At 41.2% G+C, this 576,716-nt stretch overlaps 4 protein-coding genes, 3 long non-coding RNA genes and 1 other non-coding gene across 22 annotated transcripts in view; 5 read left to right on the top strand and 3 right to left on the bottom strand.

The window, feature by feature from the left end:
• Positions 1-55,799: 55,799 nt before the first annotated feature.
• On the bottom strand, positions 55,800-89,090 carry USP46 (ubiquitin specific peptidase 46). 3 transcript variants are annotated; one of them, XM_048848323.2, is made up of 10 exons: positions 88,551-89,090; positions 87,260-87,381; positions 75,053-75,133; positions 73,961-74,174; positions 72,422-72,651; positions 67,577-67,653; positions 62,379-62,462; positions 61,521-61,718; positions 59,934-60,012; positions 55,800-58,553 (listed from the first exon to the last, which is right to left on the bottom strand). In XM_048848323.2, the coding sequence occupies exons 2-10, from the start codon at positions 87,338-87,340 to the stop codon at positions 58,452-58,454; spliced, it is 1,146 nt and encodes a 381-aa protein (XP_048704280.1). In that variant the 5' UTR covers positions 87,341-87,381; positions 88,551-89,090; the 3' UTR covers positions 55,800-58,451. The 3 variants fall into 3 exon arrangements, with proteins under 3 accessions (XP_048704280.1, XP_048704281.1, XP_048704283.1); XM_048848324.2 differs by lacking the exon at positions 87,260-87,381 and having other exon boundaries at positions 88,551-89,089; XM_048848326.2 differs by lacking the exons at positions 75,053-75,133; positions 87,260-87,381 and having other exon boundaries at positions 88,551-89,086.
• A 14,685-nt stretch (positions 89,091-103,775) lies between these two features.
• Positions 103,776-106,920, top strand: LOC125635928 (uncharacterized). The gene is made up of 4 exons (XR_007356417.2): positions 103,776-104,108; positions 105,351-105,422; positions 105,891-106,009; positions 106,576-106,920. It is a non-coding gene; the product is annotated as an uncharacterized LOC125635928 (long non-coding RNA).
• LOC125636316 (small nucleolar RNA SNORA26) lies at positions 105,602-105,719 on the top strand. Its single transcript, XR_007356552.1, has one exon. It is a non-coding gene; the product is annotated as a small nucleolar RNA SNORA26 (small nucleolar RNA).
• An 11,609-nt stretch (positions 106,921-118,529) lies between the features above and the next one.
• Positions 118,530-151,453, bottom strand: LOC142071779 (uncharacterized). The gene is made up of 3 exons (XR_012667973.1): positions 151,382-151,453; positions 120,790-120,885; positions 118,530-118,894 (listed from the first exon to the last, which is right to left on the bottom strand). It is a non-coding gene; the product is annotated as an uncharacterized LOC142071779 (long non-coding RNA).
• Positions 151,454-167,564: 16,111 nt separating this feature from the next.
• On the top strand, positions 167,565-172,216 carry RASL11B (RAS like family 11 member B). The gene is made up of 4 exons (XM_048848331.2): positions 167,565-167,920; positions 168,200-168,256; positions 169,547-169,623; positions 170,556-172,216. Exons 1-4 carry the CDS (start codon positions 167,776-167,778, stop codon positions 171,021-171,023), a joined length of 747 nt encoding a protein of 248 aa, XP_048704288.1. The 5' UTR covers positions 167,565-167,775; the 3' UTR covers positions 171,024-172,216.
• Positions 172,217-174,867: 2,651 nt separating this feature from the next.
• Positions 174,868-492,491, bottom strand: SCFD2 (sec1 family domain containing 2). 3 transcript variants are annotated; one of them, XM_048848286.2, is made up of 9 exons: positions 491,369-492,491; positions 484,798-484,966; positions 440,795-440,922; positions 411,238-411,413; positions 367,133-367,382; positions 208,535-208,680; positions 201,375-201,509; positions 182,694-182,774; positions 174,868-176,678 (listed from the first exon to the last, which is right to left on the bottom strand). In XM_048848286.2, exons 1-9 carry the CDS (start codon positions 492,201-492,203, stop codon positions 176,586-176,588), a joined length of 2,013 nt encoding a protein of 670 aa, XP_048704243.2. In that variant the 5' UTR covers positions 492,204-492,491; the 3' UTR covers positions 174,868-176,585. The 3 variants fall into 3 exon arrangements, with proteins under 3 accessions (XP_048704243.2, XP_048704242.2, XP_048704244.2); XM_048848285.2 differs by having other exon boundaries at positions 182,655-182,774; positions 491,369-492,334; XM_048848287.2 differs by lacking the exon at positions 182,694-182,774.
• LOC125635930 (uncharacterized) lies at positions 356,129-356,697 on the top strand. The gene is made up of 2 exons (XR_007356419.2): positions 356,129-356,304; positions 356,363-356,697. It is a non-coding gene; the product is annotated as an uncharacterized LOC125635930 (long non-coding RNA).
• Positions 492,492-514,338: 21,847 nt separating the features above from the next.
• Positions 514,339-576,716, top strand: part of FIP1L1 (factor interacting with PAPOLA and CPSF1) — a 70,505-nt gene continuing 8,127 nt past the window's right edge. Inside the window, exons 1-17 of one of the 11 annotated variants that reach the window (XM_048848302.2) lie at positions 514,339-514,384; positions 517,120-517,159; positions 523,136-523,193; positions 524,501-524,604; positions 530,630-530,691; positions 532,402-532,509; positions 533,479-533,609; positions 533,917-533,985; positions 537,842-537,951; positions 538,618-538,755; positions 540,555-540,662; positions 550,930-551,023; positions 552,138-552,291; positions 558,394-558,420; positions 558,973-559,027; positions 561,594-561,640; positions 569,494-569,713. In XM_048848302.2, coding sequence (XP_048704259.1) covers positions 514,354-514,384; positions 517,120-517,159; positions 523,136-523,193; positions 524,501-524,604; positions 530,630-530,691; positions 532,402-532,509; positions 533,479-533,609; positions 533,917-533,985; positions 537,842-537,951; positions 538,618-538,755; positions 540,555-540,662; positions 550,930-551,023; positions 552,138-552,291; positions 558,394-558,420; positions 558,973-559,027; positions 561,594-561,640; positions 569,494-569,713 — 1,556 coding nt within the window. In that variant the 5' untranslated portion in view covers positions 514,339-514,353. Of the gene's footprint in view, positions 514,385-515,188; positions 515,400-517,119; positions 517,160-523,135; positions 523,194-524,500; positions 524,605-530,629; positions 530,692-532,401; positions 532,510-533,478; positions 533,610-533,916; positions 533,986-537,841; positions 537,952-538,617; positions 538,756-540,554; positions 540,663-550,929; positions 551,024-552,137; positions 552,292-558,393; positions 558,421-558,972; positions 559,028-561,593; positions 561,641-569,493; positions 569,714-576,716 lie in introns of those variants that run through there. The other 10 variants (XM_048848300.2, XM_048848299.2, XM_048848298.2 and 7 more) reach the window with 10 other exon arrangements.

Genomic DNA, 576,716 nt, shown 5'->3' with positions numbered 1-576,716 from the left:
GTTTCTTCCAATCAGACTTGGTGGAGTAGTGTGGATTTTTGTTAACACTTTGCTGATGGTACCATAATTGTTAAATAGGGCAGTGAATGCAGAATTTTGTACCAAATTCACATTACAAGGGCACTTATTAAACATGTCAGGGGCATCATTTTTCTTAAGAACAGATAATAAACAGAAATCTCTGCTACTAGGATGAGACAGCTTATAACCATATTCCCTGTAAATAAAAATAGCCCCTGACTTATGCAAGCATTGGGATGTGTCAGGTCAGGCATTCATTAATCTTCTGAAAGATCAGGGAGAACCAGAGGAACTTGGAGAAACCACAGGTATAAATGACAGAAGGGAGAACAAAGATCTTACCAATAGTGAGTGTTACTCTACTACACAACTTGACCTTCCCTCCTCCCCAAATGAACATCGGTGATAGCCATTTTGCATCAGTTGCATTTCGCAACTTCAGTGATATTGTCTTGGATTATCTACTGTGGGTCTTTGACCATAAGGCATGTAAAGGGAGCAAAGTAACCATGGTAAATAAGTGTTTAACTGCCCCAGTGTGTTGCCCAGTAGGCACTTCCGATGCATTGTGTAAATTAAAATGCATGTCAATTAGTATAATAGTTGTATATTGGAATTCACCTGTGAGACAGGTATTTGTACATTCAAATTTAAAGCATTAAACAAATCTGAAAATGTATTTGTAACTTTTTAAGATAATTTTGTTTTAAATGGGTATTTTCAACTACTGCTCCTTTCCCTGGGGGTCACTGCTGACATTTTTGGTTTACAGCTGGTTCTTTAGAAATCCTGCTCTCACTTTTGCTGATGTAAATCTAGAGGCATACTACTGAATCATGGGAGTTACATCCATGTAACTAGGAGCAAAATTTGCCCCAGCCCCCACCATCACTATAGGCATTTTAGGATCACAGTGAAGACTACATGGGGGTGAAAAACCCTTTTATTTTCATTTCTATTTAAATATGGATTTGTGCCAGTTTAATGAGTTTCAAATGGGTCTAGGATGTGAGCTGCTTTGAAGTTTGTCCCATAGCTGCACCTATATTTACATACTGGGAACATGCATATTTCAGTGGTCACACCCAGGCAGGAGAACATGATGAACTGGAAGCAGGTATATACATAGTCTTACTCCTGTATATAGCCCAGTAAATTGATATAAGGAACAGTAGGTAGTTTTATAAGATTATTACATTCTTCACAGGAAGATGTAATTGATCTGACTCTCAGAACCAGGCCTGGAGCAGAATATTTTATGTGGATGGAAAGGAGAATTAGCAGCACCAAGGGATTTTCTGAGCAACAGCAAAAAGAATGACATGGAAAAGGTATAGAGTTGAAGAAAATGAGCAAAGGAGGACTTGTGGCAGCTTAGAGACTAACAAATTTATTTGAGCATAAGCTTTCGTGAGCTACAGCTCACTTCCTCAGATGCATGCAGTGGAAAATACAGTGGGGAGATTTATATAAACAGAGAACATGAAACAATGGGTGTTACCATACACACTGTAACCAGAGTGATCGCTTAAGGTGAGCTATTACCAGCGGGGGGAGGGGGGGGAGGAACCTTTTGTAGTGATAATCAAGGTGGGCCATTTCCAGCAGTTGACAAGAACATGTGAGGAACAGTGTGGGGGGAAATAAACATGGGGAAATAGTTTTACTTTGTGTAATGACCCATCCACTCCCAGTCTTTATTCAAGCCTAAGTTAGTTGTATCCAGTTTGCAAATTAATTCCAATTCAGCAGTCTCTCATTGGAGTCTGTTTTTGAAGTTTTTTTTGTTGAAGAATTGCCACTTTTAGGTCTGTAATCGAGTGACCAAAGAGATTGAAGTGTTCTCCGATTGGTTTTTGAATCTTATAATTCTTGATGTCTGATTTGTGTCCATTTATTCTTTTACGTAGAGACTGTCCAGTTTGGCCAATGTACATGGCAGAGGGGCATTGCTGGCACATAATGGCATATATCACATTGGTAGATGTGCAGGTGAACGAGCCTCTGATAGTGTGGCTGATGTGATTAGGCCCTATGATGGTGTCCCCTGAATAGATATATGGACACAGTAGGCAATGGGCTTTTTTGCAAGGATAGGTTCCTGGGTTAGTGGTTTTGTTATGCGGTGTGTGGTTGCTGGTGAGTATTTGCTTCAGGTTGGGGGGCTGTCTGTAAGCAAGGACTGGCCTGTCTCCCAATCACATTCCCACACTGCTCCAAGCAGTCTGACATGCTGTATTAGTGTCTAATTTGTCCTCTTCCTTTGATAACAATGCAACTATTAACAATAAAAACATGAATTTAGCCAAAGCTTTCTCCCCGGGCCTGGTTGTTCTTGTAGGACTCTTCCCTCTGCCTCCAGGGCCATGCCTACCTCCCTTATATCCTATCCAGGGTGGGGTTAACAAGCCACACCTGCCACAGTGAGGAATCAGGAATCAGTTAGCATTTTTCAGCAGGGCACCTGACCCTGCCTTAGAGGTTGGGTCAACAGAGGATCGCTGACATCTGGTACAAGGAAACAAGCCCTAACACGTTTTTTTTTTTTTTTTTAAATGGTAAAAGCCACAGAAAATGACGGAAAGGGGAAGGCTATTGAATTGCTTGTCATAAAGATTATGAAGAGCTTGTACTGTGTGGAAACATTGTAGCAAAAATGACTGTACCTATGGAGCAGATACATGGCTACATCAAATCCGTGTCCTCTATAGGGGCCAGATCTTATTTAAACAGAGCTCCTATTGAAGCAGAATGGTTAGTGAGAGAATTAAGCCTGGAAAAAGAGACGGTGATTGAGTTCAATTTACAAGGGAGGAATTGTTGTTAAAGGTTAATTCTTGAATGTAAGTGTGTATAAATAAGAGTGCTGCTACCTTAAATTTCACAGGCATAATCTTTGCTTACTTGACTTCCTTGTGCATCAGCATTTGTTACAGTATTTAACTCCATAAAATATTTTGGGATTATGTGAAAAACTCTATACCAAGCAAAGTTGTGTAGCTCTACTTACCTGAGTTATCTCAGGGAACTTGGGGGGAAAGGTGTCACCTGTGTTACAGTTTGATCCAACTTATAATGATGGCTATGACCCTTTGGCTCTTATTAGAATATTGAATATTAAATAGGCACAGGGCCTTCAGGAAAACATGCCTCAGCCCAGATGTTAGTGAGCCAAATTCACTCATAGTGTGACTACATTGATTTAATTGGATTCGGCCAAATCTGTATGAAATAATGCACCAGTGTACATACCAAATGTTGTGTTCAAATTTTAAAACTTTACAATGGGTTGAGATATAAATGGTCTCGATCATCAACTTGTGTTTTAAAAGTTATGCCTCCTTTCCGCCTTTCTCAGCAAAGCTAGTATTAATTTGTATCTTAGACACAATAAATATAGCAATTAACTCCATTATGGCATCTTCCAAGGGACTTGCTGTACCATAGTTGACCATAAAAATATTCAAATTAAGTTCACATCCACTTATTATTTAAGCAGTACAAAGCATGTCAGAAAGAATGGTTGTTAAAAGCTAGTGTTACACAGTTTCCATGGGGATTTTTCAAACAGCAATAACAAAAGGCTTAGATTTGCTTTTACTTAGAACGATCTTTAAGTATGCTTATGGATTAGAACATACTGTGTTTGAACTGTAATGTGTCCCAAGTGACCAAATAGCATAAAATAACTACATGTAAAATGTACAGGGCAGTGTTCAAATATTTCAAAAGACCACCAAAATAGTTCTAAACGTGATGCTCAATATTGTTTTTCACAGTTAACGCACACGCTAGAGAGGAAAACTAGTTCTGCTAGTTTAATATCTCTTGTAATCTATAGGTGGTGCCACAATTTTTACATTAGGCTACCTTCTGGAATGCATTTTGGCTGTGCCATTTCATAACAAAATTAAGAAGTTTATCATGAGGCACTTAAAGCTTCCTGACAACGAAGACTATACATTGGCAACCACGCAAGAGTCCCAGGGCAAGTTGGAGCTATAAGCTTACCTACCGTGTTAAAGTGGAAAAAAACAAGGCACGCAATCATACTATTTGCTCATACTTAAGGCTGGCTAAAAAAATAATAAATTGCTTCTAGTTTGAGTTTGCTAGCAACCAGCAACTTCAGGCAATAATGTTTCTGCAATTACAAACAAAGGCCAACTTGTACAGGCCATGTATTATATATGACTTCACAGATTGAATTTTGAGGCCCCCGGACTTAATCCATCCAGGATAGCCATTTGTAGTACATTGCAGGACGAAGACCTTTCCACACACCCTTGTGAGTTATTTGAACAGATTCTCACTATACTTCCTCTGCATGGTCTACAAAGCATTCAAGCATGTGCATAACTTAAAATGTGAGTAAACCCATTTGTGTCAAAGGAACTGTGTAAGAGTTTAAGTTATGCACATGTTTAAATGCTTTCCTGGATGAGGGCCTAAGTATTGATGGGGCTAGCGCACCATTAGTGAAGTTTATCTTTCTTTCCACTTACAACATGTTGTACTGACAGGGCTTGCTATCCCCAGTGAATCAAAAATTTGGGAGTATTTATTGCTGTGTAATCAGATTTTCACAGGTCTGATTTATCATATACTTAGGAGATTTGGGACTTGATCCTTTAAGGGGCTAATTGTCCTTCACCTCTGCCTGAGCATCTTGCAAGATTGGGCCATTGGGCCCACATCCTCAAAAGTATTTAGGCGTCTAACTTCTATTGAAATTAATAGGAGTTAAAAGTGCCTAAATACCTGTTGAGTATCTAGGCCTTAGTTGTCAAGAATTACCTCAGGTTTGTACCCGACGCACCAAAACCCTAGCAAGTTTCTGAAATGGAACAAAAATGTTTAGTGTTCTTTAGTTGTGAATTACAAATGCTGCAGATGGAGTTTTTTCTACAGCTAGACTGCAAGAAAAGCTACAAGCATGTACTGAGATTGACATCTATTTTTGTTTTTGGACTGCTGGTGTTAAAGCCTGCTTCTGTGGTAGGCTCCTGCCTATTCCCACTCCTTTGGAGGCTGCTCCTACACAAATTGCACTCAGAACTGCGAGTTGGCACAGAAGTTTTTCTTTTGTTGTACAGTTACTTGTTTACTTTGGATGGCTGAGGTGAGGCTAGGGAGATTACAATACTTATATTAAAAATTTTTCTGGATGCCTTTCCTTGTTGGGAAAAACATAGTATTACCTTCCAACAGAACTCTGGAGCAAATCTTAATCCATTTGGGATGAGTGCATAAGGACAGCAATTCTGCTGCTGTGGAGAGGATACACAGAAAACTCCACACTGTTGTGTACTGCAGAGCAGTGCTGTGTGATGGTTTGCTCCATGGCTCCACAAAGGAGGGGCTAGAGATAGTAGTATAGCAGGGAGGGATTAATGGGCCGTGACTACAGAGATCCTTAATCAGAAACCTCCATATGGAGGACTGTAGAGGCATCTGTGTAGGGAGGATTCTTTCCCCCTTCTGAGCCTGTAAAGATCTCCTTTTGAAAGCTCATTTACTCAGACTTCACACAGAGGGTCAACATTTGGTCCAGGACATTATGTGGGTGGTATGTAGGCCTTAAATCTGTTCAGAAGTGAAAGCCTGATTCTCTAGTCCATACACCCATTTTATGCAGGTGTGTTTCTGCTGATTGCATTGGACTTGCACTTGCATAAAACAGGTGTAACAGAATGGAGAAATTTTGCCAAATCGAGTGTGCAACTAGCACTTGTGTGGAAATTCCCCATTCCCACCAGGAAAATTTCAAGCAGTAAAATATGAGGATTTCACTAAAACTTTCTTTAATTTAAAAAAAAGGGGGGGGGCACATTCTCACCCAGGGAAAGTGATGAGTGTTTGATGACCATGACTGGCTTCACTTTAGTTATCTGCTCCCTCCCTCTCTTCAGTAACTAGTTGGATATAAAATTTGTGCGAAGCCTGGGACTGAAAAAAAATATAAGGGAATTCATGAGACACTTTACATGTGTGTGTGGAACCGTCTTTTGAATGCTGCATCTTCACTTTGAGCTGGCTTTATTGAAGGGCCACCCAGCATTCTGTAAATATTGACACAATTATTTGTCTATTTAATCTATTCAGCTGCATTTCTAATACTGCCATGTTCATATCAAAGTACCATACACAGAATTAAAAATTGCATCATATGCGTTCCAAAATAGTCTTAAACTCTCCATTTCTCTCTTTGTAGCTGCTCTCCTGAGATCAGCTTTGATTAAGGGAACTGATACGAAACTCTGGACTGTAAATATGTTGGTCTTAGTGGTAACCATCAGTCCATGAACTTAAACTGATAAATAGTATATACAGTATATGTATTTTTAGCATAATAATCTATGGCTCAGAAGAAAGGTATTGCCTAGGATTACCATATTTGAACATTCAAAAAAGAGGACAATCGACGGGGGAGGGGAGAAATTTGCTTGCCCTGGCCCTGCCCCTACACCACCCCTTCTCCGCCCCCATTCCAACCCCTTCCCCAAATCCCCATCCTGGCCCCACCTGCTCCCCTGAGCGCGCCACATTCCCCCTCCTCCCCGCCACACAAAACAGCTGTTTCATGGTGCAAGTGCAGGGAGCTAGGGGGGAAAAAGCGGGCACTCTCTCGAGTGATCAACATTCACTTTCTTTCTCGAATGATCAACATTCACTCTCTTTCTTGAATGATCAACTCTTCTTTGGGGAAAAATAATAATGGCAAAATCCCGGACATTTTTAGATATTTAAAAATTCCTCCTAGACGGTGATTTAAGAACCAAAAAGCCGGGCATGTCCGGGAAAATACAGATGTATAGTAACCCTAGTATTGCCATAAGGAGGTCAACTGTTACTTCTAGGGGAATTCTGTGCCACTGTGCACACACAGAATTCATGTCCCCCACAGATTTCTTTGCATCCCTGCAGAAAAATTACTTTCTGATGGGGAGAGCAAAGGGACCCTGCAAAAGCAGTCACATTCCCCGTCCCAGCAGCGCAGGAGTGCCATTTTGCACAATCGGTGGAGAGGTAAATCATCACAGGGGTTGGGATGGAGCTAGGGACGTCCTGGCTGGTGGTTCCTACCCTGCGCCAGGCTCAGCTGCTAGTCCTGTCTGGGCTCGGGGTGGAGGAGGATGGGACTTCCTCTTCCCCTGCAAGGAGTGTCTGCGTCTGAATCAGACCTGCCTCCAGAAACCTCCCCCGGCTGCAGGAAGCTCCATGCTCCCCCTGTCGCTTCCTGCCCCCACCTCTCCTCAGCCATAGAGGAAGGGGTCCCTGAAAGGGGAGCTGATCCCCTGCCTGCCCAACCCCAACCCCCACCCCCACCCTAACCCCCCCACCAAATGCCCTGCACTGGAATCCCAACCCTACTGAGCCTCACTCCACTGCACCTTCACCACCCTGATTAGTCCCTCACGCCTGGACCCTCACTCTGCTGATCCCCAGCCCCCCACACTCAGACACTTTCTCCTGAGCCCCAACCATCTTCATCTGGACCCCCCTGCAGAGTCCTATTGCCCCTTCACCCAGACCCCCCACACACAACGAGACCCTGTGCATCCAGATCCTCTCCTCTGGCCCCGCACCCAGACCCCCACTGAGCCACCTGCACCCAGATTTCCTCTCGCCCCATACCTGGATCCCCGCACACTGAGCCCCTCCACACTTGGATCCTGCTGGGCTGAGCTTGCCTGCCCACACCTGGTGCACCTGGCGTGGAGTGGCAGGACTCTTGTGCTGTGTCAGGGTCATCACTGCTGAGTTTCTGGCCTGGGGGGGTGGGAAGGGCTGCAGGGTGATTTTCTGCCTCCATGCAGCCAGTGGCCTGTGCTCCCCAATGCCATGCTGGAGCCTCCACATTTATTTATTGATAAATAAAATATGCAAATTTTTTTTTAAGTGCAGAATTTTTAATTGTTTGGCACAGAATTCCCTCTGGAGTAAACCTTAGAAACGCTGACATACAAATCATTGTTGGTTCTTAGAGTACTTAATTTTAAAGTACAGAGGAACTCTCTTCAATTAAACAGAAACAAGAAGCTCTGGATTGTTTATATAATGCAATATGTACAGCCAAATACTGCAGCTAAATTTACCTTGACATTACACCAATGCATAATTGTAAATAGCAGAGGCCAGTTATAATGCCCTGGCCTTGTTCCCTTACTGTCTTCATAATTACATGGCAAAAGAGCCTTCTGGTTTGCTTTGCTGTATGTCTATGACACTTCAAATAAACAATGCAAAAATCTCCAAGATTAATTCTTATCCTTTTTGTTCTTATGAAGGTTTTATTATTGGCAGTCATATAGATATTGTTGATACATGAATGTTAAAAGGCGAACAGCAAAGCAAATACAAATAGCATTTATTTTTGTCTTTTTTTTGCTTCAAAGAATTGGCTCAAATTTATTTTAAAATGTTCTGTTTTGGTTTTTTACATTTGAAAGATCAGCTCTTCACATCTTCAGTTTTGCCTGCGGACCTTTGCAATTTACACAGAGAATTTGACCCACTACTTCTGATTTACTCCATTATTAAACCTGCAGTGTTGCTCTGCTTTTTTCAGTGTAAAGTGTTGTGCTACCACAGTTTGTCCAAACCATGGGCTTGATTCTCACTTACACTAATGCCCCTTTGCATTGCTGGAATTCTGTAAAGGGAATTTTCTCTTCATGAGAATCAGGCCTAGTGCCAGTTTCTGAGACGAGCATGTGGTACACTTAGCAGTTTGGAAGACAGGCCGTAAAACAGAACTCCACAAGTAAATACAGTAAGGTCTTTAAGTAGAGGAGAACAAATGGAAATCATGTAAGTTGTAAGCTACAGTCTTTATGATGATTTATTTTTAAGAAAAAATCTTATTTGAGATCATTGCTACCAGGCAAACAACTTCAGTTACTAATAAGAGAAACAGATGGAAATGAGTTGGCTCATTTAATAAAGCAGCAAAAGGTAGTGATCTCTGAAACAGATGATCGTTTTATTTTACATTAAACTCTCAGCATGATAGAGATCATTGGTTTTCTTCTGAGGACTCAGGTGACATTGAAATGTTAGCAGTTTTTCTGAATGTTTTGTTTTAATAATGCAACACAATAATTACAGTTCCTCTGGTGGTCCCTGGCTCAGTCTAGATTTGCAAAGGAAACAGAGGTAAAATTGGATAGACCTGTCCTTGGCTGGCTTCTGCTGCAGGCAGGAGAGATTATATTCAAACAATTTTCAGATGATATATCCAAGTACTGAACTTGCTGAATGATGATGTTGTGCCTGGAGGGCTATAGAGAACAAAGTTCTTAAACGTTTTCAAACAAAATAAGGAAAATGTTTTTGTTTTTAAGTGACCTTGTCAAGGTTTTACAGTCCCATCACTGAACTACCTGAAAAATGACAAAAATCTGACTGAAAAAGTCTTTGTTTCTATAGTAAATATCTAGGAGCAGATCTTAAGGTAGTGTAAACTGTCATCACTTCTCTGAAGTCAATGGAGCTATGAGAATTCACACCTGCTGAAGATCCATTTCCTAGACACTAAATCTTCCTGCAGCTGGGGGGAGAAATTTCGGGGTGGGTCTGACCTAGCCCTGGATGCCGTGCAGGGGAAGAGGAAGTCCGTCCTCTCCAGCCCAGCTGGGAGTAGTAGCTGAGCCCAGCGCAAGGATAGGAGCCATCAGCCAGGTCTTCCTGAGTCCCACCACCTGTCCCATAGTGATTTACCTCTCTGCCAGCTACCCTGGGCACCCAAAACATACTGCTGGGGAGGGTCACACGACTGCTCTTGTGGCTTCCCTTTGCTTCCCTTTCAGAAAATCATTTTTCTGCGGGGAAATAAAAAAATCTGTGGGGGACATAAATTCTGCACATGTACAGTGGCACAGAATTCCCCCAGGAGCATAGAGTGCATGTGTGTATGAGAAAATCAGAAATGCAAATGATCTTTCACTTAATGTTTCTTCACAACATTCCTGAGCTGCTGTGTCACTTGTTATTCCAGCACAGGGTATCTCTTGAGAGAAATCCTATCAGTTGTGTCATATTGTGCTCTGTTGCTTGTGTACTGTTGTCTGCTGTTAGTGTCAGATCATATTTCAATATTTTTAAAGCTCGGACCTGCATCAGATACACTTGGTAGTGAAATCATATTAAATACTTAAAAATGGAATTGACAATCTTAATCTCCAGTGGACAGACTATTGAAGAAACCTAATTTTTCACTGCCAGTATCAACTACGCTATTGTTTACAAGCCTTATGAATTTTAAAATGACAGATTGTTTTCTCCTTATACGTGGTGTGATTAAAACTTGCACAATATTATCGTCTTTGCTGAATCAACAGCATTTGGTTGGCTACACCGTTGTGATAATCTGAGAAATCCTTAAAGCAGCACTGCGGTTGAAGTTACAATATCCTACATCCATACAGCAGTTACTGCTGACCTAGCAGTGGCATAAAAAGATGTAAAAAAGGGAAAAAGGTATTGTGTATGGGGAAAGGGAGATAGTTACAGAATTTTTAAAGGTTATAAACAAAGATACAACTTTATCCATAAGAAACTATTTGGTGTCATGAAGAAAAATATTTCCAAGCTCGCTTTCAAGCAAGTGAGTGGATGATGGTTCTGTAGAATTTGGACTCCATGCCTCTAAAAACTCTAGAAGGAGAGAGTAATATCACTTAGTAATTTCACTTCTAAGTAGGAGATGAGTAGGGTGACCAGATGTTCTGATTTTATAGGACAGTCCCAATTTTGGGGTCTTCTTCTTATATAGGCTCCTATTAACCCCCACCCACTGTCCTGATTTTTTACATTTGCTGTCTGGTCACCCTAGAGATGAGGAGCAAAAAGAATGACAAGGACTGTATCAAAGTGGTAACAGCAGAAGCAGAGAAGACAATCTATGGCCAGTAAATATAGTCTAGGAGACAGTGCATGTTTCATGCTGTACTAAGGCCTTGTTCCTGATCCTTGTGTGAGCAGGAGTCTGCCAGCATAAATCAGCTTGAAGGACCAGGGCCTAAGTCTATGTGTTATACCTTGAAAACAAAGAGAGATTCAAGTCTTCTCCTTTTGTGGTGCTATTTTTTCCCCCTTAGCTAATATAGGTTTGGGTGATTTTTTTTTCCGCCTCAGAAGGAAATGTTTGGGGCTTGTCACAACCGCAAGGCTGCAGGCACTAACCAGGAGGAAAAAGTAGCACTGACTTGTTTGGAGGTTTTTGGAGAAAAAAACATTAAAATTGCATTGAATTTGCAATTGCAAACAGATGTTAAAAAAAAATGGGTCAAACTTGGGGCATTGTAGGTTTTTACTAAAAGGGCAGCTAACTAGAAAATATTTCCAGACAAGATATAGCACTGGAGAATAATTTGGCCCACTGTTTTTTCTTAGTAGAACATGGTCATTTCCATGAAATAGTTATTGGGGAAATCAGAAAATCCTACATTAAGATTAGTTTTTTTAAAAGCCCAAAGGTTAGAACATTTAAAAATTCAGACTTACAGTACCCAAGCAACCTCAATTCTTGATATCCTCCATTTGAGTTATGCATAGACATCATGCTGATCTCATATACCTTGATATTCAAAAGCTATAGCCTCTGTTATACTGTCCCATACTCTACATACTATGCACCCATTACATATAAGTGTTATGGGTAAATGGCAATACAAAGAATTAAATATAGAATAAAATTGTGTAGACAGTAGAACAGATTCCATTTTCTTGTAGATGAACTCCATGCTTTTTTATTCTTACTGACAGTGGCTTCCTTGTAGTTCATAAAGTGTGTGTAGCTGTTATAACATCAAACACATGTTGCATTCCTATAGCTGAGGTCAGAGAGGAGCCTCCCCACCTTGCTGGAATTTTTTTGCTGCTCAGCTGACCAGATGTATGATTTAGGTTCACTTTCCCTTTAAATGTTAAGTATAGCCACAGCTAGAGGCAGGCCAGACTAGATAAACAGTGTCTTGTCTATTACAACATGACAACCCTCATGTTCCTGTTCAATGCTAAGAATTTTCCACTTTGATTCAAACAAGTATCTGAGTGTGGAAATGAACAATGTTTTAATTTCTTTTGCAGATATCCCAGAGTTATAAACAATAATACATGCTCTAGAAAATCTGCAGTGTACATCACGGACCATAAGGACACTTTCACGCTAAATATTTAAGCTGAGATGAAATTTATTCTCAGCTAAGAGAGAACTTGACAGTAGGATTTGTCCTCATACATGTATTTACCCCTTAATTTGACTCCCTATCTGATTAGTGATGTATTTCTGTTATAGTAGTGCTCAAATACCCCATTATGCTATGCATTGTATAAACACAGACATGATTCTTTCCCAAAGCTCTCACAATCTAGACTTGTGAATTGATTTGCTGTTACTAGCCATAACCTACGAATACTCTCACCACACCAATTCTGGGTTTTAGTGTTTTCTTTTCCACCATCTCCAACTTCATTTCTTTTAGTCTCTCTTTTATACTGATCCCACCACCTTTATCACCTATTCTCTCTCCCCCTCTTTTTCACTCCCCTACTTCCCCACAAATCCACATCCCACCTCCACCCCAGCCCTCCCTTCTCCATCTCTCTCAACCTTCCCCAACATAATCTTTCACCCTCCCTCCAGCCCTTGCCTTTCTTTACCCGCCTTGTCCCTCCTCTTTTCCTGATCCCTCTGAAATGCTTATCCCATTTCTAGCATCCAGGTCCTCCATCTCCTCCGTTCTCCATTGCTAGGGGCTCACTGAAACCTGGTTCCCTTCTCTGGCACTGCCTTTGAGCTGTTCTCTCTCCTGGTGGTCTCTCCTCACAAACTCCTTGCCTTGGCTTCCACTCCTGCCACTTCCAGACAGTTCTTATTTGTTCTTCTCTTTGGAACAACCTTTCATTACATACGGCTCTCCCCTCTCACTCCATGTTGCTAACTACTGACACCTAGCTGACATCTCCCCATTCTCTTTCCTCTCTGACTGTGATACCTGACTCTTTTCTTCTCTTCACCAAGCTCTACCCTTCACATTGCAGTATGTACTGTACGTAACCAAGAACTAGGCAGTAACGAGCTGTAGAGGGGTTTGACTGGAGCTCATCCCTCTCCAGGCAGTGGGGAACCACACCATCTCACTATTTCCTTTCAGTTGTAACAAAGAATTAGCCTGGCCATAGGAGTCTCTCTCCACAACAGCAGTAGAGGCAAAACACAAACAGTTATTCATGCCTGGTCGGCGGGCAGTAGTGAGTCACAGGCTCAGGTCCTCAGACAGGAGCTGGGCAACTGTTATATAATGAGCAGGCCCAGGCCATAGATCTGGACGGGGCCGCAAAGAGTCAATGGCTCAGGCCCTCAGGCAGGGGCTGAGCAAAGGCAGGTAAACAGCAAGTCCAGACTCTTGGCTCCGAAAGTCTGGGAGAGGGGGAGACTGCCACCCACAAGTTGGGTGGCAGGGGGGACGCAGGCCCACCCACTCCACTGTGTCCCAGCCCAGGGCCCTAGCAGCGGCAGAAGGCCTGCTGCTGAGTCAGTGGGGATCCTGGCCGCAACACACTGACATAGGCACTGGCGGTGCTGCAGCCAGGCTAGAGTCGTCTGCCCCCGGGCTACATCCTAACTCCCCCTCTAGAGGTACCTGGGTCCGGACGGTGTCCTCCGGGGGGGGGGGGGGGGCAGGGGGGAGTCAGTGTCAGTTGCCAGCAGGTCAGGTCAGTCTCTGGGTCCACCGCCGATTGCCGGGGTTTCCCAACCAGGAATTAGGATGCAGGCGTCTGGCCTCTCTGGCAGCTGTTCCTTTAGTGAGCTCTGGGGTTGGGCTTTTATACTTCCTCTCCTGTGCCTTGACCTCTGGGGGCGGGCGCAGGATTCACTGGCTCTGCCCACTTTGGTATCCGGAGAGGCTAGTCCCTCTCTGGGGCAGCGGGGAACCACACTGCCTCACTACACAAGCCTAGAAGAGGACTCCCTTGAGTACACTGGTGTATCGTAAATGTCACCAGAATCCCTCAATGGAATTATAGTTTCCTTAGGTACATTTGGCATAGTTCAAAAGTATTAGAAATGAAACAGGCCTGCTCAGGGTATTCAGTCCAACCTTTTCCACTCCAGGATTATATCCTACAATATCTTTTCTATTATGTTAGCTGGCCTGGTCTTAAATGTCTCACACAATCACTCCCTTTGAGTCTTCCACAGACTAAAAGATCTCACTGACAGGAAAGACTTCCCAATATTGAGTTTAGGTTGCACTGTTATGGACTATTCATAATTAAGGTTGGTTTCTATGCTTGTTTTTAGTTGGCCTTACCTAATTACTACTTGATATCAAATTTTGCTTTTATTTTGCTTCTCTTTGTAATTTGACTTCACTCCTCTCGATCTTACAAGCTTCTCAATCAGCACCATTTTCTAGGGTTTGAGCAACAGTGGCCTCTGGAGAACCAGATATGTTTGCTGTCTTGCTTAACAAAGCACTAGTTGAACAGCAGTGGTATGTTTCCATTGCAAATGTCACTGTTTTTCCTCCACCCACATGATGAAAGAAGGGGGTAATTCTTCAAATCCCAACCACCGCCAGTTGCCACTGCATTTCCTTGAGGCACAGATGCATTAGCAATGGGGAAAAAATGCTTCAGTGACCACAATCACTGGGGATCCCATACTAGACATTAAGGGAGACAACCAATGAATACAGTAAAAAATTTCAAATGAAATGAAATTGCAAAATGCACAGAGGGAAATAATTATTTTTATTCATGTTTTTAGGCTGGACTGACATGGCCCCTCTTGCTACAACGTCTGTTGTAGATTAAAGCTGAAATGATGCTCTGCATCTCTGAAATGATGCTCTTACATAGTGGCCACAGCTGCAGAACTAGCCAAGCCTACTAATCTTTGGTCAGTCCAAAGAGGTCTTGACTTAAGATACATATTTTTGAATAAATATTTTAGAAATGGGGTTGAACACCAACGTGCCTTTCTCCTGGTCACACCGGCTGATGATAATATCACTGCTAACAGCAGACTTTACCACTGCAGTGTCAGGAAGGAGGCTGATACGAGTCTGCCTGGCTGCCTGTAAAGTGTCCTCTTACAATAAAACTGCAATGGATTGTACTTTAGCTTTTAAGCCTTTTGTTGCAGATTTTAATTTAACTACTGATGGGTCCCATCAGGGTGGTTTGTGAAAGGGACATTCAGCATGGAAAGTGGGATAAAGCTGTCTCCATGATAGCATATGCACCTTCCCCATCAAGTGCTGGTATCTCAATGAATTACATTCTGGCCCTTTGCATAAGACAGAAGGAAAACTATGGACTGGATCTATGAATGTTATCGTCAAGAAGTTTAACAGTTGTTAAAAGCATATGTACAGGGATACTGTGCACCACTCAGCAGTCACCGTTAAAAACATCTCACAAAAGACAGCACTGTTACCATTTCCTGTTCTATGAGGTCTGAATAGTGGCTCCCTGTTGAAAAACTGAGGTATGTCAGATACCATCATGAGGTAACTGTTAGGAAAAGCGGCCTTTATAATGCCTACTGCTCCATGTCCAGTTCTGCTCCCACTGATTTCAATGACAAAACTGCAGGACTGAATCTCCTATGAGGAAAGGAAGTAGTGATCAAATAGGTGTATTTATTCATATGACTAGGCAACTAGGTGCACTGCCATAGGATTCAGACTGCTGACTCAAGACACTTAAAGCCAAGTCTGAGCCCAGCGGCAGTGCACTTTGTCCATCACTGACCTGAAAAAAAAAATACACCATGATAACAGAGAGCCACTATTCAGACATAATTTACATGGGCCTCATTCTAATATTGGACTGTCTGCAGGCATTTCCCACCTTTGAGCCCTTATGAGTTGGCAGCTTTCCTCAAATCATCCCCAGGTGAGGGGTTTCTGAAAGACCTAATGCTGTGTTGCACCAACAGCAGGATCTTCTACACCAGAGCACTCTAATTTGAAAATCTCTGTCTTGCAGATTTTAATGTAACTACTATAGGTGGTACCTAGTAAATGAATTACCTGCTTGGCCCAGAAGTTTCTAACAAGTCCACTTCTTTGGCTTATGAAGATTCTGCTACCTTTGTATGTAAAGAAAAAATGTTCATTTCCCATATCTTACTTTAGTTAGGCCAGTTTTCTATTGCTTTCACTGGAAGTTTACTTTTGCTATTTGTCTGGAAATCTTTCACTGTACCTTGGTTTATGCTTTGGGTTGGAGCACAGGAAATGTCCGGACTCCAAAAAAAAGAAGACTAAATATTTTACAGTTGTCTAGAAAGCTCCTGGCCAGTGCATTGACTTTATGTCAGTTATAAAACATCCTAATGCATCCATTGTAGTAAGAGAGCATGGTGCAGTTTATCTTTCTTAGACAGATTAAAAGGCCCATTCCTGCAAACACTTAAGCATATGAGTAACTTTATGCATGTGTGTAGTCCCACTGAAATTAACAGAACTGCTTGTGAGCAAAATTAAGCACATGCATAAGTGTTTGCAGGATCTGGGCCAAGGTTTGGAATGCACACGTAACGTGGGGGGGAACAGATAGCTGATTAGTAAGGTAGAGTCAATCGTGTGTCTGTGCTGACCGCCATGAAACCAGCCTGTCCCCATAGGATTTTTGAAAGATCCTTCCATCAGGCTGTGAGTCATGAATGAAAATGAATAACAGAATAAATTTAATGTAGATATATGAATGACTTTTAAAGATTATTTAGATGCTTCAGGCAATATTTTGGATACCACTGAATGTTCATATGTATTTAATATGAAATTACTGTCTTTAAGATAGCATTTTGGCATTAACTAGGTAATTAATTTGGCATGATCCTCTTCCCAGTAAAGACAAAGGGAGTAGAATTGGGCCGTTATAGATAAACATGTTGAAGTTATGCCAACCCACCATCAATATAGCCAATTTTCTGCACATCTGCATTCTCAGCATGTTCCTCCAGTGTGTGTTTCCACATTTCTTTCCTGTTAATTAAGGAGGAAAACAAAATGTATAGGTTAGTGGATTCGCTCAACATGCCAAAGCAAAACACTAATTCTCACCCTGGAAATTCATAGGCATTTCTCATGAATGCCCTGTAATAACCAATTTTTTTTTTTCGTTTTACACTTTCATGTACCTGTGGTGATCTCGAACTTTGATTTGTTGTAGGATAAAATGGGTTTGAACATCATCTTGATTTTTTTCTCTCTGCTTCTTGGCGTTACTTGCTTCCTAAGGAGAAAAATAACACTACTTATTGCCGATTCTTCCACATTTCCAACCATGAAGGTTAGTCATTCTAGTGTTCCGAAATTATTCTCAGATTTATCCCTTACACTTTGGATAGGACTGTATTTATTTCTTATGCATTATCAATCTTTATTATACAAATTCCACTAATTTTCCTTTTGTGTATTTGATTTCTTCCTACTCTTGCTTTTCCATTTAATTTTTAAAAAAATCTAAAATAGTTATTTGAACAGTTCTGTTATGCAGGTGGGATTTTGAATCTCCAAACTATAAAAAAGAAGACATATAAAAATCAGATCTTGCTTTCTGGATAAAGTAACAAGATTTAATTTAAGAACCATTTCAGAAAAATATATAAATTAGAATGAATGAATGATCGATCGATCATAGGGCTCTCCGTGGGGATGCGAGCAATTCTGAGCATCAATAAGGTGATAAAATCAACATATGGGGTGGGAGGGAAGGGGGGGGAAGCAGAATCCAGATTACTCCCCAGGGACCAGTAGCATCAAAGGCAGCATTGGAGGTAGCTAATTTAGTAATGACTGAGAGATGGGGAACAGCTTAACATGGAATTAATTATGAAAGAGAAAACCAGAACATGACACCCATGTTGCAGCATTTAAACAGAGACTCATTCATTCCCAGCACACACCAATATAAGCACAAAAGCAGAGCACCTGGAGCTGGTGTTTACCTTAGTCTACCTACCCCATGGATAAGTATATTTTTGCCTTGCAGACATACAGTTCTCAAAGCGTGGAGAGTTTCGTACATGAAACACTCATTTGTCTATATCTACGGAACACTATTCGCTCAGAGGTGAATAAACAGAGAGAGAGAGAGAGATGATCCTTTTTTGCAATTCTGCTGTGAAGGTCTTTGTCATTGAATGAATCTGGGATGAGTGTTAGCCAATGCTCAAGTTGGCATTAGTTTACTGCATTGCTCAGCAGAGTGGGCCCCATTTTATATTATTCATGAAACATTATGTGTCCAAGAACTTGCTTTTATACAACTGTTTACTACCCTTGTGAGCCACACAGCAGCAGCTTTCTAGAACACATGGACTGACTCTGAAAAGCTGCCAAAGGCGCATTTTTAAATGTCATAGGAAAAACAGAGCATGGTGGTCGCTGAAAGCAGAGTGAAAGAAATGTATGTGGGGGATTAAAGTTCTTCTCTAACAAGTCATCTATCCAGGTCTGCACAAAATCAAGGAGTGAGGTAAAAAATGCAGCTTTGTTTTTGTTTCCAGTGGTTGCTTACCATTATCTGTTAATTATCAAATGAGCATTTCCTACAGCTGGGACATTTCATTCTGTGCTTCATGGCTCAGTACAGGAAAGTACCAAAGGCAAGTGATAGACTTTGGTGAGCAGATGGAGGGCACTTCTGCCATCAGATCACATAGAACATGACAAGGACAAGAGTCTGGCAAAGCTGGTGTCTTATGTCAAAGTCCTACACATGGTGTGAGGGAATGGATATCCAGGCATATGAAGTCACCTGAGAACCAGGGTGTAGTAGAAAGTACAAAAACATACTCACTCATAAGATGGTAAAATTATGGCTATTTTTGGCAGCTATGAGTCGTCAGAATAATAATGTGACTCATAATATTAATTCAAGTCTCCCAGATTACCAGGAAGACAGGCATGTACAACATTAGTGGTTTCTAAAAGCTAATCTTGTGACCTCAGCAATCAGGCCCCATAAAGCTTTGTTGTAGGATGGAGTGAGGGCTGGAATGAAGGATTAAAAGAAAAAAACTGTGACTGAACTGAACACCGTCTAGTGTCTCTAGTCACTGCCTCAAGGATCCAGCGGTCCATTAGGTAATATTAATCGAAAAGACAGTTCACGATAAGACTAAGATGCCTGAGGCCACTTACCACAAAAAGTTTATTCTTCAGAATAAAATAGCTTGATACACTATATCTGACTGTATCCTATTGTCCGTCATATACACCACTGTACAGTTTCAATAAAACATATATCCCATACCCCTCCCCCAACCCAAAAGGTGCTGTTTATGTAAAGCTTCTACAACTCTTTGAAAAAGTAAAGTTATATGAGTGGATTCTAGATATCATCTAGAAATACCTAAGATATGGTACATACATTCGCTAGAAAAAGTGCACGGCGCTAGTATTGTATACATGCCATAACATAAAACACAGGACATATTGTATTCTAGGATGTAAATTAACTTCTGGTCTTTATTGCTTACTTCTGTTGCTCTGAAGATTATGTCAAAACCTAAAGTCCACCTTGTGCTCTTGTCAGTGAATGTCTCCTGCCCCAGCTTCTTTGCCATCTCAAACGTTACCTGGAACACAATACCCTTAATCACTAGTCTCTAAATGACGTGTCTAATGAAAGTCTTGCAGAAGCCACCATTGCTCCTCATCCTCCTCTTAAATTGCTCTGTGCATTCTTTGGATGAAGCTGAGGGTCTGGACTGCTTTCTTTTTTTTTTTCATTTATAACAGATTTATTTGTAAAACAGTTCCTCACACCCACACATACAAAACCCCTCTTTAGAATACAACAAAAGACTCATTTAACTATCATTTTTTAAACTTTCATGAAGAAATCTCTAGCCGAGCTACCTATGAACACAAAATACAATGAAACCTGTTTTAAACAACTACTCAGACTAAAATGTGCTTAAAGGAGATGTCCTTCTATTAGATGTGAAAGAATTGTACGCAGAAAAATCGGGGATACGCTGGTGTTGTCAACTAAAACAGAAGAGTGCCTAATAATCGTGTATAGGTTTCTCTGTCTAAGAAAGAAGGATGAGATTGTGATTATCATGTATATTTCTTTTTTCTTAACCCCAAAACAGCTGGATTTTTATGAAATTTTAAGTTTACAGGCATAGATGTCTAATCTTGAAGTCTATACTCCAGCAAAATTCCTGCTGATCTCAGTGGAACTATTTAGATGCTTAAAGTTAACATGCTCTCAAGTGCTTAGCTGAATTGGGGCCTTAAACGAGCAAATATAATAGCAAAAATTATCTAATTTTTCTCAGTGTACCCTTTAATCTAAAACATATTTTTTTAACAATACCGAGCAATAAAAACTTTAATGAAATTATTTGGAATACACCTTTGTAGATCTTTTTTTTGAGAAGTTTCTTTGTTTATACAGTATGTTACAAAATGCCTTTCAACTCTACAAAATGTTCCTAGAAGTCTTAAAATAAACTATTTGAAAGCTGTTTGACAGAATAGTGCTGAAAGGGGAGCAGAGGTTGAGGTGGAATGTCATTTATTCTAAAAATTTCCAGGCATAAAACAAAACGAAATTGTCAAGTTATATGTGCCGGGTCTAATCCCCAGACAGTATTAATCACCCAGCATGAATTAAACCTGTTACAGAGTGCTACTTGGTATGTGGATTATTTTTCTTCTCATTCTGATCACCCATCCTGCCATTCTAGCTGGACTCTCTGCATGGCACCCACCACTTTAAAGATGGTGGAAAGTATGTGCTTTCCCCTAAAAGGTCTCAATCTGGAACAGTGAAATAGTTTGGACTGTTGGTAGACTTAGGCAAGAGCTGCCTACAAAGCAGACACTTAGAAATAGAAAAATCAAGTAATGGTGTGGCAGGCTTAAACTCTTGGGAGCCTCCTTATGCCAGTCATCTCTCCATATGGAGTGTACCAACGTCCATGTCACCTGAATACAAAAAAATGGAATAGGTGCACACTAGTTATAGCCCATCATCAGTATCATTCTTAGAGCTGCTTGGAAATTTTCTGACATTTTTCCATCAGAAAATGCCATTTTGTCCAAATTGAAATGTTTGTGGAAACACGGCTATTTCACATACATTTCCTAGTGAAAAAAATCAAAGCAAAGTGTTTTTAATCATGCTGAAACATTCTGGTTTGACATTTTCCATATGGAATATTTTGATTTCTCATTTCAAAACAACTTTTTTAAAACATTTTTTTTAATTTAAAAACATTTACAATTTATTTTCAAAAGTCAAAAAAGGAACAAAAAGTTTTGATTATTATCAAAACAAAACATGCCAATTGACCAGAAACTAGCTTTTAACATATTTTCATTTCACAGGAAAAAATTGTTTTTGTTCTCATTTGAAATGAGAACAAAATTTGAAATGTTGGAAATTCTGAGTTCTGACCAGCTCTAACCCTTCTAAAGATCTAGGCTGGTGTCTGATTTGGCATTCTGCAATTTCTGTGGGGATCCACAGTGACGTGAGGACCTAGTATAAGAAGAGAGCAGGTGTTCTTTGGGGGCCTGTGTGAATTCCCACTGCTAGGAGTTGCCTCCTAGCAGTGACTCCTGCAACTGTGAATGCACAGAGGTGATTCTCAAAGAACCAGCAGTGGCTGGTAAGTGGCTTCTTCTGAATAGACAGAACTAAATTAACTCTTAATAACATACTTTTGAGGGCTGAAAATCACCCATTTTAATCTGAAGAATGAAAGAGAGTGATACAGTATATCTACAGGTGAAGGGTTGGGATGGATGGCAGGAAGCAGGCAATCTAAGGACATGAAGTACCAATGGAGAGCACCCCGATGGACGGTTAATCCATTATAGTATGTACAGAAATATGAAAGGTGTTGGGACAGCTGAAGGATCCTTGGCCAGAATTTAGGTTTTTAGGACACAAATCAATAGTTAGAAATAGCCTGATTAGACTATTGGTCTCTTGTTAGCAAGTGCCAGACAGGCTTTTATGAAATTTGATCCTCCGCACAAAGTCCTTCCTTTACAATGACTCCCTCAACTTTGCCATCCACAAAGTAGCATTCACAGCTTTTAGCAATCTCCCTCCTATGATGTGAGTTGGTTAACAGTTTAGTAATTTCTGATCAGATAATGGCTTTGGCAGGAAGTGTAGCTTCTGCATGTGTATGCAGAGGGCAGTCGTTTTTCCCTTCTGACTCACTGTAGCTCTGACCTTGATTGAACCCTGAGCTCAGAGAAATGTTCTGGTTCTGGTTCTGGGGAAGCTTTAATCTTTCTTTCTTTTTTTTTAAAAAAAATAATAACACATAATTGTTCAGTAGTTGTTGCAAGAAAAAAGGCAAACATCAACGAATTTCTAATGCACTTATTTTAGTTTTTAATTGCAATTTCTCCTTACCCTGTCCACTGTTTTAAAAACAAATATAAAATAAGGGTTCAGGCAGAAAATGGGAAAAACAGGTATTATCATTTCCCAGCACACCTAGAGCAAGATTTTGTTTGGCCGTATGTCTGCTCCTGAGATGCTGGACATGGAACTCCAACTGAAGTCACTGGGAGTTTTGCATACCAAAGCAACTTAGGATACTCCTCTTTTTCATTATTTTTGGAGGGCTTTTGGTTTTCGTTCTCTGAGCCAAAATGGGCTAGATCCTCAGCTGCTGTTCATCAGTGCAGCTCTATTAACTTTTCGGGCCTCAGCTCTTCAGCTGATGTAAACTGGCATAGGTCAACTGGCTTCTTCGTCCAGATTCTCTGCAGCTGGTGTAAATTGGCACAGCTCCAGCAGAGCCAAGGATCTCCATTTTAAAATGCCCTCTTCTGTTGACATTTGATTGCACCATCATGCCAATCCAAACATCTCAAACTGGGGGGTATTTGAAATCTGGAATCAGAATTTTGTCCCTTGAGCCCATCTCTAAATTAAACACAGCTCTCTGGAAGTGAATTACTTTCCCCATAGAACCATTCCTTATTTAATTCTGATTCTAACTCTTTGTTATTTATCAAAAAGGTCTGACCTGCAGACTTTCCAATGAAATTTCCATCTGTCTCTAATAAAGCACCAACTCCCTTCTGAGGCAGTATACATTTGGGGGTTTGAAACAGAAACTATTTGTTTTCTAGACAAGTTAAAATAAGGTATCAGAACAACAGTGCTTCCCTGCTGCCAGGTCAACACAGTTAAAACTTCCTTTCTAAACTCCGTGAAAAGGCAAAACTTATTATTCTTCCAAAACCACATTACATTGAAAACAACAACAAAAGTATTGCTGACCTTGTTTAATAAAACCCAACACATTCCAGTGGAAAACATACTGAGAAGGATAGTGTGGATTAGAGGAAAGGAGCAAGGAGGGTAAATTAAAGACCTTTCATTTATACCACCTAGAGAAGGAATGTAAAAGGGTGGATTTGAAGGAGGGTTTAATTGAAGTATATGAAAATGTTAAATGGTTTAAGATAAGATCAGCAAGGATAACTACTTTCAACTTTCAACATTCCCAGAAGTCACCTACTACATTACAGGCCCAACAAAGAAAATAACAGAACGCCACTAGCTGTCACCTTCAGCCCCCAACTAAAACCTCTCCAGCGCATCATCAAAGATCTACAACCCATCCTGAAAAATGATCCCTCACTCTCACAGATCTTGGGAGACAGGCCAGTCCTCGCTTACAGAGCCCCCCAACCTGAAGCAAATACTCTCCAGCAACCACACACCAAAACAAACAAAAACACTAACCCAGGAACCTATCCTTGCAACAAAGCCCGATGCCAACTCTGTCCACATATTTATTCAAGTGACACCATCATAGGACCTAATCACATTAGCCACACCATCAGGGGCTCGTTCACCTGCACATCTACCCATGTGATATATGCCATGTGCCAGCAATGCCCCTCTGCCATGTACATTGGCGAAACCGTACTGTCTCTACACAAAAGAATAAATGGACACAAATCTGACATCAGGAATAATAACATTCAAAAACCAGTAGGAGAACACTTCAACCTCTCTGGCCATTCAGTAAAAGACTTAAGGGTGGCAATTCTGCAACAGAAAAGCTTCAGAAACAGGCTCCAGCAAGAAACTGCTGAGCTTGAATTAATATGCAAACTAGATACCATTAACTTGGGTTTGAATAGAGACTGGGAGTGGCTGGGTCATTACACATATTGAATCTATTTCCACATCTTAAGTATCCTCACACCTTCTTGTCAACTGTCTAAATGGGCCATCTTGATTATCACTACAAAAGTTTTTTTTCTCCTGCTGATAATAGCTCATCTTAATTAATTAGCCTCTTACAGTTTGTATGGCAAATTCCATCTTCTCTGTATGTGATTCACATACACAGAAGATGTGATTCACATACACAGAAGATGGAATTTGCCATACAAACTGTAAGAGGCTAATTAATTAAGATGAGCTATTATCAGCAGGAGAAAAAAAACTTTTGTAGTCATAATCAAGATGGCCCATTTAGACAGTTGACAAGAAGGTGTGAGGATACTTAAGATGTGGAAATAGATTCAATAAGATAAGATAAGATATATATAATAGATTCATATAATATATATATAATAGATTCAATAAGATATATATAATATATATATATAATCTTCTTACTATATGTTCCATTCAGTGCATCCGATGAAGTGGGCTGTAGTGCACGAAAGCTTATGCTCTAATAAATGTGTTAGTCTCTGAGGTGCCACAAGTATTCCTGGGTTTTTTTTGTGGATACAGACTAACATGGCTGCTACTCTGAATACTTTCAACACAGAAAATATAATCAGGGTATACACAGAAGTTCCAGAGAAACAATTCAGAACAGACTTAGATGGGGAAGAATCCCAAGAACAGTGAAACTGTGGAATCCCTGCTGTACCAAGGATTTTAAGAGAAAAATACCAGTTGCTCAAAAAACCAACTGTCTGCTATCACATGGGAAGAAAGTGAATTTAAATGGGAGCAGAGGCAAAAAGAAAAATGGCTCTTTCTTAAAGAAAGAATTTAAAACACTGGGTGAAATTTATGTTATGAAGATACCTTGATTGTTGTTTAAAACCAGCCACATTAATAGTGAAACTTCGCAACAGTAGGAAAGATAAATACACAGCTCTCATAGAATCATATAATCATAGAATATCAGGGTTGGAAGGCACCTCAGGAGGTCATCTAGTCCAACTCCCTGCTCAAAGCAGGACCAATCCCCAACTAAATCATCCCAGCCAGGGCTTTGTCAAGCCTGACCTTAAAGACTTCTAAGGAAGGAGATTCCACCACCTCCCTAGGTAACGCATTCCAGTGTTTCATCACCCTCCTAGTGAAAATTTTTTTGCTAATATCCAACCTAAACCTCCCCCCGCTGCAACTTGAGACTATTACTCCTTGTTCTGTCATCTGCTACCACTGAGAACAGTCTAGAGCCATCCTCTTTGGAACCCCCGTTCAGGTAGTTGAAAGCAGCTATCAAAGCCCCCCTCATTCTTCTCTTCCGCAGACTAAACAATCCCAGTTCCCTCAGCCTCTCCTCATAAGTCATGTGTTCCAGTACCCTAATCATTTTTGTTGCCCTCCGCTGGACTCTTTCCAGTTTTTTCACATCCTTCTTGTAGTGTGGGGCCCAAAACTGGACACAGTACTCCAAATGAGGCCTCACCAAAGTCGAATAGAGGGGAACGATCACGTCCCTCGATCTGCTGGCAATATTCCTACTTATACATCCCAAAATGCCATTGGCCCTCTTGGCAACAACGGCACACTATTTACTCATATCCAGCTTCTCATCCACTGTAACCCCTAGGTCCTTTTCTGCAGAACTGCTACCTAGCCATTCAGTTCCTAGTCTGTAAGGGTGCATGGGATTCTTCCATCTTAAGTGCAGGACTCTGCACTTGTCCTTGTTGAACCTCATCAGATTTCTTTTGGTGCAATCCTCTAATTTGTCTAGGGCCCTCTGTATCCTATCCCTACCCTCCAGCATATCTACCTCTCCTCCCAGTTTAGTGTCATCTGCAAACTTGCTGAGGGTGCAACCCACACCATCCTCCAGATCATTTATGAAGATATTGAACAAAACCGGCCCGAGGACTGACCCTTGGGGCACTCAGTTTCTACAACTTTAAATTACTTAGGCTATACTGGATGTTTCTTTTGAACATGTTACATAAAAGAGCTTTTATTGACTCAAATATGCTTTTAATTAACTTAAATGTGAATGCAACAGGGACGTAAAAGAAAAAACCAGGATGACTAAAATTATTTCATCTTCAAAAGAATGTAGTTTCATTAACAGCAAAAGAAGTCAAAGAGAGAGGGGTTTCTACAAAGAATCTCTCTCTCTCTCTCTCTCACACACACACACACACACACACACACACACATTTTCTCTCAAAAGACTAGTCCAGACAGTTGCGCTGTCCATATACTCATGCTTCTTGTCAGGAGCACTTTAGGGTGACCAGACAGCAAGTATGAAAAATCAGGATGGGGGTAGGGGGTACTAGGAACCTATATAAGAAAAAGACCCAAAAATCAGGACTGTCGCTATAAAATCGGGACATCTGGTCACCCTAGGAGCACTGGCAAATCTTTTTTTCCCTCCCTCTGACACAATGAAATAGCAATACCTATGTCCCCAACCTGCGCTGCTGCGAAACTCTCATCCGGTCCTCAGATGTGTTGGGTAGAGGAATCTATCTGAGCTTCATGCACATGGTTTAATTCAGGGTCTTGCGAAGCCAAGCGCCAGTCCTTTGGCCCCAGATCCTTAAAGGTATTTAGACACTTAAGTCCCATTGATTTCAGTGGGGATTTAGTACCTAAATGCTTCTGAGGGTCTGGGACTTGGTTCCCATTTGAGCTGTTACATAGTATTTAAAAAACAAATGAACTCTACTACAGATGAGTGAGTGGCTGCAGAACTACAACATTTGTCGTGTTGTGTCTGAGACCTTTTGTGTGAGACATAGAATAATTTCCCACAATAAATATTTTCTGATGATTCTGAAAGTGAGCAACAACCTGAACAGTTAAAAGGATTTTACCATTTGACTGACTTATTGGGGTTTTTTTTGTTTACAGATACTGAAATAATTCTGCCCTTACATTTGCCACTTACCTGATTTTGATATATAGCTGATCGATTTTTCTTTTGACACACTTTAGTATCTGAGATCTTTATCAGCTGACTGACTGATCTTGACATCTGATTATTTCTTGCTGTGTAACTGATTCTGCCATATTAACTGATCCCCCTCCATCTGATTGATCTGCCATTTATCTTTTATTGTGTTTAACCACTTTATACATTGATTATTGCCATTTGATCACTTTTGTCAATGAACTGATTTTGCCATCTATTCTTTAACGCTGCCATCTGCTGCTGTGATAGTCAGTGAAACTGTAGCACAAATTAGACAGTCTCTCTCTTCAACTGGTCCTATCATCAATTCCATATTCTAATCTTTCTGTTCTCACTCCAGCATACCAGCCTTAACAGTCATCTTTAACAGCCAACTAGCCTGTCCCTATATTGTGCTCTTGTCTCTATATCCTCTCCTCTATCTTTACTTGCCCTATCCACCGCATACCCCTCCAGTGTATCAAAAACATTGCAGCTAATGTAATAATCTTTTTCATTCACTGCTTGGACCATGGTTGGAATCTAGACATTTCAAAGCTGGTGTGTAGGTTGCAAACAATCCCCCGGGTGATCTTGAATCACACGAGTCCTATCACTGGAAAAGAAGGGTTGTTGCAGGTCACATTTTAGGAGCATTGGTAGAACTATGTAAGGAAGGTTATATGGCGCCTGGCTGGCTCTTTTTAGTGCACCGGGTCCATTTACTTCATTAGCACTTATAACCTCTTTTAAAGTATTTATAAATCTTTATTGGGTGTTTCCAAGAGACACACATTATATAATTGGTCTTAAAAATAAATCTGCTACAATATGTTTATAAATGTTGACTTTAGCTTCTCCGGAAATTTCCTCTTGGATGACAAGAGTTTATATTGAGGTAGAAATACAAAATAAAAGAAGAAGCCAGTTATGCGAGAAGTTCTATTTTGGCTTGAAATAAACTAAACACTGACTGGTTTAATTAGGAAAGGATTGCTAACACAGTGTTTTCCCTTTTGATTCAAACTGTAACTTAGGCAGAAGCTTATTGATAAACATCATGTGCCTGATTGCTCGGTTTCCATTTTTTTTCGTCTAGTTAGGCCAATGCCTCAAGATTCACATCTGGATCCTGAAAGACCTTACCACCCTGACCATAAAGCTTAGGGACTTAAAATCAGGGAGTTAGCATAAGCCTGTCTCTAGTTTTTTGTTCTGCAAGCCTAAAAATACACCCGTTCCTAGAACATTTTAAAACAGACGGTTTTACCCAATTCCTTTTTGCCTCTATACGGATATTTTGAATCTGAAAAGTTCTGAAAAGTTGTTTGGTGCAGTAGTTGACAGATGGTCTCAGTTTAAATTACAATGACAGGGGCTTTCAATTCAGATAGCTAGCACCACCCACCACTTGAGCAGGTGGATTAGGTGGGGTGGGAAATAGGCAAAGTCTATCGCTGCTGGCCAGCACACCTAAGCATGCTGGTATAGATACCATCAGTGAACCCCACTACTGTTTCATCTTGCCTCCCCTGAGAAAGGAGGAACCAGGGGAGATATAGTGATTCAGTTTGTGTCAGAGGCACAATGCCTCCCAGGGCTGCTCCTAAAGTGGTGCAATTTGTGCACCACCCTTGCTCAGGGCTGTGCCTAAAGACAGAGTCTTTCCCAAAAGTAGTTGTAAACTGTTCTTGCATAAAGAAAAGGAGTACTTGTGGCACCTTAGAGACTAACCAATTTATTTGAGCATGAGCTTTTGTGAGCTACAGCTCACTTCATCGGATGCATACTGTGGAAACTGCAGAAGGCATTATATACACAGAGACTTGCATAGCTTTTCCACATATAGGCTTGTCCTGCTATGCCCAACCATGACTGAGAGTTTCCTCATCTTCATTAACTTCTATCCCAACCTTAATGTTCTTTCACTGCCCTTTTTTTATGGTAAATTTGTTCTTTGCCCTTGGTTAAACAGTTTCAGAAATTCAGTTCTGAAATTATGGGAATAATTTTTGTCTTTTTCTCAATCACTTCAAATATTCAAACCCTGCCCTGATCAAGAGGATAATTTATACAGAGCACCAAGGGTGCATTGACTATTACAATCAGATAAAAAGACTACTCTGTGGAGTATGGTATATTCACTGTGAGTAGAGGCATCATGTCCTGGCCCTAAAATGCTGGTAATAGACATTTTATATAGATTAGCGAGATAACATGCCTCTGATCCTGCAAACTCTTATGGGCCAGATTCTGCCATGGTTACAGTGATTCTGCAACTTTAATTTCAATGGGACTAAGTCTTGGTGCAAGGTACTACTCATACTCAACATGAGTAAATGTGGCAGACTTGGCTCTGTGTGGTTAGACCTTACACCAGTAGTTCCATCAGCAATTGGGCTGCAGGAGTTAGATCAAGAGCACAACAACAAAAATTACAAAAGACATTGTTGAGTAGGAATAGGTAACGGGAAAGACATCTGTATACACAGTGAGCAGTGACCTGGTCTTGCAGGAGGTGTAGAGCAGATCACTTGAGGAAATTAGTATCACATTTTTTGTTAGTTACTTGGTATTTTTAAATGTTTTATTTAATATAGGTTAAATAAATTTTAAAATTCAGTATTTGGTGGGACTTGATTGGAAAGGCCTTATGGTGTTTTAAGGGAGAGTAGCCTGAACTTGAGATGGAAAGCAAGCAGGGACCAGTAAAGGAATTTGAACGGGCATGTGGTATGGTCCTAGATTAGGAGAGAGAGAGACTGTTTTGGTAGAAACATTTGGGTAAGCTAGATGGGAACAAGATGAAAGAGATGATAATGACATATACAGGAAGATTATTCCAGAGTGGGGGCAGAATAGTAAAGCCAATAAAATCTGAGGTTTGTGGAACTCAGAGCCTCCCACAGAGATATCCAAAGATTTACTTTTGAAGAATGAGCAGAAATGAAATCCTGGGAAGCACTATAGCAACTGTCACCAGGGATACCATCACAAATCAGAAACATATTTATCCAGAAGAATTACAAGCTGTGGATGGGATGACAAACTCAGAAACAGTATTTTAAAAGCCAAAACATTATTACCTGGTAATACCTATGGTATGTGAATGTGAGGCTTGTGTGCCAGAATGAAACAAAGTTATTTTTAACAAGATACTGCATTAAGCTATTACATGCCATAAAATGTGTCTGACAGAAAAACCAGGATACATATACAGAATTGCCAACGAACAGAGGCCATGTCTGCACTATGGGTGCTACCGCAGCATAGTTGATGGTGCTGTGTATTTTCGTAGGACAGCAAACTTTAGGATTGTATGAAAAAATATAGTAATGATAAAATAAGAGGGTGCATGTACTGATATCATCTCAACTATCACTGTTAATAGCAATCTCCCTAATACAGCATCCAGACTTAAGCAAAACTGAATAATTTTTATAATTATTTTTATTTATTCATTGATTCATTTTGCAGTGTCCTTCCTGAATTATACAAAGACAGGTTTAATCCAAATTCAGCTGCAATTTTTAAAAAAATGAGACATCCCGCTCAACAATATACACATTTATATTAGACTGTTTTCTTTTATGTAAAATATAGTTATGACCTGAAAACCAACTTGGTAAGAAGAATAGTCTCAATCAACATACTGAATGTTGTTCCCTGTGTCTTTGCTGCTTACTTGATGAACAAAAATAAGTTCTTACTACTCCAGAGCCAATATAGGTATTGGAAACAAAGTGAGGTTCTGTTTTGCTAGAGCACCAGTACATTTTGGTGATATAACAATAATACTTGACACTTTACACAGAGCCTTTCATCTGAGGATCTCAAAGCACTTTACAAAGGCATTTAAGCATTTGGTTCTCATTTTACAGATAGAAAATGGAGACACAAAGCACTTAAGTGATCAGCTTTATAGCACACGGTAACTCAGTCGCAGTTCTGGGAATAGAACCAAAGTCTCCTGACTCTTAATTCTTAGAGGTCTACTTAAGTCATGGAGATATCATACATTTTTCATGGATTGGTCATGGCATAAATAGCAAATTTCACAGATATGTTCATACCAAGCCACCCTTACTCCTGCACTGCCTTCAGAACTGGGAGGCCGGTCAGCAGCAGCTGCTAGCCAGGCGCCGAGCTCTGAAGGCAGCCAAGAAGTAAGGGTGACAAGACCGCAACCCCCTTGCAATAGGCTTTCAGCCTCCTTTCGGGTTGTGATCCCCAGTTTGAGAAACGCTGTGTACTTTTGTATACTTTTACAGCTGCACATTTGGTAGGGCTTTACCAATTCCTTACTCTAACCCAGGGATCAGCAATGTTTAGCCCGTGGCCTGCCAGAGTAAGCCTTCTGGTGGGCCAGGCCAGTTTGTTTACCTGTCATGTCTGCAGGTTTGGCCGATCGCAGTCCCACTGGCTGCGGTTTGCCGCTGCAGGCCAATGGGGTCTGTGGGAAGCTGCGGCCAGCACATCCTTTGGCCCACACCACTTCCCGCAGCCCCCATTGGCCTGCAGCGGTGAACCATGGGCAGTGGGAGCTGTGATCAGCCGAACCTGTGGACGTGGCAGGTAAACAAACTGGACCAGCCCGCCAGGGGGCTTACCCTGGTGGGCTGCTTGCCAAATATTGCCAATCCCTGCTCTAACCACTAGATAACATTGCCAATGTTTGTTAAACATTTAATCTTGGTTGAGACCTTCTATAGCAAGTTTCAGCAAAAGAGGTTTAGTTTGTGTTCAGGTTATACGCTTCTGATTTTAGGAGTTTATAATGAAAGTGCTGGCACAAAATATTATATCTTCTTATAGGCTTCCAACATAATTATTTCATTGCAGAGTTTAAAACTTCTCTTACCTATACTATTAAGATAATCTTTTATTTCCCTCACTCAATTTTCCTTGAAAAACTATTTGATTTTGACTGCATGGTCAGCTGAGATACAATGAGAATCTAAAAGGATATCCTTTAGTTTAATAGCTTTCATTTTATTATCAAGTCATCACTAGAATAAACAAGGAATTGTCTGCAGTCAGACAATTATAGAATCAAAAATATTTTCTAAAGAATTGCCTTTCTGACTATAATTGCATGTTAACCTGTGATTCTCTAATATTTTAAACCAAACCATCGTTTTGGTGAAGCCCACATTTTTGTTAGTGTCTTGAACTCAATGCTGCTCCCACTGAAATCAATTGAAAGCTTGTCATTGGCTTCAGTGGAAGCACGATCAGATCCATGGTCTTGGTAATTTAATAAAATTACTAGAAATGATGTGGGCAGTGTAAAGATGCTCACTGTGTAACATGGTAATACTGTTAAATAGGGAGATCCAATTATTTATATTACTGTATAATGTTTCTCTGTGCAAAAGTTCACTCTTGTCTCTGATATTTAGGTGACTAAGATTTCTAAGCTTGTTAAAACTTTGTAAATAAAGAAATAGTTTAAAACTAAACAGTTCTGGAATATAGGAGTTCTGGGTTCTATTGGTGTCTGTCACTAACTCATTATGTGACCCTGGGCAAGTCATTTATTCTGCCTGCTTCAGTTTCACTATCTATCAAATACTTATTTACCTGCCAGGTCTGAGGTGGAATGAATTAATACTGGTAATATTGATGATCTTGTAAGAAGATATGCTGATGCAATGTACCTTTAGAGGTACCGTCCCTGCCCCTCAATGGTCTGTAATCCAAGGATTACATCCAGCCCAACTGCCATGGAACCCTTTTGCCTTAATCCCCTTCACTTGAGTTTAATGTGGGGTTCAGGATTTGAACCTCACTGCTTCTCTTCTAGTTGCAGAACCTGCAACAGCTGCTGCCTTTGTCAAAAAAGATAACTAATGAAAGTGACCTACCTAATGTGCTAGCGTGTAAAAACACAGGTTTATACTGAATATACACAGTCAAAACTACAGGTTTGTATGTTGCTATAGAGATGCATACAAAAGACTTTTGCAGAAGACATTTTTTAGTGGTTAGTTTACAGGCTTGTGATTTACTTGGTAATGTGAAAATAGTTATAAAATAACCAGAGGTTAAAGACTAGACATCAATTTCAGTTTAACTATTTGGCTTTCAGATGCCACAGTAATGAAAACTGGAAATTTAAGCAACAGGAAAGAAAAATACAGGGCAATAAAACAGAAGACTCAGATTAAGAAGGAATTATTTTTGAATGCATTTATGGCAGCGGAAAATAAACATACTGTCTCAGAAAGAGAGCTTTGTATATTTTGTGAAAGTTTAATGCCGATTTCCACTAAACTCTCTTCAGCCCTCCCCATCACCCAGACCAAAGGTGATCCCTTCATTAAGCAGATTCCTGACTAAAAGACAAGCTGCTTTGCTTACATAAGATAGGTGAGAGCCAGGCACAAAATGATCCAAAAATACTGACCTCCAAAACCAACTCCTCCATGATGAGCTGAACTGCTCTTTCAAATGACATTTCCTCAAGTATCTTGACTCGTTTATCCTTTTCACACTCCGGTTGTCTGGAATTTGTCATGGAATACACAGGCAGAAATGATAAAATGTTTATAACCTACCAAAAGCCATGTTCTGCTGAGGTGCCAAAAATTCTGATTGCATTGTGTGTTTCAGTTTACTACCATATACCAGTTATGAGCTCTCATAGCCAGTTCTGGCACCACAATGGGATAAGTTCTGTCCACATTTACACCATTGAAGACAGTGGGGTTGTACTGTGGTTTTGTCCCAATGTCTGTTCACTTGTGTCAAATAAACATTACATGAGTGTAGGGGACTAACTGACTAATATAATTTTGGGGATATTTGGATTTGAGGTTCTGGTTTGGGCCCTTCTTTAATCATCACGTTTTCATCAAAACTGTTAGATATATTTTGTCCCTTGATTTTGTGAAATTCAGATAACAAAGATAGGGCAAGCTGGCTCTTCGATGGGGAAAAGAAACATTGAAAACAACCTCTGAGGTGATGAAAATACATTAACAATGTGAATTAGTTTTTGACATTGGTCTATCTCCCACTAAGGAAATATGTTGCATTGGATAACTAGGACAGCAGTTTTTCCTACAACTATTGTTCTCTTTTGATTGATATTCAGTTGTACAATCCAGAGGAAACCAAAGCAGTGTGGGAAGCCACCATTAAAACACAATTGGACATACAAACAGGCTTTGAAAGTAATCTGTCAAGTATACTCTGATTAGCTCGAAAGAATATTCTACAGTGCAAGGATACATGTCTTGAGGTACATGTATTATGTAGTCATTAATCAGATCTTCCACCATTTCACCAAGTAGTTCTTGAACCTTAGAGACAGGATATTTCTTATTTGTAAAATTGCTAACCACATTGTTAGAAAAAATCTTTTTAATTCAGAGGCTCTTGTGTTATGTGATTTAATTATTCTTCTAAATTTACCTATTATATCACCATTTATCAGATTTAAAAAAGCTGTCTTTTTCTAAGTTTGATCAACATTAGTCCTAAAAGCCATTCAGTTAGATTCCATCTACAGTTTTGGCTTAAAGACACATGCAACAGCCTTACTAATGATTAGCTAAAGGCACAAAATTTGGATCAGGATATGAATTTTTCCAAAGTTCAGGAGTCCTCAGATGAATATTTTGGTTCAGGACCAACTCTAATTCTTAGTTTCTCAAATGGAATCAAATGCTGGGTTTTCTAACAGTACAAAAAAGTCATAAGAAATTCAAAGTACAAACCATTTTCATGTCTCGTAGCTGATAGGGCTCAGCACCAACTGACAAGGACTCTCCAACGTAAGGTCTTAGCTTCTTCTGATCTTCTCTATAACACTCCTCTCTGTACAGTAACATATTATCATTTAAGCTTATTTTGCATAATAAAAAATATTAAAAAAAAAAAAAAAGTTCTTGCTACTCATGTTAAATGCCCCTTTCTGTCTTTTTAAATAAAGAACCAATTGCCCTCTAAAACCAAAAACTTGTTCTGGCTAAAATATCTATTACCAGCTATTGGAAGCCCGTTCCCCTGCCAATGTAGGATGGGTCACCACAGTACATTTTCTAGCATTTTGTCCAGTCCCAAGTAATGGGGCTTCTTTTGGAAGGCTATTCTACAGAGGTGGGTGGGCAATGGTTCTCCTGTCCCATGAAAATTTTCCTGAATTGGAACAAAAATTCTTTCCTGGGTATCTGACTGGTGAATCTTGCCCATATGCTCAGGGTTTAGCTGATCGCCATACTTGGGGTCGAGAAGGAATTTTCGTCCAGGGCAGATTGGAAGAGGCCCTGGAGGTTTTTCGCCTTCCTCTGTAGCAGGGGCACGGGTCACTTGCTGGAGGATTCTCTGCTCCTTGAAGTCTTTAAACCACAATTTGAGGACTTCAATAACTCAGACATAGGTGAGAGGTTTTTCGCAGGAGTGGGTGGGTGAGATTCTGTGGCCTGCGTTGTGCAGGAGGTCGGACTAGATGATCATAATGGTCCCTTCTGACCTTAGTATCTGTGAATCTATAAAAAGTCAAAAATTGGGGGGGCGGTGGGGGGGGGAATTGTGATCCTCCTCCACCCTCCAAAATTGGTCTAGGTCAACTGACGTTTCATTTCAATAACTTCAAAATGTTTCATTTTGATATTGACATTTTTTCTCTATAACTAGCTACAAATTCTATACAAAAAGTCATTTTGAACTGGAAAACCAGCATTTTTAATGTAGAAAATATTGAAACAGGAAGTTTCAACAATTTAGAAACTTTTTTTTTAAATTTCAAGTAGAGATATTTTTCATGGGAAAGGACTGGTTTTGACAAGTTATGATTTTGACAAACCGTTTTGTTTGAATAATTTCTGACCATCTTTAGTATTCTATGGCCTAATTTATATATTTCACTATCCATCTCTCGGAGACTTTAATTCTCTCATTGCCAGGATAACTTCCTAATATTCAGCCTAAATTTTTCTTTGTAAATTTCATGCCATAGTTCCTCATTATACTCCCATATACCACATCTCTCACCCTGATGTTATCATATTTCACATATTTACAGTCTTACACACATTGTGACTTAGTGTATATTTTATGTGTTATAATATAAAGAATACAACTGAGATTTATCATTTTGAGAAATATGTGCATATTCTTAGCTACTAAGTCAATTGTGACGTGACTATGAGGTGAAATGGTAAAATTAAGATATGAAGTGAAATCATAGATCCAGAGAGCCTGAAGGCAGATGCACAATATAGCAAACATCAGTTATTTCTCAAATGAAATGGAGCTAATGCTTACAGCAAATATTTCTTCAAGAGGCAACATATAACAAAGAAATGGCCCCAAGCCAAGATCCTGTAGCCGCTTGACTTTGGGAACTGCTGTTTACTTCAATCCAAGTTCTATGCACAGAGATAGCCATTGTGCAGAGGATTGGGCCATAAATTTGGAACTTGAATTAATAATTAATCAGAAACCTTCATAACAACTTTTAGGGAAGTTCTTAGTAAAGTAACGCTCTCCATGGAGATGTAGTCTTAGAAATACTGCATTTTTGCCCCAATTCTTATTTTACATCAGTAGAGAAAATCAAGTAGAAACCTACCTGAGGTTCTGGACTCTGGCCTCTAGTTCAGGCAAACACTCCATTGTAGAGTAGATTTGATTCTGAAGAGTACCTTTATTTTCCATATCTCGAGGAGACACTTTGAAATCTGAAAGCACAACATAAATTAGTAGAGGGAGCTTCATCTTGTGCAGGATCCTACAAATTAACCACACACATTTTCCAGAAATTTCATAAACATGGACATCACAGACTATAAGATCTCTACAGCATTCTGTGTAACTAATAGTAATAATAATAAAATAAAATCCAGCCATGAGATTTAAAAAAAATAATTTGAAGTCAATGTTTGTGAAAGGTGACAATTTAACAGCCCTTAAGGCTAATGTTCTTTACTCATAGAACAGGTAAAGCACTGTGCAGCTATCCAGATTTCCCTGTTGACAAACTGCTTCAGGCTTGCCTCAAAGGAACCATTTCTGCAATGCAAGAGGATCTCTCTCTAGACTCTTCAGTCTTTGGCCTCTCCACTGAAGCTGCAAACAAGCCTGCCAGTTAGTACCACTTCTGGTAGGATTTCCTGAATGGTTTTAGCTTGTCTACTGGGAAATTGGAGTGTGACCACCAAATTATTTCATCCATGAGATGATAGTAATATGTGGAAACTATTGACAAGCTCTTGATTTCAACTGGCAGTCTAGAGGTGAAAGCTCTCTAACCCATTACAAATCCCTGGAGCCATCCAGTCCCTGCAAACTAACAACTTGATTGCAATAACCTTTGACTAAATGTATAATCAGAGTGGGCTCAGCTGTGAGTCATGCCACATGGCCATGCAGGGGAATAAGGGTGATTACTGCAAATTTTTAGACAGGTTAACAAGTTTGCAGAAGTACTGCCCCTGGTTTTGACTTGGTTCAGAAAGCCCAGCCGATAAAGAACTGAGCATTGTATAAAGTGGACAGACTACTACAGAGGAGTGGTGACCTTCACTGGAATCAAGAACTGATGCAAGACATTAACCAGCATTGGCAAAACCCTGCTGGAAAGGTGTGAAGGACTTTGAAACCTACCAGGTTCTCCACATGGAAGATGGGTGACACCAGGTGGGACAGGCATGCATCCAAACTGTTTATTGTTTTCATGATATGTTTTCTCTGTACTGCTTTTGTCCTAAATAAATGTACTATGTTTTGTGAAAGCTAGCTGGTGACTCATCTCCCTGTCATAGCTCTTAGGAGATAACAGTGCTGAAGTAACATGCTAAAATGATCACTATGAAGAAGAGAAGGAATGGCAATCTAAATCCGCAATCTGCAGGGAGAGGGATGTGAGTTCCCTCCCAGAGAAAGGTGGTGGCCAGAGGCCTAAATAGGGATGCTCTCAATGAGGCCATGAAGAGGTCAGAGGTGTAGTTACTCTGGGACTGTGACAATGTGCATAAATGTTTGTAGGAGCATGACCATAGGGAGCCCATATATTAGCACATCAAAATGCAATCAGAAAAAGTTTTGAATTTAGGCAGAATAAACAACAGAAGAAACCTATTAACTTAGAAATCTAGATCAGGGTAATCATATTTGGTATTCAAGGCTCTATATAAATGTCATGTAAGCAGAGTCTGAATGAGCTGTCCCCTGACACGTAGTGGTGAGCTGTGGAAAAAGACTTCAGAAACTGATCTCATTTGCATGGACACACCCACCCTGCCTAGGTGCTCAGCATGATGGGATTGCTTGCCCAAATTATCACTTGTGGCTGGTGTTGGATCCCCAGTCTTCTTGTTATTGGGGCAGGAGTAATAAAGGGTTGTTATCCTTGTTGTGTGAACCAAGGGCAGCGGAACTGTGCCTGGCATACCGCGATGAAGGGACTCATGCTCAACTGAACAGCACTCGCTAGGCAGGGGACATGGGTTCCAAAGCCCAATGAGCTGAGAGAGGGTGGGTCCTGTTTAAGGGTCTTAGACACAATTTGATCCTTTCCTCTCTCCATGGCATAATAAGAGCTAATTTAGATTCAATTGGGAGTTCTGTTACATGTTGTAGAGCTGAAATCACTGATACCTAAGTCTAAGTATTAGACCTACTTTGGGAGAATGTCTCTATTGCAAGAGACTGCCCAATGTGTACCAGCAGTGAGGCTCCCCCACTAACAGCTGGAATCACTGAGAGCTGTGTTAATTATGGGGGCCCTGAAGACATCTTGGTGAGCAGCCAGCAGGGTGGCTGGTGGAGAGGCGCAGCTAGTAGAGCGCTGGTGGAGAGGTGCGGCAAGCAGCTAGCAGGGCCGCTGGTGGAGAGGTGTGGCAAGCGGCCAGCAGGTAGTCTGGTCGAGAAGGGCTAGAGCAGAGGCCTGCGGAGGCATGGCAATCAGCCATTGGGGCAATGAGCGAGTGCCTGAGCAGTGGAGCATGCAAGATGCCTCTGTACCCCCACCCCGCCTCCACACAAGGTGGGAGGTGAATTCTGCGGATGAACCTCTGAACTCTGGGGCTGCACTGGCCAAGGACAGCAACTGTGAGTGGGGTACAGAGAAGGGATGATCATGTTAAAGGGACTTTTGGGTTGCTGGACTTAAGAATCTGAGGGGGAAAGGACACTGCCCAACTTACTTGGGGGTGGGTCTTTTGCTCATGGTTTGTGTTTATGAACCCTAGTTGCGGTATTTTCCCAAATTAATGCTGAGTTACTTCCCTCCTTTTATTAAAAGGTTTTGCTACACTCAGACTCTGTGCTTGCAAGAGGGGAAGTATTGCCTCTTAGAGGGCGGTGTGTAATTTCCCCAGGTCACTGGGTGGGGGCTCGAGCCAGTTTTGGTTTGTATTCTTGAAAAGGACCCCCTAGATACTGAACCCAGCCCTTATTGCTGCTGGCCCCACCTGGCAGAAGGGTTACAGTCACGTAATTTGAGTGATACCATACCATGCCTAAAGGATTTCTTTTCTAATTGTAACTCCTGGAGCATTTTCTCCAAACACACTTTTTCTTCATTCCACTTTCTGGAAAACCAAAACAGATGATATTTTCTTAAAAGGTTGCATTCTGGTTCTTCCTTAGATTTTGACTGAATACTTCCACTATGTCAAATAGACTCAGTGTTGTTGGGTTGTTTTATTTTTCCCTGTTTCTAGACTGCTGTATAGTTTTACTTTGGTAGGATTTACGACAAGACTAATATTAATCAAAAGCCATTGCTCCTACAATGCAAAAAGAGAAACATTCTCCTGGAAGAGATTAAAATGAAAAGTGCACACAATACACTTACTGTCGGATTCTGCTGTTAGTCTTCTAGCCCCTTCAGAGAATATTTCAAAGGGTAAAAACTAGATTAAGAGCAGCAAATTTTGTCTTAAATTACTTTAGAGCGCCTTAGTCAGGATGCCAGTAACAGACTACACAAGTTTATTATGGGATCAAACTATTTTTTTTCTGATTAGTATGTGACCCATTTCTATACTTACTTGCTATGTGGGGAAAGCTTAAAATTTCTCTTTGGACCTCCAAAAAGGTGCTTTCTTCCAAAATGGAAAACTCAATTTCTTTTCATCCTTTCAAGAAAAGACTAGGCTAAATAGATAAGATCTAGTATATCAAAGTTACATAAGGTATCTGTAGAGATCATAAAGAATTAATCATGGGGGTATCAATAATATAAAGTGTCATAAGTAACTTTACGGAAAGCTTGACCAAAACAGAAATGTTATTACTTGATCATTTTGACCGTTTGTTTTTTCTTTTCAAGCCGTTGAATGCTTCTCCTGGCCAAGATGTAATCAATCATCCTCTGGCTGGGGAGTGAAACTGCTGTATTTGACTGGTTCCCTAAAGGGAAAATATATATTAAGTAACTTTAAGTTAGTAGTGGGCCTAATGCTATTATATTCCTTGTGCGCGCAAAACTCCTGTTGACTTTGCTGAGAATGTTGTATGCACAGACAATGCAGGATCTGGCCCCATTGGTTTGTTTACAGATCTATATGAAAAAGACAAAACAATTGATTCTGATCTTGCATTCTTAGGTGTAAATCAGGACTAACTCTGTAGAGAAGTCAGTGGAGTTACACTGGTGTAAAATCAGCATAGATGAGATCACAATCAGATGCTATAACTCTACAGAGAATAAGTGCAAAACTGAAGAATGGAAAACAGAAGTTAGCACTTCTCATCCTCCAAACCCTTCCTTCCTAAAAATTAACCATTTGTTCCTCAGTACACCCCATAAATTAGCTAATAGCTCTATTTTTACAGCTGTGGAAAGTGAAATAGAAAGATTAAGTGAACTGTACAAAGCCTCAGAGGGAAAAGCTATGCAATATTGTAATGAATTATCTTGTCCTCTTTTGGCTGATTTTGTTATTGTTACAATGATTGCCCTTGAAATCTTGTCTACTGTGTAAGGTAATATTATAAGCAATACTGTAAATAACACGGTAACCTCTCATTATCTAAAGCAAAACCAGAATGCTTTTCAGGGCGACCACTGAAGATTGTTGTTTAAATTAAATTCTACAGACAACTTCTAAAAAGGGCATGAGCTAAGTAGAAAACATAATGGACCAGAAATTACCACAAGAATAGCCCAGTGAGTTTATACCTGTACTTGTGGATACAGCAACGATTAACTGCCTAGGCTTGGGAAGAAATTTTCCTCCATAATGGGGTTTCTTATCCATTCCTCTGAAGCATGTGAGCTGGCCACTGTAGGAAACAGGATGCTGGATTTGATGGACCACTGGTCTGATCTGATAAGACAACCCCTCTGTTGGATTGCCTGTTATTCCTCACTTTGGGCCTGATCCTTTCTCAGTGACTTTGTTTGGAATCAAGATTGTAGACCATGGTGCTTAGAAACAAATTTCAATACCACTAACCTTCTAGCAAATGCTCAGAATATATTTGCCTCAGTGAGTCCACTCCTGACAGTCCATAGTGCTTTTTGATCTCTTTGTAAAGTTCGTTTCCTGTCAAGTAATGGTCAACTATCTTTGCAGGCTGTAAATCCCCATCACTGAAAGCTGTGTTGTATTTCTGAAAAGAAGGCATCTGAAAAGAAAAAAAATAGCAATAATCTGAAAATCCCTATTTACTTTTCCCCTTGTATTACCAGATTTTTAGATTTCTCCTGCCCACAGAAACAAGCTGCAGGTCCCCAAATATTGGCTAACCACTTGGCCTAAAAATGGGTAATACTACCTTAACAATAATATCTTCCACTTATATAGTACTTTCCATCCTGAAGAATCCTTAAGTAATTTATAAACTACCATATATACAACTGTAGATTCAAATACAATGGGTGCATAGAACTTATTCAGTTTAATGACATTTCAGATAAATGAGGAACTTTTCAGTGCAAATGATTCCAGGTTGACGATGCAGCATATTTTGAGATAATAGTGCTTTTTGGATAAGATGTGTTTGGATAAACAAATTTATTACCACATGAGTAATAAATAGTGTACAGTGGAATGCTTGTTCCGTCCTCCCTGTTATTTCAGCGTGAGGGATGGGTGTTAGCTCAGGAGAAGCAGAGCAACTAACCCAGTATAACAGGAAAATGTTTGCTCTCGGTGGATCTCTTCCCAATATAGTCACTACTAAATTAGCACAGTAAGCCAAGCTAGTCTATTTCATTGTTCCACTTGCACATAGACCAGGTTCTCCTGCAGAAGTGAGGGATTGGGGGGAGCTGCCTAATCTTGTGATGATTCAATTGGCCTTCCTCATCCAGGGCCATTTTGTAATTGCATCAGAGGATGCTAATTGAGTGAGAATGCACATTAACTTTTCTAGCTAAATGCATGTATAATATTGCTGTCAAGTAAAACTGTCATCTTTTTTGTTTGCTGTCTTCTCTGGACCATGGTAATAAACACAAGAGTATAGACCTTGGTGGTGCAGTTGACTGTAGTCTGCACCACATAAAATAATCCTCTTAGCAGTCAAGATTCAATGGCAGAGAAAAGGGGGCAGAGGTGACACAATAAAAACCCAAGTGGGTAAGTAGGGAGGGGCAAAAGGGTGAGGGGCTTGGAAGGTGGTGATAAGAAGCTTCAACTTCATGTAATGGAGAAGAAGGAGCTAGTGGAGGCATTCAAAGACTGTGGTGACACAATCAGGACAATGGGCAAGAAAGATCATAGCAGAAGTGTTCTGTTGATGGCAGGACGCCCTGTCGGTGTCAGGGAGGCTGGAGAAGAGGAGGTTACAGACCATAATCAGAAGATGATGCTCCCCACCCATCCAGGTCTGCATAGAGTTTTTCTGCTTTCTCTAACCTTTCAGCGTCTACTCTCCAGGTCCTCCTAAAAATCACCTTTTCCTCAGACACTACATCCCCACTTTTTTTCTCTAGCTGCCTCCAGACCTTTTAAAGATTAACTTCAGTCTAGTTTCCTCTGCACTGTATTCTGGTGTGCGCTTCTCTGTGCGGCTGGCCTCCTCCTATGCTTCAAAGATAGGATCCTGAAATGACCAGGGCAAGGTCTCCTCTGGCTGAATAAGTAAATCTTTCCCCTTAAGAACGGGAAGCAACCTTTTGGACCTCAGGAGGGGAAACTCATGAAAAATGGCCCATGACTCATGGGACATCTGCTACAAAGACTGGTTGGGACTGGGCTGTGGCTTCTGATGATAAAATACTGCAAATGTACAGTGATCTACAGTGGAAAGAACTAAAAACTGTCAGGTTACTCCAGAATAAAATACTGCAGGGCTAGGTGTAATGTGTGTTGTTACAGAGCTCGTTGAAGCCCTAAGCCTAGTGCTGCAATGTGGATATGTGGTTTTGTTCAGAGAGAGCCTCCTTTATGTAACCAAATGAATTGCCAACCAGTGCTTAAACACTTTAAAAAAATCCTTGCTGTAAAGGATAGTTACTTTTAGGTTGTGCTTTGTCAGCAAGGCCAGCTTCTGATAGATGGCTTGGACTCCAGAATGGTCTGGTGGTACTGGTTGGTCTAACTCTCTGCCTGGGTCACTCATCTAGCAGGAACTAGATCAATTGCTATTAAGGTCACTATACAAGACACCAGAGTACTTGTGCAGATCTAAAAATAGAAAAAGAAACATCTAGAACTGAAAAATATAAAGAAACCAAATAAATGAGATGGCCCAGCTCAATCTAAAATGTCCATGTAGGTGCCTGTGATGTGATTGGTTATTTCAGGGGATACAGAATTCTGAACTCAGGCTTCAGAAAGTAAGGGATTGTTAGCGTAAACTGCCCAGCTGACCTCAACTGCCATGGCAGATTCTTGGGTAGAGAGGTGGTTTCTTGGATAGCCAGGGATCAAGTCACATAGTGCTAAATAGAAACACAATCAACACCTTGAACTATATCCAGCAGCGAATAGGACACCAATGAAGCTGTTGAAGAACTGCTGAAATAAGTCCCTCTTGGCTAACTGACAGGCAGCCACATTCTGCACTAGCTGTAGATATATTAAGACATGTTACTTTTAATACAAATGATATGGTTTCTATGGTTTTGATCAGCTTAAATGGTACATTAATTTAATTACTTTGTAGGCTACTTTGAAGGTGGAAAAATGCTGCATAAAAGCCAAGTATAATCATTAACTCAACCAGTGATTTAACTAAGTGTAAGGTTCTGTATAAACTCTGAGTCTTGAGTTGCATTTTCAAACTGCAGGGCTAACTCCTAGTTTCAGTTTGAAATCTATTCCAGTCCTCACAATGTTACACATATTAGTAAAAAGAAAAGGAGGACTTGTGGCACCATAGAGACTAACCAATTTATTTGAGCATAAGCTTTCGTGAGCTACAGCTTCACTGCATCCGATGAACTGAGCTGTAGCTCACGAAAGCTTATGCTCAAATAAATTGGTTAGTCTCTATGGTGCCACAAGTACTCCTTTTCTTTTTGTGGATACAGACTAACACGGCTGCTACTCTGAAACACCTATCAGTGTAACTTATAATTACATACAAATTAGAACTCTCTGTACCTAAAGCTTCGTGTAGGTTTTGTAAGAAACCATGTGCTAATATCTTCTCTCATTTACCCTGGTACAAATGTATAAGCGTGTATGGAGTTAGTCCAGGTTTACAGTGATGTAACTTAGAACAGAATTTGGCCCCTATCTGCAAATACATTCTCTCCTGGTGATTGATCGCTAATGCAAGTGATGTCTAGTTTGTAGAGCTGAGCAGGCACCAGATTTTCTATTTCCCAGAAAGCAACACAATTTCAATGGAATAAATACCAAAACTGTCAAAATGTCCCACAAAATGACAAAGTTCAAAATGACAAAATTTAAAAGTTCAGGTCAGAATGTTTTGGTTTAATAAACATCAAAATATTTTATTCTAATTTCCACATTTTATATTATATTATACAATTTTTTTAAAGGAAAGTAATTTCACAATGGAAAACAAAAATGTTACATTCCGAAAAAGTTCAGAACAGAACATTTTGACCTTATCACAACGCTCCACTCCATAGTTTTCCAAACAAAATTTACTCAAAATTAACAGTGTCACAAAACATTTCACTTTTGATTAACTAGCTTTTTCCAATAAAATATTTTTACATCAGAAAATTTTCAACCAGCTCTACTAGTTTGGTTATTTACTCTTTAATAGTTAGACACTTTGCAATCTTTCCACACAAACGATCTCCTTCAACTGAAAGTAAATAGGCATCAGAAAAGTTCACAGTGGTTTATTATTTCATTAGTTAGCTCAACATCTGATGACTAGGTTTTTCTCTAACAAGTATTTTGCATTACCACATCATAAAATCCCACCCTGTGTTGAAACAAGACCAAAACATATAAAACGGAAGCAGTGATGATATGGTATTGCCATCTGTGCAAACAGAAGTGTGAAATACACATTTTTACCTTATTTTTAAGTTCCAAGCTTGAGAAGTCGGAATAAAACTGGGGTTGTTGTTAAAATAAAGACAACTAACATACACTTTGTCGGGAAGGTAATAAGTATCCTGCCTGACTGGGCAGTGTTTAGTTGTTATGGGTGTGAAATGTAACTTTGTTGAGTTAGTGTCCTTGTGGTTCTATTGCCTGAGAATATTGGTTACGATTTTTTTTTAAAAAATTATTATTATTATTATTAAAGATTACACTTTAATCTGTAGATTTGCATGTAGATTTGCAAGGAAATTAGATGTTGCCATGAGGCTCTTGGCAAGTGTAATCATCATTTCAAATGTTTGGCTGGTCCTGATGTGTGATATTTTAAGTCAGATGTGTACACTTAACTGACAATACTAATACTTTCCCCAGAATTTGTTGCATTTTTTAGCAAAATAACATATTTTTCAGCATTTTGTAAATTTTGCTAATATGCATGAAATAGACACCATAATCTAAAAGATTAATCTAGCTCACATCTGCAGAAAAAAATAAAAAGCCCTCCAAAAACCATTTGGTTAAGCATCACATCATAACCAAGGGGCCAAATTCTCTTCTGTAAGTGACAGCAATTCTATTTATCTCAACAGAATTGTGCCTACATACTACACCAGTGAACTTGGTCCCAAGTCATCTTGTGTGAATTGCTTGGCTAATTTATGTTTTATACTACACATTTGGCTTGTAAAAAGTGTTTCTCTATATTGTTGAGATTGATTCCAGTCCTCGTTCTTCATTAAACTTCAAAATCTCCTTGGCTCACTCAGTTAAAAGTTTTCTTTCTAATAATCTAAAAAAGAAATTTGAGTCTGATTCTAGGTTTTTGTCTGCACAGAATTTCTGTGCCTTAGCTGTGGAGTTTCTCACTCTCCAGTCCTTTGATAATCCATAAATCTTGTTGCATCTTTGCTATAATTTTAACATAGTCTTACAGCAATGTTTGAATTTGGTTCTCCAGAAGAGTAACAAGAATCCATGTAGACAAGGAAATTTGCCTGCCACTATAGAAGGTAAATAGTGTTTGCTAATGAATAGTTTCAAGGATATGAGCCAACCGAGAGAATCTTTCACTTCTCTGACATGATTTCAGAGTTCATTAGCAAGCACTTTCCCACTCTAGCAGTCGCAGGAAAATGAAGGTGTTTGGATCCTAGTTGCTCCCCTGTTGATATGGGTAGCTTCATTCTGCATGGTTTTCATTCTGTTCAGTTTCAGCTGTTCTCAGCAGCAAATGTTCCTGTTGGCAAGGTCAGTCATGTGATTTGAACAGCTACTGCTAGGTGATGGAACTGTGTGTGTCTTCCACCAAAACAACTAAAGGGCTGCATACAAAAATTGTTCACTACAGACACTTTACAAGTTGTTAACCCAAGTGGAGTTATATTCTCTCGCAAGGAGAGACATTTAAAAGTCAACAGTACTGCTGAAGGAAATAACTTTTTTTAAAGTCAGGTGCCTTCATATTCATAACAGTTCATAAACAATCTACATTGAGATTTGAGAAGCATGTTACATCTTGAATAAAGTCCATCTACAGACCCAATTCTACTCCTGTTGAATTCAATGCAAGCTTTGCCACTGTCTTAAATGGAAACAGGATTAGGTCTCTTGTTTAAACATACCTGCAAGAATCCAAGCAAAACTAGCCAAGATAATCAACTTAGGGCGTTGTTTTTATTTACAAATGTGAATACAGTTAGCAAACAGAAAACACCTGTTTTCCTGTGTTACTACCTTGATATCAAACCGACATGTACATCACACCTCTGAGGATATTTGCAGGTTGTGACACACATGAATGACTAGAGCAAACAGACACAAAACATTAATGTTACATCAGAATTATAACTCTAATTGTTACTCCCCCTGTGATGCTTCTCAGGGTTACTCAGAGTTGAGAGAGACCTTGCTGCCACCTGCCCTTAGCATGAGAAAGCCTTGTCTGTGTCTGCCATGCGTCAGCTCCCCAACCCCACCAGCCACTGGCAACACAAGCGCTCCCCTCTAGGCTTTGAAGACCCTGCTGTTACTCTGCAGGTTAGTGATAGGCACCTACTAGCTCTCAAGCTCTCCAAGTGTCCCCCCTGGAGTGTCCACACTCTTGTCCACTGGAAACTCATAGTTCAGAGGAACAGGACAGCCCAGCTTACTGGTTCCACCTCAGACCACCGCTCCATGTAACTCACAGCACTTAGATTTGTTTATAGCGAATCATATATAAGTTTATTTAACAAAGCCCAGAGATTCAAGTGACAACAAGTAGAAATATTGGCAACAAATGGATATAGAAAAAATCATAACACATTCTAGAGTCCGGATTTAATTAACAACATACTCATGTCTAGTAGGATATTGCTCATCCAGAATCCTTGCAGCACTTTACAGCTTCTTCTTTCATGACACATGCATGCTGTTAGCTAGTCGCCTAGGTGAAGGATTCAATGTGTGTCTTTGCATTCCATATACATCGGACCAATGCTTCATCTTTATTCATAAACAGGACACCCTTCCCCCCTTTGCTTTGGCTTGTAGATTTCCTCTCTCTTAGATTTTGCCATCTCTCAATTTGTTCCTGGCCCAGTGTGCAAATAGGCATACAGCATGAGGTGGACAATACACAAATGGCCAGACTGGGAGATTGGTGTCAGTTACCGCCTGCCTGAAAGGAACATCTCTGAGGTATGTCACCTTCTGGTGACCGGCCTAAATTCAAGACTTATGAGCATAATTCGCAGAATAGATACATAACTGTGATATTGCACTCCATATGCTTTATGGAAATATTCTTATGAATATGACATAACTGGAATATGCTTTACGCTGAATACCCCTTGTATGGTTGTCATTAGAAAGCTTGTAATCTACTAAGTGTGTTCATTCTATTTGTTTACATGTATTTCTATATCTGGAGTTAGGAGAATAAGATATAAAATTGTATCACTGATGTAAACATATTAAATGGAGGCCATTAAGGGTGCTCCAGAAACAATCAGTTGTAAATGGCCTTAGATACTTGAAAGCCTTCCTGTGTACAGGTGGGCCACCCCAGGGGGAATGGAGACTAGAGGTCTTACAGTGACATGTGACCATGTCACCTAATAATGAAATCGGTCTTAAATCTGATACTTTTCCATTTTAGAAGGAGGGATGGGGACCAGAGAGACAAAAGATTCCCGCCTTGTGCCAAAGCTATAAAAGGGGGTGGAGCAGAACAAAGGGGGCTGCCAGTCATGAGAAAACCCCTGCTTATCACCTGAGATGGCTGCTGGAACTAACAAGGACTGTACCACGGGAAAGGATTGGGCCCAGATTAGGAAGGAGTCTAGTCTGTGAAACTAGTTTATTGGAACATCTCTGAGGGTGAGAGAGTACCAGTAATCAGTTTCTTAATGTATTAGACTTAGACTTGCATGTTTTTTGCTTTATTTTGCTTGGTGACTTACTTTGTTCTGTCTGTTATTACCTGAAATCACTTAAAACCTACTTTTTATACTTAATAAAATCACTTTTGTTTATTAATAAACTCAGAGTAAGTGATTGATACCTGGGGGAGCAAACAGCTGTGCATAGTTCTCTATCAGTGTTATAGAGGGTGGACAATTTATGAATTTACCCCATATACGCTTTACACAGAGTAAAACGGATTTATTTGGGGTTCAGGCTCACAGAAAGGCTGAACACTGGGTGCTGGAACAGTCCCTGTTAACTGAGAAGCCACTGGGCTGAGTGAATCTCCGTTTCAGTGAACAGCAGAGAGGCATGGCCCAACCTCTTGATCTGTGCTGGAGCTGACTGGAGTGTCTAACTCAGCAAGACAGGAGTGGAGGGGAGCCTGTTCTGGCAGGAGGGCTGCTCTCAGTGGTATCCCAGCTCATCGAGTGACAGTCTCGGGGGCGTCTCTGTGACTGAACCCATCACAATAACTCCTTCAATATTATCCATATATAGGTTTTCGCCATGATTGTGACAATCAGTAGGCTACCTGCCCTCAATAGAGACCTCACATGTCACCCTTCAATGAACCATTATGCAGCTATCCGACCCAGGGATCCCTGTAAAACCCTATATACCCCCTGTACCTTTTGACATCAAGAGGTGCCTGGGTCACATCATCCTCCTAAAAATACCTAGCTCTTATATAGCACTTTTTATCAGTAGATTTCAAAGTGCTTTCTTGAGAAGGCACAGAGAGGTAAAGTGACTTGCCCATGATCACCCAGCAAAGAGCCAGAAATAGAACCTGCGTGACCTGAGTCCCAGTCTAGTGCTCTATCGAGTAGGCCATGTTTGGGTTATGTATGGTCTATAGATGATATACCCACACATGAGGTCTCACCATACTATTTTTAAAGTGGATCATGACTACATGGTAGTACTTTAATACTTCATACTCCATTTATAAATTAGTCAATAAGAAAGCTATAGTACATCAAAAGTATTGTAATAACTTACGGGTACTTTTCTTTTTAAAAGAAAGGAAAACCCCAGAAGTAAATAACACGGTTTCATCCCTGCTACTTTCTTGTCTCTGGCCAGTCTGGATCATTCCCAAATTAATACTTCCCTTTTGTGGAAAATATAATAAAGACAACAATTATGAAACATAAAGAATTGAAGCGAGATCAGTCTTTGAAGCAGCAGTAAATAGTCTCATGAGGGAAATTATCTCTTGATGTGTATCTCCATTAAGGATTCATCTTGATTATAACAACTAAACCTTCCACATCCTTGAAATAGTTAATTCTGAAAAGCATTATTTCTCTTTAAGTTTGAGATGCTGAATTTTATAATTAATCCTAAAATATCACAAGCATGTTCAATGCCCCAGAGTGTACAGTTTTCTACTGTACACTCTAAGTTTGGTATATTTCCATTGTTAACATTTTTTAGTTTGTCTTTATAGTGTAACACATAGTAATGCTCATGTTCACCACTTCAGATTTGACTAGAAGTTTCCAACGTTTTAAACTCATTTTCCTCACGCTCCACGTAAGCGAATGATTTTGGAGTAGGAGCAGCATATACATACCATTCTATAGCCTTCAACAATACCCTTGTCCTACCTCCCTTCTTCCTCTGTATACATACAGTGGCTGAACTCTCAAGGTCAGCTAACAAGGCACGTTGGAGTTATGTAATTTCCATTGGTCAGTATTCTCTAATAAAAGCCACCAGAGCTGAAAGAGTGACTCCATGAGAAAAATCACTTGGGCCTACAATATGCAGACCTCATACTGATGCACTATTGGGGAAGAGAAGCCGTCACCAATTACTAGGCGAATACTAATAAACTATATGGTGTGTGAATACAAACCATATTTAGAGCGAACCGTAACAAAGTTGTAATGTTGACAGGGCACTGCACTCAGGAATTTTGAAAGTACCTCTAAATAAAGTACCTTTATTGTGGCTGACAAGTTGTTCATTGGAGGACTGCAGGTACCTTCCTAAAAAACTTGCTTCTACCTCTTGGGAGTCCTCTAATGGAATACATAGGACGCATTGCCTAGTGGTTAGAGTAAAGGTCTTAGTTGGGGTAGGAGTTTGCCGTGAGAGCCCTGAGTTCCAGGTCCTGCCCCAGACTTGCTAAGTTATCATAGATAAATCACTTACTCTCTCTTTAACATTATTACATGTGCAGGAGCTGCCATCTCCAAGAATCCTTCAGCTGGAAAGAAGTGTTAGGCTATTAAATTGACAGTTGTGATTGGCCCATGGATGTTAATTTATTTTACATTGTGTGATCATCTAAGCCCTGCTAGTCCAATGAAGTGGAATGATTAAAGAATTATAGTAACTAAGACCATTAATAAAGGGAGTCAAGTTTGGTCTCATGTCTAAGCACTCAGGCAAAGCCAGCAAGCAAACCTCCTGGGGGGAAAAGAATCACTAACTTGTAAAAAGACTCAAGATTAGCCCAGATGGCCATACCAGGAGGGTGAACACCTTCTAATAGGTATTACCTGATCTTATATGCAAAAGGAATATGTTTATCTAACTGGTTCCTGTAGCCAAGTTCAAATAATTCCTTTGAAGTACCTCTTGTTAACGGGAAGGATATTAAAAGCCTGTTTTGTCAAAGCTTTCTAAGCATCATTTAGCTATTGACTACTATCTTAAATTGTGAAGAAAAAACATCACATGAAGAATTTACTTAAAGCTTTTACAATTGAGAAATAGCCTGGTCTTTTTACTGACCACAAAGAGGACTGTCTAAAATGGTGACGAGGTTATTCTCAGCACTGGTATATACAATAAGTGCACACCCATACAAGAGGAGCTTTCTTGACAAGCTTGGTAGGGGCATGTTACAATAACCCAGAGATGCCATGGGCACTGACCTAGAAAGAAATGTAAGGTGTTTACAAGACTTACCCTACCCAGTTCTCTCTTTCTTTTATATGGGCACAGCGGGTGGGAAGGAGGGAGCAAAGTGACTTATTCTCCCCCCAACATAAGGGCCAGGGATAATTGCAGCTTGAGTACATTAAAGATTGTGAAGTGCTTGGAAGTTATGGCATGGAGGAAGGGGGGCTTACAGGTATGACTCATTGATAAGGGGAGTACAGGAACCAGTGTAATGGGGGGGTGGTGGCAAAGGGGAGAGGTAATCCTTCATTTGGAGAAAAGAAGGAAACGTTTCTGTAGCAGGTGTATTTTTTATGTGGTGGTCATTTATATTCCCAGATGGACCAGTGGGTGGAAGTAGCTGTCAAATGTGTATGACAAATACAATTTTTCATGTAGATGCTACAACTACATATGTGATTTCTACTGTATGTATTATTCATTTAGATTTTAGACATGAAATCAGTTTTTGATTGGCTAAGCAAACCATGCTAAGCCATATGTCAAAAACTTAAATCTCTTTGTATACAATATGCAGTGTACTTGTAGCTGTGTTCAGCCCAGGCGATTAGAGAGACCAGTTGGGTGAGGAATATCTTTTATTGGACCAATTTCTATTGGTGAGAGAGACAAACTTTTGAGCTACACAGCTGACCCAGGACACACCAACTCAAAGCAGCACCAGATCCTGCCAGAACAACAGATGCAAAAGCTGCAGACGTATCTCCACTGCTACACTGATCACCACTCCCCACAACACACCTTTCAAGATCCATGGGTCCTACATGCCTGTCACATGTGGTGTATTCTGCTGGTGCACTAAATGCCCCAATAACAACTATGTGGGTGAAATTAGACAATCGCTATGCTCTCGAATGAACTCACACTGGTTGTTTTTTTTTATCGTTTTCCTGTCACCTGTGGGTGAACACTTTTCACAAAGCGATCACTCTATATCTGATCTCTCAGTCCTCTTACTCAAAGGAAACTTGCACAACACTTTCTAAAGATGAGCCTCGGACCTAAAATTTGTTACTCTGCTAGTTACTAAGAAATATGAATTGAACCAGACAGTGGATTTTGGTTTATTACAATAATTTGTAACCTACCACTTACCTCTTTTTGTCCTGTGACTGCAGAGAGGTTAGCGGGCCACTCTACCTTGAATGCTCCCTCACAATATGTGCTCACTACTTATCCTAAACAATCTTTTCCACTTTGCATTTTGCTGTGATGCTGAGAGTACCTTTCCCAGACCTGAAGAAGAGATCTGTGTGGCTCAAAAGCTTGTCTTTCTAAAGCTATGTCTACACTTCCGATGAAGTGAGCTGTAGCTCACGAAAGCTTATGCTCAAATAAATTGGTTAGTCTCTAAGGTGCCACAAGTCCTCCTTTTCTTTTTGCAAATACAGACTAACACGGCTGTTACTCTGAAACCTACACTACCGCAGTAAGTCAACCTACACTACACAACTCCAGCTACGTGCCTTAGGTCGAGTTACCGCAGGGGGTCAACAGGAGAAAATCTCCCGTCGACTTACCTTGCTCTTCTCGTCGGGGGTAGAGTACAGGGGTCAACTGGAGAGCAATCTGCAGTCAATTTGGCGGGTATTTATTAGACCTGCTAAATTGACCTTGGGTGGATCAATCTCAGAGAGTCGATCCCTGCCGTAGTGTAGACCTGACCTCCCCAACAGCAGTTGGTCCAATAACAGATATTACCTCACCCACCTTGTCTCTTTGTATACAATATTCCATAGACAATTCTCCCGATAGGTTTTTGTGTGTGTTTGTTCTGAAAACTTTATTTTAGAGGCAAAGTGTTAAACTGATTGAAATTTCACAAGATTAACATTATTGCTTAAAGTGCTTGGATCAATTTAAAAAATCAAAGTACATAATTAAAACATAAGGCTAAGCAATATTAGGTACACAAATAATTATAGAAATACAGTAAATAGTACAGTTACTGAGAAATAGAAGACAAATAAATTAAAACAACACTGATAAAAGGTACTAGAGTAAAATAGGTATAAAGAATCCCCTAAAATTCTAATACACATTAAATTGTAAAAGATAGTGCTCAAACTCGTTGGCCACAAAACAGAAAACAAGAAACAAAACATTAAGGACCTGTTGCCGAGTGGTGCAGAGTCGCTGGAAGTTGCAAGTGATCAGCACCACTCAGGATCAAGGCCCCGGTGCACAATATCATAACACATAGGGGTGCAAATGTATATGAAATGAACAGTTTGAAGATAAAAGCCACGTGTAATAAAACGCTAGAATCCATTGTAACCTTGCATAAATTCCAGTTACATCTTCATTCAAGTCTTATGCTACGGCTACACTGCACCACAGGATGGTCTGTGGGGATATGTATTGTAAAAGCAAAGCATTTTGATGCAATCAACTGATCCTTGTGGACACTGCTGGTGCAAACTAAAAGGTACCGAGTTTGCATAAACGTAGTCGTCTTTCAAACAGGACTACATTAATGCAAACTAGCCTTTTAGTTTGCACCTACAGCATCCACACAGGGCGGTTAGACTGTAACATTTTGGTGCACTCTACAATTAACACCCCTGTCGGCAGCACTGCAGTGCAGCAGCATAGACAAGCCCTTAATGTATTTGTTAAATTCAATGCATAGGAAACATCTGCTGCTTTTTAATTTTAACTGCTAAGGGAGTCAGATGTTAAAATGTTAGTTTATTGAACCACATCTGTACCCTATTGAAATTGGATGAGTATTGGGGTGGTTGTGCACATCTTATTTTCAACTAGATATTCTGCTTTCATTGATCCTTCTTCCTCACCGAGCCCTTCTTTTGTCCCCATCTACTATGTTCCAAAAATAGAAAATGTATAATATGCTGACAGCTTGTTCTGTGATGCATAAAATTTGGGTCTGAGCTTATCCTCCACGATACCTAATTTACACAGTGCCCAGTAACAGTTCCTTGGGTTTAGCGGAATACCAACAGAGAGTAAAAATGTTCTTTTCTATCAGTAAGGACATGTAATAAATTGTGGAGATGAACAAGTAACAATGTTACACAGAAAATACATCTCATGCAATGGCACACAAAACAAGTAATGAACTTAAATTGTTCTTGGGACTAATCCAGTTAGAGCTCAATAAACTAAAGATCACATTATACAGGAGCACAGATGATCTGCTACAATTTTTTTCTAAAATTGCTGGCTAGAAAAGTCTTGATTGTCCCAGATTTTCTCCATTCTTTTCATGATGCACTGGCAGTAAAAAATATAAGTATATAAAATGTCTGAAAAATGTACCAGGCATATATTAAAAATCCAGGTAAAATAAATTTACATCATCCTGCAAGGCGCTGAGCCCCAATCCAGCAAAGCACTTACAAATGTGCTTAACTTTAACCAAGTGTATAGCTTTATGGACTTCAATGGGGCAACTCAGATGTTAAGGTTGAGCACATGGTTAAGAGTTTTGCTGGCTTGGAGACAGGGTGGTGGATGGAGTCTGAACTGACAATTAGGACTGCATCACGATTGCAATTTTTTTGATTGACAGACAAAACAAATACACAGTAATTTAACTGTGCTAAAATATAGTTCATGTTGACATATGTACTTTGTAGTCTTTCCATGATTTTTCCTAAGTTGAAATTCCGCCATTGATTTTCTACTTATGTTACATCATTACTGTAAATCTTTTCTTGAGTTAGCAAAACCCTCTGATTTAACAACCCTGCAGAACTTTCATATAACTCCTCTGGGTCCCCCTAATGTATCACAGAAATGTTGATGGGCATTTTTTTTAACCCATAAAGTATGAAAAAAGCCTGCCATAATAATTGTACTGTCAAGGAATAAATTGTAATTATCTGAATTTATTATCCAACGTAAAGTCTTGTCTTCCAGCCTGGGAAAAACAAAAATGTGCATATGCTGAATCTCAGATGTTAGTGTTTAACTATTGCTGCAATACCCAAACCTTAATAACATAAAAACCATTTCCTAGAATCCGACTCATTTTAAAATAATCTCTTTATGTACAATTGTTCTTTATACAAACATCAGTCCTGAACACTCAAGTTATACATTGCTGTTTTGTTGTAAAGTTTCTCACACATCCTAAAAATGTATGGCAGCAAATTGCAAAGTACAGAATGTTTGTCTGACCTTGGTTAACTTTGATCTAAAAAGTGCATTTATTCACAACCAGAACACCGTCTCACTTGCCAGGGAAAAGATGGCCACATTTATTAAATGGAAAGATGTGAATGTTCAGAAATATTCCAATAAAGAAAACAAGTGATTTTACTGAATTTAGGGCCTGATCCAGGCTCCATTAAAGTCAATGGACTTCAGAGATTGTTGAAACCTCTTATTAAGCCAGTCTAAAATTAAGAAACATCATAGTCCTCAATGGTGAAACTTCCATCCCACTGTGAGTAAAAGAAAAAAGTGCACTTGTTTGGACTCCAATCCTCCAACCTTTACTCATGTGAATGATTCCATTGGAAACACTTGGACTACTCGCATAAGAAGAGTTGTAGGATTAGATCCTGTGTCTGATCTGTTGGATCAATACAATAGCATGATAAATTCACAAATCTTTGAAGATGAAAAATCCGGTTTTGTTTTTCTTCCAAGGTAAAGTGCTATACTCCTTAGGTTTCAAAATGGTCACCGATAATTCCAAATAAATTTCAAACCATGTTATACCAGAGGCTAACATTGCATGCTCACTAAAATGTAACAAAAACAAGTTCACTTTCACAGTAGATTGTAACACAAGTAAGTCGTCCCCCATCCCCCCAGCTCTCCCAGGAGAAACGGAGCTATCAGATTCAACATTGGTTTTAAACAATATTTGTTGAAATAAAAGGCTCAGTGACAAAACTACAGTTGGACTTCTAAAAAAGTACTGAAAGTGACACTTTCTAATAAATATACAAAGTTAAAAACACGTAACAGTAAATATTGTGAGATGATAATGCTTCTTTCTAGAATTCCTCCCCCTCTCTTTCTCTCCTCTCCCCCTAATAGGGCCAAATCCTGATTCTATTGAAGATAACAGTAGTTTTACCAATTGTCTTCAGCGAGATCAAGATTTGATCCTTTAAGTCCATACACTAAATGGTGAAATATTATTGTCAAATCCACCAAGTCAGCTGTCAGACAGAAAATTACTCTCAACACACTATCAATCCCTTCTCATGCCCTATTGATACTTCCTCCTACCCTCCTTCTTTGCCAAGTATTTCCAGTATTCCTTGTATAGCAATTTATTAGACAAAACATGACCAGTTGCCAACCAACTTTGAAAATTAAAACAAGTCACATTTTGCCTTTTGATATCTCTAGAACCATGTACTTTTTAACCTTTCTGATATCACAGTGATTGAGATGTTGACAAACATGACTACTGATGCTGAGCATGGTCAACACATCACTGCAGGTGTAAACTATGGATTATTACATAACAAGTGTTCTACCTTGATAAGCAATGGGCCTTGTCCTAGGTGCCAAGTACCTACAATTGCCACTGATGTCATTTGGAGCTGTGGGTGCTCAGCACATTGTGGGATTGAGCCCAGTGATAGTTGTTGTATCAATAACATTACTTAACTACACTATGTAATGCTCGCCCTGATGAAGGAGATGTTTTGTATGCACAATATTGGAATATCTGCAAACTCAATAAGCATACACACACATTCTGTTCTTTTTGGCAGAAACATACGATCACTCCTTAGAAAAGGACCTCATATGAGGAACCTCTCCCTCCACTTTTCCCCACAAAACCCTCAGTGCCTCTGTAGCTTTTAGAATCAAAATGACCAGCTCAGCTTATCTGTGCTTTCTCATCAGGATAAACGGGAAGACTGGACACATTGTATCATCTTGCTCCAAAGTGATTTAAATCTCCTTATGTGAACTGTAGTCTTGAAGTTACCCATTTAAAGTTTTTAATAACCCAAAGCTCAAAGGATTTGGGAAGAATGGCTTTCTAGTGGTGGAGAGTAACATGTGACAAAATCCCCGATGAAACCACAATTCCAATGGATATAAAATAGATTTTTTTCTACACCTAAAACGGATAACAATACATATTAGTACATATTTAAAGGAATGCTTCATAAAGAGATATCCCAAAGCTATTTAGAAAGTTTAAACAATTTGTCCTAAATGTAATGCACACTTCCATAGAAAATACTATTCTAGCTCAGCTGGATTTCACAGATGACCCCAAATCCTATTATCTGTAAATGTTAGTCCATATAAATTTTACTAAGAGCTGACTGCAATTCATTCTGAGTCATACTAAAAAACCAAAGTGCTGCATGTCAGAAATGAAGGGTTATAGTCAAGAACACAGAAACCATTTAGTAGAAGAGAAGACATATCATTGTTCAACTATTCAGGATGTGCTCTGTGTAAAAGTCAGTTGACAGTGCTGATCAGTTTTCTCCACTTGCAACATTTCACAGTTCTCCAAGTCACTCTCTTGACTGATAGAATAAAATATAACCAGATTCTGAATTTTTTGATATATCAGAGGTCAGACCATAGAATTCTTCAATAGCTTGAGCATCTATTTTCTGCAAAAACAAACAGAGTTGTTTAAAATGTTTGCTAAGAAAAAAAATTAAGCTTGGATTAAATGAATATAAAAATGCGAAAACACATATGTAGTTATTTGCCTCAGGGTAATGATTAGCAACTTTTGTTAGTGATTCAAGAAGTGAATAGGCAGTTTAATAGTTTAGGAGCCAAATCCTGCTTGCTTCACTCATTGAAGTCAATGGGACTACTTCTCTGAGTAATCCAAGCAGGATTTGCCACAGGTAAATGGAGAGAATCTTTTCTCTGTTACATAATAGCAAACACAGGTAAGATGTGATTTAGTTTTCTAGAAATGTAATGGTAGAACGGTGCTAAAATAGCGATACTGCACTTAACTTTTGCCTTCCTCTAGGGGTCCTCTACTCCCCTCCTTTTATTTTCCTCATCACTGTGTCTTTGGGGACAGATTCTGCTACCCTTATATTTAAGAAGTACCATGCTCTCTCCTTCCGAACAACTGGTCTGATTCTGATCTCGCACCAGTTTTATCCTGCTATAACTGCAATGAATTTACTCCTGACTTACACTAGTGTGAGATCAGAATCAGCCCCTAGTCTTGGCAACATACTGCAGCGATTTTTAGTGTCTGCTTGAGACACTACTGCACTATGAGCAGAAGGCATCTGCACCAACTGTAGGCCAGATTCTGCTCTGATTTATAGACAATAGGTTGTGCTGAAAGGTGAACTTTCAGACTGGGGGGAGGTTACTAATGGAGTTGTGAGGCACCATCAACACAAAGGAGTATCTGAACATTGTACAGGAAGATCTGGATGACCTTGAAGATTGGAATAACAAAAGGGATAAAATTCAATAGTACAAAGAGCAAAGTCACACAATTAGGGCCTAATAATAAGAATTTCTGCTACAAGCCAGAGATTCATCAGTTGGAAGTGACAGAGGACGAGAGAGAACTGGGTGTGTAGGTCAATCACTGGATAACTATTAGCCACCAATGTGATGCAGCTGTGAAAAAAGTAAATATGATCCTAGGATGCATCAGGGGAGGCATTTCCAATAGAGATAAAGAAGTATTAATGCCATTGTACAAGGCACTGGTCAGACCTCATTTGGAATACTGTGCACAGGTCTGATAAGCCATGTTCAAGAAAGATTAATTCAAACTGGAACAGGTGCAGAGAAGGGCTATTAGGATGATCAGGGGACTGAAGGGCCTAGCTGATGAGAGGAGACTGAAAGAGCTTGGCTTGTTTATCTTTTCTTAAATTGGGGGAAAAGGGAAGAGGGAAATCAAGTCACTACCAAAAGCTGATGATCTCTGAATGGTAAGCCACACCAAATGGACATGGGAACTTACACACCAATAATCTTCTCATGATCATCAGCATACTGACCTCTACAATGTCATCATCAAACAAAAGCCAAAATCCGTGACTTTTCACAATGGTAATATAATGCCCACGATTAGGTCCACTAGAAAAAAAAGTAATTAAAAAAAATCAGATATAAATGGGCTGGTTTTGATAAGTCATATGTTAAATAGATATTATATTTCCACTGAAGTCCCTTGTAAGCCAGCTTGCAGTGTTAAGTAGACATGTGCATTCTTCTTTCTCTTATACTGGGTTATCTAAAATGGGTGGTCAACTGAAAACTGAATGCCTTCTCATTATTTGCATTATGGTAGTTTATAAATCTAACTTAAAAAGTAACTGACAATTAGTTGGTGACAGACATAAACGATGACATATTTTCAAAATTGCTCAATGGAATTTAAATAGGGAGAAAACAGGCTGATATTAAACATGGAAATGCAATTATATATCTTCTTCCGGATGGGGAGAACAATTGTTCATTCTTTTTGAGCTTTAAAAATTCTTCCAGTTTTTTCTATGCTTGACAATCCCTCATATCCAAGAACTCCTATTATAGCTACGATTCTTCATTCTAACCAATCATTACCAGTCCTTAAAATCAGCCAGCTGAAGCAATCACCAGTTAGTACAGAAAAAAAAAAAATACAACCACTGCCTCCTGCTAGGGGCTGAATACGCTGTCTCCACATACTTCCAGCCCAACGGAAGTAAGACACAGAGGGCCAGATTCTAATCTTCATCACACTGGTATATAAACAGAGTAACTCAGTTTAAATTACTTGGATTTACACCAGCTTACAAAAATCTGAGTGAGATATAGGTATTTCATATGGCAATGCAGAATAGTACTGCTATGAGTCTGGGCTGGCCTATAATTATATATTTTTTTTGTCCTAAGTATTTCATCATAATCCAATTTTAGGTAATCTAAAGTTGGTCTCAACTATGTAAACAACTTGGCACAGGCAGACCCTGGCTTTCATATGCTATCCCATTGACTTCAATGTGACTTTGCACAGTAGTAACGGTCTGTTTGTTCAAATTTGTTGCAAGATCAGGCCCAGAGTCAGCATTCTAGATATACATGTATTGGAAGATAGCTGAATTAGACAGCTTGATTGATCCTTTTCCATGTCTCATTTCTGTAGTCCTATGATACCAGTTTCAAGCAGAGGTGGTCAGGAAACGGAATTTGACATCCATGAAGAATTTGAGGTTTTCGGAAATTGTGTTGTCTTAAATTAGGGCGAAAAGTCAAAATGTTGAAATTTTTTTGCAGAATTGAAATTTTGTTAAATCTTGTTTTGGAAACAATGAAATGTTCCCAGGAACCTTTTTGGTGTTCCCCAAACAAGTTGCCTTCCTGGCTCCCGGGGAGCCCTGCCTCTACAGTAGTTTGTAAACTCCTCCCCAGGTGGGCGGGCTGGCTGAGGAGCCTGGGTAAAAAGCTCCAAAGACAAAAGAACCCAAAATGCATTTTTAAAATCTTACGATTTTTAAACCACTCTCAATAGATTTTGAAGCCTGACAGATGATTTTTGAGTGTTCCGAATTGGCAATACCACTGGTCTAATAACAGGTTAAATACACCTGAATGCACTTTACCTGCCACAGTGAACGACAACAGCCACCAAGTCATACATGCGATCCAAGTTGACAGCATCGCTGGATGTGTTGAAGAGACGCAGCTCCAGAGGAAACACCACACGGTAGGAGAGTTTGGTGTACCTGTGTAACTGCTCCATGTACTTGAATCTCTTGAGGTGCAATGCAAGGATCATTGGCAGCTTTTTTACTCTCATCCTGTGAAATCATTAATAAGGGTGTATATTAGGAAGTGCTGCTCAGGTCAGTGTCATTCTTTTCTTGCAATCCTAGGCCTGCACATTAGAAATGCACTTTGTAAACAGAGGTTTTCTATCAGCAGTAACTGGAGACCTAAGAGATGTATGAAGCAGCTGTCATGCCACCTCTAGGTTTCAAGGTCCATACGGAGGGTACGTGTGTGGGAGAGGGTTGTAGCCACCAGAGGCCAAGAAGCTGCAAACGGGTTCAGAAGGAGGTTCACTGCAGCGACAGGGGTATCACAGGCAGGAGACTGGGAAGGTTGTACAAACACAGAAGTTGGAGGACTGGACTGTAGTTTAATGTATCAGTAACGCACTGAGTGAAGCTACACTTCAGCAGTCATTTAAATTTCTACTAAAAATAGGTCTACGCTATGATTAAAAAAAACAACCCATGCCCCAGAGAGCCTCAGACCCTCCGCCCTTGTGGGAATCTCAGAGCCCAGGCTCCAGACCAAGCCCGAATGGCTACATTGCAATTTTATAGCCCCATGAGCCCAAGTCAGCTGACCCAGGGCAGCTGTGTCCATGCTGCAGGTCTTTTATCGCAGGGTAGATGTATCCTAAGAGCTCAGTTTACCTGAACAGGGATTGAACTGCACTATTCTTTACCCACCTTTTCTGTGCCTCTTGTTTACTGCAGCAAGTTTCACAGTAGTACTTCTGTTCACTACATAATGTTTCTGTGTTGCTGAAGTCTCTGTAAATAAATATAACTATCAGTTCTTAGGTTTCAGAGTAACAGCCGTGTTAGTCTGTATTTGCAAAAAGAAAAGGAGGACTTGTGGCACCTTAGAGACTAACCAATTTATTTGAGCATAAGCTTTCGTGAGCTACAGCTCACTTCATCGGATGCATACTGTGGAAAGTACAGAAGACGTTTTTATACACACAAACCATGAAAAAATGGGTGATTATCACTACAAAAGGTTTTCTCTCCCCCCACCCCACTCTCCTGCTGGTAATAGCTTATGTAAAGTGTGAGCATAAGCTTTCGTGAGCTACAGCTCACTTCATCGGATGCATACTGTGGAAAGTTCTTAACGTTTCTTGAAACTTCCTCCAATATCACACTTGGACTGATGAGCTGAAAAGCCAGTAAGACACAATGGGTGAAACACTGGTCCCACTGAAATCAATAGGAGTTTCATCCAATTTCTAAAACATGCTATTTACATCACAGCTTATACTTAGAAAGGCCCTGACCCAGCAAAGCACTTAAACCGTATTTAAATACCTGAGTAGTCCCATTGACTTCAGTGTGACTGCTGGTGCTTAAACTTGAGCATGTGTTAAAGTGCTTTGCTGGTGGAATGTTAAGAATTACTTTTCTTTGTGAGTACAAAGAGTTTTGTGCTGCTACTTGCTTCCTCTGGCAATTACTTCACCAAACGAGACTTTTCAACATTATTCAATTCAACATGCATGCTTCCATCCCATACATGTAACTCACACTGAAGTTCATGCCAGATGTGTGTGCATAAGGTACTCCTGAGGGAATTCCCTGCCAAAAAACATAAAAATTCTGTGCACAAATTTTATTTGTCAATAAATAAATGTGGAGGCTACAGCATGGCAATGGGGAGCAGAGGCCTCTGACTGTGCAAGGTGGGAGATCAACCTCTGCCTCTCCCCCCAACCCTGGGACATGGACAAGGACCCTGACACAGCACAAGGGCTGGGCCTGACCGAGGTGCACCATGTGTGGGCAGGCAGGATCTAAGTGGGGAGGGGCTTAGTCTGGAGGGGGGGGATCCAAGTGTGGGCTCAAAAAGGTACTGTGTGGGGCAATCTGGGTCTGAGCAGCTCAGTGGGGGGTCCGAGTGCGGGGGCATCTGGCTGCACAGGAGTTTGTTGTGGGGGTTCCAGCTGCAGCAGCAACTCTGCAAGGGGGTCCAGTGAAGGTGTCTCAGCAGGGCGAGGGGATGGGTGTGGGGGGATGGAGTTTGGCGGGGGGTGTCTGGGAGAGTGGGGCTTAGTGTGGTGGGGGTCCAGGTGTGGGGGGCTCATCGGGGTTGGGGGCTCAATGGATGGTGGTCTGGGGGTCCAGATGTAGGGGGGTGGGACTCAGTGGAGAGGTCTGGGTGCAGGAAGGTTCCAATGCAGGTGGTCGGTGCGGGGGTTGGGTGGATGGGGGAGCAACTCCCCATAGAGTGACCCCTCTCCCTGCGGAGGAGGAGAGATGGGGGCAGGAAGGGGGAGCGGAACTTCCTGCAGCCGGGGAGGTTTCTAGGGGTGGGTCTGACCCAGCCAGGCTGCTCCTTGCAGAGGAAGAGAAAGTCCTGTCCTCTGACACCTCCAGCCAATCTGGGACTAGCAGCTGAGCCTGGTGCATGGTAGGAGCCACCAGCCAGGGCATCCCCAGCCTCCGCTTGATTTACCTCTCTGCTGGCTGCTACGGGTGCCCAAAACAATGCACCTGCACTGCTGGGGAGGGATATGTGACCGCTCTTGCGGCTTTCCTTTGCTTCCCCATCAGAAAGTCATTTTTCTGTGGGGAAGCTAAGAAATCTGCAGGGGACATGAATTCTGTATGTGCACAGTGGTGCAGAATTCCCCCAGGATTAAAGAGCTCCAGGACTGGGTAAGGTATTCCCAACAGATGCAGCACTTAAGACACTCCTAATTCTCCCTTATGTGACTGAACCAAAAAAGACTTTGAATTCTCTTTGTGTGGTTTTTCATAGGGAGCAGAGGGGAATTTTTAGATACCTACACATGCACACCCCCCACTCCAAACTATTTCCGGATTAGCCCCATCTGGATAATTAAAAAAAAAAAACCTACAAGTTTCTCTGCAAGATTTATCCAACAGTCAGAGAAGTGCCTTCTAAAACAGAAAGTGTGTTGGTGTTATTTAGTCATGTAACCAATATAAATAAATCTTTTAATGGGATAAAAAAATTATAACAAAGAGATTGGAGTTGAAAGTTGGGATCAAATTGACTGAGTCAACTGGCCTTTATAACTTGGAATGGAAATAAAAATAACTGATTCATAATTCCTTTTGTTGTTAGATGAATTCCTCTCCTGCTCTTTGCCAGGTTATACTCAGGAGAGAGAGACTATGCTGGAGGCATGTATTTTTTTGGAGCACTTAAACACATAAAGACCTTTTCAGCTGACCAAAGACAGAAATAACTAGAAAAGTTTCATCTGCAGTGGTGAAGAAATACGTTTTATTGAAATACTGAATAATTTCTATTTACTTGTTCCTCTTTTCAACATTACAGTATCTACATCATGAAGATGCAGAAAAAGCAGTTATTGTTATAGAAAACAGGCAGTGAAATTTAGTAACATAATTTGAAGTTCCCTGCTGAAAAAGGCTGCCAGAGGCGTTTGTCCATTTTATCATGAGTGACACAGTATAATAAAAGCATCAAAGAGTCCTGTGGCACCTTATAGACTAACAGACGTTTTGGAGCATAAGCTTTCGTGGGTGAATACCCACTTTGTCGGATGCATGTGGGTAAATACCCACTTCGCCGGATGCATGTACATGCATCTGACGAAGTGGGTATTCACCCATGAAAGCTTATGCTCCAATACGTCTGTTAGTCTATAAGGTGCCACAGGACTCTTTGATGCTTTTACAGATCCAGACTAACACGGCTACCTCTCTGATACGTAACAGTATAATAATGCAGCTATGTAAGGCCCGTGTTCTAGCTTTACAAATGTTTAATTAAAATAGGGTTTCTCTTTCTTCCAAGGAGGGAGTTGTGGTCCTTCTAAAAGGCATCACAAAGGATAACAACTGTGGGTTCTCTGCCTTGTGTGTTTTGTAGGTAACTATCTGTAGCCACCTTCTCAAAGATTTGGAGTATTTTCATCCTATTGTATTCCTGCAATGGAGGATGGAAAGGCTACTTAAAAGCATGTGGCTGTTATACATACGCTGCTGGGGTTTTAGTTATGTCAGTACTGTAAACTACTGTATGCGTATGGGAGGTTGTCCAGCAGGGCTACTCAACTTTCTAACTTCTGTTCTAGCTGAAAGACATACGATACTGGCAAAGTGTAGAAGGAAAGGAATGGATTGAACAGATTCAAATCACAGCATTAGGAAGGCTCTCAGTTCCAGACTGTACCCTTTATTGAAGAACTATGTAGCCTGGAAGACGAGGGGTCCTTTTAAACAATATATTTCTTATGAGTTTAACAACCAAGAGGTTAGATAAAATATTAAGCTGTTTAGAATATCTAGTATAACTTATTCGTGCAATTTGTTTTTTACATATGGTTGATTGTGATACAATTTTTTATTTAAATCTCACAGGCAGGCACTCAGAAGTATAGTTTAGGGTACTTTCACATACAGGTGTTAGATAGTTTTCTAGAACAGCAGTTCCTGACAGGTTTTCCAGATTTTGGCTGCAAAAGTCAGTGCCACCTGCCTCCTATTTACAGTCTTTGTATACCCTTCTGTTTGGAGAATCCTAAGTGCTACTGGGAGTTTGAAAGCACACGGCTGAAGGAGAGATGATCAATGGTGGCACATTTGGGCCCCAACCAGTGACGATGGTCAGGAGCCTAAAGTATCGGTGACAAAAGACTGAAGTACCAATACCAATGTGATTACCAGTGGTCAAGAACACTGCTCTAAAAGAATAGAAAAAAAGATATCCTGTTTTCCAAGGCAAAGTCCTTTACGGTCACAAACTAGCTCCACTGGTGCAGACATATTACGTTGATGAGCATCAGGACAAAACCCTAAAATAAACTGGCCGGAAACTGAAAGGGAGAATTCTCCAAATCCCGAGTTTTGAAATGAAATGGTAGTTACTGAGCAAAGCAAAGCATAAGTAACATTCCAAAATGCAATAACAATCCCCCATCTCCAATACTCTGTGGAATGGTTCACTTGCATCTGATTCAGGAATCTGTTTATATCCTAGTTGCTGCTCTTTCGGAGTGTTTTTAGGTGTGGTATACTATGTAAGGAGGTCTCTCCGACACTTAGACTTCATTTGAAATGTATTTTTAAAACTTCTAAGTAACTTTAGACCCTGAAAGACTATTTTGGCCTTCTGATATTATTTAATTAAAATAACATTGTTTTGAACATAGATACCTATCTATCATAGTTGGTGCCAGGACTCATGATATTTTAAATCCATCCAGTGCAGTCAGTCCATGTAAACCTGGAAATGTTATTTTTTTTAAAAATCTTTCAGGAATAATGGTTAAAAAATTGTCGGTTTCTGGTGCACTGCAGCTTCCCTACACAATTGGAACTTGCAATAAAAGTCAAGATTCCTTTCCCTCTATAATTTTAGGATTACAAGCAGAGTAGCAGATTGCAATTTACAAAGCAGAAAATTAGATTTTTAAAACGCCTTGTTTCTAAGGTCTCTGGGACCAATTAAGCAAAGCATATGCTTAACTTTTAGTATGTTTAGGACATAAGTCCTAAAGCACTTGAGCATGGGCTTAAAGTTAAACACATACTTAAATCCCACAGAAGCAAACGGGTATTCAGCAGCAACTCTTCCAAGTGAACCGGATGATCAATTTTTTACCCCAATAGGGAACTGTATTCTCTCCCCCCCCCCCCCACAATGAATTTAAAGTAAATTTCTTATTAAAGGTTCCATTGCAGCATGAACATCCAAATTATTCCCTTTTCCTTTTGCTCAGCAAAAGCTCAGTTAACACTGAACAGTTTGTCTTGCATGTCATCACTCAGGGATATTCCTAGAACTTTTACTTTCAATCTTTACTGGTCTTAGAGAATCAGAAAACATGATTTAGGAGAGTGGTAGAAATGTTTCCCAAACAGATACATTTATGAATCTTCCATTCATTTACCTTAGACAGTGCGTAATAGATGTGTTCTGCTCCACGTCAACAGAGAGGTCAAGAAAATCCTCATCTTTGCTACTAACCTGTAGGAAAAAATACGTATGTAAAAGATAAACACATGTCTAAATGCACCTGCATCCCATACACAAATTTTCCACTTTAATCAATCACTACAAATACAAATTGTACAAAATAACTAATTTTAATATTTTCCAGACAGATTTCTGGCTTTGTATAAATAGATTCCCCATGTCGGTCAGCAAGTTCATTAATCCACCTTTCACACGATTTCAGTTCAGTTTCTGGCACTTATCCCAACTCACTGACCAGGACCAAGTGACCATCTATCTCTAGTCCTTAAAATGTCTTTTGGCATGGCTTTTCACCACCATATATTTGGAGCAGCCAAATTTTAGTTCATTTGTGGTTTTCAGATGCTCATGCAAGGAAAAATAACTGATGTAAATATAAAGAATAAGGGTATGTCTATACGACAAACCTAAGTTGACCTATATTAGTAATTACTGCAGTGGTGCATGTCTACGCTACCCTCCTTGCATAGGCTCCGGGGCTGGAGCACCCACAGGAAAAAAAAATTAGTGGGTGCTCTGCACCTACCGACAGCTAAGCTCCCTGCCCCACCCTGCCTCACCTCTTCCTCCGCCTCCTCCCCTGAGCACCCACTGGCGCCAGTAGAAGTCAGTGCCTATGCCACCTTGGGTCAGTGGTGTGCATGCTCACCAGGAGCGCTTTCACCAACCTAAGAGGCGCAGTGTCGGGGCGGAGAGGCCAGCCCCACAGGCTCCCACTAGGCTCCCCTCCCGCCCCCCCCATTCCCTGCACAGAGCATGGGGGAAGCCGCCTGGGACTTCTGGTGCCCTCCCCGCCCTTCCCCAGAGGGAGCTGAGGGAAGCCACCTGGGGCTTTCCTGCTGTGAAATTGACAAGGCAACCGATGTAAGGGGGGCAGCCGATGTAAGGGCAGACATTGTGTTGATTTCACTACACTGACATAAGCCTTATGCCTCTTGTGGCAGTGGAGTTATGATGTCGGTGTAGTAGGGCACTTACACTGGTGGCAGCAAGGCTGTAGTGTAGACACTGACATAATTAGGTCGAAATAAGCTGCCTTACGTGGACCTAACTGTGTAGTGTAGACCAGCCCTAAGTGTTTCACCTCTTTCCCCTTGAGATGCTCCTATAATTTATACACATTGTTCTGTGATGAATTTTAAAACAATATGAAATGACTTTAGCTGGTTTTAAATTTTTTAAGTGTACATTGTACCAGAGCTTACTTGCATCTTTTACATATAATATACTGCATTATATGCACACAGCTAAAGATCTACATAATTATATTCACCTCCTGTGGACAGGACTGAAATGAAAGTGCAGTGGTTGGTATAAATCAAGAATGGGCATGCATGGAGAAATATTGTGTTCACCAAAATGGATACCATGTAATTTTGTGTTCTTTCATCTTCAGGGACAATCACAGAGGTAAGCATAGCATGTTTGTACCAAATTTCTAGTTGCTATTTTTTTATCTTTAGTCTTGCAGCTAGATCTGGTTGGAAAAAATTCAATAGAATAGTTTTCCCTCAGAAAATGCAGTTCCATAGAAAGTGAAATGCTTTGCAAAATCATGCCTATTTCATCAAAATTTTATTTCAGACAAAAAAAGGGGAAGGGAGGGAGTTCTAATAATATTGAAATGTTCCATTTAATTTCAATATTTTTAATGAAAAATTTCAATTTTTCCTTTAAAACAACTTTGTTTTGAATTTTTTAAATTTTGCATTATACCATACAGTGACATTAAAATTGAAATGAAATGAATCCTGTAATTGCGCTAACATTTTTGATCAAGCTCAAACAATTTTTCCCCTGTCATTTTCTTTCATGCATAATTTTACATGTTCAGGTTTCACTCCAAGCCAAATGAAAACAAAAATTGAAATCTCACAATGCTCTGCAAAATGGAATTTCTGTTCTCTGCCCTGCTCTGCTCAGGTCCTTTATAGGCCACCTTAAAGAATTTCAGTCAATTACAGGATTCAAATTTGGGGCAATTGTTGGAGTGGGAGGTGTTTAGTGCCATGGTTTTAGTTTAGCCTATTTTAGAATTGCCAGCTGAGAAATCTGGATTGGGATCCAGACTTCTCCAAAATTCAGGAATGATCAGGTCTTAGGTTTTAATTGGGACCCATCACCAATCAACACAGAATATGCCTTAGAAGAGTCTTGAGAATGACAGACATGAATAAATCTTCCTAGGATCTAAGTTTATTGCAAATAAGAAAAAGACCCCCTGGCCTTTGATTCATCCCAGATCAGCAACCACAGAGGTTCTTCAGTATATAAATACATATCACATGTTTAAGATTTAAAATATGCTCTTTTCAACTGGTCTCCAATATTCATGTGTTAGCCTCTTATTTCATTATAAGTACAAGAGGTTTAGGCTGGTGGCTGAGGGAAAACGTCAAAATCCAGAAATGCAGCCATGTATTCGGCAGCTCTGAAAAACATTGAGTTTGAAGCAACATTGCCACATGAACTGATTTTGGGCATCTTCATGAAAATCAAATCCTGTTTATTTAAAAAAAAAAAAAAAGTAGTACACACTGATTGAATACTTTAAACTGTTAGTAATACCACGTGTGTCTGCATCTCATTAGAATAACTTGAGATGGGACTGAGAAGCAAAGTTCAAATCTAGATCTGGATCCAAACTTCTCCAAAGGTGGAGAGGGTTGGATCCTGTATTCTGCTGTGGATCCATATCAGAGATTTGGATCTGAGCTTGGATTCAGATCCCCAAAATTCAAGGGGTTCTGGAATTAATGTTCTGGTCTGGGTCCATCTTTAAAGTAACCACCAACCCCTGAACCCATGGGAACATGTTTTGGGATGAATTTTAATATTCTCAAAGATGTGGGTAGCCATAAAATATGTCCAAATAAAACTAACAGCAACTCTTCAAACAAAAATCCCCTCTGTGACCAACTCCATGCAAAATGACAGGAAACAACAGGACTTTAACAATTGTCTCTAGTGTAAACACACAGTTAGAATTAAAAAAAACAGAGGAACAAAACTTTAGAGAACATTTTGTCTCTGCTGCTGAAACTAAGAGCCAACTAAAGTCTGTCTGGCTTATGAAATTTTAAAAATTCAAGTAGATACCCAGTCTTTTGGCTTGATTCTGTTACCACTGAAGTCACTGGGAATTTTGCCATTGGTTTCAATGGGTGCAGTTTCAAACGATTAGAGAGCCTGGGAGGAAAAAGCCTGTTGATCTGGAAGCAGAGTGATATATACTGTACTAAAATTAACTGGAAAAGTGGATTCAATCTGCATTCATAAGTAAGAATAAGACTGCCTGTATCTGAATAACTCTATGTAGATTGTATACTTGTACCACATCTTTTAATCCATTCTATTGCTTTCCAAAAAGTATGAGACAGTAAATAAATAAAAAAAATACATAATCAAACTAGAAAAGTGTATGAATATATTTTTCCTGTAGTCACAAGAAGCTATAGGATCAACCTTCCTATAACAACAATAGGAATCCTCAGAAGTTAATTTTTCCACCAAATCATAGACCAACTGCAGGGCTGACAACAGGAATGAGGGAAAGGGGGAAAATTGTACCAGGATCCCAAGCTCAGGGGGCCCTTCAAAACATCTGTAACGTCTGTGTAAATAAAATGAAATGGGAGTGAGTGGGACCCCAGTGAACATGATGTTCCAGGGCCCCAAATTTCTCTCAGTGGCCTGACCCACTGTAAGATTTTACAAATAGGGTATTTTGTAGTTCTGCTCAGCTAGTTAGGGCAAAATCCTGGCTTAAGTGGGAATTTCCCTGAGTAAACACTGAATATAAATTTAGGATTTCATCTCAAAAGTTTAAAGGGACATTGTCAATTTAAAAACCAGCCTTTGGTATTTTTTTAACCTACTATTGTTACTAGGGTTATTATAACTTAAATACATTAGAGCAAAACACTGTTTTTCAGTTTTTCCCATTGTTTCTTCACTTTGTGCAAGATTCTGATATTGTTACTCTGCAAGTAGTCTTATTTAGTTCAAGGAGACTTTCTGTGGAGTACAATGCTACTCCACATGAACAGGGGCAGCTGAATCTGGTCCTATATGCATTTGACAGCACTTTATATCAATTTCCACTGTTCTCCCAGAATAGCCAGTTTCCCTGTTGTTTGCATGGGTCTTTCACACAGCAACAAGGGAGAGCAAAACATTTTTTAAATAGGAAAGTGTGATTGAAAAACTACAAAAATTGGCAGGGAACTCACTCTTAGGTATATTAGGTGGAACTATTTTACTCATTTTTCAAACTGACTAGTTTTCAAGTTGACATCCTTTTAAAATCCTGAAAAAAAGCCTGATAATGTACAGTGTGTTGTTAGCAAATACTTTGACCATTAAATGACATTCTTAGGGATGCATTAGCACTATTTGATCTTAACTTTGCCACTTGTGAGTTATGCAGTTATCCCTAACTCATGGAATAATGAGGCAAATTCACTGTCCACAGTTGCAGCAGCCTCTATATATACTTAACTGTTTATAAATACGATGGCTTGAATGAAAAGGGTGTAAGATTAGTTAATGAGGTGTCTAACTATATATAATAACTGCAAAGTTTGGGACAGGTTAGTCATGTTTACAAAAATGTATTTTTGGAAAATAATATACTCAGTCCAAGAAGTGAAATTATACAGGAATATCCACATTTCTCAGGTGGCAGAACAGATTCACATATTTATACATATCTATCGATCTATTAGCGTGTAAAAATATCAACCACCCCAATGCTTACGGTTTCACAGTTCAAACATCTAGTTTCGTTAGTCAGTGTTCCCTGAAAAATCTCATGCACCCAGGTGAGTTCTTGTTTATTGTTCTCTTCAGCTTCATTCATGATGCCATTTTTTAGTTTCCCATTTTGCTTTTCCTGCTTCTTCTCCTCCTGCAGGATGTCTGCAATGGTGTTTAGCAAGTAATTTAAAAATTCATGTGCATCTTGCTGCATGTAGTTGTCAAAGAGATCTGCAAAGGAGAGAGGCAGAATTGTCTCTTTCTAAAGTCCCTTTGCTCCGTGCAGGAAAGGATATACTGACATTCAGGTTTTGCTCCCAAATACAATTACAAGCCCCAATTCAGGAACGTACTTACAAACGTGCCTAATTTAAACTTGTGAGTAATCCCACTGAGTTCGTGCTCTATGTTAGGAACGTGCTTAATTGGGGCGATAACAAACATGGGTGAGGATTGAGGGTGGGAGAGTCTGAAAGATGGGGGGGCTTTTTCAAAGAGATATTGTTTTCCCACAGTAATTTGGTGAGTGCATTGCTCCTAAAAACATTTCCTGAATCTTTGTTTCTGTCAATAAAGCTCAATAAATCATGGGCCAGATGGTGCGCTCACATGCCCAGTCACAAACCAGAAGGAAACTCATGGGAGGCATCTCTGTGATGATGTCATATGAGATGTTCCTATTTCAGAATTTCCTTTGAATTTTTCCATCAGCAGCTTGGTTTGCCCCTATCCCGCTCTCTGTTGAAGAAGCAGGAACTTCTGTTCCCCAAATATATGTATTTTTATCTCCTACAACCCCCTCCAGCCAAGATACATGTGAATCCCTTCCCAGGGCGTTCCTTCAGAGGCACAGGGCTATCTGTGTGTAGACCCTTTGCATTGGCTCTTGGGCCACACCCACTGATATGGCGACCGTGCAGAATGAAGCTATGTTACCAGGACTGCCTCCGCCTCTGGTGCCCTTGAACCCACTTAGAAGGGAATCTCCCCAGAAGGAGTGGGCACTGTTTCTCCTGTGAAGTCACTATTTCTGGGAATGGGAGGAGCAGCAGATGCAGCTCACTGCATGCGTGCACATACTGAACCCCAGGATGTTTTGGGCTAGTGGATCTGTACTATCCACAAACCTACTGGTCACAGCACATTCATTCTTCCAGCTGCCCAAAATATCCATCTCCATCGTACTGTATAGAAAGCCACTGCAGAGCACTCCTCTGCAATGTGCAGAGCCCCTCATCCATACCCAACTGTCTGTTGCTGGCTTTCTACAGCCTGCCCCTCCGTGCAGTGGAAATATCAGTAGGGCAGCTGTGCACCCATGGAAGATTTGGCCCTTAATTGCAAATCCTAGTATGGTTATTGCCAACTACAACATTACAGACACACACACACGCACACATATATGTATACACTAAATAATTAATATTTAGGAAACAGAGAATTAAAAGCTTATTACAAATCTAACCTGATTGACTGATTAATTTGACCACACTGCTAGGCATTACATGAGTCTCTGAAAAGAATCAGAGTTTGCACTCACCGTTCTCCTTTCGTAACCTTGAAATGAACTTCTTTGGTGGAATCACTCCAACTTTTTTCTTCTGAGTAGCAATACTGTGGAAAAGGTCTGCCAGGCATGTCAAGAGGTTTTCCTTCTTTTTCTGTTGGGCCTTGTATGCCAACACATTCTCCCGAAATGGCCGGCAAAAATACAATGCCTGCAGCACAGAGTTACAGTAGCAGGTGTTCCCAAACTGCCAATGTAAAAGCAAAAATGCCCTGAATCCCTATGCAAGGTAATATAAACTAATCACTTCATCCAGCCTCCACAATCTGCATCCCCAGTAGAATACCCCACCAATTACCACGCAGCTGTTGCCTGAATATAGGTTCAGTACCATTTACTGGTTGTCATGCAGCAAAAACAAACTATAAATATTAAAAATTCTTAACTTGCTAGGACTGACCATAAAAGCTCCAAATGTAGGGCATCGGTTAGATGGTATTCATTGCAATGAGAGTATCTTTGATAAGTGTTCCTATAAACCAATATGCTCTGGAATGGCCCACTCCTGTTCCTCTGAAATCAATGGCAGAACTCCCAGTGACTGCAGTAGGAGCAGAACTTAGATCAGTTTCATTCGGGACACGAAAAACACCCTTTAGACTGGATGCTTTCATCAGGTGAATAATGCTTTCTGACAGATACACCTAAGCATATGCCAAATTTTAACTCCATTCCCATGGACTTTATGCATCCTGATTTTAAAAAGTAAATATCAAAGTGGGGTTTTATAGCTAGAAAAAGATATTATTTAACTTTACTTGGGGTCAGGGAAAGAAGTGGTTTATAAAATGTTAAAACTACTCGGATTTCACTAAGCTGTTCTCCTCAAAGGGTAGATGTCCTAAAATGTTTGACTTAGCAGCAACCAACTTTCAACATATTAGCTAAAATTTCCCCTGGAACACTAGGAGCACCCTCCCAAATTCTAACCTTAAATCAGTGCTGCACTGGAGAGCATTGAAATTAAAGCAGCATCAAACCATAAAAGAGTCTATATGGTTCTCATCACAATCGCTCAATATAAAACAGGAAGTATATGGTTCACCGCACAGAAATGGTACTTACATTGACCAACCCAAAGTAGTGTTCATTGATTGGAAACTGCTCTGGACCAATGTCTTTTTCCAGAGCAGAGGCATTGGTGCCCTAAAAGGGGGGGAAAAAGCCAATTATCCTCCATTTCAGATTCCAAAATAAAGTTATGAATAATCATCAGATGGAAACCATTTCCCCTTTCCTGGGAAAAGCTAATCAAGCTAAAGCTGGCGTTAGGAATGGACAATCTGGGAGCTGCTCAGGCCAACAAAGATATTTGCATTTCTAGATAATTGCCTGGCTATAATTGGGGGGAGGGATAGCTCAGTGGTTTGAGTATTGGCCTGCTAAAACCCAGGGTGGTGAGTTCAATCCTTGAGGGATCTGGGGCAGAAATTGGGGATTGGTCCTGCTTTGAGCAGGGGGTTGGACTAGAGGACCTCCTGAGGTCCCTTCCAATCCTGATATTCTATGATTCTATGATCCTGTAGTCTCAAGTAATGGTTGATTTCAGGTGAGCAGGACACTGTATTGATAGTCTCCCCACCATAACTTCCCTGCATGAAGGAGTTCATGCGGTTTGAGGAGAGGCAGAGGAAACAATGTTCATTAGTTATATTCCCACTGAGACAAGTAAATGAAAAGCAGAGTGCAGGATCCTTCCTTTCTGAGTTGGAACTGACAACCACATAGTTCCCTCTACCCTTATCTATTGATCATTCTATCATCCAAAAGCCCAGTCTATCTCCCTGCTGTATATAACATGCCAATATTTTAAGGCCAGGAGGAACCACTGTGACTGCCTCATCTACCTGCATAGTACAGGCTATGGAATTTCACCAAGTGAATTCTGCATCAAGCCCATAACTACAGCATATCTTTAAGAAAGACATCCAGTCTTGATTTAAAGACTTCGAGTGATGGAGAATCCACCACATCCCTAGGCAACCTGCTGCAACACATAATAACCCTCACGGTTTAAAAATTGCACCTTATTTCTAGTCTGAATTTGTCTAGTTTCAGCTTCCAGCCATTAGATCTCATTGTGTCTTTTTCTGCTAGATTAAGCAGCCCTTTATTAGATACAGTCCTCTAATATCAGGTACTTAAAGATTGTGATCCGTCACTTTTCAACCTTCTTGTGGTTAAACTAGTCTCATTATAAGGTAGATTTTTGTAATTATTATTGTAGTTCTTTTCTGAATCCTTTCTAATTTGTCAACATCTTTTTTGAAACTGTGGACGCCAGAACTGGACACAGTTATTCCAGCAGTGATCTTATTAATGCCATATGGAGTGATAATGCCATCTCCCTTTTTCTATTCGATATTCCTGGGTTTATAAATCCAAGGATTATGTTAGGTCTCTCAACCACTGCTTGGCACGTGGAGCTCATGTTCAACTAGTTATCCACCATGGTCCCCGAGTTACTTTCAGAGTCACTGCTTTGCAAAGTACAGTCCCTAATTCTGTAAGGTGACCTCCATGGATCTATCTTGCCTGGGATCAGTGTCAGGCTAATCAGCCTATATTTCCCCGGGTCATTCCTTTTACCCTTTTTAAATGTTGGCACAACATTAGCTTTTTTCCAGGCCTCTGGAGCTTCCGGAGGGTTCCAAAATTTGTTCAGTACAAATATTACTGCCTCAGAGAGCTCTTCGGCCAATATCTTTAAATATGCCAATTATAGGTTTCAGTAATTTTTTTAATGTTACTTTTTTTTCTAAAAAGTCTGATCTAAATTTCTGTACTACTCCCATCATCAGCCAATTCCTTGTCATACTGGATTATTATCTCCTGTCACTCACTGCAAGAAGCTGTTTCTTTTCAGATGAATCAGCGGTCTGAAAATTGACACAGATGTTGTTGGTGACCCTGAAACCTTCCAAGTAAAACAACTTGCTTGAAGTTAGTAGCTTCCAATACAGTTTCAAATAACTTGCATGTCATATCCCTTTTTCAGACCCTTCCACCTCCCACACCGTTCATCTTAACTCCTGGGGGGCAAGTACATGTTTGAGTGTGTTAATATTTCCCAAATGTGCCACCTAAAAACAAAATACTTTATTTCATTTCTGTCAAGCCACAATGGGGCTCAGTTCTCCAGTTCGTTCTAGCAGAGCTCAGATGTAGAGGGTGTGCGGGTGGAGGAACAGGGAGCCAATTGTGGTTCCTTGATTGTCAGCCACCTTGCCACAGCAGAAGTTAGAGCAATAGGGGGTGTACTCCAACTTCTGCCACTAGCATGCAGTCACATTACACCAGTAGAGGAACAAGGGAAGTGGCCCCCTTTTGCCCCCCACAATTCCAGACATGCCTTTGTATTCTCCCTGTACTGTGGGGTGTTAAGAGAAGCTGGCACAGGAAATATCAAAATGAATTAAGTAGCTGCAATGCATTCACTGTTGAGACAGACTCCTATCAGAAACTCACATTTAATGACAAAAAAAGAGAAGTGTTCATATGAAATTGTTATTGGCTGCATCTCAAGGCAGAAGAAAATATGACATGCTGCATACATTGCAAACTCCACGTGAGGATAAGTGTACTTGCTGGGAATGACAGCCTCCATTTCTCAGCTACTACTCAACAAAGACACACTGATTTAGCAAAGCACAAAACAGCTGTTGCTGAGAGGGAGGAAAAGGTATTAATCTAAGATATATAAAAGGCTAGTAGGAAAGAAAACTGCCATCATTGTTGGTCGTAAAACTTTGCCTGATTTAAAAAAAGGTTCTCATGAGTAAGTCTGGAAGTATAACGTTTCTTTTGGAACTAAATTGTCTTTGGGTTGATAAGTTACTCAGATCAAAGCACAGGTATAAGGGCTCAGAAAAAACTGGCAGTTTAAGTTCATCTTATTGTCCAATAGACTTTCTTCTGTTAGGTGACTAGCATTCAAATCACCCCTGGACAAAGACAGTTCAGAACATTGTTTTAGCTTTGCAGAAAGTTTCTTGACCTATTAAAAAAAAAAGTCTAAAAGGCCTTAGGAAATAATGACCTGTAACATCCCACTTTTTTTGTAACCCACTGTGTAGAGGGTAGGTGTATCATTAAACCTGTAGAGGGCAAATGCTATGCTTATAAATTACTCCTGTAGGGTCCACTTGTCAATTCTCAAAGACCTGACTCCATGGTTTCTTATTTGAGAGAATGCCCAATGGCTCGGACAGATCTTCCTATTATTTAAAATATCTCCTAAACATTGTGAGAAACTGCAAGAATGAGGATTTAATAGATGAACCACCACTGAAAATCAAGTAGTCCATGATGTGCACTATCCAGCTGTGTATTGTGCAATCTGAGCTACCCCCTTCTGTTTCAAAAGTAGGCCTTGAACATGGCAATTATACACTATACTCTACATCATCTTTGGAGAAAATAAAACAGGGAGAGCCAAATTTAGCCATCGGGTAAGCTAACACAACATCCACTGATTTCATGGGGAGTTGTGCCAGCTTACATCAAGGGTGAATTCAGCTTGGTAACTACTACTTTAAGGTGCCTGAGAAGGTACTGTCAAAATTACATAGAGAGACTGGAGGCTGTAAACTGCTGAAAAGTCTAGAGAATTGATTTTTAACAGCAGATGCATTTCCCATACAGAGGAAGAAAGATCTATACAGCATACATTTAAAAAAAAAAAAACAAAAAACCTCCGACTTTACATTGTAAATGTTTAGGATAGGAAGGCTCCCCAATAAGCAATGGAGCTCAGAGAAGAAGGGAAAAGTTTTGACATATCCCACGTAGGCCATGTCTACACTAGGAACATGTATCATATTACAAGCATTTAACCAATGTTTCAACTAACATGATGTTAAACATGATTTCACCCCAGTGTAGAAATAGACAAGTCATGTTTAAAAAAACATGTTAGTCATTGTGATTAACCTACCCTAGAGTTATCCATGACCAATTAATAATTTTTAAATTATTACTGTCCTGGTTACACAGGGTTGCTAACTTTGGTTGGACAAATTCATGGAGATTTCTTTAATTAAAGAAAAATCTTTAATTCTTGAAGACTCCAGGAAAATCCTGGAGGGTTGGCAACCCTATGGTTATACTCAAAGCAAAATCATATTTATTAATATACTAATTAAACTGTATAATACCTTTTCCCACTGTAAACATGATCCTATTCTGTATCTCCACCAGGAATTTTGGCAAAGTTTTCCTAATATTGCTAATCCAATTCAGTTCCATCAGAAGTAGCAACGGTGGGAGTCCTAATTATAGACAAGGATCCTGCACTGAGGAGGCCCTACAGAGACAGACACAGGACTGGGATTTTAGGGTGTTAATTCCCAGACAGGATTCAGAGGCAACAGATTTGGTGAGCTGAACATATTTAGCTTAAAAGAAGAGTATGTTGCTAAAGGGGGCTGTGGTGACCAGAACTCAGCGCATGGAGCTCTTGGGAAACAGACAAAGTACGCTTATAGTTTGTAGTCTGGATGAAATCCTGGCCCCACTGAAGTCAATGGGAGTTTTGCCATTGACTTCACTAGAGTCAGGAGTTCACCTTTAGCATTTTGAAATTTACTGCTCATAAACCAGCATGGAAGGAACACAACTAGAGACTTTTGTCAAGTTTGTGTCAGTTTGCGTTAAACCAAGACTTCTGCAATAGAACCATAGCCCATGAGTGTACTTTAATCTTTTCTCTTGTTTTGTCCCTGGCCCTATTGCACTTGAGTTTGCTAAATATCATCTCAACTCAAATGGTTGATAATGATTTTTGCACTGGAGGGCCACGTGAAACAAGAAAGAATAGAAGATTTACTAAATTATGATTGTTCATTCTCAAAATTATTGTGGAAATAATGAAGCAAAGACCAATGTTTAGTTTATTGCATACATAAACCAACAGCCCCAAAAAAACCCAAACTGATGAACATGATTAAATCAGATTAGATTGTAAACTCTGCAAGGCAAGGAGAGAATCTTCTCATTTGTTTGCAAATACCTAGCATAGTTTTCAGAACTGTATAGTTAATTAGTTGTAATTACTTTGCCTCCTATTTTGATTATGAGTCTTCACATTCTACCCCTTATTTTATAGACTACCCTGGAACACTATCCAAGTATGGCAAATTTTTGATATGTACTCTTTGGAAGAAGGGCTTATCAGCTACCTCCAAGGTACAAAATACTGCCTTTTGGACAATGTAGTCTAGGTCATTACTGTACATAAGTGCAAGAGGCCAATTAGTTGAGAATCTCAAGAACAAGACTAAAAACTGAATTCTTCTCATGGAAGTATGTGCATAGCTCCCACTGACTTAAATGGCAAAGAACAGCTGTCTACGGAGATACTGCAAGATTTGTGTTATGTCTGGTCTGATTTCTTCATTAATCATTTAGAATAGAGTAATACCAGTCATGATAGAAAAATTATATAAAGAATCTGATATTAAAAATATGGGCAAAAATATAACAATATTTGTTTTTGAAAAATATAAACTAATGTATCTTGGCTAAAATAATTAAAATCCAGATATTTATTGGGAGTTAAAAAATGGAAACCAGTGAATCTGAAAAACTAGGGACAGAGGATGCAAATTAGATATGATTTTGCAGTGTGATAAAGTTAAGCACATGCACATTTGCTCTAAATACATGAATAGTTCTACTAAAGTCAATCCAGAGGGAAAATTAAAAGTTTTTTTAATGTTCACTTCAGGGAGCCCAACGAATAGATATTCTTCTGAGAAAATAATATATTAGAACTGTAAACTCAATATTAATGACCATGGAGAAATAAAAGGGAAGATGAGAAATAGTAATAGGGTTGCTACTGCAAGAGAAATGAAAAGTATAAGAACATAAGAAAATGATCATGAAAGACACAGATAAAAGTAAATTGTGAAAACAAACATTTAACAAATAAATATATAAGGAGCAAGAGATTAATGAAAAGAAACTGCCACTGAGAGGAAGTAAGGGTCAGACATGGCTAGGAACGAAACAACACCTTTTTGCCTTACTGTTCATTAGGGAAAGTGAGCAAAACATGCTAGAAGTCAAGAAGTTTTCTGGGGGGAAGAACATGAAAGCTTAAAACAAATGAAGGGTGACACCAGAACTGGTAAAAGAGAAATTATAATAAAACTAGAAATGGCTGCAGGGCCAGGCAGCCCTCATCTCAGAATTTTGAAAATGGTAGTCTATAAGAGGGGAGGAGAAAGAAAGAAAGAGATGTAGACCTTTCTTTCTGTGTGTAGCAAGCCAGCCTTGTCTGCTAACAGCAGTGCAATGTAATAGGGAGGAGAAAGAGCTATTGTGTGTAAAATCAGAGCTCAGCTCCCAGAGTCAACCTGAGCAGAAAGGGAGTGCAGACAAGAGAGAAAAGGAGTACTTGTGGCACCTTAGAGACTAACCAATTTATTTGAGCATAAGCTAACACGGCTGTTACTCTGAAACCAGACAAGAGAGAGTGCACCCTACATCCCACTCAAGCTATTCCTCCTAACAGACACACAAAGTAGCACTGACAAGAGTTAGGCCTCATCTACACTCAGGAACAACTCATTTTCACCCATCAGTGACCAGCAATCGGTATAGGAGTAGTAGCACCGACAAGGGCAGGCTGGAGTATAGCTGTTTGAAAAACAGAATTCCCATACCACAGGAAATTCCAAGAGTTCCAGATTTTATTTCATCCCAAAATGGAATGGAAAGTTGAAATTCAGAAATTTTCATTGAACAAAATATTTCAAAAAATTTCATTTCAACTTCAGAGCAATGTTCCATTTTGATAAGATCCAAAGGTTTTGTTTTGACTTTCATTTTGACTTTTATTATACGATATTATAAAATATAAGATAAACGTCAAAATTATCAAATTGAAATGAAACATTTTGATAATTTCCCATATAATATTTTGATGAAATCAACACATTCAAACAAAAGTTTTTATTTAATCAAATTGGCATTTTCTGATGGGAAAACACTCCAATGGAAAATTTTCAACCAACTCTACAACTGAGTGATTTGGGGTTTGCCCCTGCTGGGAGAATGAAAAGAGATGAGCCAAACATATTTCAAATGGGTGCAAGGAAGGAAGAAGTGAACTACAGATCTATAAGGTGGGAAAGCTGCAGAAGGAGCTTGATCACAATTGGTCACAGGCAGCTGAACCGTCTCCTGAGCAGCTGTCACTGCCTGGACTCCCCCAGCTCTGGTTCCAACAGGAGGCTGCTTCCCAATGTCTCCTTCCCCATCCTTGATGCCTCTGAGCCCAGTAGAAGCAGGTTCAGCTGCCTCTCCCCTCAATCACTGCTCTCTGATGCTCTGAGATCAGAGGAGAGAGTCTCCTTCTCCACTGCCTACTGCCACTGCTGAGCCTGCAGCACCAACATCCCAGAGGATAGGTAGCAAGCAAGCTCAGAGAGGTAAGGCAACTGCCTAAAACTGGGTGGGGAAAAGGGGTGGAGAAAGAAGAGGAGTGTAAGTGTCCATAAGGAGAAGGCAAGAAATTCACAAGACAGGGCAGGGAGGGAAGATGGTCATAGTGGGAACGCACATGCACAGAAAGGTAAGTTAATGAACAGACTGACTGACAAGGTAGTTCAGCCCTTGTCACCCAATGAGTTTGACACCCCTGTTTTAAACTAACTGATTAGGGACAACATAGAACAATTGCAAAAGTATGGAAAAAGGAAAGAGGAAAAGTATGGATAGTCTTCTTATCATATGCACAACATGCCTCAGGTGGCACATGACCAGGATTCATCACCAAATTTGATCTGCTGGTTGGCTCATTAGCTTCCCCAGCCTGGGCTGGGTACTGACAGGGAATGTGACGTGAACGCTGATCCATGCCCCCCAGTATGGATAGTGAAAATTATTAACATGGAATTATACAAGGTCTCTTATTTTTCCCTCACCAGCATCCTTCAAAAATGTACCAGTTTTTCCTTTCAGTATCTCCAAACTATATCTCTGCCTAAAATGAAGGGGCTGGAGAGGGAAAAGTAAGTTTTTAAAATAAAGTTGTGTCAAAATTGAGGCCAAAGTTTCTAAATGTGGTTGCCTAAAATTAGGGACCTACTACATGTGGTTTGATTTCTCATAGGCGATGAGCATATACGTGTGTGTGTGTGAGTGTGTGTGTGAGAGATACCGACCAGAAACCTGGGCAAGGAAGAAAAGATGCTTAATTATTTGTACTGTACTCTCATTTATAGAGATGGCATTCAGAATAGTGGCAGCAGAAGTATATGAGGAGTTTTTCTATCTCAGAATCAGAATTCATGACAGAGTAAAGTGGACTGTATTATTTACAATCCAGAAAAGAATATAGCAGATAGTGAAAAGAAGTTAATCAACCTTCAAAGTATATCAGCCTGCTTTTTTCTAATGTTATAATAAGTGCATTTTATGGCACTTATTATAATAGCTGCAGCAGCAAAACAACTAACCAAAATACTGTAATTTCTTTTGGCTGAGCAAAGCTCATCAGAAGAAACAAGTCATATGTATAAAAATTATGCACACTGGAGACCGCACTTCTAAAAACTGGAATCTAAATTGTGCCTGCAACTATATTTTCACAACTAAATGTTCACAGTGCTTCATTAATCTACCCATAAATAATTTCAGATAGCTAGTTTATTGCCTAGACAGTGAGAGACTGCCCAAAGTTTTTCTTGTTAGAAGAAATTTCCAAAATTAAAATGGTCACATCATCTGTTCTATAATAATTTTAACCACTATCAAGTATAATGTCAATTTAAAACTCATGGTACTAACCTCTGCACCTCAAGTATACTTGTGTTGCAGAGAGCAGAACCTGGCTCAGAACCTGTGTTTATAGAAATAACTAGAATTTTCATCGTTTCCAGAATCTAACATTTTTCAAACTTGTCCCTGTAGCTAAGATCCTGGTATTGCTAACTCCCATCATTCAAACAATCCTGACACTTTTAAAAATAATAAAATATTGAGTTATTTTTAATCTGACTTCTGGGTTTTGAGCTTTTCATGGTTTCAAGCTTTCCTCCACAACCACAAGGGCTAGAAGCTTAGTTTTTTAATGAAAACTGGGATTCTCATGCATTCACATAACTCCTGGAGCTGGCCTGGGACTTTAAGAAAAGCACCAGTTATTGTGAGACTTGATAAAATCTTGAGTTGGAAAAACTAAAGCCATGCTTATATAGAGTAGAAAACCAAATTAACTTGAAGGGGGTTTTTTGTACTGTAACTTGTTACTGAACTCATATTTATACATATTTATACATTGTATAGGATTACCAAACAAACATGTCAGAGTCTACTGTAACTACAATGTATGTGACATCTGTGATACATTGTATGACAAGAGATCCTCACAAGTTGTGTCATGCTACCAGGATGCATGAAACTGACATATCATCTTTCAGTGGAGATCAGGTGGTTTCAAACACTATTGAAAAATGTTGGGAAGGAGATATAAAACCTGCTTTTAGCAGGACAACACAAAGGTGTATTTCTCTTGTTCAGAGCAGAACAGAGCTTGTCAGGTCTCCCTATACAAAAACAAACAAACAAACATATACATTTAATAAATTATTAGATGTAGTTCTTACACAAGACAGCAACATTCTCTATGCTGCAGCCTGAGCTGAACTCAGAGTCCTAGGCCAAATCAGAAGGCCATCAACAGAGAAACGCACTGCAGAGGATTTCAGTAACAGTCTAAAAATTCCAACATGCTTATTCACCTCTGGACCAAACATTCGATGCTCTAGTCACACTGGTTGTCTTCAAGGGTCTTTACAGAAGAGGATTACAATGCAAGTTTAATATGGGTACAATATGAGTAAATACAGGTACTAAAAATAAAAGTCCCTAATTTCACCTGGACTCCCTTCAGCTGGGGTATCATTAAGGCATGGACATTCCCTAGAACCAAGTTTCTCAAATATATCATACTATTCTTCCCCAAGCAATATTGCTAATAAACACTTTTATATCACCTAACATGATTAGAGCACTGTACACACATTTGACTAACAACTTTTCATAGCATCTGTCAGGCATGTAAGAAGAGAGAGTTGGACTCCCCTACAATACATCTGAGCAGAGCGGGTGGATCCCACCAGTCACACAAGAGTCCCATTCACTTCACTGGAGCACCACGTGAATGCAGGGGTACACCTGTGCAGAACAAGTTGCAAAATCAGGGCTTTAGACCTCACCTACCAGTGATGACAATTTTGTTTCTAATTGTGGGGACAGTACAAAGACAAAGCACGTGGCCTTTATTGGTCTGTTTTGGAAGTTGTGGGTTTATTTGTTTAACACCTGGACAGGGATATCTGCTAAGTTCTTTTACTGGATCACTTCTGCTCAGTTAGTGTTGCCAACTCTTTTGCTTTGGGCTCAATAAATGAGGACTCATCTATTGAATATGCAGTACTAGATTTTTATTTTTTTTTAAACAAGTTAAAATATTCTCCTTCACACACTTGTTTCTCTACACTTGTTTTGGCCTTCCTGGAAGAGGTCAGTGCCTCGCCATAACCAGGAGACCAGACTTACAATTTGACATACTATACCCTCAGGCAGCCAATTAAATCATAACAAGCATTCTTCCTGCGACTCTGACTAACCCAAGTTAGATCCAGCCAATTTCACGCTGTTAATTCTCACTGTATTCATTTAATCTAGAGACCAGCATTTAAAAATTTCCAAACAAAAAATCCTTGATTAATAGAGGGTTAGAATCCAAAACCTATAATCCATCATTACATGACAAATATTTATAGCAGTGTAGGTGAGCAAACACCAAGTAAGCAAGGGTTTTTATTCCGTGCATTCTGTGTACACACCTTCAAATGGAAGGGGAACTAGAAGGATAAAGGGAAAAGAACAGAGTGAATTTTTAAAATTCCTTTCAACTAGGTAATGAACTCCAAATATATTTCTCCTTTAACTGGTTAATTCTTAGGCCAAAGAAGAATTGAGCCATTTGGTATCAAGCACTGAGATATGGTCTGGGATTAAGACCTGGGCATTAATAGTTCTAGCTGGAATTTATAATAACCGATCTCTAGGGTTGACTTAAATCAATCTTCATTCACCCTTCTCCAATCCCACTCTTAGTGCCTTTTTCTCTCCTTTGGATTTTATGCATTTTGTTCTTGTCTTCCCTCCATTTTATTTGTGTCAGTCTCTCTCCTCCCTACTTCTTACTTCTCTTGCCCCTCTGTTTTGGAAGCCTTTTATGATCCACATGCCTCCCCCTGCAACAGGCCACCCACTGCAGCAGTCCTCCCATATGGGGTTGACATAGCTTCCTCTGGAGTCCATTGATAGAGCTCCTTCGTTCAGCTGAAAGTCATTGGTAGAGAAACAAAGCATTGTTGCAACCCCAATACCATGAAGGGAGCAAGAAACCAAACTTGGTCCTGAACATGAGGCTTCACTAGACCATCCCCTTCTTCTGTTCTTGTGTCTCTTTCCTGTTTGAGAGCCTAATTCTCCTCTTTAGTCCTACACTCGAAGGATGCTACTTGTACAGCTGCCTACTGATGGTGGCAAGAGCAAGTAAAACTGATGCAAGCCTAGTTGGTTTTGCTCTGTGGTTCTTCTAGACCTTGGGGAAAGCACAAATGCATCCCTTTAAAATAATGTGGGTAGGTGGGGGTGGAAACATAGGATTCTTAAGACATCATGCCAATGTTAAACTCTTGTAGCCCTCTAACAATCTCCAGCTTTGTTTCATGCGGTGCTGTAGCATGCAGTCTAGGCGTGATCGCACCCACCATTCATCAAACACTGAAAACTGAAGCCTGCCTATAGGGTAAGGTAAGTAACTCCAGGTTTTCTCCCCAAATACTGTATGGTTTCCTATATATTTCTTTGTAGTATACTTGCCTCCTATTCCACAGGGTTAAAAAAACAAGAACAATGAAAACTTTAGGAAACCACATTGGGGAGGGGAGGCAAGAACTCAGATTATTTTACCCTAGGGATTCTCAACCTTTTTCATAATGTGACCCCTAAATTCAATCCTCCAGTAATGCACCTCAGAACAGGTGCTCCAAAGGTGGCAATGAGGACCTTGGAAAAGTGGGGGTGGGGACATTCCTAGCACTGGTTGCAAGTGACTATCAAACCGACTTCAGCATAAGACTGGAGACATTGAATGGGAGCAGACTTACAACCCTCACCCCCTTGGACAACTGCTGGTGACCCCCAAGGGAATCATGAGTCACAGGTTGAGAACCACTGCCTTACCCTATAGGCAGGCTCCATTCTCCAGTGCTGATGAATGGTGGGTGTGACATCACCAGCAAAGGGCATGCTGGGGCACCACATGGAAGGAAGCTGGCAACTGCATGTAACTGTTCTTGCAGAACCTGAAAACAAGGGGGGAAAACATAAACTACAACAACAAAGGGTGTTGAAATGTGTTCTTAGCCTATTTATTTTGGGCATTTATCACCTACCCCATAAATTGCTTTTCGCAGCAAGTCCATTAAAACCTTTGAGCCCTTAAACTATAACCAAACGAATCTTAAAAATCCAAAGACAATGTGGTCTAATAAGCAAACCCCAAAATCTGTAGAGTCAAAATGAAAACCATATTCAAATGTGTAAAGAAATCTTCCTGTCATATCTTATAGGGGCTAAAAGCAGCAAGACCCAACACAAACTGAAATGAAACAATGTTTTAAATGTATTTTTCTTACCTTTTAGACTGGGGGTGGGGGGCCTTAAGCGTTTCAAAAATATAACAGAAACATCTTGGGCCAAAGCCAATTCTCATTTACTGTATATCCCCTGCAATCCCCATTGGTGTATAAAATCAACAGATTCTGATCCTGTGGCCGTTTTCAAAAATGGGTGCCTACGGCTAGGCTCCTAAATCCACAGTCATAAGCCTAAACAAGTGACTTGATTTTCAAAACAGCTGAGCACTACTTGCTCCTGTTGACTTCAGCAGGAGTCTTTGGGTGCTCAGTGGATTTTAAAATCAGGCCACTTTTTTTGGAGCCTCAGTATGGATTTAGGAACCTACTTTTAGGAATCCAGTTTTAGAAATATTGGCTCAAGTGTTTAATTGGGGCCACAAGGTGGGGACACAAGCTGCAAAGTTGTCAGCCTGTGTAAATGTCACAGGACAAAGGATGAGACCCTCCACTGTTCTGAACTCCTTGCCATACCTAGATGCAGTGGGGTGGCTGGACAGCTGAGCTCTGAACTCTCCCATCGTTGGGGTTTGGGGAGACAGGATGAATGTCTCCATTCAATGCAAGGAGTCAGCAGAAGCTCTTCAAGCCATTGACTACCCTGTTTTGAATTAAATCTCATGCTTATCTTTACATGGCCTTCACCCACTCCCAGATCTCACCAGCCTCCAGCGAGGGGATTAGACAGGAATAGCCATTAACTTGACTCCCCGGTGCACCTGGAGAGGAGTCTCCTCCCTGCCCCTTCCCTCCGCCCATTCTGATGTTGCCCCCTGGGGGTTGTCGAGTTGCGACCCCCGCCCCTGAAGCCAGCCTGCAGGTCAGCGAGTACTCACCATATTACAGATGGAGGCGATGTTTCTGACAGTCATTAGTCTAAAGGTTGCAGTGATCCCACACCGCCATCTTTATAAGGTAAAAACAGACATGCTCGTGGTTGGAAGATCGCGGGGAGGGGAGGAGGAGGACCCGAGGTTACGCTGGGGGGGCTGGGAGAAAAGTCGGCGCAGGGGGGTAAACACCCGCTGAACCCCCCTCTGCAGCAGGGGGGCAACTAGCGGAAAGCGCCTCGACTCCTCCCGCTCCTGCCTCAAAGCCCAAGAGCCGGCGGCGGGCGGCGGCGGCTGCTCCTCCGAAGGGCTGGCCGGCAGATTTAACAGCGCTGCCCCAGCAGCCGCAGCAGCATCCCTCCCGCCCCCGCTCCGCTCCGCTCCGCTCGCTCCCCCTTTACTGCATGGGGAGATCAGCCGCGCCGCTGCGCCAGCCAGGGCCGTGTTAATCGCCCCCTTCCTCCGCCTTCCCCGGCGGCCGCCGCTGCCGCTCTTCGCTCCATTGCAGCGCGGCGCCCGGTGATCAACTTTGACAGCGCCGGCGACGGGCAGGTCGGCGCTGGTAATTGGCGTGCCCCGGCACCAACCGGCAGAGCGCGTCCCGCGGAGGCGGCTGGTGCAGCAGCCAATGCGGTGCATGGGCGGAGAAGGCGATCGCTCCCTCCTCGCTCCCCGCGGCTCTGGCGGGGCTTCCGGGCGTTCCGCACTCCGCAGGCTGAAGGGGCCCTGGGCCCAGATCCGTAGGTGCTGGAAGTAGGGGTGGGGTGCGGGAGGTGCTGCAGCACCCCCTGACTTGGAGGGGTGTCCAGTCCATACAGGATTTACAGTTTGGTTCAATGGGGCAGAGCGCTCCAACTATACACATTGTCCCAGCGCCCCGCCCAGATCCTTTAGTTCTGACAAGTGCAAAAGGAAATTCCCGCTGAATTGAAAGGGACGAAAGGATCTGGCTGAGAGCCCCAGGAAGGGGAAGAGCGCCCCGGTCCCCATTTGCGTCTATGATGTAACAACATAAAAGCACAAGGCAGAGCTGCTGAGGGGTGTTAGCTGGGGAAAGGTCGTTTGCTTTTAGATTTATTTGCTGCTTCAGTTGAGTTGTTTGTGATGTGTGCTAAGAGAAATACAAATTTTATTAAAGCTAATGTTAAATATATATATATATATATATATATATATATATATAATACATAGGTTGGGAAAAGTGTCTGTACATCTGGGTATAGTGCTTAGATTATCCACAAATATAAAGTTAGTTTTTAAAAGTCATACAATACATAGAGTACGTAATCAGCAATAACCCAAATTTTAGGTGACTAGATTTAACAATACAGTTTAGATATTATAATCTGAATACTCGGGTACATCACTCATGAGAAGTTGTACAGAGATTTGCTTGTGGAAAGCAAAATATATCAATGAGTGGAGATTGTCCCTCCGTAATTGAGAATTAGGTTAGTTGTCTATTTAGAAAATACAATCCGTGCCTACTTAGCTGACCTATACAGTCCACAGATATTTGTGTGAAATACAGTAATATGTACCAATGTTTTGAAGGCTTAGGGGGCAAATGTATAGATTGCAATATATAGATGTATAATGATAATTATTAGGGCTGTCAATCACAGTTAATTTATGCCATCAATGCAAAAATATTAATTGCAGTTTTAATCACACTGTTAAACAATAGAATACCAGTTGAAATTTATTAAATATTTTTGGATGTTTTCTACATTTTAAAATATATTGATTTCAGTTGCAACACTGAATGCAAAGTGTACAGTGCCCACTTTATATTATTATTTTTATTGCAAATATTTGCACTGTAAAAGTGATAAACAAAAGAAATAGTATTTTTCAGTTCACCTCATACAATACCATAATCCAATCTCTTTATCGTGAAAGTGCAACATACAAATGTAGATTTTTTTATTATGTAACTGCACTCAAAAACAAAACAATGTAAAACTTTAGAGCCTACAAGTCCACTCAGTCCTCCTTCTTGTTCAGCCAATCACTAAGACAAACAAGTTTGTTTACATTTATGGGAGATAATTCTGCCAGCTTCTTCTTTAAAATGTAACCTGAAAGTAAGAACAGGCATTCACATGGCACTTTTGTAGCTGGCATTGCAAGGTATTTACGTGCCAGATATGCTAAACATCTGTATACCCCTTAATGCTTCGGCCACCATTCCAGAGGACATGCTTCCATTCTGATGACGCTCATTAAAAAAATAATGCATTAATTAAATTTGTGACTGAACTCCTTGGGGGAGGATAGTACGTCTCCTGCTCTGTTTTACCCACATTCTGCCATATATTTCATGTTACAGCAGTCTCGGATGATGTCCCAGCACCGGTCGTTCGTTTTAAGAACACTTTCATTGCAGATAGGACAAAATTCAAAGAAGGTACCAATGTGAGATTTCTAAAGATAACTACAGCACTCGACCCAAGGTTTACAAATCTGAAGTGCCTTCCAAAATCTGAGAGGGATGAGGTGTGGAGCATGCTTTCAGAAGTCTTAAAAGAGCAACACTCCAATTCGGAAACTACAGAACCCAAACCACCAAAAAAGAAAATCAACCTTCTGCTGGTGGCATCTGACTCAAATGATGAAAGTGAACATGCATCGGTCTGCACTGCTTTGGATCATTATCGAGCAGAGCCCCTCCTTAGCATGAATGCATGTCCTCTAGAATGGTGGTTGAAGCATGAAGGGACATATAAATCTTTAACCCATCTGGCACATAAATATCTTGCAATGCGGGCTACAACAATGCCATGTGAACACCTGTTCTCAGTTTCAGGTGACATTGTAAACAAGAAGTGGGCAGGATTATCTCCTGCAAATGTAAACAAACTTGTTTGAGTGATTGACTGAACAAGAAGTAGGACTGAGTGGACTTGTAAGCTCTAATGTTTTACATTGTTTTATTTTTGAATGCAGTTATTTTTTCTACATAATTCTATATGTTTTTGTACATAATTATATACACAATGCACAGTCAACCTGTGGAACTCCTTGCCAGAGGATGTTGTGAAGGCCATGACCATAACAGGGTTCAAAAAAAACTATATAAATTCATGGAGGATAGGTCCATCAATGGCTATTAGCCAGAATGGGCAGGAATGGTGTCCCTAGCCTCTGTTTGCCAGAAGCTGGGAATGAGCGACAGGGGATGGATCACTTAATGATTACCTGTTCTGTTCTTTCCCTCTGGGGCACCTGGCACTGGCCATTGTCGGAAGACAGGATACTGGGCTAGATGGACCTTTGGTCTGACCCAGCAGGGCCATTCTTATGTTCTTATATCTGTAAGTTCAACTTTCATAATAAAGAGATTGTATTACAGTACTTGTATGAGGTGAATTGAAAAATACCATTTCTTTTGTTTTTTATAGAACAAATATTTGAAATCAAAAATAAATATAAAGTGAGCACTGTACACTGTGTTCTGTGTTGTAACTGAAATCAATAAATTTGAAAATGTACAAAACATCAAAAAATATTTAAATAAATGGTATTCTATTATTGTTTAACAGTGCAATTAATCATGATTAATTTTTTGAATAATGCGCTTTATCGAGATTAATTTTTAAAATTTCTTGACACCCCTAATAATTATACATTCATTGTACTATAAGTATAACATTTAGCTTTACAAATATTAGCATTTGGTGAACATGTATGTATATACACATTCATATTTATATAGATATAGATAGATAGATATAAATGAAGATTAATATACAGGCTCACATACTTTATAGCACCTTCTATCCAAGGATCTCAGATCACTTTACAAGCATCAATAAATTAAGGCTCACAACACTCTGTGAGGGAGATTAGCACTGGTATAACAACTTTGCAGATGAGATAACAGGTACAGGATGTTAAATTACTTGCCTAAGTCCGCACATTAAGTCTGTAGGAAAAGCAAGAATGGAATTCAGTTATACAGACTCCACATCTTGGCTTTAACTCTCATTGCCTTCCTCTCCATTTTTTTAATTAACACACATTGTATAAATGATCACCAGAAACATTTTGCCATCTTATTGTTCCTCCTCTCTGTCGAGGGAGTGGTTCAAATGAAGAAAGAGAACTTTAAAAAAGAAACCATACACTGCAAACATCACTATGCAGATGTGAGGACATGTTTTCCCTATGCCCTCATTTTCAATGATAAAGAAATAAAAATCAGGAAATTAAGTATGGCAAATTTGCACTAGGGTGCCTTTTTGACCACAGCTTGATACTGGAGTATAGCACCTTCAATCTGTAGAGGTCTGAACCCGGCAGACCTTGCTTAGGCAAAACGTTCTGAAGTCAAAAGGAGTTTTTCCAGAGTAATGTCTTCAAGCATAGCAAGATCAGGCTTTAGATCGTTAATTAAAATCTGACACCAGTCAATAGTGACTGAAAAATTAAATCTTACCATCAAAATGCCATTAGGTGGCCTAAGTAAAATAAGTTGCTGGCCTTAGTCCAGTTTCTAGTGGACAGGTGCCCACGTTACAAACGTCACCATCAAAACTGGCATAAATTGTCAGTCTTAGCCTAGGCCAAGGATTAAGTAATTGTGGAGACAGAACTACCTTTTTATCCATGGTATCTTGAATTAGTCATTCCAAATCATGGTGGATTTACATTTGAAGGGCAGCGTGAGGAAACCTGCACTTCTAATGTCTACTCTGTGGATAAAGAGCCAAGGTTTTCAGGCCACCTTCTTCCACAAGCACTAAATTAACCTCATAAAGAACGTCACATAAAGAAACACTGAAACAAATTCATCTTAAGTGTAATTCCATTGACTTCATGGAGTTACACTACTGATGAATTTGGCCCCATGTCTTGAAGTCCATTAAACTTTGAGGGCTGGATTCTCAGTTGCACCAGGCTCTGCTTGGCACAGCTAAGGGGAAGTGGAGGAGAAGCAGAGGTAGCATTCTACAACCCACACCTCAATCCTAGGGCAGTTGAAGCCTGAGTTAGCCTCCAACTCACATTAGAGCAGCCAGTGAGAAGTTCTAATACATACTAGCTACATAGGGGTCATTTCAGCAGCCCAGGATCATTTGTATGCTCTATGCTTTGGCCATGCCGTCCTTCCCCAACCCTCTTTTCCCCCAAGCTGATTGAGGTAATTAGATAGTCAGGCTTGAAAGCAGGGTGAGACAGAACCAGTTAGCCCATCTGCTCAGAAGGATAAAGAGACACAGGAAGGGAGTGCTGGGTGAGAGGAACAGGGCTAGCTAGTCTCAAAGGCCTCCCGGAAGAGACTTCTGCTTATCTCAGCTCCTGATGTGTGGGCCAAAAGTACATAGGCTATATTAAATAGACTGTTGTGTGGGGACTGTAGTGGTGTTGGTGGAGGGAACTCAAATAAGTGGTACTGTGAATGCACAATCAGTGGAGTCTGTGCAGTTTCTGTGGGGCAAGATGACAGGCGCAAAGGTGCACCCAATTACACACACACACATGCAAATAAAGTGCTGATTGCCACAAACATACAGCCCAGATAGAATGAAATGTCTTTAAAAACAGAAACTACTAGATACCTGTGCAATTACAGTCATATTGAGCTTAGGTTTCAGAGTGGTAGCTGTGTTAGTCTGTATCAGCAAAAAGAACGAGGAGTCCTTGTGGCACCTTAGAGACTAACAAATTTATTTGAGCATAAGCTTTCGTGGGCTAAAACCCACTTCATCAGATGCATGCAGTGGAAAATACACTAGGAAGATATATATAGAGAGAGAGAACATGAAAAAATGGGTGTTGCCATACCAACTCTAACTAGACTAATCAATTAAGGGCTATTATCAGCAGGAGAAAAAAAACTTTTGTAGTGATCATCAGGATGGCCCATTTCAAACAGTTGACAGGAAGGTGTAAGTAACAGTAGGGGAAAAATTAGCTTGGGGAAATAGTTTTTAGTTTGTGTAATGACCAGGGGTGAAAGTAAGTTGAGTGACTTACCAGTACGCTGGGGCCAGCTCTGGCCCCCAGAAGGGGTGGGGCCTAGGGAGGAAGGGGCAGGATTGAGGGGGAGTCAGAGCCAGCCACAGCCCACCCTGTAAGGTAAGTGCCCCCCCTTCTCCTCCTCCTCCTCCTCCTCCCCGACCAGGGTAGCAGCAGCAGCCCCCCGGTGTTCTGGAGGCTATTTAAAGGGCCTGGGGCGCCCCTGCTTCTACTGCCCCGGTCCTTTAATTAGCCGTCGGAGGCCTGGGGAAGCGGCGGGGCACCAGCGGCTATTTAAAGGACTGGAGTGGCAGAGGCAGCTGGAGCCCCAGTCCTTTAAATAGCCCCTGCTACCCCAGGGTTCTGGGGGCTATTTAAAGGGCCTGGGGCTCCCCTGCTTCTACTGCCCTGGTCCTTTAAATAGCCCCCGGAGCCCTGGAGTAGCGGCAGCGGGGCTCCAGCGGCTATTTAAAGGGCCGGGGCGGTAGAAGCAGGGGAGCCCTGGGCCCTTTAAATAGCCGCCGGAGCCCCGCAGCCGCTACCCCAGGGTTCCAGCAGCGGGCTCTGGAGGCAATTTAAAGGGCCTGGGGCTCCAACCACTGGGGCTGCAGCCACAGGCCCTTTAAATTGCCCCCTGGGGAAGCCGGGCTGCCCCAGTACGGTGCACTGGCTCTTGCCGGTACGCCATACCGGGGTGTACCGGCTTACTTTCACCTCTGGTAATGACTCATCCACTCCCAGTCTTTATTCAAGCCTAATTTAATGGTGTACAGTTTGCAAATTAATTCCAGGTCTGCAGTTTCTTATTGGAGTCTGTTTTTGAAGTTTTTTTGTTGAAGAATTGCGACATTTAGGTCTATAATTGAGTGTCCAGGAAGGTTTGTGTTCTCCGACTGGTTTTTGAGTGTTACAATTCTTGACATCTGCTTTTAAAAAACAAAGCAAAACCACAAAGCTGAATAACAGCATTCCACAACTCTTGATTTAGCTTTTAACATTCAAAAGAAAAATCCAAAGCCTGCCTCATGTTTCTCCCAATCAGAATTGTTCAGGTGAGGGGTGCTTTTCAGGAACAGGAATTAAGATGGAAATTAATATGAAACATTTCAAAATAAAAGAGACTATATTGAGATAGGGCCAGTTTTATCTGAAGGTAAAGCAAGAAACATGAAAGAAATCAACCTTTAAAACTTTATATAACAGAAATAATGGGGTGAGGGAGCAGAAGGCTTGAATGAAAGATGAAAAGATCATCTAAAAACCATTTATATGACTGTAGTTGGTACCAGAGAAAAAATCATGGGGTGGCAGGACTGTGAAAGGAAAGAGTGAAATGTTTATCGTTTACTAAGAAGTGATACCACAAAATGGAAGTCCTCGTTATATCTGTAAATTCCTCTCAAACCAAGGCTTCCAATCAAATTCCCCTTTCTAACCTACAAGGCATATTGTTATCTGCAGTGCAGATCTCTATCGGATATTGTATAATCATTCTGTGCACCAAACTTGCAGTGACATCAAAGAGAGTCCCATGGACAGGATATAAGCAGAAAAATAAATAGCAACATTTGGAATATGATTCAGAAAGAATTGTGATTCAGTTGACTATCTCAAAGATTTTAAACAGACATTTCACCCCACGCTCATTTCAGAGTGTAGGGTATTTATTTATTTATTGGTGGATTTAAGAAAATAAGAGAATAGTGCAGATGCTCTTGCTCCACTTTAGTTGCAGGGTATCACTGACTTTACTGCTTTTCAGCTAGAGATAATTTTAAACAAGAAAAAAGCAAGACAATATAGTAGTTAGAATGGTGTTTTTCTGGCAGATTTAGAAAAAATTATTCTTGTGGCTTTTTAATGATAAAAAAATGATGTGAAAAGCAGCCAAAACTAGTTCCTTAACAGTTTCGGAACAGTACAAATAAAGAACAATGAACAATTGTTTCCACTGTATTAAAAATCAAAGTACAAACTGCTCTATCTCTTCATAATGAAAAACTAGCTGTGTTTCTTCTGTAGTAAAACAAAGAACTATTTATAACCCAATAGTGCTTACATAATTTATGAACCTCTGCATTTCCTTTAGATCAATCTTGGTCATTTGGCTACAAAACTACTCACAAAAATGCTACTTGAAGCCTCTTTTCTGTATAAAAATAAATGCCAATAGCAAATATCCCACCGGGCTAACAATGCTTTGGACTTATGTAACACTCTCCAGATGACATTTGAAAGGTGTGTTTTACAAACATTACATTAATCTCACAACACCCATGTGTACCAAGTATTAGTCTATTTTACAACAAGGGAAAGTGTGGAACAGAGAGATTAGTGACTTGCCCAAGATCACACAGGAAAGTCTGTGATGACAGCAGGAAAAGAACCCAGATTTCATCCTGTGCTACAATCACAAGATTATCCTTATCCTCTAGAACAGTGGTTTTCAACCTTTGGAAATCTCACACAGAGTCTGCAGAACCCCAGGGGTCCGCAGACCACAGGTTGAAAACCACTGTTCTATGGTAATGACAACTGTCAAAGTTTGACTCAGACTCACAATTTATCAGACCACTCTGTTTTATTAGCAAAGCTTCTCTGCTAATACATTTAGAAGTGAGCCCCCCGAGTGGGGCTTGTGTCTCTTAATTTATACAGCTTGCTGGAGAACAAGTTACAGAGAAGTTACAGACAAAAGAAGAAAAAGATTTTAGTCACCACCCTTCGAGATCCCTGAGACCAGTCACATATCTTCAATTACCTGCCACCCTTAACAATCTCCTTTAACAGCTTCCAGTTAACTTAACTAATTGCCCTTCACACCTTCCATTCTGAGGGCCTCCAAATTGTCAAAGTTTGACTCAGACTCACAATTTATCAGACCACTCTGTTTTATTAGCAAAGCTGCTCTGCTAATACATTTAGAAGTGAGCCCCCCCCCCGAGTGGGGCTTGTGTCTCTTAATTTATACAGCTTGCTGGAGAACAAGTTACAGAGAAGTTACAGACAAAAGAAGAAAAAGATTTTAGTCACCACCCTTCGAGATCCCTGAGACCAGTCACATATCTTCAATTACCTGCCACCCTTAACAATCTCCTTTAACAGCTTCCAGTTAACTTAACTAATTGCCCTTCACACCTTCCATTCTGATGCCTGCTTCTTAGACGTGCTGGCTCTATCTTAATTGCTTCTCCATTCAAAAGCTAACTGTCCCTACGTGTGCTCCCTCAGATACTTTGTAACATGTTTTGGCATGCCCTCTCATATACAATGTATCCAGCATGTCCCCTTATACAACGTTATACTTATACAATGTTATTCTTCCACACAACCTTTTGTGGACCCCTTGGACATAGTCTGCAGACCCCCAGTGGTCTGTGGACCAAAGGTTGAAAACCACTCCTCTAGAAGTATTAGAATCTTCTACTGAAGGATTTTTTTTTAATTTTTATTACAACAAAACATGGTTCAGAAATGGGTCAGCTGCTAAAAACGTGCTAAACAAGAAGCAAAATTAGCCCCTTTCATACTAAAGGATTTGTTTTCAAGCTGTTAAAAGAGCATTCATTAGGAGTTAGCAGCCAAAATCATGTACAATATTTACAAATTTAAGAGTAAGAGAAAGTGAACATTGACTCGTTACACTAACAATACTGAACGTGTGTTTGGATTTTTTAAAGTTTTCAGGTTTCATATCTTGTATAGAACATCAATGTAATTTCAGTTAAAATAGTCAGGGTTTGTTGGAAGGAGGTGAAATATGCATACTAACTGAAGTACCAGAAGGACTAAGAATACATACATAAGATGAATTCTTTGGAATACAAAGGTTATTTATATTGGAGGCTGACTTTTTTTGCTGGGTGAGATTTTTCCAAAATCCATCTATTACTTTACCACTAATGTTCATAAAATTTGTGTCAGAGGGACCATCAGTGTTAGTGGGGTCTGAGTTGGGTGTGGCTCCTATCACTCAGAGCATCAGTTGAGGGAAGTGGGAGAGGCACACTTCAGCAACACAAGCCATTCACTTATGTCCTCAAATCTAGATTTTTGTCTTGAAATAGAGAAGTATCTAATAGTCTCTTACTAGTCCAAATTAAAACAATCAAAACATAAACCTATATGTTATATAAATATTGGACCAAATCCTTTATTGCCTCTTATTCAGGGCTGTATTATGCCATCAGTTTTTAAGTACATTTCATCATTAATTTCAATGGGAAAGACTACTTAAAAAATATTGGTATGATATAGCTCATACTACTCAGTTTTTAGTCCTCCTAAAGTCAGTGGGAATTTGAGTAAAGGCTAATATAAAAACAGCAGGTGGAAAAATATATGATGTTTTCTTCATGATGTTTCCAACAGATTGTTTTTGGGTATTTAGTCCCACCATGGAGCAGGCCGGGAATCCATTGGAGGATAGGGTCAACTTTATGGCAGTTCCTAATCTCAACTGCCTTTCTTAAAGGGTCTGAGAAGTGAATAGATATTTTCCCAGATGCAAAGGGTGGTTATCTGCTAGTGTTACATTGTCTTTCCAGCTATTGCTACAAAAAAGTAGTAAGTCTTACCACCACCTCTTATAGCTGAATATGATGCACAGAGAATTAAACTCTACTGTTAGAAATATTGGCCCAAATTCATCTCCGAACATGGCCACCTTGGTTAACTGGTGCCATTAAAATTACACTGGGTTGTAGTGAGAAAGTATTGACAGTCTTTTGAAACAAATGTTCTTTTTATTCTTTCCCTTTGAGACTGCTATTTCAGTAAGAAAACAAAACAAAGCCGAAGCACCTTAGTTTTTTGTAGTTAAAATATAACAAGATTTTTTAAAAAATGAAAGATTACAAAATGAAATAGATGCAAATATATTCACGCCAAATATAACCTGGCCTGGCTAAGTCAATAAAGTGGATTTATATTTTTATGGCAGTAGCAGTTATCAGGTTTATTCAATAAACAGTCTGTTTTGAACAGCCTTTACAATCAGTTTGGTGCAATACCCTAGGGTGCGATTATCCAATAATATACCTACTCCTGCTTCTACTTTTCTGCTTAATTACATGTCATAAATCTTTGTTCCTTATGTAAATTAGTAATTTTGTACAAAACATAACAACAAGGCAGCTTTTGCATATGGAACTACGCTTCATCTGTTTACATATTTACTTTAGTGGTGCTCCACTCAATTAAAAATATTCCCTGGCTTCTACCAGGTGGAAGCTTGCATACTGTTGCAAAAACAGTCTCTTCACCAGGTAGTTTATTCAGCAAAAAAAAGCACTGGTGAATTTTACAAGTTTGTTTCTTAGATATGCAAAATGTGCTTTATAAGTGCTAATTATTAGGCATTTTGCACAAAAATCTGAGCCAAACCCTTCAAAGTCATTAAAATATGCAATTTACCAAACAAGAACAAAAATAACATAAAATTCAAGTTTGTAACAAAACTGCAAAATGCTGTTTGTCTCTGGAAAGGCCATCCGATGAAGTGAGCTGTAGCTTACGAAAGCTTATGCTCAAATAAATTGGTTAGTCTCTAAGGTGCCACAAGTACTCCTTTTCTTTTTGCGAATACAGACTAACACGGCTGCTACTCTGAATACTAATGTTGTTTGCCCTCTTCTCCTCCTCCAGATTTTTTTTCTCTCTAATCTATATATGCTAATTGTAGGGAATATAACTTCTGGAAACAAAATTAAGAGGATATATTGACAGTATGTGGGCTGTAAATGGAACCTGATCTATTTTCAGCATGATTTTAAAATAACCCTGTAGTTGCATGCAAATTGTAATATAAATTCATGAAATCATTTTTTATTACAGTAGCATCTAAGGGTTCAAATCAAAATCAGGGTCCCATTGTGCTAGATCAGGGGTGGGCAAACTTTGTGGCCCAAGGGCCACATCTGGGTATGGAAATGGTATGGTGAGCCATGAATGCTCATGAAATTGGGGTTGGGCTGCAGGAGGGGGTGAGGGCTCCGGCTGGGGGTGAGGGCTCTGAGGTGGGGCCAAAAATGAGGTGTTCAGGGTGCAGCAGGGGTCTCTGGGCTGGGGCAGGAGGAGGAGGAGGAGGAGCAGGATGAGGGACATGCCGCTGCTCCTGGGAGTGCGTGTACGCACGGAGCGGTCCCCGACCCTGCTCTCTGGCTGGAGCACGGGAGCAGCTGCAGCTCCACTCCCCAGCGGGAGCTCGAGGGCCGGATTAATTCGGCTGGCAGGCCAGATGTGGCCCACGGGCTGTAGTTTGCCCACCCCTGTGCTAGATACTGTACAAACGTATATGTAATAGACAAGGTTCCTACAATGAATGTCCCAGTCCTACAAATTATTCCATGTGGGTATATCCCTGCATTCATCTATCTGAGCATAAGGTTTGCTCACATGGTGCACCTGCCGAGACTAGGCCTAATTTGAAAAAAGATGTAACAAATGACCATGACAAAGTAAGGAAGTAGGGAGATAATGAATATAATATCAAATAGTGGCATAGTTCTTGCACAACTTGGTGGTTCCAACTCATCTGAAAGACTTTTTTTTAAATACATAAAAGTCTGCAGCACTTTCTAATCATCATTTCATGTCAGCAATTAGGACATATATGGGTAACTTTCTAATCTATCTAACTTTTTATACCGTCACTGTAATATCTGAGTGCCTTCCAGTACTGCATTAAGCTACATGACTGCAAATCTGTCACATTGTTTGTGCTCCCAGTGGAGTAGAGTTTCTTGTTTTGGTAGTGGTTTTTTAAAAATACACCTGTTTCTATGTGTTATATTAGAGAAGGTAAGGTCAAAGAAATGTGCTTTGCACATGAAGCAGAAAGTGATGCAGTTTATGATAGTCCTTAATTCCCAGAAGAAGGTTGTTTCCCACAGATAAGCTTTACTCTTATTACTAAGGTTAGATTTTGTCATAGTTATTTTTAGTAAAAGTCAGGGACAGGTCACAGGCAATAAACAAAAATTCACAGAAGCCCACGACCTGTCCCTGACTTTTACTAAAAATAACAGGGGAGGGACTTCCCTGAGGGGGATGGGACTGAAGCCCAAGCCCTGCAGGGGGGATAGGACTGACAGCCCGAGCCCCACCATCCGCAGGGGACTCCAGCCCCCACTGCAGCCATTGACAGCTCCAGCCCTGCCATTGCAATGGGGGCCGAAGCCAAAGAAGTCATGGAGGTTCGTTATGGAATCCCTGACCTCTGTGCCTAAATCATATCCTTACTTATTACTGTTCCTTTGTGCCAGAGGAACAAAGTTTTCAACTGTCTTCATCACAGAGCTTTAAATATCCTTTTAGGCATCCTGAGCCCAGGCCACAGAGTGCTTTGAAGATAAGGACTGAGACATTAAAGTTGATTCAAAATTCTATGGGAAGCCCATGCAGAGAGTAGAGAACAGGTGTGATGTGCTCATGGTAGCCTGTGTTGCTGAAGAGATGCGCTGCAGCATTTTGTGCTAATCATAGTTGTGCAAATTTGAGTTTTCTAAGTGCTAAAGGTTTCATGCCCGCATCTATTGCATTGTGGTAGTCCAGCTGAGAAGTGACAGCATGAATAACTGAGGCCAGATCCTTGTCCTCCAGGATGAGATGGAGTCTCCTAGCTAACCGGAGATGGTAGAAAGTGTTATTTGTGGCTGTTGTAGGGTGAGAGCTCAGCTTCAGCAAATCCACGAGTACACCTGACCATGGATTGACCTGACCAATTGTGGATGTGAAAACTTCAATCACAAGGGACTGCAGGATGGCTGCAGACTCCTCAAAATGCTTTCCTCTGCTGACCAGCATCACTTCCTTCAGTACTATTCAGCTGGATTCAAATCAGTGACTTAAAGGTGAAAGGTTTCAGAGTAGCAGCCGTGTTACTCTGTATCCATAAAAAGAAAAGGAGGACTTGTGGCACCTTAGCAACTAACGAATTTATTTGAGCATAAGCTTTCGTGAGCTACAGCTCACTTCTTCGGATGCATTCAGCTGTAGATCACGAAAGCTTATGCTCAAATAAATTTGTTAGTCTCTAAGGTGCCACAAGTCTCTCTGCTCCACTAGGAGAGGAAGGCTTGTCCAGTAGTTAGGGCACTAGCCTGGGCCTTAAGTTGGGAGACAGGGTTCAATTTTCTGCTCTCCCACATGCTCCCTGAGTGACTTTGCATGAGTCACTTAAACCCAGATCTTAAATGGTATTTAGGTACCAAAATGCCTCTGTGGATCTGGGCCTCAGTTCCCCATGTGGGGTGAGCGAGAGCGCCTGTCTGGGAGAAGAGGTAATGGTCATTACCCCTTCCTACCCACAAGGGGCCTCTGAGGATAAATACATTGGGAGCCTCCTGCAGCAATGGGGAATCATACAAGTACCTTAGACTGACGAAAAGGAGGACTTGTGGCACCTTAGAGACTAACCAATTTATTTGAGCATAAGCTTTCGAATCCGATGAAGTGAGCTGTAGCTCACGAAAGCTCATGCTCAAATAAATTGGTTAGTCTCCAAGGTGCCACAAGTACTCCTTTTCTTTTTGCGAATACAGACTAACACGGCTGCTACTCTGAAACCTGTCATTAGACTGACAGACACCGATCCCCAGCTCGTTTTCAGAGCTCTTACAGCCTCTGCTCCAGGCTGAGGGGCGAGCCTGGCGGCAGCTGTGACCACACCGAGGTCTCCTCCTCAGCGGCTACCCTCGGGCTCTTTGCTGCCAGCTCCCTCCCGGCGGGGAAGGGGGAAGTCCTGTTTTCCCGCCCCTGGCGATCCCGCAACGCCCGACGTTTGTGTCACGCCATTGGTGACCTGGTACGTCCCAGGCCGAGGCCCGGCCCCTGGCCGCAGCCAGCCCCGAGCAGCATCAGCTAACGGCCTAGCCCAGCCCCCCTCTCGGCGGTTAGTGCCGGGGGGGGGGGCGAGTCTGCGCGCGTGCGCCCTCTGCAGCGGCTGCCGGGCGGGGCGATGAGTCTGGCGCCAACTAACCCCGCCCCGCGGGTCTCGGCCGCTCAGGCTCCGCCAGCCCCGCACTCGCAGCAGCCTGAGACTCGCGTCGGGCGGGGAGCGGGCAGGACCATACTCGCCGGGTTGGCTTAGGTCACGTGCCTCCTCTCCACCAATAGTTGCGCACTAGTGGACGGCATCTCCCCGTGCCACTGACTGTTCCCCAATGGTTGCCCCGCCCCCAACGCGCGGAGCGACCAGAGAGAGGATGAGAGTGCGAGATCTCGCGGTAACTGCCCGCCAGTATTTAAGCTCTGAGGAGGCATGGGCTTGGTCTCTGTCCTCGCTCCCCGTCCTGGTGGGTGAGGTGACTCCTCGGTCCTGCCGCCCCGCTGAGGGCCGCGCCGGCTGGGCAGCAGGGACCGTGCGGCCTGACTCCTCCATGGGGAGCTGGGCCCGGGCCGGCGGCGGAGCGCTCCTCGCCCCAGCCTGGCGGGGCCGTTCCGCCCGGTGGGGGCGGGGGACGCCGCTCCGGGGACTCGCGCGCGCCTCTCCGACTCTGCCCCGCCGCCCCGGGTCGCCGGTGGATGCGGGAGCCGGGTGAGGCTGCCGCTCCGGAAGCGCGTCCGACGCGGTGGCAGAACGGACTGAGCTCTGCGGAGGTAGAGACGGGCCGGCTCGCGTGTGCCGGCGCCTTGCCGCGGGGGGGTGACGGGGCTGGCGGCGAGAGGCCTCCACCCCAGGCCGGCTCGGGCTGACCGATGCGTCCTGTGCCTGCCCGCGCCTCGGGTGCCCCCCTGAAAGCGGGGGGGGGGGGGGGTTGGCTTGTGCGCTGAGCGTTGTTAGCCGGACTGTGCTGCCCAGCAGGGCCGTGGTCTTTCTCCTAGCAAACGCTGGCGATATTACCGTAACAAACTAAAAATCTTCATCCACTGATCTCGCCCTGCGCTTGGCTCCCTGAACAATTCGTTTCACAAACTGCGGAGCTAACTGTTATGGCAAAGTATTTAGCATCTTTTTTTTTAACGGAGTCTAGTCCTGTGTCTCACTTCAGAGAGACACTGGCACATTGAAATTAACATTTTGATAGATAAACTGCTCAATCTGCGTTAAATTACTGTGTTGTAAACACTTGGAAATCACGGGGGGAAGCAACTTGCACAATTAATGTTCGTTTAACAAATTGCATTTGGTCTCCATGTGGACAATTAAAATTGAGTACTGTAACCCGTTTCATTTACTGGTTCTTGTCTATCACACGGTGGATAAATTCTTCAGCAAAGCTTTCCATTGATCTGTTTTTTTTTTTAAAAAAGGATCATTTCTGCTGTGTATTGGGTGGTGTTTTTTTTGGTTTTTTACTCCGTTTAAAAGTGTCCCTGAAACCTTTAACAGTGTTGATTCTTGTGTGTAACTATTGCCATGTGCTTTAATCGTTACACTGCTTGAGTACCTCATGTATGCTGTTACAATATGTATCTGTGATTATAGTGAAAAGTTACTAAGTTTTGAAAGGTGAACTTTCACTTTTTAGATATTTAATAGCCACATTAAGTATGAATTAAATACAAAAATTATCATCTTTCTGCAATAGATTTCTTATTCTAAACATGGATATGATTTTTTTAACTTACTAGGGCTGACCATGGATTAAATGGCTACCAGTTTAGGAAAACAAATATTTTTTTCTAAACTTGAACCATTGACTTTTTGCTTTAGAATCTGAATTGATTATTAATAGTTGGATTGTATACAAGGGATTCTATAGAATAAAACCTAAATTATGGCTGGCTGTTATCACTAATTTTAAAAAGTGAACTTACATTGCTTATCTATTGAAAATGTTGAACTTTACTATGTTATGTTTAAAACCTATTTAACGTGTCCTTTAAAATATTGTGTAGATAAATGGTCACACGTGACTGAAATGCTCATGAAGACACCTCTTAGGAATGAAGAAATTCCTCTGCTGGAAAGTAAGGGATTCTAATTGGATGAAAGTTTGCCTTGATGGTTACTTTGTGGTAGATGGTTGGTTGGTAAATTGTAGGAATTTTTATGAAATACCTACAAATCAACACTAAATTACAGTGAGTTTGTTGAGAATAATATGTTAAAGGAATTTTATGATTAGTAATATTTCCCCTTTTTTGCTTTGCCCTCTTAAGGCAGACTGTGCTTTAGGTGGCCAACACAGAGGGGTATAGTAGTTCTCTCTAAAACCCAGAGGTGAGATTAAAACTCTTCTCTGGATCCTGTCGGGAGGAACAAACTCATGAGAAATCCATTTAATGTGTTTCAATTCCTTTTGAATAAAATTGTATCTGTTTTCTTCAGGTTCATTGACTTGAACCATGGGTGCTAGCATCAGATTACCATGCTTAGCTTTACTTCATGGTGTTAGGGAATTACTTGTGATCACATGAAGCTTTTCCTGGTTTCAGAGTCCTCCAGAATATATTTACAATTATCGGGTGCCTAGATGTACTTCATAGAACTTGCAAGACACTAACATGAATCTCCTTGAATGTGAAACTACCCTTAAAGAGTGACAAATTCCCAGGTATGTAATGTAAATAGGAGCATCACACTGAGGTGGGTGGGGACATTTGTCACCAGTTGAAGTAAATTTGTGTACCTAGCCAACTTTCCAAGGCACTTTCATGGAAACTTCTCTGTGTCTCAAGAGAATAAACATTTCAGTGTAAGATTGTCTGGGAGTCCTCTGCATCATAACTTTCTTTTGCAGTGAATGTTTACTAGTAATAGCTGACAGTGTAATTTACTTTAGAGCTATAATTCTTGTCACATGACTACTCAATTCAATTTATTGGCATAAAGTAAGCTATAAACTTGGTAGCTTGACTTTCATTCTTGGCTCTCTGAATGTTGTCATAGCACTAAAAGGCCTTGTCTACATTACAGCTAGATTTGCTGATATGGCTCAATTTTAACATACCTTATAGTTTAAATCCTAGTGTGAACACTCTAAAATTGAAACCTGGCTTAAATTGATTTAGCTGACCTCCACTTTAATTGGAAATGGCTGAGGAAAGCTGGAGGCATGATGACAAATATATTGCAATTGTGAATTATTTTGCTGGTGATTAAATTTTTTTTCTTCCACAGGGAAAAATGAACAAAATATAAGGGATTCAAACTTGCAGCTCCTGCTTTGGTGAAAGTGTGGTAGTGATTAAAGTACAATTAAATGATTATGGATGAAATCAGTAATGTATAATGTGTAGAAAAACAGTAAGATAAGTAATGGCTAGAAAAGCACAACAGTTGATCACTTCAGTTTGCATGGTTAAATTTTTGACCCAGCTCATGTTTCCATTCTGAAATGGAATAAAACTAGTCATTCATCTTTGAATTTACTTTGAATAAGTTGTCTGGGATTTTGAGACAAAATTAGTGTTTGGGGAATATTTTTTACACTATATTCAACTAATAAAGAATTTTGAAGTACAATGTACCTGGGCATTTTTGCATACAAATGCAGCAGAGCATTTGAAGCATGAAGAGGAGGAAGCAGATGAACCTGAAACATTAGATACAGTTCCTATCCCAGCATCTCATTGCAGATGACTCAGACCTTTTCAGGCATTAGTATTTCTGCTTACACCTTGCATATCTGGGTTACAATCTAGGCAATAGGCCACTTACACACTGAGACAAACAGGTCACTTGTGGTCCACAGACTGAAGCTGGAGTAATTTATCAGTTGGGGCAGATTCCACTAATTAATGACTTGGGGAAACCCTGTGTAGTCAAAATATAAAACAAATTACAAAAAAGCATAATTTACCCTAAGATGCTAAAATTAACCTTTGTTTTAGGGTAGAAAGACACACCAACCTTAGTCACCTTTTGTGAAAAGTCAAGTCTTCATAAAACTTGAAGAGACCTTAATGTTTTCGTGCGAGTGGTTTCCTACAGACATTTACGTAGTAAAATAGAGAAATATTTGCGAAGTGCTGTCCTTACACTTATTCCAGTTGGCAAATGAGGATAACCTGTGCTTCAATCCTGTGTTCTTTGTAGTGGCAGGCCATAGAAGAGTGAGTTACAAGCCTACTCTGTCACCCTATAAAGAAAGGGGTGGAGCATGCTATTGTATTGTCTTCCTTAGTCTCAAAACTCATCTAATGGTCTTGCAATTGTCCACTGAATTAACTAGATAAAGTAGTATAACCAGGCATTTGCCTATGACCAACAGCTTGGGATAAGGGGTTCAGGTTGTGGGAGGGAGCTCTGGGCTAGGGGTGCAGGCTTGAGTGGAGCTGGGAATGAGGGCTTTGGGGTGCAGGAAGGGGCTCAAGGCTGGGGCAGGGGATTGGGGCATGGGCTTACCTTGGGTGGCTTCCAGTAAGCAGCGCAGTGGGGGTGCTAAGGCAGGCTTCCTGTGCCCTGGAAGTGGCCTGCAGCAGGTCCAGCTCCTAGGCACAGGGCCCAGAGGCATAGGAAAAACTATTCTCCCCCTACTGTTACTTGCACCTGCCTGTCAGCAGTTTGAAATGGGCCACCCTGACTACTACTACAGAAGAGATTTTTTTTTTTCCTCCTGTTGATAATAGCCCGCTGTAATTGAATTGTCTCATTAGAACTGATCCCCCCCACTTAATAAGGCAACTCCCATCTTTTCATATATTGTGTGTGTATATATATCTTCCTACTATTTTTTCCACTCCATGCATCTGATGAAGTGGGGTTTTAGCCTACAAAAGCTTATGCCCAAATAAATTTGTTAGTCTCTAAGGTGCCACGCGTACTCCTTGTTTTTGCTGATACAGACTAACACGGCTACCACTCTGAAACTGTATTGGTGACCCCTTTCACACAGCAAGCCTCTCAGTGTGACCTTCCCTACTCCCTCCCCTTATAAATTAAAAACATTTTTTATATTTAACACTATTATAAATGATGGACACAAAGCAGCGTTTGGAAGTGGAGACAGAGCTCATGACCCTTTGAGGGGTCGCCATCCCCAGTTTGAGAACCCATGCTATAGAGCAAACACATCATTTAGATATGCAGTCTCGACTTAAAGGAATGGGGAAGCCACCATATCCCTTAGATAAATTGTTTCAATGACTAATTAAGCCAGTTTATAAAAATTCATTTCAGATTTGTTGTGCACAGTACAGTTTTGGAGGGCTTGGCTGGATTATATATATTTTTTCTTTTGGGCACGTGTTCCACTTTAGCTTCTTATATGGAGTTTCCGAAGAGGCTGTGCACCTGATGAATAAACTGTTAATGAGGGGATAGTGCATTTTCTTTTCATGTCCACATTACATCCTAGGTTATATGCAAAAAGAAAAGACAAATCTTGAATAGTACTTCAAAAAAAATTTTGGGGGGAGGAGAAAGGACCATTAGTAGATGGAGACCATACTAGAAAAAATGTAAATTGTTGAAAGCAGTGTAGGAGAATCACCAAAACGTAACACTTGAGAATTAAGACCTAAATGCTCAAAAATAAGTTTAGTTTTTAAGTTTCAGAGTAGCTGCCGTGTTAGTCTGTATTTGCAAAAAGAAAAGGGGTACTTGTGGCACCTTAGAGACTAACAAATTTATTTGAGCATAAACTTTTGTGAGCTTCATCATCCAACGAAGCGAGCTATAGCTCACAAAAGCTTATGCTCAAATAAATTTGTTAGTCTCTAACATGCCACAAGTACCCCTTTTCTTTTTAATTTTTAAGTTTTTGGGCCCAAAATCCAGACCCCTTCCCTACAGTACTGCTGGGAGCTTTTGGAGCAAGTATTCAGCACATTAGCTAGCGCTGCCATATTGTGCTATAGATTACCTTTGCTGGCTATAATGAGAACTAAAAAGGGAGCTCTAAAATATCTTGTAATATTGGGTTTTACCAGCTTGAATTAATGTCTTCTAGCATAAGATCCAACAATCATGCAAGTAGTTAGAGTTGGACTTTGGAAAAAATACCTTTTAAATGTTAAACTCTAAGATACCAACTCCATAACTGAATGTATATAGACTTAAAATGTGAGTATTTTTAAAACATATTCCTCTCTCTTTATTTATCTACCAAGACCAGAGTCTTCACCTTTTACAAATGTTTATTCTTTTACTGTGGTGAAAGCATTTTCCGCCCCCAGTTATCTGCCTCCTTTGAACCTTTTTTGCTCTCGCTATAGGACTTTATTGCTACTTCACTAATGTACAAATTTCTGCACACTAATGGTATACTTAAAGCAGGTGTTTCTCAGTAAGCTCCACTCTACCACTAGCTAACTCTTAACTTTTCAGTAATTACAAATGTCAAATGCAGATGATGTGGCATGAGAGGGGTGTGCAGAGAAATAGTAATCCAATGAAGTGAGCTGTAGCTCACGAAAGCGTATGCTCAAATAAATTTGTTAATCTCTAAGGTTCCACAAGTCCTCCTTTTATTTTTGCAGATAAAAGGAAAACCTTTGTTTCAGAACATACTCCTTCTAGAAGGGATTGTAAGGATAAGAGTAGACAAATATTCCTTTGTAACCAAGAGAACTATAGTTCAGAGAATGTAGTCACCCACAACTTAGTTTATTGCTCCAAAGTCTTCAGTGCAAATGAGTATTGACTATTCTTGGAACTAATGCACATGTAAGTTAAATGAAACTGGCCAGTTTCTATATACGGAAAATATCTGCCAACACTTGTTTACATGGAAACTAGAGTTTTTTTAATGCACAGCTTTTAGAATGGTTGACAAGGTTTACAGTAAAATTGGTTTTACTACAAAATCAAAATAGTTTTAGATTGTAAACATCAAACAGAAATGTCAATTATACAGTGAGCACTTTTAGTGTTCTGGAAAATTAATACTTTACAATACATTAATATAATTATGAGATAAATCCGTTAGTGGCCTTTCTATGTTACATGCATATGGTTTATATTTTGTAAGAAGTGCTGGCATAGATTGTGGTTTTGAATTGGTGATGTTTAAAAGTATAATACAAATTGATTGAAAAAACAGCTGACTTCAGTGAACATCCAGTGTCTTAGACAATTTACTCATTTAATTTTGGAGTAATTGAGATTCATGGAAAGCTGCAAAAAATATTGTATTAAAAATAATGGAATGAACGGATGTTTAATTTTTAGGTACATTTACACAAACAAAAGGAGTCAATGACTTATTCCTATTCATACAAAATTATAACCCCCACTCTGATTAACTGATTGGGATTAATTATATTTGTATGGCAACTTTAACATGTAGAGCAACAAAGTATGATATTACGTGGATATTGTGACTTGACATCCAGGAATAAGCTGGAGCAAATGCAATCAGTGAGGAAACATAAAAACTGTTGGACTACGTAGGCTGTGGTTCTGCAGGCAGATCCTTCCAGCTGTATAGTGTGCCAGTGACTAACTGGATAGTGTCTTTTTCAACTTTTATATATATATATAGTTATATTTTATATATCTATAAGAACTTTCCCAGGCACTATGGTAATACAAAAAATTTCATTTTTCTCTAAGTTCACTGGAAGAGATATAAAGGAGAGGTGGAAGGCATACATTCTCAGGTGGCACTGGAAAATAGTTACTCTAAATCACAAAGAGCCGAATACTATTATCAGTCACACAGATATAAATTTGAAGTAATTCAGCTGAACTTAGTAAAGTTACGCTGGTGTAACTAATGGCAGATTTGGGCTTGATATGTTTTCTTACATCTTGTAGACTTTGCTAGAATGTATAGCTTGTGCACCTGAGATCACTACTGCTCCTCTCCCTCCCCCCGTTTTCTCTGCGCTCTGAGTGTCTCCTGTTTTGAATCTGGTTGGTGATTGCAAATTTAGGTTAGCCCTGACTGACTGCTCAAGCATCAGCTCCTGCTTTGAGTGGAATTGACTGAACATACAAGATTGCTGTGAAATTTATTTAGCAGATGTTTCTCCAAGTCCAGTTTTAGGAGCTAATGGTCAATCAAATAGACATTGAGAAAATGATAGCTGAACATCCATTCATTTGTTTTTTTGTGCTGGCAGCCCATTAATGAATGAAAGCTACTGTGTCATCTGGCCCACTTTCTTTAAATCAGTGGCTGTTACCACCAGTTTGAGAACCACTGATCAAAAACAAAAAGGGTAGATTAAGAAATTACATTTCTTTAGCCTGATTAACAATGCTCATAATTTCTGCAGCAAACATATGGGGCAATTAAAGAACTTTTTTAAAGGAGGTAACCTAAATGGTAGTTCATCTATGCCAGAGGATTTTGCTTAATCTGGCAGTATACTCGATATTGTCTTTTGATCAACAAAAAAAATACAAAACTTTTGAACAACTTATTTATCAGACTAACCATTCAGGCAACCATTTAATTTGGGGCTCTGACAAATACTGTACTGACAACTCAGTTCCACAACTGGGTTCAACCTGTTTTTATTAGAGATGGCCAGAGCTGAGAAACTCAGATACAAACTTCCTGAAATGGTAGCTGGCTTAGGTATGGTGTCCTGGTTAAAGTCTGTCATTAGTGTTGTTTTTTAATGACTGTATGAAAGTAATAAAATATTTTAAATAATATATTCAGTTTGTTTAGTTTTAAACTTTTATAACATACTGAGAAGGATGTTCCAGTTCCTCCTACAGATGTATAAATGTTGCATGAATGTGAATTGTCTTTTTTAGACCTGTAATATACAAAACTACAGGCATGCTTTCAAAAGGAAAGTATACCCCTACATACTGCATATTATGGTGTTTGTGATTTAGTCCTTACAATAATACTTTAATTAGTCCACCAGTTAGTTTTCTTCACGTTGGATACTTTTTGAATTCTGGATAATGGATGTAATAGGGAACTGGTTTCCCCAAAATGTCAAATCATTCCACACATCTCAGTCCAGACTCTGCTTCTTGGCTTCTTTTTTGCACTAAGGAAAAAGATACAAAGCCATGAGGCTTATGATTGTTGATAACACTATGATCATTTGGGTTTCTCACTGTCCGCATATAAACCCTCTTCAAAGCTAATGTTTTGGGGTGTTGTTGGCATCTTGATGTCAAGTGCCTATATTGACTGACTTTTGCTCCTGACCCTGATGTCAAGTTATTCTAGATGTTTTCAAAATCTGTTGCCTATACACCAGCTGCTTTGGCAATGGGTGTGTCGGCAATGGGTGTGTCAGCCATGAGCTTTTCTGTGTTATTGCCTGGGCATCGGGTATGTGAGCCTCAGGCACTGAGGAGTTGGGTCCAAGTGTTGACAACTACCCATGTCATCTCTACCATTAAGATAAGCACTGGCCATGGATTGAGCCCCATTGGAAGTGGCTCTTTCTGTACCTCTTCTTAGTCCTATTCTTCCTTGGGCCTGAGTAGCGGAACCTCTCATGTTAAAAGTGCCTAACTCCTGTTGACTTTCAGTGAGGCTTAGGCTCCTAAGTCACTTCTGAAAATTTAGCCTATACCTGAGTCCTTCAGTCTTTATTAAAGTAAGATTCCTCAGACTTTAGGTCCTGGGACTGCTTATTAATTACCTAAAGCAGGGAGCCTTGCAGGCAATGCTTGAGGGAGAATGAGTGGTTACTTACCATAGTAACTCTTTATTCTTTGAGATGGTAGGGAGAATCAATGCAACCAACCTGCCATGCTTCCCCACTATTTTCTAATCTTTCAAGAGATGCTTGAGTTTGTAGAAGGAACAGAGTGGTGGTTGGGCTGTGAAGACATAGGCAGTTGTGCAAGAGTTGTACACTTGTCTGGCCTGTACCATGGCAATGCCTGTAGAGCCACTGTTTCTGTGGCTGGAAAATGTTTCTTTTGCACACATATTAGATTTTAAAAAAATGTATAATGCTTTGTTCTACATCCTTTTTACATCTCATTTCAGAAGCAGCTAACAGTTGATGCTTTAGCGAGTCAGTCCTTCACTTTTCTTTGTATAGACAAGCAAAGCCTAGAGGCTGAGTGACATTAACTGAAATGTACTGCTGTGAAGGTTTTTCTGTTTAGAGGTCTTTGAAGTAAAGATCAGAAATGATTCTCTTTCACACATATGCTTCTGATGTTTTCAAATGGTACTGCTCTGATATAACATATGTAAACACTGAACATAAAAAGTACGATTGTTTTCAGCATTATCTAATTAAATGAGATCTCTAGAGAATGAACAGAATGATTTGCTACTTCCAGATTAATTATGCATCTAAATATGTATTTTAAAACTCAGACAAGGTTAATTTAGCTGAAACTCATAGCATTGATCCTAATAAATACCAACTATTTTAACCTGTTTAAAATGTTGCTCATAAAGAACTTGCCCTGCTGTACCTATTGAAAAGCCGGGAGGCGGGCAGGTGCAAGCCCACCTTGCCCTGCTATAGTTGAAGGTAACATAACTATTGAAAATGCAATTTAATGGAAACTGTTAAATTAAGATACGCAAATCCTGAAGTAAGTGAAACTAACTATAGTTATATATTCCATCCAAAAGTCTATGTTAAGAATGAGAGCACATATTAATAATTTGAGTAATTGACATCCTTGGCAATGAAAGTCTGCAGATCTATTACAATGGGTTTTTCACCTGCTTGCAGTTCCTTAGAGGCAGAACCAGACCTGTAAATCAATGCAGACTGGGATTACCCACACCCCTGAAGACTTCATCAGTTCAGTCTGCCTCCAGCAGCTGCAGGCAGGCCTAACTCACCCTCCTGCTCAGAGCATCACCAAAAGGAGATCTTATTCATAAATTTCAGCTCATTGGTTCCAAGTTTGCGACTGTGCAGCAAGCTTATTGGGAACACCTCTTCAGCTACTAAAGTTGCTGGCTGCAGCAGTTTCTAGCCCAGCATGTCTAGGCAAACCTCTCTGATGTCAGCCAGGAAACCAGAGGAATAGAGAGGTAATCAGGAAAGGCCCTAGAAACACCCAGGCTACCTTCACCCTGCCAATTACTTACCAGATTATCTAACATACACAAACCACCATGTCCACCTACTATGCTATCCACCTCAGCTGCTCACCCCACAAGCCACCACATTCCCTTAACTGCCAACTAGACTACCTGGTCTCTGCTCACCCTGTGAGCCACGATGCCCTTCTGACTGAGCTATCCACTGCACAATCCCACCGTGCCCTGCTAATGGAGCCATCCAGCCTCTGCACACTGTGTAAGCCACTACACCCCACCATTGGCCATAGAGGGAGGAGAGTGAGAGTAGCCCAGAGCTGGAGAAACAAGCAGATGGTAAGAGACCTCTTGGTCCACCATTTACTTCCATAATAGGGGTGGGGGAACTGGATAGAGGTCTGGGTTAGCTTTTATGTAATCTGTTTTGCTTTCTGTGGGATTCAGTGAGACAAAATAGCTGCTCAGTGTGAAGGCTTCCGCTGCCCATCACTCTACCAAGGCCTCTGGAAGCATCTTTAAAATTGAAAGAGCCAACTAGGGTTCATCTCAAAGACTGAATGCTCTGAAGTGTTACATTTTACTGGACAAGCAAAGCAAGGGCCTACGCTTAACTTGATTCCATTTGTCTGTAGGTATCCGGATGCCTATCTCCCACCTACCTGCACACAGGTGTAAATCATGCTTATCAATAATTTCTCAATTCAAGGGTAGCTAGCATGTTTCTAGCACAGTTTCTTCTCCAATGAGTGTGTGGGTACATTTTTAACACCTAACTGTGTCTGCAAAAACACTGTTGGAACCTGATTTGTAAGTGTGCTGGGTGGGAACTCAAGCCTTGTTACAGTATGTTTGGCTATAACTGTTTGAAAACTGTTTCAAACAGGATTACAAGCCCCACCATGGATAGATTCTAAAACACTTGGACACCTTCTCTTGCTTGATGATTGATCTGGGTTTGCTCACCTACAACCCTCCGGGATGCTTCCCAACTTGCAGTGGATTCTCACCCAGGCACCAACATCCCCATACTACATTACCATGCCTACTGGTGACCTTGTCGCCCAGTGTTGGTGTATACTCCACCCATCCAGTGGCCTGGGTGACTCTGGGTGCATGCTTCCCAGCACCTGGTAGCCTTGTGGACCCGTGGTTGCAGGCATTTCACCCTCAGATGCTCCCCAAACAGTTATGGTAGGTGCCCCACCTGTACAGCGGCTTCTGCTTCCACAAAAGAAGAATGCTTCACTCCCTCTCATCATCCCATCCTGCATTGGGAGGAATCTCACCTACCTGTTGGCCTCTGTGTCCTAGCTGTTACTCCGCTTAACCCTTTGTAGCCTATGATCCAATGTCTTCATGGATTCTGGGTGGTAGGCAGCTTTTGCTGGCTGTGCTGGGGCTTTGCTAATCATGATGAGTGTACCTCAGTGGTTCAGGGGCTTCTCCCTGTCCAGAGTAATCTTCCATTCCTGTCAGTGCCAGCTACAGGCTCTGTGCTGCCCCTGAAACTGCTAACTGAGGGATGGGGAGAAAAAGAAGGTAGCCAGCCAGCAACTCTCATGCCTCTAAGATTCTCTGGTGCAGGGTGAGCTCCTCTCAGTTCTCTGCAATCCCAAATCTACACCAGGACAGGAAGGTCTGGAACAAAGAGTGTCCTTCTTCCCTCTGGTGACACAAGAGAGGTACAGCTCTTAAAGATCAGAGCCCCTCAATGCCATCAAATCCATCTTCAGCTCTATGTTTGAGAGCTCACTCCAATGAGCACTATGGAATGGGAACTTGCAGAAGTACTAATTTCCTTGTCCTATCTCACAACTCTGACTCAGCATTGAAATGATGGCATAGAGAATTGACACCCTCTGCTGGCCTTTACTTGGCTGCATGACCATGACTTCTGGAACAGGGGCTGAGTGCTTTGTCTTCTCTTGCCATCTCTGTCTCACAGAGTTCTCCTGTCCCCAACCAGACATCTCTGGGATAAGTGGCACTTGTAAGATTCAAATACCACATTGTGGCTCTGAGCCTCATCATGGAAATGGGTTTGGGGAGCTTTCCTCCCTCTCTCTATGTACTGCATGTATACCCCTCCCCCCGTTGGGAAGTGACAGATGAATGCTGTGCATATAATCAGTCAGCACTAAGCAGAGAGATCAGAACATAGGAATTGTCATACTGGATCTCAGTGAGCTGCTTTTTCAAGAACAGAGTTCCCCTTCACTCAGCTGCCAGTCCCCTCGCCCTCTGGAGCAGGGGCCGGGAAGAAGGAGCTTGGTTTGTTTGCTTGTAAGGCTGATGGACCTTTTTTCCTCCTTTCTTCTGTGACCCAGCATGGGCTCCAGGGTCCTTCCCACCTGGGTGTGGAGCCTAGGGCAGCTTGGGATTAGCGTCACTGCCATGATGGAAGTCAAATTCCCTTGGCATGTCACTGATGAAGACCTCCCAGGAACCACTAGCCCCAGGAGGTCATGTGCCACATGTATGTAGAATTCTTGGTGGTTTGCCCCTGCTCCAAGCTCTTCAGCCGGCTACAGGATTGAGGTGGCAATGTGGCAAAGAAATGACTGGTGGACATGATGATAATCATTCACCTCAGCAAATCATAGTGCTTTAGAGAAATGTCTGCTCTAAAGTCACAGGAATCAGTGGACAGGGTGCATGGACCATTGGAAATGGCAGCACCATCATTTCCCTGCTATGTTTTACCAGGAATGCTAGTTAAAGAAATTGCCCCCATAATGAGACATATTGGTAACTTTGTGTAATCATCTTCCCTTCAGTGGGGTTGCCAGAGTGATACACCAGCTTGTTTTCAGACCCAGTACTTCATAGTATGCCAGGTGTACCATGACTCAGGTTAAAGGTACTTCAGCTAGTAGGCCCCAATAAGCACTTGAACTGCCTCCAGAGATCACACTCCTCCCAGGCCCCTCAGAATCCTCATCAGCCATCTGCAGATATTGTAATTATCCCCAAACCAAGCATTATAAAATGAGGACATTTTGAGATAAAGTTAAAAGTGTGAATGTCTTTTAAGAAGGCTTAATTCATGGACTCATTTTTGGGGAGTCATCAGATGATGCTGTTGCAGATGGTCTTGCTGCTACTAGCATTTATCTGAATGTACAGGCATTTGATCTTGGGTAATTGCTTATTGTGACCTGGGGTGCAGTTCTTTTAAGAAGCTGAGTTTATTCCCTGTAAAGCTTGTTTCCTGCTTGGATTTCTCTTTCTAAATAACTTTCTTAGGACTAGAGCTGCTGCCTGCAGGTTATGCCCACACAAACAGGGCAAGCATAACATTTCATGGCCAAGTCGAAAATCAAAGTGATCACTGATGACAACACACTGTACTGAGTATTTAATATTGGTTTTGCACAGTGAATTGTATGGAAGCAAGGTGTATAGCCACTTTCAAGAGACAGTGTGTGTTTAGTGTCATTAGAGGAAAAAATAAAGAATGGTCCTCGAATCAAACCCTTTAATTGTAAGTAAAAAGCAGGCAGACCTTTTTAAAGATAAGAATAATGAAAGAAGCTCAGTTACAAGATGATGTCCTGAAAAAACTCTAAGAAAGTTCTGAGGAAGAGAAGGGGGAAAAAATCTTACCTGATAATGCACAGTCACTGTAGGGGGAGATGCTGCTATTACAGTATTATTTCTGTAGGTCTGCACATTTCTGAAGCTGGAAAACTACAACTTACTTAATTCAAATATTTTTGGCATGAACTGACAAAAGATGTTCATAGGATTGTGTGAATGATGCCAAATAATGAAACCGGAAAGCAACAAAGCAGTGACTTCACATAGTTTACAAGAATCCTGAGCACTAGATTTGGTTTCTCCTGACTTCAAAATAAAGGAATACTTCACTGAATACTGCAAACAGAATGTCTAATTTCCTCCTCCACCCCACCCCCCAGGAAAACTACCTCGAAATGGGATTACACAATCCACAGTAGCTAGTAAATTCCCATGTTTTTGAACTGACTATAGCCCATAATTTATAGGCAGTCAGTTGGAGAGAGGTATTGTTTGTGATAATCCAAATTGCACCTTCTAGTCCACCCACAAGCTAATCATATAATGTGAATTATAACGTCAAATTCATCTTAAGAACTGATGTGGGTAATCAAAATTTATTCAGGACTAATTTAAAGTTATGTTTGCAAATAACAAAACCATGTATTGCATCTTATAATGTGGACTAGACTCTGAATCGTCTTTATTTTTCTTACTACAAGTGTTTCATGTATAAAAAACAAATTAAACATACAAAATCACACATCTTCTTTACACTATTGAGCCCCAGTTTCACCAGTGTGTGTTTACAATAGATGGTAAATTCAGTAACAGCAAGAGATACAGGTGATCATTCCCATCCCCAGTTTCAATGAAGTCACACAAATGTGGGTCATTCTTGTCAGTTGCCAGCTTGTGCAGATCAAGGAGTGACTGGTTCACATTCTTTTCCAGGTGCAAGGCACACTCCATTGCTGTCAACCCAGGAGTGGGTTAAAGTACAGAAATAGAGAATCGTGCTTTGTTCACAGCCACAATCTAACAAAGAAATGTATTAAAATATACAAACTATATTCATCAGTTTGTATGTATATAGTCCTCTTTGAACTTCTCTAGGGCATTACATCTTTTTATTCACATAGTATGTCAAAAGTAACCTCACAGTTACATCAGCTCATAAATGTATTTTTCAGGCTCTCTTGTAATTTGAGGTATGACTAAATGAACATCTCAAGTGTTAGCCCATAAGTCCTTTTCTAGGTTCATTTGGTCTTTTTGATCATGGATTTCCCACCCACTACCCAAAAACGTTTACAGTCAGCTACTCCCAGGAAATAAATTTTGATAATTTAAAGTTATTACTCTCAATTTTCCAGGCAGCAGCCACGATAGCAGAACTGCTGCATCTTACAGAAGCCATTTTCACCTAATTCATTAATTTTTTTATCTGTTCTTGGGAAGGAAGAACAATGCGTTTGAGTTTTCAATAAGATTATTTTTCTGGCTGCCTGTGTTGTGTCCTTATCTCACTACTCAGAAGCAGTTGAGATCACAGGTCCTGATCCCCCACTCCTTACTTAGCTACAACTCCTTTTGAACATGATAGGAATTTTACCACAATTAAAAGAATGCAGGAACAGACTTTTTTCCCCCCCGGCATCAGTTTCCCTGAAGTAACTTGGACTGGATCTGTAATGAGCTCTGTAATGAGCCCTGCTGATTTGTAGGATTGGCTCCTGAGCAGTGTTCCTTCCAATTTTTTATGTCCATATGGGAATGAATTTTGTTATGTGCACCAACATGGAGGTGATGTGTGGCGGGGGTGGGGCCAAGGGGGTTCGGCATGTGGGAGGGGTTTCAGGGCTGGGGCAGAGGGTTGGGGTGCAGGTGGGTGAGGGCTCTGGCTGGGGATGAAGGGGCCAGGGTGGGGCTGGGAATGAGGGGTTTGGGGTGCAGGCTACCCTGGGGAGAGAGGAATTCCCCCAGCCCTCTCTTGCCACAGCAGCTCGGGACCGGAGTAGAGCAGCTCTCTCTGGCTATGGCAGCTCTGGCTGGGCTGAGCCGGGTTGGGGAAAGGGCGCCTCTCCCTGGCCACGACAGCTCCAGCGGGGCCAGGCCGGGGGAGGGGCACCTCTCCTCGCTGCGTGGCCCTTGATAGTCTGCTGCGTGGTCGCACAGCTTAGAGGGCACTTAGGTCCTGAATGAATAATGGATTTACTTTGAGGGATTGATATTGCTCCCACTGGCTTCTGTGGTGCAGGATCAGGGCTGAAGATCCAAAGAAATGAAAGAAACATCCAAAGAATTGAAAGAAATATTTCCATAATCAAAATGGTCTTTAGATTCTCCTTCCATTCCAGGTTTCTCATTAGGCTTTCAAAATATTGGCAAATTGTTGATTCTCAAGCATTTCAATATGCCTTTCCCATGGTAACAGATGTTTAACCATTGTAGTTTGTACACAATCCAGTATGTACAATTTATATATATAATCTCCCTCTCCCCCAACTTTTGCATTTTACTCATCCCCTTATATGATAAGCTTTTAGGGGCAGGGACCAAGTCTTCTCTGTTTGAACAGCACTAGGACTTCTGGTTGAGACCTTTGGGTTCTCGTATAGTAAAAATACTAAATAAATAATTACAAATTTGCCAGTAGTTCCCCATTAATAATCAAACTACCCTTTACTTCGCTCACTTCTGCTGCATTTTCCTCTGCTGTTGTGTCTGGTTGTAATAGTTCCATATTGGGCTGTCAGTTTCCCTTTGAGACACTCTGTGCTCCCAAGGCTCCCTCTGTGCTTTTACTTTTAGAGCTCTGTACGTACCACAGAACATTTTGATTAAAACACTAGACTGATATAAAATGAACGTGGCGCACATTAAATGGATTAAAAACTGGCTAACTGATAAGTCTCAAAATGTAACTATACCTGGAGTATCATCAAGCAGGTCTGTTTCCAGTGCGGTCCTGCAGGGATGGGTTATTGGCCCTATGCTGTTTAACATTTTTAACACTGACCCGGAGGCTGGAAGAAAACATAAAATCTTCACTGATAAAGTTTACAGGTGACACAAAAATTGGCGGAGTGATAAACAATGAAGAGGACAAGTCACTGATTCAGAGCAATGTAGAGCGCTTGGTAAATTGGGTGCAACCAAACGTTATGCATTTTAATATAGTTAAATGTAAATGGACACATCTAGGAAGAAAGAATGTAGGCCACATTTATAGGATGTTGAACTCTGTCCTGGGATGCAGTGAGTCTAAAAAAGAATTGGGGGTCATAGTGGATAATCAGCTGAACATGAGCTCCCAGTGTGATGCTGTGGCCAAAAGACCTAATGCAATCCTGGAGCCATTAACAGGGGAATCTCCAGTGGGAGTAGAGAGGTTATTTTACCTCTGTATTTGGCACTGGTGCAACTGCTGCTGGAATTCTGTGTCCAGTTCAGGTATCCACAATAACATAATCCACATAACAAGCTCAATCTATTTAGCCTAACAAAGAAAACGCTAAGGGTTGCTTGTTTACAGTCTATAAGAATCTACAAGAGGAACAAATATTTAATAATGGTATCTTCAGTCTAACAGAGAAAAGCATAACACCATCCAACGGCTGGAAGTTGAAGCTACACAAATTCAGACTGGAAATAGTGTATATTCTTAACAGTGAGAGTAATTAACCATTGGAATAATTTACCAAGGATCGTGGTAGAATATCAATCACTGACAATTTTTATATTAAGATTGAATGTTTTTCTAAAAGATATGCACTAGGAATTATTTTGGGGAAAGTTCTATGGCCTCTCTTATACAGGAGGTCAGACTAGATGGCCACAATAATGATCTGGCCTTAGAATCTACGAATCCATGAAATCATGGTAAGGTCCTCCTGACCATGAAGCCTGATTTCCATGTGTAACATTCATGAGACTGTATCAGTTTTATTTTTATTTTGGAATTGTGACTAGATTAATTTTAAAAAAAAAAGATGCTAGTATGTGGGAACTGTGGGTCTTTTTTTTTTTTTTAAGTACAACAGCATCCCTTCTGGCCAGACGGAGGGTTGCACCTCAGTTTGGCAGGGCAGTCGACTCGAGGACTCCAGCTGAGTCCTGAGCTCCTTTCTACCGCCCCTAGTTTTTACAGGCTCCTCAGCCTGTCAGGCCGGTTGTCCCATTTTAGGGTACTCTCTCTGAGCAGCTTTTCAGCAGCTTGCTGGCAGAAGTTCCCTCCTCCAGCCTGCTGGCTCCTCTGGCAGCTGCTCTACCCCTCTGCTTCCTAGCTTTTTTATCCTCGGAGCTGCTGTGAGGCTGCCAATCAGCACTGGCGGGCCGTACTTGCATTAATCCCTGGGTTGCTGGTATATACATCCCATGACAGAATGACTAAGCCATATGCCACTTTTAAAAGAGAAAGGTACAAGCCCTTACAAGAGTTCCATGAACTGATGTCACCTGTGGCAATATATCACGAAGGGATTGTCACGAAAGCACGGTCTTACTGTTTCTCAGGAGGTCAACACTCTGCAAATTGATGCTCATTTTCAATTCCTTCTTCTTAGTGACCTGCCTCTGACACTGACGGTGGCTATTTTCTGCAGGACTCCTCAGAGTGGCCACATTGAATCTTAACAAATATTTCTTGAGTGGGTGTTGAAAGTAGAAATGCAACTTGACAATGAAATGGAGATGACCACGATTTCAGAAATAGGCTTGTGACATTAGGCTCCTAAATCTATATTTGTAATAAATGGTCAGATTGTGGCCCATCCTGCACACCTGCCCCAAAAAGTAAGGGACGTAAGGCACCTCTTTATGCTCTTGCATGGGTTATCCATACCATGCATAGCCTTTGTGAGCTGTTACATCCCTACATGAGGAAGGGAGCAGGCAGGAAAGGATGAGAAATGGGTGGAGTCCAGCTGTGCCAGTGCATCGGAGACATATGCTGTGTCACGTAGGGCCGGCGCAGGGTTCATTCTCCCCTCTCATGTCCTGGGCAGTAGGGGGGATTAGGGCTGTATATGTGTTGGGGGAAGATTAGCTTCCTGGGCTGCCATGGCAAAGCTGCAAATGAGCCCTAAGTGACTTGAATTTCAAAAGTGCTGAACACTCAGTAGCCGGAAGATACAACAACTGCGCTGTAGTGGAGACTTCAATCCTAAACATCACCGCAATTATTTTTAGTGGCTAAAGTTGTCTTAATGCAATATGTGCAAATGTCTCTCCTTATCATCCTGCCACTAAGAAGAAGTAGATTTTATCGTGATGAGCAATTCAATTTATTATTGTTGTTACATGAACACCACTGTGCAACTGTCGTGACTACCAAGAGAGGAATATACCTGTTTATTTCTAGATGCACTATGTTCCATTTATATAGGACATCTTAAGTGTTCACTTCCCTGAGTATAATAATAAGCTGCTTCTTACCCAGAGAGTTTTTACAACTGGTTTATTATGATTTGAAGCAACATCAAAGAAGTCTCATCAGGTTCAAGGAATGTAAAATCGTGGATTTCAAGACTTAATGAACTGGAACATAAAAGCTTTTTAGCCTCTGAAAAATATATTTAGTATATCTAATCCACCATATTCATTATACTGCCATTGCCTTGCCTAAATAAACTGTAACACTTAAATCACAGGCTCCAAGATTTTCCTAACATTAATATATTTCTTCTGTTGTGATGACACAACAAAAATAAGAATTAAGTTGTACATCCCTGAAGAACATTCAGCAGTTCACCTGAAAGACATTTGTGCCATAATTTATGGCAGCAAAAGGTGCCAGGTATTTAAAGAACTTTGTGCCAGGGGGTCTTATCGTAGGGTTAAGAGATTGGTTATGAAGCTTATGCCAAGCCATTGGATATGAATTCCAGATGTGCCTCATCTATGACCCTTTTCTTAGAGGATGGCCTAATTTAAAAGACACCATGTAAAACAGCATATTTTGTACTATTACAAGCAAATCTAAAAGTGTTATTCAGTTTACATAAGCTTACACTTGCTGGAACTGAATGTTGCAGTGCTGGAATGTTTGGAAAGGCCTAAGTAGTTGTGTCATGTCCCATTTCTCACCACTGCTGGCTGAAAAGGAGGATGAAAAGTGGTGGGAAGGGAAGAAAAGGGGGAATAAGTGGCAAAAAAAAGCTTATGAAAATCAATGATTTTTGCCCTTAAATAGTGGAATAATAATGAATAAAAAGGGCATAAGAAGGAAGCAAAAATGTTCTACTGATTAGTTTACCAACCAAGCAAAATAAAGAGCATAATATTGATTGCTTTAACTTACTATAACATCAGTTTTAAGAGGGGAATATTTTCTTTGGAAAATTAAACTTTTAGAATAACACTTGAATTTTTAGTATTTAAAATCTTTTGTTGAGAAATACATTAGCCAAAGTACACATAGCAGCGGGGATATTTTGGAATCTACAGAGATCCCTCGGTGGCCATAAAGCTGAAAGTGATCTATAGCATCCAAACCCAACATTAAAAGCAATTTAGGATTAATAGTAGATTAGCTCAGAGTTTGCAGTGTGATATGGCTAGGAAATGAGAACAACAACAAAACCCACAACCCACTCATTTTGCTGTATGCGTGTATATGCAAGAAGCAGAGAGGTGATGGCCCTTCACTCTAGCCCTGGTAAGGCTGCATGTAACTGTGTTAAGGTTTAGGGACCTCAGCACCGAAAGAGACAGATTAATTGGAAGGAATACAGAGAAGAACAATGACAATGATAAAAAGTACTTGAGGGGTTGATTCATGAAGAAAGAGTAAGAGAATTCTATGTCCGCCCCCAAAGTCACCATTTACCCAAGCTATGTAACTAGCTATAAATACTTGAAGGGTATAACCACCATGAAGGGAGAAGAATTGTTTCAATTGGCACAAGGGTAATAAGATGATATAAAGGAAAGGAAAGGAAAATTTAGGCTCCGTAGCACTTCAGAGCCATTGGACTGTGGAATAGCTTTCTAAGGGAAATAGTAGAAGCTTTGTCAAGACTAGACAGAGTACTACAATTATTAGTCTAGACAGAGTACTAGAAAACTCACAAAGGAAAGGACTTAATGGCCCAAATTCAGACCTGATCTAGGCAGATGCAGCTTCAGTGAAGTTAATGGAGTTGCAGCTGCTTCAGTTAGGTTTAAACTTGGCCCAAGTAGTCACGTCCATATCTAATTTCTATGCCTAACGCAGGGTTGTGAACATCAGGGCACCTAAACAGGCTGGATACTGCAACACTCTGCATTGCAGTGCCTGAGTCCCTTTGTGAATCTAGCTCCTAGGACACAAATGGAAGATTGACCTCTGCTCTTTCCTTATGAAATGTGCTTCCTAGAATCTTTTTTTGTATGTTCTATCATCTGGGTTTGGACTCTTCCTCCCTCACACCCTTACCTGTTCTGGCTAGGCCTTCCTGCATGCTGACATCCCCACTTTACTATGGTCTGGTTCCTCTTGGTGAGCATTGCTGCTACTAGAGACTCTTATGGGGAGGACTCCTAATGTCGCCCCCATTTAGGCATCTGATTTTAACTTAAAAACATATCCGGGAGATCTAGTACCATGTCTGATTAAATATACATTTTACTCTTGCATCTGCTGTCACCAGGGCTGAGTTTCACCTCTTTTGCCTTTGTTTATAGCCCATAACTGCAAGAGCTTGGTGACTGAGGTACTTGGTCAGCATGCTAAATAGTCACTAATAATCTTATCAGCCCCATTTTAGAACCAGTAGGGATTTTCCCTAGACCTTTGTGGTTAATTAGACCATCCCTTTTATTATGTGTTGCTGCCCCCTGTGAACAGGCTGTCTGAATACATGGGTGCTGTTTTCCACTCTCTGTGTCCTGCAAACCCAGCTTAAAATAACCCAGGGAAAGAAGTTACATCTTCGTTCACAGAGTCCCATTTAAAAAGAGGACACAAGTCTCTAGGCCTGGCCCTTTCACTGCGTGAATTCAAGGGTCTATCCTGAGCCAACCTGAGAACTATTTTTTCCCATCCATAACACATATCACTAATGGATGGAAAAAACAATTCAGGCTGTTTTCCTTCCTGCTGTGGCATAAGGACAGGGACCTCAGCACCATCACACTGTAACACTTATGATTATTTTTCAGTTGACATGTTGAAGTATTGAACAATGAAAGTAAGAACTGACTGCAGGGTGCCAATAAATCAGATACCCAAGTCAACCTGTTTTCAAAATTTCTGATGACTTTTCACGTATAATTCTTACTGGCTCAGTAAAGTTCAAATTAGGATTCCATTTTAAAATGATGTCTACTTATATTTGTGACTAGAGTGCTTATAGACTCCTCTGTAAGAGAAATCTCATTTGAACATTAAGGTGAAGGATACATCAGAAGTGAACTCCCATTTGTGTTCTTGGGGCTACCTTCACAAAGGGGACTTAGGTCCTGCAATGGGGAGTGTCACAGCACTCAACTTTTTTAGGGGCCCTGATGTTCACAACCCTGAGTTAGGCACCCAGGTTTCCTATACAATTCTTGGAAAGAGTTAGTCACCTAAGAATGGGATTCGCAAAAGCCAGCCTGCTGAGTGAGGAGCCACCTAAACTACCCAGCAGGAAATGCTGAGGAGATGGGTGTGGCCTAAGGCCAGCCCCTCAAAGGTAGTTAGGTGCCTCTTTCTGCCCTGGACTTAGGTGCCTATCTCCACTTGGGATTCACAGCCATGAACCCTCTCCTGGATTTGGGCACCTAAGCTGTTGTTTGCAGTAAACACTGGAAGAGGCGGTGGTGGTGGTGCCCCTCCCACTCTTATATCTTTAGCCCAATGGTTATGGCATTCACCCAGGATGTGGGAGACACATGTTCAGTTTCCCCTTCTCCCTGATGTAGAGACGAGATTTGAGCTTACATATTTTGCCTCTCAAGTGAGTGTCCTGCCCCCTAGGCTATGAGATATTCTAGTGTGGGGCTCTCTCCCTCTCTCCTGCTGAAGCTGTTCCACTTGAAATAAACAAACATGCACAGAGCCAGAGAGAGACTCCAGTGGTTAGGTCACTTCCCTGAAGATCATCAGGGGTGGAAGGCAGCACCACCTCCTTCTCCAGCCATTTTGCTGGATTCACATGTGCTGAATACACCTACTTACCGGGCCCCAAAGGCAAGAAGGGCAGGGGAATGCCTAGTTTGTAAATCCTGCTGGGGCTTGAATGTGAGGTAGACGGTGAGTTGCTGAGTGGCTTCAGGACTTAGGTGACTGCGCATGTTCAGCTACTGAAATTTAGGCACCTCGGGAACTTTAATGGTGGAAATGTAGGTGCCTGAGGTGTTTAAGTGCCTATAGGGTTAGGCAGTAGCTGAGGGGGGAGGGGGGTTGTGAATCCCAGTGGAGCCTAAAATGTTGGACTTCGGCACTTTGTGAATCTAGCTCTTGGTGATCTATTTTTCTGTTTGACAGGTTTCAGAGTAACAGCCGTGTTAGTCTGTATGCGCAAAAAGAAAAGGAGGACTTGTGGCACCTTAGAGACTAACCAATTTCTTTGAAATTGGTTAGTCTCTAAGGTGCCACAAGTCCTCCTTTTCTTTTTTCTGTTTGAGTAACTCTTCTGGTTGTTGGTGTACAAATTAAATGTTCCAAGGGTCCAATTCAACACGCATTCCATTCCAGTGAAGCTTCTTAGACATCTTGTACTTTTTACATTTCTTTTTATTTAAATGTTCAGTTCTTGTGAATGATGTCAGATTGTCAGTGCTGGCATTTGAAGCCTTCTGTTTGTCCATAGAACTAGAACAATGTGAGCCTTCTCCTACTGTTCCACAAGGGTATGTGCCGAAAACCTTGACTGGGATGAAGATAAGGAGCCAGTTTGTCCAAAGTGTGTCTACTCAAACTACTGACCAGTATGTCTACTGTGGTGATTTCTGTTGCTATTATTTAACTGTACTACAGCAGTGCCATAGGGACTGATTCAAGGATTGCACTAGATAATGTACAAATACTTCGTAAAACGATCCCAACCCAGTCCCAAAGAGCTAGGTTATGATAGAACACAACAGGTGCATGAAACAAACAAATAGGATGGTGGCGGGAAACAGATGGAGGAAGAGGAAATGCAAAAATAAACACTTTCCAGCCCAATGAGCATTAGTTCTGATGTGGCCAACTGCTGGAGACTAGACTGACCACCAAATTAATATCAGTTAGGCCATTAGTCATCTGCTGGTAACAACTTTTGGCTTAAGCAACTGGAACTGGAAGACTTTGATTTATACTGTGTTTGTCATGAATAACTCTGATTCAGTCATCAAAATAATTTTCTTGCTGGAGAACTGCTTTAAGGTTCACATGGCTGATATCCTAAGGATTGAACTGCGCCTGTGCCCACAGACTGTCCCTTTACAGAAGAGGGCGCTCGCATGCTGAGCCCTAGTTCCTAGTGCTAATAGTCAGCTGGAGAGGAAAATATATGTTTGCTGTTAATAAAAGACCAAATTATCTTTGGGGGGTTGGGGCAGGAATTAAGTATAAAAATACGATAGCATGACAGGGTAAATCGGATCTAACTTAGTTGTAAAACATACCCGTTTGATGCACAGTGTAATATGCTTAATAATAATAATATTAATTGTAGCAATTACTAATGCGTTGTTATTGGTTCATGGTATATGTTATGACTTTCCAAACATTCAAGAAGGATGAACCCTGCTCTGGGGATCTTATAGTCCAAAGCTGGATGGACAGACAGACAATTAGACAGATGTTAAGGAGAGCGGAACAACAGTCTGCAATTTATGTACAAGTTAATATAATTCACTGAAAACAGTACAAGTGAGTCTTTAAGAGGGACTTAAATGTGGACATGGTATGTACCCCAAATTCAAGTGTCTGTCAGAAGTAGCAACGAGGTATGGTGGGAAAATAAAGTTAATTTTAAAATGATTAAGATTTTGATCTCTGCGTCTGTAAAGTAAGCTTTTTACCTGCTGCTTGTTTTCTCTTTGGCTACAAAGGTTTGTCTGAGAGAAAGCCAGAGGGGGAAAGGCACTACAGAAGTTCCTAGTGTGGAAAAGTATAAGGGTCTGATCCTGCAAGGAGGTATTCATGGGGGTGCAGGTTCTCTCGCACGAGTCTCTTTGGATCTCCATGCAGCTGTCTGCAGGATATGGCAAGGGAAATAGGCTGTGTGCAATTGTGAGCACCAAAGTTTCCCCCTTAGTTTTTGTTTGTAAATGTGGTTGTTTGTATCCACCCGAAGTGCCAGTGAACAGTAGAACACACAAAATCCCTAATTTTAAAATTGCATTAGACGCTTACAAGGATAGCGCCACCTGCCTCCTTAACTACATTTTTCTGAGCACCTAACCTGTCTGCACTCAGAAAATGATTGGTTGGTAACAGTGATTCTTCCCAGACCCCCATCAGATGGTGTCCGGAATAGTTTGACTGCTAAGGCAGATGCTTTCAATGACTTCCCAGAAAGCATGCTGGACACCATGTTCCACCAGGGCTCTTGTATGCTTTTGGTCTCAGTGGGTGAAAATAACTCTAGTCTGGATAATAATATAGGTAGGGCCAAACTCTGTTCAGCACTGGTTTGGGAATGGAGTGTTCCTGAGATCATTTACCTGGTTTAGACAGGCAATTAGAGCACCAGACATGCTTTACTGAGGGAATGGAAAAGAGCACACTCGAATCCAGTCCTATTCATTATCTATCCCTATCAGGGGCCCAGCTTCTTGGGCCTCCTTGCTACCATATGAGACCTTACAGGCACTCTGCTGAGTGCTGGTGCACATGTTCCCTCTGAGCAGACCAATAACCTCTTTCTGTCTCTCCTAAGCTATCAGCATGAGGCGTCTTCTCTGCTCCTGGCCTGACCTTACAATGTGATCTTTCTTCTCCGGCCTTCTTTGTTCCCATCCTGAGCTGCCAGCAGGTGGGGATGCCAGCCACAATAGGCATGCCGTGGAGGAGAGAGGTAGAGGGTTGGATTGGGTTGAATGCTCTCCTTCCAAGAATCCCAACATTGCCCCACCTCCCAAACAGAAATTCTTCCTATCACAACACCCATTACCCACTCCCAGCAACCCAGCTGAAATAATGGGAAACTGGCTAAATCTCCTGGAGTTAAATGTCACCTGGGAAATCGCGACTGTGCTAAGAATTATCAGGTGTTTTTCCAAACCAATCTTTGGCAGGTTTTGTGGGTAAATTTTAAATTTTGTTTTACTCTGTTGCCTTTGCATCTAATTATAAATCCTTTTTGCCATGGATTGTTCAGCAGTGGAATGTTCCTATTCAAGTCTCTTGGCAAGGGCGAAGAGATGCAGTCTGAGTTGAAAATCATTTCTGTTCACCTTAGAAAATGATTTTATTTGTGGACTTTGGATCAGAAAATAGAGTCTGTTGTGTGTGTTTCTCAGCAATTGCTGTGTAAATTGGGCCATGATATGTGAGAAGAATGCTGCCCCGTCATCGCTGTAGGAGCAACATGTTCTTCTGTGCACCTGCACAATTCGTCTTGATAAGCCTGGTCTTAATTCCTTTACCCTATCGCACCTGAAGGAATGTGCATGTCAGCATGAAATCTGCAGTACAATGGTTCCACTGAAGGACTAGAATTAAGCTGTAACCAGTATATAAACAGGAAAAACTGCTTTGCCTTTTCTGTTTGTAACAAGCATGATCAATGCATGTTTAGGGTGAAATAATCCAATTTAGCAATGCACACAGGTTGAAAAGTCTGGATTTAGAGTTTGAAATGTCAGGAATGTTCAGATCCAGGGGTTTGGTTCAGACTTTATAACAATGGGGACCACTGGCAAAGTTTTTATACAGATCTGGATCCAGAATTTGAGAACCCTTGGTTGTTTAGATTTGGGTTATACTGACGGCCCAATTCTAATAATTATTTTAAACGTTTTGTCTCCACAGTCCATAATACACTAATAATTAGAGCTATTAAAGATATAAAGCAAACATTCTTATGTGATTAAGACACAGCAATATTTCCCCTCCTCTATAAAAAGCCGTTTTAATTTTTCAACTCAGAGCCTTATTCTTTAAATTGTTCTGTGCCTCTTCATGCTGAGAAAATACCATATTGAATTTTAATATGACTCAGAGTGACAGGGAGCTTTTCCTGTGTTTCCATTTAGGAACCATTGAAACCAGTATTCTAAAGTCTTATCACCTTTGTTATGCACACTAAAAACAATTATTTATTATTATTTGTAATATACCAGCACCAACTGAGATCAGGGCCCCATGGTGCTAGATTCTGTACGTACTTGCAGTCAGAGACAGTCTCCACCTTGAGAAGTTTACAGCTTTAAATAGAACAGACATATAAAAGGTAGGGGCATTTTAGAGGTGGGGAACCGAGACTCAGAGACCCTGATTCTATAAAGTACTTGAGCACATGGATAACTTAAGCACCAGAGTAGTTCTGTTACATTAATGGGATTACTCTCATGCTTAACTACCTTGTTGAACTGGGGCCAAGGAAATTCAGTGACATGATGAAGATCACATAGGAAGTCCATGACAGAGCTGGATTTGAGCTCAGGTTTCCTGAGTGCCATCTTTTCTCTCTGCAGTCCTGTGAGTGGGCCTGCCCTTGCCCTAATAGAAAGGATGCTAACAAGCTTTTTTGGGCTCAGCCAGCACTAACCGGACACACCTGCAAGGCTTGCTTTGCCTGGAGGAAGGAAGTTAGAAGGGGAAAGCCCCTACAGGAAGTGGAGGGCTGACTGGTTGGGCCTGGGGCAGCTGCTGGCTGTAAGCTGGGGCGTGGAAGTCAGGGGCAGTTTGGGCTGGTGGCTGATTGACTGAACAGAGCTGGAAATACAGGCTGAGAGGGGCAGGCTGGAAGTTATACTGGAAAATGAGGGAGAAGACATAAGGAATGGCTTCAGATTAGGAAGAAGGAAAAAAAGAATAGAAGTATCTGTATCTGAAGAAGAGGGAGCAGGTGGAGATGAAAAAAAGAGTGAGGAAAAGGAATGATGTCTTATAATTATCAAATCACTGGCTGAAGATGTAAAGATAAGCGATGTTAATCCCTCAGAAACAGCAGAATGGATTAGGCGAAGTATCAGAAATATATTAAGAGCTATAAAAATGCAGGGAGGAGATTTATTAGTAGAATACATAAGGAACTGGTTGAGAAACTTCTTAAAACTACAGTACAGGGAAAATAAAAGTAAACTGTCAGCTACCTAAATTTATGAAAGAAGCAAGAAGGGTAATGTATGGGGTTCCACCAGGCTTGACTGAGGGTGAAATTAAAAGGGATATAGGTAAAGGCCTAGTGCTGTTTGTTAAGTGACAAATTAGCAGGAGAAGGGGAGAGTAAAATCATCCAAATAACATTTAAAGATGCAACACTACCCGATACGGTTACTATAGGATATCAACTCTTCTGGATTAAATCATCTAGGCCAACCCTGTTGAGATGCTGTAAATGTCAAAGGTTAGTGCATATGGCAGCTGTCTGTCAGGGGAAAACAAGGTGTGGTAAATGTGGAAGAGAAAACTAGTATGAGAACTATATGGAAGGAATAGAACTAAAACGCAACAATTGTGGGGATAAGCACAGTGCAGCATACAAAGCCTGTGGGGCAGCAGAATGAGCTAGAGAGATACAGAAAATTAAAACTATCCAAAAAATAGCCTATGCAGAAGCTACCAAAAGACATTCACAACAGAAAGTGGAGAAGGAGGAAAATGCCAGTGAGGGCAAAGCACTACTGGTACCACAACACTCAGTTCAGGGCAGGGGATGTACTGTACAGCTGTCATACACAACAGATGAAGACGTACTGCTTGTAGGCAAAGAGACATTTATAGCATGTATGATAGATGTGATTAATTGCAATTTACAGACTAGGACGAAGACTGAAAGAATAAAAATTATAACAAAAGCAGAAGAAAAGTATTTTTCACACAACGCACAGTGAACCTGTGGAACTCTTTGCCAGAGGATGTTGTGAAGGCCAAGACTAAACAGGGTTCAAAAGAGAACTAGATAAGTTCATGGAGGATAGGTCCGTCAATGGCTCTTAGCCAGGATGGGCAGGAATGGTGTCCCTGGCTTCCGTTTGCCAGAAGCTGGGAATGGGCGACAGGGAGTGGATCACTTGATGATTGCCTGTTCTGTTCATTCCCCCACCTGGTACTGAGCTAGATGGACCTTTGGTCTGACCCAGTATGACCATTCTTATGTTCTTAAAAGTATTTGCACATAGGCAATCTTTCAACAGACCACATTCATGCAATTTTAAACGAAAGTAATAATGTAGTTTAAAGGGCATGGTTCTAGCTTGTTTTGCTGGAACACACATAGTTTAACAATACATGATCAGGAATTACAGAAAACCGGTTTTGAAATGGAAAGCAAACCTGTTGCGATATGTGTACAAGAAACATGATTAGTGAGAAAACTGATGTTTAGACTTCCAGGATATGATGTAATCAGACGTGACAGAGAAATAACAAGCAGAGGAGGGGTCTGTATATTTATAAAGGAAGGTCTTAGTTACATTGACATAGATGTACAGAACTTAAGTTTTGAGTATAAAGCTGTTGAGATTCCTCTGCAGAATAATAGCACCTTTATACAAATCTATAATGTTTACAATCCATGTAAATAAAACTAGATCATCTAGAATTGGAAGAGTTAGTTAAGGGTGCCAAAGGCCTGCATATTATTTGTGGAGATCTTAACAGCCATAATGAAATATCGGGAAGCAGAAAAACTGATTATAATGGCAAATGCCTGGAACAGTTCATTGACATGCACAACTTGGTATTGATCTGGCGGATGGAACCTTTTCATGTTTCGATCTGGGAATTGCAACAAGCAATACAGCAAGTAAATGCAGCTGGGAAATCTATAAAGAAGATGGAATGGAAAGTGATCACTTCCCTATGCTAATTATTTATCAAGGCCTAGGTAACATTGGAACCTGGAATCTTAGAAAAGCAAACTGGGAACTCTTTAAGAGTCAGTGTGCTGAGTATCAAAGCACCACTTGTATAAGTGATAATCTAGATGAATTTCATGGTAATTTAATAAAGGGAATTGTATCAGCAGCCATCCTAGCTATATGTACAACATTGAATTTCCACAAACTCAGAAATCCAGTCTTATAGTAAACGATAAAGTTGAAAGTTCTAATTTAGGAAGAGTGAACATTTTATCAAAGGAGTTCCAAAAAGTTAGTAGTGATACAATTAAAAGGAAAGAGTTTTGTGAACAAAAACTAATACTTGTTGAAGAAAATTGTGAGCTCTTACGTGGTTGGGCAGAACATAAAGATGATGTATTGAATGAAAATTTCAGCATACAGGAACTCAAAAAAGCTATAGACAAAAGTAAAAATACATCCCCAGGTAGAAATAGCATATGTAATGCAATGCTTAAGCACCTACTAGAAGGCAGTTTAGCAGTTTACCAGAAGGGAGTTTATTGAAATTATGTAATAATATATGGGGGAAAGGAATACTACTGGCAAAATGGAAGCAAGTGATGGTGATACTGATAGGAAAACCTGGCAAATTACGAACAAGACCTGATGCATATAGACCTATTGCCGTCCACTGTGTGTGGGCAAAATTATGGAAAGAATGATAAATGAGAAATTAGTAGCATGGCTGGAAAAATATTAAATTATAAATGTGTACAAAGTGGCTTCAGGAAAGAAAGATGCACAGTTGATCATATGGTAAGATTAGAAATAGAAATACAAAAAACCATGAGGAACAGAGTTTATGACAGCTGTCTTTTGGGACATTGAAAAAGTGTATGACATGCTATGGAGGGAAGGCTTGCTGTATAAACTGGTCACAATTGGAATAAGAGAAAGAATGTTCTGGTTGATAAAAGGTTTCAGAGTAGCAGCCGTGTTAGTCTGTATCCGCAAAAAGAAAAGGAGGACTTTTGGCACCTTAGAGACTAACAAATTTATTTGAGCATAAGCTTTCGTGAGCTACAGCTCACTTCATCGGATGCATGGTTGATAAAAGACATCTTAAATGATAGAACCATACAAGTCAGAGTGGGGGGCGGCTTTGTCAAATATTTATAAACTTACTAATGGCACACCACAGGGGAATGTTATCAGCCCAACCCTGTTTAACATTACGATTAATGATCTCCCAGAGAGTATAAGAGCAGGAATAGGTATTACTGTATTTGCAGACGACTGTGCTGTTTGGGCCAAACACAGAAGACTTAAGATAGCTGTGGAGAGAACCAATCAGGCACTCAGGGATTTCAGAATGGGAAGATACTTGGGGATTTAAGTTCTCACCTGCTAAAGCAAAGGGAACGATCTTCACAGAAAGGAAGATTGGGAAGAATGGAACTTATATCTCTATACAGAAAAAAATACAGGTAGTTCAAAATTTTACATTCTGAGGAGTTATTTCTGGTAACAAACCAACTTGGAAGGGTCAAAACTAAATGTAAAGATAGGATGAATCTGTTTAAAAGTTTTGCTGGGAACAATTGGGATGCAGATAAGAACAAATTGTTGATGCTGTAGAGGAAATTAATAAAACCAGTTATACATTATGGATGCCACTCCTTTAATTCAGCTTCTTAATTAACACTAAAAAAATTAGAGCTGATCCAGGCCCAAGCTCTGTAAATCACATGTGGTGAGAGTATTTTGACTCCATTGTGTGTGCTGCAGCTAGCAAGTGGAGAAATGTCTGTACATGTAAGGGTGAACTGGTTAGATTTAACCTTTTGGGCTAAGGTTAATGGAAATAGTGAAGATAAGAGTATTAGCCGAATATAGAAGGACTGTTGGGAATTAAGTAGACAAGAAGTAACTGGGAGCCACAAACTCCTCCATGCTCCTAACAGGGTCAAAAGGCGTGTAAAAGACTTAGGTGAAGAGCCAGGTCTGGAAGAAATTAAAATCTGTAGTCATGGGAAATCAAACTACAGCTGGACAGCTGTCTCTCCAGCTGTGGATTTGGAATTATACGATAAGACAAAGAGAAGAGCAGGATTGTCAAATATGACGTCTATGATTTGTGAGTTTATATATGACAAATGGGATCAGCATTGCCAGATGTATACTGACAGCTCTAGAGATGCCAACACAGGCCTTAAAAAATGAGGCGGTTGATATAAAGATCCTGCTGAGTGAAGAGGATTTCAAAGGTTTGGTTAAGAGAGAATTTAAGAAGGAACGGCAAAAAACTATGGACCAAAGAGCAAAAAGGACAAAGGTTCTATGAAAAATGTCCTAAACATGAGGCTAATGGTACACTTAATAGCTATGCTAGAAGAAATGACATAACTGTACTTAAAGTGCTAACAGGTCACTTGTAATCTGAATGGTAATTTACATTTACTAAATAAGCACAAAGATGGGTTTTGCAACACATGCAAAATCCAAGAAACAGTTGAGCATCTGCTGTGACAATACAGGGAGAATTACACAGAAAGAAAGACTCTTTATGAAGAACTGAGACCGCTGCAGTTGAAAGAAAGTAGTCTTAAAGGATTGGTGAGAGCACCGGGACAGGGGAGTAGCATTAAAAAGCATTACTTCCCTTTTTTAAAGACACAGGACTGGCTGACAGGACATGGATATTTACTTATGCAAAAACTGCAGTACGTGGTGGTCATAGCCGCACATGCTGAGACTGCTGTACCATGAAACGTGGAAGGAAGGAAGGAAAAGGCTGTAACTCGGGGGAAGGCTGCTGTGCCTGGGAGCTCAGTGAAGAGGAAGATCGTTGCAGAGCACCCCTTAGACTTCAGGGACCAGATACAGAGCAGGGGTTACCAAAAGGAGGGGGCTTCAAGACAGACCCTAGCCCTGATCAAGGACAATAAAACTTACCGATGAGCTGAGCCCTAACGGGGTGCCTGAAACGCTGCCTGAGACTGAACACCTTTTTTAAATTATTATTTTGATTCTCCCTGGCCCTGGGAGGGACAGAGGAAATCTCTTTTTCTTTGTTTGGAGAACATCTTGTATACCACAAGCAGGGGAAGGACTCTGTGAGTGCCAGAGGAAAGAAGCAACCCCAAATCATGTTCTGGTAGGGACGCAAGGGGGCTTCCCCCACCACAGCCCTGCTTTGGGAATGCAACCCTATTCAGGGCAGCACTTCAGCCCAAGCTTTAAACATCAGCATGTGCTGAAGGGTTGTCTTGACGAGGGATGGACTTAAGCACATGCCTCATTGTTTTCCTGAATCAGGCCTCAGAACTGCTTTTGGGCCTTCGTACATCTTAATAAGGGCAAATAAAAGTACAGTTATTAGCATTTATCGCAAATTCACTAAACCCAGGCCTGACCTTGAGTGCTTTTCTGAATAGAGATGCTTTCCTGAGTCGGGCCCAGAGCTGTGCTGCTGCTGCTTGGTTCTCTGTCCATCTCCTTTCCACCACAGATTCCTCTGTAGCTGAGGATGCTGCTGCTAGCAGAAGAGGGGAATCTATCCCTGCAAGGGTGGAGAGTTTTGTCACAGACAAAGTGAAAAGAGAGTCTGAAAAAGGCTATCTAGTCTCTAATTTATCTAAGGTTCTTATAAGGCCCCCTATTATTATAGTGTCGGAGAACCTCACAATCTTTAATGTATTTATCTTCACAACACCTCTGGTTGGCAGGGAGGTACTATTATTCCCACTGAGGCACAGAGAAACCAAAATGATTTGCCCAAAGTCACGCAGAAAGCCTGTGACAAAGCAGGGAATCGAACTTGCGTGTCTCAGGCTAATGCCCCTAATCATTAGACCGTCTTTCCTTTTAAAAGCAAGCGACAGCTAATACATTTTTAATCTTGTTTATCAGCATTTTCCTAAGGGGCTGTGTGGACTTCTGACATGTTCCAGTTTGACATGTCTTTGGTGTTTAAAATATGTATGTAAAAGGTTCCTCACAGTTAGAATCGAGTCCCTCGAGTCCCATTTTTAGCTTGTGTTGTTGGTAAGTGCTAGAGTACAATTCAAGACTCTTTTATTAATGATTTGTTCTTCTGAATGGCATCTAGAATAACTCATCATTTGGATTGCAGGTATTTGTGTGCTCCCTTTGTGAATGTCTCAGGTGCTCTTTATGGCAGACACTAAAGAAAAGATTTCAATGCTTCTGTTTGGTCTTGTAGGAATCTGTGTACTGCCCAAATATCACTTTATAGTCCTTGAGCCAGGAGTAAGAAGGATACTTAGTACTTACATAATGTTTTATCTTTAAGAAAATCATAATTGATTTTTTTTATTGGTCTTACAGTAGCATCCAAAAGCTCCAAAGAGGATTAAGGCCCCCATTATATTAGGTGCTGCCACAGTCACTGAGCACTATCCAAACTGTGCACTGAATGAGCCAAGAGTCCTGTGGTATATATATAACTAGCAGAGGTGAAAGTAAGCCGGTATGATGTATCGGCAAGAGCCAGTTCGCCGTGCCAGATCGGACCGGCTTCCCCGGTGGTGATTTAAAGGGCCCGGGGCTCCAGCCGCTGTGGGGAGCCCCGGGCCCTTTAAATCACCGCCAGAGCTCCAGCAGTGGGGCTCGGGCAGAGCTTTAAAGGGCCCGGGGCTCCCCACAGCGGCCGGAGCCCCTGGCCCTTTAAATCACTGCCGGAGCCCTGCCGCCACTACCCCGGGGCTCCGGCAGCGGGGCTCGGGCGGTGATTTAAAGGACCCAGGGCTACCCACTGCCAGAGCCTCAGGCCCTTAAATTGCCCCCCAAGCCCAGCTGCCGGAGCCCCGAGGTAGCAGCAGCAAGGTTCCAGCGGTAATTTAAAGGGCCCAGGGCTCCGCTGCAGTAGTGGCGGCCGGAGCCCCGGGCCCTTTAATTGCCCCTGAGCCCCGGGGCTCCCAGCCGCCTTGGCAGCTGGTAGCTCCGGCATGATTTAAAGGCCCCGGGGCTCCCAGCTACAGCTGGAGCCCCGGGGCCTTTAAATCTTTTTAAAGGCCCTGCCTCTTCCGGTCAAAGCCACTCCTCTTCCAGTTGAGGCCACGCCCCCGCTCAGGACACCGGCGGACCGGTAAGTCCTTTAAGTTACTTTCACCCCTGATAACTAGTGACTGTATCATAATGCACAAGGCCAGAGAAATAAAGTTGTAGAAGAACCTTAATTCTGGCATTTCTTAGCTCTACTTTGCAACTTCAACAATGTTCTTTTAACAGATTTTTTTTGGAATGGAATTCTCCAGGTTCAAAAAAATCTGAAGAAAAAAGAAGTTCCAGCATATGGCACTGTAACCTCCCTCCCCTTCCCCTATGGATCATCAGCGAAGTGTTTACTAGACCCTTCAGACCCACAGCACAGACCTCTACCACTTAAGCTAAGGGAGCAACTCTGTTAGCAGGTAGCTGTAATAGGCTGTTATCCTTTGTTTGACCCTCCTGTTAGAGAGGGGCATGACAGACATTTTGCTGTTGGGTTACATAACTATTTGCTAGGAAGCATTAGAAAGATAGGAATCAGAATTCCATGTATGTTCCTGGCTCTGATAGGGGAATGTTGTCTAGTGATTAAAACAGGGGACTGAGTGTGAGGCCTCCTGAGTAACATTTGTTTGTTAGGACTCCTGTGTGCTCTTTGTTTGTTAATGATGCTTTGCAGTTGAAGAGTGCGCATTCATATGTGTGTCTCAAAACAAAATGTCAGTGGATGTGGAGGAGTAGCCCCATATTACAGATGCCATAGACAAGCACACAGATTTGGAGTATTCATTCTGAGAGGCTGGATATGCAGACAAGACTTGAGTCTTTCATCCCATGTGGTTATGTCTGCACTGCAAATAAAAACCCACAGCTGGCCTGTTCCAGCTGACTTGGGCTCTCACGGCTCAGGCTGTAGGGCTGTTTAATTGCAAGGTAGGCTTCCAGGCTTGGGCTGCAGCCTGAGCGCTGGGACTCTCCGCCTCACTTCCCAAGCCCAGAAGTCTACACAGCAATTAAACAGCCCTGCCGCCCAAGCCCCACAAGCCCAAGTCAGCTGGCATGGGCCAGCCGCGGGTGTCTAATTGCAGTGTAGACACAGAAACCTGGGTTCTCTCTTAGCTCTGCCAGAAATAGTCCATTGGCTCTGTGGGGAGGCTTGCACTGCTTTTGCCGATGGTCTATGGATAAAGACAGCTCCTTTAGTTTCCAGAGCTGTCAATTTGTCACCTTTCACAAGCACTAAATTCCCTTAAAAATATTATATAGTCAAATTGGTTTTAATTGACTTTCTTACCACTTGTACTTCTGTCTATATAAAATTGTGTGTATGTGGGAGGGGCGGCGGGTTCCTTGCTTTCCTTTTGGAAACAATATCCTTCTGTGTGTCAAAGCCAAAACACTTTCACAATACAAGTTTATCTTTAAAAAGAACTTTGAAAAAAGTGGAAAAGGATGCCATATCTTTTGGCTTTTTAACAGAGAACAGGGCAGGGTTAGAAGAGTTGTGATTTAATTTGGGTCACGAGGAATTAAAAAACTGTCATTTAATAAGAACAAATGTACAATGTTTATATGTATTGTACTTATTTATAGTGGTATGTTGCAACATGGCAAAGCATGTATTTCCGAGCCCTAATTATTAAAGCTCATAATGGACTGTGTCTCTCTCTCTCTTTTTTCCCCTGAATGAATGCCAGTAATCCAGCAACAAATGAATGCCAGTAATCCAGCAACTAAATGAAATTATTTCGTACACTTACTCAAAACAAAAACAGCAACATTTCCAGTTATTTCTATTCAGGGTTTTGCAAGATATGTTACCACCCCTTTTAAGTAACATGAGGCACAAGAGATGAGAGGTGAAACAAGACAATAGAACACATTGTTTTACAGAATGTTATTCCCCCCATTATGCAACCACAACCAGCTGTCCCAGGCTAGGTTTTTTTAAAGGGGCAGGATGAACTCTTGTTTGAAAGTGACTTTAAAGGAGTCCTGCTGTGAAATGCTCTCTAGGTCACAACCTTTGTGGCCTCAAAATGTGTAACACTGGATTGGATCAATCCAGCCCCCCACAAACTTCTTGTCCAACATACACATCTCTATGGTTATGAGAGTTCAAAGAGATATAAGTGACGGAGGACATGACAGCAAAACTTGTATTCATATGTGACCTATAAGCCCTCCAGAAGATTCCAGCTCAAAATCAGTTTACAAGGGAGATTGGAAGAAATCTTAGGGTCATTTAAAAAAAAACGGGGGAGGGACTTCCTAGAATTACAGGTCCCCTGAAGAGTAGCCTATACCAGACATTTTCTTTTCTTATGATGGGCCTCTGCAATACAAATAATAATTTACATAAATTAGAGTGGCTGCAGGGCTCTGAGACTGCTCTAATTTATGCCAGAGGTTGACCCTGGACTATGAGTAAATGGAAACTCATCTTTGCACACTTCTTTTCCTGCATAAACCTTAGCTTGGTTGGCACAGAGATTTGGGACCCATAAATTGTAAACAAGCACATTCCTTTACCTGGTTATTAATTACATTTGAGTTATTAAACATAAAAATGTACAATTTAAAATTTACTTGTCACCAATCATGCTATTTAGTTGTCACAGTTCTCTCAGTTTGGACAATGAACATTTAAGGGAGTCAGTTTCCATTGTATTTGTAGTCTGTTTCCCTTTCGTGTTCTTAGTGCTGCAATTTTGGGGCTTCAAACACTTCAGGGGAATATTTGTTTTAAAACAAATGCTTTTAAAATGGAATTTAAAACCAACCATGAAACCATTTCTACTGGGTTTAGGTTCTAAAACTTGGGCCAAAGTTAAGTTGATAAATTCCTTTAAAAGATCAAACTACAGCACATATCCCGTACATTACGTACTGTTACCCAGGGACCTGATGATATGACACCCAATATATATCCACTTTCCTGTACCATGAAGTTAAATAAACTTTTAAAAACAAATGCTCCATTAGCTCCTGACTATTAATCTTAGTGTATTAATGGAGGCTGTTTTAAGCCAGATAAACTTTTTTTCCTATTCTATTAAAATATTTACATTGTAATAACTCAGTGAGGTTTTTTTTCTAAATGGAAAGCCCATAAGTGGGTGAAAGTATTTTAGATCAGGGTGAGACTGAAGGGACATGACATGTTATTGAATTGAGGGCCCTAGAAGGTGAGGTCTGTGCAGTCAGAAATTCCAGGAATGCGGATGTGACTCTCTCAGTGTGTATATGAAGTTGACAGCATTTGACAGCTACCATCTGTGAACAATAATGTATAGAAAAGCAAGGCTGCATGATGCAGACTGGAATGTACCTATCAGACTCTGAGGACTATAACAATTTACTATTCATTATCAGTGACCATAGTCATGATTAGCTTCAGGGCTTGGAATGAAACTTGGAAATTATGAGAACAAAGTCCCCCTTGTTAAAACAGAGTAATTAGTTTAATACATATGATGAGAAAATAGGCAGGAGACTTCCTTTCCCCCCCCCCTTTTTTATTAAGTGTTTACTATCCATGCCCTTCACAGGAGCCCTAAAAAGCCTGCAGACTGAAAATGGACAGAATGTTGTTCCATTCTGGATCATAAGAAAATGGCTTTTTTGCATTTTGGGACTTAGGGCTACCGATTCAACCCTTTACTGGCATCATGCATACCTCACAGCAGAAGATTGCAAAGAGGGACCATGATGATAAGTGTATTTGTGTCACATTGGCTGATCAGTGTTATTTTCCTGCTTGTCCATGCTTTCCAATGTTTCCTGTGATCAGAACATTTTGGCAGTAATGCCTGCATTGAGGAGGAAGTTTTTGTAAGGACACTCTCAATCCTATGGGTGATGAAGAGATATTTCATATTTTCTCAGTTCCTTATATTATCAATATTTCTGTGTTCATCTGCCAGATTGCCATTTAAACTGATATTTATGGAGTGCTAGACACCATGGTAGTGAATGCAGCATGAGCCCCACAGAAAATTCAGCTCACTTACAGTCAAGTTTGCGCAAGTGCATTTCCCACCAACACAATCACAAAGGACCAGGTTCTCAGCTGGTATAAATTGGCACAGCTCCATTGAAGTTAATAGAATTTTTACACTAGCTGAGAATTGGGCCCTAAAAATCGAGGAACTCACTAGCTAGGAAACATTCAAGCCAACCACCTGCTCTCTATCTTCACCCCTGAGATAATACGTATGCCCACTCCCACCCTACACAGCATATGCCCTTCCTATACAAATGACCCCAACACACAAATTATACACATCTAATTGTCAATATCAGAATCAAACTCACAATCTTAACTCCAACACAAAGTGCTCACATTTTTAAGAAAGACATTTGATTTTGAAAAGTATCTATTTTGAACTACAAATCAAAAGATTTCCTGCTATTTTTTTAATAGAAAAGTTATAATACATTCTTTTTTAATTAAAAAAAAAGTCAAAATTGGTTTACAGTGAATGTGTGAACAGACAAGAAAAAGTGCAATATGATTCAGCTATTTCAGTGGTGAAGAGATAACATGTCAGACCCTGGCTACATTAGAGAAATCTGTGCTAGCATAACTTTTTCAACTGTGGAACACCAACAGACCCTGGTGGACCTCTGGAGTTAAATGCATGAGCCTCTACTGCATGAGGTAAAAGCCACGTGGCCCTTAGCTAAGCCGGTAGCAGACTCATTAATCTCTAAGTGGTCTTGGAGCTACTAGAAGGGACAGCACACCACACCAGGAGGTGTGTGGGCTACAGTTGTAAAGCCCTTAATGTAGCCCGATGTAAAATGAGGTTTACGCTGATGTGACTTAGGTAAATTACTGGAGTAAGCCACATTACTGTAGGCCTCTTTTTACATTGGTGTAGCACAAACCCCTCTGGGATTTGCACATTGATAGTTACCCAAGTACAAATTCCTTTTATGTAAACAGGGCTCTAGTAGTAGATAGGGCTGGCTGAAAAATTTCCACTGAAACTTGTTTTTGACTAAGGTTATGTCTCTACAGCCTATGTTGGCAAAACTTATGTCGCTCAGGGTGCAAATATTCAACCCCCTGAGGAACATAAATTACACCGACATAAGTGTTTGTGTGCAAAGAACTTCTCCCGCTAACATAGCTTCCACTGCTCGCGGGGGTGTTTGTTTATGCTGACAGGAGAGCTCTCTCCCATCAGCATAGAGCGTCTTCACCAGACGCGTGCAGCTGTGCTCCTACAGCGCTGTAACCTAAATGACGTTTTTGGGGACTGCTTTCCTCAATTTTTCTCACTGGAAAACCAAAACCACAGAAACCAGAAAAAAAGGGGTTTGTTTTTTTCAATGGAAAGTTGAAATTTTTCCATTGGGAACAGAGGGGGACCATTTTCTAACCAGCTCGGCTTAGTATTGTAAAAGACTCTTGGCTCTTAAAGGAAAATTATGTGTCAGAGCTAAGGCTGTCCATTTGAGTTTGATGCTGATATGGCTGGGAATGTGGTGGTGCTGTTTTGTGATGGGGGTACGTGAAGAGCGTTCTAACCTGTGAATTAGCTTTTATATATAAATAGAGTTTTTAGGACAGGCCTGATAGTCCTCTGAACAGGCCCACTTCAAACAGCGAGAAGAGTGTGAGATTTCCCTTCCAGTCCTCTTTATACGCTTCTGCACTGGTCTATGCATGATACGTCTCCATTCACTTGCAAGCCTTGATTTCTTTGCTGAGACTGTCTGTACGGATGCCAATTAGTGCAAACTTGTGGTGGCCATGTTCTCTCTCATCTTACACTTAGGTGTAAGCTCTGTGGGGCAGGGACCATCTTTTTGTTCTGTGTTTGCACAGCATCAAGCACCATTGGGGTTTTGGTCTGTGACTGTGACTCCTAGGCACGATAGTAATGCAAATAATACATAATCAATAGACTACTCAGCAGCCATCAGCTAGTAACAGCTTTTGGTCAGTACTGACTTGGACCAGATTTGAACTTGGTGGCCACAGGTAAAAAGTTCCATTTACCATTACTATTCCTCTCTCCCATCCAGTGTACTCTGCAATGGTTTTGATTTCCTGGTAGATGTCAATCATAAAACCTCAAACTGACACGCATCCTTCAATATGTATTGGTCAGGGATGTAGAAGGGTCTTTGCATCCCTACTTTGAAAATTGTCCTTGACAGGTTCCATCCTTTTGGCAACACTGTTAAGATGCTTTCTGAAGAGGGATGGTTACTATTGAGTGCTTGAAATATTATTAGATCTTGAAAGAAATCAGTTCTGTCTATATCACACCCTGAAATGTCTCTGCTCAGACTTCACTCTCTTAGAGGGAAGCTCAGTTAAGAAGTTAGCAAGTGATTTATTTCTAAACATTGTTTGAGCAATTTCTATATTTAGACATTAAACTTTTTCAGGCATATAGTGTTTTTTAAGAGAGGATCGTTTTCACAGCACTCCACTCTAATTCAGGTAATATAATGCATTCCCTCATAATTGTAAAGAAAATGGTGATGGGAACAAGATTGCCTGTAATTTTCTTCCCTCCATTTGATAGCTAGTTACATGGTTACTTTGTTGTTTTACCTCATTTTTTTAGATGGGAGCAGTTTTTGAGAGTCCAGGGTCACACATCTCTGAAAATTCCTTCCCTCTGTGCCTTAAAATATTGGTATTACACCAAAGTTTTCATTGTTTCTCACACACACTTTCTCATATACATGAAGATGTGGAAAGTTTTAATAACAAGTTCTAAGGCTTCCTATTCTTATCCTGCTTCTTAAAAAATGAATTGCCTTCCCTTTCCTCCCCCCTCAAACCAATCTGGGTGATCTGACCTCATTCTCTAGTTTTGCTTCTTGCATGGTTCAAAATCCATTAACTGTCAGGCAAGAATTCATCTTTTAAGTTCCTTGGCCTTCCAGTTCTTCTGGGCATTGTAGCTGTCTGGGAGTGATTATCCAATGTATAAACACAGTGGAGAGTCTTTATCATACAATAGTGCTGTCGCTTATCACTGATAATGGGCTTGATCTTGAGAAATGGTGAACTCCATGGGAACTGGGGCTGCCCCACACATCTGAGCATCAACAAAATCCATAACTAACCTGCCTATTTCTGTCATGAGTTTTTTGAGATAGTCATTGATTTTTTTCTAATGTGCTTGATTGCTTTGATTAAGTAGAAAGTCCCAATAAAGTGCATGAGATTTTCAGAAACACTCAGTATTGTCCTAACTCTGCTCAGTGGTAAAACTCCTGTTGATCTTCTATCTTCAGTGACTTTGTTTCCCTTATGTCTTCTCACAGTAATAGGCAGTGGCTCTTGTAGTGGTTTTTCCCCCTGCTCTTAAATAGCAGCCACCAACCCATCCCTTGTCCCACAAAACTAAAGGTGACACATTCTCATCTTTTAGATGAACAATAGAGCTTAATGTTCCAAGATAAGTGTCTTGGTTCATATGAGATTAATAAACTCTGGAGACTTCTCTGGGAGCCCAGCATGTACATTCAAGAGTAGAATTTGACTCTTTGCTTTAGCAAGAACACTGACAATGAAAAAATGACCAGCCTTCAAAATAAGGGCTGCAACAGCATTAAAAGTCCAGCTCCTTAGTTTGGCAAGCTGACGCCCACAATGACAAATCCAGGGTCAGGGACACATATTAAGCATGTTGCCCTGTCCCAGTGCTCTCTGTTGGCTCCATTTTCATCACTGAGAAGGGAATTGATCTTGACCTTAATCCTGCTCTGCAAGAATTTCAGAGGTCCGTAACATTGCCACTTTCAATCCCATGCTGGATCTTGAGAATGGAGCCAGTAGGGGAGAGAAAATGAATGGTGCAAAATGCATGTACATGCCCAGAACCTAATAAATTTGGTCCCCTGCTTGGGTTATTGTTGGATGGCTCTAGTTGGAAGAGTGAAAGTATAATATTTTAAAGCACAAAATTGATCTATAAAAGCTCTGTGTTTTTGTGTGTGTGTATATATATTTGACAGTATGCCTCTCCTCCATCCTGTAAGTTCCTAAGGTCAGGGACCATATCTTCTACATGTTTGCATAATAACCAGCACAGTATGGCTCTGGTCCTGATTTGGGTGTCTGGACACCACCACTATACAATTAAATCATAATATTATAACGATAAAACCTGACTCAGCCTTAACTATAGAATCATTGCTATAAAAAGAGATAAGAGGCTGAATTCATCAACAGCATACAAAGCTGATATTTTTCAAGTTATGAATATAAATGCGTCATTGGCTTGTTTCTGTTCAGACTGGTTTTCAGACTAGCAGCATTTACGGAATTGTTATATTTAGAGAAAATCTTGTATTTTTCAGTAAGGCAGGATTCTACTCATGCTATTACCCTCACAGCTGGGATGAGAGGTTACAGTAATCAAACTCCTGTTCTCTCAAAGTTAGGAATTGGCAAGTGCCAATGGTTGTGATCTGGGTTTAGATTTAAAGGGGAAAAAGCAACTTCGTAAAACACTGCATACAGATGGATTTTTCGTTGCTTGATATTTAATATTTCACCTATCTCAAAATGGGAACTGCAACTTCAGTACCAGATTGATAAGGTCTATTCTATATTAGTTCTTATCCTGCCCTCATCACTGCCCTGATCTGAGCACCTTCCAGCAGTGCATTAAGTGGTGTGACTAGCAACCCTCACATGTGGTTTGTTATCTCTCTCCTCCTCACTCCACGATGAGGATGAGGAAAACTGTGCTTGTGAAGTAACGCTTTGTTTTGGTAGGGTTTTGTTTGGGGGATTCTTTTTGTTTATATGGACAAGCTGCTTCGTTTCTATATTAAAGAAGGCAGGCGCCTTGTACCTAGATTGGAATGTGATGAGGTTTGTGACGGTCCTTAGAAAACTCTGTCTCCTGCACAGATGAACTTTACCTTATGGAAGAAAGTTCCTGTAACAGGGCAGGCTGCCCCTTTGAGGGGGAGCAGTCACGACAGGTAGCAATTCTGGACAAGAGCTCAGCAGCCAGGTGCTGGGAATCATCAGATCCAGCTGGACAGTATCAAGTGATTGGATCTGACGATTCCTAGCTAGGGGATTTTTTTTTTTTTTTTTTGGAAGCAGAAAAGAATTTTATTTGTGTAACACTTACAAAGAATCACCAAAGAGAATAAAGCAAAACTATGCAACAAAACAAAGCAAACAGAAGGTATAACACAGCAGCCTTCAGGAGGGAGAAGTGTTCAGGCTAGCCTGGGCCCAGGGGGGGGAGGGGGGCTTCCTCGACACTCATGGTCTTCCACCCTCCTGAGTTACCTGGTGGCCTAGAGCGGGGGGGCTTCCTCGACACTCGTGGTCTTCCACCCTCCTGAGTTACCTGGTGGCCTAGAGCGGGGGGGCTTCCTCGACACTCGTGGTCTTCCACCCCCTCGAGTTACCTAGTGCCGCGCCCAGTGTCACCGATTATAGCTAGGGGATATAAAAGAGAGCCCCAGTGCCATCTGGGAGCCTGGAACCAGGAGAGGGCTGGGAGTAGACTCTCCTGAGGCTGCAGCAGAAGACTGCAAGAGGGCAAGCAGGCCCTGCAGAGTCCCTTAGACTGGTGAAGGTCTGAACCATTAAGCTGCCAGAGGGCCCTACAGCCTCAGCTGACAACAGGACTGTTGCTTTTTGTTATTGTTTCAATGCCCCACCCCGCCTGGTGTGCATGCACAAGTGTAAGTAAAGCCCAGAGGTAAGGTCTACAAACTGAACTGGGGGTGGCTGACTGTTTTCCCAGGCTGGTGGTTAGGTCCACCAGCCTACAGTTCTGTTGTGCCAGAGGAGTGAAGTTGTCAGCTGCTGCCATTATCTCTGAGTTTTAGGTGATCTTGTATATACCCTGAGCCCGGGCCATTGAACACCTCCAAGATAAGGACCAAGACTTTGAACTTTATTAGATATGCTATAGGAAGCCTGTGTCAAGAGTGGAGGTTACTGAGGGGACATGCTACAGCATTCTATACAAGATGGAGTTTCTAGTATAGGGCTGATGGCTTCATGCCCAGGCTGTCATTGTCCACTGTTGATTTGGAGTCTCTTAGCCATGCATGGTAGAAGGCATTAATCATCGATGCTCCTATATAAGAGCTTAGCATCAGTGAGGAATCCAGGGGCACTTTGAAACACAGACTGAACTGACCAACTGTGGGTGGGTGTTTTCAACCAAAGGAGACTGGGCTATGGCTTCAAACTCCTCAAAGTGCTTTCCTCTGCCCACCTGCATTACCTCTCTCTCTTTTTTTGGTCAGGGGAGGGATAGCTTGAATCAGTTGTTCTTTATCCATGAGCTGAGCTCATCCAAGCACTGGGCTGTCTTGATGGTAGTGATATGGATGTATGTGGTGAAGAATAAGTAGAGTTGTGTGTCATCTGTATATTGTGGAGGTGCAATTTCCCATCATTACTCTGTGGGTTTGTCCCTTCAGGAAGGACTTATCACAGTTTAGTGTATTCCCTTGCACCCCTGCCACCTCACTCAGGCAAGACAGCAGTATCTCATAGTAGAGAGTGCTGAAAGCTGAAGAGAGGTCCAGGCGAATGAAAATGGATGTCCGATTGCTAACCATTAACAGCAGATTATCATCCATCAGTGCCACTAAAGTGGTTTCTGTCCCATGTCCTGACCTGAATCCAGATTGTGCCAGGTTTGAGATAGAAGCGTCAAAGAAATGAGCTTGTAGTTGGTCTTTGGGTAGCTTTTCTGTGAGATTGCTCAGGAACAGAAGGTAAGATACTGGGTGATAGTTAAACAGAACCAGTGTATTCAGAGTAGATTTCTTCAGTTTCTGGTCTATTACGTGTTTGAAGGAGGAAGGGAAGATTCCTTCCCTGAATTAGGCATTGGCTATTTCAGTCAGGAGTGGCTCCAGCTGTTCATGACTCTTTCACAAGCCAGGAAGGGCCTGGATTAGATTCACAGGTCTAAGGCGGAGATTTCTTGAGGGTATCCACTACTTCTTGATGAGTGAATGTGAACTGTGGGAATGCAGATGCCTTGGCTGCTTGTTGGTTGTTATAGAGGGAGCAGATTCATGCTGTCTGAGAAGCCTTTCCAGTTGTGCATGATCTTTTCAGCAAGTAGGATGATAGTTGTTCATAGTTCTGGGTTCTGTTATGGGCTGCAGGCACCAAGGATTGATAAAGTGGCTTACTACCCTGGGTAGCTCCTTCAGGTGGGGATTAGACAGACAAGGTGGGTGACATAATAAGGGATTCAATGAAGAGTCAATTGAAGGCTGATGGGAAGGTTCTCTTGGCCTGTAATACAGCCTCAGTATAGGGCTTGGAGATGTTCTTTGTTTCCACCCATTGGCACTCAAGTTTCTGCCCCTGTCGTTTCATTGGACCATCCTCCCTCACGCCATAGAACCTGCAGAGGGATCTCCTTGGAGCCCAAGAACCATCTGGGCAAAGGGGGTGAAGCCAGGAGGCGGGAGGGGGAGTAGGCTGTCAGGGGGATTGCACATCTTCCCCACACACTCTGGCCTAAAAAAATGTGTCCAAAAAGTTACTGCAGCTATAGGATGTATTCACTTTCCTGTGGATCCTCCTATCGTGGGGGGAAATTGCAGCAAGAGAGTGGCTCCACTGGAGGATGGTGCTGTTGGGGACCAGAGCCACTTCATGCTTGGTCCATGAAGATTGCCTTGTCCTCCCATGGATCCCCTGGCCTGGGCTCCAGCAGATGTGGGCTGTGGCTTTTCCACAGGGGGCAAATCCTGCCTCCCCAGTGGGATAAGGCATGAGAATCTCTGTAAGGAAAACATGGAATTTCCTTTGCAAAAAGCTCCCCTGAAACTTTTACCCCTGGACAGACTAATCTGATCCAAAGCATACACTAAAAACCACTTATTAACTTTTAAAAATCCACCATTTTAATCATGACAATACATCACACTTAATAGTGTAGTCTCCCACTTTGCAAAGATGGGTTAGGATTAGTATCCTCAGTTTGCACATGGAGAAACTGAGGGCCAAAGCAGTTAAGCTTGATTATTGGAAATACTACAGGATTATGGAATAAAATATTATGAATGTTTTAATACTTCAGAGCAGCTGAAGTCACAAAAATGTTTTAAAGCTAAATGAACAAAAGATGGAGTGTTTGAAATGCACACTCTGCTATGGTCACAATCCACATGTGCTTTTTAAAATCCAACTGCAAAATTATATGCGGGGGAGGGGGGAAGGAGCCTCTGGAACAGTGAATAATGTGTTTCTGATTTTCCTGAGACAAGGAAATCCCCTGGTTGTTCCAAATGCTTTATTTCTAATGTTATGTTCTTGTTTAGTCAGTTTCCTCTAGATTGAGTATTGGGTATTCAAGCCTCACAAAAAGACTAGCATCTAGCAAAGATACTAGTGGTGTATATAAAGTATATTCCAGGGTACTGAAACTGATCCAAGCATTCATATGGTTCTTGTATCATTGGTCTTGTTTGGAATTCCTTTCATTGTCTCACTTATCCCACTGTGGCTTTCTTGAAAAACAAATATATATCATGAAGAAAAAACCCTTGTACATAGAACTTATGATACAACACATGCTGTTTCTATTTGCCTACATAAAGGATCTTGTATATCTTTACCTGCAATTTGTCTTGTCTTTTTGCATATTCTGAAACACTTCAGAGGTCACGAGCTTGCATTAGTTCTGCCTCCAAAGGATGCCAGTTAAGTCTGCTCTTTCTTCCCAAAGGATTGCAAGGCAGGACAAATCAGCTGAATTGGCAGGCAAACAAAAGCTATTTGGAAACGATAAGGAACACAACTGCTACACAGCTTAAAAGCCCTTTCTAGAATGCGCAGTGTGATTCACTACATGTCCCTTACAATTTCACAACAGCTCTCTTCTTTTGTGAGCAAAGTCTAATGCGGAAGCCAAAAATAAATCTTACAGTGTGGGGATTGTAATATTGTAACAGATTAATTTCCTAAAAATGAAGTATTCAGCCTCAAGTGTTCGGCCTTCAAGACTTGTGAAGAAATTTAATTTGTACTATATTTTATATTAAATCTTGACACCCTCTGATACATAGCAGCATGGTGGCATCTCTATGCAGGAGCCACCAGTCCTGCACCCTGCTATTCCAATTTTCCAGCACAACACCATATCCTGGCAACAGCCACACTTAAATCCAGCCCCAGTATCCACAAACCATTTGCAGTTTCTTGCAGTAATCACAATTCCATAACCCTGTGTGCCAAGAAACCAGGAGTGGCTTTTGTGTCCGGGGGGGGGGGGGGGGGGACACGAGTTGAGACCCATTGGGCTAGTGGACTAAAACATAGTGCTGGGAACTAGGCTTTCTTGGGCTCAGATCCGGAGTCTACCACTGACTTGCTGTGTAACCTTTAGCAGGTCATTTAACCTCCCTGTGAGCCTGATCCAAAGACCACTGAAGTTAGTGGGAAGATTCCTAATCTGAGATTGTTGGGGAATTTTTTGATGAAATAGTTTTTCATTGGAAAATGCCTCTTCATCAAAACAAACTTTTTGCAGGACTATTTCAGTTTTCAACAAATCCTGAGTTGGGAAGGATTTCTCATGTCCGGTACAGAATTTCAGTCAAAAGGCAAGAAAGATCAAGCCCTCCTGGAATAGTCAATAGCCCAGTGGTTAGGCTATTCATCTGGAAGGGCAGAGACCTTGGTTCCAGTCCCAGGTTTGTATCCAGGGACTTAAACCAAGGTCTCCCACCTTACAGATGAGTGTCCAATCGCTGGGCTATTGGCTGTTCTGGGAGGAGGGGTGTTCTCTTTGTTTTTTCATAGAAAAAAGTCAAAAGGTCTTGGTTTCACCCTGATGCAGTTGTGAAAATTTTAGTGGTACAGGAAAACCATATCCTGCCCAGCTTCACTTTTAATGATTTCGGTGGATTTTGGATTAGGTCCTTTGCTGAGATAATATCACTGTATCTTAGAAATAATACAATGTGAACAATATACTTATGTACCTCAGTGATGTCATAACAATTAATTGGTGGTGCTTTGAGGATATAATGCCTGGAGCAAACATTAAGTATTATCTTTCTGGTACAATATTAATTTCTGTAAGAAACCTAGAGATTATAAAATGCAAACAACTATAGATTGGAACTGTCTTTTTCGGGACTCCTTATTTCTATGTATGCTATATAATTTGGACACCTCATTGTGGTCTTTCTTCCCCCGCCCCCAACCCACTCCTGTCAAATTGTTAAAGCAAGTGGATCACTCTTTCATTTGTCAAACATTGGGAAGAGTAGAAAGATACATCTACACACTAAAATACTATTATCCTCTCACTATGACTGTACACTTTGGCAATGTGGTATTTGGTGTGGGTACATCAGAGGAAGCTGAATGCACCAACATAGTTGAAGATGACTCTTGGAAATTCATGGGAGAGACTGTGTAACCAAAGTGGAAGTGGTGCGGCACACAGGTCAGCAGACTCAATAATTAGACAGACAGCTACGGTGGTTTGGCCATGTCATCAGGCTCCCCCCTGGCAGAAGCACAAGGTATGTGTTAGACTGGATTCCATGTGGAGGGAGGAGGTGGTGTGGAGGATAAAGATTGACCTACCATAGAATCGACAAGGATGCCGCCATCATGGAGACAATGTATGATGGATTCAAACACCTTACTTTGGACAGAAAGCAGTAGGGAAAAACTAGTTTCCTCATGTGCTACTAGGTACAGGAGACTCTAAGTCTAAGCCCATGCTGGTCCTGGTTTGTTTTTATTGCAGAACTTTCTTTCCATTCCCCAAATTAGATTTGTTGCCCTCGTCTTCCCCAGTGTTTGAAAAACTTATCCCTGAAAGTATTTTCGAGCACTTTTTCAAATACAGTGGGGCTACAAGCCCCAAAACAAACCAAGGCTTGCATCATCTTGACGTACTTTTTGAGTTTGTATTTGATTTAAAACAATAAAACATGATAAATAAAATATCTTGCTTAATTTTTAAACTTCCTTGCTAACTACAGGACAGTCTGTTCCTGCATAAGGAAAATTCATAATTGAAGACATCATAACTTTGCTGAATATTTGCCAGGTGCTTTTGTTAAAACTCCATGGTTGCTTAATATAACTCACAACAAATCTTTCCATTTGGCCAGTCAGATGATATGCTAACCAAGGAACAAAGGACAATGATTATAAACAATTCAAATGCTAATTTAGAGAATACTACATATGAATTAAAACCAATCATATCATTTTATAATCATGCCCAATACTTTTGTGAGTACTTTCATGCTGGACCCTGATTTTGCAGAAGTTTTTATTTTAGGGCTATAATTTTAACCTTATAATCTGCCACGAATAGGGGGCAGCAGGTAGCTGCAATGCCCCATGAGCAGGCCAGGAAATGAAGTGTAACTTGGACTCTTTTCTGGGTGTATCATGCACCACAAGAGACTGTGTATCTTTTATGTATTTGGTGCCGTTTGGTATTTTGAAAGAGTACATCTTTTGAAACCACTGAGATAGCACTTACTGTTCAAATATATGTTGGAAAAGCATTCTAGCAACTTTTTAATGTTTTATTCATGACTGCATGCAATATTAATGCAAAATATTTAGCAATACATAATGTATTTTACTACATAATACTTTAATATAGTAATGATAGTACTTTGCACTTCTGTTGACCTTTCATCTTGAACTCAAAGTTCTTTATATTTCAAGATTACATTTAATTAAGATCACAACTCTACTGTAAAGTATGCATCCCCATTTTACAGAGGGCTAAAAGGAGACACAGAAGTTAATTTGCCCAAGGACAAATAGTGAATTACTAACAAAGTCATTATTAGAATGTAGGAATTGTGACTCTCACAGCCACCTTACAATCTGCTCTAACCACTTGAACATACACAATCTCGGTGGCAGAGCATACTAAGTAATAACTTGCTTTCATGGATGCTGAAATGAAGCTGTGACATTTGCTAACTTCATCATTCTGCTTGTACTCCAGGGCATTGAATCATAGAATATCAGGGTTGGAAGGGACCTCAGGAGGTCATCTAGTCCAACCCCCTGCTCAAAGCAGGACCGATCCCCAATTAAATCATCCCAGCCAGGGCTTTGTCAAGCCTGACCTTAAAAACTTCTAAGGAAGGAGATTCCACCACCTCCCTAGGTAACACATTCCAGTGTTTCACCACCCTCCTAGTGAAAAAGTTTTTCCTAATATCCAACCTAAATCTCCCCCACTGCAACTTGAGACCATTACTCCTTGTTCTGTCATCTGCTACCACTGAGAACAGTCTAGATCCATCCTCTTTGGAACCCCCTTTCAGGTAGTTGAAAGCAGCTATCAAATCCCCCCTCATTCTTCTCTTCCGTAGACTAAACATCCCCAGTTCCCTCAGCCTCTCCTCATAACTCATGTGTTCCAGTCCCCTAATCATTTTTGTTGCCCTCCGCTGGACTCTTTCCAATTTTTCCACATCTTAATTAAATGCATCCGATGAAGTGAGCTGTAGCTCACGAAAGCTTATGCTCAAATAAATTGGTTAGTCTCTAAGGTGCCACAAGTACTCCTCTTCTTTTTGCGAATACAGACTAACACGGCTGCTACTCTGAAACCAGTACATTAATAGTGTTTATATATTCTGAATATTTTATATCTATAAATCTCTCCAAGATATTAAGTGTAAGCATTTTTTGGTTTTTGTTTTAAATTAAGATTCTAAAGAGCTAATGAAGTCAAAAGGGAAGGAAAAAATCTTTATCTCTGAGCCAGTCAGGAAGCAGAAATGTACATATACACCTTCTTGGCTCAGCAGTGAATAATAGTTTTTACTGAATTTAGTTACAGCCAATGACAGTGAAGTCACTTACATGTGGAATTGGAATGGTAAATGTTGGTCCATTGTTGCTGACCTCTGAAATTTCCTGGCTGGTCACATGACTTTTCAGCCATTCACAAGCCAGGATTTTCTTTCTGTAAACTGGTGGTTCACTACAAAGTTAATTTTTTTCTTTCATGTAACAGCCTTTGTTGCTATGGAGTATATTAAGAAAAAATGGGAATTTTTTTTCAGTTGTAAAGTCAAATTGAGATATTTACTTAAAGAGCAACTGAGGTTACTCCTATGGTTCAGTGAGTAGGGGGCTGCTCTGGTGGTCTATTCCTGCCTCTGCCAATGGTCTGCTTTGAGACCGGTGATAACTCACTTCACGGCTCTGTGCTTCAGTTACCCCCTTGCAAATAGGGGTAACGATACTTACTTTCTTTGGCAAAGTTCATTGACATATATGAATGAAAAGTGTGATATAGAGTTGAGTGCTAACAGACCATGGAGCTGAATAACTAGGGTAAATTTTAGAGTGACAAGGTGAGTGAGGACATATCTGATCAACTTCTCCTGGTGAGAGAGGCAAACTTTCAAGCTTACACAGAGCTCTTCTTCGGGTCTAGGAAACGTAATCAAGCTAACTACAAGGTGTAACAGATTGTTTAGCATAAGTAGTTAACATATTTCATGGGACCATTCAAGGTGAAGTGGCCCATTAACACCCCTCCAACAACAGGGAGAAAAGGAAGGAGGGGGAGGAAGCAACTGCGGGGGGGGGGGGGGGGGCGGGAAAGGAGTTATTCCGTACTGTCCTTTGCTCAGATCCCTCCAGGGGGTGTAACTTACATGAATAATTGTTTGAGAGTAGGTTGAAAAGGGAAGCACTTTTAATGGGAGCTGCCTATGTGGAAAAGAGATAATGTTAATAGACACAGTGGGCCTTACTTGGATTGCTCTCTCACCAATTTTATAGTGGTGTAAATTCAGTGATTTTTTTGGAGAGTCAGTCCTAATTTACATTGGTGTAAGTGAGATCAGAATCAAACACCGTTACTGTACTTGGGGGTTTCCGTGTCATTTGTGACGATACTATTCGGGTTTTTGGACTGTGAATGGCTGGAATTTCTCTTTTGTATAACTCTCAGATTATGTCTACACTACAGACTTTACAGTGGCACAGCTGTACCGCTACAGCTGTGCTGCTCTAAGGTCTCCTGTGTAGCCGCTCTATGCTGGCGGGAGAGAGCTCTCCTGCTGGCATAATTAAACCACCCCCAACAAGTGGCAGTAGCCTTTGCTTTGATCCCTCCAATGAATCCCCTCCTAGGAATATGGGAAAAGGGGAACACCTTGTTTTCAAAGATGCTGAGTATTTGGGGGAGGAGGAAGACAAGAAGAGAACTACATGGAAAACGAATGGTTACGTCTTCTTGTTGTCCTTTTTTCTTTGCTCTATTTACTACTTGCTGGCAATGGAGCAGATGGGAAAATGTCCATGAATTGAGCATCCATCTGATAAGGTTATACCCTGCTTCCTAAAAGAGATAAAGACTATCTTAAAAAAGAAAGAAAAGAAAATGACTAATCTCTTTAAATGTAGTGTTGTAGCTGTGTTGGTCCCAGGATATTAGAAAGACAAGGTGGGTTAGGTAGTATCTTTTATTGGAACAACTTCTGTTGGAGAAAGGAACAAACTTTTGATCTTACAGAGTTCTCACTCACCTTGTCTCTCTCATCTCTTTAAATGTTACTAAGGTGGTTATATTTTATTTGAACTCCTAAATCTTTAAAAGTCTGGAATTTAATATATGGCTGCTATCATGGGGCAAAAAAGTGTGAGTTCTGAACAAGAAAATGAAGATCATAATGTTCATGAAAGTGGTATAACCAGTTAAAACTGGTTCTAGCAAACAAATGAAGTTATACATTGAGACACTTAAATCCCAAGTGGGACTCGATAGCTTTACATTCCAGATGAAATATTAATGGCTTTTATACAATATTCTCAGCAGAGATGCCCTAGCATACCAACCTTTGTTTTTTGGTACTTGGAATTTGTAATTCGTCCAGGAGCTGCATTCTTCTAAGTGTTACTTCTATTTTTGGACTGACTCCATGTTTTATACAGAAAAACAGTGCTCTTGTCAGACCATATGAGATTATTTGAGCCATGTCTCTATTATAGCACTGAATTACCCTTCTCTGTTATGGTACACTTCATCATAATCACAGAAGGATTTATGGAATACCAACACTTTTGACAGTCCAGTCTCAAGCTTCCTGTGTTTAATTCCTGTTCATGTTTAACCGTCTTCACAGTATGTTGTTCAAAAGTGGCTTGTTTTAGTGTGCTGGATGCTGCGATAGCTCCAATTTCTCATTTTTGCCAATAAAACTGAATAGTGAGGTTTTTTGTCAACTTTTGGCTGCATATCTGTAGTCAACTGCCTGAATAATAATTGTATGAATACTAATGACTGTCTTTGATGAATAGAGACTATTTGAGGCTGTTATACAACCTTGTAGGCAGCAGTGCTGGCTCATTTACATACCGTAAACCGCATCCCTCTCAAATTATAACAATGAGGCTCTTGCCTTAGATGAAAGGGGATAAAGAGAGTTACTGAAGGAAAATGGTTCATATTCATATAAAGCACAGCCATGTTTATCCAGCCTCATTTAGCCCTATCTGGAGTGTAGTTATGTCTCCCTAGTGGGAATCACTTACCCAGTTAGTCCCCGGGTTGGCTTAACTCCTGTTTGTTTGGCTGTTTTTGATTATCCTTGAAATGCTTAATGTGATCTGATTTCTGGAGGCAAAATAAGTGGGCATTTTTCCAGCCATTAATTAGAGCCAATTAGTGGTAATTTTACAAATATATATTTTTGATACAGGGTGAGATTTTCAAAGGTTCCTACAGAGGTCAGAGTAGGTATCCAAGTCCCATTGAAACAGAATAGGAATTGGGCACCTAATTCCTGATTCGCTTTCGAAAGTCTCGCTCATAGAGCCATTGATATACCTGGTGCTTTACAACCAAAGGACATGGCCCTGCTCTAAAGAGCTCACAATGCATGAGTTCAACTTTGGAAACACTTCCTCACACGTGTAGTCTTTTCTCACATCAGTGGGCCTTCCATATGTGAGTGGGCAGCAGCTGATTCCTTCTGGAGCACTGCACCCAGGTTTGTGTTTTCCATCAGTGTACCTGATGGGCCTGGAAATATTGGAATTGGTGAAGTTATGGGGTCAAGAGTTTTAAATGTTTTGGTTTGAGCTGTTTTATGCCAGCTTCTTCCCCACTGTTAACAAATCAGCCCCTTCCCACAATACTTACAGGCCTCACAGAAGAGGGTAAAATTGGGATAATAATCCCACCTCACAGGGGTGCTGTGAACGTAAATTGTGAAGAACTAAGATACTTCAGTGAGAACAACATAGAAACCCACCCTCCCCAGAGGAAATTAATAATTCTGTATTCAGTACCAGGTTTGGATGGCGTGTAGTAAATAATGCACAGGGCCACACGTTGTGATGAGGATAAAAATAAACATTGAATAATTAGTTACCCTTTCGTTGAATGAAGTGGGTTCTGTGGGAAAAAATAGCATAAGATCATATAATTATAGAGGTCAGGTCTACACTACAGGCCAAAGTATAACTACATTGCTCAGGGGTGTGGATTTTTCATCCACCCCTCTGAGTGATGCAGTTATATTGACCTAACCCCCCATGTAGACATCGCTATGTTGATGGGAGAGCTTCTTCCGTCAAAATAGCTGTCTCTCAGGGAGGTGGATTTGGGCTCCTAACACCCAGAGGCCAGGCCTATACTTAAAACTTTTGCAGCTATAGTAATGTCAGTTCAGAATGTCATTTAAAAAAACCCATTTCCATGCCAGTAAATGTCCTACTGTAGATACAGAAACACCACCACAGAAGTGTTTGCCCATGTAGCCTTCTTCACTTAGGGAACCAGTATAAGCTATACCGCCAAAACACTCTTACCAATAGAAGCTGCAGCTCCAGCTATACAAGCAGACCTTTTGCAAAGTAGATTCGGCCCTTGGATTTTAAAGGAGCCTAGCCTACTTGACACCAAAAGAGATGAAAACAGGCAAGGGATGGCACTCTAATGCCATAGTAATACCAGCTTATAGAGTTTCATGTAGACCCCAAGGCATTTTTGAAATAAACAACAGAATGGACTTATTGCTAAGAAAAATCCTGCTTACTGCTCACTAGTAAGTTTTGCCTGAAGGTTAGTCTGGGTTTACTTAGAGGCTGTCATCAGCTTCTTCCTCAAACAAGCGTTCCATGCTCTGAGAATTACGTGTACTGTGAAAACACAAACAAATGCAATAAAATGAGAGGCACATGGGCTGTTCTGGATGGGAAAGAATAAAACCTTCTGTTTCATTTCTTGGCCCAGAATTTGCATGTACATAAGGAGGGGAGGGGAAGGGGCAATGGGCAGAGGGATGGGACCCAAAAGCATAAGAGAAGATAAAATCTGATTAAAATGCAGACTAATATAACTGCAGAACATTAGTCAGTCTTCCTTGTGGAAAGAGAAAAATGTCTGCTATTATGCTGCTATAGAAACCAAGTAGGGTATGTGGGTGAGTGAGGGTGTGAGTGTCTGTATCTTTCTCTCCTCCTGCCTCCCTCTTTCTTGGAATGAAGATCTTATCTTACTCAATAAGATTTGTGCTTTGTTGCCCAGATCATTCCCAGTATAAAGAAAAGTTGTTTTCCTATTTCTTGAATTTCTCTTAAAATCTCTGCTCTGTCCCTCTTTTGTTCTGTTATTGACAACGATGTATCTCTGTGCCAGAAGAGCAGTTAAACTAGTCTCCATGGTTTAACTGTCTTCCCCAGTGGTTGGAACATGGGTACTCTCCCATGGAGGTACTCCTGGACCTTTTGACTGTGGTTACTTGTACATAATTGTACACATGGTCAAGGATGCTTTGGAAAGTAAACACTGACCTGGGAAGAACACACATTGTGTTCTGAATACTCTGTTCACACAGCTTTTTTTGCTTTAAAGACATACGTTAGATGTTAAATGCCACACGCATTAGAAAAAAAGACAGAATCTGAGTTATAAAATTAAACTCTGCCTCATTGTCAGCACTGCCAATAAATTATCATCTTTATGAAGCTGCAGAGAATTGCGCATGAACTGTTACTCTGAGTAACAACACAAAATTGTATTTAAAAGACCCTACAATGGGAAGCATTCATAGGAACATAGGACTTGCCACACTGGATTAGACCCATAGTCCATCTAATCCAGTGTCTTGGCTTTGACAGTGGCCAGTACCAGATGCTGCAGAGGAAGGTGAAAGAAACCTGACATTAGACCAGTTAATAGCTGGGATAATCTGCCTCCCTAATACTTAGAGATTGGTTTAAACCTTGAAGCATGAGGTTTCATAGCTCTTCCAAAAATCATATTAGCATTAACTGGTATTCTGGTTATCCATAGCAATGTCTGATCCCTTTCCAGTCTGCCGAAGTATGTGGCCTCAGTGACTGGCTATGGTAACAAGTTCCAGAGTTGAACCATGTTCTGTGAAAAAGTATTTCCTTTCACCAGGTTTGAATTGTCTACCATTCAGTTTCATTGACTGGACCCAGGGAGAACAGCAGCTCCTGAGCTGCCTTCTCTAGACCCATCATTATTGTGACTTTTGTCACACCCAGTGGCGTTGGAACAATTTGTATAATGGGGGAGCTGAGAGCCATTGACTAAAACCATAACCCCCATATAGGATGGAAACCATTTCAAGCCAGTGGGTTCTGCTGCATCCCCAGCACCCCTAGTTCCAGCACCCTCTGGTCACCTCCCATTTTAAGCATCCCCTTCCTAAAGGTAAACAATCCCAATCTCTTGAGGGTGGGGTGGCGGGGGGGGGGTTCTTTCACTTTCACTTCCACTTCTTATGCATTTTCCTAGCTCCCTTCTCAGCCTCTGAATCCTTCTCCAAACCCTCTGAGTCTGCAATATCCTTTTTGAGAAGGGGTCACCAGTACTGCACACCTTATTCTAGCTGAGGTAATGTACTGATTTATATAATGGCATTATAGTCTCTGTATTAGTCTCCATTCCATTTCTGATGCACCCTAACATTCTATTTCCTTTTTTTGATCACCGCTGCATACAGTAGAGGTCTCAAGTTAGCTGGCTACGATGATGTCCAGCTTACGATGATGTCCTTTTCGGAGATGATACAGTACTAGAGAGCCCTTTTCCAAGATGATACAGAATCCTCCTGTAAGATGCATCCGATAGTAGAGGAATGGTAGATTACTTAATCCCCCCCCAATGTTGTACAGCCCCTGAGCCTGCTCTTGCACCAGTTGAAGTCAGTGGGACCAGGATTTTCAAGGTTGGCTAGATGTGTAAATATGGAGGTTTGCACCTGACCACATATGTAAGGGGAACTGATGTAGTCATGGAATTTTCAAAAAGGCAGCAAAGCAAAGTCTGACTTCAGTAAGAGTTAGCTCAGGCCCTAAGGAGGAGAAAGTGTACATTCCTGGGGGGCAGTGGGTGTGGCCATGAGGTTAAGTGCCCTATAGCAGTGGTTCTCAACCAGGGGTATGTGTACCCCTGGGGGTACTCAGAGGTCTTCCAGAGGGTACTCAATGCATCTAGATTAGTGTTTTTCAAGCTGGGGGTTGCAACCTGTCACAGCACAGGTTCAGGAGAGTTGCAAGTGCAGGACTGGCAGTAGGGGGTAGCAAGCAAGGCAGTTGCTCAGCACCCCCACGCCACTGGGGGCTGCGCAAACCTAAGGGACATGCTTCAGGTCTAGGTGGCGGGGCTCAGGCTACAGACAAGGCTCACGAGTGGAAAAACAGGCTCAAATATAGGGTGACCAGATGTCTCAATTTTATAGGGACAGTCCCTTTTTTGGGGTCTTATATAGGCTCCTATTACCCTCCACCCCCGTCCTGATTTTTCACACTTGCTATCTGGTCACCCTACTCAAATATCACACTCAAATGTATATTTATATTTCAATTGATTTATTGTATAATTATATGGTAACAATGAGAAAGTAAGCAATTTTTCAGTAACAGTATGCTGGGACACTTGTATTTTTATGTCTGATTTTGTAAGTTTTTAAGTGAGGTGAAACTTGGGGATACACAAGTCAAATCAGACTCTGGAAAGGGACACAGTACTCTGGAAAGCTTGAGAGTACAATGGCAAGAGTAAGCACCTGCACTAGTAGAGACCTTGGTTCAATTCCTTCTTGGGCCTCCTGAGATGAGATTTGAACCATGACAACACTGATGCTTTCATGTTGAAAATATTCTACTTTAATTATCTGTTAATTGGGCCAAAGCAAAATTCCAGTGTGGAAAGCCCTCTATAGGGTTAGGAGCACTCATCTGGGATGTGAAATACTCTGGTTCAATTCCCCTGTCTGCCAGCTGGGGCAAAAGGATTTGAACAGGGAGTGCTGTCTGCTTGCCTGTTGAAGCTGTTCCACTTTAACTATTTGGCCAAAGCAAAAGTTAAGTACAAGAGGCCTTCTGTAGTAGAGGGGCTAGGGTAAACACTAGTAATGTGGGAGCCCTTGGTTCAATTCTTCTCTGGGCCTAGTATGGGGAGGCATGAGACATCTATGACAGGGTTTCTATATATTCCATTGACACAGAGCTGGCACAGTGCCTGTTGGGACCATGAGCAGTTGAGCAAAAGGATCCCGAACACTACTTTTACACCAGGGATCAGCCTCCTCTCTAGGCAGCCCAACAAGAAGAAGAGATGCATAAAACTGATTTAAAGCCACTGTAACAACCCTGCTGTCTGGAATGGTGCAACGTGCATCTTGGACACAGCCCCTGATGTAAGCCCCCCAGTTCTATAAACCTCAGCTCTCATTTATCCTCCTGCCTCATTTTTTTTCTTTCCTCCTTCTTGTCACTCCATCAAACCCTCTGCACCCCTACCTCCCAACTGGCTCCTGTTCCACAGTTATAGTTATTTTGCGGGAGTTGCCTTTTTATCATGAACCTCCAGCAGAAACATATTGTAAAGAACACAGGAACGACTGGCTGACACTGTGTAACTAGCTCAGTATTTCACACAGCAGCAGCCAATGACATTAACAAACAAAAAATGCCTGAAGGAAATTGTGCACTTTGCTGGCTTTTTCTGCCCTCCCCTATGGGAAATAAGTTGTATAGATTTAGTTCAGTTCCCAGTGGACTGATGGTCTGTATCACACAGCCAGCTATCATTGCCACATGTTGGCAGTCTCCGAAGACAGGCCAAGAATTGAATGGCTATGGGAGAGCACTGCTTTCTCTCCTGTAGAGCTACTTCCTCCCGTTCTGGTGAGGTAGATTGGCTTCATTGTGAGGAAGCTTATTGCTGCTTGTCATACTCTACTCAGAGGTGGATTCAGATTGTCTGGGATCCTGGGCACAAAGAACTTTTGGGCCCCCCACTTTCCTCTCACCGCAGGGCCCTGCCCCCTGTTCCTTCTCTCCCCTCCCAACCCCAAGGCCCTGGCCAGGCCAGGAGCCAGGCCACGGTAAGAACTACCCAGGGCCAGCCTTGGGGAAAATGGTACCTTGGACAAACTTGTATTTTGTCACCCTTGGTCATGTGGACACGGTGTCCTCCCATTGCCCCTGGCCCCCATGGGTGCCTCCCATTGCCTCTGGCCCCTGCAGGCTCCCCTCCCCCCATCACATCAGGCCACCATGGGTTCTCCCCCCCCCCGAGGTCCCCACTGTCTCCCCCCAGTGCTTAATTTGTATTGAAAGAGGTGCCAGGGCTCAGCCCCAGCAAGGCCTGGTACAAATTAAGCAGTGGCTGAGTGGCAGGAGAGTGGCAGCTGCTGGCTGGGGACCTAGCTCTGAAGGCTGTGCCGCTGCCAGTTGCAGGGGAGCCGTAAGAGTGGCATGGTATATGCTGCATTGCCGTTACTTCGTGCTGCACTGTACCCCCTTTGCCCCTAAGCCCTTCAGCCCTAACCCCTGCACACTCCCCTTGGGCCCCAACCCCTGCGCTCCTCTTCTGCACCCATGTAGGGAAACCGACTGGGATGCACTGCTGCTTGCTCCTCCCCCCCAATGCTGCTCCCCTATAGGTGGCTGTGGGGGAAGGGAGGGGCGAGGAGCAATATCTGGGCTTCCTGCCTCCAGGTCACTTTCCCCACCTGGGCTTTGTAAGGGGAGGGCAGGAACTGGAGAGCAGCAGCTCCTGATGCTCGCCTCAGAACACAGCCCAGGTGGGGACAGTGACATGGCTGCAGGGAGCACTTGGTGTTGCTCCTCGCTTCCCCCCATCCCCCTGGGGAGGCGCAGAGGAACGTGGGGCGGGAGGCAGTATCTGCGTCACTGCTCCCACCCCATTTCTCCACCAGGAAGAAGCAGGGAGAAATCTGCCCCCCACCCATGTTGCCTCTACGCATTTACAGCATTCCCCTGCCATCCAGCAGTGTGCACCTCTGTGTCGCTGCATGGAGCCTCACTGACCATGGCACTCTGACAGTCACCCTAGTGGCCCACCCCTGAGGCTGTTCCTGGAGCTGCCCAGGGAGCCCTGGCTGCTGTGGGGAGCCCTAAACCCTCCATCTTCCCTAGCTGGTGCGCCCAGGGAGTGGGGACATGGGTCGGGGGCTGCTCTCAGGTCCTCTGGCCTCCCAGCTAGGGCAGGTGGAGGGTCCAGGGCTCACCACAGCAACCCAGGTTCCCTGGGTGACTCTTACCAGGGCCTGGCTCCGGCTTCTGGCCTGGCCACCAGGAGGCAGGGCTCCAGGGGGAAGGGGAGAAGGGGGGGCTGGGCCACACTTCTTCCTATGTTCCAGTGTTCACGCAGGGGCCCCTGGGCCCATGTGTTAATCCACCACTGACTCTACTTGTTTAGTGGGTGAAGAAATGACATTGGTCTCTAGGGTCGTTTCTGACAAATGACCAGGGAAGAGTATGAAAATATTGCTCGGGCATGCAGGAGTGAAATCAGGAAGGCCAAATCACACCTGGAGTTGCAGGAGACATTAAGAGTAACAAGAAGGGTTTCCTCAGGTATGTTAGCAACAAGAAGAAAGTCAAGGAAAGTGTGGGCTCCTTACTGAACGAGGGAGGCAACCTAGTGACAGAGGATGTGGAAAAAGCTAATGTATTTAATTCCTTTTTTGCCTCTGTCTTCATGAACAAGGTTAGCTCCCAGACAACTGCACTGGGCAACACAGCAAGGGGAGGGAGGAGGTGACCAGCCCTCTGTGGAGAAAGAGGTGGTTAGGGACTATTTAGAAAAGCTGGACATGCACAAGTCCATGGGGCCGGACGAGTTGCATCCGAGAGTGCTAAAGGAGTTGGCGGATGTGATGGCAGAGCCGTTGGCCATTATCTTTGAAAACTCATGGCGACTGGGGGAGGTCCCGGGCAACTGGAAAAAGGCTAAAGTAGTGCCCATCTTTAAAAAAGGGAAGAAGGAGGATCCAGGGAACTACAGGCCAGTCAGCCTCACCCAGGTCCTCAAGGAATCCATTCTGAAGCACTTAGAGGAGAGGAAAGTGATCAGGAATAGTGAGCATGGATTCACCAAGGGCAAGTCATGCCTGACTAATCTAATTGCCTTCTATGATGAGATAACTGGCTCTGTGGATGAGGGGAAAGCAGTGGATGTGTTGTTCCTTGACTTTAGCAAAGCTTTTGATACCGTCTCCCACAGTACTGTTGCCAGCAAGTTAAAGAAGTATGGGCTGGATGAATAGACTATAAGGTGGATAGAAAGCTGGCTAGATTGTTGGGCTCAACGGGTAGTGATCAATGGCTCTGTGTCTAGTTGGCAGTCAGTATCAAGCGGAGTGCCCCAAGGGCTGGTCCTGGGGCCAGTTTTGTTCAATATCTTCATAAATGATCTGGAGGATGGCGTGGATTGCACCCTCAGCAAGTTTGCAGATGACACTAAACTGGGAGGAGAGGTAGATGTGCTGAAGGGTAGGGATAGGATACAGAGGGACATAGACAAGTTAGAGGATTGGGCCAAAAGAAATCTGATGAGGTTCAACAAGGACAAGTACAGAGTCCTGCACTTAGGAAGGAAGAATCCCATGCACCCTACAGACTAGGGACCGAATGGCTCGGCAGCAGTTCTGCAGAAAAGGACCTAGGGGTTACAGTGGACGAGAAGCTGGATATGAGTCAACAGTGTGCCCTTGTTGCCAAGAAGGCCAATGGCATTTTGGGATGTATAAGTAGGGGCATTGCCGGCAGATTGAGGGATGTGATCGTTCCCCGCTATTCAACATTGGTGAGGCCTCATCTGGCATACTGTGTCCAGTTTTGGGCCCCACACTACAAGAAGGATGTGGAAAAATTGGAAAACCTCCAGCGGAGGGCAACAAAAATGATTAGGGGACTGGAACACATGACTTATGAGGAGAGGCTGAGGGAACTGGGATTGTTTAGCCTGCAGAAGAGAAGAATGAGGGGGGATTTGATAGCTGCTTTCAACTACCTGAAAGCGGGTTCCAAAGAGGATGGCTCTAGACTGTTCTCAGTGGTAGCAGATGACAGAACGAGGAGTAATGGTCTCAAGTTGCAGTGGGGGAGGCTTAGGTTGGATATTAGGAAAAACTGTTTCACTAGGCGGGTGGTGAAACACTCGAATGGGTTACCTAGGGAGGTGGTGGAATCTCCTTCTTTTGACATTTTTAAGGCCTGGCTTGACAAAGCCCTGGCTGGGATGATTTAGTTGGGGATTGGTCCTGCTTTGAGCAGGGGGTTGGACTAGATGACCTCCTGAGGTCCCTTCCAACCCTGATATTCTATGATAAGGCGTCATCAGCACTAACTTCAAAAGTAGCCCCCTGCATTCACAGAGCTGGGCGGCTGCAGCGAGCCAGCTAGCGGCGGAGCCGCGGCGCTGCAGGGGCGGGGGCGGGCGGCTCGGGAGCTGTGAGTGGCGGCCGGAGGAGGCGGGGCGGGGTTTGTAGCCGGGGAGAGAAAAGAGCCGGGACAGCGGCGGCAGCTCAGAGAGCGGCCGGACAGAGCGAGCGAGAGAGACGCGCCAGGCCGCTCCAAGCGCGGACACAGCGGGTCCTGCCGCCCCCACGCCCCGCCAGCAGCAGCGAGCCCCCGGCGACCTCCCTCCGTGCCGCTGCAGCGCCCGCTCCCCGCCGCCTGCTGCTCTGCTCCCGGGGCAGCTGCGATGCGCCTTGTCCAGAACATGTGCACCATCGCCGAGTACCCCCAGGCCGGCAGCGCCAGCGGAGACGGCTGCAGCGGGGGCTCCTCCGGCCGCCCCCGCCTCATCAAGATCGCGGTGGTGGGAGCCAGCGGCGTGGGCAAAACCGGTGAGTGCTGCCCGCCCGGCGCGCCTCTTAGCGCTGGCGGGGCGCGATCGCTTCGGGGGGTCAGCGGGGCCAGAGGCCAGGCGCAGCCAGAGGGCCGGGCGATCGGCGAGACCCGTGCCTCGCCTGCCCCACTCCCCTGTGACCTCCCGCAAACTGGGGTGCCGCCGTCACTGACCCTCTCCCAGCCCCCTACGAGCCCCCGGGCTGCGGGAGGGGGCTTTGTGCGCACGCATCCCACGAGGAGAGGTTGTAACCGGCTTTTCCTTGGGTCCATTGCAGCCCTGGTGGTGCGATTCCTCACAAAACGCTTCATCGGAGACTACGAGAGAAACGCAGGTAAGGGGGAAGTGGCTGGGCGCCTTGAGTCTAGGGCACAGCCTCAGGCTGCGCGGTGGTACATTGATACAGGATAAATGCCCCCTTGCAGGCTCCCCCGAGCACGTCAGGAGGTGGATTCCACTTAGAAAATGTAATTTGTGCAGTAAACAGTGACAATCTAATACCCCTGCCCCCAATAACCACCGAATCTGCCTGGCTAACTGTAACGGTCAGGGGCCACGCATCAGTTTATCAGGGAAGCAAACCGTATTCTTGCACTGTAGTATGCTGAATTCTGGCTAAAAGCAGCGAACTAGGAGCATCCATTCCTCCTGGTATTGTGATGGGGATAGAGGCCTTTCACAAAGAGTGTTTGATCTGAAATTTGACTTGTTAAACCCATAAGGCACCTACTTTAGCTTGTTCAATGTTGTCCCAGCTGAGTGATGTTGGGGGAAATCCAGCCTCATTCTTTGCCCCTTTCGGGGTGCTGGAACTGGGGTTGCTGACACCCCCCCTGCTTAAGATGGTTTCCATCCTCTACAGGGTTTACAGTTTTGTTCGATGGCTTTCAGCACCTCCACTATAAAAACGGTTCCAACACCACTGGACCTGTTCTCATTTTTTCTTTTGAATTTAAAAGTAAATGATCCAGGGAAGACAGACAAGCAAACAAACTTAGCCAAACTAGGTAAGAGGTATGAGTGACAGATGGAAACATTAAAAAAAAAAAAGTGTAGATCCAGGTAATACTATAGAAATAAGGGAATATATCCAAGTGTTTCTAATGACATCACAAACCAATCGGACATTGCTGTTGTTGTAGGGATACGTGACTTTAAACATCTCAAGACTATATAGACTCAAAATGCATCCAATCCAAAAACATTTCAAAGAGAAAATATTTGCTCAAGTGCAGAACCCCTAATTGTCAAAGCAACTGATTTCCTATAATAAAAGTTGGTTTGTCTTTGCCGATAATTAAAATTGTCCAGTTCTCTTGAAAGGTGTAATGAGCTCCAAGTCTTTTATAAAATTAAACTGAAAACTTGCAAGCAAGTCAATGCAAAACTAACTCCTGTGGGTTCTGATAACCACAAACCACTACAACCTTCTCTCTGTCATTATGTTAAAGTTGTCAGTCTCTTATTGTAGTTGCTTACAGTTTATAAATTGAGTGGTTAGCGATAAAACGCTTTTACTGTCCTGTGCTCTTAAGTGCTGTCGTTCATACCATCCCTTCAGGCAATTTTTGTGTCTGTTCATATAGCTGTGAGTGTATTTGTAACAAAATGATGTTGTTGTTAGGTAACCTTTATAGCAGGCAGATCCAAATAGATGGAGAGATGCTTGCTATTCAAGTGCAAGATACACCAGGCGTTCAGGTGAGCTACACATCCATATATCTCTTAAAATAGTAAAATAAGCTTCAGTCTTTGTCTTTTGCCAGATGAGCTGTTCTACCACTTATCAATCTTTATAGAAAATGGTTCACTATCCATTTTAGTATCCAGTGTTTTGAATGGCGGAACTGGTAACCTCGTTTATAAACAGTGAAAGCTCTATCTAGTGCAGGTATATAGTGCATTGACAGTAAAAGTAAACAACCCATTATTTCAATTAATCTTTTGTACTCTTGGAGATACAAGCAATCTTGTATGGGAAGGCTGATTTATCCAGAACGGATTTACATGCTAATGTGTTAAGAACACTAGCTATGAAGAAAGAACATTTTATTTTTGTGTCAACAAGAAATGCATTGGAAAAAAACTTGGAAGGAAAAATGTCATTACTACAGCCCTAATAAACTCTAATATTTCACAAACGTACACAATAGAAACTAAAAACCATAGTATTGTGGCTGCATTCATTAAGATTTGTTATGACTTAATCTTGTATTATGGAAAGTTTGAGTGTGTAGACAAGAGTAATGCTGGATTTTGCCTTTCTGCACTGGGCAACTCTCCAGGTTTAAATGCTTCCAGCTCATATCTTTGCTTCCCTAGACTTACTGTCTAGCCAGTTAATTTCCCATTCTGTGGAACTACAAAGCTTTCTCTGCGTGCAGAACTACTCAGGTCAATTTTCCACTGGAGTGTGGCAAACTCTAGTGTTGTTTATTCCAGATTTCTGCAGCTGGATCAACATACTTTATGAAGGTGCAAAAATAAAATAAAATTATAGCTTTATTTACAATACAAAATACAAATCTATCATAATATAAAATGCATTTAGCATTACAGGCTTTAAATGAAAGTCAGATTACTTTAAATTTTATGTCATAACCATCTAATTTAAAACAATTCCTCTTTCTCAGATTCATGAACACAGTCTGGACTGTAATGAACAGTTGAACAGATGCATTCGATGGGCAGATGCTGTTGTGATTGTTTTCTCCATCACAGATTATAAGAGCTATGAATTACTTAGTCACCTTCACCAGCAGGTTCGACAGTTACACCCAGGAAACAGAGTCCCTGTTGTTGTTGTAGCAAACAAAGCTGATCTCCTACATATTAAAGAGGTGGAGCCACAGCATGGACTTCAACTGGCGAACATGCTAGGTTGCACTTTTTATGAAGTTTCTGTCAGTGAGAACTACAATGATGTCTTCAATGCCTTCCATGTCCTGTGTAAAGAAGTTAGTAAACAACAAATAACTAGCACCCCTGAGAAAAGAAGAACCTCTCTTATCCCAAGGCCAAAGTCACCAAACATGCAGGATCTGAAGAGAAGGTTTAAGCAAGCTTTGTCTGCTAAAGTTAGGACTGTCACTTCTGTCTGAAAGTAAAGCTAAGTGGGGATTTTATCTTCTCAACCTGTTGTTGTTGTAAAGTTCCAACTTTGGAATGTTAAACACTGGCACTATGGAGTCTGAGGCAGTGTGAAAGAAGGATGGTTCAGAGGTTCTTTTGAACTGCTGTAGAAATAAACCATTGCTTACAGGAGAAACAAGCATGAGGCTTGAATAAGCTCCTTAAGTGATTCTAGCAAGTGAATGGTAGAACATCTATCTTCATTTTAAAACCAAACTTTTAGTAATTGAAAAGAAAACAACCCACAGAACTTCAGTCTTGCTTTCCTAGAATGGGACACATTGGCTTGATGTACAACCACATCACTTAACTAAGTTTGGTGACCAAAAAAAATACCCTGAACTCCAGCTTACTTACTGGAAATAACCATTTGAGTCTTACAGCTGTATGCTTGTTTTTGGTATTGGATGAAGGACAGCATGTGTATTTTTATTGCTCAGTAGAGCTTGATTTTATCCCTGTATTCTGAAGCACAAATGAGCTTGTTTTGAAAAGTCAGTGTAAAATGAGTGGCTGTGACTGGGTTTCATGACTGTAAAAACAATGCTACACTATTTTTACTTGCTACCTTATTACCGAGGGTTTGACCAGAATTTTAGTACATAGAAATATTGTGCACAGGGTCTAAGTGTATTTTATCATTACAAATAACTTTTTTTTTTTACTGCCTGAAAAATATTGTCTAGATTAATTTTAAAATGTTACACTACTGCTGCTTTTCAGATGCAAGTCCCAAGTTGGAATGATGGTCGTTGGTAACTGCTCAGTGCAAAACCTTTTCCATTTCTCTCTTAGCCCCAGTGTGTGTAGTAAGCATGGAAGGAGCTCACTTTATCAATTCAGTATTGTATGATATACACTGTTGGTTCTAGGCAGTGAAGCTGGTTGGATTTTTCTTAGCTGAGCCCTCTTTCTCTCTCTCTCTCTCCAATTTCAGTGGGATATTCATCTTTAATCACACATAGCAGACTTATGCATTTTTACATTGAGCCAATGGATTTTGAGAATATAGGCTAAAGGCCTTATACAAATGCACTTTAAAAAGCCACCTGTGCTTTTGCTTAAACTGTAACTTATTTATTTTGTGTACAGTAACTCCTTAATTGGAGCAGACTTTTCACACTTGCAGTCTGTTTCAGCATTAAATTTTTTTTGAACTACACATTTTCTCATGTAGTGTTTTTTGTTTTAAACAGAATTGGAAACAACCTGTGAACCTTGGGGACAAAGCATTGCTTTACAAGTATCTGTTTTTCTCACAATTTCCTGTGTGGTATATACTAACCACTCTTTAAAAATCAATAGGCAGAAATATGAATTAAGTCCTCCTCCTTTGCATATTTTATGTATTCAGTTCTTACGGGCACAAGGACCTTAGGTATTGGGGGAAGTACTCAGAACCTTTTATGTACCAGATATTGGCCTTCGATGCAATTATGCAGAAAAAAATCAAGGCCTTTCAAACTAGGGTTCAGGATCCATCCCTCCCTCTTCTGGCATAAAAATCCTAATAATGGGGCCATAGGGGTGAGGCTTGATGTTACTTAGATATGAGCTAAACACCAGCCTCTACCACTTTCAACTCTTCTGTTAGAAACTGGCAGTATTAGCACAATCTGCACTACAGTTTTGCTTAGCGATAAATACGATGCCTTGAAGAATGGAAGTGAACTTGATCAGTGTATTACTGGGTAAAGTAAATCGGCACAAACCTCTGACTTCATTCTATTCACATAGAGAACTAGACTGCTGAGACATACTGATTGGAACGAATGGCACCTAGGCCCCAACTTTATCACACAATAATAATCATGGGGAAACACAGACTAATTCTTGAGAAAAGAGGTAGCTGTGGCTGATCTAACCACAGACTACCCCGCAGACCCAGCCAGCTGGCTTAGACAATAAGCCAGCAACCATTCTGCCTTCTTAAAAAGGGCTACAGTTTTCCTAGGCCAATCGCTAAGAGCTTATAGCACTGGGTTTCATTGTCCTGAAACATCAAAATTCTCTTCTTCTCTATCACCCAAGCAGGAGACAGTAACCATTTACCCCAAATTAATTTCCAATTGCTTACAAAAATGTCACCTGCAAGACTAGCCTGCCCCAAGATGCTACTAGTCATTGCTTGGTGGTCACCTGGACAAACTGTTTGCCTGCAGCCAATCTGCCAACCAGAAGGAAAGTGCTGTAATCAAAAGCCACCCCTGGGAGTCAGGCTCCCAACTTCGCTCCTGACCTAGGGCATCCCCACCTAATGCCAAGCTAAGCTATACTATCTTCCACTTATCACTTACAATAGGGGAGTTGCTTCCCCACCACATCTGCTGCAGTAATGTGCAATTATACAAGCCTGGCCAGAAGGATCACAGACCATAACGTAATCTAGTCTCATTTGAGCTTTAACACAGACGTGTCAACTAACTCATTGTCATCCAAAAGAGTAATGTCCACGTCAGACTGGCCAAAGTGCCATATACAAGCCAAAACCAGGTCAGGTGCTAGAAGGTTGCAAGCATCCCACCTTTTCCCTGATGCTAAATTGGAGCAGGTTCCTGGCATGGTGCTGGTATGGCAAAAGGGGTGGTGGGGGGGCTAATGGAAGAGGATGAGAGATGCTGGTGAACACGATGCATTACCAACCGTCTAACCAGACCGCTGCTTTCTTATTTTCAAAGATCCTCTCCCTTCCACCCACTTCTACAACTGCTAAGATAGGGAAGCCTTCCAAAAGCAACGAGTCTTGTATAATATCCTTTGACCTCCCCATTTCTTTGGCCAGCATCCTACACCTCCACATGCAAAATTCAATCCTCTACTGCAGCAGAAAACGGCCGTGTCTCGTACCATGTAGATGAGGTTTGCCTGATGAAGCAGCAGCATCTGCTGAGCTGTTCCTGTTTGCAGATGACTGGAGGGAACTCTAAAAGGCCCTTGAATCCTGTTGTGTGTGTGTGTGGCTGGAGGAAGACGAGAAAGAATCCACCAAGGGAAAAGCAACAGACACCTGGATATATGCTTGGCCTTTACAGAAAATTTGGGTGCTAGCCATGACCTCACTTTGGGACAGCAAGCATCCTCCTGCAAGTTCACAGCATGCAGTGCCCATACTGACCCCCACATAGGAACTGGTTCTCTGCCTTAGCTCTCTCTATCTCACCCTCCCTCAAAACTTCTGTTGCTAATACAACCAAAAACCACTCACCTTGCCCTCCTCCCCCAAACTAGGGGACATAGTCCCCACCCTCCTTTCCAGAAATCATCCCCAAAGGCCCAAGGTCTGCCTTGTTGCCCTTGAACAGCAGCCAATAATCTTTGTCTCCTTTCAGCCCCTGGCTGCTTGACTGCTCTAGCCTGCTGTTGCATTCCACCATGGCAAACTGGCTATGAAGGTTCCCCCAAGGTGGGTGTAGAAGATTAGGCATCCCCCCTATACAGGGACCCGTGGAACCACAGGAGCTGTGGGAACCTCCAACACCAAAGTCTATTTAAACCCCAACCCTCACTGGTTTGCTCCACCCAATAACTCATGCAGCATGTCCTCAGATTACCAAGTCAGGGGTCTGAGAGTGTTCAGCTAAGGGGGGTGGGGAGAGGAAGAAGACAGAAACTGTCACAGTTGCAACAGCTTCTTAGGACTGGTGACCACTTCCCTGAGGGGTGGAGGGTCCTCTGTGCCAGGTGCTCCTGCCTTTGTTATGCCTGGTTATGTTGGGGGTGGTGTGGGATGGGGTGGTGTGGGGGAAGAGCAACAAAATGTATCTAATAAGATGAGGGGTTGGTGTGTATGAAAAAGCCAGGAAGATGAGCCGATTCTGTAATCTTTGCTTTATTGTTAAGTAATTTCCAAAACATCTACATTCTGATAATGTAAACAGTGCAGAAGAAGAAGAAATGTAACCACAGAGACAGGCTGTTTGCTGTCATTTCTCTAACTTGCTCAGTCAAAAAGACTTCATAAGCTTTTAGCATTACATATGTGTTTTGTTTGATACGTTACTTTCCTATCAAGTACAGTGAAACGTAAAGTTCCATATTCATCATCTAAATCTGTTTTCATAAAGGCAACTTTGTCTATGCTTCAGTCTAACCTTTATAATCAGGCCTTTGTTCCCTTCTGGTCACCAAAGTGCACCATAAAAACAAAATGAAGGGTTTTCAGAAAAAAGGTTACATTTAACAGAACTTAAACTAGCTAGTGAGCAAAAGTTAAAGAACTAGTTTCTATTTAACCTAGCCTCTGGGCATAATAAAGAATGCTAAAATGGGGGAACTTCACTGTATATATAGAAAGAGGGCCTTAAAATGTAACTGTAAATAATCTTCCAGTGTAGAATGTAGTCTTAGCATCCCTGGGATGAACAAACTGAGACAATATGCGGCATCTTTGGGGCACCACTATTTTATGCTGCATTTTTATTAACCTCAATGCTGAACACAGTTGGAATCCTCAAGAACTTATGTTTTTCTCATCCAAAGATTAAAGCAAAATTAAAAAAATAGAAGTTACATAACTCAGACAGCTTGCCTTGTTAAAGGCTGTTGCCTAATCATAAATTAAAATCAAAAGCTCTTCCTACCCTTGTTATTCAGAAATACAACTTTAAACGAGTGTTCTACTTTTGGAACCCTAATGTTTTTGCAAATGGGAATATGTTATTTATTTGATGTGTCTGAGAGAATCATTCCTCTAGGATTTATAAAGTGAAACATCCAATCATCTCAGCCCACATGTTCTCCTGTGCAAAATCATGCAGAGGAGAATGTCATCAAAGAAAGTGACTTTTCTCATGGGACTATGACTGAGGCAAACAAGAGAGGAAACCAGGGACCTGTGAGAAAGCCAGTAAATGGCTCACCATCTTGATTATGGTGGGATTCTCCATCCATGCTTCCCTCCGCCTCTACCCTATCAGCAGTAAAGCCATTGGTGGGCTTGTAGCTATTCTACTACTGACAGATCAGTTCAGTGCTGTGCTTCATGGCCTCTCCCAGGGGTTAGGGTCACAGAGTGCGCAGAAGGAGTTAAACACTAACTAAGGCACATGTGTTTTGCAGGGGGACAAAACAGACCAGGCCTAGGTTCTGCTACCTTTACTCCCACTTTACACTACAAGGATTCCCACTTTGGGAATAGTAGTAAAGTACTACTCCATGAAGGTAAGGTGGCAGAATCTGGCCCTTTGCAGCTGTTCCAGAATTACCCCCTTTCCGGGGAACTACTACAGGCAGCCAACGTTCTCTGGGCAATGCGGTGGGGAGGGCCCATGCTAGCAGAATCGTTCAGCAGGGAGGAGCTGAGTGTCAGCTTGATGTCACTGAACAAATGAACGATTTTTAAGTGTTCCCCCACAATCCATTCAAGTTCCCTTGCAGCCAGCTATCAAATCACTCGACTCAGTTTTCAGTTACAGCCACAATTAGTTTTTAGACAAATTCATTTTTGGAAGAATATCAGAAAGGATGACAGGCAAGAGGGTGGTATTTCCAGTGAAGGCAAATCACTTATCTTCTCTGCAGATCTGCACTCTTCAGAGGCCTATGTCTGGCTGTAGATGGTCTGTTGCAAACAACAACTCAGGAATGTTAAGTGGTGTCAGGAGTGTTGAGGAGAGCACAATTACCTGAAGACAGAAATAAGAGAAATACAATTCAGGAGACTAATCTTGTCTGCAATCAGAACAAGGTCTCTAAACACGTACCGTTCATTTACAGAACGGCAGAGGAATCACTGGCGTCTTACGCTCTCTGTGAGGTGGCCCTACAGCTTGTTCAATGCTACCACCTGCTCAGCTAATAATTATAGTTGAACCCACCAGTGGCAGCACAATGGTGATTACTATCCCACTCCTAATGCATTTGTAGTTTGGCTCATTCATCCCACACACTACTAGGGCAGCACAGTGATTTGTTATGTTTCCCATTGCGTTCACTTGTGTTGATCAACCAGCAGTTTCCCTTGCCACAGCACCGAATTTTGTCAACAAGTGACTCAAAATTGCAGCTGTTTCTTCTTTGTTTACGCTGAGGTGAAAATTACAGAAAGCATTGTCTGCCTGCTGTGGCTAGTCAATGAAATACAGTCAACTGTCAGAAACTTGCCACTTGAGACAAGGAGCATGGTGTTCCAGCCAGCAGGATCGCGGTTCAAGCACAGACACAGTTTGGATTATCGTTGTTACTCTTTTCATAAGGAGAAAATATGATCCTAGTGAAAGGCAGCATCACCCATTACTATAGCTGGTCAAAACAGTTTTAATAAAATCTTTTTTCCATTGAAAAATACTGTTTTGTCAAAACCAAAAGTGTCTTGCAGAAATGTCTTGGTTCTGACACAATATTCATTGGGAAGGTTTCTCAGGTCAAGGAGGGAATTTCTAGTCAGAGACAGAGGTGTGGAAAACCCAGATTGAAGCCTGTTTTCTGCCTGATTCAGAGCAGGGACTTCAACCTGACAAACGCCCGAACCACCAGGCTTTAGAGTCAGCCTCTCTCTCTCTCTGGATCGATGAATATTTAATTCTTTACACATATCAGTGCCAACATCCAGCATTGGAACACTTCAAAAACTAATATTTTTCACAGAGCAGAATTGTTGTTTTCATCCTTTAAGCAGCAGACCATCACAAACGGATTTTTGTACACAACGTATATTTATGTATGTTTTTTCTCCCATAGGTCCCTAACTAGATTTTATTAGCTACTAAATTCTCAATCCTGCAGATCTAATGGAGTGTCGGGCTTTTCTACCATTAGAGCCAATGGGACTACTGAGTATAACAAGCACTACTCTCAGCAGTGTTTGTAAGATCAAGCCCACAGATTAAGAACAGGACAAACTGGAGGGGAGGGTTGTACCAGACTTAAGAATGAACTCGCTTTCTCAATGTAAGGTTAAGGATATCTAATTTAGAAAAATCCAAAATGAGGAGGCATAAATTATGGCAACTGTAATTTAAATGCCAGCAACATGGAGTGTGCATGTACCTATTTTCTTTTAGTAATTGATCAAATTGTGCACACACTTCATCTGAGGTAAAAAGCAACACGCATGAATGTGTCGTTATCTGAATATTCAAACATTGCAGGTGATTTTAGAAAGAAAGATATTAAATACCAAATGCCCCAGATCTCAGCAGTACTACACGTATGCCTGCTTCACATTCTTTCCCTTTCTTTCATCCTCGCTTTAAATAACGAAAAGAATCTGGACTTAAATTACTACACTTTCTTTTGTGCTAACAACCTCCTGTGCTCTCCCACACAAACTGCAGCAAAATGACACTGATTATCTCTTCTATTTCCCATTGCTTAAGGCCGTCTCTATAATTCGCTGGTGCCAAAGGCTGCTACTTTCCTAGTTATGTTGTGGAGGAATCAGAGTACGGTACAGTCTGTGCACTCCTCTTCCTGTGTACTCAGCTTAAATCTAAGAAATATGAGGTGACATATTACTAATGTTTTTTGTCTATGAATATACAGGCCAAACCACCACCATCACGCACAGATAAAAGCAATTTCATCTTCATAATAATATCACTAAACTAGAAGGATAGATGTGCAATTGATAAAATGAGTCCACACAAACAAATGAGAGCGATGATTGTAACTTATTCTGACATTAAGACAGAGTCTTGCTGTCTCCCTCCATGCACATGGATATCAATAGTGGTTTCAGATGTGGATGGAGGACAGCATATGGCCCTCTGTTTCTATGGAAAGCAGATGATCCAGTCTTTTGTACAATTGCCCATAAAATAAATGTCCAAGAAAGTCTCTTTAGGAGGATAAATTTCCTTTGCAGATCCTTACTCATCTTAACATTTGTGTCCTTGTCTGTGGCACTTTAATTGAGGGCTACATTTTGTCATGACAGCCACCATAAAGTGGCCAGAGGGTCACTCCATGATCCACTACAATGTAATGAGTAGCACCACGGTAAACTAAGAGAAGGAGAGGAGAAGGTTTGTGTAAAAAATGAAGAGAATTGTGAAACAGAAACTAATTAATTTGGGAAATTAATCATCCCACAATGCAAACATCCCATGAGATGGTAGCTGGTAATCTTGGACATCACCAGATATCTGGCTTGCAAGGAGGCTGAATGCACATGCTGTGACATTTCAGACTACATTGCTCAGACAATATGATGCAAGCAGCAATACTAATGAAAATGCAGTACAACACTGGGTGAAATCCCCTGCGCAAAACTTCCTTTGAGTTCAGTGGGGCCAGGATTTCACCCAATATTTCAGAGCGGCTAAAGAACACAAACCAGTCACACCCAAATGATAATCATGGTTGCCAGGGGTGATAACTGTACTTCATAAATAACCATGCTGTTTTACAGCATTTCATGTAAGGCATGTGTGAGACCTCACAGAAATAATCTGGGCCAGCAGAAGTAAATCACTGGAACTGAGTTTCTATAAACTGGGCATGTCTTTATATTTCTGTTCTCATCTGTGTCATTGTTTCATTGGCATACAGTAAACAAGGTGCAGGACACAGGGATTGTCATATGTCACCATGTTCTGCTGTAGATCAGATCTCTGGAGTCTGTGTGTATGCGAACATGTACCAGTACTGGTACGTGTTCAAACATTTGTGGGTAGTTAGTGATGTGACACAGGGAAGGGATTAAAACATCCACTTTTTCCTCTTTCCTCCTCTTTAGTTTCTTATTTTTTTTAAAAGTCATTCTCCTCTCGTTAGTTCAGTTGTTCCTGCCTCTTCCCAATTTAGATGCCTCAGAGGTACCAATTCATTACACCTATGGGGTGGTATCTGCAAGGAAGCAGTAGGCAGAGCTATTCAGCTTCATCTGAAAACAAATAATGCCTGAAACACACTGTTCTCTTTTGTGTCTCACAATGAGAAGAGATGAACCAAATGTCCCCATATCTACACTAAAATATATATTTGCGTATGTGGATAAAAACATATGTTTCCAATCTCCAGACTCAATTCTCATTTGCCTAAACTCCAAACAATTGTTGGAGCAATTGGTGGGGAAACCGATCTGCGGACAGGTTGCCTGTTGTTGTTTTATAAAATTCTTTACTTTCACATCCACAGCGCAACTCCGATTTAAAAGAAGTGCCAATAATTAGTGCAAATGTCAGTGTTTTGTTTAAGTGGAATGGAACAGGGAGGCCAATGTTTTCATCTTGCCCTGATGTCTGAAACTGATCGCCTGAACATCACAAAAACAGCTCTGTTAAACACTGGCTTGTGGTAGATGAATGCCTGGCTCTTTGAAAAGAGAATAATCCCAAACAGGTGGTGCATATTCACAGCTGAAATCCAGGTAAATCCAACTAACTCAGACACTTTTATATGTGAGACTCAAACAACCATTTCTTTTCTTCCTTTTACCCCCCTCAGGACTCTCCTCTAAAGCCCATTAGCCCCTAATGTAACAATTTTACACAAAGGCAAGGGGCAGTAAAAGCTGCGTCAACTCTAAATTCTTTGGGAATCTGCCTCAAAGGGTGACCTGCCACCAGGGTCAACAAAAGGAAAGCAGCACCAGATTCCATGTCACCACTGTCAAACCTCAATCCCTTTTAGAAAGTTAGGCAAAAGAATTCTTGCATAGTTTTACACCATCTCCCTCATTAACTCTGTGCTTATCTTTCAAGCTATATTAAAACATTTAGAGTCTGGATTAACTTGTCCATCAGTACGTCACAATTCAGTCCCCGTTCTGGATAGCAAAGAATTTGACTCACTGTGTTAAGGAGACAAGTGAGAAGCTAATTGGAGAGAAACATATTATCAGATGAAAAAGTGCTCTTGGAAAGGGCTTTTAATCTTATAAAAATATTGAGTTCTCAACTCAAAGATGCTGTTAAACTGTGGAAAACATGCTATCAATCAGGCTGCTCTGCCTTGGTTGGCTCCATTTTGCTACAGACTTTTCATTAGTCAGAGCTGTATTCTGCAGGAATTAAAACAAGAGAGTTTACATTTAGCTGTTGGAACAAGACTTGTTTAATGACACAGGCAGCTGGTTATGGAGTGTTTCTTTGCATCTCTTTTGCAGCTATAAGGATCACCCTCTGTGCCTGCTCCACCCAGGAGAAATCCAGCTGCTCCCATACACCTTCCTCCAAATTAACAATTATCTGTATCTTAGACCCTGCCAGAAGTAACCCCTGCCCTCCCCACTCCACTGGAATGACAGTGAATGCAGCCAGGAGCCTGCCAGAGAATGAAAGGGGCAGGGACCAGTCAGATGGACTTTTTATCCCCTCTCCTCGGAAATCCCACCACACAGAGCTACCCCGCCTCTCAGAGGCAGTCAGTGTGTCCAGGAGCAGCAGACCTTCAGATGCTTGCCAACAATCTTCCCTTCCCCTTAACTGACTGAGTCCAAAGTTCTTTTGGAGGCTGGACAGGGTCAATGAATGGCACCTTGGTGCCAGGGGCATGTGGACAAAAGATGGGGGGAAGTTGATTTGGAGAGACAAACCTGGAGGGAACAGAAGTACTATTTGACAGGTTGCCTGTGTGGTTGCTTATAGTCTTTGTCTGTCTTGTTTATTCATCTGTAAACTCTTTGAGACGGGGGTTTTTACTCTGAGGGATAGGATGGCAGCCAGGTTTTTGTCAACTTGAGCACAGCACACTGAACTGCAGGTGGGAGGGGGGACATTTTAACCTAGGAGGTTGGAATAAACTCTTACAGAAAACGTCCTGGGATCTGAGGTCCACACAAAGCAGCTAGGACCTTCCCAGGCTCACTATAAGAGGACTTCCCACAGTGTTCCATTCAGCCATAATCTGCCTGTGAGTCCTGCCCCTGCTCCAGGGATCCACACTCCAGGATCAACACTCCTTTTGGGCTTACTTTCCCCTACCTTCCCTTCTTCCTAGGGGCTTCTGCACAAGCTCTCCTCTAATTCATCAGGGGTTCCCCAGCTTTGGCCAGTCCTCACCAACAACCTTTTGCTCTACCTCATGGCTCTCTGTAACAGCTCGCTGCTGCCAGGAACTCTCCTTTCCTCCTCAGGCAGCTCTGCCTCACTAGGTCTCTCTCCCATGTGGCCCAGGTGCCCTCTTTTAAGCCCAGTTAGGAGGTAGCTGAGCAGTCACAGGTGCACGGGCCTTTTCCCTCTTAAAGGGCCAGCATCACCCTGTGACATTGACATGTAAGTCTCTAACACCATCCCTTTCCACCTCTGAGGCCCCTAATCCGAGCCATTTTCTTTCTGGCTGAGGAGAACTGAACATTTTGGGAAGAGTCATTACTGCTCCGCTTGGTGGAATCGCTGCTTGCAGTTCAATTTGTGTATGCAGATTCCCAAGCAAATGCTCATTCACAGAAAACTGCGTGTGCAAATTCTGAGGTCCTATAGAATGATCTGGGTCTCACTGAATCTACTGCACACAACAAACTTTAAATAACTTGCATCTGAAAGCTGCTTGCCTGCAGATGTTCCACAACAGAGACCTGACACCATTATTAACCTTATTTATTTGTTATGGTACGTGTTCTGTACCTGGGCAGTATTCAGCACTATAAAAAGCATTTTCTTTGTTACTCTTAATTTGTCCTGGCTCAGACAGAAATCACAGTACTTAAGGTTTTGTACCTGAATACCAGGTTTGTGTGCTGATATTAGGTCTCTCACCATTCTGACCTCAGAGACTGTCACTCCACCAACCATATATAAGATCAGGAGAGGATGATCACTGGGGTGAGGACGACTCACCTATAAAACAACAGAAAGCATTATTCACATTGCTTCAATTTATTCTGAAACACAAGTGCTCTTGACTACAAAGCCATGTAGGGCATACGATTAATAACATAATGCAATGACTATTTATGACTGGTGTCATAAATATAAAGGGAAGGGTAAACCCCTTTAAAATTCCTCCTGGCCAGAGGAAAAATCCTCTCACCTGTAAAGTTGAGAGCGGAGACCAGAACGGACAACCCCAGACCACACCCTATTACCGGGGGCCGCCCAAGGCCCCACCTACCTCCCAAAGAACCCTCCAGACACCTTATCGTCCCACCACCCCGTTCTCCAGCAACCTGCCTCGCCCCAGTGACCCATCAGCTGGACGATGTTTTAAATGTAACGAGCTGGGGCATGTAAAGGCCAACTGCCTCAAGAACCCCAACAGATTACAATTCATTGCACTGGAATCACACCAGAGATCCGCAGGCCCAGATACCTCCCAGATACCCTTGGAGCGGAGGGAAACTGTGAGTGTGGGCGGGAAGAAGCGTGGAGGGACACCAGAGCACAAGTGTCAGCTATCCATGCTTCCTTAGTGGACCCCAATTTAATCAACCCAGAGATCCAAGTGATGATTCAACCCTTCAAGTCCAACTCTTTCAATTTGCCTACAGCCAAGTTGCCTGTCCAGTACCAGGGCTGGTCAGGAACGTGGACTTTTGCAGTCTATGATGATTATCCCATCCCCATGCTTTTGGGGGAAGACTTGGTCAATCATGTGAAGCAGGCCAAGAGGGTGGGAATGGTCACCCGCAGCCAGGCTAAACAAGCCGTGACGCCTTGCTCTGTTCCGGAAACTTCTATCAGGACCCGGTCAGAGGAGATGGACCTGGACCCCAGGCCAATGTCTGCAACAGCAGTAGTGGATCCAGTCCCAGAGACCCAGACAGAACCAGTCCCAGAACCAGAACCAGCGGAACAACCAGCACCAGATCCATTGCCAGCACTGAATCCAGTACTTGCAACCTCAACACCAGAGGGCCCCACCGAACCTGAACTGGCAGCAGCCCATAACCCTACACAAGAGGCTCAGCCGGAGCCTGAACCCCAACATAATGTCCCAGCGGAGAGCGGTTCACAGTCAACGGAAACAGCCCCATCCCCTACATCACTTCCAGAGGGACCAAGCATAGGTCCACAAGCCAATGAGGAACTGATGTCTCCAGCATCAAGGGAACAATTCCAGACCAAACAGGAAGCAGATGAAAGCCTCCAGAGAGCTTGGACAGCGGCATGGAGCAACCCACCGCCTCTCAGCTCTTCTAATCGATCCAGGTTTGTTGTAGAAAAAGGACTTTTATACAAGGAAACTCTTTCTGGTGGACACCAGGAAGACTGGCATTCTCAGAGACAGTTGGTAGTTCCCACTAAATACCGGGCCAAGCTCTTGAGCTTAGCCCACGATCATCCTAGTGGCCATGCTGTGGTGAACAGGATCAAAGACCGTTTGGGGGGGTTATTCACTGGGAGGGAATGGGCAAGGATGTTTCTACCTATGTCCGGTCTTGTGAAGTATGCCAAAGAGTGGGAAAACCCCAAGACCAGGTCAAAGCCCCTCTCCAGCCACTCCCCATCATTGAAGTTCCATTTCAGAGAGTACCTGTGGATATTCTGGGTCCTTTTCCGAAAAAGACACCTAGAGGAAAGCAGTACATACTGACTTTCATGGATTTTGCCACCTGATAGCCGGAAGCAGTAGCTCTAAGCAACACCAGGGCTAAAAGTGTGTGCCAGGCACTAGCAGACATTTTTGCCAGGGTAGGTTGGTCCTCCGACATCCTCACAGATGCAGGGACTAATTTCCTGGCAGGAACTATGGAAAACCCTCTGGGAAGCTCATGGGGTAAATCACTTGGTTGCCACTCCTTACCACCATCAAACAAATGGCATGGTGGAGAAGTTTAATGGAATTTTGGGGGCCATGATATGTAAATTCGTAAATGAGCACTCCAGTGATTGGGACCTAGTGTTGCAGCAGTTGCTCTTTGCCTACAGAGCTGTACCACATCCCAGTTTAGGGTTTTCACCATTTGAACTTGTATATGGCCGTGAGGTTAAGGGGCCATTACAGTTGGTGAAGCAGCAATGGGAGGGATTTACACCTTCTCCAGGAACTAACATTCTGGACTTTGTAACCAACCTACAAACACCTTCCGAACCTCTTTAGCCCTTGCTAAAGAAAACTTACAGGATGCTCAAAAAGAGCAAAAAGCCTGGTATGAGAAACATGCCAGAGAGCGTTCCTTCAAAGTAGGGGACCAGGTCATGGTCTTAAAGGTGCTCCAGGCCCATAAAATGGAAGCATCGTGGGAAGGGCCATTCACGGTCCAGGAGCGCCTGGGAGCTGTTAATTATCTCATAGCATTTCCCACCTCCAACCAAAAGCCTAAGGTTTACCATATTAATTCTCTAAAGCCCTTTTATTCCAGAGAATTAAAGGTTTGTCAGTTTACAGCCCAGGGAGGAGACGACGCTGAGTGGCCGGAAGGTGTCTACTACGAAGGGAAATGTGCTGGTGGTGTGGAAGAGGTGAACCTCTCCATGACCCTTGGGCGTATGCAGTGACTGCAGATCAAGGAGCTGTGCACTAACTACGCGCCGACGTTCTCAGCCACCCCAGGACTGACTGAACGGGCATACCACTCCACTGACACAGGTAATGCTCACCCAATTAAAGTCCAACCTTACCGGGTGTCTCCTCAAGCTAAAACTGCTATAGAACGGGAGATCCAGGATATGTTACAGATGGGTGTAATCCATCCCTCTGGAAGTACGTGGGCATCTCCAGTGGTTCTAGTTCCCAAACCAGATGGGAAGATACATTTTTGCGTGGACTACTGTAAGCTAAATGCTGTAACTCACCGAGACAACTATCCAATGCCACGCACAGATGAACTATTAGAGAAACTGGCTTGGGCTCAGTTCATCTCTACCTTGGACTTAACCAAGGGGTACTGGCAGGTACCGCTAGATGAATCCGCCAAGGAAAGGTCAGCCTTCACCACACACGTTGGGCTGTATGAATTTAATGTACTCCCTTTCGGGCTGCGAAATGCATCCGCCACCTTCCAAAGACTTGTAGATGATCTCCTAGCAGGATTAGGAGAATATGCAGTCGCCTACCTTGATGATGTGGCCATATTTTCGGATTCTTGGGGCAGAACACCTGGAACATCTACAAAAAGTCCTTGAGTGCATAAGGGAGGCAGGACTAACTGTTAAAGCTAAGAAATGTCAAATAGGCCTAAACAGAGTGACTTACCTTGGACACCAGGTGGGTCAAGGAACTATCAGCCCCCTACAGGCCAAAGTGGATGCTATCCAAAAGTGGCCTGTCCCAAAGTCAAAGAAACAGGTTCAATCCTTCTTAGGCTTGGCCGGTTATTACAGACCATTTGTACCGCAATACAGCCAAATTGCCGCCCCATTGACAGACCTAACCAAAAAGAAACAGCCAAATGCCGTTCAGTGGACCGAAGAGTGTCAGAAGGCCTTTAACCAGCTTAAAGCGACACTCATGTCTGACCCTGTACTAAGGGCCCCACACTTTGACAAACCGTTCCTAGTAACCACAGATGTGTCCGAGCGTGGTGTGGGAGCAGTTTTAATGCAGGAAGGACCGGATCAAGAATTCCACCCTGTAGTGTTTCTCAGCAAAAAACTGTCTGAGAGGGAAAGCAACTGGTCAGTCAGTGAAAAAGAATGTTACGCCATTGTCTACGCTCTGGAAAAGCTACGCCCATATATTTGGGGACGGCGTTTCCACCTGCAAACCGACCATGCTGCGCTACAGTGGCTTCATACCGCCATGGGAAATAACAAAAAACTTATTCAGTGGAGTTTAGCTCTCCAAGATTTTGATTTCGACATCCAACACATCTCAGGAACTTCTAAAAAAGATGCACTCTCCCATGAAAGTTTCCCAGAATCAACTGGTTAAAATTGTCCTTGAGATGTGGAAAATATTGTTAGTCTTTATGTACTTGGTAGTATATTTAGAGGTGCATGTGTCTTATTAACTCTGTTTTTTCCTAGAACTCCAGGAAGAAATCCCAACCAGCGTTTCACCCTAGCTGAGATTTGGGGGGCGTGTCATAAATATAAAGGGAAGGGTAAACCGCTTTAAAATCCCTCCTGGCCAGAGGAAAAATCCTCTCACCTGTAAAGGGTTAAGATGCTAAAGGTAATCTCGCTGGCACCTGACCAAAATGACCAATGAGGAGACAAGATACTTTCAAAAGCTGGGAGGAGGGAGAAAAACAAAGGGTCTGTGTCTGTCTGTATGATGCTTTTGCCAGGAACAGAACAGGAATGGAGTCTTAGAATTTAGTAAGTAATCTAGCTAAGTATGTGTTAGATTATGATTCCTTTAAATGGCTGAGAAAATAGCTGTGCTGAATAGAATGAATATTCCTGTCTGCATGTCTTTTTTGTAACTTAAGGTTTTGCCTAAAGGGATTCTCTGTTTTGAATCTAATTACCCTGTAAGGTATTTACCATCCTGATTTTACAGAGATGATTCTTTTTTACTTCTATTAAAAGTCTTTGTGTAAGGAAATTGAATGCTTTTTCATTGTTCTAAGATCCAAGAGTTTGGGTCTGTGGTCACCTACGCAAATTGGTGAGGATTTTTACCAAACTTTCCCCAGGAAGTGGGGTGCAAGGGTTGGGAGAATTCTGGGGGGAAAGACGTTTCCAAACTACGTTTTTTCAGGAACCCAGATAAAGTTTGGTGGTGGCAGTGGAAGTCCAAGGGTAAAATAGTTTGTATCTTGGGGAAGTTTTAACCTAAGCTGGTAAAAGTAAGCTTAGGAGGTTTTCATGCAGGTCCCCACATCTGCACCCTAGAGTTCAGAGTGGGGAAGGAACCTTGACAACTGGTCAAGACAGAGTATTGAAGGACTAGGAGGAAACTCAGAAATGATTTTTTAAAATGCTGGTTTCTATGGAAGTTGGATAGAAAATTAAAGAGATGCTGGCAGGTTAAAAATCACTGGAATGATATTCAGGTGTGGCATATTCACATGTCCCACTGAGGTCAAAGGGAGTTGTGTGTGCTCAGCAGACTGAGAATCAGGCCAATGATTTTTTAATGAATCAAATGTGTTTACATATATTACCATATACAGGAAAAACTTTGTTATCCAGCATATTGGGGGAACAGGGGTGCTAGTTAGTCAAAAATTCTGGTTAACTAAAGAGTTATACTTATCAATGGAGGGAGGGAGTTTGGGTGTTGGGTGTTGGCTCAGGGCTAGAGCTTGGGGTGCGGGAGGTGGTGTGGGCGTGGACTGTGGGAGGGGACTCAGGGCAGGGGGTTCTGTTCACAAAGATGAGCAATTGTTCACAAAGATGGTAAACATGAATGTTGGCCAAAGTGCTTGGGCTAGGGTACTCTTATGCAGTATAAGAACTATTAGCTTTAAGATGTCAGTCCAGAGGCTAGCTGTGAACAAACTTTACGTGGCTGCTTCCCACTTCCTAATGTTATTTTAGCTGCCACCCAGAACAAAGGTGGTGATCAAAGAGTTAGATTTGAAGAATTTAAACTTAGATATTCGCCTCAGAATGTCCTCAAGGACTTTACCAAGTGACTAAGAAACTCATCGTAAACATGTACGTATAAATCTGGAAACTTATTATAAGGTTACCTAACGTAACCTTTCATGGGTACAGAAAGGGAGAAAATATTTGACAAATCATTTCCATCAGTCAAAATAAGCCTCTATCCAAACACATGGTTCATATATAAAATGTATTATTTTTCAGAAAACTGAAATTCAAACCACAAATTCCAGAAATGCATATTAAAAAATACCAACCATGCAAGCTCTAAATTAGGCATGCAAGCTCTAAATTAAATTAAAGTTGCCATGAAAAGGGTTTGGAACTTGTAATTTTATTATGCTATGCACAAGTGTTTTGGAGGAGGACAATACTTTGGGTACAAAATATTTGGCTGTGTTAAGAATGTGGGTTTCTGCCAACATATTTCCATTTGATAATACAACCCCCGAAGGCTCTCTCTTTTGAAGAGGCTAGCTCCATGTGGCTAAACACAACTCAACCCTGTGTTACAGAAGAAGAATAAAAGTGAACTGTAACAAAAAGCAACACACATTCTGTCATGCTTCTGCAAACAATGCCTAGTTAAAATTGGAGATTTTTTTCCTTTTCCAAAATAGCACACACTTTTCACCAGTTTGTTTCACAAGGTTTTCAAGTCCTCAAAATCTCATTTTTAATATGAATTGTTAGTGACCCCAAAATGTTTTGTAAATCACCTATCACTTCAAAACATCTTGATTTAGAAATTTTGCCCCAGTCTAAAAATCATTAGAAATTACCATGGCAACCATCTTTGGTAATTTAGGTTGGTGGAGAGAAGACAAGGTCCCGCACAGAAAGTCTCCATTCAGAGGCACATGCCGAGACACATATTTGGTGAGATGGTGACAGACGTGGCCAGGGACACCTTTTCTTTGGCTCCACCTCCAGAAGTAGCGCAGGAACACACATCCAGCCCATGTCTTGCAGACACCATGGACCAGACATATAACTTTACACCACAAGTTTGGGCAGATAAAGTATGAAAAGAGAGATTGACACTGCAAGCATGATGGTTATGGTTGCTGGCATTATTGATATAGCATGGCATCAGAGAAGCCAGCCTATGTGCCACCAGGATTCTATAGTGTACCCAATACTCCTAAGACTAATATACTATAACTACAAGGAGAATAAAATAAACATGAAAATCCCAGCATTAATGTAACCAAACCACAGATAAAGATGCGGAGTGAATCAGCTTCAATATAGCCAGACTTCATATAAAAACACATTGTAAAACTACATCAACATAGCCAAGCTAACAAATAAATCTAGTGAAGGAGGAATCTTGGAGTTTGGATACTTATCTGAACCTAGCTGGTCATGAGGACCTTTGTCCCTACAATCGCCAGTCCTGGTATTTTCTCCTAGGGACTTTAGTGGTTGGAGTGCTTTCCCTTTGGTGTGTTTTGGGGATCATCAGGCAGGGCCAATGCCCCTCGACAACACTGTACGGACCACATGAAATGGGGAGGCAAAGCAGGTTCCCAACTGCAGCAGGAAGTGGCTCAGTTGACAGGTTTGTTTTTACTAATTTAGAGGTCACAAAAATGCAGACATTTCCTCTGAGAAAAATCAGTTAAAATGACTTGTCTAACCCAGAAGGGTCACAGCTCAGGCAACCAGGAAACTAGACCTAATAGATCACTTCTGTGACCATCACAACCAACCAACCCAGATCAAAATGGAAAAAGTAAAATGGAAATGTGTCATAATCACCTGAAAATTTTAAAAAAAGTTTGCATTGAATTTTGTCCGAAAATTTAAGACTAAGTAAAATCACTTATCAGCTTTGCAAAACATCCATCTATCAGGTGATTTTCCATTAAATGAATTTTAATTATAAACATTTTACCCACTTCTCTATATAAGCATTTCTAATAATTTGTTATTTTTTCTTCTTAATTGAGCTATACAGTATTAGTCATCAGATAGTCAACCAGTGTGAATCAGTGCGGCTCCATTGACTCCAATGAACTTCAGCTGAGGATCTGGCCCAATACCTTGGCTTGCACTGATAATTATGCATCAGCTAGCATGGTGGAAGAGTTAATTTGGGATCTGGATATCTGAATAGCTGAGCCTCTGGTCAGGAAAAACAGAAGGCTGACAGTTATCATGCATGCCCATTTTCTGTTGATATAAAACATATGAGGCAGGCCCCCTAAGAGATATTTTGGGATATGTGTAAGCCAAGAGCCATTTTATTGTGTCCAATGACATGGTTCCTCATACAGAATGAGCACAAATGAAGTGCCATTAAGAACTGATTAAACTGAAGTTATTGACCCTGATTACATACCTACCCATAAACAGCAGCTATTATACCAAACAACATACCAAGATAAGAAAATATCATTAATAAATTAAATAGTTTTACACAACACACCATTACTATTCAAATGAGAACAGACCTCATGCTCTGGCAGGATACAAAGTTCTTTGAATCAACTGCTGAAAAAAAAGCAACTCTCAGAGGCAATAATTTAACACCAAGAAATATAAATGCAGAAAAGGTGGCTGTAGTGGTATAGGGCAGGCCTCTGTTGCAAAACAAACCTGTTATTCTGTCTATCTAATAGCCTTGGGATATAAGGCTTTTCTTTCAGTGCAGCACAGAGGTAAAGGGATGGGGATCCCTGTGTGCACCAAAGGGGATCCCTGTGTGCAGCTGTCCACAGAGGGGGCAGGGATGGGCTGGAGGATACATCACAGCACAGATCCCCCAGACATTCCCCATGACCATTCAGACAGGGGGCCTCTAACATCATGGAGGCTACTCCAGCCACTGTCCTTTGGTCTAGGAAAAAGCCTCTCCCTCCTTTTCCCAAAAAGATGCTCAACACCCAGCTGAGTAACTGGGCTGGGCACTAGGGATAGGACCTCCCCTTGAAAGCTGTGACTCATGAGATGGAGGGAGGGAAAACATTTCTGAATATCCCTAATAGGAAAAAAAGATGCAGGAGGAGCTCAATTCTGAAAAGACTATCTGTAAGCCTTCTGGGCAGAACAAGAGCAGAGGCAGACAGTGATGTGGGATTGTCAATGCAATGGAGAGAAAAACCCACCCTGAATGGCTAAAAGGGAAAAGCTCCTCTGTAGGAAGTTGTGGAGTGGTTTGGCAGTTAAGAGAATGTATGGAATTGAGCTTTTTCCACCTACACTCCCTCATACCAGTCTTTAAACACCTCACTGGGGCCACACAGCCCATAGGAGTAACCCACTTGCAAAGTTCTCTGGGAAGATATTCCCAAGTTCCAGGCCTTGGGAGTACAATTAGAATAAAGACAGCATCTATTTATGAGGGGAATCTCTCCTGCCCATGAATGAAGTAGGGAGGTAGCCAAGCACTGTTGTATAAGGCAATTGATATAAATGAAATGGGTCCTCTTTAAATCACCATTTGGTCTGGAGTACCACTAGAAAAGGAGGAATCCTGGACACAAAGGAGCCCTTCCCTGTCTCCTTGGCTGAGCTCCAGAACAGACATGTCAGCCAGAGACACAAGTATTGGGTGAGTGGCATCTTTAATCTTCTCTGGCTGAACAAATATCATTCAGCCAGGCAAGGGGATACACTGAGCGTGGTAATATGTGGTTGGATCCTTCCCTGACTGACTACTGTTGAGTCATCCAGCATGCTTGGCATGTCCCCAGATGTTATGTTCTTAAAAGACGCAATTGAGAAAGCAAGGTCTATGGAAAGTAATTGTCCTAGGAAGACGTGAACTGAATGAAGAACTAGTCCCTTCGAGCGTGGCTGTATAGTCCAGGAGGGTGATGTACTCTACTGGACACGGGCTAGGAGAGGCTGCTTTTGGCTGGACTCTTAACACATAACAACTCAGCCAATTTAAATTTAATGATCAAACTTCACTTGTTTGATTTGTTTGAGTTGTCACACATTTAAGGGACAACAAATTTAAGGCTGCTTGTGAAATCATCACGAAACGTGATAGTCATGCAAAAAGGGGGAAATCTGTGAAACATCTCCTATGTGATGAATACAGATCACTGGCTGGCTCAGAATCTCTCACACTGTAATGCAGCACCCTGCCAACCAGCCAAAGGTCTAAACAACATGCAGAGGAGAAAATGTGAGGGACGTGATGACAGTTTTGTGTCCATGAAATATTCATACCTGCACATCTGTTATACATTTATATTTGCTTTATATTACTAGCAGAGTTAGAGGCATTTAAGGTGGTAAGTGTATGTTGCTGAAAGACCATAAAAAGAAAACTTAAAAGCCTAGAATGACTCCAATATAGCAAGGTAGAAAAAGAAAAGCAGAGGAGACAGAAATCGAAGAAAGGAGATAAAAGTGAGAGAAGACAGAGAAAAGTGGCAAGATCTTCTTTTCACATATCCTTGCCTCTTTCTTCTTTTTCCACACTTTGTGAAAGTGGCGCCCTTCTGTTTGACAGGAGTGCAATCAGGAGACTGGAGGGTTAGCCTGGTAATTATATTGACCAATGATACGCTGATAGGTAATTTAGTTTATTCATCTACGGGAACTTTTTAAGAACCATGACACAGTCAAGTAAATTTTAGAAGACTGGATTTTGTTAAAATTATGTTTTAACTAACATGTATAGAAATAAAAAGAAAAGGTGTACTAGTGGCACCTTAGCCCTGGTCTACACTAGGACTTTAGGTCGAATTTAGCAGCGTTAAATCGATGTAAACCTGCACCTGTCCACACGATGAAGCCCTTTTTTTCGACTTAAAGGGCTCTTAAAATCGATTTCCTTACTCCACCACTGACAAGTGGATTAGCGCTTAAATCGGCCTTGCCAGGTCAAATTTGGGGTACTGTGGACACAATTCGACGGTATTGGCCTCCGGGAGCTATCTCAGAGTACTCCATTGAATCATAGAATCATAGAATATAAGGGTTGGAAGGGACCCCAAAAGGTCATCTAGTCCAACCCCCTGCTCGAAGCAGGACCAATTATTATTGTGACCGCTCTGGACAGCACTCTCAACTCAGATGCACTGGCTAGGTAGACAGGAAAAGAACCGCGAACTTTTGAATCTCATTTCCTGTTTGGCCAGCGTGGCAAGCTGCAGGTGACCATGCAGAGCTTATCAGCAGAGGTGACCCTGATGGAGTCCCAGAATCGCAAAAGAGCTCCAGCATGGACTGAACGGGAGGTATGGGATCTGATCGCTGTATGGGGAGAGGAATCCGTGCTATCAGAACTCCGTTCCAGTTTTTGAAATGCCAAAACCTTTATCAAAATCTCCCAGGGCATGAAGGACAGAGGCCAGAAGAGGGACCCGAAGCAGTGCTCTGTGAAACTTAAGGAGCTGACGCAAGCCTACCAGAAAACCAGAGAGGCGAACGGCCGCTCCGGGGCAGAGCCCCAAACACGCCACTTCTATGATGAGCTGCATGCCATTTTAGGGGGTTCAGCCACCACTACCCCAGCCGTGTTGTTTGACTCCTTCAATGGAGATGGAGACAACACGGAAGCAGGTTTTGGGGACGAAGATGATGATGATGATGATGAGGTTGCAGATAGCTCACAGCAAGCAAGCGGAGAAACCGGTTTTCCTGACAGCCAGGAACTGTTTCTTATCCTGGACCTGGAGCCAGTACCCCCCGAACCCACCCAAGGCTGCCTCCTGGACCCGGCAGGCAGAGAAGGGACCTCTCTGTATTTTAAAATACTATACATGGTTTAAAAGCAAGCATGTGAAAGGATTAATTTGCCCTGGCATTTTCTCCTGGATGTACTCCCAAAGCCTTTGCAAAAGGTTTCTGGGGAAGGCAGCCTTATTACGTCCTCCATGGTAGGACACTTTACCACTCCAGGCCAGTAGCATGTACTCGGGAATCATTGTACAACAAAGCATTGCAGTGTATGTTTGCTGGCGTTCAAACAGCATCCGTTCTTTATCTCTCTGTGTTATCCTCAGGAGAGAGAGATATCATTCATGGTCACCTGGTTGAAATAGGGTGCTTTTCTTCAGGGGACACTCAGAGGTGCCCGTTCCTGCTGGGCTGTTTGCCTGCGGCTGAACAGAAATGTTCTCCGCTGTTAGCCACGGGGAGGGGGGAGGGTTGAGGGGGTAGCCACGCGGTGGGGGGAGGCAAAATGCGACCTTGTAACGAAAGCACATGTGCTATGTATGTAATGTTAACAGCAAGGTTTACCCTGAAAGAGTGTAGCCATTGTTTTATAAAATGTGTCTTTTTAAATACCGCTGTCCCTTTTTTTTTTTCTCCACTAGCTGCATGTGTTTCAATGATCACAGGATCTTCTCCTTCCCAGAGGCTAGTGAAGATTAGAAAGAAAAAAAAACGCACTCATGATGAAATGTTCTCTGAGCTCTTGCTGTCCTCCCACACTGACAGAGCACAGACGAATGCGTGGAGGCAAATAATGTCAGAGTGCAGGAAAGCACAAAATGACCGGGAGGAGAGGTGGTGGGCTGAAAAAAGTAAGTGGCGGGCTGAAGAGAGTAAGTGGTGGGCTGAAGACAGGGCTGAAGCTCAAATGTGGCGGCAGCGTGATGAGAGAATCATAGAATCATAGAATCATAGAATATAAGGGTTGGAAGGGACCCCAGAAGGTCATCTAGTCCAACCCCCTGCTCGAAGCAGGACCAATTCCCAGTTAAATCATCCCAGCCAGGGCTTTGTCAAGCCTGACCTTAAGAACCTCTAAGGAAGGAGATTCTACCATCTCCCTAGGTAACGCATTCCAGTGTTTCACCACCCTCTTAGTGAAAAAGTTTTTCCTAATATCCAATCTAAACCTCCCCCACTGCAGCTTGAGACCATTACTCCTCGTTCTGTCATCTGCTACCATTGAGAACAGTCTAGAGCCATCCTCTTTGGAACCCCCTTTCAGGTAGTTGAAAGCAGCTATCAAATCCCCCCTCATTCTTCTCTTCTGCAGGCTAAACAGTCCCAGCTCCCTCAGCCTCTCCTCATAACTCATGTGTTCCAGACCCCTAATCATTTTTGTTGCCCTTCGCTGGACTCTCTCCAATTTATCCACATCCTTCTTGTAGTGTGGGGCCCAAAACTGGACACAGTACTCCAGATGAGGCCTCACCAATGTCGAATAGAGGGGAACGATCACGTCCCTCGATCTGCTCGCTATGCCCCTACTTATGCATACTTATGAGAGGAGGCAGGATTCAATGCTGAGGCTGCTGGAGGATCAAACCAATATGCTCCAGTGTATGGTTGAGCTGCAGCAAAGGCAGCTGGAGCACAGACTGCCGCTACAGCCCCTGTGTAACCAATCACCCTCCTCCCCAAGTTCCATAGCCTCCTCACCCAGATGCCCAAGAACGCAGTGTGGGGGCCTCCAGCCAACCAGGCACTCTACCAAAGAGGATTGCCCAAAAACCAGAAGGCTGGCATTCAATAAATTTTAAAGTTGTAAACTTTTAAAGTGCTGTGTGGCATTTTCCTTCCCTCCTCCACCACCCCTTCTGGGCTACCTTGGTAGTCATCCCCCTATTTGTGTGATGAATGAATAAAGAATGCATGAATGTGAAGCAACAATGACTTTATTGCCTCCATAAGCAGTGATCAAAGGGAGGAGGGGAGGGTGGTTAGCTTACAGGGAAGTAGAGTGAGCCAAGGGGCGGGGGGTTTCATCAAGGAGAAACAATCAGAACTTTCACACCGTAGCCTGTCGAGTCATGAAACTGGTTTTCAAAGCTTCTCTGATGCGTACCGCGCCCTCCTGTGCTCTTCTAACTGCCCTGGTGTCTGGCTGCGCGTAACCAGCAGCCAGGCGATTTGCCTCAACCTGCCACCCCGCCATAAACATCTCCCCCTTACTCTCACAGATATTGTGGAGCGCACAGCAAGCAGTAATAACAGTGGGAATATTGGTTTCGCTGAGGTCTAAGTGAGTCAGTAAACTGCGCCAGTGCGCCTTTAAAAATCCAAATGCACATTCTACCACCATTCTGCACTTGCTCAGCCTGTAGTTGAACTGCTCCTGACTACTGTCCAGGCTGCCTGTGTATGGCTTCATGAGCCATGGCATTAAGGGGTAACTATAGGCATTTCAACATCCCCTGCTGTAGCTCACGAAAGCTTATGCTCATATAAATTGGTTAGTCTCTAAGGTGCCACTAGTACTCCTTTTCTTTTTCCGAATACAGACTAACACAGCTGCTACTCTGAAACATGTATAGAAATATTTCCTTACTCATCATAGCCGGTCCCCATATCTGGGTGCACATAAAAAGCTCTCTCCTTTATAATTCACTTGCTTCATTCAGTGATGTCTCAGTAAAGTGTTTGTGACATCATAATTTGTTATCATGGGAGAAAGTGTGATACCATAAATGCTGAACTGTAACAGCACTCAGTGAGTCATGCTGGGGACCATATTGATTACACCGTCTTATTTGCCTGTAAAATGCCAGGCATATCTTGGTGTTGTGTAACTAACAACAATATCTTGGAGTCAAAGCAACTGCTTGCCCTACTGACATGGGTGATTCTGGCACCAAGAGAGCTTTGTTGATACAATGCATTTTGAAAGACTAACTGGTGGCTGGGTACTGGTTCTTAAAACATTGAGCAGACAGATGAAAAATGTCCAGAGCAACCGACAGAAGAGACCCTTGGCAGAACAACAGAGAATGATTCATGACAGCTACGGAGAGAGTGAACACATGTATGATTACAAATCTCTTTTAGTGTCTCACATTTTTCAGAAAAAACATATTTCAGGAGATGTCAACTTACAGCTCAGTCACTGGCTGTGCCCATAACTCCCTCCCTTTCCTGCCGTTTCTCAAGGATTTCACTCAGTCCTTTTCCCCACCCCCCACTCTTTTCCCTCCCTAATCCCATTAGTTAGTGCCCCCTCAACAAGTTACATCTTGCCTTAAGCAATCCATGGGAATTCACCATTTATGTCAGCATGGAGCAATGGGGCTCTCTGCTTCAGGGTTTGCCTGCACAGGTCCAGCTGCAGGAGTGTGGTCTGAGATCATCCACTCTCTGGAGAAGAGACCGATTTTGGTATATGACTGTACAGCACCTAGCACCATGGGACCCCGACTTAGATGGCATATAGGTGCTAGTGTAATAACAACAACAATTGGGTAGACCTAACAATTGGTCAATGTTGAAAATGGCTCTATCTGAATGTTATACTTTCTGGAGACCACACGTATGTTTTTAGAAAAACTAATGATTGTTCCTGCTTCAAAAAAAAAAACCAAACAAAACCCAAGCAAATAAAATCAAATAAATGCAGGTGTGAATTACAGGGAAATCTCCAGTAAATAAAACCAGTCATTTCAAACATCATGTGTGCATCAGCTCGTTTATACACTTTGATAGTGGAATGTCTGTTCTCTTTCTTTCTTTCTTGGAATTACAGCACGGATTGTTTTTCAGACATCACACAGGTGTGGAAAGATCTTCCAGAGGCAAAGAACTGTGGGTCAGTTTTTAGGGCTGCCAACCCTGACAGTGTATCTTTATACTAGGGCTCTTGATTAATTAAAGTTAACTCACACGATAAACTCAAAAAAATGAATCGTGATTAAAAAAATTAATCATGATTAATTGCACTGTTAAACAATAGAATACCAATTTAAATTTATTAAATATTTTTGGATGTTTTTCTACATTTTCAAATATATTGATTTCTATTACAACACAAAATACAAAGCGTACAGTGCTCACTTTATATTATTATTTTTATTACAAATATTTGTACTGTAAAAATGATAAATAAAAAATAGTATTTTTCAATTCACCTCATACAAGTACTATAGTGCAATCTCTTTATCGTGAAAGTGTAACTTACAAATGTAGATTCTTTGTTTCATAACTGCACTCAAAAACAAAACAATGTAAAACTTTAGAGCCTATAAGTCCACTCAGTCCTACTTCTTGTTCAGCCAGTCGCCAAGACAAACAAGTTTGTTTACATTTACGGGAGATAATGCTGCCTGCTTCTTATTTACAATGTCACTTGAAAGTGAAAACAGGCATTCGCATGGCACTTTTGTAGCTGGTGTTGCAAGGTATTTACGTGCCAGATATGCTAAACATTCGTATGCCCCTTCATGCTTCAGCCACCATTCCAGAGGACATGCTTCCATGCTGATGATGCTCGTTCAAAAAATAATGCGTTAATTAGATTTGTGACTGAACTCCTTGGGGAGAATTGTATGTCTCCTGTTCTGTTTTACCCACATTCTGCCATATATTTCATGTTATAGGAGTCTCAGATGATGACTCAGAACATGGTCATTTTAAGAACACTTTCACTACAGATTTGACAAAATACAAAGAAGGTACCAATGTGAGATTTCTATCAGGGATCCTAGTACAGTGGAAGCTGCTGGGTGCTAAGCACTTTTGAAAATCTGGCCACTTCATTTAGGCACCTAAATGGGCTGCTGGCTCTTTTGTAAATGTAGATCCAATTGTGGGGCAGAGACATGAAAATAGGGCAAAAAAATAAAGGCATGTTACACTTTGTGGCTGACAATAATTTACTCTAAACTAACACAACAAGAATCCTCTTATAAACTGATAGCAAGTACAAAGCATTTTTGGCAGAGCTTCTGAGGTCTTACACTCAACTCTGACATTTCTATTTGTCTGTATTTAACACAACAACTTTTGAGCATAAGCTTTCGTGAGCTACAGCTCACTTCATCGGATGCATCCGATGTAAGCTGTAGCTCACGAAAGCTTATGCTCAAATAAATTGGTTAGTCTCTAAGGTGCCACAAGTACTCCTTTTCTTTTTGCGATTACAGACTAACACAGCTGTTAATCTGAAACAATAACTTTTGAATGCCACATCTAATCAATTCCAAAATTTCAGAGGATGTTCTAGGCAGGGCCGAATCTTTTGATTTTGGGGAACATTGGAAAACTGAATGAGGGAAAAACGGAAACACACGGAGCTCTGGCATTTGATTAGCAGAGCTACAGATTAAGCACTTCTGCAATTGTGTATCGATCAAACAACTGGTTGATGGAACCCATTAATACCTTCCAGCATAATAATACCCAGGCTCATCCTCCTGTCACAGATCTGGTCGGGCATCCCCTGCCAACCGTCCATCAGATGGCTGAGAGGGGAATCCAAGCCTCTAGATCAGGGATGGGCAAACTACGGCCCAGGGGCCACATCTGGCCCTCCAGCTGGTTTAATCCGGCCCTCGAGCTCCTGCTGGGGAGTGGGTCTGGGGCTTGCCCTGCTCCTGCGCTCCAGACAGGGATTGGGGTTGGAGGCCACTCTGTGTGTGCACGCCGAGGCTCCCGGAAGCAGCAGCATGTCCCCCCTCCAGCTCCTATGTTTAGGAACAGACAGGGGGCTCTGTGCACTGCCCCTGCCCCAAGCGCCACCCCAGCAGCTCCCATTGGCCAGGAACTGCGGCTAATGGGAGCTGCAGGGGCGGTGCCTGCGGACGGGGCAGCGCACAGAGCCACCTGGCCACACTTCCACATAGGAGCTGGAGGGGGGACATGCCGCTGCTTCCAGGAACTATTTGAGGTAAGAGCCTCCTGGAGCCTGCACCTCTGACCCCCTCCCATGCCCCAACGCCCTGACCCAGCCCGGAGCCCCCTCCCACACCCTGAACTCCTCATTTCTGGCCCCACCCCAGAACCCTCACCCCCAGCTGGAGCCCTCACCCCCTCCTGCACCCCAACCCGATTTCATGAGCATTCATGGCCCTCCATACAATTTCCATACCCAGATGTGGCCCTCGGGCCAAAAAGTTTGCCCACCCCTGCTCTAGATCACTGGATGGTTTAAGACTCTTGGAGCCTGAATGGAGTCCAGACACTGCCCCAGTCTCTGCAGTCCCTAGGCACACTATTGGATTGCAGACCCTGTGTCTGGAACTCCCTGTCCAGCTGCCTAGGTCCTGGGCTCAGTGCTGACCCTTCAGCCTCCCCGATTGCTTAAACACACCCTCTTCCAGGACTACCCCCAAGATGTGAGCCTTCTGGTTTACCATATAACTCTCACAGGAAGCACATTGCAGTAGTGAAGCATGTAAAACACACACACACACACACAGAGGCAGATTCTAACACCACCGCTCTCTTGTACTTAATCATAGATGCCTAAGAAAGAGTACAGATCATACAGAACACAACCTCCCTAACCACAATGCCCCTCACTAGCACCCCCTTCCTTTGGGAGTCCTTGGAGACCATCTGCGTTTAGGAAGGTAGGCAGGGTCCCCTGCCTCACCCAGGCTTCTGCAGATTGGGTTAACCCTCCCCCATCTTGAGCTGGAAAAAAGTGGCCCCCAGAAGAGCAGCTCTTGCCCTTTTTATAACTTTTTGCCCTCTTTGTCAGGTGACATCCTCCTCAGCTTCTCCTGGTGATCACAGCCTCCTGCCTGCTGACTTTGTTGCCAAGACGACCTGTCCACGGTTAACCTAGTTCTCTGGGTTGGGAGCCAGCCTATTGTTTAGAGTTATTCCATTTTGATAGGAGAGCACTTAATGTCAATGGCCCTCTCTTGTTATTCTTTTGCCACCAGCCTTTTGAATTTCAGCCCAACATGGAAGTAACAGACAAGGGAGAAGGCAAAAGGCTACATCCTTCAAAACTGAGTTGTTACGGTTTGGTCAAGATACATACACGGAGTTCATAATTCATGAGTTGCTTTTCTAACATAGTTTTTAAAAACTGAAATAAATACATATGTGTAATAATATAGACCCACATTTATATCGTTTCATATAGATATATACACCTATGTACATACATATGTATATGTATTACTGGAATAATTAGGTCTTCATTTAATTGAGCATTAATCTCATCCAGTTATTACAATGCAAAGGCAAATACAGTTGTGTACCACTTCCTGGACAGCTAGTGGAAGTGATACACGACTGTATATAATTACAGTGGCTGAGATGTTAAACTATGGACAGATGCAGATTTTATATATGAACTCGGGATGGTTGCTTTACCTTCATGAACATGCTGAATCCAGTTTTCAGGAGATCAGTGAGACCTGCAGATAGGTGCTCAATATCAACAGGGTCAGGTCGATCAGAATTGAATATCTCCTCTACCACCTGCTTCAGCAATGGCTTGTAAGTGGCCTGCAAAAGTAAAACGTGCTGAAAATAAAATTGCCTGTACTTGTGGCGAGTTGCTTTTCTTAGTGTTTTATTACCATTAAAGGAAACAAAAGCTTTTGTCACAGAATGGAAATTTGACACATTTAGAAGGTTGAAGCAACAACTGTATTTGCAACATTACATAGCAATGATGTGCACAGAATTCTCATCTAATTGAAGAGAGAGATACATGCTATATTTACCCAGGTGCTGTGTGTACTCCATGTGTAAAGGGAGACAAGGAAAAAAGTGTGAAGATTCTTGTGGGAGAAGAGGTCAAGCGGCCAGTCGAGGCTGTTATTATTAGCAGAGTAGAGCGTATGGGCTTAGGTTTCTCTCCAACCCAAAGCTCCTTTAGGGTCATACAGAGAGGGCAGCAAACTGTCACCATACCTGTAGGTTATCTTGAATCCAGGCATAATTTCAAGGAGACATGTGGCTTTGTTGAACACTTAAACAGAAATGAGTACTATGATTTGTTTATTTTTAAGAGAATTTAGTGCACTTGAAACAGGCTGTCCTGGCAGCTAGAGAAGGGCATATCACTTAAAGTGTGAAATAATAATTCAGCTCCTACTCCTAGGCCAGGAAGAGCTCTAGGAGGAATGATCATGTACCTCTAGCTCTCCATCCCTGCACAGCCAGCCACTCCTGCCTCCTAGCTACATAGGAGAACGGGGACAGATTAAGACAATCTGGGGCCCGAGGGCCATAATGACATGCATAATAATGACATGCAGCCTCCTGTGGTTCTGTCCTCCCAGCCCAACCCTCCATTTGGAGTGATGGTGGCAGGGCCAGGGGCCCCTTTCCCCTGCAGCTGTTGCAGTAGGAGCCCCCATCCCTTTGGACGCAGCAGGGATCACTTATCCCACACAGAGTCAGGGGGCAGGGGAGGGAACCCCCATACTTCCCCTGGCAGTCAGTTACTTAGGTGGACATGTTTGCCACACACAAAGGCCTGCACGACACCTAAATCTCAGATCAACCTAGCTATGTCGCTCATGTGAAATTCACACCCATGAGAGACATAGTTAAGTTGACCTAAGCCCCGGTGTGGACACTGCTAGGTTGCGGAAAAATTCTTCCATTGACCTAACTACTGCCTCTCGGAGAGGTAGATTTATTACAGGTTTCAGAGTAGCAGCCGTGTTAGTCTGTATCTGCAAAAAAGAAAAGGAGTACTTGTGGCAGCTTAGAGACTAACAAATTTATTTGAGCATAAACTTTTGTGAGCTACAGCTCACTTCATTGGATGCATGCGGTGGAAAATACAGTGGGGAGATTTATATACACAGAGAACATGAAACAATGGGTGTTACCATACATACTGTAACCAGAGTGATCAGATAAGGTGAACTATTACCAGCAGGAGAGTGGGGGGGCGGGGGGTGGGGAGAGAGAGGGACCTTTTGTAGTGATAATCAAGGTGGGCCATTTCCAGCAGTTGACAAGAACGTGTGAGGAACAGTGTGGGGGGAAATAAACACGGGGAAATAGTTTTACTTTGTGTAATGACCCATCCACTCCCAGTCTTTATTCAAGCCTAAGTTAATTGTATCCAGTTTGCAAATTAATTCCAATTCAGCAGTCTCTCGTTGGAGTCTGTTTTTGAAGTTTTTTTGTTGAAGAATTGCGACTTTTAGGTCTGTAATCGAGTGACCAAAGAGATTGAAGTGTTCTCTTTCTGGTTTTTGAATGTTATAATTCTTGACGTCTGATTTGTGTCCATTTATTCTTTTATGTAGAGACTGTCCAGTTTGGCCAATGTACTCCCCCCCCCCCCCCCATAGCTATTACTCAGACATTCTTGTCAACTGCTGGAAATGGCCCACCTTGATTATCACTACAAAAGGTTTCCGCCCTCCCCCCCACCCCCGCTCTCCTGCTAGTAATAGCTAACCTTACCTGATCACTCTGGTTACAGTATGTATGGTGACACCCATTGTTTCATGTTCTCTGTGTATATAAATCTCCCCACTGTATTTTCCACTGCATGCATCCAATGAAGTGAGCTGTAGCTCACGAAAGCTTATTCTCAAATAAATTTGTTAGTCTCTAAGGTGCCACAAGTACTCCTTTCCCCTGGAGTTAGTGAGTCTTGGAGTGAACACCCTGCTGCGATCCTAAGGCTGTTCACATCCCTTAGAGCTATTATTTCAGGTTGTCTGCAAACTCATAGGTTTTATTCACACACATGATGGCTAAAAACTTAGTTTTGTTTTTCTAAATGAAAGCGGAGATTCTGATGTCGTTTCCCATGTGGGGAAAAGAAGGGAAAGACCCCTTCATCTCTGTTATCTTCAGGGTGTGGACAGCTGGTTCCCTTCCCAGAACTTCAGGGTTAGTTGAGTGACATGTCCTCACTGAAATCTGCTCTGCTCTGCCTTACCTTGCCCCCTGCAGCAACTGCACATGGAAGCACTCCTCTTGCTTCTGCTAAGCTACTCCTTTAACTCATATGGTCTACTAGGACACACAAGGTGACATTGGACCAATGGGAAACCTTGTCTGTTGACTGAGTCTCTAGCACACTCTAGGATGGCCTGAACTTCCAAGTGTTAAGGGGTCAGTACAGGTGGAGTATTTAAAGATGTAAATCACTTCCTGTTCTCCCGAAGATACTTATTTAAATTTAGGGTGCAGTGAGCCTACAGTCATCCCTTGAAAAGGACAGAAAGAGGAAGGGGTCTGCCAGCTGCCTTTGAAGACACAGGAAAAGTCCAGCAAACTATCCCTGATGATCTGAGAGTAGAGGAATCCTCCCCTCAACAGAAGAGAAGAGATCTTCAGCAGAGGTGGTGGGGGAAGTGCTCAGACTCAGCTCTGCTATTTAGAGGTCTGAGCTGGAGAGTATCAGATCCCTCTGAATATGAATATCATCCAAACATGAAAACACCAGACACGAATACCACTCACACTCTGTAAACACGCCCTCAACCATTTTGAGACACTGGGTCTGATTTTCTTTTTATTTGCATCAACATAGATGAGAGGAATGGTATTTTTTGTGACATGGACAGCTGTCAATTAGTGAACGGACTGAGACCACAAATTCTTTTCATGGTACACCAAATAGCTATCAAGTGATAACTTTCAGTATCTATCAACCTGGGCTGAATTTGAACCGGTGATCTAGAGATGAAAGGGTCCATATTCAGTTATCAATGGCTTGAGCCATCCAGTCATCCTAAAGATGATTTCTAAGGGATTGTCCTCATGACCATTTAGTTTGCAGCAAGCAGTAAATCTACCCCACACTAGCCTGCCATGCACTAACTGTCCACGTGGGTCTTGCTGACATGCACTAACTAGTTCTTCTTTTACTGAAAAATCTACCTTACTCAATTTATAGTTGGGGATAGCATTTTTTGTATTCATAGGTTTGCTGAAGATTAAAACATTAAAAAGTAACTGTAATAGTTTCAGGAATGAGTGCAATGATCTTAGAAAATTAGCTGGTTCCAAATCTAGTACACAATATTTTCCTACTGTGCTATTCCAGGAATGTCACATCTCTAGTTTTCTTAGAAGATTCATGTGCAATTTCACTCATGCTTTGCAAAGATGAATGACAGAAGCATCATTTATGACACATACAATAAAAAAAAGTAAAAAATTAGCCATTTACTATGCAACTTGGATCTTTTCAAGTCAATACTATAATTAAAGAGATTTTTTTTGTCCAGCAGTTTACAATGTAAGAAACAAATCTTGCACTTTGGTAAGCAATCACATCAAAGAAGATTTATGTATCTCTTGTAGTTCTTCTACAACAGGTGAGAATTCTTTTAAATTAAACCAAAACCATAACAGACATTAGCTATATTCTTTCCATAGTAGGACATTCCAAGACTTGTGTCAAAGCTAGTTATGCAATGAATAAGTGCCTTAAATACCACTCACAAGCTTGAAGTCCAGTGTAAAACTCTATGTAATATCCACTTAAAGCCACATATAAGCAATAGAAATGCATAAAAAAAGGAAACATTTGGAGTAGAGATCAAAACCAATGTTAATCAGAAACCTATTATATGAAATAGAGGATAGATATCATCTGTATGCCATCAGAGATGAATACTTACCAGCTAAGATTTTCAAAAGTGACTAATGAGTTTGGGTAGAGCTGGTCAAAATATTTTTGAAACTTTTTTCCAAGCAAAAAATGACGTTTTGTGGAAACCAAAATGTTTCATGGAGCATATCAGCTTACAGGAAAATTTCCCTGTGAAGGTTTCTCAGGTCCAGGATGGAACTACTAGAGAGATCCACCCCAGAATTGCCAATGGCCCAGTGGAGAGTGGAGGGCACTTATCCGGAATGTGAGATACACAGGTTCAAGATCCCACTCTGCCTGATTTAGAGCAGGGACTTGAACTTGCGTCTCACACTTCCCAGATGAGTGCCCTAGCTACCAGGACACTGGCTACTCCTGGGACAGGGTTCCTTTCTTTCCCTTATGTTGGTTTGTGAAAAATTTCAAAGGCTCACATTTTTGTTCCACACTGGAACAAAAACAAATGTCAAAACCTCAACTATTTTTTGCAAAACAGAATTCTTGTTTTCAGGCCAGCCCTAATTCTGGGTGCCTGGATACCCAGGCTCTGAAAATCAGGGCCCTTCGATCGTCTCAGGCTGGCCACCCAAAAAATGAGAGCCATGAAATTACTAGTCATTTTTGAAAATCTTGGCCACAATATTTACGATGCTTTTCAAAAAATAATGTAATCTCTTTTAATTTCTACATTAGACTGACAATAACAAAGAACTTATATCCTAATGCCTACACTAAAATCGTGTCTGGAGATTTGACACTGCTAACATTTTTGTATAAAACTGTGTTTAAACACAGTTCTTGCTAGGAAGTAGCTAACAAGTGGACCTGTCCCATATAGACAGACCAGGTTACCAAAAATTGTGTATGTAATCAGGATGAGGAATGACAGGAACAGAGGAGCAGTTACAAGAGCAGGCAGAGCAGAAACATTAGTTGTGGAATCTTGTGACACATGTAACCACGAGGATAACTGATTGGCTAACTTTGCATAAACATTCATTAGCTTATTTAATACAGGACATTCATGGTGATAAGAAAAGTCCTCTTAAAAGTTTCCTAGTAACTCTGTTAGCATCAGTATATTTTGGGATATGAACTCAATCAGAATAACTGCCCCAAAACTTATCAATGCTGACAAAATGTCTATGAAATATCAAGAACCCTGCATAGGTGCTAACACAGTTTCAAATCTCAGTATAGATATGGACCCTGGCAAGATGGGCTGAACACTGGGGACTTTATCTGTACATAATAGAGATTAAACTAGGGGTTTTAAGGCTAGGCTCCTGGCTCAAGAAGCCACAGGCTGGGCTCTGTTTTGTGGCTTAATCAAACCTGAGGTGGTAAACAACAGTCTTACCCAGAGAAGAGCATAATGCTCAAGAAGCCACTCAACTCCTCCCAGTTCATGTTTTTGTCCCACCTGGAAATGCAGTGCCTCCCGATTCCCTGCAGTGGGTTTCTCCTCTCCGACTGACTGACACTGGGAAGAACATATACAGAGCTGTGCACCCCTATTACATCACTCCTTGGTGGTAGCTCTGAAAAATCCCTCTACTCAGAAAATCCGGAGCGCCCCAACTCATAAAATGGCAACTTTTGTTCTTTTCCATTTAAAAGGAGAGGGGCCCTGAGTCCCTGCAGCTCTCTCTCTTTATAACAGCTTTAGCATGGCAGTAAACCAACTAAACACGGGGGGAGAGAACTTGGGATCCATCCACAGAGGGATGCTTGACAGAAAAGGAGAGCTTGTTTGTATGTCGCAGCCACCCCACAGCTCCTGACCACAGTGAATCTGCAGATCTCTTCCTAATCTCCTTCTGCATGATCAGCTAGCCCAGTACAGAGCCAGGTTAGGCAGCTGTAAGGATTCTTTACCTCCACAAAAGGTGTTCCAGGACTTGGCCCTAAATGAGTAGAAGTGGGCTAAAATCAAAGAACATACTGATGCTAACTACATTTCTAGGAAACTTTCAGAAGTACTTTTTTTATTATGCTGAGTATTCTGCACAGAGCTACCTAATGAATATTTTGATGGTATTAGCTATATCAGCCATCATTCTGGTCACAAGTGCCAGAAGATGTCAGCATTAGGTTTTATGTTTTGACAGCCATTGAATTGCAACTTGATCCCTGTCACTCTTTCACCTGCCTCTCCTACAGATTTTCTACTGCAAGGCCCCTTCAGCAATGTTGTGTAATAGCCACAGCTCCATTGCTACACAGCATTGTTTGACTCACCACTGGAGTAATTTTATCCATTTGTTAGTCTGCGGTACACTGAAGTTTCAAAGGAATCTTTCTGGCTAAGGACCAGGGACAAGTTTAATGGTCTTTTAAAATCTTAAATTACTACATGTGCTTTCCATGTGGCAAACGTCCATTTCCAACTGAAGAAGTTATGTAATTGGGGGGGGGGGGGAAGAGAACTAACTTTGGCCAGGATGACCCATGCTAAAAGAAAATCACACTACTTTCAATAAACAGAAGCTGTATTATCAGGCAATTTTTACAGCAAGACACTTGCAATTGTGGAAATCTGAGAAAAAATACTTTGAAACACAGTCCCATGTAGATACCTAGACATCATTTCAATATACAGTAGTGGATTCTGGCCCTGTGTAGTCTTGATCTAGCCCTGCCACTCACACAAAATATATACAATATCACAACATCATTGTTAACCAAATCCTGAAGTCCTTACTCAGGCAAATTCCCACTGAAATCCAATAAAGTCAAGGGGAATTTGCTTGAGTCTGGACTGACTAAGGACTTCAGGAGGCTGCTGCTGATTAGGTCAGTTCTAAAACCTATTTCCAAAAACATTCCGTGGGGTTGCAGAATACGTTTTGTATTCATACAAAAGTAAATTAGTCACAGCTGTGAAACTGTAATTTTGACCGTATGCTAGAACAATATAACACAGATGGAAAAAGGATTATCTACTTACCTGGCAGGTATTACTTCCTGGGACATACACAGAATTAAACTGTTTCATGTGCATTCGAGCTTTTGTAACATCCCTGAGGGACTTAAAGATATTGTCCACTGCAACCGTGGCCTTCTGAAATGTCAGGTGAAGAGACGATTCACAGCCTGAAACAATACAGAAACACATGGCTATGTGAGTAAAGGTCTTTCATTTTTTGATAATGAGCAGTGGGAAAAAGATGATGAGGAAGAAATTTTAAATTAGTTTAATATTTTTAGACTTTAGAAATCAACATGTATATACAACATGCTCCCAGCAATAGAACAGCTTGGTAAAGCAGTCACAAATCCTAGAGAGTAAACAAAGCCAACCATGGATGAGTTACATGTGTATCTTGGATTATGAAACAATTTAACAGCAATACCATAAATTCTGGTTGCTACAGCAGGCAGAAAAGGTAGTTATGTCACTAGATCTTTAAGGGAAAGAACCCTTCATTTTTCAGTCTGCTCACTGTGACACAATCGTGCAAGGAAGTTTACTCACAGCACAGTACCTGAACCTTTGCCTGCAGCCCAGTGACTGAGAAGGCATTTCTTAGCTGTGCAGAACTAACTGGATGACTTAGTGACAAGTATTCTGACTTGCCAAGGAAGATGCATTATCCAAAAGGAAATATGTCCCTCACTAATTCATAATTACTACATTTTTAAAAATTTATTTGCTTAAAGCAGCTCAACCTAAGATGTGAATGTTAATTTTCATAGAGGCCTTACTTTTTAACCCAATTCTCTCCACCAGGTGGAGGCACAAAGGAGTGGATGGTCAAATGATTTCCCCAAGCCATATCCAGTTGTAAGCCCATGACTTAGTAAGGAAAGATTCTAGTCCTTGGCTCTAATCACCATACCATCTGACCTATATTACAAAAAGGAATGGAAACTGCATTTCTAAACTTAAATGGCTCAAGTTAGAGAACTGCTGGATAATTTATATTGAAATGTTTGGTTTCAGAGTAACAGCCGTGTTAGTCTGTATTCGCAAAAAGAAAAGGAGGACTTGTGGCACCTTAGAGACTAACCAATTTATTTGAGCATAAGCTTTCGTGAGCTACAGCTCACTTCATCGGATGCATACTGTGGAAAGTGTAGAAGATCTTTTAATATACACACAAAGCATGAAAAAATACCTCCTCCCACCCTACTCTCCTGCTGGTAACAGCTTATCTAAAGTGATCACTCTCCTTACAATGTCTATGATAATCAAGTTGGGCCATTTCCGTTGGAGGAGGTATTTTTTCATGCTTTGTGTGTATATAAAAAGATCTTCTACACTTTCCACAGTATGCATCCGATGAAGTGAGCTGTAGCTCACGAAAGCTTATGCTCAAATAAATTGGTTAGTCTCTAAGGTGCCACAAGTACTCCTTTTCTTATTGAGATGTTTGTCGTTCCTGCCAAATGTCTGCACAACTCTGTCCCTGCCTTGTTTTCTGCTCTCATTTCTTCATTATTCTCTCCACCGCCCCTAATAGTAAAGGACAAAGAGAGTGTGAGACAAATCCCCACTCGCATCCTCACAAATAATTTGCCACTGGGGACTCAGGGTGCATTCTGTTTTGCTGATTTACATCCAGATTCTGCAATATGATCCACATGGGCAGGCCCTTACATCTGCCTGCAATCCCATTGGCATAAGTGGGGCTCCCTCTAGGCATGAAGGACTGCCTACATGCATCAGTCTGCAGGAATGGGCCATTCTTAGATGAAAACTCCTTGGGATGGTGTCTTGTAACAATACTTAATCAATACCAATGTCAGGAAAGAGTTAAAATTCAGCCAGCAGAAAAGACAAACTGCTGAGAAGCAAGGACATCGTTTCTGTCAATACCTGATAACTTAGCTCAGCTTATATGGTCAATGCCTGCCCAGCAACTCAGCTCTTAGAACAATGCTAACCCTCCCTTCACAACCCACTGGATGTCTATAAGCACTCAGCCCTACCCCCACCCCCACCCCGCCTCCTTCCCCCGTAAGGTAGCCATAGACGTTTGATGCAATTAGGATGACCTCTATATGTACGTACTGTTCTTATTTTTATCTTTGTTCAGGGTTCTCTCTTGACTTGTAACAATGTCTGACTCTGTATGTACAGATAAATGCAAATGAATTGATAAGAGAATGTATATAACTGGCCACTACGACACCATATCTTTGAAGCTGCTTGTCAGTCTTCCTGGTACCATGAATAAACCCCCTTCAACTCTGTGCTTGCCTGATTCTGGGGAAAAGATTCTTTTGCCTAACACTAAAGACTTTCGTTTTCCATGAATGGAATAGTGGCCAAATGTTCCTATACAGAAAATACAGACAACAAGAAAAGCAAAACTGTGTAGATTTAAAGAGATGCCTAACATTAAGGCCTTTGGAATCATTACCTGTCAAACCACCAATGACACAGCAATCTTTGTATTCTGCACAGCAAACATTAAGAACTTTATAGGGCTGAAGATATTCCTACAAGATTATTATTAGATATTGGGACTGAAGGATCGGGTTCTTTATTTGTTCAAATACTAGCTGAAAAAGAATCTGGGTCAGATCCACAGCTGGTATATCAGGGCAACACTCCACTGGATTTTCATTTGTGCTACAGCTGAGGATCTGGCTCTAGCCATTGTGTGGTCTAGTAATGCACTGGGACTGAGAGACAGCAACTCCTGCATTCTAACCCCAACACTGACACTCACTCAGAAGTCCTTGGGCATGTCACTTGAAATCTAGTAAATTTTAAAAAAGTGAGTGAAAAGTTGTTTCAGGTACTGTGTTTGTTCAAGTCCCCCTGCAAACTACTGTGATTTTACAATAATGATTTGCTGTTCTTAAAACATGCTTATCTCTCTCGTGCACAATCTGCACAGACAAGGAAACTAATTTAGGCCCTAATCCTTCAATTGACAAGTGTACCTGCCTCCTACCAATCACAGGCCTGGGGTCCCAGTCCTTCAGACAGTTATATATGTCCACATCTTTACTCACATGAGCTGTCCCATAGACATCAGTCTACTCCTGTGGGTAAAGTTAAGCACGTGTGTGTTTGTAGGAATGGAGCCTAACTGATTCTATAGTGAAACTACCAAATACACAAATTTGTGCTACTGAATGTACAAAGTAAACTGGAAAAAAAATAGTTTTTTTCTCTAATATCTGTTAGCTGTAGTAAGTTTTAATATTATTTCTAACAATAGTAGCTAAAAAAATTCAGAGAGATTTTAAATTGACAATGTCCTTTTAATCTCTGTCTTGTTTTCCCAGTGAGTAAAATGAGGGTCCTAATACTTCAGTGGGGTACTCAAAATGTATCTGCCTTGATGGGGGTTGTGAGGGTGGTCCCCCCTCTCTCCGCTATATTAAATTCCGTAAGAGCCAAGCTTTTTCCTGGTATGTAAATGCTAGAGGTAAGCTTTTTCTGACTAGCACAAGTTATTTTTCCTTTGTATAGAGTGCTTTTTTCAACCCTTTTTGAGAAGAAAGCCATCACTTTTGGCCAAAACACATCTGGAATGTTTTCTTTTGCTAGTGAACCTCAGCACTCTTTGTTAAGCAAGGTCAGGTAAAGCAAAACCACATGAGGCAAAGTTTGTTGCTTTTGCTTTGGACATTTTCCTTTTTTTTTTTTAAAGAGATTTTATCTTTTGTCATTTCAGAGTTCATTGTCTTGTTCTTATACTTATTTTTCTCATTAGCAGAGATTGCTCTGTATACAATTTCTTCCTTCTTCCATTGACAGCTTTTTTACTTCAAAAACGATCTTCAAATAAGAATTTTTAAACTTTCCACCCTCCACTTCTTCTGAAATGTAATGACCAGTCACTGAGGCCCATTGCCTTGCACTCTGTGCAGCCATTTATGCCTGTGCAAAATGGGAGTGAAATGCTACCACAAGTGTCTGTGAGTGCAGAGTTCTTATTTGGCAGCATATTACAGCTCCATTGCATGGGTGCAAATGACTGCACTGGGGGCAAGGCAGTGAGAATCAGGCCCTGGATGTATATGGTGCCACAGGATAGGGACGCCATATAGATACACTAAGACAGTCACAAACACTATCAATTATCATTTTGTGTTCTTTTGCTTTTAATGAATCTTCTATTTTCATATTTTTTAGCCACAGTTCTTTTTGTTTATTTATTTATTTTTATTTGAGCCTGGCAATTGTCTGGTTGTTGTTCTCTGCGTTTGGCATATAATCACAGCACATCCTGTTTTGCTTTCTTTGTTGAGATCAACCTTTTGTTAATGCATTTCTTGATTAACTGCATGCCCTTTAATTACTTGATTAACTACCCATGTTATTTATAGAGAAACATTGATTTTACATGTACCATTACTTTTACAGTTTATGTTAACAGAGTCATAGATTTTAAGGCTATTAGATCACTTAGTTTGATGTCCAGTATAACACAGACCCTATAATTTCATTCATACTTGTATTGAGCCCAATATATATTTTACTAATGCATGCTTTCCAGAAAGGTATCTAGTCTTAATTTAAAGACTTCAAGAGATGGAGAATCCACCACTTCCATTGGTAGTTTGTTCCAATAGTTAATCATCCTCACTGTTAAAAATGAATGCCATATTTCAAATTTTATATTTGTCTAGCTTTAACTTCTACCTATTATAAAGATGGAATTTTAAAGGACCTTATTTTATGAAATATTTTAATTTGTTTAGTATAAATTCCTGTGTACTTTCTAGGATTCACTGGCTTCAAAATGAAAAAGGAAGCATTAATTTTTATACTGCACTTCTGATTCCAGGAAAGGAAATAAGGAATCCTTCTGTTCAGCCTAGAAACAGATTCCAAAAATTCAGCCAAGAATCTTCAAGACAATTTACAGTGACCTAATACGTATGCAATCTGAGACACCAAGAAAACCTTATATTATGAAAATACTTTACATAAGAAAAATTTACATTGTCGAGTTCAAACAGAGAAACTTGCTCATAATAAATATTCTGCTCAGGGTTATGATGAGTCAGGTTGATTACAAGTATTTAGTGAGTACTTCCATTTCAAGCAATCATTTTCTTCCTCTGACCTTTCCCATTTTAGAGCTATATTCTTTCACATTTAGAAATCCATGGCATACTGCACAGCTGGGTATAGATTATAAACCACTGTAACCTCCCCTGGGATGGAATATAGTCAATTCTAACAATTATTCTAATTGGATTAAAATGCATTTAAGGCACACAGTTATGAAAACCATCTTCCTGACATTCTTTAAACTGTTACAATAATTGTTTTTCAGATCCCACCACTTCAACCTTTAGAGTCCTGCAGACTCCATGTTACAGTCCCTAGCGTTCAATGTATCAGCGTCAGAAGCTTCTGCTGTAAACTAGAACCACAGGCATTCAACGCTCTAGGATAATTTTTTCATTAGCATGTTGGATTGTTGAAGTGCACCATACATATTAGAGAGAGATGGAGAACTAATGTGCAAAGTGATTGATATATGACGTGATTAGTGAGGGTGGTAGCTTCATCTCGTAGCCCTGTGAAGTGGGATGAAATGGAAATGGACAGTGGGGCTGAGGTAAAGGCCTGTGGGCCCTGGGAAGAAAAGAGTGATGAAAAGCGTGCCTTGGGAAGGATGGGTACTGGGGGAGTATTTTCTGCTTTCATACACGGAAGTAGAAGCTGGCATTTCCCAGGTTTTGGATCCAGTTTAGAGTCTGAGGGCGCTTGGATCCAGAATTCCAATTCAGGGCCATCTCCAATCTCTTTCCTTCAGCTATCCTCAATGGTATATATTCCTTCTGTGCCACCCGGAAAAACCTCCTTTCACATGGTAGTAAATCAGACAACTCCCGTCAAGTTGGACTTTTTTCAGATCGTTCTCTCTTTGGAATCAGAGTTTGGCTTTGTCCTTGTTAGCGGTTTGGGCACCTTGGCACCAGCAGGCCATAGTCTTCTAGATAAAAATTGTTCACGCCACCATTTTATGGAGTAACAGGAAGTGCTGCAGGGATAAGAGGGGGTGCAGGCCTGTGCTGGACAATGAATATGCATGTACTCTTGATCTACAGTAAGGATTTGGTATTTTGTTCCAGTGTTCTGTGGCAGAGCCTACAGAAAACATTTGTCTGTCATGCCTTTCTCAATTGCCCACACAGTGGGGGAAGGAGAGAGCTCCTTTTAAGCCCCCCATGTCCATCAGAAAAGTGGCTAGTTTGGGACTCTGTTGATCCAGAAAGCTCAAATGCCTGGGGAAATCAAGTCCTTCTTTTCTCTGTTTGGCAGCATAATAGTTACATTCTTCTCCTTTTAAATGTATTTTTAGTTTTTTAATCCCTTATACTAGACATTAATAAAAAATCCCAGGTTCTTTGAAACTTGTTATGTATTTGCTGTACTATAATATGTCTGTAAAATGAGAGCAACTTTGCCCTGATCTGTTGCCAAAATCTGGAAAACAAAGGCAGTTGCGTTGTACAAATGACATGCTCCGATAAATCACGTCCTATTCACACCTTTCATGTCAGCGGGAGCTGCGTGTATGTATGGAGAGAAGAACAGAATATTTATACTCTAGCTTTCCGATGTTATCAAGAAATATGTTCCTTTTTACAATAATGCAGAGGTGGAATATATTAACTGGAGCATAGCTTATGTGTTAATTAAAACAACAAGGAGTCTGGTGGCACCCATGCATCTGAAGAAGTGGTGTTTTACCCACGAAAGCTTATGCCCAAATAAATCTGTTACTCTTTAAGGTGCCACCAGACTCCTCATTGTTTTTGTGGATACCGACTAACACGGCTACCCCCCCCAATACGTGTTAATTAAAATAACCTTAGCTGTTACTGAATTTTCACTATAAAATGAAGGTAATTAACATAGCATATCAAACTTGTTACATGCGGAGGAAGGGGTGTAAAAGAGTATCTACTACGGGAAAGTTTTGGATATTGCCTTATTATTGGCAAATATAAAATAACCCCACTTGTGAAAATGGGAAAATTCCTATTAATGGCTTATGGGATTGGAGATCTTCAAGAAGTAGAATTTGTCTAAAAATTCTGATATTGTACAGGAAAAAGACATTCAGACTTTGTGCTAATCTGAGCCTGCTCAACTTCCACTGACTTCAACAGGAGTTTGAGGGGGTTTAGAACTACACAGTCTGCATTCAGCAACTAACAGGATTCAGTCAGTGGTTGGCCCATGTGTTGTCCTACTTTTGATTTTCCCTATATCTCCTTCTGAGTCATATCATGGCTTTTCTTTCGTGAATAGCAGAACTATGAGAACTAGAACCAGTGGATTGCCACAGAAAGCTTAGAACAGAAGAAAAATGGAGATGTTCTTCTTTTTAACCTACAGTAATTACAGAAACCAATCTGTAATATGTTTGTTATTTGACAGATTTCTAAAACTGAAAAAATCAATAAAAACCTACTTTAAAGGAAGACACAACATAGATCTGTACTGTGAACCTATCAGCTTTGTCGGTGATTCTTTAAGTATGTCACTGTTTTATTTTCCTTTATGGGGATAAACTCCCAACTGAGACTTTAGAGAAGAGCCATTGTGTATCAGAAAATCACCTTCACACATTGTCACTATACTTTGTGTCTGTTAATATATAGTACAGGCATTATAAGTAAGCTTTTGTTTCTTCTAAAATAATACACAATCATTGCCATTTAGCCGATGTTCTTTCTGAGAGATGCCCTTAATAAAGATAATGCTATTTTCAAGGCTGCAAACTCAGGGAAAGATCAAACACTCTTTTAAAGCTCATGAGTTCACTTAGGTTCACAGCGTAGGCCATTGTTCGGAACAACTGAGGCAGAGTGCAGCCATAATCAGAATTGTGACAAGTGAACATATAAAGTACCTGCAAAAAACAACCAACAAAATGCCCTGAAAACCATGCTACGGGGCTGGTGGGAAAGTTAAGCTGTTCTAAGAGCACAAGCAAAATGATGCGTTGAAATAAAAGTCATCACTCAGAACAACAACAAATCCCAGCACCAGGATCTCATTATGAATGTTGCTTTTTTGTACATGTGCAAAGTTGGCTCACTTGGACTGTTATGCATCAGCAAGAGACAAAGAAAGAATAGCAGGTAGAGGGCCTTGGGGGCCAAGACATTGAACACCACACCATTTTTTAAACTAATGAAAATCTCACATTTGTTCTTTTACTCTGTATTAGAGGAATATTATGCCTCTCATTTTCTAGCAGATTAATATAAAAACATACACACACCTCCACTCCCATATGTTTCATGATAGTTATTGTTAGATATTAGAATATGAAAGCTATTAGAACATAATATTAGAACATGAAAGCTATAAAGAAATACGTAGGGAATGTGTATCTAGGTATCCATACTACATGTACGTAGGTCTTTATACCTAACAGCTAGGAGAAAAGAGGCATAATAATCAGAACTAAAGTGGTATTAATGGGATATCACCATCAGCCCTGATGGATCCCAGCATGCTTTACTATCGTAATTATACATAAGAATTAATTCACTCCTTACTGGGGTCAAACCCATAAGCTGTTTAACATTGCACAATGACACTGCAGGACAATTTAGGAGAGGGCAGGGAGTGAAGAATACCACTATATCCCAGCTGAAATTACAGGAGAAATGTAGAGTCAGAATTTAATTACACAAATTAGTACTTAGTGAATTAAGTGCTTGGAAAGGGATCAACTTGACAGCCTGGGAGAATGAAATCATCCATTTTATCTACAGAGCACATATAGACAATGCAAGTGTAAGCTTTTCCACACTGCTCACCCTAGCCCTGCCTCTAGGGATGAATGTTGTGCATTCTCAGAGCTCATTCAGCCCTTGGCTTCTTTGCTAAAACTGTCCACAAAGGTGCCATTTAGTGCCAGCTGTGGAAGTAATTTTTGTGCTCTTGACAGCTTTCCCCTAGGAACTAAACTGAGGCCCACTAACTTATTGCACATAGGCCACCGAACAGCCATAAGATGAAAAAGACTGAGTCACTGCCAAGATGAGGGGGACTCGGACTGGGCTTGCTCTTCTCATCAGCGATCAATGATCGGTTGTGATACGACAGCAACCAAGAGTGGCTAGAAGGAAAAGAAAACCAAAGAAGTGGGGGAAAAGGGGAAGATTTTGCAAAACAGGATTTAGCTTTCAAGTGTGAACTTTAAATTCCCCCTACCCCCACAGCTATTTAGTAAACGAGAATCAGATCTATGAGAACACATAGATCCATGCTGCCTCAATATCCAATAATGAGAACTAGGGGTGAAATCCTGATCCTACTGAAGTCAATGGAGTTTTGCCATTGACTTCAATGGAAGATTTCACTCTAACTCCAAATGAGGGTGCCCTGACAAAACTGATCACTATATCTTGTTGTAATTAGTATTTGAACATCAATAATGAAAAGAAATCTAACGAGTTAAAAATCACTAATAATTTGCTCCTATGTAACATTTTTCATCTTAGAAGCCATTTTAAACATGGTTTAATTGATTGACCCTCACAACACCGCTTTGCAGGAGATAGGTTATCTACCATTTAAAGATGTGACGCAGAAACTACCCGAGGGCTCTGAAGGGCTCAGTATCACAGTCAGAATTATAGCTCAGGAGTGCCTGGCTCTGAATCCTGTTGTCAGGCCGTTCCTTTCTCGAGTATATAGACTACATTTAAATAATAACCAATAACACACTGTGAATGCCAGAAAACAGACAGATACTGTAAACAGAGTGGATAAGGAAAGGAAAGGAAACCAGGGTACAATGGAGAAAAAATGTAAGAAAAGAGAGAGAAATTGAGAATAGTAATAGATTTGATGTAGAAATGAAAGAGGAGAAACAGTACTTTTTTCTGTTCTGGATTACAAATGAACATTTGACATAAATACGTTTAAAAACTGAAGTCTGTATACAGGCTTATTTATAAAACGCCAGTTGAATTACAGCTTTAGAAGAAATCAAATGGGATCACTTGAAAAGCCACAAAATGGAGACAGTCAACTCTACACTTCTATAAATGTCAGTTTCCAGGCTGACCAGCATATAGAGAATGAAAACAAAGTAGTGTGCAGAAACACTTTGGAGCAGTTAACAGTATCAAGGAATTCAAATTAAGGCATGAATGTGGTTTCTGTGACTGGAGGAGGGAGCACGAGGCAGAGTTGAAACCTTGCCAGAACAAACTCTGCAACTTTTTGGACTAGCAGCGTGAGCAGCAAAAATGCAATATGTGGTTTATTTTTATCACAACAAACACCTCCCATTTGAGACATGGGCAAAGATTTTTAAAAAATGGGTAACTAAAGCTTCTAAGTCTGTATTTATGCACCTAAATAAGTAGCCTAATTTTCAGAAGTGCTGGGCACTGAGAGGATCTCTTTGTCACCCACTGAACAACACAACAACATGCATAACTTTAAGATTGTGAGTAGTCCCATTTACTTCAATGGAATTACTTGCATGCTTAAAGGTATGCATGTGCCTAAGCACTTTGCTGATTTGGGATATTTACATTCAGTGGGAACTGCTGGGTGCTCAGCACTTTTGAAAATATGGCCATTTATTTAGGTACTTAAATATGGTTTTAGGAACCTGACTTTCGGGTCTGATTTTTTAAAATCTTGATCTTAGCGTTTATTTCTAACACCGTGTCTTATTACAGCAAAGTTTCATCCCCTTCCTAATTCACTGTATTTTAATCTACCATACCATCTAAAATTAACTTTTATGTAGTACTGACAAATTCCATACTGGAGGCTCTTATGTTACATGAGATTAAACCTATCAATTTAATGAACAAGTACAGAAAAGACTACAGTACTTACTAGAATAAATTACATAAACTGATTGCAGGAGGAATTAAGTTATGCTCAAATGGGGTTTCTAAAGAAAATTATTGCAATAGTTCATTAGGGAACAACTGAGTTGTTTCCTCAAGTAGTCTATATCTTAATTTAAAAAGCACACACTTTTAGAATATTAAAAAAAGCAGCTATGGTAAATGCTTTATGTATCTAAATAAAGTTTCTTAATAAGGTTCTTGAAGGATATCAGTAAAACTCCACATACTACAAAAGGCTATAAACCCCAATGACAATGTCGCATTCCAGTTCCTGGACAATTGGTTGTTCTCAGCCTATTGCAGTATAAAAAAATCCTTATTTTCTTGAAAGCTTTGGCCTTTTTGCAGCCCAGTGCATGTATGATATGGTTAGGCTAATTTTTCTTCATCAAGGACCCTACACAGTGGGTGACCTGCCTGTGACAGTCAGTATTGATGGTATAGTTCTGAGGTTCTCTCTGAGATTTGTTGCCTCTGACCTACATACAATAAGGTGGCTGGACAATATCTAGAATATTATAGGGGCAAAATTATGCCTGGGGAAGGGGAAGAGGTGCACCATCCAATTAGCAACAGTGAAGGCAGTATGCCTTATAAGGCATAAGCCCTCTTGGACACTGGCTGGAATGTACAATACAGGAATACGTGACACACCTGTACAACAAGTGTAATTATTCTCCTTTGGGACAGCTTTACTGGCACAGAGGGGGCACAGCCTTAATTCTGCTTTTGCCCCTCCAACTATATCCTCCCTGGGGGTATTAGCACAAAGTCTTGCACTCCACAGACCATCCAAAGGCCACAAAATCCAGTTCTAGCAATTATTATTATTATTACAGTATAATACACGACATCTGTTGAAGAAAACCTTGTGTTCAGGGAAAGAAGTGTTTCTTAGTAACTATGTTAAAAAAAGATCTTAATAAGGAAGACCTGTCATAGGCCTACCCAATCTTTGTATTGAAAAATCAGTACAGTAGGAAAGAAGCTTGAACAGATTTTTTCATTCTGAAAAACTTATGTATGACAGAGCCCCATCCACTTCACCTCAAAAACAATTAAAGAGACAGGTCAAGATTTTCAGTAAAGAGAGGCTAGTGATTTTAGGTGCTTTACACAGAACCACATAAAGGGTCCTGATTTTCAGAAAGTGCTGAGCAACTACCTCTAAAAATCAGGACCCCTTTGTGTCATCTTAAAATTAATTTATCTTAAACAAACTAACTTCCTTATCTATGTTAACAACAACACCTCAGATCGCTAATACTAACAAAAATTGTTAATCTAATTTATTATTAATGTTTATTTTTTCCATCTTTTTCAGTGTGGGCAATGAAAATTAATGCTGTCAATTACATTTGTGTTCATAGTCCGTTTTGATTTTACATTGTCCATGCTGGCAAGGTTTGGGTTGCAAGCACAACAGGGGTATATTTATTTTTTAAAACAACAATTCCACTTGGATTTTTTAAAAATCTTTTTAAAAACTCTACTGTTGTGATGGTTGCGTAGAAATACCTAAGAGAGGCAAGTCTTCCATACAAATCTAAATTCTGAGCCAGATTTGAACTGACAGCATTCTTTAATTAATAGTAGAGCTATGCTCAATAATATAAATGTATGAAAAAGATGAGATCACATTGCTATTTTCCCCACAATAAAAATAAATAATTGTAATCTATGTATAAAGTAATGAGATAAAACATTCTCAACATGAAGGCAAAAATAATATTTTAATGCAGTGCACAACTACCTATTCAAAAAAGCCTCTATCCAACATGTTATACAATCGTGAAAACCCATTTGCAAACTGACAAGGATAACAGGCACTAGGCTCCATTTAATGGGATTTACTTAATAGTAGATAATAATTGTAATTTTGAACATTTTATTTTCCCTCATTCAGATTAATGGAATTACAACAGGTCCATGAAATGCTTTTTTGTCTCTAGTCCATAGCAATGCTGAGAATGATTTTCTTGTTTTTTTTAAAAGAATAAACGGCATTTTATGTGTATTCTAAAATTAAAATTTTATCTGCATGTAGAAACAGTGTAAAAGAGCTCAACATTCTCCAAACACTAGAAGGCCATCCTACAGGAGAGAGAGAGTACTGAAGAGGCTACAAAACTTCTATGACAGTATTGTATTCTCCTGTGCTGGATGGAAACTAACACTTGGTAACATGTTTACAAACATGATCGCATCAAGAGGTAGGACTGTCAAATAAATAAAAACATCACAAATTACAGTATTAAAATGGTTTGAATTCAGTGCATGAAAAATCTGTTAAGTAACATGTCATCCTTGTTATGTTTTAAGTGCTATTCTTAGTACCATACTTCTAAGCAGGGATAAAATGAAAGAATGAATGCCAAGTTTGCTATGATTAAAACAGAACAAAAAATATGCCTGACATTAATAAACACTAAACCTTTCAAAGTGACGCTAAAATAGTTACTCTAATGACATTAAAATTTTATACTTTAATAATGTTCTCAAAGGAAAAACTACTGTTTGCTCTGCACGTGCTGATTTCTGAGGCCCAACCCAGGAAGGGTGTTTAAGCATGCATTTAAGTCCCACTGAAAGTCAACTATAATAGCCTTAACTTTTTAGTAGCATTCTTAACTATACAAGAAATAAAATCTTTGCTGTTCCAATGTTGTTGCTGTCAAGTGCTGTACAGCAGTATTTTTATGAACAAAAGGAGACCCATACTAGTGATCATGACCAAAAGATACTCCCCTATTTTAAGTAACCAGTTTAGCATAATGTTTCCTACAGACATTGGTTCAAATTTTAGCTGAGGATTCCTCTCCTAGATTGTTTGCTGGTTCCCTTATGACACACGGTGCTGATATCTTTTTATTCACAGTATAGTTAACCTGCGGAACTTGCTGCCACAGGAGGCAGACTATTCATACTCTGTGGCTGAATTTCCCAAAGGCTTAATAACTTTATGACCACTGTGTGGCAGGATAGTCTTGTGGATAAGGCAGTAGCTTGGAACGCAGAAGCCACAGATTCAACTCTCAGCTCTACCACAGATTTCTTGTATGAACTTGAGCAAGTCACGCAGGCCCTCACTGGGCAATGAGATATGTGCAGGCAGATTTCTGAACTTGTGTCCCACTGACTTGCAGTATAGTGTTAAGTCAGCATCATGGGGGTGCAGGAGCCAGCCAGCATGCATCCATCTCATTATAGCATTGGGGACTTAATCTCTCTGTCCCTCAGTTGCCTAATGTGGGGATACTAATGCTTCTGTCTTCCCACCCTTTGCTGTCTTATCAGTTTGGACTGTAAGCACTTGTGGGTAGGAGCTCTCCCTCTTTATGTGTTAGTAACACAGGCTATAGCACAGTGAGGCTCTGATCTCTGACAGCGTCATTAGATGCTCTGTAATCCAAGTAAATAACAACAATGCCACCTTTTGAAAAGGCTAGTGGCTTGTCCGCATGGCCCTGCAGTTCAGACTACGGGGCTGTGAACTGCAACATGCAGTGGCGTGCTGTGCTGTAACTCCCCAGTGTCGACCCTGTGGATACAAACTAAAAGGTACCTAGTTTGTGTTAGCGTAGTCCTGTTTGAAATAAGACTATGTTTACACAAATGAAGTACCTTTTAGTTCGCATCAGCAGCATCCACATAGGGCAGTTACAGCGCACACTAACATGCACTGCAATTCACACCCCTGTATTTCGAGCTGTGGGGCTGTGTGGACAAAGCCCAAGAGAATGACAGAATAAGAGAACGAGAAGGATAATGAAATATCATGCTTTCAGGCATAAACTGATTGCTAGAAGAAGTCAAGTTGGAAATTCCTTCCTCATGACATACTGCACTGTGCAATGCTAAGTGCCGGACAAGAGGAGGAAGAAGGGTATGTTTTTTCCTGAAAGATCAGGTATTTGCCATTGGACTAGATGGGCCAATTTTCTGACACGGCAGATCTTCTTATATTATTTCCTGCTAAGCTTCCATCAGAAGCCTCATCAGAATTTTCAAGTGCTACATTTAATTATATATAAATATAGATATATACACAAACAAAAATGTTGGAAAAATTCCTGAAAGCATTACAGCAGCCAAGTCAAAGAAAAGAGATACATTGCACCTAACTTCCTGCAAATTAAAATCACCCTCAATGAAACAGAGTAACTCTTGGGGGAAAATATTGGAAGCTTTATGGTAGGGGACTGCATTGTGTAAAAAGAAGACTATATCTAAGGCAGCCCACAGTATAGAAATAAATTCAGTAGCCATAATTTTCACACTAAAGACTTTAGCTGTAGCTTAATTGTCATTTACTACAAAATAAGTCAAGTCAATATGACACATGTCAAAGTGTACTGTAGCTATGTTGGATCAAAAACTTGAGTACTATAAATCTTCGAATCTACATCATGACAACTGTCGACCCTCAGTTGAACCCACTAGCTTCAATGATGCTGCATGAGTATAACTGAGGGCAGAATTTGATGTACTGCATCTCCCGAATTCTGAATACAGATCAGGGAAAGTAGCGTACAGCTTTCTTGAGCCTTTGCATTTTATGCTTTTTGCTATTATATTTCATACCGAAGAAGAGTGATTCTTAAATTGTTTTTCATTCAGACTTTAAGAAAAACAAAATTTTCTTCTTTATAACTTGAAGAGTTACAACATTGTCACATAACAGCAGAAAAAGTGCTGGCTAACGCAAACATAGCATACATTTTTAACGTACTAGTGACATCAAGTTTCTATTATTGGACCAAGTGTACTTTATCTTCTGCATACAACACATAGGAGACAAAATTCTGTTTCCAGTGAGGCAACATATCAATCTGACCTGATTAAATGCAATGCCTGTGGTTCGTCATGCTTTTCTATGCACAGTACACAGAGGAAACCAGTCATCGTTTTTACAACTAACTGCCTGCCTAAAAAGCAAAATACTGTACATATGGATTCTGGATGTGTCAGTCACTTTTTAAAGATATGAATCATGAAAATTAGCTTCCAGTGTGGAGGAAAGCTGAACTGTCATTCAAGGAGAGTTTAATATTAAAGAGCTTTCTGAAAAGATAAAATGGTAGATGACACATTTGCCTAGTGCATGGGTGATTATGCGAGTTGGAGTAAACACTGCACCTTGATGAGATTACAAAAACATTTTTTGCAGGGGTGTTTACTCTCGTTTACATACATCATGAATCTCAAGAAAATATCCATTTGAGAAACTTACTACACTTTGACAGAGAATTACAAAAGAAGAGGTCTTGTGAAACTCTCTTGACCTTTTGTCTATACCTTTATACTCTTAGATCACTTTCAGTGCAGATACTTCATTTGAATTTATCACTTTGGAATAACTGGATTTTTCCCTCACATAACATTTAAAGCTTCACATGATAGCCTATTGTTCCTTTTTTTGGGAATTCTTCAGATCAGCAGCCAGAAAAGCATCTCATAAAAATTGCACTGATGGAAAATTTTTGTTATATATAAAATAATTGTCATTATAAAAGACTCGGATAACTCTGAAACAGCTATTGGACACAAATTAATCTTTCTGTATTAATGAACTCTATTAATAATGATAGATTTGCATGTTACTTTACAGAGATTGAAATGATACATGGTTCCAGTCCTCAAAGAGCTAACAATCTACAAACAAATAGGAAATGAAACCATGGAATGGAAGTGAGAGACCGTAGTTAAAACAAATAAATCATGTGTGAATCTAAGTTCTGTGTTAATGAATTTAAATTCTGTGCTAATTCTAAATGGAGACTAAGGCAGAACATAAGAGTGGAGGGCAATGGTAAAAAGCAAGAAGAAAGAAGAAGATTTTGAGGAGAGATCTGGAGGACCGGAAGATGGGTGACATGGTCTTCTTCAGTCTCAAAACATTACTGTGCCATGTTACATGTTAACCTAACAGAGTGTTATAGGCATTTTAGCTGTGTGCTCATCCATTTCTAAAGACTGTACCCTTTGGTTGTCAATCAGTGAACACAACGGCCTGTATAACCATAGCAATTGTTTTTCCACACGCACAAAATTATGATCCTTTGGTCTATATTAAAGAACAAACACAAGCACAGAAGTGTTTTGGAACTTTATCTTTCTCCTGCAAGTTAGTGGAGAAGTCATTTTAGTTCAGATTACACATTTTTTCAAAGCATGCAAACGTCGGGTGATGAAGAAAATGAAACTTCAGTAAGTGCTGTAGACAAGTATGCAGGGGGAGAAAGTGGCCAAAAGTTTTAATGGTCATAAAAGAATTAATGGAATAAGTACAAAAGACATAAAAGGTGTCAATAAAGGCCCCAATTCACCAAGGTACTTCAACACATGTTTAAGTTAAAATACGTGAATAGTCACTGCGAATTAAAGTTAGGCCCATGCTTAAGTATCTTGATGAATCAGAGCCAAAACACAGAGTATAATGTCAGAAGTAATAGTGCTGATTTTATTTCCCTAATGTCTGAGATGGCTGTGAAACCAATTTATAATATTTTATGGTCTCTTGGGGGGTCTTATGAATTAATATTTTCTGGATAAAATAATCAAATATAGCTACAGAAAAATGTACACCCCAGTGGAACTACTCTTTTTCAAATATGCTCAAGTAGAATAAAAAGATGGAAAATGTGCATGATTTCCAGTCAAATAATCATTTACTGTAAATTGTTAATATTTCCAGGAAAAAGTAATAATGAAAACCACTCATAATGTTGTAGTCACATTTTAACACCTGTTTGTTTGTTCTGCCAGAGAGAGTAATGAATAAAAATGATTTACGCGTCAAGTATAGTACAGTAGTACAATTAAAATTTTTTTCATCAAATTGTGCTTGCATAATTCCAAAAGGCTATGTGCAGTTTCAATGTTAAAATGGATTTTCTCTGATTATGTGTGAAAAAGGTAACAACAACAGAGCCTGAAGTGCTGGCTATGGTCTTTTAAGGCCAGATTTTGCCCTGACTTAGACATGTACAACCCTATTGCTCTCAATGGGACAGCAAGAGTGAAACTCAGAGGAAAAATTCGGTCCTAGATTGTAAGGTTTTTGGGGCAGGGACTATTATTTACAATAGATGTTTGTACAGCGCCTAGCATAAAATAAATTAACAATAACGATAATAAATCTTAATGAGCAAATTCCAAAAATTATTGACAGACACAGGGCCGGCCCTAGACCAAATGGTGCCCCAGGTGAGGAGCGTCTTCAGCACTCCTCCCTATTTGTTAAACTGTTGACTACCTTAATTTTTATTGCATTTGTAGCCCATTTCATGACTTTGATGCACTATTTGCATGCATGATTTAGCCCTATTAGACACTAGGATCTGTAAATCTGTATTTATTCATGCCATATATAAGCACATAAAAATTTGTTTCCTCTAAGGTTACAGAAACTTTTTAAATTTTAAGAATAACTGAAATGTACTAACATCAAGAAACTGAACTGTGCACCAACACCAGTATTAAAGTGTGTTACAGTAGGTGAGAGCTTAGAATGTTAACCCTAGTCCTTTAGTTCAGTGGCTCTCAACCTTTCCAGACTACTGTACCCCTTTCAGGAATCTGATTTGTCTTGTGTACCCCCAAATTTCACCTCACTTAAAAGCTATTTGCTTACAAAATCAGAGGTAAAAATACAACAGTGTCATAGCACACTATTACTGAAAAATTGCTTACTGTCTCATTTTTACCATATAATTATAAAATAAATCAATTGGAATATAAATACACCGGAACCTCGCTAGAACATGAGTCTATGTAGCACGAATTCGCATATAACGCAGTCGCAGCCACAGATCCCAAATTTAATTACTTTAATTGCAATTCATTTTAACGCGGTCCCTGCATTAACGCAGTACCGCGCATGGATCCCAAATCCCTCATTCTAGCAAGGGTCCAGTGTATTGTACTTACTTATAGAGCAGTGTAAACAAGTCATTGTCTGTATGAAATTTTAGTTTGTATTGACTTCGCTCATGCTTTTTATATAGCCTATTGTAAAACTAGGCAAATATTTAGATGAGTTGATACACCCCCTGGAAGATCTCTGCTTGTCCCTGGTTGAGAAGCATTGCTTTAGTTCAAAAAGTCACTTTTCTCACCTTTGCCCTCACAAACTGAAGCACAGCGTCAAGAGATCCAAAGACTGGTCAATGGCATTTTCAAGCAATAAACTAGCAAGCAATGTCAGTCTCTCATTGGCCATCATCATTCAAAGATATGTTTTAATGAGCCTGAGCTTCAAAAAGCTGCGCTCACCACTCGCAACTGTGACTGGCAGCATGAGCAGAACCCTCAAAGCTATCCATCCATTAGGAAAAGTGTCCTTCAGCTCAACATCATGAATGAACTGGAGAACCTGGAGTGGAGAGTGCTTCCCGTGTTGCAAAATGTGACAGATGTTGTCCAATTTGACATAGAGATCTTTATCACTGACGTCCAAACATTCCCCATATGTCAGCATCTGGTGAAGGTCTGTACAATTGTTCAAGAGTGTTTTTCTGCCTTCCAGCAGTTTACTACGGTCATACAAAATCCCGCAGCTCTTTTCATGGTGCTAAATTTTCCAAACCGTTCTTCAATGGACACTCGAGCACTGTCAACAAATGAGCAAAAAAACCCTCCCGCTTGAATTTTTCTTCCGAGCTTCCCATCTCTGCTGTTGTAACCCAAGTGTCTCTTCTTCCGATGAATATGAGTTTCCTTGAAGACAGCCTCAACTACTAAGTTTTCTGCCATTTCTTTGGCACCAATGATGGCATCTTCAAATCTGTTGTCCCCAATGAAATCAAGACAGCTTCTCATCAAAGTAGTAGGGGTTGCCATGTCCATCGATTGAGTTTGTAATGCCTTGCTTACAATGTTTACTTGGAACAGGGATATCATGCCAAACCACCACTGAGACCAGAAATGAGAAGTTAGTGATCTGGTTTGACAGGCTTTGCACCTTGTGTCAGATTCTGGCCTCGGCTTTACTTGACTGAGCCAGTTCCATCAGGCTGTCATAAACCTCAGTTACTTGGTACCTCAGTGGCCTTATGCTGTCAATGTGGCTCTCCCAGCAATTATCACTTAGCAGCTTCATGGTCAGATTTGTAATATCGCCCATGAGGATTTTCCACCTGATAGTTGATGCTTGAAAACAGGACATATATCCTTTGAAGTACTCTGAAGAGAGATATTGAATCTAAAGAAGATGACGCTGCATCTGACACAATCAGACTGAGGGAATGGCAGCCACAAGGCACAAAGAAAGCTCTTGAATTTAGCGCAAGGATCCTTGCCTGGACGCCACTGTTTCTTCCCTTCATGTTCATGCCATTGTCATAGCCGCAGCAGTGCTGAAGCTTAATTTCATTCTCATTCAAAACTTTTATAAACAGTTCTGTTTTTTCCAGGCTTTTTCCAGTAGAGTCGTCCACAGACCGGAAACAGATAAAGTGTTCCTTTACTTGGATACAGCCAACCTCATTGTCAATAAATCTTACTGTAAATGATATCTTTTCACTGTGTCTAATGTCAGGAGAGATGTCCATTATTACAGTGCAATCCTTCGCTTTGCCAAGCCACAACAATATGTTATCAAGCACCTTCCTTGCCATAAGGTCAGTCAATTTGTTTTGAATTGTATTGCTGCAGTAATGGTCCATAGCTTCTTTACAAACTACTCAACGTAGGTGCTCAGGCAGGACATTGTTGTATTTCCCAAGGAGCTTTACCAAACTGAGAAAATTACAGTTATGTTCAGTGAACAACTTATCTAACAAGCCCTGGAACAACAAATTATTCTTTGCAAGTGTGACGCTATTGACATAAGCTATGACCGTAGAGATCATTGTTGCAACCACTGTTATATATTTGCAGCAAATATTGTACAAAGGTTGTCATGTAAGGTATCTATGGAAAGGTTATGATTTGCTGGGTATGATTATGCTATCTGTATATGTGTCATTTTCATAGTTAAAGTTATTAATATTGGCCAGGTACTTGTACATCAATGTGTTTTGATTCTGAAGTAGCCTTAGTAAAGCATTTGGTCAGCTTCTTGAGAAAGAAATGTGCAAATTAAGTGCCCAATCAAGAAACACTTAACTGCCTGGCCGCGACTCTGGCCTGCACGTACCACGGGGACAGGGTGGCCACGGTGGGCTCGCAGCCTGACGCCGGCTCCCCGCTCTACCAGGAAAACTATTAACTGACAATGGATCTTGGAAAACTCCAATCCACATAAGAAGTCTTGCTGGGAATGTGCTAGGTAGCATGTGATCAATGATTGCTACCTGTAAAGAATTAAGTCATGCATAGACATGTGACTTGCCCATGTGACTCCAAACTCCATTTTGCTGTAATTTTCCACAGTAAGAACAAAGAGGTGTTCTTACACCTTGAAGAGACTATAAAAGGCAGCTGCCTCATCTCCATCTTGTCTTCAATCCTGCTTCATACCTCTGGAGGGACTTTGCTACAAACTGAAGTTTTGAACAAAGGACTGAATGACCCATCCCAGCTGTGGATGTACTCCAGAGACTTGATTTGAACCTGCAGTTTATTCTATCACTGTTACAAGCCTGAACCAAGAACTTTGCCATTACTGTATGTTATTGATTCCATTTAACCAATTCTAGCTCTCATCTATATCTTTTTTCCTTTTATGAATAAACCTTTAGATTTTAGATTCTAAAGGACTGGCAACAGCGTGATTTGTGGCTAAGATCTAACTTGTATATTGACCTGGGTCTGGGGCTTGGTCCTTTGGGATCGAGAGAACCTTTTTTCTTTTACTGGGGTATTGGTTTTCACAACCATCCATCCCCATAATGGGTGGCACTGGTGGTAATACTGGGAAACTGGAAAGTCTAAGGGAATTGCTTGTGTGACTTGTGGTTAGCCAGTGGGGTAAAACCAAAGTCCTCTCTGTTTGGCTGGTTTGGTTTGCCTTAGAGGTGGAAAAACCCCAGCCTTGGGCTGTAACTGCCCTGCTTCAAGCAATTTGTCCTGAACTAGCACTCACAGTTAGGTCTCACAAGAACCAGCATAGTTACAGCAAGGAAGAAGGTAATTGAGATCAGACGCTCGATCACATTCCTCCAATGCTGGTTTCTACATTAATAATGTGCTGGTTTTCTGCGTCTATGGATTTATTTAACTTGCGCCTGAATTTGACCTCCATCCATTTGGAGTAGGCCATAAAATGGCCAGGTGACTTTTCATATTGCTTCAGAGCATCAGCTAAATTATGCCAGTAATTGTACCCAGAAAGTGCAAGTAACGATTTGGCATTCTTATCAACTATTTTGCAACAAAAACAGAACACTTTGTCAGTTGATTTTGAGTAAACTAGCCAATGCCAATCCAAGTTTCTCACCATTCTTGAGCACTCTTTTGCAGTGTGACTTTGAGAAGTCTCATTTCTGCTCATTTACTGGAAACATTATATACTCGATTTTGCCCGGCTCGTTCAAAATTGTATGATCAATATCGGCAGAGTTTAGGATCGCCGGCCAGAAAGCAGGATCTGATATAATGATTTATGGTGTGCAATTTTTTCCTCACTGTTGTTTCTCTCATCATGCAAGGCTGAGTCTTCTTTATCGTGTCTCTCCTTTTCATGTAAACCAGATTTTTCTTTGTCATTATTCTCCTTTTCATGTGAGCCACATTCTTCTTTATCATCACTCTCCTTTACGCTGTCAGGAAAGCTGGACAATTCTCCATCACTTTCCTTACATTTCCGTTCCTTATCTTCAGGTAAATCTGCTAATTCCTTAGTAATAGGACTGCCAACATTTACGCTTTGCTCCTCAATTTCTTCTGCACTGGGAAGATAGCTACTGCCTAAAGCCTGGTCTATGTAGTTCTGTTTCACATATTTTCCCATCAAATTTGCCCCTTGCCGCAAACTAGATTGCCATTGAGCTTTTTGCTTCCTCTACTGAGCTCCTGAAGGCTTCTTTGGGGGCATCTTTTATTTTCTATGGGGGAAAACAGACAGTATTAGGAAGAACAAAACTCTATATTCTGCAGTCTTTGAAAGTAATCAAACATTATGTGTTATGCATGGCAAAAGAAATAATTATATTTCTTTTATATTGTTGCATAGAAAGGGGTTCAATAGGTATCGCTGGCATCTCATTAAGTATGTCCTTTATTAGTTGCTACTTAAGCTCTTCAAGTCTTAAAACACAAGTACACTTTCACAATTACACAATAAAACAAGATTCACAATATTGCAGCTGGGCTCTCACTTCACTTTGTTCTTATATCTCATTGACTGAGTGGCGATGCCCCACCCGCTACATACCTGCAAACACATGGCTGACAATATTCTAGGAGGTTCAAGGAAAATATAGTTCTCAGAAAGTCTGAAAGGTTCCCTGAGATACTACAAAAATCCAGAACATTCTAGGAGGTTAGTGAAAAATGAATCCACATACAGAATACCTGAAACATTTTACTTCAAACATTCTATTTTCCCTTTTGTTGCTAACAACAAAAACAGCATCCGGAGCCGGGAGCCCCCCCAAGCCTGGCACACCAAGCAGTCACCTGTGTCACCTGCCCCTAAATCCAGCCCTGGACAGACAGCAACTGACATAGGCAGGCCATCTGTCCAGTTTTAAACTGGATAATCTTCTTTTCAGGTGGTCTATCCCCTGTTCGCTACTGACAAAAAACTGGGCATGATTTTGAAGATTTCTCTGCCCTGCCCCTGCTAGTGTGACCTCACACAGTCATGCCAGCGGAGGCGGAGTGTTGTGCTCTTCAAAATGGCATCCTCCTCCTCATGTGTGTGAGGTCACGCTGACGGGGGGGAGGGGGCGGGGAGAGGGGAGGAGGGATGACGCTGATGGGAGCAGGCCCACTCCATTTTGCTGAAGGAATTGGCGGCTGTGATTGCAGAGCCATTGGCCATTATCTTTGAAAACTTGTGGCGAACCGGGGAAGTCCCGGATGACTGGAAAAAGGCTAATGTAGTGCCAATCTTTAAAAAAGGGAAGAAGGAGGATCCTGGGAACTACAGGCCAGTCAGCCTCACTTCAGTCCCTGGAAAAATCATGGAGCAGGTCCTCAAAGAATCAATCCTGAAGCACTTGCATGAGAGGAAAGTGATCAGGAACAGCCAGCATGGATTCACCAAGGGAAGGTCATGCCTGACTAATCTAATCGCCTTTTATGATGAGATTACTGGTTCTGTGGATGAAGGGAAAGCAGTGGATGTATTGTTTCTTGACTTTAGCAAAGCTTTTGACACGGTCTCCCACAGTATTCTTGTCAGCAAGTTAAGGAAGTATGGGCTGGATGAATGCACTACAAGGTGGGTAGAAAGCTGGCTAGATTGTCGGGCTCAATGGGTAGTTATCAATGGCTCCATATCTAGTTGGCAGCCGGTATCAAGTGGAGTACCCCAAGGGTCGGTCCTGGGGCCGGTTTTGTTCAATATCTTCATAAATGATCTGGAGGATGGTGTGGATTGCACTCTCAGCAAATTTGCGGATGATACTAAACTGGGAGGAGTGGTAGATACGCTGGAGGGGAGGGATAGGATACAGAAAGACCTGGACAAATTGGAGGATTGGGCCAAAAGAAATCTGATGAGGTTCAATAAGGATAAGTGCAGGGTCCTGCACTTAGGACGGAAGAACCCAATGCACAGCTACAGACTAGGGACCGAATGGCTAGGCAGCAGTTCTGCGGAAAAGGACCTAGGGGTGACAGTGGACGAGAAGCTGGATATGAGTCAGCAGTGTGCCCTTGTTGCCAAGAAGGCCAATGGCATTTTGGGATGTATAAGTAGGGGCATAGCGAGCAGATCGAGGGACGTGATCGTTCCCCTCTATTCGACATTGGTGAGGCCTCATCTTGAGTACTGTGTCCAGTTTTGGGCCCCACACTTCAAGAAGGATGTGGATAAATTGGAGAGAGTCCAACGAAGGGCAACAAAAATGATTAGGGGACTGGAACACATGAGTTATGAGGAGAGGCTGAGGGAGCTGGGATTGTTTAGCCTGCAGAAGAGAAGAATGAGGGGGGATTTGATAGCTGCTTTCAACTACCTGAAAGGGGGTTCCAAAGAGGATGGCTCTAGACTGTTCTCAATGGTAGCAGATGACAGAACGAGGAGTAATGGTCTCAAGTTGCAGTGGGGGAGGTTTAGATTGGATATTAGGAAAAACTTTTTCACTAAGAGGGTGGTGAAACATTGGAATGCGTTACCTAGGGAGGTGGTAGAATCTCCTTCCTTAGAGGTTTTTAAGGTCAGGCTTGACAAAGCCCTGGCTGGGATGATTTAACTGGGAATTGGTCCTGCTTTGAGCAGGGGGTTGGACTAGATGACCTTCTGGGGTCCCTTCCAACCCTGATATTCTATGATTCTATGATTCTATGATTCCCAAAAGTTCCAGAATGTTTGGTATTTTGGGAATGCCTGAATGGCCACCCTAAACTGACATGGATTAATACAACATTAATTGAAATCATAGTGAGCTTTGGGCATGCTCAAGATGGCAGAATTAGGCTCTTGGATCTGATATACAGATATACGAAGCACCCACACTGAACTTCAGTGGGAGCGGTGTGATGCTCAGCACTTTTGAAAATCAGGCCTTCACAGTCAACTTTTCTTGTAGCAAAGTAAATGTTCATAATAAGTTTCAGAACATTAACCACTTCTTTTATCTTGATTCGATATGTTATCTCACTTTCACCCTGCCTTTTTTTTTTTTTTTAAGGAGGCAGAATAACTCACTGCTTCTGAACCTGTAGTCCTTACACATGCCCAGTCCCACTGATGTCAATGAGAATTTGTCTGAGTAAGCACAGAGTAATAATTGAAGAAACATCTCAGGATTATAGTTAAGGGTTCTGCATACACACATAGTCAAGACTGAATTTAACATAGACAGTCTTCCCCAGAGTTTAAATTCAGCTGCCAAAGTCAGGGCCAATCTTTCAGTTTTTGCAATGGTTTGCTATTACCTAATTATTTAACACTGTATTACTAAAATGCTTAATTAATTTCCCCCTATGGTCCCTTCCCACATAAAAAACACATAGAGGATAACAAATAAATCAGAATTCCATGCAGGTTTTGAAACCAAGCTCTTGGCCTCATTCTTCTCATCTTTGCCCCTGTCTGAGGAACCACTGGAATTGCACAGAGAACAATGGGAAAGGCCAGGATAATAGCAGAGATCAGGTGTCCATGTGCAACCCTGACTACAGCCTATGTGGATGTTCTCCTGTCATGGCTCCTCTGAGGCCACCTCAACCAATGGCAGCACAGCCAGCTCCTGGCCAAGCTGCCATCTGCTGTTGATGGGCTGCTCTCCAGACCCTTCATCAGCTTCCTGAGCATGTTCTTCTGTTCCTGGACTGCTCAGACTTGCTGCAGACTTTGATGGGTTGGATCCCCATCCTCCTCCCCCGTCCGGGATGCCATCTGATGTACTGGGATTTCACTGAGTCTGCCTGCTCCACTAGCTTGGGCTCCCTCTCCCTGTTTTGCTGAATTAGGCTCTCCGGCCTCTGGCAGCGCACACACACAGACTGTACGCACCAACTGTAGAATCACTCAGAATCTGCAAACAGCTCTCTATGAGAAGACTCAGCTAGGAAATGGCCCAGCACACAAGTGCAGCTCCCTTCTGGAAAATACACCCAAAATAATATTGTCTTCCCCCCACCCCAATTTTGTGTTATAAATTGCACAAACTGGGTTTAATAATAAACAAAACAAGTTTATTAACTATAAAAGGCAGATTTTAAGTGATTATTAAGGATAGAAAACAGACCAAAGCAGATTACCAAGCAAATAAAACAAAACATGCATACTAAGCTTAAGATCTTAAAGAGACTGGTTTCAAGAAGTAATTTCTCACCCTAAATATTGTTTTAGGCAAGTTGCAGAGTTTCTGTAGCTTAGGGTTCCAGTTTTTTCTCTTTACAGACTAGACTCCTGTCTTACTGGACTCAGCCCTTGCCTTTTCCACTGCTCAGTTCCTTTGTCTCTTCAGGTACTTTCAGCAGTCTTTTTTCTTGGGCAGGAAGGCAATGGAGAAGAGTCCTGTTTGCCTTACTCCCTAGCCCTAAATAAGATTTACTAAAGGTGGGAATCTTTTGTTTCCTAGTCTTGACCTTCCCCTCCTTTTAGTGGAAAATTACTAGATGGTGTTTAGTACCAGGTGACAGGACCTGACCTAGGAATGTCACAGCTACGTCCCAGGACGCCTCTCAGGAAGGAGAGAGATTAGTATATTCCAAGTCTTATTGTTTCTTCCTAATGTCCCATCAAGGCTGATGGCCTGTTGTCTGGTGGGTGTTTCCCAAATACACACACAGTTGTAATTGTTACATAGTCAATATTCCTAACTTTAGGTACAGAAATGACACATGCATACAAATTGGATAATCATATTCAGTAAATCATAACCCTTCCAATGATATCTCACATGACCTATCTTGCCTAAAACATATCTTAGTTATGCCATATTCATATTATAATCATATTTCTATGAAGAATATGGGGTGTAACGTCACACAGACATCCTGTTTCCTTGCTATCATGCTATACCATGACTTTTTCCTTTAACTTTGTTCCCCTGGCAGCATGCAGCAAATGAGAAGAGGTAACATCTATCCATGTCTGTAGGCGTAGGTTCTCTTACTGTGCTTATCACACAGTTAGGGCCCTACCAAATTCATGGCCATGAAATTTGGTCTCCCTCCATGAAATCTGGTTTTTTGTGTGCTTTTACTCTATACTATACTGATTTCACGAGGGAGACCAGATTTTGTCAAATTGGGGGTCCTGACCCAAAAGGGAGTTGCAGGGAGGTCACAAGGTTATTTTAGGGGTAATCATGGTATTGCTACCCTTACTTCTGCGCTGCCTTCAGAGGTGGGCGGCTGGAGAGTGGCGCTTATTGGCTGGGTACCCGGCTCTGAAGGCAGCGCCCTGCCAGCAGCAGCGCAGAAGTAAGTGGGGCAATGCCATACCATGCCATCCTTATTTCTGCGCTGCTGGTGGTGGTGGTTCTGCCTTCAGAGCTGGGCTCCTGGCCAGCAGCCACCGCTCTCCAGCTGCCCAGCTCTGAAGGCAGCACCACTGCCTGCATCAGCACAGAAGTAAGGGTAGCAGTACTGCAGTCCCTCCACAATAACCTTGCGACCCCTCCACAACACTGTGAATTTTCATATTTAACTAGCTGAAATCATGAAATTTACTATTTAAAAAATCCTATGACTGGGAAATTGACCAAAATGGACTGTGAATTTGGTAGGGCCTTACATACGGTTTTTGAGTACATTTGTTATGCAGGATTTTGGCCATCACTCATTCATATTATATTGCCTACTGCTGAAAAAGTGGATCCTTTATACACCAGGCTTCCATAAGGCAAGTGGAAATGAAACAAAAAGGTGGTGCCAGGATGCTGACATACTGTAGCATCTGTTCAAAATTATGACTATTATTATTTATTATTTGTATTGCAATAGCCACGTCAGAACCCCAGGCATAGACCTTCGCCAAAGAAATATTATTGAGATGTGGCTCTGCTCTTACTCATTCTGAGTCACTGACCTGTGCTTTGTTCCAGAATTTCTGCAGTTCTGATACAAACTGACAATTTTTTTTTAAAAAATCTGTTTTTAGATTTTTTAAGCAAACTTGAAAACATTCTTTGACATTAAAAAATGAGGAAAATGACCTGAAAGATCTTCATTACATTTGACACTTTATATAAAGCACATTATATTTTACAGCATCTTCTGTGAATGGCTACTTGACACACTGTAGTGACTCAGTAGGGAACAGTTCAGCATAGGTCATATGTAAACAATTGCTTGTGTGTTTCTGTTACGTGATCAAACTATTCAGTCACTGTTTGACATTCTGAATAGTAAAAAAAACCTTCCACTTTTACAGCTAGAGGATAAGAGGTTCAAAGAGATACTTTCAAGGCTGAGGGCCCAAAACTTTAATTTCAGATCTTCAGTTAGGTGACTCACCAACAACCCTCACAAGCTGCTGAGTGTATTTGTAAACCTACACAAATATGCAATTCTAGCATACGTCCAAAGCTTCCTCCCTGGGATTTAAAGAAATGGTGGGAGTAGAGGACACGTGGAGTTAGTAGGATTGCATTGAGATGGTTTTGGCTGTTCTCCTCAGACCATTCTGAGAGCGCGGTCATGGGGACCTTCTCCTTCGCCTTGACAGCCTTTATTTGCAGAGTCCTCACAGGGATCCAGATTCTCCCTCAGTAAAGATTAAAGCATAAGCAATGTCCATATAATAACTAGCTCTACATTTCCCTTACCTCAAGTGCAAACAGCACCATTTCTCAGGTCTCCAAGGGCTTGGCTAAGATCTGTAAATAGATGAAGAGCAGCTGGCTGAAGATGAAATTTGAAATAAGAGAGGTGATCCTGATGACAACAGGGAAGCACTTTGAAGAGCTCCATACCTCATTACCAGATTGTTGAATGGCCCCACAGAGTTTCACTTGGACCTCTTACTGATTCTGGATACCCAAATAGCCACAACTATAATAGAAAACTCTATTTTCCACTTATATCTGGAAAGACGACGGCAAAGGGCACAATACCTATATAAAAAGAAAAGGAGTACTTGTGGCACCTTAGAGACTAACCAATTTATTTGAGCATGAGCTTTCGTGAGCTACAGCTCACTTCATCGGATGCATGCCGTGGAAACTGCAGCAGACTTTATTTATACACAGAGAATATGAAAAAATACCTCCTCCCACCCCACTGTCCTGCTGGTAATAGCTTATCTAAAGTGATCATCAGGTGGGCCATTTCCACCTTTAGATAAGCTATTACCAGCAGGACAGTGGGGTGGGAGGAGGTATTTTTTCATATTCTCTGTGTATAAATAAAGTCTGCTGCAGTTTCCACGGCATGCATCCGATGAAGTGAGCTGTAGCTCACGAAAGCTCATGCTCAAATAAATTGGTTAGTCTCTAAGGTGCCACAAGTACTCCTTTTCTTTTTGCGAATACAGACTAACACGGCTGCTACTCTAATACCTACATACTGAACTGAGCACAAAATTCTTAAGTGCCTCATTCTCATAAAAATTTGCCTGGCCTAAGGCTTCCAGAGAGAAGGAACCAGAATAAAAACAAAATGAAATAATGTTCAGCCAAAAGCCTGATGGAACAAAGAAGCCTCACAACGTGATCTGAAGCTCTGATGTACAAGCCAAGAAGGACACAGCTTGACTTTCAGATCCCCAAGGGTTTGGAGGGCTAGCAGCTAGAACAAACATATCTGCTGTTGTAAGATGAGCAAATTTTATATGAATCATAGAGGCAATACACTTGGAACCCCCCAATGTCATCTGCATGTCACTTTTCTGAGCATACCCACCTGAATTCAGTTAAAGATCCTTGAGCTCTTTAAAACAATTTTTATATCTCAGTTACAGAAAAACAAAAAGTTTATTTAAGGACAAATAACTTGAGCTATCTCAATCTATATAAACACTGCCATAAGTCCTAATGAAACATTTTGATTATTAGAAGGAGTAAAAACATTCTGGTAGCATTTGTTGAAGTCCAGTTCAAACTAGCTGTAGGCTGCTTCTGGCAAGTTTTGTCACGTGCATTTTTCTATCTTGACAAATGATTCCATGGACAGCCGTGGGATGGGCAATCTGAAAGTTTTACAATCCGTTAGTGACAAAGCGCTGAATGTTGGAAACTGGTCTCTAATAGAAATGATAATATTTTCCCCATGAAAAGTTATTTCAAGTCTCCTTCCTTCTCTCAGGATATAAAAATAACCCCTCGGGTAACTTGCCTGGCCATTGGAAAAGACTGTGAGTAACAGTAAAGATATCAGAGAGCACAGATATATAGCTGTTTTACTTTTTTAAGATGCTGAACGACTTCAGGGATAAAGAAGCATTAAAAAGGTCACCAATGAAGCAATGTTAGGAAAAAGTCTAGGCTGAAAGGAAAGCATAAGGCTTAAAACCTATCGTATTCCAGTGGTTCCCAAACTTGGGACGCCGCTTGTGTGGGGAAAGCCCCTGGCGGGCCGGGCCGGTTTGTTTACCTGCTGCGTCCGCAGGTTCAGCCGATCGCGGCTCCCACTGGCTGTGGTTTGCCGCTGCAGGCCAATGGGGGCTGCGGGAAGGGGCGCAGGCCTTACGCTTTCTCCTCTGCAGCGGCGAACCAGCCAGTGGGAGCTGCAATCAGCCGAACCTGTGGACGCGGCAGGTAAACAAAGCGGCCCGGCCCGCCAGGGACTTTCCCTGAACAAACGGCGTCCCAAGTTTGGGAAACACTGCTGTATTCTATTTCTAGTAGACAAAGGGAAACAAGAAGTTTCCTTGTCTGAATATGTGGCAAACATGTTATGCTGTTTGATCTGCAATATATTCTCACAGAGAAGGGTTTTCATCAGCTAGTCCCATACAGCATGGAAAAGCAAATGCATCAGTTCAGAACATTCAGAAAAAGTTAGACTGAAGAGAGAAAAATAAATCAAGCTGGTCTGATACATTGGCACTAATACATCCTGACCAAAGGCTAAGAACATGAGGGTCAAGACTTGAATGCCATACTTCACTGCTGACCCAGCTAGCTAGGAATACTGTGGAGCAGAAACTGGGACTGGGTAGGCAAGAAGAATGAGACTGAGGAAAAGACAGGACTGACACAGGAACAAGTTTGAGGGGGACAGGGCAGAAGTGGTTAAGCTTAGGGAGGAATGGACAGAAATGTGTATGACCATTAGATCACACTGACCTCCAGAGCTTGGAATGGAACCCAATGTTCCTGAGTTTCACCATTTCTCTGCTGACAGCAGATATCTGTGAAAACCACCGGGAAAGTGTATGTCTTGTCCCCCCTAGTGCTGGTCCATATAGAGCAGGGGTAGGCAACCGGCGGCACGCAAGCTGATTTTCAGTGGCACTCACACTACCCGGGTTCTGGCCACCGGTCCGGGGGGCTCTGCATTTTAATTTAATTTTAAATGAAGCTTCTTAAACATTTTAAAAACCTATTTACTTTACATACAACAATATTTTAGTTATATATTATAGACTTATAGAAAGAGACCTTCTAAAAACATTAAAATGTATTACTGGAACACGAAACCTTAAATTAGAGTGACTTAATGAAGACTTGGCACACCACTTCTGAAAGGTTGCCAACCCCTGATATAGAGAATGACAACCTACTAGTGCTACCAGTTTCTCTGTCAGCTCAAGAGGCAGAGATGTGTGGATATAAAGATTCCAACCCCGCTGATGAACCATGTGGGTGTCAATATAGTGCCACATGATGGAACTTCTGTTCTTTTGGTTTGTTTTTTTTAAGAATCTCACACTGAATGAGGCAGGGGCACTGTGGAAAAATTGTATGTGACCATGTAATTAAAGACTACATCATAATACAAACACACAAGGATGCCGAATTAATTCTGTGTAATCATGGGATTGACTCTTTTACACACTAATCTCAGTATGCATAGGCTATTAAGAAAACAAGCCGTGTGAACAGATAAAGTCCATATAGAAAATGAGTAGCAGAAAAGTACTACTTTTTTCAATATGTAGGGAGATTTATTAAAATATAGAGGAATTTTAAAAAAATAAACTCATCAACAAGTTTATGCTGGTGTCAATGAACAATCCATGGTTACAACTATACCAGCCTGCTGTCTACCTTATTAAACCTTTTCCTCACTAGGTTAGCATCACAAAATTTAACATCTTGTTTTTATAGAAGACTCAAGCAAACTCTTCATACTTGAAATGTCTAAATGGCTCCAATCAAACTCTTTGCATTTACAAGGAATGCAAACAAAATGACATGACCTTAGCAGAAAATTGGCTTGACTGTTTCACAAACAAAGGACAATAAACATATGGAAAGAATTAACAGGGGGTCAGAGGAGCCGAGAGAATGAATTAGTTCATGAGAGAAATAGATGTGTTTAAAAAATAAAAGACAATTATGGCAGAAAGAGGAAAAAAAGGTAAGAGTAGCAAAATGAGACAAGCATGAAGAATGCACCTTTTCCTGTGGGCACATATTTTTATGCTCTTGCCAGAGTTTTAAGGCAGCCACTGCAAGAATGCATATTATATTATAGAAAGCAATCATTTATATGACACGTGCAAAGGCAGTGATTTTTTCAGGGCTCATTTTTATGAAAAGTCACATTCATAGCAGAGTATAAAGGGCAAAAATCATAGAAACATTCTAAAAATGTTGAAGTCACAGACATACAAAACACACACAATCACTCATTTAGTTGTAAAATACCCCCCATTGGTTTGTAGAAGTCTAAGGGCCTGATTCTGTCAACACTTGCTACCAGGTGTAGCACTAGTACCATGACTAGTCTCATAGAAGTCAGTCCCCAGTGTGAGCTAGAGCAGCCCGTCACTGGTCTAACTTGTATTATCTAAGATGACTCCCTATGGAGCTATCTGGCAGGCCAGAACAGCCAGAGGGCACTGCACTTCAGCCTCCCCCACAATGCCCTTGTGTCAAGTTTCAGGATGGGCCAGGGGCCAACACAGGGCTGGTTTGCCAGCCCTATGTCACTGGGAAATCCCTCTCAGATTGGGGGATATTCCCTGGCAGGCATTCCTGCTTGTTTTGTTGCCCACAGCACTGAGGTGCAGAGACCCTAGGAAGCCCATAATCAGGGGCACTCTTTGAGTTCTAAGCAATCCAAACAGGATGGAGGGCCTGAACCTGCAAGGTATGGTGAGCCATCAATTCCTACTGAACTCAATGCAATATTTTAGCAGATAGTCTTTCGCACCAGTGCAATGGAAATTTACTTACCAAAGGGACAAAACACATTAAATGCTATAAAACAGACTGAGAGGGCCGAGAAGGGAATAGTTATTGGATATTGTGAATTCATTTCCTCCGTGGCTAGTATTAATTTGTATTAGCTTGTAATCTTTAATTAGTATCAGAATGTTATTTTTATATCTTTATGAGAAAAATTCCACACAAAATTGACACCAATTTTTTTAAAAGTGACTACATGTTGGATATGTTTCTGTATCAAGAGATTTAGCAGTAAACCTCGGCAGCGGTTTTAAGAATCCAAAGGTTCCAGGATTGCTAAAGCCAAAGCTTTCATCCAAGTTATTTAGTGTCAAAGAACTGAATGTATCTACTCAGAAGTACAGACTTAAATCTGGATCAGTAGTTGTTTTGTCTGCAGAGAGTAGGGGAAAACAAAGTGTCTTGATTGATGGGGGATAGATGCTTGAGGGGAACTGGTAAATGACACAGCACCTGTCACCTTTGAGTGCTGCTCTGAATCTGGTCCTGCTTGTTAGTGACCAAAAGTCACCCCTACCCAACAGTTGTATGATGCCCTATGTGAAATGAGTTGCTGATCTCTGTTCAGCTCTTGGTGCACTGATGTCATCATCACAAAAAAGACCATCACAACCAGTATGCTCAGTACAAAAGCCAAAGATTGAAGGGGCACAGAGCCTAACCTGATCCCTACAGACACATTGGTGGGGCAGTGCGGTAAAGTTTGATGGTGCATCTATTTTTTATATGTAGAATTTTAATCTGCCATGGTTGTCAACTTGCCGCTTTCATAAGTGTTAAAGTTACTTAAAGCAACAGGAAGACCATTTGAGAACAGCATTTATTTGCTACAATATAAATTTCAGCGTTGAAAATAGTGAGGCAGTCATTTAGCATGGAATTTTCAAAAGCTCTAATTATTGGCCTAACTTTGCTTCCACTGAAGTCAATGAAAGTTTATTCAGACAAATAACTCAGAAGTAAAACTCAAAGGCCCACAAATATGTCCCGAGGCAAGGGTCTTACCTCAGAGCCTGGGTGAGGGAAGTGTTCCTTCAGGATCCTTCCTTTAAAATTAATTCTTAGGGGGTGACCCACCCTGGGGTTCAGCTTGCAGCTGTCCTGACTCCCCTGCATCCTTCCCAGAGTCAGCCCTCTCAAACAACTGCTTCATCTCTCTCATAAGGAACCAGTTGCTTGAGTTTCCCTCCCTGCACCAGGTGTCTCTGGTTGGTTTATTTAGCACAGTGCCTCTCAACCTTTCCAGAGTACTAAATCAGGAGTCTAATTTGTCTTGTGTACCCCCAAGTTTCACCTCACTTGAAAACTACTTGCTTACAAAATCAGACATAAAAATACAAAAGTGTCACAGCACACTATTACTGAAAAATTGCGTACTTTCTCATTGTTACCACATAATTATAAAATAAATCAACTGGAACGTAAAATATTGTACTTCCATTTTAGTGTATAGCATATAGAGCAGGACAAACAAGTCATTGTCTGTATGAAAATTAGTTTGTACTGACTTCCGCTAGTGCATTTTATGTTGATGTACCTCTGTGTACCCCCAGGGGTAGGTGTAACCCTGGTTGAGAACCACTGAGAACATGTCTGCTCCAGGCTTTAAGTCTCCTGCAAGGCAGCTCCATCACTCCCTCTGCTCTCTCACACACCATATCGTAACAGATAGGTTGTACACAATATCCCTCTAGTAACTGCAACAATTGCTTACCTAGTAAAGTACTGTTAGGCAAAAAATTAATTTATTTTTTAGATAACTTTAAATGATGTATCACAGGTACGAGCAAGCAAGAGGCACCTGCGGCACATGGCCAGCCAGCTTTCCACAGACCACCAGCATGGGCTCCAAGGACCACCAGTTTGAGAACAGAGGCCCTAGCATAGCGTCTCAAAGTACCTCTTTGATGAAATCCCATTATGTAATTTAATGTAGTAATGTATGTCAGTAAATCACAACAGCTATACTTATGCCTCCAACATCACCAATGTATCTGGGAGGTTGCTAGGTTAATTATCATAACAGATAACTGCCCCCACAGCAAGCAAAAAAGGTATTTAGCACAAGAACCAGTGCAAAACAACAGTGATCTCAAGCAAAATGACAATAAAAACCACAATGCCCCAATAAAAGAATAGGGTTTTTCTAAGGAATTCAACTGACAAGAAAGAAAGAAAGAAAGAAAGAAAGAAAGAAAGAAAGAAAGAAAGAAAGAAAGAAAGAAAGAAAGAAGTAAGTCTATGCAATTATTAAACACTAACTTAGATTTAGTTGGGTACATAACTGCTGTATGTGAGCAGAACTTACCTCAGTGTCTCTTTGTAGGGTCTGATGTTTCCATGCATGGCCTTAGAGAAAAGAGGTGAACTAATGAAAACCAGGCTTTATAACTACACCTGGGTGGCAAGGCATCTTGCTTTGGATATTATAGTGAGTACCATAAATTACTAATTGTGGTGCAACAAGAAGTTTTGGGAAAATGCAGAATAGACAGGAGAATCAGAAAGCATAAGAGTTTCAGTAACAAACCCCCCCCTCCCCAATGGTGAACAGGGAGAGATATTTTGCAGAAAGGTCCTGAGTCAGGAGGGAAGTGCTTAACTTTGAATTAACAGGATTTAAGCACATGCTTAAAGTTAAGCACAAATTTAACTGCTTTCCTGAATCAGGATCTCAGTGCCGTACTCTATATAACTATAAGGGGGAAAGGCACATCCCTCGGGCCACGCCGCTACCTGCAGCCCCCATTGGCCGGGGACGACGAACCACAGCCAGTAGGAGCTGCGATTGGCCGAAATTGCGGACGCTGCAGGTAAACAAACCATCCTGGCCTGCCAGCGGATTTCCCTGACGGGCTGTGTGCCAAAGGTTGCCGATCCCTGGACTAGATGATCTAATGGTCCCATCTGTCCTTAAACTCCATGAAACTATACCTACATCACACTGAAAACGTAACTAAGGATTGTAAGACATGAAAATGTTGCCCTCAGAACTAAGCGTAAGTCTACACTGCATTAAAAAAACCCCGGCACCGAGTCTCAGAGGAATCAGCTGACTCGGGCTCTCAGGGCTAAAAATAGCACTGTAGATGTTCATGCTTGGGCTAAAACCCAGGCTCTAAGACTCATCCCCCTTGTGGGGTCTCAGAGCCTCAGCTCCAGCCCATACCTGAACATCTATACTGAAGTTTTTATAGCTCCACAGCTTGAGCCCCACTAGCGTAAGTCAGCCAACCTGAGCCAGCCGCGTCTCTTCCAAAGGGCTTTTATTGTATTGACAACATACCCTAAGGTCCAGATTCTGATACCCGTATTCACACTCAGTTATTCTTTGCTCTGCAAGTAGTCCCACTGATTGTAATGGGATTACTTGCAGAATAAGGTGCTACTTAAAATAAGTAACAGAACCTGTCTCTACTACTATATATCTTCCAAAACACCCTCAGACTCAGAAATACTTTAAAACTTTTAAACTATTATACACTATCCAGTAGTCAACATCAGGATCAACATAGATAAGGTGCAGACAGGAAGGTAACATGCATAACAAAAAAGCTATTACAAACCAGAAAAGGGAACCACGGGACACAGTGCTGGTGCAGTGCTGGGGTAGGAGACATATGATTATAAAAAACAAAAGTAAATGTAATAGGCAGCAAATAACTTTAAGACTGAAATGAACGCTGTAAATGTTTGAAAATGGCCTGAAAATAACCAGGTACTGCTACGTACATAAAGCAAAAATCAATCAAAAGGAGATGCTCTAGGATTAGTGGGGGTGGGGATGGGAGGAAAGTAGAGATGCTACTAGCAGGATGAGCCTGGAAACCAACAAATGGATCCAATTCACTTTATGCCAGGATGCACACATACAACAAAGGCGGCTTTTGTCAGAGGTATTGTTAATGGGATACTGTTCACACTCTGGACAAGACATACAGTTTTTTCAGTGAATTCATAGGTCCTCTTCCAGAAACACTGGTGGAAGGGAACCAGATCAGGTGGACATGTCCCGGGTTACAGAACAGGAGTAGCTGCTATTTTGTGGCATGTGTTCCTCTGACCCTGAGACCATGCGGTCCCTTTCTGCCTCATCTCTGTGGCTTATGAGCTCCACAGATCAGTAAGGTTATGTCTGAATTGACAGGTGGAGGGGGCTGAGAAGCAGCTACACTCCACACTATACTGGCTATCCCATGGATCTTTGCAGGGGATTTAATGCTGCTCCAGGAAGCTTAACTCCCGCAGAAGTTCCTCCACTGCTTGTGCTGTGCAGGTGCATGGGTAGCAAATTGTTCTAAACTTGCTCTATACTTGTTCTAAACCCGGGTCTGTGGGACCCAGGCTTGTGGACTTGCTGTTTCCAGGCCTGTGCTTGAGCGTCCACACTACATTGTAAACCTGGGCTTACAGTTGCTGGACCTGCATTTCACAGCTGTACTAACGCATCCATGCTGCACTATGCATCCATGCTGCACTTCTGATACAGGTCTGTGGCTTGAGCTGAGTCCACACTGCAAAATGTCAGGGCTTGGACCCAAGCCACAGCAAGACTTGGGCTCTGACTCAGCCCCTGTGGCACAGAAGCCCATTTGCAGTTCACTACTCTGTGTCAGCAACTCTTGTCAGGCCTGACACACTCATTCCACCTCACACATGGGTGTCCTGATATTTATTTAAAAGGTGACATGTATCATTTGAAATCTAACAACACACTGTTCATTAGTGTCACGGGGAAATGTTTGCGTAACAACTCAGTAGGTGAAATTATGGATATTCACTGGTATTATGGCTTGGAGACTGTAAACAGACAAAGGTGACAAAACAGGTTCCTTCTAAATAAAGGGGAAAGAAAATACAATGGCAGATGCCCTGTCCAGAAAAGAGGGCTCTGATCTGCTGTCTCTGGGACAGCCAGTGACTAACCCTGCTGCAGCTTTGTAAGGGGGGAGGTGTGACACGCAGAGCATCCCAGTGCCAGAGGGAAAGGAGCTCACTGGGATCAGATAATGAGTTGCAGCTGGCCTGGCCAATTCAGTGTACCCCAGCTCACTATGGTTATAATCTGTATCTAAAAGGTGACATGTAATACGTCACTGGAAAACTAATAGCTCACTGATCATTAATATTCTTGCATGATGTACGCCCAGGCTATGTACAAAGAGTTAATGGATATATGCTGGAACTATGACTAAAATGTGTTTAAACCAAGTATGTCCGGGGGAGTTGATAAACAGGTCTGCCCTAGATAAAAGAATGTGTTTGCTTCTCTAACCAGCTGGGTCATCAGGCAGTGACAATGAATGTCCATTTACATATTAGGTAAACAAAGCTATCAAGCTAATAAGTGGTGGAGAAGACAGTCTGGCGTCTACACCCATCAAGAAAGAGGAACATGGACTGGGTTTTAATTTTCAAATAATACATTGCAAAGGTTTATTAGTTTATAAAGCCGGGAGGCTGAACCTCAAGTGATAAGCAACTGAATCAACTGATTGTATGCAATATTTCTGTACTATAAAAGTGTATTGAGTGAGGTCTTTTATCAAAGCTTATGACATTGGTGATTAATTTCATTGTGAACTGTATGTATTAACATTACATAAGGAATTATGGATACTCATTAATATTATGCTTTACAGTCTGTGACAAACTGAATGGAGAAGCAGGTCTCTTCTGGACAGGTCAGCTGTTTACTTGTCTCCAGTGAAATTAAGCAAGGCGTGACCAGAAATAATGGAAGGCCTATTTACAATACAGGGGGATGGGAAGCCCAGAAGATAGGGAAAAAAGCATTAGGCCATCCTGCCTCTTGAAACAAGGTCATACAGTTCTGGAAGATATAAGCAAAGACTGAAGCCATCTTTGGCATCCAACACTAGACAGACACAAGGGAACAGAACTCTTGCAAGCTGAGAAAGATGGGTCCTTCAACCAAGGCAGGGGGAGGTGAAGTCTCTGGAACTGAGTATAGGCAAGAAACCTGCTTATGCAAAGATTTTTCACCTAAGAAGACAAGGGAAGCCAGTACCTTGTATTCTGTGCAAGACCCTGACTCAGGAAAGTCAGCCATAGAATCATGGACTTTAAGGTCAGAAGGGACCATTATGATCGTCTAGTCTGACCTCCTGCACAATGCAGGCCACAGAATCTCACCCACCAACTCCTGTAACAAACCCCTAACTTATGTCTGAGCTATCGAAGTCCTCAAATCGTGGTTTAAAGACTTCAAGGTGCAGAGAATCCTCCAGCAAGTGACCCGTGCCTCACGCTGCAGAGGAAGGCGAAAACCCCCGAGGGCCTCTGCCAATCTGCCCTGGGGGGAAATTCCTTTCCAACCCCAAATATGGCAGTCAGCTAAACCCTGAGCATGTGGGCAAGACTCACAGACACCCAGGAAAGAATTCTCTGTTGTAACTCAGATTCCACCCCATCTAACATCCTATCACAGGCCATTGGGTATATCTACCACAAGTAGTTGAAGATCAATTAATTGCCAAAATTAGGCTATCCCATCATATCATCTCCTCCATAAACTTATCAAGCTTTGTCTTGAAACCAGATATGTCTTTTGCCCCCACTGCTTCCCTTGGAAGGCTGTTCCAGAACCTCACTCTTCTGATGGTAGAAACATTCATCTAATTTCAAATCTAAACTTCCTGATGGCCAGTTTATATCCATTTGTATTTGTGTCCACATTGGTACTGAGCTTAAATAAGTCTTCTCCCTCCATGGTATTTATCCCTCTGATATATTTATAGATAGCAATCATATCTCCTGGGAAGAAAGAAGACTGGTGAGAGAAATCGTCTTGAACGAAGTCTGTACCTTGCTAGATTAAGTTTTAGACTTTTAGATGCGTTTTCACTTTTATTTGCTTGCAACCATCTCTACTTTTATTTCTTTTACTTGGCATCACTTAACCTATGTCCTATTGCTAATAAAGTTGTTTTACTTTTACTATAAACAAGCTCAGTGCTGTGTTTGAAAGGAAGGGTGTATTTACCTCCATTAAGTGAATAAACTGTGCTGTGTTTTTATCTCTTTAAAGCAGCAACAAACCTTATCATTTCTCTGAGCTGTCCAGGTGAGGGCTGGATACTTCAGGGCACAATGTTTTGGGGAGATTCAGGACTGACCAGCTGGTTGTAACCAAGGCTGGTGGGAACCAGAGTGGGCTGTAGACTGGCTGTTGGGGTGAGAGCTGCTGAACCAGGGCTGTCTAACACACAGACTCTCAGGGTGTAACCTGCCTGCTTGAAGGCTGACAGTGAGTGTCCCAGGCTGGGAGCTATAACAGCAAAACATTGTAAGGCCTCCAGGGTTCCAGGGCAAGTGGTGACACAGCCCTGGCCCTTACTGGTCTGGTTTGCCCCCTCTGAATGTAATAATCCAACAGCAGAGTCCTAGGACCCAGGTCCTGAGCACTTGCTGACCCGAGTCAGACTGATTTGTGTGTGGACACAAGTGGGGCTTGGGCTCAAACCTGAGTTAGAGCCCGGGCTTAGTGTGCAGTATTGACATACTCTCTGGGATCAGTGTTGCCACTGAGGGCCCCACTGCACCTGATCATCTCAGATGGTCAGGCCTTCAATGGAAAGGCTCCAGAAGCCAGGAGTTAAGTAGCTCCATTCTTTGCGTTTATCTGGGCTCTGCAAATTTGGAGACTAAACACCTCAGTGCCTTCCACATCCCAAACCCCACTTCCCTCAGGGATGCTCTAGGAGGACACTGAAGAGTTCCTTGCAAAGATTCTTCTGTCCTTCTCCACCAAACACACACACAGGTTTTTCCAGAGGAGAGTTCATGGCCCAGTGATGATTCAAAATATAGCTGGCTTTCTGAAATCTAGAAACATGTCATTGTTAAAATCAGAAATCCCTGTGTGTTTCTCATTAATTGGCTTCTGCCAGTCCTTCACATTTAAAATGTACAAAGGCCTGAATTGTGATGTAGAATATCAAGTATGTGTATATAACACGAATACAAAAATAACAACCAGATTTTAGAGCAATCTTACCCATGTAGAGGGACTGAGGTGAAAAAAATGATAATTATTTCAAAACTATGCCAACAGAACTTTTTATTTTAGAAGCCATTTGTATAAATGTTTTTCTCTAAGAAATATGCATAATTTTATACTTGAATGTTGGAGATGTTAGCTGAACTAAGTGGTTTAATTTCCTTCCCGAAGCTTTACCCACATTGTGCCATTTGGGTTTTAAACCTTGCAACTACAGACAGCCCCTGAGATTTCACACCAGGAAGCTTGAGTGTGGGTGCTTCTCATATGCTGTCCAGTTCTACTGATTACTGGTCACCACGTCTCCTGCAGGAACCGAGCTTCCACACTCCACCTAATGTGGCTGCTGCCACAATCCCACCGAAGATGGGTGACCTGGCCTTGGACTGTTTTGATCTTGTCTGACATGGTTTTGAGGGGAAGAATCTAGAGGAACTTCCTTCTGCTTACACCCCAGCCACCTCCATTTGTGTGGTGCTGAAACACTGGAAAGTCAACATGGAAGGGCTTCCATTGGCTGGGAGGTGAGACATAGCATGAGGCAGAGGAAGAATTCCCTTCCTCTGCAGGCACAGTATCTCCTACATGCCCTGACAAGAACACGGGCTTTAAGAACACGGGCTTTTAATTACAATGGGAAGTCACACAAAAATCCTGGATCCTCATCAATGGGATCACCCAATGGCATATGATTATGGAACCATTACAACACCATTATAATTTAGGGGAACCACATTAAAAGATTCAACTATCTCCCAGTGCCTGAAGTCAAAGATGGGCAGTACCCATTTCAGGTACAGTGTTATAATTCCAGCTACATTTAACTTTGCCTATGAAGGGATGTTCAGATAAGTCTCACTATAGAGCTACAAACTAGCTGGTATATTTATACAGCCCCAGCATTTACTGGACACAGACATATATCTTCACTCAAAAACAAATTTTTGCCTGGTTATCCCTTTGTGGCATTATACTATACCGTTACTCTGGATAGATATGCTAAGTAATTCTATTATCCTGACTTATTCTAAATTTAAAAAGAAGTTACTACCACATTTTTTGCATTCCCCAAAGTCAACAGAACTCTATTAGTTAAAATAAATAAAACCAAGATATCAATATAAGTAATGGCATTCTTGACTTTTAGCCCATTAAACAATTTTGGATTCAAATTACAGCATTTCTATAAAACAGAGACCTCTATTTAATGATACAATATGGAGCTTTAAAAGCTTCTATCGCTTTTCTGATAGAAACAAAACATAGTTCCATAAGTGCCTGTATTTTATCTTTAAGTATAGTTTTTGAAAGATTTGTATGCAGTTTTGGTATTCAGAACAATTCTGCCCTCTGCTGTTCAATTCTAAACTTGCTACAGTTAGGCCAAAAATTAGCTGGAAAGTGAAATCTCTTCCTATCTAACCATGTGAAAAAGTGGCATTTAAAGTGTGCTTTTAAACTGTGCTCAGATCTGGTTTAATTTAAGTATTTCTGCAACACAAACATAAAAACATATTCTGGAATATTAAAGTACATACTGTACTGTAAAGTTGTGCTACCCATGTAACAAGACTGATTAGAAACTCCTTGAAAAGCTAATAAATATCACGTTCCCTATATTAGACAATATTTTCAGTCTGAATTTCCCACCCTTTCCTCCTCTCTGTTTTAAGGCTCTCTCCACTGCATTTGGTGCTATTAATGCTGACTGCAAAAGGGATAGTTTAGAGCCTTAGTATAAACACTGTCATTAGGATTCCTCAATAACTAACTTTACTCCAGGATAATTTTCCCATGGGATAATTAGCGATCCCTCTGCAAAATTATACTGGAGACAAGACACGATCATTTTACTATGAGGTAAACATGGTGAGATTAACCAAGCGAAGGGATACTTTTGTTGTTACTTAGCTACCTGGTGATTAGTTATCCCACTGTAAAAGCCCCCAGCTTGTCTGCAGTGAAGACTTAACCTTTGGGTATATCTCTACTGCACACATCTTTTGGCGGTGAGTAGAGTACATACCTGCACTGTCCCCCTGGCATGGATATAAATAGCCGTATAGCTGGTGAACTACAGCTTAGGCAAGTAGAGTCAAGACACTCCTGAAGGGTGTGAGTAAATATGTGAGCACATACACTCCTCTATCTGCCCAAGCCATGCCTCTCTGTCTACACTGCTATCAGCAGTGTAGTGTCCTGCTACCAGAGCCTCTCTCCTCTGCAGGAAAAGACTCCCCCAGCAGGGAAAGGCTCTAGCTGGGAGGAAAGGCTCTGCAAGCTCCCTACCACTGCAGCCCTTCCCCGCTGCAGGAAAAGACTCTGATGAAGGGGGAAGGCTCCATCAGCTACCCATTGCTGGAGCATTTCCTCTCCAGGGGGAAGGCTCTGGCAAGGGGAGAGGAAGTGGGGAAAGGGCTCTGTCAGCTCCACACTGTTGGAGATCTTCCCCCACCACAAGGAAACTCTCTGGCAACTCCCCACTGCTGGAACCCTTCCACAGCTGCAGGAAAAGGGTCTGGCAGCGTGAAGAGGGTCTGGCTGCAAGGAGGCAGCCTTTCCCCAATGCTTCCTCCTTGGCAGAGCCTTTCCTTGCTGTGGCGAAAGGCTCCGGCAGTGGGGAGCTGCTGAAGCCTTTCCCCATGCTGTCTCTCTGCCAGATCCTTTCACTGACACAAGTAGCTACACACCACCGTGTGGACACAGCCTGCTTTTCACTCTGGTACGTAGCTACACATACACTACATGCTGCGGCCAGTGGTGTGCAGTGCAGATGTAACCTTAGGTTCAGTATGCTCCGCAGCTCTTTTCAAACTGGGAATCTGGTAAACATAATTTAAAGTGTGGTTCACTTTGAAAAAGGACAATATAAAAATTGGTTCTTCTTACTTTGTAAATCTGCTCCATGTATGGATTTTAGCTGTTCACTTTAGTGACAAAAAGTATGTTTTTACTACTGGCAGCCCTCCAGATCCAACATACTTCTAACAGAGTAAACTGAGTTCTTACCTGACTAGCACATTATCACCAGAATTGTTTCCTAAGTTCCAACTGCACAGCCATCTCCGCAAACCCCTGCCTTCCAATTCTGTCCTGCGTTATGCAAGTGCAACCCTATTATCGTCAGTGGATGGCACAGGTGAAATTCAGGCATAATTTTGGAACAATAGGCTTGTACAGAGGGAAATGAAGGTAGCAGTGGATCCGAAGTATCTTTACAGTCAGTCATCAGTGAAGATATACAACCCAGACAGAACTAAGCTTGATTCTCTGATCCCAAGCCAAATTTGCAGGGCAGAGAGAAAATAAGACATCTTTTACTTGCACGCTAAATAAGTAAATGTGCACTTTTATCATACTTCAAAGAAAGATATTACTTCTTAAAGAGCTTTTATGAGTTTAAAGAAACTGCATCTCTAACACAAATTCCTGTGAGTGTAGGAAAGGAGGAGGAATGGAAAAAAAAAGATACGGACCTGTTAAAATGATGACTGTCATTAATTCTGTTTTAGGCAGCCTTCATTTTATAATTGTATGCTGTATCTCCTCTAGGATAGCCATTCAGGGAAACATCTGGCTTTAAACTGTTATTATGACTTCACCCACAACTCTACAGGGAGGAACATAATTGTGTCTAGGATATACTACAGTATTTATATTGTTATTAAGAAATCAAGGACTCAAAACTGCTAGTGTATCACACAGCCTTCGACACTTTTTCATAATGAAAACAGTGACCTCTGCTGTTTTGTGCAAGATATACTGTTTAGAAAAGCAATAAGCACAACTTAGAGGCTTTCTCCCTTTCTCGGTAAAAAAGTAGCATAATTTTACACGAATGCACTTTCTACAAAAAAGAAAAAAGGAAATAAAAGAATGCTTGTTTCAAATATTTATATGTTGTTTAGGCAGGAAATCTGGCAATTTTGTTGCGCTTGGATCCTAGTGTGGTGATTCTGTTATGAGCTGCATGAGGTGATGATCTGAGAGAACCCTAATAAAACAAAGATGCACTTACTCCTTCCCGTCATATAGTGATTTTTTTTTTTAACATGGATTGCAACCCTGCCACATCTCACTCACAGCAGAGGAAGAACTGGTCCTTAATTTAAATCCATTCTGGGAATCATAAACAGCTTGTTGACAGAGGTCACAGACACAGGGAAGTTCACAGTTGATTAAAAGTTCTTCTCCACAGAGCTTTTGCAGCCAACAGGACTCACACTATGACAGAGAAGTGCCGAACTAATCAGAAACAATTTGAGATGATTGCTAATTGTTGTGTCTGCCAAGTTCCTAAATAAATGGGAAACTAATATAACCATGGATTCTGTAGCAGCTTTCAATGATTTTGGTGTATCTGATACATACAGATTTTAACCACTATTGCTGATTTGCCATCACATTGTATCTTATAAAACTGGGACTCACAACTACTAATTCAATACAAAAATGTCACTTAGGAAATAATGAAAATGATCCACTTCAGTAGCAAAGGGCTTAATCTGCAGCAAGAGAGATTTAGGTTAGATAGTATGAAAAACTTTCTAACTATAAGGGTAGTTAAGGTCTGGACTAGGTTTAATGGGAGGTCGTGGAATCCCTATCATTGAAGGTTTTTAAGAACAGGCTGGACACACACTTGTTGGGATGGTCTAGGTTTACTTGCTCCTGCCTCAGTACAGGGGGCTGGACTTGATGATCTCTCTATGTCCCTTCCAAACCTACATTTCTACTAGTCTCCTAGATTTAGGCTGCAACAGTTGGAGTTTAAATTTCATCATCTCTTGATTTGATTTTTGAAAATTAAATTACACATAGACCAAATTTTGGGCCCTGACTAAGGCCATAAGGTGGTACCACAATAAATAAATAATAATACATAAATAAATAATAAATAATAATAATAATAAATGAAAGCATGGAATGAGACAAACTAATTATGATACATTTGCAATTATTGAGTCGTACAATCACTGATAAACCACTGCAGCCCTGACCCCAGATAGCAGCAAGTGCCTCCTGGTGGGGGGCAGATTGAACTGCATTAACCACCCAGTTTTCCTGCAGGACTCCCATTCAAAGGGATGGAGGGAGATTTCAGGGGCGTGATGGAGCAGATGCTAACGGTCATAACAGGGAATGTCACTTTGCTGCGTAACAAGTCTGAGCCTGAGCTCTGATTATTATTATTTGTCTGGCGTGATACACCCTAGTTCTAGAAAAAATTCTAGGCAAGTATTTTGAATTAGGGAAATAAAAGTAATTTACATGAGGATAAACTTAGTGCCTGCAATTGCATTGGAGTACAGGAGATTTCAGATTGCCATTTCTTTTATCTTCTCTTTTCCCCCCTCCATTTACTTTTTTTTCTCCCTGTTTTCTTTTTTCCTCTACAGTTCCTTCATTTTCATTGGGTTTGTTTGATTTCTCTGTACTTGTCCACTGTAATGTTGCTGTTACTGTTATACTTGTACCCTTTTGTGCAACTCTCAAAAAACAACATAAATAAACTAAATGCTTAAATGCAAGGCATTAGGAACAAACATTACATCTTTTATTAAATGCATATTAAGTTACATTAAAGATGCTAAGGCAGTTAAATATTCCACCTCCCCCTGTTCTGTCAGCCTGCTTACTATCTCCTCACCTGCATCAGACAACTCCTCTGCCAAAACTTATGCATGCTTTCAGCCATCTCACCCTGACTGCTGCCATTTCTTCCTTTCCAGTCTCCTTAAATCCTAGTTCTCTAAACTTCATCCTATTCAGAATGACTTGGCTCTTCTTTTTAACCATAACCCAAAGCAGGAAAAGCTTACCTCATTGTTGAATCTCAGTTGGGTTTCCTAAGCACTAGCAAACAGTTTGGCCAATGCCTTTTGAGTGGCTCATAAAAATCAGGACTGCTTATTACCCATCAGTTGACCAAAACCATCAGTTTGTATAAAAATAGATGAATACAATTCAGGATTATTTATGAATATTTTGGCAACATGCTTTTAAAAACAATTAGAATGCAAATAGCAATACCACCCTTGATTTGTTGTGCTTTCTCTTTCCTTTTTACCTTTTTTTTTACTCTTTCTTTTCTTTCCTTCTCCAGTGTACCTTACAGTAGGTTTTCCTCAATACTGGTTAGTAATCTGCTTTGACTTACGTTTTCCATAAAGTTAAACAATTGTTCCCTCTTTCCTTATCTCTCCCTCAATCTCTTTCCTCCTTCTCTTCCTCCACCCCCACCCCTTTTTTGCATTTTGTTTTCTTCCTCCTGCCCCAATATTTTCTTCGATGTTTCCCTCGCTAGTCTTCCTCTGTGTCCTCATGTCTTCATTTTCATCCTTACTCCCCATCCCACCTAATCTCTCCCCCTTTCTTTTATTCTCTACTTCTCAGCCTCTCCTTTTCCTGCCCACGTTTCCTCATTGCTGATCCAACAGTTCAGCATTCAGTAAAGTACCCCAGGAAAGTCCTTGGACATGTCACTAGTACAGTAACTAAAGGCAGAAGCAGCAGTTAAGATGGTCATTTATAATCTTTTAAATCAGAGTGCTGGACCAGGGACAAAAAGTGAGAGACTTCCTTGAAAATCTGGGTTGCTCTGTGGATCATGGATGGGCAGTTTTCATATCAACTGAGCTTAAAGAAACAAATGTTCACAACTCAAATACTCAGACACATATATATGAAATGCAGGGGAAATATTAACATAAGAAATGACCTGCTATTGTATAAAAAATTTAAGCCTTCTTATTTAATTTTATATAACCTGATGGTTTAAAATTTTATGCTGGCAATTTGATTTAAAAATGCAGTTCAGTTCAGAAGAGTTGTGCCATTACTCGTGTTAATAGAGAGATGCTGGTGAGCTGTAGACTCACTCGACATACATTATAACCGTGAACAGCATTTTATTTAAGTATTATTTGTTCTAACTTCTTTACAACTAAAAGTTTATTTACAAAATTTACAGAAAACTGACCAAGACCCCAATCTGACTAATTTGAGTAGACTCGGTACCAGTTGACTTCATAGAGGGTCTATGTGGCTCCTGGGTCCACCCATGAGCTTAAATTACCAAAATTGGGGACCGATTTAAAACATGCTGTATTTGGGTGGAACTCCTCCAGAAGTCAATGATGTGGCACCCACTTACACCAGATCTGAATTTTGTCCAGCCTTCTGAACACATCAAACTCTGAATGCAAGGAAAATGGGGTTCTACTTTATGGCGGTTCTTTACTTCCACTTTACGTTCCACTTCAACATAGCTGCAGCAGTCAGTAACAGCTACAGTTAAGGCTGCCTGCTTCCATTCTAAAGGCCCTTTTCCAGTTGCCCATAACTGTTAAATGTTAACTGTTGGGCCTGAAATCTTCCACAATTTATTCTTCTCAAAGGGTCAATATTTTTGGAACACAGGACCAAAAATAGTTCAGCCACTTCTGAGAACACAGATTGTGGGAACAAAAATAGATTTTCGCTATTCTAAATTTTTTTGCAACCGTTTTTTGAATAGCTCCAGCACTGAGGTGGTAATAGCTAGAAAGTTTAAACCTGGGCCTTTGGTCAGTTATATACTTTACTGTGGTCCGGTCAAAATACATTTTAAAATTGAATTTTTAGAATGTACATTGTGAAATTTTAACAGCCTAGAGTTATTTAATAAAACAATATTAATAACTTGAACATCTATAGCAATTTCCATCCAATGATTTCACAAACATTAATTAGGGAATTTGACCTCACAGCTCTCACATGAGGCTATTATTTATGTTATACAGATGGGGTAAACCGAGGCACAGAAAGTTTAAGTGACTCGTACGATGAGTCAACAGCAGCATCTAGAAAAGAACCCAGATCTCTTGCTGTCAGACCCTTACTTTAACCACAAGAACAGGCTGTCCCTAACATGACATTAGATGTACTCAATTTGCTAATTTCAGTCTCATTTCATTCTGGCTTTTTTCTGTTTTCACACATGACACATGACTGAGGTCACTCATATTTAACACTAGCAGCCTTATTTTAATTCCTTAATTCTAGAGTTTTAAGGAGGTAACGAGTATATTTCAGGTTTATTTTAACACCAAACATATTCCCCCACAGGGGAGGGAGCACTGTGAAATGTAGTCTCTACTAGCGTGGACAGTGCAACCTGCACCTTTCACCCTGCACCAGCCAATGGACTGGAGAAGATAAAAAAACTTTTGCTAGACCTTCTTACCATGATTCACTTCCATCCACGGACAATAAGTATTAGAAACATTTTATTACATTTGTTCTCTCAAGTTGTCCTGATATACATAACTGCACCATGGTTTTTACATACCAGCACGGCATGTTTCATGCTCATTTTCAGGGAACTTGTTACCCATCCAAAAGGAAAAAAATAGTACAAAAAGACAGACTCTGATTAACTGAGGCCAGCTCAGCAAGAGGAGATCTATGAATTATTACATTTCTGACCCTCACAGCAATGCAGATTCCGGGGCTTGCCAAGAACAAATTAGGCTGTCTGCATTTGTTACTCCTCCCCAGGAAAAAGTCCCTTCTAGGTGGAAGAAATAAGATGCTGTGCCAACACTAGAGAACAAAAAAAACTAAACCTAAAGGTTCCCTTTCCAAAGTCTCATTTGGAGAGTTTCATGATTTTTCAGACTGATGATATGACCCAAATATTTTTAAAAAAATAAACATGAATTAAAAACCTGCAAAACCAAGACATTAATTTTCCTCTGAGATGTCTAGGCTTTGAATTTCCATAGCTTTGTGTCAAACAGATGCCCCCTGGTGGTCCCTCAGGGCCATAGTGTGAGAAGAGCTCCTACCTGACCTGCATCTGGGACCTTTTGGGCTCTGAAGGAAGGTAGCAGTCCAAATATGACTCCCAAACACTCTGATATCTTCCCAGTATCACTTCTATTTCCACATACAACTGGCTGTCCCTCCATATAGGAATAAGGTACAACAGGGCACCGACTCTGGGATGCTTTCCTTCTTTCCAAAAGCATCACAAAGCTTGGCACATTAATAGGTTTAAACAAAGGCAAAGAGGAAGCCCAAACAATTTTCTCTGAAGCTTGCACTGGAAGCCCTTCTGGAAGATTGAAATGAAATGGTCAAACTCCCCTTTGTCCTGAAGGCTGCCTTCTTAACAGAACACAGTTCATGTGGCACCAGCAATGGTAGCCTAATTTTTCAAAAGTGGGTATATTATAACTCTGGAGTGAGTGATCTGATTTTCAGAGGAGACGAGCACCCACAGCTCCGAATGAAAATCAAAGGGCTTGTCTTCACCGTACAGTTACCTTTAGTTATAACTCAAGTGCTACCCCTAACTCGAGTCCCATCTACACAAACACCCCTTACCTCCAGTGTGGTGGTACTTTTCACTTGAGTTGGCTGGCCTTTGGAATCTCCATCGTTGGAGATTTTTAAGAATAGGTTAGACAAACACCTGTCGGCGTGGTCCTGCCATGAGTGCAGGGGACTGGACAAGATGACTTCTTGAAGTTCCCTCAAGTCCTACAATTCTACGATTAATTTCTGGATAACTGGCTCTCCTTTTGCTTCTAACATAGTTCATAAGATAAATCAGAATACAGCCTATATAATGGTTATCAATACAAGAAAACCCAGATGAGGATAAGAAAAATGAGTAAATAATTGCGTAAGAATTACAGAGAGAACAGGAGAAAACTCAACAGAAAAAGCATAATAGGCAGGTAAACCACATTTTTGTGAATTTGTCTTATTCTGTGTCCCCTTATTCCTGCCTGTGATACAAAGGATGAATCTTTCCTAAACCTTCCATTTTTAATGTTGAAACAAGCAGTCACTGACTACACACCCTTCACTTAATTACTGGTTTCTCTGCATTTGCTCTGTATATAAACAAGTAGTGTTAAGGGCTTGAGTTTACTCAAGACAGGTGTGGAGTGTTGCACATACAGTATTGGCAACCCAAACCACCCAAAAATCATGAGTCAGGCTGCAAAAATCATGAGTGGCTTAAAAATTATGGGATTTATAAAATATTAAATTGTATTTACCTTGTGGTGTTGGAATATATAGGAGTCACATTTTCAAGCTCTCCTCCACAGCCATAAGGAATAGAAACTTCCTTAAAGAAATGCAGGTGGCAACCTGAATCCAACAACTATGTTCTAAGAAAAACCCAAAATATTGTGAGACTTGGGGAAAAATTGTGAGAGTTGGCAACACTGCGATGCATAAATGTAAGTTGTACGGTAATGAACACGACAGGGAGTGCAGGGGACCTGATCCTCCATTAATGACAGTGCTAGTGACCACCAAGTTATTTAAGCCTAGCAGCAGGGGGAGCAGGTAGCTAGTTAAGCGCCTCATTTGCATGCTGAGGATCACACTTCACATCAGGATTCCTCAGACTTCCCCATTCTCTTGTCTCGTTCTGTGGTTTTCTTACCTTGTACAATTTAGAGATGGGAGTGTGGCTGTCCAAGGGGCTAAGAGTTGTTTCTGATCAATGAGGAGGACTACGCTCAGTGTTGAACTTCGCTTTCACCCAGGCCTAGCCCCACACTCAAACAACTACCTTGCACTCCCCACTGTGTGCTCTGCAAGGCTTCGTGGATTCGTGCCCTCAGTGTATTTTTTGTACTTGCAAGAAAAGAAACCTTCAAGACTTTTACAGTAAGTAAGACGATCTCTTTCCTCTGCGAGTGGTAAACCTGCAGCTATTCAATTGCACTCCATAAATATGAACCATATGACCACCAGTAAGGAAAAGCAAAGTTGTTATAGGCTACAGCTTAGGATCACTAAGCACCAGACCTTTTAAATCCTTGCACTGTGACAGCTTAGCCTGTGAACCTCAGACTTGTTCACCAGTTGGGACATTGCCATAACAGATATTAACTCTCCCCTTTAACCCCACCAAAAAAGTGTTTTGCCAGTGCCTCACTAGACATGGATTCACAGACACTAATCTCTCTCTCTCTCTGTGTCCCTTCGTTCCAGGCCCTGGCATGCTTGCCACCATCTCTTTCTTTCTTTTGGATTTTCTCTGCCACTCTTTCTGTTTTCTACTTTATTTACCTTTATGTTTTGCTTTTACTAGTTTTGCTCTTCCTTGGTTTTTGTTTTCTCCCTGCTGTCAGCTCTCCCTCTGTAGGGAGGCATTTCTGCAGAACCTCTCTATTCCATTCCAAAGACTGCCAGAGGTGCTGAATAAGAAACACTAGGGACAAGACTGCAGCCAGAAAGCTCATTTCACTGGCGGCCTCATCCAAATTAGACCCAAGAGCACCCAATGGTGGCTCTGTGGAACTTGACTGCAAGTGTCCTTTCAGCTCAGCTGAATGCCAAGGGAGCAGAAAAGAGAAACGTGGGATGTCTGGCTGCTGTCTGACCGGTACATGTACAGTGCGCCCCCCAGACAGCGACATAAGGGTGGCAGCAGGAACAGGGAGGAAAGGCAAGTGTCTTTCAAGGAGTTGTCTGCAGGTGTACTCCCAAAATACAGTGAGCACATGATGGATCTAAGAACCCTTAGTTTTCTCTGCCCGGGGCCATACACAAACTACGCAGCTGCATAGGGCACCAGGAAATTTGGGGCACCAAACTGCCACAAATTTCCTGGTGCCCTACACAGCTGCGTGCTGCTCCAGCCCGATCCCCCGGCCGGCTGAGTCGGCCAGGAAAGCTGCCCCCACCCCAGCTCTTTCCACCCCAGCCCCACCCCCACTCCATCCCTTCCTCTGAGCTACGTCCCGGGGGACTGCAGCAGGGGTCGGGGGCGCCCTGCACTCACCGGGCTGTGGGACGTGAAACGAACCGGCCCCGGCTGGCCCCGCTCTGCCAGCTCCCAGCCGCGCTGCCGGTGAGTGCTGGGGGGGCAGTTCCCGCCTGCCCCCCAAGTCCCAAGGCTGGGAGCCAGGGGAGCCAAGCGGGCTGGGACCGGGTCACTCCACTTCCCGCTGCCACCGGGTAGCAGGAAGGGGAGTGACCTGGCCCCAACCCTCTCTGCTCTGCCGGCTCGTGCTGGGGGACAGTTTCCCACCTGGGAAATCTGGGGTGCAGTTCACCCCCACCCCGCCCCGCAGAGGCCTGGGGCCCACCCCCACGGAGGCCTGGGGCCGGCCCCCTAGTGGGGGGCTGCGCAGGGCACCATGATGTCTTAATTATCTTCTACCCCTCTCCTGTCTATCTCCAGAGTCCATGGATTCTACAGTGTAGGCAGGAAGTGTGTGAACAGAAGGTCCTTAATCATGAAAAGTTCTCTTCTTCACTAGTATATTTTTTTTCAAAGGGAGTTTGTTACTAATTCCTTTGGGAATAAAAATGGAAAAATTAAAGAAGGTAACGTAAGTTTAAAAAAAAGCTAAGAGAAAAAATAGGAAAAAAATAATTCTCTAGTATATTAGAATTAGAAGTACTGTTAGTCTAGCTTCAGAAGGAAAAACTCACTAGGATCCTGGCAATATGTTAATTTCTTTATTATACTGGATTGGAATGTGACATAAGAGAGATGGGTAAATCTAGCGATATTTTTCAAATCTTTAAGAAGTTTCTCATCAGAAGAAAGTAAACAAGAGGAAGGGGGAGCCTATTTATTTGAGTAAATACATAGTTCAACAAGTCAAAAATAATCTTGATTGATTCTTAAGTATTATCCTGGACTTCCAAATGAATACTTTGGTTCCCTTTTAATTAGAGAACTGGATAGTTACAGTGTTCTATAAAGAGAAGCCATATTTAGACATTTAGTCTTTAGCCACAAAATGAAATCCAGCAATAACGCACATGCTCAGGACTTGCATATGGCACTTGGTAAATGATTAAACGACTATAGGAGACTGTGTGTCTGACTCAGAACTCCAAAACAAGACGCTGTCCAATCCCCCTCCTGTAAATAAAGCCCTTGTGACTGAAAGTTTGGCATGAAAGAAAATATACTTATAAAAACCTAAAGTGAAAAGCAACTCAACTTATACAATACCAACTGACATGCATGATCTTAAATAGCACACTTCTCAGATTCCCATGTAATATAGGTCAGTTACGTTAACCTTCCACACAAGTTAGAGCAGACTGCCTTTCTGACTTTACAAAACTCATATACGTCTTAAGGCAACTTGACGATTACACTAGGGAGTGACAGCCTTAGAAATGGTTAAACACAAAAACAACAGGAAGCAGTGCTGAGCAGGAAGTGCAACTTAAATGTATTATTTTTTTCATGAAACAGGTAAATAAATGAATAAATACAATATGCAAGAGGCTCATAATGTTAGAGCTGCTTCTGGAAGAATTAAAATGGCTCTAATGTAATGAAAACTATAGCATATGTTTCCTCAGCCTTCTCCTACTAGATATTTCTCAAGATGGTTTACAAGGCAATTAAATAAACAACAATGATGTCTTTGAGTCCCAGTAGCTTCTTTAAGTAGTTTTGCTTGTGATGTATTATTGGACTACCATATCATAGCAAAGTTTCCAGGAAAAATGCTAAAACATTTTACTAACTGAATAGTGAAATAGCATGCAGACCTTATTAAACATAGGTGTTACTGACGCTCTAGGGATGTTAGTGGTTCCTGACATTTCATAACACATTCCAATAAAGTAAGAGACGCAATTGCAATACCCCAACAGGCAAAACACAATTGCATGTTCAAAACAGAGAAATAGTCTGGTACTACCATATGGGGATCAGAGTTTGCAATTTAACTTTAGCCGCTTGGGAAAGTTTCAGGAACAACACTGGTGGGCTCCAGCGTTGGAGAGCAACTGTGGGAGAAAAGAATATTTTCAAAACAAAGGTGGTTGCACAATAGCAGCCATGAGTTGAATTCTGGGCATTTTTGTTCAACATTTACCTTACCCTATAAAAACAAACATCTTTTAAATAATAGCAAATGATGCTGCATTTGTCAACAGAATTTTAACAGAGCCTTTTCTTCTGGTTAAAATTCACCCAAGCACAGAAGGGCTAAAGTCCACTGCCTTAACTAAGGGTTGCCATGAGGCTGCACAAGTAGGAGAATGACTGTATGCACACTGCAGATGGGGATTCCACACCAGAGTAATATAGGACAGCATAGGAAAGGCTGTTTGAGATGGACTGGGGAAGAAACCTGGAATCTGTGCCAGCATTATGGACCTTATGCTGGAATAGTGACTCTGGAGGGCTATGTTGCAGCCTCATGGCCAGCATACAACCTTGAGGGGTGGATTTATTCCCGCAATCCCCATGACATACTCTGAACACAGCCAGAGTAATCAGAGTAGGTACATATATAATCAGAGTTTTTCATCCAGTGGGTTTTTTTTCATCCAGTACATGTTTTTTATCCAGTGAGTCCTGTGATGTAGTGAATGGGCCACAAGACTGCAAGAAATCCACTCCTGAGCTCCAATCCCAGCTGTGCTATTAACTCATTGTGTGTGGCCTTGGGCAAGTCAATTAACCTCTCTGTCTGTCAATGTCTCCATCTGTAAAATGAAGATAGTATTTGCCTGCCTCACAGCAGTGTTATGAGCATAAAGTACCTAATGTTTGTACTACACCTTGAAGATGTAAAATATTACAGGCCTGACTCTCTTTACACCAACACTCCTTTATACTACCCAGAATAGTGTAAAGGGGCCTTAGTGTAAATGAGAATCAGATCCTGTGCGTTAAGCATTAATATTAGAGAGGTGTTTACCAAACATAATCTTTTAATCCTTTGTGGAAAGGGTTAGGAATAATGTGGTGGGTTTTTTATTATTATTGATACCACATTCACTTATTGCTCCATATATAGAGCCCTGCAAATCTGCAGACACCTGTTTTATATCTGTGGATATCCACGGACCATGTTTGTGGATCGCGGATCGGATGCAGATACAAATTTTATTTCTGTGCAGGGTTCTATCCATATACATTAGGAGCAAGAGAAAGATGTTGGAAAATGTAAATCCTCCACTTCATTAGCTAGGTTGGATATTAGGAAAAAACTATTTCACTAGGAGGGTGGTGAAGCACTGGAATGGGTTACCAAGGGTGGTGGTGGAATCTCCATCCTCAGAGGTTTTTAAGGCCTGGCTTGACAAAGCCCTGGCTGGGATGATTTAGTTGGGGTTGGTCCTGCTTTGAGCAACGGGTTGGACTAGATGACCTTCTGAGGTCTCTTCCAATCCTAATCTTCTATGATTCTATGACTCTGGAAAGATAATGGAGCAAATAATTAAGCAATCGATTTGCAAACACTTAGAAGATAATGAAAAACTTCCTAACTGTTAGGGTAGCCTGGAATAAATTGCCTACAGAGGTTGTGGAATCTCCATCATTGGAGATTTTTAAGAGTAGGTTAGCCAAACACCTATCAGGAATGGTCTTGATAATACTTAGTCCTGCCAAAGAGGACCCAGGGAATTGCAGACTGACCAGCCTGTCTTCAATACCTGTAAAGATACTGGAACAAATAAACAATCAATTTGTAAATACCCAGAGGATAACAGAATTACAAAAAATAGCCAGCATGGATTTGTCAAGAACAAATCATGCCAAACCAACCTATTTTCCCTCTTTGACCAGGTTATTGGCCCAGTGGATGAGGGAAAACTGTAGACATGCTATATCTTGATTTTAATAAGGCTTTTGTCACAGTCCCACATGACATTCTCATAAATAAACTTCGGAAATGTGGTTTAGATGAAGTTACTGTATTGCACATCTGGTTGAAAGCCTGTATTCAAAGAGTAGTTATCAATGGTTCACTGTCAAACTGGCAGGGCATATCTTGTGAGGTCCCACAGAGGCCAGTCCTGGGTCTGGTACCATTCAATATTTTTATTAATGACGTGGATAATGGAGTGCAGAGTAAAGCTTATAAAATTTGCAGATGACATCAAGCTGGGAGGGGTTGCTAGCACTTTGGGGGACAGGATGAGAATTCAAAATGACCTTGAAAAATTGGAAGAGAGTTCTGAGGAGAACAACACAAAATGATCAAAGGTTTAGAAAATCTGACCTATGAGGAAAGGTTTAAAAAACTGGGCATGTTTAATCTTGAGAAAAGAAGACTAATGTGGGATCTGATAACAGTCTTCAAATATGTTAAGGACTGTTAGAAAGAGGATGGTGATCAGTTGTTCTCCATGTCCACTGAAGGTAGGAAAAGAAATAATTGGCTTCCATCAAGCACAATTCAGGTTAGATATTAGGAAAAATTTTCTAACCATAAGGGTAGTTAAGATCTGGAATAGGCTTCCAAGGGAGTTTGTGGAATCCCATCACTAGAGGTTTTTAAGAGCAGGTTGGACAAACACCTGTCAGGGATGGGCTAGGTTTACTTGGTCCTGCCTCAATGCAGTGGGTTGGACTCGATGGCTTCTTTAGATCCCTTCCAGTCCTACATTTCTATGATTCTATGACATTACCCAGTCTGATACGCTTTCTTAGACAGTTTGTAACAGTAGAAGGAAAGAGAAAAGATACATGTAGGTAGGTTTTGAGGTTGAAGTCATACAGAGGAGTAAGTAGTTACACTTTAAGAAAAAGAAATGGTGCTGGGGGATCGAGCTGTTGATATGACACCACGCCCATTAGGTATACTATTGTTAGGTGAAGCAGTAAAAGCTGATGCTGTTTCACTAAATATAAAGGCTAGTTTTAAATGTTCAAACATGATCAGACCCTCTGGCACCCAAAGAGGAATGATTTTTAACTTGTCCATATTTCATTACGATACATAATTATTCTATGTGCTTGTATAAGTCATATGCCAATATGCATACTACCACTCCACTCTCCCCTGTTTTAAACTGGGTACACCATATACCCAGGTTTGGTGTCAGAAATATCCCACCGTGATTACAGTCCTACTTTAATTAACCAAGCCCTAAAACGTTATTAAAACAGATGAGAATACATACTGTAATAAGTCCACCAAGAGATCTGTCTATTCAGACAGCAGAGTTACATGTGTCATGGATGAATTTCTCTGAACAATCCATTATATCTAATCACAAGAATGAGGTTAGAACATCCTTAAAAGACCATACTTTTGGAAACCTATCATCTATCTCTAGACAATGTTTAACGGGTAAATATATTAAGTTAACTCAAGCATAGCCGCTGGAATTAGGGGTGCTGGAGGTGCTGCTGCTGCACCCCCTGGCTTGAAGTGGTTTCCATTATATATGGGGTTTACCATTTACCTCAGCACCTCCACTATACAAATTGTTCCAGCACCTCTGAACTCAAGTCTTCACATTCCTGTTCTAGTGAAGTCAATATTTTATCCTTTTGGTTCCATGTCTAATAACTGCATTTCAGATATCAAAGCAATACACATAAATACCTTCAGGAAAACAAAACTATACGTCAAGATTTCCAGATCACGTCTTGACAAAACATCCATGCAGTAATTCAACAGGAACACATTTTACGACAGCACCAGAAGTCTGACTGAATTTTTAACGTTTTGAAATAGTTTGTGACTTTTTGCATTTCATTTCTCCCAAGATAGAGGAAAGGGGAGGAGAGAGGGGCTATAATTTTACATGTTTGCTGTTTTGACAATTAGAACAATTCAGTTTCTATTACCAGAGCAGTATTGTTATGGGCCTTGCTTGTAATAAAACCTTCATACTAAATCTCTGTGCACTTTATGAATTTCACTACATCTTTACATAAAAAATCCTCAGATTCCTTTAATAATACCAGAAAATAGTTCCAGCTTTCTGCAGCTGCAAAAGTTTGCCCTCCCTAGAGATCTGCAATGGTGCAACTCATGCTTCCAATCAAAACAGTGACATAGTGGATATGATTTACAGTCTAGAGGGGTTTGATTGGGGAATAGTACACTACTGAGCAAATATTAAACTATAGCGAATTTTTAACGTGTAGTCCTTTCTATCTTTGCAACAAAACAAGCCAAAAACAATTTCCTGCCCAAAAGCTAAGGGAAATGGGAACTTGTATTTAAGGTTTCTTTTCCTCTGTTGTCGAGGTTTCAACCAGCAACTTTCACCCATAACTGAGACCGGCTCCTTAAATAACTTTAGCCTTATAATTTTAAATAGAAACCATCTGCACTTTTACACCAAAGGCAACGCAATACTTAGATTGTAACAAGGAACAATATTTATAAGGTCAGCCTCAGACTAAAACTGTCTCTCAGGTAGATCTGGCAGAGTTTTCCTAACTGAATTCCTGGGGATTAACTAATGAAGGGAGCAATCAGAAAAGTGAAAGATTTATTTTGAAAGCATCAATTTGGTATGAAGATGACATTTCAATTTCTGCATGCAAGCAGAATATCTTTGTAGGCTATTCTTTTCTGTCAGTACTAAGAGCATCAACTCTTTTGTGATTCCTTTCGGTTGTTTGCATTAGATTTGCCTAAAGAGGAGCAAATTTGGAAACTATGCACAAAGTCTTCATAAGTTTGATTGTCTAGAACTAAAAAAAGTTTAGAATGGTTTAGACTACAAGTCCGTACTCAAGAATGGCAATGTGTGAACAGTCTAATTTACCGTAATAATATTGCTTTCAGCTCTCAGTATCTTATAAAGTTTTAGCATCTTAATTTTGATAAGCGTTCCAACCTACTTTGTTTTTTGAATAGCTATCTAGCTACATACATTTGCACTTTGTGAAAGTGAACTCAGTTGTCTTTAACAAAATATATATGTACATAAAAAGAGCATAAATTGTGTATTTTAACATTGGCTTTATGGACTTCTGCCACTTTCATCTGACTGGAAAAGTGGAAAAATTGTAGCAGCCTAAAGGTCAATGTTACAAAACCGTCTCACTTACGTATTCATGCATGGCGATTTAAAAAAAATTGAAATGCTGTTAGCTATGAGAAAACCCACAATGATGCTGTAGTGATTCACCACTTGACAGAGATTTCAAGCCACAAATACAAACTGTACATGAAGTCTTTATGAATTGCAGAGTCTAACTATCAAGGGATATGTCTATTAGTGAAATATTAGCAATTGTCACTATTCTTCATTATAAAATTGCAGAGAAATATCCGGTGAAGAAAGAAGCAATATTGAAACTGTTAGTTGCAATTCTAAGTGTAAATATACGGTTAGAATCTAGTATTATCACATGTGTTACATATTAAGTAGAAAGCCTGGGGCTATTTGTCTGGTCTACATTTAATCTGAAGTTCCTTTTATTCTTTTTTCTAAGAAACTAATTTTTAAAAAGATTTTCAGATTTTCCACCTATTTTTCTAACTCTCATGAAGCAGAATCCAATTTCTCCTATATAATTATTTTTGTTTAGATTTTAGTTTTCAGAGATGAAGCAGTCCTTTCCCAGCCTAGATCATGAGTCTATTTCAGTTATACAGTTAAAAACACATCTGCATTTATGGAGTTAATTGTCATCTTATTAATTTTACTCAGACTTTTTTTTTTTTTTTTTTTTTTTTTTAGAGAAGCCTAATGAAAACCATGTTTATATGCTCAAAGGCACAGAGGAAATTCATTACTCTGAGGAATAACACACTCCATAAGTTAAATGAAAGTAATCTTATTTATGACAGGAAGAGGCCTTCACTAGACTGAACTCCACCACACTTGGACTGATACTAGCAGTCTGAAAGAAGCTGCAAATTCAGGAACCAGTTTCAAATGGAAACCTCATCACAGCAATAAACACATTTGCAGTTTAGTTTTGAAAACATTCAAAATCCTTAGAAGAGGACATATCCTGCTGTTATAGTCACGAAGCAAATTTACCAAAATATGCATATCAGCTGAAAACAATAATAAAATGGTAAGAATGTAATCATTCCTTCCCCCACTTTAACATAAAGTGTTCCACAGGCTCCTTATGACAGTATTCACAATGACACATACCTGTGTTGACAGCCAAGCTTCCTCATTATCAGTTGGTCATTAGTACTCAGTCTAGTACCATTGCTGGGCATTGCTAGAATACCCAGTGTTCACTACTGCATTGTATACCGTCTTTGGAGTTAACTCATTTTACAATTTTATTTATTTTTAGGTGGGGGGAAGGGACTTGAACCTGTGATTGACTCTGTATGGGTGGACAATCAGTCTGCGGCCCAGCTGTGAACAACACGTTGCAGGACTGGGGCATTAATTTGTAAAATAAAACTGATTTTGAAAGTCTCAGGAGGCACATACCCTACTCTGTACAACTTTTAAACAGAAGAGCAAAAAGTCTCCCTCAAACAACATTACGCATTGATCTACCCAGCGCCACATTCGTAAGCCTAAAAATGAGAGGTGTCTGGCATCCGTTTGCATTTATATATGTTTTGACTAATTTTAGATGTCAAACAAATTCTATTGGGAAGAAGGGGAAAAAAAAAAAAAAGGAGAGTGCCGGAAGAGCTATTTCTACAACTACTTCTGAGGAATAAGATACAGTCTTTCTTCCAGAAGAAAACAGGAAATGGGATGCTCAGCACCTCTGAAAAATCAGATGCTATGCTGAGCGTTAAAATGTACATTAAAAATACTTCAAAACAGTAATTTTATTAATATGAAGTTGTAATGTGTGAGAGACCTCTTGGTGCATCTCTGTGTGCTTGCCACTGCTTGGTCTTTTAGCCATTTTGTCTGAGAAGAGAAAGAAAGGGGAAACAACATTTATACTACGCAGATTTCATTTAGCAGTAAGACATTTTGTCCACAAGGCGGCACTATGCGTTAATAAATAAAAGATGTGCTGATACGTTCTATGAGTTTATTGTCAGTTTTTGCATTCTTGCTGACTTCTGCTAAGGGCTCACCAAAAGAAGTGTGGGCTTATCTAACAACATGAAGGACAGCTGCCTTTGTTGATATGCAGACATTTGGCCAGTTCAAGTTTAGATGTTTAAGACAATTCCTTATACAAGGCTAAAAAGTTTAACTGTTGCTGTTGTGGACCTCCCGTCAAAGAGGTACTTTTACACTAGAGCAAACTTGAAAAATGAGAACATTTAGGTAGAGAAATGTATTTGGCTATACCTTTTCTATATTCCCTTTGCAAATATATCATGTGAGTGTCTGAATAGATGCTTTCTTCCCTTGTAAGCCAAGTTCTCCTTCTGCTTGATCCCACAGCAAGACTATAATCCTTTGTTTGCAACATCACAGCTGGTTGTCATGGAAATAAATGTGATGTCACAGATTTACCATTATGACCAGTACAGGACCAAATATAAATGGAATAGGTTGGTTGTTTTAAAAATAGCTTGTTAACGACTGAACATATCAGAGACATATATTTTGAAAAGGTATAGAAAATTATTAGAACAGACAAAAAAGAAATGGAGTTTTAAGTTTGAATGCTGGGAAGAATTTTCAGATCTTTCTTTAAATCTTATGTATTTGATTTTTACTGAAACCTTCTCAGTCTTTTTCATCGAGGCTTGAACTTGTTGATGGGGGAAGTGAGATTGAAAATCTCCTTCCCACTAGACCAGTGATTTAATTACTGATAGAGATGAGCAAGCGGTTCTAAGCAGATGTGATCAGTGGCAGTGATATTTTCCTTGGGCCATATCTTATACTTCCCTTTAAATAAGCATTGATGGGAAGGAGCAGCAACCTTACAAATATGGACATGAAGAGGTGGTCCCATCCTCTCAGACATCTGCACATCTCAAGTTGCTGGAAGCTGCATGGCATGGTCTAAAATTCCCACGTGAGACAGGGCAAAATGGATGGCATGGAGCAACAGTACATATGGAGACAGCATAGCCTTGCAAGATCTGCATTTGGGGATGATGGTGTGGTGAACTGGGAAATGCAGTGCCAGTAAATGTACCTACGCTACTAAAGGACAGGAGAAACTGCTGTCTCAGCCTCAGGAGCAGCATGATAGATAGCACCAGACACCCACTGAGATAGTGGAACTGCCGGACAAGCTTCAGACAGCCAAAAGATGTTCTGCAGAGAGATCTGCAGAGAGCTGCACTCCACCTTCCAGACTGAAAGTGCTCCGCCACCCCAGTGCTCTCATACAGCTCCAGTTTCACCCTGCTCGCGTTAAATGACTTCCATTGGCTCAGACACAGAGGGAGGGGTGGCTCTGCTTCCTTCCTTCCATGATTTTCAAACCTATTTGAACACTACTGTCAGATTTAAATCCACTCTGTGCTGTGCACACAGGCCCTTCTGTTCAGAACTGATAAAGAAATGGAGATTATACAGAATATTTTTCCAAATGTCTGCTTTGGAGGTTTTTAATCAGCATTTTCCACTATTTTCAGCTTTGTAAGAGTCAGTCTTGCTCTCTCTCACACACACTTTAATGTTAGGCACCTAAGATAAAATGCTGTAAAAGAAGACATTTCTAGGGAAAAAACCTGAATGTTAAAATAATCTCTAGCTCCTTGTAGTGAGAAGTGGCGTCCCACTGACCCAGAGGGGGAGGGGCCACTTGCAAAACCCTGGTGGGTGGAGCCAGGCCATGCTCACCCCACCCACCGGAAGTCAGTGGGAGGAACAGGAAGTACAGAACGCGGGTCTGCAAGCTCATTTGGGCTGCAGCTGCTGAAGGAGCCAGATGCCTCCTATCCACTCCTGAACTGGGAGACTGCTATGGATCCCTGCGGTGCTGAGGACTGGCTGACGCTGCTGGAGCCACACACTGACCAAGCTGAGGAGGAGCTGCTGGGACTGCCGCTGGCCTTCTAGCTGGATGATGCGGAGGACCCTGTACAGACCCAGGTACACGCTGAGGGGGAGAGAGGAAGTACCCCAGGGGAATTAGACACCATCTGGTTGAGAGCTGGCCTGTGACCAGGTCAGCATGTTGTGAGAGGATCCCCACTGACCCAGTGGCAGACCCCTCCACCACTGCTAAGGCCCTGGGCTAGGACACAGTGGAGTTGGGCAGGCCTGCGTCCTCCCTGCCACCCCACCCCTGGGGTGGCAGTACTCCCCTTCCATAGGCCAGAGGGCCTGCATCCGCCTACAGTCTGCTGAGTGAGGACACTAGGCTGTACTCCTGCCTGAGCCCCCCTAGACTCTGTTTGGGTGCTCTACCCTGGTCTAAGCCCAGAGGACTTGTTGCCTGCCCTGACTAAGGTCCTGGGCTCTGAAGTATTTGTTTGCCGCACAGCGTTGAGGGCAGGCCTGAGACTCAAACTCTGTACAACCCTGCCCTAAGAGCTTGGCTTACGAACTGTTTATTTGCTGTTTGCCCCTGAGTACAGGTCCAAGCCACTGACCCTTCACTGCCCTGATTGCTGGCTAGAGACTCTGATTGCCGATCGCTCTACCCAGACTGCTGACCAGAGCTATAGGCCGAGAGTGACTCAGCTGATTCCCCGCGAGCAACGCCCCGTTATATAGTAAGGCAGAGTGGCCTCCCTCTGACCCAGAGGGGGAGGGGCCACCACTAACTCATTACACTCCTACATAGCACTTTTCATCCATAGATCTCAAAAGTACTCTACAAAGAAGGGTCAGTGTCATTATCCCCATTTTACAGATGGGAAAACTGAGTCATGGCATGGGGAAATCACTTGTTCAAGGTCTCCTAGCAGGCCAGTTGGCAGAACCAGGAATTGAACCCAGGTCTCCTGAGTCCCTGTCCAGTGGCTATGAGATCCTAAATTTAGGACCTACACCTAGCACTGCTGTAACCTGTTCAATATCCAAACATGAAAGTGGACAATGGTCCCCAAATGAACACAAGAAGCTAGCCACAGGGAGATATCATCTACCCAGTGTATTCTCTCATTAAGGATATGTTTTGCAGCAGTTAGTCAAAAACATTTCTAAAACATTATTTTGCTAAATAATCTAGACAAACTTCAGGACCCAGGAGGGTCTATTTTAAAATAATGATGAATCCTCCCCTCAAAAACTGACAAGTTATATTCACGTAATATTATACAGATACAGCCAAGTAGCAGCTTAGGCCAAAATGTAGGTCTTGTAATAATGTATATTACAAAATCTAATCTTAGCATATCACATAAAATTACTACAAACAGATATTTGTATGTAAGTGTTCACCTGCAACATTCGTACCGCAAACACTACAGCAATATGGGTAGTCAAAGAGTGAAACTGAATATAAACAAACAAGTCTAGTTTTGCTTCTTGGGCTCCAATCCTGCTATTGGATTTGCATGGACAAACTCCTATACAGATCCAACTGTAGACTGAGGCCCAATTCTGTAAAAACTTTGGGGCAGGAACCTGTCAGGATCCTGACATGGGCAGTTAGGATCAAAGGTCAGAGCAGGGTCAATCCTGAGGCTGAGAATAGAGAAGAGTTTGTAGTCAAGTTCCAGGTCGGGGTGGAATCCAAGGATCAGAGTCAGAGTCAGGTTTCAGGGTCTGGCTCAACAGATGAGGTCAAAATCAAGCCGAGATCAAAGCCAGGAGTTCAAGAGCAGAGTTGGTCCTGGTCACAGGTGCTGGCTTCCTCCTTTCCCCAGGGCTGGGGCACCCAGAGTCGCTACCTATGATCCTGGTAGCTACAACACATCCACACTGTTGCCTGGAAACTTCCTGGAATACACGTTGGGTTTATATAGGGCAGGAGCCATGAAGCTACCGCCAGTCAGCCCCCTTGAGGCAGGACTTCCCGTGGTCTGTCTGTAGTGGGTTGTGGGTAGTGTTGCGTGAGCTGTCTACTGCAGCTGCTGGGTGGCACCATGGAGGTTTACTGCCTGCCAGCTCTGCAGGCCGAGGTTCAAGAGCTGTGGGGACTTACAGAACTGCATCTACCTTGATAGCCCTAATCCTCCAGAAAGTTCCATGTGGGCAGACCCTTATGCCTACATGGAGTCCCAGCAAAGTCAATGGGGCTCCATTAAGGTTCACTGACTTGCAGGATCTAGGTTTCAGTTTGTAGAGCACATTAGGCCCCTGGTCCCAATCAGGGCCTCTGGGTGCTACCTTCATATTAAATAAGACAACGTGTCTAAGCGCAGTGAAAGGTAAATCAGATTTTCAAATGTGTCCAGTTTTAGTAGAGTTAGCTCTTCCCGGTAACACAGGGAAGGATGTAGGCTTTTCAGTCTGTTGGGCTGGATTTTTGGCTCCTCATTTGCAGGGGAACTATCTGCCAGCGAAAACAGCCGAGGCAGCGCCACCACCCCCCTCCTCTGGTGAATGGGGAAGGAGAAGTCATGTCAGGAGTGTCTATGGGTAGGATGGGGCTTAAGCTCCACTCAGCTGCAGTCAAGAATCTGGCTCATTCACTTTTTTCTTAAACGTCCTTTTCAATGTTACTTCTAACTGCAAATTACAAATGCTTCAGAGGTTTCTGCCTCTGACTTCTCCAGCCACACAGAGCTCTCATCGGGCAATACCAGCCCAAGTCATTGACACCCTCTTGGGTAGCAATCAAATCGTTCATGCACCAGTAAAGACTTAATCCAGTCTGTGGCCAACAATTTGTATTCACAGTATTTTCTTTATAGCTAGACAGGCATTTCCTGAAAATAGAAACTCTACATTATCTATGCTTAAGATCATATATAAACTTCTCCAAGAATATCCTGGAAATATAACAAAACCGATGCCAGCCTGACCCTACTCATTAGCATGTACCGATAGCATATGTTCATAAAGAACTTGTAGACTGTATGTGTACAATCAAATTAACCTTTGGACTGCTGGCATTTGGAACATAATTTGGGTTTCCAAATGTATATACTGTGCTCTGCTCAGTGCTGTTACTACTACAGAAATAATATCCTCTAAAATAAAGTAGGCTGATAAGAGTTGAATGTTTCAACTTCTAAATCTAGTTCAACATTCTTCGATACTCAACACAAATGTGATTAAATTCTTTTGTGTAGCTATAATTATTTGTGTTTCCATTGAAATAACTGTTCATATTTGCAATCTTTACTAAGAAATGCCTCAGAATAACTTGGGCGGGAAGGCGAGAGCGGAGGAGGGAACAACTTGGTACCTTCCCAGTCATTGATTTAATGTAGATTAATGCAGTAGACTGAGTCATAGCATCCCTGCCCACATCTCTGCAGCTGGTTTCACACCCCTGCTAATTATTACTTGAATGGGATGTGCAGCTCAAAAGTTAAAAGTTCAGTCTCAGAAGCCTCCCTATAATTTTTATTGTCCTGCCAACCAAATAGGAGTGTCACCCCCTGTTTGGTGAGTTAAGATGAAGTATTAAAGTCACACAAGACAAGCATGGGCCATTGTCCATCTGAACCCAATCTTCGATGCCAGGAACTAGCATGCAATCTCCCTTCTATACATGGTCACCTCTAACATGTCTAATACTAGGCTGACACCAATTATTTCGAACCAGACCTCTCATTTTTGAGCAGGACTGGTTTCTAGGTGCTGTGCCCACATGTTAAAATGTTAAGTCAACACAAAGGCTATATATTAGTCTCATTTTTCCAGAAGTAATTATTTTAATGACACTATAAAGACTTTCAATAGATATGCCTGAAACAAAACATTTTCTAAAAAATGTTCAAGTGGCCTTGGGTGACGGTACGAAACAATCATTCATAACACCTGCAAAGTTAGGGCCATGTTTGGAGTAGGGAGGTGTAAATTCTACCTCTCTGCACCAGCAAAGGCCCCTGCTATTTTACAACAAAAAAACAAATCCAGACTCCAGCGAGAAACTGCTGAATTGGAATTCATTTGCAAATTGGATACAATTAACTTAGGCTTGAATAGAGACTGGGAGTGGCTTAGTCATTATGCAAGGTAGCCTATTTCCCCTTGTTTTTTCCTACCCCCCCCCCCCCGACGTTCTTGTTAAACCCAGGATTTGTGCTGGAAATGGCCCACCTTGATTATCATACACAATGTAAGGAGAGTGGTCACTTTGGATAAGCTATTACCAGCAGGAGAGTGAGTTTGTGTGGGGGTGTGTGTGTGTGTGTGAGAAAACCTGGATTTGTGCTGGAAATGGCCCACCTTGATTATCATACACATTGTAAGGAGAGTGGTCACTTTAGATAAGCTATTACCAGCAGGAGAGTGGGGTGGGAGGAGGTATTTTTTCATGCTTTGTGTGTGTATATAATAAGATCTTCTACACTTTCCACAGTATGCATCCAATGAAGTGAGCTGTAGCTCACGAAAGCTTATGCTCAAATAAATTAGTTAGTCTCTAAGGTGCCACAAGTCCTCCTTTTCTTTTTGCGAATACAGACTAACACAGCTGTTACTCTGAAACCTGCACCACAGAGAAATTCAACCTAAGCTGCTGCCTCCCTCAAGGATTCTGTCAGTTTCATTTTAGTTCTGTTTAGTTTTCAGCTGAGACTGAAGTTTACTCAGGAGCAGGTAAAAGTGCACTAGACATACTGAGTCAAATCCTGGGGTGATGTAACTTACACACCAGTAAATTGATATAACTTAAATGCAGAAGGGGATGGAAGTGTGGGCTTCTAGCTTGAAAACCACCCATCATGGCAGAGTAAGATTAAACAGAAGGAGGCTATTTCATCTTACAGCTTCTGATCTCCTAATGCTAGCTTTCCGTGCTCCAACCCCAGTTCAACTTCACCCTTTTGTTCCAGTGGTGTTGTGCCCACTTACAGACACACTTATTAGTGTGTAACTTACACTAGTCTTTACATAACCTCAGGATTTCGACCAATGTGTTTCGTGTGCTTTTACTGCTTCCTATATTAGGACATTACATTTTTTAAATGTCTGCCACACGTACAATATTGCCACAATGAGGAGATCATAGAATCATAGAATATCAGGGTTGGAAGGGACCTCAGGAGGTCATCTAGTCCAACCCCCTGCTCAAAGCAGGACCAATCCCCAATTAAATCATCCCAGCCGTGCTTTGTCAAGCCTGACCTTAAAAACTTCTAAGGAAGGAGATTCTACCACCTCCCTAGGTAACGAGATATTCCAATATTTCTCTGAAAAAATTTATGGTTTGCCATAGTGTCCAGCTTGCCAGGTGTCCAGGCTTGCCAGGTGTCCAGCTTTCAACCAGAACGGCTCCAGTCAGCACTGCAGATCGAGCCGTTAAAAGTCCGTTTGGTGTGGGACTGGCAGGCTCCCTACCTGGCTCCATGCAGCTCCCCGGAAGTGGTGACATGTCTCTCAGCTCCTTGACGGAGGGACGGCCAAGGGGGCTCCATGTGCTGCCCCTGCCCCAAGCGCCGGCTCAGCAGCTCCCATTGGCCGGGAACTGTGGCGTAGGAGCTGAGCAACTTGTTGTCGCTTGCGGGGAGCCATCCGAGGTGAGAACTGTCCAGAGCCAATCCCCTCTCCCTCACCCCAACCCACCACCCCGTCCTGCCCCCCGGCCCAGCCTGAGCCCCCTTCCACACCCAAACTCCCTCTGAGAGCCCACACCCTGAATCCCCTCCTGCACTCCAACCCCCGCCCCAGCTCAGAACCCCCTCCCACACTCTGAACCCCTCAGCCCCAGCCTGGAGCTCCCTCCTGCACCCCAAACCCCTCATTCCCAACCCCACAGCCTGCACCCCCACCCCCCCACACACACTCCAACCCCCTTCCCCAGCCCAGATCCCCATCCTGCACCCTAAAGCCCTCATTTCTGGCCCCAGCCCAGAGCCCATGCCCCCTCCCACTCTGAAACCCTTGGTCCCAGCCTGGCGACCCCTCCCAGACCCCAACCCCACCACAGATGCCCTCACCCCCTCCCGACTCCAATCCCCTGCCCCAGCCCAGTGAAAATGAGCAAGTGACAGAGAGAGGGGGATGGAGTGAGAGAGAGGGGCAGGGGGCCTTGGGAAAGAGGCGGGGCAAGTGAGTTTGGTTTTATCTCTTGACCAATAAATCTTAATTGCCACCTCTACAAAAGTGAAAGGCCTGCTTACTCTTTATGAATAAATTAAAATTACTGCGAAACAATGGTGGGAGTTTGCAGTATTTCCCATTCATTCAAACACTGAGCAGCACTTCCTTTAACAAACTGTATCAGCTGACAGAAAAACAAACGTTTCTGGACTCTTCAGTATTTTTATTTTTAGGGGAAGCAGTGTGGCTTAGTGAATTTGGACTCCCCAGAACTAGGTTCTATTCCTACCTCTGCTATGGCCTGCTGGGTGACTTTGGGCAAATCACTTCATCGCCCCTGCCTCAGTTTTCTCATCTGTAAAATGGGGATAATGATACCTCCTTTATAAAGTGCTTTGAGATCTACTGATGGAAACTGCTATATAAGATCTAGATATTTTTCAAAATATATTGATGATTTTTACAATTACTGCACAAGCAGAATTTGCATATTTTTTGCAAAATAAACTGCAGTTTTCCTTTTAGAAATTTTAAGGTCAGGCTAAGCATGTGGTGCTAAATATTCAACTTGTTTCAGTAATTATTTTAAAAATAGTGCCACAAACGTTTTGTTTCAACATACCCAAGTACAGTATAGCATTTAAGTTTAACATATTTAAAACAGATGGTAAATAATACTTTGTACTTCTCTTTCAAATAAGATTTTAGTCCTTTGCACAGAGTAAAATGTGTTTGGAGTAAAAAGTAGGGGATTTTTCTTTTTCAAAACAATGCATCACTGCTTGAATGTAGTGATAAGAATGTGATTTTAACCTAGGCATTTGGTGCTGTTTCAGAAACACACGGTGCGCGCACACACACAAGTTCTCAGTGCAAACTTGTGAGGCCTTGGGGGTAAATCCACAACGATTTGTTTTGAGGAAGACAGCTGTTTGCTAAAGCTTAAAAGAATGCAAACTTGGACTCAAATATCATAGCTAAATTCATGCTCACGTACTGTATGGCACAACTCGGAACACGTGCACAATTGATGTTTCTCATTTTGATGAAAATGAACATAAAACATTTTTGTAGAATAATATCTTGCTCCTTCAGTAAAAAACTCTTTCAATAGACGTCTTATTACTTCAAAACTATAATCTCTCTCCTTTTACATAAATCAGCACAATCTTGTTTTGCTAAAATAAAATAAACATTGCCAGGAGATGAAATGGATAGCCTGTTCTTTTGCAAGGCCTCCAGTCTTGGCACTGTGAACAATTAGATAGGAACCAAGTGACACCTTTTGGATAATGGTGCCAAGTCAGCAGATGGAACACATTACAGAACTGGGACAATTCTGTTTAAACAATTGAATGCCAGGATCCCAGGATACCAAATAAAGAGAGGTTAAAGGACAATGCATTAGAAAACATGAATGCTAATGCCACTAGAGATGCTGTTGAGTTTTTCATTTCAAAGCAATTTTGGTGGCTGCTGGAAACCCTCCTCACACTTAACGCTTTTGATACATGTTGTCCGCTGATCATTCCAAAGGATGTCGGGAGTCTGAGTGGATTGCAGAAAAAGATAATGATGGACTAACGTGCTTCACAAAGAAAGTGAAGCAGAAAAGATGATATTTAATCACTGGGCCCAATGCAGTGAGCATTCCCAACTCCTATGGATTTCAGTGGCAAATGAGGATGCTCAGAGGCAAGATCAGATCCCACAGGAGGGATTAAATTTATTTCTTTTTGTTGAGCAGTCTCAGGCATTAAAAGATGGCTTCTCTCTGCTTTAATGTCCCAATCAGTCCAATAGGGATAGTTTAAGCTTTCCAAATATCCTATTTCTGATTTAATTTAATCTCTCATCTTCTCCTTCCAGTAACTGATCTGAATGGGAGTAGTACCTAACATCAGCCAAGCTACAATGTTCCATAATTTAGGCAGGAAAGGGTGGAACCATGTATTTTCCCCCAAGAATAATGTAGTCAGAGCCACTTTCCTACCAAAGCTAGTTAAAATCTCTTGACTAGTCCTGGACAACATTTTCTGGCTGAAACTGTTTTCTGTGAGAAATATAGATATGGTGACACTGAAATGTCTTGCGAGCTCATGCTGGTTTCACCAAATACCACTGATAAAAAGAAAAACTTAAAACAATTTCAGAAAAAAATAGTGTCTCACTTCTACATTTTGTAAACAAAATATTGGGTTTTTTTGGTTCAAAATAATTTGGTTCAAAATTGGCTTTAATTTTATTAAAACAGTAAAAAAATGTTCAAAATCAAAACAGGACGTTTTGATTTTGTGAAAGAGAAATGTTTGACCCCAAATGATATTTTTTGGCTTTTCAATTCCCTGAAAATGTAAAATAAAAATACGAAACAAATATTTTTGGTTTGACCTGAAATGAATTTTTCAGAATTGCCAGAAAACCAAAAAGTCATTGGTCCACTAGTCCAGGGGAGTGTGAGTCTGAAGGTCCCCAGAGTGAAGCCATGATGCTGCTGCTGCTGAGTCCTAACCTGGCAGTTTTCAATAACAATCATTTAGATTCTAACTACTGTAATGATTACTAATACAACTTCTTACAGCAGTTGAAATTAGTCATTTAAAAAAAGGTTTTGTTCGAAACATTATAAAGAGCTTAACAATGGGAAGTTTTTAGATGACAAGGTAATGTTTGAAATGTTCTCAAAGCAATTCAAAACTACTCTGAAGCTGGTTTGGAACATAAACTCCTCCATCAGGCAATGGGAATGAAAGCCGAGTCCCTGAAAACACTCCAGTTGGTTCAGAATGCAGCAGTCTGCCTGATCTGGGTTCTGCTCTTCATCTGCACAGCCTTCCATGTCTTGGGCCTGGGCTATCTCCAGGACTTGCTTCTCCCTATGAGCTCAGGCATTACCATGAAAATGGTGGAACTGCACTCACCAGGAGCTAAGGAACTGGCTGTTCTTAGGGTGAAGCTCACATTGTAGGCTACAGGGCATTCTCAGCAGCTCCACAATGGCTGTAGGACTCTAAGGGTGATAATCACCAGAGATCTTCCCCCAGCCAGGATGAAATGCAAAACCCATCTTTTCAACCTAGATATCTCCCCAAATCAAAACTAAGACACCATAAGGAATATAAACCTTACTCGCTGAAATCTTAATACTTGAGACATGTTTTGTTGCTTGTTTACTTTATATAATTTCTATCAGGCAATCAGATATAACAGTACAAACGCTCACAGAGATAGACAGACATTGCTGGCTAGTTTGTACATGTGCATAATAAAACAAACAAGCAGAGCAATGGAAACCTTCTGTTTTCAGGGCTCGCCAGAAATAAACCAATCCTAATGGCAATATTTCCAAATCCCCATGAATCCCACAGATTTTTAGTTTACTGGACATTTCTGGTGCTGCTGTAATGAACCTAAGTTTTGAAGTTTGACATTTCAACAACAACAACAAACACTTATCCTCATTCTTATTAACCAAATATCTAGATGAGTTGATGTACCCCCTGGAAGACCTCTGCGTACTCCTGGTTGAGAACCACATACCTAGGTATTTGCCTAGTTTTACAACAGGCTACATAAAACATACTAGTGAAGTCAATACAAACTAAAATTTCATACAATGACTTGTTTATACTGCTCTGTATACTATATACTGAAATGTAAGTACAATATTTATATTCCAGTTGATTTATTTTATAATTATATGGTAACAATAAGAAAGTAAGCAATTTTTCAATAATAGTGTGTTGTGATACTGTTGCATTTTTATTTCTGATTTTGTAAGCAAATAGTTTTTTTTAAGTGAGGTGAAATTTGGGGGGTATACAAGACAAATCAGACTCCTGAAAGGGGTACAGTAGTCTGGAAAAGTTGAGAGCCACTGTTCTAAGCAACACAAGTGACTAAAAATGAGAAGCTGTAAGTCCAGCGGATACTGTGTAGCAATATGGAACATATTCAAATCTACAGTGTCCCGGAAAGCCTCATCAACATATCTCTCTGCTTCCCTTAGCTCCTCCAGTTCTGCCACCCTGGCCTCCAAAGCCCGTACACGGTCTCTGAGGGCCAGGAGCTCCTTGCACCGAATGCACACATACACCACCCACTCACAGGGCAGGTAATCATACATGCTACACCGAGTGCAATAAACAGGATAGCCCCCACTCTGTTGCTAGGCTTTTGCCTGCATTTTCTCCTGCAGCTACCTAGATTAATGATAGGGTTTTTGTTTAAATCAAGAAGTTTTGATTATAATTTAAAGGTTTTAAAGAATGACAAGTGTACCTCGCCCCCCTCCCACTCCCTTTCCAAACTCCCTCTCAAAACTCCCTTTTAGCGGTCCCTGTTCGCAAAGCTTATGTTCTTATATTAAAGGGCCTAAAATAATGATTGAAATTATTAATTGGAGAAAGAGTGTAACAGGCTGGCAGTGTTATCTGAAACACCTAGTCCTAATCGCTGGTGTTGATCCTGTTGGGGAATATTAAATATGTTCCACTGAGTCAGTGTTGCAGGTGCCTCAGTACCCTACCCATATATAAGGGAGGCAGGAGAAGCTCTCATGAGAGAGAGAGGATATAATGTGTGGACTGAGAAATCCTGAAGGAGGAATTCTAAGAACATCCAGGCCTGAGAAGAAGATCTGAGCTAACCTTTATGTTAGCTTGCAATTAATGTAGGTACCAGTAAAACCAAATCCAGGAAAGGGGAGAGTTTGGACTCTACATATTATGTGGACTGTGTTTGAGAGCAGTTTGGAAATGGCACCAGTTCACATATGGTGGAATTTTTTTAAAACCATTCTGCAAAGGAGGTATCAGAAGGGCAAGTGGCAGAGATCTGAGGTGGATGATGGAACAGCAGGCCCAACATCAGCAGCAGATCTTGAAGGAAGGAACCACAGCTCAACAGGAACAGCGGGCACAGCTACCGGAGCAGATGTTTCGAGCTTCTTAGTCCAGGGATACCACCTAGATTAGTAGTAAGAGTGTCTAAGGGTATGCTTACACCACACATGACAGTCACACCTTCGTTTGTGGTGTAGATGTACCCTAAGCAGGGACGAGACGATGACCCTGAGTCTTTCCCTGTCACCTTTCAGTGGGCAGCCAAGGCCACTTAGAGAGAGGAAGAGCCTTGGGCCATTTACTTAGCTACTTTTCATTAACAGGAGAGGCCCAAGCAGCACATTGGGCTGTGGGCAAGGACACTGCCACCAAGGCCATCAAATCTACCATTTTGGACTGGTTGGGAATCTCAAGAGAAAAGTACTGGCAACAGTTATAGAGGTTCCATTCCCCCTTAGGCCTATGATTGGACATTTCTGCCCAGAGGCTGATTGAATGGATGACTCTCTGGCTCAAGTCTTAATCTCAGACAGTGAGAGAATGGAGCTATTTAGTTATCCTAGACCCGTTTCTAGACAGTCTGACTAGGAGGGCAGACTGGTACATCAGTACCAGCTGTCTATGCCAGCAGAAGTTGCGTGACACACAGAGGCTACATGCACAATGAGATGCCAAAGGGACTGCAATGTCTGGGCAGTAGCTACGGCCATGAAGGACTGAGAAACAAGCAGAGAGAAAACAAAGGGATTCAGGGACTCCAACAGGAGCCAGAAAGGACATTCACCCAATCTTTGAGCTGCAGTCAGAATCTCCTATGGCTGAGTTTAAAAAGTCAAACCCCAGGGAGGACAAGTTTGGCTCTCCCTAGTGTGTGGACTGTGTTTGAGAGCAGACTAGGATGGCACCTGGTCACACAGCTATCAGGGAGCAAGTGGAAAACCTGGATGGAAGAAAGGCAATAAAATGATATCCACAGCTCTTCTTTCTGTCATTTATATCACCTGGTCTTCTGCAGCTATGAAATGTGATGATTACTCGGATGCTTAGTTAAGAGCACCCTAGGGACCAATCCTGCTTCCAAAAAAGTAGGGAAAAAACTCCCATTGAGTTAAATAGGAACAGGAGCAGCAGCCTTGTTGATCATACACTACAAGTAGTTTAAATTGTTTGAAGTGGATGAACAGTAGTTTTCTCTCCAACTTTGGTTTGTTTTCTATTTTATCGTTGCAAGGGAATTTTCATGAAAGTTATTGTGTAAAATAGTCATTTGCCAATGGGGAGAATTTTTCATTTCCCTCTTAAAAGACAATAAAAAACAGCCTCTTTACTTTGTGGACTTATTTATTTTACCTTTATTTATTTATTTATTTTTACACTTACATAATTCACGCTTCCCTCTGGCTACATTATGACACAAAGTAACCAATTGTTGTCTTTGATTTATAGTATATTTTAGACTTTGGAAACAGAGGTGTTTACAATCCTGAATACTATACATTCTAAACAATGGTTACGCAGCCACTATTGTTTTATATTGGCATGTTTATAACAAGTTGGGAGCTATATTCCCTGGTGGAGGTGATGATCTAACTGTGAAGCAAAATTAAATTAGGGCAAGAAGTGCTGGGAATGTTTGCTTGTGTCTGTGTCAAGAACTGTTGCAATCAGATCTCACATTTCATGGATATGGTCGATGCCAGATCAGTTTACACAAGGGATGTCAAAGACACCTAATAAAATAGTATTTTTAAATGAAAGTCTTTTATTTGATTGCTCTGAAGAGTTTTTGTAGAGTTCTTATAGGAGAGACTTTCTGGAAAATATGATTCCACACAATCTCTTATTTAAAATAAACCTATCGCCAAATCTGAAAATATTTTACTTCTTCATGGAAAAATATGCACTATCTGCCTTTTACTGCACTCATCACATCCCACACTGTTCATAAGGATCTTCCAGATATTATATTCAAAGATTTTTTAAAAATCTCTGTACTTTAATACTACCCAAAAGAAAAATATTGAGAATTCTGTCTCTCTATTCTGTACATCTGCAGTAAATTTAGTGGCCAAGATAGCTGGCTTCTAAGTCCTTATTTAGGCACCTAAATAAACAGTAGAAGTTTATGGGTGCTCAACACTTTTGGAAATTAGGTTACTCAGTTCTAATATTTCTCCTACATTTTGAAAAAGAGACTTCCCTCTCCCACCCCAACTATGCATTAAAAATCGCTGTCCCTGCTTGAGAACTGTTGTGCTATGTTTTTTGTCAAAGACAAAGGTAACAGACAAGGTATAAACCTGGGGAAAGAAAGCAGATTTACAGTAGGAATAAGTCAGAGTTAAGGTTCCCTTCAAAGAAATCCAAAAATGTTAAGGCACAAAATGCACAGTTAAGATACTCCAACAATCTTTAATTCTGCATGATGTCATTTGATAAGTATGTAGTTAGAGTTAAGGTATTTTAGTGTTTGTGATCCCAGATTAGTTTAAACTCTTTTGTAAAGATTTGTTTGTCCCCTTCTCCCTTACCTCTCACTGTGTCACTACCAGGAAGAGTTAAGGTTGTCTGAGAGCCTCAGCTGTGCATCTTACCTGAATATGTCTGGATTTCTTTAAAGCATAAATTTAATTCTGAATTTCTTGAGTTTATTAGGCTTGATTTTGAGATAATTACACTATCCCTGTAATATTTTTTCTTCTTAAATTACTGATATGAACACTCAACCTCAAGTCCATTTTACCATAGTTTTAGCCTGAGAATTCCCTTAGTCTTTAAAATTATTAAGAAGTTCACACACAAACACTAAACAAGATAGATATGAATAATCTTAAATCATTTGTTTAAAATTAACTGTTAAGGGCAGATTCACTGGTACATCAAAGCACCATAAAGTAGCCAGAGTGCACTGGCCACTTCAACTATTTTTACAGTTGCTTGGTAGCACCAGTACAGGCGAACCCGGCCCTTAATTTGCAGACAATTTATTGGTTTCGAGGGCTATGTTTGTGAGATTGGTACTAAAGTGATGGGGGAGGTAGGGAGGGCCCAGTCCCTAGGTCCCAATGTCCCTGTGATTTAAGGGATCCCCTGTGCTCCTGACTCAGTTCCCCCAACAGTGTTGCCATGAGCGCCTAGGCAGGGCAACTAAACCCTATGTAGTCCTCTGTCTTGAATCCCCCTCCCCCAGCACCAAGTGCACAGGAAGGAGAGAAGGGAAAGGAGAATGGGGGCGGGGCACGGGGGAGGACAGAAAGGAGAAATGCAGCGGTAGGTATTTCTGTTGTGTTTGCACCTTTTCATGCGCTTTTATTTGTTTTGTAAATGTTCTTTTATAACTGGTGTTTGAGTGTTGTAATGACAGTTGATCTGCTTGGCAATGGGTTACTGCTGTACTGTTTAAACATGTTTACAAATAAAGTTTTTTATGTCATTGAGAGTTTATTGCTATCACTGCATCTCATCATGCAATCAGTATTTGAAATAATAAAGCTAAGCATATGATCAGGAACAGTTAGGAATTAGTAAGCACACACTATTCCTCTATACCGGGGTGGGCAAAGTTTTTGGCCCGAGGGCCACATCTGGGTGGGGAAATTGTATGCAGGGCCATGAATGTAGGGCTGGGGCAGGGGGCTGGGGTGTGGGGGGGGCGGTGTGCAGGAAGGGGCTCAGGGCAAGGGGTTGGGGTGCAGAAGGGGTGTGGGGTGCAGGAGGCATGCAGCAGGGGGTTGAGGGCTCAGGGCAAGGGGTTGGAGTGCAGGAGGGGGGCTCAGGGTAGGGGGTTTGAATCATAGAATCTTAGACTTTAAGGTCAGAAGGCACCATTATGATCATCTAGTCTGATCTTCATATGATCATCTTCATAAATGATCTGGAGGATGGTGTGGATTGCACTCTCAGCAAATTTGCGGATGATACTAAACTGGGAGGAGTGGTAGATACGCTGGAGGGGAGGGATAGGATACAGAAAGACCTAGACAAATTGGAGGATTGGGCCAAAAGAAATCTGATGAGGTTCAATAAGGATAAGTGCAGGGTCCTGCACTTAGGACGGAAGAACCCAATGCACAGCTACAGACTAGGGACCGAATGGCTAGGCAGCAGTTCTGCGGAAAAGGACCTAGGGGTGACAGTGGACGAGAAGCTGGATATGAGTCAGCAGTGTGCCCTTGTTGCCAAGAAGGCCAATGGCATTTTGGGATGTATAAGTAGGGGCATAGCGAGCAGATCGAGGGACGTGATCGTTCCCCTCTATTCGACATTGGTGAGGCCTCATCTGGAGTACTGTGTCCAGTTTTGGGCCCCACACTTCAAGAAGGATGTGGATAAATTGGAAAGAGTCCAGCGAAGGGCAACAAAAATGATTAGGGGACTGGAACACATGAGTTATGAGGAGAGGCTGAGGGAGCTGGGACTGTTTAGCCTGCAGAAGAGAAGAATGAGGGGGGATTTGATAGCTGCTTTCAACTACCTGAAAGGGGGTTCCAAAGAGGATGGCTCTAGACTGTTCTCAATGGTAGCAGATGACAGAACGAGGAGTAATGGTCTCAAGTTGCAGTGGGGGAGGTTTAGATTGGATATTAGGAAAAACTTTTTCACTAAGAGGGTGGTGAAACACTGGAATGCGTTACCTAGGGAGGTGGTAGAATCTCCTTCCTTAGAGGTTTTTAAGGTCAGGCTTGACAAAGCCCTGGCTGGGATGATTTAACTGGGAATTGGTCCTGCTTTGAGCAGGGGGTTGGACTAGATGACCTTCTGGGGTCCCTTCCAACCCTGATATTCTATGATTCTATGATCTCCTGCACAACGCAGGCCACGGAATCTCACCCACCAATGTCCTGTAACAAACCCCTAACATATGTCTGAGCTATTAAAGTTCTCAAATCGTGGTTTAAAGACTTCAGGGTGCAGAGAATCCTCCAGCAAGTGACCCGTGCCCCATGCTGCTGAGGAAGGTGAAAACCCCCCAGGGTCTCTGCCAATCTGCCCTGGGGGAAAATTCCTTCCTGACCCCAAATATGGCAATCAGCTAAACCCGGAGCATGTGGGCAAGACTCACCAGCCAGACACCCAGGAAAGAATTCTCTGTTGTAACTCAGATCCCACCCCATCTAACATCCCATCACAGGCCATTGGGAATATCTACCACAAGTAGGCAAAGATCAATTAATTGCCAAAATTAGGCTATCCCATCATATCATCTCCTCCATAAACTTATCAAGCTTTGTCTTGAAGCCAGATATGTCTTTTGCCCTCACTGCTTCCCTTGGTAGGCTCTTCCAGAACTTCACTCCTCTGATGGTTAGAAACCTTCATCTAATTTCAAGTCTAAACTTCCCGATGGCCAGTTTATATCCATTTGTTCTTGTGTCCACATTGGTACTGAGCTTAAATAAGTCTTCTCTCTCCATGGTATTTATCCCTCTGGTATATTTATAGAGAGCAATCACATCTCCTCTCAGCCTTCTTTTAGTTAGGCTAAACAAGCCAAGCTCATTGAATCTCCTTTCATAAGACAGATTTTCCAGTCCTCGGATCATCCTGGTAACCCTTCTCTGTACCTGTTCCAGTTTGAATTCATCTTTCTTAAACATGGGAGACCAGAACTGCACACAATATTCCATATGAAGTCTCACCAGTGCCTTGTATAACGGTACTAACACCTCCTTATCTCTACTGGAAATATGTCACCTGATGCATCCCAAGACCACATTAGCTTTTTTCACAGCCATATCATATTGGTGGCCCATAATCATCCTGTGATCAACCAATACTCCGAGGTCCTTCTCCTCCTCTGTTACTTCCAAGTAATGCATCCTCAGTTTATAACAGAAATTCTTGTTATTAATCCCTAAATGCATGACCTTGCACTTTTCACTATTAAATTTCATCCTACCTATTACTATTACTCCCATTTACAAGGTCATCCAGATCTTCCAACATTCCACACAAAGATGGAACAAGCCATCAGGAACAGTATCCCCAATAATGTCACGGCAAACCTGGTGGCTGAACTTTGTGACTTTGTCCTCACCCATAACTATTTCACATTTGGGGATAATGTATATCTTCAAATCAGTGGCACTGCTAAGGGTACCCACATGGCCCCACAGTATGCCAACATTTTTATGGCTGACTTAGAACAACGCTTCCTCAGCTCTCGTCCCCTAATGCCCCTACTCTACTTGCGCTACATTGATGACATCTTCATCATCTGGACCCATGGAAAAGAAGCCCTTCAGGAATTCCACCAAGATTTCAACAATTTCCATCCCACCGTCAACCTCAGCCTGGACCAGTCCACACAAGAGAGCCACTTCCTGGACACTACAGTGCTAATAAGCGACGGTCACACAAACACCACCCTAAACCTACTGACCGCTATACTTACCTACATGCCTCCAGCTTTCATCCAGACCACACCACACGAATCATTGTCTACAGCCAAGCTCTACGATACAACGCATTTGCTCCAACCCTTCAGACAGAGACAAACACCTACAAGATCTCTATCAAGCATTCTCACAACTACGATACTCACCTGCGGAAGTGAAGAAACAGATTGACAGAGCCAGAAGAGTACCCAGAAGTTACCAACTACAAGACAGGCCCAACAAAGAAAATAAAAGAACGCCACTAGCCATCACCTTCAGCCCCCAACTAAAACGTCTCCAACACATCATCAAGGATCTACAATCTAAATTGAAGGATGACGCATCACTCTCACAGCTCTTGGGAGACAGGCCAGTAATTGCTTACAGACAGCCCCCCAACCTGAAGCAAATATGCACCCGCAAACACACACCACACAACAAAAACACTAATCCAGGAACCTATCCTTGCAAAAAAGCCCGTTGCCTACTGTGTCCACATATCTATTCAGGGGACACCATCATAGGGCCTAATCACATCAGCCACACTATCAGAGGCTCATTCACCTGCACATCTACCAATGTGATATATGCCATCATGTGCCAGCAATGCCCCTCTGCCATGTACTTTGGCCAAACTGAACAGTCTCTACGTAAAAGAATAAATGGACACAAATCAGACGTCAAGAATTATAACATTCAAAAACCAGTCGGAGAACACTTCAATCTCTTTGGTCACTCGATTACAGACCTAAAAGTGGCAAATGTTCAACAAAAAATATTCAAAAACAGACTCCAACGAGAGACTGCTGAATTGGAATTAATTTGCAAACTGGATACAATTAACTTAGGCTTGAATAAAGACTGGGAGTGGATGTGTCATTACACAAAGTAAAACTATTTCCCCTTGTTTATTTCCCCCCCTACTGTTCTTGTCAACTGCTGGAAAAGTCCCACCTTGATTATCACTACAAAAGGTTCCCTTCCCTCCCCCCCCACTCTCCTGCTGGTAATAGCTCACCTTACCTGATCACTCTTGTTACAATCTGTATGGTAACACCCACTGTTTCATGTTCTCTGTGTATATAAAATCTCCCCACTGTATGCATCCGATGAAGTGAGCTGTAGCTCACGAAAGCTTATGCTCAAATAAATTTGTTAGTCTCTAAGGTGCCACAAGTACTCCTTTTCTTTTTCCAGATCTTCCTGTATGATATCTCAGTCCTTCTCTGTATTGGCAATACCTCACAGCTTTGTGTCATCCGCAAACTTTATTAGCACATTCCCACTTTTTGTGCCAAGGTCAGTAATAAAAAGATGAAATAAGATTGGTCCCCAAACTCCCGATCCCTGAGGAACTCCACTGGTAACCTTCTTCCAGTCTGATAGTTCGCCTTTCAGTGTGACCCGCTGTAGTCTCCCCTTTAACCAGTTCCTTATCCACCTTTCAATTTTCATATGGACCCCCATCTTTTCCAATTTAGCTAATAATTCTCCATGTGGAACTGTATCAAATGCCTTACTGAAATTGAGGAAATTAGATCCACTGCATTCCCTTTGTCTAAAAAAATCTGTTACCTTCTCAAAGAAGGAGATCAGGTTGGTTTGACACGATCTACCTTTTGTAAAGCCATGTTGTATTTTGTCCCATTTACCATTGACCTCAATGTCCTTAACTACTTTCTTCGTCAAAATTTTTTCCAAGACCTTGTATACTACAGATGTAAAACTAACAGGCCTGTAGTTACCCGGATCACTTTTTTTACCTTTCTTAAAAATAGGAACTATGTTAGCAATTCTCCAGTCGTACAGTACAACCCCTGAGTTTACAGATTGATTAAAAATTCTTGCTAACAGGCTTGCAATTTCATGTGCCAGTTCCTTTAATATTCTTGGATGAAGATTATCTGGGCCCCCCGATTTAGTCCCATTAAACTGTTCGAGTTTGGATTCTACCTCGGATGTGTTAATATCTACCTCCATATCCTCATTCCCATTTGCTATCCTACCATTATCCCTAAGCTCCTCATTAGCCTCGTTAAAGACGGAGGCAAAGTATTTGTTTTGATATTGGGCCATGCCTAGATTATCCTTAACCTCCACTCCATCCTCAGTGTTAAGCTGTCCCACTTCTTTCTTTGTTTTCTTCTTATTTATATGGCTATTGAACCTTTTACTACTGCTTTTAATTCCCTTTGTAAGGTCCAACTCTACATGGGTTTTAGCCTTTCTCACTTTATCCCTACATGTTCTGACCTCAGTAAGGTAACTTTCCTTGCTAATCCCTCTCATCTTCCACTCCTTGTAGGCTTTCTGCTTTTTCTTAATCACCTCTCTGAGATGCTTGCGCATCCAGCTTGGTCTACAACTCCTGCCTATGAATTTTTTCCCCTTTCTTGGGATGCAGGCTTCTGATAGTTTCTGCAACTTTGACTTGAAGTAATTCCAGGCCTCCTCCGCCTTTAGATACACAAGTTTTTCAGTCCAATCCACTTCCCTAACTAATTTCCTTAATTTTTTAAAGTTAGCCTTTTTGAAATCAAAAACACTAGTCACAGATCTATTTTTTTTATCCTTCCATTTAGTTTGAACTGAATTAGCTCATGATTGCTCGAACCAAGGTTGTCCCCTACAATCATTTCTTCTATGAGGTCCTCACTGCTCACCAAAACAAAATCTAAAATGGCATCCCGTCTTGTTGGTTCAGCAACTACTTGGTGAAGGAATCCATCAGCTATCGTATCCAGGAAAATCTGAGCCCTATTATTATTACTAGTACTTGTCCTACAATCTGTCTGGGAAGTTAAAGTCTACCATGATCACAAAATTCCCATTTGGTTATTTACTTCATTAAAAACATTAAAGAGGTCACTATCCATATCCACATCAGATCCCGGCGGTCTATACCACACCCCAAGCACTATCCCAGGGCAGGCTCTAGTAGCTTTCTTCCCCAATGTGATTTTTGCCCAGACAGACTGTCTTATCCATTCCATCACTTCTTATTTCTTTACAGTCTACCTCATCGTTGATATACAATGCTACTCCACCACCTTTGCCTTTATTTCTGTCTTTCCTAAACAGCACATATCCTTCCACACCCGTACTCCAGTCATGACTACTATTCCACCATGTTTCTGTTATCCCTATAATATCTGGTTTCACTTCCTGCACCAGTAGCTCTAGTTCCTCCATTTTGTTACCTAGGCTCCTCGCATTAGGACACAAACATCTTAATTTTTGCCATTTGGCTTCGCTCACATTCTTTACCCGATTGGGCACAGACATTCTACCACCAGTAATACCTATTAGATTGGTATGTACACTGCTTTTCCGCCTTATGTCCATTCTCCTACCCATGGCTGTATCCTTTCTTACTTTGTTTTCTTCCCTCTCAAAGAGAATAACTGGCGTGGAGATTACCTGGACATCTCCCAACCATCTCCCCCGAATTCCTAGTTTAAAGTTAAAGTTGTGCCATCCTCCATCTTAGAAAACTATTACCCTCCTTACTCAGTTGAAGTCCATCCTGAGACAACAGTCTTCTGTCCATGAATGCTTCCCAGTGGCCGTACATCCCAAAGTCCTCCTTATAGCACCACTGCCCGAGCATCATAATCTTGTCACACCTTTGTTGCCCTTCTCTAGGAACAGGCAGAATCCCACTGAAGATCACCTGAGCCTCGATATCCTTTAGCGTCTTCCCCAGCCTGGCTTAGTCTCCCTTGATACGTTCCAGCGAGAATCTAGCCGTATCATTTGTTCCCACATGAAGGATAATCAATGGATTTTTTCCCCTTTCCCATTAGGATCCTCTTCAGCTTTAGATCCACATCCCGTATCTTAGCACCTTAGCAGACAGCACACCCTTCTGTTCTCTGGATCAGCTCTTGTTACAGGCCTATCTATTCTTCTCAGTAATGAGTCCCCAATCACGTAGACTTGCCTTTTCCAGGCGATGGTGCGATTCTCCAGTCTATCTCCTGTTCCATCTGGCTGCAAGTCCTCTCGATTCCTATTGTCCCTTGCAATCCTCTGCAACCCATCCCGTATCCTCCTGGGGCTCATATTTGGTGTTATCTCCATTGACTCTTGCCCTCTTCCAATAGGACTATCTGCTCTTCTCTTTTTCCTTGCCCTCTCACCTTCAATAACCACCTGCTGTGCCCCTTCTTCATTTTCCAACTCCGCAAACCTGTTCCTGAGCTCTATTTCTCCTTCACTGCCCCGTCTTTTCCTCTGCCTGGTTCTCCTAGTCACATGCCTCCACTGTCCACTTTCCTCACTCAGCAGTATCCCCTCAGAGTTCTTCGGTCCTGCTTCCATCTGCACGTCTGAGCTTTTTCCTTCAGCCTCCTCATGTCTTTGCTCCATCATCAGCTTGAATCAGAGTCTCCACCTGCATATCCAATCCTAGGATCTTCTCTTCCATCAGCTCTATCAGGTGGCACTTCATGCAGGTGAAATTCTTTTCAGGTACCCCCTCCAGGATCATGTACATGCCACAGCTTCTACATCCAGTCATCTTCATTGTGTCTTCCACTACTTGGGTCACTACCACAGCTGCCTCTATGTCTGTCATAGCCTTCTGACCTAAGTCCTGTTAGTCTGGGAAACACAAACCAAACCAAAACACCCACCCAGAGCAAAACAAACCCCCAACGAGCACGAAAACACTGCCAGAACACCACACACTCCCTTCACTAGCCTGTCTGTTCCTCTGCCTGGCTGTCTTAGTCTTCCCTCCAAACTCCTCTTGCAAACTCCCACTCAAACTCCCCTGTTTGCTGGTTCCTGTGTTGCTGCAGCTTTTGGGGTTGGGGGCTCAGGGCAGGGGTTTGGGATGTGTCAGGTGGTTAGGGGGCTCAGGGCAGGGGGTTTGGGGTGCGGGGTGCAGAAGGGGTTTGGGGTGCAGGCTCTAGCCCAGCAACGCTTACCTCGAGAGGCTCCGGAGTGGCAGCAGCGCGCAACGGGGCTAAGGCATGTGCCCTGGCCCTGCACTGCTCCCGAAAGTGGCCAGCATGTCTGGCAGTGGCTCCTGGGGGTGGTGTAGAGTGGGGCAGGCGAGTACCATTCCCAAAACTCCCACTGGCTGCGGTTCCCTGTTCCCAGACAATGGGAGCTGTGGGAGGCAGTGCCTGCAGGCGAGGGCAGCGCACGGAGCCCTCTGCCCTCCACCTCCCCAGGGGCCGCTTTAGCCCTGCTGTGCCAGGGGCTGGCAATCCCGTGGGCCGGATTGAAAGCCCTGATGGGCTGGATCTGGCCCACGGGCCATAGTTTGCCCTCTCCTGCTCTATACAGTCAGGTACAGCAATCTACTCTTCAATCACTTCCTTACATGAATCCATACTCAAAGACTAATAGACCTTAAGGTCAGAAGGGACCATCATGATCATCTAGTCTGACCTCCTGCACATTGCAGGCCACAGAATCTCATCCACCCACTCTTGTAATAGACCCTAACCTCTGACTGAGTTACTGAAGTCCTCAAATCATGGTTTAAAGATTTCAAGTTACAGAGAATCAACCATTTACACTAGTTTAAACCTGCAAGTGATCCATTTCCCATGTTGCAGAGGAAGGCGAACGCTCCCCCGCCTCCCAAAGGTCTCTTCGAATCTGACCTGGGGGAAAATTCCTTCACAACCCCAAATATGGCGATAAGTTAGAACCTGAGCATGTGGACAACACCCACCAGGCAGATACCTGGGAAAGAATTCTCAGTAATAACTCAGATCCCTCTCCATCTAGTGCCCGTCTCCATAAGGTATTTTTGTTACTGGCAGTTGCTGATGGGCCGCATGACATAGTAGGCAACCCCGACATATCATCTCCTCCATAAACTTATCAAGCTCAGTCTTTAAGTCAGTTAGGTTTCTTGCCCCCACTGCTTCCCTTGGAATGTTGTTTCAAGAACTTCACTCCTCTGATGGTTAGAAACCTTCGCCTCAACATGTTGATGACCAATTTAGGTCCTTGTTGTTCGGCAGGCTGTATTGGTGGGCTGTTCAAACTTTCTGTAACATGCAGGGTGGGCAGTAAAGTTTTCCCACAGTGCATCCCAGTCAAAGGGCTAGAGCACTCACATTTCAGGAGGGTGCTAGGGAATCTGAGATATGCTTGGTTTGACTCGGGTCTGTGTGCTGCAGTGTGGATGCCAGAGCCCCAGATTTGAGCCAAGGTTAGAAAATTCTTAACTAGGATTCAGAATCAATGTAGATGTTCAAGCACCGGGTTCTCTAACAGGCCAGCTGACAAGTCCCACTTACCCTAGTTTTACATTGCAGTGTAGATGTACTCATGATGGTCCAACAGCTAAGGAAATGCACCTGTCTTGGATAAGACCTTAAGAGAGCAGGAGTATGGAACCACCAAAACTGACCTGCTATTCTATCACAGGATAATGTTAAGAAGTACTTTTAAAAATAACAAGCTCCTCATCTGGCACTTCTTTAAAGACATTAAAAAGATTTTTCTCTTCTTACAATACTATAGATAGCAGAAGCCATGTGGATAATTTCACGATATAGGAGTTCATAACAAAGACTTTAACTGAAGGTAATTTGGAAAAAATAATTGCTACATTGTTAGAAAATGTCCAGTGATTTACATTTGCATTGCTCAAGCTTTATAGCTTCCAAGGTTAATAGCTCATAATCATGTATGCATTTAATAACTCAATTTGTGTAACTCCTAAGAGTGTTTCAGTCTACATGACCTACAATTATACTGCTGCTGTTGGTAAGTGTCTGCTAGTGTTGTCATCATAAACCCTGGTTTTCAGGGGTTTATAATGTGATTGTAATAGTTCACTTGGGGTTAATGACTGGCATGCAATACAACCTAGGAATGAACACACCAGGTGAAATCTTAGTCCTGTTGAATTCAATAGACGTTTTGCCAAGGACTTCAAATTGGGCCAGGATTTCACCCACAGTTTTCAGGTATTTTGAAAAAAACTAACTGTACGTTTTTGTTATTTTAAATGTTAGGAGGATAAAAATAGTTCATTCATTTTAAAATCTGATTTTGAACTTGCATAACTCAAAACTGTCTTGATTTAAGAAAAAAGAAAGCTGTACTATCATTAGTCTCTGCTATGATGGACTATGTATGTTGGAGTAAAAAAGATATAGAGCTTTACTGATGAGCTAATCAGCACCTGCAGAACATTTTCTAATGTTTCCTAAGGATTTTAACATGTGAATTCAGAGCAACACATGGACACCAGCTGTGCTGATTCAAAAATACAATTCATAGTTTAGAAGGACACATTAAATGAAGCCTCTGAAGCAGGAAAGCTTAAAAGTTCATGAGATTTTAATACAGCATCCTGACAGACACATTGTCAGAACTGCTAAGATTCCATGATGGATACCAAATATCAGAAATTTTATGTGCGTGGAAAGAGAGGTAGAACAGACCTTGGATTGGGTCAGGAGCAACACAAAATTGTAGCCCAGGCTTTCAGAAAGAAAGATGAAGAAAAAAGCCAGAGGACTAATTGTATTAGAAAGGAGAGATGCTCTTGTAAAACTTTCTGGTTGGTTAGGTAGGAGGGAGTGAGATATATGGGAAGCAGAGAAGGGAGACAAGACCTTACAAAGGCTCAGATTTATTTAGATAAACGAACTAAATTTTTGGAGGTACTTACCTGAGTCAAACCACAAAAGCTGTTGGGGTTTATATATCACTACATAAAATTGGGGCCTGTCCATACCACGTTTGAAACTGTGTTATTGAAAACTATATTTGAAAACATTTGCAGTCATGGCTTCTATGACAAATCTGGACAGGGTTTTTGTCCCTAGCTAAATAGCATGATATCGTCCTCTGCTTGGTAGTCTATGGAATGGTTTTGTAACATGATCATTACAGAGCTCTGAGAAATCTTTGTCAATACTCATCAAGGAATCTGCATTAGAAGACTGCTATGAGCAACTGTGTTAAAACATTCTTTTTTGCTGTTTTACCAATAATGTGGAGAAGGTCATTGAAACTCAGTATTTCAGATTTAGATACATGGATTTACTTTTCAGCATTCATCTAAGCCAATATATGATACTAGTCTTACAAATTACTTTACCCAGACAGTAATGCTGCCAAATCAGTGCTGAGTGTAAATCAACTCAAGCTGGTGTTGAAAAACAGAACAAAAGGACTGCCAACCAAGAGAACCTAGGAATGAAGGAAATGTATTTTCTATTATTTAAGGAAAGGACACTCCAACACAATACAGAACTACATTCAGAATGTAGCTGAATCAGGACATATTAGATGCGTTTCTCTAGATAAGACAGTTTGATCTCCAGATGTACCAGGGCAGCGCTCGGTAGCTAGGTAGCTTGATGCCACCTTTGTGCCCCCTCCATCCTCGGCCAAGTAAGGACAGTCGCAGGTACACTTTAATGTGTGCCGGTGGATAGTAGCTAGCAGAGACTTGCTCTGTTGGCCAGAATTGCTGGAGCACTTTGTGCTCTGGACTATTCCCCTTTCCAGGCCTGGAACACCCCTGTGCTGGAGAGGGAGACTGTGCAGGGCTGCCTATGCCATCCGTAAAACAGGATTTCCTTATGATGGGAATTCTTGGCTGCTGTCTTAACATGGCTTTAAACAACAATTTAATACATACATTTCACCATTTCCTTCCCTGCCTTTCATTTTTAAAATATGAACAACACATCGCCAGATTCTTATTGATTTGAAGCACCATAGCCTTACTGAAGTCAATTCTAAGGCAAGGCTATGCCCAAATCTTAATCAGGGACTCAAAAAGAGCTGACCACACTATCAATTCTAGAGAAGATGTAATGCTGTCCCATTTATAGGGGGAAAAACTTTTTCCATAATTACAAATGTATGTTAACCATCAAACACTACTTCTACCTCCAGCTCCCTTTTTCTAACATGTCACATCTTGGAAGGAGGCCTATGATTTTGCATTACAGGAACATCCTGTTCAAAGAATTTATGGTCACTTCTCCATTGAAGATTCTTCCTAACAAGCTGTGCCCCTCAGTATCTTTCCATTCACTGGGATGTGTCCTTGCATGTCTCAGGGAATCTCACTGATGTATATCTTAGGGGTGCCATGAAGAATGTCATAAAGACTATTCTAAAACAAATCTGTAATGGAACATCTGCATAAAAGAAGAATACCACACTTTGGAGAGGAGCATCATACACAACAGAAAAAACAGCTTTAAAGGACATCCTTTGACCCCATTCTTGAGGAACATCAGTTATTCTGGGAACACTTGAAAAGCATTTTATCATTAGAACTCCATTCTCAACATTCCTATCAGTTTATAAATAAACATTCTCCCCTCCGTGAATAGTTGCAAACTTCATATTTCAAGGGTTAATTTTTATAATATTGTGGAGTGAAACATGTTGAGCGTCCTTTTTTCCTCGCAGACTTTCAGTAAGATTTTAAATGTCCATATGCTTCCATAAAGGATTTTGTTCACATTTCCAACTCTGGAAGGTTCATACGCTACATTTTTTATTGCAACATTGCAAAATTCTACTTGCCCACTCAGCTGAAACAAGTGATTTTTAATGTATTTGTGAAATATCATTAGTTTTATCATCATGATCGTGATGGTAAGTAAAGACAACCAGAGTTTGTGAGTAAGCTGCTAAATTTTCATGACAATACTGTGAGGTTGATTTGTCTTTGTCAGGTCTGAGAGATCCACAAAAATATTTTAACAAACAACAGGGTCTATATGCTGCACATACCCTCTATGTATCATTGTGCAAATTAGGCTCTGTGTATTCAAATGCCTAACAGCTGAATGAGTTTGACACTCAGCGTTCAAATCACTGCTATTAACAAAGTTTCCTAGTAGTCACTCAATTCAAACATACACTACAATTCTTAATTAAAGACTGGATTACTTTCTTGCTGTACAGTTCTTCAAAATCCGTTTCTATCATCATTGCCAGCAGACCAGAGTCTTTCTTATGGCTTAAGTCCTTTTAAAAATACTAAGTTACAGAAAATAACTTACTCAGAATCTTTCATAGCCTTGAGTTATTAAAAAATGTGCACAAAGAGATTCTCAGGTCTACAATGTATCCTGAAGGACGACCCATCACTCTCACAGATCTTGGGAGACAGGCCAGTCCTTGCTTACAGATAGCCCCCCAACCTGAAGCAAATACTCACCAGCAACCACACCCCACACAACAGAACCACTAACCCAGGAACCTATCCTTGCAACAAAGCCTGTTGCCTACTGTGTCCACATATCTATTCAGGGGACACCATCATAAGGCCTAATCACATCAGCCACACTATCAGAGGCTCGTTCACCTGTGCATCTACCAATGTGATATATACCATCATGTGCCAGCAATGCCCCTCTGCCATGTACTTTGGCCAAACTGGACAGTCTCTATGTAAAAGAATAAATGGACACAAATCAGACGTCAAGAATTATAATATTCAAAAACCAGTTGGAAAACACTTCAATTTCTTTGGTCACTCGATTACAGACCTAAAAGTTGCAATTCTTCAAGAAAAAACTTCAAAAACAGACTCCAACAAGAAACTGCTGAATTGGAATTCATTTGCAAACTGGATACAATTAACTTAGGCTTGAATAAAGACTGGGAGTGGATGAGTCATTACACAAAGTAAAACTATTTCCCCTTGTTTATTCTCCCCTCCTCCCCCCTCCCCCCCCCCCCCCCCCCCCCCCCCCCCGTTCCTCACACGTTCTTGTCAACTGCTGGAAATGGCCCATCTTGATTATCACTACAAAAGGTCCCCCCCCCCGCCCTGCTGGTAATAGCTCACCTTAAGTGATCACTCTCCTTACAGTGTGTATGGTAACACTCATTGTTTCATGTTCTCTATGTATATAAATCTCCCCACTGTATTTTCCACTGAATGCATCCGATGAAGTGAGCTGTAGCTCACGAAAGCTTATGCTCAAATAAATTTGTTAGTCTCTAAGGTGCCACAAATACTCCTTTTCTTTTTACAAACAGCACTGTTCCTCCTGAAGAAGGAACACTGTCCAGAGGTAAAATGGAATGTCCAAATACCTGTGTCATCTGGAGACTGGGGCCTGTTGCTGCAATGACAGAGTTATGGCTTGTCTAGAATGGGTATCTATTTGATGGAAGGTTGACTCAGACGGAAGTCTTCTCTCATGGGTGCATAGACATTGTTGAGACTTTAAAAGGACCTTTTTACTGTATATGCTTCTGCAAGTTAAGCTCAACTTTATTGCCACCAAGGGAGAAAGCATGTCAAAGGGTGCTGGAAAAAGCTAATGTACATCAGGCAAACAAACCTTATCAGAATAGGTGACAGAGTGAGGAAAGCACTGACCATAGGGCTAATGGACACAGGATGCTGTTGTCAGACAAACTAAGATGATATAGTTGAAGAGCCCAAGTGATTCACTAGGGGCGCAGTATAAACCACATGTAAATAATGTATCATTTTCATGTAAGCCTCCAGGGGCTGTTCAATACGTTTGTTCCCTGCATTTCTGTGTGTTTCACAAATAAATCATCATGCATTTGGGAAATGTGTCTGGCCTCTTCATTTCCCTAACTCCAAAACATTTCCATTGCCATGTTACCATATGATGAAAAAAAGCACCATCTGCCACCTTTGGATGCAGCCTCATCCTTTACCACTTATTCCTTACAACGCGCATTCCCTGCTTGCATCAAATTTTCTCCCCACCCTCCCAATTAAAATTCTCTCTTTCTTCCTTCAAAGTGCAGAAAAAGGCCACCATGCTGAAATGCCACACACCAATCTTAGTCCCAGTTCAGCAAGCAAGTCATTAAACTTTCCTTCTTGCATTTATACACTTTCATGGTGTCAGATTTGAATCCAAAGAAAACCCACAATGACTTTTCCCCTATATTTGCAAACCAACTTTTTGCTAATTCATTTCTTTTTAAGAAGAATGGGAACAAGACCATTATTTAGCTTTCCTTGAACTGAGAGGAACATTTTAGCATTATTGCACCACATTTGCTCTCAGCTGTAGTTTTTTCTGGCTCTCAGACGTACAGATTTTTACAACCACAACTGGCAGCAGTGTAATTCCCTCTAAAACTGGGTGGATTCCAGAATCCAAGACACCCTTTTTGTGATGAAAAAACTGCTGCTGTGTCTGGTCAAAGCAAGCAAGAAATGAGCTTACAGCCCTCTGTCATCTCTGGACGATACGTACTACAGTGATTTAAGAAAAGTCTTATTTAACCTGGTTTTCTTGTGGATTTGTTTTGGGGGCAGGGGAAAGGGTCTCAGATAACGATGGCCCCAACATTTAGATGGCAAAGACACAGAGTTATTTGTCTTATTTTTTATTAATGCCAAAGAAGTGGTTCACAGGTCACAATATGGAGTCAAAACTATATTTAGTTACTGGCAAATATCTGCGAAATAATGTCAAGCTTTTCTTAGTGCATGCATTAGTACCACTATTATTCTATGTATAGGGTATAGCACCATTTATGTAACAGGGCTGTAGCAAACAAACCATACATCCTCTGCCCCAAAGAGCTATCAGCCTTAGGAGCACAAGCTGGAACAGTACAAAGTAATACAGAATGATATAATGATAACAAAAAGAGTCATTTTAACGGGACTGCATCTTGGAATGGGGGGATGGGTTATATGAAGCAAGAGAGTGATGGAGTTTACATATATTAATGGAGTGGCTATTTCAAGCATAAGGGCAGCATGACAGGAGGCACAAAATTGAGAGTGAGTAAAAGAGACAAATTAATCTAAATTTTACTTTGAGCAAACAGTGTGAAGAATGCTCCCAACCGATAATAGCATCCAATTCTTTTTTGATTGGGACACAACTCGTGCATACCTGCACATCTGGGCTTGCCAAACAACAGTACCAGAAATTTTGGTAGCCTACGTTTTGTTAGGATCAAGAGCTAGATAAAGCTACAGATATGTGCTTGGAACACAGGAACTGCCCTACTGAATTAGACATGTAAATTAGACATGTAAATTAGACAATGTAAATGCCCTACTGAATTAGACATGGGATTTTCAGAGGAGACTGCGGGAGTTAAGCACTGAACACTCCTGTAAGCGCCTCTGAAAATCCCAGCACAGTCCAGTGGCTGGTCTCCTTATTCAGTATCAGATGCATTAGAGGAAGGTACAAGGAACACCTTGATGGATGATTATGAAATAACCTGCCCATAAGGGAAGTTTCTTCCTAACTTCAGACAGTTTGAGTTTCCCTTATTCCCTGAAACATGACGGTGTATTACCCTTTGAGAAGACACTTTGTTAGATACATTAATACAAGTAAACTAATGCACTGATCAATATATAAATCAAGAAGTAAAAACACTATTTATTTTACATACCGCTCTCATAATCTAGCTCATTAGCATTTACTGGTGTTCTCTCCCTAGCAAGTATTAGAAGAAACAGAATTTCAGGTCATTTCTTTATGTTACGGGTGGAAAAGAACAGAACTTTCAAGAAGCCACACACTGCAGCTGGGAATCTGAGTCAGAGAGATGGCCAAACTGCACTAAATTGGAAAGGAATACAGTCAAACACAGGGAAACTTATCAGATCCAGATGTGCTCCCAGTGAACTTGGGTGGTAAAAATCTGCTTAAAATTTGTTGAAGCTATAATCTGAGTTAGGGTCTTGTAGTCTAATAATTTGCACAGGGTGTTCTGGGCCTGCCCTGATATGTCTAGATGAACAAGGAAATAGAACATAGGAGGTTTTCCCACCTGGACAGTGTCCAGTTGCTTGAGGCTGAAAAGAACATTTTAAACTCATATTCATAAAATGATTAAAGGATTAGATTAAACTGTGTTGTGGCTGCGTGTGCCTGAGATAGGAGAGGAGAAGAGTAAGACTGAGTAAGGAGCCTGTGAAAGAGGGCAAAGCACAATCCAATGGTTGGAAAACCGAATTGGGAATCAGGAGATTTGGTTGCTATTCCTGGCTCTGCCATTCATCACAACCTCTCAATCATTGTGTCCCTATCTGTAAAATGGGGATGTATGGCTGCCCTCTGAGGACCCCTCACCGTTTATGGGGCACGCTGGCAGCAGGGCTGGAAGGGCCAGGGCCGCATCACATAATGCTGCAGAGATTGTGGGCAGCACAGTAGCTCACAGTGCAGTCCCACAAGGCTATTGTCACTTACTGTAACAAGGCCCCAGGCCAGGAAGCCCCTGCTATCCCAGTAGCCCAGGAGAAGGAGGGTGCCACAGCAGCTTGAAACCACATTAGTTGCCTACCACCACCTTACAAGTTTTGTACTGCACCTCTCTACTGATGCAGAGAACTCTGGCCTGGAAAAGGTGGTCCTGATTTCCAAGGCGGTTGCCGTCAGACACATAAGCACAGAAATTAGAGATGGAAAAATCTTATAAGATCAGCTAGTCAATCTTCACTGGCAATAAATATAGCTGTGTGGAGCAGGAAGGCATGTGTGTCTAATCATCAAGGGGCAGGACTAAGGAAGGTGAGGTGATAGATTAATGGACACCTGGGCCTTACAAAATGACTGATTGAGATCAATCTGGAGTTGGAACCACAGGAAACAGCAGGCTCCTTTGGACAGCCATGAGCCAGACTCTGCAAGGATAAGGGGGTATGTACTATTCCAGGGTAACCAACCTGGGGACCCAGGCTTCTATTCCAGAGCTGGCAAGGACACAAGGCACACAGCCCAGAAAGGGGCTGGGAACAGGGCCCAGAGGACGGACTAAAGAAAATCCCAAGGGCAGAGGGACCTTTTATTGGTTGGGACTTTTTAGTTTGGACCCTTGGTACCCCAGAAGGGGTTATGTTTGTTGTGACTTGACAATCTCCAGCACAGATTGGTGTCTGGGAAGCTGAGCAGACCGACCTCAAAAACTGGCAGGGTGTGCCAGCTGCGCCAAAGGACAGCCATACCCCTATGACAAGTGGGTACTAGAAATGGGATCACTCCGATCTAGGAGGGATTATGGGGCAGAGAGGTACAGATGCTTCCTTTGACTGGGAAATCTCCACCTTCCCAGGCTGGTGTATGTAGGGACAGGGAGGGTCTGATGAACCCCTGCTAGCAAAAGGGAAAGACATTTTCAGTGTGCTGGTGGCACAAGAAAAGCAGACAGAGGAAATCCTCCTGAACTTGTTGGAGGGTCAACAAAAGCAGCACTGGCATGGCGTGGCCCAGCACAGGCCAGGGAGAAATGCTTGGGTACGCTTTAGGTGCAGAAAGATGCAGCACATAAGGAGGATCTGCTCCTTGAAGAGGAGAGAGGGAAAGTCCCTTGGGAAGGAATGTTTCTTATGTGGGAAGACAGGATACATTAAAAGTCTCAGTCCCATTAAGAGCTTGAACTTTGAGGAAAAGAACTGTAGCCAGGGGACAGTTAGGGGCCCCAAGAATTGAGATCAGATGGTGAGTCTTGGGACCCAATTGAGGAAGATGGAGGGAAAGAGAAACCACTGTAAAGAGCAGCTGACCTGAGAGACGGAGGGGTCTGGAGAACCAGATTTCTGCCATTCACTGGCAGATGGGGCTCTGGACAAAAAGTTCAGAGGTGTGAATAGAGAAAAACTGCTAATAAAAGGCTGAACACAGAGGCAGTAGAAAGGGCAGACTCTGCAGCTGTGGCAGAGATAGGAACCTAGGCAGTACAGGAGGGCACACCTGGGAAAGGCCCAATTGCTGTAGCGGATGGATGCCAGGGGGAATTGCAGGAGGCACTCCTCAGAAGGGACCAGCTGAAAAAGGACCTATAGGAGACATGTGCTGCACATGAGAGACCTGTGGCACAGACCAGGAAGAAAGAATGGGAAATTTGTTGGACAATGAGCACTGGAGACAACAGCAGGTGCTACAAAGTCATGCCCCTATGACACTAATGTAGATAAAATGTCTGAAACTTCTCTTTTAAAGGGAGATATATTGCAGGAGTTGGAGAAGTCAATGCATCTTTCATCAAAAGCAGGAATTTTTGGTCCTTTCATTAACAAGAAGATATGACTCTCAGTTACACTCTCAATATGAGCTGCAATTTTTATTTCCAAAACGAAAAACTGAAAAAAAAAATTCAATCCAAAATGATTTTTCAGTTTTTTCCATTATGTTTTGGGGTGTTTTTTTACCTTTCTAAAAAATTACACAAATCTAGCTAAATTTCTAATCAAAACATTGTTTTAAAATGGAAAGTACTATTTGTTCACCCCAGAATTGCATTTTTCAGCAAATTTACTATTTGACTGAAAACTTTTGCCCAGTTCTACATAAGTACCTAGAAAAGTAGACAGAGATAATGGGCTAGATTCTTAAATGGTTTAAAACAAGATAGCTGCTTCCAAGTCAATAGAACTACACTGATTTACACCAGCTGGGACTCTGCTCACTGTTCCCAGACTGAGAGGTCTATCTACTGGTGAAGCCAAGAGTACAAAGACACCTAGATTCCTATAAGAATCTTGTTTCCTATAAGAATTTAGGTAGCTGGAATGTGTGCAATTTATTTGAAAGATCATCAACATTATCTATTACTTATATAGCATCACTGGTATCCATTATGGGCCTGACCCAAAGTGCATTGAAGTCAATGGAAAGAAACTCACTGTAGTCAATGGACTTTGGGGCAGGCCTCAAGTTAGAGGTGGTTTAATGATTGTATATTTCTACCATATAATTAAAGCTGCAGTCTCTATTTCCAACGTTTGTGTTTACTAGTTTAATTAAATTGGGGAGCAGGACAAGGTAGGAGCATGTCACTTTTAATGCCATATGGCCCAGCTCTCTCCATTACCTGTATGTGATACAACTAAACACACACATAGTTGCACCCTGAAGGGAACAAGCCTTTCCAATACCTGTAAGAACCAACAGCCTGGCAGTGAAGAAACCACACAGGAAAAGTACAGATCAGTAAATATCTGCATTATCCACAGAATGAGAGCCAGTCAGGTTTACATGGTCCTTGTAAGAAACGTATGGTACTTAGGAGCCACAACAGATAGAAACAATGGTTAACTTTAGATATTCTGGTGGGTGGAAGTGTATCCTGTATATTTTTGGTAAGACTAGGGAGCTATGTATTTTCTGTAGCTGCCAAGTGTTCTGTTTATTAAAGTGTACCTATCTGTTTGGACTGTCTTTAAACAAATTGCAATGATAATGACTGCTGTGTGGAAAACTGACCACCATCAGAAGAACCACCACCTTCTTGGAACCTCTTTCTGTGGTCCATTTTCAGGCCTGGTACTTAACTAAAGGGAACAACTAATGGTAAGCAGAATCTAAAACATTACTGTCTATCGTCTTCTAAACCTGGCACATTCACCAAATTCTTTTGCCAGATTTTGACAAAAAACACTTTCCAAAACCAACATTTTCAGGGTGTTCTCCTACTCTTAAAAATAGCTGACTTTCTAGCATGCAAATCCAAAAGGAAAAAATTTAAAGCTGACAGGACTATGAAAACAACAATGTAAAATGTGTAGGACACAATAAAGCCTTGTACTCTCACTGTTCCTCTGCATTCAGACATAACCAGTAGACTTAGATTAAATCAATTTAGCGACCTCAGGCAAGATTAAATCAATTAAGTGACCTCAGGCAAGTCCCAAAGGGAATTCAGTCTACATATCACCAGCAGTCTGGCTTTTGCACTGTAACATCTGGACCTCATCTTCTCTCAGAAGCTAAACATGTAATCTGAATTACCTGCCCCTCATAGAGAAGACAGCTCCTCCAAACCAAGGATGAACTTATTATTAGGTCTACGTACCAAAGCTTGTAATACATACATTTTCATCAGATGATAATAGGTTGGTTGGCAAATTTCAGTTCTAAATTCAGCTTATCTCTAAATATTTACCAACTTAACAAGACACGGTCAACTTAAAAAAAACCCACACACTTCTGTCTGAAATGTTTTACCTTTTCTCACAAATGACATGGTCTCTGTAACTGTAAGATAAGGGAAAAAATATTTTCTCGGCTTTTTCAATGCGTTTACTTGATGGATTTTATAGCACTTTGTGTACAGTCAGCTTCACTGATTCCCTGTACAGTCAGTTTCCTCAGCTGATTGTGTGGGTCTTTCACACAGCAACGTGGGAGGAAAAAAGATTTTGAAAATAGGAAACAATTGTAAAATTCACAGAAATTGGCAGGGGATGTGAAGAAGTACAACGTAGTACTTTCACCAAATTTTTTTACAATGAACTAGGGAATTGATTGACAGCATCACTTTAAATGTAAAATAAGGAATGAAGTCTAAACATTATTCTGAACATGGGGAGAGGTCACATGCAAGGAATAATTTGTAGGGCCAGGGTCTAATTTACAAAAAGAACCTTGTTTTTAGAAATTAATTCATTATCATGTTGTTAAATGATTACAGGTTTCTTGATTTTCTATATCCTCCCATAATCTTCATAATTTCCTGGAGTTTATTCTACATGCACCAATCCTAAAAAGGCTGGTGTACCTTTTAATAATAGTTGACTACTGTAGCAATGGATACTGTAATTTTAGTCACAAAGGCATTCACCCTTAAGCCCTTTATATTCTCCTTCTCAACTGTCACAGGAAGGGGTCCACTTCATTTTACTGCAAAGTTCAAAAGTAAGATAGAGGGGTTTTGGAAACAAGGGAAAAAGGAGAAAAAAGAAAAATCAGGAATGAAGAGGTGGAAGGGGTTGGGGAAGAAAAAAAGTGAGAAATTAACAGAAACATGGAGGGAAGGTCAGGAGGAAAACATTATCATCAATAAAGGGCAAAGAAGTAGAAAAGAAGAAATATGGAAGTGCAAAAAGTGAAGCAGAAAATATATGTGCATGTCTTGGAGTGACTGGCCCCTTTAAAAGGAATGAGGGCCAAGTCTGCCTGTGAACGCTGTCTGAAGGTCCACGGGGGGCAACAGACTGGCCAGGGGCCAACTTAAAGGTTAATTGGTAAACAAGTACTTGGACCTAATAAAAAAATTATCTGAGATTAGGATAGGTAATTTTAGAGCAAAGACTCTCACAGAGAGAAGGTATGCTCCTAGGGACAGGGAGCTCTCAGGAGACCTTGATCAGGAGAGCTCACTAAGCCTTGAAGGAGATCCCTAAAAGGAGAGCTACAGTTGGTAGGCCACAAGGAGCCAGAGAAGGGATCTCCCAACAGTGGCAGGAAACCCTGCCTGTCAGGAACTACAGGGCTATCCTAGAAAAGAGCTACAGCTGGCAGGTCTTCCCGAGCTCTGAGGAAGAATTCTTCCCAGATAGCAGCAAGAGACTGGATTCCAGGAAAGGGACCTGAGTTGAGAGAATCCTGCTAATAGAGGGCCTGGACAGAGGTGAGCAGTGGCCTCTGGACGGATCAACTAAAAATGACACTATCTCCCAGCTAAAATGCTGGGATGAAGGTTTTGCTTACGCTACTTGTTGACTTTTTCTGATACTAAATGAGAACCACCAAATGAGGTGCTCTTTATATCTGAAGGTCTTCCTGGACTTGTTTATATCCTGGGTGAGGGGAAATCAAGGTAGGTCTCACCCACAGTGCCATGCCTGACCCCAAGAGAGTATTCCAGGATGGCCAGTATTATAACAATGGACCTCTAGAAATGGAGCAACTTGAGAATACCACTAAGGAACAGCAAAGGGGCTTTGCCAAAATAATCACTGCTCAATCCAGCTGAATTGCCTCAATTTTTTTGCCATAAATTGCAAAGAATCACAGATTAAGATGCATGATGTCTTGTGCACTTCTAACTCAAAAGAAAAGAATCCCTAGGGTGGGATAGTAATATGCTGATCTGGAAAGAGCCACAAAATGCTCCTGGCTTTAACATGTACTGTATATCATGGAGGAAGAATAGGCTATCTAACTTGGGTCGCAATTGTGCATCCTCTTCTATGTGGACCCACTGGACTTACATAGAGGCCCACTGACTTCAATGTTAATGGGTTCTGCTGTGGTGGAACAGCTTGCAGAATCAGTGTCTAAAGTGTAACTCAAGATATTGAGACTAGGATAGAAAAAGACAACCTGAAATTGTTCAAGTTGTAGCAGTGAAAGAATAGTGTGAGTGCACACATGTACTCATGTATCTGTACAATATAGGATTAATTTGCTTTAATATGTTTTGCTTCCCCCTCTCTCAAAGGAAAGTGGAAATAACAAGCTTATAATTTTAGCACATATATCATTTAAACTGTTCCATTTATTCTGTGTTTTTACTTGAAGTCCTGGTGATGTGAAGAACCTTTACTGCACTTCTTAACAAAAAACCAAAAAGATTACCTGTGCCTTTGCATAATACAAAATAAAAGTCTGTACCATCTGAGACTCCTCTGATATTCTAACAACAAAGCTATACCAGAATACATTTTATATTAAATATCACATATTTCTACATATAATGTTCTACTGTGTAGTGAGAATTCCAAGGAATTTATTCCACAGCTACTCTACAGTACCTAGGGGAAAAAGGAATATTGATGGAAGTTCAGTAAGTAACCTTTCAAAAATCTATCCTAACTGCGATAAACAAACAGGTTGAGAGGCTCAGGCAGTCAGATGTGAGATCACCTAACAATTTTAAATGGACAAAGAATTAGTTTCTTATAGAACACGCTAAGGTATTAGAAACATTTACTGTAGTTTTCCCAGCAGCCATCAGGCCTATTTTCTCCTGTCTAGACAACAGCTGATTTGACAATTTCACTCCGTTTCTGCATTCTCTAAAGCAGGGCCGCTTCCAATTCACTGTGAACTAAACTGTGAAGACCTTACTCAGACAACATTAACAATGACATCTATTGAAAGTTTTGCTTGACCAAGAAATAAATTAGGGGGAGAAAAAGAAAATGAGGGGGGAGGAAACGGATTATGCCTATAACCTGTTCTCTTTGACTTTCCCCTTAGCCTTAGTGATGCCTTCCTCAATGCCTCCTATGTGTCTTTTCGCTCACAAACGTCTCCAGACTTTCTTTCATGCTTCCCTTTATGCCTGGAATGTCCTTCCAAAATCTATTTGCCAAGCCTCCACCCTCATCTCATTCAAATCACTCCTAAAAGATCCATTTTGGCAGCATTACTTATATTAGTGGCTTTTACACTTAATTTTTTTTTAAACCAACAAGACTGTTGGTTGCATAAAGTGACTAAACATTTTAGCATATATCCATAACCTGTGACTCCCTCTCTCCTCTGCCCCCTTCCTGTTATTTATTTTTAGCACAAAATTACTTCCTTTTACTTTTCCACATTTGTTGCTAGAAAAAACTGAGTAATACACATGTCTGAGCTAATAATTAGCACATGCAAACAGGACTATGGATGATTTATGGAACTATTATGCTTTCTATTTGTGGGTGGGCCTGACTCAATAACCACTAAGCACGCATGCCTCTTGTTGAAATCTGTGGAAGTTATGTGCATGGAGCAGCTACAGAACGGAGTCCAACAATACATGCACACATATTCATAGACTAATAAAGAAACTTCTATTGTTCTCCACTCTGTTATTTAGAAACTGAAAATACTGATATTGTATTGTTCAAAGCCACAAAATGCTCTTTATTTTGTTTTCATGCATCAAAACTACATAGGGTTTTCTAGATCAATATACACTATTTAGTGCAACCTTGAGGAACACAAAGACATGAGGGGGAATGGACATCATGTTTAGACAAGGAAGGGAATTGTCGGCATAATAAATGCTTGATGGCATGACTCTGCTGTGGAACAAAGGGAGTTTCTTATAACTGAAGCATGGATAATAAACATTGGATTGTATATCTTGAATGGTGCCCCAAAAGGAAGTGGAAGCCAGTGTAAAACAGGTGCACTCTGACTCAGCTCTGACCATTAAGTGAACAGTCATACTCTGCACTAGATGATACTTCCATCTGGGCTTCACGGGTAGCCCCATGTAAAAGCATGTTGCAGCAATCCAATCTGGAGATCAAAAAGCATTTGATAACCCATCAGAGAGGAATGGTTGCAACTTAATGACTAACCACAGACGAAATAAGGCTCTTCTAGCCACAGTTACGAACAAAAAAATCAAGGAGCAGCTGGGATCCAGGAGGTTCCCCAGACTGCAAACCTCATTGACAGAGTGGGCATATACCACCTCTGCCATATCCTCTAGATATACTACCCACCTATACATTTTATTATTTTCTAATTTAATATAGCCTCTTCTGGTAGGAGACATTCTTTCTAGACTTTCCAGGGTATGAGTTCTTTTAACATACACTAGTTAGACTGTGCATGATATCCATTAAATTACTATGTTTATATTTCATAAATCTATGGGGTCCAAGGTGCATTGTTTTATTCTAATAATAAAGTCTGCCATTTGGAACAATATAGAATCTTTGTACTACATGGGATTTTCACATGGCTTACAGAATTTAGCACAGCAAGACTCAGAGGCGGTATCCTTCTTTTCTTCTCCAAATTACTCAAATTCTAGTTATGTCACAGAACTTCTGCTGTGCCCAGAAGAAAATGCACCTCCAACATTTCCTTGGTGGGGAAAAAGCTGCTTGTCATTAAAAAAAAGTGATTTAAATAAACTATGAGATGAGCAAAGTTAAGGTAAATTAATTCTTCTTTCCCATTTGTAGCAGTGACAGGGGGAAACAGAAGGGTATAACCCTCTCCACTCCTTAGGGCTTCTAAAAATGCAGATGGTAAAGAGATAATTCACTGGATCAGGGTGGCTGTGTAGTAGTTCTCATCAAGAGAGAGTAAAAGGAGTGGAAACACTGGGTTTCACAAAAGAGATCTTACACCCAGCTATGGTAATTTACATGGCATTTACGCATACATTTATCAACTAACTAAATTTGCACAGAATAAGGTCCTGAATGGAGTTTGAATTCACGTAACGTGGAGAAAGATACAAAAAGACAGCACATACAAGCTTGAGTCTGAGAAACAGAGAGACCACAAGAGAAGCTATACAATACCACCATTATAATAGAGAGTAGGTCATACTGGAAAGAAAAATTGTATGTGCTTTGTAAATCTCCTATATTATAGAGTAAAACATTCCTAATAGTTAGAATCACTCTTCTTTGCTACCATATCATATCTTATATATTACAATGACCCATTCATTAAACCACATTACAATATTTTCACAGCTCATGCATTGTCCTCTCACAAAGTCTCATCTCTTTTGTCTGTTTCAGATTATCTTTGCCCCTTTCCAGCATGAACTGCAAAATATTCCACCTCCTTTATACTGTTATTCTCTTTGTAAGATTCTGAATCATTTTATCTTCTTATAATTTATATAAAAACATTATTTGTTTTTGTTCCTGTACAACCTTTGCCTCAATAAAGATCACTCTGGTTATTTTTTGTAAGATCCTGCTATATTCCCTTTATTTTGAATGTTTTTCATACTAAGAGTACGATTAAAATACAGATAATACTATAAATGTGTAAGACTGATGAATTCAGATGTTCACAGAACTTGATTCACTGAACTCCTGAATAAGAACAACATATGTTTTTCATTGCTTTCATGCTACTGTATTTATTTAGCTACTCTTGTAAGAGTAAAATTCAAAGTAAAAGAGACTGTATGGCAAGACCAGGAAGCAAATCAAGAGAACTGGATTTTTATCTGAAAATGTTTCCTTTAACATGAGTAGCTTTAATACCACCGTTTCTTCATAAAAGAAAAACCACCACACATCAAAGCACTGACTAAGACTAACTCTTAAGTCTTGAAGTTCTTTAAGTGCAAGCATTAAAACAATGGTATAAAAACAACACTTTCATTTTCATTTTAAAAAAAACAAACTATGGTGCGGTTCTGACACACTACTTCTGTGTTTTTAGTTTATAGCAAAACTAACTTCAGGTGAAATTAATTGATGCATCTTTGGGGTGAAATCATGTTAGCTGAACCAATGTGCCCTAAAAGAAAAGGAGTACTTGTGGCACCTTAGAGACTAACCAATTTATTTGACCATAAGCTTTTGTGAGCTACAGCTCACTTCATTGGATGCATACTGTGGAAAGTATAGAAGATCTTTTTATACACACAAAGCATGAAAAAATGGGTGTTTACCACTACAAAAAGTTTTCTCTCCCCCCACCCCACTCTCCTGCTGGTAATAGCTTATCTAAAGTGATCACTCTCCTTACAATGTGTATGATAATCAAGGTTTAACAAGAACGTCTGAAGGGGGGGGTAGGAAAAAACAAGGGGAAATAGTTTTACTTTGTGTAATGACTCATCCACTCCCAGTCTCTATTCAAGCCTAAGTTAATTGTATCCAATTCGCAAATGAATTCCAATTCAACAGTCTCTCGCTGGAGTCTGGTTTTGAAGTTTTTTTGTTGTAATATCGCAACTTTCATGTCTGTAATCGCGTGACCAGAGAGACTGAAGTGTTCTCCGACTGGTTTTTGAATGTTATAATTCTTGACATCTGATTTGTGTCCATTTATTCTTTTACGTAGAGACTGTTCAGTTTGACCAATGTACATGGCAGAGGGGCATTCTGGCCCATGATGGCATATATCACATTGGTGGATGTGCAGGTGAACGAGCCTCTGATAGTGTGGCTGATGTTATTAGGCCCTGTGATGGTGTCCCCTGAATAGATATGTGGGCACAGTTGGCAACAGGCTTTGTTGCAAGGATAGGTTCCTGGGTTAGTGGTTCTGTTGTGTGGTATGTGGTTGCTGGTGAGTATTTGCTTCAGGTTGGGGGGCTGTCTGTAGGCAAGGACTGGCCTGTCTCCCAAGATTTGTGAGAGTGTTGGGTCATCCTTCAGGATAGGTTGTAGATCCTTAATAATGTGTTGGAGGGGTTTTAGTTGGGGGCTGAAGGTGACGGCTAGTGGCGTTCTGTTATTTTCTTTGTTAGGCCTGTCCTGTAGTAGGTGACTTCTGGGAACTCTTCTGGCTCTATCAATCTGTTTCTTCATTTCCACAGGTGGGTACTGTAGTTGTAAGAATGCTTGATAGAGATCTTGTACGTGTATGTCTCTGTCTGAGGGGTTGGAGCAAATGTGGCTGTATCGCAGAGCTTGGCTGTAGACGATGGATCGTGTGGTGTGGTCAGGGTGAAAGCTGGAGGCATGTAGGTAGGAATAGCGGTCAGTAGGTTTCCGGTATAGGGTGGTGTTTTTGTGACCATCGCTTATTAGCACTGTAGTGTCCAGGAAGTGGATCTCTTGTGTAGACTGGACCACGCGGAGGTTGATGGTGGGATGGAAATTGTTGAAATCATGGTGGAATTCCTCAAGAGCTTCTTTTCCATGGGTCCAGATGATGAAGATGTCATCAATATAGCGCAAGTAGAGTAGGGGCATTAGGGGACGAGAGCTGAGGAAGCGTTGTTCTAAGTCAGCCATAAAAATGTTGGCATACTGTGGGGCCATGCGGGTACCCATAGCAGTGCCGCTGATTTGAAGGTATACATTGTCTCCAAATGTAAAATAGTTATGGGTGAGGACAAAGTCACAAAGTTCAGCCACTAGGTTAGCCGTGACATTATCGGGGATGGTGTTCTTGACGGCTTGTAGTCCATCTTTGTGTGGAATGTTGGTATAGAGGGCTTCTACATCCATAGTGGCCAGGATGGTGTTTTCAGGAAGATCACCGATGGATTGTAGTTTCCTCAGGAAGTCAGTGGTGTCTCGAAGGTAGCTGGGAGTGCTGGTAGCGTAGGGCCTGAGGAGGGAGTCTACATAGCCAGACAATCCTGCTGTCAGGGTGCCAATGCCTGAGATGATGGGGCGCCCAGGATTTCCAGGTTTATGGATCTTGGGTAGTAGATAGAATATCCTAGTTCGGGGTTCCAGGGGTGTGTCTGTGCGGATTTGATCTTGTGCTTTTTCAGGGAGTTTCTTGAGCAAATGCTGTAGTTTCTTTTGGTAACTCTCTGTGGGATCAGAGGGTAATGGCTCGTAGAAAGTGGTGTTGGAGAGCTGCCGAGCAGCCTCTTGTTCATATTCCGACCTATTCAGGATGACAACAGCACCTCCTTTGTCAGCCTTTTTTATTATGATGTCAGAGTTGTTTCTGAGGCTGTGGATGGCATTGTGTTCTACATGGCTGAGGTTGTGGGGCAAGTGATGCTGCTTTTCCACCATTTCAGCCCGTGCACGTTGGCGGAAGCACTCTATGTAGAAGTCCAGTCTGCTGTCTCGACCTTCAGGAGGAGTCCACCTAGAATCCTTCTTTTTGTAATGTTGGTAGGGAGGTCTCTGTGGATTAGTATGTTGTTCAGAGGTGTGTTGGAAATATTCCTTGAGTCGGAGACGTCGAAAATAGGATTCTAGGTCACCACAGAACTGTATCATGTTCGTGGGGGTGGAGGGGCAGAAGGAGAGGCCCCGAGATAGGACAGCTGCTTCTGCTGGGCTAAGAGTATAGTTGGATAGGTTAACAATATTGCTGGGTGGGTTGAGGGAACCATTGTGGCATGTAGTAGTTTAGAAAGTTTAGTGTCCTTTTTCTTTTGCAGAGAAGCAAAGTGTGTGTTGTAAATGGCTTGTCTAGTTTTAGTAAAGTCCAGCCATGAGCAAGTTTGTGTGGAAGGTTGTTTTTTTATGAGAGTATCCATTTTTGAGAGCTCATTCTTTATCTTTCCCTGTTTGCTGTAGAGAATGTTGATCAGGTGGTTCCACAGTTTCTTTGAGAGCGTGTGGCACAAGCTGTCAGCATAGTCTGTGTGGTATGTAGATTATAATGGATTTTTTACCTTGTTACAGTTGTTAAAGCAATTTAATAACTTGAGGATGTTGCCCAGTCAGTCAGTCATTCTGGTAAGAACTGGCAATAGATTTTTTCCCTCCTCATGGCAATTAGGGTTGCCAGCCCTCTAGGATTGTCCTGGAGTCATAATGTCCTGTGATGAAACCTCCAGGAATTCATTCGACCAAAGTTGGTAACCCTAATGGCAATTCCATGAGATATTTTCATATTTGGATACAAAATAAAACAGCTATAGTGCTAAACTTTTTCTATAAGTGATACGTTAAATGTATTTAACAAGTACAGAAGATCGTGAACATAAATATAAATGTGCTGTTGCCATAACTTAAAAAATATAATGTGTGTTTACAGTTTTGATTGTATGATGGATTTTTGCTCATACATATGAGTCTGCATAAATATATTTATTTATTTTGATTTAAACGTGCCTCCATTTAAAGCTCTGGGCACATGTGCAAAATATTAATACAAATTCCATACAACACACATACCGTTGCAGTGTCTAACATTAAAATCCATCCCTACATCCCCCTGTCCAATATTCAGACTCTCTCGCCACACCCTCAGCTCCACTCAACCCTTCACCATTGCCAACCCCTGGAAAAGGCCTGGGAAAACAGCTAAGTTTTGTAGAGTGACCGGAAGGTCACTAAATATGTGCTCTTGCAGAGAAAAAGGGTAATATGGGGAGGGAAGATTGTTTCCGAGTACAGTGCCCTGCTCCCAGGCACCTCTACTTTAAACAAGAGAGCTATCGATTCAAGTGGCTTGATCAGAGTTGAAGAGAGAGACAGCCAATATCCAAACCATTTTGAGTTGATAGGCCAAAAATAACACCTGAAACTTCTGTCAGAGAGCAGCTGGCTGTGAAGGCCGATAGTAAAGCACTGGTATCATATGCTACTTCTGCGAAATATCCCTTAACAGGCACACAGTTGCATTTTGTACTAGCTGAAATTACTGAATTATTTCAAGGTGTACCCTCCTGTGGAGCACAACGCTGTAACCTAACCTCATAGCGACCAAGGCATGTTATATCTAAGTGTTGTCTTATAATTCAAACGCAAGTTCTGTGTAGCAGGGGTTGTCATTTTAAAAAGTGTCACTGCATTGCCTAACATAATAGGGCAGTCACTAGAGCTGGCTGGGAAGTTTTTGTTGACGCATTTTTTGTTGGGAAATGGTTTGACAAAATCATAACTTTTTTTGGACTTGACTAAATCTTCAGTTGGAAGGTTTCTGAGGCCCAGGACTGAATTTTGGATTAAAACCGGGGGCGGAGGGAGGTGGAAAGAGAGAGCGAGAGCGCGTGCATGCTCAGAATAGCCTGGTGGTTAGGGCACTCACCGAGGATGCCCAGCTTCAAGGCCTTGCTCTGCCCGATTCAAACCAGGGATTTGAATTTGGGTCTCCCACATGCCAGATGAATGTCCCAAATATCAGGCTATTGGCTATTCAGGGGTCTTTCTCTGTTGCTGGCTTTCACAGTAGAGGGGTGCTCTGCCTGATTTGAAGCAACGACTTGAACCTCAGTCTCCCATACCCCAGGCAAGTACTCTAACCCCACTGGGCTACTGGAATATTTGTGTATGGGGGGTACATTCTCTCTCTCTCTCTCTCTCTCTCTCTCTCACACACACACACAAAGATTTAGAAAGTTCTTGCTTTTGTTTTGCAGAAACAGAAAATGTGCTCAAACCTTGAAATTGTTTCACTAAACAGAATTCTTGTTTTCCAGCCAACAGTGACCTCTAGGTGCTCCCACAATACAAATAATAATAATAATATTGGATAACTGATGAGGTGCACATCTACTTTTTCTGTGCCAATGTGAGAGATCCTTGGGCTGTGATGTGGATTTTGGTTTCTTATTCTGATTATTCTGTTTAATAACCCATTGATCACAAGTAGTAGGAGGCAAAAGTAAAATGTCTAGTTTTGTGCAATAAACAAACGTTAGAAAGGGCAAATTCCCATTCTACTGTAGGAAATATCTTCAAGAGTATCCTGCTCCATGGTTAACAGAATTACTACAGGGTTTAGCTCGAAAGCATTACCCACAGCTCTATGATCAAGTATATCTCGCACCATTTTTTTAAAATTTTCACTTTATTTTCCAAGATTTAAAATGAGATTCCACAGACAGGGAAAGCCACTGATTACTCTTGCTGTCAGAAAGGGTAAGTAGAGTAAATTAGGTTGAATAGAACAGGATATTTGGACATTTTAAATAAACCTAAAATATGTATGAAAATAGTCAAAATTCTACATAAATCTTAACTGAGTTTACATGGATAATATTATACAATCAGCTTAAAAGCTTCCATAAAAAGTAAGTGTTAACTTAAGTCAAAATTTACTGGCTAAAAGCCACTTTTTCTCCTGAAAGACAGATTGATATTAGTATGCTCTCAGTAGTTGCAAGCATCTGAGTGCAAACTATATCCCATCCACCTTCTTTTTAGAGGGCTGGGAAAATCTAATTGGTAAACACTGAACTTTTATTTTAATCTTTATGCAAGATACTATCGTTGGCAAAGCTGAAGAAAAGAAAACTCTTCTTATAGCCCCGTTTAACTTCAGACGGATGTGCGTGCTACAAAGCCAGTGAAGTGATAAATAGGTTCTGGCAGCATATTCTTCCTACCTTGAGTAGTATTACAGTTTATCATTGGTGTTGGCCATTCAGTACAGGAAACAGGGGAAGTAGTGTGGTGTTGTCTCAGTGTAAATTCACAGATACTTCATAGAATTCTTTGGCAAATACTCAGTATGGACTAAAAAAGCATAAAAAGTGGCTTTATTTAAGGAGAAGATTCATCTCAAAGGATCTGCTAGTGAACTCAGAGAAGGGGAAGCCCAGGCTTGGGTTAAAATAGCTAGTTTATTCACTTCTTCACAGGGCACAATAGCTTTACTGATTCACTCCACAAGTCATTTGCTAATTTTGCACCTTGGAAATGGTTAGACACACATACAAATTAACATCATTTACCACTCTTAACACAAAGTAGGATCTTTTCAAACCAAATCATAGATAAAATACTTTCACAAATGTTTTATAACAGCTATTTATAGCACCTTTTCCAATAATATTGTAGTCTAAGGGCCCTATTTCCTCACTCTCAGTAATTACTCCTGCAAGCTGTGTTATTGGATGCAATGGAACAATTTACATACGTTCTACTCAACTAAGGGTTGCATAATCAGCCCTTCGTGATTTCCAAAGCTCTTTTTTGCGAATGAAATCTATGATTCATAAAATCTCTTTTTAAATTAATCCTATACCAGATTTCAAAACTCTCAGCTATCAACAAAATATAAACTTTTAGCTAATTCTTTTGCAAATAATTCTAGAAGTAGAAATAGAGCCCACTCAATACACTTTCCCTAAATCCTGGGTTATTTTCCCTTACCAAAGGGTTTTAGACATCATTAATTTGAGAAGTTAGAAAAAAATTGTTTGAAAGTAACATTATGGGCCAAATTTATCCTGATGTAACTCTACTGAAATTAATGCAGAGGCTCCAGCAATTAATTTGGCTCTATGTGTTTAACACTTGTCATTTGATTTAAGAATAAAAAGGTGCCAAATTCCTTGACACTTTATTTATATTTAATCCAAACAATAGCATGAGCATTTACATCTGCAGGATTCTTTGTGGGAAGAATAGAGTATATACGCTACAGTATAATGAACATCACATGTAAGGAATATAATATGTAGCAAAATATTAAAAATGCACAAAGTTCTTTGTAATGCAGAATTTATGAGCTGGCTATTACTTTTCTTTTTGCAAGTGAACAGCACAATAAATTACAAATTTCTTACATTCAGTATACATTCTGTGCTGCAAAATATGATAAAGATGAAGTAGAAGCATAGGAAAAATAATTTACTGTTTCTGAAATTAAAAAAGAATAACAAATTTTAATTCCTATTAAAATTAAGGAAGAAAAATGTAAAAATCGAGCCCAATTTCATTAACATGTACAGGGTTATAAAATATATTGTATAATACTGACGTAAAATCATTCATATGACTTATGTACTTTATTCCTCTCTGTAATAACCTTGCTGAATTTGGGACAGTGTTTTGAAGTGTAGTGTTATACAGGGGCGGTTTAGACAGCCAAAAAGAAGGCCATGACAGGGAAAGGTCTGGGAACCTCAGATACACCGGAATGAAGGGGAATTGTGTCTGCACTTTCAATTTGGGGCATAGTTCCAATTCTTCCCCAGTGTAATAATTCACAGCTCTAGGGCCCTTTTAGATCCTCTGCTGCCTCTGGGTATGCAGATTGTAACTTCTCTAACATGCAAACTTTACCACAGCTATCCATTCTATCATAACCTGTAGGCTGGTTTACTGAATGAACTTTTGGGGCAGTTCAGAAGCTTCATGTGGGCAGAGCACAGCAGCCTGCTTTCTGAATGGGATAGGTCAAGGTAAGGCCATAACTAAAGCTGGCTAGAAAACAGCAGTACTGTTTCACAAAACATTTTGTTTTTGTTCCAATGCATAATGAAAACAAGATCTTTCGAAAGTTTCACAAAACAGAGGGAGAGGGGGAGAATGAGGTCAACAGAGGAGAAACCGCTGATTATGCTTACCGTCAGAAAGGGTACGTAGAGTAAATTGGGTTGAACAGAACAGGATATTTGGACATTTTAAAAAACAGAGTATGTCTGACCTACTTTCTGGTCAATCCTGGGTTACAGAGAGTTAGAACATGGGCAGCAGGTATCATAGGCTGGGGGAAACAACCAACCAGGCGTGGCCCCACCCACACTTCGCCCCCAGCCCCGCCCCTGCTTCCTGTTCTGCATGGCTCCAGTCCTCCTGTGCCATGGCCCCAGCTCAGCCTGGGGCCGCACCTCCCGCCCTCCCGGCGCTCCGGGTCTGGGGAGGCTGCGGCCGCACCAGCCGCCCTCCTGGCGCGGGGGGCATGGCTGTGGTGGTGGGGCTCTGGCGGGAATGGTGGTGCAGAAGGGGCAGGGCCTCAGGTGGATGGGGTAGGGCTGTGGCTAGCCTCCCCAAGCTGGTAATTCACATGCTGCCCATGAGTCAGAGTATCTCGCTCTGAGCATGTTTATTAAATGACAGCTTCGAAACTATAACCAGAAATTACAAAAGGGACAGTATATGGATACAAAAAGAAAACACCCAAACCCTCCACACCTCAAACACATTGTCCTGAGAACTAAAAGTGAATTTGACATCATAAGCCCCCATGCCAACTGCCATTTTGCTGAACTCATCAGTTTTTTCTCAGTCATTACTAGTAACTGAATGACTGTACAAATAGTTCCAACTAAAGTTTCAGGTGAGTCATCCTGTGCCTGAAAACAGGCCAAGTAGCAGGTCTGCCATATGTAATATAAAACTGCTGCATTAAGAACTGTGAGGGTCTCAAAGAAAATACTTGGCAAAAGTCTATCCTTCCTTATCAAGACAGATGCAGAATATTCTGAAAAAAATCCAAAAGCCAATTGTCCATAAGTCTGGCCATGCAACAGGGAAACTCTCAGTTTTGAGGACAGCAGATCCCTAATAATGACATTAAAGGAGCAGCAGAGTAAAAAGTGTTCCATAATCTCCTCTGATCCAGAGCAGCCTTCCTCAGGCAGCCTCTGTCTACTATGTGCGTCCCTCGTAGGTTGCCTCTGACATACAATTTACCATCAAATACCTGCCACTATATATCCCTATTCTTGAAGGGAGCTCTTATTTCAATGATATAAAAACAATCTTCTGGACAATTCAATATTGTCATCTGATGTTCTGAAAAACATTCCTTAAGCAATCTCTGGGATAGCGCTATCCTCAACTGTGAGCCACCATGCTGGAGTGCTGTTACCTGAATTTGCCAATGGGAAATACATCTTATATCAAGTTTATATAAGAAGAAGCCTGCAGGGCTGTTGTGGGCAAATACACCTTTTATGCAGCTGCATCCTTGTGATGAGGTATACAAACCCTACACCAAGCAAGAAGGGGTTAAGGAACAGTGTTGGCAGGCAGCCCACCCCTACTGCATCTGTGAGGTGTGCCAATCTTGGGGGAAGAGTCTTGAAAAGGGAGAATCCCAGGGAGGAGCATACCAGAGAACCAAGCTATCTTAGATTAACCGTGAGCACAGACAGCTGGAAAGTTTTTCCTGATATCTAGCCTTTCTTGCTGCAAATAAAGATGATTACTTTTTGTCTTATCGTTGGTGGACACGAAGAACAATTGATCACCATTTTGATTAAAAAAAAAGATAAATGATAAAGAATGATACAAACCACACATTAAAAGGATTAAAAACTGGCTAACTGATAGGTCTCAAATTATAACCGTAAATGGGGAATCATCGAGTGTTTCCAGTGGATCCTGCAATAATCAGTTCTTGGCCCTATACTATTTCATGTCTTTATCAGTGACCTGGAAGAAAACATAAAATCATCACTGATAAAGTTTGCAGATGACATAAAAAGTGGGGCACTGGTACAGAGAGATCTAGATTGCCTGGTAAACTGGGCACAAGAAACAATATGCATTTTAATATGGAATAAAGAATGTAGGCCATACTTACAGAATGGGGGACTCTACCCTGGGAAGCAGTCACTCCGAAAAAGATTTGGGGCTTATGGTGGATATCAGCTGAACATGAGCGCCCAGTTGTGGTGAAAAGAGCTAGTGTGATTCAGAGATGCATAAACAGGGGAATCTTGAGTAGTAGTAGAAAGGTTATTTTACTTCTGTATTTGGCATTGATGTGATTGCTGCTGGAACACTCTGTCGAGTTCTGGTGCCCACAATTCAAGAAGGATGTTGATAAATTGGAGAGGGCTCATAGAAGAGCCACAAAAATGATTAAGGATTAGAAAACATGCCTTATAGTGATAGTAGTTTGATCTATTTAGTTTAATAAAGAGAAGATTAAAGGGTTATAGGTAAGATTTCAGTCTGTAAGTACGTACATAGAGAACAAATATTTGATAATCAGCTCTTCAGTCTAGCACACAAAAGAATAACATGATCCAAAGACTGGACGTTGAAGCTAGACAACTTCAGACTGGAAGTTAGACTACACCCTTAATGGTGAGAGTAATTAATCATTGGAACAATTTCCCAGGTGTCATGGTGGAGTCTCAATCATAGACAACGTTTAAATCAAGATTGGATGTTTTTCTGAAAGATATGCTCTAGAAATTATTTTGGAGAAGTTCCAAGGCCTGTGCTATACAGAAGGTCAGATGATAATAATGATCATAATGATTCCTTCTGGCCTTAGAATCTATGAATCTTTCAACCACCCTCTTTTTTACAACCCTTTACATATTTGAAGACTGTTATGTCACCCTGTAGCCTATATATCTATATCAATATATCTATATCCAAAAGAGGGCTCATCATGAACTGTAAATCCTCTGGCAGAACAAAGGAGCATCCTGAAATCCCTATCCACAAAGCCTTGCTCTTATTCCTGTTGACCACTATTCTGGTTGTAGCTGAGTAATTGTTTAAGGTGTCAAAAATAATCCTTATATTCTGTACTGCCCACCAGCACTGTGACATCCTCTGCATGAGCAAATATTTTCACTGATGCAGTAAAATTCTTCTCCCCACAATCCATACTTTTAAGATCTGAAATCCTCCATTACCATGCACTGTCCACAACAAAGGGTCCAGAGGGAAAAAAATACAACAATGGATTAAAGGGACAAGAGAAGGTTACTCACCTTGTGCAGTAACTGGAGGTTCTTCGAGATGATTGTCTCTGTGGATGCTCCACTTTAGGTGTCTTGGTGCCCTGTGCTTCTAGTCAGAGACTTGTGGTAGCAGTGCCCCAGTTGTCCACCCATGCACAACACCCCCGTCTTGCGCCACTCCGAGCAGCTACCACATGCGCGCAGCCAACCTCCACCCAGTTCCTTCTCTATCCCAGAGGTTCGAGCCAAAACTCCAAAGCAGAGGGGAGGAGGGTGGGTAGAGTGGCGTGAGTGGCATGAACTGCCTTGTCATATGTCAGTGCTTTTAGCAGACAGTCGTCTAGATAGGCGAATATGGTCACACCCTGCTTGCGAAGATGTGCTGATGCAACGGCCAGTACTTTGGAGAAAACCCTTGGAGCCGTAGACAGGCTGAAGGGAAGTACCTTGTATTGATAGTGTAGGTTGCGCAGAGTGAATTGTAGGAATCTCCTGTGCATTGGGTGGATAGTGACGTGAAAGTAAGCGTCTTGTAAGTCAAGGGCCAAGATCCAATCTCCTTTCTCCAATGCTGGAATTATGGTTGCTAGGATTACCATCTTGAAGCGCTGTGTTCTCACAAACTTGTTCAGTTTGCCTAAGTCCAGAATGGGCCTCCCTCCACCTGCTTTTTTCAGAGTGAGAAAGTAATGTGAGTAGAACCCCCGACCCTTGTGCTGAACCGGTACTGGTTCCATAGCACCTAATTGCAGGAGATGGTGTACTTCCTGCTGTAATAGGTACTTGTGAGATGGGTCCCTAAAGAGGGACAGGGAAGGGGGGTGGGTTGGTGGAATGGAAAGAAAGGGATGGAATAGCCCTTTTGGATAATTTCCAGAACCCACTTGTCTGTGGTGATGGTTCTCCAGACTGGGTAAAAGGGTATAAGGCACTCCCCAAATGGGCTGGAAATTAGCGGTGACTCTGGAATTGGAGAATGTGGGGCTCTCATGTCCTTGACCAACACTTCAAAATATTTGCCTAGAAGTGGATGGCTGAGACATAGACGACTGCTCCTGCGTCTGAGGGTGTCTTGTCTGGCGCTGCTTGTGGCATTGATCATAACGTTGTTGAGGTTGAGTGTATGGGGCAGGACGGAATTGTTGAATCTGCCCTGTTTCTTTTTGTTCTCAGGGATATAGATTCCAAGTGTCTTCAGTATTGCATGGGAGTCCTTCAGGGTGAGTAAGGAGACATCCGTGCTCTCTGCAAACAATTTTTGCCTGTCAAAAGGTAAGTCCTCTACTATCACCTGAACTTTCCTGGGAAGCCGGAGAGATGGAGCCATGAAGCCCTCCGCATGAGAATGGACGTGGCGATGGAGCAGGTCACTGTGCCAGCAGAACCCAGAGAAGCCTTCAGGGCACTTCTGGCAATGCGGAAACCTTCTGCTATATCAGCTTTATAGTGTTCTTTTTTGTCAGCTGGGATGTGCTCAATAAAAGAGGACATCTGAGAAAAAATAGTGTGTGTGTACTTGGCCAGTAATGCAGAATACTTTGCTATGCAAAACTAGAGGGTCGCCAATGAATAGGCTTTCCTGCCAAAGAGGTCTAGGCGTTTCCTATCTTTATTATAGAGCGTGGTTTTGGTTTGATGTTGCTTTCCCCTTTGATTAACTGCCTCTACCACCAGTGAGTTTGGAGTAGGGTGGGTAAACAAAAACTTAGCCGGCACATAGTACTTCTTGTCAGATCGCTTACAAGAGGGTGGGGCCATGGCTGCAGTCTGCCATACGGTTTTTGCTGGGTCCAGGATGGCAGAATTAATGGGTAGTGCTATCTTGGCTGACAAAGAAGCTTGCAATATATCTGTCAGCTTACTCTGAGTCTCTGGTAACTCAGCCAGTGAGATGTCTAATGAATCAGCTACTCTTTTAAACAAATACTGAAAGGATTTGAAGTCATCTCCCGATGTGGGGGGAGGTGGCATTATTGTTTTGTCCGGAGACGAAGTCAGGATGTGGGTAGGCCGGAGGGTGTCACCCTCCGGCCTATCCACAGATTCTTCAGCTTACTCCTCCAGCAGTTCTGGGGAAGCTGGAGCAGATGGCGGAGGCGATCACTGTGTCCTGGACCTAGGTGGATTCAATGGCTGGGTGTTTGGGGCTCTGTATAATGCCCAGAGGTCCCAGTATGCCCACTGAGGTGGGAAGGCCATGGGAGGGGGCACCCATTGTGGGAGTTGCCAAGTCATGCCCTGTGACTGAGCAGCTCCAGGTTTAGGAGAGGGATGGTGAGGTGTGCCCACTCCTGTCTCCACTTCCTCCTCTTCATCCCTGGAGATGGGAGGGGCCAAGCCAGCAGGTGTAGTGATAAAGCTTGGCCCTGTCCTGGCCAGGGTGCCATCGGTGCCAAAGAGCAGAGTTCCCGGGGTGGAAGCAATGAGTAGGTCCGCATGGCTGACAAACTGTTGTGGTACTGGGAGACTCGGTGCCGACAGCGCAGGCAAGCTCAGCCTGGGAACCAGAGTGAGCGTTGTCGGTGCCGCAGACTTGTCAGATTGTATTGGTGCAGCAGGCAGCGCCATAGTGCTGCTCTGTGCCTGAGGTTTCTGTTCCCTCAGTGCCGAGCTATGAGGCTTAGTTTTGCTGCTATGAGAGCGAGACTGCATAGGGTCTTTTGCTCCTTGGGACGGTCCCGGTGCCTCATGGTTCGGCACTCTGAGTGCCATCAGTACCAGGGCAGTTTTTGCGGTCAGGTGTTGCTGTTTTTGGAGGCGAATCCCACTGTGGCAAGGAGTGAGACCGCTTTTTTTATGGCTTTGGTAGGACCAGGGTCCTTAGCAGCCATTTTTGCAGAGGACCCCATATCTGAGGCAGCTGCAGGTGAGGACTAGTGAGGAGGTGTCCTGGACTCGGGGTCGGAGGGATCTCTTCATCATTAAAAGTTTTAATTGGAGGTCCCTGGCCTTTCTTGTCCGCGCTGTGAGTTTCTTGCAGCAGGGACACATTTGGGTAACGTGTGTCTCCCCCAGGCAACGGACACACTGCAAGTGGCTGTCTGTCACTGGTACTGAGAATCTGCACATCAGACAGCGCTTGAAACCTGGAGAGCCAGGCATGTCCGAGAGGCTAGCTGAATGAAGAATGGGAATAGTCCCGGTCTAATGCCTCTTCAGCGGCTGCCCGCCAGAGGCGGGGAGAAAAACGGGGAAAGTTGGTTTTTTTTTTAATGTGAACACAAAAGAAAAATGAACGGAGAGATGAACAATGAGGAAAATTAACTGAGAAAAGGGCAGAGATTAAAGGAATATGAAAGTAGATAATGGCGCTGCTGTCGTTCCAACCGAAACCAAAGGTGGTAGAGAAGGAGCTGGGTGGCGGTTGGTTGCCACATAAGTGTAGTCACTTGGAGCAGCGCAAGACGGATGCTACACGTGCGCAGCCAACCAGGGCACTGTAACCAAAAATCTCCGACTAGAAGCACAGGGTGCCAAGACACTTAAAGTGGAGCACCTGCAGGGACCCTCCTCAAAGAAGAACCTTTTCCTACCGCAGAATGTATCTGTGTAACCTATCCCCTCTGTCCATGTACTACAGCAATGTATAGTACATGAACATATAAGATCTGTAGCCAGCTAATAAACTGCAGAGGAATACACTATTAAGACAGGACCAACCGTACATAAGGTAGATTTACACTATTGACACCTCTGGCCTGACCCAAGGCCAAAACGTAACTCTCCCATTCTTCCTGTTGCTCAATTTCAAATACGTCCTGCAAATTACACTGTAACCCTGCACTGCATAAGACTGACTGGGATAATTCTCTTGCTATTTTCTCCAATCTCTTGACTAGAATGGAAAACAACATTTTGTAATCCTTGCGCAAAGGGGCAATAGGCCTCCAATTCTTGATATCTTCAAAATCCCCTTTTTTGACCAAAAAATATCAAAATGCCTCCAGAAAAGGAAGATCCGAATGAGCGTCTAGTTAAGGGTAATTGCAAGCCCATGAAAGTACCATAGAAAGGGGAATCAATGAACTTCTCATAAAATTCTGCTGTCAACCCAACAGTCCCCGGGGAAGTCTCCTCCTGTAATGACTAGATAGCTGCATGAAACTCCATCTCCTCTATTGGCCTCACAAGTTAGTCCTGTTTCTCATCTACCAAAGCTAGAAAGTCCACTGTACAATTCAAAAACTGCTGCTATTGAAAAGGAGGAATGGTCTGTCCCAGAAAGAGCTCACTGTTATATTCCTGAACTATCCTCAACACACCAGCAAACCTCCTGCAGGCCCACCCAGTAATAATACTACCACATCCCACTACATTCCCTTTTCCTTGCAACCTCAAAATATACCAGAGAAGGCTGCCCTACCTTTTGTCCTAAAGTCCTTGGCAAATTTAGGTGAATCTAGCTTTCTCCTTCGATACTGAACCATTTCCTTCTTAACTTCTTTTCAGACCTTCATATGTCCATGCATTCCCTAGTTTTCAATTGACTATGAAGATCTCTCAAGTGACTTTGCAATCAGTTATATAGAGATGCCCTGAAAAGGAACATAGAGAGACCACCAGGCTCTATCCTGACAGTTCCCACCATTCCATCTGGGATGCCAAAGAGTCCTGAAATGTTTCTTGTTCCATACATATGCATACAACTTTTGTAATTTCAACTGTATTATCAAGTAAACAGGTATTCAATTTACAATAACTCTGGCCAAAAGTCCATGTCCTGTTCTCCCCAACTTCAATTTAGACCAAGCAGCAGTTAGAGAACTCTACAGGCTGTTCTCCACATTGTCCAATTATCGTCCAACCGCTGACCCAAGAGCCCTCTGAAAAATGTGAAATCTCCCTCTCTTCTTAAACAAGTGTGCCCCAAAATGTCCTTTAACCCTGCAGCATCACATAGTGCTTGTAAGTTTCATCAATTTGCAACCATTCTGGATGTTTTGCTCTGTTGGTCACTGCAGCTAAACAATTAAAATCGCCTTTAAAAAAAAAACCAGTTGTTGAGCCATCGACAAGAAAGCAACAACCTCTTTAAAAAGATTTTTCCTCAGCTTCTGACATGGTGGGTGGTAGATAATTACACAATACCTTACATCCAAAAAGAAATCAATTTGTAACCCCCTTCCTGTCTGCTGTTCTACTACCCTCTGAACCAGTACTGCATAAGTATTAAACAGTACCTCTCCATCATAAGTAGCAGACCCAGGAGACCAAAAAGATACATGTTCTTCCTCCAATCTCACCGAGCTCCCAAAATGTTGCACCTAGATGCCCACTAGATCTAATTCATGCCCTTTCAAAAACTTAATCATCTGCCTCTATTGCAAACTCAGAATGGAGACCATGTTCCAACTTGCTATTTTCAGTACCATTTTAAAAAAGGCTCAGGTCTGAATGGTCACAAATAGTTGTGATCCTCACCTACTTGACTGCCATGTTGATGCTCTTAATTCCTCCAATTTACTCCTCTCTCTCTCTCTCTCTTTCTCTCTTTCCTTTTGCCACTTTTTTCTTGTTGACTGGTTCATTACTCTCAACTGGAGGAGCTCCCCAAGTCCCCAGATCCAGATCCCAACTCAGAGTTTTCTTTCTGAAGTTGCGCAAGCCTGGTAACCGCCGCAATCCCCATCCCCCAAGAGATGTGCTTCTCATGTGCCCAAAGACTCCTCTTTACTCTCCCTCGCCTAAGACAGTACCTAATACAGAAAATCCATTACCCGTTTGAAGTGTGAACATGCTGTGTGGTTCAGATAATGGGGGCTGCCCACATTTAATATAACCCCAGCATTCTCCTGGGATCCTGTCTTTCCCATTCCAATTTCATGAAACTCTCCTCTTCCTAAAGTTGGGCAGAGTAAAACCTGCTCTCCAACTAGAAAGTATGCCATATCTGTAGCATATCCATCCCTGGTGAGATTCCCGCATAACCAACTGTGCCTACAGATGTTCCCTCTCAAGTTTCATCTTCTCCCCTGCCCCTTTGGTTCTATCTGATAGTCTCCCCCTTCTTACGAGAGCTCATCCCAATCTGACTCTCAATGGTTCTTATTTACTCTCCCTGACCCCTTCTGAATCCTGTATCAGGAAAGGACAAAAATCAGTCCTTTCCCCAAACATAGAGAGTCAATGACATTCAAAAAAGGGCCCTCATCACTTCTTGTAGGGCTGCTCAGCCTCTTACCCCCTGGCTCAGAGAAGAAGAAATGTTTGTACAAATGGGAATGAAATCTTTCCCTATTGTGCTATGCCTCTAGGCACTGTTTATAAACACGTCCACACCTCTCCCATACACATTGCAGCTAATGAAATCCCTGTTGTCCTCAGTCTTCTGGGCATGTGATCCACAGTGCACACATTGCCTCACCCCACAACCAGCACTCGGTAGAACCACAGGTAAAACAAGAATGTGGTTGCCTGGGATACTCACAGTAACTCCAGTCTCAACCTGTCCCTCCATCCTGAATCCTTTCCTGCTTCCTCTACCACAGAGTTCCCAAGCCAGCCTCCCCACTCAAGATACCTTTGACCTGGGAGCAGAAACCCCCAGATACCATAGGAACAAGGCTCAAAATATCAGCCACTAATCCTCTGCTAGCACCACAGGATCTACCAGCCTGTGCAAATTTCTGCATCAGACTCCATACAAACAATTGATGATTCTTCCACCATTACATCCACAGGACTCACTGGAGGAACAGTACCTCCTCCAGCTCTACCACCGCAGGCTGCAGCCATCTTGGCAGGAAGAGGAAATGAAAGCTCTCTCTCATTTGACCCGTGGTTGAAATCTATACGTTTCTGAGAAACATTTTGGTTTTGACAAAATGGCATTTTTTGATAGAAAAGTCTTTTTCGTAAACATTTCAGTGAGCTCTATCTGTAAGGTTTGCATTACATGTGCTACACTGGCTATCTATTCAGTTCCACTTACAAATCAAGGTGTTATTCTCAATTTAAAATTCGACATGGGTCTAGGATCCTGTGGTCGGATACTGAGTATCCCAGTATCCGACCACATTAGCTGAGGTCCTCTAGGCTGTCAATGCCTGGAATTCAGTTTTCCCAGGTCAGCAGAAGGGCATTCTTAGCTGCAAGCCCTCAGTTTCTGAACTGATTCTTCCATGACTGCCTGTCAGAGCTTTACTTAGGCAAGAATCAGATCAGGATGCGAGGCTTTTTTGTTCGGTCAGGCCTGTGGCTGAACAATATTTTATTTTCTATTCTTTTTGTTATGTTTTGCTCTGGTAGATTGGATCTCCTAGGTGTGTTTTACTGAAGGGCACAGTTGTAAGTTTGGAGCTCTGTATGTTTTTAATAATTACTGTTTGCTGCCTTGGTACTTTTGTTTTAAACAGTATGAAAGGTATCAGATAAAGAAATTAAATGAACAACAGAATGAACTGAATGAGATAGATTCAAAACTGTAATAAAATATGCACATAAAAGTGCCACAGATGTAACAGGAAAGGGAGTAAAATCAGAAAATAAAAGATTTTCAATATATTTTTGAATTAGGGAAATGCCTCCAGCTATCAGAAGAATACCGCAACAATTTGTAAAAATGGCAGCACATTGCTCCATGCTATTAAAGTCAGACAGTAGACTAGCAGTGAGATAACAACAGCTGCAATATATATGAATTAGTGGTAACTCAGCATACATAGCAGCACGCTGTAGGGTGAGAGAGAAAAGAGCAATGCTTTTGATAAATCTTCTAACACGCAATGATTCACAAATTTCAAAATGATGACACAATTCCAGACTCCCTCAAACAGTGGAAAAAATACACAAACCCTGTCTTGGCTACAACAGCATCTATGCATATTTCAGCTGATTCTTTTGACTCCCAGATTTCAACAGTGGTTAACTTGAGAAAGAAGCAGAGTCATCCTTATCACGTTTAATTGGTCCAAAAGATGCACATGTTCGAAAAGAACAAGGAGTGCTTTCACCGACCTCAGGACTGGAACTTTTACTATTGGCAGACAAAGAAAATATTTCATTAGCATACAAACCAAGGCAGCTCCTGTAACATGAAATATAATCATGCAGGAGTATTGCATTGAAATGTCATATAGTGCTGGTGAAATCCTGGCCCCACTAAAGTCAATGGGAGTTTTGCCATTGACTTCAGTGCTGCTAGGATTTCACCCTGCATTTCTCTCTCTCTGTTTATTTTTACAATAGCTTTTTAAAAAATTCTTTTTAATCTTTATTAGTGAAGGTAACCAACAGGGTCACTGGCTGATCAACGTACGTTCTCCCCTTTTTTCCTAATACTTCAGCAATTTGTTTCAGTAACACCACTGCATGTGACAGTTATTAGAGCACAAATCTATGTTGGATACTTGCTAGCTCATCAGGTCCAGCAGTGATGAGTCAGCTTGACAAATGGCCAGAGTTCAGAGTCTTTCCATAAATAATGACTTCGTCTTGTCAGTTGTTTTGGCCTCCACTGTACAGTAATATGTTTCCAGAGCAGATGGGGCAGCTCTCGTCTGCCATTCTCTGTCTTTAGAACTTCCTGTTCAGTGGTATGGTTCTCATCAACATTGATTCTGCAGAGAACACCTACTTTATAAGACTGATTTTTATTTATTTATTTATTTTTAGCCAAAAGGAAAATGGCTGAATATTTATGTAGGTTAAAAGACTTAAAAAAATAAAATTAAATTAAAAAAAAATAAAGAACTCTGAGTGAAAGTTTTAACTATGATATTAGTTTCAATTGACAACAGTTAGGCCTTGTAAAAGCAGTTTTTATCAGGTCTGTATTTCATCATACATCATTAAAAACTATATGTTTTTGCTGTGCAATTGCCTTTTTATGATTTTCAACTCTTGCTCATATAAATGTATTTTCAACCACATACACCTACAAATCCTACAGTGAAAGTCATTAAGATATGTATTGGTTCCTTCTGCCTTTTAATGTCTGGGCCCAATTTTCAAAGCAGACTCTAGCATTGCTCCTGCAATATTTATGAATACATCAACATGCAATCACAAAACACTATATTTATTAATGTATGTACATTTGCCTGTGCAGTTGTCCAGTCTGCATGCACAAAATGCTCATAACTCTGTAGATGCATGTTAGAGGCCTCCTTAGAAATGTGCTTCTTTGCATCCATATGTCCCTGAATGTGAGAGATCTGGGGAATGGATTATAACAGGAATTTCTGTGAAGTTATTCCTCAAAGCAGAATGCAGAGTTTTGCATTTACAATTTTTGTTGCTTATGGAGATTTAAAATTACATGCACATAGTCAAACCCTGAGAGGACCAGGACAGAATTAACTTGAAAAAAGAAAATTACAAAGATATATATATTTCTAAAAGCTTACAAACTTGGGGCTCCATGCTTGTCTCTGCTCCGCAGTGCAGAAGGGAGCAGCAAACTGGAAATAAGGGCCCAAAGAAGTCTATACCCACAAAAGGCGGAGAGCAATGTCGACATGGCAGACTACCCCTCTTCCTTCACAGAAGCCCATTTGACAGTATATGCTCCATGGGATTTCAAGGCACGTGCCAACAGGACAGGAGACAAAGGAACTAGAAAGCATCCTCTTGGAATCCCTGATGGAGGGGCTTTTTGTGGAGATGTAGGTAATGGGTCTCCTACACTGAGGGACAGGCCAAGCAGAACTGTGGAAGATGCCAGTATACAGTGTGCAGGCCCAGGGATCTACAGGATTATGCTACAGAACCTCCGGCTCCACTGAATTTGGAGACTGTGCTCCTTTTCTGAGCCCCAGAGTGATGAGTGCAGGATAAATGCATAGATAGGCAGGGCTTCAAACTCTTCCCTCTTCAGAGAAGAATCTGGCTGGAACAACACAAGTGTGAACTCAACGAGTTCCTCATTCACTTTCCCCCCACTCCTGTGAGCTGATCTGTGGAAGAAGAGAATTAGGCATGTGACGCTTCCCCTTGCTTCCTGCCCTTTCCCCTGCCCTTCAGTCTGTTAAAAGCGTGTGTCAGATAGTGAAAAATTATTGCATTTATGATATGAGCAATCCAAACTACGGAGTGCTGACTGTACTCAAGCAGACCTGTTAGACCTGCACATCCTTATTTGTCAGAGTTACAATGGAAGTCCCAGTGATCTATATTTTGACTGCAAGGCTGCCTCTAAGAATCCATTACTGACTGAAGTTTGAGCCACACAGCTACTACCAGAGATCTAGCTTTGCAGGAGGGGAGTCTGTCTGCGCAACGATCTCCTGTCTTGGGTTCATTTGGCTTTGCAGTTTCAGCAAGCAACACATATTGCGGTAATCTAGTCAGGGCTTCCAGTTTCTGGGGAATGAGCATTAGCAGCTGGCTGAAGCCATGTATTTCCAGCAAATAATGATACTATGAAATACCGAAATAAGACATTTTGCCTTGTAGTCTTACAGGTAAATTGAAGGAGAGGGGAATCTGTATGGTTTGAGAAGCCCCTTCCTGACTTCTGACAGTTTCATTTTGCAACCTTAGCATTCTTGTGAAAATTATTTTAATAAATATTTGCAAAAAAGTTACAAATGGAGCACCGCTCCATCTTGATTAAAAAAAAAAAACTATTTCACTTGTAGGGTACTAAGGAGTTGCAAATAGGGGTGTGCAAGATGTTCACAACGGAACCTGAAATAATGTGTAACTTGTCTGATTGATAAGTGTGCTAATGTTCATAAACTCACATCAGTTAGTGGATTTGCATGAAAATTCAGATAAGCCTGAACTAGAACTTCATTACTGTGTGTCTCCTCTCAAATATCAAGAGGATTCAGAGTGAAAATCACTTTTAGACTGAGATCAAGCAGGGAAAATTTCAATCCAAAAGGAAAGCTTTTGAGTAAGTTCTAAGCATCTGAAAACAGGGCTTCAGAATGGAACAGCCAGTACGACCTAATTAAGTAAAATTAAGTTTGTATGGTACAGAAGTAATTCTATATTTAAAATTAAGGACAATATGTTCCACATATATCTCCTACATTTAGCCAATTGGCTTCGTAATTTCAGTTTGAGAAAGAGAAAAAATTTCCTCTCCAGATTTTTCAATGACTATCTTGCTATCTACAGTGAACTACTAGGCATAATGAACTTTTTATAATGCAGTTTAAGTTTCTAAAAATTATATTTTTGGCCCAAATAATAGAAATGTGTGGAAAACCAATCTTGTTTGGCAAACGGGAAAAACTTCCCATGCATATTGCCCAAAAGGATATGAAAATATTTGTCCTGTCTACTGGATGGCTAAACAGTTTCCCAGAGGAAGTTGCATGACCTAAGGTAGGGTAAACTTATAAAGCATTGATACTTAAAGATTGCTTCAGGTCCATAATGGAAAATGGCTTTCTGAAACCATCTACATTGACAGTTGGCAATCTGCAGTCCATCACAGAAGCAGAGGATATATCTGCACTGGCAGACAAACTCTTTGACTTCAAATCTATAAGTTTCTGAAAAATGAAGATGCTCAAACATATCAAAATATTCTGGAGATTTCTGGTGTTAAAGAGGGACATTCATTTCCTTGCACCTTTCAGGAAAGCTCTGTTTAGTATTTAATACCCGCAATGAGAGTTCCAGGAAAAAGTGCTGACTTTCACACTTTCCAGGGCTAGGTATTGGAATTACCATGAACCCTAAAGTAAGGGGCAATGCCCCAGGAGTACACTGGGGACTAAGCTGTGACTAGTATCACAATTCAGTCCTTGCTTCCCCTTCCTCTTGGGGGAAAGTGAGGTAGGCCACGTGAGCTGCACTGATCGGTGCATGGGGAGAGGCGGTTTGGGGCTACACACTGCCCATCTGTGCAGGAGGGGGAGCAGCAGCCCACAGAGGCGGCTGCACAGGTCACAGGCAGCTCATAGTCAATCTCTGTAGAATTTAAGACAGCCACAGGGCATGTTTGCAAATGCTCTATAGGATCTCAAAACACATGTGTATCTCCAGCACTGACCCAGAGGATATATTTTTTTCCACACTTGCTTATGACACTGATATAGCCACTGTAAATTGCAGCATTATGTTATATATTTATATTAATGAGCACCTATCCTTGTAAGTTGGCAATTTCATGCCCCAAGAGTTCTAACAATGAAATTCCTTAGTCTGCCATATATCTGGAAACCTCTCTTTCTGCTGTGTAAGCACGACATATTCCCCTTAGCTGTTCTGTTCGCATGCAGAGACATTCTTGTGGCAATCAGTGAGAAAACACGAGGGGACCCTGGTCATTCCAGACATTGCTTCTACCCATCTCTCAGAAAAACAGCCACTAAACAGAGGCAATATTTCTTTGGAGAATTTAATTAGCTAGTATCCTTCAGAACATAATCAACTTTTGTGGCCTAGCATTTCTCATTGCCCAAACTGAAACTAGGCCAGAGTGGGCTCGGAAGCAGGCACTTATTTAACAGAGTCTAAAACCACAAGACATAGGAGGACTCCAATGGTCCTTACTTCTTCCCTTGAGGCAAAGGGAATGGAACTGTTATTGAATGTTCAGAAAACAGGAAAGGGATGTGGGAAGCTCTCATTTAACTCTCTGAAACTATTTTTGATTGTCAGTAGATATATCAATGTCCAGTTTTCAAACACTCTACATGAACTTACATAAGGCATATCTAGGCAATGATCTTTTAATGCAAACATTTCTCCTGAGTATATTAAAGCTGGCCCTGTGTCAAGCAAGAGACCTGGGAAACCCTTTTCTCCTCCCTGATGAATGAGTTAGCTATGTTTGTAAGTGAAGGAAATACCTACGGCAGTATTCTTTCATGTCCATTGATTAAATGCTATCTGTTACTGAACTAATTGGAAAGCTTTGATACATAATGTGCGCAAGACTATGCTCTGTTTAACTGCCTATGAAACAGAAATTATACCCACCACTAAATCTGCACTTGAAATAATATTTCAAACTGCTATTTATCTTAAAGCAGGGAGTGGACAGAGCCTATTCATATAATAATGGTCTGTCCAGATGGAGATTTCTGGATTTAAAATTTCTTCTGATATTTTGTGGTACAGATATTTGCCATCACCAGAAATTCATATAATCATCTATTCTCACCTTTTTACTAGCCCGAAGGGAAAATGCATTTTTGTGATTAATTTCTCAGTGTTTTTGTATTGGAGCAATCCCTCCTTTTGGAATGTTATAATCCATGATATACTTTCCCCCTCCTGTTGCTGGAGCTTTTATGTACATGCAGTGCTGTCACTTTGTAAGTGTGGAAGTATGGTTTCCCAAATCGTGTCACATTAATTTGTAGCCACCAACATGGGATCCCTCCTTTTGAAGCAACGTGTTGCTATGGCCACTTTCAAAACTTGGTTTGGTACTGCAAAATCATATTTTTCCAATGACCAATACAGTTTTGTAAAAGAAAACCTATTAGAAAGTGCTTTAAAAAACGTCCACAAGGCGATAGCAAGAGGAATTTCATAGCTCTTCTGGAGCCCTAAAGATAATGCGCTTGGAATTCTAACACTTTTCAACTGGCAGAAATCTTCAATACCATGGGCACTTGAGAATTCATTAGGAATGTGTACGTTTGTATGGATAATCTGCTCAGTGGAAAAAACAAATACATCTATCATAAGATTTGTTCATGCTACTCCTCATTTATTCACATAAAACACATTTTATTGTGCTTATTGTAAATCACGTCTGATCAATTGACAATGATGCAAGCTTACAAACATGCTCACAAATGGTTTGCAGGCCAACCTTTCTTGTCATACATGCCTGCAAACTTCAAATAATTCTTTATCCGTGCCTTACCCCTTCCCCCGCTGCCCCAAATGCTTTCATGGGTATCTCTCTGAAAAACAAGCAACCAGTAGAGTAGTAATCATGACCAAACTTAAAATAATAAACCAACCTTGTACATACAATGGCATATGAAGAAACTACTGTATGAGAAATAGTTTGACTAAGTATTTTTTTATTAATTATGTTACCTGAAAACCATACAGGAGAACAAATCATTCTTTATCTAATGGATTGTCACAAATGGTACCTGAATATTCTGATTTATTTTTATATTCAGCCAACACATACAGTTTTATATAAAGCCAATGTTTTTGTAGTCAGAGAATCTCCGCAGTCATATATTTTCTTATATATCTTTAAGCCGCATGTAATAAAACACATGAAACCATGCCTCTTAAGCGATAGTCTCTGCTGACAATTTCTACATCTAGATAGAGTGACTAGTGCTACAGGAAAAAGACCAAACGACTAAGCATTTATTGCCAAAGGCCTACCAAATTTCTAATGTACATAATCTATTTTAGGTACTTATATGACACTCTGACTGTAGTAGGTGAGCACGTCTCAGTCTTTAATGTACTCATCCTCAAACATCTCTGTTAGATAGAGAAATACCATTATCCACATTTTAAAGATGGGGAAATGAGATACAGAAAGGCCCTGGACCCACAATGGGTTTTAGGCATTGTCATGTTGAATGTTGCCACATCTAACTTTTAGGTGCCTAGAAAATCACTGGAATCTACAAACCCTGAGTTAGGCACCCATGCTCCATATACAAAACATGGGGAGAGACAGGCACCTGAAAATGGGATTCACAAAAGCCAGCACAACAGGTGGGAGACACCTAAGCTAGCCAAAGGTATAAAACAATGAGAGGGGTGTGTTCTAAGCCCCGCCTCTTACAGATTTAGATGCCTAAATCTGGGCTCCAGGGAAGTGCCTATTTCTGCTTGCAATCCACAGCAGGGAATCCACTGCTAGAGCCAGGTGCCTTAGCTGTTTCTTGAGAGAATGGTTCAGGTGCCTGCCTAACTCCACACAAAACAGCGGAGGGGGCCAGAGCTGGCATGGGGAAGAGGCAGCCACCCTTATAACTCAGTGCTTGGGTAAACTCACCCGGGATGTGGGAGACACTGGTTCAATTCCCTCCTCTGCCTGATGAGAAGAAAGAATTTGAATAGGGATCTCCCACCTCTCCGGAGAATGCCCTAACAACTGAACTAGAGATTCATTCTCACTCTTTCCAACCCACTTAATATTTTATTATTAATTGCAAAGGGGAATGATTTCAACAAGAAAGATGGAGAGCCCCACATCAGATTACCTCATAGTTTACCAGTTAGGGCTCTAATCACCTCTGACATCAAAGGCTGTGATTTTCAAAAGCTGCCTAAATGGATGTTCTTGTTCAGAATTCACTTTGAAAGTGAATTAAGCTAAACTGAATTAAGGTAACTTTAATTCTGAATAAGAGTGTCCACACGGGGGTTTAGTGTAGTTTAATCTGCTTTAAAAACTAATTTGGATTAATTTTCTGGAGTGTTTGCATTTAGACAAACCCTAAGAAAGTTAGCTGCCTGACTCCCACTGAAGTTAAATGGAAACCGGGCACCTAATTCCTTCAAAGTCTCTTGAAAAATCTAGCCCATGTCCTTAGTTCCAAAAAGACAAGCTACATTTTTCCAGTAGCAACTCTTCAAATAAAGTATCAAATGTATATTAGTATATAACTCTTCAAAATACACTATTACAACAAAATGTATTTTTAAATCACACTGGTTTTCTACAACACAGTGTTTTCTTTTTCAAACACCATGTACAGATACCTACTTTCTCTGACTGGCTTGTTGTGTAACAAAAATCACACATAAATAAGTCAAGTCTGAACAGACATGTCTATGAAGAAGCTGTCCTCAAAACAGATATACTTAGCAGATACCAAAGAATCAATAGTACTCTGGATGGTAAAAACAAACAGAAAGGAATCCACATTTCTGGAAACTGATATAAACTAGCAGACTGCTATTAAGAAAGATGAAAGAAAGTTATCTTCTTAAGTTAAAGTCATTAAAAGAGAAACTAGAAGATAGCGGTCGATAACCAACTTAATATGAGTTCTGTTCCAACATAAACTCATTCCATTCAGTTAGATATCCAAGGAAGAATCTCTTGCAGGGCAGCTTATATTATTCCCACTTTAGAGTGCGCCTGAATTACAGCCGAGTGGTTCTGGTTTCCAAGCAGAAGTTTTATTTCACTTTGGCCCTTTCATCCTGAATGTAGAATTTTTAGAGAGACAAGGTGCGGGAGGTAATATCTTCTATTAGACCAACTTCTGGTGGTGAGGGGGACAAGCTTCTCTCTCACCACCAGAAGTTGGTTCACTAAAACAGTGGTTCTCAACCAGGGGTACATACTCGTAGGGATATGCAGAGGTCATCTGGGGGTACATCAACTCATCTAGATATTTGCCTAGTTTTACAACAAGCTACATAAAAAGCACCAGCGAACTCAGTACAAACTAAAATTTCATACTGACAATGACTTGTTTATACTGCTCTATATACTATACATTGAAATATAAGTACGATATTTATATTTCAGTGGATTTATTTTACAATTGTATGGCAGAAATGAGAAAGTAAACAATTTTTCAGTAATAGTGTGCTGGGATATTTTTGTATTTTTATGTCTGATTTTGTAAGCGAGTAGTTTTTAAGTGAGGTGGAACTTGGATGTACTCAAGACAAAACAGATTCCTGAAAGGGGTACAGTAGTCTGGCAAGGTTGAGAACCACTGCAATAACCCATCTTGTCTCTCTAATATCCTAGGACTGAAACAGCTACAACAACACTGCATGCAGTATTTTTAGCATGCCATTTATTATCTTTACAGTGCCTGCAAGTATGCCCAGTTTTTAGGCTGTGCAAAGTGGTTCTGCTATGGCAAAAGTTTACAGAAAACTTTAAGTGGTCCAGAGACAGTTAAAACTATCACTCTTTCAGATAGGTAAGATGGATTTCTGGAAAGAGTAAAGTAGTACAGGGCTCATTTTATTTAAAGAAAGGGTTTGGACTGGCCAATATAAGAGATTGCAAACCTCTTTTTTATTACTAGAACACTTGAAAATATGTATTTATCTACAGCCAAGGATAATACCCAATATGGGCCTGAATTGGGGTCTGTGGTCAGAATTCATTGTTGGATGAATACCATAGGTTTAGTCTTTTGGTTAATAACAACTGGAACAAGGACGCAGAAGTTTTATTTTCTCTATCTCCCATCCCTCCTAGGAGAGAGAATGTGCCTCTAACGTCTACATCATTCCCTCCTGGCTGCGGGTAAATTTTGGAGAAGTTTCACTCCCAATTCCTCTCCTCTCATGAGTGCTGGGGGTCTGAATAGCTCTTTTCCCCTTTTTCAAGGCTGAGTGTGAGGGAAAGAGAATCTCCATCCCTTGTCTCATGTTCCTGGGACAGCTAAGAGAAAGGAAAGCTCCATTCCGTCCATATCACCCCTCTGCATGAAAGATAGAAATTAAAATAGCTTTGTGTTGAGCACATAATTTCATTATTACTTAGTGAGTGACATTTTTAGTTCTTGGCTAGTTCTGAATAATTTTCAGGATTAAAAAGAACAGAGTTTGTTTATTTGTTTCAGCAAAGTAAACATCTAAAGGAAATAATACTTGTCTTTTTTACAGAGCTTTCCATCCATTGATCTCAAAGTGCTTCCCAAAGGGGGTGTTAATAGAAAATTATCTCCATTTTATAGATGGCAAAACAGACTCAGAGAGGTGAAGGGATTTGCTCAAGGTCACACAGCAGGTCAGTGGCAGACCCAGGCATAAAACCAAGGTTTTTTGACTGCCAGTCTTCATCCCTATTCACTGGACCATGTTCAGAGTAGAACTGTAAACAAAAATGTCTCAAGAGAACATCCTATGAAATTTTAAATTGTGAAGAGGCATATTTATAAAAATAAATCTAAATGAAAGTTAATTATGACGTACTGTTCTGTAAAATATCAGTGCACTTTAACTTTTAACATCTGAAAATTACAAAACCTTAAATCTTAAATAAGTGCCTCAGTGAGGAGATTTGTAAACACTGCTAAGGTGACCTGTGATACAAAACAGAGCTAAGGATTACTACCAGAGAGGTATCCTTTGAAGTGTCTAATTGTGATATATTGCATTTTATTTCCCGTTTATCACTACCACATCACCACTACTAATAGATCATATCTCACCCATATCCAATTACTATTACTTACAATTTTCAGCTCTTTGAGTGATGCTTTTGGTTTTCACTTTGCCTTTAAAAATGGAAGAGGCTGGGCAGCTAATATGTACAAGCTTCATATACTCTGCAACCTTGGGTATTTGGGTCCCAGTCATTCAGAATTTCCTCAGGCAAAAGCCTGAGAAAGGAGTTCAACTTTATTTCATGCCTTTACGCCAAAACAGATTCCAGCTCTGGTAGAGTGTAAGGGAAACATGCCTATACCTTCTCGGTATATCCTAAAAAACAAACTAAAATTCTGGTCTGACATCAGAAAATCGATGAAAAGGTTATTTCAGTGATACACGCCATAAGAACCCATATTAAATGTGTAGCATATTAATTTCACAGGGCATCTCCATACCAAGGATAAATAAGAAAATTTGACTAGGTTTCTCTGTGCAATTCATATTTCATCTCCTTTTTCCTTTCTATACTATTGTGAATAGGCCTGGTTTCTTTACATGGACTCCATTCCTTCAATCATTTTCACTCCTTCTCTAGATCTTTTCTATTACCATTGTGTTTTCTTTGAGCCAATGTGACCAACACTGAATTTAATATTCTAGGTAAGCACATTACATCCGTTTATAAAAAGGTACTATAATATTTCTCCCATGATTGTCTATTCTCTTCTTAATATAACCTAATATTTCTTTAACTGCTGATGTGCAAGCATAGAACAGATATTTTCAATGGACAGTTCACATTGTCTTCTAGTTCTTTCTCCTGAGAGGTTACAAATAATTTTTAAACTTACCAGTGTATATGAGTAATTTTAAGTGTTCTTTCCCATGCATACTACTTTGCACTAGTTTAAAGTGAAGTTCACAAGTTATTTTGTCACCCAGTGTTTAAGTTGTGTTAAATTCCTCTAGAAGTCATCACAATCCTCCCTCATCTTGGGCAACATAACTAATTCTGTGTAGTCATTACATTTAGACCCCTACTATTCATTCCCTCCTCTAGGATGTTAAGATGACCCGATACGGATTCCTGGGGCACCTATTCCTAAGCTTTTTCCACAATAAGAACGAGCAATTTATTTATACTTCTGACTTCATCTCTCAACCCCAGCTTTTAATCCATGACTAGACTTTACATCTCCTGGATACCAAGTTTTCTTAACAATCTTTTACAGGGGACTTCAAAAAGACTTTGTCAAAAGACTACATTAGATTAAATTGTGCCCAGGCCTAAATGCCCATTTCTTCCCCAATTTGCGTGCCTGCACACGGAACAAGAACATCCCCACAGGGTAGCAGGACTCTGTCTCTGCTGGCACCTCTAGCAGTGCTAGCTCCCCAAAGAGTGGCATGGAGAAGCAGAGCTGTCTAGGCATAGATGTGGAGCGCATGCTGCATGTGTTGGAAGGGTAGCAGAGCTGTCATTATACCACAGGCTCCCCTGGGGCTTCCAACCGTAGCAGAGTTTCTCTACATCCCTCCAACATGAGGCCAGGCTTAAAGTCCACAATGCAGCAGCTCACAATATCCAACAGTTCTTTCTTTTCTTCTACACTATTCAACCTTTCAAAGAATTATAACAAAGCTTGAGAAGATGCTCAACCCTTATGAAAGCTGTGCTGGTTGGCTCCTATCAGATTATATTCACATAGCCCAATGTTTTTATTTTTGTCTTCAATACTTGTCTATATTGTTCTTCCTGGTAGTAAAGTAACATTTATAATTCCATCCGTTTTTTGAAGCTGGGTGTGTGACACTGGCCACGCTCCATTTCTGTGCTCGAGTAGCTGTTTTTAATAAGTTACATAGTATTGTTAGTAACTCTACTTCATTCTTAAGTCCTGTCAGAATCTTGGATGTACGCCATCCATTCCTGGTGATTTACTGCAATTGCATTTCTCCAGCTGATTTATCAACTCTTTTATGGATACCTCTGTCTCACCTTCACTACCTGTAAAGAGCAACCCCAAGCGAGACACAGCACTGCTTGTGAACACAACACAAAACCTCAGTGCCTCAGACAGATCAAAAATAAAACAGACAGAGCCTGATGTTAGTTAAAATATTCACAAGAGAAACTCCCAGCATAGACACTGCTTCACAGAAGAAGCAAAGTCATTTAATAACATTTCATAAAATACACTCCACAGATGCCTTTGAAATTACAGACTGTACTTCAGCTGTGAATAACTACAGTTGGTCACAATAACTTGTGACAATATGGCAAGGGCTCAGCCTGGCAGACCAACACCACAGCATAGTGCAATAGAGAAGAATCCACGTCTAGAACCTCAACTCCTGAGCCCGAAATATGAAGTACATTATATCATGTCACATTGGTGCATTTTGTAGATACCGGACAAATTCCTAGTACTGTAAGGAATGTCTATTTGTGCACCATAGGTGACTAGTCATCCTATGCTGTATTTCTGAGTGTATATATTGTACAATATAGTGTTTCACATTACAAAATACAACATAATTTGTTTTTAGACAACAAACACTGCATAAAAAGCAACACAGAAGATTTTATTGTAAAAGTACGTTAGAGAGACACCACTCAAGAAAGCTGCATAGTGGCACTCATGCAGGCAGAAAGGGAAAATGATGCAGGAAGATGGAGAAGATTAAAGTGAAATAAATCAGAGAGTGAAATGATACAATCAAGAGCTTTTGCAGACCAATTGCACTGATCGAAGAATGGGAAAATGTGGAGGTGGAGATGGGAAAAGGAGTGGGATTTAGTGTTAATCATTTCATATAACTGACCATTTATAAGGAAACTAAATGAAGGTAAAATGCACAGGGTGGTGAGGACAGGAACTGGGTAACTGAAGCACCCAAATTCAGCACTCCCCTACTGATTTCCCCTGCCACAGGGAGGGTAGTCTGATACATTGTTCCACCAATGGGTTTAATGACTTGGGAGAGGACAGGCAGAAACAGAAGTGTCCATGTGCACGTAGCCCATTTATTTTAAAAATGCAAAAGCCATGAGATCTGCTATCATTGTTTATAAAGTGCTAGTCACCTGTATTAAAGCTTATGGGCCAGATTCTCACTTGGCATAAATAGGTATAACTTCTTAGGTATGTTCTGAATGTGGCCCAAAAGCAAGCAAGTTTTTTCACTGTTTACCATTACAGTGATGTTCAGAAAGAGCTTTTTTCCACTGAATGACATTACATACTGAAATGCTTTCTATGCAATTCATAGACTTTAAGGGCAGAAGGGACCATTATGGTTATCTAGGCTGTCCTCCTGCACAGCGCAGGCCACAGAACCTCACCCACCCACTCCTGTAGTAGGCCCATAACCTCTGGCTGAGTTACTGAAGTCCTCAACTCTTGATTTAAAGACTCCAAGTTCAAGAGAATCCACCATATATTCTAGTTCAAACCGGCAAGGGACCTGTGCCCCACTCTACAGAAGAGTTGAAAACTCTCCAGGGTTTCTACCAATCTGACCTGGAGGAAAATACCTTTCTGACCCCAAATATGGTGTTACAAAATGTTTAAGAATATTAGGCCAGAACTTCGCATTAATTTATTCATAAATGTCTAAGGATCTAATTGTCAAATTGACCTGCATAATGGCACTTACAAACTGTATATGTGCACATATTTGGCTGAGCAAACTGGGCAATTTTGTGTCTGATGATCATATTTGCACAAACACATGAGAGTATGTGCTGTAAGTCTGCATGCATAATTTCAGAGGTCACTTGAAACTGGCCCATACTTGGCCCATACTGTTTGAAACCATGTAAACGCCCGTAATCAAGAAAATTTTAAAAAGAATAAAAACAATATGTTCCAGGATGAATGACTTCGAGAAATACGCCATCTACTTCTTCCATGTTCCTCAAGTGGGAAAAAGAAAAGAATAAACTTCACATTTAAAGAATTCAAACAGATCATGTAGAGGAAATGGTGAGAGAGATGAATGCTCAAGAAAATGCTCTCCTTCCCTTCTTCCTTCCATGCAAAAATTCAGATAATAATTACTTCCAGCCCATAACACCCACTTCAGTGGAAAGACTATTCTTAAAAAGTACCATCTTCTTTGATAAACTGGGTTGATAAGCAAACCTGGTATTTATATTTTATGCATTTTCTTCACTTTAATTACCGGTCATGAGCCTGACATTCCACACAGTACAGACGCAAATGAGTAAAAAACATACCTTGCAGATTAACTTTTCTCTTTGAAAAGTCAAAGCTGTACATTTTCTTGAAGATGCATGGTGCCTATATTGAGCCTAGTTCTAGTACAATAAGCAGTCAGAAACTTGATTTAAAATTTTCTGCTGTTTACGGAAAATTTCATAGCAGCAATTTCTACTGATACTGTGATTATATGCGAGTATTTTCCACACAATGGAATTGGACTACAAATTGTATTGAAGTGCCCTCAATTTTAAATGATTTTTGTTGTATCAAATGTATCAGGTTCAGCTTTCTGAGGAATGGTTCCATTGTCTAAACCAGGGGTTCTCAAACTGTGAGCCGACACAGTCCCGGGTGGTCCACCAGTGCAACTGCATTCTCCAGTCAGACTGTTTGGTTTCAAAGATCTTGAAGCATTTCTTTGAGTGCATATTGCTAGGGATTTCTATCATTACAATTATTTACATTAAAATGAAAAGGAAACATGGTACAATACACTGTTAATTTACAGTATTACCGTTCATATGTACGTAATAATTAAAATTAATAATTTTCCTCAAGAAGTGTTAATAGTGGGCCACAATGCTTATTGCAGCTGCACAGATGGGCCTCTGGGGAAAAAAGTTTGGGAGCCCCTGGTCTAAACCATGACAATGATTAAAAAACTGGATTTTCAAAGTGCCCAACATTGGCCAAGCTCTCCTCTCATACTGAAGGTGATGGTATATGCTGAGCGCTTTTGAACATATAAAGCTAATCTCATACACATCACCTACCAAGTTGTGATTTAACATAGAAATGTCATTGTCATTGCACTGTCCAATGTATAGCTAAAGGAGTTCATCTAAACAATACATTGGCAAACACTCCACATCAATCACACCCAGTTTCACACTCTTACACCTGCTGTGATTTATTGTGTTTGGTATACGCCAAAGGAAAACTGATGCAATAGAGGTGGGAGTCTGTACACTCAAAAGTAAGATATTTCAACTACATGCTGTATCTTTGGGGGAACACTGTACAAGGTTATGAATGGTGTATATATTTCACTGAGGGGCAGGGACTGTATGCAGCTCAAGGGTGGAAAAACAGTGAGGGATGACTAAGGTGAATCACTCAGGCTGTAAACAGCTCCAGAGAGGTAGCACCCCCTGGGGAAGCTTGTATAAACTGGTTCAAACTGGGTTTTCCAGAGATCAATAGACAAAGAAGGGGCTTTTGGTATAAAAAGGCTAGGTTTAAACTGACTCAGGGTCTTTTTTCTGATCCAGCAAATGGACAGGACTTTCTATCCAAGAGGAGGCTCCAACCCTTGAGGAAGCAATGGAAAGACTTTGGCCTACTCGGGCCCCATAAAACTGATGGGCAACCGCTGATAAGCCTTCAGCATGCACATATGGACTTTTATTGTTTTTATGTGCTTTCTCTGTAAGGCTTTTACCTTAAGAATAAATGGGATTGCTTAGAAGGAGCTACGTGCTAACATGCAACTGCTGGCTATACACTGCTCAGGGCCCTTGGAGAGAAAGTGGCCATTAGGCAGAGTGGCTTGGTGGGGATTATCACAGTACAAAGCAGGGAGCTGTGCAGCCTTAAAAATCCCTAGTCAGAAGGGAGTGGGTCACAGGTCCCTGTCCAAAGACAGGTGACAGCTGGAGGTCTGAGATCAGATTGGATACTCCCAGAGTGGACAATAGAGGGGGAGGGGAGTAGGTAGAAATACAGGCGCAGTTACCCTGAAACTGTGACAGCATACACCAAAGGAGAACTGATGTAATAGAGGTGGGAGTCTCTGTACACTTAAAAGCAAGAACAGCTAGTTCTGCCCCTCAACAGCAGCTTTGTTTTTATTAATTGAAACTCAAACATAAGAGCTGAAGAACTGCAAAACGTTTGATGTAGAAATAACAAGCTATGCCCTATTTGTCAAGGAAATAGTTTTAGCATATTATAAAAACAAAACTGGAAAATAGACACACAGAGCTGGAGTTTCCTACTCCTGTTTCAAATTTTTCTTTTGATAATTCAACAAAACAGCTCATATTTTACCAATTAATAATGTTAAATGAGCAGCTCGTGCTACTCCCAGCTGCATGGCTAAAATGCAGCATCAAACAAATGGAAAACCACTATCATCTTCCACAAGCTTGGATACTGTGCTGTCATACTACACAAATGAGCAGGGTTTTTTGGTTAGTTGGTTGGTTGGCTGGGGTTTATATATTACCACACTTTCAAACTTTCTGGTAAAGATCTTTCCATTCTTATTTGTGTCATCTTTCTGTTCAGACTCTTCATAATTTCTCTGTGTTTTTCACTCTCTAGAAATACTTTCTTAAGTGATGCTTACAAAAAAGGCAAGCACAGTCCCATCAAATTGTAATATAATAGATAAAATACTGCCATTTGAAACTTTTCTCATAAGACAATCCGGAAGTTGCTTGTTCCTGTCACTCCTGAATATCAGTGTTATATGTTGCCTGTATAAAAGTGTAGTAAGACATGTTATGTGGCATATGTTTCACAGCTTCATCACATAAACTGTACCAATGACGGTGTACGTTTAGTTATACTGCATACAGTTTGTCCTGTCTTAAATACTGGCTCATTCTGAGTATTTTTGATTGCAGGGGATTTTCTCTTCTTTTCTTGGGCTATTGTAGTTGATACAGTTATTTTGGAATTAGACTGGATTACATTGTTATTAATTGATGTTATGTTGAATACATTCATTCACTAAGTATTTACCACAATAATCTTCTTCATAAAAGATTATTAAAGAATTACTGCATTATTTTAAACAGCTTATCTTTTCTCCTTTCTTCTTGCTATAGATGTTGCTTAGAGTAACAAGGGTGATTTATTAACTTTCAGCCTACTCGTCTTTCTTTTGTAATTACATTTCTTTTGGACACTTGCTTTAGGTTTTTTGCTTTTTCACTAATTAATGTGTATCAAATACACACATAATCCAAATATTATTTTTTCAATATAATGCAATAAAAACCCTTAAAAATAATAAATCATTTTTATTTCAAGAATGAGCATTGTTTACCTGAAATAAATACTGAAACCCTAAATCCAAACCGTATTCTCTGTTGCAGAAGAGCAGAAGATTTGTTACTTGATTGCTAATGGTGGCTGGAAACATAGAATTAGATTCAGAATCTTTTATTAGTCATAATTAGTCAGATCACTTTCCATATGTTCACAGAGTTTAGATGTTGTTTGTTTATATACATCACACAATTGTTATATTCTTTTCTCAGGTAGACTGCAGTGGAAGCTGTGTGCACACTTCTGGCTATAGTTTGGCCTATTTTGTAAGTTGGATCGCAGCAATACAAACATTTAAAGCATGCTGTGTTAAGGTAGGACAGCAATTGGAGTCCAAGCCAATCAACAATGGAAGGTTAGGCTAAAAAGTGTACTTTCAGGAGAGATTTGAAGAACATATAAGCTTCAACCTGATAATTCCAAGCTGAATTCAGAATCTACACCAAAGGGAAATCAGGTCTGGGTGTAACACATTTCCCCGTCTGAAAGAGAAGGTCAAGCATGATTGTCAAAAGAAAGAGGCCTCCATCAAGACAAATCCAGAGGCTGGAATCCCAGAAAACTGGTGAGGCCACAGAAGCATTACTGTATGAAAATCTCCAGACAAGGCTTGTAAGGCACCTATGGCAGCACAGGAAAGGAAGAATGTTTTTTCCCAATGACATTGAAAGATGTCTGAAAGAGGCCGCAGACCTATGCCATTCTTGGCACAGAAGCGCGGACACTTGACACTGACCTGGGAAAAGAAGTTATTCTCTGGATAACTCTGCTTGCTGAACAGGCAGCAGAGATGTGTGCTTATCAGTATTTATCAAAGGCTATATAGTGTATTAAGGGTCATGTGGCTAAATCCATGCACAAAATTAATCTATGTTAACTTTGAACAGAAACCTAATCTAATTATAATTTGCAAAAATTGCTAAGGAAAATGTACCTCTAACTTACAAAACATTGCTAAGCTATGAAAACTAAAAATGAAGTTATACAACACTAAAGTAATGTTTCCTAATGCATGCCCTGACACACCAGAATCACAGATAGCATGATAGATAGGTGTGTGAAGGGGGGGAGGGGATCTGCACAAAACAAGGAGTCTATGTGATCTTTACCCCCTTTTTTCTCACTTTAAAAGAATTCCGCATTAGTCAACCACATCACTGTATTGTTTTTCATTATATAAACATGCCTAATCGGTTATGACTGGCTGCTGCCACTGATCATCAGACAAGCATTTCCAAAATAATGTTACTGTCATGAAAAAGGAAACTAATTTTTAAAACAAGACTCATACATTTGCTTACATAAATAAGGCATGTTGCTTTCTAAAATTATGAAGTGTATAAACACTGCACTCTGTTATTCACATGAAAATGTTACGTAAGAGAACTGCCTCTGTCTAACTGTGCAACACTGTCACTCACGATGAGTGCCAAAAGAAAATCCAAGAAAGAAATCCTGCACTGTGGTCTGTGAACTTTTACATCTTGACAGACGCCAGCCCACATGCCCATAAACCAGAGTAAAAGGGTCAAAGCAAGACGTATCTTGACCTGAACTTTAACTACCAGAGGTGACACTTATGCAACAGCTAAAACTAAACAGAACAAATAGGGAAGGAGGGAATGCAGGAGCCACCTAGTCCATATTGAACTAAAATACAAGACAATTTAGTATCTCTCTCAAAAGATACTCCAGAGACATTTCCTGCTCTGCAGTCTTGGGTATGGAATAGGGAAGAGAGTATATACGAAGATGTCTACAGGACAATATTTGAGTAAATCCAAATAAGAGTAGTTTATTTGATCATTTGTAATAGATTAGGAAATGGATAGTAGTATTTTAAATGGTACTAAAAAACAACAGCAACACTATGTAGTATATACAGAACACCATATGCTATATTAAAGTGTGGGATAATTGTTAATTTATTGCATTTTTAGAACAGTTTTTAAGTAAAGGTAGTAAAATATCAGAGCTGTACCATCAAGTTTCAGAGATCAGCTGAGGTACTAGTCTGCCAGCTTATGCTCATAGGTCTGAATAAGTTTATAGTCCATATCAGAAAGGCCAAATTTGATCTCAGCCTTTTTTTGAAATAAAGAAGCACCTCATCAAATGTATATTTGCATACGGATCCAAAACTGGCCCTTAATTATGAGGGACAGAAGCCATCTTGGCCAACAAGAGGTGGTAGAATCTCCTTCCTTAGAGGTTTTTAAGGTCAGGCTTGACAAAGCCCTGGCTGGGATGATTTAACTGGGAATTGGTCCTGCTTCGAGCAGGGGGTTGGACTAGATGACCTTCAGGGGTCCATTCCAACCCTGATATTCTATGATTCTATGAACACTGGGAACTAAACTGGAGTCCTCCAGAGCTAAAAGTATGAGTGGCTACACCCTGACCTAAAGAGCCAGGGGCTTTGTCATAAGGGTCTATAGCAGACTCAGACCCTCTATGGATAGAGCACAGAGGGGAACACATAACACTCACTGCATCTGCAAAACTACACTTATTTAAGTCCTAAATTATTAATAAAAATAAAAACATATGACATTATTGATAGTCAAAATATATACCAGCTTTAAGAAAGGTTCTTGTGTGTCATTTTCAGGTTCTAAAATTTTAACTCCACACATACTATTAGACTCTAAAGGCACAAATGGGCTTATGCAATAAAAATGATTATGATCAATAATTCAGGACATTTATTTGGCTTTGCACATAACCCTGTGATTATGGACCCTTGTGATTCTTTTTTACATCTGTGCCCAGCTGTACATTGAAATATTGTATTTCAATATACTGTATCCATAGTAAAATCTGTACAGACTGCTACCTTGCTGTAACTGCCATAAATTCAAAAATTGCCCTAAATTCAAAGGCTCAAATTAATCTCTGGTTTAACTCCACTGAAGGCACTGGAATAATACTAGAGTAAATTTGACCCAGTAATTATAAATGTCCAGTTCTGTCCAGTAATTATTCCTGTTTGCCTCAGATGATGCATTGTTTTCTACACTTGTGCATTTCCACTGAGAACAACCTGAAACAATCAAGAACACTGTGTGCAATTGTTCAGAGGCGTTCAGAGGCTTGTGCTATAAGGCTTAGCACGTACTGGTAGCACTGCTTCCTGGCTCCTAAAAATATACTAAATTTGAAAGAATGGTAAAAGAAGAAGATGATATTTGCTGAATAGTTTAGTACCTTGAAATTCTTGAAAGATGGTTACTGACACAAAACAAAGAGGCGAACTTCTATAATCATAAGCAAATATCCTAAAATTTGTTTTGGTGTGCAAAAGAGAAACAAAAACAAGTGCCAGATTTATTTTATATGGGTGGTGACCACTAAGAGAACATTTTTAATCATATTATCTAACATCTCCCTGTTTTTGTTTTGCCAGGCTTGGTGTGCACTGCAAACTAGCAAGAATTTACTCATATTTTTAAAATTAGTAAGATATATCCTACCAAAACTTGGAACCTTCGCAAGGAAGTGACTTGTATGGAAAAGAAGGAGAGAAAAAATAAGATTTAACTTCACCACATATATTTTCACAAGTACCTTTTAAAAAATGTCACCTAATTTTAAAAAGGAGCTTTAGTTTCCATTCCACAGCTTACTTAAACAGGAATACTTGACGTCAGAATGTCCTCTATATGCTATTGCATCTGCATGCCGAAAAATAATATAAATGGTTAATGAATATTGCACCATATCAGTTTCCTGTTCCAGTTGGCTGTCTTGTTATGTTGGCAGTGATTCAGGGGCCTGCAGAGCTGCAGGCATATGTCTCATGTTAAAAAGTCTCATGTTATAAACACTTCAATGAAAATTACCATCCAGTTTGGAGCCAACTTTGACCAGGTGCTGTAGAGAAAATAAATAGGTAACATATGAAAGCAGAATGAAAGTTGGGCTTCTATGGGGATTATGTTCTATGCTACATTTAAAACGTCAGTTTGAAATCTGAACTAAAATATCCCCGCCCTGGACAAAGAAGTCTAATTCTTTTACTGTTGATACTGACCAGTTTTTCAGCTGAGTCTTTTGTTATAAGACATCCAACAAGAAGTTTGTAAACAAATACTTTATTATTTCTCAACACTAATTTTGAGTTAGGCTGAATAAAAATACAGATAAAACTGTCTCCCTGGTGGTCCCCTACAAAAATTCTCCAGGTATCCTGATTAGACAGAAGCAGAGGTTAATCCTGAATCTGCTGAGAAACTCTCCCATTCTGAAGCCAGAGAAATCTGAATAGGACATTCCACACCCTCTCATTTTCAAGAGCAGAGTATTATTTCCTGATTATCATGTATAACTAGGTTCTAGGGAACATAGTCTGGGTTCACTACTAAGAATGCTCAGGGAAACCAACCAGATATCATTATGGGGTTGGATTCTACCACAGCTGACACACGGTTTGATCCTGCACCATCTAAGTCAAAAGGAATTTTTCCAACAAGCCCTTAAAAAGACCATAGTGAAAGTTACTGGGATCTTAGAAATCTGCATGTTCCTGCAGAAAAGGCAGGAGACTGGGCGTCAGGAGTCCTGCATTTTGTTCCTGGCTCAGATACTGACTGAAGTAAGTCACTTCACTGCCTCAGTTTCCCCATCTGTAACAGTGGGTATGATAACACTTAGTTACAATACAGTGTGAGGTGCAAATTAAAACTTGTCAAGTATTTTGAGATACTTGGGGTAGTATGAACTCCCAGTTGCTGCACAGCCATGAGAAGATGGACTGGAACACCCAGTCACTGAAAATGGCAGGCAGCTAATTTGGATGAGCTCTTCACCTCTCATGTAGCACCATAACTTGGCCATGAAGCAGCTTTGTTTTATGTCAGATTCACTATCTTCTGGGGCTTCTTGATCACAAATATTTTCAGCTGAATTTTGTCCAAAATGTGTCAGGTAAATGCTTGAAAAGTAACAGAAGATCATTATTTATGCTTAGTTTTATATGCACACATTGCAAGGCAGAGAAAGGAGCATTTTAAGTTTTGCTAATATCAACTGGTGTTGCAGGAAAAAAACAGCATCCTGAACTGGGGTCTTTGCACCTAAAAAGGATTTCAATGCAGCTTTGAACAAAGTTATCTGGTTTTATTTGGTCCTGCTGTAATGATTTCAGCACTGTGGCAGCACAACTAATTAGCGAGATCAGCGAAGGCTATATTTTGACATTAACTATAAAAAGAGAAATCGTGCCAATAAACTCTGTTATCTCTATAGGACATAAGTAGGGTCTATGCTGACCATGAACCAATCTCTTAGCTACTGAAAAAAAATTGTTATAATCTATGAAGGGCTTCAGTTTATAATTTGATTGTGGCCAGTCACTAACCAACATTTTCTTCTATTTTAATAAAAGCATTATGACATTCAGAGACATCATGGCTCCATGACAATGACATCCTTCCATTCAAATCACATCAGGGTGGTCTACACGAACCCTGCCCAATGGAGTCTTCAGAGATTAGCTATCATTACAGAGGAACATTTATAGCAAGAGGCTTGTGCAATAGAGTAGATTCCTGCAACAATACCACCTGCAACTGAGCATGTTTGGAGCATAACCCAGTGGAACGAGATCTTCTTAGCAATATAAATTGATGTGCCATCGTCTTGCTTACATCAGAGAGAAAAGTAATCTTTTACTCTAAAAACAGGGATTGGAGAAAGCTAATCTGTATTTGAGAGAGCAGTGCTCCTGGAAATTCAAAATGTTTTGCTGTTTGATGCTTTGAGGCATTATCCCACCCCCCTGTAACCACACTATGAACTTTTAAAATAAACAGTTTAGTTTATAAATCTTAGCTCTGGCTTGAATCAGATCTGTATCTAATAACCCCATCTATAGGCAGTCCCCCACACATGCCTGAAATCAAGGAGCAACCCTCAATACCAGGCCCTTGCATCCTGGCCATTCCAAATTGCCCTGACAATAGTCTAATGAGTTATTTTTATATTCACTTTTCCAAGCAGACAATGTGAATGGGGACAGCCAAGCCCCCAGGAGTAGACAGACAAAGTGGAAGCATTTGGGGAGGGACTGGAGGGCAGAAGACCTAGTTAAGATATTCCATGAGATGCAAATGCACAGTCTAAGGATAACAACTTTACATTTCCTGGTTTCTGTGTGTTTATAATCTTAAATACTTAATACTTCAACAGGCATTTGTTCTAGTGTCCCAAATTTCTTCCTGTGTAATGTGAAAACTTAAAAATATACTTCACCTCTAACCAGATTCAATGTGTTGGGGACACTGGGGCATGGCCACTAGGTAACTCGAGGGGATGGAAGACCACGAGTGTCGATGAAGCCCCCTCGCACTAGGCCCAAGTGTCCTTGGCCCCCCCTCCTGCCTGGAGGTACTCGCAGCAGCTCTGCGTACTAGGCCCAAGTGTCCTTGGCCCCCCCCGCCTGGAGGCACACACAGCAGTTATGCTGAGAATCTGCAACAGTATGTTGCAGAGTCAGACTGCCTGAAACTAAGCAAGGCCAAACAGGGGAGATATGAAAGAACAATGCTGAATAAAGCAGCTTTATGTATAGTTTAACAAATGATACAGAGAATCAGGGAACTAGCTGGGAACTGGATTGGCTGGCTATATGGATACTTGGGGCAGCTTGCTATTGGATAAGTATGCTGGGGAAAAGGATGTATAAAAGCCTGTGTAACTTCCTGCTCTGTTGTGCAGGATTTGAGATTTTATTCTCCCTGTACCTTTTTGCAGCTGCAAATAAACTTTTCTGCTTCTCCACCCCGTTGTGATTATTGGGTGTAGCACACCGGGTAACGAACCACTCAAGCTGTTGTTCAGCCTCTCGGCACTGGGTGCCGGCAACAAATGCCAAATGGTTTAGCCTTTTCATGACTCTCACTTAGTAATGCATTGAAATAAAAGTTTCATCCACAAGAGCAGTAGTTCTCAATCTTTTTGGGCTGGTTTTCTATGTCTCATAACTAAGGCTATGTTTTAGTCACGGGTATTTTTAGTAAAAGTCATGGACAGGTCACGGAGAGAAAACAAAAATTCACAGCCTGTGACCTGTCCATGAGTTTTACTATATACCCCTGACTAAAACTTGGGGGGGTGGGGTGCGGCTCAGGAGGGTGGCCCGGGGGTGCCATGGGTGCTGGGGAGAGGGTGTCACGGCCCAGGGGGGAGGGAGGGCGGACTCCATACCCAGCTTCTAGCTCCACATGCTGCTTCTGCTCTGCGCCAAGCCCTGGTTCTGCAGCTCCCATTGGCTGGGAACCGCAGCCAATGGGAGCTGTGGGGGCAGTGCCTACAAGCAGCCGCAGCACGTGGAGCTAGGAGCTGAGGGAGGGGAGTTGCTGTCACCCTTCTAGGCAGACCTCCCCCTCAAGGTAAGCACCACCCCGCACCCAAACTCCTGTTCTGGAGGACGGAGGGGCCCAAGACTCCCCCAGCAGTGGCCAGTGCACCTGGCCCAGGGGCTGCCCAAGCTGCTGAGGCTGCCCCCAGACCAGGGGCACCATCTGCTGCAGAAGTCACGGAGGCCACAGAAAGTCACGGAATCTGTGACTTCTGTGACAAACACGAAGCCTTACTCCTAACACAAGATGAGGGAACATTCAATGAAATTGAAAGGTAGCAAATTCAGAACTGATAAAAGGAAATGCCTTCTTACACAAGGCATAATCAGGCACTGGAGCTCATTGCTACAGGTTGGTGGTAAGGCCAAGAATTCAGCAAGATTCAAAGAAGCCTTGGATGGTTATACGGCTAAAAAGAATAAAATAGCTAATCGTAAAAAGCTAATGGGTTCAGGGTTTATGATAATCTCTGATGGTTAGGGGTTAGGATGATGCCTTCCTGAGGCAGAATATCCTATACCTGCCTACTCTGGGGTTTCTTCTACCTTCCTCCAACACTTCTGGTTAGAGACAAGGATACTGGACTAAAGGGACCATGAGTATGATACAGTGTGGTACGTCCCATGTTGCATGACACACAAGACAGCAAGACAGAAAATAGTCCTGCAATCCACCATACCCCAGTCTTTTGTGGCTATAAAGAATTGTGAAGTTGGGTCACAGAGAGACACAATAGGAAGTTGTTAGGTGCTGTGGAATAGAGCTGCTGATGTGACTGTTGGAGGAAAATGCATTAGGTACCCTTGGTAACCCAATCACAGGTGATATCCCACAAGTTTAGAATTACTGCACTAGTGTATCTAAATTGGCTTGCCCTTCAGTCCAACAGACCTTACAGCCTTTTGGTCTTCCGAGCACACCATAAAGTCACATCTGTTCTCCAAGACTTTCCCTTCCAGGGTTGCACTGTGAAGCGGGGGATGGAAGACTTGTTTGTGGAAACTGGAAGACATATTCTGGAATTGTTTTGTGGGCATATTGGTATTTTTTGCACATTTTTATTGTGTACAGCTCTGGATGGGTGCTAAAAACCTAAACAAGCAAACAAATAAATTAATAAATAAAAGAGCGTATTTTATATCCCATTTGTCTACATCTGCCAAAGAAAACCCATTTGTTGAAAAGGATCATTTTCCATTATAGTTTAAATCACTGTTTTGGTCTAATCATTTCCCCCCGATTTCCAAGATTTCTGTAGGAAACAGTGATGAAGAACTTACGTCTGTTGTAAATTACACCCCTGAAAAATATTGGAACTGTAACCTTCAGTTTTATTATACAAGGTATTAAAATAGTCCACAATCACACATATTATTGAACAGCTACATTAAAACACGCTATAATTGTATCACAGTTTAAAATGGATATCATGTACCAAGCATATCAGATTTGCCATTGATTTAGGTAGGCATTATCCCATTATGTTTTTAGTTTAATTAATGATTTCAGCATGTTTTGAGCTTCACTGATATAGGATGTTATACAAATACAAAATATTATTATCATGCATTTTTACATGAAAAATGTTGTGTTCATGCAATGTTAAGGGTGGAAAATTAAGCACTCAAAAGTAAGGAAATTCCACATGTCGAAGTTTCTCACACAATGTAAACTTAGACAAGTGGTGCAGCCTAATATATTTTACAGTATACACTAATAACTCAGGCCAGTCCGCATTAAGCAAATCCACTGCAATGTACCTATGTGGGTACAGTTACACCCATGCAAATCTATTGTAAATATGCTGCACAACTGCAAAGAAAGGCTTATACCAATGCACTTTAATTTGGTAACATACTACTCCTAGGGGAATTCTGCGCCAAAAATATAAAAATTCTGTCCACAATTATTTTAAAATTCTGCAAAATTCTGCATATTATATTTGCCAAAATAACACTATATAATCACTCCAATTTCAATTATTTTGGTAATTTATTTCAAAATACCTGTCAGCTACTATGTCTGTAACAATACAGATGCCAAAAAAAAATTTTCCCCCAGGAGTAAAAAGAGTTAAACAAACCCCTACAACAACCAGTTCCTGTTTCTCTACCCCCTACCCCCAAGAGCCCAGCCACGGGGTGCCCCCCAGCCCAGATACCCACACCTCCTACCCCTCAGGCCCCAGCTCTTCCCCCCCAGCTTAGACACTCACATCCACTGCCCAGAGCCCAGCTGCAGCCCCCCCAGCCCATAAATTCACACCCCTTCTTCCCCCAGAGCCCAGCAGCAGCAGGATGCCTCCCAGCCCATACTCCACACTCAGACCCACTACCCCCCAGAGCCCAGCCACGGGGTGCCCCCTAACCCAGACACCTGCATCCGCTACCCCTCAGAGTCCAGCTGCAGGGCACCCCAGACATTCTCACCCCTCCTCCCCCAGAGCCCAGCTGCGGGGTGCCCCCCAGCCCAGATACCTGCATCTGCTACCCTCCAGAGCCCAGCTGCAGGCCATGCCCCCACCCAGACACTCACATGCACCCTGTAGCTTCCCAGAGCCCAGAGATGCAGAGGGAGAAACAGCCTGATGCTGGGTCCCAGGCATGTACAGAATTTCCTGCACACCACCTCCTTCCTTCAGGGCATGCCAGGAACTGCAGCTCCCCGGAACCCTCTAGCTCTGTCTCCCTCCTCCCAGCAATGTCTTCTATTTGCAAGCTGGGCTCTGTCAGGTCCAGTGGGCCCCAGTGACAGCCAGAAACTACAGCCCATTTCTGGGGGCGGGGGGGAGGGAAGAGAAGGAAAATCTGTGCGGAACATTAATTTCTGTGCAAATTCTGCATTGTGCAGTGGCACAGAATTCCCCAAGGAGTACCAGACCAAAAGAAAACACTGGTACAGTGCAATGTATCTGTTAGGTGTTTACTACGTCAATGCAGTTATACTATTACAAATTTTGGCCTCACAATATATAATAAATGTACATTTACACCTTAAAGGGAAAACAGGAATAGACAATAGAATGACAAGAGTTATTGTTGTGAGAGAATTCCAGATTTTTGATTACTTGACCTTGCAATCTAAATAAAGGACATCAACAAAATGCTTTAACACTAGGTTTTGGTATTTAATTTCCCTAGTGCTTTGAAGGACAGGGAGAAGACAGAGAAAGGAAAAATGTGGCTCTCTTCAGCTTGCAGATCTTACAAGATCTTCAAGCGAAGGGGTGAACCAAGGAGGGTGCAATTGGGTATCTGCCAAGGTTCAGAATCACAGTTAAGGTCTGGGTTATGATTTCAGCCTCAACCAAACTAGAACCAGAAAATAAGCTTAGTAAAGGTTCGTATCTGGGGAGTACAGCACAATGCCCCTGAAATTCAAAGGCTTCTGATTAATAATAAGAACACAGGAATGGCCATATTATGTCAGACCAATGATCCATCTAGCCCAGAATCCTGTTTTCTGACAGTCCAGATGCTTCAAAGGGAATGAACAGAACAGGGCAATTATTGAGTGATCCAACCCTGGTCATCCATTCCCAGCAGTCAGAAGTTTAGGGACACCCAGAGCATGGGGTTGCATTCCTGACCATCTTGGCTAATAGCCATTGATCCACCTATCCTCCATGAACTTATCTAATCTTTTTTTTTAATCCAGTTATACTTTTGGCCTTCACAACATCCCATGGCAATGAGTTCCACAGGTTGACTCTGTGTTGTGTCAAGAAATACTTCCTTTTGTTTGTTTTAAATCTGCTGCCTATTAATTTCATTGGGTGACTCTTTGTTCTTGTGTTATGTGAAGGGGTAAATAACACTTCCTCATTCACTTTCTCCACACCAGTCATGTTTTACAGGCCTCTGCCATATAACCCTTAGTCATTTCTTTTGTAAGATGCACAGTTCCAGTCATTTTAATCTCTTCTCATGTGGAAGTTGTTCCATACCCTTAATCATTTTTGTTGCCCTGCTCTGTACCTTTTCCAATTCTAATATATCTTTTTCTGAGATGGGGAGATCAGAACTGCATGCAATACTCAAGGTGTGGGTGTACCACGGATTTATATAGGGTATTATCATATTTTCTGTCTTATTATCTATCCTTTCCTAATCATTCCTAACATTCTAGATTTTTTTGACTGCAGCTGTACATTGAACAGATGCTTGCAGAAAATTATCCACAATGACTCCAAGATCTCTTTCTTGAGTGCTGACAGCTAATTTAGACCCCATCATTTTGTATATATAGTTGGGATTATGTTTTCCAATGTGTATTACTTTGCACTTATCAACACTGAATGTCATCTGCCATTTTGTTGCCCAGTCACCCAGTTTAGTGAGGTCCCTTAGTAACTCTTCACAGTCAACTTAAGACTTCATAATTTTGAGTAATTTTGTATCATCTGCAAGTTTTGCCACCTCACTGTTCACCCCCTTTTCTAGATCATTTATGAATATGTTGAATAGCACTGGTGCCAGGACAGATCCTATTTATCTTTACCTTTAGTCCAACCACTTGTTTCTGATCATTTAACCAGTTACTGACCCATGAGAGGACCTTCCATCTTATCTCATGACTCCTCACTTTACTTAAGAGCCTTTGGTGTGGGACCCTGTCAAAAGCCTTCTGAAAGTCCACGTACACAATATCAACTGAATCACCCTTGCTGACTGCCTCAAAGAATTCAAATAGATTGGTGAGGGATGATTTACCTTTACAAAAGCTGTGTTGACTCTTCCCCAGCATACCATGCTCATTTATGTGTCTGATAATTCTGTTCTTTACTAGTTTCAAACAATTCTTGGTACTGAAGTCAGGCTAACTGATCGGTAATTGCCAGCATCACCTCTGGAGCCTTTTTTAAACATTGGCATTATGTTAGCTGTCCTCCAGTAATCTGGTACAGATGCTGATTTACGCAATATATAACAAATCTTAGCCTTCATATAGTGTTTTTCATCTATAGCTCCCAAAGTGATTCACAAAAGATTGGTATCAATTCCTTTTACACACTGGAAGCTAAGACACAAAGAAAGTAAGTGACTCACACAAGGTCGCACAGTAAGTCTGTAGCAGTCAGGAAGAGCACACATAAGTCTTGACCTCTAGTGCCATGCTCTGTTCACTGGAACATGCTGCTTCTCTTCTAGTTCATAGTTTTGGCCCTGTTTTACTTATAAGTAAGACTAAGATTTTGTCAAGGTTATTTTTAGTAAAAGTCACAGCCAGGTCACAGACAATAAACAGGTTTCAGAGTAGCAGCCGTGTTAGTCTGTATTTGCAAAAAGAAAAGGAGTACTTGTGGCACCTTAGAGACTAACAAATTTATTTGAGCATAAGCTCTCGTGAGCTACAGCTCACTTCATTGGATGCATTCAGTGGAAAATACAGTGGGGAGATTTATATACATAGAGAACATGAAACAATGGGTGTTACCATACAGATTGTAACAAGAGTGATCAGGTAAGGTGAGCTATTACCAGCAGGAGAGTGGGGGGAAGGGAGGGGAACCTTTTGTAGTGATAATCAAGGTGGGACTTTTCCAGCAGTTGACAAGAACATCTGAGGAACAGTGGGGGGGGGGGGAATAAACACGGGGAAATAGTTTTACTTTGTGTAATGACACATCCACTCCCAGTCTCTATTCAAGCCTAAGTTAACAGTATCCAGTTTGCAAATTAATTCCAATTCAGCAGTCTCTCGTTGGAGTCTGTTTTTGAAGTTTTTTTGTTGAACAATTGCCACTTTTAGGTCTGTAATCAAGTGACCAAAGAGACTGAAGTGTTCTCTGACTGGTTTTTGAATGTTATAATTCTTGACATCTGATTTGTGTCCATTTATTCTTTTACATAGAGACTGTCCAGTTTGGCCAATGTACATGGCAGAGGGGCATTGCTGGCACATATCACATTGGTAGATGTGTAGGTGAATGAGCCTCTGATAGTGTGGCTGATGTGATTAGGCCCTATGATGGTGTCCCCTGAATAGATATGTGAACACAGTCGGCAACGGGCTTTGTTGCAAGGATAGGTTCCTGGGTTAGTGGTTCTGTTGTGTGGTCGCTGGTGAATATAAACAAATAATTTATAAACAAATAAACAAACAAAAATTCATGGAAGCCTTGGCCTGGCTGTGACTTTTGCTGCTGCGGGTCCATGGTTTCCCCTGCCACCGTGGTGGCACAAACCTGTTGCCCGTAGCTGGAACCCTGAGGAGGGCCCCCTGTCACTGGAACCCTGCCAGGGCCTGGCTGGCTGCCAGCTCCAGAGTTCTGCAGTCCGTGGGGCTGAAGCAGAGAATGTCACGGATTCCCTGACCTCCGTGACATAAACATAGCCTTACTTTAACTTTAAAGCTAACTTTGCTGCAAACTTAGGCAGCCTATATAGACCACCTAATTACCACTATTTAGTTATGACGTTATACTTCATTGTTAGTATGTTGTATATAAATACTTAATTCTACACTTCCCAACTCCTTTGTGCATTCATCCTGTGCACTGAATGAGGCGGTGTCCTGTGGAAAATCTAGTATGTGATCATGTAATTAAAGACTGTCTCATAATTCATACTCAAGGGAGCTGAATTAAGCTTGCACAGGCAACCTAAATACTGGCATTCCCTAACTTTCAAGTGCTTCACTTAGCAAACTTAATAACATTATTTTAACACAGCCGTTCGGTATGAAATTTCCTAGGGTTATTGTAACAAGCCTCTGATCATGAATCATCAGCAGGCTCTGAATCCTGAACCTTCAGCACTGCTACTACTTGAGCTTCAGGACTAACTTTGGTAGCTGGCAGCAGCAGAAGACTTATCTCAGAAGGTGGATGCACTGCGGGGGGGGGGGGGGGGGCAGGGGGAGGGGCAGGTTTAAGGGGCCGTTGGGGGAAATCTGTTCTGGTTGTACCTCCCCACCTTGGGAGTCATAGGAATTCCAGCCCCTTCTGGTACTCCCAAGGGGATAAATACCGCAATGTGCTGGGTCCATGTGTGTGTGCGCGTAAGGTACAAACAACCTTAACTTTGTCTTTTCCTGACTTGAATATTTAACTATGCAATTTTAATGTTCTCCCAACAATTTATTTTTCTGGAATTTTCAAATCAGAGATAAAAAGAGTTTTTCCCTTTGTTCTACTAATGAAAACCAATTTATTAAAGCTGGTTGGAGTTTAATTAAGTTTTGCAGCCACTCAAAAGCAAAACATACTTTTTAATTTAAAAGAAAATCATGAGATATTATAATTGGAATATTCCAGATCCTCAGTTGGTGTAAACCAGCACAGCTACACTGACTTCAAGGAGAGATACCAATTTACAGAGCTAAGCATCTAGACCCAATATTCTCTTTCACAAGATCCTTCTATGTCTGTAGGCCAATTTTTGTTCTTTTTAGTTAGTCCAATAAAATGTCACCAACAGCTTGTTGTTTTGTTTTGTTTTTCTTTGTGATTGGGGCAGCAGAACTGACACTTTTAAATAAAATACAAACCACAGAATTGCACCAAGTCAAAAAACATGCCAGCAAGCAGACAATACATTATATAGTAAGTCACAGACAGACATACACACAGATTGACCAGCATTTCATCCATATTTCTTCAGGTAATTAAGAAACTGCAGGAGCATAATATAACTAATATGTCTACTAAGAAACAGTTCAGCCACCTCTTTAAAAAATAGTCTTTTACACTCACAATTTGTCTCCTAATGATGTGTTTGTAATGTTTCCTACATATCAGTAGTTCCATGGGCAACTGGCCTTCACGATCCACAATTAACTTGACTGTGAATGAAACCCTTTATCCAAAACAAAAGTCTTTATAATACATCAGCATGAACTTGTCATAACTTTTGGTAAACAGTTAAAACGCTCCAAACTAGTCAAGGTATATTATGCAGACAGAGAGCTCAGTTTTCAAATGTGCCTAAATTATGAGATCCAACTCCATACTAGTAAAAAAATATTTAGATGATTAGGAGCACATCTCAAACTCCACTGTTCAAAGATTACGTCTGCAATGTGAAAACAAAAAATTGCTTTTTCAAAATACAATTCATTTGTACTTAGACTTTCATTTACCATTTTTTATTTGTTTGTTTCCTTGAAGATCCTGACATTTGCTTCTACTTAGCAAACCTACAGACACACAACACTGGAAAAAAGTAAGGAAATCTATGTATAAAATATGGAAATACATACAAGTTAGAATTTAACCTAACTTGGTGAATACTGTGAAGACCTTACTCCAGTCCAGTGAGCTATGTAATCCAGTCTCTAATTGTACTAGCAACTTTGATGGACTGTGAGACTGTAGAGGGCAATGAACAAAGTTTCTGTGAAAATCAGAAAGCAGTTTCCCTGCTGAGTCTTCATGAAATTAAATGTTAAATAATTCAACACCTCCCCGTTTTCTTTCTTTGTTAGTCACAATTAAGGAAAATTATAAAACAGTGATTCGAAACATTGATCAACAGAAGAAAAATCTAAACATGAAGATGGAGCTCTGCACAGCAGGGTTCGGTCTGCACAATATCCAACAGTGAATACCACTGAGGTCATTTGGAAACATTATATGAGCACAAGACAATCAGCATGCACTGAAAAAAGTGTCATAGAAATGGAATGCAAGAAATATAGAACACACACATTCTCTCTCTGTCACACACACACCCCTACTTAGAAACTAAAGGGCAAAATGAACAAACTACAAGCAGTACGCCACTAACAACAATATCATCGCTAATCCAAGTCCCACTGAAATCAACGGAAAGGCTCTAACCATCTTCACTGGGCTTTGGAACAGTGTGTGCGTAAGTGATTCTTGTGATGTACATTAAGGTGGAACACGCACCTCCCATTCCTGCACTCACAAAAATAATCTTAAAAGCTTCTATACATGTGGAAATGTACTGGCATAATTATATTGGTATAATTATACTGCTGTAGTTATAGCAACATAAATCCCAGCGTGGCCATGCTTATTCCAGAATAAGAGTGTCATTTTATGGTTAATTTATACTGTTCCCAGAGTAACATAAGCTAAACATGGAGAACTACACTAGTATAACTACAGTAGTATAATTATGCCAGAAACTTAGACTGTTAGTACTTTGGGGCAGGGACTGGCTTTTTGTTCTGTGTGTCACCTAGCACAATGGTCTATGACTGAGGCTCCTAGGCACTAATGCAGTACAAATAATAATTATACCTGCAAACAGGCAGATGAACCCATGGTACATGGGCAACACAGCCCCCCTTCCATTCTGAAATACTATTCTTCTGCTACAGTTCTAGTGTTTACAATCTTTTTGAACAATTTTTAAGTATGTGGCAAGGACAACTGCAAGTTATTACTTGGCTATTCTAGAGAAGGCACTAATAAGTTATAGTGTTGGCCAAAAAGGACTCACTATGCTTATTATTTCAGTTAAAAATTCAATGTTAGTTTAAGACACAATTATTTTTTTATGACAGACTGGGCAGTTTCTAGCATTCACAACCCTGTGGTTTGCTGAACATGTTTCCAGGATTAATTTTGACTTTCCAAGGTCAACTTTACACTGATCAATGTAAGAAAATTGGGGAAAAGATTACTTTATGAAAACATACAAACTTAACTACTCTTTAACAAAAAGAACAAATTACAGAACTTTCACCAGACTCGGCACTATTCAGGATAACCCGTCAGCATTTGGCTTTTGTGCACATCAGTGATGGAATAATCTACAGGAAATCCTCATGCTTACTCACATAACCCTAACCACCCCAGACAAGTCATGCTATTTCAATGCTTTTTTTAGGTACAAATTTCATACCTACTGTTTTTTCATTGCACTGAAATATAAACTCACCTGTTATTTTTTGCAGTAAGGAAGATAGTTCTGGTTCATCACAAAAAGTCCGGACTAGTGCCTTTTTCACCTCTCCTTCAGCTTGATCCAGCTCTTTTCCAGCTTTGATTTCCCCAACCACAGAGTAAATATACACCAGCAAGACAAGGAAGTCTTCAGAGGTATAGTCATTAGCTGTCCTCTCATTATGAGACTTGATCATAGGCAATAACTGGTTCAAAACACTGGGTATTTCTGACTCACCAATATTCTGAAAACAGAGAAGAGAAGATCTTGTTTAATATAAACAGGTAATTTTTGTCACCATCAGACAGACACTGCTACCTATGTGTGGGAACAGCTCTATTGAGTTCTTCTGCAAGGCTGTCCATCTGTTCTCAGATTCTTCCTGAAGACCACTTCTTCCACACTACCACCAAAAAACAAACTAAGTAATTTATTTAAAACAAATCCAAGCACTGTCTCCTCCATTATGCCATGGACTAACCTTTATGGAGCAAGTGCATAATCTCATTAATGTTGCCCCTCTCCTTCTGTTATTCCCTTCACTGCATCAAATTTGTAAGCTCCTTGTGGCAAGGATTGTGTCCTCTCACCTGGACTGTGAGAAGCCTAGCACGCTCTTGGGAGTACTTGCAGAGCAATACACTCCTCAGCATAAGTAATGGTGATGGACTCAGGCCCTAGAAGTTTTTCCGTCTACGCACTGTTACCCTATCTGAATATTTTCCAATTGAGAGTTTCTTTCAGAAATAATTACTATGTATTATACACACACAAAACCTTAAAGAAGCATTTATTAAGGTTGCAAAGTCAAGTACTCGAAAGTTAGGAAATGTCAGAATTAAAGTTGCCTGTGCTGCTTTAATCTGACTTCCTGTTGCGTAAGTGTTATGACAGTCCTCCTCCCTGTCCCCCGGAGCATGTTCAGTCGCCCTGTGAGGATAACTCATGTGCTGTCTGGTCAGCACTATGAACCGGGAGAGGTTGGGGCATGCTCAGTAAGGACAAACTCTTTGGAGATTTCAGCTTCTAATACTGAAGAAGTCCCTGTGTGCAAACTACAATTTTTCAAAGACTTATAACTTGGACATGTGTGAAGCTGGATCTGCCTGACTCTGTTCAGGCACAGCAGTGTACCTGGAAAGAATCTCGCCCATGGTGTTTTTTAATTATTAGCTTAGCTTTAATTTTGTATAATTCACTGTGGTTTTAGAAAGCAGTATGTTTTTGGTGACACAAATTATTTCACATGGATGTATACACTGTTGTTATTATTTCAGATCACTATTGATCCTAAAACTGAAGACAACACAACTGAAGAAAAACAGTTGTAAAGAGCTGCACGGAAGAAGCCATCTGCAGTGAACAACAACAAATTTTTATTGGTCCCATAAACACCGATAAAAAAAATCAGGAACAAATTCTCAAACAGGATATGTTCTTTTTTGCATACACCCTGTTTAAGTGTACATGTCCTCTAAAACGGATGTGTTGCTTGGGAACATACAAAATAGAGCATGCTCACCTCCTAGTTGAGAGCACACAGAGGAACCGAAAATAAGTTTGTGTGCAATGTTGCACATAAACTTGACTGAAATTTTGGCTCAGACTTTTAAAGGTATTTAGGCATTGCAGTGCTCAGCATTGCAACAGCTAACTAATTTAGGAGCCTATGTCTCATGTTCAAATGTGATTTAGGTCCCGAGAGGCCTAAATCCCATGGACTGTCAATGACTAAATGCGTTTAAAAACCTGAGCCTTTCCACCTATATTTACATAACATTTACTAAAGAAAGGGTATAAATTAAATTTAAAACAACAACACGTCTTCAAAGAAAAAGGAAAGAAAATAATAACTTAAGCAGCTACAATCAACTGTTAAGTTAAAAACATGCATTTGGATTTTTGGGTTATGATCTATTTTGAAATGTTTTTCTCATCTCTTGGGAAATAGTGTTACAGTGGATTTCAAATTTAAATGCCAAACTTAAGCGGCTATTTTGTGAAAACAGGCCAGTTGGACTGTTACCTCCATGAAATAAGGGCCAAGACACCTCTTTTCCAAGCAGAATACCACAGGGAGATGGGAAATTTGTCTCAAACAAAACCCTTAGCAGTTTGTCATTATCTAACCACCTCTAATGATTAAGGAGCTCTCTGTGCCTCATTACAATCAATCAATTACGCTGATTGAACAGCTCCTAAAACACAAGTTTTAAAAATGCAACTGCCCATGACCCAGATTTCCTGCTGGCAATGTTGGCCTCAGGTTAGCCCTGTTTGTCTATCATCAAGGGAGCCAATAAAAACAGGTCAATCCTAAGCTTTCCAAAGCCTCCATAAAGAACATTCACAATGTTCAAGTCGGCACCGACGTAGAATCAGACTCTACCACCCCCTCCTCAATTGCACTGTTTGGACATTTTAAGCCTATGATTGAACATTCTTCAGACTCCAGAGAGAGTGAGTTAGTGATAGATTTTTTTTCCCTTTCCCGTCACCCCTTCCTTTCTCTTTCTTTCTTTTTTTAAACTTGAGCTGAGCAATAATATACTGTCCCTAAAGGCAAATGAACTGATGTCAGTTTGCTCACTTCTGCCAAGGGTCTGTTTTTGGCAGATTGGAGAATACAGAAGAAAGTAAAAATATAATTTTCAGTTTGTAAAGAGTGAACACGATATTGTGCTTCAAAAATTACCTTTAAAACTGACTTCAAGAATCTATAGTATTGAAGAGGGAGTATAAGAAATAATAAAAATAATAATATTTTGCCCTTCTGTAGAACCTTTTAACCAAGGACAATTATTGTAAATATTAATTACGCCTATGTAAATCTTGTTCAGTAGGTATCATTACACACTTTTTATAGTTTGGGAAGCTGAAGTTCAGAGGGATTCAGTGACTTACTCAAGGTCACAGAATTAAGAAGAGAACTCAGGAGCCTGAATTCCAAGTCCATGGGCTCACCAACAGACCACACTACAGCATTAAAATTATTTGGGAGGGGTGAACACAGAGACGAGAGTTTCATCTATTTTCTGTAAAAAATAGATGCATATTATTTAGATAAACTGCTTTATTATGCAAGTGATTTTTGATTTAAGATGTAAAGAATATTTTATTCTTTTAGTGTGGCATCCAGCAAGCTTGCAGTGGCTTGAGGACACCGGGGTGGTAGGTGCTGCTGAAAAAGGCCACTTCCAGATAGAAAGACATGAATAACTAAGAGCGAAGGCAGAGATGGCACTGTATTCTGCTATGGAGAGAATTGGGGTTGTGACTGATCAGCTTGCTGCTCTTGGAGCCAGTAAAGAGAGAATGCTTCTGGTGAAGGGCAAAGGTTCTAGCACGATCCTCAGGCTTAGCCTGACTCCTCTGTCTTTACTCTTATTGTCTTCTCCCCCTGGAGGCTGCTCCTTAAGTTGTCAGCCTTGCTTTCCCTCCTAAAGCTGGCTGCTGACTGGCCATTTCATCCCTTTAAATGCTAGCATTCGGTAGCCATATCCTCAAAACTTCTGAGATTCGGGTTTCCCCATTCTCATCATTTCCTCTATGGTGAAACTTTGCTGGGGGCTGCCCATTCCAGCATAGTTTAGGGCCTTGCCTGTCAAAAGATGCTGGTCCCTGTCTCTCTCCTGTTATCTCTTCCCAACGTCACCCCAACCCCTGATAATCCTACACACAATCTCAAATTAAACTGGCACCTGGCATTTAAAATGCAAACAATCACATCGATTGGAGGTTTAACTAAAGAAGGGGAAATGTTGATTGGGGCACAAAGAAAATGTTGACACACTGTAAAAATGAGGTTTTAGTACTAAGCCAATAACTCCTGAGATCTATTCCCAGCTCTGCCACTAAATCACAGTACTATACGAAATTGAGCACGTCAATAAACTAGTTTGGGCAGAATTTTCAGAAGGGGCCAGCAGCTCCCAACGAGCACTTCTGAAAATCCAGCCACTTCTTTAATTACCTAAATATGAGCTGAGAAGATTTGAAAATCTGGTCCCATATGCTTCAGATTCCACACAGAATCATAGAATATCAGGGTTGGAAGGGACCTCAGGAGGTCATCTAGTCCAACCCCCTGCTCAAAAGCAGGACCCATACCCAATTAAATCATCCCAGCCAGGGCTTTGTCAAGCCTGACCTTAAAAACTTCTAAGGAAGGAGATTCCACCACCTCTCTAGGCAACGCATTCCAGTGTTTCACCACCCTCTTAGTGAAAAAGTTTTTCCTAATATCCAACCTGAACCTCCCCCACTGCAACTTGAGACCATTACTCCTTGTCCTGTCCTCTTCCACCACTGAGAATAGTCTAGAACCATCCTCTCTGGAACTACCTCTCAGGTAGTTGAAAGCAGCTATCAAATCCCCCCTCATTCTTCTCTTCTGCAGACTAAACAATCCCAATTCCCTCAGCCTCTCCTCATAACTCATGTGTTCCAGACCCCTAATCATTTTTGTTGCCCTTCGCTGGACTCTCTCCAATTTATCCACATCCTTCTTGTAGTGTGGGGCCCAAAACTGGACACAGTACTCTAGATGAGGCCTCACCAATGTCGAATAGAGGGGGACAATCACGTCCCTCGATCTGCTGGCAATGCCCCTACTTATACATCCCAAACTGCCATTGGCCTTCTTGGCTACAAGGGCACACTGCTGACTCACATCCAGCTTCTCGTCCACTGTCACCCCTAGGTCCTTTTCCGCAGAACTGCTGCCTAACCATTCGGTCCCTAGTCTGTAGCTGTGCATTGGGTTCTTCCGTCCTAAGTGCAGGACCCTGCACTTATCCTTATTGAACCTCATCAGATTTCTTTTGGCCCAATCCTCCAATTTGTCTAGGTCTCTCTGTATCCTATCCCTGCCCTCCAGCGTATCTACCACTCCTCCCAGTTTAGTATCATCCGCAAATTTGCTGAGAGTGCAATCCACACCATCCTCCAGATCATTTATGAAGATATTGAACAAAACCGGCCCCAGGACCGACCCCTGGGGCACTCCACTTGACACCGGCTGCCAACTAGACATGGAGCCATTGATCACTACCCGTTGAGCCCGACAATCTAGCCAATTTTCTACCCACTTTATAGTGCATTCATCCAGCCCATACTTCCTTAACTTGCTGACAAGAATACTGTGGGAGACCGTGTCAAAAGCTTTGCTAAAGTCAAGATACAATACATCCACTGCTTTCCCTTCATCCACAGAACCAGTAATCTCATCATAGAAGGTGATTAGATTAGTCAGGCATGACCTTCCCTTGGTGAATCCATGCTGACTGTTCCTGATCACTTTCCTCTCATGCAAGTGCTTCAGGATTGATTCTTTGAGGACCTGCTCCATGATTTTTCCGGGGACTGAAGTGAGGCTTACTGGCCTGTAGTTCCCAGGATCCTCCTTCTTCCCTTTTTTAAAGATTGGCACTATATTAGCCTTTTTCCAGTCATCCGGGACTTCCCCCGTTCGCCACGAGTTTTCAAAGATAATGGCCAATGGCTCTGCAATCGCAGCTGCCAGTTCCTTTAGCACTCTCGGATGCAACTCATCTGGCCCCATGGACTTGTGCATGTCCAGTTTTTCTAAATAGTCCCTAACCACCTCTTTCTCCACAGAGGGCTGGCCATCTATTCCCCATGTTGTGATGCCCAGCACAGCAGTCTGGGATCTGACCTTGTTCATGAAGACAGAGGCAAAAAAAGCATTGAGTACATTAGCTTTTTCCACATCCTCCGTCACTAGGTTGCCTCCCTCATTCATTAAGGGGCCCACACTTTCCTTGGCTTTCTTCTTGTTGCCAACATACCTGAAGAAACCCTTCTTGTTACTCTTGCAACATGCAGCTTGGCTGGGGAGCCCCAGCCCACAGAGAAGAAAGGGGAGATGAAGCAACTGAATTACAGCTCCCATGAGGCACTGCAGCAGCATAGTCAAATCCAAATAGTTTGTTTCTGGCTGAAATATTTCAGTTTTCAAGTGTTTTGTTTCTCTTTAAAAAATAATGTGGAAAGCAAAAACTTTTAGCAAAAAAAAGTATTTGGTCAAAGACACAATTTTCTGCCAAAAAACTGTTTTGGTGGGAAATTTTCAGCCAGCCCTACTAGGCACAACACTCAGAGTCTAATATAAGCAACAAAAGAGTTTTTAAAAATTCAGCTTTACTAATAAACTCTGTTCTTAACCTGCCCTGCCACGTCTGAGTTTGCCACCTGACATAACTGGTGATAAATGAGTGGAATTCTATTGACTTCTATGGAGCTACACCAATTTACACCAACTGAAGATCTGGCCTAGGGTAGCTTTTTAAGGCCTGATACAGAAAAAAAAAATACAGAAAAGAATACAGGATCTTTTATGTTGTTGGTGTTTACTGCACAACAGAGTGACCTATCAAAGGGAAATTATAACTCATCGCACTATGCTAAAAACATTAAACATAAACTTCTGGCTAGCGATTTTCTTGACTGTGTCTCTTCTACAATTCCAAGCACGCTGTTGACACATAATAGTTAACACACAAAAATAATGAAAGCGTTTGAAACAAGCTGCTCAAATCACAACATTTTGTAACAAAAGGATGGAACAATATTTTGAGTTATTAAGGACAGATCTAGCCCATCTTCAAGCCCCAAAAAAGATTATTTTCAGATTTGGTTATGCTGCATAACCAATTATGGAAGTGTATTTCATTACTTTTTTACCTAATTTCCAGAGGCCATACCAAACCCTTTTTGAACAGTATAATTAATACTGCCCTTTACTTCCTTTCTCTCCCACCTTGCTCTCCCTGACTCTCCTGAACTCCCCAATTGTTTAAGTGGCAATTTCCTGCTTTCATTAAACTCACATCATCTTCAATCATTTCTTGTTTCTCTTTAGTTATATGCCTGTCAGATTCAGTTGTTAATTGTTATACCATACCTGCAAGGCTTAAACATGTGTTCTAATAAAAAATTAAATACCCTTAGTTGTCCAACACAAAGGCTCATAATAAACTTACAAATAACTAATCTGCTAGTGGACGCAGTACAAAAATCAATCCACGTCAGGGAGTTATGCTGTCTGGCAATGTATCATTGTATCACAATGTCCAGTTTCTCTTGGTCTCTCTTTGGAAAACAATATAAGTTTACAGCTGTGTTAAGATATTTTAATGAGTTCATGGGGGCCCAATAGCAACAGGATACTAAAAAAAAGGAGATATAAAATAAGTCTGGATTTTATTAGGCAAATCTCTGCTAGCATAAGAACAATTTTACATAAAACCCTGAGGGTATGCCTACACTGCAATAAAACACGCATGGCTGGCCCGTGTCAGCTGACTTGGGCTCGTGGGGATCGGGCTGTGAAGCTATAAAATTCCAGTGGAGACATCTCAGAGCAGGCTGGGGCCTGGGCTCTGGGATCCCATGAGGGGAGAGGGTCCCAGAGCCCAGGCTCCAGCCCGAACTTGGATGTCTACATTGCAACACTATAGCCCCACAAGCCCAAGTCAGCTGACAGAGGCCAGCCATGGATGTTTTATTGAAGCATAGACATACCCTGAATGTCCAACAGAAGAGAATCACTGACCAAGAAACAGTTAATGTGGGCTTCAGTACAACCCTGCTAGGTCAAAAGCCTTTAGCCATGATGGCTCTCCATAGGGCATGCTTAGAATAAACATGAATCAGCAAAGTGAGCAAATCTGTCAGAAATATTGGAGGAAGCAACGTGTGAACTACCAGCTGCAAGGGGGCTACAGATTTACGTGATGAGAATATGAGACCAAGAGTGAACTGCAGCCAAGGAACATTAGGCTAAGAGTAATGGGTGCTTAGATACTACAGTACAGGCTCATTATTAGACAGAGCTGGTAAAAGAGAAAGAAGAGTTACATAAATATTTCTGTTTTGTATTTGGAAAAAAACAGGATGATGTACTTGTACCACATGAGGACAATTAATTACTTTCCAGTACATTAGTAACCGAGGAGGGGGGTAGACAACATCTATTAGGGATAATAATTTTTTAAATCATCACCCCCAGGTAACTTGTACCCAAGAGTCCTAAAACATTTGACTGAGGAGCATCTCTGGCCTACAAAGTTAATTTTTAATATATCTTGGAATACCGGGGAAACTCCAGATGACTGAAGAGTGCTAATGTTGTGCCATTATTAAAAAGGTAAAGCGGGGTGACCTGGATCACTATAGACCAGTAAGTCTGACATCAGTCCTGGGCAAAATAATGGAAAAAGCTGATACAGTATTCAACTGATAAAGAATTTAAGGATAGGAGTATAGTTAATGGCAGTCAGCATGGTTTTATGGAAATAGGTCTTGTTCAACAAACCTGATTTCATTCTTTGATGAGATTACACTTTCAGTTGATAAAAAGTAATTACGTAGATGAAACATTCTTAGGCGTATAAGGTGCATAAGGTGTTTGACTTAGTACTTCACGACATTCTGATTAAAAATTTAGCACTATGCAATATCAGTAGAGCACATATTAAATGCATTAAGAACTGGCTAACTGACCAATTGTAAAAAGTAGGTGTCAACGGGGAATTATAATTGAATGGGAGTGTTTCTAGTCGGGTTCTACAGAGATCAGTCCAACACTAGGCCCAATGCTATTCAACATTTTCACAGATGATCCTGAATTAAATATAAAACATAAGAATGGCCATACTGGGTCAGACCAATGGTCCATCTAGCCCAGTATTCTGTCTTCCTACAGTAGCCAATGCCAGATGCTTCAAAGGGAATGAACAGAGCAGGGCAATCATCAGGTGTTCCATTCTCTGTTGTCCAGCCCCAGCATCTAGCAGTCAGAGGCTTAGGGAAACCCAGCACATGGGATTGTGTCCTTAACCATACTGGCTAATAGCCATTGATGGTCCTATCCGCCATGAACTTATCTAATTCTATCTTGAATCCAGTTATAGTTTTGTCCTTCACAACATCCCCTGGCAACAAGTTCCACAGATTGACTGCATTGTGTCAAGAAGTACTTCCTTTTGTTTGCTTTAAACCTGCTGCCTATCAATTTAATCAGGTGACCTGGGGGTGGGGGGGGGGAAGGGTTCTTGCATTATGTGAAGGGGTAAATAGGTAAATAACACTTCCATATATACTTTCTCCACACCATTCATGATTTTTTTGACCTCTATCACATCCCCCCTTGGTTGTTTCTTTTGTAAAATGAACAGTCCCAGTCTTTTTAATCTCTTCTCATATGGAAGTTGTTCCATGCCCCTCTATCATTTTTGTTGCCCTTCTCTATACCTTTTCCAATTCTAATATATATTTTCTAAGATGGGGAGACCAGAACTGCATGCAGTATTCAAGGTGTGGGTGTACCACGGATTTAGATAGTGGCATTATCATATTTTCTGTCTTATTATCTATCCCTTTCCTAATAGTTCCTAACATTTAGACTGCCACTGCACAGTGAGCAGATGGTTTCAGAAAACTATCCACAATGACTCCAAGATCTCTTTCTTCAGTGGTAAAAGAAAATTTAGACCCCATCGTTTGGTATGTATCATTGGGATTATGTTTTCCAATGTGCATTACTTTGCACTTATCAACACTGAATGTCATTTGCCATTTTGTTGTCCAGCCACTAGGTTTACTGAGAGATCCTGTAGTAACTCATTGCAGTCAGCTTTAGGCTTAACTATCTTGAGTAATTTTGTATCATCTGCAAACTTTGCCACCTCACTGTTTACCCTTTTTTAAAGATTATTTATGACTACGTTGAACAACACAAGTGCCAGTACAGATCCCTGGGGGCAACACTATTTACCTCTGTCCATTCTGATAACTTACCATTTATTCCTATCCGTTGTTTCTTATCTTTTAATCAGTAACTGATCTTTGAGAGGACCTACCCTCTTACTCTATGACTGCTTAGTTTGCTTAAGAGCCTTTGGTGAGAGACCATGTCAAAGGCTTTCTGAAAGTCAAAGTGCAATATATCCATTGGACCCCCCTTGTCCATGCTTGTTGACGCCCTCAAAGAATTCTCATACATTGTTGAGGCATGATTTCCCTTTACAAAAGCGTGTTGTCTCTTCCTCAACAAACTGTATTCATCTATGTGTCTGATTGTGTTCTTTACTACAGTTTCAACCAATTGACATTCAACCAATTATCACTGCTGATAAAATTTGTGGATGACAAAAAGATTGGCAGAGTTTCATGAAGATGATAATCATGAAGATAGGATTGCATGGTAAACAGCCATTTTAAACAAAATGTGTTTTAATACAGCCAAATGCAAAGTTATCTATTAAGGAACAAGGAATGCAGGCTGCGTTTAAAGAATGAGGGACTATATTTTGGAAAGAGTTCATGGTTCTAAGGAATGGTAATGGGGAAAACAGCACAATAAATACAAAGGATTTCAAGAAGGCAGACTTTTGTGAACTCAGGGAGTTGGTAGCTAAGATCCCATGGGAAGCCAGTCTAAGGGGAAAAACAATTCAAGTGAGTTGGCAGTTTTTCAGAGAGACATTATTAAGGGCACAAGAGCAAACTATCCCACTGAGTAAGAAAAATAGGAAGTATAGCAAGAGACCACTCCGGCTTAACCAGGAGATCTTCAATGATTTGAAACTCAAAAAAGAGTCCTACAAAAAGTGGAAATTACAAAGGATGAATATAAACAAATAAGGTAGGACAAAATTAGAAAGGCTAAGGCACAAAATGAGATTAAACTAATTACAGACATAAAGGATAACAAGAAAACATTCTACAAATACATTAGAAGCAAGAGAAAGATGAAGAACAGGGTAGGCCTGTTACTCAATGAGGGGGGAAAGCAATAACAGAAAATGTAGAAATGGAAGAAATGCTAAATGACTTTTTTTGTTTCAGTTTTCACCAAAAAGGTTAGTAGTGATTGGACATCTAACATAGTGACGGTCAGTGAAGGTAGGATCAGAGGCTCAATTAGGGAAATAAGTTAAAAATTACTTAGACAAGTGAGATGTCTTCAAGTCACCAGGGCCTGATGAAATACATCCTAGAATACTCAAGGAGCTGACTGAGCAGATATCTGCGTCATTAGTGATTATCCTCAAAAAGTCATGGAAGACGGGAGAGATCCAGAGGACCGGAAAAGGGCAAATATAGTGCCAATCTATAAAAAGGGAAATAAGGGACCCAGGGAATTACAGACCAGTCAGCTTAGCTTCAGTACTCGGAAAGGTAATGAAGCAAATAATTAAGCAATCAATTTGTGAACACCTAGAAGATAAGAAGATAAGTAACAGTCAGCATGGATTTGTCAAGAACAAATCATGTCAAACCAACCTAATACCTTTCTTGACAAGGTAACAAGCCTTGCGGATGGCGGGAAGCAAAAGATGTGGTATATCTTGATTTTAGTAAGGCTTTTGATACTGTCTTGTATGACCTTTTCATAAACAAACTAGGGAAATACAACCTAGATGGAGCTACTATACAGTGGGTGTGTAATTGGTTAGAAAACCATTCCCAGAGAGTAGTTATCAGTAGTTCACAGTCAAGCTGGAAGGGCATATCAAGTGGTGTCCCGCAGGGATCAGTTTTGGGTCCAGTTCTGTTCAATATCTTCATCAATGATTTAGAAGTAATGGGCTTAAATTGAGTGAGTGAGGTTTAGGTTGGACATTAGGAAAAACTTCCTAACTGTCAGGGTAGTTAAGGAAGATCAGGAATGGTCTAGATAATACTTAGTCCTTACTTGAGTGTAGGGGACTGGACTAGATGACCCCTCAAGGTCTCTTCCAGTCCTATGATTCTATGATGATTCTATGATATACAGATCAGACTAGATGATCTTATGATCCTGACTGGCCTTAAACTCTACAAATCTATGAAACTACAATAGTAAAGACCTTAGAAATATTTGTTAAATATATAAACAAGAAAAAAATATAGCCCTGCAAGTTCACAAGCAGAATTTTAAGAAAACTTTTGTGAGTTTGCATCACTGACCCTGAATTTTTGCATACATGTATTTTAATTTAGGGTAGATCTTGAATCCACTACTGCTTCCCCAGTTTATTAAGGTGGATTGTGTTTTTTGTTTTTGTTTTTAATTTTCCCTTAATATATAAGATGGGACTATGTTTTGGGCAACTTGCCATTTGGAGTTAGTTGAAGAAATCTTCCCCAAGCAAACTCATGTAGTGATGTAGGCTTCTCTCTTGTGAACTCAGCATATGTTTTCCCATTTCTATCATATGGGAAGATACTTTAAGAGGCTTATACAATTCAGCATACAGCACTGTCAGGTTACCGTTGGTTAAGGACAGAAACAAGAAAAGAGAGCATAACCTCACTAATACATGCAATACAACACTAAGCAGGAGAAGCACCTGGTGAATAAAACTGTAAACCCTTTACAGTGCTTAATAGCGGGGGCGGGTGGGGGAGAACAAAACAAAAATTGTGGACTGCATAAGGGAAATCACTTAGGAACTGCACAAAGGACCAGGGAGGCCACTTTTGAAATATTGGAAATGACTCTTAGGGTTGTCATGCATTAATAAATTATAAGGGAGACTATTCATAAATACAAATGGCCCCACCTTTTGGCCCTACATTGTATTTCTTCCTCCTGCCACCCTGTGTTGTCTCCCCTCGTCCTTCCTTTCTCAGCCATCTCCACTGCATTGTCTCTCACCAATACTCCCTATCTACAGTCTCTCTCCTCTGCACCTGACCAACCTCTAGCTTTTGGGGGATTTCTCAAACTCTCAGGAATACCTCCAGACTTTTGGCAGTCATTACTGTCCGAGCCACAGGCACCACAAACAGGAAAATGATGCTGATTAGAATAGAGAGGAATGGAAAGATGTATCTTCTCCAGGCAGGCTGCAGACAAAATAGGTCTCGAGTCCCTTGGTTCTTTGGAAAAAGAAAAGGAGTACTTGTGGCACCTTAGAGACTAACAAATTTGTTAGTCTCTAAGGTGCCACAAGTACTCTTTTTCTTTTTGCGGATACAGACTAACGCGGCTGCTACTCTGAAACTTGATTCTTTGGGTTTATTAAAGCAGGTTACCTATTTGTGCATGCTGCTGAGAGGAGAAGGGTTTGGTGGGGGTTAGATCTGGGGAGAGAAGGGGAGTTTGTTAGTGAAGGATCATTTTTTTGGGCTGTCAGAAGATAAGCTGCTGTTTAATAGCTAATTGTCCTGTACAGGAAAGTATGCTTGGACCATAATGAAGCTCAGGATGCTGTTTTGATCACAATCATACCAAAACAACAGGGTGTCTTGGTTAATTTGCTGTTATTATTTTGGTCCCAATTTCTCAAACTAAAAAAAAAAAGCATTATTCTTCCTTTTCCTTTGCAATACTCAACTGCTGTGTTTTGCTTGCCTGCTGTGTTTTACTTACCTATGTTTTGCTTATCAAACTTTTTAACAAATATACCCAAGACTAATATTTCAACCACTGAACGTTTAATGTTGCTAGATATTATATATTTCCACAAACACCAGTGACTAGCCAATTCCCATCAGAGAAATGTGTAAAGGATCATTTTATCTACGGCAGGGCCTAATACACACTTCAAAATAAACGTCAGCAGTTTCCCAGACATGACGGAACACGTTGCGCATTATACCATAAATGCCCATTTTTGACTCACTCACACCCCTCTCCAGTTCTACCACCTGAAACTTGGCAGGCATACAGGCAGATCAGGATCAGAACAGATTTGGGAAATATGGAGGAATCTCAAATTATACCAGTTAGGGTACAACCCTGTCATAAATATAAAGGGAAGGGTAAACCCCTTTGAAATCCCTCCTGGCCAGGGGAAAGCTCCTCTCACCTGTAAAGGGTTAAGAAGCTAAAGGTAACCTCGCTGGCACCTGACCAAAATGACCAATGAGGAGACAAGATACTTTCAAAAGCTGGGAGGAGGGAGAGAAACAAAGGGTCTGTGTCTGTCTGTATGCTGCTCTTGCCAGGGACAGAACAGGAATGGAGTCTTAGAACTTTTAGTAAGTAATCTAGCTAGGTATGTGTTAGATTATGATTTCTTTAAATGGCTGAGAAAAGAATTGTGCTGAATAGAATAACTATTTCTGTCTGTGTATCTTTTTTGTAACTTAAGGTTTTGCCTAGAGGGGTTCTCTATGTTTTTGAATCTAATTACCCTGTAAGATATCTACCATCCTGATTTTACAGGGGGGATTTCTTTATTTCTATTTACTGCTATTTTTTATTAAAAGTCTTCTTGTAAAAAACTGAATGCTTTTTCATTGTTCTCAGATCCAAGGGTTTGGGTCTGTGGTCACCTATGCAAATTGGTGAGGCTTTTTATCCAACATTTCCCAGGAAAGGGGGGGTGCAAGTGTTGGGAGGATTGTTCATTGTTCTTAAGATCCAAGGGTCTGGGTCTGTAGTCACCTAGGCAAATTGGTGAGGCTTTTTACCAAACCTTGTCCAGGAAGTGGGGTGCAGGGTTTTGGGAAGTATTTTGGGGGGAAAGACGCGTCCAAACAGCTCTTCCCCAGTAACCAGTATTAGTTTGGTGGTGGTAGCGGCCAGTCCAAGGATAACGGGTGTAATATTTTGTACCTTGGGGAAGTTTTGACCTAAGCTGGTAAAGATAAGCTTAGGAGGTTTTTCATGCAGGTCCCCACATCTGTACCCTAGAGTTCAGAGTGGGGGAGGAACCTTGACAAACCCAAAACAGTCCTCCCTTAAATTACTCCTCAAAGATACAACTGTGCAGGATCTGACAGCAGAATTTGGCCCTTCAAGTAGGTTACTGTCTATAGACAATAGTATTAGCACTAATACTCATTGCAACTTCAAGCTGTAAATTTTGTAAATGGCACACAGATATCCTGAGGAATATGTAGAAAGGTTTGTCTTATCATTCTTACCATTCCCCTTACCAATACCCCAAGGAATTCGGGGGGAGGGATAGCTCAGTGGTTTGAGCACCGCCCTGCTAAACCCAGGGTTGAGAGTTCAATCCTTGAGGGGGCCATTTAGGGATCTGGGGCAAAAATTGGGGACTGGTCCTGCTTTGAGCAGGGGGTTGGACAAGATGACCTCCTGAGGTCCCTTCCAACCCTGATATTCTATGATTCTATGAATTCAGTACAAAACCAACAAGAAAAATGCACCACCAGAAACTGTAAGAATGAACCATTACATTTGGGAACTGAAATTCACAGAACTCAGGAAATTCACAGATCTATTTCCTGTACCAACCCAATCTCTGCATCTTTCAAAGTAAGCATTTTTATGATAGGGGCTTTCATTAGATGATCACAGAACACTATGCAGTGGGATAGATGTGTCCACATTTTACAAGTATTGACTAATATTAACCAACTTCGAAATATTTTAAATACTTGCAGAAACTGTTACATGTCTACACAGTGTATCTTCTAAAATACAAAGAAAGTCTACACTGTATTTGTGCGTGCAGGAAAGTATTCTAGTTCTCCCACAGTCCCTGCTCAAACCACTGAAAGGAAAAAGAATGGCAATACAAAGACATGTTGAAGCCTCCCCTTGCAAGAGGGGGAGGGGTCCCAGGGCCTGGGCTCCCACCCAAATGTCTATTCCACAATTAAACAGCCGTGTAGCCCAAGCCTCATGAGCCTGAGTCAACTGACATGGGCCAGCCATGGGTGTTTAATTGCAGTGTGTTTGCAGCATGGGTGTTTAATTGTATCTAAAATTACCAATCTGCAGTGTAGTGCCAAGCCAGTTAATTAACAAAGTAAATGTTATCACAGAGAAATATTGACATCCATAGCCTCTGTATAAGATCCACCATGCTTTAAACAGGACTTTGGCTTTCAGTGTGATTAGGTATGTATCAGTAGTCAGTAATTTAAGAGCACCTAGTTCATGTTTTGTCAACAGGATCCTTCATCTGTGGGACATGTTTTATTGGTGGATGCCCAGTCCAGTATGATTTTCATCAGGGAGCATATTTTCCTTCCCCTTTCCCCAGGCTAGGAAAGATAACACCACCTATAGTATGTGTCCATATCAGATTTCATCCTGTACTTTGTATTAAGTTAAAGATCCAAATTCCCCGCCACTAAAATAAGATCAGTTTAGTAATCTTTTTGGGAGTGTGAGGGAATCTAGAGTGGTATGTCAAATGTGCTAGTTATTATTCTTTTTTCACATTAAAGTAGGAAAATGACAAGAACAATAGGATACTGAGTTATGAATATAAACAAATGTAGGTATTTAAAGAATAATTATCGTTTTGCAAGGTGGCACTTATGTTAGAGGCAGGGGTTAAATCTCCTGAGACCATCTATTTTTTTCACTTCTCACCCCATTATGGTGACACTCTCTCTAGCCAAGGAGAGCTAATTATTCTCTCTTTTCCTTAGCACAGATTAATTTGTTCAAATACACATTTTGTTTAATTGTTTAACAAAGTAGAAATCCTCACCTCCATATATTTTATATGTGGCTACAGGACAAGAATGACAATAAAAATTAAAGTTAGCCTACGTTTGGTTAAGAAAATAATTTCTTATTTAATCAGCAAGTAAATGAAGGCCATTGTTCTCCAGCCACACTCCTTCCCTGTTCGTGTCTCCAATAAGCAGCAAAAGGGATACTTTCTATAATGAGATAACTGGCTCTGTGGATATGGGGAAAGCAGTGGACATGATATATCTTGACTTTAGCAAAGCTTTTGATATGGCTCTATCAGTAACTTGCCAGCAAGTTAAAAACGTATGGATTGGATGAATGAACTATAAGGTGGGTAGAAAGCTGGCTAGATTGTCGGGCTCAGCGGGTTGTGATCAACGGCTCGATGTCTAGTTGGCAGCCGGTATCAAGCGGAGTGCCCCAAAGGTCAGTCCTGGGGCCGGTTTTCTTCAACATCTTTATTAATGATCTGGATGATGGGATTGACTGCACCCTCAGCAAGTTCGCCAATGACACTAAGATGGGGTGGAGAGGTAGATGTGCTGGAAGGTAGGGATGGGGTCCAAAGTGACCTAGGCAAATTGGAGGATTGGGCCAAAACAAATCTGATGAGGTTCAACAAGGCCAAGTGCAGAGTCCTGCACTTAGGATGGAAGAATCCCATGTACCGCTACAGGCTGGGGACTGACTGGCTAAGCAGCAGTTCTGCAGAAAAGGACCCGGGTATTACAGTGGACGAGAAGCTGAATCTGAGTCACCAGTGTGCCCTTGTTGCCAAGAAGGCTAACAGCATATTGGGCTGCGTTAGCAGGAGTATTGCCAGCAGATTGAGGGAAGCAATTGTTCCCCTCTATTCAGCATTGGTGAGGTCACATCTGGAGTATTGCGTTCAGTTTTGGGACCCCACTACAGAAGGGATGTGGACAAATTGGAGAGAGTCCAGCGGAGGGCAACAAAAATGATTAGGGGGCTGGGGCACATGACTTATGAGGAGAGGCTGAGGGAACTGGGCTTATTTAGTCTGTAGAAGAGAAGAGTGAGGAGGGATTTGATAGCAGCCTTCAACTATCTGAAGGGGGGTTCCAAAGAGGATGGAGCTCGGCTGTTCTCAGTGGTGGCAGATGACAGAACAAGGAGCGATGGTCTCAAATTGCAGTGGGGGAGGTCTAGGTTGGATATTAGGAAACACTATTTCACTTGGAGGGTGGTGAAGCACTGGAATGGGTTACCTAGGGAGGTGGTGGAATTTCCATCCTTAGAGGTTTTTAAGGCCTGGCTTGACTAAGCCCTGGCTGGGATGATTTAGTTGGGGATTGGTCCTGCTTTGAGCAGGGGGTTGGACTAGATGACCTCCTGAGGTCCCTTCCAACCCTAATCTTCTATGATTCTATGACACAGATACAATTATGCTGGTTCTATGCCTCCTAGGAATTTCCTCACACTCAGCTGACTACTTAAGCCAGCATTATGGTCCTTTATGGTGTCAGATTTGTGAAAACTGTCCCTAAGCCACATGGTTCTGAATTACAATATTTATGTATTCAGACTTTTAAGAATAACCAAACATTTATGAACACACATGTAGTGTGCGCTCCATAAAAAAAGTCAACTTTTACCCTTCGTTTCCACATGCTGGACTCTGAGATGCCAGAGTATTTCTTCCATATTTTTGGTGGGAAAGTGCAGAAGGACGGTGCAGTGGTTTAGGGTGCTTGCCTGGGAAACAGGAGACCTAGGTGTGATTCCCTGCTGTGCTGCAAACTTATTGACCATGGGCAACTCACTTAAACTCTCTGTGCCTCATTTCCCCATCTGTGAAAGAGGAACATTACTACTTTCTCAGCTCATAGGAGTGATGTGAGGACAAATGCACTAAGGATTGTGAGGCACCCAGATACTATGGCAATGAGGGCCAGATGAATATGACCTGTAGCTAGTGCAGTAATTTCTATCTCAGACACCATAGAATGGTAAATGTGCATAAGTGCACAGCTACACTAGAGAGTTTACAATGGTGGAGCTGCACCGCAGTAAACTCTCTAAGGCCATGTCTACAGTACCCGTCAGATCAGGGGTAGTGATCGATCTATCGGGGATCGATTTATCGTGTCTAGTGTAGACACGATAAATTGATCCCTGATTGCTCTGCCGTCGACTCTGGAACTCCACCATGGTGAGAGGCGGAAGGGGGGGGGCAAAAGGGGAGTGGCCGCTGTCAATCCCGAGCCACGAGGACGTGAAGTAAGTGATTCTAAGTCTATCTAAGATACGTCGACTTCAGCTACGCTATTCTCGTAGCTGAAGTTGTGTATCTTAGCTCGAACCCCCCCTGAGTGTAGACCAGGCCTTAGATAGCTGCTCTAAGCCGATGGGAGAGAGCTCTCCCATTGGCTTAACTACTCCAGCCCCTGCGAGTGGCCATAGCTACGCTGGCGGAAGAAGCTCTCCCACTGATATAGCACTGTCCACACCGTAACTTATTGTTAGAGAGCTTATTTCTTTACTCTCCCATTTCCCTGGTCCTTCTCGCATGAACAGACAGCAACAATACCTGAAGTCCAAAGGTGCAAACAATTTGATGTTTATTGGGGGTGAACTTCCAGCAAACTTAAATCCAAGTTCCTTTTTCCTTATTTTTGAATCCCAACTTACTTCCTGTTTGCCCCTAATTTATATAGTAATATTCTTAGCTATACCTTAACCAATCATTCTACTGAAATTTACCTAACCAATCCCAACTGTAACATGATTAGCTAACCAATTATATCCCACTATCTTAATTAGTTTACACCCAGCAAAATTAAGTATACGGCAGACAGAAACAATCACAGAACCAGAGATCATGCAAATAAACCAATAGCAAAGTGGGAACTATAATGACAAAACAATACAGAAGTGAGGATTTTACAACTATACCTATGAAGACATAAGGGTTTCCCCAGCTGTGTCTATTGATAAGTGAGTTCTTACCAAACATAAAACTATCAAACTAAATTTCCTTTCTAGGCTCTTCCCTTTCTCTGGAGGTGGTAGATCAGATCACCTTCCTAACAGCCCCGAATTGCCTTATTTCAATATAACTAGTTTGAAATGTGAGGATGTGACCGTACGCTTCCCAGCTTATGGCTGCCCCTACTGCTTCGCCAAAGGCATTAGCTTAAGAACAGGGCCGCAGACTGTCACAGTAAAAGAAAGCCTTTACACAGATTCTCTCTTTTATACCTTTATAACTAGCTAAACAATAAACATATACCTACATTCTTAAAGTATAGGCCTTTACAGACAGACCTGAATATCTATATCCTAACACTTATGTTGGTGTAACTTATGTCAGGGAGGTGATTTATTCACACCCCTGAATGACATAAATTATGCCGACATAAACTATAGTGTAACATTGCCTAAATATTTACTTCTGCTTGGCAATCATTAGTAAGCTCCCAGCTCACCCCATACTAGTGAGTTTCTGACTCCTGAACAGGCCATTTTAACTCATTCTAAGGACAGAAGAATCAGATTTTAGTGCCATGCAAGGATACAACAAAATCTTTTGGGTAACCCATACTCCCTGTGGAGATCAATTACCATCAATAAGGAAGAGGCAAGAAACACTATATGGTGTCTGGGAGAATCCAGTGGATCTCAGTTATATGTTACAACACACAATATACTTTGAAGCATTTATTTGAAATGTGCTTAGCACCTGTATTCAGGAAAGCGAGTTAGTAATATTCATGTGCTTTGAGGAACCATAGTTTATTAACATTGAAACAAAATATTAAAAAGACTTTGTTAAAACCAGGATCCAGACAACATGTTCAACAAATATATTAAATAAACAAAATAAAATGACCTAATAGCAACTAGACATTACTAAAGAGGACTGCATATTACCTGTTAATATTAAATAAACAAGAAAAATAAATTAAATTCTGCTAGATTGACGTATTATTGTATGCTTCCAAAAATAAACTTACAAACCAACATCAGCACATAATAGTTATTGACTTGAAAATGTCTTATCAGAGTAGCTACTCTAGTCTTAAATTGTGATCTTCATATCCAAGCCTGCTATTTTATTGGAGCAAAATTTCCAGAACTAGCTGTCAGGCTCTGATCCATGTTCTTCTTCTGGTCACAACAGCAGGATTTCCACAACAGCATTTAAAAATATCAATAGGTAAAAGCAAAGAAATGAAGGATATAAATTTGGTCACAGCTATTTTTTATTTTAAAAAAATGTACACAATTTTTACAGTAATCTCTACAGAAAAGCAATTAGCTAAACTTGTCTCAGAACAATAAGTTTTTCCCCTTCTTTGCATGTTTTCCCTCACCTTGATCAATGCCAATATTTTCAGCATCCAAATAAATTACTGGCTGGTGGTCTGGTTATTCCACACTAAGATGTACTTTAATTAGTCAGAGCATTGAAAAAAAATTATTGTACAAATACTGGCGAATTTTCAAACACAAGGTCCATTTTATTCACAATTAGAAAGCTCTTAAAGAGATTTCGATAAAGATTTGTCTGCTGCTCGCAGCCCACGTTTGTAATGTTTATATAAGTGGGGGATATAAATCTTTTTCCAATGAACCCCACAGTTTTTAAACCAGACTGCTTGTTATAAACTGCCTGTTTCCGTTGTGCCTGCCTAAGCAAGCAATGCACAGCCTGCTCTGGATAGACTGGAACTAATTTAATGTGCTCCAGGTTTAATCCCCCATCTTCCCAGCTTTTACGGGTAGATTTGACACAGAGGATTACTGCTGACTTTAACAATGATTCATTTGATAAGTGGGTTTTGATTTGTTTTTCCACGTCAGAAAATATACAACAGAATTGCCACCAACTTCACTTTAATAAAAATACTGATTCAAAGAAAAGAAAAAAAATATGCAAGGAGTTATATTTTCACATGAAAATCACTCCCATATAGTAATCAGGACTATGAGTTTTTCCAAGTGAATTCCTAGTTTTCTTTGTGCTAATGACAGTTGTTTGCAGACTCCTACATTTGGTTTGGAAGGAAGGTAACATTTTATTACATAGATACACTGTACCATAGGACTCGTTCTTATTATTAAAATCAAAGCAGCACAGGAGAGAGACAAAAGTATCATTCTTTTTCCAGCCCTAAATGATATCCTGTATTGTTTCCCCAAATAATACTGTTCAATTTCAGACTACCAAAAAAAAAAATTCAAGGATGATGCCACAGTATCTTACTCTATCATTATGAATTAAAAAAAAACATTAGTCATATACTGGGACTCTTAAGTACCCCATGTAATGGTTACAATCATTGCTAGCTATTATTAACTACTTACAATCATACTTTGCATGTGTAAGTTTTATAGTGCACAGACGATACTGCAGGAAGTGAGATCTCTCAAAACACAGCACTACAGTAGGTGGCAGTATTGCACTATGCTTGTTGACACAAAAACAAACTGCCATCTGAAATGATGTAATAGCCTTCAACATTACATTTCAGCCATTTCATAGTAATTTCCCACACAACAAAATTGCTGGTGAATTACTAGTATGAACCTATTTTGTTCTTTTTAATTTATAGAAAGAAAATGTCAATTAACTCTTTAAAACTCAACACAGAAAAGCATGTTTTACAAAATTGGAACAAAAATTATAATTTTCATTTTCACATTACATATGGCTGAATGATGAAAGCAGAGCTGATAGATAATATTCAGAAATCATCTTCTAAAATGCAGAATTTCCCAGTGGTTTACACACTTCAGATGTTTCAGATGTTTCTTATTACAAATATAATTCCTCTTAAAAAAACACCCTGCATACTTCATATCTGACAAATATTTGTGACAAGTGCAGCAATTTTCTTCTATTTAACTGAACTTTTCTGTGTCTTAAAAGACCTTGGCAGGAGTGTTCAGAAAGGAAACTGAAACTGCTTGTATTACATGCAGTGCCTTCAATAGCTTCCATTTCCTTTGGGTAAGCCAAATACAATCCTTTGCCAGGTCTTGACACTAGAATCAGTCCACTGAGGAGTCTTTATAATGGACAAAGAGTATATGTTACACTGGGAACAGTCACTCTTAGTCTTCTTCATTTCTGTAGAAGTAACTGGCTGATGGAATCTTTTTGTCACATCTGATTCCCTGAAGGTCACTGAAGAAGCAGGAAGGAGAATGACTGATGATTAAACTATTAAAGTAACAATCTTATCTTCACAAACTTTTGGTATATGTGAACAGGCTGAAAGGACACAGGGGAATAAAACAACAACAGAAGGAATAACAGATTCCATACGTTTCTTTGAGCTATTAGTTGATCTTAATTTTTAGCTATTTACGTAGGGAATGATCATGACCAAATTACTACATTACGTACTATGAAACACAAAAGCACAAAAATCAACATTTTAACTTTCATACTCTGGAATAGCTGATTTTATGGATGTTAGAATGGGGGCCAAGGTCCTCTTATTTGCCTCCTATATGGCCATGACATATGATTTTTAATTCATCCTGAGACTTCTTCCACTATAGGGGTCTTTGGTCTTGTTTTATTTGTTGCTAGTGATGTGTAAACGGTGAGGCTGCCCGAAAGCCACCTACTTGATGGGGTCCATAAAAGATTATCTTCTCTATTGGAAGGATTATATTTTCTATGAGGCCCTTCTGAAAATCATCTTGTTTCATTAACTTCTGAGGTCGAAACTCAAAATCAGAAAGAGAGAGTCCTGACCTCAAAATGCAGGAAGCAATGATCAGGTCATGACAAGAGCAAAACTTCCAGGCTTCCAACCCCAACTGAAACACCAGAACAAGAGCATGGCTTACTGGCATGAGCTGAATTTACCCTAAGCCTCCTGAGAATGTGCCATGTTTATGACGATGGCCATGAAATCCTGAGCAGAATCAGAAGTAGCAACACCTATGTGGATACTGAAGCCACACAGCCTTGGTGACTCCAAAGACATAGTAGTTACAAATGTCATCAGTTCATGCAGTGACTTTGGGAGACAACTGGGATGCCAAAACTAGCTCTATGTAACTCCATCTTGGGACTCAAATGTCAGATGGATATGCTGCATTCAATCAATCTTAGGTTGAAAACATTACATCATACGTAACAACACAGCACCACCACTTTCTCAACCATCCCTTTTGGTTTATGTTGCAGTGCGTTCCTGGACTGAATAAACTGAGCCCTGCAGTATCATTCAACCAATTATTCATGATCTATGCACAGTGTATAATATGTAAGGCCTCACCTTTAATTAAGCCATAAATTTTACTGGCCATCAACCTAGATTACAAAAAACAAATCTCAGTGCCCTGTCCTCTTGAAAAGTCATTAGAAGAAGACAAGCGGCAATAGAATTAAAACTAGACATTTCAGCTGAGCTCTACACTTCACCCTTATCTGTGTGGTCACCTGCTGCCCACTATCATAAAAAGCAAAGGACCCAAAACATCACAGCTAACCCTGAGGCCCTGCCAGGCCTCCCTATCCTCAACATACGGCAGGATCATTTTATCCTCTTGAAGACCATAAGATGTCCCTCCAAGTGCTGCAACTGTCACACCTAGCACCTGAATAATGACTGTGAGTTGTTTGTCACACCCCAAATTATCTATAATTCTAAAAAAAGCCTCTGAAAACTCTCATAATTTACGTCCCGCAAATTAGGATCTCAAATGCCCATATTAGGTACTCTTACCTACCCCAGTCCTCCCGTCTTTCCTTTCTCCAGATGCTTCTCCACACATTCCTATGCCCCAAGATCTCTCAGCCCTTTTGATTCCCTCCCCACCCCCCACATTGACCCTGTCCTGAAATAGACAAATCCTCAAAGTGCTGTGAGGCTCTCACTCCCCCAGGTGAAAGGAGAACATTTCTAATGCCAACCCAACCTTCCTGACTCCACAGATAAGATCTGAACATGATCATATCTAGGGGAACAAATATCACTCCCTTCCTATTTCAAGAGATCTCTCAACCCTTTGTCATTCTCACCTGCCATTGGTTTGTATTTTTAAATCCAACCCTGCTCTACAGACACTAGAGAAGTGCACAGGTTTAAACAGAGAAGGAAAATACGTTTCCTTGCCTTATCCTAAACTGCTGTGAACAGCGAGCCAAAAAACACTCATTCATAATAAAACTCTCATCCCCTTAAGAACTTTCTCCCAGCCTCTCCCACTGAAGCTGAATTTATTAACACAGTAGTACAGAGAAACAACCATTTATATCCTTACAAAAATCAGCCTGACCAATCTCCCATTTCAACTGCTAATACCCACTGCAACTCACAAACTACGTGTTATGCTGGGCCAGAAAGGGTTAAGCAACTAGCAGGGTAAATGACCCAAAGTCTACCTCTGAAGACATATTAGGAAAGTATGTAAGTGGTAATTAGGGCTGTTCCTTACAAGCAGTTAGCAAAGCAATGTTAGATGCACTAGAGCTTTGAAGTGCAAACCTGTAATGTTAGAGAATTAGAAAAAACAGTAATTTTATTTGTCTGTGTTTATCTATATCTTGTTAGAGGTTAACAATGTAACCAGACAATTCCTATCACTATATTCTATTAATTCAGAGATCAAAAGGGGATATTAACATTTAAAAGAAACTTGGGTGTAATAATACCATTGTCTATATGTCTCTTAAAAGTTTGTGGTAAACTGTCTATGAACTGCTTAATGAATAATTACCTTATGTTAATCCAGGTAGTTAATTACTGGTGATGTTTAGAAAATAGGCTACTTCAAAAGCCTATTGTTCACCCAAGGACTGCATGCTGCCCAGGAACTGTATAAAGGGCTCTTGGGACCTGATCCGCTTTATCTCAAATCTGCTTATGCTTCATTCAGGGGGAGCAGGAGCTGCAAGTCTGAGGTCTCCAAATTCATTTGGATCACCCTGGTATTGGACATTGGACTAAATCTGTGGGCTAACTCTAAGAAATCTTTGCAACCCCAAAGCTCACCATCTCTACTATGAAACTGATCTCAGAACTGTATTCATGTCTGTATGTATAATGATTTTTTTAACCAATACTCTCTCTCTTTTCTTCTTTTAATAAACTTTACTTTAGTTAAAAAGAACTGGTGGTAAGCATGTATATGGGTAAGATCTGAAATATTCATTGACTTGGTGGGTAATGTGTCCAATCCTTTGGGATTGGTAGAACTTTTTATATGATAAACAAAATTTTCTGTAATCTTTATCATATTTAACTTGGCTGTCTGGGTGGAAGCCCAAGGCTGAGTTGCTTTAAGGGAGTGTTGTCGGTAGCTACCGGTGTGGTGCTCTGCTCTTGTTCGATAACAGTCAGCTGCGTGCATGTTCCCTCTGTGTGCTGCCCCAGCTCTGCGCAGATAGCTGATACAGCAGACCCAGAAAACCCCCAAAGACCACAGACTCTAGTAAGGTACGAAAGCACCCGGTCAGGTTTATTGTCCAACGAAGCACAGTAATAGTTTCCTATAGACTCTACAGGACATACTATGAATATGTGCCCCCTGGCAATGGACACAGCTCAGTCAGTGGTGGGACACTCCATTGCCCCCTAGGCTGGACAAAGATATGCACTCTGGGACCTATTTTTACACAGTTGCAGGACAGATTACTCATCCCTACTGACGTATTGAGGTACAGCCCCTTGACTCATTAGGGTGCTGTCTCCCCCTTTGATCACGTTGGTTCAAACAAACAGATCTGTCCACCATACTATCTTTTTGACCCTGTCTTTGGGATGGACCTGGCTGTTCCTTGTTATCTCTGTGAAGTGTTCTCGTATCAGGATGTCCAGGTGCCATCTTGGCACACATTCCTCTTATTACTACTTATATCATTAGCATGTGCTTTCTAGGAGCCCTTTTCTTCCCAAGTTCTGCAATTAGGGCCTGCCTCTGGCTCACAGCCCAGTTTTGCTTAGCAATGCCTGGAAGTACTTTGGTTCAGGCTTTAGGCCTCAGACCAGACCTCTGATATAAGGGTTTATGTTTCAGGGCCTCTTACTACAGGGAACTGTGGTTTTGGCTTCTGGGTAACCAGTAAAGTATTGTAGAAGCTGTTTTGTTGCTGACTTGGTAAATCTAAGTATTGAAATATCCACCAGTTTGGGGGATTGTCTGCTCCATTCTTTGCACTTTGCTCTAATTAAGCAACCTCAGCATGGCTCCCCCTGGGAACCCCAGTCACACCACCTCTACTCCCAGCTTGTGGGATCACTTTAAAGGGACCATCACCTTTGCAACTAACAGACCTGGAGGGATTGGGGGGGGAGGGGAGGGGCTGTAGAAATGGATCTAGGAATGTCAGCTCCCTCTTCCAGTCCAGGCTCTGTTTTTAGAAATAAATGTTTAGTGCTTATGAAAGCCAAACTGGTAGCACTGTGAAGCATGCAGAAGTATTAGGGGTTAGATAGAAGGTACTTCAAACTCTCTTCCTATTCAATCCTTGGCCTCTGCCAATTTGGCTCCAATTAAACCTCTAAGAAATGGACTGATATCTGCAACTCACAGGCCACAGCACAGTTGGGATATGATAATGACTTTCAATCAACAACAGCCTGGGTGGAATTCAAAGCAGTCACCTAGAAGTGAAATGTTTCATGGTTGTTAGCTGCCCTGTATGTCTTTTTGGAATATTTAAAGTTTTAACGCCTCTGGTCTTTTTGGTTAGAGTTCTGTGAGCAAACCAAATTTTTGACTGCTACTTGTTGACCCATCATAACCTCTGTTTTTCAGACAATGGCCAGCAGTTAGCAGAACTCTTTACTCAAAATATGAGGCTTCGTCTTTTACAATGGTCTACAAAAACATGAAAATAGACTAGTAAGGTTTGCCATTTCTTAAGCTGATTTTTCAATGTGATGCTTTCTACTTGTAGACAGAACTCTTGCGTTCAATGTTAGTCCCACTACGTGGCATCTAACTTCCCAAGAACCTATCTTTTAAATATAAAGTAATCAGCTAATGGATGATGAATCCCCATGATATAAATTAAATCATTACAGAAATTAGAATTTCTAGTCAATTTCCCTGTCAATATAGGATTACTCCCTAAAGTACATATTTTGTGCATGGGCTAGTCAGCTTTTTAAAAGACTTGAGAAATGGAAGTCAGGAGTCTATTCCACAGTCTAATAGATCTCTGTTTTAGAATGGTTTTCTTGGTATATAGCCTAAACGTAGTATGCTTCTCACAATCTGGGCAAGGTTGCTACTACATTGTTCAGCTGATGACCCTGTAAGTTTTAAGATTGTGAATACCAAGGATATTTGGTGTTTAAATACAAAGGCTGTATAACTAAACAAAGTTTTGAGACAAAGGCTAAAGCAATTAGCTTCTCAACAAAACTTGCCAACATCTGGTTCCTGAAAAACTAAAAGCATGCTTTAGGACAGATGAGGAAGAGTAAAGGAATACATCTATCACTACTGAACAGCTCTTAGATGTACTGGAATGGAGGTGGGAAGAGAACATTAGAAAGGTTATTTAAGAAGAAAATATGTGTACTGGATAAAATTTTTGTTGAAAGTTGATTTTTACTGTGATAACTTTAATTTAGCTTAAGTTTATTTTTCTTATTCAGTTTATGATCACATTTGGTCATGTAGGATGATTAAGGAAATTTTAGGATCTGGGCATTTGTTAGTTCCATGGGAAAGGGAGCTGTTTATTCATGTTTAGCCCTAATTTGCTGGTTTTAGTTTTATCCTTCCCCTCTCTCTTTACATCATGACACTGAAGCCACAGCTTTATTTTGCAGAAGTATAAACCTTTGTTTGAAATTGATGCTGGTGTCACTGTGAATCATCCAGTAGAGGGCAGAGAGTAAACACAATGGAAGTCACCTTACATATAAAGAGCATGTACTTCACTTCTGAAATGTACCCAACCCTCCAACAAAGGTAGACTTAGGCTCAGGTTTTGCAACTGGCATGATCATTTTTCCATGCAATAAAATTACTTTAATCACTTTTTTCAAGAAAAGTACTTTAGCCTTTGCCAGTAAGGTATAAAGATCCTGACTTTAAATGTGCATACATTTCTGGTACATGTTAACTGTGTCCGGCTGAAATAGGTCAGATTCACATACAATTAGGAAAAATAGGAAAAAGGGAAACCAAAGTAATTAAATTTTCATGTTTATTAATATCAAAGCATTTTGAATTGGCATTAAGTTTTAAACTGAAACACACAGTATCCTAAGAGGGGATGATAACTGGAAAGGGGAATGGCCTTTTAAGTGAAAAACATAGACCTTTTCACTATACAGAAATGTTTGCTTGAATGTCCCAAGTTTGGCTCCTTATGAGCCACAGAGGGGTTTTGTACATGAACTCTTCAACCTGAGAGTTTTAGCAGAAAAGCTCCTTTACAAAGCCTAATTAAAAGCAGGTTTATGTCAGGGCCCTCCCCCACTCTGGTTTTTATTTTGGCCTTCTCTCCATGTCAAAAGTCAAGTCTCAAAAGAGAAATGAAGTTCATTATTAAGTCAGGAGCATTTTTTCTCCTTCTTCATTCTAAGCCCAACTAAACATGTTTTAGGTTTTGGTTTGGCATTGTGCACCTCCAAATGAGATTTTATTTTATATGCACCTAAGGGTGAAATGTAAGAAGATACCGATCACAAGTCTGAACTTTGCCCTACACAATAAATAATCTGCGAAAAGTACAGTGCAATACCACTTACATGCAATGGATTTGATATTGGGAACCAAATATTCTCAACAGATGGTGTTCACTCTGGAAATATTTACAGCCACAAGAAGTTCACAATAAATTCAATGTCATCATCATGCAATATGGTAAATGTTTATGTAACCACATTATAAAAATGCATGGAATTGTACCACACAGATATGTAAGAGAACCTTTCAGTTTGGAAAACTTTCTTCATTTCTAACTCCATGTAGCACTAATGTTGATAGTTTAACATACTGATTACTAAGTGTTCCTATTTTTCGAGGTTACTGAACTTTTATAGTTAATAGTTGTATCTATTTAGTTTCCTTACCCATCTCTCTTTTTTAATATTTCATACCGTGCTAGCAGTTTTAATGGAATACTCCCATCAGAATTCATTTAGCATCAGTAATACAGGATTTACAACAAACAAACAAAACAAAACTGAAATGAGGGGGGAAAAGCATAGATTGCTATAAACATAGCAGGATTTTTTCCCTCCATTCTTAGCCACTTAACTCATGCCTAACCTACTAGACATGGCCAGAAGGACCACATCTCCAATGCTGCCTGAAATGCCAGTATAGTCATTACAATCCATTGTGATTTCAATGGAACTTCAAAGAAGCATTATCATACACAGATGGAAGAAAGGAGGACCAATAGTGAAGCAGCTAATCTCTTGAATTTATTATGGTTATCCTTGGTGGTACTATAATTTCGCAATAGTTGCTTTAGACTTCAGTGTGCTCCGCTTGCAGCCAACAGAAGAAGCAGATTAAAAAGCACAATATTTGTAGTGCTCATTTCCAAGCGAAGTGTGGTGGAGCTTTTCAGAAGGCCCTGAATGTTCACCAGATGTGAAGCACATATGGCACTTGGACTCAAGAGAATAATGCGACAATGAAGTTTAATCTAATCAATTCAATATGTAATAGTAATTGCACAAAGATGACATGCAAGTGTTTTAAAAACAACAAAAAATATGTAAATTGTTTTATAGTTCTTCAGGCCAGAAAAACAGGTCACCTGCTCATACATAAGTTTGAGTTTCCACCCTTCTTATAGAGTTGATCCGCACGAAATATATTACTCCTTCAGTGAGATAGCTGTTTAAGATGATGTACCTCTTTTATAAAATATGGAATTCCTTCTTCATTATATACAGCAAAACCTGTATTAAAGAAAGTCATCATCATCTGCCCCAACAACTTTCATGCAAGTGGAACCCTTTCCCACTGAACATACTGATAACACTGAAGAAAAAGGAAGGCAACTTTAGTACTCACGAAGGATGCTTGACTAACAAATCTGGAGATTATAGTTCTCCTTTGATTTACTGAACAAGTACAGCCTGGGAAGTAGCAGTACAAGCTTTCCCACACGGCTCCATCTATGCGTCCCAACCAGGAAGCGAAAAGGTAGTTCAGTTTCCATGATCAATCTGTCCTTAGCATCTCTGCCAAAATTGCCAGCAGAACAGAAGTAGCTTTTGTTTTGTGGAGAGCTGTCCAGTAGGAAACCCCCAATTTCACACAGGACTCCAAACCATCTTCAGGTAGTAGTATTTTTGGTCCAAATGTGATAGCCCTGTGTGGACTGAATTTGCATGGAGTTCACAAGGACTTCTGTCAGCACGACTACTACAGAACTGGTTGAAATCTGAACCTATGGCCCAGAAGCCAAAGGTGCAGTATCTCATTATTAACTTTCTCAGCTACCCAATCTCCACAAATGCATGGCAGCTCTCTGGGGTATAAATTCATAGCTGATGTGTATATTAAACCCTCTGCCAATTAAATCCAGACAGGTACACCATCAATACAATGGTAAATCTCTGCTCCTGAAATAAGCAAAAGGGGAAACAAAAATAATATGGTATCAACTTCCTTACCTATTTCAATCACTGATGTTCACTTCAATAGTTAGCAGCTTTTTTCCCCCTTAGGCTGCTGCTGCCATAGATGCAGTGAAAAGTAACTGATACTTTTTCAGCAACTTTTACTAGAATATCTACCAACCAAGTGTGAACCAATGGGTTGCTCTTAAAAAATCTGTTCTTTTCCTGTGGAAAAACAGAAACTCACATCCTTCAAATCCGTAAACAAGACAGGCTCTTAATAAGACAAGCTGAAACAAGGTAGTTGGAGTGCCCACACAGTAGGAGAGCCTCTAAATCAATGAGAATGTATTACTCCTGTGTCTTTCTTAACTATTATAGAATGCAGTTTTTGCAGGGATGAAATAATTGAGGCACATGTTACCCACTAATATACATGGGGCGGGGGGGGGGGGGGGGAAATCTATCTCAAAGGGTGCCTTAAGAAGTTCAGAAGAGGCTCTGGAGACATTACTACAAATAAAAGAAAAAAAATATTGCTTCAAGACAATGATTCTATTGATATGTATCTTCCCTCTCTAAAGGAAAGCAAGCAATATTGAAAAAGAAGTGGACAGATGAAGACTTTCTTCAGAGTTAACACTACTATATGTCTGAATGCCTTTCTACCTAAGGCCTAACAATTATGTTAATTTCTCAAGCCTTTTAGAAATAAGTCTATAGACATGCTAGAAAAAGAAAATAATGGTTGAAATTAACACTATCATGCTCTGACCTTTGGTGAACAGAATTATATTTGGAGAGTTTCTCATCTCTAGCACATTGCCTTTTCCCATTCTCTTACTAATATTCCTAACTGAAGATATTCTGAAACCCTTTTTTCTCCTTCCCTAGCCAGAGACCCAGACAAAAGGCTTTTTACTACCATCATTTACCTAAGTTTTACTCCCACTAAGGATAAATCAAACATCGACTAGATGCTTCTGGTGCATGGTAGTGTTTTATGGACTAACTCATCTATCTACTGTCACTACAACCATACATTTTAACCAGTCAGAAAATGACTTATCATTAGTAGTCTAAATTAGAAATGAATATAAACTAACTCTAAGGAAGCAAGATTATTACAGGAGTAATCAACAAGCTACCCTTTCACAAAAGTAGTTTGCGTAAGAGTAAACTTTTGTCAACTCCTATGCGCTCCAATCTGTGAGTATGAGGGTATATATGCCAGTCAACTATCTTCATGATTTAACAGATACAGCTACACAAATGAACTACTGTCAGACTTCGTTAGAATATATGAGTTTTACATCTCAGAGCGTCACTATATTTCCAGAGCCGACCTGGCTAATCAGAATCTTCGAACACTCATGGAAGCACACTGTACTTGTTCTAAAGGTACTAATGCACAAAATAAACTAAGCACAATTCCTTTAGAGGTAACCTGCACAGAGGAAATTTGATTTTTTTTCCCTTTCAAATTTGTTTCATTTTGTAATTAACCAAAACATTCTTACTAAAGAACTGAATTGAAAGGTAATAGGCCAAATTCAAAAGCAGCTACAATGGCCCAATGAAGTTAGGTGAAGAAAATATCAGTAAGGTAGCATCAGCCTAAATATTAGAGGTCATATCCAGGCCTAGGCTAAGTCTTCCCCTTTGTGCCCTCCGGCGCTGTTACCAAGTAGCTTAGATCAGCCCTTACATTGTTCTAAGTTGCACTGAGACCACACTGGCCCACAGTCAGCCTTAGACACAGAGCCACCTTTGTCCCCCCCTGAAGTGTGCTTAATGTAGTTCTCATGCATCTCAGGAGTAAGCCAGGGACAGGAGGGCTGCAGGGGCGTCCTTCGCACAGCTCAGGAAAGTTCAAAGAGAAAGTCTGAATGCCTTAAAGTGCCTTGACTCACTATAACAAAGGAAGCTACAAGGACAGGAGAGTCTCTGAGGAAAAGACAGACAGACAGAAACAAAGAAACCTCTCTCCATTTCCCCAGGAAGTTCAGAAATTCTCTACTTTGGCAGATCTAGAAATCAATCCATAACACTGCATGTTGTTTGGCTTGTTTTATGTATTAGCATGTGTGTGTGTATATATATCAATTATTCGTGTACTAGCAAGAGATACATTTGTGCCTGGCCACCATTCAGATGATTTAAATCCTCATGTTACCCCTCTCTGAGATAGAGGGTTTTCTTTTGTTTAAGCAGTGAAGCCTCCAGTAATTTGTCATGGGGAACAGAAAGTGGAAGCCTGGCTCCCCCAGAAATAGGACTCTGGCCAGCCAAATTTAGTTTGAAACACTACTTGCCCTGTCTACACTAACTGTATTAAGCCCTGTTTAAAATCATGTTAGCTAAAGTGCATTAAAACAAGACCTATTTTCCTAGTCTAGAGATGCCAAATTGAGGAATCCAACTTGAATGAATTTGGCCTCCAGAGAAACATCACCCAAACATAAGGGATGGATCTTTGGGAGGACTGTTGCAATGTGCACAAAGAACAGGACTGCAAAGAATGGAAATCTGGCATAGTAGGACTGAAAGCCAGTCACTCTCTTTATGCTACCTTTGCTTTGTGTGGACTCTTTTTTTTTTTTCCTTCAGAGAACTCATTCCACAGAAAGTGTGCCTTTCCAGTCCTCTTTAGGTGTGTCTTCACTAGGAAGATAGGTGTGTTCTTAACCTGAGGTAACTAAAACACGATAAATTCTAGTGAAGACAAGGCAGTCTGTTTTCACACAAGTTAGCAGGTCAAGGTAAACCCAAGGCTCTCCCACAGCAGGCCGAGTTTAAAACTATGGGAGAGTCTAGGGTTTATCTTGATTTCCTAACTCATGTGAAAATTACAAACTGCCTTGTCTTCTCTAGGATTTTACCTGCAGTGAACTCAATACTGTGAAAAACTTTCCAAAATAACTGTTTGACAAAAAGAAAAGGAGTACTACTCAAAATGAAGATTAGAACGGGTGTCTTCCTTTGGGCATTATGTTACCAGGAGGCAAAAGGAACAACAGGGAATACTTTATAGTTGTGTTTGTTTTTATGGGACCACAAAGGCCACATCTAAAGACACCATTTCTTTTCCATATTATACATTTACAAGATGTAGCTGGCCAGGGTTTTGGAATCCATCACTTTGTTAGCTCTGAAATACATCCAACTCCTTTTTCTGTACATTTGGTAAGCCAAAAAACCTGGGTGGTACATTGGACTCATTTTTCCTGTTTTCTGAAAAGTTTCTGTATTTTTGACCACTCACTACAACTTGTGGAATTTGTTAATTTTATACGAAGAAAAACTGTGCCGAAGTTTACAATAATCTGTTTAAGAACGTAGGGATTTTGGACCAGATTCTCCCACCTTTACTCACATTGAGTAATACTTTATTCATTAAATAGAGCCATCAGTGGGATTACTCATAGAGTAATAGACTACTGACACTGAGTAAGGGTGGCAGAATCTGTGTCTTTGTGAGTAAATTAATCTCTATAAAAATTTTCAGATTATATTTTAGAAAACAAATGTTTTTAAAAAGGTACATGGCAATTAGCTCCCAATATCACTGATGTTCCCATATTCCTTACCCCTGTACTTCACACAATCACAGTACTTAGCATTTGATCCCTATTAGTGAAATATTTAATCAGAAGTTAACAGTTAATAATACATCTGGGGGCGTTGGGGAAACAGAGCAAGAGTGACATGTGATTGACAGAAGTTTATAGACCTGTAACTCTCAATAGACATTCCCATGAAGCTGATAAATGTCTCCAACAAATTTCAAGTGACTAATGCTCTTATAAAACAATCTTATATGGTACTACTAGACAGCAAGCCATATCAATTGCAATATGATTTTCTTATGTTATTCAGGGGAATACTGACAAGAAAAATCTGTTAAATGCTTATTCTTATTATAAAATAATGTATGTGTTCTTAACAGTTAGCTCCCCTAACAATCATTTATTTAGTAAGATAGTAATATTTCAGAGTACATGTCCTGTGTTTTGGTACACAGGAAATTCATGCAACAGCTCCAGTTCGCTTAGTATAATCAGCGCTCTTTTCCCAAGGCTTTTTAAGTTTTATTGCTGTAAACAATTGTTCATTTAACAAAGTTGTTTCTTCACTAGGTGTTCGCTTTAAAGGCTTTGTATGAATTTCATTTGGCTGCATAACATTTCTTCTTTTAAAAGAGCGTCACAGCCAGAATACTTTTCATTTTCTCGAGAGGATTACAAACAAGCTGCTGCTACATGGGCATAAAAGGACTTGCTAACATCTCATTATGATTGTTCTAATGCTGCATAATGAAAGATATTTTCAGCCTTTGTCAAGTAGTTTTAGAAATCCTTAAAACAGTTTTCTTTAACCCTTTTATCCATAGAAACAGCTGCACTTATGCTGGCACTAAATATGGAGGAGTTATAATTCCTACTCCTATTTTTTTTTCTTCAAGTTCAAAATACTAGCAAGAGAGAAAAACAAATTCTTCTAAAGGTGGGAAATTAATTCATACCTAATAACATTCTATATATGGCTTAGATTTTCAAAAGCGACTAGTGATTTTGGGTGCCTCAGTTTCTGGATGTCCAACTTGAGATGCCCTGAATCAATACATTTCTGATTTTCAGAAAGTGCTGAGTATGAGCTCTGGTGTGCATAGCTGGGCACTCAAAAATAAAGGCACTCCAAGTATGTAGTGACTTCTGAAAATTTAGGCCATTATTTTATTATCTCTATTACAGAAGCACTTAAGTAGTCACAATTAACTCAGGGCCCTGTTTTGCTGGATGCTGTAAAAACACATAGTAAGAGAGGATTCTTGACCCGAAGAGCTTACAGTCTAAATTAACATAAGATATGACAGGTGTGTGTAATAAACAAGCAGAGGAAATCTGTGTCAGGAGATGAGAGAGTGACAGGATTGTGTGGGTCCTGTACATTGGTTATTTGCATAAAATGCAAAGTTTTTTTAAAAATCCAGCTATAAAAAGAATAGATATCAATGATACCAACAACACTGGAAATGCGGCAGAATGCAAAATGGTTTAAATAAGTCTAACAAAAGTATGCAAAATTCACAACATAAACCAACATAAGAGTTATAGATATAAGAAGCTGAGGTAAGAACTTACAGTAAATGGCAAGGAACTTTAAGTATCTGATTGTTGTAAGGACTATTTTCTTTTCAGAAGCTATTGTCGAATTTGACAAACTTGTACTTTTTTTATCTCTAGTACTAGACTGAGTCAGTATCAGTGCATGTTATTTCTTAATCTGATTGCCCCAGTCTGCAGTTTAGCCAGCAACATGCCAAACTCCAGAAAAGGACCTTTATAATCAATATGACAGAATGTAATATTGCTGCACAGCAGATTCATTCCATATGCAGTTTCATGGTTGAAAAATTATTGATCTAATGGCTACTCTCCTCTTCTCAAAATCAAGGTCAAATCTCACATAGCTGAGACATTAAAACTACAAAGTGGATTTTTCTAAAGTGTTTTTTAGAATGGAGATATTACTAGTTAAGCTACATTTGATAAAACTTCATGGTGATTACAAGTGTAGAAGACATAGTGGGTCAGTGACCCAAATAACAGAAATCTAGACTGCTATGTTTAACCAGGATGTAAGTATTGACAATCAGATACTTGTCAAATGCAAGGATCTGGGATATTGAATTCTCTTAATCTTAGGAAATATATTTTATATCGGGTTTTTATAAATCCAAAGGTCAAGTGCAATAAAAGGTTATGGGGTTTTTTCCCTTTAGCAGCGATATAATATTTTTAAAGATACTTATTGGTAAACATTGCAGGCTATCATAAAGGCAACTTGTCACACTGAACTTTATTATATTATTATAAACTCCTTACACTGATTCTACAGAATAATAATGAAAGGCAAATAAATGTAATCCTGCCTCAATGCATCTGAGTCCTACAAGCTACTTCATTCACTAACAGAACAAACAGATTCTGCATGTTACTATTTTCTCATGTGTTAGCAGCAACTTTGTATCTATAATTGATTAATGAGACGTGCCATGGGCCCTTTAAGGATGTCAAGAATTCTGCACCCTAAATAGTGCTTCTGAACACTGCGCTCAGGCTTTGGACTGGTATCCAGAGTGAATACTGTCACCAGCGAATGGTGAATACCACTTCCTTCAGGATGTACTGTAATAGAGGTGTGTAGGTCCCAATCTTATAGTGAGCTGCACACAGGTGGAGTCCTATGTCCATGCAGCACAACAGGCAGGATCATGCCCTTAGTTTGCAAATTCCTTGGTACAGGAACAGTGTTTTCACGTGTATGTGCTGCCTACACAAACAAATAATAACCATGTCACCTGTTTAAGGACTGAGACAGCCAGACCCTGTTTCATCTTACAAGATGGGACAGAATCACAGCACCAGGTGGAATCACTGCATACCCATACTTCAAAGTTATTACCTTTAATGTTAACTTTTATTTGTTACTGAAACATAAGAACAGCCCTACTGGGTTAGACCAATGGTCCATCTACCCCAGTATCCTGTCTTCTGACAATGGCCCATGCCAGGTGCTTCAGAGGGAATCAACAGAACAGGCAATCAAGTGATCCACTCCGTCGTCCACTCCCAGCTTCTGGCAAAATGGAGGCTAGGGACACACAGTATGGTGTAGCATGCATTTAAACACTAGTTGTAATGTAAAATGTTCATCTGTATTAGAGTTTTTTTTCCACTCCTTTTTCCTTAGCTTGCACTATGGCATTCATGGGAGAGAGAATGATGTCATTTTATTAACCTCATAACTTTCCTTTAGGAGAGGAATACAAACACTGGAATGACCAGCTGGCATTAAGTTTCTGTTTTTCCTTTTTCAAATATATATGCATAAAATCTTATTTTTTCAAGAAGCTTGGCAGAACAAAAAGCTCACTATTCTTCCTTTCAAAACATTTTGTGAGATAAAGAACAAAGTAAATAAAACAAAGGTTAAAACAACTAATTATGTTGTGGACACTGAGACCATGAAAATATTGTACTCTGCCAATATTTATCTGTTTAGGTACTTCTCTAGCTCCCATCACCACAGTATTTGACTCACTCACATTACCAGGAGACACTAAACCCTAAAACACTACTAAAATAACCTAATTCCTGAGTTGGCCGGGAAGTTTAACAGCCTCATAATACAGTGTCAGACATACAGAATAAGAGTTTTGGTTACAGTCTTGGTCCACTGTTCCTGGTCCTCAGAGGCTGGAGGTACCTTGCCTCTCTGATGCCCCACTCTTGCCAACTAAATAACTGACATTGATAGATTTTGAAGAAAAGCAAGCTCCAAGCTCCCTGATGTCACTTCCAGCAGTGAATGGTAGGTGGGGAGAGGCCAACAGTTCTGGCACCAGGAATCTATTATTAATTGTTATTGAATTATGGCAGACTCACAATATGCCCTGTAATGTCCACATACAGCAAGACACAATCCCAGCCCAAAGAGCTCACAGCCTAAGTCGGGTGGTAGACAAAAGCTGGGGGAGTTTTAGTTGGTCATGGATTCTAAGGTTAGCCAAACCAACCAAAACACTTGTGTCCTTGGCTATGCTAGAATTTTCAGAGTAATGAATGAATGACAATTGTTAACATATTGAAATAACGTCATGTTTTAAGTGTAGACAAACCCTTAGATTACATTACTTACACAGTAGTACACAACAAAACCACTGACAGAACTGAGATCAGACCACAGGAGTAATGGCCCCCTAGTCCAGGGTTGAGCCTACTAATCCATGTTGACTTTCCAAGTGCTTTGCAAAACAACGTTATTGCACTTTTAACTATTTTGTTCCCCATTTTACAATAGATTAAAGCATATAACAAGGCCCAGTATTATGTAGTGATTCTTAGACAAAAGGACTGGGTTAAGGGAACTTCCTTTCCTTGTTTTGGGCAGTTTAACTCTAAATGTAATATTGTTTTAGTTTAACAGTTTTGTTATGTTGAATTTTACAATTCTTACCATGAGTTTATCCCAAAGCTATTATAATAGAGAAGAACAACCTCCTACTAAAGAGGGATCTTCCTTTAAAAAACAAAAAAAACTGTGAGAACAGCTGTTTGCTTTCAGTATCTATGTCTGCCATCTTTGAAAAAAAATTCAATAATCTCCCGCTAATAAAATGTTTCCTTCCAAAGAGTAACACAAAAATATCAGGTTTCAGAGTAACAGCCGTGTTAGTCTGTATTCGCAAAAAGAAAAGGAGTACTTGTGGCACCTTAGAGACTAACCAATTTATTTGAGCATGAGCTTTCATGAGTCACGAAAGCTCATGCTCAAATAAATTGGTTAGTCTCTAAGGTGCCACAAGTACTCCTTTTCTTTTTACAAAAATATCAGAGATATATTATAGAAACAAGAAGCTTTGCTTTCCCAATTTAAATTATTTTCCAAGCATTATATTTTTAAACATCATAGATAACAATCTGTCTTTTCCACTGTAGGAGTCCAAATATGGGAAAACAATCATAGGTGAGATAGATATCAATTTAAATCCACTTTATTTACTAGATATATCTACATAATAAAATCTGCACTGGATACTTCTGGCTCAGGAGAAAGTGTGAAGAACAACTATATGTCACACAATGTCAGTAGATTAAATGCATTTAACCTGTTGTTAGACAGAAATTATGCCAGTAGGAGTAAAACTATTTTTATGACTCAACAAAATTTATTTGTCAAGCCAATCTATATTAATTTGTGGTCAAATTACATCTGCCCTTTTCTAAACTTTGTTCTTAATACAGCAGTAAAATTTTAAATGCTACCAGGACTGTATCCTAGGATTGTATTCTTTGCAGAAAAAAATAGATATTTTAAGCCGTCTCAATGTATTTATCCACCTATGATATTTTAGAACAAGTTTCTGCAACCCTTGCTCATTGTGAACAATCCTTCCCTAGAACAATCTCATTGAAACAGATGGGACCACTCATGATTAAAAGTGCTAGTCACTGTGAATAAGGGTGGCAGATTCTGGCCACTAACATATACTTTAGAACCTTTTGGGCTAGATTGTGCCAGATGAACACAGTCCATAGTAAGGGGTAGTGTTTAGCTCTGCTGCCCCAGGGGCATCCCACAGAAAGAATTAATAGAATCAAAGAAATGTGGAGCTGAAAAGGACATTGAGAAGTCATGTGCTGAGGCAGGACCAAGTAAACCCTAGACCATCCCTGACAGATGGTTGTCCAACCTATTCTTAAAATCCTGCAATGATGGAGATTCCACAATCTCTCTTGGAAGCCTGTTCCAGAGCTTAACTACCCTTATAATTTAAAAGTTTGTCCTAACTTCTAACCTAAACATCCATTGCTGCAGAGTAAGCCCATTACTCCTTGTCCTACCCTCAGTGGACATGGAAAACAACTGATCACCATCCTCTTTAAAACAGTCCTTAACATATTGGAAGACTGTTACCAGGTCCCCACTCAGTCTTCTTTTCTCAAGACCTACCATACCCAGCTTTGTTAACTTTTCCTCATAGGTCAGGTTTTCTAAACCTTTTATCATTTTTGTGGCTCTCCTCTGGACTCTCTCCAATTTATCCACATCTTTTCTAAAGTGAAGCACCCGGAATTGGACGCAGTACTCCAATTGAGGTCTCCAGGGCCGAGCAGACTGGGACAATTACACCTCAGAACAATATTAGCCTCTTAAGCAACTGCATCACATTATTGACTCATATTCAATTTGTGATCCACCATAACTCCCCCCACACACATCCTTTTCAGCAGTACTACCTACCACCTAGCCAGTTATTCCCATTTTGTAGCTGTACATTTGATTTTTCCTTCTGAAGTGTAGTATTTTGTGCTTGTCTTTATTGATTTTCATCTTGTTGATTTCAGATCAATTCTCCAATTTGTTAAAGTCATTTTGAATTCTTATCCTGTCCTCCCAGGTGCTGCCAACCCCTCAACTGAAAATTTTATAAGCATAGTTTCTACTCCATTATCCAAGACATTAATTGTGTGCTCACTCTGCAGTGCTCCAGAGAGTGATAATTTGCAGAGGGCCTGTATGAGTTAAGCCACCCACTTTACACTGCCTGCTGTTGCTGGATACTTTTATGCTGAATTTAAGAGACAAATTCCTGTCCTATAAACATACATTTAAAAAGACAAGCTAAGGGCTCATCTACATAGTGCATTAGTGCACACCAGCTGGGGTGTAAATTGTAGTATGTCATGCACTAATTGTCCATATGGACCCTGTTGATGCACACTAAAACTTCCCTACAGCACTTTGATATACTATTGTTTGAAACGGGACTATGTCAATGCATACTAGGAAATGTTTATGGTGCACAAGTAGGGTCCACATGGAAAGTCAGTGCACAACAGGCTGGTGCACAGTAAATTTACACCCCAGTTGATGAGCACTAATATACTGTGTAGACAAGCCCTAAGTTTCACATGAAGTGTTTTTGTCTTTCAGTTTTCCAAAAAATACACTTTGTTTAAGCTCTGTCAAGTGCTCTTTTTCCTGTGTTTTGCTTCTACTGCTTGAAAAGCCTCTAGGTATGGGCATAATTGGGACATGTCTGAACCCAGGATGAAAACTGGGGACACACACAACACTGTTTTTCACCCTCTCTCCCTGCATGTTTAAGCCCTCACTTGGAGGGAAAGGAGGTGGCAGAGTATGGAGCAGTGGGGAGTTTGAAGCCTGGTCTACATTAAAAGTTTTGTCCACATAGCTATGTCAATTAGGAGTGTGAAAAATAATCATACCCTTAACTGACATAGCTATGGTGGCACAAGTCATAGTGGAGATGCAGTTAAAACAATCCTTTTTCCAGGATGTTTTATTTTGTTCAGAAAACTGGCATAAGCCGTATTAACAAAAGTACTTTTTTACCAGTGTAAAATGAGTCTACACTAGGAGGGTTTCCTGTACACCTGTTTGCCTGTATAACTACACCAAGAAACAATTTCTAGTATGGACAAGGCCTGAGACTGCTTAGTGCACACCAGTGCTTGGCACTCCCTCCCATCCCAGCAATCCACCTTAGGGTGGTGGGGTATAAAAGGAAGGAGGGAACTTACACGGTGGGGAGCCTCTGAGGATCTGTGTTCTCTCTTCACTTTGCTTATAGGATATGTAGTTTAAATTGACAGCACATACTAAACACATCTCCTGAGTAATGATAGTTCTCAGTTCTGTTTAACACACTACCTGTCAGAAAAGCAGCACAACACAACACAGTAAAAGGAGTCACACTTATAATACGGGAACATTACCCTATTCTGAATCAAGGGTGTGATCCTCTTTGCATTGAAGTCAAGGGCAAAGTTGCCAAGAATGCCACTGGACCCTAATTCTGTTATATTATTTAAAAGCACCAAGCCATCATAAATAAAGAAGGCCAAATGCAGCATGGAGTAAAGTACACAGCTGCACTGATTTCAGCAGAATTCAGCAACTCATACCAAAGATGAAAGTGGCCTAGAGACCGATAAGAAAAAATGCCATGATACTGTAAATCTAAAAACAGTAGTTAATTCATTTTAATCCTGATAAAGATCTGGAAGTAGGCTGCCTATTTACAGTGTTTACCAGCATGTTCTAAGAACACAGAAGCTCAAACAGTAAGTGATAGTGGGAAGGAGCATAGCTGTGAAGCTATAAGAATTGTCCCCAAAATAAACTACACATCTCAGTCTCTGACTTCAGAATATAAGATCTGTACAGATGTGCACACATTATGGATTGTGTAATTCAAAATGATTGTTATTTGAAGTGCAGAAAATGAGTACGTGCTTAAACAGTGGTTATAAATATTGATTCGTATAGCCACAACTGTTTTACCCAAGTCATGTTACTTATTGGGAGTATATGTCAGTCAGTATATGTTATTGAATACTTCAGACAATGGGCACTAGTAAAAAATAATTAAACGTTAAGAAGAGTGAATAGTTCAGTTAACTGCTAGCACATACTTGCCTACACTAATTATTTTTTTTGTCTTTCTACCCTCCAGGAAACATTTGTTGGTATAAATGATGGCAATCTGCATAGGCCTGGATTTTCAGATGAGTTGAGGACTAGATCTTCACTACCCAATAAAGGTGACATTTTATTTGGTTTGTTTTTTTATAGCAAGGGAAGTAGAGACAAGCCACAGTTAGTTCTCACTTTGATGCAGGTAGCTGAGGTCACGGTATGCTTCCTCCCCTACCCAGGGTTGATCTTGACTAGCTACTTTAAGATAAAAACTACAGAGCCTTGTCTCAACTAGGATTTTACAGTGAGACAACTAACTCATCTTCTTGAAGGTAGGCTGTCTTCACTGTCAAAATAGGTGTTTAGCTAAAGGAGTGAGTGCCCAGCTCCCACTGAATTTCAATGGGATTTTGTCACCATTTTGAACTCCCAACTCTTTTGAAAACCCCTGTTGTATCTAAGCTAAGCAGGATACAGTCTGTTCACTATACCATCTACTCTGAAAGTTCAGTGGTAGCATAGATAAAAATATAAATTACATGTTGGTTAGAGTGTCACTTCCAACAGGAAGTTGTAAGAAGTTGTCAGTGAGCGTATGAATGTGTGAGGGAACAAAATTAATATCGCGTGCTCCTAATGGTGGCTTTCCCTATTAAATCTCACCCATTCAATATGTAAATCAGACAAGCTTACACTCACATAAAGATATATAATTTACCACTTTAAGTTATCTCTGAATTTGACCATGTCTTGGCTCCAGAAGCCTATTATTTATCATTATTATTTTAAAGCTTAATAGTGATCCTAACCAGTGACATAAATCTATGCGGTCATCTTGCAATTTAGTATGCAAATATTCCAACCCCAATTCAGATTTTATGTACCTTCATCTGTAATATTTAATTTTGTGTCTAAAATTATTAGACTAAAAAATACAAAAAATATTAACTGTGTAGTTTCCCATTCTTTTAAATAGTTTGAAACATATGAAAAACAAAAGTTCAGGAGGTAGCTTTTTAACAATATCATACAGCCCAAACAAATTATGCAAAATAAAATTGCACAAAAATATTTAAAACTACTTAAAAATAACAGTGTTTACTTAGTATAAAGTTAAGTAGGCTCATATAATATTGTACCTGCAAAAGTAGCCTTTCAAAGGCTAAGAAGCTGTCCCATTTGGCATTCTGGGGGTGTTTTAAAGCCTGGATTGTGGCCAGCACAAGCTGTAGAAGTCCACAGTGGTTCCTGAGAGCTTTCAAATTGTTTTTGAAAAGCTTGATGTGAGAACCGAGCTGTTCTGGGGTGACTCTACCTGTTAAAAGAAAAACAGGGCATATTACCAACATTTCACAACAGTGAATAATCATAAATATCTGAACAAACATTTTTAATAACGATGGATTATATTTATGCAGTGCTTTTCATTCAGAAAATAAGCTTCACAACTATGAGCCTGTTCCTGATTCCATTGCAGTCAATGGGAGTTTTGCCCTGCATGTTAACACCAGCAAGTTTGCAAAAAGAAAAGGAGTACTTGTGGCACCTTAGAGACTAATCAATTTATTTGAGCATAAGCTTTCGTGAGCTACAGCTCGCTTCATCGGATGCATACTGTGGAAAATACAGAAGATGTTTTTATACACACAAACCATGAAAAAATGGGTGTTTATCACTACAAAGGGTTTTCTCTCCCCCCACCCCACTCTCCTGCTGGTAATAGCTTATCTAAAGTGATCACTCTCCTTACAATGTGTATGATAATCAAGGTGGGCCATTTCCAGCACAAATCCAGGTTCTCTTTCTCTCTCTCTCTGTCCCTCCTCCCCCCCCCCCCCCCACACACACACACAAACCCACTCTCCTGTTGGTAATAGCTTATCTAAAGTTTGGACTGCATAGTTCTTTTCTACAGGAGTCACTTCCATGATTGAAGTGCAGTCATTTTAGATAAGGAATCTGGCTGATATTTAACAACATACAGCAATGCCAAAGAGAAATTTAAGACACAAAGTGAAAAGTAACTTCTCTCATTCAAACAAATGGAGAAATTTAGGTAAGCTACCAAAATCACTCCAATACCTCTCCCGGACACTGGGCTAACATTTTTACTCTTGGGAAAATTACGGTGGGAATTTTAATGAGCACATGCAGAGGGCTCCTTAGTCTTATACCTTGTCCATAACACCGCACCCTCCAGCAGCACAGAGTCCCATGACACCTGGCTAGGATGACATTTGGTTCAGTATTGACTCAGAGGAAGAGTACAACTTACTAAATCACCAGTATCACTTCCTGAAACACATCACAGAAGAGAAACCTCTAAGGGAGGGGCAAGCAAATTTTTTGGCCTGAAGGCCGCATCGGGTTTTGAAAATTGTATGGAGGGCCGGTTAGGGGAGGGGGCAGCAGGGTCCACCCCCACCCCCTATTCACACCTCCCCCCGCTTCTCACCCCCTGACAGCCCTCCACCCCACAGGACTCCTGCCTCATCCAGCCCACCCTGTTCCCTGACGGCACCCCTGCCCCATCCAACCACCCCTTCTCTCTGTCCCCTGACCGCCCCTGGAACCCCTGCCCCTGTCTGCACCCCCGCTGCCCCATCCAACCCCCATTTCCGTCCTTACTGCCCCCCCCCCGGGACCCCTGACCCATCCAACCACCCCTTCTCTCTGCCCCCTGACTGCCCCCCTGCTACCCCATCCAATCCCTCCTCTCATTCCTGACTCCCCTCCCCAGGACCCCTATACCCATTCTGCCCCCCCTTCTCCCTGTCCCGACTGCCCCCTGCCATCCCATCCAACCTGCCCCCCTCCTTCCTGTCTGCCCTCCCGGACCCCCTGCCCCCAGTCAAACCCCGTGTTCCACGCCCTCTGGCTGCCCCGACCCCTATTCACCCCCTGACCACCCCCCAAACTCCCCTGCCCTCTATCCAACCCGCCCTGCTCCCTGCCCCCTTACCATGTGGCACAGAGCACCGGGTCAGGCCGGGCTCTGCAGCTGCGCTGCCCCAGGAGCTCACAGCCCCGCTGCCCAGAGCATTGCGCCGGCAGTGCAGTAAGCTGAGGCTACGGCGGGAGGGGAAGCAGCGGGGCAGGGTCCCGTGGGCTGGATGTGGTCCATGGGGTGTAGTTTGCCCGCCTCTGCTCTAAGGGATCTGACCTTTCTCAACTTATGTGAGCTGAGGAGATCACTGAACAAGACAGTATCATTTCACCCATTATTCACATATACATGCATTAGTACCCAGTACACAACTGTCTCTTGTATGGGAAAAGTGTGGATATCCTTTACTGTATATATTAAGAATTTTTATCATATAGTTAATCCTGAAATAAACATTATTCTATGAAATACTAAGGTGTAAACTATACAGCTTGGTAAATCTAAAAAAAACTCCACAATAGTTTGCCCTGTGACCAGGTATAAGCCATACTATAGTACCCGATGCCCAGGGAACAAGATGTGAACTCTAAGCTTCCCCTCTCCTTGTACAAGTGCTCAAGGGGAGATCTATAAGACCTGATCTACTCTAAGAGAATTACCTCTTGCTGATAACAGGCATCATCAGTGTGCACAATTGAATCATACTGAACATGGTTCAACTACAACACATAGACCAGGATACACCATGCGTGCACCATATCATGGCATATTATTAGCAATGAGTAATTTTCCTAGTGCAGACCAGGCCTAAGAGTGGTTTGGAAGATCAAATTGGGAGAATACTTTGGTATAATATTGGTATTATAGTCATAGTTAAGTACGGCTCCACACCCTGGATCATGGTAGTCAGCTGAAACGAAGGTAAAAGTTTTCTCTTATTAATTATTATTTATGTTATCTTGGTTTTTTTTATAATCTATACTTTTCCTTAAGAAAAGCCCCTAGTGATGGCAACTGTATTTTTTTTTTCCTGGTTTGGCCACTTCACCAATTTACAGGGCCCCTCATCTCTTTTATTCTCTCTAAGGCCTTATCTACACTGCACAGTTTTGTTTTGTTGACAAAACAATGGAGGCGTACACACTACAATGTTACTTTTGTCAGCAAAACTCCTGTTTTGCTGACAAAAAAATCCCACCTCAACGAGAGGCAAAATCTTTCAGCAACAAAGCGTCTGTGTAGACGCTGCCATTCATTAGGTCGACATCACTGGCTTCCCCCAGTATCCCACAATGCCCACTCTGCTCACTATTTTGAGCTTGGCTGCCCTGCATTCCAGCTACACAGGCACGTGCCCCTCCCCTTTCAAAGCTTTGGGAAGTTCTGACAGCTGAGCATGTGGCAGCAAACAGCAAATTGTTAACATGGAATCCTGCTCTCTCTGGCACTAGGATCACAGTGGCAGGTAGGCAGGGATTGCGTGTGTGGGGGGTGTGCTTCCAGCTGCTGTCCAAATTTAAAGAGACAGCATGCTGACACACTCCTCCTCCCCAACACACATTCTGTCTCCCCCCCCACCCCCGCCCACACACACACTCCCTGTCACACACTCCCCCCCACTCACCCCCTACACTTCAGTTGAAAAGCACCTGGCAATATAGTAAGAGGCTTATGGAATGATGGGATTAAGAAAACTGCATCATGTGATGCTGAACCTGCCCCATGAGGCATTGCAAACCCTTCCCGAAGCTCCCTGCGTCTAGTTGCACAGTGGAATAGCTACCCACAGTGCACTGCTCTCTGTGTTGATGCAAGAGCTGCTAATGTGGATGCATTCTGCCGCACAAGGAGCATAGTGTAGACAGTGGTTTAATTAAAGCGGTTACTGTATGTCAGCATAACTTTTGCTGACAAAACTCTGTAGTGCAGACAAGGCCTCAGATTTCTTCACAAAAATACAATCTTTTAATCCCAGTGATTCTAAAGAACAAGCACTGGAGATACAGCTCTCCAAATGTATCTTTAAAACATGGAAAGCCATTAAAACAAAAAAATATAAACTCTTTATAGGAAACTTAACTCAAAGCATCAAGACAAAAAGTCAGCAAATTAACACATTACTCATGCTGACAAGGCTTTAGTGGGATGAAAAGCTGACAAGACTTCTACAGCTTCAGTTCACATAGCCTAAAACAGCAACCTCAGCCATATGTGTTTTTAGACTAAACATTGGAACTTTTAGTTGTGTTTTATTTCTTTTAAAGCTGTGTCAGGCAGATTTAGATAGTGATTGGAAAATGTCACTCCATGATGCTTTGCAACATACCTTTGATAAAGAATGCATTTTTACCTTTAGCAGTCATGATATATAGTAGCTCATTCAAAATCCGATAACTTGTTACAATTGAGAAAACATGAAGTTGCAAGTCCTCCTCTCCTCCCCCACAATATAGTCAAATATGGGGATCATCAAGACCTCTGATTTCAAGTCAGAAAAAATAATTTCATCTCATTCTATTATTTATACTATTCTTTATAACAAATGAATCCAGATGCATTATTGGGTCTGTTCCTTTGCGATCCATTTAGCATTTGTTATGTATAATATCTCTGTTAGCTCTACAATAGTAAAAAGGGAAAGTTCCATGGCACATGAAATCGTACGGTGAAATCCTGGCCCCATTAACTCAATGGCAAGAGTTCGACTGAATTTAACGGAGCTGGGATTTCACCTGTAATATTTACAATTTCCATACATTTTTCTCTATACCTGCCTGAAGTGTGTGTATCCCCCTCTGACTCCTCCTCCCCCCGCTTCCCTTTCTGCTCTTCTTTGTCCATACTCAGTTCCAGAACACTGGACCTACGCGGAACCTCGCTGCTTTTTGAAGGGGTTCTGTAGGGACACAGGGGTCTGACCACAAGGAATGAATTGCAGGTTCAGGGCCTTTATTAGGCTAGCAAAGTAGCTGCCTAATTCTAAAGTCCTCCTATACAACGGAGGTAGAGTCCATACTGTCTTTCTAAGGGATACAAATAAGTTAAGAATATCCTTTCTTGCACAAGAGTTAAAAACTAAGTAGAGATTAGGAAGTGAACTTTGACAAGGGATACAGCAGGAGGCAACCATTTATTTATGTTTGTAAAACAAACAAGCACTCATCTCAGACTCTGGCCGCCGCTACATTCAGATATTTATTATGAAAATTAATAGACCGGATTAAATCCCACTCCAGCAATAAATATACAAACATGCCCTAGTAAACATGGTAATAAATGAAAACGTCTCTGCAGAAGGCAAAATAACAAAGACAATAGCTCCAAACCTCAGCCCACCCACTTTCCAAATGCCTGGGAAGAAAAAAAAAAGGGGGGGGTTGCAATATGTCTGAAATGTTAACAGATCCAAGCTCTGGCAGAACAGGGGGAGTGAATTCCAATCTGAGGACCCCTCTCAAAGAACATCTTAACAGCAATTTTGTTGTTTGGAGTGAAGGAGAATCAGCTCAAGAACCTCTGCTGATCTCAGCTTTGGCTGTATGTCCAAAGAAAAGAAGCTATTTCCCACAAAACTGGGCCCCAAAACTTTTAAGACCATGCAGGCTGAAACCAACACCTTGAATTCCACCTGGAAATTACTGGGCATCAAATAAAGATCCCCAAACTACAAGTTATACAAGCCTCGTAGACAAACAATAACTTCTGTTGAAATAATTGATTTTTTCGTTTATCAGAGTTGTGTTCAAATAACTTTATAACAGCTTTGAAAACTACAGATGCAAGAACACACATTAAAGATAAGAGTATTAAATGCACAAATAACGACCTACATTAGCTTGAGGTGGAGTGAAAAGGGGGAAGTGACTTGTCTTCCAGGAATAAACCCTTGTACAAATTTTTTAAAAGCGTTATATTAAACATATTTGGGCAATACAAATGAAGTAATGACAATGTTGGAGGCTTGATCTAAAGTTTATGGTGAAGAAAGCCTAGTGGAAGGGTAGCAGATGATTCAGGGAACTCATAATGGAACAGAAAGACTTTTACTTCAAAGTTAATAGTTTGAATCCAGTTCAGCTTAACAACAATGAAAGTCGTAACTTCTTAGCTGTTCTGTGAATAGTCTGTGTGAAGTTAGTTCATGTATTCTAGAAATATCTACCAGGTCTCTACAGAGGCACCTCGGCTTATCAGCCTTCCATCAATTAAACAAAATATAACAAACCCTTCTGCTCACTTAAAAACCCCCTCCTATTCTATATTACTGCTTAAAGGTCTATCAAAAATACCCAAGTAATTCTTATATTGCCCTCAAACTCTGGTTCTTCTAGAGCTGTGGCGGGAGTAGGCTCCAGAGAAGTTCACTCTGAAGTCCCTAAGAATACTTTCCTGCTGAGGAAAATCTCTCTCTTCCCCCATAACAACAGTGTTCCATCGGATACAGGAACACAGGAAGGGAGACAATCCCTCGGATAACATGTTCCCATACCAAATGGAGGATTAGAACTAGAACCCCAAGTTCCCTCACAAGTTAGCAGGAATTCAGTACAGAAAATGGAGCACTCATGTTCCTTGCTCAGAACGCCTTACTCAATCTGCACTGACTGACAATTCTGAATCCTCTTCAAGGGTTCCCCTTAAAGTGCAATGCAGCAATTTAGCCTTAAAGTTACAAACACATGGCCCAGTGGCAAGGTCCCCATGAAAAAGGCAGTCACAAGTTTTGTCCCATCAAAAGAAGCACTGTACACCACAACTATCATCCAAATTGTCTAGACACAGCAATGGGCCCAATAGCGACAGAGCCTATGGGACACAGAGTTGATCTCAGTTGGTGTAGTTGTAGTGGATCTCAGTGTGATTCCTAGCAGAAGGCATGCATATCAAAAATCACCATCAAAACAGGCATTTGTTCTGCCATCTCAGCAGAAAGACCACGAAGTGACAGGGCAGAGGGACTGTACTACTATTTCTTATCACTCAGATGAGTGTCTGAAGCACAGAGCTGAGGCACATTGGTAGGGCAGAGTGGGAAAGGATGCAACTTTACAAATTTTTTAAAAAATCAAGTTATACTGCTCCATTCAGGAGTATGGAGAGATATACAAAGTAAAGCAGGGGCATGCATTAATGGGCAATAAGTACACAGCTTTAAATTCTGAGACATGAAGCTGAAGCTCACATGTCTTCAATCATATTAAAAGTATACAAATGAGTTATTTAACAGAAAGTCCTATCTTAAAAGTGAAACTTAATTTCCACAAAAGATTTGTAATCATGTTGCCTAGTTTAATTTTTTCTTCTTCCTAAGTTACAGCTGCAATGTTGTTTTGTCTTTTCTGTGATGCATGCTGTTATGCAGGCTTCACTTCAAGAGGGTGATTATTTTTCAAGAGAGATTTAGTGCCAAAAGTGACAGGTTTTTAAAATTCAGGCTCCTAAAGGAGCAAGTTATTTTTTACACCAAAAATGTATGGATGAATGCGGTGTTTGAACAGCAGAGATCAGAAATATTGACAGATTGTTCCAAATACATACACAGTAGTACTTATTTTTGCATCTAGCATCTTGTTAATGATCTCTACAGAAACCAACAAACAAGTTATTACAGGAGTAAGCTTTGGGAGGAATTGACTAAATAAGTGTATACTTTCCTGAACATACAGGTTCTGCCAAATATCTGCAACTTTGAACTTTGTTATCTTGCATAAAGTGGAACTAACTGAACTTTATTGACTAGTGCTAGTAAACATTTGCTGAGGTCCATATTTCACTTGACAGAACCAAGAAAAAGGAATTTCTTGTGGTTGTCTTGGATCACTTATGTTCACAAGGAGGATTTTGCAATGCTGTGGAATATCAAATAGAATGTTTCTCCCACCAGTGTCTTAGAAATATAGACCTACCTCATCCACTAGCTTGCATGTAACTGTGCCTAATGATGGATGCTTCTGAGGAAGGTGTAGTAATTCATCTAGCCAATTGTGTAATGGCATTGCTGGGGGAGCAGAATTTGTGAACTGAGGGATAAATTTATGCCTGAAAATATTAGTACTGATGCCCCTCATCTCTTTTATCCTAGCTAGTGTAACTTCCAGATGTTATTCTTATTTATGTAAATATGAAATGCTTTCATGCATCTTAGGAAGCTTTAATAAATATTCTTTGCCAGCAAGTTCCACTAAAAAAAAAATCTGTATTATTTTGTTATCATTTAATTTCAAAGACATCTTGTGAAAAAAAAAAAGAGGAGGAATGCAAACTGACAATTATTTTGGGAGAGAAGGTGGCTATTACAGTTGAGTTCTCATCAAACCGTGAACTGTGTAGAAGTATGATTCTGGATCTGAACAGCGCTGAACGTTATTAACAGTTAGGCTACAGAGTTTACAGATTCATTTCTAGTAGAACAGAGAACTGTTCTACTTTGAACTTGGCTAATTCTTGCTCTGTGATCTCAGTTGCATGTTATCTTCCCTCAATTGGCTTCTGTTTCCTTACTTGTAACATGAAGTTAGTAGCTTAGCTACCCCACATGGCTGTTGTATAGCTTAAGAACATAAAAATGGTTAAGAAAGATGCTGGGGAGACGCAGGATGGATCACTTGATGTTTACCTGTTCTGTTCATTCCCTCTGGGGCACCTGGCATTGGCCACTGTTGGAAGACAGGATACTTGACTAGATGGATCTTTGGTCTGACCCATTATGGCTGTCCTTATGTTCTTATGCATTTAGTGGGCAAGCTGAGGGGCATCTTCATCAAGCACCTGAGGGGCACTTGGGGAAAGCAGATATTTATGTATGGCACAAAGAAGGGTGGCTGGCCCTTCTAAAGGGAGATAGGTCTCACCCTACCTCTGATACAGCTGGTTTGCCTCCCCAAGTGAATTAAATCACATGCCAGACAATCATGTGACTAAACCAGTCTTCTGTTGGGAGAGGATGGAGGAGGAGGGGTAACAAAATAGGTGTGTGGACAGCCAAAGGGGGATTGCAGTGTGAAGCTAGAGGAAGTCTCCTGCAGTGGTCCCTGAGGAAGGCAACTGTGGCTAGGTAGAAAGATACAGCTGGAAGTTTTGTTTTTCTTCTGGGGAGAAGGCAAAAAAAGGCAGAGCAGACCTTGTATCTTCTTTAACAGCTTACAGAACAGTTATACACGGTACCTCAGGGAGGAGGGGCTGTGCCCATTTTAAGACGAGAATGGATGATCTTTCTGAGCTTATTTTGAACTTTATGTTAATAAAACTAGACCCTAAGAAAGGCTATTAGACTTATGAAAGCCTTTTTTCAAGGAACCAACAAGGGGAAATGAACCAGGCTGCTGCAGAGCCACACCTGGCCATGAAGAGACATTCAGAAGGAGGCTGTCCTGTTACATGTACATAAATAAAATTTTACACTTTCCTCCGCATGTGGTTTTTAATCATGGTTTTAGAAGCAACTGAAGTGGAGGAGCCAGAGCTGCAAAATTTAAAGTGAAATTAAGTACTTACCTATGTCTATAAAATGACTGGCAATCTACAACTTTACTTGGCTGAGCCATCTCTAAGCTTGTTTTGACCTCTAGAGAAATGAGCTGTCTGAAAAAATATATGCCCAGAAGATTTCAGGTGGCTTTTTAAAATGTACACATCCTCATTTAGCTTTAAGTCTTGTGTTTTCAGACATTCTTCAGTGCTTCATTGTGTTCTTGGCAAGTTGTTCCAAAGACAAGCAGGTCATTGCAATAGGTCAGTACATTATTCACAGGACTGATTATCTGTCTGATAATGCTTTGGACAACTTCTACAGCTGAGTATACTTAAAGGATCACCTTGGGCATGTTGCAATCCAAGATGAGTGGAAATCATGATGATGTATATGGATTAGGGGTACAGTTTATGTTCTTATAACACTTTTTGAAGTAGGGTCTTGATTCCAATTCTATTAACAAATGCCGTGTGCAGGTCCACCTAGATTCAGTGTCATACGATGGTCCACTTTAAATGTTATGTTTGGAGAATGTATGACCACACAAATGTGTATTGCATCTTCGTTTTGTGCTTTGAAGATATCTACAGCTTTAGAACCCCACAGGGTAGATCTTTTCAATAATGTCTTGCTCTTGTACTTTTCTTGTTCCTTTCAGATAGTTCTCTCATGGGAAAGAGAATTCTTCTGTGTTCTGGGCTACAGGTGTGGCTGTCTTACCTTTGTGTTAATAAAACTGGAAGTCCTTTATTTTCTCCCCAAGTTATGAAACATGGTGAGGTACTTTACTAGGAGACTTAATACGAACATCCATAGTGTTTTGGCCAACAAAGGTATTTGCCAACAAAGGTATTTTTATTATGTATAAGGAACAACCTGACAGTGGTATCACTGTTTCCAAGCAGGTTTCCATAGGATCATTTGGTGATGTAGAGTATACGTTTTGCAATTGATCCTCCCCTTTGTCACTTATTTTGAACAAGCTCAACATGGGACGCAGCTCTCCGCAGAACATGTTAAATCTTTGTCTTTGTAACTAGGATGGTTTTGTTCTGCAGATAAAGATGATGCATTTCTTATATTAGATTTACAGTTGACCCAGATTATCAGTGACTCCATGCTTGTGTCTAATAATTGCATATTTGTTTTGGGACATCAGCCCTTTGATCTTGGTAGGCTGTTAACACAAAGATAGCTGCTGCTTCTTCAGACTTTAAGTCAGTCCCTACATAGTTAATTTTTCTGAAACTCCATTTTCTCTGTGTCTCCTATGTGAAAATCAGAAGTTTGAAAATTTGTGATGACATGACTGTCAGTTGGCTTCTTGCTGTGACACAGTGACCCAAGGTGTGCTCTCTCTCTCTGCTAGGCACTGTACATTGCAGACAGGCAGACACAGCCTCTTACCCTGAAGATTTAAAATAAAAATAGATAATGAATAGATAATGGGGAGTGGATGGGATGGAATGTATCAAAAGCAGATGTCAGAGGAGCGATGGTGAGAATGCATCTACATTATGGGTTTTTTTGTTTTTAAACAGGTGTTATTTACAAATAGTTCTTGAAAACCAGGCTAGCATTTGCAGCCCCTCAGAAAAACATTTCCTTCCACAAAGGCTACAGGTTCACTCTCATGTGGAGGGCCCTACCTAATTCATGGCCATGAAAAATGCATCACAGACCGTGAAATCTGGTCTTTTGTGTACTTTTGCCTGCTACAATACCAATTTCACAAGGGAGACCAGAATTTCTCAAATTGGGGGTCCTGACCCAAAAGGGAGTTGCAGGGGAGTCACAAGTTTATTTTAGGGGGGGCACTGTGGTATAGCCATCCTTACTTCTCTGCAGCTGCCTTCAGAGCTGGGTGGCCAGAAAGTGGCAGCTGCTGTCTGAGGGCCCAGCTCTGCAGGCAGCAGGGCAGAAGTAAAGCTGGCAATAACATACCATGCCCTCCTTACTTCTGCTGGTGGTGGCTCTGCTTTCAGCTACTCTCCAGCTGCCCAGATCTGAAGGCAGAGCCGCGGCCCGCAGCAACGCCGAAACAAGGGTAGCAGTACCGCAGCCCCCCTTACAATAATCTTGCAACCCCCCCCAACACCTTTTTGGGTCAGGACCCCGACAATTACAACACTGTAATTTGCTATTTTTAAAATCCTCTGACCGAGAAATTGACCAAAATGGACTGTGAATTTGGTAGGACCTTAACTCATGTGGGATAGTCCCCTTTGTGAAGATATGGTTAAGCAAAATTATGGCAATATTGTCTCACTTCTGACTAGCAGGTGTCTTCCTTTTGCTGCGTACGTACACTTAATAAACATCGGCAACTAGAACAGGCCACCATTTCTTGGGCGCATAATGCAAATATTTCCAGTCCTCTATCATGTTGCAAGAGTGCCATAGGAGCCATTTCTGTTTCTTCAAGCATGTCTTGATAGTCACCTACATATAGGTCACACTATTATTTATTGTACAACTCATCTAGAACACGGAATCTAGCCAAACCAAATTTGCACAGCCTTCAGAGGGTTAACATCTATCTATTGTGGTGCTTCGTAAATCTAAAGACACAGTTTTTGTTTCATAAGTTACATTTTGGTGCAAAATTTTTAGCGAATCTTTTCTACATTGAGTATGTTTGATTGCTTTGTATCTTCTTGCAGGTTATTTACCTCATGTAGCTTTAGTACTATGCTTTTAAGATCAGTGCACTATCCTCTCTCTTATCATTGGTGTTGTCAGTGGCAATGTAGCAGTCAACATTTTCAAGCCACCGACGCCACAATTCAGCTGCCTCCACCTACGTGGAGGTATTTGTTTCAGTGCGTTGTCCTTTTTTGCTGTATAACAAGATTTTTCTTCTGGTGAGAAAATGTAAAATAAAAATAATTACTACAAAGATGTAATGGACTTTTCTTGATCCAATGAATAAATAAGTATCCATGTGTACTTGTAACGACATTGTGCCACTTTCAGTAGAGACCAAAAAGTGGCAACGCACCCATTTCCTTTTGGTAGGGCACAGTGGTGCCCCAGTGTTGGCAAAAAGAAAAGGAGTACTTGTGGCACCTTAGAGACTAACCAATTTATTTGAGCATAAGCTTTCGTGAGCTACAACTCACTTCATCGGATGCATTCAGTGGAAAATACAGTGGGGAGATTTATATACACAGAGAACATGAAACAATGGGTGTTACCATACACACTGTAACGAGAGTGATCAGGGAAGGTGAGCTATTACCAGCAGGAGAGTGGGGGGGAGAAACCTTTTGTAGTGATAATCAAGGTGGGCCATTTCCAGCAGTTGACAAGAACATCTGAGGAACAGCGCAGGGAGGAGGTGGGGGAATAAACATGGGGAAATAGTTTTACTTTGTATAATGACCCATCCACTCCCAGTCTTTATTCAAGCCTAAGTTAATAGTATCCAGTTTGCAAATTAATTCCAATTCAGCAGTCTCTTGTTGGAGTCTGTTTTTAAGTTTTTCTGTTGAAGAATTGCCACTTTTAAGGCCTGTAATCGAGTGACCAAAAAGAGACTGAAGTGTTCTCCGACTGGTTTTTGAATGTTATAATTCTTGACGTCTGATTTGTGTCCAATTATTCTTTTACGTAGAGACTGTCCAGTCTGGCCAATGTACATGGCAGAGGGGCATTGCTGGCACATGATGGCATATATCACATTGGTAGATGTGCAGGTGAACGAGCCTCTGATAGCATGGCTGATGCGATCAGGCCCTATGATGGTGTCCCCTGAATAGATATGTGGGCACAGTTGGCAACGGGCTTTTTTGCAAGGATAGGTTCCTGGGTTAGTGGTTCTGTTGTGTGGGTGCTGGTGAGTATTTGCTTCAGGTTGGGGGGCTGTCTGTAAGCAAGGACTGGCCTGTCTCCCAAGATCCATGAGAGTGATGGGTCGTCCTTCAGGATAGGTTGTAGATCCTTAATAATGTGTTGGAGGGGTTTTAGTTGGGGGCTGAAGGTGACGGCTAGCGGCGTTCTGTTATTTTCTTTGTTAGGCCTGTCCTGTAGTAGGTAACTTCTGGGTACTCTTCTGGCTCTGTCAGTCTGTTTCTTCACTTCAGCAGGTGGGTACTGTAGTTGTAAGAATGCTTGATAGAGATCTTGCAGGTGTTTGTCTCTGTCTGAGGGGTTGGAGCAAATGCGGTTGTACTGCAGAGCTTGGCTGTAGACAATGGATCGTGTGGTGTGGTCTGGATGAAAGCTGGAGGCATGTAGGTAGGCATAGTAGTCAGAAGGTTTCCGGTGTATGGTGGTGTTTATGTGACCATCGCTTATTAGCACCGTAGTGTCCAGGAAGTGGATCTCGTGTGTGGACTGGTCCAGGCTGAGGTTGATGATGGGATGGAAATGGTTGAAATCATGGTGGAATTCCTCAAGGGCTTCTTTTCCATGGGTCCAGATGATGAAGATGTCATCAATGTAGTGCAAGTAGAATTTTATATCTACTATTGGTTAGTGGATAATCAGTAAAGACTGATGGAGGTATTTTTAGCACATCTTGCCTGTCTTATATTTCAAGATACGTGGCCTCAACATGTTATATGATGACCTGGGGGGTCAGAAGTCTCTTGCAGATATTATCATGTATTACCCCTCTCCTAAACATTAGAAAGTGTCATCCTAATTATAAGGGGTTGAAACTATGTATTTCTGATCACCAAGAACCAAATATTTCATTATTTTTAAATAAGCAGTCTAAGACACTATTTTTGTCAGTTTCTCATACCACAAAATCATAATCCTCCCAGTTTTAAAGCTAATCCAAGTTTCAAAGGAATTACATGAAAAGATTTACAATACGTGAAAGATAATGCAAGTTTAATTTAAACCCTTGGACTTCCTGAAGCTAAAACGTGAAAAATATGCATCAGTGCATTAATGTTTACCATAACTGATCATAGCAAAACAGGCCACTAATTATGTAAAGTAAGAGCAAATTAATAAAGAGCTAATACAATTTTATTTTATTAGCAGACAGACTTCTGGCCTTAAAGTCTATGAGTCTCTGATGAAGTTGATATTCACTATTTGCAATTTTACAACAACAACATAATAAAACTGGATTTAATTGTAGCATTCTTACAAGATCAACAAACTTCTGTTTTCTTTTAAATTTTTAGAATTACCTTTAAGCTGTAATAACAACCAGACATATAAAGAGACCTGCCCATGAATTCAAATCAAGTACTTTGAGTTTTCTGTCTACAACAAAAAATGAGATTAAAAATACAAGAGCTTTATCCAAAAACTCCAGACTCACAAAGAGGCTATTGTCAGCAAACTCCCTTGTTAAAAGGAATAACAGTAAGGTTAGCCAAATAGTACTGTTTCCATGTGCCAACTATAATTTAATCAAAGATAACATACTACCAGTATATTGCTGTTTCACATCACTGCACTGGATTCCAATAATGTCTCACTTCCATCTGCTAACAGTTTTACAGCAATAAAGCGCAAAGTAAGTGAGCTAGGCGGCACAAGTATGATATGCCTTACAATTTTATTAGGGCTTGAACTGTTACCCATTTTACACCACTGAGATTATAGATGCTGTAAGGTTATTCACTGAGTAAAGACAGGACTAAAATAGTTTATCTGAAACCCTGAAATACAGTTTAGCCTATGAGCTCTGCAAAAGACGAAGCAGCACAATAAATTATATAGGCTATATATATAGTACGCACTTCTTGTAATACAAGCACAGAACTGGAATTTTATTGTAAACTGAATTTTTGTATCTTATTTTCTTATAAATTATAATGGACCTTAATATCGCCTCTTCCAAGGTAAATGAACACAGTTAAGCAACTATTAAACATACTTACGTAAGACGAAGAAAAAAGGCAACCCCAATATTTACCCACTACAGTAATATCATCCTAAAATATCAGGGGCCAAATTCTGCTCTCACGTATGTGTCTTCAATTACATTTAGCCTATGAAGATTTTATAAAGATTTTAAATGTTCAAGATACATACTTTTCTGAACAGGCTGAATTCATTCAGTCTTTGGTTCATCACCACCTCTTCTAAAATGTTCCTGCTAACTTGCACTGGTTAACATAATTTCATTCAATTATGAATAAACTTTCCCTTTACCTATTTCGGCCTCCCGGCTATGTAGGGCAAATTTCCTTAAATAGCCTCTTCTCTGTAGTTAATTTTTTTTTTAAATCAGTGAGAACATTTCCAGAACTATTTCCACCACCTCCCATATGACCTATATCTGTTGCCCCATTAACAGAACACAGTGGCTGTGATGCCAACTCAGGACCAGCACTCTGCTTAACACCACAGCACTTAGAAAATATTATAGTGAAAACAAGAATAAATTTATTATCAAAGAATAAATATTCAAGTGATAGTGAGTGAAAATATTGGAAACAAATGACTACACATAAACCAAAATCATAACACATTTTCTAGAGACGAAATTCAACTAAATTGGTTAACCTACTGTCTAAAGAAGTTTCTCACCCAAAGTTCTCTACAGCATTTCCAGCCAACCCTGGTGGAGACGCCACTTTCATGAAGCAAATTTGCTGTCCAGTTGCTTCTGAGGTGAGCGATACCAGGGTATCTTTACCCCCAAACATAGTAGAGCAAATCTTTGAAGTGTTCTCCCCTCCCACTGTTTCTCTCTTCATTTTAGTTTCTTTCTGAAGTTCTTACAATCTTTCATTTGCATTCAGTTCAGAGTGGTGACAGGATATTCACTGTGAATGAGACTACACTCAATTTACATGTAAACAGGTTGATGGCTAGAAATCTCTTCTCTGACACAAAACTTGTTTTTCAACTTTGCTGGTAACCAGTACCTAGACACAGACTTTAAGAACATATTTTTCGTATCTCTTTACACGACATCTATACATGCGTGTTGCGTGATGACAATTGTGACACCAGTTTTTATCTGAGACCACATATGACATTCATTGGTGAATCAGAATGTGCATGCCAGACTCAGGAGATTCCTGTAACCCCTGTGCACCTGCTCCGTGCCCCCGGCCAGGTGGCACAAAGGGGTTTCTGGGTCAGAGTGGCATGGTCCACCATGCTCTGAAGACAGTTCACATAAAAGTTAAACATTTCAAGGCACTTTTCAGATAGGGTATGTAATGACGCAGATTGTCTGATCAATAGACCAGACTTTAATGTCCAAGGCTGTACATCAGCTATGATAGACTTCAGCAGGAATTTTGAATGAGGAAGGTCTGCTGTGTATGGACCAAAATTGGTACCCTACCTGCAAAAAGCTTCCAATATTTGGGGTTGCTGTTTTTCCCTGGTCTGAAAGAGAACAAAACCTAGTGAATGACCAATTAAAGAACCCCCTGCTAAAAATCCCTTAATTTAGTAAATCTATCAATTTTTAAGTCCTCCAATTCAGATTTGCTTTCTTAATATCAAGACAATTACCAAGTTTCAACCAAGCCAATTACAATGTGCTAAAGCCTTGATTGAGGGAGAGCTAGCTAGTCAAAATTAGAATTCAACTCTCCTTTCTTCTGTAACTACCACAACTGTCCACCATTTTTGATGCAGAGAACTAAGAGACAATCTCCTTCACAAACAGCTTTGGAGTAGAAATTTGAATCTTCATATTTAGATGCCCATAGACAAGGAAGAATCTTAGAATCATGTTCCAATAGCCATGTTTCAGCCTCTTCCTCTTGTTCTGGGCTCAACCTATGAACTTTGGAGAAGAAAGAAGCCATGTTGGCTATGTAATAGAAGTGTAAAAATGTGTTTTGTGTTCTGATTGAAGTCCTTATTATCAGAGTAAATTTTAAGACAGTTTTCCAATCCAACTTTTTGAATCAAATCAACAAACCAACCAACCGACCATTAGTCTGATGGGATCTGCAAACAAAATTCTGAACTTCCACAATGTGCTTTAAGATTGCATTAGGCATTGCTTTTTTTTCATGACATTTGAACAGTGTGCCAAACCTCTACCCATACTAAAGTTATTTAGATTAAAAACTGTTCGAGGCTACTATTTTTTTGTGTTTGTAGAGTGCCTATCACAATGGGGCCCCAATTTCTGGTTGGCATCTATGCAACACCATAACAAACATTAACAGTAAATAATAAATATAATTGCACCCAAGAAATCCTCTCATCTTTTTTGTTTATTTTCACTGTTTGAGCAAATGGCAAGGTCCTTATTGTTATATTTTTCTCTGCATTATTGAGTGGTACCTTCTACATCTTGGACACAATATTCTGTAGAATCAACACATTCTTCCCTGTCTGGATGTTTGCAGCTATTATCTGGTCATTTCTCATGTTTGAGCTACCATCTTGTTGATCCTTTTAGTACTTTTAATATTTCCTATGTTTCTTCATTTGCAGCATCTAGTAAGGGACCTGTGAGTTTAAATCCATTTAAAGTAGTATATTCAAGATGAAACGTTTCAATCCAATTTTTTAACACTTCCCATTTTATGCTATACTGAAGACAGTCATCATAAAGGAAGGTTGCAAATTTATTATCAAGTTCAAAGTCTTTGCTTTTTCAGTTGTCTTTATGACAGGATCACTGGTTGATCTTTGTCTCTCAGTCCTATGCTCAACCCACTAGCCAACACTGCCTCCGACTACAAGACATAAAACAGGAAAGCTACATCTACAATTTCCAGACACCTCTGATAGGAACTCTAGGGAGCAAAACATGAAGTAACTTACTAACAGAAATAGTGATGTATGTCTACCTAGAGTTTAAGGTCAGAAGGGACCATCAGCTCATCCATTCCAACCCCCCACACATCACAGGCCCCCAACAACATCCAACTCCTGCCCAGTAAACCCAACAAACAAAATCAGACCAAAGTATTAAAGCCCACAAGAGACTAAACTATTATATGCCACACTCGGAGACCAGGAAAGACCAATATGCAAGGCCCCTGCAATGGCAGGGAAATGATTAAGTGAGATATCTCCAGGTAATCCTCGCAAGTGTCCCCAACACTGCAGTGGAAGATGAAAAAAAACCTGAGGTCACTGTCAAGCTAACTGGGGAAAGTTCCTTCCCAACCCCACGTACAGTGATCAGTTAGACATTGAGCATATGAGCAGGAATCAGCCAGATAAGCTCATGGTAAAGAGAATGCTCAGTGCCAACTCAGACCACTGCCCAAACCCATCTCCCACCATGGCCATCTCTGCTGCTTCAGACAAATGAGACCAAAAAACCTCTCACTCTAGAATACACTGAGGGGAGAAGAGAGAAATTCTTTACTGACCCCTGTAGATGACCACCCGAAGCCAGGAAGCATGAGCTTTAGGACAAACTGGAAGGGATCCCAAGGGCTGCTGAGCCCTGCCCCCACCATCAAAAGCAATACCACCATATAATCCCACTCATAAATTTGTCCAGTTTTGTCTTAAAACTAATTACGCTGTTTGCCCGCACAACTCCCATAGGGAGACTATTCCAGAATCTCACTCCTCTGATCATTAGAAACCTCCTTTTGGTTTCCAGCCTGAATTTGTCCATGGACAGTTTATTCCCATTTGTTCTTGCGCCAACATTGTCCTTCAGCTTAAACAGCTCTTCACTGGAAATGCCTTGCCTAGATTACAGCTGCCTTTTTCATAGCCACATGACATTGATGGCTCATCGTCATCCTGCAATCGACCAACACACTCAGGTCTTTCCTCCTCTGTCATTTCCAACTAAGTAGCCTGGAGTTTGTAACAGAAATTCTTATTATTAGATCCTATGTGCATGACCTTATACTTCATACTATTGAATTTCATCCCTACCTGAACTTTTCTAAGCTTTTCATGAAAATATAATAAAAATTACAATAGCAGCTTGAAACTGAATGAAGCTAAGAGAGAAGCCTGACATAATGACCTCTGCCTTTTTTAAACCCTGAAGTTTCTAAGAAACCCACCTTTTAAAAAGAAATTGATAGTAGGGCTTTTCTTGTCACAATTTTTGATAAAGCCTCGATTAAAATAATACATTTCAAGCAATTGAAAGATCCAGTATAAATTCCTGAAATCAGGTTTGACAGATTATCATGCACTGATTCTGAAAAGCACCAATAATTTCCTTTTATACACATATGCAAAAATTACTTCTTAGTTCTTATGCTCCTCTAGAGGGCACTGGTAATTTATCAAGCCAACTATCAACATGCAATAAGAAGTCACTGGAATACATACCAAAACAGGGCACACATACCAAGGGAAACCTTTACAAAAATAAATATTTCTGTGTTTTTAAAATTAATAAAATAGAGTCCAACCACACCAGTGAGAAAGAAGGACAGCCTCACTAAATTGCTAGGAAGGGGCCAGTGGGATAGGAAGGGCACAGTGGACTTGGGAAGCCAGGCTGTGCAGATTCTTGTTGGGCTGCATGCATTAGTACATTTGACTTTTGTTTAACACAAACAAACAAACTAAAGCAGATGCTGCTTTAGTGTAAGCATTGCTACAGGACCTGCACAGATCAGGCTGTGAAATTACAAACAAAAAACAGGGACATTTTAAGTAGGAAAAAAATTACATTTCAGGGCAAGAAAGACCAAGATTAGTGTTTTAAGCTCCAAGTGAGCCTCACAAATTGTAGACTTTGAGACAGTGCGTGTAACCTTAATGCGAAAGAACAGATTAAAAAAATACTTCATCATTTTGCTTCCCATACTTTTTACTTTCTATTCTCTACAAATCTTTAAAGTAAGCACTTCAACTTTAAACTGTCCTTTACTGAAGAAATGAGCTGTTCGTTTGCCTTATACATATGAGCTACTCAGGAGAACTCTACATTTATAGGTATATGAACGTATGTCTACGAAAGTGTGACCATATATATTTTGGCTATACAAGAAAACCATTAGTGAAGAAATATATACGAAGTCTTATGTACAAAGGCTACCAGAAGCATAAGAAAAAGATCAACTGAAAAAAATAGAAGAAGATTTGTGTGGAAAGGCCTTTAGAGGAAGACATAGACAAAATCTACCAGTGATTGGAAAAATGAATTATTAAGGCTAAGGCTCTCTAAATTCTATTTCCATATGTATCTTGGGTTAGGAAGGAAGCACTATTTATATAATCACCAACTTCAAATGGGAGGAGATTATGACTAAGATTCCACGTATGTACTGACATTCTCAAAGAACACTGTATCTTTCGTAAATCTCTTCCAAAAGGGATCTCTGCAAGGGGATCCTTTTGGAGATTTCTTGCCCCAGAGTCCACTTCAATGAATTTTAACACAGAAAGGAACAATTTGACCCTAAATATAGTTGTGTGCTTGCCACCTTAAAGGAAACAAGGAAAGGCGCCAGCCACATGCATGGAGAAGGCTGCCATAATCACTCTAGAACTGTGCCAAAGAAGGTACTGTTGTGGGCCGAATTAGCACAAGGCCACTCAGGCTAAATATAAATGCTGATGCTAAGAAATAACAGACAAGGAGCGGTGTATTTGTGAACAGTTATATACTGCATGCAAAGCTAAGTCAACACTGTTAAGGTTTAGATTTTAGGCAGAAGGGTGCCAGGCAACCAGAATTCCCCTTCACAAGAATAATTTGCAATAAGGTTGTAATGCTATGATACAGTAGTCAGGTAATTTTTGTGAAAAGTATTACAGATATTTCTGAAGTTTATTTGATCCCTCCACTTGATAGTATTGAGTCTTTAATACTTTTGGACTGATGCTGTCTCTAGAAATAGCACATTAATAAATGTATTATTATTTAGAATATCATGCAAGTGATTTTTTTTTAAAGTCTGCTTCCTATTCTATATCTGCTTCCGATTTCAGATACTGCATTCCTCCAGCATATGGAAAAGTTGTTGGTCTTCTCTCTATAAACAGTATTCCAGATCAGTTTTCCATAGGAAAAAAATCCTCCAGGCTAATGCCCACCCCCAACCTTCTCTAAATTACTTCACAGGCTATTCTTTCATGCTTCCTAAAGCCAGGCCAAACCTCCAGGCACACCCCGGCTCCTACCCAAAATTTGGAAGTTTTGTTCAAACTTTACTCAGGGCGTTACCACACTACTCTGGGGAGTTACAGTGTTCTTACCCCCACCATCTTTTACAAAGCCTGATGCTGGGCTAAGTAGTTAGGGAGGGTCTCTCCTGGGATCTTTAAAAATTTAAAGACTAAGACTTTCAAGCTGCATTTTGTATACTTTAATAGAAGAAACCGAGAAGGCTTTCTTCCCATTAATGAGGATTAAAGTAACAGCAGAGAGCACTTTGTTTCTGTTACTGTACAGGTGTTTCAACTTTGATCATTCACTACATCAATAAGGGAACATAATAAAGGGATTCAGACTCAACCTAGATTTACCATCCTCTGTTAAAACTGCCAACCAAGTCTGTTTTTAAGACAACAGAAAGCTATGTGTAGCAAGGTTTCTATTACTGCCAGGTAATATGTTAATAGCACAGCTTTCAACAACAGACTCAGGGACCGTCACGCTCAGAGGATCGCTAAGAGACACACGAGAATAGAAATAGAGTCAGAGGGGAAGTCAGGACTGGATAAGCAGCAGCACTTCCACTGAAGCTGAAACAGCAGCAATGTTTCTCCTCTCGTGTAAGTGGGTCCCTAACTCCAAAATGGAACTCTTAAAATCCAGCTGCACCTGACTTATTGATCATGAATAATACTCTCAAAGTCTGTTAAAAACAATTTGACTTTAATTGAGCAAAAGCAAGTTGCATCACACATCCATTCCTAAATTACTTCCTTCTCCTTGGATATCACAAAGATCTTTAAATAACTGTACCTCCAAAATGGTCTCAGCAAAAGGTTTGTTGAAAACAGACTATTTTTAACTGTTTAATTTAACTGAATGATTTTCTATAAAAGATACATTGTGTTTAATGCACCAAAATACAGAAATAATGGCTAAGTTATCTACACACTGCCAAATCAAAGTTTCACTGAACAAATATTTGCCTTCTCTTGGTATCTAAGGCTATTTCTACTCGACAGCAACTGCAATGGTGCAGCTGCACCGATGCAGCTGTGCCGCTGAAGCACTTCTAGTGAAGATGCTCTAAGCTGACGGGAGAGAGCTCTCCCATTGGCTTAGTAACTCCTGCCTCCGCAAGAGGCAGTAGCTATGTCGGCGGGAGAAGCTCTTCCGCCGACATAGCACTATTCACACCAGCACTTAGGTCAGTATAACTTACTTCACTCAGGGGCATGAATTATACACACCCCGGAGTGAACTAAGTTATACCAAAAGTAGTTTGTAGCATAGACATAGCCTAACAGTACTACTATACACATACAGTTGTTTGAGAGGCAGGACGGAGCTATTTCATTTTCATTTACTGCTTTAAATAATAAAGTTTCATAGTATTCCAAGTATCTCGATATAAATGGTTCTCAAATATTTATGGAACTCTAACAAAAACAGACCAACCAACCAAAACGAAAAGTCCAGAGTTGCACCTGGACTTTACAGACTAGCTGGAGCTGATCTGGGAAATGCATCCAATCAGAAGGAACTAATTAGAGCAACTCCCACAATCCTCTGATCTATTGCCACAACAACAATCTCAACCCCATGGCTTTGGTTCCACCCTTTGAAACACTCTCAGTATTGAGTGTATTGCAATAAATAGTACGCACAATGAACAAGTAATTCACAACAAGAAATACAAATGGTAAAAAATTATTACTGAACACCCCAGCAAATTAAATCTTCAAAAACCGAATAACTATTTTTGCATATGGATTGTAAAATAATTTAAGATTAAATTTTAGTATTAAATGCCAAAGCACTGTTGTGCAAGTTCGAAAGCTTGTCTCTCTCACCAACAGAAGTTGGTCCAATATAAGATATTACCTCACCCATCTTCTCTCTAAAACCATTGATAAATAATCCAAATATAGCATAAAGATTAAAAAATAATACAATGGTCCCAATGTAAAATAGTACCTAGAATTTAGTCTGCCTCCTTCAAGTATCATCTTAGATCTGAGTCTTAGGAATTTAAATATGCTCTTTAATTGAGACGCAGAGTCATGTGGATAAAAGGAAATCCCTTTTCCCTGATCTAGCAGTTCCTAAAAAACACATTTGGCTCCCCTATGGAGAAGGGAGGCCAACTCATACTTTTGGCCTCTAGTAGGCCTTCGAGTTTAGTCTTAGTTCTTTGTCTAGTTCTTTGAGATGGTTCCCCAGGCCCTCAAGTTTTCCGTTGACAAAATTATTTCAAGTTCATCCAGATGCTACTTTGAAGCACCAGTATGTTTGATAAACATTTCTGAAGTGTTTTCTAGCAAGTCAGCTGGACAGGAATCTCACACTGAGATTGTAAAATTATGGCACCACATCTGTGTCTTTGACCATGTTGCTGTTACCAGAAGCTTAAAGAGGACAATTTTCCTTTTGACATCTTTCGGGGGGGGGGGGAGGGGGGAGGATCATCTTAAAATGGCACACACTCCACAGAACTCTTATCCTCACCTGGAAACCACAGCACAAGCTGACTGAAGAATTCAGAGGAGAAAACAGCACACTCCCAGCAAAATTCCTCCTCAGTAGACACCAGGGAGATCTTGCCACCTTGGAATTGTATTTATTTCTTAGCTCCCAGAAAATTCAGCCAGTGCTGCTCTCCCTATCCTGCTGCACTTTCCTTGACATCCAGGCCTCTCACAACAGCCTCCAGCTGTTCCAGAAGCTCTCTCATCAAATCTGATGATAGTTTTGCCAGCAATAATGTTACACAGCCTAAAAGAACCTACAAGCAACACTCCACACCTTGCCTACTCAGCTCAGCATTATGTCTTCAAAGTTGTTTCCCACCACTTCTCTAAAGCATTAGTCCCTACAGTCTTGTTAAAACGGATGAGTTCAGAGGGGGGATTTAACCTACCCCTCCACTCCTTTCAACTAACAAACCACTGTAATTCACTCAGCTGAAGCCTGGAGGCAGTTTGTACAGGTGAATCATAATTCCCTACAATTAGGGATTTGTAATGGAACCACAGTCAAGCCCTTAACAGTAAGGCACCATCCATTTAGCTCAGTCCAGTTTTGAGAGTTCAGAAGGTAAAAGTCACCACAAATTTTTAAATGAAAGCTTAAAGGGACAGTAATGAGTCTCCTGCAGCTGGTGAAACTTTTGCTGAAAAACGACATCATTTGGGACATTGGCAGTACAGGGGCCCTATGTCTGCAACTGAAAAATAGTTTCCAAAGTTCTCCAATACGAGTCACACAGAAGGGACCACCAGATAATCTAGTCTGACCTCCTGGATATAACCAGACACCAACACCACACAGCACTTGCACAATAAACCAAACAACTGAAATTAGACCAGAGTATTACAGCCCACAGATTACACTATTGTGTGCCACAGACAGAGAACAGCAGGAACTGAGTCCCACCAATGCCCAAGGCGCCCCAATAGCAGGGAATTGATATGCAGTAGGTGCGCAACACAGAAAGGTTAGCAAGAAGGGGTTTACCTGACAGCCAACAGGAAGATATTCAGTGGTTAATAAGGCATGAATACAATTCCACATTTATTTATGAATTGTGATTTGTATGTAGCCTTAAAATGTTGCTGCTGCTGCCTGGGCTTCTCCGAACCAATCTTCCTCTTTACCATTCATTGAGTGTGTTAATGCTTAAAACTTCATTTGGGTTTAAATATTAAAATGAAACTCAAAGTTGCATACTAGTGAAGGCTGACCACGGAAACGGATCCCAGCACCAGTGAGGTTCAAAGGCAGTGCCCAAGTGGTGAGATCAGACTTCTGTCTTACTCACAACCCCCTCTTGGCTGCTGGAAGGGCAAGGAGCACCTGTTCCCTCGCTATCTCTCCTGGCAGCTACTCAGAATTCTCTCCCTCTGTTCATCCTTGCAGCTTGAAGACTGGAGAAAATGGAGCTGCCAGCAGATGTGAGGAGAACAGTTACAATGACGACTTTTCTTCTTCCACAGCTGGTATCATAAGCTCTCTCACTCTCCTCCCACCCCAGGGTGGGAGAGCTGATGCATTCTTCAACACCCCGCAGAGGTGCCGAGCACCCTGCAGGATACACAGGTGTCCCACTGAATAAGCTGTGCTCCTATGACAGGTGCTCTGCTCCTGTTACATAAGACCATCAAAGAAAGGAAAAAACTGGTCCTTAGTATTTGTCCGTCTGGGAAAAACATGCACCACACACACACGCACGCACACACACACACATTGAGGAAGGCAGGAGAGTGATTTGATTCATTGCAGTGAGTGGTTAATGATATTTTAGTACACTGAAAGAAGCAGAAGTTTTTTTTACTTTCTTTACACATATTACAGGAGGATAGAATATGGTTTATAAACTCTGAGACAGGACTCCCATGCTGCCACTGTCAAACATGATGCAGTTTTTCAGCCAGCTGCCCACAACAGGAGGTCTCAGAAATACCAACTGGAATTTTAATCTTTGCTTCCAAATGCATTTCACTCCTTATGTCAAGCATAAAAACAGTTTTCACCTAGTGACAGCTGACCTTAGTAAAAGTGTTAGAGATTTTCTTCATGTTGGAAAATGATGCTATGATATTTAATATGAGGCAGGGCCTAAAAGTCCTCAAAACATTCCCTCTAAATATTGGAGAGACCGAGGTGCTACTCCTAAGCAGCAGAAGACAGTGCAATATCCACTGAAATACACCAATATCTGTAGAGCCCAAACTATGACAGTGCAAAGTTAACCTAGGCAGAGGGTGTGGAGACTCAAATCACCTCCATCTTCTCTCCAGCCTTCACTGCCCCATATCTCCATCATATTGGAAGCAGGTGGCCTTTTGACTAAATAAAGGCATCTGTCAGAAAAGAGGTAGCTAGAATTGTTTTGTCCCAGGCAAAGGAAGCAACTGATAGGCAACATGCTACTTAATTTCTTGCTGTCTTAAGGGGCTTTAAGTGTTCTGTAGCATGATAGATTTGGCACTCCACACTCAAAAGACACAGTATAGTTTTAAAGTTTCATTCAACAGTTATGCATCGTTGAACAATTTTAGTTCCTGACATGAGGAGCAGTTTCCTGCATTTATGAGCCAATGAGAAGCTATGGTTTCTAGAAAACCAGAAACACACACTTCTGCCCTCATTTCTAGCTTTTGCTTCTTATTTCTTCATTTTTTTCATTTGCAAGACAGTCCCAAAGCTTTTCTTTGTTGCTCTTCTAGTTATGGGTTGATGAATCCACAGTTTAAAAAATAAATAAGAGATGTACAAATAATAGTAATTTATATCTGTGCTTCAAACATTATTTCAAGCACAAATAGCATTTCACACACCTCCACTGCCAAAAAACAAAACAAAAAAACCCAAACAATAAAAGTAAATACTATGGACTCAACAGAAATCACTTTTAACATGAATCCTTAAGGAGGAAGAGTTGTTGTGGCACTACTTTGGCCTAAATCCAGAAAATGCTTCTCCTTGCTGCTAGTCTCATTGAAGTTTCTGGTCACTTGAGTAAGAGTCTACAGCACAGGACCCTTAATTTGAAACCGTGGGAATGGAGAACGGAGCACAGGATGGAGGGTTATTGGTTTATTAGCAATACAAAGCAGCAAAAAAACATTTTTAAAAGCAAAAATTAAATCCATTATAAAAATTAATACTTTCTATCACACAAAAATGAACAAGTCATCCTGGGGGATGCTCTCACACACATCATTTGAGGTTATTTAAGCAAATATTCCCAATTTACTGTACCCTTTTTCTTCTAGATAGATTTGTGACAACAGCCCTGCAACACTTGTCAACTTCCCACTCTTTCAAAACATCCAAGACTGCAGTGTACTGTTGGGATCACCAACACTCACAAAACAGTAACTCTGTTTAAGGGTTCAGAGTAGCAGCCGTGTTAGTCTGTATCCGCAAAAAGAAAAAGAGGAATTGTGGCACCTTAGAGACTAACAAATTTATTTGAGCATAAGCTTTGTGAAGTGAGCTGTAGCTCATGAAAGCTTAGGGGTAAAGCAAGTCCGTTTTTATTCCCTATTCAGTGTTTTCTATTCTTGATTTACACACGAGAGTAAAATAAAAATACAAATTTTGCTTTTTAAAAACAAACACTGAGGGAAAAAAATCTACATATTTTCCTTGTAAACAGGTTTGCTGCTTCATTTGCATCTACTTGTGTTAACGGCACATTGCATGTCAGGATGTCTTGGAGCAGAGCTGTGTCATGGCCCTAAAAAAGATACATTAGAAAAAAAAATACATTAATGGTTATTACGGCTCATCCAACAACTTCTATTGAAAGAGATCTGTTTTTTCCATCTCTGATTAGCACACTGGTCAAAATACATTAAGTTCACTGAAAAGCAAAACACACATTTTTAAACTAAAAAGTTGTTCAGGAATGTTTTAACTTCTAGTCAGATCAAAATGGAAAAAAAAATCACATCCATCCTTAGACAGGGTTCAGTGTCAACATTTTGGAAAATATGAATATAAACAATGAAGCGATCAGACATTTGAAAAAAGTGTCACTGCCAGGTACACACAACAGGAGAGTCCTATTCTATAACTGAAACACCCAGCAACAGCATAAAGCCATGCAAAGACACAGGTCTAACACTTTATAGTCTCACTAGTATCTAATGTATTGATCAGATGCCCTGAGATATTTCATTCATTCTGTGCTTTCCCTCCAGCCTCGAGGAAGATTTGGGGACTGCCATAGCTCTTCATCTCCTTGATCTACGATCTGATAATATCTTCTCTTGTCCTCCGCACTGGAGCTGTTCCCCTCAACTCCCCACCTAGGTTCCAACCCCTTCCCACCTAGGCCGGCTAGAGACAGGGTGGAGATTCCAGTGCCCTTCCTCCCCCTCCCACAGAAAGGTCAGATGGCTACCAATGATGCTTCTCCTACATATCTTCAGGATCTTTAAGGAAGTCCTCAAGACATGAAGGTTTTCTTTAACATCCCTAAAATATGTCCATGTGTTCAGAATTAATGGGGTGTGTGTAAAGAATCTCTAGTTGCTCCCCAACCTCTCCAAGAACTGGAAAAGGACTTAAATCAGTCTCCTCCATTTGCTGTCTTCACCTGTTCTATTTTTCCCTAATCTCTTTTTCTTTTCTTTAAAACAAAAACAAGCAAGAAACAAACACAACTAAGTATGTTAGTAAAATGTTAAACATAAATTACACATGAAGTGAGAATGTTAATATTTGCATATTAACATTGCATCTCAACATAAATGTAGTATTTCTGATTACTAGTCTATTAATGTAGACTTTAAGTGTATCAGGTGCATAAAGAATATAATAGGTAAGATGAGTGCGTTAGGTTTTTTTTGTATTTCATGACTTGTTTAAATATGTAAGCCTACCATTAACTTCTTGAATTTCAATGTATTTTTGTTTTGTTTTTGTCCAATTAGAATAACATACTCAAAAAGCTGTAAAACCTCTATATCCCGCAGCTAGCATATTTCTAAGGACTCTGACTCATATTAAATTTTGTTTTCAGCTTTTTGTGCGGTGGCCTTGCCTCACAGAAAGCTCAGTTAAAAGAGAGAGAGAGAGAGCGCGAGCGGCACAGATTCCAACAGTTCTGCTACTAGCTAGACTGTCTGCTTGTCGAGAACAGAAGCTCAGCAGACTACTCTCTGTAAACATGCCCCAAACTGTCTTACTTCATAGTACAAAGGAAAGAGGCAACACTAAGCACTTGCATCAGTATATTTATCATCCTCCACGTAACTCTACCACTTTATAGGCTTTTGAATCTTAAAAAAAAAAAGCAAGCTCCAAAAACACAACTGCATCATGCTTGAGCAGAAATTGTTCTCATGCAGCCTCAAAGTTCACCAGAGGCCAACTATGGTGGGATAAGAATTTAGAGAATAATGTAAATGCTTTAAATTAGTGGTCTCCAAACCATGGGACGTGCCCCCTTGAGGGTGGGTGTGGAGAAACATCTGGGAGGGCGCAGTGGGGCACAGGCCAGCCTGCGCAGGGGAGCAGGGAAGGAGCACCACCCAACCCTGCTCTGCCCACAGCTCCGCTCCGGCTCCATCTCCAGCTCCAGCCCCTGGCCACAACTACAGCCCCAGCTCCGCTCCTGGCCCTAGGCCGCCAGCCCCCAGTCCCTAGGCCACAGCTCCCGGCACCCGGGCTGCTGATTCCACTCCTGGCCAAGGGGGGCATGGACACATGCCATTACTGTTAAGGCGGGGCATGAGAGGAAAAGTTTGGGCATCACTGCTTTAAATGCGTGGGACTGAAGGAAGTATGGATGCTGAAATATTCCACATTATAGCCCCCTGGTGAAGGGTATATTATAACGCTTACCCATGTTCATCTTAATGGGCAAGTTTTCTCTACTTGCAGCCTCCACTAGGTGTCTCCTAACTTCCATCACAGCTTCCTTTTGTCTGAGATTCATTAAGGACTCCCAGAGAGCTTTGGCAGCTGGATCACTGTAAAAAAAACAAGAGGGTTACACTAAACATCTGTTGCATAATGAAATAAGTTTAAGGCAACATCTACAGTTTAAACTGCGTGTTCATACGTAGTAACTTCTATGAGGTGGACAGTATATAGACTGGTTTCAGAGTAGCAGCCGTGTTAGTCTGTATTCGCAAAAAGAAAAGGAGTACTTGTGGCACCTTGGAGACTAATAAATTTATTTGAGCACAAGCTTTCGTGAGCTACAGCTCACTTCATCGGATGCATTCAGTGTTAACTTTTAAAAATGGTTACTGTGATTCTATATTAAAAGCTCATACTAGCTTGTTACAAACTGGCATTACAAGTCACACACCAACATTTTCACAGATACTAACAAACTAAAACAAACAAGACAGCTCAGATGTAACCACTATTGTTCACTTCGGAAATATCAACAATACTCTGAAGTTTTTCAAATACTGCAACTGAAGTACAGATAGGCTCGAACTCCAAAGTTTGGGTCTGGATCTTGGTGCAAACATTCCTAAAATTTGGGAGCTGGTGTGCTGATTTGATACAATGGGTATCGTATCTTGGGGCTTTGTTTATTGTCCTCATATTTACATATAAGAAATGAACAATCTGCTATAAATCTTAACAGTTCTTACGTTTTTGGTATCTACAGAACATAAAAATGATTTATAGTTAGCTTTTAATAAAAGACACCTAGTATTTTATTTGGCTCATCTGCATTCATTTCCTCATCAGTATTCTCTCTCACCCAAGATACTGTATTTTATATAATGAATGGCTCCAGTGTTTTCTCTGGAACAAACTTGCCTTAAGCTAAGTCCACGCATATTTTATTTACTGGGTTGGTTTTTTGCTTGTTTGTTTTTTTAAAATAGCTTCCTTCTGTTTTCTCTCAGGAGATTTTTTCCTCCTATTTTTCCTCTAGAGACCCATACCACAAGTTTACTGTATGCCAGAAATAATTGTTTTGTTTTATGAAATACTCGTAATTGAGTTGATACCTGTGTTGTGCTCTCTCCACTGATACGGTCTGGTTATGTTAAGTCCACCATATCATCCTCCAGTGCAGGTCAGAGTACTTTCCAAGCCCCTCTATTAGTAGCCCAAGAATCCCATAATCTCTATTTGGATTTGGCAGGGGGCATGGGGAGAAGTGGAGGACGGGAAGGAAATTAAACACCTCCCTCAGCTAACCAAGGTTGGGGGAGGGAGTGTATATTTTATGTGTGTATGAATGAGAGCACAAGCATTTCATCCCATTAATGTGCTCTGAGAAAGACAATCCAAGCTAAATAGCAGAGAAAAATTGGAGTAAATTGGGGAATAGTCTCCTCAGGGAAATGGCAGGAGACCCATCACTTGAGACATTTAAAAATTAGCCTTGATAAAGTACTAGAAAAATATCCTGCACAGCACGATCCTGCATCAACAGAGGAACTGACTAGATGACCTAAAGAGTCTCTTCATTTCTAATTTCTAGGACACTTATTACATCTCTCTCAGGCCAATGAGATCTGGGGGGACAGCTCCTTCCAGAGACCACCCAGCCCACTTGTGATGCAGCCACAAGCAATACAAGTCACTCCACTTGCAAGGATGGTCTGAGTGCACTGTCATAATGGCCAGCCAGCACCATACTAATCTCTTGTAACATAAAATGGAGTACTTTTTGATACAAGGACTAGAATTCAAGACAAAGCAGAGGTTCCAAGAGTAACTGTATGCTTCAACACAACTTCCTTGAATTAATGCACTGCTATGTTACTTTACACTTATGAATCTTGGATTGTTTGGGTTTACTGCTTAAATTCCTTTCTAGTTATCATCATCATCATACAAAAATGTAACTAACTGACCCTATTCAGACCACTCTTATAGGGCATTGTCTACACGATCATTTTAAAATGTGTCTGAGGGTTATGTTCCTACATAGTTATCCCTTGTTCTAGTTACAACGCTTGTACACTCTGCAGCATACATGGGATCCTAACCAACTTCCCAAACCATGGTATAGCCTTGGACGTGATTTGCTCAAGACTCTGTCTGGACCTTAGCTGTATCCCCATCACACTAGACAATGAAACCATGCTGTAACTGGGTCCCTGACACATAGCATGATGGGGAATCTTCCGCGGTGATAATTTACAATGGTGCTTCAAGGGTGAGGGGGAAGGAGTAGCCCTGGTTGGCTCATCATTCTCCCGGCCCTCCTCTGAATGTTTTCCCACCGTCCCCCACCCCACTCCCTGCCACTGCTTTTTCTCATGTCTGTTTCTCCCTTATGCCTCAGTTATCTATGGACCCATCTAGAGTGTACATCATCAGATGGTTTTACACAATTTTTATTCTGAACATTCTTTCTCCTCTGCTGATTGACTATTTTCTCCAATAATCCCGATCCTCACAGTCTCTTCACTGGAGCACCCTCTCCCATGCTCTTCCATTCTTTGTCCCCCTCTCTCTTACCTCCCTTTCTTTGTTTTTATTCCTTTAGCTAATCCCTTTCAGACTCTCTATTACCAACCCCAAATTTGCAAATATTTTTAATCTGGCTCAAAATATCAGGAAATTGCCTTAAGATCATCTATTTTTTAAAGAAGATAATAAAGTTTGACAGGTTTCAGAGTAGCAGCCGTGTTAGTCTGTATCCCCAAAAAGAAAAGGAGTACTTGTAGCACCTTAGCCCTGGTCTACACTAGGACTTTAGGTCGAATTTAGCAGCGTTAAATCGATGTAAACCTGCACCGGTCCACACAATGAAGCCCTTTATTTCGACTTAAAGGGCTCTTAAAATCGATTTCCTTACTCCACCCCTGACAAGTGGATTAGCGCTTAAATCGACGTTGCCGGCTCGAATTTGGGGTACTGTGGACACAATTCGATGGTATTGGCCTCCGGGAGCTATCCCAGAGTGCTCCATTATGACCGCTCTGGACAGCACTCTCAACTCAGATGCACTGGCCAGGTAGACAGGAAAAGAACCGCGAACTTTTGAATCTCATTTCCTGTTTGGCCAGCGTGGCAAGCTGCAGGTGACCATGCAGAGCTCATCAGCACAGGTGACCATGATGGAGTCCCAGAATCGCAAAAGAGCTCCAGCATGGACCGAACGGGAGGTACGGGATCTGATCGCTGTTTGGGGAGAGGAATCCGTGCTATCAGAACTCCGTTCCAGTTTTCGAAATGCCAAAACCTTTGTCAAAATCTCCCAGAGCATGAAGGACAGAGGCCATAACAGGGACCCGAAGCAGTGCCGCGTGAAACTGAAGGAGCTGAGGCAAGCCTACCAAAAAACCAGAGAGGCGAACAGCCGCTCTGGGTCAGAGCCCCAAACATGCCGCTTCTATGATGAGCTGCATGCCATTTTAGGGGGTTCAGCCACCACTACCCCAGCCGTGTTGTTTGACTCCTTCAATGGAGATGGAGGCAATACGGAAGCAGGTTTTGGGGACGAAGAAGATGATGATGAGGAGGAGGTTGTAGATAGCTCACAGCAAGCAAGCGGAGAAACCGGTTTTCCCGACAGCCAGGAACTGTTTCTCACCCTAGACCTGGAGCCAGTACCCCCCGAACCCACCCAAGGCTGCCTCCTGGACCCAGCAGGCGGAGAAGGGACCTCTGGTGAGTGTACCTTTTAAAATACTATACATGGTTTAAGAGCAAGCATGTGAAAGGATTACTTTGCCCTGGCATTTGCGGTTCTCCTAAGTGTAGTCCTAAAGCCTTTGCAAAAGGTTTCTGGGGAAGGCAGCCTTATTGCGTCCTTCATGGTAGGACACTTTACCACTCCAGGCCAGTAACACATACTCGGGAAACATTGTAGAACAAAGCACTGCAGTGTATGTTTGCTGGCATTCAAACAACATCCGTTCTTTATCTCTCTGTGTTATCCTCAGGAGAGTGAGATATAATTCATGGTCACCTGGTTGAAATAGAGTGCTTTTCTTCAGGGGACACTCAGAGGAGCCCATTCCTGCTGGGCTGTTTGCCTGTGGCTAAACAGAAATGTTCCCCGCTGTTAGCCACAGGGAGGGGGGAAGGTTGAGGGGGTAGTCACGCGGTGGGAGGAGGCAAAATGCGACCTTGTAACGAAAGCACATGTGCTATGTATGTAATGTTAACAGCAAGGTTTACCCTGAAAGAGTGTAGCCACTGTTTTATAAAATGTGTCTTTTTAAATACCGCTGTCCCTTTTTTTTTTCCTCCACCAGCTGCATGTGTTTCAATGATCACAGGATCTTCTCCTTCCCAGAGGCTAGTGAAGCTTAGAAAGAAAAAAAAAACGCACTCGCGATGAAATGTTCTCCGAGCTCATGCTGTCCTCCCACACTGACAGAGCACAGACGAATGCGTGGAGGCAAATAATGTCAGAGTGCAGGAAAGCACAAAATGACCGGGAGGAGAGGTGGCGGGCTGAAGAGAGTAAGTGGCGGGCTGAAGACAGGGCTGAAGCTCAAATGTGGTGGCAGCGTGATGAGAAGAGGCAGGATTCATTGCTGAGGCTGCTGCAGGACCAAACCAGTATGCTCCAGTGTATGGTTGAGCTGCAGCAAAGGCAGCTGGAGCACAGACTGCCACTGCAGCCCCTCTGTAACCAACCGCCCTCCTCCCCAAGTTCCATAGCCTCCACACCCAGACGCCCAAGAACGCGGTGGGGGGGCCTCCGGCCAACCAGCCACTCCACCACAGAGGATTGCCCAAAAAAAAGAAGGCTGTCATTCAATAAATTTTAAAGTTGTAAACTTTTAAAGTGCTGTGCGGCATTTTCCTTCCCTCCTCCACCACCCCTCCTGGGCTACCTTGGTAGTCATCCCCCTATTTGTGTGATGAATGAATAAAGAATGCATGAATGTGAAGCAACAATGACTTTATTGCCTCTGCAAGCGGTGATTGAAGGGAGGAGGGGCGGGTGGTTAGCTTACAGGGAAGTAGAGTGAACCAAGGGGCGGGGGGTTTCATCAAGGAGAAACAAACAGAACTTTCACACCGTAGCCTGGCCAGTCATGAAACTGGTTTTCAAAGCTTCTCTGATGCGTACCGCGCCCTCCTGTGCTCTTCTAACCGCCCTGGTGTCTGGCTGCGCGTAACCAGCAGCCAGGCGATTTGCCTCAACCTCCCACCCCGCCATAAACGTCTCCCCCTTACTCTCACAGATATTGTGGAGCACACAGCAAGCAGTAATAACAGTGGGAATATTGGTTTCGCTGAGGTCTAAGCGAGTCAGTAAACTGCGCCAGCGCGCCTTTAAACGTCCAAATGCACATTCTACCACCATTCTGCACTTGCTCAGCCTGTAGTTGAACAGCTCCTGACTACTGTCCAGGCTGCCTGTGTACGGCTTCATAAGCCATGGCATTAAGGGGTAGGCTGGGTCCCCAAGGATACATATAGGCATTTCAACATCCCCAACAGTTATTTTCTGGTCTGGGAATAAAGTCCCTTCCTGCAGCTTTTGAAACAGACCAGAGTTCCTGAAGATGCGAGCATCATGCACCTTTCCCGGCCATCCCACGTTGATGTTGGTGAAACGGCTCTTGTGATCCACCAGAGCTTGCAGCACTATCGAAAAGTACCCCTTGCGGTTTATGTACTCGGCGGCTTGGTGCTCCGGTGCCAAGATAGGGATATGGGTTCCGTCTATAGCCCCACCACAGTTAGGGAATCCCATTGCAGCAAAGCCATCCACTATGACCTGCACATTTCCCAGGGTCACTACCCTTGATATCAGCAGATCTTTGATTGCGTGGGCTACTTGCATCACAGCAGCCCCCACAGTAGATTTGCCCACTCCAAATTGATTCCCAACTGACCGGTAGCTGTCTGGCGTTGCAAGCTTCCACAGGGCTATCGCCACTCGCTTCTCAACTGTGAGGGCTGCTCTCATCTTGGTATTCATGCGCCTCAGGGCAGGGGAAAGCAAGTCACAAAGTTCCATGAAAGTGCCCTTACGCATGCGAAAGTTTCGCAGCCACTGGGAATCGTCCCAGACCTGCAACACTATGCGGTCCCACCAGTCTGTGCTTGTTTCCTGAGCCCAGAATCGGCGTTCCACGGCATGAACCTGCCCCATTAGCACCATGATGCATGCATTGGCAGGGCCCATGCTTTCAGAGAAATCTGTGTCCATGTCCTGATCACTCACGTGACCGCGCTGACGTCGCCTCCTCGCCCGGTATCGCTTTGCCAGGTTCTGGTGCTGCATATACTGCTGGATAATGCGTGTGGTGTTTAATGTGCTCCTAATTGCCAAAGTGAGCTGAGCGGCCTCCATGCTTGCCTTGGTATGGTGTCCGCACAGAAAAAAGGCGCGGAACGATTGTCTGCCGTTGCTCTGACGGAGGGAGGGGCGACTGACGACACGGCTTACAGGGTTGGCTTCAGGGAGCTAAAATCAGCAAAGGGGGTGTCTTTACATCAAGGAGTATTTCAGGCAGGACTTCACGGAGGGTTCCAATAAGAAATGGTGCACCTAAGTTATCGTTCTTATTGGAACAAGGAGGTTAGCCTGGCCTCTGATTGATACATGGCTAGATTTACCTCGCTGCACCTTCTCTGTGAGTGACTGCAGTGTGACCTAGAGGAATGAGTCCCCTAGACAGGGGAGGAGGCAAATGAGTACAAAACAAATCTGGTCTATTTCTTGTTTTGACCCACTCCATCTATCTTTTACATCTTTGGCTGGCAGCAGACGGTGCAGAAGGACTGCATGCCATCCACATCTCATGGCTGCTCGGCAGAAGATGGTACAGTACGACTGCTAGCAGTCCGTATCGCCTGCCCACTCACCATAAGACGGTTCAATAGGACTGACTGCAGGACTAAAGAGAATGACCTGGTCAAGTCACTCCAAATTTAGTCCCTGCGCCCATGTCTGCCCAGGCGCTCCCAGCCGACGTGGCCAGGAGCACCTCGGACATGACGATGACGGCTACCAGTCGTACTGTACCGTCTGCTACCACAAGGCAAGGGGTTGCTGCTACTGTGTAGCAATGCCGTACCGCGTCTGCCAGCACCTAGGAGACATAGGGTGACGGTTACCTGAGCGGGCTCCATGCTTGCCGTGGTATGGCGTCTGCACAGGTAACTCAGGAAAAAAGGCACGAAACGATTGTCTGCCCTTGCTTTCACGGAGGGAGGGAGGGAACGGGGGCCTGACTATATGTACCCAGAACCACCCGCGACAATGTTTTAGCCCCATCAGGCATTGGGATCTCAACCCAGAATTCCAATGGGCAGCGGAGACTGCGGGAACTGTGGGATAGCTACCCACAGTGCAACGCTCCGGAAGTCGACTCTAGCCTCGGTACTGTGGAAGCGCTCCGCCGAGTTAATGCACTTAATGCACTTAGAGCATTTTCTGTGGGGACACACACACTCGAATATATAAAACCGATTTCTAAAAAACCAACTTCTATAAATTCGACCTTATTCCGTAGTGTAGACATACCCTTAGAGACTAACAAATTTATTCGAGCATAAGCTTTTGTGAGTTACAGCTCACTTCATCAGATGCATGCAGTGGAAAATACAGTAGGGGGATTTTATACACACAGAGAACATGCAACAATAGGTGTTACCATACAAACTGCAAGGAGAGTGATCAGGTGAGGTGAGCTATTACCAGCAGGAGAGAAAAAAAACTTTTGTAGTGAGAATCAAGGTGGGCCATTTCCAGCAGTTGACAAGAACATGAGAGGAACAGTAGGGGGGAAAAATAAACATGGAGAAATAGTTTTACTTTGTGTAATGATACATCCACTCCCAGTCTTTATTCAAGCCTAATTTAATGGTGTCCAGTTTGCAAATTAATTCCAATTCAGCAGTCTCTCGTTGGAGTCTGTTTTTGAAGTTTTTTTATTATAATATTGCCACTTTTAGGTCTGTAATCGAGTGACCAGAGAGGCTGAACTATTCACCGACTGGTTTTTGAATGTTATAATTCTTGACGTTTGATTTGTGTCCATTTATTCTTTTACGTAGAGACTGTCCGGTTTGGCCAATGAATTTTGACGGTCTTTTTGGCTTTCTGGTTTTCGAGAATGCAGAGTTCACATTTTCCTGCTTTTCTTCACAACCACAAGGCTAGAAACTTTTTTTTTTTTAAATGAAAGTAAGCTGTGGTTTTCACACACATGCCTCCAGGAGCTGGGGCTTTATACATAGACATTAAAGGTCTGAAGGGACGAAAAGCACTAAATATAGCAGTGCTCCTGACAAAATTGTGAGAGTTGGAAGAACAGCTGTCTTTCCTTCTCTCCCACCCTGGGCCTACAGTATATTATATTTAAACTTAAATAATCAAATTTAGAAAACCCACCAAAAAGTATATACATTAAAACAGCAAAACATGGAACTTTTATGTTCCACTTGTATGTTATATGTTTTTCCCTCACCCTCTGTCTACCTTTACAGCAGTGTGGTCTAGTGGATAGAGCACAGGACTGGAACTCGGGAGACCTGGGTTCTATTCAGGGGTCAGCCCCCACCATGTTGCACGACAGACACTTGACAAAATTACCGGACTTAGTGACGGACATTGGCGGAGGGAGCTCTGGGCTGAGGCAGGGGTTGGTGTGTGGGAAGGGGTGTTCAGGCTCTGGGCTGGAGGTGTGGGTTCTGGGGTGGGGCCAGAAATGAGGGGTTCGGGGTGTGGGCAGGGGCTCTGGGCTGGAGCAGGAAGTTGGGGGAGTTTGGGGTGCAGAAGGCTGCTCTGGGATGAGACCAAGAGGTTCGGAGGGCAGCAGGGGGATCATGGCTGAGGTTGGGGTACAGGAGGGGGTCAGGAGTGCATGCTCTGGGCGGCGCCTACCTCAAGCAGCTCCCGGAAGCAGCAGCATGTCCCTGCTCCAGCTCCTATGGGGAGGCGCGGCCAGGCAGCTCTGCGTGCTGCCCCATTCCCTGCAGCTCCCATTGGCCACAGCTCCCGGCCAATGGGTTGGTAGCCATGGAGTCAGCATTGTGGGAAGCGGGATAGAGGCAGCGTGCCTGCAGAGCCACCTGGCCGCGCCTCTGCAAGCAACAGCACAGACAGGGAGCTGCCTGAGGTGAGCACCCCCACAGACCTCAAAATTTTTACCACGGACACTTGTGTTCGTGTATAGACACATTGCCGACCCCTGGTTCTATTCCCAGCTCAGGCGCTATCCTGCTGTGTGACCTTGGGCCAGTCACATCCCCTCTCTGTGTTTCAGTTGCCTCATTTGAAAAATGGGGATAATTATAATGACCTCCTTTTGTAAAGTGCTTTGAGATCTACTGATGAAAAGTGCAGTATAAGAGCTAGATATTATTACTTAAATAACAGATTTTTTTTAAAAAAACAAAACAAAAAGAAAAACCACCCAGACTTATGGCTGACTGTTGTACTAAAACAAAAAACTCTATTTTTTTCAGCTATTTCTCATAGCTTTTGACCCAGTGGGTTTTCTTTACTCTTACTGGCTTACGTTGTGGGACTGAGGGTTGTTTTAATGTGCTAAAACAGCATAAAAAGACAAGTGTGGTGAAGTCTTAGAGCTAACTGGGGCCTGCCATATTCCCATGTGCCTGGAGATTTGCACAAATTACAATGAGTATTTCCAGACAAAATTCTGGTTGCTTGAGAAAGAAAAACAGCAAGAAGGGTAAATAACAGTAGAGATACCACAGATGATATTTTTCTTTCTGCAGATGTACCAAGAAACAAATACCCAAGCTCTAGGTCTCTGTATACAAGTATTTTAAAATACAAAAAATGAAATAAGAATCCATAATGCAAAATATTTGATTGCTCAAGGCCAACGCTCTCAAAAATAATTCACTTAACAATTCAGAATGCCTCATCAATAATACTCCACAAGCAGCAATCCCCAATCCCTCATGTTACCCCTTCCTGAAAAGCCTGAGAAAGCAAATAAGCCGTGCAGCATGCCCTGACAGTGAACAAATATAGACACTATGGGTATAAGCCTGGATCTGAGCCCAGGCTCAAGCCAAACCCCACTTAGACAATCGCACTGCAAATGTGCTAACCTCGGGCTCATACCCAGGGTCCCAGGACCCTGCAGGGCTGGAGAGTTCAAGCCCATGATAAGCTGGGATCTAAGGTCTGAGCCCAATTGCTTTCCTGTGTGCAAACAGCCCCAGCTTCACATGGGTCCTGAAAGTCCTCCAGATGTATCCCAGAATGCCTGGCAGCAAAGGAGCAGTGCTGCAGGCAGCCAGCCCAGTGTCCGAGTACCATTACTGCCTGGCTGAGAGCGCTACCCTTTCCTGCCCCAGCTCCTCGTCACTGCTGTGTGGAGTTTGCCCCAAGCAGGGAACAGAGCTGACAGGTGGGAGGAGGCTCCCAGGCAGCGGGATGCTGGGGGAGGGTCATCCATCTCCTGGGCATGCTGAGCCGGGAGCCCTGCCACTCCCCATCCCTGCAGGGTGGTGCTTGGTTCCCACTCTGCTCTCTGGCCCTTACTCCTGGGACCTGCCTGCCTTCCATGGGGTTGCGTGCACTGTCACACTGGCGAGTGGGAGCCATCCCCAAAACTTCCATGCAGACTCCTGCAGCAGTGGCCCTGGTACCTCCTCAGTGCAGGGAAGTTTTGAAGCTGGCTCCCACTCACTGTCCTCACAGTGCACACAGCCCAAAGAGGGTGGGATCAAGTGGCTGCCCTGCAGGAAAGAGTGCAGCAGAGCTCCCAGCTCAATACAGCTGTGGGAGGGATGACTCCCAACACTGCAGCCACTCCCCACCCATACAGAGCTGCTGCCTGGTCCTGCTCCACTTTCTGTTCCTTACTCCTGGGTCTCCCCTACCCTCACCGGGGCTGCATCTGAAGGGGCACCTGGGCAGTGTGCACTGTGAGGTCAGTGAGTGGGAACCAGCTCCCAAACTTCCCCATAGACTCCCAGGGATCCCATATCCCTGCCTCCCAGGGTGTGGCAGGGGCAGGGATAAGGGATCCCTGGAGGGTGCTGGAGCACACAGCAACCTAAGCTCAGGGGTGCACTTCTCCACTTCATAGCTTGCAGCAGCCAGGCTGGGGAGGGGGAAGTGTTTTTCCTCTGATGCCCTCATTTTATGTCAAACTTCAAAACAAACAGAAAAAAAATTAATAAAAAAACAACCAAACACACCTGCATTGCACATTCCATCTTAAACATTAAGAATAGTAAAGTTTCACTTTAATAGTTTGACAGCCCTGGAGACAGATGTCCTAATTATCCTCAGAATAGGGGCATTTTCCTGCCAATGTGATTCAGCCTAGAGGTGTGGAGTCCAATTCTCAGATTAGATGATAGTTCAGTATAAAGCCTTCTCAAGCTGCTGTTGTTCTACTGAGACAGCCACGAGAGGAGCTAATTATGTGGTCATCTATTCATGTGCTCCTTATGGACACGTGAGTCCTATCAATACCATCATCACAGCTGGGAAACAGGGAAGGCAGTAGAGATTTCCCACAGTGGCAATACATTCCTAGGGTGAGAGTGTTGATACTGGGGGATGGGAAGAGGCGCTAGGCACTCTGGGATACGTTTACTTAGAGTTGGGTCAATGCACTGCAGTGTGGACGCCAGAGCCTTAGGTTTGAGCACAGGTTAGAAAATTCTTAACCTAGGGTTAAAATGCATGGTAGACATTCAAGCCCAGAGTTCCCTGACACGGGTCAGCTGACTTGAGTCCCACTAACCCTGGACTTACACGGCTGTGTTGACAAAGCCTATGAGACCAAGGGTGCAGGGGGAAGTCAGCTCCAGACCCTAGGATTTCTGCAAAGAAAACTCCTCAGCGAGCAGCCCCTTCCATTTCAACCCACCAGCAATTAGCTCAGGCACCTCCGCTGATCACTACTGCCCTAATATTATACATGGTGAGTGGCCGTCTTTCAGGGCCTCCAACCAGTTAGGGCTTTCTATGTCAAAAGCAACTTCTTAAATTCCATTTGGAAGCTATCCTGGATCTGATGTGAATTTTGGATCACTGATGTAACATGCTTCTCAGGTTAAACACTCTTTAATAAGTAGGTAAATATATGCGGCATGAACTTAACAATTCCAAATGATGTTAAGGTGCATCCTCATGCAGAGTACGTTGAAACAGTCAGACCTCAAAGAGATATCATCAGTCGTCTCAAAATGTGTGAAACCAAAACCAAAACCAGGAAGGCAGAGTCTTTTCCATTCCAGTTCTCTGGGCTGGTCAACTCAATCTCCTGGTTTCAACCAATACCTCTCAGTGTTTTGGATAGCCAATAGGATAATTCAATTTACATATCTAGAGATGCTAAATAAAAGAAATCAAGTATTTGCAGTAGGCCCTATATTTCCCTATATAGAGAGAATATTGCAAAACCTGGGGTAAAGTAATTTAATTATTTACGGTAAAATTGGCAAATTTTTAAGGGTGAGCAGTGTATTCTTTCTCCCCGCTTAAAGAGAGATTAAAATATTACCTGATATCCAAACAGGGAACAAAACAAAACAACAGCATCCAAGAGTAAAACTTTGAGGGACAGAGGCGACACTGAGCAGATTTGAGAGATTTTGGCCCAGATCCACAAAGGTATTTAGGTTCCTTACTTCCAGTGAAATCAATAGAAGTTAGGAGCCTAATAAACTTTCAGGATCTGGGTCTTTGTGATTAGAAAATTTTTGGGACGATAAAAAAGCAACTGTAATGTTTGCTACTGAAAACTGGAGTATGCTGTGCTGCTTTCCTAATTAACAGTTATGTGCTATGCTTTATGGCTGAAAAGCTAATGAAACAATTAACCAGGAAAGCTAGCAGAGGCAAATGTGCACACAGCAAAAATGCGCCAGTTTTTAAAAATTATATGACCAGCAAAAGAATTTTCTCTCTCTCAAAATACCATCCCTTCAGCCATACATGAAGCTATACGGGGCATTGCTCCGCGGCAATTTTGCATAAAGTGAAATACTACATTTTTACAGTGTTCTCTTACAGCTGTAAAATCCATAGATATACCAGCAGACTGGCATCGTCCTGGGAAAGTGGACTCCACCCAGAATGTATAGCTTTACCAATCTATGTCAAAAGGCTCCTCAAGATTTTAAACTAGACTTTTATAGATTAAGAATGTTCTATCAGTGAACAGCCTGGCACCAAGAGTAAATCCTGTCTTTCACCAGTGCTACTTCAATCTGGATAAAGCACTTGAAATAGTTATGGCATGCAATAAATGTCAACTGGAGTTTGCTAGAAACTAACAGGAAATGCTAATCATAAGATAAAATGTGAGTCTGTTTTCATTTATAAGAAGGTTGTTAAGTAGTGAATCATGGGAATGACTCAATGAAGTGCAAAGTAGAAAAATGGAGTGAGTAGAGGGAGAAAAAAAACATATCCCATGGGTCACCAATACCTGATCTTCCAAAATGAATCTGCTAATACGTATTGTTTATTCATGGCACGAGACCAATTTACTCACATATGTTTTAGTAGGTCACATCACTTTTTGTTAGCACAACCTAGTGTCCTAGTGTTAGGACAAACTAGTTATTAAAATAATTTAAACAGAACAACTCAGTCGCAATTGCCAAAACCACTGAAAAATAGCCTGTTTTTGCATTGTGCATCACATTGCAGCAAGTGCTAGCAGCTGATTGATTTAAAGAGTAACACAAAAATGTTGAGATGTACCCTTTTGCAGTTCCTCTCCCCAATTGCAGCTCCAGAGAATGGTTTCAACTTAAAAAAAGAATTAGCTCCACAATTTGTCCAGTGAATATACATGTAATGAGTACAATAGTAAACGGATTAGAACATGGAGAAGGGTCTTTCTTTGCTGCCTGTCCCTTTTGTAACTTGGACAAAGTTACCAAGTTGTGTTTTAGAATCCCAAACTAAATGAAACACAGAGATAGGATCATCTTATTTGCCACTATTATTCAAAGCAAAGAATGGAAGAGAAAGTCCCTCTCCGCTCACTGTCTTCCTATTCCCTCCCATAGTGCTCTTACCCTCCTCCTTTTTCATCTTTGGTTCCTGTACTCTCACCCCAAGTAGTTTATTCTGATCACACAGACACTGATTTTACACTTCTGTACCTCTACTGACTTAAATACAGTTCTCTCCCCCAGCTCCTCTTTCCCGCCATCTCCTGCTGCTTTACATATCTGTATATGTTATCAGAGGCATTTTGTGAACCACAATATTCACAATGCACTTACCTGTGGCTACAGTGGATTTTACTTTTAATTTTTTATTACAAAAGCAAAACAAAATATAAACCATTACGTTTTAATATTCTTAAAATTAACAAAATTCTTTACACTCATAGAACCTTACATTCAAAGAACCCTAAATCACTTTAATAATATTAACGTTCACAACAACCCTTAAGTATTACAACACATATTTTACACAGAGGAAAATGGGAGGAACAGAAGTTAAGCAACTTGCCCAAGGTCAGAAAGAGAGCCTGACAAAAGCAAAGAATAGAACTCAGGGTTGAAACCTTGGCCGCCTCTGACATCTATCAGTGTTTTGCCAGGGATTTCACCACAGACATTTTTAAGGCTTGCGTCTTATTTTTACCATGTAGTCTCACTACCTAATAAACCAGTACAACCACCAGCTATCGCTAATGTGCTACTATTCCACATTTGTGCTTTTTAAAAAAATTGTACACACAAGTATGTAACATCACATTCATCATTAAGGTTAAGAAAGATAGACATATATAACAAGACTTCTCAGTAAGAGCAATGCCATTTGATCCTTGTAGAATAAGATTTTTTTTTTTAATGACACCCAATTTACTGCAGATTCCTCTTTCTTTCGTAAAGGGCTTCATACATTTCATAAAAATGAGAAGGGGAAAACATCATTCTGTATTCTAAATTTTTGATTGCCTATCCAGTGTAATTTTACACGTAAACAAGTTTTGTTTAAATTAGAAAACTCTTGTATGTGACACTATATCCATGAAAACAGGGTGGTTTGTAACAGAAGTTAAGCTGCAATTTTTATACTTCATGCCAGAGGATGCTATTGTTATCCTCTAAGTTGGGGGCTCCGCACAGTTGAAGTAGCGACATGAACTTAGAAGCTGACATGTAATTAGACAAGGAAACTTATTACCAAGGTAACAGGGGGCATATACAGAAGGTATTGTACTGAAACATACTCTTCCTCATCCCGATTACCCCTGCTTAGAAAGGATTGGCCTGTATGTAAATTTACATATATATTTTTTTTAAATTCCTTTCCCCTTTGAAAGAGCATTTGTCCCTGTTCTTAGATTATGAAGGGCCAGACAGGACCACTGTGATCATCCGATGACTCTGGTTTGCTCTCCTGCATAACACAGGACATAAGGCTTCCCTAAATTAATTCCTGTTTGAACTATAAAAAGAAAAGGAGGACTTGTGGCACCTTAGAGACTAACAAATTTATTTGAGCATAAGCTTTCGTGAGCTACAGCTCACTTCATCGGATGCACAGTATATATTATAGAAAAACATCCACTCTTGACTTAAAAATGTCCATTGATGGCGAATCCATCACAACCCTTGGTAAATTGTTTCAATGGCTCATTACCCCCATTGTTTTAAAAGTTGCACCTTACTTCTAGCCTAAATTTGACTATCATCCACTTCCAGCCATTGGTTCTTATACCTTTGTAAACTAGATTGAAGAGCCCTCTATTACCAAATTTCTGTCCTCCATGCAGATACTTACAGATTGTGATCAAGTCACTCCTAAAGATTCTTTCCGATAGATTGAGCTCCTTGAGTCCATCACTATAAGGCCTATGTGACAGAGTACTGAGAGCCAGGAGCTGACTGAGAGCACTGATCACTTCAGCATTAATTAGTACCCCCAGATTGGATTGGGGTCTGATGAACTACAGAGCTAATTATCCATTACCTGAGAAGGTAGTTAGAAAGCCCTGGAAGAGGCTGTAGAGTCCAGAGGAAGTAAGAGCTCAGGGCAGTGAGATCTCTTTCTTTCCCTTCCTGGAGAAAGGGTGGACCAAAGAGAACTGCAGCGTTGCTGCACAGGGTAATGATTGTGGTTTGGTAGAGGTAATATAAATAAAACTCAAAGAACTGTTAAACAAAAAGTAGAACTTGCCCCTTTACAACATGTTTTCCAATTCTATAATCATCCTCGTGGCTCTTCGCTCAACCCTCTCCAAATTATCAACATCCTTCTTCAAGTGTGGACAGCAGAACTGGACACAATATTCCAGCAGCAGTTGCCCGAGTGCAGTGGCTCTCAAATTTTTTTTACTGGTGACCCCTTTCACACAGCAAGCCTCTGAGTGCGACCCCCCTTTATAAATTAAAAACACTTTTTTATATATTTAACACCATTATAAATGCTGGAGGCAAAGCGGGGTTTGTGGTGGAGGTTGACAGCTCACGACCCCCCATGTAATAACCTTGCGACCCCCTGAGGGGTTTGAGAACCCCTGCCCTAGCATCTAACACAGCGGTAATGTAATCTTCCTATTCCTTCTCAGTGTTCCCCTGTTTATAATACACCATAACACCTATATCCTTTTCAGAATCACTACTTCCCAGAATAGATTCCCCTATCCTATAAGTATGTCCTACGTTCTTTGTTCCTAGATGTATGACTTTACATTTGGCTATAGTGAAACACAGTTTGCTTGCGCCCAGCTTACCAAACAATCCCGAGTGCTCTGTATCAGTGACCTGGCCTCATCTTTATTTACCAGCCCTCCTATCTTTGTGTCAGCTGCAAACTCTGGCAGTGATGATTTTGTTTTCTTCCAGGTCATTAATAAAATGTTAAATAGCATACAACTAAGAACCAACCCCTGTGCGATCCCACTATAAACACACCTGCTCAGTGATTATTCCCCATTTACAATTGCCTTTTGAGACCAATCATTTAGCCAGTTTTTAAATCCATTGAATGTGTCTTATGTTTATTTTGTATACTTCTAGTTTCTTAATCAAAATGTTGTGTGGTACCAAGTCAAATGCCTAACAGAAGACAAAGTATATAACATTATATCAACGCCATGATCTTTCTCAACCAAACATGTAGTCTCATCAAAAATAATCAGGTTAGTTTGACAGGATCTATTCTCCATAAACCCAGGATGACTGGTATTAATTATATTAACCTCCTTTAATCCTTTATTAATCCATTCTGTATCAGTAGTTTCATCAATTTTGCCCAGTATCGACATTAGGCGGACAGGCCTATAATTACCCAGGTCAACCCATTTACCCTTTTTAAGTGTTGGCACAACATTAGCTTTCTTCCAGTCCTCTGGAACCTCCTCACTGTTCCAGGACTTATTGGAAAACCAACAGTAACAGTCCTGCCAGCTCCTCGGAGAGCTCTTTTAAAACTAAATTAGGAGACAGTACCCGTGACCCTTGCTTCCGCATCAGAGCTCTTGTTACTCAAGTGGAATAAGAAGGAAGTTTTAACTTTTTTTTTTTTTTTTAAACTGTTTAAATTGCTTATTATGCACAGGAGCAAGGAGAAGTGGAGAAGAGGGTATGTGGAGTAGTATGAGTGAAAAATGATGGGGAAGAATGGCAAGCAAGTGGCACTCATGTCTGCTCCTGGAATCCTGAAGGTGACAGCTGGAATATAGGGGTTTGCATAAGTGAGAAAACATCTGAACCATTGGGAGTCAGTAACTGTACAGCATTCCTGCCCTGATTAGCTCACACAATTGCATTTCAATATAACTGAATATAACCATTTACCACTTTTTTAATCATTTCTTTTATATATAAAAATGGAAGGACCATGAGACATATTGCACAGATTCTGTGGTTTCCAAGTCAACAGAACTACTTCACTTGATGTTTATGAAGCTCAGTTAATTGTGTATATTTTTGCAAAAAGGAAAAAAGTCAGTACGGATTAAATTAGAGCTTCATTAATTCTTCATCGCTGCCCAAGACCGAGTGATTGCTCAGAAAATGACCAGGTAGCCAGAGTATCTTTCACAGAAATGATGCATTAACTCCCAAGTTTGTTTTAAAAAGGAGGAAGCAACTTCCACATTAATTGCTAAGTAGTTCAAAAAATAATAATGTGATTGTTAGATTTTTTTTCTTGCTGTAACTATCTTCTATGATCAGCAATGTGTCATTTGAACCCTGATGAACTGTGATAAGCCCAAGACTGTGACTGGAGGTATAGAGTTTGACTACAAGCCCTAATCAAGGGCCAATGCACAGAGAGTCACAATTTCCCTCCTAGTTCCCTTGCTACTTCAGGGAGCAGTAACAGTACTCAATCTAAATCTAGTGTAGTATATATATATTCCAAAAAAGCAGCAAAGAGTCCTGTGGCAGACGTATTGGAGCATGAGCTTTTGTGGGTGAATACCCTGTGCAAGGCTCTCATCCTCCCAAGTGCATGATGTGGGAACATATCAGCTCTGCAGAACCCACTTGCCTTATCATGCAGACAGCCATGATGCTGGTAGTTAGCACAGGAGTGTAACGGGGGTCCTGAGTCACTGCATTATCCAGGTCACAATTTGGTCCTGACTTAGCTGCACTCCTTTATTTCATTTTTATGAAAGTGACAATGTGGCTCTCATACATATGTAATGTAACTGGCTCCAGAGAGGGACATGTTTTTAGATTTTGTTTTTCAAAAATAAATCCCTGGCATTACTGTATATGCATCAAGAGAACAAATGTACACTTTGCTAGATACAATTAACTAGAATTTATTTAACTGAGTGCATGGCAATGATTTCGCCTAAAGAAACTAAAAATAAGAACAAAACATTTAATTCCCGAACTAACATAATGGCTAATCCAGGGTTTGTAATACTAATGGGATTATTTCTAAGATAATCGAAGACAACTTTTTAAAACCACTAAGATGGCTCATGTTAGTTGGCTGAACTTTTAACTTGAGGGAAAAGTCCACTCATGATGATTCACCTTGTCGATTACAGGAAGAGTTAGTAGTTAGAGGCTCAGTTGAGCCATTAACTACAACATGTAACACTTATTAACAACATCTGTCTCACAATCATAGAATTATAGTACAGGACTTGATCTTCATTTGGATTTACTGTGTTTAAACGCCCTCAATGCATGGATTTTTCTAAAATCACCACATGCAAATGGATATTTGGAAAAAAAAACAACAGATATCCAATATTAAAGAATATATATGTTTTCCTGAATAAATTAAGCTTATTTCCCAGTCATTCCAAACCCTCAAGCCACTAGGTTGGTGTAATCTGCTCTAGACTCAACTGTGCCTGTGTATTTTGGCACAGTCTCAAAACTTTGAGGTTATTGTTTGATTTATGTGCCAAAAGTCCACAGATAAAGAACTAGTGACAGGCTGCTAGCTTCAGCCTTTACATGGGCTATTTGGACAGACTTGCCCCTCACCCGCTTTCTGCATTTACTCAAGGAAGACTGTGTCACATCAAGATCAAGTTATCCAATTAGCCTATTGTTAGCATAACTAGATTGATAAGTCTAGCAATTCACTGAAAGTCACTGAAAGTGCTCTTGCCTTTGTTAAAAACATAACTTTTCTGTGTCTGAACCACATGAAACGTTTTTCTTAAATTTGCATTTTTCTACAGAGTGAAAAGCAATGTTTAAGCAATAATCACATGGCAGAAGACTGAAGGTAAGACTCAGAAGAAGAAATCACAAGTTTGTTTTTAATCAAAATGAAATAGGAGCACATCAGAATAACAGCAACAGACTTTGTATGAAAAAACTAAAATGGTTTAACATAGGCCAATGCAAACCATGAATATGGGTATTAGCAGCAAATGAGCCCTATAGTCTTGTGTTTTTTTTTTTAAATGAAAATGTATCTGAAAGTAGGAGCCTTTTATAAGATGACTTTGATTAAAGTGGAAAGTCCGATAGTTCTGAATCTTCAGCCAATGTGTTATAGAATGAAATTAAAGAAAAAGAAAATTCATGCTGAATATCCAGAAAGTTTCCTGAGAGTGAGGTCTATTAAACTGTGGAATGTCTCTTAAGAGAAATGGTCGAAGCATCTTTTGCTTGAATCTTTTAAAACTAGACTGCCTAAGACTTTAGTGAATACACAGTAAAGGATCATTCTTGAATTGACAGGGAGTGAATTAATGTAAATGACCTCATAGACCTTTTCCAACACTGGCTTCTATGAGATACAGAAGAGACTTATTAGGTGATTAGGAATTGCCAGAGTTGTTGGGCAAATGGTCTTTGTGCAGTTCTAGTTTCTAGAATGTTTTGATATCCTTTTATATTAAAGGCATTATATAAATGTAATATTATTTGATTCGGTTATATTCATTATGTTATATGTCAAATGAGAATATCATTTGAAAATTAAACTAACATGCTGGCTCTATTGGTTAGTGTAGTTTAATTCCAGTTTAACTATCCATAGTAGCAAAGAGAGCTTATACTGAGAAAAATGCAATAAATCTTATTTCCAGGAAGATAACAACTAACAGATCTGTAATAAGCTGACTCACACCAGCGTATCAGTTTGATGAAGGACTTTAAGGAGGACCTTGCATTTTAGCTCCTCTTACTGCTGCACCACTGTGTGGCTGAAGGGGACCAAAAAAGAAGAAATATGCCTCAATTTCTTTAAGAGAATAAGTTTTTTGGTACAAACGGATTAACTGGTTTAGGCATACATTTCAGGGGCATGGTGTAGTGGAGACAGTGGTTTTTCAATTGGAAACAGCTGTGAATAACCCAAGGCTTTAACATTCCTGGAATTCTTCCAAATTCTAGTGGTGACCAGGATTTGGAGGTTTGAGACCAACTAGTAAGAGTATTGTTTTATTCAGTTAATTGATGATGGAAGAAGGTTTCTTTTTGGGGGAGGGGGGGAAGGAGACAATCAGCTAAAGTGTGTTAATAGTTTTCAAGATATGTTGTGCTACAACATTTTTCAAAACACCACACTCTTAAAGCAAACAGGAAAAGTCACTCAGAAGACCCACCACTTCCTCTCACCAGTGGTGCCAGTTCCATTCAAGATAAGTTTCTCTTCTTAATCAGATGAGAATGACTAACACAGTAGTTATGTGCAAGGAGTAAATGGTACCTATACATTTTTTTAAACACAAAAGAACAGCTACAAATTTCCCCAAACAAAAACCTATATATTTGTTACCAGCCTGGGGTTCACAAGCTTCATTATTAGTAAATATTATTCCAAGTATTCTTTAACAAGACAAAAGATCCAGCTAATATTTTAGCTTTCTGTTCCAGAAAGCATTGGAAAGACAAACCAAGATCTGAATTAGTGAATTCTTAAAGATCTAGTACAGATCATTGACTTTAAAATGTATTCATAGCATTTAGCAGATAAAATCAGGGCTTTGGAGCTGTGCTCCAGCTCCGCTCCAGCTCCAGGCAAAAACCTGCAGCTCCACTGCTCCGGAGCTCTTCCGCGGGCTCTGCTCCAAAGCCCTGGATAAAATACAAAAAATTATAATACAGGCTGCCTGTCAGGCCTCTCTTGGGTACCCACAGCTTTAGAGGTAGCTGAAAGAACAAGGAAGCCTTTTAGAAAAAGTTCTGTATTATGGTCAAACATGAGCTTGCACATAGGTCTGCACTGTGACTCTCCCCAAATGAAATGGAGTATTTACAAATGTATGCTGGTTAAGAATAAACAAGCAAATTTTCAAATGACCAGTAGTGGTAATTTGCTGTAAGAATCTTGACAGGTTTCAGAGTAACAGCCGTGTTAGTCTGTATTTGCAAAAAGAAAAGGAGTACTTGTGGCACCTTAGAGACTAATCAATTTATTTGAGCATAAGCTTTCGCGAGCTACAGCTCACTTCATCGGATGCATAAAGGGGAAAATGCAGTGAGGATGTTTTATACACACAGACCATGAAAAAATGGGTGTTTATCACTTCAAAACGTTTTCTCTCCCCCCCACCCCACTCTCCTGCTAGGGTGGGGGGAGAGAAAACGTTTTGAAGTGATAAACACCCATTTTTTCATGGTCTGTGTGTATAAAACATCCTCACTGCATTTTCCCCTTTATGCATCCGATGAAGTGAGCTGTAGCTCGCGAAAGCTTATGCTCAAATAAACTGGTTAGTCTCTAAGGTGCCACAAGTACTCCTTTTCTTTTTGTAAGAATCTTGTTCTCCATATACCAAGAGAGTATAGGAATGCAGGTAATCAGACAGACTTTCATCATTTGACTACAGAATAGCATCTTTTCTCTTGGCTGGTCTGCTTGCATTACCTTTAGCTGCATGTTCAGAGAGCCTATAGACACTGGGAAGTGCCAGCCACCACCAGAGAATTTGAAGTTTAAAGTAATTTTGAAGTTTAAAGTAATTTATACCACAATTTTTAGTTGTTTTATTACATCAATGTTTTGAAGGAGTTAATTTTGTAACTAACTGCCATGCACAGCATAATGGTGAAAATTTACATGTATGGAGAAGCATGTACATTAAAACATACAATGTACTTAATCGTAAAAGAATTAGGCATGATAAAGGGGAAATTATTTGCTTCGGAGCGAAGAAAAAATATTTAGTTTCATAAGATGTACTTAAAGATAACTGCACTGAGAGTGAAATCCTGGCCCTGCTGAAGTCAATGGAAGTTTTGCCAATGACTTCTACTAAGCCAGGATTCATCTTGAGTCTTTTAAACGGGGAAGTTATTTACCTTTGTAACTGGAGTTCTTTGAGATGTGTGGTCCCTATGTATATTCCAGTGTGGGGTACGCATGCATGCTCTCGAGACTGGAATTCTTGCAAGCAGTGTCAGTTGGTCCGTGCCTTCCCCCTGCTCTCCTTGTACTCTACACAGAGGATACAAAGGGTGAGGGGGACCAATGGCTTCTTCAGTTCCTTCTCTAATGCAAATCTAGCCAAGATCCAAACCAGAGGGGAAGGAGAACGGGTAGTGGAACGCACATAGGGTACATACATCTCAAAAAACTCCAGTTACAAAGGTAAGTAACTTCCCTTTCTTCTTTGAGTGCTGGTTCCTATGTCTGTCTATTCTACTGTGGATGACTGACGAGCAATACTCAAAGAGGAGGAAGGTGCAAGGATGCAGATAGTATAGCTACTTGTAAAACCGCTGCCCCAAAGGATGCGTCAGCAGGGAGTCTTGAACTAAGGCTTAATGTCTCCATGAACTTCAAGTAGCTGCCCTGGAAATGTCAAGCAGGGTTAGCTCTTGAAGTAAAACCACTGAAGCCGCTTCTGCCCTTAGAGAGCGCGAGCCCTCACCCCATGTAGGGGAGGAAGCCATGTCAACTGATAACAGTATAGGATACAGCCAGAGATCCATTTAAAGATCCTCTGAGATGGGATAGTCTAACCTCAGACTTGTTCTGCCACAGCAATGAAAAACCTACGCGACATTCTGATCTGTTTTGTTCTTTGCAGATAGAATGTCAATGCTCGTCACACGTCAAGGAAATGAAGTCTCCTCTCCTCACTAGAGGTATGGGGCTTTGGAAAAAATACAGGTAAGTGACTTGACTGGTTTATGTGAAATTCCGAAACTATCTTAGGCATGAATTTCAGGTGTAGGCAAAGTGAGACTTTGTCCTTATGGAATATTGAGTATGGTCATTCAGCCATTAGGGCCCTGAGTCCACTACTTGTCTGGCTGAGGTGACAGTAATGAGGAAGGCATCCTTCACTGACAAGAGGGACATGGAACATGTAGCCTGTGGTTCAAAGGGTGACTTAATGAGTGCTGAAAGCACTCATTTAAGGTTCGCAATGGGGGAGTTGGTTTCTTTACTGGCAGAAAAGTTCTGATCAAACCTTTTAAGAAGCAGGCTGTCCCTGGGTAAGTAAAGATCGAGTGACTGTCTGACAGTGGGTGACAGACGCTGATTGCCACTAGGTGAACCTCTACAGAACTAAGGGAAAGACCTGCCCTCTTGAGAGTAAGGGAGCCGCGCTGCAGTTGGAGGCCTGGGCCCCGCCACTCCTTCCTGAACATTCTCCCTCTAGTGGGGAACGCCGCACAGTTTGGGGACCATTGAGGTAGACTTTTCCATGTTCAAACAGGGCATGTCTACACTGCAATTAAACGCCCATTGCTGGCCTATGTCAACTGACTCAGGCTCGCGAGGCTCAGGTTAAGGGGCCGTTTCATTACAGTGTAGATGTTCGGCTTGAGCTGGAGCCAGGCTCTAGGATCTTGTGAAGTGGGAGGGTTCCAGAGCTCTGGCTGCAGCCCAAGCCTGAGTCAGCTGTGGGTTTTAATTGCAGTGTAGACATACCCACAGACTCCTAGGGATGATATAAGATGAAATAACAACAGTGCAAGGGCTTCTAAGCATGTCCTGCCCATGAGAAGCCAACCATCTAAATACAGAAAGATGGTGAAGCTGCTCCATATGAATTCTGCTGCTACTATTAGAAATGCTTTGGTGAAGACTCTGGCCACAGTTGCTAAACCAAATGGATGCACCCTGTATTGACAGTGGTTGGGCTCCACCATAAATCTGAGGAATTTTCTGTTGGCAGGGTGAATCTCCATGTGAAAGTATGTATCTTTCATACTGAGAGCTGTGAACCATATGCTCTTCTCCAGGGATTGTATTATCAATGACAATGTAACCATACAGAATTTCAATTTATGGAGAAAAAAAGTTGAATTGTCACAGGTGAAGAATAAGCCTCCACCCTCACTTCTTGGGAAGTAGGAAACATTTTGTATAGAACCCTTTTCCTTGATGTTGAAGAGGCACTCACTCTATCGCTCCCCATTGGAGGATAGATTCCACCTCTTGGAAAAGGATCTCCTTGTGAGAATGTCCCTGAAGTAGAATGTGGAAGGGGTTTTTTGAGGGAACAGGGTGAGGAACTTGATGGAATAACCAGAATGAATTATATCCAACACCAACTTGTCCATTGTTATTGCAATCCAGCTGTGAGAAAAGAGTAGACAGACACAAAACGATGTGGGAAGATTGGGTGGAAACAGCATCAACAGTGGTTCATAACTCCCGAATGCTAACGGCATTGCTACCAACCTCAATGCAGTGTCAGCTGCATCAGCTGCAGACTGCAATGAAGGTCTAGCCACCAACATGCCTTCATTGATAAGGGTCTGAAATTGAGCCCTGTCCTGCTGAGGTAACTTGTTCTTAAAATTTTGGAATTTTGAGTAGTTTAGAAAATTGTATTTAGTCAACAGCATTGGATAGTTCTACATTCTAAAGTGGAGTCTAGGACATGTAAACACCTTTGTTGGTATTGGCAGATCCAGTGCATAGTCTTCCTCTTCTGTTGGGTCAGGAGGAAGCTCTAGTGGCTCTCTTGATGGGCAGAGATGGTATGACTCCCTATTAGATCACACAGAACCTGGCTCTGACTGAAGCCTGATAGCTTTTCCATGAGGTGCTTTTTAAAGGAGGAATTCCTGTGCCTGTCGATTCCAGCTAAGGAAGGAGTGACAGATACTGCACCTGCTGGAGATACGCACTTCCCCAAAGCAGTATAAGCAGCACTGACCGAGAAGGTGCAAGAGCAGAAGACACTGTTTTTGAAGCCCGATGTTCTGGGCATAATCTAATCCCATATCAGGAACGAGAGGGGTTCCCCAGAGTGAAAAATCTAACTAACCACTAACTTTACCACTAAAACTATTAACAATATAATTAAAGATAAAATTTTGAAATATTTACGGGTGAGAAGGCTGGAGAGAAGGGAGATGACCTGGACACTGGAGGTTCCAACACAGGCTGTGTGGTGGTAAGAAAGAACAGGAGCGGGGAATGGTCCGCTCCTCCCCTTATGCCCTCAGTGCAGAGCATAAGGAGAGCAAGTGTGCAGGCACAGACGAACAGACACTGCTTGCAAGAATTTTCCTGTCTGAGGTGCACGGCGCACAGGTGTACTGCACAGCATAATACACATAGGATCAGCTCGAAGAAGTAGTGTATGCCCAACACTAAGGCACCCTTCCCCCGCATATATTATTGTACTAATTTATTTATTTTGTATAATCTTTAAAATTGGCTTAAATACAGACCCAGTTAAAATGGTTTCTATCACAGTTTGGCCAGAAAATATGAATGGAGTCAAAAAGTTTTAAAACTATGCTCTAGATTAGTTAGGACAACAGCCTTCCAAATAGCCATAAAAAGCGTTTTAGGTAGAATGCCTTCAAATGCCTTTCCTAGATACAGTACAATACATAGTGAAGATGGGGGCCTTACATAAGTTAGTTATATTGGCATGTTTAGTCACTCATCTCGAAGATGATTGATGGAAAATAAAGAAAGTTAATTCCCCCAAATCATCTCTACTGTTAGAGGAAGATCACATAGGCTGCTGAATATCATTGGAGGGAGAGTGGGGAAGATCACACACTCCATGGGTGGGGCCAGTGACTTTTTTTTTTTTTTTTTAAATAAAGTAAAAGGCAAATATTGTCTCACTTTGTTGAGGATCCTCTACGGAAGACTTAGGTCCACCTTGTTATAAGCAGAGTAGCCAGAGTCCACTCATACTAGCTGAGGAGATACATTTTCCACAGAGGTACTCTCAAAACGTTTAAGTGATACCAAGAATGCATAAAACCATAATTGTGTTTCAGCCAGATAAGGACTATGCAAAGAGTTATGGTGTTGTTTTAATGTTACTTTGAGATAACATTAAGTTACAAGATTGTTCTGTTTTGTGTAAAATATTGTGTTCCAATAAAACTGACCAGTGCACTCCAAAAAAAATGCATTCCCTGTCATCTATGGAGCGTGGGAGAACTTGAAAACAAACAGAATTCAAAAGGTTCTTACAAGCACAGCAGAGCAAGAAATCCTGAAATGCCCTAGAAACATCTCTGATTAACACAAACCCCACTGCAGAACACCAATAATTTCCTTAATTCTTGCTTTACAGGTAACCATTACTGAAGTAATTTTACTCCATTTGGCATATTTTTGTCCAGAGAGTGAACTGGAATGTAATAAAGTAAAAAACTGAAGTTTTAACTATACAAAAAGATTGGCTATGATTCTGTGCATATCAGAGATGACCCCAGAGGGAAGAAAAATATCACATAGCATGGTAAGGTTTACCAAGTTCTTAGAAAACTGATTGTATCAGCTGCCTCTCAAATCTGTATTACAGATAGATGCACGTATGAGGTAGAACGTGTGTGCCGTCTCGTCTGCTGTGGTCAACCAACATTCTAAGAGAGTTCATAACTTGCCAAACCACCAACAAAAACAGTATCTGAAGTTTTAATCAATCATTTCCTGCAACCCAGCATCTTGTAAGTTTGCTAGGACAAGCATCTTAACCACAGTCCGACTTAATGCTGATCTAGAAGAGTGTGCTCAGACATTCAAACACACATGAAGTTCCTAGGCTTTAGAATGTCAAAGTTTAAGATGTATTTTAGTCTCTGTGACATGGAACAACTTTACATGTTAATCGCTGTATGTGCAAGATATAACCCAGCTGTCTAGGGAATAACAACATATTTCAACTCAGCTCACTGTATCCTCCAACTTCACTAGTAACAGTGTGAGACTCAATGTAGTTGATCTGTGCTAACCCACAACAAGAAAAATATCCAAGAATCCTAGAAAAATTATCTTTGGAACCATATTATACATTCTAACAGTAGTCAAAAATGCATATTATTCCTAAAAAGAAAGGGCAGGCACAAACTAAAAGCTAGAATTTGGTTCTAAATCTGGGATTATAAACCTCTTTATTTGGACAGACAAATAAAGCATTTCTGTTCAGGCAAAACACTTCATTGTTCAAATCTAACCACAAATATTAAAAAAAATGCATAACGCGCACTGAATGCTGTCTGAAATATTTCTTAAAGAGTATCCAAACTTATTTGTATACAAATTCTTCTTTTTTTTTTAAAGAGGCGTGGTCAAGTTTTTGCAATTCCTTAAATAAAAGGTGAAACACTGTAGACGATATAGTATTTCACTATGTTAAACAGAAATGAAATTGCACAGTTTAATGACACCATATGTCAGACAGTAGTTTAGTGAGCTATGAGCTCTCGCCGCCTTTCTATTCTGTTTAGTTTAGCTGTTCCCAAGGCCATTAATATTCACTTGAACCTGTAAACTTCAAGGTCAAACGAAGGTGAAACATAAGCAAGCCATATGATGTGAAGCACTTAACACATGAGCCATTTTGGCAGTATTTGTGGTCTTCTATATTCTTCACTTTCAGGAATGTCGAGAGACAAGGAAGAAGACAGCATACAGTAACTGAAGCAGAATTTGTAATTCAGAGGATTTGGACTGTGTTACTGGCACCTTTTAGAGAGGTACATTTTAAGACAGATGACAGTAGCTCCCTAAAGAAATTAGACTATTCAGTGTGGTTTTATATCAGAGCAAATGGGTATAGTTCTTAAAGAATTCTACCAACAGAACTATATTTTACAGGAAGAAATATAGAAACAACAGTGAAAATATGTACTATGGGGCAGGAATGTTCTTATTTTTTGCATGCAAAACATCATATTTGGCTGTAGCGCCATACAAGTAACAATGAAGTTGATCTGCCAAGCAAACAAACAACAATGACCAACGTACTACCAGTAGTTCGTTACTAACAGTAATTAATACGATCCTCCAGCTGAAAAGAACAAATTGCTATGCTTAAAGAATAATCTGGACCGAGTGTCACAAGAACCTTCCTGCTTACCAAAGGCTGCGTACATATTTTTAAATGATTGCAAAGGAGATTGTAAGCTCCCTAGGGCAGGGACTGTCTCTTATTATGCATTTGTGCATGACTAATACAACAGGACTCCCTTCTCAGTTGGGGCCTCAAGGCGACAGTGTAATATAAACAAAGTACAGTATAAAAAAAGTATCAATTACAAGGAAACATCATACTTTAACTCTAATTTTAATGTCAGGAGCCTAGGAACATTTAATATTAGGGCTTTTAGGATCTTGTGATATTCAGTGGAGACAGGGAGAGGGAAGGGCTTTGTTTGTTTACATATCTGAGTGTCTTTTCTTCATCTGCAGTCAAGAAGTAAGTCTTCATTGAGTAGCAAGAAACAACAACAAACGCTAGAAATAAGGAATGATCTTCACTTGAGACTGAAATGCTTTCCACGTCTGAACCTCACACTGCAAACTCCTCGGAGAAGCCTGACAGATACTGCTAGTTGGCATTTTTTGGAATTTCAGTGGAAACCAGTCATTAAGATGCTTTTTGTATAAAACACCAGTTGGAGGATACAACTCATCTTTGACAGTACACAGAGTTATTTAAAAGTGAACTTCAAAGGAAGAAGTAGGGTTTTTAATTTGCACCCTTTATGGATGTAAAAAAATGGCCTTGGAGATTTTAAAAATAAATTGTCTTTAACTTTAGAGAGACACCTCCCTACTTATCCATTCTTCTCTTTTATCTTGTCTGTTCCCCACATATCCACTGCTCTACTAATATTGCTTACTGTGATTTATCTGCTTCTTCCACAACCATCTTTGCACCTCCTTCTGTGCTGCCTCATGCATGGAACACCTTTCCTGAACTGATCCATAAAGCCACTACCTTCTCATCCTCCAAAACTACCTTCTCATCCTCCAAATTCTTCCTCAAGACTCACTTCTATGATAACTAAAAGAAATTGACTAACTAATAACCAGTGGACTGAAGGGCACTCAGGTACAGGTGATGTTTATTTGTTTTAATAATGTATATAAAAGTTATGTTCATACCCTGCTTGTCTTCTTATATGGTATACTGACCACAGGCAGGGACTAAGTCTTCCTGTGTGAGGGGAAGGTGCCTTCCACATTATGGGCAGTACAGACATACTAATAATTTTTTTAATTGACTTTCCTGTTTCTACTGGAGGTCTGAAGTGCAAAGTGAGAAACGTTCTAACCTCTCAACTGAATCTTCAACAAAGAAAGCTTTTCTCTCAGGTGTTCATCAGGCATCTGAATTAAATTGGTATAAGCAAAAATGGATAGAACAAAAAGCTTAAAAAAAAATCAGACTAAAAATTCCTTCTTCTCTTAGATGTCAATCTCTTGTGATGCCATAAAATCCACTAGTTCTCTAGACCATGGAATTCTCCCTCAAAAAGAGGAAGCGTAGACAGGATATTTCTAATGTTTAAAAACAAACAAACTGTAAAAATCCTGAGGCCTACATTATTCAGTAGAGAGTACACAGCTATTGCAGTCCCTCCCTACTCCCCCACCTTTGCAATATCTTTCAGGACTATATGGTATTATGTTTATTTATCACTGTGGGACAGCGACTGTATGCAACTCCAGGAGGGAGGGTTATCACAGCTCCTCCAGAAATCAAAAACACTAATGGGGGGTTAAGGTGAATCACTTAGATTGTAAAACACCGCCCGAGAGGTGCCACCCTGTGGAGATGCTTGTATATATTGGTTCAAACTTGGTTTTCCAGAGACCAACAATAAAGCACGGGGTTTTGATTTTTTTTTTTTTTAAAGATTGGGTTTAAACTGATTCAGGGCCTTCTTTCTGATCCAGCAAATGGATAGGACTTTCTGTCCAAGGGAGGCCCCAACCGTTGAGGAAGGGTTAGACTGACTATGACCTAGTAGGCCCCATAAAATTGATGGGTGACCCTTGGTATGTTCTGCATAGTTTTAAAACTGTTTATTGTTTTTACTATGTTTTCTTTGTAGTGCTCGCTCAAAAAGAGCTGTGTGGTAACTTGTAACTGCTGGCAATACACTCGGTTCGTAGTCCTTGGAGGGAAAGCAAAGGACAGGCACTGGGCATTAGGCAGTCACTGGGTTGCTGGGGATATCACGGTGTAAGGCCGGAAGCCTTGTTGTGTGCAGCCTTAAAGCCCCCAGTCAGAAGGGAGTGGGACAAGGGTCCCTGCCCAGAGACAGGCAACGGCTGGAGACCTGAGAGGCAACTCCTCTCCTGGAATGGACCACAGAGAGGGGATACCCTGAAATTGGGACAGCCTACTTTATTCACTATGGAGCAGAAAAAGCCAAGGGCACAAATCATCATCATTGTTTAAGTACTGCAGTTCACCTTTAAATGAGTTTACAAAAAACACAAAAATTGCCACACCAAATCAATAGTCCAGTTCTCTGTTCTCAACAGTGGACTGTACCAGATACTTCAGGAGGGAATGCAAGAAACCCCCCACTGGATGATTATGGAATATCCTGCCCATACCGGATTTTTTTTCCGATGTCATATTGGCAATGAGCGTATACTGTGACAGTAGTCATAACAGATTCCCCTTCCTCCTACTCTGAGGAGCAAGTGAGCAGCTTTTTTCTACAACAGTTGGGCTGGAGGCTACAATTTGACAGACATTAAGCAATCTAGTCCCAATGTGACTGAGCATGGTGAAGTCCACATGCAAGAGAAATGGGCACATTTTCTAGATAAGCAGAACATAATAGCCACTCTTACCCACTATAACAATACAATATGGGCCTTAATACTGAGAGATTATGCCAGCATAACCCCAAAATGCCACACCTGTTTCTCTAGTTATGGCCAAACTCCCTAAAAAACAGTATGCATGAGCACCTCAGCAAAACCCCTTACTCATAAGCATTGCTGCAGACCTGTCCAAGTTTCAACTAGTTGCCTCTTATCCCAGTTAAATTATTCTGTAAACATTTTACTCATACAAGCTGCGAGAGAATTTTATAGAGAACACCAGACTGAGTTATAATTGTAGGAGTCTAGTTAACCGAAAGCTAACAAGTCAGATATTTTGCACAATACAAGACATATTAAAACTCTTGCCAAGTAACTCTTCACAAAGTGCATATTAAAGAATCACTTGTCAGGGATTTTTGGACAAAGCAAATGAATTATGCTAAAAATAAATTTTGATCCTTACAACATATGTATTACTTGGGAATTCTACATGTAACATAATAATGATTTAAAATAACCTCTGTTCTTGTCACAGAAGGCTATTTTAATAAAAACAATTCCAATGAAAGAGCAGTTAATAATGAGGTGCTGACAACTGAATCTACATTCAGGGATTATATTCAGAGTGCCAAGTCCATTTTTACAGATACACTAGCTAGTTATTCAATAGATGTCCTTGATACATGTAAAAATAATATTTTGGATCACTTTTTGCAGGAGACGTGGATAATATGACTGAAAATGTTCATCAAACACTAAAATTGTATTTCCTTCTATTTGTATAAAACAAGAAATGGAAATTCTGATACATGGAATGCCAGGAATCCCCTTGCCTCTGAATGTTTTCTATTTGCAAGGCCACCTTTTGGTACATGATCCTCTGACCTCTCTCTAGTTCTCTGGCCTTAAATACAGTTACCGAAGCAACCTCCCAGCTAGGAATTCATTCCACTGTAGGCGGTGAAGCTGCTGTGTGTGTAAATGCAAGGGGATGTTTTTTCATCACAGAAGGCGAAATGATCCTTTAACTAAATGACACAGCAGCCACAAACTTTATATGAATTTTGATGATACCGATCTGTTACAACACTTTTTCTGCCAATCCAACTATTCTAGTAATAGAGACTTAGAGCCCCCAAAATTAAATAAATAGATGCATTAATCTAAGTCAGGTTCCACATTAGCAAGGTCTACTATTTTAAATTTGTTAAGTATCAGTGTAGCTCCCCACTGACTTCAATGGAGCTACGCTGATTTACACCAGTTGAGGACCTGGTCCTCTGGGCATAGAACATGCGATATTTATTTTCTTTCCTTACTTCGAAGTTGTATATGTCATTACCTCAGTACAAACTAGGACTGCAAAGCAAACCACGGTCTTATTTTTGACCTCATGCAAGCCTAATCTGGCTGATTGTACCCATCCAAACTTAACTGAGACCCACTCTAATAAAGCCTAAAGCACTAACTTCAGATTCTGTTTCCATACTCAGAGTGATCTGCCAACAAGACAGAGGTAACCGTTCCTACATTGCTCAAGATCATCCACTATTCCGGAGTTCCTATCACAAAGGACCAGATGTATAGTGCCTACCACAGGTTGACTAAAACACAGAATTTTGACCTACACCAAGATATTTGGATTTTATTTGGGTTTATGCAAGTCTTCAACACTGGCAATCTATGTTGGAGGAGATATTTCCTATTTGAGCAATTGTCTCCTGTGCCACCCCCATGCATATGTGCTTGCATGCATGTACAGACAGACAAGAAAAGGCAATGGCTTTCACACAAAAAAGACAACTGAGGGATGTTGCTACTTCGCCTCATATCCACTATCTCCTTGCTATGACTAAAGCATAGCTCCTTTTAATCAGCATTTTTGAATTTTCTAGCCTCTGTAAGAAGTTTTTGAAGCCAGGACATGGCCCCTTGTCAGTAATATGACCTACAAGTTTCACTGTCAAGTTTCATTTCCTTCTTCTCAATGGTAAATCTACAGCTTGGACTAAAAGTTGAACTACCAACATTTTATATTCTATTGCTGTTTCTAATAATTAAAAATGGCTTAACACTTTTTTTTTTTTAAATAAATACATTAGGGGAACAACTTAAGTAAGGCCTGAAATATCCACTTTCCCACAGTGAATTGGAATCTTTCCTGGTTGAGTATCAAACTTCTCCAGAATCTATGTTAAAAAAAAAAAATGAAGAGATTAGCAAATATCATCCAGAGATGGAACACTGGATGTGGAGGGATCTGAGCTACTACACAGAATTCTTTCCTGGGTGTCTGGCTGGTGAGTCTCTCCTTTTGCTCAGAGTCTAACTGATCATCCTGTTTGGGGTGAAGAAGGCATTTTCCCCCAGGTCAAACTGGCAGATGTCGCTGGGGGGGGAGGAAGGTTCGCCTTCCTCGCAGAGTGGAGCAGGGGTCATTTGCTGATTTGAACTAGAGCAAATAGTGAAGTAAATCTTTAAAACAAGATTTCAGGACTTCAGTAACCCAGCCTATTACAGGAGTGAGTGGGTAATGTTCTGCAGCCTGCCATGTGCTGAAAGTCAGACTAGATTATCTTGATGGTCTCATCTGGCCTTAAAGTCTATGAGACTAAAATTCTATTCTTCATGGATCCAATTAAAACCTTCCAAACATGAACTGAGTACAAACCAATGCAAAGCTGTCTTCCAAAATCTGAAGACAGACAGGTCTTGTATTTCTGCTGCTGCTCAGAGCTTTGCAAGCAAGTGAAAACTGACCCACTTTGTTAATTTTCACTGCTGTTACTGGGATCTGGCAGAGCAGCTATGCAATTGACAAAAATCATGTCAATGGGTATGTCTACACTACCCAACGGATCGGTGGGCAGCGATCGATCCAGCGGGGATCAATTTATCGGGGGTCGATTTATCGCGTCTAGACTAGACGCGATAAATCGACCCCCGAGTGCTCTCCCGACGACTCCTGTACTCCAGCTCCACAAGAGGCACAGGTGGAGTTGACGGGGGGAGCGGCAGAAGTCGACTCACCGTGGTGAAGACACCATGGTGAGTCAATCTAAGTACGTCAACTTCAGCTACATTATTCACGTAGCTGAAGTTGCATAACTTAGACCGATCCCCCCGACCCCCCAAGTGTAGACCAGAGCTCAGGCACCCTGGTATATCTTAGGAAGGCAACCAGCACCACCAGTAGAGCAGGTAGTGGAGCTACTGACTGGGAATTAGAACCCATCAGAGTCTGAAGGACAGTTAAAGGAAGGTCCACAGCCATCATCATTCTCACAGAACTGGGGTGCGAATGTGGTGAAAGAGAGAGGGAAAACGTTCCTTCTCCCTTCCGGCAGCCAGAGGGGATGGGGGTTTCAAACTGAACAAAAACCTACTAGCCAGAGGCTACAAAAGATGGCATCCCTGAGAAATGTCAAGGGGCAGCTTCCCAGTAGGAAGCCCACAATGCAGCCCACTCCTAGAGGGTGGGAATGGGGAAATGACCTGACTTGTCACTGGACAGAGGGACCCCTCATTTTATAAAACAGAGGATTAAATTAGGTGCCTAGTAAAAAGGATATGAGGTACAGAGAAGGCAGAAAAAGAGAGAGACCAATTATTAAGTATTTTATAGTACCCGCTAGTGTGCTAAGCGCTTCACAGCATACAAGTACCTGCCCCTTACAAGGGTCTTACAAATTAGAAATGGGAAGCAGGGAGAAATGAATGCTTTCAGGGAGAACAGTGGAGGGACAGAAAATACAAAGGAAAAGGCAGAAGAAAAAATATGGGGAGTAAATATGATAAAAGAATGGAAGGAAAAAGAAAAAAAATGAGGCACACTGAAAACATCACTTTGATATATTACAGGAACATAAAAAGAAAAAAGGTGTGACGCTACGGAGAGAAAGAAGACCTAACAAAAACGTGAGAGATGTAGTAACCTATGTATTAAACAGAAAGGGATTGCCAATGCTTTGGAATTAAACAATTCTTTTTAAATGTAGGAGTTGTGGCATTACAGTATTTTGCTGCCTGGCTAGTAGACTTAGTTTTCAAACCACTAAGTGCCAGATAAATGTTTCATGCCTTGAACTTAAGTTTTAGCCTGTATAATTTGCAACAGCAGACACAGAAGCTTTGGTTTGTAAACAAACAAACAAACAAACAAACAAAAACCACCTTGACAGACTCTTAACCATACTTCAAAAAACTGCAACAAAATGAGTTGCCAACCATGAGGAAGACCCTTGTTTTCCTTCCCAAATATTGCTCCCTCCTCAAAATAAGAAGCTTTTGTGTGTTCTTCCCATTAGTTTATTATATCATCTTTTTCTCTTTTGAGAGAAAGCAGGTTTATTCTACTGTATTGGCTTCTGAATCACACTTCCACTCATACACAGGCTATTCTGGTACCTAGCAGAAGAGCCAAGGAACAATTCCACAATGTGTAATAAGGCTGATATATACAACTGCATTTTGGAATTTTCATGTCAACCTGAAGGCAGCATACAAAGTAAAGTGGAAACTAGTCTTTGAAGAGTACCTTACAATATTAGCCAAAATTACACAGATAGTAACATTACACAAACACTAGTGCCCATGTTGGCTGCTTAGAGGAATTTTGTAAGGATATGAACCCCTCCTGTTCCCTAAAAATTATGAAGCGGTAAAGGAAAGCATTGCCACACCTGAGTAACGACTGAGAATATAAAATATCTAAGGGAAGAACCCTAAAGAACTGACAAACGAAACAGAATTTTCAAGTCAGGTTTACTAGTAATAAAGAAGGTTGAGGCTGGTTAAAGATGGATGAACAGATCTTTTCCATAGCTCTAGAAGAAATGCTGCTACAGTCCACACACAGTAAGAAGAGTCTTTAAAAGCTTACCATTTCTTTGAGGATGGAACAATAAACAGGCTTTTAGGAGGGACATCATTTTTCTTTATTTTAAGTCAGAAAGGCAATTCCATGACATGCATTTTATCAAATGCGGGGGAACGAGGGACCACCCTTTCCTCAGAGTGACCAGATAATTCCTCGTGGAAGGCATCTGACTTCTGATAATTGGAGAGGCAGGAGAAGTTGACAGAGAAATCCTAAAAAACCAAGTCCGGTCTCTGGAAAAGAACCCCAAATGGTCCACAGAGTCATCCTCCTGCAGGCAGGAGGGAGCAAGGAGTTGCAGGAACATAGATCTGAAAGGGCAAGCACCTTTGATTTTAAGTATTGGATCTGCTGCAATTTCTGCTACTGCTAGGAAGAAAGAGCTAAGGGAATTTTCTGCTTTCTATCAATCCTTCAATAAACACCCACATGCACTCACCAGAACTGTTTTTCAGCTAGTATAGGCAGGGAGGCTAAAAAGCCCATTATCATGTCTGGAATCAGGATAGTCCTGAACTCAAGAAAAACCTTAAAGTTGAGGCAGGACGCTGGTTTCCAAACATGAGTGCAGTACCTCAAACCTTACAGCAGGGGGAACTGTCAAACAACTGAAAAAGAGTCACAAGACGAATCTCAACATGCCAACGCATGGGACAAAGGAAGAAAATCCAAGCAGCACTGAACTGATGAAGTGCAAGTCTGCACAATGGATAAAAGAGGAAAAGCTCAATACAGAGAGAGATACAAGAATACACATACACATATATTTTACATTTAAAGGAGCCTCACCCTCCATCATCCTGGGATATTTTCCCCCAGTCCTTCAACAATACTATTCAATTAAGCACAATCTGGATTTTATTATACTATCATCTAAGGAAACAAGATATCATCAGCTTGCTAATGATGTAATTTAGTTATTCTAATTATGAAACACAAATTTTCATTCAAAAACGCAACCGTTCTGATTTACCTTCTAAAAACCAAAGTTCTCTCACATGCCAAAAAAGAAAAATACAAAAAGAATTATTCAATATGACTATTATAGTTCAGTGTGTCATATTTATTCAGCATTAAAGAGAAACAGTGCTTCATATTTTTTAAACTGTGTTCAAGAATATATGTCAAAAGGACAAAGCATGTATGTACAATATCTGAATCAATGCCCTGCCACTGGAAATAAGCTTTCCCTCCACCCCCATTTCATTTTTCCAATACAGGTAGAAATTTTTTTTTCCTTTTAATGGTTGTGCTGGTTGCTCTTTTTCTTCACCATGCAAGAACAATTAAGCCTATCTTCATTAATTTGCATTATGTGTACTGTCAGAGTTGGCAGCAACAAGGGCCGGGTTCAGTATCTAGGGGTTCCATTCCAATAACACAATGCAAAACCGGCTCGAGCCCCCACCCAGTGACCTAGGACAAATATATACCACCCCCGCTGGGCGCCTTCAAGAGGCAATACTTCCCCTCTCGCAAGCACATCGTCTGAGTGTAGCAAAAAGCCTTTTAATACCAGAGAGAAACAACGTGGCATTATGTTGGGGAAACACATTCAACAGGATTCATAACACAACCCATGAGCAAAAAATCCACCCCAAGCAAACTGGGGCGTGTCCTTTCCCTTTGGTTCTTGAGTCCAGCAACCCAAAATCACCCAAAGTCCCAAAAGTCTCTGTCCCTGGTCAGGGCAGCCCCAGAGTTCAAAAGTTTATCTGCAGAGTTTTACCTCCCAATCTGGGTGGAGATGGGGGGGGGGGGGGTGGGTGTGTTAAGGGGCACCTTACATAGTCCAAAGCTGATGGCCCCACCTCTCCATGGGGCTCCGCTCTGCCAGCTGCCCCATGAGCTGCTCTAGCATCCAACAACTGCTCTGCTCCACCAGCCGCTCCGCTCGCCATCCCGCAAACTGCTCCACCGTATATCTTCAGGCTCCCCCACTACTTAACACAACACTCAGTGATTTCAGCTCTTAGTAAGTTTAGCTCTTTTGTGATTTCAGCTTGTAGTAGGGGAGCCTCAGTGCTGGTGTACCATTAGCCCAAAGTGAATTCAGCTCAGCAGCCTGTAACTAGACTCCTAATGGAATCAAAATTAGCTCTGATATTCCACAGTGGAGAGAGAAGGAAGTGCAATTAGCATGTAAGGCCCTCACCAGGGGGCCCATGCCACCAAGTATTAATACCTGTCCCCAGCCTCTCTCAATTCACAGTTTTGGAACCCATGTCCCTTGCCTAGCGACTGCTACTTAGTTGATGGTGAGTCCCTCCATCATAACAAAAGGCCAAGTACAGTTCCACTGTCCTTGATTCCCATAATCAGGGTAATAACAATTTATTCTTCCTGCCCCAATAACAGAGACACTGGGGATCCCACAGCAGCCAAAGTGACTATTTGGGCAGCTGTGGCCTCATTCTAGGCGGGGTGGGTGTGCCTATGCAAATGAGATCGGCCCCTGAAGTTCTTTTCCACAACTTGCCACACCTCACCACCAGATGTCAGGATGGAGCTCATCCTAACTCTGCTTACATCTGTATGATTGTTGGATGCTTACATCTAAGTATCACTGTAGCTCTAACATAGTCTTTCATCCTTCCAGCAACAATAAGAAGTCTAATGCATTAAAAACAGCACACAACTAAGATTTGCAGGTTTTGTAGGTGATGCAATGTTAAAAGGAAGTGGAAAAAATAAACATAGGCAAAGAGAGTTTCAATAACTTACTGTTAATTATGTTCATTAGTACTATTATTTATTAAACCCCAATTGAGATCAGGCACCCTTTTTGCTATGCACTGGACAACCACATAGACAGTCCCTGTCCCAGAGAGCTTACCATCCAAACAGACAAGACAGACAGTGAGGGGAAACAGGCACAAAGAGATGAAGTGACTTGCCCAAGGTCACTTAACAAGTTGATGACACAACTGGGAAGTAGTACCCAGGTCACCTCACGCCCAGACCAGAATCCTATTGACAAGGACTATCATCCTTATTGTGGTCAAAGCTTTTAACAAGACACTTAAAAACCACCACCACCAATACTGACCATAAGCCTCTAGGATATTTTGGAGCCACATTCTGCCCCAGATCTGCACTCAAACTGCCTCTGAGGTTATGGGGAGTTCCATATGTATTCTGCATAACTCTTATAACCACATCAGCTGCAAGGATGTAAATATAATGGAAGAGCTGGATTTTTTTAGGATTTTTTTTCTTCCTAGTTTAAATTGTAACAAGTCAAGTATTTTCTGAAATGTGAAGATTTACAATTACAGTAAGATCAGAGTACATAGCCAAACAAAAATGCTAACTGTTTAAGACCAAATGAACATGCATGTGTGCACCCACACACCATTCAAAGATAGTATGTGCCTAAAGTTAAACAGGTGCATTACTGTTTTTAGGACTGAGGAAGAGACATGCTTTCAGCTTCAGCGTATTCTTTCAGTATGAGGCACTGACTAAAAAAAAAAAAAAAGTCTACCAAAAGTTTCTCAATGGATGATTAAGTTTCCACTGCCAATGTTTTATATGAGGAAAAATAATAGAAAGTTTTGTCGTGTATTGTATTTTAAACATCTGGTCTGCACTTCAAGGTTTACCGAATCACAAACCAATGAACAAGATAACCACATTTTCAGCTTGTTATTTTTACCAATGCAAACCCAGATGATTTAATAACTCTAATTGCTTTGTCAAAAATGTCTAGACACCTTAGCTACTATTGCCTATTGAATTACTGTAGGCACAGCAACCCAAATGTGAAATGTATTAGAGTATGTTTTTGCATTTTCATGGACAAAATGTTTACAGTAAGTAGCTAATGGCCCGTTTCATGTTTTATAAAAACTGTTTATCTTCTGCATACATGTCTGGCCCTTTACTGAGTTGTATATTACCACAAAGCTGGTCCAAAATGTATACACAGGAGATATTTACAAGCTCCCAAGTGTTTTGGAGAGATAAGAAAAACAAGCTATATTCAGGAAGTCACATATATGTCTGACCAACATGATTATAATTTGTCTAATTTGATACTGAAAACACATGATATAAGATATGGTTGAATAATAAAAGGTACTATTTAAAATTTACCACATTTCAGCACCATGTTAGTCAGTATTCTTTGTTCTTATTTATCATGATCCAGTGATTAGGACATTAGCCTAGGACTTGTGAGACCTGGGTGCAAGTCCCTGCTTTCCCCCACACTCCGTGTGACCTTGAACAAATCACTGAGCATCTCTGTGCCTCAGAATACAGCTCATGATGATGTGAGAATGAATAAAGGTAAAACTGTGAGGTGATCAGATACTACGGTAATGGGGAGCCACAGACAGACTGACACCTCTTTTTCATTGAGATAAATAGCCAAATTCTGCCATCAAGTGGACAAATGGTTCACAAGTCAACAGAATCCCAGATATTCATCCGAAGCGGGCATAAAGCGCCCCCCAAAGAACTGCCATTGTCTTTAATGAGAAAAGTAACTGAAATGATTTGAATACAAACTCGACTCCGAAAGTCTACAACTCATCTAAATGCCAAGACCAAGGTGCCATCAATATCAGCCATTCATTTTTAGAAGTGTCTACAACTGTTTCCATCATACCATTATTTCGCTCATATTATACATTCTTTGTTTGGAAGAGCAAGGTTTTTCTGCTTAATAAATATGGAGAAGCACACAGTACTGATCCAACATGGATGTCTTTAGTTCTCATTCCATAAACGGTTTCATTCTTTAAATCATAACAGACTCTTGGGCTCTTTTCAAATATTTCTTGATTAGCAGCCATTCATGCTGGAACAGCAATGTGTCCGTAATTACAGTAATGCAACATTTGTTCCTCCAACTTTTTTTTGTACTGCTAACACTATTAAAATTGAAAATTCTAGAAAAGCAATTCTTGAACTTTTTTCCTCATCAAGAGATCACCTTCAAAGTATAACAACTTAAGCAGCATATGGCATTTAAATTTTCATTTAAATCTTTAAAGAAGCCCATTATTTCCTTAGGTTTAAGAAAAGAACCCTGCTTTATTTCACCACACCAGCCATAAATTATTCATTAATTCTGTTTGCTAACCCCGTAACTGAGCCCAGATGTTTCTGTTAGAGAAACATTCCTTTAAAACGTTAAAGACAGCAAGCTGTGTGGATAGAGCTGACATTTCTCCTCCTCCCCACCACAATAAATATTAATATTAACTCAGGGGAAAAAAATATTTTTAAGTATTTGAAAATATTCTGAATATAGAAGTCAGCATTTGTGAAATGCCATTGCATTTGGCACAACCGTTCCAAAGCCATTGTATAAAGAGCCGCTGTGCCACATTAAATTACTAGTCCTTTCCCTGACAGAGGTCCTGCTACCTTCACTCCATACAGTAACTGGAAAATTTACAAGCAGAGAAACACTTCTTGCCATGCATAAACTGTACTTTATATCTGTATGCCAAAGTTTTTAATTACAACTAGCATTTTTGAGCTTGCTACCACTGGCAACAGCCATTTTGATGAAGCATGAGATCACTCACAGCACTATCAGTATGGAAGCTCATTGTAGGGATTATAAATCAATTTCAGTATTGCAAATGAATTTAGGCATTTCACACTGGTCAATGTTTGTAATGTGACAGTTAAAACAGACTTGTGTTGAAGAAGAATGGAAACTGGTTTACAATAGTTAGACTTCCATTCTGATAATGTCACAGATTCTGCTACTTTCAGCATAATGGAAATGCCAACAGTAATTGAAAACTGTTTTCAAACATTTCATAGTTTATAGAAATGATTAAATAAATTGGGCCTGAATGATCCAGAACAGCAATCTGATTTGGGGATGTGAACTTTTTCAGGCCATATAGTACTTCTCCAGTTGTGAGTGATGTGGAGATATAAACATGGCTGTACAAATAACACAAGCACGTCCAGCAAGCCAAAGAACAAAGACAGTGTGAAAGGTGCTAACAGCCACTCTAGAATCTGCTTTACAATAACTCAGCAGAGTGGAGCTGTTTCCTAGGGCTTGTCTACACTGGCAACGTTAAAGCACTGCCGTGGCAGCTCTTTAACGTGGCTTGTGTAGTCCTGGCAGAGTGCTGGGAGAGAGCTCTCCCAGAGCTCTAAAGAAACCCATCTCCACAAGGGGGGTGGCTCCCAGCGCTAGTGCACTGTCTACACTGGCACTTTACAGCGCTGAAACTTGTTGCGCTCAGGGGGGTGTTTTTTCACACCCCCGAGCGAGAAAGTTGCAGGGCTGTAAAGTGCCAGTGTAGACAAGCCCCTAGAGTCTGAGGAGGCCACATTCTTAAAGCGAGGCTCAAAAGACCAATTAGCACCTTGGAAAACGGTTGGTGAAGATCCAACAAATGGTTTATTTTTGCTAACCCAGTCATCAGAGCAGTAAAGGTAAAGTTCACCTAGCTGAGCACATGTATCCCCCCTCCCATGCCCAGAAGAACAGACTGAAGAAATATACAGCTGTACATTGCTTCAGAAGCTGGACCCAGCAGCACCTAGCTAGTCTGGGGTGGGAGTGGGGAGAGGGTAATGGGCACAGAGGACCCCTATGAAATAAAGGTTATAGGATGAAGTGTAGGAGATCGAGAAATTTTCTGCAAAATCTCGGGGGCGGGGGGAGGCAGGAGCCAAAAGTTGTCAGCCCAGAAGGAACAAAACACACTTGATAGCCTCTCCCAGAAAATCATGTTCCAATATGAGCTGGGGATGTGGTGGAAAAGGGAAATAACCTAACATACTGGTTCCCTACCCTAGGACTTTCAGAGCACTATGCTGAGCAAGACTGGTATAACTCTGTAAGATAAAAACAGTTAATGAGCTTTTATTTTTATTTTTTTAAACGATTAGATAGATATTTTATGTTCTGTTTTCACACTGTAACGGAAGCTGTCGTAACACAGCAATTCACAGACACACAACTACATCTAAAAATTGAAATTTCAAGTTAGGTGCACTGTATACACAAAAATAAAATATTAGTTCTGAATTAAACACAGGCAAAGCAAAGTTATTTCTTTTAAATATCATTGTTATTTTTATGTGTTATCACAGAGTAGGATGGCCTTTAAAGAAAGGTGATCTTAGCCCCACCTGTGCCTAATTAGCTCCCTCTGCCAGTGAGGTGTTTGAATCCAGGGATATGGTGATAGGCTGCAAGTCACCTGGTCCTCCGGTAGAAGGCCAGCAAGCAGCTCAGTTAGGGAGAGACCTACAGGAGCAGGAAAGTTCCTGTAGGAGACAGAATCTGGAAGCAGGCTCTCCACCCCAGCTAGCTGGAACACCTGGCTAGATATACTCACTATGCGGGACAGAAGTCTTGTGAAATAGAGGCTTTAGGAAGGGCAGGCCACAGGACCCGGCTTATCTGTTCTGATTTATTTTGGAATGTTTTAGGTTTAAAAAATAAACTTAACCTGAAGAACTGAAATCCTGCCTCTATCAGGAGCTTATCTCACCCACTGCTGTACATGTGTATGTATGGATTATTATTTCAGAATTTATTTCAATAGCACTAAAACCATAATCTTCCTTTTTTCTGGGCATAAGGTTATTGTTCTCTTCTCCTGTACCACACAAAAAAGTCTGTAATTTAAAAAAAGAAAAGAAAAAAAGCAGTTTTACTTTGGTTGTGCCAAGCAGCCAGGTGCTACAATATTGCAAGTTTCATCTTTAGTCTGCAGTGCAGTGAGTTCCACCATATTAACCATCACATCGTTTGTGTGGCCAGGAAGACGGGGAAGCACAGAGAATATCTTCTCTGCTAGACTGTCACCATGATGACCAACTGCCCCTGGGAAAAGATAAGGAAATAAGGAATCAGATACAAACATGGAAAAAAACCAGAGTATTGAGAACAAAAACCCATTACTGGGGAGAGGAGATTGTTAGTCTTGTTTTAAAAGATAGCACACACATTTTTAAAGTTACTTTGCTATAAGAATCTGGGGGTATATCCAATGTTAAATTAGAAAGAACAATACTTTTTTGAAGAACTTATTTTAAAAAGTAGGATTTAAATGGACTTTTATGATTTTAGAGATGCTTGAGATTTTTTTCAAACAAGAATCTAAATTCCTTATCTAAGGAGAAAAGTGGACAAGAAGACTTCCAGTGGCTATTTAAGAAACAAAAACAAACAAAAAACCCCAAAACACTCACCACACTTTTCTTACCTAAATGAACAGTGATAAACTAAAACTTCTCCTCTTATACAGGCCACATGCCTCCTCCAGGAGTGTGGCTTTGCATAACTCCTAATGTGGACCTGTCTCTTTCTGGCATAATGTGGCTCTGAATGTCTTTTCTTGGGTTGTTTCTGACCAGTTATATTAGCTTGCATTTATCCAGAAATAATCTCATTTTATTATTCCCTGGCCAGGTTCCTAATTTTCTTTTTTCCCCTCCCTTTAGATTATTTGTGTTCTTTCTGGTATTAGTAGCATCTCTCAATTTAGTACCATCTACATATTAGTACATATTTGGAGGGAAAATGTACAATTTCATATAGAAAGGGCAAGGACCCTATCTCCTTGGACATGTGATACAAACTATGATTTGTAACTCAATATTGTAATCATCCCCTTATTCTGACAGATGGCTTCTCTTTGAATGGCAACTACCTCACAGTTAAATTATTACAGTTAGTAGTAGTTTTAGACTTCTACTGTAAGGATTGACAGCAGCTGAAAATATTTCAGACAGGATCAAACACAGTACTGTCTGACAAGATGTGGGCTGTGTTCAGATATAGTTTGTGAGGAATCTGGCACTTATTAATTAAGCAAGCTGCTATATTTAGAGCTTTATGGAGGCATTCGCGAATTCTTCAGCAGTTAGTTACAAAGTGCTATAGCAGTTTCAGAGAGGTCATCAAAATATGATGGAATAATTTGAATGTTCTTTTGATGCTTAAAAGAAAGCAGCACCCAGATAGTTTAGCTCAGGGATTTGACAATTCCCATGCTTGGAAGCAAACTTAAGTAATAGCTCAAACCTTTCCCATCATCCAACATACTGTATCTTTGATCTACACTGCTAGCTCACAATGCCATATAAACAAATAAGGAGAGTTGCTGGCTTTTTATATAAAAGAGACTACAGCTGTTAAGAACATTATTTTGAAACAAAATGCATAGTTCATCTTGCATAGGTACTCATAGATTTTAAGGACAGAAGGGATCATTAAATCAGCTATTCTGACCGACTGTACACCACAAGCCATTAAATTTCACCCCGGTACCTTTGCATTGAGCCCCAATAATTTGTGTTTGTTATGGAAAGACTTTGCTGGACAAATATGTGTTTTTAAAAGGTGATGATTTGTTGCATAAGGAAGATGGTAACCATTCCCAGTGTAGGGCAAGCCATGAAAAAATGGAGCAAACTTACCTTGCAGAAAAGTGGCATCATTATGGCGGGAATCTCATGTCAGACTATACATTAGCTTTCTTTTCTGCTTATAACCAGACCCTATTTTCTTGGTTCTACCTCCTCTCTCTTTGAGTAATGCTACATTTACTAAAAATACCAGTGACTAAAAAGTCATGGACAGGTCACAGGCAGTAAACAAACATTCACTCCTTGTGACCTGTCCATGACTTTTACTATACAGGCAGTCCTCGACTTTCCAAGGTTCGACTTAAGACGAACAGCACTTATGACATTTCTGAATTGACACCCTGATTCAACTTACGACCATTGGTGTTGACTTTACAACACTTGGTCCTGCAATGGAGTGTCTTGCAGTTCCAAGTGACAACGTTTCGACTTATGACAAAATGTTCAGGAACCAATTGTGTCGTAAGTCTGAGGGCTGCCTGTATACTCCTGACTACAAGTTGGGGGAGGGCTACCTCCGGAGGGGGGACCCGGGGGCACCACGGGTGCTGGATGGCCTGGGCCACCCCCTCCCCACACCCACCCACACACACACAAGTACTCGGGGGTGGGGGGCATGGGTACTTGGGGGGACGCTGCTTCAGGGGGTACCATGAGTATTCGGAGATGGGGGAGTCGCAGCCCTGGGGTGCGCCATGGGTGCTGAGAGGGGAGAGGCCGGGGTGCTTGAGGGGGAGGGGGAGGTTGGTGGGGCTGGGGCAGGTTCTCTACCCGGCTCCTGGAAAGTGGCAACCTCCAGCTCCTAGCTCCATGTGCTGCCTCTGCTCCACCCCAAGCCCCAGTTCAGCAGCACCCATTGGCTGGGAACCATGGCCAATGGGAGCTTCGGGGGTGGTGTCTGCAGGCGGAAGCAGCACGTGGAGCTAGGAGCTGAAGGAGAAGAGTTCCTGTTGCCCTTCCGGGGAGCCCTCGCACAGGTAAGCACCACCCCACACTCCAATCCCCAGCCCTGAGCCCCCCAATGCCCAAACTCCTGCTGCTGGAGGGCGAGGGGTCCTGAGACTGCCCCAACAACAGCTGGTGCGACTCGCCCATGGGCTGCCCAAGCTGCTCAGGTAGCTTCTGGGCCAACTGCATGGGCCACTGCAGAAGTCACAGAATCAGTGACTTCTGTGACCTCCATGACAAACATGGAGCCTCAGGCATGAGCAGTGTATTCTCAATTCAAACATACAAGTGAGGAGCAGGCCTCAAATGTATTACAGAAGAGACCAGGATGCAAGCTCAAAATAAAATCGTAACTAATTTGGAACAAAAAATCATTCATAACCACATAATATTAATAAATATGTTTTTCCTGTCTTAACTGCTAGTAGACAAGGGGAAGAGTTGTGAAGGGGTGGAAGGAGAAGAAACTCTGAAAGCCACTTTAGGTTGCCATCACTGCATGTTACTTGGCTTTGAGACTCTCCTCTTGATTCTAACCACCATGCCCCTCTCACCCTCTCCAATCCCCATCAGCATAATTAGTAGGGCAACTATCCTTCAGACAACTGTGATATCATCTTCCTCAGCTTGTTCAAAGTTGACTATGAGTAAATAGGATTTTGGATGATACTTTGGGCAAGATACCTGACCTTGCTTGTTACCAAGACCTGGTTTAATGCACCACCAATCCTCTGCTAATCAGTTAGTCCCCACAGACGAGTTAAGACAGCTCACACCAGAAAATATTCAACAATCCAAAATAGCGGTCCTGTCCTTCTCTCACATCAGATGCAAGAGATGCCCCACACCTGAAGAATTCTTTTGAGTGGCCTTTGGTTCATTTTGATTAATGCAAGATCAGTGGTCAGTAAATTACAACAGCACGACTTGATTCAAGGCTTCAACTTTGCACAGATTTCTGAGATCTGATCATCAGATTTGTTTTGGGTGCTGGGATAGTTTAATCCAACCTGCTTGTGTTCAGTGGCTGATCTTAAGTTCTTGCTACTGTGAGAATTCTTATTTTGCAGATTTTGTTCAGATAGAGGCAGACATGTCTGCTTCTGTGGAGATAAGGAAATGTATTTAGGGGACAAATGCCAATTCTTCTGCTTTTGTGTCAGCCACTGCTGCTATCTGAAGTACTGGAGGTGGTAGGAGAACTTTGTTCGACAACTTCTGACCGTGACCTATGCTGTACCTGGCTCGTGGAAAAACAGTGAAGAATCATCATTGGCGGAGTTTGTTTCTGGAGCAGCAGCCACATATGTACTTTATAAAAAATATAAAAAAAAAAAGAAGAGCAGCCCTAATCTCTCTCTCTCTCTCTCTCAAGAAAGCATTGACAATCACTTGACTTTGACAATATCTTTCTTTTTTTTTTAAGCTTACTGAAAAGGTGGTGACAAAACAACTCTTGGTACCTTGTTGCCTCAAATCTCCTTGATGCTTGGTAGGCAGGGTGCTAAACTGGCACAGACATAGCTGTTTGCATTCGTAGTTGATTTTCTCCTGCCAATGGATGCACATCAAGTACCATGCCAATATTGTTAAATATGTATACTGCCTTTGATTATTAGATGTTGCTGAGTTGCAATGGGAACCATGGTTAGAGTGTATGGGGCTGCTCTTGCATAACTTTGTTCTTTTCTCTTCTTAGCCAGTTTCAAAATGTGGTAATAAGCAATTGCTCCTTTTTTCTATGAGTGTGCTCTCATGCAGTTCTTTGAGACATTAAAAATATAGATGAAGTATCTGGATACCTGCTGTCTTTTTAGTTATCCATCAGAGCTTCAACAATTCAACAGCAAGTAGGAAACTTTCCCTAGAAAGTACAGGACTTCTACAGAAATTGATAGTTTCATCTAAACTTTTATTAAAGAATATTAAGTTTAGCACATGGTTAAGCATATGGCCTACTCAATGTGAACCAGTGAACTGCTTGCAGATTTCCCAAACATCAGCATGACATTAATATCACTCAGGTCAGTTTCACATTTGCTGTTCAGCACAACTGTGAACAGAGCTATGAAACTGACCATAGTCAAGCAAGGATACACTTAGAAGGACACAGAATTGTACTGAAAATATTATATCATAATGTATATCTATGGTGTACCCTCACCTTGGATACTGAATTAAGTTTTGATACAACAGAAATAAGATATATAGAGAAGACTAAGGAAAGTTATTGCTAGCATAGAAAGAGCTCCATAAATGGAGAGCTTTGAAAGATCAGTGTTATGTAGTTTAGCATGAATAAAAGGGTAGACTTCAGAAGTTTACAACATAATAAATAGCATATAGAAGGTAAATTATGTGCTTCTATGTACGCTTCAGAATACAAGAGTAAGAGGACAATTAAATTAATAGGTAAATGTCAAACATAAAAGAAAATCCTTTTTAAAGATCCCATAAAATTAATCTGTGAAACTCATACTGCGCCAAAGATCTTAGCAGGACTAAAAAAATTAAACATTTATAGTTATGATACTTAGGATATAAGGGTCAGATTTTCAAAAGTGCCTGAATGATTTAGGAACACGAGTCCCATTGAAGTCAAATAAGGACTTGTTCTCCTAAGCTCATAAGCCAAGCACAAACTGCCTGGAAATAGGAAGAAACATCGCCTCAGAGACATGTTATCATAAAAATATCCGTTAAGGGAGTGGGTTGTATATACCTTCCACCAAAGCCACTCGTACTGGCAGCTACTGTCACAGACATGATTCTGAATGTTTATCAAATTCAATATGGCAGCTTATCCTCTGCTGCTTCTTGGGAAAGTTCTGGGATCCACTGAAGCTATTTATGGGGAAGGAAAATTCTCACCAGCAGCCAGGCTGCTGTGAGGTGGATAGGTCTTACTCTTTCCCTAGCTTTCTTCCCCCCGACCCTCATTTTCCTTTCCGTCTCCCAAGGGGTGAGGGCTAGTGTATCACTGTCCGTCTCCAGAACAATACCAAAACCTTGAGATAAAATGGAGTGGGGGAGACAAAGAGAAACATCCTTCCCTTTCCATCACTGGTGGGAAGCATTCAAACTTATCAGACACACAACCTGCAGATCCTGATACAAAAGATGGAAGTTTGGCATTCTCATGGGTCATTATCCCTAGAGCTTGCTGGTGACTCCCCTACTCAAGTCTTTCATTTCTGCCTATCAATATCATTTTTTCCAACATCTCACTAGAAAATGTCTTGTAAATTTTTCAAGCACTGGGCATTTTATTCTTGTTCTGTTCTTTCCTATACAGGTTCTTATACTGCCCTCATCACTGTAATATTTAAGCACCTTCCAGGAGTGCATTAAGTGACATGCCTAACATACAGCATGTATGGTTCATTATTTCGTCCTCTCCCCAAGCTGAGAGTTGTGTTTTGTTTTGCTACTGTATTTGCTAAAATAGCTTCTATCAGGACAACTGACATATAAAACCTGAAAACTAAAAGTTAAATAAGATACAACTCAGGTTCATCGCTCATTATAAAAAAAACTGTTTTCCCTTATGTTGGCATTTGAAAGTACTTTACAAACCCTGATAAAATAAACTTCACCGCACATTTCTCTCTCCCTTCTGCACTCCTCTCCCAGGATTGGGAACCGTGAGCCACACAGATGTACGCAGACTCTCTCTAGGTCACAGGGTCAGTGGCAGAACCTAGAACTTATGAATCAGTCTCCTGCTTTAAACACGAGCCCATGCCTTTGTAGTCACATCTCTTATTTCCACCACTCTCAATGGGCCACTATAGCCACATTTGTATGTGAGCACCTATCTGCACAGGCACTTCGAAATCCAGTGATCACCATAATAATGTAAATGAAGCGTGGCTCACAATTGTGATATTGATATTAAGCTTCTTACCTGTCAGATCCAGTGTCCTGTCTATGAAGATGACAGAGGCTCGGTTTTGTGCGGTCTTCCTCCTGTTTTTGGCCTGTGAGTAGTTCGCCAAATCCCCTGCAATAATCTTGCTCAGGGTCCCAATTGCAAAGCACTCCTCTCTCACATTTAGGCACTCAAACAAGGAGTTCAAGCCAGACACCAGGGTTCTGATCTGAAGCTGCAGCTCAGGAGGCAGAGAGGAGAAGTCCAGGTCGTTCAAGCTGCCAAACTTTTTCTTCTCAGGCCTGGAGGAGTTGATGCGAGCCAGGTCCTGGGGCGTCATGGGGAAGAGCGAGGCAAAGGCCGGGGTCACGAAGAGATGAGGCGAGATGGGCGCCAGGAGCAGGGGGGCATGCCGCACCTCGGCGGTGTAGTTCATGTTGCCCATCCACTGGCAGAGCTTCTCCTCGAACTGCTCGAAGACCGCCTGGCTGCCCCCCTCCGGCTCGGCGCCGCCGGGCGCCCCATGGGCCAGCAGGTGCACGGCGTGGCTGACGGCCGTGAACACCACGCAGTACTGGAAGCGGCTGAGGCTGACGATGTCGCGAATGATGTCCACCGCCCTGCCCTTCAGCAGGCTGCTCACCACGAACACCGCCTTGGGCTGCTCCGCCGCGCCCGCCTCGAAGCTGGAGAACTCCTTGACGGTGAGGGCGCCGGCGTCCAGCAGCCTGCCCGCGCCGCCGCCCGCCCAGTGCAGGCCCTCCGCGCACGCCGCGTCCACGAACACCACGGCCCGCTTGGCCTTGGCCAACACCTGCTCCCAGGCCTGGCGGCAGGCGGCGAGCGCGGCGGCGGCGGGGCAGCCGGACATGCTGGGGCGAGGGGCGCGCGCACGCGCGGCGGAGGGCAGCCCAGTCCCCGCGGAGCGAGCCAGGCCCAGGAAGAGCCGCGGCGGGACAGGTGCTGTCGGGGCGGCTGTGACAGGCACAACACAGCCCACGTGCCCGGGGAGGAGCGGCTTGCCGCAGGAATGTGACGCACCAAACCGGCGAAGGGCGCTGATTGGCTGCTTGAAGGCGGGAGGGGTGGGGCGATGCGATGTGCTGCGCCGGTTCCGGCGTCGTGGTCCTGTCTCGAGCTCGTCTGGGTGGCGGTGGCCGCGGCTGGGGCCGCGAGCGGCGCTCGGGAGGAAGCAGAGGCGGGTGTGTGCTGTGGGGCGGAGCCCTTGCGGTGACTTTGCTTCAAGCCCTGAGCCGCTTAAGGGGGCCCTATATGGCTTTTTATTGTGTGCTGTGTGTGTGGAGCCCCCCCCCCCATATTAATGTTTATGGGCCCCAATGGGATAGCAAAAAGAACAGGAGGACTTGTGGCACCCTGGAGACTGACACATTTATTAGAGCGTAAGCTTTCGTGAGCTACAGCCCACTTCATCGGATACGTAGCATGGAACATATAGTAAGAAGATATACTGCCTTTGCCCATGTTTTCAGTCCTCTGTAGGGTTCACATTTGGAAGCGTTTCTGTGCAACAGAAAGAGAGTTTTTTTAAAAAAAAACATGGCATGCACGTGTAATCACAGGACTCCAAGAGCTGCTGCTTTGTGACTTGGACTTCCTTAACCCTGCCAACATAACCCTGTAGCTTAGCCACAGTCAACAGCTTGGGGGTATGTCTACACTGGAGCTGGAAGGTGCAATTTGCAGCTCCCTAGACGTATTGGCACTAGCTGTAATTGAGTTAATGTGCTAAACAGAGGTGTAGCCTCAGCAGTGCTGACTGAGTACTTGGGGTGGCTAGCGACTCAGAGCTCCACTTCTCTTTTTAGTGCACTAGCTTAATAAGAGCTAGCACGGGTATGTCTACTCAAGCTGGAAATTACACCTTCCAGCTCCAGTGCAGGCATACCCTAAATAGTGTGAGACTTGTGATAAAAGGCAGAATAAGATATAATGATGTGCAGGGGCTTCAGCTAGATGGTCAAGCTAGTTCATTGTGGTCTAAGCATCTGAGTCCCCCGTTCATCCCCTTCTGTCATGGGCACAGTGTGACCTTGTTGCCAAGAAGGCTAATGGCATATTGGGCTGCATTAGTAGGAGTATTGCCAGCAGATCGAGGGGAAATAATTATTCCCCTCTATTTGGCACTCGTGAGGCCACACTTGGAGTATTGCATCCAGTTTTGGGGCCCCACTACAGAAGGGATGTGGACAAATTGGAGAGAGTCCAGTGAAGAGCAACAAAAATGGTTAGGGGGCTGGGGCACATGACTTACGAGGAGAGGCTGAGGGAACTGGGTTTATTTAGTCTGCAGAAGAGAAGAGTGAGGGGAGATTTGATAGCTGTTTTCAACTACCTGAAGGGGGGTTCCAAAGAGGATGGAGCTAGGCTGTTCTCAGTGGTAGCAGATGACAGAACAAGAAAAAATGGTCTCAAGTTGCAGTGGGGAAGGTCTAGGTTGGACATTAGGAAAAACGATTTCACTAGGAGGGTGGTGAAGCACTGGATTTGGTTACCTAGGGAGATGGTGGAATCTCCATCCTTCAAGGATTTTAAAGCCCTGACTTGACAAAGCCCTGGCTGGGATGATTTAGTTGGACTAGATGACCTCCTGAGATCTCTTTCAACCCTAATCTTCTATGATTCTATGGGGAGAATAGGATTACATACATTTCCCTCTACATGCTCATAATACTTGCAGCTGTCTTCCATCAAGTTTGGTGGAACACGTTTGGTTACTGTGTGTGTTGTGTTTTGAAATTTAGTTTTGATAGTTGATTGTCCTGCGGTTAGGTGAGTTAGCAGGGCTCTTTGAAGGGCTCTATCAGGGAACTCTGAAGTCTGAGCAGTGCAGTTTTTGTTTAAATAGGCCAGTGATTAGAGAAGAATGAGTGAGAGAGTTTGTCACCCATTCCAACTGTGTGTGGGGCCCAGACTTTAAAAAGCACGCAGATGCCCAGTCGCTGGTAAGATGAAAGCAGCTGAAAGACTCAGCCTTGGTCTACACCTAAAACTTAGGTTGACATAGCTGTGTCACTCATGGGGATAAAAAATTCACAACCCTGAGAGATGTGATTAAGTCAACCTAAGCCGCAGCGTAGACACTGCTAAGTCAATGGAAGAATTCTTCCATTGACCTAGTTACTGCCTCTCGAGGGGGGGACTTACTGCATCAACAGAAGGGATTTTTCTGTCCACACAGATAATCCATCTTTCCAAGAGGTGGTAGCTAGGTCTATGGAAGAATTGTGTCAACTGGGCTGCATCTACACCAGGGATTAGGGTGACCTAACTACAGTGCTCAGGACATGAAATTTTTGACAGCTCTGAGCAACCAATGTAGCCATTCAATATAATTTTTAAGTATAGATCAGGCCTTAGGACAGTGGTCCCCAAAGTTTTCATGACACGCCCCTGTTTATCCCTGTCCACATCCTCCCCCCAAGCTGGGGCCAGGAGTGGGGTCGCAGCACTGGGATGAAGGGGAGAGGGACATGGGCAGGGGTAAGGGGGCTGAGACTGAGGCCACAGCTGGAGGTAGGGCCAGGAACAGAGCCCCAGCCAAGGCCAGGAGCCGGGGCCCTTGTCCCGGAGGTGGGGCCCCAGGTCTAAGGCTGGGAGCAGAGCCCTGGGTGTGGGGCTGGCAGCCAGGGCTGGGAACAGACCCCTGGGGCCAGCAGCTGGGACCGGGAGCAGAGCCCTGGGGCCAGCAGCCAGGTCCAGGGCCAGGAGTGGAGCTGTGTGGTGCTTCCTCCATGCCCCTCTAGAGGGGTGCACCCCACAGTTTGGGGACCTCTGTCTTAGGGAGTTAGCCAATGGAGTTCACCAGTGGAGGAAGGCAGAGACAGGATTTTGAATTTCCTTAATTTGAGGTACCCTACAAGGAAGACCTGACAATGGGAGGGAAATGACATGACAACATCACTGCTAACTATACCTGTGCGCCACCCCCCTCTGCTCCCATCAACCAGGCATCCTGACCTTGGAGGCTTCCACCCTGGTCTTGACTTGCTGGGAATGTGGCCTTCATGTCTCTGTCAATGAAAATCAGGCAGGGGGAACCACCTTCTGTGAGAGGTGTTTGTTGGTGGAGTCCCTCAGGAAGCTGGTAACAGAGCAACAGGAGGATGAAAACTTCCCTTTGTCTGTTGTTGTTGTTCAGGGAAGAGGAGAACAGGGCAGCAGTTATGCTCTGAGAAGCTGAAGGCCAGGTATGAAAATCATCAGAATCATACCTAGAAATTGCTTATTTGGAAACCCAGATATGTAAGTAGATCAGAAAATGTGTAGGAAGATGCGATTAGGTTTATTTTGTTTCTTTCTTATGGCTTGTAGACTCCTCTGTGCTAACCCAAATGCTTTTGTTTTGCTTGTAACCTTTAAGCTGGACCTCAAGAAGCTTATTCTTGATATTTAATTTTTGTAAGTGGGTTTTTAAAATCTAGCAAAAGTCTAAGTTCCAGATGTATTTTCTTTCTTTTTGTTTTTAATAAAATTTACCTTTTTTAAGAACAGGATTGGATTTTTGGTGTCCTAAGAGGTTTGTGCATATGTTGTTTAATTAGCTGTTGGCAACAGATGATTTCATTTGTTTTCTTTCTCAGCTCTTCCCTGGAAGGTGGGTGAAAGGGCTTGAGGGTACCCCACAGGAAGGAATTCCCAAGTGCTCCTTCCTGGGTTCTCAAAATGCGGGGAGGTTTGCACTTGGGTGGTGGCAGCATCTGCCCATCCAAGGTCAGAGAGAAGCTGTGTCCTTGGGAGTTTAATACCAGCCTGGAGTGGCCAGTATTAATTTTTAGAATCCTTGCGAGCCCCCACCTTCTGCACTCAAAGTCCCAGAGTGGGGAATCATCCCTGACAGAGCCCCTTGAGTTGAATAGGGCCTCTACATGAATCTTGTCTCTTACCAAAAGTTGAATCAATAGAGGTATTCGGAGTTGCATAGGAAACTGATTTGGGGGTCCTGCTGTGCCAACTGTGGCCCGTCGGTGCTGGGAACTACTGGAGTGGGGAAGACCAGCTCTGCCCTTGGGGTTGAGGAGCTGGCATTTCCTGGCCCTAGTTCCGTCTGAGTCTTTGCTGAACACATCAAGGCAAGATGGCCAAGTTACCCACAATACAAGCACAAACCTAACACCAGATGTCAATGTTTCTTTGAGTCACAGAATCAAACTAGTTGGCTTGCAAGAGCTCAAATGCCAGGGAAGACCCGTACGGATGGGGTATTGCGGACAGGATGGCTCGCAACCGCCTGAGAATCAAGGTATGCTTGCAGTGCTGCTCCTTGAGGGGTTATTTGATTTTGATGTACAAGTTGATCAGCTTGTTCAAACTGGGCAGAGGCTCCACCCATGTGAGCTCATCCTTTATAATCTTGTTAACCCCAGGCAGAACTAGTGGTGCTCTGCCATCTCACTCCACCCAGTGTCAGAAGCCAAACAATGAAATTCAGTGGTATATTTGGTGAAGGGCCCTGCCATAAGGCTTGAAGGATTGTCTTGGTCACCTGTGCATTGTTGGGGTCATCAAAGATAATGCATATGGCTTGAATGAATTTGTCTAATTGTTACAAGAGCGGGCTGGACTGTTCCAGGACAAAGCTTAAGATGAGCCCCACATTGGCTTGTTCTGGGGGGAATGATCTAAGGCATAGTAAGGACAGGAGCCAACATTGGTTCAAGAACCCCTGAAACTTGTCCTGATCGCCATCAAATTAATCAAGCAGTGGAATCTTCAGCTCTGGGAGGGGTGGGGGCAGAGTTCAGATAAGCCAGCAGAACAACCTGCACCTGCAGAGCTACATTCTGTGATTGCAGAATGGTTAATTGCACCCGCAGATTCTGGACAGTGTCCACCAGTCCTGATGGGACCTTGCTCTGAAGACCCTTGTCCTTAATTTTTTGAGGCTGCTCAATCTGTCAGGCAACTGGGATGAGGGCGATCTAGCCTAGTGGTCAGAGCAGGCATCAGGCCTAGGGGTTGGAACAGGCACTGGGAAGCATGGATTAGAATCAGAACCAGAGTCAGTAGTTGGAAGCTGAAGTCAAGGGTCAAACCAGAGGAACTAGAGCAAGCAGGTTGTAGGCAAGGAGGGTGTCACAGTCTGGGATGCAATCCAGACCAGTGAGGAGTTGTGTCACCATTAGCTCCATAATCATGAGTGCCTCACAATGCTTTGCTGTTGCAGCTGCCAATCTTTGCCACTGACAACCAGCCTATGAGCATGCAGGTCACACCCTGATTGTCTGTGTACTAGACAGCCCTGGTTCAGCAGATCTGACCCCTGTGATCTGTGTACAGCCCCACAACACTACTCTGGCTTCTACCAGCCTTAGTTACTACTAGCAGGATGACCCCAACACACTCCCAGTCCCAGATTTTCCCCAAACTACATGCTCTGCACTGTCCAGCCCTGTCCTGGTCAGTTGAGAGAAATAATATGATTTATTTGCTCCTTTAAAGACACAAAAACACATCACAGCACATTAACTTAACTGGGAGTGAATACACCCTTTCTTTTAAACACAGAACTGAGTTGATTTACAGTAAAATAAAACACATTTATTAACAATAGGACATAGGTTAAGTGATGGTAAGTAACAGGAATAAAGTTAGAAAGGGTTACAAGCAAACAAAAGTGAAAACATGCATTTAAAAGTCTAAAACTTAATCTAGCAAGACACAGGCTTTGTTCAAGGTAGTTCTTCTTACCAGTCATTCTTTTTCCTAGCCATGGCTGACTTTCCCTCATGGAGAACCTTCCGCAAAAGTACAAGGTGCAGGCTTCCCTTGTCTTCTTAGGTGAAAGATTTTTACCTAAGCAGGTTTCTCACCTATATTCAGTTCCAGAGACTTCAACCTCCCTTTGGTTGAAGGACCCATCTTTCTCAGCTTGCAAGAGCTCTGGCCTCTTGTTTGTTTAGTGCAGTGGTTAGCAACTTGTGGCTCCGGAGCCGCATGTGGTTCTTTGCCTGCAAGGGGGCAACCAGCCGTTTTTTGAGGGGGTGTGAGGTGCAGGCTCTGTCCGGGAGGTGCTTACCACAGACGGCTCCCAGCCAGTGGCACAGCAGGGCTCCAGCAGGCTGCCTGCCTGCCATGGACCCACGCCACTCCCAGAAGCAGCTGGCTGCTGGCACGTCTCTGTGTGCCGCTTGGGAGTAGGGGGGCAGCAGGTCGCCGTGTGCTGCCTGCCCTGCAACACCGCCCTCTCAGCTCCCATTGGCTGTGAGGATGGTGCTGGGGGTGGGGGTAGTGTGTGGAGCCGCGCCCCCCCCCCCACCAGGGGCGCACAGAAATGTGCCAGCAGCCAACCGCTTCCGGGAGTGGCGTGGGGCCAGGGCAGGCAGGCAGTCTTCCTGAGCCCTGTTGCCCTGCTGGCTAGGAGCCTCCTGTGGTAAGCACCTTCCAGCCAGAGCCTGCACCTTGCACCCCCTCCCGCACCCCAACCCCCTGCCCCAGGTCAGAACCCCCTCCTGCACCCAAACTCCCTCCCAGACCCCGCACCCTCTCCTGCACCCCAATCCCCTGCCCCAGCCCAGAGCCGCCTCATGTTTATATTCAAATTCAATTGGCTTATTACCAAGGCAACTGTTGTCTACCAATAAAACTCTTGGAATTTCTTGTGAAAAGGAAGCGGATGTGCTCTGTCTTTATTAGTATGTTCCAATGTCCAACAGTTTGAAAAAGTCTAAAGTCAGAAATAAAATAGATCAAATAAATACCTTCAATCAAAAAAATAACAACCGAAAAGAGAAAGACAGAAGATGAACATCGAGAATTTCAAAATGGTTGGAGTGAGTCTTACGCTTTTATATATTCAGCCGGACTCCCGTTGTGCCTCATTTGCAACGAGAAACTATCCAACAATAAGAAATCAAACCTAGAAAGACATTTTGAAAAGAAACATTGGAGATTTGCTGAAACCTATCCAGCCGGCGATGCGAGGAAAAAAGCAGTAGAGGAGCTCCAACGCAAAGCAGAGCAAACAAGATGTACGTTTGCTAAATTGATGAAGGTGCCAAGTGGAACTGCTACTGCTGGTTTCGTGGCAGCTCAAGAAATCGTCAAATGAGGGAAGCCATCCACAGATGGAGAATATGTGAAAGAATGTTTCATTAAAACATCTAAGTACCTCTTCGGCGATTTTAAAACAAAGATGAAATCGTTAAGAAAAGATAAATGCCATTATCTGCAAGACCGTAAAGGAGAGAACTATTACAATGGGCACAGATGTAACCAGCCAGGAGGTTAGTGACATTAGATCAGCACCAGGTTTTTCTATTGCCTGCGATGAGACATGTGATGTGGATGACATCACTCAGGTTGCCTTACTCGGCAGATACATTAATGATCAAGGTCTTCAAGAAGAGTTGATCACGTTATTGCCACTGAAAGCACAAACTCAGGGTGAAGATATTGCATCTGCTGTCACTGCATGTCTGAAACAAAAAGATATTGACATCAACAGAATAATTTCTATTGCTACAGATGGAGCACCAAGCATGAAGGGAGCGCACAAAGGTTTTGTTTCTTTACTTAAAATAAGTATGGAGCATGATGTAATTTCATTTCACTGCGTAATCCACCAGGAGGTGCTGTGTGCACAAACCTTTCCAGAGAAAATCTCAAAAGTAATGGAAATGGTCATGCAGATTGTTAACAAAATAATGGCAAGTGCTCTCAATCATTCGTAGTTTTGCGAGAGTCTTCAAGAAGTTAACAGCCAATATTCTGATCTTCTCATGTATAACAAGGTAAGATGGCTTTCCAGAGGTGCAGTCCTGGTGAGGTTTGCATCATGTCTTGAGGAAATTAGGGTGTTCCTCCGAGAAAAGAGCCTTAAATATGTGGCGCTAACAGATCCTCACTGGCTGCAGAAATTCAGTTTCTTGGTGGATTTAACTTCTCATTTAAATGTGTTGAATCGGAAGCTACAGGGAAAAGGAAATACTGCAATTTCGCTTTTGGAAGAAGTTCTTTCATTTAAACGAAAGCTGTCTTTGTAAAGGACATTGAAACGGGCATGTTAGTGCATTTCCCAACACTGAAGCAATACAAACAAACAAATGACTGTGACATTGACATTAGGTTCCTTGCAGAAACAGTCATCAGAATGCAAGCTGCATTTGTTGTTCGATTTCAAGAGTACAGAAGGGAAAAGGCCACTTTGTAATTTCTGTTGAAACTGCTTGAAGCTGACACTTCTGCATTGAATTTTTCAGCATTTGCGGGAATCGATTGAGCGCAATTTGAACTTGAATTAACGGACTTGCAAGACAAAGATTTATGGAATTCAAAATTGAAAGATCTTGTCACTGAACTTGAAAATCTGGAAAGCCAGAAATCCACCCTGGGGCTACAACACAAATGGTCTGAAATGGACGACCTTAAATGGCAAGACCAGATTATATTCCATGTTTGGAATTGTCCACCGGATAGGTACAGTCAGCTGAAGAAATACACATTTGGGCTTCTCTCAATCTTCGGTTCAACGTACTTCTGTGAACAAGTGTTTTCCAACATGAATTTCATCAAAAACAAACTGAAGAGCCAACTGCAAGATGTTAGTCTTGAGTCCTGCTTGAAAATGAAAATCACAGCATATTCACCGAACATTGAGCAACTCTCTAAAGCTATCCAACAGCAGAAGTCGCATTAAAGGTATTGGTCAGTAGTAATAACTTTATGATTTTCAATTATTATTAGTTGATAAATTCTAACTTTACAAGTAGCTTTGCATGTGATGTGGCTTTCTAAATATTTTGGTCAAAGACAAAAACAAAAAAGTGTCTCTTCTTTGAAAGGTCACCGACCCCTGGTCTAGTGAGAGATGCCAAAGATGGCTTCTTTTCTTGCTGATATCTCCTAAAGTTCAATGAGCTTGTTTCAAGTGGCAGGATGACTTTGTGCTGTTCTTCCCTTTCTGTAGGCTTCCCATCCCCTGCATGATTTCTATGTAAATGGGGCTTCCCTTGCTTGATTCCATCATGCTTAATTTATATAGGAGACCGGTAGAGAGCTGTGACATTCACTCTTGTCTGGGCAGACCGTAGAGCCCTAATATCAATAAGAATCTATAATTCTTTACATAGTGTTAATACATACTTTTTCACAATGATATTAATCACCAGTGTGTCACTAGCTTTCAGAAAGACCTCACTCTATACACTTTTATAATACAGTCGATTCAGTTGCTTACCACTTGAGGTTCAGCCCCCCCCCTGTCTTTATAGACCACTAAAACTTTGAAATGGATTCTTTGAGAAATGAAACCCAGACCAACCTTCTCTCCCTGGCTGGGTGTAGATGCCATGCTGTCTTCTCTTCTTGTTAGCATGAGGTTTGCCTCCACCCCTGATTAACTTGATGGGTCTCTTTACTGCTTATATGTAAAGTGAGGTAAACACACATTCCTTTGTTTAGGATAGATTTGTTTAACAATTCCCCTGACATACCTGGTTTGAACATATCTTAGTTATCATTCCAGCATATATCCATTACTCTTAATACCCACCACGTACATCCATGATGGAAGATTATTAATGATCAATGAGTTATTAGTTTTCAAATGATACCTCACAAGGCCTATTTTGTACAAAGATTATTACAATAGTGTGTAAGGTGTGAATACAGCGGTGCTTAATGTCACAGGGGTCTAAGGGTGGGGGCAGGACAGAGGCAAGGCTGGGTACAAGGCAGGAACAACAGGGACAAGGTAATACAGAAGCAATCACAGTGGTAGGCATGAGCATTGTGTAGCCATTGAGATACGATTGCTACTTGTCCCTCCATCCAATCTGCTGCAGGCCGCCTGTACTGATAAGGCTGCCTGGAAACTAGCTCTGCTGCAGGCCCTGGTTCCTGACATTTACCGTTAAGGTCCCAAGACTGCAAACACAACACATGCAAGTATTCCTATTGGAATGTAAGTAGGTCTAAGGGAGTCACAATGACTTTAAGGTAGCCTAAATTGGTAAACTTAGGCCTTGTCTACACTGGCAAGTTCTTGTGCAGTAAAGCAGCTTTCTGCGCTGTAACTCCCGAGGTGTACACACTGCCAAGCCACTTAGTGCGCAGAAACTGCGCAGTTGTAGCACTCTGAAAAAACCACCCTAACGAGAGGTTTAGAGTTTTCTGTACTGGGGCTACAGTGCTGCAGTGCCAGTGTAGACACCGTGGTGATTACAGCACTGCGACTGGCTTCCAGGAGGTGTCCCACAATGCCTGTTATCACCTCTCTGGTCATCGGTTTGAACTCTACTGCCCTGCCCTCAGGTGACCAAGCGTCATCCCCACCCCAAACATTCCTTTGCAAATTTGACAGTCCCCTTCCTGTTTCCTCAGTGATGCGTGCAGTGGTCTCAGCGCATCTTTCCAGGTGTCCATGCCTGCCCATGCACTAGGCGATCCCCCACTTGGATCAATGCTGAGCTGCTAGACCTCATCAGCATTTGGGGAGAGGAGGCTGTGCAGTCCCAGCTGTGGTCCAGCTGTAGGAATTACAATACCTATGGACAGATTTCATGATGCATGACAGAAAGGGGCCATGACCGGGACACATTGCAGTGTAGGGTAAAAGTGAAGAAGCTGTGGAACGCCTACCAGAAGGCGCAGGAGGCAAACCACTGCTCCAGTGCTGTGCCCACAAGCTGCCGGTTCTACAAAGAGCAGGATGCAATACTCGGTGACGGCCCCTGTGGATACTTCATTGGCTCACGTGCCAGTCGAGAGTGGACTGAACCAGGAGGAGGAAATCTTGGATGAAGAAGGGGAGGGAGACCCAAAAGCAGAGGATGACTCAGAGGCCAGAAATGCATGCAGTCAGGAGCTCTTTTCCTGGAGGAGCCTAGCCAGTCACAGCATTCGGAACTTGGCGAACTGCAAACAGGAGAGGAGGCCCCTGGTAGGTAGATCTCATTCTGTGAATTGCTGAAGCAAGTTGTTGGGGGCAGGAGGGTTACAGAAAGCAGGCTTGTCTCCCACCGTATGCCTAGCCTGAGCAGCAGAACAGGCTGTTGATAGACTCCCTCACTTCACAGGGATCTCCCTCAGAGATCTACAGGAAACTCTTGTGGAGATACTGGGCATTCCGCTGCCACAGGTTCCTCGGCAGAGCTGGTTTGTTTCTTGCCCCATTAATGGTAACATTCCCGCGCCACTTTGCCATCACGGGGGGAGGGGGAAGGGGGCGGGGAGCTGACCATTGCTGAACACAGGCGAGCCACATACTGCTTCTGTAAAATGTTGCATTTAAACTTCACAGAGATGACCTTGGGAGCCCAGCCTCCCTCTTTGTTATCGGCGGCAGAACGGTTGCACAGAATTAGAAAGCGGCCAAGAAGAACTAGGGAGGACTTTCTTCATGAGGTTATGAAGCACTCCTCCGCCAAGAAACAGGAATTGAAGGAGTGGTGGGACATTGAGAAAGGAGAACATGGCACACCAGAAAGAAGCCACGGAGCGGCTCTTAATCATTATGGATCGCCAAGTGGATACACTCCAGGTGATACTAGCTCTTCAAACCGAGCAGCTCCGCACCTGCCCTCCCCTGCAGCCGCTTTCGCAAAACTCTTTCCCATGCACCGCCCACACACCGCCAGCACACGGTTATCAACTCCTGGCTCCACTCTCTACCAGCAGCATTCCACTCCTCCTTCGTCACAGTCCAACACTGTGGACTCCCAGTACCCACTGCACTCAACACCCATCCCTCTGCAGTTTGGCCCTGCTGAAGTACAGCACCCTCTGCATTGTACTCCAAAGGAGAAGGTTGGGCATGATCCCTGGACGTATACAAATATGTAGCTGTCCCGGGACTCCTCCTCCTCCTGAGACCTTTCCTTCCCCCATTTCCCCTCCCTACTGTTGAATTTTTTCATTTAACTCTCTCCTCCGATTGTTGTCTTTTAATAAAAGAATTGTGTTGGTTTGAAAGCAATCTTTATTCTACCAAGTGAAAGTAAAAAGGGCACCGTAAAGCAACATACAATTATGGTAAGTCTCCTTCTTGCATCATGTGCACCAGTCACCTCCTAGCATTGCAAACACTGCAATCCCAAGCATAGCAACAAATATTAGTGGTTTTCAGCTTCAAATTGCTGCCTCAAGACATCCCTGATCCTTATGGCCCCACGCTTCAAATTGCTGCCTCAAGACATCCCTGATCCTTATGGCCCCACGCTGTGCCCCCCTAATAGCCCTGGTCTCTGGCTGTTCAAACTCAGCCTCCAGGCTCAGAGCCTCTGTAGTCCAGCCCTGAGTGAAGTTTTCACTCTTCCCTTCACAAATATTATGGAGTGTACAGCTGCTATAAGTATAGGAATATTGTCATCTGCAAGGTCCAGCTTCCCATAGAGGCATCACCAGCGGGCTTTAAAATGGCCAAATGCACACTCAACAGTCATTCTGCACTTGCTCAGCCTGTTGCTGAACCTCTCCTTGCTGCTGTCAAGTTGCCCTGTGTATGGCTTCATAAGCCACGGCATTAAGTGGTAGGCAGGCTCTCCCAGTATCACAATGGGCATTTTGACTTCCCCTACGGTGATCTTCTGGTCCGGGAAGAAAGTCTCTGCTTGCAACTTCTTGAACAGGCCAGTGTTCCGAAAGATGCATGCGTCATGCACCTTTCCGGACAAGCCTCCATTAATGTCTGTGAAACACCCGCGGTGATCCACAGGTGCCTGGAGAACCACTGAGAAATGTTCCTTGTGATTAATATACTTGGTGACTAGGTGGTCTGGTGCCAGAATTGGAATGTGCATGCCATCTATCGCCCCTCCGCAGTTAGGGAAGCCCATTTGTGCAAAGCCATCCACAATGTCATGCACGTTTCCCAGAGTCACGGTCTTTCGGAGCAGGATGCGATTAATGGCCCTGCACACTTCCATCAACACGACTCCAGCAGTCGACTTTCCCACTCCAAACTGGTTTGCGACCGATCGGTAGCAGTCTGGAGTAGCCAGCTTCCACAGTGCAATCGCCACACGCTTCTCCAGTGACAGGGCAGCTCTCATTCTCGTGTCCTTGCGCTGCAGGGCTGGGGCAAGCTCATCACACAGTCCCATGAATGTGGCTTTCCTCATACGAAAGTTCTGCAGCCATTGCTTGTCACCCAGATGTGCATCGCGATGTAATCCCACCACTCAGTGCGTGTTTCCCAAGCCCAAAACGGCATTCCACTCTGGTCAGCACCTCCTTGAATGCCACAAGCAATCTCGTGTCGTAGCTACTACATGAGGTGAGATCAACATGTGGCGCACTCCTCTTGCCTTTGTAGTTTAAGGAATAACTCCACTGCCACTCATGACATGTTGGTCAGAGCAAGCAGCATACTGGTCAGCAGTTCAGGATCCATTCCTGCTGCCCAAAAGATGCAGAGTGTGCAGCACACAAACCATTGAAAGATGGTGCCAAATGCAGATAGAAGCAGAGGGATTGCTGGGATGTGAAGCAATGCATCATGGGGCATTGGGACAGGACCCAGGATGCCCTACAACACCCCCCTACACCTTTCCACAAGTCTTAGCAGCAAAAGAGAAAGAGGTGCTCTGTGGGATAGCTGCCCAGAGCGCACTGCTACCAATGCTGCTGCAAGTGTGAACATGCTATTGCGCAGGCAGCTGTCAGTGTGAACACACAACAGCAGTTTCCCTTCTGCGCTCTCTGAGTAGCACTGTAACTGCCAGTGCTGCAACTTTGCCAGTGTAGACGTGCCCTCAGATGCTGAAGAGACAGAAAGTGTAAGTAATAGGTGACATATTTTGGCTTGCATATTCTAACACCCTCCTGTTAATTGCTTTTTCTGCTACACTTCTCTCAACCCCTTGACCTTGAATTAAACAATCCTAGACTCTCTTAGACTCAGGACTTGCCTACAAGGAACACAGCTGCATGGTAGGGTGCAAATCTACAGAGCAGTAGCTTGTTGCATAGTAATGTCCCATATGGACACTGGTATAGTGAGTGGAAAGTATGTCAAATGACTAATGATCGACCTTTTAGTGTACTGTACCAGTTTCTGCATTGGATGTTACTGCACAGCAAGCTAATGTGGTGTAGATTTACATCCTTGCTTGCTGTGCAGTAACATCACATGTAGATAATCCCTCAACTGATTAATTCAGAGATGGGGCCAACCCTTGCTCCCAGTATTCAGTGGGAGCAAGATCAGGCCCACGGTAAGGGTCATTTATTAAATCTTGATTAGTGGATGAGTCTCAGAGGGCAAAAGAAGTTGTAAATTAGCTCTCTGACTTTGGATTTGAATTTGAAGCCTGCCTCCTCTTGTCCTGCTGTGAAAGCAATTTTTTCCCCTGTCCTAGTGGATAGCTTTCCACTTGCCAATACTTATAGGATCCCAAGTGGAAAACCAGACCGAACCTGCTACAGCATCCAAAGTATCATCTATTCATGATAATTGATAAGAATCCTTCAAAGTTACTTCATTTAGTTTTCTATAGTCCACACAGAATCTGGTGCTGCCATCTTCTTCTTTTGCCAGAACTATGGGTGAGGTCCAATGACTGATTGAATGCTCATGGAGATCAGCTTGCATTTTCCTCACTAGCATCTGCTACATTTTCTGCATCCAACAAAGTGGGTATTCACCCACGAAAGCTTATGCTCCAATATGTCTGTTAGTCTATAAGGTGCCACAGGACTCTTTGCCGCTTTTACATTTTCTGGTGAGCTGCTGCAAGGAAAGATTCAAGTTCTGTGGCAAATTCCACAGCCTCTCAGAGTATTCTTGGCCTCCTTTCACTGATCTTGATCTGCAAGCCCAGTTGATCATCTATAAATTGGTCCATTACTAATATATCACTGGTATCAAGTTATGCCAGGAGCACAAATCTCCTCAGGGCTTCTACCAGTTCAGGTGGGGTCTCTTCTTTCCATCTCCTTGCTCTCAGCTGCATCCTGTGCAGCTTTTATTGATGGATGACCTCAAACTGTGTATCAACGCCTAGTACCAAATCTGGATGATTGATTTAGACTCTTTTCTTGGGGTAAGTTCTGAAGACCTGCTCCATTCAAGTTGGCTGCTAGAAACCCCCTTCTCTGTTCATCTGGACTATGTTAAATTGAGCCAAAGAAGCCTCCCAAGAAATTAATCCTTCAAAAAAAGTTGGCTTTTGTATTACTTGAGTTGCAACAATCAGATCTCTTCCCCTCTGAGCCTCCGTTATAAAGGGGCGGTAGAAACGTTTTGCAATGTCTTGTTTTATCCAAGTGCTTTGACTAGCCCAATTCCTCAACCAAATGGATTACTTCCACTCTGGGCTACGACATTCTGATTTATTTTTAAGCTGATTTTTTTTTTTTTTTTTTTTTAAGATCCTTAAGTCTTTGCAGCAGCTCACCTCTGTTAGGAAGCTCCAAATTGGACAAAGTTTTCCTGTTCTCTTCTATTTCCTGGAAAGGCTTATCCATGATAATCAAGTTGCTGGTTACCTCATCAATCCATCTTGCCATTCCAGGTTGGGAGTTTTGTAGCTGGGTTTCCAAATCTGTCCAGACAAAGTTTTGTATCTCCAACCACAGGTCTCTCAGTCCTTTCTGGGAAACCTCTAGATGTTTCTTTAATTTCTTTTCCAAGATCCTCAGCTCCTGTTTTAAATTATTTTGAGAATTCTCTGGTTCATGTTGTAAACCTTGTTTTAATTCTGTTTTGGGCATCTTTGTATTCTCTGAGCACCTCCATTATGGCTCAACAACAATGCCAGCTCACAATTTCTCTCCTTGGAAATGCTATCCCACCACTAACAACGTTGCCCCTTGATCAAAGTAGTTAGCCAATATTTGATGCAGGGTGGATTTGATTTAAATCAAATTGATTTAAATCATGATTTAAATCACTAGTCAGGAAGACTCAATCTAATCATGGATTGCTACATAAAAGTGCATTCTTGTTGGTTGTTATAACCTTAATACATATTCTTCACAACTCAGAGACAGATGTAGGTTTCATATTTAGAACATACACCCTATACATTTTTAAAGTGATTTATTTTGAAAACTTTTCAGATTCGTTTTACAGTTATACCAGAAAATGAATGATTGTTTGGTTATTACATTTACCAAAGGTAACTGAAGCAGATATTTATGAAGTCATTGGGAGGCGAACTATCTCCAATTCAACGGGTTAATCATTAATATTTGGAGGATTTTCTTGCCATGCTGTATTAGGAGGAGAACATCACCAGAGAGACATTTAAATTGTTTTATTTAATTAAAACAACAACATTATGTATTCTGGATTTTTTTCTTCAACAGCAAATATATAATATTTTAACAGAACAAGCATATGAATTTTTGAATTTAGTTAAGCATTCAAGTTTTTTAAAATCACGTTTGTTTTTGTTAACATTGTTTTTAACTGAAATAGTTAAATGAATTTTTTTTTTAAATTAAATTGACTATGTCAGCCAGGACAACATGAGAAACTTAAAATATTGGCTTCTGCTGCTAACTCAGTCATCTTCACTTTCATTTTCCTGTTTGTTCATAATCTGGAAAAGAAAAACAAGTTTTCCTGCTTTTTCAGGTCCTAAACAATTTCTTAATTTGGAATGAATTAGTCCAGAGGAAGAAAATATTCTTTCTACACCAGCAGAAGAAGTTACTGCTGTTAAAAGTGAGATTATCACTTCACCAGTCTCTGAATCCAAGTGCTCAACTTCAACCAGTTCACTGGAGTGACTTTCTTTAAAACATCATCAGCAAACATATATTTCTTGAATGGTTCTTATTCCCAAACTGGGTCTCTTTTACGGCCTACTGCCATTATAGGTTTTCCCTTCTAGTGAGAAAATGGTATGGTCAGGGCCAGCTCTAGGATTTTTTCCACCCCAAGCAAAAAATTTTTTGGCCGCCTCCGCTTTTTTTCCGTGCCCCCCCATCCCCGCCCCAAATCCGCCCCTTCCCAACCCTTTCCCCAAATTCCCGGCCCCGCCTCCTCCACCGGGCGTGCCGCATTCCCCCCATTGCAAAAAGAAAAGGAATACTTGTGGCACCTTAGAGACTAACCAATTTATTTGAGCATGAGCTTTCGTGAGCTACAGCCACAAGTACTCCTTTTCTTTTTGCAAAGACAGACTAACACGGCTGTTACTCTGAAACCTGTCATTCCCCCCATTGCTTCCTGTGGCTCTCCCCCCCCCCGCAACCCCTCCACCCTAGCTTACCTCCACTCCGCCTGCTCCCCTGAACACGCCACCGCTCCTCTTCTCCCCCCTCCCTCTCAGGCGAGGGAGAAGCAGTGCGTTCAGGGGAGCAGGCAGAGCGGAGGTAAGCGAGGGTGGGGGGAGCGCAGGAAGTAATGGGGGAGGTAGAGGAACCGCTCCCCGCCCCAGTTTGCCTCCACTCCACCACCACCGCCTCCCCCAAGCATGCCGTCACTCGGCTTCTCCTCCCTCCCTGCCAGGCTTGCTGCGCGAAAGCCTGGGAGGGAGGGAGGAGGGAGAAACGGAGCAGCGGCAGCGCGCTCAGGGGAGCAGGTGGAGGTGGAGCGGAGGCGAGCTGGGGAGGCGGGGGCACATTTCTAGGGGCAGCATGGCTGGCGCCGGAATGCCACCCCTAGAAATGTGCCGCCCCAAGCACCTGCTTGTTTTGCTGGTGCCTAGAGCTGGCCCTGGGTATGGTAGATCTCAAATCAATGAAGGCACACTAAGAAAGACCTCAAGACTTCTGGAATATGCTGCTCAGACAGCTTCACTTTTCTTTCCACTGCCTGTCCCTCCCTTCTCACATTTATCTCCAGACTTTTTCTCCTTGTCCAGAGCTATTCCGCCCACAACAATCTTCTATTCATTGAACTTTCTGAAACTTTGCACTTTTAGAGAGTGGTAAGGGATTGACTCTGTATACACAAATTTGCAGAGGGACAATAAGGTTGAGGTCTGTTATTTCTCACCTGTGTATATTATTTATTTATTTGAAACCATTTTTGCTGTTAACAAGCATGTTATCTCCGGAGACACAAATCCACAGTTTGAGAACTGCAAAACTAAGCATCTCTGATGGTATCTTCTAGACTGAGCACTGAGTCCCATTGGGTAGATAGAAAGATTAACCTAAGTAATCTGTACAGAAGCCCCTGGAACCCCATAAGATTGGGTCCCTAATCCATGAACTATTGGAACTCATTTACAAAACTTTTCTTAAACATTACATGAATATATTGTCTCATACTATAGAATTAGAATTTATAATCCCTATTCCATGACGAGATATCTTTGAGCTATAATGTATCTTAATTAAAACTATCTTTAGATAGGTTTTTTCCTCAAAAAGCATTTTATTAAAAAAAATCCGATTTAAATAAAAAATCTGACTTATTTTTATTTTTTTTTAAAAAATCATTGATTTTTATCCACCCTAATTTGATGTCTTGTCGTGTTTTTGTTAGGAGGAGAAATTAATGATGTGTGTCAGGTATTTCTTTGGTGAAATCCTATTTACAAAGAACGTACACTCTCCTATTTCCCAGAACACAATAGGAACAACTACAGGCAGTTTCTTTGCTCACAATTTCTAAGCCTGTCTTTCCTGTGCCTGAAGGGGATCTGACTCTGCTCCCTCTCAGGACTAAAAGAAAAGGAGTACTTGTGGCACCTTAGAGACTAACCAATTTATTTGAGCATGAGCTTTCGTGAGCTACAGCTCACAATACAGACAAACACGGCTATTACTCTGAAACCTCTCAGGACTGTTTCTCAGCTTTTCTGATGGCATTCTGATGGCTTTCACAGGGACAAACCATTTGCAGCCGCTCAATGCTCCAGTCCCTGTGTTTCCAATCAGTCCCCAAGGAAAATCCTCAGCCTGCATGGCTTAGCTGTTTATCTGCTCTGCATGTGCCCTAATGCCTTGGGGGTGGCTTCTATTGTCTCCAGCTATCTTATTCCATAAAAGAGCTTAATTACTTCTTCTGTTTAGTCTGAATGGAAGGTGGCTAGCATGACCATAAGTTTTAAAGGGGCTGTGGTTGCCTATAGATCAATGACACTGTTTGATGGCAGCCATAACCACAATACCTTATCTCAAAACAGATTATTGTTCTTTTACACCATGCAACTTAATATTGCACAATAAATTATTGAAAGGTAAGTCATTCAAAAATTATTCCACATGTTGCTCAATTACAAGAAATAAATACTTAGAATTTGTAAAGTAGTTGAAAATCAGTCCTACAGAAACCATCAAAAATAATTCTGTCCACAGGCCACCTTAAAAAAAAATTCTTAAAAATATCTATCACTTTATTTGAAAAAAGCTACAAACTACCATATTTCATCTAATGACATTCAATTCTCAGACCTGACAATAAACACTCCTGATCTTCTGTAGTGAATGGCAGGGGAATGTTCTTTTAATTCCATTAATGCCCCTCTGCCATGTACATTGGTCAAACTGGACAGTCTCTACGTAAAAGAATAAATGGACACAAATCAGATGTCAAGAATTATAACATTCATAAACCAGTCGGAGAACACTTCAATCTCTCTGGTCACGGAATTACAGACATGAAGGTCACTATCTTAAAACAAAAAAACTTCAAATCCAGACTCCAGCGAGAAACTGCTGAATTGGAATTCATTTGCAAATTGGATACTATTAATTTAGGCTTAAATAGAGACTGGGAGTGGCTAAGTCATTATGCAAGGTAGCCTATTTCCCCTTGTTTTTTTCCTACCCCCCTTCCCCACAGACGTTCTGGTTAAACTTGGATTTATGCTGGAAATGGCCCACCTTGATTATCATACACATTGTAAGGAGAGTGGTCAGTTTGGATGAGCTATTACCAGCAAGAGAGTGAGTTTGTGGGGGGAGGGGGGGGTGAGAAAACCTGCATTTGTGCTGGAAATGGCCCACCTTGATTTTCATACACACTGTAAGGAGAGTGGTCACTTTGGATAAGCTATTACCAGCAGGAGAGTGAGTTTGTGTGTGTGGTTTATGGAAAAAAGGGGAGGGGGTGAGAAAACCTGGATTTGTGTTGGAAATGGCCCACCTTGATTATCATACACATTGTAAAGAGAGTGGTCACTTTAGATAAGCTATTACCAGCAGGAGAGTGGGGTGGGAGGAGGTATTGTTTCATGGTCTCTGTGTATATAATGTCTTCTGCAGTTTCCACAGTATGCATCCGATGAAGTGAGCTGTAGCTCACGAAAGCTTATGCTCAAATAAATTGGTTAGTCTCTAAGGTGCCACAAGTACTCCTTTTCTTTCAGCTCTGATGTGTCTCCCTCCTCTTCCCACTCTGATCCATCTTTTTCTCTATTCTCTGCTCTTATTTGTATCTTTGTTTATTTCAGCTGTGACCTATTATTTTAACCTACTAGCTGTCGTGTAAAACTTTACAGTGCAGAACAATATGAAAGATGAAAATTAGGCTGGAAAACTACTCAATATGAACAATTAATGCCAAAAGGGATTGGTGATAGTTGATCACCAAGCCGCTGGGCCTATACCCATGCAGAATTAATTCCTTGTCAGATTGAATTATCTTGGAGGCTAAAAATCCTGAAGGTTTTATTTTTTTTTACATATCACAAATGCTGAAAATTTTTGTTTTTGTTGCCTTCTGCTTTTCCAGTGTTGTTTTTATTTTTCAGTGTTTTAACTTCCATTGTTTTCACAGTTATGCAGAGTCAAAGCAATGGAAGTTCTGTGAAGAAATCATGAGGGTTTAAAAAAAAAACCAACACACCCCAGATTAAATTTTTTCTCTTTATAAGCCAGTTTGAAAGGAAGACTACTAGCCAGTGTACAAAATCAGATTAACCAGTGGAAGTTCATAGTGACTCCATTAACAAGGAAATTTATATTGGTAGTTATTTGTAGTATGTTTTAATTATTATCTGTGCAAATACTTAAGTATTCCAGAAATTAAAATAATCAGTATTGATTTGAAGACTCACCGTAAACTGGAAATCTTATAAGTTTTAAAAAATGATTTAAAAGTAGTTTCATGTTCTGCACCTGGCCTTTGAGTCCTGTCAATTTCTGTGGGTTTAGTATCAGTTTTTTTTAATTCAATTTTTTATTTTCTCATCTGCGTGAAAGTCCAAACAAACAAGTAAAACTGACTGACTCTACAGGCAAAACAGTGTAACTGGCATAGACTAAGGGCCCAATCCTGCAAGCACTCTTCTCAGGTGGACCATTGTGTCTACATGGAGTTCCGAGTATGACCAAGGTCAAAGTACTGTCAAATATAGGAAGTGAACAAATGGGGAGGAGTGGGGAAAGAGAAATACTGTACTGACCCTTAATAAAAGATACAAGTTTCTTAAGGTATATATAAACTTGTTGTATAGGAAACCTACGTCTGAAAACTTTCCCAATCAAACCACCTTTCTCAGTCCATTTATGATTGCATAGTAAACTAGAACTGATTGTAGCAATGAAAATGACCTGACTTCACTGCATGGTTAAATAATTAACAAAAGTAATGTTCCATTCATACTCATCACACCATTTTCAAACATTTATCTCGAAAGGAAATTTCTTCATTCAAGACTACATCTATGCCAAGTACAAAGCTGTAAAACAAGGTTGTCCATGCAGATGATTCAAAGAATGAGCTCCCTGCCACAAAGTGGAGCTTTTAATATTTGCATAGGCTTCTGTTTTGATTTTCAGAGCGTGGATGATGCCATGAGAGATTCTTTCAGTGTTTGCAGTGGGATGAGGAAAATCCTCACACCTGGGCCGAAGTGGACCCAGGAAGGTGGGCCAAATTTGTTTCCACACCTCCCTCTTCTTACATTTTATCATTAAACGTTCCCTTAGTTGGTGCGGGGCTGAAACCACATTAAAGATGGCCACCATTTTTCCACAGCATTTCCTGCACGTGAAAGGGAGGCTTCCTGTAACAAAGATGGCAGCCATTGCCTACTGTTTTTGAAAACTCAGGACTCAGGCAAGGCTGCCTTTAAGGAAAATGGTCTCACTTCCCATGCTCAATGGACAGGAAGAGGACATGCCAACATAGGGAGCAGTAGCGATGCCTAAAGGGAATGAGGGAGGGGTGTGACAGAAAAAGAGAAGGTGAGGATGCTGGGCCGATGAAGGGGAAGGGAGGGGAAATACAGAGACTGCGGGAGCAAGGGGGAGAACAGTGAGGGCAGGATCCTGGCTGCAGCGTGGAGGAATGCAGGATAATGCTAGTGAGTGGGTAGCAAGAGACAGAATGGCAGCCTCCCACCCTAAGGATAAGGGAGACTAAACCCTTCCCCCTGTGCCAGTAGCCTGGGAAAGGCCTCCATTCGTGTGGGCCTGTTCAGGGCTGGATTCGCCAAGCTGCAACGAGCAGCATGCTCCAGCTGGGGAAGGGTTCACCCCGAGAGACTCCCACCGCAAACACTTCCCCGTGACTTGGTTTAATCTTTTTATTTTGGGGCTGGGTCTCACTGAGGATTTCTTGTAACCCTTGTGGCTGGCAAGTGTGTATTCCCCCCGCCCCTAGCTGCAGGGAGCAGCCCCCGTTTCTGTGGCACCAGTTACCCCGGCCTGGGGGCCCAGGGCCCGACACGATAGTTGTGGGCCTAAGGCAGGCCGGCCCTGTAGCCTTCTCCGCAGGGCGCCCCCCCAGAGGGGATTCTCACCCCATTATGCCGCAAGGGCCAGGCCACCTTACTCCTTCCCGCACTAGGCCCTACCGGGTGAGGGGGCAGGCCCCGTTTCCCCGCCCCAACCCCCGTTGTCCTGCCCCCAGCGGGGGCCGGCCCGGCGTCCTAGTGCTTCGGGGGCGGCGGGGCCGGCCCTTTCCTGTGTGTGTGTCAGTCACTCGGCGGGGGGAGGGGAAGCGCTGAGCGAGCGAGCGAGCGAGCGGCGGCGGCGGCGGCTCCTCGGTGGGGGAGGGGCGGGCGCTGCACACACCGGCCTCCGCCGCTCGGAGCTCCTGGGCTGCCGCTAGAAGCGCCTGCGGGGCCCGCGCGGGGAGCCGGCGCCTGTGTCTGCGCTCGGCAGCGGCCGGCGGCCATGTCGACCGGCGAGGTGGAGCGGCTGGCGGCGGACCTGAGCGGGACCGGCGGGGATGAGGAGGAGGAGTGGCTCTATGGCGGTACGGACCTTCCTAGGCCCCGGCCTGGCCCGGCCGCCGCGGGCTCCCTCCCTGGCGCCGCGGTACGGGGACAGGCCGGAAGGGGAGCGCTAGGCCCCAGCGTGCGCAGCACTCACTGTCCCCATCGGCTAGGCCGGCTCCTTGGGCCGGGCCGGCTCCCTCCCGCCCCGCTCCCCGCGTGCCCACCTCCCGCGGGAGCCGCTCCGGGGGCCTGCTGGTGCTGGAACCACCTGCTAATGCGGCCGGCTTGGGGGCTGGGCATGGCCCACCCCGGGTCTCCTCATAACTAGTGAGATGATTATAGTGATCTGCGGCCCTGGGCCCCTCCGCCCCATTTCGGCCTGGTCCCCGCCTACTGCCTGGCCGCCCGAGGGTCTTCAGCGCTCCCCTCGTTATCCCCTTCTCCTCGGGCCTGAGGCCGCTGCTTGTTGTGTGCGACGCCTTTTAAAAAATCCATGATTCTCTCTCGTCTCGTAACTTCGCCATCACCATCCTATTTAGGCACTTCCTATATCTAGACTCCTCTGAAATACCACAGATTTAAAATGTGTATTTTCAAGTGTAGTTTCCTATTCTGTATAGCGACTGTACCATTGGCTGTAGAAGAGCTAAGAGGAAAAGGTTGTTTGGACACTGGGTTCATATAATGCTTTAGTCTATAATCTGTACCAAATCCACTCGTTTTGGAAAGGAGGCTTAGAATATAATGACTGCTCATAATAGATGTGCGCTAAGAGGGGTTTCATTTTCTGAGAGGTAATAGTGGTTCAGATGCTTCGAGGAAATCCTGGGGTGTGATTGGTATGGGAGTACTGAATACATGTTTAGGGACCATTACTGCAGCCTTCATTCACCTGAGTAGTTTCACCAAAATCCATGGGGTTGCTTGCGTGAATAAAGATAGCAAGATCAAAGCCTTATTTTTTGTCATGCCTTTTATATAAATTGTCTTAAAATTCTTTGAATTCTCAACACCAATAAACTGTCTTAGACGCTTCTTGTTGTAGATTAAAGTTTCATGTACATAACTCACATTTCAGTATAATGATAACAGTAAATAAGTGACCTAAAAATGAAAACAAGTTTGAAATACTGTAATTGCTCTTTCTCTTTTTGGTTTGAAACTTGTAGAGCTTGACTTCCTTGGGTATGTCTACACTGCCACTGGGAGTGAGTGTCTTAGACTGGGTAGACAGACTCTTCAGCTAGCATACTAAAAAATAGCCGTGTGGACATTGTGGCCTGGGCTCAGAGCTTGGACTGTCAAACCTAAGGTGTTGTGTGGGCTTGAGAGCCTGAGCTTCAGCCCAAGCCACAACATCAACACTGCTGTTTTTAGCATGCTAGCTTGAGCCTCACAAGCACGAGTCTGTTTTCCCTGACTGGGAGGCTTGCTTCCAGCTGCAGTGTAGACATACCCATTTACCCTAACCACATTAATGCTGCCTGCAAACTAAAATCCTGATACCACAAAGGGTCTGTTTGTGGAGCTCTATTGGCTTAAGTGGGGTGGTGTGTTGGCTCACATATCTGACCACACAGATCCAACTCAGGATTGGAGGGTCCACAGTTTTATTTAGTGGCATATTTAAAAGGGATCATTGTTTACATAAAGTCATTTGGTATAGGATCAGAATTAGAGCTTGCAAGATACTCTGCTATTTTTGACTCCATGGTTTCTAATACATAATTCTTAACTAATGTGTTTTTCTTTTGACAGATGAAAATGAACCAGAGAGACCAGAGGAACAAAAAGCTAGGTGAGTTTTTTGCGGATGATGCTAAACTGGGAGGAGTGGTAGATACGCTGGAGGGCAGGGATAGGATACAGAGGGACCTAGACAAATTGGAGGATTGGGCCAAAAGAAATCTGATGAGGTTCAATAAGGATAAGTGCAGGGTCCTGCACTTAGGACGGAAGAACCCAATGCACAGCTACAGACTAGGGACCGAATGGCTGGGCAGCAGTTCTGCGGAAAAGGACCTAGGGGTGACAGTGGACGAGAAGCTGGATATGAGTCAGCAGTGTGCCCTTGTTGCCAAGAAGGCCAATGGCATTTTGGGATGTATAAGTAGGAGCATAGCGAGCAGATCGAGGGACGTGATCGTCCCCCTCTATTCGACATTGGTGAGGCCTCATCTGGAGTACTGTGTCCAGTTTTGGGCCCCACACTACAAGAAGGATGTGGATAAATTGGAAAGAGTCCAGCGAAGGGCAACAAAAATGATTAGGGGTCTGGAACTCATGACTTATGAGGAGAGGCTGAGGGAACTGGGATTGTTTAGTCTGCGGAAGAGAAGAATGAGGGGGGATTTGATAGCTGCTTTCAACTACCTGAAAGGGGGGTTCCAAAGAGGATGGCTCTAGACTGTTCTCAGTGGTACCATATGACAGAACAAGGAGTAATGGTCTCAAGTTGCAGTGGGGGAGGTTTAGGTTGGATATTAGGAAAAACTTTTTCACTAGGAGGGTGGTGAAACACTGGAATGCGTTGCCTAGGGAGGTGGTGGAATCTCCTTCCTCAGAAGTTTTTAAGGTCAGGTTTGACAAAGCCCTGGCTGGGATGATTTAACTGGGGATGGGTCCTGCTTTTGTGCAGGGGGTTGGACTAGATGACCTCCTGAGGTCCCTTCCAACCCTGATATTCTATGAGTGTCTTGACAGTTGTGAATCTTCTAATGTAGTTTTGCAAAAAGTGTATTCAGAACAAATCATTTCACACCTGTTTCTTGCGAAGTGATAGCCACTTGTAAGTCTAACTTTAAATGAATTTGGGATGTTCAGTCTTAAATATGAAAGTTCACTTTTAGTTCAGGGTTATCTATATTGGTGCTTCTCAAGCTATCTGATGTGGGGGGCTGGCAGTTTTTTTTTCCAATGTGCGCACAGACCAGCAGCCGATGGCTTGCGGACTGGCACTGGTCCACGGACCACCACTTTGAGTGGCACTGATCTATATCACTATAGAAAGGACTAACAGATTTCTTTAACATAGCTTTTGTTACATTGGGAGCCTACTACTGTAGAACGAGGGACCCCCGCCACCACACTTAAATGGATTGTTATAGGAGGCATAGGGATATCTGCTGTAATTTACAGTATTTGCAATGAACATGAAACATATAAAATTTCAGCATAGAAGCTACAGTGAAATAAGAACATTTCGCTCTGTTTTCCAGGGGTTACTGCTCTCTTTGGAGGGCACGTGACACAAAAGATATTGACCAATAAAGGCATCCAGAACAATAAATATGACATTAAAAATATCAGCATGGAACCATTCATTTTTGCTAGTTCTTGGTTTTTATTCGTTTGACTTGATTAGAGTGTTCCTAAAGTCAGATTCTAGGGTTGAAACATATACTGAATGTTCCTGGGGATTGACTTGTTGGGGATGTACATGTTAGATTTCAGTTAACCCTTTTTAAATTGTTCCTGAGGAGTGGAATTGTCAAGAATGACTGAGATTCCCGAGCAGTAAGTGTTTTCTGGGTATCCCTTGACCAGGCTACTTAGTGCCTTGATGGTAAGGACTGAAATCTTCTACTTGATATGATTTTCTGTAGCGAGCAGAGGGCAGGTGTGATATGCTCACAGTATCTTGTGTTAGTGAGGAGATGTGCTGCTGCATTCTAATTTCCTCAGCAGTGGAACTGTCAGGCCCACATAGATTGTATTGTTGCAGTTCAGGCAGAAGATGACAAAGGCATGAATTACCAAAGCCAGGTTGTTATTCACAAGGATAGGACATGTCTTCTGGCCAGCGAGAGATAGTAGAACATGTTACTTGTATGTGCTGCTATGTGAGAGTTTAGCTTCAGCAAGAAATCCAGGAAAGCCTCCTAAATTGCACAGTGCCTACAAACTCTTCTTGGCATTTTATTCTACCTGTCAGTATAACCTAAGTCTTACAGTGGTTTAACGTCAACCAGCTTTCCTTCATCCAAGAGCATATCTGAGCCAAGCGTTGGTTTAACTTGGTGACAGAGATCATCCAGACGTCCCCACAACTGCAGCTTTGCCCAGTATCCCCTGCAACTGCAGGGTGTGGAGACTGAGATTGTGCCAAGATATAACTCGGGAAGGCTGCATCTTCATTTCTAGGCTGAAACTACACTGAAGACTTTGGCCCAGGTATTTAGGTGTTGCTGTGCTCAGATTTGCAGAGCTTAATTGTTTTAGAGTCTGATCCCCACAGTCTATGGTTTTACACTCCTAAGTGCCTAAATCCCTTTTGAAAAAAGATTTAGGTTCTTAAATCAGGTGTCGTGACAGTGAGCTCAGCAATGCCGAAGTACCTTTACAAATCTGAGCCTTTTAGAAGTTTTCCCATCATTAGTCTAGCGCAATGCAGTTCTGCTGTTGCTGATGGAAGCGCTAAAGTAGATTAGAGATCTGGCATTTTTACAGTGTCATCTAGACATGCTGTTTTAGTGTGGTTTTTTTTTCACTATAACCTATAGATAAGCGTGACAATAATTTTCTTCTTTTATAATTTCAGCAGATAATATTGCTTACATTGATAAAAATAGAAAAATGCTAAAAATTAGCACAGTTGGAGGAAATTATGGGAGTCAGACAATTATTGAATGAAAGTAGATGTTGAGATTCAAAAAGTTAAAGCTTTATAAACCATTAAAACACAACTTTTCAGCAGCACATGTATACACAAATATACAAATGAATATCCTGAAATCAACAAATTATACCTGTTGTTACAAATTCACTATGAATGAATAGTAAAAAGTCTAAATCACTGGATGTTGACTCTATACTCGGCCTATCTGTAAATTTTGGTTATCATCTATGGAAATGTATTTCTGTTTGTGTGTGTGTATCGAGAAATCCACGTGTACCAATTAAAAAATCTAATCCTTCGAAGCCTGCTTATAGTCACCCATAGTAACTAGCTCAGAGCAGGGTTAGATGACAATGTTAAAGGACTAAACCAATATATTCAACCTTTTCCACCTTTGCAAACACTGATGCTGAGGCTGCACTGGTGTTTAACCAATGGTGGAAGAATTGCTAATAATTTTCAGTGTCATCAAGGCCACAATGTGGAGTAGCTGTAGTAAGTGCTTTATTCCCTGCTGGAAACAACTATCGCAAGACTGGCCTTTCTTCTCTGAATTTTCTGGAGCAACTGCATCAAGACTGAATTTTTTTTTACCCCTCCCTCAGAGGGCAATGGTGGGGTAGAGATTTGAAATTCAGTGCTTTACAGCTGTCTGTTATGTAATGACTTCTGTATTCCACAGTGGATTCAGTTCTAATGGAGTGAAGCTTCACTATAAGAGGAATGAAAGTCCACTAAAATGCACTCAGGCAATTTCGGACTTGCATACTCCCTTCATATGGAAGTAGAATCATTATATATGATCGATTATGATCATGTTCCACTGTATCTATTACTTGTAAACATTTGAATCCAGTTTTGCTATCCACGGGGTCATATTTGTGGACAGGAGTCAATGAAAATTTAAACAAATTTCTTATAATGAAATAATCCCTTTTGTTTCAATCTGTTTTCTAATACTACTTTCATATTGGTGAGTCTTCTGATATTGATGGTGGAAATTACACTATCATGTTGCCTTCTGATTTTCTAATATCTTCTCTAAATAATCTCCAGATTCTTCTTCCCCATAGTGTTTCATTGAAATGCTCGTGAGGCTTTCTTCTTTTCTAGGTTTTCAGACCCTTGGGGCTAGATTCACAAAGTCCAACATTTACGTGCCACTGGCATTCACTAACTACTGCTCAGCTGCTGCCTAATCACCTTTAAAGGATAGTATTTAGGCTTCACTCTCTCATCATTTTGTACTGGTTAGCTTAGGCAGCTCTCCACCAAGCATGCTGACGTCTGTGAATCCCTTATTTTTAGGCACCTAACTTTCCCTGTGCATTGTGTGGGGAGCCAACTCAGGGTTGTGAATTCCACTAGGTGGCAGAGGGCTTAAGTCCCCCTTGGGAATCTAACCTTCAGTGTAGTTGTTTGATTTCCTAATCTTGCTGCCATCAGCTCCATTTCAACAACTTTTGTCAAAATGGCTATCGTGCTAGTTTGCTTAGTTAGGTGTGCAGTAAAAGTGATTTGTCACATTTGAGTACAGCTGATGATGAAAAGAAATACTGAAAGAACACAGAGCCATGGAAAGTTAATAATGTACCTGCATTCTCCGAGATTCACTGTACTTGAGCATGTCTAATCAAAAATATTTTCATGCTTATTGAACCAGCTCTGTGGCAAATAAACTTTAAATTGTATTTGCCATAGTAATAAAATGTGCTGGACTAGTTGTTCGATGTATTGGTTATTTTTAAGGCTTTGTAATGATCTCATAATTAATGTCACACTGGAAAATCTGTTTTCTTTTTAGAGTATTGACTATGTGGTAGTTAAAATGATCAGCTGTTAAATGAGTTGGTTCCTGGAGTTTTTAGTCAATAGTGCCACACCTGACCACAAAACAAACCGTCCTGATTGACAGTAATTGGCATCACTGTTGGCAGTGTGTAGAATGGATACTAAACTACCTCCTAACCCCTAAATTGGCTTATTTCAGGTTCGGACAGAGTGGGGAAGGTTGTACTACTACTAATGCTCTAGTCTCCATTCTTGTAATTCCAGCAAGATTCAAAAATGTTACATTCAGTGATTTGTTTTTTAACTTGACAGTAGCCAGTGTGTCAACAGTGATGTGAAACACCTAGGTTTGAATCCCAAAACCAGATTCAGTCCTGGTAACGAGCAGATACAACTCTCATTGAAGCATTGGGAGTGTTGCCAACTTAAGTTAGTACTGAATTTGTTTTTTTGACTGATTGCCCATCCAGAAAGAAGCTGGGACAACAGACCCCATCTCAAATAAATCTGTTAGTCTTTAAGGTGCCACCGGACCCCTTCTTGTTTTTGTGGATACAGACTAATACGGCTACCCCCTGATACTAGACTCCAGCCAGTGGCTTGAGGAAATAATTTTAAGTACCAGTATTCTCTTTTTCAGTTAAGGAGCATTGGTCAGCGTGGCTCTTGTATGTTGTTTTTTGTTAAGCAACATAAACAAGGATGTCAACAAAGTGTTAGAAATTTAGTTTAGTAGTCAGTTTTTGCTGTCTCAGAAGCAACAAAACACTGGCTATTGCGTTAACTTGTTTATAAATTTGAGTGCCACAATGACTTAAAAAACAAACAGAATTTTCAAAACTGGTGGACATTACAAATCAGGTTACAACAAATTTAAAGGCCAATCAAATGTTGTATTTAAAATATCTTATACTATTGTGCCAGATAAAAAAAGAAAAAGAAACCTTGATAGACATTTTTTTGAAGCATTCTTGGATGTTTAGGCACACGTCTTTCACCATTTTAATCGAAGACGTGTCTAAACAACCTAGTCATTGTAAAATCTGAGTCCTCATTTTGCATACTAAGGACCAAATCCTCCTCCTGTTATACTCAATGAAAAAGCTCCCTTATGACTTCAATAGGTATAGGATCCAAACATGGTGAAAAATTGAAAATACAGTACTCAAAAAATATCTAGTTCACATAATTTGTGTCACCTGATAACTTAATGTCAACTTTACACTATCTCTTAGAATATTTTTGCTTAGCAGTCATATAAAAGACTGCTGGGACATTGACTGTACTTCAAAATACTGTATCAGTGCTTTTTCACTGTAACATGTAGGTACACGTAGTAACTAGCTTGCATTTTCTGTTTTTAAGTGCTCCACCTCCTTCTGCAAATGAAGAGGAAGCTGCTGAAAATGGTGTAGTGAAAACGGTAATTCTAAATATATATTACAGACATTAGTTAATACGCTTTGCTTTCACATGGGGCAGTGATAATTTCAGTGACTAAAGAACTTCGCTAAAGTAACTGACTTTACATGTTAGTTTGTAAGTTGTCACTTTATTTGGCTAATTTTCAGTTCATTTTTTATGTGCAATGCTTGCCAGAAATTTCTTAACACCCGAAACGGTACTTTTTCTGTCACCTTCTGTGTCTCTCGTGGGTTAACCTTTCACTAAGAATTACCTTTAAATGGGTCTAACAATGACCTAATAGGAATGTTGAAACTTATCTAATGTTTGGAAAGTGTTTTGTGGTTGTCGGATTAAAAGCACTGTGAAAATGATAATTACTGTTTGTGCTGCAAACGTTTTTTTGGGGGGATAATTCTGATTTTGTAAATGAACAATGGTTTTAATATTTTGGACACATGGAGACAACTAGTTAGTACAATGTTTTAAATGTGTATGCATGTTAATATTCATTTCTAATAACGTCTGCCCCTTCCCCCTTTTGCATCTCCAGGCAATTAACTTGTATGCTACAGAGAAGAACCGTATATTAAGACATGTTAATAAAATTAAGGTTATTAAGGGAAAAGGAGGAATAGGAAGGGTATACATATTGGATCAACAGTATGCCTTAATTTTATAAATTCCTGAGTAACAGGAAAAAATCAGATAATTTATTCAAGGACTATTATTGGTATACATTGAATAGGTTATTTGATGAGTAGTATTCACCCAGCTGTAGAAAAAAGAAATGGTTTATGTAAATTATTTAATGAAAATTTTTGATGTTTGCTGAATTTCATGTACCTGACCATTGTTTTTACCAGCATTTGTATATATTAGTATTTGATTTGCTGAGAAAGTGTAAATAAAGATGCAGAGAACTTGTTTTCTCTTATTTTTGTATTCTTTCCGTGTTGAGCAGGTGATGGAAGAGCTGAACTGTTATGGACTAGGTAGACAAACTGCGGTCTTGGGTAGCCAAAACCAGTTTTTCTTTACTATGCAAAATGTTGCATTTCACAAATAGTGTATTGACATTCAAGATACTTAAGTCTTATCACCCCTTTGCATCCAGATATCATCAATGTTTACGTAGACTCAATGGATAAGTTTGGTTTTCCTGGTAGCACCCTGTTGTGCTAAGCAGTAGATGCCAGCTGTAAGCCAAAAAGTATAAATTAACTTGTTTTGTTTTTCCATCAAAGTTCTCTGGAATGGATGCTTAAGTCTATGATATTTTAGGCAAATATCTGATTGTACCTTTTATGTCTGTTTTTGTTGAAGAAGGTGACAGAGGCTGAGGATGACAGTGACAGTGACAGCGATGATGATGAGGATGATGTTCATGTCACCATAGGAGATATTAAAACGGGAGCTCCACAGTATGGGTAAGTTATTTTCAGTGCCTGAATATTAAGTGTTTGACTCAGATCTTGCAGCAAATATAATGCTTAAAATAGAGGACAACTAATTTGTTCTGTGTGCTTCTATTTAGCCTTTTCATCTGGTTAACCAATTAAAATTTAATTATCAAATTGATCTGAAAACAGAAAACTGTAAAATAGAATTTCTGCAAGGAAGAACCAGCAGATGGGTTACATTTTCACTTTCAGTTTCTGAAAAACACAGGGTGGGTTTGATTTAAATCATGATGTAAATCGCTAGTCAGGAAGACTCGATCTAATCATGGATTGCTACATAAAAGTGCATTCTTGTTGGTCGTTATAACCTTAATACATATTTTTCACAACTCAGAGATAGATGTAGGTTTCATTTTTAGAAGGTACACACTATACATTTTTAAAGTGATTTATTTTGAAAACTTTTCAGATTCGTTTTAGAGTTATACCAGAAAATGAATGATTGTTTGGTTATTACATTTACCAAAGGTAACTGAAGCAGATATTTATGAAGTCATTGGGAGGCGAACTATCTCCAATTCAACGGGTTAATCATTAATATTTGGAGGATTTTCTTGCCATGCTGTATTAGGAGGAGAACATCACCAGAGAGACATTTAAATTGTTTTATTTAACTAAAACAACAACGTTCTGTATTCTGGATTTTTTTTCTTCAACAGCAAACATATAATATTTTAACAAAACAAGCATATGAATTTTTGAATTTAGTTAAGCATTCAAGTTTTTTAAAATCAGGTTTGTTTTTTAAAATTGTTTTTAATTAAAATAGTTAATTTTTAAAAAAAAAAAAATATTTCATTTAAATCAACTATGTGAGCCAGATCAACATGAGAAACTTAAAATATTCTGCTGCTAACTCAGTCGTCTTCACCTTCATTTTCCTGTTTGTTCATAATCTGGAAAAGAAAAACAAGTTTTCCTGCTTTTTCAGGTCCCAAAAAATTTCTCACTTCGGAATGATTTAGTTTAGAGGAAGAAAATATTCTTTCTACGGAAGCAGAAGAAGCTATTGCTGTTAAAAGTGAGATTATCACTTCAACAGTCTCTGAATCCAAGAGCTTGAATGACTTCTTACCAGTTCACTGGAGTGACTTTCTTTAAAACATCATCAGCAAACACATAGTTCTTGAATGGTTCACCCTTAGGTCTGAAGTTTATTATAGTTGGCATTATGGAGGGATGTTTGCTGGATGTCCATGTCCTAGCCAGTTCATCTTCTTCAGCAGTTAAGGTTTGACCCTGGTACCAAGTATTGAGAATATTTGGAAGAAAATGACCTGGAGATAGTCCTTGTCCCATTTGTTTTTTTAGTGCTTGTAATTTAACTCTGTCATTGCATATTTCTCTTTTTAAGATCTCACTCAGTTCCTTCCAAATTTCAACAGCATCAGCAATAAAACAGCTATTTCCCTGCATTTTGTTCAAGGCTACAGAAATAGGCTTCAGGGTACTCGGCATGTGTTCGACATTTCTCTTAAACCCAATGCTGAGAACTTTGGCTGTGACAGTGCCATCTGTTTTTTCATGAACTGTCATCAGATTAGGCAAGTTCTTGATCTAGTGCTCAAAACGGTCCACTACTGAGTTCCATCGTACATCTTGTGGGAGAGTTAGCTTGGTTCCTCCCACTTTTTTCAGAGCAGCTGCTACAAAGTGGTTGTTACAGAAGTATTTTGCAGTTTCAACAACATTAGCCTTTATTTCTGGAACACTGAAGCCTTTGGCTAGGTGGTACATTGAATGAGCACTGCAGAGGCATGTTGTTAGCTTGGGACTCTCTGCTAAATAATTTCTTCTCATCTTGGATACATTTGCAGCATTGTCTGTGACTAGACATTTGAATTTTTTTTTTTCAGTTTGTTCTAGCTTTTACTGCTACTACTTGTAAGTATTCTGCTGTGTGTGCATTTCCTGTTGTATCAATTTTTTCTGTAAGGAAGACATTCCCTTTTTCTGTTGTCACACAAGCACATACAACAGGATCATTGTGGACATTGCTCCACCCATCAAGACTCAGGTTAACAATTTCACCCTCTAGACCTTTTGCACACCGCTCAATTTCTCTTTCATACACTTCATCTGGCAATTTGTCTGAGACATCTGCTCTGTTGGGTGGACTGTATTCTGGTCTTAATGACTGAACCGTGTTAATGAAGTGTGCGTTCAGTCATACGGAAAGGAGAGTTTGTTGCATAAACAAACAGGGCAATTTTTTCATCAATTACCTCTTTTTGTAATCTGCTGGTTCTTATCACAAACTTAGTTATGGTTGTTTCTGGATGATGGAGAATTTTTTTTCTTTTTGCTACAGGTTTGAGTTCACTGTGGCTATGTGACATACATGATGTGACTGAAACACTATCATTGGCAGATAACTCTGAAACTATAGAAAATGATGGTGAGCTTGAAGGTGGATAGTTTTGAGAATCCTGTATGTTGAGGATGGATTCTCCTAAACAAAATAAGATAATGCAGTTATTTAATTATTATTACCATACTGCTCATTTAGTATTACTCATTGCATTCACTGACACTCAGTACTATTTTAAAGGTGAAATTGTAAAAGGAAGATCTGCCTATTTCATCTATTTATTTTTATCACAACTGCATCTAAAATGATAGGCTAACAACTATATTTTTTGCTCAAACATGAGAATTCAAAAATAGTTCAGAAGGAAGACAGGCAGTCCTTAAGACAGAACTATGAAATAAAAAAGTTTACCAACCTGAAGATCCTGCATCTTCAGACATGTTCTTTTCATCATCTTTAACGCAGCTTCCTCCTGAAAAGGAACACTTCTCATGATGTTGTTTCATTCGGGCAACCAGGCCTTGCATTTCTTTGTTGCACTGTTTGCATGTTGCACGCATGCCTGTCTTACTCACAGGTAGAGGAACTTCATTGAAACGTTCCCAAACTGGGTCTCTTTTACAGTCTGTTGCCATTTCAGGTTTTCCTTTCTAGTGAGAGAATGGTATAATAGTTCTCAAATCAATGAAGGGTACACTCAAAAAGGCCTCAAGACTTCTGAAATATACTGCTCAAACAGTTTCACTTTTGTTTCTATTGCCTTTCCCTCCCTTCTCGCATTTATCTCCAGACTTCTTCTCCTTGTCCAGAGCTATGCTGCCCCCAACAATCTTTTCTATTCATTGAACTTTCTGAAACTTTGCACTTTTAGAGAGAGGTAAGGGAATGACTCTGTGTACACAAATTTGCAGAGGGACAACAGGGATGAGGTCAGTTATTTCTCAGCACGCCCCCCCCCCCCCATTTATATATTTGAAACCATTTTTGCTGTTAACAAGCATGTTATCTCTGGAGACACAAATCCATAGTTTGAGAACTGCAAAACTAAGCATCTCTGATGGTATCTTCTAGACTGAGCACTGAGTCTCATTGGGTAGATGGAAAAATTAACCTAAATAATCTATACAGAAGCCCCTGGAACCCCATAAGATTGGGTCCCTAATTCATGAACTATTGGAACTCATTTACAAAACTTTTCTTAAACATTACATGAATATATTGTCTCATACTATAGAATTGGAATTTATAATCCCTATTCCATGATGAGATATCTTTGAGCTATAATGTATCTTAAATAAAACTACCTTTAGATAGGTTTCTTCCTCAAAAAGCATTTTATTTAAAAAATCAGTTTTTTTTTTAAATCATTGATTTTTATCCACCCTGGAAGAACAGTTGCATTGCAGAAACGTATGGTGGCTGAGACTTACAGTTTTAATTAAGTGGCAATATAACCAAATTAGAATTTTAGGTTAATATTTATGATATATTGACTTTTCCTTTGCAAACTGGAAAGTATTATGCACAAAGAGAACATTAAATATGTTTGTTCTCAATCTAGTTTCTAGTGGACAAGGTGCATATTAAAACACCATCATACCTGGCATTTTTATGATGTTCATAGAGGATTTAGTGGACTTCAGGGTTGAACTGGCAGTCCTTAGAGATGGTCCCTCAAAGTTAGGGCTCAGGCACACGGTTGGGCTGTGTAGAAAAACTTGCATTATCACTGTCCTGTATTTTTTTTCCTGTGAATAGAGGACTTCATTTTCACTTTCTGCTACCCCAACAACTTTAAAGAGTACTAAGTTCACTTAAAATTATGGAATACAATTTTCCAAGTGAATTATGTATTTACAAGGATTCTGAAGGAACAGCACCATTAAAGAATGAAAGTCTACTTTAGGGTTGCTGTTCACGTGTAGAATAAAATTCTATTAATCTCATGCCTATGATAATACTGAGCCAAATTCTGCTTGCCTTTCTCATATGTGTAGTCCAGTAGACTATTTACGTGAATAGAACGAGTAGAGTTTAATGCTGTATGTGCTGCAGTAGTACATTTTTCTAGGCATAATTTACTGGGTTATGTACACTATCTTAACAGTCTTACGTACACAGTCTTAACTTTAGAATTATGTTGCATATTCTTCAGTTTTGCAAAGTGTTCACTATTCCAGAGCTTTTAGTATTTCATATCTTAAAATAACTAAATTTGCCAAACTGTGCAATATTAAAAAATGCAAACTCTGTCATCAGTATTTGTGATTGATTGTCATTTCAACAGCATACTGCATGCTCTGGAGCTGGTCACTCTTGGATAAGGAGAACCTGGAGGGGGGGGGAATAGGGAGGAAGGTTAGGATTACATTTTTCATGGCCAGGGTACCCCTCTTACTCTGACTACCTAGATTATTAGCATATTATACTAAAGTTTATTAAACTGAGTACAAGGAATTTTAAATAAAGTGAACATTTTTTCTAAAAAGTCCTTCCAGAACAAGGTTATACAATGAATTTGTCACCCACTCTTGCTTTTATGAATGGAAAATAGATTTTAAAATTAATTCAGTTTTAGTTTAAATAAACTTTAGTACAGTAAGTTATTTTACAAGCTTAAATTATCTCCATGTATAATATTTAGTTTTGGCCATTGATAAGAGAACTATAAAATTTTCTCAACAAAGTCAAATACTGATGTAGCATGTCATACCAGAAGAAAAGTGCTATTTGCCAGTCTTGCATTATTGCAATGCAAATTACTTTTATTTAGGAAGAGAACTGGAATGAGAAAGATGTTGCAGGATAGTTACACCATAAATTGTACCCTGCCTTTTACTTACCAAGATTATATAATAAAAGTGTCTTCACTACATTTAGGGGCAAATACTACCTGTGAGGATGAGCCAGTTGCACACATCCTGGGGTAGAACTTGTTCCTTGGTGTCCTGAGTTACAACACCATTACTGGGCCTTTTCAAGTGACAGCACTCTATTATTAGAGCAGTGTCGTGTCTTGTTTATAGTTAAGGTATTTTTATATATTTGCACTGGAAGTTCAAGATCTGTTGGTATCTGTGAAGAAAGTTCTATTGGCCTAATTTTTGTTTGCCGTTTTTGTAACGTATAGTTAGTGTAAAGATATGAGATTTGTTTAATTTACTGAGGAGTATTTGAGGTGGTACAAAATAGCATTTTCAGCAAAAGACACAAGGGTATGTACTTATTGAAACTACAATAACCTTTCAGTCAGTTTTGATAAATGCTTATTCTTCCTGCTTCAGTACAGATTAAATGATAATAATGAAACAACAAAGACTCTTTATCAAAAGCATTCTCCAGTTCTAGTTCCCTGGCATCCTCTGTATCCCTAAGTGAGCCCTTTTTTATTTCTTTTTTGGTCCTGTTAATTCTTGAGGGTCTGTCATGGTCACTATGCTTTCAGCACCCAAAGTGTGATTGAGACTTCAGTGCCATTTATTAATTGGAGATATTGCTATTGAGTGTTGGAGTGATGCACTGTCTTGCTCCTAGACTCATCTCTCTACTTCTGCGTTGTTAGTTTGGAGAGCTAGATATTGAGAATGATAATCAAGTCTAGGTCCTCTTCTTGTTTCTGGATATGGCTAACCATTTTTGTCAGTTTTCTCTACCTAATTCAGTTTTGTTAATTTCTTGAAGCTATGGAACAGCTCCTGTGAATCTCAACATCAAGACAGGAGGTCGAGTTTATGGATCTTCTGGTAAAAAAAAAAAAAAATGTTTGCACATTTATATTAATAGAAAAATGTAACCAATGCAGTAATCTGTGGTAGTAGCAGCACATACTCTGTTTTTAGTAACAATTTTTGCCTAAAGTTTCTGCACAGTGTTGGTGAATTAGACAAATATAAAAGTAACATTTTAGTCCATTAGCTTTTAGTGCAGAGGTCCCCAAACTGAGGGGTGCACCCGCCTAGGGGGACACGGAGGAATGTTTGGCGGGGCGGGGCCTGGGCCAGCTCCCATGGGGAGTGGGGAGGGAGCGCCACCCAGACCCCCTCTGCTCTTAGCTCTGCTCCAGCTCTGGCCCCACCCCTAGCCTCGGCCCCTAGCTGGGAAGTGGGGTGGACAGGTGCAAGGGGGGGCGAGACCCTGAAAAGTTTTGAGACCGATGCTATAGTGTATTAGATCTGCTGATATATTCAGAATTAGGGCCGTAAAAATTGTATAGTTGCATTATGTATAATTTAATCCTAACATTTAAGGTAATACAAATAATGAAAAATAATATAAATAGCATATTATCAGTTGTACAGCAGAAGTCCCTGGAGAAACATGTTTGCCTTTGTATTTACCATCTATACCATAAGGCACTTAAAGGGTAACACTTAGTTAACCTCTGTTGCTGATTTCTACTATTGCATTCTCTCAGCTCTCTCGTAAAAATTCTGTTTGCATTCCAGCAGTGATGAATGAGCTACAACTGCTTAGATAATATGAGCTAACAAGATGCATAACAGGTGTCATGACTTGGACCGTTGTCTTCCCTTGCTATATGTCTAATTTAGATGGTATACAGCTTGGAGAAGAAAACTCTTTTTAACTGTCTGTAAAGCACCATTTATATCTATGGCACTATAAAATAATGATGATAGATCTGCACAAATTAATGAGTCAAAGTACGTGGCAGAAATATATATATAATTTAAGATCCAATATACAATGCTTGCATTTTGCTATAAAACTACTACTATATGTAAAGCTTTGGATGATATATTCTTGAATGTGGAAGGGCCATGTGATGTCCTGAGTGCAGTGGAAAAGGTGTGGTGCCACTTCATGGCAAGGGCAGGGCACAGCACGGAGAAGCCATAATTGGAGACTGCTCTGTGAGTGCATGCGTAGAGCACAGCTCAGATTACAATAGAAGGGTTTCAGCATGTGGCTGTTCAGATGGTCTGTACCCTGACCTTTTGGTTCTGGGGCAGGGGTTGCCTGAGAGGAGGATTTGTGTTTCACAGGGACTTTTTTCATGTCATCCACTTAAGTTTATTGGAAACAAGAAATAACTGTGATGCCTCTAAAACCAGTCCTCAAAACACCAATTATGTTAACTGAAATTTCTGATAAAACAAACACATGTATAAAACTATTGTTTTATGAGCATTTGGTGTACAGTAGTTAGTCTACAAAAATTAATTACAGACCATGTAGTTGCTATTAATTCACTGTAGGTAAGTTGGAAGGATAAAATGTGTTTAAGATAGTAAAGAAAATCATTTCATTTAGATTATAAGCTCTTTGAGCAAGGATTCTTTCTTCTACTTGTTTGTAAAATGCCTAGCACTCTAGTGCTGTATAACTTGTCAAAAATAAAATTTTAATTTTAGGAAAGTCACATGAAAAGTGTTGCATTTATTAAAATCCCTTTTACAGAGTTAAGTTACGATTTTTGTTTCTTTTCTTTCTAGGTGCAAAAGTCAAAGGAGTTGATCTTGATGCACCAGGAAGTATTAATGGTGTTCCACTGCTGGAAGTAGATTTAGATTCTTTTGAGGATAAACCTTGGCGAAAACCAGGTAATATTTCTGCATGACATTCTTATTGCATAATAATGTATACATCAGTTGAAATACAAGTATATTTAATAGATTACTTTGGAGAGTTTTTACCCACAGCAGATTAATTTAGTGGTAACGCCCTACAAATGGAAGTAATATACACAGTAGTATTCGTGTTTAATTGTACAATTAATGAGCTAAATCATCCAGTCCTTCTTGAAAAACCTGTAAAGGGAGATGAGTTACTCTGATGAGAATGTATTATTCTGGAGTTCCAGGGTATCCACTACAAACACCTGTCAACAAGTGGCGGGGAGAAAGGGTCATGGTATATGCCCAGCTAAATTCATGGACATCCTGAGAGATCCATGAGTGGAAAATCCAAAGTTCTCTAGGGTTGTTGCCATTGGCTCCATGCCTGAATGTGCTACCAGAGATAAAGCAGAAAGTAATGTTACTAGCAGTAAAAGCTACATAGAATGATTACCCCTTAGCTCTTGTCACTCTCTGATATATTGTATTCATGCAGGGCACCCACAGACTTTGAGGAGAAGGTTGACTCTTAGGGTCTCTGCGTGTGTTCATTGTTTTCTGCTTACCTCTCTCCCAATACATATGGTAAAGCCAGATTTGGCCAGTATTTGCATTCTTTTTATCCCTCTAAACTGCTCATTGGAGTATTTTGTAAATTGCTTTGAAGATGGAAATGATGTCTTTACAAAGATGTAAGAGGCATATTGCTTTTTGATTTATTATTTGAAGCCTGATCTCTGCAAAATTGGAATGTATAGCATGACCAGAATAGACATCAAATATGTTGAACTGTAGAAGGTTGCATATTATTCAGTGTAAGAAATCTATAATTCTTAACATTGGGACTTTCCCCTGATTTCTGATTCTTTCTGTTGCTATAAACAAAGCAGAAATAGAAAAGGAAGGATGAGTTATAATGCTTAATTCTTAGAATTTGTGCTTTTCTGTTTGAAGGTGCTGATCTTTCAGATTATTTCAATTATGGGTTTAATGAAGATACCTGGAAAGCTTACTGTGAAAAACAAAAGAGGATACGAATGGGACTCGAAATTTTACCAGTTACCTCAACTACAAATAAAATTATGGTAATTAATAACATTTTTGTGGTATTCCATAATATGTAAACACTCCGTCCCTCCCTCCCCCCCCATAAAGCTGTTACGGTGCTGTGTCACTGTTTGTGTGTTAGAAACCTCTTCTGTCTGGTACAATATCATTATTAATAAGTTCATACTTTTTCTTTTCCCGCCACCCAGAATCTTTCTCTGTTCTTTCGTTGACTATTTGTGCAGATAGTGGCACTGCTAGGCTGTAACCATGTGTTAGTCATGATGTAGCCCATCAATTCAAAGTTGTGTGGTATCTTAATGGGCAATGTGTTATTTAACTTAGGCCGAAGACAATTCTATGGAAGTAACACCAGGTGCAGAGATTCAAGATGGCAGATACAATCTTTTTAAGGTGAATTTTAGTAAACTTTCCTTGGTTGCTCTCATTTTTGTTGAGTATTGCTTCCCATACTACTCTCAAGTGATAGAGGCAAGATTGAAGTGGACGTAGCTGTTTTTCTAAGCTCTCATCTTACATCAGTGACTTTCAGTGTATCTCACAAAGTTGCTGAATTTAAAAAAAAAAGTTTGTTTTGTTATCACTGCTACAAGCATGTGAGTTAATGGCCTAGTGCACTAACAATTGCTAAGTGAAACTATACTTGCTTTATGTGGTGGTTTTATTTTTTTAGTTATAGTGCATTTGTTATTCAGGTTAAAGAATTCCTGCAGTGGTTCTGGAGAGGCTTTGGAAGCTATTGGAGGATGTTATGGCACGATATTTTACCCAACAGCCTTGTAGTTATTTTACTTTATTTTGTACCCTTCATCCTCAGTGAGTCTGAGATGTGAAGATATCTTTTCTTTTAGGTTCTTCTGTTGTCTAATGTGGGTTAGATGTACTCTGCTTTATTTCCATCTGATATTTGTCTAAATGAGGACAAACTGCCATAAGAAAATATCAGTATTTTAACAGAAACACAACCTAGCTACTTGTTTTTATTTTCAGTAGACTGGAGTGAAGCATTGACTTAAATTTTCTCTTTTTTTGAAAGTCACTCTTTAATCATTCAATTTATATTAAAACTGCTTTTAATATAAATAAGTCTGTAGATTCAGTTGCAATACTAAAGTCATTTTATTTTGGTTGTTGAGTTGTAATGTATGGTAAGTATTTCATTCTTGAACTTCATTAAAACCAGTTCAGAATAGATGATTGCTGTTTCTCTATTCCATGCTACAGCAACAGAAACAGCAATTGTAGCCAAGTGGGTGGGGTTTTTTTTGTTTGTTTGGGGGGGGGGTGCGCCATTTCTCACTCCTACATTGCTGCAGTGTCCACTGGTTTTCTTCTCTGTCTCAGTGAGGATATTCTTTACAGTAGCTTCTGTAGCTTTTCTTTCCACCATGTTCATCATGGCAGAGTTCAGAAAATGCAAGGAGTGTGGTCTCCCATTGCAACTAACCATTACAAGGTCAGACTCTCTTCTGGACCTGCTGCTTGCCTTGGTAAGGGGAGATTTAAGTGATCCGACTCAGAGGCTTCCTCACTTGAGTCTGGGGATTGAGGTTTGAAGCTCTAACAGGAAGACAGCCTGGGGGCAAGAGCTAGTGTGATATGTCGCTGTTTAGGTAAGTATTTTCATTGTCTAAACACAAGAGATTGTTGGCCATGCGTGTCTTCCAATTTACGTGCCTTTTCTGGTAATGAGGAGGATATGTACATATCTCCTATAGATGTCTGAGGACAAAGACATTTTTTCTTTTGAAGAATATAACTTCTGTCTGGGTTAGTACAGAATCTATCATTTAATATTAATCTTGTTAATTTCCCCATAATAGAACCATGAATGAATTTTATTTGAATACAGTTTGTTCATAACCACTCCAGACTTCATATTTGAGGTATGATTACAATTAGAATGTGACAAAACAATTTTGTAAATGTATGGTGTTAGTTTTTGAAATAGCATTCTATGGCTGATCATTTGAAGGGTCTAAAACATAAAAGGGCATACATTTGGTTAGGATGAGAAAATAGAGTAAGCTGAACAGGGTAATGAAGAACATGCTTATTTTATCATTTTGTTAAACACTTTTCATTCTCCATTGAACTATAAAAACGAAAATATTATTTGCCTTCATATTATAGGTTTAGACTAGCCCTGAGGTAATTAACAAAAATAAATCTCAGTATTTTCACATTTTTCAGAATTGATTGGCCAGTAGAAATCTTTAGGGATTTTATCCTTCACCTGAAGGGTCTGTAATAATTAGTTATTCAGTTTTTCTAGCTATTATGCCTTTTTATTTCTGGTTAAAAGGAAAACTTGAACAATTATGCCACTCTTTTGCATGTTTGATTAGAAATTTGTTAAAATTCCAGTGTGACCATGGCAACAAAATGTTGAATACAAAATTACTTTACTATACATGGAAATAGCTCCACAATGATTTCTCTTTAAGCTGGATATCCTGTGAGGTTAAAGAATCCAAGATTGTTTATTATCATTACTAATTACTTAAGCACTGAAAGTCTCTGAAGTGTTTGTACATAAATTCGTAAAGGAAGACACAATCCTTGCGTTAGACAACTTACCATCTAAGGTTGGACTACTGTGCCTGTGTGGAGCTCTGTTTAAGGCATTGGGGCTGTGCAAAGGCTCTGCAGTCCATTGTCATGTGAAAAGTTACAAGATCAGAGCCTATATGGAAGTATACCATGATTTAGCTAAATTCCCATATAATAATTTGAGATATTGGTATCTAAACAATCATCCAATAAATGTTGTTGTTAAATGGAAATTGTTTTACAGATGTTAAGGACTGGAAAGTTGAGTGTGTATTGTTAAAAAAGCATAGGAAAGTATAACTCTTTGTTATTATATTTCTAATTCTGCATTTAAAATTTTGGTTCTTGATCTACCTTATTGGCTAATGCATATCTCATACAGTATACTTAGAAAAGGTCTTAGGTTTTTTTTGGCTCCTAATTCCACTTTTGCTACTGTTTTTCCAAAGAGAGTCTCTGAAGAGGTGGCATATGTGTGTCATTCCACTACTGAATTACTATTACTTCTGTTTCTTTCATAGTGCTCACATATTTCCCTAACAAAATCTTTCAGATATTTTGCTTATAAACTGTGCCACTGTCAGCTGCCAAATCTGTGGGGAAAAATAGTGTTAGAGGTATTTGCACCAGAAGTACTTAAGATAGAAATGCTACAAAATCTTGCACTACTTTACAAACTTTTCTACATTTCTAGTATTTCTTACTAAACTGAAAATGCCAGTAGCTGCATGGTTAAAGTACAAGAATTGAATATCCTTGGTATGGCTTTCAACAGTGAGGTAATTACCGTATATACACGTTCATAAGCCGAATATTTTTGGTAAAAAAGTGATACATCAAAGAGCGGGGGTGGGCTTATAAACAGGTCTATACCAAAATTTGATGATTTTAAACTCTATGAAATCATTGAATTGAATATCTAATACATTGTCATTTTGTTTACCTGGAGCGTTCATAGGCACGGAGCCCCTCAGCTCCCTGTGGCCGCGGTTCGCCGTTCCCAGCCAGTGGGAGCCAAAGTTTGCCAACCCCCGAGATATAGGGTTGGCTTATGAAAGGGTCATATAGTTTTTACTGTTTTTACCTATCCATCTTGGGGGGTCGGCTTATAAATGAATGGGCTAATGAACGAGTATATAAGTTAATTAGGCTGTAGTTACTGTCTCATTAAATGAAGAATGTTTTCACCTTGTTTTGCAGTTTGTGTTTGATGTGAAGACTTTACATTCCATTAGTTTTCTTGATGAGGAGTGTCTTTGAAAATAACTGATATTTTAAATCAAAATGTTATTTTATAAAATAAGAGTCTGCAGGAAGACTAATTTAACCCAGATTTTATTGTCCTTGGTCATATGCCTTGAAAAAATTAGGAATTTTGATCTTCATAGATAAATGTGAAGCTCTTTAGTTTCCTTTTTTATTGTTAAAAACAATTTCTTGCAAGTAACTCTTCCTTGTAAAATGTGGGATTTTATTAACTGTGCAAGAATAATAGTTTTAATATTATTGAAGTTGTGAATCATAGAATATCAGGGTTGGAAGGGACCTCAGGAGGTCATCTAGTCCAACCCCCTGCTTAAAGCAGGACCAATCCCCACAATCATGTGGTCTGTCTTACCAGTGTGTATTGTTGTATCGAGCGATGGTGCTGTTAAACTTCTGAGGCTGAGCTAATGAGGAAAACGTTATCTTGAAGGTACAGCAGGGCAGAACTGGAAATATGGAGAAGGAGGTGGCAGTGCAATTGACCAAAGCTGAGTTTACGTCTCCTCCCCCACTGTTCAAATCAGGAATCCCGACAAACAGGTCAGTTGGACAGTCGTAATTTTATAACTTGTCATAAAGAGTTTTCTTTTTAAAGGTTTTGATCTGTTGTAGAAATAAAAAAATGTGACTTGTTAAAAATATGCAAGGAAGCATGATCTTACTCAGTTTCAGTTTGTAACCAGCTCTCAGTGAAGCGTTTCTCTTTGTGCATGCAATGCGACTCCTGTGATGTTCCTAAAAGAAGTGGTAGCATGACAGACCAGGAAAAAATGATAGGACCAAACAGGACAACAATGAAAATCCCAGTGTTGGTATCTCATATGGTATTTTCTATGTAGTTAATTTGGCTGCCAAAGAGTAGAATAGCCACCAGAATGTCTCCTGTTAACACTGCACTACTGGCACGAACACACACATTTTTTCAAAATAAACAAAATTCAGAGTTGGAAAGCTAGAATAAAAACAACTCCGGGCTCCTGGGATCTAGTCCCCGCCCTACAAGGTATCTCTTGCTTTCTTGCACTTGGTTGACACTTAGCATACTTTTCTTAAAAGTGGAGGAAATAACTTCATTACTGTAGTATTGTTCCAACCTCCCTGGCTTTAATATGTACTGCTTGTGTCCTCCCTTCAACTCTAAGCTTTACTGTGTTTGTGATTGTGAACTTGGCTGTCTTTGGAGTTCATGACTCTACTTTGTTCTAGTTATCAAATGGTCCTGAAGAGCAATTCTGCTGGCAACTCAAAAAACCTGAAGGCATTTTATCATAGTATCGTAGACGTTACAGATGATGGCAGTGGAAATGTATTGAGTCATCCAGTCCCACTCTTCCCCAATTCAAGGTTTTTTGCTATTCATTTTTTAGTACTATGTCAGGAGTAATTTTAAATATCCCAAAGAAGGGGGCTTCTATCACGTTTTTGAAAGGCTGTTTAACACACAAATACATCTCTCTGTAAAGAAATCCTTGCTTGATATTCAGCCAAAATGTTCCCCGCCTGTTGCTCTGAGTTATACTCCATTGTACTAAACTAAATAGTTCTTCTCTGTGCTTGGGGCTTACACTGTTCAGATGTTGGTAGGTTATTTTCAAGTCCCTCCACCAACCTTTATTTATCCAAGAAACCGTATAACTTTTAAACTTCCCTCATTTATATATCCTTTCAACCCCCCTGACAATTTTTATTTCTCTTATCTGAATTACCTGTAGTTTGTCTCTATTGGTAATGAGATTCCCAGGCTGAACACAGTATTCCAGGTGTGATTGCTTTAGAACTGTGCAGAGTACCATTGTTGTTCCATGATATGATGCCTTGTGTAACACAGCCCATTTTTACATTGGTATTTTAAATACTTTAGATAGTGTTAATGAACTACTATGAAATTAGATTTTTAAATATATTAGCTTAAAATATGTGGAAAACGTTGGTAGTGTAGACATGGATTGCATATTCTGTAGATGTATATTATAGGAGTGTGCAGTTTTAGTTTAAGCACTGTGTGTGTGTGTATTGAAATTGAATGTTATTTTGTAAGGAAAATCCCTTTGACATACTGCAGATGGAATTCAAATTTCATGCCATGCCTCTTCCCTTTCCCAGTGTTCCCCTGCCTACTTTCATTTCCCCTCACATCCCTTATCTTTGAGTCTCAGCTTGCAGCTACCATATTCTGATTTTCCAGTGGTACTAAAGTCAGTAAACATTGTTATTAATTAGAGGAGTTATTCTTGAGCAATTGGAGGTGCACTCCTTTTCTTAAAGAGCCAGGTTTACTCCCCAACTTTTGATATCTTTGGGAGTAGAGATTAGAAATCTAACCTGGTTCTCTTGTATGGGAACAGAGAGCACAAATCAGCATGCCAGCATTTATATTTCTATCTGTTTCTTCCCCATCAGTACACATTTAGAATAGGTGTGTATATTGTGTGTCTGTATTATATATAAACTTTGCTTAAATCATTGTAATTGCATGTCCTTATAATGGCAAAGCTGACTTTTTTTAGTATTTGATGTCTGCTATTTTATAATACACCGAGTTATAAGTTGCTATGCCAAAAACAATGTTTCTTATAAATGGTCAGATGAGACTTTGAAAGAAAAATATTTGTAAGTTATTATAAACAACTTAGTCTTGGATCATTTGCAATGCATGCTTCTACTTAAAACATTTTTGGTAGAATGCTGTAACAGCAGTACAAAGCTCATCACCACCAGCACCTTCCCTGCACCCTGTTTGTATATGAGGGAAGGTTACTCTGACTTTTTTTATTGCAAATTAGTGGGTTAATGAAAAAACGTGGAAAAACTATTGTAGATGCTTATCCCTTAAAATAAGAGAATTTTAACTAGGTACAGCTTATTTCAGGTGGTAGGATTGCACTGCAATCCCAGTCTGATGTCACTTGTTTAAAAATTCCCAGTGTAGTATGAGGCACTAGCAGTAGTGTTGTTTGTAAATTTGCTAGTAAAGCTTCTTGTCTTACATAAGAACTCCTGCTAGCTTTTAACAGTAGTTGATATGCTGGGTGGAGGGAGTGGAAGAATGACAGTGGAAATGGGAGCAGGGAAGAGAAGAGGAGCTCAAAGAACAGAAAAGATAGAGACAAGAAAAGAAAGACCTAGAAAATTTATCTCACCAGAAACAGCACCTCTTCTCAGTCACAGACAAGCACTGCTTCCAGAAAAGCCAGTTCAGGCATCGGGAAGTGGCAGGAGCGATATGGGAGGGACGAATCACCTGAACTAAGGTAAGAAAAACAAAAAATTAGGGCACAATCCTTATTTAACATTTTAATCCCTCCCTCCCCCCTCCGTCTCCCCACTTTTTTTTAATTTTTTTTTTTTTTTTTTTTTTTGGTCATTGGTGGGACATTGTCCCCCTTAGACAGATTTTTGGAAATCTACCTAGTCAGGGCCGCCATGTGGTTTCCTGGATATACTCTTGTGCCTAGATATTGCAGCACATATTTTCCCTTATTTGGGAGTCTGAAAACAGGTGGTGGTCTGACCACATAATATATGTGTGAGAAGCAAAAATTGAAAAGCATTTCATTTTAAAAATATTTTCTCTAGTGTTTGAATTTAGAGCCTGTTAATTGCCCCCATCCAATGGCTTATCAGCTAGAAAACCCTAATACCCAAATAGCTTTTCCTCCAGTATGTAAATCAGTAATAGTGGTCAGCCAGGAGCATGGAAACTGTTGTTCAAATGATACAAATAGAACTATCATTGGCTACTAAAAAGCGAAGAAGCAGTTTTAGCCAGATGGTAATAGGTTTCATTTGAAAAAAAAAAAATCATGAATGTACATCATATGAATACTCCTGTATAATGGAAGACTTCCATTTGATTGAATATCTTTCGTGATAGCTCAGTTTATTTAGAAACTGCAGTATAAATTTAATCATGTACAAGGTTAAAGATTATTGAATAAACAATATGTACTTCTGAAAGAACTAGAACATTATGGAAGTCATCTAATAAATGTCTAAATAATACAGTATTTAGTTAGATTTTTTAGCAGCTTAACAGAGACAGATATAATTACAGGGTGAGTCTTGTTCTGTCACTAGGCTAGGTGTACCTCTGTCCGTTCTTTGGGGTCTCTGTGAGAGCACCACCTAGAGGTGTCAGGCCTTTGGCCATTACAATTTCTGGGGTGGAATTCCACAGTTTGCCCATTGTCACACCAGGATCCCTTGGGTATCAACCGTAACTAATGCGGCAGGTCCTACTGGGGTATGACCCCACAAGGGTTTCTCTTTCGGAGCTTGTGACAACGTATACTTGCAGTGAGACAGAATCAGCTTCTTCAAAACAAAACATGATTTATTTTGCCGAAAGGGTACACAATACTTAGATTAGTAGATATAAAATAAGAGGCTGTACATACATATTCCCTTGCCTAAACTTAATCTCTCTATCCACCGCTCAGGTGGGTCTGGCTTATTTCCCCATCTCTGAGTTGGGAGAACCAGCCTACACTGCTTGTAGCCTTTTCCCTTTGTCTTTGAGTGCATCCTCTTTTCAGCTTATTTTCCCCACCCACTGCTGACAGCATCCAAGACCAGCTCACCTCAAAAACCTCTTCAGTTCTTTTTTAAAATGATCCCGGTCTTTTGATCTCAGTGATAGAAAGCGAAAAGTTCTAGCCTGGATGAAGCCAGCTAGGTAGCTGCCGCTCCCTCATTTGATAGCCCAGCCATTGTGTGCTTAGCTGCTTTGAAGGCGTGTACCTAAAGCTAAATTATATCTGTTATTGTTTTACCTTTCCTGCTCAGATCTGTAGAAGCCCCCTGTAACAAGGCGCACCATGGGCCCCTCTGGTTTTGGACCCTGTTGCCCTCTCCAGTCAGTCAGGAACGCCTCAGCTTGATGCAACACCAGTGTTCTTTATTTACAGTTGTTTTCCCACCACCACTTTCCACCTGTGTATAGGTTTCACAGCCATCTTTGCCAAGTACAGGCCTGGCCAGCAACAGACCAGAAGGCTCCCAACTCCCTCTGTGCTTAGCCTTTTGCTTCCTCTGAACCTTTATAGCCCTGGTTCATGAGGCTGGCAGGTGCTGCCCGTTACCAGGCAGACACAGGGCTATCCAACCAGCCCCAATTCATTCTCCTTGATTGGAGCGGGAGTGGCAGGGGCTGATTAAGTGCTTCTCACTCAGCACCCTGTCACACCCCTTTGCAGCTCTCTGCATTTGGTCAGGCACCAATATAAAATTGAATAGGGAAACTATGATGTTTTACACATCATATTAATAAAAATACCACCTGCTCTATTTACAACAAATATAAAGCAATGAAGGAACCTCTTTGAACATATTGATAGCTAGATTGTGAACAGATTGAACATTTATGAAGTATATTTCAGACTAGCTTAACAGCCAGCACACAGAAGGTTTAGGTCTTTGTAGGCTATTCTGTTCTCACAGGTCAAAGTGGAACATTTATAAAAATGGTATGTTTCCAACCGTCTAGGTATGAACGTGAACAGTGAAGTGCAACATTTCTTGCATCTATATTGTAATTGATACAGCACATTTTTAGTAATATGTAGTGTAACTAACTCTCCATTACTTTTTTGGTAGTATTCTTATGTTGTTTATCCCTTGTCTGCTCTGTTAATTTTATTATTTTATGTTTCTAATGGATATTTTCATGAGGAGAAAAATGACTTGTCACCTAGACAGTCATGTTCTCAGTTCTGCATGGTTCAGAGAAAAAGCACTGTAAGTGCCATAGAACATTGATCTGTGCTTGTTCATAATTAAATAGATAAATACTTCACATTCCCTGAATCAACATTGCACGATTAAAGGGGGAAATATCAACTAGGGTTGAAGTATGTCTGTTCAATAAATGTTGTACAGAATTGAACCTGGATTACTTTGTTACGTTTGTTTGCTTACTTGTGCCCAACAATTAACAGCAAGTAAAACTGTCTCAACAAATCCCTGGTCCTCGTAAGGAGATACAGGGGAACAAAATGTACATATGGAGGTAGGATAAGAAGAAACAAAGAAAAGCATTACTTTTATTAGTTAATGGTTTCTAAAGCACTATGAAGATGAAGAGCAAAATATAAATGTACAGTTGTTACTGAGTAGCCTAGTCAATAATTAGTATCTTTCAGATTTTATTAGTTTATACATTTGGAAAAAGTTGAGTTTGTGTTAAAACACATTTCATTGTTCATAGTCTCATTTCTGGTGAAGGTATGAAGCAGTTTATATCAACTTGGAATTTCTTAACAGAGTTGCATTTGTATTTTTTTTCCTTTTCATTTATAAAACCTAAACAAGTTTAGCCTGCCATATAAGAGAGTACCTTTTTGAACTAGATTTTCTTGGAGAATAAGGATAGTGTAATTTGAATGGTTTATAAATAACCATTCTCTGCTTAGAATGGAACCATTCACTAAAACATTATTCTTTTTCGAGTGACTGTCCATGTGGATAATACTTCTGGTGTGCATGTGCCCCATTTCCACACGACTAGATTCTTTTTGGCACGCAGGGTCCTTTGGGGCAGTGTCTGCACCCTACGTGCCTTTAGGGCATAAAGGGTGGAGCAAGCAAAATTGTCCTTCAATTCCTTCTTACTGCCCATGGCAGCAAGATGGAACCCCTTTAGTGTATACTTACACATGGTCTCGTTAGGCTAGTTAGTAGTAGTTAGTTTAGTTTTATTTATGCCCATTGGCAAAAAAACAAAAGCAAACCCTTTTATGGTAGATTAGGACATATCCCCAGTACTGGAACTCAAGACACTATGACTGAATTAAAGTCACTAGGATTTAAAATTTGTCCGTCTTGTGAGGTTGCTCTCCTTCTCAGTGATGGGCACGCTCTAGGTGCCTCTTGTGCCTTGGCGAGGGGCGTGTCTCTGACACAGAAAGCAAGCAAGGCCTGCGTCAGGCTCTTTCTGCTGGAGTGCTCAGTGAAGTGCCTCTTCAAAGTATGAGGAAAAAGAACCTTTGAAGCCTGAACTTTCAGCTAGTGCTCCTGTGAGCACTGGCTGTGCTGTGAGCTCCTGGGCTCATTTTTTCGTTGAAGAGTTTTAACTCTTTGACTACTGAGTATTGAAGAGCAGTCAAGACCTCCTTTACCCAGTCATCAGAAAGGGATAGGAAGGAACATCACTGCAAGGACGAGTGTAGGCATAGGTCATCTTCTCTGGTGCTTCGTAAAATGAGGCAGAAGGCCCATCATGCCTCTGTATTGGCTCTTGCTCTTCAGTGGAAAGGGAGTTCACAGGCTAGATCTAAGTATGATGGATCAAAGTATGTTGGCTGGTCACTAAGATATCTGTGGTACCATCTGAAACCAAGGTTCATACTCCCCCCTAGTACTATTGACTTGGTACCAATGTCAGCACAGCACACTTGGTACTGATAACCTTGGTGCCCATAACTCTGATGTTGACCTCCATGGTGCAGATGTTTCTAGCCCAGGTTCTCAGTACCAAGTGATCTCACGATGACCACATAACTGGAGTCACCCTTGCTGGACTCATCAGTGGCTAGAGGTGCATCTGCCTTGATACCGTCTACAAATACCACCACAATACTGATGAGCTCTCCTGTTCAGATTGTGGATAGGATTTGGGTATGCCCTATGACACTAGACAGAGTAGCTCCCTCTTTGGAAGAAATATATTCTTCTGGGCTTGTAACAGAGGGCGCCTAGAGCGCAAGCATGGCCCCAACAGACATTACTCGCCAAAAATAATCCAATCTTGCGTGCATGGGGAATATGCTCACCAGGAGTGAAATCCATGTAGATAACATATCTCAAAGAATCCAAGTTACTATAAGGTAAGTAACTTAGGAGAGAACTCTTCACTGTTTTTTGTTTTTCAGGAAGTAGACAACAAAATACAAAGTACATTTTAAAAAGGAAGGATTTTGAACTGTTCAATTTGTATTAAAGCATTCTGTCAAGTAACACTTCTTGCAGCTTCCAATGTATTAGTTACGTGTGTACCTCACTCCTACAGAAAACAGATAAAGTTCACTGAATGGAGAAGGGGAGAAGAAAGTTAACAATCTGAGATAAGGAAAACAAGGTCCATGAGCCTTCATATCCCTCTTTCAGTATCTAGAAATCTACACTATGTTGTTTTGGACAGTGGTTGTATGTGTAAAGTAGGTGATCTGGAGATCCACTCTCTGGTTCATTTATTTTTGTCAGAATGCTATCCCAGAACCACCCTGTGCATGGACGTTCCTAGAATGTGGTGATAAATGCCAGCTCTCGCTTTGCCAGATATTCAACGTCAGCTGCTGTCTCGTGGACCTGTTGTGTGCTTTCACTTGGGGGTCTTGTGTAACATGTAAAGATTGTAATTGCGTGAATTTCAGCATAGTCTCTGGATGGAGACTGACTTCTAACTGGGCCAATCTGCTTCCAAACTCTGCCTCCCAAATTTGCTTTTAGCATGTAGGTGACTTAATTGTAAAATCTAGGAGCATGCTTTAAGTAGTCAAAACCTGTTTAACTCTGATTTTTTTTAGCTGATTATCCAGTTTTTCAATCTTTAGATGCAAGGGTTGGTAATCCAAGACCTTTCATCAGATTGTGTTTTAATTGTAAATACTGGTAGATATTACTCTCCCTCTCCCCTCCACCTCCTTTCTTCCTTATATGCACATGTACACACAACACAAATAGACCTCTGTTTTTGTCTAAGCACTATATATTCACTATGGTTTATATTCACATAGCATTCAGCAGTTGTATTTTGCTCTTCACCTCCTTTTAGAAATTGAGTGTGAAACACTGGTGTGATATATTGTTTGGTTTTTTGGCTTAGAAAATCAGCGAATAACTTCTGTGTGTGAGGTGTAGTTTCTGTGTTGCCTGCATTTTCAGACCTGAATAGCTAGGTCCTCCATTCTCTTCACCCGACGTCAACCCACTTGTTCCCAAAATGTTTCAGTCTCCTGTACTGTATTGACTAATGTCACTAAAAACTTTCATATTCTGTTGATACGTTTTATGATATAGTCTGGCAGCTTTATGACATAATCTTGCAATTTACTGTATGTAAGTAATAATTGATTTTCACCTGTGGTGGTATGTTCTCTTCCATTTGATTTAATGAATTTGTGTAAGACTGATAAAGCTTAGCTTTTGGTAGATGAATGTCTGCTTTCCTCATGGAAGCATATAGTTTCTTCAGTTTCAATCTATGCTTTTTCTGCCCTCTAAAACTAAAAAAAAAACAAAAAAACTTTTAGTTCCAAAATTTAATTTTCCAGCTGGTTAGTAGTAGTTTGAGGACAAAGTAGTTGTGAATTGTGAAGCTGAGTAGACCTAAAGAGACTTCTATAAGAGACGGTCTGTAAGTAGCTATGTGGGGAGCAGAAATTTGATGGTAGAGGGCTCTTCAATCTGGCAGACAAAGGTATCTAGCAGACAAAGTGTCTGGAAGTTGAAACTTGACAAATTCATGCTTGAAATAAGATGCACGTCTCTAACAATGAGGGCAGTTAGTTGTTGGAACAACTTATTAAGGGTTGTGGTGGATTCTCCATCACTGGCAATTTTAAAATCAAAACTGGATGTTTTTCTAAGAGAGATGCTGTAGTGCAAACAGGAATTAATTAAAGTAAGTTCTGTGGCCTGTTATGCAGAAGGGCAGAGTCAATGATCACAGTGCTCCCTTCAGGCCTTAGAATCCATGACTCTCTCTCCAAAAGTCCTCTGTCTAATAGTGTTGATTTTTGAATTATACCTGTTTTTCTCTCAGTATGTTCCAAAGCTTTGTTTAATGTCACTCTTAAATCATTCGTGCTTTTTGTGACCCATATAAATTGCTAGTCCTTAAAAACAGAAGGATGGCAGAATGTAAAAGGTAGCAGAATTTCCATTTGAACCCAAGGGACTTTACATCCTGATATTATTCTAAGTACTGCAGTGTTCTGTTACATGTCTGGTTTACTAGTAGGTGGGTCTTTAACTAGTAATAGAGAATTGTCTGTATATAGTAAAGACTTGCATTCGGTCTCTATGATTTGATACCTTGTGACACACTTTCTTTCCTTATTGCTGTCATTAAAGAGTCTAATACCAAAGAGAATAAACCAGAGAAAAGAGGCAGCCTCGTCTGCTCCCTGTTTCCAGTTCACAGAATACATGCAAAAAAATTAGGTTGGAGTAAAATAAGCGCAACATATTGAAAGACAAAATGTTAAAATTCTCAAGCTGTTTCACAGCTGTATCACTTCGTAAAGGGAAAGAGAGAGACTAGGACACTTGCCACAGTGTGGGTGAGAAGAAAAATGGGAACACGGACCCTTCGGACTCTTGCTTCTAAAATGAAAAATGTCTCAACATTTCTAAGGGACTACAGTTGCTATATTCTGTTTAGTCTGTGTTTGCCTCTTTTAAATGTACTTTTAGAAGACCTTGTCTTTCTCCTACCTCAGAACTAGTATCCTTTAGTTTTAGAGGTCCTCTCCAAAATGCAGACCTTTGGGAATTATTTGCAGCCCAATGAAGATGAGTAGTCCAGGTTTTGTGAAGGGCTAAACCTCTCTCCTACGTTATCAGAGCAGTATATCTTGTGAGAACATTTTAAAACGTCTCGGATTTGAAAGCATGTAGTGAAACACACCTGAGGAAAGAGTACAGGGGTAGGGGAGTATTAAGTATGATGCTGAAAGTAGATTAGTTAACTTCATGAGACAGTGAAGAAAATTCTGTTTGCTGGCATAACTTGCATGTTTTATTAATAATTTACACTTATAGGGTGAGTTTCCTATGAGGATCTCAAAGAGCATTATAAACACTGCATCTCTCAAAGCATTGTTAAGTTGTTAGAGGATATATGTAGGACATTTAAACTGTGCTTGAAGTATGGCCACCTCTGTGGTGACATGTGGAAACTGTTTACTGGCACAGAGAAATAGTATATGACAGCTGAGAACTGGAAGGGACTGGACTAGCCAAGTGAAAATTTCAGGAGGAATTAGGTAGCCAGGGTACAGTTATTGGAGCTAGAATTTGCTTTGGGTACCAAGATTTATACCCTCTGCTCTAACACAAATGCCACAGATTCTTTAACAACCATGTCTCTTTTTTCTGTTATGTTGTGTTAAAAAAAAATCTTAAACTAATGGTTTTTCAGACAAAGCTACTGTATGTGACCTTTGTGTTGATATTTAAGGTACTTGGAAAGTTTGTCAATCAGTGGAATTCTGAAATGTATTGTCCCATCTCTGTCTCAAATCTCTGTGATTGTGATTCATTCCTCTATGACAAGAAGGATGATGGTTGTGGTGGTGAGAGATCTTCAGTAATATAAAGTGACAAAAAATGCAGAAAATCTCAAGGATCTGTGAGTGGATGTAGAGTAGAACTTTGGTTAAGACCCTCTGGTGGTTCGTGAGTAAAGCTCCGTGTTTGTCACAAAGCTCACAGATTATGTGCCTTTCCGTGACTTATGCAGCGGCCCAGGCCACTGGCCCGGGAGCTGCCTGAGCAGCTCGGCCAGCCCCTGGGCCAGTCGCACCGGCTGATGCTGGAGCAGTCTCAGGCCCCCACCCCCGAGCAGCAGGAGTTTGGGTGTGGGAGGGCTCAGGCCTGGGGATAGAGGGGGGGCTCCCCGGAAGGGTGACAGGAACTCAGCTCCTAGCTCCATGTGCTGCCGCTGCCAGCAGGAACCACCCACACAGCTCCCATTAGCCGTGGTTTCCAGCCAATGGGAGCTGCAGAACCAGGGCTTGGGGCGGAGTGGAGGCAGCAGGTGGAGCTAGGAGCTGTTGGTCACCGCTTCCCAGGAGCCAGGAAGGGAACCTACCCCAGCCCTGCCAACCCCCTCCCCCAGCACTCGTGGCACCCCCTGGGCTGCAACCCCCTTGAGCACCCGCAGTGCAACCATACACAACCCCCTGCCACCCTTTGAGTGTACACAGTGCCCCCAGGGCCACCGCCCTCCTCCGAGCTGCCCCCACCAAGTTTTAGTTAGGGGTATATAGTAAAATTGATGGACAGGTCATGGGCTGTGAATTTTTGTTTATTGCTCATGACCTGTCCATGACTTTTACTAAAAATACTTGTGACTAAAACGTAGCCTTATTCATGAGGTGGTGACCACTAGGTTGCACCTCTCAGATTGAAGTGGGTGGAAACAGCAAAATCCCTTGGACACTAGGCCCAGCAGGAACAAATGAAGTTGATGGTAGTAGAAACTCTGCTCCCTTCTACTACTCTTTCTACTGAAGCTGCCATTCCACTCCACACCTCTGCTTTCATTTCAGCTCTGGGGGCAGCACCACTTCAAGAAATTGTGTAACTGGTTCCACAGCTGCTTAACGGTGCTGTTGGACCTGACTGTTGTGGAGGCAGGAAAGGGAGAAGTACTTACACCAGTCCCCCCACCTACCTGCACTCAAAACCATTTATGGGTTTATGCTCTGAATCAGTCCTTAGAATCATAAGTATTTGATATTTGGGCAATAAATTACGGATGGATTTTGGATCCTGGGTGAAGAAAGGTTGAGAAACACTGGGGGTCCCTGCCAAAAACAAAAATGAAAATAAAGTCTGGCGAGAGGCTTGAGTTGAACTTTTATTCTACTATTAATTTCTTTGTTAATGAAGGCAAACCCAGGAAGGAGTTAAGTGTTTGCCTGTACTTTGTTTTTAGAGCAGGTAGGGAAAGGCAGCTCCTTGCATATTTCACTTCTACATTTTGGGAAACTGAGGTACCAAAGGATAAGTGGCTTGGTCTAAGTGGCTTCTGAGTTTCAGGCAGACTTATCAACCCAAGAACAGAATCCAGGTCTCTTGGCTTCTAGTACCCTGTTCCATTTGACGTTACCCACTAACTGGTATGTTGCTATGTCTAGGTGTTGCAAAACCCCGAGGAGAATGAGTGATTTCATGCAATATGTGCTGCAATATCTACAGTATGCACAGTAGGGCTGGCTAACCGTTTTTATCAGTGCCTTATTATATACCTAGTCATTCTCTCCATCTTCCATGGACCATTACAGGCATAGTTTCTGCAGTCTCAGGTCTAAATTTCCTGTGTTTTGATAGTTTCCTGTAACACTTTTTTTAATGGCATTTGCTAATTTTTATAGAATTTCTCTGAGGATACTCTTTTCTTGTTACATGTTACCAGTACTCTTTAATTGCAATATTGCTGATCGTTTTCTTTTAACATAGGCAGAAAAACATGGCTGTTTACTGAAGGGAGGTGGGAGTAGAATGTGGAAACATTCATCCTTTATTCTTGAGAAGGCTGTACTGCTCCTTTCCTTAATTCTAAAGAAACAAGAAAGCTGAGGTTGTAAGATTCAATAAATGAAACATGTTTTTAGCATCTAGCATTCTGCAGAAACCTTATGCGACTTGTAAATAGCTTTTGTACAGAGGAAGGAGCTTACGGACTTTAATTGATTCATATATTATTTGCCTTGGCTGTTTAATTTGCTTGTTCTAAGCTTTGTAAAAGTCCTTTAGTACTTTTTGGTTATTCCATTCTGTCCTGTGTTGCAGGAGATTGTCTGGTACAATAGATGTGATTGGACAGACCATCACTATCAGCAGAGTGGAAGGAAGGCGGCGAGCCAATGAAAATAGCAACATACAGGTTTCGTATTTCAGATTTTCACAAGTTCTGTCACTGACCAAAGAGGGGCTTTTTTTTCTTTCACCTTATCATCTGAATAAATAATTCTAAACTTCATGGATGAATGATAATATGAACAACCAAGGAAAAGGAACAAATATCATTTAAAATTAATGTGTTGAATTTAACTCCAAGAAACTTTTTTCTCTGTGAAATCCAAATTGATGTAGTTCAAAAGAAAACATTGTAATGTATTTTCTAGTAAAAAGCAGCAGTGGTCCAACTTCTTTGCTGACTTACACTCCAGGCTGCTACGTTGACTTAATCGGGCCTGTACGGGGGTGGTGGTGTATGTATGCGTGTGTGTCTGGAAACACACACACATATTATAAATATAAATGTCAATTTTATGGCATGTTATATTGAATGTTATATTGAAAGTAGTCATCTGCCAAGCATGCCTGCCCCCCAAATGACACTGATGTTAAAAAGAAGTGAGGAGAGTTTTCTTAATATGCAATTTAAGAAATAAAAATCTGATTTAAGGCATAAATGGCTTGTAATGAAGGGAGACATTTAAATAAATTTTTGTGTCACTGTTCCACTAACTCTCACTATGTAATAAGAAATGTTAGTGTTTGTGGTCCCTGATTAAATTAAATTGATTTTTGAAAGTAATCAGGGTTTTTAGTCTAGTTTTTCCCTCATGGCATCACTATATGGCAGAATTAAGGTTTTTGGGTGCTCTAGCTGTATTCCTATGCTTTCACATGTTTAGGTTATTTTAAAAGAAATCCTAACTCTGAATGTAATAATTACAATTTTCTTGTAATGTTTTTTACTCTTAAATTACTGACATGTAGCCTCAACCCTAACTCCAGCTTCATGTAGTTTTTTTTTTAATCTAGGAATTCAAAATGTTCCTGTTTTGTTTTTAATATTTAGTTTGGTTCATAGAAAGGTGGTTGGGTGTGGGGTTTTTTTTTGCAAGTGTATATTCCTTACATAGATATTTAAGAAGGTATTTTGTATGCATGTATGTTCCTTCCCTGGAAAGAACTAGAAAGGTTGGAAAATATAATTTTCTTCTCTGTCTCTACATAACCATTGTAACTGTAGGTTTCATGTCTTACAGGTTCTTTCAGAAAGATCCAGTGCTGATGTAGACAGTTTTACCAAGCCACCTCCATTTTTCCCTCCAGGAGCTCCACCTACCCACCTTCCACCCCCTCCTTTCCTCCCACCCCCTCCAACTGTCAGTACTGCTCCTCCTCTGATTCCCCCACCAGGTAAATACAGTATGAATGATTGTTTCAATCATTTTATAGAATGATTGAAACAAGAATGTGATATTTGAAATTATTTTTTTTTAAATGTGTTAGATCCTAAATTACTTGTATTTGAAATCCTAAGAGAGATTTTTCGGAACATTCCTGCTCCCTCTCTTCCCCCATTCAGAATTAAACTGGGAAGGCTGAGACTGAAATCTGGTTTTACATCCTCAGTACTTATAAAAGACAGACCTGGATACTATAGAAATAGCTAAAACAGGGAGATTATCAAATTTTGAGTTTTCCATCCTTGAAAGTGCCCTTTTAAGTCAGATGCTTTTATGATTAATATTTTGCTATTGTTAATATTGCAGAGGTATGTTTTAAAGAGGAGCTGTGGATGGCAAAAGGACTGGAGGGGATAATACTAAAAGTGCAGTGGGGCCAGGTCAGGAAGTTCTTGAGCAGAGGAGCAGCTGAGTGGGAGCTCATTAAGATTGGAAAGGTATACTACTCATGGGGAGAGAGCCTGATTCATCGTGGAGCCAGAGAAGCACACACATTTTTTAATTAGCCTCCCCATTGCTCTTTACCGTCTCCACTGCCGAGCAGTTTCCCTTCCCTTCCATGGCCTTGCGGAGATCCCACACAGCCACTCCTTTGCTTAATAGTTTTCCCTGCCGTCTGGTGCTCTTCTAGAATCCTCCCTTCTAATCTTCTCCACACATGAACTGGATGGGGATACCTGCTGTAGAGGTAGCACCCTTCCTTTCTGCAGTAGTTTTTGGCTTTTTCATGGTCTGGTTCCCTCTCTTGGAAGAGGATGCCAGTGCCGCTGCTGCTGGTGACCTTTAGGATTGTAAGCTCCCTATGCCTGGAAAACAAAGTCCTTCTCAATGGCCTGCATCTAGGAAATGGTGCAACCTAGGGGAGATAGAGGAGAAAAAGTTAAAAATAAAGTCATTCCCCTGCCACTTTCCGTGTGTATGTGTGTGTGAAATTATAGGTAAAAATAAAATGTAGAAATATTAATTTGATGAGAGAATGCTACTGCTCTGGAGCTTTTGTAGAAGTAATGTTTTTTTTTTTAAAAAACAGAGCTAATCAAACTTTCAACTTTAAAGTGACCTTTTCATTAAATAATATGTACAACTCATTGGAAGGAGTTTGAAAATAATTATCTTCTTTATAATGGTGGAAAGAATCAGAGTTGCATACTATAAAAGTTAGGCTGATCTCCCTTTTTTCCCAGCTTAGTGAGATGTTACTGGTACGTAGGTGTACTGTAATGTTTTTATAACGCCTTTCACATGTCGAGAATAGGCATTTAATGAAATATGCACACGTGTTGCAGATCTGTCAAGCAGGTTTGGCTTTAGTCTTACGTTTTACAGACAGGTTTATAACATGCACTTGTTCAAAAAGTCTCCTTCAACATCCTTCCGTGCTTCGAGTAATTTGAAAATAACCATTAAGAGCTGTGGCTTTGGCTCCTCCAGTCCCGTGCTTTAATTGTGCTGGTGCCAGCTCTTTATCTTCAAAGCTTTTACTAAAATAGAATCTGCCATCCCTCCTAGGTTCAGTGGGGAAAAAATCTACTGTTGTTACCTCATATTAACTGGGACTACTTGCCAGGAAATTTAAGTACTCCAAATATAAAACATCCTCCAGAAGCTCCTTTGAAAAAGGATCCTGCTTTGAAGTTCTGTCTCTTGTACTGTATTCACTTATTCTCTTGTGACGCAAATGCCTTTTCAGGAAAAAGTACTCGTATTGTTTGGAAAGCTGAACCTGGAAACCAATGAAATACTCCTAGAAAAGTCACTCTAATTGGCTGTGGTAAAAGGTGTGGTTTTTTAATTTGGTAGGATAATTGAGATCTGGGAGGAAATATATTTAGGTGCTATTGTGATAGTTTTAAAGCTTATTACCTTTTTATTTTTTAATATTGCATTTTAAAAAGATGCCGTTTATACATTTATGATGTTACAAAAATATTTTTACATTGTTATAGTCTCATTCAAGCATGCCACATAATTTTAAGGGTGTCACGGAATCTTAGTGACAGCACATTGTGGCCCTGCTCCCCTTTAGTGAAAGCTGTAACATTTTGTGAAGATTCATCACACTTGGACTGTGTGGGGTGGTTAAAGGCAGGGTCCCAAAATAAAGTGCTGAAAGTAGATTAGGTCATCTTTTCAGACTAGCCTTCAGGTCAAGTCCAGCATTGCAAGGAATGAATCCATGCTTCAGTGCTATCCTCTCTCAAAAAGAAATCATTGGCTAACCATTTTGTCCTAAAAGTATCTTTTTAAACATTGTGTTTATCAGAGATAAGGGACTAGTGTGTCCCTCATGCTAATTACCTGATTTTCCTGTTATTATGTTACACATTTTTGACACTTATACTATGGAAGGTAAGGTAGGAGATAACTTTCTGTCTAGATCGGGGTTCTCAAACTTCATTGCACAGTGACCCCCTTCTGACAACAAAAATTACTACACGGCCCCTGGAGGGGGGCCTAAACCTGAGCCCTGCCTTTGGTTGGAGGGCCACAGCCTAAGCCCCACTGCCCTGGGCAGCAGGGAGGGCAAAGCTGAAGCCCGAGGGAAGCCCTATAACTCGAGCCCTGACTCCCAGAGCTGAAATCCTCAGGCTGCGGCCCTGGAGCAGGGGGGCCTGGGCTTCAGTTTTGGCCCTGGACCTCAACAAGCTCCATTAAAACAGGGTCGAGACCCGCTTTGGGGTCCCGACCACAGTTTGAGAACTGCTGGTCTAGATCTTTTCACTTGGTGTTTGCTACCTTGAAATAAAGAAGAACTGCTATGCTAACACCAAATAGATTCCAATCCATTATTTAAAGTGACATAACAAATAATCCTTTCCTAGTGTTAAAGGCTTGAGGTTGAAGAATCTGAAATGTGATGATTTAATATAAAGACCTGTTAGTGAGCCTAACTTACTTTTTGTTAACTTTTCCAACTTTGGAAATAAATTTCAGTATTGAGACAATTACTATTAGTAATATTGGTCTCTAGATATAAAAATTAGCACGACTAGGTCTAATTTTGATCTTTGTACACATGTCTCCGTAGAGTACATATCTTAAAATGAAAGTCTTAGTTTTACCTGGGCTCAAGTATAGTGCTTTATATTTATGTATATTTTCTTGAGATTGTACAAATTGTTGAAAGGACTCATTTTGTAGAAGGTGTTGACTGATGATTTTCATAGTTAAATAAAATGTAACATTACCTATAGTGGAGAAAAACTTATTTTATCCTGAAACTTGACAAATTACACTGTTTTAGTACAGTAGGGAAAATTACATGCAAAAAAACAACTTTCATGCAGTGTTAAATTTGAAATGTCAGTCATTTAAGTTGGAATTCTAAAAGTATTGCTTGAGTAACATCTCTAAGATGTTGCATTTTCGGTATATTTAATGGTGTATGTTGATAAAGTGCAACATGTTAACAATTCTCCAAGAAAAGAGGAATAGAAAATACTCTGTATTCAACTTAACTAAGTTAATATTGCCCACTTGCCCATCATGTGAAGTATTTTCTGACTCTCTTGGTGCTTGATCTCTCAACCATCACATTAATGCCAGCTAACTTTTTTTCTATCAGATTTCCTAGATTATTAATAAGGGTAGGTGTAGAAACCCCACAGCCAGAAGGTAGAACAGACAGCACAGTTTATAAGATCTACTAGTTGCATTAGCAGATCTTGACAGCTTTTATCTCTGGAACTAATGGATTTCTGGAATTGCCAGGGTCCTGTAATCCCCTTAGTCCAGATGTCAAGGAGTTGCTTGAGTTCAGAAGTTCTGTTACCTCTAGCTCCAAAGCCACTAGGTTTTTTGATCTTGCCATCTCCTGATTCCCATTTCAGGTGGAAAATTAGTTTTTAAATTTCTTGGTTTTGAACAGCTATATTTTACAAAATAATTTAATTGCCTTAGAAGTAGGGTTGTTTAAATGCATTACATGTCAATTCAGGCATTAAAAAGCAAGCACATCACCAGTTAATATAAGTCTTATCCAGTACTTTATCTCAGCTTGTATATTAAACACCCTGCCATCATGCATAAGTCATTGGGAAATTTGGTAAGACAGTACAGGCTGCAGTGCCAGCAGAATGTGGCTGACACAGCTATATTTCCGTTTCATGCCATAATATGCTCAGACTCCACTGCTCCACAGTATATTCACTTTCAATTCTAGAACAGAACCACTCAAATATATACATCTAGTTTCTGTCGATCTTGCCCAAAGCAAAACCTTAACGCTGACCTCTGCAAGGTGAAGGTTTCTTACCTATAGATGTGTAGTATTTTAGTGAAAGTCATGAGAGAGTCTGAGAATGGACTCCGTGATTGGGTCTGAACTTTGTTTGGTGTGCATATTAAAGTAGTCCTCACAAAGCTGATGAAAGCACCTTTCCAACCACTCTTTCTGAATAATATGAGGGAGAGATTTGAGTCTTGTCAGGCTCCACAGATGCTGGCTTTCCCAGTGGAATCACTGTTGTCCACGTTGACCCTTATGTTGCTGTTAAGTCTGCCATGTGACCTATTTTGGATTGTCATTTGTGCCATTAATGTAAATGCCCTTTTAGAGTACATTGTGGCCCATTAATATTACTTGAGGGGGGGTTATTTTTTCATTTTCATGGCTCTTGTACTTTTACATCCTCAGTGCTAATGCCAGGTGGGGTTTTTGTATTGTTTCACCCATACACAAAGGAGAAGGAAGGGACAAGCTTGCTAGCGATTTTATATAAAAATAAATACTCAAATATATTTGGTTATTTGAATAATTTCTTGGTGCAGTTACTGAAATATGTCTAAATGGAATATGCTTGCTTCAAATTACCCCTGATTTCTTTAGATTTTTATATTTTAAAAATGTCCTTTATGGCGTTCTAGAAGATATACATATCTGGAGTCTTGTGAAAAATAAATTATTAGCAGATGCTTTCATATTGGAGTCGAACGTTTCAAGCTGATATGATTTGATAATTCAAGGAACTTTCTGTAAATATTAACAAATTGTCACCATTCAAACAGAAAATCTTATATTATCTGTAGTTATAATTTTAGACAGGAAATATTGCTTTAAACAAAACCTTAAACATATTATTTTACCTGTGTATAGAACTGAAAAAGATCATTAATACAATCTGCACAGATCCTCTGGCAAAAGTTTTCAAATTTGGATGCCTAAAAGTAAGACACTTAAATCCATATTTAGACATCTAAGCAAAGTATCTTTACTTTGAGGTGTGGTGAGCATCCATAATTCCAATTTAAATCAGTGAAAAGATTTGCATTGAAATGAATTAGTGGGATGTGTGCTCTCATTTAGGTGTTGAACTTTAGGCACCCAAGTTTGAAAATTTTGATCTTAGTACTTTAGCTTCTGATCCTGCAAAAACTTGTCTTTTAAAACTCAGTGGGACTACTCTTGTACATAAAGTTATGCATGTTCATAAGTGTTTGCAGGATTGGGCACTAAGATGCAGGATTGGTCAGTCTTTTCATTGACTTCAGTGGGCTTTGGATCAGAGCCTAAAATAGGTACGTGTACTTGGTGAAGTATTGTGATACATATTCTATTAAACCCAATTGTACCTGAGGCTAGTTTAGAGTTTGAAGGGCATTTATTTTATGTAATTCAGCTTTGCTTCCAAAAGTTCCTTTTCTGACACATTAAAAACCCACTAAACAAAATGACAACACAACAACAAAAAAACAGTTTGGGGAATTTTATATTTGCTTTCTGGTTTTTGAATGTTTTGGGTGTGCTTGGGTCACATTTTCAAGGTAGTATTTGCAACTTTGAAATCTTGAAACTGACTTGGGTTTTTGTTGTATTAATTGAAAACAATTCTCAGGAGCTGAAGTTTTAAATAAAACCTCAAATATCATGAGACGTGAGATAAAATGAAGCGTTGATAACACTGAGACTGCCATGATTCTTACTCTAAGGACAGGGAAATTAGATACTTTTGTTCTTTGTATTGATAACATAACTTGAATTAGTTCTGCTGATAAAGAACACAAGTTATTGCTAAAATTGACTTAGTATGTATCATATATTTTTATGTCTTAGGTATACCAATAACTGTGCCACCACCAGGTAACTTATTTAGATATTTTCTGAAGCATTGTTAAGAAATGTGAAACTTAAATTTGAATGTGCAACATGCAGTTCCCTACATCTGCTTGTTCATAGCAAGATAAAGTTCATAAACATAAAACTATATGTGTAGACGTAGGCCTGGTTGATTTTATGCAAGATAGAGATGGAACAGTTTTAATGTTCCTGATTATGGGACCAACCTGCCACTTCCCTGAGAACTACACTCCTTCCTCCCTCCCTCCCCCCCAAGGCTCATTAAAATTATTGAGAGACTTGTTGCTGGTGCAAAGCATTCTTGATAACCTTTCAAGAGTTGCAGCACAATAGAAAATAGTTAAAGTAAATGTTTTGAAACTGATGACAGATGAAATTAAGACACATATTTAGGACTTGACCCTGATTTTCGTTAAGTAGTTGTGTATTGTGCAGTCTTACATAATCGTTAACTGTGTAGATGGTCATTCTTTGCTTCAGCTCAGCTTCTCTGGAATTAGTTTGCCATTGTATACCTAACCCAATTTTTTATGTTTTCCAATTTAAATATTTCAGGTTTTCCTCCCCCACCTGGAGGTCCGCCACCTTCTCTTATACCAACAATAGAAAGGTAAATTTTGTTTGAAATCATTAATTTTCATCCTTTGCAACATGGGGCTTTTTTAAAAAAAACAAATCCTTACAGTAAGCATAATAACTTTTATGTTCCTTATATAGAAAAAAATTCTGCTTTAGTCATCATTTTCTGTCTTGGTTTTTCCCAAGAGTTACTGTCATCTAAATTTTCAAAAGGCTGTAATACAGCTAACATTGTTTGTGTATAAAGTATTTTGCTATCTGTCATCCTGTAGATCTATCCCATTATATTGATGCAAGATTTAAGAACAGAGCAGCTCTTGCATTAGTTAGGGTGCTGATTATTCAGAGATTCTCAGATTATTCAGTGGATTATCTAACTTAATCTTACTGTGTTTCTCTGGAACAGCATATACATTACACACAAAAAAAAGTTAAGGATATGAAAAATTCAAACCTCCTGTACTGCATAGTTAAGCCTACTTAACTCCCAGTGTAGATGCACCTTGGTTATTGGAAGAATTTTTCTGTTGACCTAACGACCACCACTCAGGGAGTTGATTACCTATTGTGATGGAAGAACCCCTTCCATTGCTGTAGGAAGTATCTGCACTATGGTGCTACAGCCCCCGAGCTGCAGCTTTGCCCCTGGAGTGCTCATAGTGTTAAGATGGTCCTGAACATCTTGTATGCTGAATAATTAAGGGTCCTCTGGAAAAAATAGTATGCAGTCATGTGATTAAAGATGGTGGGCCAGATTTTTAAAGATATCTAGCCAAGATGCAGGAATGAACCTAGTGGGATTCTCAAAAGTGCATAGGCACCTAACTCCTATTGATTTCATAATGCATATGCTCAAGGGAGCCAAATTAAAGTTGCACAGACAACCTCAACTCTGGCATTTCCTACCTTCTGCGTGCTTGCCTTTGCAACCGTAAGATTCTTGTAATATAGTTGGTTTTGTATGTAATATCCTAAATTTATTTTTTTTAAATGAAAAAAAACCCCGCAGAAATTCTATCCTATAGAACCGTATTAATCTTCACATAGGTCAGCAGCACTATCAGAACCTTTAGTTTCATAGGGCAGATCTCTACCATTTGAATTTATGGGGTAACTGGTAATATCAGTGGGCTATTATCCACTGTCAGCCTCTAACAAACCTCTAGTGAGCATGTGCAAAATGAGATTTACAGTGGTTTATAATTTGGCAAAATTTGTGTGGAATTTCACAGAGATAGTAAAAGGCACATTTTTGACATCAGAGAGTCCCTTTGCGAGATTTCGAGACCCATCTCCACAGTATGGAGATGATAAAGCTTCTCAGTGAAACAGCTGAAAGAATTATTTTTAACATAGGTCATGCACAACCCAAAGATTTACATTCCCACCAACTGGAATGTTAAAATTTGAAGGAAATAAAATATACAGGAAGTACTTTTCTTAAGCTTTTGCCAGTAAAGAAGACATAGCAATACAGAGAATGTTGAAAAGGCATGAAGTATATGCTAGCTTGACTTTGTTTCTTTGGGTCATTGTGTTTTTTATGGCTATTTTTACTTATGAGAATAAATTGTATAGGTTCCTCAATATAGTATAACTTGTAAAATTCTTTATCTAGTTTATATTAAAACCTTGCATCTCCAGCTCTGACAAATACCCTAAAATGTTGAGACATTGCATAAGGCTTTCATTAATCTATTTTTAAAACCATACTGATCCAAAAGTCTTTTTATACTGTGAGGCTGTCTTCAAGAACAAAAGTAGCACTTAAGTAAATGTGTTAAATAAGGTGTACATGATTAATTCAAGCTATCTAGGAAGCGATAAAACTTATCAAAGGTTATAGAAAATTGAATTTAAGCCCAATGTGCACATCATCCTTTTCAACCTCTATATTTTACCTATTTAAGTTGGCTACCATTGAAAGAAGTAGCTCTAGAAAATATGAAGTTGATTTAGAAGAATATTTATAGAACAATCCATTTGAAGCCCACCTGCTTTTATATGCATATGTGTTTGAAAAAATTGGATTCACTTCCATACCTACTTATTTAACAGGAAGGATATAAGGAAGCTTTCATTCACAGATTTGCTTGTTGCCAAGCAATTGGGCATGCAGTATGATTTCTCTGCCAGTATTTGTAACTGTTTTTGGAATATAAGCAACATATTGAAATAGAAAATCCAGTGAGGACAAGACAGAATAGTTTATATATAATATAAAACATATTCAGACATTTTTGGGAAGAAATGTTTAAAAAAATTAGGAATGTTAAGGGAGAATATGAATCTTCCTTGCTACATCAGTATTAAAATATTTATATATTAGACATCTGTGTTTGTTCAGTGCAATTGATGATTAAATTGTTTTTTATAGTAGGAAGGCTTACGATGGAGGGCATATTATTTAAATGTAATCCCCTTTAAAGATATACTGTTTTAGTCACATACTTCTAAGAATTGTGAAGAATAAAATCAGGTTCTCTCTCTCTCTACATATACATATACATATATATATATATAAAAAATGCTCAGGCGAGCAAGAGAGAGAGAACCTGATTTGCAGGAACCTGACTTGTATATTTACCTTTCAACAGTGGACATTCCTCTGGCTATGACAGCCGCTCTGCTCGTGCATTTCCGTGTGAGTATGGTTATCAGCTTTGAGGATTTTACTTAAGCTTTGTTAAAAATTGTTTAAAATAGCTATAGCTACATTGTTTCAGTTTAAATGTAAATAAGAATCTATCCACTAATCAAAATAAGATGGTGCAAAAGATCAAAATGAGTATTATCATGACTGAATACCTAACACCTCATATTAGCAACTACTGGTAAATACCTGCTTACCTGTTCATTCATTTTTCTGTCCTCTAAATTGACATTTCTATGATGGGCACCCTTCCATTCTGCTTCAGTGCAAATGTGTTTGTTTTTTAAAAACCATGCAAACACCAATAGAATTCAGTGTGTATCACTAGCAGGTGGACAGACATAATTTTTTCTTCATGCACCTTCAAAACTGTACCCAACAAAATCTGTAACAGTGATTGGAAAGATGCAAACTTTTTTTGTTAAGCTATTTTTCCTGCAGCATGCTGTAAACTTGCAGATGGCAACAGAAGGCAAGTAGTTGGGTAGTTCAGTACTTTCTCGGTATGTGTGTGTGCTGTGGGGCACTAGATAATCTGGTACACTCCAACACTCCCATTTTGTGTGTGTGTGTGTGTGTTTGCCCTTTTTAGAGCAAGTTTTTCATTTACTATTTTGAAAAGGTAAGGTGGATTGATTTAAATCACAGATTGTAATCATGATTTAAATCAGCAAGCAGGAATCCTTGATTTAAACCATGTGTTTTAATTGTGTTTTGCATTTGTACTTTCATTCTTTTCTTAAAGAAAGATTGATTCTCATTGGTTGGTAACCATTAAAACATGTTCACTTGAAACTCAGTACAGTCTTTATACTAAGTTTGATACTCTTTTTTTTTTTTTTTGCTAACCGGGAGGATACACTATATCTCTACACTTTTACTTAAGCAGTTTATATAACTTAATTTACATTTATTCAGTTTCTTAATTTTTACGTTAGAAAATTCTGAATAATGCATTTCTTATTTATTAGATGAGGATTAATTTTTTACTTGTGATTTGTTTCAAGTTCTGTTTGGATGGTAATTCAAATTCAATTAAAAATGCACAACAGCACGTTCTTTTTTATTAAATAAAACTACTGTAAGTGCTGGAAACATAAGAAAAATTCCCAAATGTATCAAAACATGTTTTGCTTTTAAAGCTAACTGATTTATTAAAGAAAGGAAGTATTGTCTATAGTTAGTTATTTAAGCCGATTGTTTCTACGTCACCATGTCCCTAAAGGCTTTAGAACTAGTAGATCTCAGCCTCTCACACTTAGTTTTTATTCGTAGATTGGAAGAGGAAAATGAGCTCTCCTTTTTAAACTCCAAATTGGTTTAATAACTTTGAATGAGTAACTTAACTGAGTTAAGTGAATAAACTGAAATGACATATTTTTTTCTGCACCTGCAAAAGGGAGGCAATTGGTGTCAAAAGCTGGTCTAGCACTTCGGCAGACTTTGGTTATAGGTGCTTAGCCAGTAACGTCCACCAGTCCAGTGGTTTGCCTTTAAAACTTGGCAACAAACATGTACTGCTTAATATTAATTTTTTGTATTTAATTTAAATTATTTAATAGCTTATTGAAGTGATTATAATAAGGTTAGGCCTCCTCAACATAGGTTGTCAATTTGAAATTTAAACTGAAGTAGGTTTATTTAAAAAATAAAACTGTATTTAATTTAAATTAAAAAGACATTTTTATGTACCCTGCAAATAATTAATGTAAATCTTACTAATGTTACATGGATAACCTTAACTCTGTCATTTCTAACTTCTGAGTCTTTGAGTTTGCAAACATTTATCAATGTATTTTTTGTGGTTTTTAAAAAAATTTCCTCGATTTTTAAAAAAGCAAACTGAAAAACCAACAATTCCATCCTGTGGAATGTGTAATCATATTAATACCCAAATGATTGATCTTCAGGATTAGAAACTTAAGATGCACAGTATCTGCCACTTGAACTAAGAGTAAATTATAACAGTAGTAGGTTGTTGTGCTCTGTGAGCCAGCCACTAGAGTGAGATAAGGTGCACACATTGCTGGTCACCATCTCTGCTTCTCATTTCGGTCCCTGCATTCCCACTCTGTCTTTTCCATGACTGTCTCTTCTTTTGCTCCCCCATTCCAGTTGTCCCTGCTTTCAATTACTGTGTCACAGGGCCCCCTGGGTGCTGAAAGCAGCAATTTCAAAGAAAGTGCTGCTCAGACCCTGCAGACCTGGCACAGAGTATGCTTAGTACAGACTACGTCTTCAGAAAATTTACCTGCCAAATTCCTAATGAATCTCTACTGAGCATTTGCAAACTTGCAAAATTTTTAGAGGCTCATAACTTGCTCAAATTAGGGTGGATTTTCATAGGAGTGGCAAAAGACATGTCCCTGACCTCAGGGCAATCTCCCTACCAAAGTTTAAGTCCTTGCTCCAGAGCATCTTCTTAATGCTTCCTAGTGCTTGGAGCATCTTAGTGAAATGGAAGAATTTTTGAATATGGGCAAAACACCCTATTTGTCTATAACTTTATTCTCAGAAATAGATGAACCATACTTCCGGAAATTTCCCCCAAAAATTCAGTCTAAGGCAGACACCGAGCATGGAAAATTTGAACTCAAATATTAAAGTTTTGCAAAGTTGTAAGCAAATGGAAAAGAGTCTTACCATGGAAAGTGCTGAACATTAATTATAGATGTTACTAAATACACTGCCTATAAAGAAAAAAAAATCATCCATCCACTTTAGTTTGCTTTTTTGCTCTTGGGCTGGAGCTTTACTTTCAGTTGCAGTCTTTATTTCACTTTGGGGAATTTTTTTGGTTACAAGGGCTAAGCTATTTCCAGCCCACCTTTATTGTTGCTCTAGGTAGTGGTAGAACCAGCTCAGCATTTTCTACTTTAGAAGGCTGTGATTGGCCTTCAGGGTTGATACTAATGTCATACTGAGATTGACTCAAAAAAAAAAAAAAAAAAGTGTCACAGAGATGATTATCCTCGCAATAAATATTTTCCTGTCTCATGGGCAAAGTAAAAGCAGGAGCAGTACATATATGTGGTTGTGAGGACCAAGCAGCAAGTGAGAAAAAAAAATGGAAGGTTGAAGGGACATTTAGTTGTGAATGGGCATACCAAAATTTTATTTTCTAGTAACTGATCACAGATGTTTGTCAAATTGACTTCTGTAATAGAAGACAGATGTGATCTGATTAATGCATGTATGTGAGTATTTATTTTTTTAAACTGTCTTTTGTACATTAAATAATATAGTGTCTCGATTTTTTTCCCATTCTCTTCTCTTATTCTCTCAAACATGATCCATTGTGGTGAATCTCTCTCCAGTGAAGGCAAGCTGGAAATGGCTCCCTCCTGAAACCTATGAATGTTGCTCATTAAGTCAGTTGGAAAAGTTAACTAGAGAGGAACATGGGGTGCTTCCTCTCCTTTTTTTGTCCCCTCTGAGGGCATAGCTGGCTCAGGTGCCGGCAACAAGTTTGAAACCCTAACTTTTGAGCATCACGTTTTATGTCAGAGAGTAGGAATGTATTGGCTCCTTAAAACATGCAAATCCAGAACATGATTTTTCAAGCCTCACAACTTCTTTTCTAAAAAGCAAAATACTTTACAATTATCAAAATACGATACAAGTTTTAAGTGGATGGCTTCTCTCTATTTCTGTCTGTCGGAATTGCTGTAACTTGAGAGAAAATGAGAGGCTTAGTTCTTGACACCATTTAGTAAAGGCACTCAAGTTTAAGTATTAATTCATAATTTATTAAGTCAATTTCCTTATGTACATTTTAATAATTCTTTTAGGTTTAGTTCCTGGTTTTTAGTGCACATAAAATTTTTATTTACTAAATGTCTAAAATGTGCCATCAGTTTTCACTGGGGATATCTACAGTATTGAAAAAATAAGCTGCTTTCTTAATGAATATATTTGCCTTCAATACAGTATGTATTTCATAACAAACTCTCTCCGATGAAAGCTTGGTAATAGATGGCTTTTAATCATTCATAGAATCATAGAATATCAGGGTTGGAAGGGACCTCAGGAAGTCATCTAGTCCAACCCCCTGCTCAAAAGCAGGACCCATACCCAATTAAATCATCCCAGCCAGGGCTTTGTCAAGCCTGACCTTAAAAACTTCTAAGGAAGGAGATTCCACCACCTCCCTAGGCAACGCATTCCAGTGTTTCACCACCCTCCTAGTGAAAAAGTTTTTCCTAATATCCAACCTAAACCTCCCCCACTGCAACTTGAAGGTCAGTAGACTTTGACTTTGTTAGGCAAATGTGGAGAGCGAGTTTCTGCCACATAGACCTCCTGTTACTTACCTGCATATGTTCATGTGTAGGGACTGTTAGCAAGAGGTTCCCACCTGATCTCAATTGTTACAGTAGTGTATAAGGAGAGATTAAGATGGACAAAAACCATGCGGCGCTTTATAGATCATATCTTGTGTTTGCACTCAGGTGCAATTCGGAAGTTTGCAGTTTTCAGAGAACAAAATGTTCCCTGTGGGTGACATTATAAAGTAGGATGCTGCTATATACTGCGTTGGCCCTAGCTTCCCAAAAGGGTATTGAAATAATCTAATCTGGGGATCACAACTCAGAAATGACTGCCATAATACACAACTGTGGAGCAGTCGTTGCAAACACCTTAGCGGACTCAGATGGGAGAAATATCACTTTTGTCTTAAATTTGATTTGGTGATTCTGTCTTAAATCGTTACCAACTAAATATCTATTTTTACTCCTTAAGAACGTTTTTGAATGCATGGCAGAAGTTGGCCTACTATAATCAACTTCATTAATGTTGCTTGAACATACTAGATTTTTTAGATTGAATTTTATGAAGGAGATTTTAAAGGAAGATGTTTAAAGGTGACTTCAAAGCACAAAAAATTGACTGTTTTTTTGCTTCATAATGTATAAAAAATGCTTGCTAGATCTATTTTATAAATTAATGTTATAAAGGGCTTTTTATTTTTGATTTTGTTTTCCTGCTGGTGTTTTATCTTAGAATGTCAGGAATGTTGTCTAGCCTTCTCAGCCTTTGCTAGAAGTCTGAAATATGGATTGTGAGCTCTCTTAGTTCTTAATGGAAAGGGCCAGAGTTGTTTGAATCCTTAACAAACACATCTTTTCTCTTGGAAGTTGCAGTTGTATAAGTATTAACAAAAAACAAAATTTTAAACAGTTTAAAATCACTTAATTTCCCTGTCATAATGCTGTTAGGTCTCCAGTTGTCCATAGGGTCTTCAAGGAAAAATGAGGTAGACATGATCAGAATTTCTAATCTTGCGCCCCTGATCTTCCCCCTAACTGTGGGTTTTGAGGTGGTTTTTATTCATAGGTCTGTGAGTACTGATACTCTTCCCAGACTAATGTTTAAAATGGAATCACAAATTTAGTACAAGTATTGCAAAAACAATTCTAAAAACAGCTTTTTCTACAACACAAATAAGATCAGCTAATGTTTTGCTGTTGTACATGACACAGTATAGTCTTATTTGTATGAAACTGTTCTCCAAAGCAGAGTTAATGACTCCAGATGTATTGAATAAATTGAAAGTTTCCTGTACCTGAAATCACCATCACCAAACTTATTTGGTGTGCCTCTCTCCCAATCTAGAAATGATCAGTAGCGCAATTTCAGTGTGAAGTTTAGTACAAATGCATCAAGAGGTAACAAAATATTGAGATTTGTTCCTAGTAGAAGACACAAAATACTAGTCTTGATTATGTTTGAAAGCAATTCTATTTTTTAATTTCTTGCATGTTGAGAACTCTTATAGATAAAATCCGAATAGCTGCAATCAGAGCTATATAAAGCCAGAGCACTGGGTCATGTTAGGTCACTGCGATGCAAATGACATATTTTGCTTATGTCAGATAAATTTTCTGTTGTATTTGTCTGGCAGGATATGGAGATTACTGTAGTTACGGCGTAGGAGGGACCAGACAGAATCAGCATGGATGTAGATTCCATAATAAGTAAAAATCATTACTGTTTGTGTTTCGCAACTTACATTTAATGTAACCAATAGAATTAAGTAAATATAATTTCATATTTTTAAATTAGAATAGTCTCTATTATCCAGTGTATTCAATCCCTGAAGACCATACATACCTTGTTGAAATCATGGCAAGTTAAGGAAATTAGCAGTCTTTAAAGTCCAGCTGTTTGTTTTTTTTGTGTTTTTCTATTTCTGGTTGCTTTCCTTACATAGAAGAATTTCAGTTTTGGCAGCATAATAAACAAAACACTGTTGTTCTAGGATTTTTTTTTGTTAACTCCTCATTTTCCCTATATTCCTAAACTCAAACATTAACTAATGTTTGTTCAGCATTTTGTAGATGTAAAGCACTGTATTGCTGCTGCTGTTATGCATTATGTGGGTTGTCACTGGAAATAGTATTTTAATGCTGAAGTTTCTCTCCCCTCTGTAAAGGATCGTTTGTATTAGTTTATGGAGCCCTTGGCGAACCCAGTATTTTACACTTCTGCTCAAGCACGCTGCTGCAGGCACATTCACAGGCATCTTAAACAAAGAAGACCAAACATGACTCTTATCAGAACCCATTAGTGGTGCCTCTTTGTGCACTATGTAACACTTCATATTTTTGAAAGCTCTGTACAGTTGTTAACTTGCCCTCATAACAACACATGAGTTAGATAAGTATTATTCTATTTTACAGATGGAGAAAAGTGGTAACTCACTGCTGTTAAACTGATTTACCTAAGGCCACGCAGTGAGTTGGTCGCAAGGCAGATATCAGCACTCAGGAATCCCTAACTTTGAGACCCTAAGTCCACTAGAGAGTGCTGTGTCTCAGTAAAATAAAGCAGTCACTGTTGGGTAGAATGAGGCACTCCAGTTGCCCCTTTGAGCATTATCTTTGGGCTACTAAGCCTAGTCTCTAGTCATTTTGGTGTCTTCCTGGCAGCAGAACATACTGGAGAGTCTTTCTATCCCACTGCTGGTTACAGAAGATTCTTGAGTGCAAGAGGATGTTTTCTTATCAGGAAGTCTGATTAAAATTTTTCTCCTCTAAACAAGTATATTGTATTTTACAAAGAGTCTTAAACTGAAGGACGCATTTAATTTTCTCAAAATGTAACATGTTTTAGTAGTAACAGCGGTTCTTGTGAATGTTTATTATAATGGTATTGTTTGTATGAGATAAACAATAGAATTATTTCCTTTAGCTAGTTATAATAGCTTCACCAAGGCTAACTTACAGAAGAGACTTCCACATTTACTATTGTGGAATATGAACTCCTGAGAGAAAATATGGAATGTAACTGTCAAAAATTGTACATTTAGTTGCAACTATTTTTATTTTGTGCACCTTTTAACTTACATAATGTTTTTTTTTAAATAATTAAACTGAGCAAAGTAGGAAACACTCTTTTCTCCCCCTTTTTTAATTATACTTTGAGCCACAACATTTAAAAGGATCTGTTTGTTCTGGCTGTTTTATTTCCTATTTGCTTGTTTTGCAAAAGTAAAACTAAGCTAATCACATAAAAAAATCTGACCCTTCTTAGGAAGTGTTTGCTTGGCTGTTTTATTTGTAGTGATGTAGAATTTAGACATTCTGCATAATCTACATCTGAATAAACAAAATGTACACTGGTAACCGTACGTCTTCAGAATTAAAATGCAACAGAAGTGTGTCTGAGATCTTGGATTGCCATCGTAATAAAATACTGTACCTAGTTTCAAGTAATATATAGACTTGTGAAAGAAAAATTGTACATGTACAAAACTCTCTCTCTCTTTCTCATTTCAAGAGCGAATCATATTATATTTTACCAGCTTTTGTTCTTGCTAATACCAGCATTTTTTTCTTTAGTCACCTTTCCGCACCTTGCAGGTTCTGCTCCTTCGTGGCCTAGTCTTGTGGACACAAGCAAACAGTGGGATTATTATGCACGAAGAGAGAAAGATAGGGAACGAGAGAGAGAGAGAGACCGAGAGAGGGATCGTGATCGGGATCGTGATAGGGAACGAGAACGTACCAGAGAGAGAGAGAGGGAACGTGATCACAGCCCAACTCCAAGTGTTTTCAACAGGTTAGTAATAAAATAGTTAACTATAATACTGTATTTAAGTGTTGTGTCCATATTAGGTAGTGTGCTTCAACACTTAAAACCCTTGGTGTGCAGCTGTATGTCTCAAGGAACAAGAGGGTGTGGGTTTTCTTCTCCCTTTGTTTTCTGTTGGAAACTAGCAAAAATTTCCAAATGTAAAACAGAAGTGTAAAAATATACTTTATGTACTAACTACTTATAGAACTGCAGGCATTACGAATGTGATTTAAGCTTTGTGTATGAGGGAGAGAAGCAGTCTTTGACCTCATTAATTCCAAAAACAACTGTGGAATCTGTGGGTTCTCTATTATTTTACAATTGGAATTTCTACTTCTTTTCTGAGAGCAATGTCCACATACAGTTGACTCTAATTTGAAACAGTGGTATTACTGCCTGCTAAAGCTGGGTTGATTAGTTTGGTGGGTTTTGTGAGTAGTTGGAAATGAATAATGTTCTGTCCAAGCTATTTATTTGTGAACTTCAGGCTTCACTAAAAGGTCAAGAACTTTTTGTTTTCAGACAGATAACTCCTTTATTGACATTTCAACTCTGTAATAATTTTTATTTTTTAAGTGATTAAACTTAGACACTACTGCTATCTTCTGTATGTTTTTGTGCACAAAAACAGAGCATTTAATGTTGAATTGGATGTGACACAAATAAGTTGAGGGCTATAGACTTACAAAGTTAGTATAAACGTATTTTGCTTAGGCAGTTTATTTCATGCTTTTCTAGTGGTTGCAAAATATTTTAGGATTAGTCCCTTAACTCTTCAGTTAATTGTTTTGATCGGTTTCATATTTACAGGATATACACATTAGCTATTCAATTGATTTTGGAATTGTCATCTTAATTGTTTTATGTTGCTGAACCTGAGCAGAACACCAGGAATTAGTATTACCTTAGTTGAGAGAAATGGGTTTTTTTTTATCATCTTTATCAATCATTACAGGCATAAGAGAATTGTTAAAGATCTAAATTAGGTGCAAGAAAACTTAGTTCTTATTTTGTGCAGACATTGACATTGTGATGTTGTGGTCCTGTAGTGTGTCTGTGTTTTGTGTTACAAATTACTGAGTCAGTGTTTAAGAACTTAAGTCCAATTTAAACATCTGTTTCTCAGGCAGCTTGATTGAAGGCCAGAAAGAAGGCTGGTCATTCAAGGGTGCTTGAAATGAACCTTAATGACTTCCAGGCCCAGAGAAGTCTCTGTGTTGCTGCCAGAGATATCCGTAAAGGAGGGGGAAGAGGAGGCCTCAATTTTTTTTTTTTTTTTTAAATGTGACTAAATTATCCACCATCTGCAGCAAAGCTGCTGCCACATTGCTATGTAAGGAACCAAGAGGCCCTTAACTAGAAAAAAGTAGATTTGGGAGTAACAGAGAAGGTGGGAGAAGATTTAAAAGGACAGATAATTCACATACGGTAATGTTGTTTCTTAAGCTTATTTACAGTTTTGTTTCACTTTTCAAAAATAAAAACACCTGTGAGGAGGAAGAAGGGAACGAGAACTTCACACATCACAAAGATTCATTAAATTTCAGGGAAAGAATACTTACCATTGGTGTCTTTTTTCCTCTCGGTTTAAAACTACCAGAAACAATACTTCTGCGAGTAGGCATCATGTTTTGTGCAGGGAAAACTAAAATGAGGCTATATGCACTTCTATATTTGGCCCTGCAAATGAAAAATCTGTGTTCTATTGCATTTCTTACCAGTGTAAGATAACCTGAGTGCATGTTACTGGAAATGTGCAAGTTAATGTGGTTTTAAATGATCCCACAACCATCTTACCACCTTCTTCCCTTACTACCCCCCTCTGTATATGAAAATTGTGCATATTTTGCTTACATCCCACTCCGTACCGTTCAAATGGTGCCTTCTTTCTTGGATTTTAATCTCTTCAGAGAAAGGACCATGTTTCCTTTGTGCTGAGGTACAGTTTTGAAGTTAGTTATCACTAACAATGTAAAGTGCAAATACTTGATTGACTTCCTCTCCGTATTGGAACTCATTCTTAGCAGGGTATCTTATAAAGAATGAATTCTACTGTTTAAATCAGTTTTAAGGGTTTTAGCAAAATATATGATAAAACTTTCAAATATGGATGCCTTAAGTTAGGTACCTAAATAAAGTGGGATTTTCAGGTATGTTGAGCATCCTCAACTGTCATTGAAGTGAACAGCAGTTGTAGGTTCTGAGAACCTCTAAAATTATGCCCATTTCTGATTTGATGCCTAAATATGGATTCAGATGTTGATCTTTAGGCACCCATGTTTGAAAATTGTGGGCATAAAGTGTGTGTGTGTGTATGTGGGGCAGGGTGTACACTAACACTTATTGTGTATGTATGTTCAAATATTGTGTGTGCGCACATGCAGTGGTATCAACTATGTGATAAAACAGTGGAGTCATGATTACATTACATTATTACAAAGTTCTGTGTTTTGTCATACACCTTTGACTGCCCTCTATATACTAATCCATCTCTCATTGGGAATATTTCTGACATTCAGAATGTGAGCAGTTTCAAATACACATAGTTTATTACTTTAAGCTACCTGCTAGGCAGAGAAATGTTGGTTCCTTTTGTCCGAAGTCATGGAATCTCTGCTCCTGCTCTGAAGACCTGCTGATCCGTTGCCCAAGGGTGGCTGTATTTGTTCAGTGCTGCACCAGGGACTCGTTTTAAGGTCCAATATTACACAACTCTGCAGGCCAAAAAAAAGGCTTCAAATGATTGAAAAGGGGTGTGTGACGCATGTTTACCTGTCAGTTGTTCATTTTTGAGGTACAGCAGAATAAAGATACAAGGGAGTAATAAGAAAATATAAGCCCTGCCTCCCTAAAGGTGCACAGTGAGCTAGATTCAATTTGACACGTATAGCCAGAGAAAATTGTTATACATACCAGGATCCAGTCACCTTTATATTTTAGGGTGACTAAGGTGCAAGCAAGATAAAAAAGCATTTACAATTTTAGGTTGTGTGAGAGGAAATTGAATAACTCCAGAGATGGACAGGAATGATGATAGTAAGCAGATAAAGTCTGCTGCAGTTTCCACGGTAAACATCTGATGAAGTGAGCTGTAGCTCACGAAAGCTCATGCTCAAATAAATTGGTTAGTCTCTAAGGTGCCACAAGTACTCCTTTTCTTTTTGCGAATACAGACTAACACGGCTGTTCCTCTGAAATAGGTAACAATAGTTATTGTACAGAGAATAAACTATTCCACTTCTCCTCATCTCTCCCCTCCCAATGGCACACCTAATCAACCATTTCATTGTTGAATTGCTGATGTAATCCAGTGCTGTGTGCCTGATGGATTGTCATAGTTTTAATGACAAAAAGGGTAACTATTACAAAGGACTTGGATCTTGGGGAGAAGGGAAGGTGATACGTACCTGGTTGGTTGAGTCTCAGACGTGTGGCCTGCTTAGAGGGCTAGAAAGAAACTGGTACAGAGAGGAGTCCGTTCTAGAAATCTAGGATATTGCTTTTTTCACTTCAACAACATGGATTGTATTTATCTGGAATTAGCTTTTACAGAGTTTTGACTAAATATGCTGGGCATACAGTTTCTTTTAATCTCATTTTATTGCTCTGTTTTAATTCTTTGGTTTTTTACCTATAGCCAAGGTGGCTTTAGACTGAGAATGTCATGCAGACCATCCTGAATAATTTCAACCTCCTAAAAAGAGGTAGCAAAAGGAAGCTTATCTGGATCCTATTGCACTTGGATTTGTCTGTCAAAAAGGGCACTGATTAAATATTAGATTCTTCGTTGAGTGGTGTCTCTAGAGGTGCTTCACTTTGTGTGTGCTGGTGTACGTGTGCCTGGGAGTGGAGGTCTTCAATAGCAGTGCCTGTTGGGCTCATCCCCATCACAGACTGTAAGGGTGTCTATATAGCACTGTGTGACCCAGCATCCGTCAGTTCCTTCTCAACTGTCCTTGGTCTGCAACAGAGCCTCTAGCAGATCCCTTCGTCGCTCGTTGTAGTGCCTTTAGATGTTTTAAGTTTCCGTTTTAGATAGTTGTTAGCAGTTTTTTTCTCTCTTTTATTCTCCCTGGGAAAAAAAATGTCTTTCCTCCCTGTTATTTCCTAGTAGAGATTCCAGAGTCCTTCCCAATCGGGAAGTTCTCCCCTCACGGAACTATGCCCAGATCCCCTGACTTTAAGAGGTGCCTCTCTTGCCATGAGGCCATTCCCATAAGCGATGGGGATTCCCGGTGCATTTTGTGCCTGGAAGAAGGGCACATATATCAGCAGTTGCTCCCGCTGCCTTAATTTAAAGGCACAGGCCAGAAAAGACTGTGACCTCAAACTCAAGTTTAATTATGATGGAGAACACATTACGGCCCGCCTGAGATCCTTGTCCTGAGACCTCTTTTCTGCAGCACTGATTCGCCTCAACTGCCAACCCCGACTGCTCGCGCGCTGCTAAGAGAGTCTGCTCTCTCCTGTCCAGAAGACAAAAAATGCGTCCTGGATTCACACTCCAAGGAGCCACCCCATCTCCCAGTGAGATCTGTGGCTGCCATGTCTTCTTCACTGAGATGTAGCTGTTCTGTCACATGAGTACCTCCGGTACTGGCACTATTGGCAGGCCCAAAGACCCCAAGAGGGCAGGACCGCATGAAAGGATTACACCATGTGAGACTGACAAGGGTAATGTGAAAACCTCCAAGTTGGCTCCACCATCCATACTGAAACATATGGCTCTGAGTGATGAAACCACCGGCACCGCAGAGGCCCTCGGCACCAATGAAGCTGTCAACACCATCTGGTGGACATTCGGCAAGCTACACCCTGTCTGCTGGTACTGACAAGCTTTGCACTGATGCCTCATTCTAGGACATCTCAACACATGATGCCAATGATGCTTAACTCAACTATCCTCTCACAGGAGGGCCTTATGTAGCTGCTCTCCATCTTCCTCGGTATCCAGGTCCCTGGAGCCAAAGCTAGAATTTCTGGAGGAGCAAGAGGAGAAATGAGAGGAAGAAAGCAGACCACTGGCCAACATCTTGTTCTCTCTATATGAGGCAATCATGCCATCGCCTCCCACTGTGGATGACTTCAGACACTTCCAAGAACTCTTTCGACACAGACAAGTGTAGCGGACACTCTACAGATCCCACGAGAGTCTGTGAGCAGCAACATAAGTTGTTAGACATCTTACAGGCCTTCACATAGGCAAGAATCACGCTTCCTGTCAACGACGCCTTATTACACCTAGTTAAGGTAATCTGGCAGACCGCTGCATCCACACCACCAGTCTGCAAGCGGGTGGACAAAAAATATATATATCCTTGCAAAAAAAAAAAAGATGGGGTTTTTTATTTTTCCACCTAACCCCTAATTCCCTCATAGTTAATGCAGTGAATGAGAGAGGGAGAAAACGTCATTCTCGGACAGCCCCTGCAATAAAGAATGGAAGAGGCTAGATCTCTTCGGGTCCACACTCCTGTTCAGGATTACTACTTACGAGGTGCTTCTATAAAATATAACCATTTGAACTACTCTAAGTTCACTGACTTACTGCAACATATCCTGGACAACAAGAAGGAGCAATTTCAGGTGCTTATAACTGAAGGACAGCCGTTGGGACGGACAGTGCTACTGGCCTCTCTGGGTGTGCCCGACACTGCAGCCCAATCCATAGCCACAGCTGTGGTCATGAGACACGCATCGTGGCTACATCTGTCGGAGTTCCCCAAAGAAGTTCAGACCATACTGGAGGATAGCCCGTTTGGGGGCCCCAAACTCTTCACCAAGCTTACTGATGAGTCCCTTCATTCCCTGAAGAATTCAAGGCAACACTATGCTCCCTCAGCATTTATTCACCAAAACAAAGATGATGTCAAACTACTGCTAGTTCTCGTCCTCCACTTTTTGGCCCCTAACGATACTACAACACACAACATAGATGCCAGAGACCCCTCTCCTAAACGTAAGCAGGGCCCAGCTCAGTCAACTGCTCTTCATCCTTCCACCTCCAAGCAGCAGTTCTGAAAGTTACGTCGAGACCCTGAGAGCTCTCCCCCTGAATCAAATGCAGCAACCATCCATATTATCTCACCAGTTTGGCAGCCATTTGACCCCGTTCTACCCAGCATGGCAGATAATCACCTCCAACAAGTGGGGGTTGGAAATTATAGACAAGGGTTACTCCATTCCATTCCTCTTCCTCCCATACACCCATCCCCCTTTCCGTCCGTCTTCACCTTTCTCACAACCATCTCTTATGGGAGGAATTAAGCCACCTTCTGCAACTGGGAGCCATAGAACCAGTCCCGTTACATCACAGAGGGAAAGGCTTTTATTCCAACTACTTCATAATAAAAAAGAAAAACAGCAGATGGAGACCTATCCTCGATTTGAAGTACCTCAATAAGTTAACAAACTCCAGTGCTTCAAGATAGTCGCATTAGTAATTGATAATCCCAGCTTTGCAACATGGGGACTGGCTCTCAACCCTCAATCTCCAAGATGCATATTTCCACATCTCTATATACCCTTTAGACAGACGGTTTCTCAGATTTGCCCTACAGTTGGACCATTATCAATACAAGGTACTATCCTTTGGCCTCTCTACAGCTCCCAGAATTTTTTCCAAGGTTTTAGCAGCTCTGGGAATACACCTCTGCAAACAATAAGGAGTCATGATATTTCCTTATCTCAACAACTGCCTAATAAAGGCCTCCTTTCAACATGATGCACTCCAGGCCATAGGAGAGACAATGAACCTCCGGTCTAGGCCTCGAAACAAACACGCAAAAATCAGTACTGACGCTAATACAACTGGAATGTATCAGAGCACAGTTGGACACAATAGAGGTCAAAGCCTTCCTTCCAACTCACAGATTCGACTCAATTGTCAGTTTAATTTCCAAGGTGCAAACCAGTCCACAGATCTCTGCCAGAACTCGCAGGCAACTACTAGGTAATATGGCAGCAATTACATTCATTGTCAAACACT

Source organism: Caretta caretta, chromosome 4, assembly GCF_965140235.1.
Source record: "Caretta caretta isolate rCarCar2 chromosome 4, rCarCar1.hap1, whole genome shotgun sequence".
Taxonomy (NCBI): domain Eukaryota; kingdom Metazoa; phylum Chordata; order Testudines; family Cheloniidae; genus Caretta; species Caretta caretta.
Note: the sequence above shows the minus strand (reverse complement) of the source record. Positions and strands in the feature narration are given on the sequence as shown.

What these genes read in the sequence shown, in the direction of transcription:
- RASL11B (XM_048848331.2), top strand. Translation starts at nt 167,776, where the DNA reads ATGCGCCTTGTCCAGAACATGTGCACCATCGCCGAGTACCCCCAGGCC. An exon ending in CAGCGGCGTGGGCAAAACCG is followed by an intron (nt 167,921 to 168,199) that starts GTGAGTGCTGCC and finishes GGTCCATTGCAG; the next exon opens with CCCTGGTGGTGCGATTCCTC. An exon ending in AAGATACACCAGGCGTTCAG is followed by an intron (nt 169,624 to 170,555) that starts GTGAGCTACACA and finishes CCTCTTTCTCAG; the next exon opens with ATTCATGAACACAGTCTGGA.
- SCFD2 (XM_048848285.2), bottom strand. Translation starts at nt 492,203, where the DNA reads ATGTCCGGCTGCCCCGCCGCCGCCGCGCTCGCCGCCTGCCGCCAGGCC. An exon ending in GCCCATTAAGATGAACATGG is followed by an intron (nt 411,414 to 440,794) that starts GTAAGCGTTATA and finishes TTCTTTTAACAG; the next exon opens with GTAGAGTCACCCCAGAACAG. An exon ending in CAGGAAGTAATACCTGCCAG is followed by an intron (nt 201,510 to 208,534) that starts GTAAGTAGATAA and finishes TTACTTTTGCAG; the next exon opens with GCCACTTACAAGCCATTGCT.
- USP46 (XM_048848323.2), bottom strand. Translation starts at nt 87,340, where the DNA reads ATGTGGTGCCCCAGCATGCCCTTTGCTGGTGATGTCACACCCACCATT. An exon ending in ACTACTTTGGGTTGGTCAAT is followed by an intron (nt 74,175 to 75,052) that starts GTAAGTACCATT and finishes TTACATTGGCAG; the next exon opens with TTTGGGAACACCTGCTACTG. An exon ending in AAACAAGAGGCACAGAAAAG is followed by an intron (nt 61,719 to 62,378) that starts GTGGGTAAAGAA and finishes ATGATTTCACAG; the next exon opens with GATGAGAGTAAAAAAGCTGC.